This window comes from Sciurus vulgaris (assembly GCF_902686455.1).
Source record: "Sciurus vulgaris genome assembly, chromosome: 3".
Lineage (NCBI taxonomy): Eukaryota > Metazoa > Chordata > Mammalia > Rodentia > Sciuridae > Sciurus > Sciurus vulgaris.
The window spans coordinates 113,022,060-113,598,775 of NC_136463.1; the positions used below are offsets into that span (position 1 = coordinate 113,022,060).

At 37.5% G+C, this 576,716-nt stretch overlaps 3 protein-coding genes, 2 long non-coding RNA genes and 1 pseudogene across 16 annotated transcripts; 3 read left to right on the plus strand and 3 right to left on the minus strand.

Moving 5' to 3' along the window:
- Positions 1-1,530: 1,530 nt before the first annotated feature.
- LOC306656520 (coiled-coil domain-containing protein 148-like) lies at positions 1,531-135,837 on the minus strand (the record flags this gene model as incomplete). Its single annotated transcript, XM_079131834.1, has 8 exons — positions 135,466-135,837; positions 42,684-42,746; positions 41,453-41,574; positions 7,066-7,169; positions 3,302-3,384; positions 2,940-3,091; positions 1,795-1,890; positions 1,531-1,716 (listed from the first exon to the last, which is right to left on the minus strand). Exons 2-8 carry the CDS (start codon positions 42,733-42,735, stop codon positions 1,531-1,533), a joined length of 795 nt encoding a protein of 264 aa, XP_078987960.1. The 5' UTR covers positions 42,736-42,746; positions 135,466-135,837.
- A 292-nt stretch (positions 135,838-136,129) lies between these two features.
- Positions 136,130-380,693, plus strand: PKP4 (plakophilin 4; the record flags this gene model as incomplete). Of its 11 annotated transcripts, none has more annotated exons than XM_079131753.1 (22): positions 136,130-136,271; positions 211,960-212,096; positions 269,286-269,398; positions 298,629-298,663; positions 323,036-323,167; positions 323,278-323,468; positions 326,060-326,609; positions 332,258-332,446; positions 334,066-334,286; positions 341,070-341,198; positions 342,381-342,594; positions 357,904-358,087; positions 361,517-361,634; positions 363,130-363,321; positions 363,549-363,722; positions 366,602-366,752; positions 370,229-370,424; positions 373,088-373,172; positions 373,296-373,413; positions 375,800-375,928; positions 377,601-377,674; positions 379,579-380,693. In XM_079131753.1, the coding sequence occupies exons 2-22, from the start codon at positions 211,965-211,967 to the stop codon at positions 379,825-379,827; spliced, it is 3,576 nt and encodes a 1,191-aa protein (XP_078987879.1). In that variant the 5' UTR covers positions 136,130-136,271; positions 211,960-211,964. The 11 variants fall into 11 exon arrangements, with proteins under 11 accessions (XP_078987879.1, XP_078987882.1, XP_078987883.1 ...); XM_079131756.1 differs by having other exon boundaries at positions 323,036-323,161; XM_079131761.1 differs by lacking the exon at positions 136,130-136,271 and adding an exon at positions 137,260-137,395.
- Positions 198,566-203,724, minus strand: LOC306658523. The gene is made up of 3 exons (XR_013763072.1): positions 203,097-203,724; positions 200,598-203,063; positions 198,566-199,886 (listed from the first exon to the last, which is right to left on the minus strand). It is a non-coding gene; the product is annotated as an uncharacterized lncRNA (long non-coding RNA).
- Positions 380,694-421,341: 40,648 nt separating the features above from the next.
- On the minus strand, positions 421,342-429,625 carry LOC306655982. The gene is made up of 3 exons (XR_013762379.1): positions 429,362-429,625; positions 421,735-421,957; positions 421,342-421,659 (listed from the first exon to the last, which is right to left on the minus strand). It is a non-coding gene; the product is annotated as an uncharacterized lncRNA (long non-coding RNA).
- Positions 429,626-498,711: 69,086 nt separating this feature from the next.
- LOC306656527 (death-associated protein-like 1) lies at positions 498,712-518,851 on the plus strand (annotated as a pseudogene). Its single transcript, XR_013767027.1, has 4 exons — positions 498,712-498,869; positions 507,336-507,423; positions 509,781-509,841; positions 518,563-518,851. The product of XR_013767027.1 is annotated as a death-associated protein-like 1 (transcript).
- A 19,391-nt stretch (positions 518,852-538,242) lies between these two features.
- LOC306657379 (death-associated protein-like 1) lies at positions 538,243-558,260 on the plus strand. Its single transcript, XM_079133318.1, has 4 exons — positions 538,243-538,400; positions 546,765-546,852; positions 549,201-549,261; positions 557,971-558,260. The coding sequence occupies exons 1-4, from the start codon at positions 538,334-538,336 to the stop codon at positions 558,085-558,087; spliced, it is 333 nt and encodes a 110-aa protein (XP_078989444.1). The 5' UTR covers positions 538,243-538,333; the 3' UTR covers positions 558,088-558,260.
- Positions 558,261-576,716: the final 18,456 nt, after the last annotated feature.

Sequence of the window (576,716 nt, forward strand, 5' to 3'; positions counted from 1 at the left end):
ACAAACTCAGCCAGCTTTCTCAAGAGGACCACATGCCATCTGGGAGGAAAAGTCACAGACTTTAAAAGGACAAAGATTTACCTCCTTCAAGTCACAGCTAATCAGCCTATTCAGAATACCTCTTCCCCACCAAACAAAAACCCTGTTCCCCTTACCTAATGAGTTCTGAAATCTCTTAAACAAGGTTGGGAAAGGGAGCTGGGAGAGGATATTCATTTTATAATTAGAAACTTAATCTAAGTATATGGTTGAGCTAATGCTTCACTGTGACTGAATTCCAATTAAAGGGTAATAAACTAATCAATCAACAAGTGCACATGATACATTATTAATTTATTTCTCAGCTGTATTGGCAGGTGGGAAGAAGAATAGCAAAGGGAAGAGATAGAGGAGGAGCTCCCAGAAGAACAGATACTGATCCAGAGGAACATAGGAACATCCCCACAGAGGTATAAGAATGAAGCTAAGGTCAGGAAAGGCCCAGACTTCACTTTGAATGGGCTCTATTGTGCTGAGATAAGTAGCAGATATAACCCACAAGTTTAGATTGGGAAGCACAGAACTCTACTTGGGAGGAATTAAAGATTTCCTTATTGTCTATTTCTAAACACTAGCAGTTTCATATAGAGGATCTATCTGTATTCACAGCAATTAATTAGAAATATAAGAAATACACATATTTATTATATTTATTATCTTCCATTTCAAAGTTAAGACTGTCTATTATTTTTAATTTACTATGTGTGTCTTTTCTGTAGTTTTCCTGTCTTTTTAAATATAAGTTCTTTGGGGAAAATATTGACACCGATAAAATAGAAGGAAAAGCATTTTTTTCTGCAAAATGTCTCCTAGAGACATCACGTGCAGATAGAACCTAAGGCCAACCATCAATCCTACTCAGGGAAGCATACCTGGATTTCTCCCTTTATTTGAATTATAATATAGAAGACACTAGAGAAGATGATCACAGCCAGCACTAAAGTTTAAATCACTGAAAATTATGTTTGCCACTCAGAAGAGAAACATCCTTCTCAATATACAACCAAAAGTCTATTTTCTTTTAAAAAATTAACATTTGCAGGAAAAAATTCGGAAAACTCTCTGGATTCACCACAGGACAAAATCACAGTTAATTACAAGTAACATAATTTAATTGATATATTTTTTCATTACAATCAATTATTAGTGCTGATTTATATATTTCTACTATAGAAGAGCTTTATATATTGAAATGAAAATTCATAGTCACTGAAAATTCATATTTGAAAACTATACTTACTTGTGCAGTAAAGAAGACTAATAAATAGATTAGTTTCTTCTTCTAACCTTACAGAAAATTTTAAAATCATCATATCAAGATAATTATTTGGGGAAAGCCCTCTCCATTCAACAAATAATCAATCTAAACATTTTTTGGTTAGATTCCCATCACATAGTAACTTTGCAACAGTAAGTCAGAAGTATAGTGACCCTGAACAAAAATTAAAATTTAGTATAAAAAATCTACAGGGTTCAAGTAGTTTTATCATGTCACCTGTTTATGTCTTCTAACTGTACATCAAAATCTTGAAGTTTCTTTTGATATTTCTCTGTAAAGTTACAGAACTCATTGAGAACTGAAGATTTCAAATCAGGGTATGGACATTCCAAAGTTTCTAATTCCATGGGCAGTTCACTAAGCAGGTTAGTTTTCTCTTCTGATGAATAATCCAGTATCTAAAAACAAATTATATAATTATTTAACATAAATGACAAACTGATAAATAGATAAATTACTAGCTTCATGACACTTACTTTCATATTCCAGTCTGAAAGATCCCTTTCTATTTCCTGTTGCTCCAGTCTAAGTCTTTCAAAGATTGCTTTCAATTGTTTCTTCACAAAGTCAACCTAGTGAATGTGTGAAACAAGTAGCATTCACATTATTGCAAGTTCTCTAGTATTTATATTTACACAAGAATTATTCTCAAAAGCCAAGAAGTAATGAAAAATTAGACAAGAGAAAATCCCTTTGAGAACCTGTTGTAGAAAGTTAGAGATGCTGGTAAGGCAGTGCTCATCAGACAAATGAACATAAATGAGGCTTCCAGACACATAATCTCAAAAGCTATGTCACAGTACAGTCATAGCCACCCTGCACCCAGATTTGCATTTTGTTAATTGTAAGGCAGAGAACAAAATTTCTCTTCTTTCCCTTGTATTCTTGCCTCTAGTCCCAAGTGAAGTATAGATATAAAATTTATTATCATTATTATTAAAGCAATATAAAAATATAGAATAACTGAAAAGGAGAGAAAGAAAAATCATTTAAAAAACTCATACTTAACAATAGAACTTATGCTGTACTGAGGGGGGGAAGTCAACAAACTAATAAAGAGTTACTTAAGAAAGCATCAACAGGAAGTGACATAAAAACAGAGTGCTATGGTAAGAAGTGACAGTGGCTTCTCAGGGGAAAGAACATTTAAGTCAAGAACTAAATGGCAGAAAGCACTATCAACCAGAAAGAGAAAATGGATGATGTAAAGTCCTTGAAACAGGAATGAGCCTAACTTGTGAGATACATGGCCAGAATCTATGGTACTGAACTTCTGCAGAAAGGTACAGATCAGGAAGGAGATGTGTATAAAGAAACTAGAAAGGGGTCAGATGAGGAGGACTTCAAGGGCAGAAGGAGTCTGTGGAATCAACATCAGGACGACTGGATCCCCCTGTACTAGCAGCAGGATCCCAGAATGCACTGGGAGGAGGGGTAAAAAGGAAAGCAGGGAGACCAGTCCCAGTAATGAGGGTACCTGTACAGATTCAGCATATGTTTAAGAGGTTGAGTAACCTTCTATTTAAATACACGAGACACATGTTTATTTCTTATCTGAAACTATTCTAAGTTGGGACAAAAATGAAATACTACATGATCAAAAACAAGGTAATACACTGACCTCTTCCAGTACTGTCAATGAATTAAACTCCATTTGGGCATGTGAACTCCGTGAAGTGTGCCACTGATTGTACTTTAAATCTGTTCTCAGCTGCAGAATCGGATTTATCACATTTTTAAGATATGTGCACCATTGTTCTGATAACTCTTGTTCTATGGTGAAACAAAGTTAAATCAAAAAAATACATTATTATTTTTAGTTTCTTAAAGAACAGGTAATTAAAGTGTAGATATTTTTTATTATTTTAGAAAAAACAAACAGCTCTTAAAATATTAAAAGAGCATGAAGTGAGTGGCCCACTTTCATTCTTCAAAATAAAATTTCCCTTTAAATATAGGATTTAAAAAAAAAAAAAAACTTACCAGAATTCCTAAGGTCACAAAGACATTCATTTCCAATTTTCTCTTCATTGAGAAAAGATTTTATATCAGATTCCAATTTAAATCTGAAATAGACATGATCTCAATCAATATTTTTACAATTACTAACATACATATAGGTTTAAGAAATAAGTGGAAGAAGAAATATTCAATCTAATGTGCTTTTTGTTCATCTATTCATTTATTCAGACCCTGTACTAAATTCCTAACATGGCCTGGGTACTTGCTAAGCTCAGGCAGAAGTGATAACAAGTACAAAAGCAGCACATAGAAGTCCTAGCACTACTTCATGTAGAGGCACCGGCACTGAAAAGCCACTGAAAGACATCAAGCTGACCTCACCTGCTCAGAGTGGTGTTTCAGAAAGATTCCCAAGGCAGCAAGATAGAGGAAGGACCTGGGGTGGGATGAGCAACAGAAATGGAAGATGAAAAGGAGATTAGGCAAAACCAGACCAACAAGGAAGCTATTTTAAAAGTTCAGAAATAATAGGATTCTGAACTAGGGAAATGGGAGTAAAACTGTATTTTATTTTTACATGCTAATAAGAATAATAAATCTTTATGATCTTTTACTATGTTTTTGAAATACAGTCATTTTTAGATTAAAATCATAACCAACTCTAAATTGGCACCCAAAAATATTGTATTCTATCCCTTGCTTATGGCTGTCAATTAAGTCTGTTTCAATCTATTATTATTAAAAGACAATACTAAAATGGTATAACATAAGAAAATAGCAACAATTACAATACTTTCAATGATTATTTTCATTTTTTGCAAATAGATTTCTAGTCCTTGACTACAAGTATTTTATATCACTGTAATAATGGCATATTTAACATTTTATATTATGGGCTTTTTCTTGGCTTTACACTGTTTTTCCAGATATTTCTAAGTAGTTTTTTATTATTTTAATGGATGCATAATATTCCATTTGCACACCCACACACACACACACAAACACAAACATGCCATCAACTTCAAAGCCAATTCAATTACATGAGACAGGGTCTTTGTTTTTGTTTACAAGTTTAAAGAAGGGCTGCTATTGAATGTAGTACTTTACTTTCTATTTTCTCTGCAGGTAGTTTTCATCAGAAATATTTTAAGATCACATTTGCAACTGTTACATGTAGGATGGGTATGTTATCATAAAGAAAAACCAGAATTTGTTTCAAAAAAGAACTATTTAACCAAAAATGTAGCACTTAAAAGCCATTCAGCTCATTTCCCTATTATTTTCAGCACCCAGAAAGCAATAATGGAGCATACAAACTGCCAGAAGAAGGAAGCTGTAGGTATTTCTTGGTGTTCTTAGGATCTGATTCTCCACCCAGAATCATCCTGGAAGGGTGGGGACTTGCACTTAAGGTTCAGAATACCCTTTTTCCAGGCTGATTTATTTTCAGGTAGTTGTACTGCATAGATTATTAATACATCATCTAGGCAAATGATCACATAAAAATGCAAGGTTCTTTGTGGTACTAGAATGAAACAGGGGAATAAATGCTCCTGGGAAAGTTTGAGTAAGCCCATTACATTTTAAATGAAATTTTAAGACATTATCACCTCATGTACAAATATGACTACATGACTGATGTGATCCTGTAATATGCATACAGGAAAATGAGAAATTACACTCCATTTATTTATGATCTAACAAAATGTATAAATGCATTCTACTGTCATATACAACAAATGAGAACAAATAAAAAAATTTTAAATATTAAGCATAATTATACATTTGGAAATTTTGTCTAGTTTCCTTAGTACAATTTTTTTTAAAGAATTATAATGTTTGCCCTTTTTTTTTTTTTGGATAGCAAGGGTATATCAATTAGATCTCGGGTGACATGAATAAAACCTTATAGAATAAAAAAAAAAAAAAAAGTTGTTTATTTCCAAGGTCATGGTACACAGGAGACAGATGCAAATCCTTGTTCTACCCAAACTAGTTTATTTATCTTCTGTAAATAATTTTAATCTTCTGAGACTCAAGAATTTTATCAACTGTGATAGCAATGATACCTACATTGTAAGGATTAAAGGAGATAAAGCATATAAAATACATAACATTTCCCAGAACATACTAAATTACCCAACAAAAGTTAAATGTCATTATTAGCCCTTTCTTTTTTCATAGTGGGTCTGAGTTTCTCAATAAGAGTCTACTGGTAAGATACATAAGAATCTTTATTTAATGGGGTGTGGATTTTTAAAGGTTGACAAACACCGATAAAGCTTAAACTATTGATTTGCTTTTGGTCCCTAAATTCTCCACCAGTCTCGCCATTTCCCTTACTTACCTCCTATTGTTGTTAGTTTTCAATTTACTGACTGTGTAATGAAGTTAGCCTACATTCTAGAATAACACAGAAAATTGTCTTGGGATTCTTTTTGTTCCATTTTCAGCCTTTCAAGACATTACAGTCTTTATTACCAAAGTGTTCCTCACTTCCGTCGTCCCTGTGTCAGTCCAAGTCAGAATCACTTTCCTTCTATCTAGCTCAAGAACAGCTTAATACACACAAAGGGGAATGTAGAACAACCGAGATTAAAAAAAAAAAAAGGGGGGGGAAAAAAACTTTTCCCAGCGTGTCTTTTTTTTTTTTTTTTTTTTAATTCGAACTTGCATCAGTGAACACCATAATTAAAGCTTCCTAATATTGGCTTTCCTTTTTATCCTATTTCAAGTTATGCAAATTTCCATTGGGCTTAAACATTTTCTCTCTACTAATGGTGATCTTTTAAGGGTAAGTGGGTCTAACATAGTTGTTTTTATAGAAGTATGGTGATAAAGTTTATATAATTTTATTTTTGTGTTTTGAGTTATATATAATAGTATGAGACCCTTGCCAATCATGAACATTTTACCTCTCATACAGGAATTGCTTTACAGAATAAGAATTTCCTATTAACATGAAAAGTACCTAAGTCAAAAGTAAAGTTAATGGTATTGGGAGACTTGACTCAGAATAAGATCACAGAAATTATCTATTTTGATATAAAATAAATGCCTAATAATACACATTTTACAAACATACTTTATAAATACCACCATTGTTGAAGCAAGTATATATGCCTTAGTGGAAGAGAAATATGACTGCTTTCTCCTTTTGCTTTGACTTTTGAAATTTATTTTTCAGAGATTACAATGAAGATCAACATGAAATTATAATTTTGTTTTAATTCTTCTTTAAGCAACTGCTGGAAATAATAACAAAAGTCAAATGCCAAAATTGAATTAAGTCTGAGCAACTATATCAAGAAAATCACCAAACAGTTCAAACTCCTTAGTTCATCTTTTCATCTAGGTACCAAAGGTATTTTACATATCTCCTGCTTATTCCACGACAACACAAATGACTATGATGTGATATTTGCCCTCAAGTAGTTTATCTCCTTATAGGAGAGACAAAGGTGTAATCACACATTATAATGCAACGTGCTGAGTATGATATACATAAATGCAAGCGAGAGAGTGGGAGTGCAAAAGAGTAAGCAATGGGCAGATAGGGACAATTCTTTTACTTTTCTATAGAACACAAAAGCCATGTACTATGTTCCCTGGAATCCAGATTAGGCTGAGGAAATGAAAGATTTTAATTTGACTCAAATTCAAACTGTAACTCCAAATTTTTATTGCAATGGTTTAATTAACATGGAACATTATAGAACATCTGATTAGACAAGTGCAATTCCTAATAATCCCTTCATGTTGTGCTGAAACACCCCCGTGCTCACCTGGCTTCGTTCAGCCTTTGGTGTTCCTGCCACCACACTTGCTTGTGTTGTTTTATTAGCATTTGCTCTTTGGATGACTTTGAAGTCTGCATTGCTTTTCTAATCTAGGTTTAGAGGAAGAACAAAAGAGTAGAAACTTCAAAGTTTTTTAAAAAATGTCTTTTCCACAACAGAAATGTTTAAATCTGCATGTTTTAAGTTAAATACTTACTCCTTTTCATTCCTTGTTAGTGCATGTTCAAACACGCAATCTGCCTAAAATAACTACTATATTAAAAAGCAAAGAGAGGAAAAAGAAAATGGTTTGGAACACTGACCAAGAACTGTTTTTAAAGTATGAAAAATAAAGGTAAAAAATCACTCTCTTCTCCATTCATACAATAAATAATACCCTAACTCATATAAACCTGAGAATTTTTTTCAAGAGTTTTCCATATATTTCTTCCATTTTGGGATACATCTTCCTGCCAGGCTTGTGGGCATCATTATTCCCAATATATAGATGAGCACACTGAAGGTAAGAGAAGTTAGAAAAAACAAAAAGACTGTTTGGACTGTTTGCTGTTTTGGTTTTTGTTTTGGTACAGGGGATTGAACCCAGGGATGCTTAATGACTGAACCACATCCCCAACCCTTTTTATTTTTTATTTAGAGACAGGGTCTCACTAAATTGCTTAGGGCCTTGCTAAATTGCTGAGGTTGGCTTTGAACTTGCGATCCTCCTGCCTCAGTCTCCCAAGTCACTGGGATTACAGGCATGTGCCACCACACAGGGCTTTTTTATCTTATCTGATCCCTCAGCATAGAATGGGGAAATCATCAGTAAGTTGTAAGGAGGCCTGGTTCTAGTCCCAGCTTTAGCACTTACTAGAAATATGACCTTGAACATATTTCAACTCCATGGCTTTATCAATTAAAAAAATTTAAGTATTTAGATAAATATTTATTTGAAGGTACTTATTAAAGAAATTGTAAAAACACATGTAGCATGGAAACCTAAATTTTCAACTACATTCCCTCTTCCCCAAGTTCTATGACTAATTAGCGCTTTTGGGTTATAGCTGCCAAGTACATGAAGCCTGAATCTATTGGCCTTATATTCATTCCAGCTAATCCCCTTTCTACTCCACATCACAAAGCAGCCTGTATTTTTTCAGGCACCCCTATCTGCTGGTCCCAGATGGGTTCAGCCAAAGGAAGAAGCTGGCTATGGGAGACTAAAGGGACAGAGGAACGGAGAAGTCATAGCATTACCCTCTCCCCATCTTCTCTACTCTCAAAGGGCTCTCAGGAGCATCTGCAGCTTCTCCATTGCTTCAGCCTTTCTCTGGACAGTTCCACCATGGTTCCAAATACCTGTAATAATCTCAGCCCATGGAGTATGATACAGCCTTACTTCTTCTTTATGCTTCACTGAATTAGGAATGACAATGATTTCCAGTGGTCTTTATCTCTACATTGTCTCAGTCCTCTGCTTCTCAGATCTATCGTCTGTATCACTATCCTTCAACATTAAACACCACTGCACTCCAAATTCTCTCACAGTGTCTGTTTCCTGGTTAGACTCTGACTTACACTTATGTGTACTCTGAACTTGCATATTCCATATTAACATTTTTAAACCTGTACAAAAGGGCAAACCAGAAACATGATGAAACAAGCTACTAGAATACTTAGTGCTCTGATAGTTTTAAAATATCATTAACAAAGATATAAAAACTTCAGAAGACAAGTTCCAAAAAGAAATCTTCATGATGCATGCTATTTCTAGTTCTTATTCACTGATTACTTTAACCTTGAGTTTATCTTTCTGCTGTTCTAGTTTCTGATTCAAAATTAAGGATATAAGAAAACAAATTAACCCAAGGACTACTTTAAAAACACAAAGTCAAAGTCAAATCTTTTCTCCAGGAGGTCTTAAGAGTGCTACAAATATGACATTTTAGGAAAAATAAGTAGAGGACACTGCAGAAAAACATTCAACAGTCTTTATTATACCTAATGAAAAAAATTAAAATTCTGATGCTGTAGCACTAGCTGTGTGAATGCCTAAAACTTATTCCAACAATTAACCAGCTAAAGTCCTAAAGTTTTATATAAAGACACAACTTTTAAAATTAGATTTCTTTGACATATTTGGTCCATGTTGTACAAAAATAATTAAAACACATTGGTGGAAGATGTGGACACACTTTTATAACTTAAGAAAAAAATCAATGCTGCCGCCTTCAGGCTCAAGGAAAGACTAATTAAATAGACTATAAAAGTCAAAATAAAGCTACTATTTTTTGCCAGACACTTCCAATATTTTGTACAACATCCTGACTTTTTGTAAATCTACTCATTGATTCAACTTGTATCCTCAGGCCAAAAATGAAGAAAAATAAAGTCTTAACAAGAACAAAAAGATGTATCTTTATCAACAGAGATTTCTAGATGATTGCAATTCATTTTACTAGACAATAAGTCCTATAAAATCAATACTTAAGGTGGATGATGACTTGTGTAAAAATGCTGATGATTGAAAGAGAAATATTTTGGAAAAACAGTAAATGCTGATAAGGATGTGGAAAAAAATGAACTATTACACTGTTGGTAGAAATGTGAACTAGTATAGCTACTAAAGAAAACATGAAGCTTCTCAAAAAAAAAAAAAAAAAAAAAAAAACCACTAAAAATAGAACTACCACATAATCCAGGTATACCACTACCGATACAGAAAGGAAATGAAGGCAGAGTTTAAAAGAGATATCTGGTGCTATTTACAATAACTAACCTATGGAATCAGCCTAGGTACCTGTCAACTGATGACTGAATAAATAAAATGTGATATATGTATATATGTATATGTGTACGTATAAGTGAACTCCTTAGTATGAATACACACACACACACACACACACACACATTTATAACACATACACACAATGGAATAATTATTCAGTCATGAAGAAGGATGGAATAATGTCATTTATAGGAAAATAGATGGAACTGGAAGACATCACATTAAACAAAATACACCAGACTCAGAAAGACAAGAATTACATGTTTTCTCTCATACGTGGAAAAAAAATAAAAGAAAAAGGAGGAGGAAGAAGCAGGAAGAAGAAAGAAAGAAGAGAAGAGGAGATGACCTGAAAGTAGAAAAGAGACTGTTGAAGAAAGGGAAGGGGCCAGGGAGGGTGGGAAGAGAGGAGAGGGCAAAAGCGGGTGGTAGGGAGGATGAATATGATTAAAACACAATCCATGCATGTATGAAAATACAAAGTGAAATCCTTTGGTTTTTATAATTAATAATTAGTTCATGTGTGTAGTAATATGATTAAGTATAACAATTCTTTGAAAAATGGACAAAGTAACAAATTCATGAAAAAATCAGAAACCAGAAGTCTCCCATGTGTGGTTTATTATAATGATCCAAGATAATGAAATCCAAAATAGGCATCTTTGATACTGAAAAAACCCTTTGTACCAGAGGGGACCAATCTTTATAAATAAATATCAGTAGCCAGTAATTTAAGTGTTGGTTACACATATGCATACATTTGTCAAAATTCACTGGAATGTATATTCGAGATTTGTGTATTTTACCATATGTGAATTATACCTCAATAAAGAACTGTCAACATAAATACAAAGTAAAAACTACACTAAGATGCAACTTCTTGTCCATTAGACTGGAAAAATTCAATTTTTATTAGTACATATTAGTCACATATGATAGTGGGTTTCACTGTGTCATATGCATACATGCACATGGTATATTTTGACCATTTCCACTCCCTAATACCTACCCTTATCCTCCCTTCCCTCTTCCCCTAATTCTTTTCCTCTTCAGTAATAATCTCCCATCTACATTAATGTTATCTTTTATTTTATATTTTCTAGATTACATATATAAAAGAAAGTGTACAATACTTGTCTTTCTGAGACTGGTTTATTTTTCTAAACATACTAATCTCTATTTCCATCCATTTTCCTGGAAATGACAGGATTTTTGTTCTTCCTTATGTCTGAATAATATTTCATTGTGTAAATACATTCTCTTTATACATTCATTTATTGGCAAGTACTTCAGCTGATTCTATAACTCAGTTATTGAGAATTGTGCTATAAAGAAAATGGGAAGGCAGGGATCTCTACAGTATGTTGTTTTCATTCTTTTTGGATATATACTGAGGAGTAGTATAGCTGGGTCATAGAGAAATTCTGTATTTTGTTAAAAATTCAAATATTTAACAAAACATTCTGTCACTATGGGGAAGCATGCTGTCTCTTAATGCATTCCAATTAGTGGGAATATAAAATGATACAAAAATCACAGAAGGAAATTTGGATGTGTATTACAATCCACATGGATTTACCCTGTCAACTAAAAATCTCACTTATAGAAATATTACTGAAAACAATATTTGAAAAGAATAAAAAGATATATTTACAAAACTATTCATTGCAGTACCATTTAGAGTAGAAAAAAATTGAAGGAAAAAAGTTCCATTGATAAGTATACTTGCCAAAGTAAATAGAACCTGAATCTGATCAAGTCTGTAGCTATAACTACCAATTTTCTGAAAATACAAGAGAGAAAAAATGTTAAGTAAAACCCCTAGGATGTAATCAACATAATTCAGACTGGAAGAAACTATAAAGGAAAAATAATATAACTTTTTCAAAAATTATAAAAATAAAAGAGAATGGTGGGGAAATCTCACAAGTAAAAACTAATTTCACTAGATGAATTTTATTTAGATGTTCATTTGAATAAACTTTAAGAAAAAGTTGAAGAGAGGGGAAGATGGTGGAAGGGAGTTAGGCAGAAAATAGGCAGCAAAGGAAAAGCAGAATTGAGATGTGGGTGACAAAATAAATGCTCTAAGACTCAGTATTACACAGTCTGTGACCTGGAGAGACTGAAAGATAGGTTACCAGAGAGGAAAACAAACTAAAATTCCCCTAACCTTGAACCAAACCTGTGGATGAGAAAAGGGGAGGAGCAACAGACAGAGAAAGAGAAGGGGTGGGGGAGCAGCCATTCTCTTAAGCATACCCACTTAAAAACTGTAGGAAAAACAGACAAAATTTAAAGTGCCATGGTAACAGAAGGGGCCTTAAAACAGTGCACACAGCTTAAAACCAAATTGTGAAAAGAACATTGATCTGGGAGTTCATGGCCATCTTGTGGAACCCTCAACTGACCAGGTACCCTATTAAATCAACATGGTGTCTTCCCACACTCAGACAGCTACAAATTAAACCAGAGGTAAATCTCCTGCAGTGGAACTGCTTATGAATCCAGTCAAAACTTCTAGAAGGACTACTACTAGCCAAAAATTGCTGAAACCCCCCTCCCTCCCTCTCACTGTGAACAAGAGAAACAAATGCACTGTTGGGGATCTGTGCCAGTAAGTGTGCCTAGCCCCATTAAGTTCTGTGCAGTGTCCATTTTCCCAACTCAGACAGAGGCAACAACAAAGCAGCTGTGGCCGTGAACAAAGGAAAAGAGGATTCACAGGTCCTAACCACTGATACTGGGGGGAAGCATCATGGGAAGTCTAGATAGTCCCTGGGATCATGGGGTCAGACCAGAGGGATGCTGCCTGAATATCAAGTGACATAGAGACCCAAGGGGAAATCACCAGAGTCTATGCAGCAGGAAGGGGTTGATTCCAACCTTAATAGGTACAGAGCCTGAAATGTGGCCACAACTGGAAAATGACAGGGCATTATTTGGATACTTGCAGGACCTTTGTTAGACTTAGTAAGCAGAGGGAATCAACACCTGCCATTCACAACCTCAGGCAGTGGAAACTAGAATCCAGGTGAACCACCAGAGACCTTTCACTGCAGTCCCTCGAAAAGCAGTGTCAGCCAGGGGGATACTTCTGTACCACAGAACAGTCACAGAAAATCCACAACCAGAGTTTCTGCACTCACAGCCACCAGAATCTTCACTATTACAAAAAGTATCCAGTGGAGGGGAGCAGGTGTACTGGCAACACACAGAAAACACAGGGGCACTTCAGAGTCTGCATGCTGAACTACTGCACACAATAAAAACAGTCAACTCACAACACTGCACCCTCCAAGCAGTTAGCTTCAGGCTCCTGAGTTACAAACCAGAAGCTGCAACTAGGAAATTGGCTTCTGTGCCCCTGCAACTCTGGAGAGATCCACCCCCACAGACTGATGGACGTCTGCTAAATGTTCAAAACCCAATGAAATCCAAAGATTCAACAAGAATTTTTGGCACTGTGACACAGTATTTAAAAAATGCTAATGTCAACTTTGATCATATACATAACTCTTTGATATGAGTGATAATTATTAACCCAATAGCCAACATTATACCTTCAACACATTTGAATGCATTTCATCTAATAGTTTAAAGCACTAATTGGAATCAATTTTCCTTTGTTTTCTTAGCTCTGGTTTATATTTCCTTCTCTTATCCCCACTCATCCTCTTGCATTATCCACTACTGCTGCAAATATCACCCACTCATCTATTTCTGCTTTCTGCCTTGATATAAATTATCCTTTTATAGTCCCTCTCTCTCTCCCTTCTCTCTCTCCCTTCTCTCTCTCCCTTCTCTCTCTCTCTCTCTCTCTCTCTCTCTCTCTCTCTCTCTCTCTCTCTCTCTCTCTCTCTCTCCCTCCCTCCCTCCCTCCCTCTACTATTTGCCCAATTCTTCTTCCTCCCTTTTTAGGCCTCACTTAAGTTTATAGTAAGTTTACTAAATTTAACAATTAATTTTTGACCTGTTACAGAACTTTATCATAGGTTTATACCTGAATTTGAAGAAATGCAGAGAAGAATTACAACAAGTTTTTGTGTCTTATAAGGTTAAATAGAACAAGGTTTGGCTCAGAAGTGATTATAGTAAATAGGGCTCAGTGACATCTCTTAAAATGGTGTTGATATTGGGATCAGGAGAGGTCACATTTCGACTTAAAATATCATTATCTGAATATTCACCAAACCCAAGGTTCTTAAGAAAAAGAAGTCAGAACTATACTAAGAGATAGGTAGACATAAAAACAATATGAAAAAGTAAGAGAAAAACCATCCCAAACAGCCCATAATGATTCAACAACAGACTTCATTGATGCCACATTGGAGGACCTGTCAGAAAAGGAATTTAGAAAGTTCATAGTTAAATTCTTCTATGAGATTAAAGAAGATGTAAGGACTGAAATCAGAGAGAAAATACAGAAAGTAAAAGATCACTTTGATAAAGCAATAGAGATTCTGAAAAAGAATCAAACAAATTATCAAAAATTAAGGAATCAATAAACTAAAAATTCAATGGAAAGCATTACCAAGAGAGACTCAACATGGAGGATTAGAGAAGGTTGCTTTCCTGGTCACTCCAAGGCATGAAACTAAGAATTCAGACACGCAGCTTCTCAGCATGGTGAAAAAGGGGAACTTTTCTGGGAATTAACTCTGGACATTCAAATCTGATCAGGGACTCAGGTAGTTGGATATAACAAAATAAAAAGAAATACCCAGTCCTGCTGCAGCTGGTAGTGGTGTCAGTGGGTATGATCTCACCTGCACTAAAATAGTAGAGCCATTCATCAATTAAAGGGACCCCCATTTTTAGGGGGTCTGAGGTGTGTCTGGATATGAAGAGATCAGAGATCAAAGACACTGCCCAATTGACATGAAAAGTATTCTGCACATTATTGTTTGGGGGAGAAAAGCCTCATCACTCCTGGCTACCAGGGAAATCAGGGGAAGGAATCATTTGGCAGCTCCAGCATCAGGGTAATGGCAGCTGGGGAATCTAAATCCTGACAATTGTGCCTAACTCGAAAGACAGGCTTGTCAAATCCAGAAGGCACAGTATAGTGTGTGTCTAAGTGACCAGGAGAAAATCAAACATGAAGAGAGGTTCACACAGGGAAATACTGGTGGGGGAAACCCACCCAGCTTTTCCCCTTCCCCTCCAGAATGGCCACTTGAAAGATTGACCTCTTGAAAGATTGGCTGGGAGAGAGGCACTGGACCAAGAATTAAAAAATGTGGGGGAGGAATTGATTGAGTTTGGAGTCCGAAACCAAGAGTCTAAAAACCACAAAGTTCACAAGTGACTGAGGGAAACAAGAATTGACCCCTTGGCCGCATGAGTGAAATCCAGAGATTTTGATTCACATGGACCTCATAAACAAGCAGGGGTTTCTAAACTCATGTCAGATGAAGTAGACTTCAAGTCAAAATTAATCAGAAGGGACAAAAAGGCCATTTCATATTGCTTGAGAGAACTATACATCAACAAGATAAAACAATCTTAAATATTTATGCCCCCAAAATAGACCATCTACAGAAAATAAACAAACCCTTCACAATATCAAGAATCAAATAAATCACAATAAAATAATACTGGGTGACTTTAACATGCCTCTCTCACCACTTGATACATCTTCCAAACAAAAAATAAATGAAGTTATACAACTAAAAAAATACAATTAATACTTCTGACTTAACAGACATATATAGAATATATCATCCATCAATGACTAAATATACTTTCTTCTCAGTGGCACAAGAATCCTTCTCTAAAGTAGACCATATCTTAGGCCATAAAGCGACTCTCAGGATATAAAAAAAAAAATAGAGATAATACCTTGCTTTTCTATTAGATCATAATGGAATGAAATTAGAAATCAATGATAAAATAAAAAGAGATGCTACTCTAACACCTGGAGACAAAATAAAATGCTTTCAAATGATCAATGGATAACAGAAAAAATCAAGGATGAAATTAAAAATATTTATAGATAAAAGGGAATAGAGATAAAACATATCAAAATCTCTGGGACACTATGAAGGCAGTGCTAAGAGGAAAGTTCATTGCTTTGAGTTAATTCATTAAAAGTATGGAAAGTCAACAAATAACCTAACATTACATCTCAAAGTCCTAGGAAAAAAAGAACAAACCAAAAGCAGAAGACAGAAAATAATTAAGATCAGAGCTGAAATCAATGAAATTGAAACAAAAGAAACAATCGAAAAAAAAAAATCAAAAGAACAAAAAAGTTGGTTCTTTAAAATACTCCATAAAATTGATAAACCCTTAGCCAAGCTAACAAAGAGGAGAGAAAAAAACACAAATTTAAAAAATGGTAATGAAAAAGGAAATATCACAATGAATACTAATGAAATACAGACAATAATCAGAAACTATTTTGAAAATTTATACTCTAATAAGAGAGAAAATTTTGAAGACATCAACAAATTTCTAAAGACATATTACCTACCCAAATTGAAGCAGGAGGACAGAAAATTTAAACAGATCAATTTCAAGCAATGAAGGTGAGGATCCATCAAAGCCTACCAAGAAAGAAAAGCCAGATGGATTTCAGTCAAGTTCTACCAGACCTTTCAATAATAACTAACACCAATCCTTCTCAAATTATTCCATGAAATAGAAAGGGAAGAAATCCTTCCAAATTCATTCTATGAAGCTAATATCACCCTGATAACAATACCAAAAATACATCACAAAAAGAAACTTTCAGACTAATATCCCTGATGAACATAGAAGCAAAAATTCTCAATAAAATTCTGGCAGATCACATACAAAAACATATTTAAAAGATAGTGCACCATAATCAAGTGGGGTTCATTCCAGGGATGCAAGATTGGTTCAACATAAGGAAATCAATAAAAGTAATTGATCACATCAATAGATTTAAAGACAAGAATCACATGATTATCTCAATAGATGCAGAAAAAGCATTTGATGAAATTCAGCATCATTCATGCTTAGAACGCTAGAAAAACTAGGAATAGTAGGAACATACCTCAACATTATAAAAGCTACACATGCTAAACCCAAGGCCAACATCATTTTAAATGGAGAAAAATTGAAAGCGTTCCCTCTAAAAACTGGAAAAAGACAGGGAGGCCCTTTTTCACCACTTCTATTCAACATAGTTCTTGAAACTCTAGACAGAGTAGTTAAACAGACAAAAGAAATTAAAGGGATGTGAATAGGAAAAGAGGAGCTTAAACTATCACTATTTGCTGATGACATGATTCTATATTTAGAAGATCCAAAAAATTCCACCAGAAAACTTCTAGAATTCATAAATAAATTCAGCAAAGCAGCAGGCTATAAAATTAACACCTACAAATCAATTGCATTCCTGTATACCAATGATGAATCAGCTGAAAGAGAAATCAGGAAAACTATCCTATTCACAATAGCCTCAAAAAAAAAAAAAATACTTGGGAATTGATCAAAAAAAGAGGTAAAAGCCCTCTACAATGAAAATTACAAAACACTACAGAAACTGAAAAAAAACTTAGAAAAAGGAGATATATCCCATATTCTAGGATTGACAGAATTAAAATTGTCAAAATGACAATATTTCCCAAAATTCTATACAGATTTAATGCAATTTCTACTAAAATTCTAATGATGTTCTTCATAAAAATAGAGAAACAACCATGAAATTCATGTGGAAAAGTAAGAGGCCCAGAATAGCCAAAGCAATCCTTAGCAAGAAAAGTGATGCAGAAGGCATCACAATACCAGACCTTAAATTATACTGTAGAGCTAAAGTAACAGAAACTGCATGATACTGGCACAAAAACAGACATGAAGACCAAAGCAACAGAATAGAAGACACAGAGACAAACCCACATAAGTACAGTTATCTTCATACTACATGAAGTTGCCATGAGCATACATTGGAGAAGAGATAGCCTCTTCAACAAATGGTGCTGGAAAAACTGAAAATCTGTATGTAGTAGAATGAAATTTAACCCTTATCTTTTACCTTGCACAGAATTCAAATCAAAGTAAATCAAGGACCTAGGCATTATACCAGAGACACTGTGCCTATTAGAAGAAAATATAGGCCCAACTCTCCACCAGGTCAGCTTAGGAACTGATTGCCTCAATAAAACTCCTAAAGCACAAGAAATCAAGAATCAACAAATAGATTGATATAGAACTAAAAAGCTTCTTCATAGCAAAGGAAACAATCAAGAACATGAAGAGAGAGCCTACAGAATAGGAGAAAATCTTTACCACCTGCACTTCAGATAGAGCATTAATCTCCAGGATATACAAAGAACTCAAAAAACTCAAAAACTTAACACCATTTATACAATGGAATATTACTACTCAGCCATATAGAATGATAAAATCATGGCATTTGCAGGCAAATGAAATTGGAGAATATCATGCTAAGTGAGATAAGCCAATCTCAAAAAACCAAAGAACGAATGATCTTGCTGATAAGCGGATGATGACACATAATGGGGGGTGGGAGGGGTTAGTATTAGGGTTAGGGCTAGGGAGGGGAGCAAGAATGGAGGAAGGAAGGTCTGTATAGAGGGAAAAGAGGGGTGGGAGGGGTGAGGGGAAGAGAAAAATAACAGAATGAATCAAACGACATTACCCTATGTAAATTTATGATTACACAAATGGTATGCCTTTACTCCATGTACAAACAGAGAAACAACATGTATCCCATTTGTTTACAATAAAAAAAAAACACCAAAACAACAAATAAATGAGCAAAAGTAATGAACAGGCACTTCACAGAAGAAGAAATACAAATGGTCAAAATATATATGAAAAAATATTCAACATCTTTAGCAATTAGAGAAATGCAAATTAAAACTACCCTGAGATTCCATCTCACTCTAGTCAGAATGGAAATTATCAAGAATGTAATTAACAATAAATGTTGGTGAGGATGTGAGGAAAAAGTTTATTTATACATTACTGGTGGGACTACAGATTGGTGCAACTGCTCTGGAAAGCAGTATGGAGATTCCTTAGAAAACTTGGAATAGAAACAGCATTGGACCCAATTATCCCATTCCTCACTTTATACCTTAAGGACTTAAAATCAGCATACTACATTGATGCAACCGCATCAATGTTTATAGCAGCTCAATTCACAATAGTCAAGCTATGGAAACAACCTAGGTGCCCTTCAACAGATGAATGGATGAAGAAAATGTCATGTGTGTGTATACACACACACACACACACACACACACACACACACACACACAATGGAATATTACTTAGCCATAAAGAAAAATGAAATTATGGCATTTATAATAAATGTATGTAACTGGAGAATATCATGCTAAGTGAAATAAGCCAGTCTCAAAAGCCAAAAAGCCAAATGTTCTCTCTGATATGTGGATACTAACCCAGAACAAGGGAGGGTGGGGAGGGGAAGTTCAGTGGACTAGACAAAGGGGAATGAAGGTAAGTGGGGAAAGGAATAGGAAAGATAGTAGAATGAATCAGACATAACTGTTCGATGCTCATATATGAATATATCACCAGCATAACTCCATATCATGTACAATCACAAGAATGGGTTCCTAATTAGAATAAGTTAGATTCCATGTATGTATAATATGTCAAATTATACTCTACTGTCATGTATATCTAAAAAGAACAAATTTTGAAAAGCATTACTAATAGACTAGGCCACTTTGAATATAGATTTTCAGGCCTCAAAGACAAAGTATATAATTCTGCAAATAAAGTCAACCATAGAGAAGCAATGTTAAAAGACCATAAACAGAATATTTAAGAAATCTGGGATAACATTAAAAGGCCAAATTTAAGATTCATTGGGGGTAGATGAAGGCTCTGGAATACAAACTAAAGTAATGAACAATTTTTTCAATGAAATAACATCAGAAAATTTTCCAAACATTAAGAATGGAAAGGAAATTCAAATATCAGAGGCATATAGAGTTCAAAATATACAAAATCACAGATCTACTCCAAGGTAGATTATTATGAAAATGCCTAACATATAGAGTAAGGATAGAATTTTAAAAGCTGCAAGAAAAAAGTAACTGGTCATATTTAGAGGTAAGTCAATCTGGATTTCAAGTAATTTCTCAACCCAGACCCTAAAAGCTAAGAGGACTTAGAATAATATACACCAAGCAATGGAAAAAAAGTGGATAACAACCAATAATACTATACCCAGAAAAATTAAGCTTCAAAGTTGAACATAAAATAAAAACCTTCAATGATAAACAAAAGCTAAAAGAATTCATAACTAGAAAGCCTGCAATACAAAATATACCTAATAAAATATATCATGAAGAAATGAAAAATAAAAATGAAAACCAGCATAGAGAGAAATTACGCCAGAAAAACAGTCAATCAAAGGAGACTTCAATGCAATTTAAACACTGGAAATAAAATAAAATGAAAGAAAATTAAAATCATCTCTCAATAATAACATTGAATATAAATGTTCAATCAAAAGACATAGGCTGGAAGATTGGATTAAAAAACAAAATGGTTCAATATGCCGTCTTCAACACTCACCTCATAGGCAATGACATCTACAGACTAAAGGTGAAAGGATGGGAAATTCCTACCATAACATGGATCTTGTAAATAAAAACAGGGGTTACTATTCTCATTAGATAAAGTGGACTTCAAGCCAAAATTAATCAGAGAGACAAAGGTCATTTTATACTGCTTAAGGATATCATACATCAACAACCTATAGTGATTATAAATATTTATGCCCCAAACAATGGAACATCTATGTAGATCAAATGAACCCTTCTTAATATTAAGAATCAAATCGACCACAATACAATAACACTGGGCATCTTTAACATGCCTCTCTCATCACTGAATACATCATTCTAACAAAAACTAAGGATTCTACAGAACTAAAAAATGCAATTAATAATGAACCTAACAGACATCTCTAGAATATTTCATCCATAAATGATTGAATTCACTTTCTTCTCAGTGGCACGTGGAACATTTTCTAAAATAGAACATATTTTAGGTCACAAAGCAAATCTTAACAAATACAAAAAAATAGAGATAATTTCTTCCAGTCTGTCAGCTCATGATAGAATTAAATTAGAAATCAATAATAAGATAAAAAAACAGAAAGTACTCATACACCTGGAGATTAAATAATATACCTTTGAATGATAACTGGAGAGCAGAAGAAACCAGGAAGAAAAAAAATTAAATTAAATGAGAATAGTGAGAAAACATATCAAAATATCTGGTGTAGTAGGAAGGCAGTTCTAAAGAGAAAGTTCAAAGCACTGAATAATAGAAGTTAAAATAATAGAAACAAGCCAAATAAATAATATAACATTATATCTCAGAGCCCTAGAAAAAGAAGAAGAAAACAATACCAAATTCAGTAGAAGACAGGACATAATCAGAGCCAAAATCAATGAAATTGAGATTTTAAAAAAACATGCAAATGACCAATGAAACAAATAGTTGGTTTTTTGAAAGGATAAACAAAATCAATAAACCCTTAGCTAAACTAACCAAAATAAAGAGACAAAAACCTCAAATTATCAAAATCCATGATGAAAAAGGAAATATCACCACAGATGCTACTGGAATCCAGAGGCTTGTCAGAAACTATTTTGAAAATTTATCATCCAAAAAACTAGAAAAACTTGAAGATATGAACAAATTCCTAGAGACACATGACCTACCAAAATTGAACAAAAAGGATATACAAATTTTAAACATCAATCTCAAGTAATGATATTGAAGCAACCATCAAAAGCCTTCCAAGAAAGAAAAGCCCAGAAATGAATGGATTCTCAGTCAAGTTCTAGCAGACCTTTAAAGAAAAACTAATACCAATCCTCCTCAAACAATTCCATGTAATAGAAAAGGGCGAAACTCAATGAAACTCATTCTATGCAGCCGGTAACACCCTGATACCAAATCCAGACAAAGACACATATAGGAAAAAAAACTTCAGACCAATATCCTTAATGAACATAGATGCAAAAAATTCTTAATAAAAGATTGGGAAACTACATATAAAAACATATGTACAGGGTAGTACACCATGATCAAGTGGGCTTCATCTCAGGGATGCAAGTTTAGTTCAACATATGGAAATCAATAAATGTACTTCACCACATAAGTAGATTTAAAGGCAAGAATCATGTGATTATCTCACTAGATGCAGAAAACGCATTAGAAAAAGTACAGCACCAATTCAGGTTTAAAACACTAGAAAAACTAGGTATAGAAGGAACTTATCTTAACATTGTAAAGGTTATATACAATGAAACCAAGGCCAACATTATTCTGGATGGAGAAAAACTGAAAGCATTTCCTCTAAAATTAGAAACAAGAAAAAAAAAAAAAACTTTCACCACTCATATTCAATATAGTCCTTACAACTCTAGACAGAGCAGTTTGGCCAGAGAAGAAAATTAAAGGGCTATGAGTAGGAAAAGAAGAGCTCAAATTAGGTTTGCTGACAACATGATCCTATATTTAGAAGACCCCCAAAACTCTAGAATACTCCTAGAACTCATAAATGAATTCAGCAAAGTAGCAGGAAACGAAATCAACTTCCACAAATCAATTGCATTCCTAGACTCCAGTGACAAATCTGCTGAAAAAGAAATCTAAAAATCTCTTCTCTCCACAATAGTCTAAAAAAAAAAAAACTTGGAAATTGATCTAATAAAAGAGATGAAGAACACAAAGAAATTGAAGAAGACCTTAGAAGATGGAAAGATCTCTCATGTTCTTGGATAAGCAGAATTAATATTGTCAAAATGAGCATACTACCAAAAGTTAAAGCACTAACCAAATTCAATGCAATTCCCATCAAAATTCCAATGATGTTTTCCACAGAAATAGAAAAACAATCATGAAATTCATTTGGAAAAATGAGAGACCCAGAATGGCCAGAGCAATCCTTAGCAAGAAAAGTGATGCAGAAGGCATCACAATACCAGACCTTAAATTATACTACAGAGCTGTAGTAACAAAAATGACATGGTATTGGCACAAAAACAGACATGAAGACCAATGGAACAGAATAGAAGACACAAAATACAATTATTTTATACTACACAAAGATGTCAAAAACATGCATTGGAAAAAAGATAGCCCCTTCAACAAATGGTGCTGGGAAAACTGGAAATCCATGTGTAGAATAAAATTTAATCCCTATCTCTCACTGTACACAAAACTCAACTCAGAGAGGACCAAAGACCTAGGAATTAGAGCAGAAACCCTGCAACTGCTAAATGAAAATGTAGACTTTCCAAAACATCAGCTTAGAAACTGACTTCCTTAACAAGACTTCTAAAGCACAAGAAGTAAAATCAAACATCAATAAATGGGATGACATCAACTAAAAAACTTCTCAGCAAAGGAAACAATCAAGAGTGCAAAGAGAGAGCCAATATATTGGGAGAAAATATTTGCCACCTGTTCTTCAGATAAGGCATTTGTATTCAGCATATACAAAGAACCCAAAAAAGTTAACAGGAAAACAACAGATAACCCAATCAATAAATAGGCAAAGAATCTAAATAGACACTTCTCAAAAGTAGAAATACAAATGGTCAACAAATATATGAAAAAAATTTTCCACATCTCTAGGAATTAGAGAAATACAAACTAAAACTACACTGAAATTTCATCTCACTCTACTCAGAATGGCAATTATCAAGAATATAATCAACAATAAATGTTGGTGAGGATATTAGGAAAAGCGTATACTTATACATTGTTGGTGGGATTACAAATTGGTGTAACCACCCTGGAAAACAGTGTGGAATGAAACCACCAAATTACCCAGATATTCCACTCCTCAGTATATAGCCAGAGATTTAATACTACAGTGATACAACCATATTAATGTTTATAGTAGCACAATTCACAATAGCCAATCTATGGAACCAACCTGGGTGCCATTCAACAGATGAATGGATAAAAAAATATGATATATATATATACATACATATGTATATATATATATAGATATATATATATATACACACACACACATACACAATGAAGTATGGCTTATCCATAAAAAAGAATGATTTTATTGCATTTGCCAGTAAATAAATGGAACTGGAGACTATCAAGGTAAGTGAAATAAGCCAGTCCCCAAAAGTCAAAGGTCAAATGTTTTCTCTGATTTGCCTAAACTAACCCAAAATAAGGATGGGGGTTTACAAAAAAGAATAAAAGAAAGATTACTGGAGTAGACAAAAGGGAATGAAGGGAAGGAAGGAGAGATGGGTTAGAGAAAGACAGTGGAATGAATCTGACCTAACTTTACTATGTACATATATGAATATAAAACAGTGACTCTCACCATCATGTACACCCAGAAGACACTAATTAAAAAAAAACAAAACTTATAAGTAAATAGCAGAAAGATCAGTAGAGTAGAGACAAGGAAACAGGGGGAGGGAAAAAAGGAGGGAAAGGGAAATTACTGGGAACTCAGAACAAATTATATTTCATGCTTTTATAATTATGCCAAAATTAATTCTGTCATACAAAACTACAGAGAACCAATGAAAAAAGTTTCTGAGACAATCAGGTAAACTTAATATTGACTAGATATTTGAAATTTCTAACCCATTAACATTTGTATACGGCATGGTACTATAGAGTTTTTTACATGATGAAATATTTACAGGTGAAATATTCTGATGTCTAAGATTTGCTTGAAAACAATCTACTACAGGGGGGATATTTGTAGGTGTTTGTAGGTGTGATTACAGAGAAAACAATGATCAAAAATTGATATATGTTGAAGTCAGATGATGCTACATGAAGATTCATAAAGAATCTCCATTAATATAAACTAATATAAATTAATATTTCATATTTATAATTTTTCATAAGGTTTAAAAAAGAATTAATAGAAGGATATTTGGGCAAGAAAAAATATTCATTCTTGTTAAGCAAAAAGTTCAACCAGAAATAATAATAAAGATACCTTTTATACTTAATAAATTGGGAATGGACAATTACCCACAGTATATGAAAAACTGGTCTCGGTTTTCAGCCCAAATCTACTCTAGGGTTTCAGTCCAAATCTACTCTATGGCTTCAACATTTGAAAGTCTCAAAGTCCATGTTATGGTTGGATGTGAAGTGTCCCCCAGAAGCTCATGTGTGAGGTAATGCAGTAAGCATTCGAAGTGAAATGATTGGGTGAGGAAAGCCTTAACCTAATCAGTGCATTAATCCCCTAATAACGAGTAACCGAGTGGTAACTGGAAAGGTAACTAAAGGCAGGTAGGGTATGGTTGGAGGAGGTGAGCATTGAGGACATATCTTTTAGATATATATTTTGTATCTGGCAAGCGGAGTCTCTGTTCTTACTGACCATGTCCTGAGCTTCTTTACTCTACCATATTACTCCACCATATTGTTCTCCCTCACCTCAGACCCCAAGGAATGGAGCTGGCCTTCCACAAATTATGAGCCCACCAAAAAAACTTTTCCTCCTCTTATCATTCTTGTCAGGTCGTTTAGTCACAGCAGTGTAAAAGTTGCTAGACTCTAGCATCCAGCATCCAGAAATGATCATGGTCAATGTCACAGTGATTTTATAGATGACCATCACTTCTAATCAGTTCAACCATGTAGGTAATACAAATCAGCCAAATAGCTAATTATTCTAATATAACCTGAAGCAACACAATCCCTATATGCCTTAAATTTTAACATTCCATCATTCCATCTTAATATATCTATATAATAGCCAGAATAAAATGCCATAATAATTAATGATTGCTACAACTGTTAATTTTGTGCCTTAAAAAGTAAGCATATATAACAGTAAAATAAACAAGGAAATAGATTGAAAATTAATACAAATATTGAGAGAATATATTAGCTGCGTAACATTAGGTTGAATCACATTTTCTTTTAGAGTCAACACATTTTATAAAAAGTTAGATAATAAAATAAGAAAGAAAAATAATATTGTAATTGTAATTCTACTTAGTATAGACTGATACATTAGCATCCATAACATTAAAATATAAACTTTTAAGAGTTTTATTTAACTTCCAGTTATTTAATTCCATTTAAGCAATGAGTCTTTCAAGGAATTGTTCACATTTTAAAAATAAATTAAAAGCAAAAGGTCACTTGCCACCTCTAAGTTAAATTAGAAGACTAAACTTCGAAAATCATGTATAACAACATTCCTAATACATCTTCCTTATTCCAGATATAGTGAAAAATAAAAACTGTATGAAGAAAAAAAGTGTTAGAAAATTATGAGGTATCAGGACACATTTTGTTCTTACTAACCACAAAGCAAAACAATAGATAATACAAAGATGCTTTAAAGGAAAATTTCTTTTCATTATTAATCTATGAATAATGAAACTCTAAACAAAACTTATCAAAATTATTACTACAAACAGGGAATCATTTTCAGTGATGGAAGACAAGAGATTTTTTTTAAGGTTTTCCAAGCTATGAATCCCAGGTACAAAGTTTTCTATAATATAATATAATTAAAAAGCTTCTTCTGGGAGGGACTGTATAGAGGGAAAATAGGGGTGGAAGGGGTGGGGGGGAGGAAAAAATAACAGAATGAATCAAACATCATTACCCTATGTAAATGTATGATTACACAAATGGTATGCTGCTACTCCATGTATAAATAGAAACAACATGTATCCCATTTGTTTACAATAAAAATAAATTAAAATTTAAAAAAGCTTCTTCTGAATTATATTCCAGTATAAACAGAAAGCTAGTGATGCTATTTAAAATGCCAGTTGAAAGGAGCATCTGTTTAACTTTACATATATATAATACTGTGACCAGAGATGCAATCTAGCAGCTGACAGTTCTGAAAAATTAGTGTTCCTGCACTTCATGTCAAATTGTAAAAACCACAATAGTAATTAAAAATCTGAAATATGTTCACTCTTTGATAGCAAGTCAAAGAGATATTTATTTGACTTAACAAAAAAGCTGACTTTAGACACTCATCCTTTCTACATTCAGCCAAATGCATTTTTTGGTGCATCTCAGATAGATGAATGGATTGATCAATAATACTAAGAATATATAGGTACATATTCCAACACTGAGAAAGTTATGGAAATTATGTGTTGACATCAATAAAATTAAAAACAATACCTTGGGAAAGAAATTTGGTAATAGGTCTCAAAAACGCTAAAAAAAAAAAATCATACATTTTGGTTCAAACATCCTAATTATGGGAATTTATCCCATAGGGATAGACCATTCTAAAACACTAAAAAGTCTCTATGCATGAAGATTCTTACAGTAGTAGGAAGACTAACATCAAAAATTGAATACAGGCAGTCGTGGAGCGAGCGGGGGGGTGAGCCATGCTGCCTACATCGCGGAGGTAGGCGGTGGGCAACTATCCCGCCCCAGCCAGCAGGCCAAGGACAGATGTCATAACTGAGTGACTCCACCTGACCTCTGCACCTAGGTTGGTGCCATCACTGGTTGGTCCCAGTCACAGAGAGAGCTGATGGGGGAGTCAGGTCACTTGCATTGCGGAGGTAGTAGGTGGGCACCCAACCTGCCTGCCTTGCGGAACTGGGTAGCGGGTAGCCAACCCACCTAACCACCAGGCCAAAGACAGACACCACCACCGAACAACCCCACCCAACCACCACGCCGAGGTTTGTGACCAACATGGAGTTAGCCAGAGGCTTCTTTATAGGCTGGAGCAGGCATTTTGAATTACTACTGAGGGTGTGGCCATCATCATTGGAAGGGCAACTCCCTTCCTGAGACACCTACAGGAGGCTAGAGGACCTTTGACAAGACCCAGGAGCCAAAAAGAGGAAGTACTGAGAGACTTGGGACCGACTCAGAGCCACCAGGGAATATACGCAACCTGAAGGCCACCACCTGTAGAAGGCCAGCTTCCTAGTGGAGCACCGCATTATCAAGTTCCTCCAAGACTTCAGGCTACTGAAGGCTAAGAGGTGAATTATTGGAAATCTACAGAGAAACATTAGTCAACAGAGGAAATCTGCAATATCCCAGAATTTCACTACTAGAGGGGTAGATACCTGAACAATATGAGAAAAAAGGGAAGAAAATGTCCCAAACAAACCTAGATGGTATAGCAATAATATCCAATGACAACAAGGCAGAAGAAATGTCAGAAAGGGAGTTCAGAATGTGCATAATCAAAACGATCAGAGAAGCAAATGAGGAGATGAAAGAGCAAATGCAGGCATTGAAGGATGAGATGAAAAGGCAAATGCAGGCATTGAAGGAGGAGATGAAAAGGCAAACGCATGCATTGAATGATCGCACCAATTGACAGTAAAAAGAGCAAATACAGGAAGCAAAAGATTATTTCAATAAAGAGTTAGAGATATTGAAAAAACAAACAAACAGAAATCCTTGAAATGAAGGAAACAATAAACCAAATTAAAAACTCCATAGAAAGCATAACCAATAGGATAGAACACCTGGAAGACAGAACCTCAGATAGGGAAGACAAAATATTTAATCTTGAAAACAAAATTGACCAAATAGAGAAGACGGTAAGAAATCATGAACAGAACCTACAAGAACTATGGGATATCATGAAAATGCCAGATTTAAGAATTATCGGGACTGAGGAAGGCTTAGAGAAACAAACCAAAGGAATGAACTATCTATTCAATGATATAATATCAGAAAATTTCCAAAATCTGAAGAATGAAATGGAAAATCAAGTACAAGAGGCTTATAGGACTCCAAATACAAATAATTACAACAGACCCACACCAAGGCACATGAAAATGAAAATACCTAACATACAAAATAAAGAGAGAATTTTAAAGGCTGTGAGAGAAAAGAATCAAATTACATTCAGGGGGAAACCAATATGGATATCAGTAGATTTTTCAATCCAGACCCTAAAAGCTAGAAGGGACTGGAACAACATTTAGCAAGCTCTGAAGAAAATGGATGCCAACCAAGAATCTTATACCCAGCAAAACTTACCTTCAGATTTAATGACGAAATAAAATCCTTCCATGATAAACAAAAGCTAAAAGAATTTACAAAAAGAAAGCCGGCGCTACAGATTGTTCACAGCAAAATATTCCATGAGGAAGAGATGAAAAACAATGATGTAAATCAGCAAAGGGAGGACCTACCCTAAAGGAATAGCCAAATAAAAAAAGAACCAAATGAGGGGGAATACAAATCATATCTCAATAATAACCCTGAATGTTAATGGCCTGAAATCATCAATCAAAAGACATAGAATGGCAGATTGGATTAAAAAGAAAGATCCAACAGTTTGCTGCCTGCAAGAGACTCATCTCATAGAAAGAGATACCCACAGACTACAGGTGAAAGGATGGGGAAAAATATACCATGCACATGGACACAGCAAAAAAGCTGAGTATCCATCCTCATTTCAGATAATGTGGACTTCAAGCCAAAGCTAGTCAGAAGGGATAAAGAAGGACATTTCATACTGCTTAAGGGAAGCATCAATCAGCAAGACATAACAATCATAAATATCTATGCCCCAAACAGTGGCTCATCCATATTCATCAATCAAATCCTTCTCAATGCCAGAAATCAAATAGACCACAACACAATAATACTAGGTGATTTTAACACACCTCTCTCACCACTGGACAGATCCTCCAAACAAAAACTGAACAAAGAAACCATAGATCTCAAAAACACGATCAATAATTTAGACTTAATGGACATTTATAGAATATACCATCCAACAAAGAGCGAATACGCTTTCTTCTCAGCAGCACATGGGTCCTTCTCTAAAATAGACCATATATTATGCCACAAAGCTACTGTTAGCAAATTCAAGAAGATAGAGATAATACATTGCATTCTATCAGATCATAATGGATTGAAATTAGAAATAAATGACAGAGTAAAAAACAGAAACTACTCCAACACCTGGAGATTAAATAATACGCTATTGTATGATGAATGGATAACAGAAGATATCAGGAGGGAGATTAAAAAATTCTTAGAGGTAAATGAGAACAAAGAAACAACATATCAAAATCTCTGGGACACTATGAAAGCAGTTCTTAGAGGAAAATTTATTTCATGGAGTGCATTCAATAAAAGAAGAAACAACAAATAAACGACCTAACACTACGGGTCAAAGCCCTAGAAAAAGAAGAACAGAGCAACACCAAAAGTAGTAGAAGACAGGAAATAGTTAAAATCAGAGCTGAAATCAACAAAATTAAAACAAAAGAAAAAATCGAAAAAATTGACAAAATAAATAGTTGGTTCTTTGAAAAAATAAACAAAATTGATAAACCCTTAGCCACACTAACAGAGAAGAAGAGAGAAAACCCAAAATTACTAAAATTCAGAATGAACAAGGAAATATCACTATAGACATAATTGAAATACAAAACATAATTAGAAGATATTTTGAAAATCTATACTCCAACAAAATAGAAAACCTCGAAGACATCAACAGGTTTCCAGAGACATATGAATTACCTAAACTGAACAAGGAGGATATACACAATTTAAATAGATCAATTTCAAGTAATGAAATAGAAGAGGTGATTAAAAGCCTACCAACAAAGGAAAGTCCGGTACCAGATGGGTTCTCAGCCGAGTTCTACAAAACCTTTAAAGAAGAGCTCATTCCAATACTTCTCAAAGTATTTCATGAAATAGAAGAGGAGGGAACTCTCCCAAACTCATCCTATGAAGCCAATATCACGCTGATACCTAAACCAGAAAGAGACACATTGAGGAAAGAAAATTTCAGACCAATATCCTTAATGAACATTGTTGCAAAAATTCTCAACAAAATCTTAGCAAATTGCATACAAAAATATATTTAAAAGATAGCACACCACGATCAAGTGGGTTTTATCCCAGGGATGCAAGTTTGGTTCAACATCTGGAAATCAGTAAATGGAATTCACCATATCTACAGACTTCAAGTCAAGAATCACATGATTATTTCAATAGATGCAGAAAAAGCATTCAATAAAATACAGCATTCCGGGGTTTTCAAGATGGCGGCCTAGAGGGTGGCTGCATTTCATGTTGCTCCAGGACTCAGGATTCAAAAGAGGAGATATTGAGACGCTTGGGACCAACTCAAAGCAGCCGGGTGACTCTCACCCCCTGGGGAGGCATCCCGGATGGGACGGTGGTCCCGGAATGCAGGAAACTTTGTGAAGTAGAACTGCCGGCGAGACGCCCCTCCCCCCGCTGGAGCAGTGAACTCGGACAGCTGGGAGCGCTGTAAAGGTGGCCGCTCGGCACAGCGCTGGGACTCGGAGCAACCACTGGGGCTCAGGCGGCTGCCCAGGGGAGGAGTGGCGAGGAGAGCTGTGTGGACTCAGGACACCGGGGCCTGCCCTGAGGAGGAGGAGGAGGAGCGTGGCCACTTGGATTCGGAGTGACTGCACCAGAGCTACAGGCGGTTGCCAGAGGAGAAGCCGCGCGGCGAGCTGTTTGGACTCAGAACGACGCTTCTGAACCCCGGGGCCTGCCCTGAGGACGACGAGGAGGAAGATGAGCGCGGCCGCTTGGATTCGGGTGACTCCACCAGAGCTACAGGCGGATGCCAGAGAAGGGGCTGCATGGCGAGCTGTTTGGACTCTGACCACTTCTGAACCCCGGGGCCTGCCAGGAGGAGGAGGAGGAGGAGGAGGAGGAGCGCGGCGGGTCCTTTGGACTCGCAGTGACTGCATTAGCGCTCCAGGCGGCTGCTCAGAGAAGGCGAGTGGTGAGTTGTTTGGTCTTAAAGTGACAGCTCCTGAACACAAGGGGGCTGCCTGGAGGAGAAGCGTGGTGGGACGCTTGGTCTTGAGTGGCCGCACCAGAGCTCCGAGTGGTTGCCCAGTGGACCCGTGCAGCGGGTCACGTGGATTCAGAGCCACTCAGAGGGACTGCTCCTGAACACCCGGGGGGTTATCTGGAGAAGGAGGAGGAACGGGGAGGGTCACTTCGACTCGGAGTGATTGATTGCCCCGGGCTACGGGTGGTTGGTGGGAGGAGGAGGCACGAAGTGAGTTTCTTGGACTCCTAGTGACCACACCGGAATACTGGGCGGCTGTCTGGAGGAAGAGGCCTGTGGCGGGTCTCTGGGACTCAGAGTGATTGTTCGGGGCCACAGGTGGCTCCTCAGAGGAGGGACCACACAGCCAGGCGATTAGGTGCAGAGCAGGGTCCCAGGATCTAGGAGGCTTCTGGGTGGAAGAGCCGCACAGAGACAGGCTTAGGGCGGAGCGAAGGTTCCAGGCCTGTGGGCAAATTCTCTGAGGAGGGGCAGCCTAAGGAGATTCATCTGCGAAGGGTGAGGCTCCCAGGCCCAGGAGGTAGGGCCGGGCCCCTGGGAACTTTACAGAGGAAGGCAGCCCAGCCCAGGTGGTAGCTGTAAATTGACGGGAACCTCTAGGAGGGAACTGACCAGTGAGACCTCCCCACCGGGTGAGTCTTCCCTGCTGGGTGAGGTTTCCCCACAAGGACGGTAAAACCAGAGACTCAGGCCCAAACAGGCCTTGCCTCAGCCCGCAGCCTAGGTCCCCTTTGGATGACCATTGGTTAATAAGTGGAGGCACCTCTGCCCACTAGCAGGGATTATACCCCACCTGAAGGCCACCACTCCTAGAGAGGCAGCTTCCTTGTGGAACACCACATTATCAACTTTCTCCAAGACTTCAGCCTACTGAAGGCTAAGGGGGGATATATATAGAAATCTTCAGGGACATTGTAAGTCAATAGAGGAAATCTGCAATATCTCAGCGGTCCACTGATACCTGAACAATATGAGAAAACAAGGAAAGAAAATGCTGCAAACAAATCTAGATGTTACACCAATAAAACCCAATGACAGCATGGCAGAAGAAATGACAGAAAAGGAGTTCAGAATGTACATAATTAAAATGATCAGAGAAGCAAACGACGAGATGAAAGAGCAAATGCAAGCATTGAATGATCGCACCAATCGACAGTTAAAAGAGCAAATACAGGAAGCAAAAGATCATTTCAATAAAGAGTTAGAGATATTGAAAAAAAAACAAACAGAAATCCTTGACATGAAGGAAACAATAAACCAAATTAAGAACTCCATAGAAAGCATATCCAATAGGATAGAACACCTGGAAGACAGAACCTCAGACATTGAAGACAAAATATTTAACCTTGAAAACAAAGTTGAACAAACAGAGAAGATGGTAAGAAATCATGAACAGAATCTACAAGAACTATGGGATATCATGAAAAGGCCAAATTTAAGAATTATTGGGATTGAGGAAGGCCTAGAGAAACAAGCCAAAGGAATGAACAATTTATTCAATGAAATAATATCAGAAAATTTCCCAAATCTGAAGAATGAAATGGAAAATCAAGTTCAAGAGGCTTCTAGGACTCCAAATACACAAAATTACAACAGACCCACACCAAGGCACATGAAAATGAAAATACCTAACATACAAAATAAAGACAGAATTTTAAAGGCTGTGAGAGAAAAGAACCAAATTACATTCAGGGGGAAACCAATACGCATATCAGCAGATTTTTCAATCCAGACCCTAAAAGCTAGAAGGGGCTGGAACAACATTTTTCAAGCCCTGAAAGAAAATGGATGCCAACCAAGAATCTTATACCCAGCAAAACTTACCTTCAAATTTGACGATGAAATAAAATCCTTCCATGATAAACAAAAGCTAAAAGAATTTACAAAAAGAAAGCCAGCATTACAGAACATTCTCAACAAAATATTCCATGAGGAAGAGATGAAAAACAAAGAAGCAAATCAGCAAAGGGAGGAATTATCCTAAAGGAAATGTCAAATAAAGGAGGAAACAAGTTGTGTCAAACAAATAAATAAACAAAATTTACAAAATGAACCAAATGACCGGGAAACCAAATCATTTCTCTATAATAACCCTGAATGTTAATGGCCTGAATTCATCAATCAAAAGACATAGACTGGCAGACTGGATTAAAAAGAAAGATCCAACACTATGTTGCCTGCAAGAGACTCACCTCATAGAAAAAGATACCCATAGACTAAAGGTGAAAGGATGGGGAAAAACATACCATGCACATGGACTCAGCAAAAAAGCTGGAGTATCCATCCTCATTTCCGATAATGTGGACTTCAAGCCAAAGTTAGTCAGAAGGGATAAAGAAGGTCATTTCATACTGCTTAAGGGAAGCATAAATCAGCAAGATATAACAATCATAAACATCTATGCCCCAAACAGTGGCTCATCTATGTATGTCAAACAAATCCTTCTCAATTTCAGAAACCAAATAGACCACAACACAATAATACTAGGTGATTTTAACACGCCGCTCTCACCACTGGACAGATCTTCCAGACAAAAATTGAACAAAGAAACCACAGATCTCAATAACACAATCAATAACTTAGACTTAACGGACATTTATAGAATATACCATCCAACCAAGAGTGAATACACTTTCTTCTCAGCAGCACATGGATCCTTCTCTAAAATAGACCATATATTATGCCACAAAGCTAATGTTAGCAAATACAAGAAGATAGAGACACTAGCATGTATTCTATCAGATCATAATGGATTGAAGTTAGAAATAAATGAAAGAGTAAAACACAGAAACTATTCCAACATCTGGAGATTAAACAATATGCTATTATATGATGAATGGATAACAGAAGATATTAGGAAGGAAATTAAAAAATTCTTAGAGGTAAATGAGAACAAAGAAACATCATATCAAAATCTCTGGGACACTATGAAAGCAGTACTTAGAGGGAAATTTATTTCATGGAGCGCATTTAATAAAAGAAGTAAAACTCAACAAATAAACAACCTAACACTACAGCTCAAAGCCCTAGAAAAAGAAGAAGAGAACAGCACCAAAAGTAGTAGAAGACAGGAAATAGTTAAACTCAGAGCTGAAATCAATGAAATTGAAACAAAAGAAACAATACAAAAAATTGACAAAATAAATAGTTGGTTCTTCGAAAAAAAAAAAACAAAATTAATAAACCTTTAGCCACACTAACAAAGAGAAGACGAGAGAAAACCCAAATCACTAAAATTCGGAATGAACAAAGAAATATCACAAAAGACAGGATTGAAATACAAAACATAATTAGAAGCTATTTTGAAAATCTATACTCCAACAAAATAGAAAATTTCGAAGACATCAACAGGTTTCTAGAGACATATGAATTGCCTAAACTGAACGAGGAGGACATACACAATTTAAATAGACCAATTTCAAGTGCTGAAATAGAAGAAGTCATCAAAAGCCTACCAACAAAGAAAAGTCCGGGACCAGATGGGTTCTCAGCCGAGTTCTACAAAACCTTTAAAGAAGAGCTCATTCCAATACTTCTCAAAGTATTCCATAAAATAGAAGAGGAGGGAACCCTCCCAAACTCATTCTATGAAGCCAATATCACACTGATACCTAAACCAGACAGAGACTCATCAAGGAAAGAAAATTTCAGACCAATATCCTTAATGAACATTGACGCAAAAATTCTCAACAAAATTTTAGCAAATCGCATACAAAAACATATTAAAAAGATAGTGCACCATGATCAAGTGGGTTTCATCCCAGGGATGCAAGGTTGGTTCAACATCAGGAAATCAATAAACGTAATTCACCATATTAATAGACTTAAAGTCAAGAATCACATGATTATTTCAATAGATGCAGAAAAAGCATTTGATAAAATACAGCACCCCTTCATGCTCAAAACACTAGAAAAAATAGGGATAGTGGGAACATTCCTTAACATTGTAAAGGCCATTTATGCTAAGTCCATGGCTAATATCATTCTAAATGGTGAAAAACTGAAAGCATTCTCCCTAAAACCTGGAACAAGGCAGGGATGCCCTCTTTCACCACTTCTATTCAACATCGTTCTTGAGACTCTGGCCAGAGCAATTAGACAAACCAAAGAAATTAAAGGGATACGAATTGGAAAAGAAGAACTCAAACTATCCCTGTTCGCTGATGACATGATTATATATTTAGAGGAACCTGGAAATTCCACCAGAAAACTCTTAGAACTCATAAGTGAATTCAGTAAAGTAGCAGGTTACAAGATCAATGCCCATAAATCCAACGCATTTTTATACATAAGTGATGAATCTTCAGAAAGAGAAATTAGGAAAACTACCCCATTCACAATAGCCTCGAAAAAAATAAAATACTTGAGAATCAATCTCACAAAAGAGGTGAAAGACCTCTACAATGAGAACTATACAACACTAAAGAAAGAAATTAAAGAACACCTTAGAAGATGGAAAGATCTTCCATGTTCTTGGATAGGAAGAATTAATATTGTCAAAATGGCCATACTACCTAAAGTGCTATACAAATTCAATGCAATTCCAATTAAAATCCCAATGACGTACCTTACAGAAATAGAGCAAGCAATTATGAAATTCATCTGGAAGAATAAGAAACCCAGAATAGCTAAAGCAATCTTTAGCAGGAAGAGTGAAACAGAGGGTATTGCAATACCAGATCTTCAACTCTACTACAAAGCAATAGTAACAAAAACGGCATGGTATAGGTACCAAAATAGAAAGGTAGATCAATGGTACAGAATAGAGGACACGGACACAAACCCAAATAAATACAATTTTCTCATACTAGACAAAGGGGCCAAAAATATGCAATGGAGAAAAGATAGCCTCTTCAACAAATGGTGCTGGGAGAATTGGAAATCCATATGCAACAGAATCAAACTAAACCCATATCTCTCACCATGCACGAAACTAAACTCAAAATGGATTAAGGACCTCGGAATCAGACCAGAGACCCTGCAGATTATGGAAGAAAAAGTAGGTCCAAATCTTCACCTTGTTGGTCTAGGACCAGACTTCCTTAACAGGACTCCCATAGCACAAGAAATAAAAGCTAGAATCAACCACTGGGATAGATTCAAACTAAAAAGCTTTCTCTCAGCAAAGGAAACTATCAGCAATGCGAAGAAAGAGCCTACAGAGTGGGAGAATATCTTTGCCAATCATACTTCAGATAGAGCACTAATCTCCAGAATCTATAAAGAACTCAGAAAACTCTACTCCAAGAATTCAAATAATCCAGTCAACAAATGGGCTAAGGAAATGAATAGACACTTCACAGAAGAAGATCTACAAGCAATCAACAAACATATGGAAAAATGTTCAACATCTCTAGTAATAAGAGAAATGCAAATCAAAACCACCCTAAGATTCCATCTCACCCCAATTAGAATGGCGATTATCAAGAATACGAGCAACAACAGGTGTTGGCGAGGATGTGGGGAGAAAGGTACACTCATACACTGCTGGTGGGGCTGCAAATTAGTGCAGCCACTATGGAAAGCAGTGTGGAGATTCCTTAGAAAACTTGGAATGGACCCTCCATTTGACCCAGCTATCCCACTCCTTGGCCTATACCCAAAGGACTTAAAATCTGCATACTACAGAGATACAGCCACATCAATGTTCATAGCTGCTCAATTCACAATAGCCAGACTGTGGAACCAACCTAGATGCCCTTCAATTGATGAGTGGATAAAGAAACTGTGGTATATATATACAATGGAATATTACTCAGCCATAAAGAATGATAAAATTATGGCATTTGCAGGCAAATGGATGAAATTGGAGAATATCATGCTAAGTGAGATAAGCCAATCTCAAAAAGCCAAAGGACGAATGATATCACTAATAAGTGGAGGATGACACATAATGGGGGGGAGGGAAGGGTCAGTGTTAGGGTTAGAGTTAGGGTTAGGGAGGGGGGCAAGTATGGAGGAAGGAAGCACTGTATAGAGGGTAAAGAGGGGTGGGAGGGGTGGGGGGAAGGGAAAAAATAACAGAATGAATCAAACCACATTAATCTATGTAAATTTATGATTACACAAATGGTATGCCTTTACGCCATGTACAGAGAAACAACATGTATCCCATTTGTTTACAATAAAAAAAAAATACAGCATTCCTTCATGCTCAAAACACTAGAAAATATAGGGATAGTGAGAACGTTTCTTAACATTGTAAAGGCCATTTATGCTAAGCCCATGGCCAATATCATTCTAAATGGTGAAAAACTGAAAGCATTCCCCCTAAAAACTGGAACAAGGCAGGGATGCCCTCTTTCATCACTTCTATTCAACATTGTCCTCGAATCTCTAGCCACAGCAATTAGACAGACCAGGGAAATTAAAGGGATATGAATAAGAAAAGAAGAACTCAAACAATCCGTATTTGCTGATGACATGATTATATATTTAGAGGAACCAGAAAATGCCACCAGAAAACTCTTAGAACTCATAAGTGAATTCCGTAAAGTAGCAGGATATAAGATTAATGCTCATAAATCCAATGCATTTTTATACATAAGAGATGAATCTTCAGAAAGAGAAGTTAGGAAAACTACCCCATTCACAATAGCTTCGAAAAAATAAAATACTTGAGAATCAATCTAACAAAAGAGGTGAAAGACCTCTACAATGAGAACTATACAACACTAAAGAAATAAATTAAAGAAAACCTTAGAAGATGGAAAGATTTCCCATGTTCTTGGATAGGCAGAATTAATATTGTCAAAATGGCCATACTACCAAAAGTCCTATACAGATTCAATGCAACTCCAATTAAAATCCCAATGATGTACCTTACAGAAATAGAGCAAGCAATCATGAAATTCATCTGGAAGAATAAGAAACCCAGAATAGCTAAAGAAATCCTTAGCAGGAAGAATGAAACAGGGGGTATTGAAAAAACAGATTTTCAACTCTATTACAAACCAATAGTAACAAAAACGGCATGGTATTGGTACCAAAATAGACAGGTGGATCAATGGTACAGAATAGAAAACATGGACACAAACCCAAATAAATACAATTTTCTCATACTAGACAAAGAGGCCAAAAATATGCAATGGAGAAAAGATAGCCTCTTCAACAAATGGTTCTGGGAAAACTGGAAATCCATATGCAACAGAATGAAATTAAACCCCTATCTCTCATCCTGCAAAAAACTCAACTCAAAATGGATCAAGGACCTTGAAATCAGACCAGAGACTCTGCATCTTACAGAAGAAAAAGTAGGTCCAAATCTTCAACATGTTGACTTATGATCAGACTTCCTTAACAGGACTCCCATAGCTCAAGATATAAAAGCAAGAATTAACAACTGGAATTAATTCAAACTAAAAAGCTTTCTCTCAGCAAAGGAAACTATCAGCAATGTGAAGAGAGCCCCTACAGAGTTGGAGAATATCTTTGCCACTCATACTTCAGATACAGCACTAATCTCTGAAATATATAAAAAACTCAAAAAACTCTACACCAAGAATACAAATAACCCAATCAACAAATGGGCTAAGGATGTGAGCAGACACTTCACAGAATATCTACAAGCAATCAACAAACATATGAAAAAATGTTCCCCATCTTTAGTAATAAGAGAAATGCAAATCAAAACTACCCTAAGATTCCATCTCACCCCAATTAGATTGGCAATTATCAAGAATACAATCAACAGTAGGTGTTGGAGAGGATGTGGGGAAAAAGGTACATTCATACATTGCTGGTGGGGCTGCAAATTAGTGCAGCCACTCTGGAAAGCAGTGTGGAGATTCCTTAGAAAACTTGGAATGGAACCACCATTTGACCCAGCTATCCCACTCCTCAGCCTATACCCAAAGGACTTAAAATCAGCATACTACAGAGATACAGCCACATCAATGTTCATAGCTGCACAATTCACAAGCCAGATTGTGGAACCAATCTAGATGCCCCACAATTGATGAATAGATAAAGAAACTGTGGTATATATACACCATGGAATATTACTCAGCCATAAAGAATGATAAAATTATGGCATTTGCAGGCAAATGGGTAAAATTGGAGAATATCATGCTAATTGAGATAAGCCAACCTCAAAAAACCAAAGGATGAATGATCTCACTGATAAGCAGATGATGACATATACAGGGGGTGGGAAGGGAGCAAGAATGGAGGAAGTAGGGACTCTATAAGAAGGATAAGAGGGGTGGAAACGGTGGGAGGGAGGAAAAAATAACAAAATGAATCAAAAACTATTACCCTAGGTAAATGTATGATTACACAAATGGTATGCCTCTACTTCATGTACAGAGAAACAAAATATATCCCATTTGTTTACAATAAAAATGAATGTTAAAAAAATTGAATACAACCTAAATACCAAAAATATCGTCATAATAATGCATCAGAAGTATAATGCTTGTCACTTCTGTTTTTGCTTAGTTAATTCTTATTTACCTTGAGTTCTTAATTCCAATGTCATTTCCTCAGAAAGACCTTTTTCTAATCACCCAATCAGGATCAAGTCCTGTTATTATATACCAGTCAGCATATTTTTCTTGGCGTTTACACTTAATGTAATTTTATTTCCTGACTTACTTAATAAACACTGTCATCTGCCTCCCAGGAAACAGTACACTCCATGAGGGTAAGGGTTGTATTGTTCACTATTGTATTTTCAAGGCAAATGGTAGGCATATAAAAAGTGTTTGCTGACTGATGTAATAAAATATCAAACAAATAATACAAAGATAATATCATAAAATGTTAAGAGAAGCAGCATATAGAATTTCAGATCTGTTCATCACAGAAGAAAATTAAATATTACATGTTTATGTTTATATATGCATGTTTTTATGTGTGTGGTATGTGTAGAATAGCTCAGAATAGAAGTCTGATATGAAAATAGTTTTATTAGGATGATAGTTATGTGACTTTTTCTATAAAATTTACTTGTCCTCATAATATGAAATTATTTTAAATTCATATGTGAATCAAACAAATAATTCCTTAGTTTTTAAGCAGTCACTTTAGTTTGAAGAGATATAGCTCATTGACGTATTTCCCTAGAGTAGGTATCAAATATGTTTTTGGAATCATAGTTGCCTTTTAATGAAAGTCATACAAAACTAACAAATACAAAAACTTTAAATGCAAATGGAAACTTGTAAATTAATGTGCTGCTTTACCAAACCAATTTTTCAAAGAATCCTAGAAATGAAAAATAACATCTATAGTGAACATTATTATTTGCACAAGAAAAATATACTGTATTAATAATCCTAACTAGCATGATACTAAAATACTACATACAATTATTTGTACATACACCTCTTTCAAATTTAGTTCAAGTTGATCTTTCTTGGCCTGAGACATATATTTGAAGAAAAAAGGAAATTCTAGAATACAGAGCATCTGTGGGCACATTTATATGGTATTGGAAAAGGAACTCTAAATTGGATAATAATCCATGGCTGATACTTCCTAGCAAGTTTTATTTTTCAGATTAAGTTGGAAATTGGTGAAAGCTAATGAAATAACTATGTTTCCAAAAGCAAATATGAATTCAGTCCTCATAGGTTTGATCACTAAATAAGCAATGCATATAAACTATATAACAATGTCTGAGAACATTCAAGAATGTTAGCTGCTTTTCACTATTATCAATAATTGGGAGACTCTAAAACCATTTAGACAGACTCTTATTTTTGCATTTGCAAATAATATTTTACTTCCTAGTAATTCAATTTTCCAAAACTAGAAAAACACATACATATAAAACTTCTAACCTTTAGCTCTGTAGAAGCTGAAGCTAACTTTTTCGCTTCAGTTAAAGCACGCAGTTGTTGATAGTCTACTGGCTTGTACATGGTGCTTCTCATCCTATTTTTCATATGGAATACCAGAGTGTCTATTTTTATAAAAACAGAAAGGACAAAAAAAGAATATCATGTTACTGGAGGTCAAAATAAAATTACAAGGAAAATGTGAATTTCAGATCTCATTTTAAAGTAGTTTTAAAGTATTATACATATGTGTGATATGTTACAATGTTCATATTTTAACCTCTATTTCTAGAAACTCTTATAATATGGCCACTACATTACTTATATAACTTTACTTCTAAAAGTATTAAAGGAATAACTCTATATATTACTATGTTGTAAATCATCAAAAATTTTATATGCAAAGTATAAGTAGTGTTAAGTCACTCTTTTTATTTAAAATGCATTAGGTACCAACTATGAATATTTAAGTATCACATCTTTATTAATAAAATTACACATATAATGTTTAAGTCATATATGCATTTCTAACTTTAATAAATAAAAATAATTTAAATTAAATTTGAAAAAGGTTTGAAATTAAACACTAAATTTAATAGGTCAAATAAGATTATAATTATGCAAAATATTTGGATATCTATTCCCATGCAAGATCCTGGTTTAGGATTTTTCTTCTTCTTCTTTTTTTTTTTTTTTTTGCGTGGTCCTGGGGATCAAACTCAGGGCCTTGTGCTTGCAAGGCAAGCACTCTACCAGCTGAGCTATCTCCCCAGTCCAAGATCCTGGTTTAGCATATTAAACTTTTTTGATAAAGCAAAACATAGGTAGAGAATACTCTAAATCCAAGTAGCATAAAATGGAATAGACTGAGTGATTCAAACGGAGAAATGTACTCTCATCTCAGTTATGTGTATAATTAATCCGGGTTACATAAATTAACTAGGATTTACTTAAGAAATCATGAACTATATGAGTGACTACAGGAGGCTACCAACTGATTTCAGGACCCCAAATGATTTCAGGACTAGTACAGAGGAGGAGAGCAAGTTTGTACTGGCCACTATAAAAGATTAAAATAAACTCTTACAAGTGAACTGGTCAATCATTGAATGTAATCAGGGAATGAGGTTTTCCATATTGAAAATTTGGAAATAACCATGCCAAGTTTATATTATTTCAAAAGTGCATAGTCCACTATAAATCATAAAACAGTTGAAAATAGAAAAAAAGATACCTGAGCTAGCATTTCTCTGAATTGTCACGAATGGCCAATCTCTGTTATTCATGTTTTCCACATCTGTCAAGGAAACAAGAGTTTAAGTTTCACAGTGTTATTTTTTCCATTTTTTTCTTTTATTAGTGTATTATAGTTATACATAATGTTTGGAGTCATTTTGGCAAAATTATACATGCATAGAATTTGATTTCTCCCTTTCAGTCCTTCGTGCCCCTCATCTTTCCTTCCCCTCCTCCCTCTACCTGTTCTGCTTCCTTTACTCTATTGGGCTTCCTTTTATTTATTTATTTATTTATTTTTGATTGATGTTTTATAGATATACATAAGGTGGAATTCACTGTGGTATATTTATACATGCATATAGCATGATTTTATCAAATTAATTCCACATTTCCTCCCATATTTCATCCCTTCTTCCTCCCTCTTGATCTCCTCCTTATACTCCATGTTATTGTTTAATGGTTTTAAAGATGTGTTAATGGAAGTACATTCAAAAGTGAGGCCCAGGATTGGGTGTCATAACTCTTTGCATTTCATTAAAATTTGCTTTTCCTGGCTCTTAGAAGCTCCTTTCACTAATGTTTTTCTTCTGTGCCATTCTTGTTCTTGGTCACCCCTTCCAATCTTTTTCCTCTTAATTCACCTTTATTGGATTGTCTCAACTGATAAATATTTGGTCATTAGAAAACTCTATATGTTTTATCTCGAGCTCCTAGGGAGAAAGAAACTATAAGTTGAAGAATAAATTACTACTTCTATTACAAGTAACATAGCAGTAATCGTGATAGATATGGAGATGAACCAAGGCAGATTTCTCTCCCGGGAAGGACTGACTGACTGGTTGTCAGAGTGCAGTCTGCAGACAACTTTCATTTGTCACTTCCTTCAGGGTTGGGCTCAACTACAGAGAACAGCCTAGTCCAAAGGCACACCCTTTGGGGGACAGCCAGTACGCACTGAATGAGTGAGGCAGGGTTAAATCAAGTTGGGGCCAACATGGGACACTCTGCTGGAAAATATTTGCTCAAGAGCTTCCTGCTGGGTTAGTCTAGACACTGGACCTGCATTGGAGTTGTCTTCTTCATCTTCCCAATCCTGCCTCCTCCTCCTTCCTTTCACAGGTATGGGTCCCTGATAAACATTTTGAACCCCCAAATATGCCTCAGTATTTATTTCCTGACAAACCAACCTGCAATACAGCACTAAACTGAGCCAACATTTATTTAGGAACATATTGCCTCCAAAGGCAAACAGATTAGTCAGGTGGCTCTTTAAATAACAGTACCCTCTATTCATAAAATTTTGTTCCATATTTACTAAACTGAACTACCCATATATAATGGTCTTTGCAATAACCTAAACCTCCTTAAATGAAGGAGAAAATAGCAAAGATAAATGACTTTTGAAAATTCTGCTGTGATACCATGAATTATGTCAACTGTATACCAGCTCTTAGGAATACAGTGATAAATTCTGGTATATAATTTCTACAGGGTCTCTGCTCAAGAAGTTCTTGTTTCAAAACTTTAATAACATTGGCAATCCATCCTTGAGGCTGGTTTCTGCTCATAGCCAAAGCTTACCCATTAAAATTATTTATCCAAAATGCACAATCTATCCTTTTACACTACCTCTATATGAGTCAAGTCACTTCCTGCTTGGATGTTAGAAGCAGTTCCACTTTGCACACCTCCAGTCCATCCTCTACACAAGTAATCTCTTAATGACTCTAATCTGACCTTGCTTGAAATCCTTCAGTGCTTTCCCATTACCATTTTAAAACAGTCCCAAACTCTTTTAAATGGGCTATAAAATCCATGATGATCTGAATTTGGTCATCTCTTCTTGCATCTCTTTCACACATTCCAAATACAGTGATCTATTTCTCAAATATGCCATCTTCATTTTGACCAAAGGCTTTCCACTTGCCTTTCCCTCTGCCTTAAAGATATTTCCTTCTTCTCTTTACCTGACTGGTTTCTGTTCAGTTTTTATCTCAATGAGTATGTCCCCTCAAAAAGACCTAACCAGGCCTCTCCATATAAATAAGGAAGGACCTCATCCTGTTCTTTTCTTTGCCATAACAATTTCTATCAGTCTTTACATTTGCATGTTTGCTGATTTGATGCCTATTCCCCTCCACAGTCGTATGTACTCTATCTTATTTTTTATTATATCCCCTGTGCCTAGGATACAGTAAATATTCAATAAATACTATCTGAGGAAATGAATAAAAGGGGCTGGTAGTAGCTGGATATTATCTAGTCACTCAGAAGAATGGCAATAGTTCCTAAGTCCACCCAACAACCTCCCTTCTCCCTACCATAACTTACCAATTTCTTCTCATTTGCTTTAATAGTATAACCTACAGAATAGAGTGGCAAATTTAAATGCCCTTCAGGAGTATTCAGATAAGTTCAATGGAAGAAGTGAAAAGGAATAAAACAAAAAGAAATGGTAGAAAAGAAGAAAAATTGAAGAGAATTCTATACCCAAAGATAATCAAATACATTTTTTTTTTTCTTCTTTTGACACCACTACCAGACACATAAAGGAAGTCTTCAGAACAAATCTAGGTTGGTTTGTTAGTTTGGGCCTTCTGCTCCTTGTCTGTTGTTTTCATAATTATTCTACCCATAGCTCAACTGTCCAAGTTTGCCATCTCTATCTAGTAGGAAACCTCACTAGTTACCTAATTGATTAGGTTTAGTCTTTCCTCAGGGGATAACCCAGTCACTTTAGATTTAGACCTCATTTTTCTTGGTGTTGAGTTTCGAAGATTCAGGTTAGCAAACAAAATGGAGTTTTACAGATTCCCTTTTAGCTCCCTTGGTTTAATCCTGCTTGTCCCCATGTTATTTGTTCTTTCTGGTTTTCAGAAGAAGCTCATGGAACCCAAACAATGATTTTCACCTTTTTTACATAGTTCAAATCTTAATTTTGGCCATAAGAATCATATAGTAGAGGACTGGGGTTGTGGCTCAGTGGTAAGAGCACCTGCCTAGCATGTGTGAGAAACTAGATTCGATCCTCGGCACCTCATAAAAAATGAATAAATAAAATAAAGTTATTAAAAAGAAAGAATTTTACAGTAATGCATTCTTCAAATCAAAGTTGTAACCAAACACTAATCTGTCTTCATAAACTTCAAACTTAGTTTGTTTCCAACTATACAGAAGATCATGTGGAAACTCTTCTTGACCTACATATTTGAATCTTTAGATATAGATCATAAATAATGCTTACCTTCCAAGAATGTTGAAGGCCTCCAGACTAAGGAATCATTAAATTGAGGTATTATAAAACTGATTTAATTGCAGTGTTTTTATGTCAGAGAACTGAATAAACATTCAGACAGAATTTGAAAAGTTCAGAAATAATTTACTTAGTCAAGCTTCTCATTTTAGCAACTGAGATGACTGAGGCTCAGAAAAATAACAAAAATAACATGCCTAATCATTAGCAGAACTACTTCAGGTTCAATATCTCATATTAAAATATAAAAATATCTCAAAATGAAGGTTTATTTCGTTATCAACGTAGTAGCCAAGCCCAACCTGAACTGAAATCACTTGGTGCCTCTTTAATGTTAATATTCACACAATGGTGCAAACATCATAATATATTTAATTATGTAATACTGCCTCATGCCCCACCAGGGTTTTAAATATTATAGGGCATATGTTCTACAATATAGTTCTAAAAAGTCTGAAAAACTCAAAATGGTTAACACACAGTTCATATTAAGGGATTTTGAAACTACTAAAACAAATACTTTCTGAATCCCAAACAAGTGCATGTTATTTAGGCGGTTTCAATTTTATGCTTATCAATAAGAAATTTAAAGTGGCAACTTCAGCCTATTGTAAATTATTTCATGTTCACATTATATGAAATTTTAGAAATTACTTGTGTTATCAAAATGTTAAACGTCTTAGATATATTCAACTACTGAAAATATTTTAGGATAATATAGTTTCATGAGAAATTTCTTAGAGTATAAGAAAAGCACTATGATACATAATGCAATGATAGCTTTCCAGTGGCTAAACAGTTAAAAATGTTTTAATATGAAATTTATTTTTACAGATTACAGATTTGGCAGAGAATCCAAACCTGTTATAACAAACACAGCCTTAAGTAGTCTGTACAGGGTAAATGAAAGATGACTTCTCTAAAGATGAGGGGGGAAAATACCAAGGAGATCATTTAAATAATGGGGTAGTCTTTCACACTGTTAAAATTTATGTTCTATTTTACTAAGAAAATCTCGTTTAATACACTGAGGAAGAAAAAGTTGTACTTAGACTAAAAATTAGAAAGCATAGGTAACTCATTAACTTCAAACTAATTAGTTATACAGATATATGGATTAGTCAATTAACCCATAAGGTTGAGTTTTGTAAGATAATGGGGATTTTCTAGTTCTTTTTCCTTTCCCTTCTTCACAATTTCATGTACAGAAACTGTATTTTTTTTATTGGTGTCTTATAATTATGCATCATAATTGAGATACATTGTGATATATTCATGCATGCACAATGCTTAATTTGGTCTGTCTCATTCCCCTGTAATTTATGGGTATTCTACCAGTCCAAAAAGCATAAGAACAATAACAATATGAAATATCTTCGATGTGTCAAATTATAACCTTTTTCATACGAAAGTTCTCATGACATTTTAAATGTTAGTTCAAATGTTACAGCCAAAGCCTGGTGTAAGCAGTATTTTTTCTAACATCTAAAATTCTCTTTCGAATTTTAAGCAGAATTATGCATATTCTTTCCATTATGAAACACTATGCATTCTAGTTTGCATAAGATAAAATTATTGCCCTGGAAAAAGTAATGGAACCAAAAGATAAATGATTAAAACTAATAAAACACTTAAACTGCTCAGCTACATAATAAATATCTTATAATCAATTCAAACATAATGGGAAAAGATCTCAAAAGAAGAATCAAAACAAAACAAGATATCTAGGAATAAACTGCACAAGAGATTTGTAGAACTTACACTCCAAAGAAGTACAAAAATGTATTAAAGGAAATAAAAGAAAACTTAAACAGAAGAAAACAATTCTAATTCCGCATGCCAAATATTTAATTGGTCATTTTTGAGGGACAGGATTAAAGTTCATTTTTATTTCTTCTTTTCAATGAGCATAATTTCTAAATTTTTAAATTTTTCTTTTTTAAAGAAAGACTAAAAACACATTTTAAAAAGTATTGACACAATGGTTATTTCACTATGTAATGGGAAAACTTCATTATGATTTACATACATTAGCAGTTGTAAGAGAATCTGGATATCAGGACACCAAGAATCCTTTAAAATGTGAGCTCGTAAATATATGCATATAATTCTCCATACTGAAACACTGAGTTATTTCTTACTAATCCTATTCCACTAAAAGACATGGTATATTAAACATATGTCAAATTTTATAGAAATTTAACATGTTAATGATATAATATTCATAAGGTCATTTTTAATGATTTGTGGAAAAATGAATATATTGATATATTAAACTATTTTTCCAATTATAAAAGTGCTGGTACATATAATATCAAATTGTATAGAAAATTACAAGGTAAAAGTTAAAATTTCTGGTCCTATTTAGTCCTAATTTCCAGTTGCATTTAGCCCTAGTAGTAATTTTAAATATTTTATTTTATTTTTTAAAATTTGTTCTTTTTAGTCATACATGACAGTAGAATGCATTTTGACACATCATCCATAAATGGAGTATGACTTCTCATTCTTCCAGTTGTACATGATGTAGAATCACACTGGTCATATAATCATATATATACATAGAGTAATAATGTCTGATTCATACAGTATTTTATTTTATAGTCTCTCAAAATTTTTCTGTGCATATCCAAATACTTGCATAATTTTTATACAAATGTAATAATGATATATTGTATAGTTCTATAAGTTGATTTTCACTTAATAATAACTTTATTATCTTTATCATACTATTTCTACATCCATGTTTGTACATATAGCTATATCTTTAATGACTGTAAAATGGTATGTATTCATTAATTTCACTACTATAAGAATTCAAAAAAGTTTTTTATTCCAGAGATACAAGGATTATTCAACATAGGCAAATCAATAAACATAATACATCACATCAATAGATCAAAGGCCAAAAATCACATAATCATCCCAATAGAGGGAGAGAAAGCACATGATAATAATAATCAACTCCTTTCATGATAAAAGTCCTGAACAAATTAGGCATAGAAAAATCATACACATAATAAAGGCTATATATGGCAAACTGACAGCCAACATCATACTGAATGGGGAAAGACTAAAGCGTTTCTTCTAACATTGAAAACAAAACAATAACATTCACTCTTACCAATTTTTTATTCACTATACTGCTAGAACTTCTAGCCAAAACAATCAATCAAGAAAAATAAACAAAAGCCATACAAATAAGAAAAGAGGAAGTTGCATCATCCCTGTTGAGAGGAAAATCTAAGATTCCACAAAAAAACTTCTAGAATTGATAAATAAATTCAGTAAAGTAGCAGGAATCAAAATCATCATGCAAAAATCAGGAGTTTTTCTGTACACTAATAATAAATTTGCTGAAGAAAAATTATTAAAACAATTCCTTTCATAATAGTCACAAAAAATAAAATAAAATTCCTAGGAACAAACTTAACTAAGGATGTAAAAGATCTGTACAATGAAAATTATAAAACACTGAAGAAAGTAAAAACATTCAAAAATAGAAAGATCTTCAATGTTCATAAATTATAAGAATTAACATAGTTAAAATGCCCATACTACTCCAAGCAATCTACAGGCTCAATGCAATCCACATACACATAACAATGACATTTTCCATAGAACTAGAAAAAAAAAATCCTAAAATTCACACGGAAGCACAAAAAAGCCTGAATAACCAAAGCAATTCTGGGCAAAAAGAGCAAATCTGGAAACATTAAAATATCTGATTTCAAGACAACCACTATACCATAGTAACAAACACAGAATGATATTCGCATAAAAATTGACAAATAGACCCATGGAACATAACAGAGAACACGCATCTTTAGTCGACTGAGGCTCAAAACAAAGAAGCCAAACACATACATTAAAGGAAGCTTCTTAACAAATGGTGCTAGGAAACTTGGATATACTCATGTATAAGAGTGAAGACTGACTCCTATCTTCACTTTTTACAAAATATCAACTCAAAATGTATCAAGGACCTTAATGTACCTAACACTCTGAAACTATTCCTTGGAAATAGCAGTAACCCTTCAAGATATTGGTATAGGCAATAATTTTTTTCTGGATAGGACTCCAAAAACACAAGAAACAAAAGCTAAACCTGAGAAGTGAAATAACATCAAACTAAAGTCTTCTGCATACCAAAGGAAATAATCAACAGAGTGAAAAGACAATGTACAGAATGGGATTAAATCTTTGCCAGTTATGCATCAGGCAGAAGATATTAATATTCAGTATATATAAATAACTCAACAATGAAAAGTAATCTAATTAAGAAATAGGCAAATGATCTGAATAGACACTTCTCAAGAGAAGAAATACAAATGGTGTTATGATTTGCATATGAGATATCCCCCTAAAGCTCCTGTGTTCATAAAGAAATGTTCAGAGGTGAAATGATTTGATTATGAGAATCAGTATATTAATCCATTTGGTGGATTGATATTTTGAAAGGACTATGGTAGTTAGTGATAACCATAGTCAAGTGGAACATGACAAAAGAAAGTAGGTCCCTAGAATGTGTCCTTCGAGATTATATCTTAGGTCTCTAGCTCCTCCTCCTTCTCTCTCTCTCTCTCTCTGCTTCCTGGCTGCCATGATCTGAGCTAATTTACTCAATCATGCCCTTCCACTATAACATCCTGCCTCATCTTAGGCCCAGAGCAATGAAATGGGGCAACTATGGACTGAACCTCTGAAGCCATGAGCCCAAAATAATCCTTTCTTCCTCTAAGTTGTTTTCATAATATATTTTGGTTACAGTGATGAAAAGCTAACACAAATGGTTGATAAATGTGTGGAAAAAAAACTGCTTAATCTCATTATACATCAGGAAAATGCAAATCAAAACTTTGAGAGGGCTGGGGTTGTGGCTTAGTAGTAATGTACCCACCTAGAACCTGTGGGTTGCACTGGGTTCGATCCTCAGTATCACATAAAAATAAATAAATAAAATAAAGGCATTGTGTCCATCTACAACTAAAAAATATTTTTTAAAAACCCTATGAGATTCTATCTCACCACAGTCAGAATGGCTATTATGAAAAAAAAAAAAAAAACCAACAAATAGTGGTGAGAATTTGGAGAAGGAACCATAATACACTGTTGGTGGAAACATAAATTACTATAGTCACTATGGAAAATAATACATGAAGCCTCCTCAAGAAACTAAAACTAGAATGACCAGATGTAGTTTTGTCCCACTCTTGGGCATATATCTGAATGGAATAGTCAACCTACAAAAGAGAAACCTGCATACCCATGCTTATTGTGGCACTATTCACAGTAACCAAGTTATGGAATCATAACTTGTTTTTGTTATGCAAAACAAAATCTGTAATCAGATAAAAGCTATCTATAAAATCACTGCCCTTTTCATAATTCATATATATTTGCTTAGAAAGCAAATGCCAAATATAGTCAACCTTTGTGAATGTCTCTATTTTTATGTCTACAATAGCTCAAGAAGAGAGTCTAAATTAATGTTGTCAATAAAATGATCTAAGTAGGTTTGTACCTACGTATTTCATATGCTTTTCCATTCTGGGGAGCAGAGTCAGGTAGAAATAAATGATTCAACCAAAGTAAAAGACCTAGAAAAATCTACTTTTTGTGGGACTTCAGAGTTCCAGAGAGTGAAGGTGACTAAAATTGAGTCCCTCAGGCCCTTATTCTATGTTCTCAAGAGCATTCTTAATAATTCCAAAAGTCCGAAAGAAAAGGTATGTATGTCTACTTTAAAGCAATATATAGCATGTAAAATGTAAGATTCTAAACACTTTTTGAGGGGAATAGGCAAATTTACATAGCTTGCACCTACAGTCTTAGAAATTCCAATCAGAAGCCATGACTGTCAGTTTCAAATTTTAGAAAATCATCTTGGGGAAATTGAGTAATTATCGATGAAAAAATTCAATTTTCTAATTTTGTATGACAAAGGGACCATGAAAGCAATTCTCTGTTTTGGAAAGCCTCTTTTTATCCTCCTTACTTGACTTGCTACTTTGCATATGCTTAAATTTAAGCTTTTGTCAACATTCTGACTGTTTGGGCATTGACTTTCCCATCTTACATAACTGGATTTCATGGAAGGGGTTCAGCTATTTTTCCTGGTCCCTTATACTCCTAGCCTCATTGTCAGTAGAGATATATCATATAATTCATTCCTCTGAATCTTCTGAATAGATTTTTACAACATAGTTTCATGTACTCCCCTAGCCCCTGCTATCATTACACAACTGTCTGAATGGGTAATATCTTAAAAACCCAAATATGTCATAGAGTTCCATGAGCTACCAAATGGTTTCTCATTGCTTTCCAGGGCAGAGTCCAAACTCAGCATAGGTGACAAGAATCTAGCCCCTTGGTGAGCCATTACTCCATAAATACTCTACAACTGAGTAGTCCTAAACCTTTTGTGGAACCCCCAATACACAACGCTCATGTCTCAAAGATGTCCACATAGGTCAGAACCTATGGATATGTTATGTTACATGGCAAGGGAGAGTTAAGTTTGCAGAGATAACTTTGGTTGCTAATCAGCTGACCTTATATAGAGAGATTATACTGGATTATCCATGTGGGCCCAAGGTATAGGAGAGAGGCAAGAAGAGATAAGATATGATAAGAGGAGAAGATGTACAGCAGAAACAGAGGTCATGAAGAAAGATTTAAGGATGTTGTGCTTCTGGTTCTGAAGATGGTAAGAAAGAGCCACGACCCAAAGTATGCAAGTAACCACTGGACAATAACAAAGGCAAGGAAACATTCTCTTCTAGAGATTCCACAGAAATCCAGCCTTGCTGACTCCTTGATGTTAGCCAGTGAGACCTATTTTGGACATCTGACCTCCAGAATTACAAGATAATGAATTTGTATTATTTAAGTCACTAAGTTTATAGTCACTCGCTATTTAGCAATAAGGAATGTGATACCTCTTTCATACCCTCCTGCCTTTGTACACACTGTTACAGACAATTGGAATGCGCCCACCCCTATGGCCAATGCCTACTTATTTTTCAGTCTCATCCTAAATAAGCAGCCTACTAGGGCCTCTCCTAATTTAGATAGAAATTATTTCCCCCTCCATTGTGCTACTATCGTAACTTGTGTATATCCCTGAAATTGCTCTTATTTATTTATACATTTGTTCAATGCCTATGGAACATCTACCATATACTAGATTAAGGGGTCTGAATTTTATTCAGGTCTTTTCAAAGACCTTCCTCACCATCTCATCTCAAGTAGCCTTGCTATTCCCAATCACTCATTCTTCTCTGAACCTAGTTATCTTCCTTCACAGTGCTTCTCAATAAGTGGAATTATATTATATACTACTACAAATTTATTAATTTGCTTATTTTTCACCGCTAAAACTCAGATATATGCTCCATGAAAACCAGACTTTAGCTGCTTATCTCCAGTTATCCAGAGTACCTAAAATATAGTTGCATATATATTAGATACTCCATATGCATTTGTTGAAAAAACCTTAAGGAATTACATTATAAATCATGGTACTGGGCCTAATTCATGGTGGTTTTAGAAGAAAAGACAATTTTCATCTCCTCTTTCCCAATTTTTAAATCTAGTTTGTATGAAATGAAAATTATTATGAAGAACAAACTCCAAATCAAAATGGGCAAGAGATTGGCATGTATATGAAGCAAGGAAGAAAAAAATTTTCCCACTTTATTTGATAAATTTTTGTTCTGTTAGTTCTTGTGAACTGGAGTTGACAGGTACTCCCTGACCAGCTATTCAGCTGCCAGTCATAGCATACAATCCGTTTATGCAGAAACATAGACAATGTATCCACTTATTAGTAACCTATGCATGTCTAACTCATTTTATAATTCCAAGAACATGAGATTAAGAAGGACTTTTTTGCATAACAGAAACAGATAATCTGGACTCATATCCAACATATATTGAGTAAAAGAAGTGAGATGCACCATGATCCATATCATAAACTACCATTACCTAAATGTTCAGGGACACACAATACTTTGTATTTTTCCATTCCCTTCTCCACTACCCATCTCCCTTTCTCTCTGTCAAAAAAAAAAAGTCTAAGGGACTCACAAATAAATCAACAGAAGAGGATGCTGAAACTGGAGTTTATTATCAAATGAATTTAGCTTTATCTTTAATACAATCTTTACATTTTTATGGAATATATATCTATGTAATTAAGAGTAACAACTATAACTCCAAAACTTATTTTTTCCAAAATTTTGCTGCTAAATAATTATATCTTATATTGTATAATTAATGCCATCATATCAGAGATATGCATGATTATCTAGAGGGTTATGCTGGTGAGATTCCCAGAGTCTGATCACCCTTCAGAGCCATTTCTGAATTTGCCAATCTCAGACCACTTTCTGCAATGTCTTAACCTTAATGAGCCCTATAATCCTTGGCCTGAAATATCCAGTTAATTTTATCTTTGAGTATAGTCATACATTTTTTATACAAATTTGTTGTGCTTTATATAGAAAAAAATTTGACATCTTGTTTAACAAAATGATTAAAAATCTTATGCTTTTTCTTGTCACTAGTAGTCACAAATCCTTTGCTCTTTCTCTTGATTATCAGCTTGTTTGTTAAATGAAAACTCTTGAAACCAAGGCCACAAGCAAGGTTATGAGGTCAAACAATTAAATGAAAACTTGATGTACTTTTCACTATTACTGCAAAAAAGTTATCATTTCATGTTTGAAACTCACAGACACGGTGAGGTGCTAATATCCATTCTTGTTTCCTTCCTAACAGATCCCAGTTGCATTCAAGATAAAGGTATTTCCCCGAAGCTTTAAGTGACCATGCAATACAGTTCCAGTCAATGAGATATAAGTAGAAATCTGCTGGGAATTTAGGGGCAAGACTTTCTTTCTCAAATAGGCACTACCCTTCCTTCCTACCTCTCCTTCTTTCTTCCTGCCTGAAATGTGGATGTGAAACTAGACATGGGGAAGCCATCTATGACTATGTAGCAACTATTAGAATGAAAGGTACATACTTAACAATCACTGAGAAGAAAGCCAAGAGGAGTCTGGGACATTGATATCAATAATCTGCTGCACCTTTCTTGGACTACTTCCCTCAGGACATGTTGTTATGAGAAAAATAAATCCCCAAGCTTCTGCAGTCAGGTTCTGTAATTTCAGCCAAACAAAATTCTCAACTGATATATGCTGGAGTAACATGAAATACCCAGGAGATTCTGATGCCTCTCCAATAAAGCAGTAGAAAAAAACTGTCCTAGAATAATACCCATTAATAAAGACATGAGATAAACTCTTAGAAAAATATTACCTTCATCGCTCTTCAATAGAAGCATGAGAGAATTACACATCTAGCAAAATTTCCCATTTTTTAAAACTCAAATAGTTTCATTTGCAGTTTCAATACAACTGAAAAAGAATCAGTAAAAAGATGTGTAGGTGGTTCTGGAAAAGGACAGAAAAAATACTCCAAAACTTAATTACACTATTAAAAAGTAACACAGAGAAAAGAAGCAACAGAGAAGAATGTATCTGTGAGTTTGCAGTACTCCAGAGTAAGTAGCTTTTCCATAAAGGATCAATTATGCATGAAGCAATTTCCTTCTAAAATGTTACACGAAAGGTCTTTTTTTTCCAATTTTAATAAAAATAGCAATCTACACCACTTTATTAACAAAGATTATGAACCTCTTAAATGAAAGTGCCTTGGAACATGAGAGCTACTAATACATTTTTGAATCAATGAAATCATTATAATAGGTAAGACACGTGAATTAACTTTGTGTTATCACCAGTGAAGTTTGAAAAGATCTCTGGGCTAGGAAGTGAAGAAATGATAGAGAATATTACAGCAGTCAAGATGGTGTTAGAGGGAAGGAAAGAGTGAGGAAAAAGCAAAACAGAGTAAACAAGAGAAACAGAAAACATAAAATTTCATTTCCTTCCTATTTCCTTTTTCTAGGTCCCTGGAGTTTAGACCAAAACATAAAGCATTCTCCCTCCTATACAGGCAGTATACTTTAGATCAGCTGCCCTGAAGTGCAGAAGAAGCAGAGTGGACAATTTTGAATCATCGAAATTGGTCTGAGATAATAAACTGCATTCACCCTAATCCACTTGTATGGAAATGTTAAACAGAACCCCAAAAATATATGTATACTTACTGTGTGTTAATTACAAGTACAATTTTTTTAAAAATAGGTCTCAGTAGGATTTCCAGTGAGAAGAGGTGATAACTCAGGATGAGCAGTTCTCCTAGGAAGAAGAAAGTCTGACATGAGAGGAGGTACCCATGGGGAGGAGAGAGAGAGGATGTCAGTCAGGTTTCACTCCTCTCAATTGCCATTCAACCTCATCATTGACAAAGGAGAGGATGGGGCAATACTTCACTATCCTCTATTTCAGGATCACCTTGTAAAGGATCTGTACTGAATCCTCCAAATGATGATTTCTAAGTCCTTTTACAAAACATCTCAGTAATGTCTTATGAAAGCTAAGGAGGGTAGAGGAAAAATAAGCTCTTTTTCTCAGAGAAGGGAGGGAGAGAGAGTTCTCCTTTTTACAGAGGGAGGGGGTGAGAGAGGGAAATTATCATGAACCACAGAATGAACAGTAAGGATTTGATTGTACAGGATTTTCCCCTTGACTTTAAAAGTACCAACAAAATGGGCTAAGGATATCTCTCAGAGGCAAAGTGTTTGCCTCGTCTGTGCTATGGTGCATGAGGCCCTAAGTTGGATCCCCAGCACTGCAAAGAAGAAACAAAAACCTACCAGAATATTTTGGTTCAAAATATAATGGTCAGTGAGTGAGAGCCTTTCTGCACAGAACCAGCATGCGGCCAGCTCCGGCCCACCTGCAGGTTGCTTCAGAGACCAGGACAGGGCAGCCAGGGACTTCCCCAAGCAGCCCGGCTCCCTCAGGCGGGAAGCGCCTTTCTAGGCTAGCTTCTCAGAGCAGACCGCCCAGTGAGAGCCTTTCTACACAGAGCCAGCCACAAGTCCCCAAGCCAGCAGAGACCTCCAACTCGCAAGCAGCCTCTGGGACCAGGGTAGGGCAGCCAGAGACCTCTCCAGGTCTCTCTCCCTGGAACCAGTAGTGGGCTAGGGGCAGCATTCTTCAGAAGCACTGCATTATCAAGACTTATTATTACTCCAAGACTTCAGGCTACTGAAGGCTGGTAGGTGATACACTGGAAATCTACAGGGTCACTATAAGCCAATAGAGGAAATCGGCAATATCACAGAGTCCCACTGACATCTGACCAATATGAGAAAACAAGGGAAGAAAATGTCCCAAACAAACTTAGATACTATATCAATAAAACCCAATGACAGCACAGCAGAAGAAATGTCGGAAAGAAAGTTCAGAATGTACATAATTAAAACAATCAGAGAAGCAAACGAGGAGATGAAAGAGCAAATGCAGGCATTGAAGGAGCAGATGAAAGAGCAAATGCAGGCATTAAATGATCGCACCAATCAACAGTTAAAAGAGCAAATATGGGAAACAAAAGATCATTTCAATAAAGAGTTAGAGATACTGAAAAAAAAAAAAACAAACAGAAATCCTTGAAATGAAGGAAACAATAAACCAAGTTAAAAACTCCATAAAAAACATAACCAATAGGATAGAACACCTGGAAGACAGAACCTCAGATACTGAAGACAAAATATTTAATCTTGAAAACAAAGTTGACCAAACAGAAAAGATGGTAAGAAATCATGAACAGAATCTACAAGAATTATGGGATATTGTGAAAAGGCCAGATTTAAGAATTATTGTGATTGAGGAAGGCTTAGAGAAACAAACCAAAGGAATGAACAATCTATTCAATGAAATAATATCAGAAAATTTCCCAAATCTGAAGAATGAAATGGAAAACCAAGTACAAGAGGCTTATAGGACTCCAAATATACAAAATTACAACAGACCCACACCAAGGCATATTATAATGAAAATAACTAACATACAAAATAAAGACAGAATTTTAAAGGCCACGAGAGAAAAGAATCAGATTACATTCGGGGGAAACCAATAAGAATATCAGATTTTTCAATCCAGACCCTAAAAGCTAGAAGGGCCTGGAACAACATTTTCCAATCCCTGAAATAAAACGGTGGCAACCAAGAATCTTATACCCAGCAAAACTTACTTTCAGATTTGACGATGAGATAAGATCCTTCCATGATAAACAAAGGCTAAAGAAATTTACAAAAAGAAAGCCGGCATTACAGAACATTCTCAGCAAAATATTCCATGAGGAAGAGATGAAAAAAAACGATGCAAATCAGCAACAGGAGGAATTAGCCTAAAGGAATAGCCAAATAAAGGAGAAACCAAATCATGTCAAAAAACAAAAATGAGTCAAATGACTGGGAATACAAATCATATCACAATAATAACCCTGAATGTTAATGGCCTGAACTCATCAATCAAAAGACATAGACTGGCAGATTGGAATAAAAAGAAAAATGCAACAATATGCTGCCTGCAAGAGACTCATCTCATAGAAAGAGATACCCATAGACTAAAGGTGAAAGGATGGGAAAAAACATACCATGCACATGGACACAGCAAAAAAGCTGGAGTATCCATCCTCATTTAAGATAATGTGGACTTCAAGCCAAAACTAGTCAGAAGGGATAAAGAAGGACATTACATACTGCTTAAGGGAAGCATAAATCAGCAAGACATAACAATCATAAATATCTATGCCCCGAAACATTGGCTCATCCATGTACATCAAACAAAGAAGAGCAGACCAACACCAAAAGTAGTAGAAAACAGGAAATAGTTAAAATCAGAGCCAAAATCAACGAAATTGAAACAAAAGAAACAATCAGAAAAATTAACAAAATAAATAGTTGGTTCCTTGAAAAAATAAACAAAATTGATAAACCCTTAGCCACACTAACAAAGAGAAAGAGGGAAAAAACTCAAATTACTACAATTCGGAATGAACAAGGAAATATCACAACAGACACGAGTGAAATACAAAACATAATTAGAAGCTATTTTGAAAATCTATACTCCAACAAAACAGAAAACCTCGAAGACATCAACAGGTTTCCAGAGACATATGAATTACCTAAACTGAACGAGGAGGACATACACAACTTAAATAAATCAATTTAAGCAATGGAATAGAAGAGGTCATCAAAAGCCTACCAACAAAGAAAAGTCCGGGACCAGATGGGTTCTCAGCCGAGTTCTACAAAACCTTTAAAGAAAAGCTCATTCCAATACTCCTCAAAGTATTCTATGAAATAGAAGAGGAGGGAACCCTCCCAAACTCATTCTATGAAGCCAATATCACCCTGATACCTAAACCAGACAGAGATACATTGAGGAAAGAAAATTTCAGACCAATATCCTTAATGAACATTGACGCAAAAATTCTCAACAAAATTTTAGCAAATCGCATACAAAAATATATTAAAAAGACAGTGCACCACGATCAAGTGGGTTTTATCCCAGGGATGCAAGGTTGGTTCAACATCAGGAAATCAATAAATGTCATTCACCATATCAACAGACTAAAAGTTAAGAATCACATGATTATTTCAATAGATGCAGAAAAAGCATTCAATAAAATACAGCATCCCTTCATGCTCAAAACACTAGAAAAAATGAGGTAGTGGGAACATTCCTTAACATTGTAAAGGCCATCTATGCTAAGCCCATGGCCAATAGCATTCTAAATGGTGAAAAACTGAAAGCATTCCCCCTAAAAACTGGAACAAGGCAGGGATGCCCTCTTTCACCACTTCTATGCAACATCATTCTTGAGACTCTAGCCAGAGCAATTAGACAAACCAAAGAAATTAAAGGGATACGAATTGGAAAAGAAGAACTCAAACTATCCCTGTTCGCTGATGACATGATTATATATTTAGAGGAATCTGGAAATTCCACCAGAAAACTCTTAGAACTCATAAGTGAATTCAGTAAAGTAGCAGGTTACAATATCAATGCTCATAAATCCAATGCATTTTTATACATAAGTGATGAATCTTCAGAAAGAGAAATTAGGAAAACTACCCCATTCACAATAGCATCGAAAAAAATAAAATACTTGGGAATCAATCTCACAAAAGAGGTGAAAGACCTCTACAATGGGAACTAAAGAACACTAAAGAAAGAAATTAAAGAAAACCTTAGAAGATGGAAAGATCTCCCATGTTCTTGGATAGGCAGAATTAATATTGTCAAAATGGCCATACTACCAAAAGTGCTATACAGATTCAATGCAATTCCAATTAAAATCCCAATGATGTACCTTAGAGAAATAGAGCAAGCAATAATGAAATTTATCTGGAAGAATAAGAAACCCAGAATAGCTAAAGCAATTCTCGGTAGAAAGAGCGAAGCAGGGGATATCACAATACCAGATCTTCAACTCTATTACAAAGCAATAGTAACAAAAACGGCATGGTATTGGTACCAAAATAGACAGGTAGATCAATGGTACTGAATAGAAGACATGGACACAAACCCAAATAAATACAATTTTCTCATACTAGACAAAGGTGCCAAAAATGTGCAATGGAGAAAAGATAGCCTCTTCAACAAATGGTGCTAGGAAAACTGGAAATCCATATGCAACAGAATGAAACTAAACCCCTATGTCTCACCCTGCACAAAACTCAACTCAAAATGGATCAAGGACCTCAGAATCAGATCAGAGACCCTGCATCTTATAGAAAAAAAGTAGGTCCAAACCTTCAACTTGTTGGCTTAGGATCAGACTTCCTTAACAGGTCTCCCATAGCCCAAGAAATGAAAGTAAGAATCAACCACTGGGATAGATTCAAACTAAAAAGCTTTCTCTCAGCAAAGGAAACTATCAGTAATGTGAAGAGAGAGACTACAGAGTTGGAGAGTATCTTTGCCACTCATACTTCAGATACACAGAATCTATAAAGAACTCAAAAAACTCTACACCAAGAATACAAATAATCCAATCAACAAATGGGCTAAGGAAATGAACAGACACTTCACAGAATAAGATGTATAAGCAATCAACAGATATATATGAAAAAATGTTCAACATCTCTAGTAATAAGGGAAATGCAAATCAAAACTACCCTAAGATTTCATCTCACCCCAATTAGAATGGCGATTATCAAGAACACAAGCAACAATAGGTGTTGGCAAGGATGTGGGGAAAAAGGTACACTCATACATTTCTGGTGGGGTTGCAAAGTAGTGCAGCCACTCTGGAAAGCAGTATGGAGATTCCTCAGAAAGCTTGGAATGGAACCACCATTTGACCCAGCTATCCCACTCCTCGGTCTATACTCAAAGGACTTAAAATCAGCATACTACAGAGATACAGCCACATCAATGTTCATAGCTGCTCAATTCACCATAGCCAGATTGTGGAACCAATCTAGATGCCCTTCAGTTGATGAATGGATAAAGAAACTGTGGCATATATATACAATGGAATATTACTCCACCATGAAGAATGATAAAATTATGGCATTAGCAGGCAAATGGATGAAATTGGAGGATATCATGCTAAGTGAGATAAGCCAATCTCAAAAAACCAAAGGACGAATGATCTTGCTGATAAGCGGATGAGGACATATAATGGGGGGTAGGAGGGGTTAGCGTTAGGGTTAGGGTTAGGTTTAGGGTTAGGGATAAGGAGAGTGGTAAGAATGGAGTAAGGAAGGACTGTATAGAGGGAAAAGAGGGGTGGGAGGGGTGGGAGGAAAGGGAAAAAAAATAACAGAATGAATCAAACAACATTGCCCTATGTAAATTTATGATTTTTAATAAAAAATAAAAAAATAAAAAAATTTTAAAAAGAGATACTATGACAGAATTATTATTTGGAGAAAAACTGGAAATGAATTTAAAAATGAATGATATTAGAGTATTGGTTAAATTAAATTCTGGGATATCCATATAATGGGAAGTTTTTTAAAATAGTACTGTAGAATAAAGCATTATATTAGACCAACAAAGAGGCTTGTTTAAAATACAATTGAAATCAAAGAGTACATTCTCAAAACTGAGGTATACCTAAACTCTAGAATAGTTTTGGGTTTGAGGTCACGCTGCAAAAGGTTGAATTCCAGTTCCACTGTTTATAAACCTTGGGACCATCACCGAACTACTTCAATGGTGAAAACGACTCAATATTTTAAAATGTCAACTCTTTCTAATTGATTTATACAATCTTAACTGAAATCCTAGGGGTTTTTTTAGGTGTGTGTGAAAATTGGCAAGTTGATTCCAAAATGGGTACAGAAATGCAAGGATGAAGAACAGCTGAGAGAATCTTGATGAAGAGAGCAATGCCGCAAGATTTACAGTTTCATACGCTGAGATCCATTATGAGGCTACTGTAATGAAGACAATGTCATTGTAACAAGGATTGGGTCAATGAATGGTATAATGGGGCAATAAATAGATCCTACATCTGATTTATGACAGAGGTGAGTCACACTGCTGTGAAGTATAGAAAAAAGTCTTCAACAGGTAGTTCTTGGTTAGTCAGCCAGCCACATGGAAAAAATGAATCTTGAGTACCTACCCCACAACACTCACAAAGATCAATTACAGATGTATTGCAGATCTAAATGTGAAAGATTTTAAAAATGAAGCTTTTATAAGAAAACAAAGCAGATTATATTCATTACTCTTGAGTTGGCAAAGACTTTTTTAATGCTGATTACAAATAGTAGATACAATAAGGTGGGAAATATTAAAATTGAAAACTTCTGTTCATCCAAAGATACAATTAAGCGAATAAAAAGACAAACCCCAAAGTAGGAAAATGATTTGTCATACAAATGTTTATGAAAAGAGTTGGGCCCAGAATGAACACACACACACATACACACACACACACACACACACACACACACACACACAAATTAATAAGAAATTAAACAGGTACTCCATGATAAAAGGATACCCAATTAGCCAATGAACATATTAAAAGGTCCTCAACTTTACTGAGAAAATATTATTTTAAACCATAATGCAATACCCATTTAAACACATTAAGACACTAAAAAGAAAAAGACCCAATGTTGATAATAAAGTAGAACCATCAGAACATTCACATACTATTGGTTGGGGTGTAATTTGGTACATCTTCTCTAGAAAAAGCACCAGAAGTTCAGCTCTCATGACCTAGCTATTCTACTCCTATGTGTACCCAATAGGAATCTGCAGTATAGTGTTTATAATAGCACTATTCTTAGTAGCTCCAAATTAGAGACTCCCCAGATGATATGAACTAAATGTTGATGTCCCCACAAATTCATGTGTTGAAATTTAATCCCCAATGTGAGAATACTAAGAGGTGGGATATTTGGGGAGATTATAAAGTCACAAGGGCTTCTCCCTCCTGAAAGAGATTAGCGCCCTTAGAAAAGAAATTTAAGAGAGTGTTTGCCCTTCCTATCATGTGAGGATACAGGAACAAGGATCATCTCTGAAACAAAGAAGAAATCCTCACCAGACACCAAATCTGCCAGTGCTTTGATCTCAGACTTCCTAGTCTGAGAACTGTGAGCCATAAATTTCTGTTGTTTATTAATTAACAGCCTAAGGTATTTTATTACAGCAGCCCAAATGGACTAACACACCAGATATTTACCAATGATAAAGGTGCTGTTCTTAAATTCACTCTTGGAGTTTTGCTGGTAGGAATGGGATTGTGAGGTGGAGAGGGTAATGAAATATTCATTAGTCCCAGTGCTTCCTTGGATCTTGAAAACAATGCCCCCATTTCTGTCCAAAGGGAAGTGTGTATATGGGAAAGGATGTATAAACAACAGATATCATTCTTCTTTGAAGTATATATTAACTTAATTGCTCTAAGATACATTTTATAACTGCTAACTGAGGTTAATTTGATATGACAAAGTGACAGAGTCAACCAACTTGATAAAAGATGCTCAGCTAATTTTAAAACCCAAATGTGAGCATTTTAACAATTATACAACATATTTTATGTACCAAAAATTACCTTAAAACTAATATTATAGAAGACTATTTAATAGCATATTTATAAATACGAAATTCTAAAGCAGGATACAAAATAATAAATAAAATATATCTTATTTTATAAAAAATGTGTGTATATACATATTAAGTATGTATATATGTTTAATAAATGATTGTAAAATTGTATATAAAAATGCAACAGAAATAACATGAATTCAATGATTTTTATTTGCTTCTTTTTGCTCCTTTTACTACAGATTTTCAAAAGAGGAAGCAAATGTTATATTTTTACAATTTCAAAAATAATTTCTTTCATTTTGAAACAATCACTGACTTACACATAAGTTTCAAGAACAATATATAGAAATACATTTTTCTGGGGGCTGGGGTGTGGCTCAGTGGTAGAGCACTTGCCTAGCATGTGTGAGGCACTGGGTTCGAATCTCAGCACCACATATAAACAAATAAAGGTCCACTGACAACTAAAACAAATTAAAAAAAAAAAAAGAAATACATTTTTTGAAAGGATTTCAGAGGAATTGCTCCCCTGATTCCCCATTACTCTGACTACTTGAGCATATTTTTCCTACAAACAAGGACATTCTCTGATAAAACCACATGACAACCATTAAAAATAAGAGATTTAATGTTGCTAATATTACTATCAACTAATCCCTAGTTTTGCCAATTGTTCCAATAATGTCCTTTAGAGCAAAAGTTTCAGTTCAGGATCAAGCATTGCATTTAACTGTCATGTCACTTTAGTCTCCTTCAGTCTGAAATTGCTATGTGGTCTATCTTTGACTTTCATGATCCTGACACTCTGAAGATTACATGCCAGTTTTGTTTTTGGTTTTATTTTTGTTTTGTAGAAAATCCCTCAACCTGAGTTTGTTCAGTGATTCTTCATTGATTATGCATCAGTGGCAGGAATATCAGAGAAATGATATTGTGTTCTTCTATTTGTCTACTAATGAGGTTCACTTAGAAAATTCAATTAAAACAGTATCAGTCAGGTCTCTCAGTATAAAGTTACTCTTTTTCCACTTGCAATAAGTAAAGGTACTTGTGGAGAGGTACTTCAAAATTAATCAGGTTAATTTATCACAAAACATACAATATTTGCCCTTGTTTATAATCTATACAGAATTATTTTATTCAATAGATTACAATGTTATAATATTTGAGTCTCAAATTATCCCACATTTGGCAAGTGGGAACCCCATTAAGTTGGCTTATATGTCCTTCTGTAAAACATTCGTTAGCTCACAGTTCTATAGATCAGATGTCTAGCATGGCATGACTAAGTTTCTTTCCTCAGAGTTAGACAAGGTGAAATCAAGGTATCAACCAGATTGAGTTCTTTTCCAGAGACTTAGAGGAAACCTATTTGCAACTTCATTCTTGTCGTCAGTCAAATTCAGTTACTTGCAGCTATAGGAATTAGGTCCCTGTTTACCTGCTTACTGTCAGTCTGGGACTTCAGGTTGCCTGCATTCATTACAATGTGATTTCTTCCATGTTCAAGACCAGCCATGGATAATCACCCTCATGTCAACTTCCTGCAATGCTTAGAATCTCTCAATTTCCTCCCTCTGGTCTCTAGACTGAGATATAAAAGTTTCTTTTAATAATCTTCCTTAAGGACAACCATCAGGAAACTTAATTATATCTTCCAATCTCTTGTCATAATGTAACAGAGTCATGAGAATAGAGAGCTCCACATATATACACGCATGGGAGTAATAAAGGGTATTGCAATATGGGGAGGTAAGCTTGGAGGTCAACTTAGAAATCTGAATATTATATATGTAAAGTGCTAGAATAATGTTGGGCACATAGTAAGCACTATGTATGTGTCAACTATTATTATTACTTATTATCTGAAAATTTTAAAGAAATCTTAAAAATAGCAATGCCACAGTAATAGAAAGACTATAGTGAAATAACACCCAGTAAAGAAATGTTCATTGGTAAAACTTTCTGGTAGTCAACCTGGCAATATGTATTGATTGTCCAGTACTAGGAATTTATCCTAATGATATAATTAGAGGTACACAAAATATGTAAAAGAAGGTATTGATTATAATGTAATTTAAAATAACTACCTTTTAAAAACTCAATAATCTCATTTTAGATGAAAAATTAAATGATATGGTATTCAATGGAATATTACAAAGCCTTAAAAAGAAAAACAAAATAGACAAATATATATGGTTTGTAAAACATTGAATGAGGAGACATAAATAAAGGAATTACAAAATTGCTTATCTAGTCACATAAAGTTCTTGAACAAACACTGAATAGCTTTGCTTTATCTCTTGTGAGCTACATAAGAGTTAAACTTCTATATTAAGGAGCTCTTCCCCTCATCACATTGCCACAGGTCAAATAGGGCTTCTGGCAACTTCTTAGTGAGCTCCAGCGTCCTTCCTGGAGTGTGAAGTTGAATTTTGGCAAGATAGGGTCATTTGAAAAGGAAAGGAACATAACCTGTCACCATCTGTCTGGTCATGCCCATCTGCCAAAACCAGGGCATCCTGGAAAGGGAGGTTTTGCATTTCTCTCTGGCTTTCTGGTTTTCTCATCCAAAACCTTAAAGGACACATCATGTAGTCTGGCTCCTCACTCCTAAAGGATTGCCCCCTTGTAACAAATTGACAAAATTACATTCAGCCAAGATTTTAGAGTATAACTTTCATTTCACTTTTGATATTATGTTAGTCATATTTTGCACTACTATGACTAAAACACTTAATAAGAACAACTTAAAGGAAGAAAAGTTTATGTCAGAAGTTCAGTCCATGGTCAGCTGACTCCATAATGCTGAGCCTGGGGTAAGGAGAACATCATGGCAGAAGGGTGTGGCAGAGGAAAGCCGCTCAGGACATGACACCCAGGAAGCAGAGAGAAAGCTCCACTCACCAGGGACAAAATATAAAACCCAAAGGCACACCACATCCAATGACCTTCCTCCTCCTGCCATACCTTACGTGCCTGCAGTTATCACCCAATTAATCCTTATCAATGGATTAATCCACTCATTAGGTTACAACTCTCATAATCTAATTGTTTCACCACTGAACCCTCTGCATTGTCTCATACTTTGGGAGGACAACTCATATCTAAACCATAACAGCTACAATACGAGGTATCCTATCTGGTAAAATAGTTTTATTAATGGGGGAGAGAAGAAGCAGAAGTTAATTACCAAGAAAGCACTATGATATGTATTATAAAACTGTATAATAACTGCTATTAGCCCCATTTACAATGAGAAAGATGAAGCTCAACTTTTAGGAAATGGTAAAACTTGATTTTAAAGCAACTGGCTTTACCCTTTTCACCATACTAGTGATTTTTGACTGGTATGGTGACTGGTTTCTATGTATTTATTTTTAAAACTCCACAAAAACATTAACAAATAGCCTATTTTAAGACCTACTGCCAGCCACGTGTGGTGGTGCACACCTATAATCCCAGCAACTCAGGTGGTTGAGGCAGAATGATCTAAAGTTCAAGACCAGGCTTAGGAACTTGGTGAGACTCTATCTCAAAATTAAAAAAGAAAGAAGAAAGAAAGAAAGAAAGAAAGAAAGAAAGAAAGAAAGAAAGAAAGAAAGAAGGAAGGAAGGAAGGAAGGAAGGAAGGAAGGAAGGAAGGAAGGAAGAAGGAAGGAAGGAAGGAAGGAAGGAAGGAAGGAAAGAAAGAAAGAAAGAAAGAAAGAAAGAAAGAAAGAAAGAAAGAAAGAAAGAAAGAAGGAAAGAAAGAAAGAAAGAAAGAAAGAAAGAAAGAAAGAAAGAAAGAAGGAAGGAAAGAAGGAAGGAAGGAAGGAAGGAAAGAAAGAAAGAAAGAAAGAAAGAAAGAAAGAAAGAAAGAAAGAAAGAAAGAAAGAAAGAAAGAAGGAAAGAAAGAAAGAAAGAAAGAAGGAAAGAAAGAAAGAAAGAAAGAAAAGGACTTGGAATGTAACTCAGTGGTAGAGTGCCTCTGGGATCAATCCCCAGTATTAATAAAAAAAAAAAAAAAGAACTTATGTCATACATATCACTGTGTGTCCCTATACATGAAGGCAAAATAATCATATACTATGTAGTTATAGTGAAGATTATAGCTCTAGCCTCCTAAAGTTTAAATGTACTTTTAACTAGAAATTTAGTTAAACATTCAAGTTGAACTAAGTTCAGGTTACACTGTCAAGTCACAGAAAGATGCTCCACATTCCATAATCTTCAAAATTATCATCTCTCCATGGATTCTAATACCCAGGTTCATTTCTTCTATCTCTCACTATTCTCTGTCACAATTCTTGATTTATTAAAAAAAAACAATGTCTAGATCTTCAACATCACCAAATTGTACACACCTTTTTCTAGGATTTCTATCCCATCCTTCCCATAAAATCCACCTTCCATACTTGTACTATTCAATCTGTATTCACCTTTAATTTCATCCATCTCTAGCTCTATGCATCTACCCCATTCTTGTTCTAGTTTTTGCCACTTTATCTTTGATAAAAAACTCAAACCCATGGTTTTATCCCAGATATATAACAAGTGTCCAAGCAAGGGAAAGAAAAGAAAAACAAAGCATGTATATGGTTGTGGAGTTCTGTGTCCTACTGAAATCTTTCCTGGAACACTTCCTTGCTTTTTGCTGGTTTTTCAAAACTGATTTTTTAAAACTCTTGTGTTGTGCTGGTCACAGTCTTAGATCAGTTAGTTTTCCAAGGAACTGTGTTCCTTAGAGAAAGGTATTTAAAAACAAAGTTCTGGGCACTCCATGTCATGGTATTGGGAAGTTACTACTCCTTGGCTCACACAGTAGATAAAGGTAGAAAATACACACACACATGCATGTATCAATGTCTATGATGCACACTGATCTCTTCAATTGTAATATAACACTGTAGGATTCAATCTAGATTTTTCCTTTCTATATTTGTAACTCCTTTCTCCAAGAGTGAAAAACCTGACTCCCATAACTCTTATATCTTTTATTTAATCACTTCCAGTCTATATCCAATATCTTATCTCTAATACCACTCCTCTTCTATCAAATGCCTCCCTTGTTCCAACCAGTAGTCCACAGCAGGTGCTCTCCTACTGCCACCCACATAGGCTCTAATAATCCATGGCAGACTGTACTCTTCCAAATAGACCCTTTCTCACTCTGAATCCCCCCTTTTCCCCCTGCCCCACTACATGGACATGGCTCCCTCTCCATTTGAGATTCAAAATCCCACATCTGGCTGTTTCTCCATGTTGATGCCTTCTGGCCCTAGGCACTGACACAGTGCCCCCTGTCTCACTTGATTTCTGACACTCTTACCAGGCTGCCCCTACACATAGTTACCCTCCTGACCCTGGTTGGTCTCTGACATGAGTACGGGTCAGTCTTTTTAAGTAAATATCCTCTTTTCCTTTTTTTGGTTTTAACACCATGTTCTGGGCCACTGTAGTGCCCTCCTCTTTCCAGCAGAAAGACCGGTTTTCCCCCCATCTAATGTGTTTAGGTCTAATTGTTGAAGTACGGTGGAAAATGGGAATTGGGAAAAGGAAACTGTTTTTTCTTTCTACATATGTACTTCTATAGATGTCTTCTAAGTTCTTACTATTATGATTAAATAGTTTTCTATTAGAAACTACAGACATGTGTGATACTTAAATTAGTTCATCCTATACGTAGTACTCTTAGAATGGGAGCCAGATAACATTTTCTGAAGTCTTTTTATTCTTAGAAATTGAATAAAATTAAAGAAAGAAACTACTTTTTAAGTGATCATAAATACAGATAACCAATTACAAAGTAAGGGTATATTACCCCTTATACCCACCAGGCAGGAAAAAATAGAAAATTCAAGCCTGTGAATAGCTGGAGCTAGAATACTAAGTTCAAAACCCAGCTTGAGGTCTTTGGCAAGTTCCTTGACTTCTTTATGCCTATGCTTTTCTCTATCTTAAAAATAAGGAAAATAGTGATATTTCCTAGAATTATTGTGAAGATTTTAGCAAATAAATAATGCATAACTATTTCTTAGAAGACACCTGGTATCAAAAATACCATCAACAATATTAGTTATTAATGTTGTAAAAAGGGTATTATAGATGCTTCAAAACATGTTCAAAGATTCTATGATAATTATAGCAGGCTTGATAAACAACATATTAAAATATAGACACTGTTACTTAGTGATCACTTGGTTTTAATGTCATCATAAATCCAAATGTGCAAAAATAGACATGCAAATTTTTTGGATTTACTTTAGACCAAATATTTGTACTCTTCCTTAAAGACTACATTTGAAATAAATGAAAATAGCTAAACTTTCAGAGCATACTTATAAATTTCCTAGCATAAGAGAAAGTCCTTATAACATATTTTTTATTCTTTCTACAAATTGAGGAAATATTAACATACTAAATAGTCCTACGATGAATTTTATTTTAGTCAGAGCTTCAATTACTTTAAATGAAAAGAACCTAGAACAAAGAAGAATAGAAAATTTATGTACGATAGAATTATGCTAATCTATAGTGGAACATGAAAAGATTGTGATAGTTAATTGAACTGATCACAAATCAACTTTAATTCTTGAGACATAATCTCTTTTTTAAAAAAGTCAGATCATTACTCTTTCAAAGGCATTTATTCATGTCTTTATAAACTAAAGCAAAACTTTATTTTTTTGTTTTAAAATAATTTCACCATAGAGATATGTGAAGAATGTTCTATAGGATCACAGCCTTATCTATGTATTTCCATAAATGTTTTTTATTAGAATTTATCCTGTTCTTTGGATTTATTTGAAATTATTTTATCCAGATTCAAAAATGTATTACCAAAGTGGACATGGCTGTATACATCTGAAGTTCCAACTAACTGGGAGGCTGAAGCAGGAGGTTCAATTAAGCCCAAATGTGAAGGCAGATTTGGCAACGTAGCAAGATGTCATCTTAAAAAAAAAAAAAAAATTCCAAAACAAGTTTCTCACATTTTCTAATTCAGCATAAAAGTTTAAGGAATAGTGAAGGTGAAATGTCTACTCTAAAAATGGGCTTGCACCTCCCTTGGTTATAATGAAATAATGTTATTGTCAAAGCTGACTTTGGCCAGACTTTGCTGTGGCAGGTGGAGGAGGAGGAGACTTAATTGACTGTCCAGAAAGTGAAAGGAAAGGCTACATTGATCATTCTCATGCTTCAAGATACATGCACCATTTTAGTGATCAAGGTCATTTCTTAGCACTTGTATCAGAGAAAATTCAAGGTGTCTGATGATTGAAGGTGTCCCATTTTACAAAAGAAGTTATTTTAAGAATTTCTACCATATATATATATATATATATATATATATATATGTATATATTGCTGGGACTACAGTGGACATCAAATAACTGCCTTTTGTCCTTAAGTGAAAAATCTTTTAAAAGTACAAGGAAGGTGGGGTGTAGCAGCACATGCCTACAATTCTAGCTACTTGGGAGGCTTTAAGCAGGAGGATTTAAGTTTGAAGCCAGCCTGGACAATTTAGCAAGACCCTGCTTCAAAATAAAAAATAAAAAGATCTGGAGTGTAGCTAGTGGTAGAGCACCACTGGGCTTAATACCCAGTAACACAGGTGCGCACCCCTCCACACACACACAAAGTATAAGAAAGATATAAAACAACCATAATTTATATAATCTTGAAACATACATTATATGGCTCAATTTCTCCCAGACAGAAATCTGGAAAGCAATTCTCTCGGCAGAGACTGTTCACTTATGCCCAGGGGACAAAGGACCAAAAGATCTATCAAGACACAAAGAAATGGAAAGCTCAGGGTCAAATAGGCCTGGAGGAGAGTCAAGAATGGAAAGGACTGGGCATGACGTGCAAATTCAAAGCTGAAGAAATGAGGCTGAGGAGGAACAGATGGGGATAAAACTAGGAAGCTAAGAAAAGGGTGGTGGAATTGCAAACTAACAGTTTAGAGTAGAAACTTTTCAAACCCATATTAATAGCCAAACTCTTGTAACAAACACCCTTCTCCAGGAGTTTAAACACGAAGCCAAAGAAAGCTTAAAATGAACCTTGATCCAGAGACTAAAGTTCTAAGATATAAAGCTTCACAGCTGTGATAAGTCATGTCTCCCACTAAAAGGATCGGCAGTGAACATGAAGCTAACATGCTGAGAGATGGAGATGGTGGTTTTTCTTGTTGTTTGTTTGTTCTGAGACCTAGCCTGAATCCTGCCCTTTCCTTCATATCTTTTGTTCTACCTTTTTGGTATCACTGAGCCCATACATTTTTCTTTTGCTTAAACTAGATTGCCATGACCAAGAATCCTGACATTCATGTGATGTATAAAGTTTGGCAAAAAGTAATTTGGTGTTTGCAAAGGGCTTGGGCATCCCCACCCCATAGCCTTGCTGGCTGCAGCCTATGTGGCCTTTCTCTTAAACTGACTTTTCTCATTGCCTGCCACCTTCTCTGCAGAAGTTCCATTTTCCTGGCATCTCTAATTTCCTGGGTTCTTCACTACAGTCTCAGCTTCACTCATTACCCTCTTAGCAGTTGCCACAGGGACTCTGTCCATGCCACACAAGCCTTGCCTCCCAGGCTTTCCTTTGGGATCTCAGTGGAAGCCTATGTAACCCCTTAACTCGTGCATTCTGCATGCCTGCAAAACCAGTACCACATGGATAATGTCAAGGTCTGCTACCAGTGGGAGCAGTAGCTGGGCCACATAGATCACAGCCACAGTGGCCTCTGAGTGTCTAGATGGTTAACATGGTGAAATGATTTCTTGAAGGAACAACTTCTTAGGTGGACCTGTGGGAGCAGAGTGCCTGTTGTTCTCTCAAAGCAAAGTTTTTAGAACAAGTTTACACATTTACACCCTTGAGCCAGAGATAAGTGGGGTCTGTTCAACTTCTGAGATGCTCTTAAGGTATTGTTCCTATTGTCCCAGTGCAAATTATATGGCTTTCTTTTTTTTTTTAATGGCACTAATCTCTTCAGCAAACAAACCTTCTGTGGCCCCAACTTTCCATGCTTCTTTTCTAGTCAAACTGCAAGTTTTTAAAAATCCTTCTGCTCTGCTTTTGGTTCCCAACTCACTGTAAATTTGACTAAAAGTAGCAATACCTGTGCCATTGCCTGAATGCTGTGATGTCTTGAAATTTATTCCACCATAGAAATTAGTACATCACCTTTAAATTCAGCCTCACGCAAAGTCTCAGGGTAAGGATAAAATATAGACAAATTTCTTGCCAAATTGTAACATGAACAGCCTTCAGTCCAATTCCCAATAGAGTCTTCACTCTCATCTCAAACCTTACAAGCACAGTCTTTATTTTCTATATTCCTATCAGCATTCTGGTCTTTCAGACTCACATCAAAATTGTCTGTTAAGCTCTGCTTCTAGCATTCTAAGACTTCTCTATCCTGCATCTCCAAATCTTTCCAAATTCTTCACACAAACCAGTTCAAAAGGTTTCTGAATCACATGGTCAGGTATAGTCACAGCAACACCACCTCTTCTTGGTACCAATTTTCCATTAGTTACCTTTTCATCATTATGACAAAATACAACAGCAAATCAACTTAAAGGAGGATGAAATTACTATGGCTTATAGTTTCAGAGGTTTCAGTCCATGGTCACTTGGCCTCATCTCTATGAGTCTGTGATGAGGCAATACATCATGGTGGAAGAGTGGGGCAGAGCAAAGCTGCTCATCTCATGGGGGTTAGAAAGCAGAGGGAGAGAGAAAGACCAGAGAAAAATACCCTTCAAAGATATTCCCCCAGTGATCCACCTCCTTCAACTAGGCCCCACGTTCTAAAGTCTCCATCACCTCCCAATAGCACTACCAGCTGTGATCGGACCTTTGCCACATGAGCGTTTAGGGGACATTCAAATCCGAACTATATCAGGCAGTGAATTGCACAAAGACAAGCTCCATTTGTTACTGATGGTTGCTTTTTTTTTTTTTTACCAACAATGTGATAAAAAATATTTGTGTTTATCATGAACATTTAATTAAAAAATCGATATTATTTGTAAAATGCCTACACTACCAGTCTAAAACATATTAGGTCTGCTTATAATTACCATAAAAATCTTAGTGAACATTTCACTGAGATGATATAGATAAATTGAACATTTATTACAAAAGTAATGAGACTTTATTTTATATTACTAGTTACTGAAATTGTTTTGCTCTTTTTAGAAAACAGGAAAATATTTTTCTTTACTTCCGAAAATACAAGTTTATTGGTAGTCCATATTGCTTTTTTTTAGCACTTAATAGTATATGTTAATAAAAATGATCAAAGAATCGCTGTATTAGGAACTGAGAATTTTGGAGGAGAACTCTAATAAGACAATTGAGTCCTGAGGTGAAATTTTCAGTGCAATATTATGACATGAATTTGAAATATTCTTTTTTATCTATATTAAAGGATGAAGTCTGGGCTCATATGGTAATGTAAGTAAAGTTGTAATCATTTATCAGAAACTACCTTTGGAACTGTGAGCACACAGATGTAAGTAAAATCGTTCGGTAATTCAAGTTAGCATTCTATGTATGAGAGGAAACCTGGACTAATAGGGAAACTGAATGAAGGTGCCACAATGAATTTACCCATTAAAGATTAGAAAAGCTTTTTGTGCCTTGGATTTGTAATAAATATAAATAGAGGATCTAACACTGTTTGGATTTTCCTATATTCCACATTGAAGAACACTGGTGTATAGGGTGAGCTAGAGACCAGCACATTGGAAAACATACAATATGTAATGGGAGCACACCAGACAGACAGTCTAATTTAGCTTGGTGCAAAAGACCCAAGGTGGAAAAAGGTAGGGCAGGTGATATGGAAGGGAGCTCTTTAAAAGTAGACTGGTTTCATCAGGTGGAGGGAGAGGGAAGACCTTAGAAAACACAGATATTTACGTCTGGGGAGCATAAGATCTTGATGTGTTTAGAGTAGCACAAGCAAGCAATTCTGTGTGACTGCAGATTAAGGAGCCAAGTGGCTAGCCTTAGATAGAAACAGAAAAAAAAAAAAAAAGGATAAAAAGAAGATTGACAGAAATTTGATGACTTCGATTTAGAAAAAGGGTAGCCAAAATTAAATAGATGAGTCGACAAGAGAGCAGATCACAAAGGTGAACAGATTTTTAAAGAGAAATCATTGAGGAGCATGTCATATTAAAAGACATTGTTGTATCCAGACATAATAGCCCATACCTATAATCCTGGCTACTCAGGAGGCTGAAGCAGGAGGATCACAAGTGCAGGGCCAGCATGAACAACAGTGAGACATATCACAAAATAAAAGAGTATAAAAAAGAGTTGGAGTGTTTTTCAGTGGTAGTGTGTTGCCCAGCATGTGGAATCCCCAGTACTACATGAACACACAAAAAGACATTGCTGTAGACCATTTTGGGGAGAATTAAATAAATGGTTCTTATTTCTAAGAATATCATAGAGAATACACATTTTAAAAAATCCTTTCCTAGTACACAAAAGTCTTTTCTAGTATAGATAGCTGGATTATACAAATGGAATAATTATATAATAGTCCATTTTCTTTTGTTATAACTGAATACCACAGACTGATTAATTTGTAAAGGGGAAGTCCAAGAGTATCGCACCAGTATCTGCTCATCTTCTGGTGAGGACCTTCTTGCTGGATCATGACATGACACAGGGCATTACTTGGTGAGGTAGAACAAACTTGCTGGAAAGATTGTATTTATAACAAAGTCATTCCATCGCTAATCCACTCATGATGGTTAATCCCTCATGACCTACTCACCTCTCAAGGTCCCACTTCTCACTACTGCTGCACTGAGGAATTTTAAGCTCATGGACTTTTGGAGGACATGTTCAAACCAAAGCACATAACTAATTTCATTTTAAAGGACGTGATTACCACTTGGTTTTTAATGCCCAGAAAATTTTCTAAATTCCTAGATATTGCTCTTCATGTCTGTAGACCCCTTACTCTTCAATGACTATAAGGAACTCTGAGATCAGAGAGATGTGTATAAGGTTGAAATTAATGAGTCAGTATCATTGGGTCTTATTTCACTTAAAAACACTGTCAATCAGTTTTGAGTATTTACAGAAGGTAAATTTTAGTTATCATATGCTAATACATGCAAATATTCAAAAACTACTTTTGTATTCCTGGAAATTTTAAAATTGCAGGCAGACAATATTCTACTGTTAAGGGAAAGTAACAATTTTCATTGATAAGTATTGAGGGAATTGAGTTGCAAACTCCAAGTAGCAACTGAACAATTAATCAATCAATCAATCAATAAAAATTTCCAGACCTAATTTCCTAAATGAAAGAAAAGGAGAAGAAAATTGAACTCTTCTAGGATTACCCAAAAATTGGGAGGCAGGATTCATATTGCAAGAAGGAATGAGCAAATTCTACAGAGGTTGGCACAGTAAGCATTAAGTCTATGTTTTGGGCAAAGCTGTTTAATAAATACTACTAAGGCTTAACAGATGTCTGGTAACCCTTAGCATTGAATCATCCTGAATTCTTTCAACTTCTTGTTCTCCTTTGCAGGAACCTCATCCTTCTTGGGGCTCCAGGAGTTGGGAGAAGGAAAGATCAAGGAAAAGTCTCCAAGGAGGAGACTTTGAGAACCAGTCTGTCCTCAACACACTTTCATGTGCCATATCTACCCTCAGCAGGGTCCCTCTCCATGAGGTATAGATTTTCACTCTTAACCTACCTCATTTTTCTAGAACCTGTCAACTGAGAAGTTTTTCATTCACCCTGCTCTAACAATAGTTTATCTTTCTTCTAAAATGTTATCCTATTACAAAATATTCAAATAAAACATTACAAAGTTCATCATAGTCCTACCCTTAAAGGCAGCCATTTATGATTATTATCCGGTTGCTCTTCAATTGTTGGTTGTGTGAATTCTTTAATCAAAACCAAAAAGCTCACTAATTTTTAAGGATTATATTTTTATTTTTGAAGTATAAAAGATATTCAGATTTCTAATCATAGCAAAAAATACTACATTTTGGTATCATACATATAAAAGGATTAAAAGCACCAAGAGTAATAATTTAACTTTATATACTTGAAGGGACATTCCAGGCAAAAGGTAAAGTAGTTAACAAGCTTGTGTACTCGGTTCCCTTCTCCCACAGCAGCCAGAAAATTGCTTGTGGCACAAGGGGCCTTTCCCAAGTTCCATAGTCCAGCTACCTCATGTGAGCCATAATTCTTACCTCAGAATAGCCCTGCTTCCTCCCTGCTATCCAGAAAAACCACCATGATCCCAGCTGGGTTTTGTGAAGGATATAATCTAACTAACTTCATGATAATATGTAAACATAAAATACTGTGGCATGGGCCTACCCAGGAGTATTAACACAAAAGAATCTCTGAGGGGTAGAATTTCAGTTGGGTTGATAAAGTAAAAGGGAAGCATTTCTGATAGTGTGCAAGGATCATTTTGACTAAGGGAATTTCACTATTGAAACTGAAAAGCACACTGAACAACACAGAAAACCTGCCCTCAAGCTCAAGAGAATTCTAACAAAACACAAACTTCACTGTTCTATTCCACTGTAAGGTAGCAGTGCTGAGAAGAAATATGGAGGATTTTGGGACAATGCACACCTGGATTCAAATCACACCTGTCCCTTATAAGAGAAACATCTTTAGCAAGTCGATGTTGTTGTTGTTTCACCTCTCAGACCTTTTCCCTCGTATGTAACCCAAACTACTATGGGAATCAAAATTAATTAAATACCACATAAACAGTATTTGGCACACTGGAGGTACTATGGAATAGAACCATTGTTATTTATGTTATTTCTTTCAGTCTGTATAAACATTTTAAAAACTGAGATTTTTCTCAGAGGGCTCTGTTAAACAACAGTTAATGGAGTGGCTAAGAATGAACCAACTACTAGCCACCATCTCTTATCATGCTACATCATCACTTACTGAAATGGCTAGACATTAAGAAAAAAAAAAAATTCCCTGAAAGAAGTACTTTAACCTTCACAGTGTTTTGCTTAGGTTTTAAAAATATTTGCATTTGCATTAGGTACCAATATTTAATAACCATGAAATATCACATAAAATCCATGGTTCTATCTTTTCAAAATTCATATTTTAAAAGGGTTATTCCTTTATGAGAACAAATGCTAAAGTAGCAGCTTTCCATTTCAGAAAGAACATGCTTTCTCCAACAACCAAGAGTCCCCATGTCATATAGCACCCAGCACTGAGAAAAAGCATGAGTTGCTATCGATGGTCCAGCTTGCACTGTTGTCTTTTCAACTCCAGCCCTCTCCACCAGTTTTCATTTCTGACCTGAATTCCATAGGCATGTGTGTCTATGGCCTCTACCCTGAGAGCTAACTAGCGCATTCCAGAATTTATAGCAGTACGTTCAAGTTCTGAAGTCAGATGTGCCTGACTTCAACCACTAATTGTCCAGATTACCAGTTTTGTGACCTTACACAAGTTACCTCACCTTTACAGTTCTAACAAGAGAGTTAATAGATTCATCTTGTGGAGTTTTTCTGAGGTTTAAATAATATAATGTATGTAAAAAAACTTCACTATACATGGTTGTAAAAAGGGCAATAAATGTTAACTATGATAATAATGCTGAGTACTACAATTACTATTGCTGCTACTAGCTCTACAGTTCTACTACTACTAAAGCTAGTATTACCAAAATACTTTTGTTAGTTGAAAGGGGTAAATCTTCAAGGGTAAATGATTATCTTCAGTCTCGTTTTTACTTTCTCTATCTGGAAATTGAGATTCATTTGGAAAGCCTGAAGAACATGGAACCTTTGAAAAGTGGGACAAAGCAGTTCTTATCTGCTGCTGACCACGAGCTCAAGGAGATAGGCTGCAGAATGAAGTGAGAAAGCTCCCACTGTCAAAGGCAACAATTCACCCCAGCCAGACCCACAGTCAAGCCCCAGTGAAAAAGGGAAGAATCTGTCTCAAAATCCCTGTAAGAAATAGGTTTCAGATAAACCAACTCAGCAGGAAAAACTGGAGTGAGCAGGAGACAAGGGACCTAAAGACCTGAAGCTAGAACACTTCAGAGGGGCTTGGGAGAAGTCCACGTGGTGGTGCTGACTTGGGTAGGACAAAGCCCTTCTCTGGATGAAGGTTGAAGGTGAATGGAGGCACAGAGGAAATGGAGTACAAACTGGCCAGAGCAGAACAGTCCAGACCTTAGCTAGAGAACTAAAGCAAAGCCTAGAAGAGCAAAATGATCCTGAAGACAGTGAGAACTCCACCATGTGTGACTGCACACAGTTCAAAATTACTTCTCTTGGGGCTTCCACAAAGTGAAGAAAAACAACTGGGCTGTGTACTTAATGTACCTAACCACCCCAAGGCAGGATCTGGATCACCAGCACAACAAATAACTTCTATCTTTTTACAAAGTACTTTCAGAGCTATCACTTGATCCCAGACTAACCATATGAGGTGTTATTCTCCTATTTTACACATAAGGAATGAAAAGATTATGTCAATTGCTTAAAGGCACAGAACCAGTTAAATGATGAGGATTTCTAGAGCTTAATTCTTCTGAAATCAAATATTTTGCACTGTTCACAACACCATGTACAAAAATTGCTCTTGTTTACCACATAATTTCCAGGTTTGTTTTTTCCTTAATAATTTCCTTAAAGAAGTTCTGTTTTATTGTTTGGTTTTTGCTTTAATGCAGATCTGCCATGGTTCATGAAAAAGGTAAGTTAGTACCTAGAGTAACATAGTCAAGGAGATCAATTTCCTTGTGGTATCAGGCATGGAATTATGGAGAGTTCCACCACAGAACAGAGTAAACCCAATTCCAGTGCTACTAGCCCAGTCCCCAGACCACTACTGTTAAGGACTGTGAGTGTTATATTTCTATGAGGGGTTTATGATAGCTTTACCCAAAATATCTTCTTTGTGTCAATGGATATATTAATCTTGAATTATTCTGGTAGAAATGAAGGATTACAGTGAAGAAGAGACTTTAAAAGGTTGTAAAAAATGTAACTCAAAGGAATATTCTCTGCCAGGATTTAGAAGTTGCCTATTTAGATAACACAACTTTGCCAAGGTCTTTTCGGTTAATACTATGCCTTCCACACAAATTAAAAAGTAAAATGTACTGTCTCAAACTAGGTAATATCTTTTTTTTTTTTTTTTGGGGGGGGGGGGTGTCATGTGATTTTGCTTTAAGAGATTTTCCAGAGCTGAGAATAGAACATGTCTCTAAGGCTCCCAGTCTAGTGAGCTAAACAATGTGGCTTCTTCATTTTTAAATGGTCTGTTTTGAAATGAGCAAATCTTAACACTTCATCAAGCTAAGAAAAGAAACAAAAGAAGAAAAAAAAAAAAAATCAGCCTCATAGACCAGAGGAAAAGCTGGGGTAGATCTGAAGATGCAGAAGCTGAAGTCGCTCATAGGACTGCCAAGCTGAATCAGATCAATTGATTCAATTTTTTTTAATCAAACAAAAGGACCATAAATCTTTTTTCTTTCTTTTTCTGACCCAAAGCCTGTGCTTCGACGTTGCATAATAAAAATCTCTGTCAAATCCAATGATATACAATAGATTAAGAGGAGAGGTTGATGTTTCATATGATAGAGATTTAAGAGTTCAGTTTGTAAGATTATAAGACTAGGGCTTCCAAACAAGATGGGCATACAGATAGCATGTGCATTAAAAATTGTACCTACACATACCTGCTCTCCAGAAGGCACAGAGGACTGATTTCAACCACTGCAGGCATATACCTGCAACACATAGAAAATATCTACTACAGCACCCATTGTTAAAGTGCATATTTTTAGAGCTATTGACCTTTATCTCAACTGAACAATATAGCTGTTCACAAACCTGACAGAGAGCAGCTTTTCCAAAGTGAAACAGTGAACCACTGTCCCTAATGCACCCATCAAACTAAACAATCAAAAATGGCATTTAGTACAAAATTTAAAAAGCCATTGTAAAACAACACTGTCCAAGACTATTGGTCTTGTATAAAAAAACAGACAAAAAAAACCACACATATATACAAAACGCTGTTTTGTCTTGACATGTAATTTAAAAATAGAAAAAGAATTTATTTATTTATTTAGCAGACGAATAGGCTTAATAAATTTAAGGCAATCAAAAGAAATTTAGAGGTCCCAACTCCTCAAGCTGTTGCCAACCTAATGTGGGTATTGGTGGTCACAGACTTATCTCTTGTGACACAGTAGATGCTCAAATAGTTATTGTGTGAATCCAACAGGCTTGAATTCAAGCCCTAGCTCCTTAGTTACTAACTTCATGACTTTGGGTAAACTACTTAACCTCTTAGTTCCCATTGCCTTTTGTAATATATATATATATATATATATATATATATATATATATATATATATATATATATATAATGCTATGCTTAATGGAAGAGTTATGCTATATAAAGTCATAAAAGAAATTTCATATGGAAGGTTCTTAACCTTGTGTCTGGTATAAAGGAAATACCCCATAAAACTTAACCATTTTCCAGGCATGGTGATACATACCTGTAATCCTAGCTACTTGGGAAGCTGAGGAAAGAGAATTGCTGGTTTGAGGCCAACCTCAGCAATTTAGCAAAGACCCTTTCTCAACATAAAATTGTCTTAAAGGACAGGGGATATAGCCCAGTGGTAGAGTGCTTGCTGGGTATGCATGATGCCCAGGGTTCAATTCCTAATTACCCCTCCCCCCTCAAAAAATAAAAACTTAACCATTATTATCACTGAGAACTTTCATAGTCAAGGAAACCATAGAATTAATTGAGCAATTTAAGATATTTCAGAGGTTGAAAGGGAGCTCTATTAGCAATATAGTGACCAGGATGGAAGATCACCCTTATTGTAGTCAGATGTCATGGAATGCTAGGACTGGAAGGAAGGCTCCAGTGCTAGGAAACATTCAACACAAAATCATATTGGTAAATGAGGATACCTAACCACCCCTAAAGGGATAAATGAGCAATGAGAAGGAAGGGCTCTAGTGAGTCAAAAACATCCAATTCTATAATCAGTTGATGATACAATCACATCAGAGACAACTGTTCATATAAAACTTTTTTTCGATATTCTAAATTCATACAGGTCAAATTCTTGCAAAATCACTTTACATAAGACTTTTAAACTGTAATTTTCTTAAATCTGTATTTTCATAAAATATACTTCACCATTTCTTTTTAGATTAGTTCACAGTTTCCTATGGGATGTTTTTAGCATAAGTTTTATGCTAGGCATTAAATTAATTTAAAAATTAGGGGGAAAAAAAGAGCATAGTAGTTATACACATCATTAAATTAGGAAGACAGTAAACTGAACAGTGCACCAGAACATTTCATTCACTTCATTCAGGTAGTACCAGGTTCCCTCTCACATGTCCTTAATTCAAGCACTGTATTTCCAGAAAATTAGCCAATCCATTCTGAAAACTTGTAAAGGTACAATCCATTAAAGTTTATTTAAAAGCATTTTGTTGTGGTGCACAAATACTGTTTTGTATTTTTTATTTTGTATTTGTTCTTTTTAGATATACATGACAGTAGAGTATATTTTGACATATTATTCATACAAGGAGCATAACATACTTTAATTAGAATCTCATTCTTGTGATTGTACATGCTGTGGAGTTTCACTGGTCATGTATTCATATAAGAAAGTTATGTTTGATTCATCCTACTGTTTTTCCTATTCCCATTCCCCACCCTTCCCTTTCTTCCCCTTTGCCTAATCCAATTAATATCTATAGTTTCCCATCCCCTTATTGTGTGTTAGGAGTCACATATCAGATAAAACATTCAGTGTTGGTTTTGAGGATTGACTTATTTCACTCAGCATAATAGTCTCCAGTTCCATCTATTCACTGGCAAATGCCATAATTTCATTCTTCTTTATGGCTGAGTAATATGCCATTGTGTGTATATATATATATAGCACATTTTCTTTATCTATTCATCTGTTGAAGAGCACCTAGGTTGCTTCACAGCTTGTCTATTGTAAATTGAGCTACTATAAGCATTTATGTGGCTGTATCACTGTACTATGCTGATTTTAAGTCCTTTGGGTATAAACCGAAGAATGGGATAACTGGGTCAAATGGTGGTTCGATTCCAAGTTTTCTAAGGAATTTCCATACTGCCCTCCAGAGTGGTTACATCAATTTTCAGTTCTACCAGCAATATGAGTGAACCCTTTTCCCCACATCCTCACCAAAATTTATTACTACTTGAATTCTTGATGCCATTCTGACTAGAATGAGATGGAATCTCAGTGTAGTTTTAATTTGCATTTGTCTAATTGCTAGAGATGTGAAGCATATTTTTAATATTTTTTGACCATTTGTATTTCTTCTTCTGTAAAATGCCTGTTCATTTCCTGTGCCCATTTATTGGTTGAGTTATTTGTTGTTTTGTGTTAAGTGTTTTGAGTTCTTTGTATATGCTGGATATTAATGCCCTACCTGAGGAGTAATTGGCAAAGATTTTTTTCCCATTCTGTAGGATCTCTCTTCATGTTATTGTTTCCTTTGCAGTAAAGAAGCTTTCAGTTTGACACCATCTCATTTACTGATTCTTCATTTTACTTCTTGAGTTTTAGACATTTTATTGAGGCAGTCAGTTCCTAAGACAACATAATGGAGAGTTGGGCCTACTTTTTCTTCTAGTAAGCAGAGTCTCTGGTCTAATGCCTAGGTCCTTGATCCACTTTGAATTGAGTTTTGTGCACGGTGAGAAAAAGGGATTCAATTTTATTCTACTACATATGGATTTCCAGTTTTCCAAGCATCATTTGTTGAAGAGGCTATCCTTTCTCCAGTGTATGTTTATGGTACCTTTACCTAGTATTAGATAACTATATTATATGGGTTTGTCTCTGTGTCTTCTATTCTGTTCCATTGGTCTTAATGTCTTGTGCCATTATTTTTGTGCATGTATACAATGGAATACTACTCAGCCATAAAAATAATAAAATCCTGGAAAGCAGTATGGAGATTCCTCAGAAAGCTTGGAATGGAACCACCATTTGACCCAGCTATCCCACTCCTCGGCCTATACCCAAAGGACTTAAAATCAGCATACTACAGAGATACAGCCACATCAATGTTCATAGCTGCTCAATTCACAATAGCCAGATTGTGGAACCAACCCAGATGTCCTTCGATTGATGAATGGATAAAGAAACTGTGGTATACATATACAATGGAATATTACTCCACCATAAAGAATGATAAAATTATGGCATTTGCAGGCAAATGGATGAAATTGGAGAATATCATGCTAATTGAGATAAGCCAATCTCAAAAAACCAAAGGACGAATGATCTCGCTGATAAGCAGATGATGACACATAATGGGGGTGGGAGGGGTTAGGTTTCGGGTTAGGGTTAGGGAGCAGGGCAAGAATGGAAGAAGGAAGGACTGTATAGAGGGAAAAGAGGGGTGGGAGGGGTGGGGGGAATGGAAAAATAACAGAATGAATCAAACAACATTATTCTATGTAAATTTATGATTACACAAATGGTATGCCTTTACTCCATGTACAAACATAAACTACATGTATCCCATTTGTTTACAATAAAAAAATTTAAAAATAAAAAATAAATAAAATCCTGCCATTTGCAATAACATAGACAGAACTGGTAATCATCATGCTAAGTAAAATAAATGTCAGGCATAGAATGATAAATATCACAATAATCTCACTCATGTGGAATATTAAAAATTTGATTAAAATTGAGAGTATAATGGTTGTTACCAGAGTCTGGGGACAGTAGTGGAGAGGGAAGGATAACAAGAGGTTGATCAATGGGTACTAATTTATAGTAGGATAGAAGTAAGTAGATCAAGTGTGCTATCACACAGCAGGGCGACTACAGATTACAGTAATGTATTGTGTACTTCAAAAAGCTAAAAGAAAATATTTTGAATGTTTTCACCATGAGGAAATGATAAATGTTTAAGAAGACACGTGTTTATCTTGATTTAAACATTATGCAATGTTTGCACATATCAAAACATCACTGGGTATCCTATAAATATGTACAATGTTATTATGTATCAGTTAAAAATAAATTTAAATTAATAAAAGCATCTTGTTAATTTTAATAAATTTTGCAATCCTGTTTTTACATTGAAGACTTAATAAATTCTCTTTGCAAAGAATTAAGTTGCCAACTAAAAAATTAGTCAACAAGAAGATTAAAAAGGTAGTGTAGAGAAAATTTTTAAAATTTTGCCTGCTTTGGAAAGGAGAGAAAAAAACCACATATCTGTGTTTCAAAAAGAAATACCAAAATGATTAACAAGAAACTCTTAACAATGGCTCCATGCAGGTAAAAGAAGAATAGGATGAAGTGATCACAGGACTTCTTGTATATCTTCTTCTTGTATATATTATCTTAATTTTTGATATGTAGTATTACATATTCAAAAATTTAAAGAATTTTTAAATTGCCTATTTTAAGAAAATAAAAAGTCCTCTAGAGACTGCCTTGATCCTAAAACCTGACAGAATCTAAAAAGGGAAAAAACGTGCTTCTATGCCTCGTACAACTACACATTTTATTAATGTCAATATATGACACTCACTTAGTCTAAATGAAGGAAATGAGCCAGACTTAATTAAAGACAATCCAAACTGATACAAATAAAGGTATGAACACAATTTACATTTGATCAGCAATCTCTTTTCCTGAGATTCTCATTGATTTTGCAAGAGGAAAAACAAGAGCAAAAGTTAGAGAAAATGTTAGAAATATGAGTAAAATATTTTAGTTTAATTATTTACATGAATAAAATGTGCTAGATGTTTGACTAATTAGCATTAAACATTGAAGAACAGTTTGGTAAAATTGGATCATGGTTTTAAAATTTCTCAAACAAGTTAATGACTTACATATTTTGTTACAGTAGAAACACAATAGAAACTGTTTATATTCATTGCTTTATTGGATGGCATGTTGGTTGGATATTGTGACAGTTTTAATTAATTCATATGGTAGAATGGCCAGGATTCATCAATCTATGAAACATATATATATATGTATATGAATTGTATGTGCACATTTGTGAAAGAGAAAAAATATGGTGACTTCTGGAACTTTTTCTATGATTATTTGGGCAAACATGAACATAAACTATTTTCCAGATGTGAGAGTAATACCGATTGGCAGTGTGGTTGTGATGTGGCAGGCTGAACAAGCATCACCATCCTCTTTGATCTCTCCCCATACATCTTTCCCAAATCTGTCTGTCCTATGACCCTCCTACCCAGACACACTTTTATTTGGATAGTCAGAATCCTAGAAATGAATTATAATATTGTAGAACTTCTGGCTTTTAAGAGACCTGAAAAGTCCTTACACAGACTCAAAGGCTCTGTTCATTCTCTCTACTGCCTGAAGATTAAATAAAAATTCAATTCTTTTTAACAGAGCTGATTTAGTCAGCTTTGCATTACTATAACAAAACACCTAAGAAATTAACTTATAAAGAGAAAGCATTTATTCTGCTCACACTTCTGGATATTCCAATTTGGGATTGGCCCCATTGCTCTGGTGATGCTGTCAGATGGCAATAGCAGGGAGTGTGTGGTGGAATAAATCACTTACATTATGAGCCAGGAAGCAGAGAGACTGAGAGACTAGGACTCCACAATTCCTTGCTAGGGCACAACCCCAATGATCTAAGGACCTCCCATAATGCCCCTCTTTTAAGTCCAGGACACCAATCAATACTACTACCCCGGAGACCACACTTACAACACATGGACCTTGGGGGGAACTCATCTAAACCATAACAAGGGCTAACACATAAGGATAGCAATGGAGAAGTAAGGGCTAAAATGTCAACTGCCCTACACTCTATCACATGCCCTGGTGAGGGGCAGGATCTGTTTTTTGTTTTGTTTAGTTTTGTTTTGTTTTGTTTTGTTTTGTTTTGAATTCCAACAAAAGTGTCCTGTGAGCTAGTCTGAGCCATTCATGGGTGAAAAACTAGCCCTTTGTTTTCTCTAATACTCTTGTCCTTACAGTAAGGCATAAAATACTACCATATGCACATTCATTTTAAAGTACATACTCTTGAGGATACAGCCAGGTAGGCAAATTTCGTATCCACAGTGTAAACAATGAGCCCAGTTTTATCTAGATTGATTAAAGTGTCTCCTTTCCAGAACTTTGCTGTCTTCCTTAGTCTTTCTCTACCTCAATTTTCTCTCTTTCACTTCCAGTACTCTTTCTTCCCCCACTCAATATTTCTTTCTCTTTCTAGTCCTCTGACCCCATCCCAAGACCTTGAAGAAAACAAGATTCTTTCTGCCTGGGATTTTGATGAAATACTCAAATGTGGGTTGAAGTAGTTCTCTGCAGCCATCTGCCACCCAAGCTGTTTGCATCCTTCCCTGAGTTCTCATTTCTGCAGCGAGGGAGGGATCAAGGGCATATGCTGCCAGTTTCCCTGGAGTCACCCACTTGACTCCAGTCTGCCCTAGGTTTTTCATTGCTGGCTTCTGGTCACCTCACCTCCTTCCCCCAGGCATCTTTTTTCTTAGAGCACATGTCTCTCAAGAGTCACCCCGTCTCAAGTTACCTTTGCCTCTTTACTATTCCACCAACAAACTGTCAACATTTTGCTTTCCTAGAGATACCATCCCTCAAAACTAGAGGTGTATCAAAATATATGAAACTTTTAAAAAAATGGACATATAAGTAAAAGAAGTACAACAGGGAAATATGACCTATTTAACTAACAATATGCATGGTCAGGATACTGAAAGCATTATTAAATTTTTGGAAGCATAGCATCTGATAGAAAGGAAGTTAAGGATAAAGTTCATATACCTACATATAAAGCAAAATTAAAAATAAAATGGGCCACAATGAAGAAAAGATTTTAAACTGGTCCATGGCTGGAGTCCATTGTCATATGTCATGGTTTGTAGAAGCCTTGTAATTATATGCAAAAATTTTGTGTGCTAATTTTCCTAGGGAGAGATTACACAGATTTCATCAACTTCTCAGAGGGAATCTGTGACCCAAATAAGGTTAAGAGATTGAAAGAGAGTCAGTGCTAAAATATATTTAAAAAAAAAAAAACTTGCTCTAAGTAATTGATAAAATTATCTTATATTCAGTCTACATACAAGTATTAAATTCTATGTCCAAATAGAAAAAATTTCACTTATTGGAGGGAGTAGTTTATGGGTACAAGTAAGGTTTTCAAGACCTATTCAAACCACTTTACATAGGATTTTTAAAATGTAAAAGTATGTGTAAAGCTTTATTGAAGGGCAATTAACAAATAAAAAATATAAATATTGAAGGTATACAATAGAATGTTTAGGTATTTGTACACAATATGAAATAATTACCACAATAGGGGTAATTAATGTATCCATAATCTCATATAACCACTTTATTTCTATTCTTTTTTATGATGCCAGCACTTAAGCTATATCCTTTTGGCCAAGTCTCTGCAATTTAGTGAGACCCTGTCTCAATAAATAAAAAGGGCTGGGGATGTATTTCAGAGGCAGTTGTAAAGCACCCAGGGTTCAATCCCCAGTACTGGGGAGAAAAATATACACACACATACAAAATCCTCTTAGCAAATTTCAAATATATAATACAGTAGCACTAACTATAGTTACATTGTTATAGTCAGATCTCTAGAATTAGTCATCTTGCATAACCAAAACTTTGTACATTTTGACCGATGTCTCCCCATTTTGTCCTCCCCTATCCCCTGGCAACCACCATTATGCTTTCTGCTTCCATGAGTTTGACTATTTGAGATTCCACAAAGACATGAGATTTTCCAGTATTTATCTTCTGTGCCTGGCTTATTTCAGTTCGCATAACGTCCTCCAGGTTCATTCATATAGTTGCAAAAGACAAGATTCCTTTCTTTTTTATAAGGATGAAAATATTCCATTATATATATCACATTTTTCTTTTACCTTCATCTATCCACAGATGTTTATTAGGTTGTTTACATATCTTGACTATTATGAACAATGTAGGAATGAACTGATTTTATTTCCTTTGGCTATATATCCAGAAGTAGGAGTGCTAGATTATAAAGTGGTTCTATTTTTAATTTTCCCAATGGCTATACCAATTTATACTCCCACCCACAATGGACAAGTATTCCCTTTTCTTTACATCATGGCCAACATTTATCTTGATTTCTTGATAAAAGGCATTCTAACAGGTGTGAGGTGATATCTCCTTGTGTATTAATTTGCATTTCTCTGACAATAAGTGATGGCAAGCACCTTCTCATATACCTGCCAGACATTTATTAGTATGTGTTCTTTTGAGAAATGTCTATCAGATTTTTTGTTCATTTCCAAGTTAGGTTATTTAGTTCTTTGCTATTGTATTGTATAAGTACCTTATATATTTTGGATATTAATACCCAATCAGGATTATTCATTTTGTTAACTGTTTTCTTTGCTGTTTGGGGCATTACATCTAAGAATTCATTACCCAGACAATGTCACAAAGCTTTTTCCCTGTTTTCTTCTAGGAGTTTTACACTTTCAGATCTTACATTTGTCTCTAATTCATTTTGATTTGATTTTTATATATAGGATATATAGGGTGAGATCAAGATCCAAATTTATTCATCTATATGTAGATACTCAGTTTTTTCCAGCACTATTTTTGAAGAGGCTATCATTTACTCATTATATGTGTTTTGGGAAACTTTGTAGAAAATAAGTCAACCATAGATGCACAGATTTATTGCTGAGCATTCTATTCTGTACCAGTGGTCTTTCTGTATATTTTTATTCCAGAATTTTACCATTTGGATCACTTAGTTTTTTAATACATATTGAAATTAGGAATTATGATGCTTTCAGGTTTCTTTGTTCATGCCCAAGACTGCTTTTACTACTTGGGATCTTTTGAGGTTCCACATGAAATTTAGAAATTTTCTATTTCACTTATTGAATAAATCACTGAGATTTTGATAAGAGATTCCAATGAATGTGTAGATCACATATGGCAGTATAGACATTAAAAATATTATTTCATTTAATAAACACAGGATGTCTTTCTACTTATCTGTGACTTCTTTAATTTTCTTCATTTGTGTTTTATACTTTTCAGTGTGTGTCTTTCATATCTTGCCCTAAGTATTTTATTTTTTTTTGTCACTACTCTACATATTATTTTTTAAAATTTTTCCTTCTTGACTAGATGGTTGTATATAGAAGCATCACTGATTTTCATGTTGGTTTTTGTATCCTGCAACTTTACTGCATTCATTTGTTATAAAATTTTGGGGTTTTTTTTTTCTTTTTTTCTATTAGAGCTTTATAGTTAAGCATAGTAGTTGAGTTCATCCTGACAAACTCATACATGTAGAGAAATTGATTTCAGTTCATGACCCACCTTTTCCCTTCCCTTTTTCCTTCCTATCCTACTTCCCCTCTCCCATTCTCTTTCCTTTATTCTACTAGACTTCCTTGCTCTTGTCAATTTATATTTGATTGGTTCTTTATGTTATCCTCTACGCCCCTTCCCTCCACTCCCCTTTCTTTTACTTCGCTCTAGCTTCTGCATATGAGAGAAAACATTAAACCTTGGAATTTCTGAGTTTTTCTAATTTCACTTAGCATGATATTCTCCATTTCTATCCATTTTCTGCCAAATGCCATAATTTAATTCTTTTTTATAGATGAGTAGAAATATATATATACTCACAATTCTTAATTCATTCATCTATAAACCTTAATGTGATTGTATTGCTATAGTATGCCAATTGTAGATCTTTTGGGAAAATATCAAGAAGGGGGATAGCTGGGTCATCCCTAAATTTTTGAGGAATCTCAATACTGCTTTCCAGAGTGGTTGTACTAGTCTGCAGTTCCACCAACAATGAAAAAGTGTACCTTTTTCACTATAATCTCACCAGCATTGATTAATGTTCATATTCTTTTTTTAAATTTTATTTTATTGTTTCTTTTTAGTTATACATGACTGTAGAATCTATTTTAATATAATTATACAATTGTGAAATATATCTTATTTATCAGACTCCAGTAATTCTCCCTTCCTTTCCCTTTCCCCACCTCCTGTTCCCTTCCCTCTGTCTAAAGTAAGATCTGATCTGATCTTAACTCTGTAGTTTTGAGTTGCATTTCCCTGACTGCTAGAAATGCTGAATATTTTTTCACGTATTTGTTGGCCATTTGTGTTTCTTCTTTTGAGAAGTTTCTGTTTACTTCTTTTGCCCATTTGTTGATTGGATTGTTTTTTTGGTGTTAAGCTTTTTGAGTTCTTTGTACATTCTGAATATTAGTACCCTATCAAAGAGTAGTTGGCCAAGATTTTCTCCCATTCTGCAGACTATATCTTCAGGCTCTTATCATGTCTTTTGTTATGCAGAAGTTTTTGGTTTGATGGCATCTCACTTATTGATTCTTGGTTTTATTTCTTGTGCTTTGAGGGTCTTGTTAAGGAAGTCTATGTCAGCACCAGTATGATGGAGTGTTGACTCTATAATTTCTTCTAACAGTTTTAAAGTTTTTGGTCTAATTCCTAAGTCTTGGATCCATTTCAATTTGAGTTTTCTGTAGGGTGAGAGATAGGGATCTAATATCATTTTTTTACAAATAGGTATCCAGTTTTCTCAGCACCATTTGTTAAGAAGGCTTCTTTTCACCAAGAAATACTTTTGGCACCTTCATCAAATAGCAAAAGACTGTGTATGTGGATTTGTCCCTGTGTCTTTTATTCTATTTCATTGGTCTTCATTTTTATTTTTATGTCAATATCATGATGTTTTTGTTACTACAGCTCTGTAGTATAATTTCAGATCAAGTACTGTGATGGCTCCTGCTTTACTTTTCTTGCTCAGTATTGCTTTGACTATTTTGGGTCTCCTGTTATTCCAAATAAATCTAAGAATTTTTTTCCTAATTCTGTGAAGACTGTTATTGGTATTTTGATGTGGATTGCATTGAATATGTATATTACTTTTGATAGTATGGCCACTTTGACTATATTGATGCTGCCTATCCATGAACATAGGATGTCTTTCTGTTTTCTAAGATCTTCTTCAATTTCTTTCTTTATTGTTCTATAATTTTTACTGTAGAACTCTTTTACCTCCTTGGTTAGATTAATTCCCAAGTATCTTTTTTTTAGGTTATTGTGAATGGGATGGTTTTTCTCATTTCTTCCTTGGCTGAATCACTGTTATAGTATAGGAAAGCTATTGATTTATAGGTGATGATCTTGTATCCCGCTACTTTTCTAAACTCACTTATAAGCTCTAGAAGTCTTCTGGTGGAGTTTTTGAGGTCTTCTAGATATAGGAACATATTATCAGCAAACATATAGCTTGACTTTTTCTTTTCCTGTTTGTTTCCCTTTGATTTCCTTTTCTTGCTGAATTGCTATGGCTAATGTTTCAAGTACTATACTGAATAGGAGTGGTGAGAGTGGTCAGCCTTGTCTTGTCCTTGAATTTAGAGGAAATGCTTTTAGTTTTTCTCCATTTAGTATGATGTTGACTCTGAGTTTGTCATAAATAGCCTTTACAATGTTGATATGTTGTATCTCTGTTCTCATTCATTTCTAAGAATTTCTTGGTTTCTTTCTCATTTCTTCTTTTTCACTTAAGAGAGTAAGTGTTCAAAATCCATGTGCTTTTGTGGTTTTTATTATTTTTCTGGCTGTTGATTTCTAGCTTCTTTCCATTATGACCTCATAGGATACATAAGATTATATCAATTTTTTGTATTCTCTAAGAATTGCTTTGTGGCTTAGAATATGATCTATTTTGGGAAAAGTTTCATGTGCATCTGAGAAGAAGGTAAATTCAGCTATTTGGGGGTGGAATATTCTGTAGATGACCATTATATCCATTTAATTTATTGTGTTGTTTAGGTTGGAGTTATCTTTATTGACTTTATGTTTTGGTGACTTATTGGTGATAAGGGTGCATTAAAATCATCCAGTATTATCGTGTTGGGATCTATGTGGAATTTAATATCATGGAGTATTTTTCCATGTAATTGGGTGTGTTGACATTTGGGACATAAATGTTTACTATTATATATATTCTTATTGGATTATTCCCTCTAGTAGGATATAGTGCGTTTGTCTCTTCTGATTAATTTTTGCTTCAAATATGCTTTGTCAGATGTGAGAAGGGTTACTCCTACTTGTTTTCAGACTCCATTTGCATGGCATTTTTGTTTTCATTCTTTTACCTTCAGCCTTTGAGTGTCTTTGCCTAAAAGATATGTCTTTTACAGATAGCATATAATTGGATCTCCTTTCTTCATTCATTTTGATAATCTGTGTCTTTTAACTGGGATGTTGAGACCAGTATATTCATAACTGAATATATGTGGGTTTCTTGCTATTTTGATTCATTTGCTATATTTGTCTTGATTTTCATTTAGTTGGTTACTCTTCTGGTGATCTTCATGTACTTGGGGACTTTGGCTGTTGTTTTTAAGTTCCTCTGTGTGTAATATATCTCAGAATATTGTTTGTAGTGCTGGTTTAGTGGTCATGAACGCTTTTACTTTATTCTTGTTATGGAAAGTTTTATTTTCCCATTGACTTTGAAAAGGAGCTTTGCTGGATATAGCAATTTGACTGATGATTGTTTTAGAGTCTGGAACAGCTCATTCCAGGCCCTGTTTAATTTTAAGGTCTGAGCTGAGAAATCAAAGTAAGCCTTAATTGGTTTTCCTTTAAAGGTGAGCTGATGTTTCTCTCTTGTGGATTTTAATATTCTTTCCTTTCTTTCTATGTTAAGCATTTTAATTATGATATGTATCAGCAAGTTTATTTGGCAAGGTCTTTTTGGGATTCTTTATGCTCCTGTATGTGGAAGCCTGTCTTATTTCTAATATGGAAAAAGTTTTCTGTAACATCTCATTGAAAATGTTCTTTATGCCTTTAGTCTGTGTCACCATGTTCTCTTCTATCACAATGATTCTCAGGTTTGATGTTTCAAAATTTTCCCAGAGTTCTTGTATATTCTGATCATGTAATATTTTTTCCCTTTATTGTCTTCTGTGTACTCAAAAATCATATACCCTGTCTTCAATGCCTGAGTTCTGTCTTCACAGGTGAGGTTCTATTTTCTATTTTCTATGCAATTTAATCTGTTAGTAATGCTTTCAAAAATGAGTTTTATTTTTATTTACTTTGTCTTTAATTTCTAGGAGTTCTTCTTGGTTTCTTTTCATTATTTCTATTTCTATATTAAAATAGACTTTCAGCTCCTGTATTTGCTCTCTTAATTCTTTCCTTAGATCTTCTTTTAGTTCATTGAACATTTTAATTATTGTTATAATGATTGTTTTAATAACATTTTTATAATCTTTCTCTGGGTTTTCATCCATCTCACTATCAGTGGAATCCTTTGTTGGGGAATTGTGGATTTGCAGGGGAGATTTGTTTGACTGTTTTCTCATGTTTCAAGAGATCTTGATCTTGTGCATCTACCTCTTATTTTACATATGTCCTTTTGTATGTAATTATCTTATTTGTTCTGGGACTTCACTCTTTTTGTGATACATAGATGACAAGGGGTGGAACCTGAGTTTCCTCTCTGATCGTTTCTCCTTGTATCCTTGATGTTAGTGTTTGTCTTTTGTCCCCTCACTTCATCGTGTTGGAATAATGCCAGGGAATGTTTAGTTTATCAGCAATCCTAACTCTGTGGACTATTAGTATTCCTATATCTTCCCAGCACCTCATGAAATGGAACAAAATAAATAAGAGAAACCACCATTGCAAATAACAAACAATGCAGAGTTAAATATTCATTCTTTCTGATTCTTCTTCAGTTATGTACTGATAGAGAGAGTAGTGTGGGTTGTTAACCATTCCTGGTTTTGTGTTGCTCTCTGAGCTGCTGGGTGAAGCAGCCTAAAATTGAAGGTGTTTGACATAAGACTCAACTTTCCTTCTCACCAGTATGAGGTGGGATGGGTTAGGATATACTGTTAGCCCAGGTTACAGTTTCTACAGTGTTCTGTGAGGGAAGCTCCAGCAGGTAGCAATGAGGTCTAAGGAGGCCTCAGAGGTTTTGTTGGGTAGTATCTTCTTTGGAGAGATTAAATTGACCTGTCTCTAGGACCAGACAGTTGCTGATCTCTTCTGCAGGTCTGGTTCTCAGGAGCCTCCCAAGAAATCCAATCGTGGGGCAGGGAGACCAATCGTTCATGCACTGATGCCCAGGAGCACAGCTTTCCTAGGCTTAAGTCCCCAAGTATATTCCACGCTGCAGGTTCAAACTCCCAGCCCACTTGAGCTGGTCATATGTGCCACCAGACACAAAGGAGAGATGAGTCACACTTTCCCTTGCCTTTTTGACTTGAATCCCCCTGGGTACAGTCCATTCCACATCTGTCTCATTCACATTCTGTCAGGTCCAACATAGATCACTTGATAAGTGTCTGCTATGATATTGTGACTCTGTATATATGTGTGTGTGTGTGTGTGTGTGTGTATTCTCAATCTCCTGGGTCCCAATCCCACAGTCACCACAATGGTGTGTTCAAACCAAGATGGCTCCCATCTCAGTTCTCTGCAGTGAGTTGAGATACAGAGCATGCTTTTCAAGTACAAGTGTGCTATGCAGTCTCTGGATAAGATTAGGCTGCATTTATATATATATATATATATATATATATATATATATATATATATATATATATACAAGGGATTGAACCCAGGGGTGTTTTGTGATGGGCTGACAGATCTGTCTCCATGAGAATGTTACAGGCCAGACTATGAGGGAATTGACTAAACAGACTCCATTTTGCTCTGAGACTCCATGTTATGTAGGAAATAAGTTTCTCCCATGGGAACACCCCGCCTCTGTGCCCATCAACAGTTACTTAGCGTGACATGTTTAGCAATGCAAAATGACAATTCTCATGTAATGAAAAAGTGCTCTCTTTTGATCTCTATTGTTCTTAACCAGTGTACCATGTAAACGGTAATTGTGTGGATATTAGTAACCATTCTTTGTTTGTATCTAGGTAAGTGTTGTTTTGACCCACTTCCCCCTCTGATTATGATCTCATGATGTTAGTTTGTAATTTCAAATCATAGCAGTAGACACTTATGATTGACATGATTTTTGGTATAAGAACCCCTACAACCCTATGGTCGGGGCTGTTCTCCTAACAGCCATTTTTTGGGGCATTTTGTGAGACAGTCAGCCGGCCAGCTTAATAAAGACTCTCAAATTTGGACTTCTCAGTGGTGATTGGTCTGTTCTTAAGTTGCATCCCATAACAGTTTAAACACTGAAACACATCTTCAGCCCTTTCATTTTTTATTTTTTATTTTTAAGACAGGATTTCACTAAGTTGCTGAGACTGGCTTTGAACTTGTGATCCTCCTACCTCAGCCTCCTAAGCCACTAGGATTACAGGTATGCATCACCATGCCTGATTATGAAGCATTTTTTATCTCAGTTTTCTCCATACTGAAACTGTAAGGCACCCCACCTGTGGTGAATCCACACCTGAGGCACCTGTGGGGCCTCCAGGTCAGCTCTGATCTATTCATTCTTCTTTGTTGATTGTACCCAAATTTCTGAGTTCCCAAGCTGCTTTGAGTGTTTAATATTAAAGTTTAGTGAAATCCCTCATTCACCCACCTCACTGAGAAAGAGAACACCCCCTTTGGTCCCATGCAACAGTACAGCTTGGGATGTAGCTTTCCTCTACTCCACCACCTTTTGTCTCTTGTTGCTGTTGTTTTAGAGTCTTTGGGGTTTACAACATATATGATATCAATGTAAGTAGTAAGATTTCTATTTAGAAATTCACTAATAAACTTATGGAGTTTCCTTAAAATATGAGAAAACACATTTTTCTTTTAAATTGTTTGTCTTTGACTTTTAACAAAGTATAATGTGCTTTATTTATTGTCAAGCTACTTGGGTTTCTTTGGGATTCTCAAATCTAGATTTTCCCATGATCCTCCAGATTTGGGAAGTTTTCAATCATTAGTTCTTTAAATAAGCTTTTCATCATGTTTTGTTGCTCTTCTTCTGTTGTTTCCATAATTCATATATTGGTTCATTTTAAAGGTGTTTTATAAATCCTAAAGACTAGGAATTTTTTTCATTTTTTTCTCTGACTGGATAATTTCAAATGACCTGTCTTCAATTTCACTTATTATTTTTTCTCTGCTTGATTGAGTTTAATGTTGAGGCTCTCTATTACATTTTTTTCATTTTATTTGTTGTATTTTTTAACTCAAGAATTTGTTGAACTGGGCATGTGGTGTATGCCTGAAATCTCAGTAACTCAGGAGAGTGAGGCAGGAGGATTACAAATTTGAGGTAAGCCTCAGAAACTTAGTGAGGCCCTAGGCAACTTAGAGAGACCTTGTCTCAAAATTAAAAAAAAATAAAAAGGACTGGGGATGTGGCTCAGTGATTAAGTGCTCCTGGGTCCAAACCCTGGTACTGAAAAGAATAATAATAAGAAGAATTTGTTTGTTTAGTTCTTTATATTTCTATCTTTTTGTTGAGTTCACTTTGTTCATATATTATTATCCTGATTGCATTATCTGTGTTCACTTGTAGCTCCCTGAGGTTTTTTTAAAAAATTATTTTGAATTCTTGAAGGCAATTTAGAGATCTCCCTTTCTTTGAAGTTAATTACAGGAAATTGCCTTTCTTCAGTGGTATCCCTGGTTTTCATTGTTATTCCTTGTAGTCTTGTGTTGGTATCCACACATTCAAAGAAGTTAACTCTTTTGTATTTTACCAACTGGCTTCATTTGTAAATGGCTATGAAGATGCTAACAGATGGGGTGCGTAGCAGTGGTAGTTTGGGGGTGCATTATGGTATAAGATCTGAGTTATACACATGTATCAGTGCCAGGACTTGGAAGAATACAGTGACTTTAACTCTGAGGGGCATAGAGGCAGTTCTCAGTCTGGAGAATACAGCAGTGTGGACTTTGAGCAGTTGTCAGCTGGGGTCACTAAGTTGACAAACACTGCAGGGCTTCTTGACCACAAAAGTTGCAGGGTCCATAATGGTAAAAACTGCTGGCATCCTCTTGCTTTCCATTTCCCATGTGGAAGGGAAATTCCTTTTGGCACTTAGCTATGGTGGCCTAGGGGATGCAATAATATAGGTAAAATGTTTCCAGCATTTTTCTATGCACCGTTCCTCAGCTGTACTCCCTGAATTACTGTAACCTCTTTTAGTATATATATTTTCCTAGAGCTACATTAATTTATGTATAGTATATCAGTGTCATTGTGAGGGACAAGGGCTGGGACTTGCTAGTCTACCATCTTGCTGACATCATTCCCATGAAGGAATTCTTTAAAGCATCTTTTCAAAATTAAAGGGAGACCAGTAGAGTAGAGGAAAAAGACCAGGTGGCAGGAGGAGGAGAGGTCAAGGGGAAATACTGTGGAGTGACGTTGGGCAAAGGATATTGCTATATTGTGTTCATGTATGAATATGTAACAATGAATCCCATAATTTTGTATAATTATGATGTCCCAATAAAAATATGAAAAAATAAAGCATTATTTCCTACTTATGATTTAAATCACTTGAGATGGTTATATTTCATTTTTATTTATCTTTTGTTCATTATAATTTTAATTGTACACACTTATGGGGTATGGTGTGATAATATGATATGTTTATTCAACACGTAATGATGAAATCAGGGTAGTCGGCATTTAGGGATACTCATATTTTAAAAAGATTTCTGTCTCAAAATTTTAAGGATTAGGGATGTAGACCATTGGTAAAGCATCCCTGGGTTAAATTCTCAGTACCCCATCCTCCCCAAGAAAGATTCCTAGGTTCCGCCCCAGAAATATTTAATCAGAATTTTAGAAGGAAGCATTAGGGAATTTTTTTTTTCATTTCTGTTCTTATTAGTAGAAAACAAATTCCATGAAATTTTTCCAAAGTTGCTATTAATTGATGTCCTTGTCCATTATAGAAATAGTCTTTTTAAAAGGAAAACAAGAAATCTGTGCCTTAATTTTAACAAAGTTATCATCTACTTAACCCTGTATTTCTTTGTGAAATTTTAGTTATACAAATAATTGATAAACTATAATAGTTTAAAACATATTACCTTTATAATAATACAAAAAATATTAAAGTTTATTTTATATTTCACATGTGGCCACATATAAAGGTTTTAACTATCCAATTTTTTCAGACCAGGTATTAGAATACATTCACTGAAAATTTTTGTGGAAAATGCAGTTTAGTCTTTATATTTGATGAATTATCATGCCTAAACTATGAATAAATTTTTAAAGGACTCTTTTCAAAAAAGAAAAATGCTAAAAGAAGCAGTAGAGTATCAAGTAGTCTCTCTCAAACATATCATTCCATTAAACTAACAGTTTTCACATAAAAGTAATACTTTTCTAATGTTTTACAAATCATTTCAGGGATATTATTTATAATGACCCCTTGAATGTGTTAGTTTATCTAGTGTACTCTATAGAGCCATGTTTATAACAATGGTTATGAAAGTATTTCATTTTTATAATTAACGTAAGGTAAAATCATATTCAACCCATTCCTACAAATATTTCTTTAGTATCTACTATAACCCTGACTCTAGGTTACCTATTCAGGATGAAGTAAAAAGTAAGTCAAAGATCCTACCCTTGAAGAGTTATCCTGCACTAGAATATACTTTTTTTTCCTGAACCCAGCTGTGATATATATATATAAATAGCCATAGATTACATGTAATCTAAATAGCACGGTTCCAATAAAATTTTATTTACATAAATAGGTTGCTGATCAGATGGGCCTTTGGGCTATAGTTTGCTACTACTGAACTAAATAGTTTAGCATGCTCATATAATCTTTCAAATTTTTGTCGTTTCTGCTTTAATAACAATTTGTAGGCTAAGAGTAGTGAAAAGTACGTATACTGGAGAGACAGGAAGTTAAAGGAGAATTACAGAAAACATTAGTCTGAGAGAAATCAAAGTTATTAAAGGAAGAAGAGTGGTGTCATCCAAATGGAAAGTGAATCAATAAATGTCAAGCTGTATAGGCAAGTTTTAAAACTTTTAAAACATTTATGTAATAAGGATGAAAAGAAAAATATACTCTTTTATGATATATTATACTATGGAATAATCCATTTCTATGTGAAATCACCTTCATAGCTCTAACTTCCTTTAAAAAACAGATGTTAGTGAAGCAAGCATAAAATCTAACGTGTTTAATTTAAAAATAATATATAATCATTTTTCAAAAATAAAAATAAGCACAAAGAAAAATTTATCCTCAAATTCTATCCAATCGGAGATGCTACTTTTTTCAACAAATAATTTTTCAGATTTTTAGAAGAGCTCAACATTCAAAGAATTCTTCTGCAGCTTGAAGGATCAAAACTTCATCCATTCTTTCACTCCCTAAGTTCTACACTTTAGAAGGGCTCAATTCGCTCAAGTAGGGCAAACTGCCCTGCTCACAGTCCCAAAGCTTATCAACCATAGTGACAATGTGTGCCAGGTACTGTCTGAGGAGCCTTCTGGAGATCATCTTACTGAGTGGTCCCCATAAAGCTAGAAGGCATGCACTAATATCATTATGCCCATGTTAGAAATGAGGAATTTAAGGCACAGAAAGGTAAAATGATTTACCCATGGTCAAGGAACTAATCAGTTCCAGAATGACAGATTCTGTCTCTATCATCTATGCTTAGAAACTTTAGCACTTCTCCAAAGGGACATTTACACCCTATGGTATAATCCTGCAGTCAGTATTCTAATACTCCTTACTTTCATTGTGACAAATATGAATTTTAAAAAACTATGAATGTCTGTACTAATCATGGATAAATAATGGTAACAGTTCCACAATTTTCAATGATTTGGTGAATAACTTCCATTTACTGTTTTATGATAGTAGACTTGAGCCCACAGTTTAGGTTCTTAGAGTCACAAACTAATTATTTAGATGTGTGAATAGACAGTAGTTCTAAACCTTCTTTAGGACAGAAACACTTGGAATATATGACAAAATCCATACTGTCCCCCAAAGGAATACATATAAGTACAGCATGGTGGCTGAAAAGCACCATTCAAATCTAAACTGATGACAAAAATAAAGGTGAGAGATCCCACTGTTGACCCCTTGGATACATGACAATGTTTACAGCAAAACCACCTTTCCTCTAGGGCAGCTCAGAGCCAATAATTGACCCTGGAAGGGATACTAGTGCCAGTGATTTTCTGCTTTTTACAGCATGCTGCCAACAGGCAATTTTTCCTTGTGACTCTGCCTAGATAAGGCTTTGTTTGAAATAATTTGCAGTTCAGGGCTTCCTACTCAACATTTCCTGCCCTCTAACATTCTCAGATGCCAGATCTATCTTGTGATCTCAAGGCTCTACCTTATCCTGCTATCTTCTATATCCTGTTATCTGATATCTCCTCTATCTTCTATAAGCATTTCCTTTTATGATTTGGATCTGGAATATCCTCCAAAGGCTCATGAGTTGAGGGCTTGGTATATAATACAGAGTTCAGAGTAGGGGGTTTGGGGAAGTAATTGTATCATGAGTTATCTGATCTCATAGTTGATTAATCTATTGATAATTGAAGGAACTATTGGGAGGTAGGGGAGGATATGGGAGTGGAAGTTGTTTGAAGATGGTGGGTTCTTGGAGAGTATGTTTTGTCCCAGGCCTTCCCTTTCTTTCTGCTCTGCATTCTAGCTCAAAGAAGTTAACAGTTTTCCTTTGCCATGTTCTTCTTTTTTTGGGGGGGTAAAATTTTTTTTAAATTTTTATTTTTACAGACTGCATTGTGATTCATTGTACACAAATGGGGTATAACTTTTCATTTCTATGGTTGTACACGATGTAGATTCACACCATTCATGTAATCATACCTATACATGTGGTAATAATATCTGTCTCAGTCTGTTTGTTTTGTTGCAGACCTAAAAGCAATGAAACAAGTTGACCATGGAATGAAACCTCTCAAATTGTAAACAAAACTAAATCTTTCTTCCTTTAAATAGTTTATGTCAGGTATTTCATGCACAGTAGAGAAAAGTTAACTAACACATTTCCCCATATGTTGACCTTATCTAATTTTGCCTTAGTGTCCATTTTTTGGAGGACCTGAAATGATACCAACAGTTATGTAAAACATTGTACACCTTTATAGAAGATTGGTAGAAACCTGAAGTCCATTTTTGATTCCCTTATGTTATAAGAATACCAAGTTAACAACCTCAGCAGATGCTACAATGAAAGCCCAAAGAAAGAGATACATGACCGATGTGATCCTACAATATGTACAATCAGAAAAATGAGAGACTACACTTCATTTATGTATGACATATCAAAATGTATAAATGCATTCTACTGTCATGTACAACAAATTAGAACAAATAAAAAATTAATAAAAAAAGAAATATGAATTTGATTTAAAAGCCATCCATAGAAGATTAAAGATGGTGGATCAGAGGAACTCACAATATTATAGCAATCTCCCAAAAGTGAATTAAAACAGCAGTTCTGCAGTCCAAACTGACTGAGGTATGAATACTGTGAAAATATGCCGGTAGGCAACCTAGAGAGTTAGAAAACAGGTGAAAACCAAAAATAGCAGTTTCTAGAATAGAACAAGAATTAATAAAAGCAACAGATGGCGCCAGCATCCTGTGATCAGTGCTCAGTGGAGGAGGGGAAGCTCCTCTCCAATGAGATGAAAGAACTTTTCCCACCAAGTTTAAGAAAAGCAGAAACTACTGTCCAGCAGAGTCACATTCTATGCAGAAAATAAGCTCAGAAATAGCAAGGTTAACCAGCATTCCACAGTGGAGAGAGGTTAAGGGGGGAAGCCATGACAGCTTAAAAAGACTTTTTCTTTGGAATTGCTGAGTGACAAATTATATAGCCTTGAAGTTTAACTTTGTCTTTCATTCTCTACTCTATTTTTCTCTTTCCTTTTGTCCCCCTTTCTTTCTCTTTATATTTTGACTTGTTCTTGGTACACTTGCCTTTTTGAATATCTAAGACTAATCAGTCACTTAGGCTCTACTATTTACTGGGTTGGTGAGCGCCCATGATATGATTCTGTCTGGGCATAGAGGAGAGACTACAACAAAGACTGGGAGAAACTCAGGACAGCCACAGCACCAGTTAGTATTGTTTTTGTTTTTATTTTCAGTTCACAGAGCAGAGAAGAACAAAGAAAACTTACATTAGAAAATGATAGTATGAGCTCTGGGATAAGGAACATGGCTGAAGGAGGAGGGGATTGGGATTGATCAAGATCAGATAGAAAGTAGGGGCTTTAGAAGGGGTTGGAGGATAGACTGATATCCTACATACCTCTGTTCTCAGAATAGAGGTGCTACAGAGCTGGCGAGGTAAGGATGGGTAAAGCTCATTATAGAGAGTCCCCTAACAAGTTCAACTGGGTTGGGTCACAACTAAGAACAAATAACCACCAGGATATCACACAAGCTTCCTATGAGGAATTCTAAATCCAAACCCTGGAAAGAAAGGTCTCTGTTTTAAAAATCTCAGCAAGTAAAAGAAAAAGAAAAAGAAAAAAAAAAAAAAAAAAGAATGTCTCTAGGATGGATATTGCATTAACTGCTTGATATTAAAGGATCCCTAGTGCCTTCCCACAATTCATAAAAATTACATATAATTTTATGTATTTTGTCACTTAACTTAAATGGATCCTCTCTGGAAAACTGTTTTCTTCTCTTCCATCTCTATCCCCTTCCCCTCTCATTCATGCTTTATAATCATCTCATTTAAATTTGTGCCTCTTTCTTCCCTCACTCTTTCTTTTTTCCTTTTTCCTTTTTGTTCTTTCTCTTTTATTTTTCTATTTATTATGGCTTGTTCTAATGCAGTTGTATATACTATCGCTAATGCTTAATCTTCTCAGTATATTTTGAATCAATTCTTACCCATGTTCCTTTTAGGTCAATAAAGCTGTAGTGACCAGTAGTATTAACTTGCATAGCATATGATGATGATGTATGGTTTATTCTTAAATCAGCACTACCACTTGTGGTTACTTCTTATTTTTGAAGTACTAGTGATTGATATTAACACTTTGATTATGCTGACAATATATGCTTAAGCTAAGATACATCTTCAGCTCAAGGCTTATTATTAAGAGATAATTATTCACTAAAAAATCCCATATAAAATAGAAAGATGGAATCTATTCAAAAGATATGCAAAAACTCAGATGATATGAGGAAACAGGCCCAAAAGATGCCTCCAAAAAATTTATAACCCCACTGAATCCAAATATTGATATAGATGAAATTCCAGGAAAATAATTTGGAAAGTTCATGGTTGATATAATTAACAAAGTAAAAGAAGATCCAAGGAAAGAACTAAGAGAGAAAATAAGGAAAGTGAAAGAGCATTTCAATGAAGAGATAGAAATTCTGAAAAAGAATCAAATAGAAATACCAGAAATGAAATACTTAATAAATAAAACAAAAAATTCAACTGAAAGTCTCACCAATATATTTAATCATGTAGAAGAGATACTTTCAGGCATTGAAGACAAGATATGAGAACTTGAAAATTTATTAATAAAGAAAAGAATAACAATCCAAATATACATGAAATCCAAGACATTAAGAGACCAAATCTAAGAATCCTTGGAATTAAAGAGGGAAACAAGACACAAGGTAAGGACATGGATAACATTTTCAGTAAAATACTTCAGAAAATTACAAAATCTTGGGAATGAGTTAAAAATCAAAATATAAGATGTATACAGAAAAGAACCAACAAGAACTTCTATACAAAAGTTATCATTGAAATGCATGACATACAAAACAAGGATAGAATTATAAAAGCCTCATGTCATATTTAGCAGTAACCCAATCAGAATTACTTCTGATTGTTCATCAGAAACTCAAAGTCATAAGGGTTTAGAATGATGTATTCCAAGTCCTGAAAGTAAATATTTGTCAAACAATATTACTCTATCCAACAAAGTAATCCTTCAGAATTATATAAGAACTAAAAATCTTCTAAGGTAAACATAAGCTAAAAGAATTCATGATTGCTGAGCCAGAAGTATAGAAAATCCATAAAGAAACACTACACACAAAAGAAGTTGAAAACAAACTTTAGAGCTCCAAAATGGATGAAACTAACCAGAAGAATAGCATGGCAAATGAGAATTAGGACTGAATTAAAATGACAGGAAATAATTAACATCTCTCTGTAAAAATACTGAGTCTAAATGGTCTCAACTCTCTGATTAAAAGACAAAAAACTTTCAGATTGAATATAAAAACAAAATCCAACATTATATTGTTTTTAAGAAACTCACCTTATAGGCAAAGACAGTCACAGAATGAAAATGAAAGAATGAAAAAAGACATTCCATGCAAATGGAGACCAAAAAAAAAAAAAAAAAAAAAAAGGAGTGGCTAGTCTTATTTGCAAAAAAGCAGACTACAAGCCAAAATTCATCAAAAGAAATAAAGAAGGTCACTTCACATTGGTATGTCTTTTTCCAGCAAGAAGATACAATGATAGTAAATATTTATGCCCCAAACATTAGGGCACCTAATTACATATAACAAACACAATTTGACAAAGACTCAGACTGCAGTACAATAATACAGAGTAATTTCACCACATCTCTCATACCATTAGATAGGCCATCTGGACATAAACTCAGAAAAGGCTGTGCACGCTTACATTTCATGCATATAGTAATATGTAAAACTGAATACCACTATTGTGTATTATTATAAGCATCAACAAAATTTTGTAATTAAATTTTACAAAGACTCTACAGAGGTGAAAAATATTATGAATCAAATGGACCTAAAAGATATCTATAGAATATTCCATCCAATGACAGCTGAATTTACCTTCTTCTCAGTTGTTCACAGACTCTTCTCCAAAATAGACCACATTTTAGGATATAATAGAAGCCTTAGAAAATATAAATAATTGATATAACACCTTTCATTTTATCAGAACATCATAGAATAAACTTTTAATTCAATAGCAAGAAAAATCATAGAAATGACATAAACAGGACTAAATAATAACCTTTGAATGATGACAGGATCATAGAAGAAATAAAGGGAGAAACTAAAATTTCCTACAATCAAATAAGAATAGAAATAAACATACCAAAATCTCTGGGACAGTATGAAGGTGTTTCTAAGGAGAAAGTGTATAGCTATAAGTACCTACATTTTAAAAAATCAGAAAGATCACAACTAAACAATCTAATCATGTATCTCAAGACCCTTAGGGTGGGGGTGGGAAGCCAAACAACTCCAAAAGCAGTAGCAGGAAGGAAATCATTAAGATCCGAACCAAAACCAATGAAATAGGGGGGAAACACAATAAAAGGATCAACAAAGTGAAGAGTTAGCTCTTCAAAAAGATAAACAAGATTGATAACCCCATTCACCAATCTAACCAAAAGAAAGAGAGAAGACTTGAATTAATAAAATTATAGATGAAAAAGGCGAAATCACCATATACATCACAGAAATCCAGAGGATAATTAGAGACTATTTTGAAAAAATACATTCCAATAAATTGGGAAATTAGGGTGACAAAAATTAAACTAAGGGGATATATAAAACTTAATCAGACCATTAACAAGCAAGGAGAGTCAAATGATAGTAAAAAATCTTCCATAAAGGAAAAGCCTAGGACCATATGGATTCCCAGCTGATTTTTACCAGAATTCTACTTTTAAAGAATTAATGCAATGTTCCTCAAATTGTTACATGAAATGGAAAAGGGGGAATACTTCCAAGTTCATTCTACAAAGTCACTATCACCCTGATACCAAGACTAGATAAGGACACATCAATGAAAGAAAACTACAGACTAATATCCTAGATGAACATAGAAGTAAAAGAATTCTTAATGAAATATTAGCAATTTATATTCAAAAACATAATAAGAAGACTGTACACCATGGTAAAGTTGGTTTTACTCCAGGGGAGTAAGGATAATTTCAAATATACAAATTAATAAACATAATTTATCACATAAAAATAATTAATAAAAATCATGATTATTTCAATAGATGCAGAAAAATTCTTTGACAAAAATCCAGCACCCATTCATATTAAATACACTAAAGGAATTAGGGATATAAGGAACTTACCTAAGCATCATAAAGGGTATGTATGACAATCCCAAAGCCAACATCATAGTTATTCAGGGAAAGCTGAAAGCATTTCCTCTAAAATCAGGAATAAGTCAAGGATGTTCACTCTCACCACTCCTATTCAATATAGTTCTTGAATTTTAGCTAGAGCAATTAGGAAAGAAAGGTAATAAAAGAGATATAGATAGGAAGCAAGAAAAAAAAAGAATCTACCAGAAGATTTAAGTTGATAAACAAATTTATCAAAGTATCAGGATACAAAACTAATGTATATATATATATATATATACAACTTGTATATATACCAATCTGAATATGCTCAAAAAGAAATCAGGAAAACAATTTTATTCACAATAGCCTCAATAAAACTAAAATGTCTAGGAATAAATCTAACAAAGGTGGTAAAAGACCACTATAATTAAAATTGTCACCAGTGAAGAAAGAAATTGAATAAGACACTAGAAGATGGAAAGATCTATGTTCTTTCAGAGGCAGAATTAATATTGTTAAAAGTGCCATATTAACAGGAGCAATATGCAGATTTCAATAAAATCCCCATCAAGATATCAATGGCATTCTTCATAGAACTAGAAAAGATAGTCCTAAATTTTATATGGACTAAAAGACCCATAATAGCTAAAGCAATACTGAGCAAGAAAAGCTATACTGGAGGCATCACAATTTCTGACTTCAAATTATACTACAGATCTATTGTTACAAAAACAGTATGCTACTTGCATAAAAACAGACATGTAGACCAATGGAATAAAAGAGAAGATATAGAAATTAACCCACACAGATACAGTTATCTAATCCTTGACAATAGTGCCAAAAACATAACTTGAAGAAAAAATAGTCTTTTAATAAATGGTGTTGGGAAAACTAGATATTCACATGTAAAAGTAACTTTGCCTATATTTGAGATTTTGCTTATGCATTGCTTTTCAGGTTATTTTAATTAACTTTTGTAATGATAGGGATCAGGGATTCATGCATAAATGAAGTTAGATCCCTATCTCCTACCCTGTATAAAAGTCAACTTGAAGTGGGTCGAAGACACCAGAAATTTAGCAAGTGACTGTAAGAAAAGATAGGATGAACACTCCAACATTAGGTACAGGTATTGACTTCTTCAGTAAGACTGCTAAAACTCAGGATATTTAAAAAAAAGAATTAGTAAATGATATGTCATCAAAGTTAAAAACTTTTGCACAAAAAGGGAAAGAGAGAGCATACAGAATAAGAGAAAATCTTTGCTATATACTCTTTTGACAGAGGACTAATATCCAGTCTTCTAACATCCATAAATAATATAAAATTCTTATCCATATCAAATATCAAGTATGGATATCAGATATCCATAAAGAATAAAGAACTCAAAAACTTACCCCCACAAAACAAGCAAGTAACCCAATCAATAAGTGGGCAGAGGAACTGAACAAATTTCTCAAAAGACAAAACACAAATGGCCAATAAACATATTTTTAAATGTTCACCATTTTTAGTGACTAGAGAAATGCAAATCACAGCAATACTGAGATTTTGCTTCATTCCATTTGGGATGAGAATCATTAAGAATAAAAAATAAATAAATCCTGGCAATAATGCATGAAGGGTGAAACACTTAAAGACTATTAGTGATTTGGAAATTAGTAAAACCACTATAGAGATCAGTATGGAAATTCCTCAAAACACTAGGTATGTAACCACCATAATCCAGCTATCCCACTCCTTGGTAATTATCCAAGGGAACTAAAATCAGCATACTATAGTAACACATGCATACCAATGTTTATAATAGTGTAACTTCACAATAACTAAGCTATGAAACTAGCCTAGATGCCCATCAACAGATGAACGGATAAAGTAAATGTAGTGTATACACCCAATGAAGTTTTACTTAGTCATGAAGAAGAATGATATTACCATTGGTTATTTGCAGAGAAATGAATGGAACTAGAGAATATAAAGCTAGTGAGATAAGCCAGACACAGAAAGTCAAAGTTTGTGTTTTCTCTCATATGATTAAACTTGCAATAAAAAAGGGCCTCTTGAAAATAGAAGAAACCAATAAAGCAGAAAAAGAGGATTAGAGAAGGAATGAGGGAGGAAAAGTGGGCTATAGGAGAATGAAAAAGCCCAATTTATTGCTATTTGCATATATGAATATATCACAATGAATCTCACTATTATGCATATTTATATGCATGCCAAGCATGCATGAATCCCTGATATTGATCCCTATCATTACAAAAGTTAATTAATTAAAATAACATGAAAAGCAATGCATAAGCAAAATCTCAAATATAGGCAAAATTATAATAATTTGTTATTTTTTTAATAATCTAGTGGAAAACAGTAGAGTTATAGAAATACCATAAATCAAATTTTTTGAAAGCTTTCTTAAAAACTGATTTTCAGGTTAGAATACTGGACCATGTAATATCAAGCCAGAGTTCAAATTCTAACCTGCTCAGGCTTGCTGAGTAACCTCCTATAATTCATTTAACCATTCTAGGCTCAAATTTCCATGCCTTTAAAATGAATGGGATAGACTAGCTAATTCCAGGGAATCTTCCAATTCCAGACCTTTGTTATAATGCATTGTTTTTTTCCCCTCTAAATAATTAATAGTGTCATAGAGGTATACAATTAATTCTAAGGCAAATATAGTATCAGTAATGTTATTTCAGAAGAAAAGTGATGGTAACTAGGTTTATTTGAAATCCTTAAGATTGGCCCCTGCCTATTTTTCTAGGCTTATAAATTATCTTCTAACACCTTTATGACCCTGGTGCCTCCCAAGTTCCTAGAACTAGGTCTATTATATTTGTTTTGAAAAAAAGTTCTTGCAGTTTTCAAATGACTGGCTTCTTCTTGGTCATGCTAGCATGTCATTGCTAGAAAAGAACTTATGTGACATTTATTTCTTTTTTTTTGACATTTATTTCTAAAATAGCATCATCAATCCCCAAACTTCTTTATTAGAATATCCTGTGATATTTTCTTATCAATAATTATCACTTTTCTGTTGGATAGTTGTCTTTTTTCCCCACTACAATGAAACTTCTATGGGGCAAACATTTTATCTATCTGATTTTCTTTGTTATATCTTCTAAAATAAACATGCCAGTCTTTATTTTAGAATCAATAAATATGCATAAATGAACAAATGAGTGCATAAAACATGCATGCTAGGAGAAAACATACATTTTAACTTTTAGAAGTTAAATTTCCATTTCCCATTTCATTTTGGGGGAGTCACATAGAAGCAGACAGATTATAAACCTTTGCTTTCATGTTGCTTTTCACAATCAGAGATCATAATAAACCGAATATGAGTAAGATATCATTAGGCTTAGATTTAGGCTGGATTTTTCTGTGAGAGGTAAATAGAATTGTATGCTGAGCAATACCAAGATCAGTTCTAACTAATTGAGCTAACAGGCTTAAGTTACTCAACTTTTAACAGTTGGAAGTAAGCAAGAATCAAAATAATTCTATTGATTTCCAAAGAACTAAAAATCAAAATGTTTAAATAATAAAGTCATCAAATAGCTCTATGAAAATTTAATTATATGAAATGGTTATATTTAAAATGTACTATAGAAGTTTAAAGAAACCAATTTTTACATGATTATTCTGTATTTGACATTCCTGAATTTGATGTCACATGCTTGCTTTAGCAGAACATACAATAAAATTGAATTTGATGTAAAAAATCCAAGAGGGAGACAAATATAAAGTTAACTCTATTTTCCATGATAAAAGCAGGAATTAGTTTACAAAGATGGAGTAGAAAGTGTATAAGTTTTAGAGTTTCATAGATCTTGACTCTGCCATTTACTATGTTTCTATATGCCTCAATTTTTTAATTTAAAAAAATTTAATAATATGTACATAAAATTGTACATATTATTAAGTACCGTGTGATGTTTTACATCTCAGGTACATGTATTCATTATTTAATGTTCAAATCATAGTGAACATATCTATCTCTTCAAACATTTATTATTTATTTGTGGTGAAAATACTCAAAATACTTTCTTGTTTTTTGTTTTGTTTTGGTACCAAGGATTGAACCCAGGGGCACTTAGCTACTGAGTCACATCCCCAGTGCTTTTCATTTTGAGACAGGTTCTCACTAAGTTGCTGAGGAGGCTTTGAGCTTCAACCCTCCTGCCTCAGCCTCCTGAGCTGCTAGAATTTCAGACATGCACCACGGCACCCAGCTCTTCTATCTTTTTAAAAAATAAACACTATGCTGCAGATGTCTTCCCATATTCATCTATTTACATATCTCTCATTTAAAAATACCCAAATGGTATTCAATAGTATGACTCTATCAGACTTAATTTAGCCCATCTTTTTTGAGGGATATTGAGGTTGTTTTTATTTATTTACAAATTCATTCATGTATTCATTCATTTCCTTTAAAAACAATGTTGCAATGAATTCCTTGTGCATATATCTTGCATACCTGAGCTCAGAGTAAAGGACATTGCTCATCAAAAAAATAATAATAATAAAAATAAACATTAGTGATATCTTTTCATACCATAAAGTGTGATAGAACACAAATATGTATGTCTCCTACCTAACCATAACTTAGTTCCCATTGACCAAACTTTTACTATCTCTCCCTCCTTCCTATTCTTCCTTCTGGTAACCACTATTCTACTCCTGACTTTTGTAAAATCAACTATTTTAAATTCCATATATGTGAGATAATGTGGTATTTGTCTTTCTGTAACTATCTTATTTCACTTAACATAATGACCTGTAGTCCCATCCACGTTCTCACAAATGATAGGACTTAACACTTTTCGTGACTTAATAGTATTCCACGTACATGTATATATACAATATTTTATCCATTTATCATTTAATGGGCTCAAAATTTTTCCATTTCTTGGATATGGTGTATAGGGCTGCAATAAATATGGCAGTACAAGTGTCTCTTGACATACCAACTTCATTTTCTTTAGAAAAACTTCTAATAATGGGATCACTCAATCATATTGTACTTCTATTTTTAATTTTTTGAGAAAACGCCATCCATTTTCAGTTCATTTTTGTAATATGGTAAGAGATAGAGACCTAGTTTCATTCTGCACATGGATATCCAAATTTCCCAGCACAATTTATTGAAGACCATGTTATACCCAATGTGTGTCTTGAGTACCTTTGGTGAAGATCATTTCACTGTAGGTGTGTATGTTTACTTCAAGGATCTATATTCTGCTAAATTGGTATATGTGTCTGTTTTCATACCAATACCATGTTTTTCAAATTACCATAGCTTTTCAGTTTGTTTTGAAGTTAGGTAGCATAATTTCATCTGTTTTTTTTTGGGGGGGTGGGGGCATGTTTGTTTGTTTGTTCTTTCCTTCCCCTCAAGATTGCTTTGACTACTCAGGGTTTTTTGTTATTCCAAACCAAAAAAAAAAAAAAAAAAAATGTTTTTGTACCAGGGATTAAACCCAGGGACACTTAACCACTGGGCCACATCCCCACCCCTTTTTGTATTTTATTTTGAGAAAAGGTCTCACTAAGTTGCTTAGGGCCTCACTAAGTTGCTGATGCTGGCTTTGAACTTGAGACCTCCTGCTTTAGCCTCCCACAGGGATTAAAGGCATGTGCCTTTGCATCTGGTTCCACACAAATTTTAGGATAATTTTTTTCTAGTTCTGTGGAGAATGTAATTGATATTTTGATAGAGCTTGTATTAAATCCACGGATCACTTTGGGTAATAAGCACATTTTAATATTATCTATTCTAAACTATCAGGTGTTCTTACATTTAGGGAGTAACTTCTTTAAATTTCTTTCATCAATGTTTTATATTCTTCATTGTAGGTATCTTTTATGTCTTTGGTTAGATTTATTTCCAGGTAATATTTTTTAGCTATTATAAATGGAATTGGTTTCTTCTTTTTTCAGATAAATTGCTCTTGACATTTAAGAAATGCTAGTGGTTTTTGAATTTGATTTTTGTACCCTGCAACTTTGCTAAATTTGTTTATAGTTCTAATAGTTTTTTTGGTTGAGTCTTTAGGGTTTTTTATATATAAGACTATGTCATCTGAAAACAATGACAATTTGACTTCCTCCATTTCAATTTGGATACCCTGTTTTCTTTCTCCTGCCTTACTCTTCTGGCTAAGATTTCCTGGACTATATTGGATGAAAATTCCAGGTCTTACAGAGAAATCTTCCAGGTTTTCCTGATTCCATGTGATGATGTTAGTTAGCTCTAGAATTCTTATTCAAGACTTTTATTTTTTTAAGGTATGTTCTTTATGGTTTTAGTCAGCTTTTTCACTGCTGTGCCCAAAATACCCGGCAAGAACAATTTTAGAGGAGGAGGAGTTTATGAGGGACTCACAATTTCAGAAGTCTCAGTTCATAGATAGCCAACACTATTCCTCAGGGTCCTAGGTGAAGTAGGACATCATGGCAGAAGAGTATAGTAGAGAAAAGCAGCTCAGGGCATGGCACCAAGAAGCAAAGAAAGAGAGAGAGAGAGACAGAGACAGAGAGACAGAGAGAGCTGCACTCTCCAGGGTCAAAATATATATCCCAAAGGCATGCTGCCAATGACCCACCTCCTCTTGGCATATCCTACCTGCCTACAGTTACCACCCAGTTAATCTCTATCGGGGGATTAATGCACTGATGACCCAATCAATTAGCCTCTAAACTTTCTTGGTCTTACATATAAAATTTTGGGGGATACCTAATATGTAAACCATAACATTTCTATACCTCATTTTTTCAGTTTTTATCATGAAGGGACATTAATTTTATCAAATGCTTTTCTGCATCTACTGAGATGATCAGATAGTTTTTGTCCTTCAGTCTGTTGATGTAATATACATTTATTGATTTGCTTATATTGAACCATCCATGCTTCCCTAGAATGAAACCCATTTGAATATGGTGGCTACTCATTTTAATGTGCTGTTAGATTCAATTTGCTAGTATTTTTGCATCTATGTTCATTGGTAATACTTGTCCGTAGATCTCTTCTTTGTTGTGTCCATATCTAGTTTTGGTATCTGGGTAATGCTGGCTTGTTAAAACAACTGCAGAAGAATTTCCTCCTATTCAATTATTTTAAAAAATAATTTTAAAAGAAATAGTATTCATTCTTTTTTAAATGTTTGGTAGAACTCAGTAGTGAGGCCATCTGGTCCTAGGCTCTTATTTGGTTGGAGTACTTTTATTACTGACTCAGTTTCATTATTCATTTTCTGGTCTGTTCAGGTTCTCTATTTCTTCATGGTTCAATCTTTCTAAAGGTGTATATGTCTGAAATTTGTCCATTTATTTTAGGTTACCAAATTTGTTGCTGTACAATTAGTGTTCAGGATAGTCTTTTATGATCCTTTGTATTTCTACAGTGTCAGCTGTAATGTCTCTTCTTTTTTATTTCTGATTTTTTTTTTTTGGTAGTTCTAGGGATTGAACAAAGGGACTCATGCATATAGGCAACCACTCTACCCCTGAGACACATCTCCAGTACTTTGTCTCTGATCTTTATTATTTCTTTCCTTCTACTAATAGATTTGGTTTGTTATTATTTTTCTAGTTACTTGTGGTATGATGGGTTGTTTGAGATTTTTTTTGATGAAGGTATTGATTACTATATAATTTCCTGTTAGTACTGCTTTTTTGTATTATATAGATTCTTGTGTATTATGTTTCCATTTTCATTTATTTGAAAAATTTTACAAATTTTTCTTCATAATCTCTTCATTGTGCCATTGGCTCCTCAGAAGTATAATGCTTAATTCCCATGTATTTGTATAGTTTACAAAGTGGTTATTAATTTTAGTTTTATGCATGTGGTCAGAAAAAATACTCTATCTTATTTTAGTTTTTTTTTAGTTTGTTGATACTTAGAATCATAGTATTCTAATTTACAAAACAGGATTAATAGTGCTTACATACTTATTTTGCATACTAGTGATACTCTGAAATACTGAACGTGGAACTATGGACATCTGAGATAATAAATAGCAGGTAAGTTGGACAATGAAATTGCATTGACAATGTAAGGCCATGATGATCAGGAATATGTGTGTAAATGAGGATAATTATCAGAACTACCTCTATAAACACATTTCCCTCACAAGAAAGAGGATACTATTTCCACTTTTTAAAAAATACACAATCTGTACACTTGAAGGCTAAACTATTTTGAAAGTAGGCCTTTTTCCCTCTAGAAAGATAAATTGCAAATAGAAACCAGAAAGCAAATCTTTTAACCATTTTAAAAATAAGTAAATAATAATTTATCCTCACAATGAAAGTATACATAAAATGTCATTCAGAATGTATAAAATGATGACACATTAGATAATAATTCATAAAGTGGTCAACAAATCCTATTTTAAATCTATTATGCTCATGATTCTATTTTTTAAAGGTATTCATTCAGGCATCCATTTATAAAATATTTATGTAGTGCACAGTGCTAAGGACATGAATCTTATTTCTACTGGGGGACAAAAAGTCACATGAGTGAAAATCTACAGATAAGCAGGAGTTAACCTGGAGAAGAGTGTGAAAGTATACTAAAAAACAAATCAACAACAAAACAAAAACAAATAACCCAGAATTGCATGTTCTTGGATTTTATGGCAAGAAGAAAGGGAGCATCTATCAAGAACTGTGAAGTAAGTCAGTATGGCTGGAGGAAGAGTCAGAGGCACTGCAAAAAGAATAGAGAAGAGGTATGCAAAGGGCAAAACGTAGAGTATTTGAGGCCTTATTAAGGATTAGGATCCTAAAATCAATGAGAATCTATTAAGGAAACTTAAGCAAGTGAGTGACATGCTCAGATCTACATTTCATAAGGCTACTCTAGTCTGGGATATTGAGAACAAATTTGGATAGTATTAGAGGAGATATATAGAGACCACTTAAGACACTATTACAGTGATTCAGGGGAGATGTGATATTTAGTTTGGACTAATTCAGTGGCAGTGATGAGATATGGATGGAGCCAAAAAATTTTAAGAGGTAAAAATACTTGACTTGCTGATGGAAAAATATACAAGGAGGCAATGTCACAGATTGAAGGAGATAATAGAAAGGAAACTCTCAAGTTCTCCCCCTAGTTTCTGACTAGCACAACTAGATGGGGCAGAGGTATAACTTACTGGAATATGAAACACTGAAAGGCAGGGCAAGAACTGGGGGCAGGTATCAGGGCAAGAGAGGATTAAAATTTCATTAACTTGATTTTGAGTTGCCTTAAAGTCATTTAGGAAGGCAGGAGGAAATAGAACATATAGGAGAGGTTTAGGTTGCAGAGAGAGATTTGATGATCCTGATTTTATTTGCTTGTTTAGTGGTACTAGGGATTGAATCCATAGGCACTCTACCACTAAGCTACACTCCCATCCCTATTTATTTATTTATTTATTTATTTATTTTAGAGACAAGATTTCATTAAGTTGCCAAGGCTAACCTCAAATTTGCAATCCCTCTGCTCCAATCTCCTGAGTAACTGAGATTACAGGAGTGTGCCACTTTGTCTGCTGCCTTCCTGATTTTAATGTTCCAAGTGAGATTTCTCAGGGAGAAAATATGCAATAAAGGAGAAAAGGGTACCTAAAACTAAGCCTTAAAAAAAATTCCATTATGTAATACCTAAGAAGAGAATGATGAGCTGAAAAGGAGATTTAAAAGAAATGATGACTTAGCCCAATTGTTTGGACCTATGGTGGCACAGTATGTCATAGCAGAAGTATGTGGTGGAGGAGGCCTTTATACATTGTGGCAGGTAGAAAGCAAAGGGAGAGAAAAAGAGGAGAGGCCAATGTCCCAATATCCTCTTCAATGAGAAAATATCTAGATACATATATTTGAAAAAAAAACTTGTAAGCAGGGCATACCATGGATTTAAATAGCTCAATAATAAGAATTTTAAAGGATAAATGATTTAATAGATGTTTCACAATGAAAGTTATACAAATGCCCAATAAATGCATAAAAAGATGCTCAGCATCTTTATCAGGGAAATGCAAATTAAATCACTGTACATATATTAGAATAGCTAAAATTTATATATTGATAATATCTAGAGTTGACAAGAATGTGGAATAACTGGAACTTCATACATAGCTGGTGAGAGTGCAGAATCACTTTGGAAGACTGGCGGTTTTTTAAATAGTTAGACATAAAATTATTAGGGCCAGTAATTCTAAGAGAAACAAAACTATACACATCCATGAACACTTGTATATAAAAATTCATAATTACTCATAACCAAAAACTGAAATAACTCAAACGTCCATCAACAGGCAAATAAAGAAAGAAAGAAATGTATATAATGAAATACCACTCAAAAATAAGAAGGAATAAACTAATGTTAACATACAACAATATGAGTAAATATCAAGTTACTATGGTAAATAAAAGAAATCAGATTTTAAAAGACTACCTTTTAAAACCACCATATACTTAAATATTGAAGTGTTAAATACTCTTTGCACCCACTTGAGAATCAAGCTATTAGATTTGGTTAAATTTTTCTTACAAAAAATTGCTATATTTTAAAAACTTGCTTTTATTGAGAATGAAAAAGAGCTCTGCTATCAAAAATAGACTTGTTAAAAGTAGTATAGAAAATAAATAATTGACTTTTGTTCATCAGTGAATAAACTGGTTTGAAAGAATTAAGAACATATTGCTTCCCTCAGATTGCTAGCAAAAAAATATTTCCATTAATTAACATTCTTTGCTAATAACAGCTTTTCCAGTGTTATTTTACAAATGGAATAATATATAAATAGGCTGTCCAAAGGACCATTCTTGTTCTTTCTTCTTATTGTCTTAGAGTATAACAATTATTGTACACCAGCTCAAAAGCATAGTAGAATACAAAATATCATGTTTCAAACAGAAAATTTACTTGAAAAAAGTGTTGCTGTAGGTAACTGGCCCTTCGATTTAAAGAATCGTCAACCACAAATCATGCTAGTCTTCTTTTTCATTATACTTTTGCTAATATTTACATTCCAGGATAATAGCAGGGAGAAAATAGTAAGAAATAGAGAATAAAGTATGCTTCAAAAAGTCCTGAACTATAAAGAAGACACCATCCCCCCGCCACCCCAGTGCCATTTCCCTGCTATGGTTTTATCCTCAGGTCCAGCCTGGGCTAAGTAATTACTATTTTATATGGGTCTACAGGAATTACTAGGTGCCAGGTGATAGCCTAAGAGCTTTTCCTGTGTTGATTATTTAATCCTCACAATGTTTGGATTACACTGTTTTTCCCATTTTGCCGTTGAGGAAACTGAGTTCCAAGATCATATAGCAGAGTGACTGAGACCAGATACAAACCAAAGTGAGTCTAGCTCTAGAACCCACAAACATAACCTCCATTCTACCCTCTGCCAATGATGGAGGACAACTCACAGGTGGTGCTCCTCAATAGTCATAGAAGTAGACCTCTGTTACTACTTTTTAGCAAATAGCTACTCCCTTATCAAGATAAGGGCAAATTCCTATAGGGAGGAAAAGGAAGACAAAATATAAACAGGAGTGAATGGGACAGACACACCTAGAACAAAGAAAAAGAGTGAAGGAAGAAGTTTATACAAAGCAAAGATAGCTTATGGAAAATGAAAAACAAAGAGGGCAGCACAACTAGATTTAAGGGCTATAGCAAAGTGATGAACTTGTTTGTTATTTTTTTTTCCAAAAGAAATTCAGAAGTATAACAGCATATTCATACTAAAATTTCAGGGGTTTACATTTTTTAAGTTCATGTTTATGAGAAATAGAAGTACATAAACCTTATTTTCATAAATGTAGGAAGAGGAAATGAAAAAATAAGTTACATTTCCAAGGTCACATAGAAAATCATTGAAGACTGGATTTTCAAAAGCAGGATTCCTATTGACAATAAAATGCATTAATTTTGTCAAATTCTTGACATTATAACAATTTCCCTTTCTTCCTGTGATTTTTTTTTCATGTCTCATTTTCACAATATTTGGTATGTTTGAAGAAGACAATTATTCTCAATAGCACTGGAGACATTATTAATTGTTCTCAGGTGAATCATAATGGTGACCAGTGTCTCAAAATGTTAGAAATTCAAATGTGATTTATTGCAGGTAAATCATCTAAGTGTTTTTCAGACAAAGAAAAGAGCAGAGAAAATTATTATAATTATTCTAAAAACTTAAAGTACCTGAGGTAGAGAGAAGAAAAACTAAAAAAAAAAAAAAAAAAAAGGAGAAGGAAGATGGTAGAGAGGATCTAGGCAGCAACCCCTGATCCCTCAACATCACAGAAAGGAATTGGTAAAAGAACAACTGGCCAGAGAGGTGGGTGACAGAATAAATACTCTAAAACTGAATATTGGACAGTTTAGACTTGTAGGGGCTTGGAGTTTGGTTAATGGAGCAGGAAATAAGGACAGAATTCTTTGACTCCAAACCCTGACCAGGGTGGGGTCAGTGGGACAGGTAACAAAAAGAGAAAAAAGGAGCGTAAAAGCACATAAACTTACTTCCTTATCAACAGCCAGACCAAGTTGTCATGACAATAGTAGCAAAGATAGTGAAGGAGATCAAGCATTTAACCAAAATTGTGGGGTGAAAGCTGTGTAGGGTATGGCAGTCATCTTGTAGCACCACAGCTAGCCAACTTTCCTAGAGGAAATTAAATGAACATAGCTTCCCCCAACCCTCTGAGAGCAACAAATAAAACCAGAGGGAATACCTGTAAAATGGGTTGTCTCAATAATCTGTCTAGAAGGAACTTGTAGAGGGATGGCTGCTCGCTTAAAGTTACTGAAATCCCCTCCTCCTCAACACAGACAAGGGGAGTGGGGAGTAGCTGGCTCAAGAGCTAATCACCTCTGGGAATGAGTCCTGACCCAGGGGTTCAACACAGCCTCCAAGGGAGTTAGGCAAAAGCAGGCCAGTTGACATCCTGCCCTCATCAAAGTGACTGGTAAAACCCTGGTCATCTGCACCAGCAAGGATGGAGGCTTCTGTGCCACAGACAGGCTCCATGGTTTTAGATGGTTTTGAGGTACTTGCATAACACCATCTCAGGAGATCCCAGCAGAGGGGAGCTGATGAATGAGATTCAAAGCCATGTACAGTGAGAGCTCAGATGCAAGTAAGCCAGTTAATACTATCCCAGTCAGCAGAGAGAAGGGACACCTGGATTAACAACCACAGGCAGTAGTAGCAGTCTCATCAAACAACTTCTTATGCCTGTCACAGGGATATTACCCCTCTGATCTATATCAACCTGGACGGAGCTCTTCTGTACCACAGATGCCCCAAGGAGAGCCTACACCCATGAGCCACATGGATATAGGCAGTCACCAGGTGCTTAGCACTGTTCCAGGGCAGAGCCAGTGGAAGGAAGCAAGCAATAGCAATAGCAATTCACAACTGCAGGCAGTGGGAGCTCACACGGACTACCAAACCCTATATTCCAACCATAGAGATAGTATCCTGGCGATCTACATCAGTCAAGGGGAAGGTTTCTTTCTTTCTTTTTTTTATTGTAAATAAATGGGATACATGTTGTTTCTCTGTTTGTACATGGCATAAAGGCATACCATTTGTGTAATCATAAATTTACATGGGGTAATGTTGTTTGATTCATTCTGTTATTTTTTCCCTTCCCCCCACCCCACCCACCCCTCTTTTCCCTCTATACAGTCCTTCCTATGGGGAAAGTTTCTGAACCACAGACCACCTGCAATCACAGGTGCCACACTTGCAGTCACCGAACTCTATGCCACTTTAAATAAAACCCTGTGGAGGTTTTATTTAAACCTCCACAGCATCCCACAGCAATTCATGGGACAGCCCTGAGCCCTGCATCCTGCGCTTCCACATCCAATAGAAACAGCCAGAAGACATAATACAGCACCTTCTGAGAAGTGGGCTCAGACCAATAAGAACCAGCTTATTATGGTAAGAAATCCATCGCAATCTTAGAAGAAGCTCCTGTCTCCCAGCACCTCGAGGAAGATCCAAAACTGAAGAGTGGTATGCATCTTCTAAAGGTCCCAAATGCTCATGAAATCCAAACCAGGAAAACTAAATAAGAAATTTTTTCACTTTTGCATAGATTATATTAAACGCTGTAATATCAATTTTGATTTTAAATATATTACTCTTCATTTTGAACCTACAGTTGTTCCCCTAGTATTTGATATTGTGCCCTCAACCCATTTGATGGTATTTCTTCTAATGTTTGAAAGCACTAACTGGAATCATTTTATGTGCGTTTTCCCAACTCAGGTTTACACTTACTCCTCTTAGCCCCAGTTTTGCATTTAATTACCTGCTGCTGCCTCAGATCTACCCCATCCATCTTATCCATCTTCTCCTTCTTTTAACCTTGGTTTGTATCATTCTTTTCTCTTATTTTCTTTTGCCCAATCTCTCTCCTCCCTCTTTCTGCCTCTGTATAATAATAATTTGACTATCTTGAATAACAAAATCTTCAACATATTCTGGAACATTATTACAATTTAATATCTGAATTAGAGGAGCTGTGGAGAATATTTTCAACAACAACTTTTAGGTTTTCCTAAGGCTAATTAGTACATGGCTGTGCTCTGAAGTGCTGATGGTAAATAGCGTTTAGTGTCTTCTCTCAAAGTGGTGGTGATACTGGGAAAGTATCAGAAAGGACACAAATTGAATGAGAATATCAATACCTGGATAATTGCCCAGCTATGGGTTTTGAAGAAAAAGAAGTTCACAAAATAGTCCCTTGCATAAAAGTAGAAGCAATAATCCTCCTAGAAGATTAGTAGGCATACAAGTATTACAAAATAGCAAGGGAACAAACCACTGCAAATAGCCCACAACATTTCAACAACTAATTGCATTGACACTACAGTGGAGAAAATGTTTGAGAAAGAATAGCTCATAGTTAAAATGTTCAATGAGCTAAAAAAAAAAAAAAAAAAAAAAGATGGAAGAAATAAATTTACAGAAAATGAAAGATCATTTCAATAAAGATATAGAGATTATGAAAAAGAATAAAACAGAAATCCTAGAACTGAAAGACTCAATAAATCAAATTTAAAAGTCAATGTAAAGGTTCACCAATAGATTAGACCACTTCAAAGACAGACATTCAGTTCTTGAAAACAAAGCATATCATCTTAAAAAATAAAGTAGTCAGTAAAGAAAAGATATTAAAATACCATGGGCAGAATATTCAAGAAATATCAGATAATATTAGGAGACCAAACCTGAGAATCATAGGTATGGACAAAGATACTGAAATAAAAACTAAAGGAATGCACAATCTTTTCAGTGAAATATTCAAAAATTATTAAAACCTTAGGAATGAGATGGAAATTGAAATACACGATGCATATAGAACCCCAAATAGTCAAGATTAAAAAAAACCCTCTCCCAGACACATTATAATTAAAATGCCTAATACACAGAATAAGATTAGAATTGTAAACACCTCAAGAGAAAAATAGCAGGTGACATAGACAGGTAAACCAATTTGAACTTCAACTGATTTCTCAGCCCAGACACTAAAAGCCAGGAGGGCTTGGAATAATACATATCAAGTCCTGAAAGAAAATAGATGCAAATCAAGATGACTATTTCTAGAAAAACCATTCTTCAGAATTGAAGATGAAATAAAAACCTTCCACAATAAGGAGAAAATAAAAGACTTTATAACCACTAAGCCTGCACTATAAAACATACTCAATGAAGTATTTCATGCAGAAGAAATGAAAGCCAAAAATAAAAATTAGCATAGAGATGAATCATACTAGAACTCCAATTAAAGGAGAACCAAGCCTGAATTAAGCATCAGAAATAAATCAAAATGAGAGGAAATCAAAATCACTTCTTTGTAAGAAAAATGAATATAAATAGTCTAAACTCTCTGATCAAAAAACATAGATTGGCAGATTAGATTTAAAAAGAATATCCAATCATGTGCTGTGTATAAGAGACTCACCTTACAGACAAAAACATTCACGGACCAAAGGCAAAAGGATAGAAAAATAAATATCATAATGGAAACCAAAAGCAAGATACTCTCATATCACACAAAGTAAATTTCAAGCCAAAATTAATCAAAAGAAACAAAGGTCACTTCATATTGGTTAAGGGAAATCATCCATTAACAATATATAATGATTATAAATATTTAAGTTCCAAACATTGATATACCTGTGTATGTTAGAAAATAATAATAACCTTCCAAAGAATCAAATAGATCACAATACAATAATACTGGGTGATTTCAACATACCTCTCTCACTAATGCATAGGTCATCCAGATATAAACTAAGTAAAGACTCTTCAGAACTAAAACAAAACAAAGCGAAACAAAAAAACCCACTATCAATCAAATGGATCTAATGGACATTTCTAGAATAAATTATCTAACTACAACTTTCTTCTCAGCAGAACATGGGACTTTCTCTAAGATAAATCATATTTTAGAGCAGAAGGCAACTCTTATAAAATACAAAAAAATTCAGAGAATTCCTTGCATCCTATCAGATTATAATGGAATAAAATTAGAAATCAACAAGATTTTTTAAAAGAAAGCATTTTAACACCTGCAGATTAAGTAATATACTTTTGAATGAGAAATGGATCACAGAAGAAATCAGGGGAAAAATAAAAAAAATTCTTAGAAAGATATGACAATAGAGATACAACATATCAAAATCTGTGGGGCAGTATGAAGGGATTTATAAAAGGGAAGTTTATTACAATGACTCCATACATTAAAAAATAGAAAGATTCCCAAATAAATCATCTAGCGTTAAACTTCAAAGCCCTAGAAAAAGAACAAACTAATTCCAAAATCAGTATAAGATAGGAAATAATTAAGATCAGAGCCGTAATTAATGAAATTCGGCATTAAAAAAAATAAAAAGGTCTATGTAACAAATAGTTGGTTCTTTGAAAAGATAAACAAGGTTGATAAATCCTTAGTCAAACAAACCAAGAGACCCAAACTAAAAAAATTAGATCTAAAAACGGTGCTACACCAAAGTTCTTCTGAAACCCAGAAGACCATTAGGTACATCCCCAGTGACTTTACCTCCTGCCTGTGGTTACTGCCCTTAATTCATACCAGTGGATCAATCCAGTGATTTGGTAAGGCTCTCATAACACAGTCATTTAACCTCTGAATATTCTGCACTTTCTCAAACATGAGCTTTTGGATAACACCTCATATCTAAAACACAACAATGGAGCTTTATTCAGCCACAAATAAGAATGAAAGTATGGTATTTGCTGGTAGATGGGTGGAACTATAGAACATCAAGTGAAATAAGCCAGATTCAGAAAGACAAAGGTCAGATGTTTTCTCTCATATGTGGAAGCTAGACCAAACTAAGGAATAAAAAGAGGGGAGGGAGGACTCACATGAAAATAGATGGGATCAGTAGACTGGAAAAAGGGGACAGAAGGCGAGTGAGGATGGACCAGGAAAGGGCAGAGCAGTGGAATAGAATTGATTAAACTATCCTATATACATATGTGAATATACCACACTGAATTTCACATTTATGAGTATTGATAAAGCACTAATTTAAAAGAAAACTATAAATAAATAGAAGAAAGACCCATAGAGTAGAGGTGGGGGAACGGAGGGAGGGAGGAGGAATGAAAGGGGAAGTGCTGGTGACTGAATTGAAATAAATTATATTTCATGCTTGTATGATCATGTCAAAATAAACACCAATATAATGTATAACTATAATACACTAAAAAAAAAAAAAAAAAAAAACAGCAGGGAAAAAATAAACATTTTCCTCCAGTACTAGGGATTGAGCCTATAATGTTCTACCACTAAGCTACATCTCCAGCCCTCTTTATTATTTTTATTTTGATAGTGATTTTGCTAAGTTGCCAAGGAGAGTCTCAAAATGCTCAGCTCTCTGAGTGGCTGGTATATAGGCCTGAGCTATGGTGCCTGGCAAGAATGAACATTTTATCTGAATTACTCCACTAATACTGAGGTCTCCAAGAATACTCAATCACATACCTCTATTGCTAAACATTTTTTAGCACATTTCCAGAATTATTTATTTTAAATTGTTTTTTAAAATGTTTTATTTTATTATATTTTGTAGTAATGGGGATTGAACCAAGGGTCTCACACATTCTAGGCAAGCACTCTACCACTGAGCTGTGTCTCTAACCAGCCCCTTCTTTTTTTTTTTTTTTTTATTTGAGACAGGGTTTTGGTAGGTTGTCCAGGCTGCCTTCAACCTTACAATCCTTCTGCCACTGGTCTCAGCTATTTAAAATTCTTTAAGTTTAATATTGTGCTAACATTATATGAATTGTAAAACACAAGTACCAAAAAATCCATACATATGAAGAAAAGATATATAGTATTGGCTGATTATATTGATAATTCTAATAAAATTTTATTGAGAGTTAGGTGATGTAAAATGTTTTATTTTCTTAAAAATCTTGGTATAATACCAGGTAATAGAAGGATTCTAAGTCTAAGGTCAGTTTATTCCTATATTTACTTTTAATGAATATAATAGCTAAAATAGATGCCAGAAATAGATGTGAAAGTAGTTAAAAATTGGCTTCATGTACCCAATTAAGATACTCAAAATTTAATTCCCTTCACCAATTATGCAAGGTTATAGGTTAGTCTTTTTTTTCCCCAGTAAATTTCTGATTTCCCTGATGTTAATCAGTTTTCTTCACAATTTTTAAAAATGTTTCATAAGTGAGGTCTAAGTTCAGTGAAATATCATTTGGAAGATTTTTAATAATGACATATGATTGTTCCAAGTTTAGTAAGTGTTCATATTTAAGAGTTTTAAAATGTTTATGTCATTTTTTAGAAATTTTTATTTGCAAAAGCATTAAGGTATAATTTACATTTCATAAAAATGCATCTATTATAACTCTATAGTTATTTTTAAGAAAGAGAGTTGTGCAACCGTTACCATCATCCAGTTTTAGGACATTTCCATCAAGATATAGATAAACCTCCAAAACATTATGCTATAGAAAAAAAAAAAAGTCAACCACAAAAGTTTCCATGCTGCCTGATAATATTTATACGAAACTTTAAAAATGGGGAAAAAAACCCCAGAAAGGATAGCAGATCAGATGGGCTCGGATGGGAGGACTGAAGGCAAGGGATTATGACTCAATGTTTTCTCTTGCATTAGTAGTTCATACTCTTATAGTTGAATAGGATTCCATTGTACCACATTTTGTTTTTTCAATCATCGATAAGACTTTTGAATTATTTCCAGCTTTTGGCTATTATGAATAATACTATTTTTCAAAAGAGTTTTTGTGTGGATATACATTATATTAAAGTAGAACTGCAGAGTCATCTGGTAAGTTTTATTTATAAGAAACTGTCAAATGGTATTCTAGAATAGTAACACCATTTTATAAGTAGTTATACCAATCAGCAATTTATAAGAGTTCCATTTTTTTCACAACTTCGTCATCACGTAGTATTTTCATCTTTTTCCTTCTACCCACTCTAATAGTAGTCTGGTTATTATATTGTGGTTTTAATTTGAATTTATGTAATGATTAATGGTGTTGAGCAAGTTTTCATGTACTTGCTAATCATTCATATATCTTACTAGTAAAATGTTCATGAATATGATTTGCCCACTTTTTAACTGAACTTCTTGATATTTAGAAGTTCTTTGTGTATCTAGATATAAGTCCTTTATCAGATTGTATGGATTCAAACTTTTTTTCCAAGTCTCAGAGTTGTCTTTATTCTTACTGATCTCCTGGTGTCTTTGAAGGACAAGATTTTTTGATAAAATCAGATTTATCCTTTTCTTCTTTTATAGTTCATGATTTGAGTGTTATAATTAAGAACTGTTTGCCAAAAGCAAGGTCACAGAAAATTTCTTCTCTTTTTAGAAGTCTCATAATTTGAGCTCTTACTTGTTGGGTTAAATTTTCTCTATGTAGTGTGATGTAAGAGTCTAAGTTGGTTGTTGTGCATATGGATATCCCAGTGGCACTTCTAGAAAAAAAAAAGTCACCATTGATCTGCTTGACATCTTTATTGAAAAGTAATTGACCATAAATATAAGGACTAAATTTTGGACTGTCTAGTCATTGATCTACTTGGTTATTGTTATTCCAATACTACATCCTAGTGTTATACCTTTATAGCATGTTTTGAAATTAGATATTGTAATTACCCTTTGTTCTTTTCACAAAATTATTTTTTGTATTCTTATCTCATATTTTCATTTTAAGATTACCTTATCAATTTCTACCAAAAAAAAAAAAAATGCTTGCCTGGACTTTGATAGGGATCACATTGAAATCTACACATTAAAGGACTTGGATGTCTTTTTAAAAATGTATTCCCTTTAACTTCTAGTTTGTCAAACATTTTTATTATGAACGAATGTTAAATCTTGTCAATTGATTTTGTGTACCTATTGATATCTTCTTTTTTTTCTTTTTATTTAAGACTTATTAAACTACAGAAAAATGTGGCAGTGCTTGACTTCTGGTTCCTGACAAGACGCTGTGTCAGCAACTGCTGTTGACTTGTCCTCCCAGCCAATCTCAAAGGTGCATGAAGCTATAACCATACAAGTGAAGGCCCTGTGACGATAAAATTAGCTGACTTGTTATATAAAGAAAACAGTGGCCCAGGGAAGGGAAGGACAAAGAGCCAAACCCCATGGTTAAAGGACAGATTGGGAAGAGACCTTTTGCATGTGATTTATTTCCTCTCTCCTTCTGCTCTAATAAGTGTATTTCACCTCAATGAAGTCAATAGTTTTGAAGTTAAGAAAATGATGGTTTCTTATATCTGAGAATTTTTTTTTAGAAAAACTTCAAACTTAATATTTTATAGTAATGGTTAATATTTGGTAATCATGTGAGATCGCTGAGTGTTTAATGATCATTTGATGTCCCAGGGTTGGTATCAGGTAAAGAGATGTGTGTTAATCAGTTTTTCACTAGTATAAAGAATATCTGAGATAATCAGCTTAAAGGGAGGAAAGATTGATCTGGAGCTTGGCTTCAGATGCTTCAGTCCATAGGGGCTAGACTCCACTCTCTTTGAGTCTGTGGCAACGGCAAGGTATCACAGTGGGGAACATGTGGTAGGGCAAGCTACTTACCTCAAGTTAACCAGGAAGCAAAGAAAGAGGAAGATGAAGAGATCAAAATTCCACAGTCTCTTTCAAAGCTTGCCTCCAATGACCTCAGACCTCTGACTAGGCCCAACCCCTTGAAGTTTCTACCACCTCCTCAGGAGTGCCACTCTGGAGAACAAGCCTTTAACACATAGGCCTTTGGGAGACAATCCTGATGTAAACCATACCAATCCATTTTCCAAATGGAAACTGCTGACTTACCAGGTGTCCTGACAGCTTTCTTTTGCATAGAGTTAGACTGAGAACTGGTGGTCATGTGAGTTTTTTCAGTAATTATCATACTTCCAACATAGGTTCATTTATGATGACTGTTAATCTTTATTTTTGAAAACAATTTTAATAGATACAGAATCCATGATTGAGTTTTTTTTTTTTCCCCCCAGCATTTTCAATATCTCCTCCTACCACCCTTTAATCCTTTCTTTCTGATGATAAGTCAGCAGTTAATTTTACTGTGGTTTCCTTGTGGATGAATTATTATTCTCTTGTTAACTCAATTTTTTCCTATCTTTGTCTTTCAACAATCCAAATAAAATGTGTCTAGTTGAGGTTCTTTGAGTTTATTCTATTTGGGTTTTGCTGAGTTTCTTCAATCTGTGGATTCAATTTTTGTCAAGTTTTTGAATTCTTAGGACACTCTTTCTTCAAATGTATTTTTCTCTGCCTTTCTATCCCTTCTTTGCTTCTGTGACTCCAAATATGTGCAATGAATACACCTTAATCCTGTTTCACAAGTCTCTGGGGCTCTATTAATTTTTCTTCAATCTTTTTTCTTTCGGCTCTTTAGATTGGATAGCTTCCATTAGAGTTCATTGACTCCTTGTTCTGCATCACAGACTCCTTGTTGTGCAATCACGCACTGAATTTTTACTGTTTTAATTAGATTTTTCAATATAATAATTCTAAAATTTTCCATTTAACTTTTTTCATAGTATTTCTTTTTCTATTGAGATGACCTATTTGTTATTTTTTCCTTTAAATTTTACAGCATATTCATAGTAGTTGCTTTGAATTAATTACCTACTAAATCCAAAAAGAGACCCACACTCAGTTCATATTTTCCTAAAATTGGGTCACACTGTCCTAGGTGGGATTCTTCCCACAGATATACCTAAGAGGTTTTTTTAAGTTGCTGGAACTTAAATTTCAGAATCTTTTAATGTGTACAGTGGGATCACTAATATTTCTGATAAATTTTGTAATTCTTACTTTTTAGCCTGTCTCCAAAATAATTTATATAAGTGTGTAATATAAATATAAATTCTAATATTTTCTTCTATACCCACAATGTGGCAAAATGGTTCTACCTGGAAAAAGCAATCATATTACTTATTTTCTCAAAGTTACTTCTCACCTCTAACTTAAAAGGAGGAAAACTGAGAATTGAATACAGAACTTTGAAATGAAAGAGTGGGAGGGATAGACACTACACTAAATAAAGCTGTTTCTTCCAACATAAGTTGGCAATACTTGGTGCTTGAATAGATAATTCATTTCTATTTTTTGATTATTAAAAAAAGTGTAGACTTATCCTTCATAGTCAAACAATATGATCATAAAATGTTTTCTTTTGTTGCAAAATATTTGCATGATATTTTAGTGATGAAATGGAGACTCACTAAAGGAAAACCAGGAAAAGAACAGGGTAGGGGTGATGAAAAGAAATAGAGATCTCATGGAACAATAAATTATTGTAAATAAAGCTTATTTAAATACAATTACATGGGAAGAATAGCATAGGTGATGAAAAACCCTATTCCTCTACTCTCCTAGGTTAGAACTCTGTGCATTAGATTTACAAAAGCCAGAAGAAAAAAAAATGCATTCAGTTAGGTATACAGGAATTCACAAAGCAATGTGATTCAGGAAGGCAGTGAGAATATGAGTTATATACCATCTTAACAAAGGAGATAAAGTATGGAAACAAAGACTAGATGAAGGAAAGAGGACTTGAGGCTTCTTGCAAAGAGGCAAAGGAGAACTCTTGGAAAAGTGACAATAAGTGTTGTTTAATGAGGTTTGTTATGCTCATAAGAATCTACTCAGGTGATAGAAGTTGTCTTTGAAGTAATTCTCTTCCTAGTATTGGAGAGAGAAAAACTTTTACAAAAGAAAATTTATGTTATGCAATACTCCATTATCCATGGTTTCACTTTCTACAGTTTCAGTTACCCATGGTCAACTGTGGTTTGAAAATATTAAATGGAACATTCCAGAAATAAATAATTCATAAGTTTTAAATTGCATGCCATTCTGAGTAGCATGATAAAATCTTATGCCTTCCTGTTCCAAAACGAAACTGATGATCTTCCTTCTAATATATCATCAGAGGGTCAGTGGTAGCCTAATGCTGCTTTACAATGCTTATATCATTCACCTCACTTCATTTCATAATATAGGCATCATATCATGTCACAGCATCACAAGAAGAGGGGTGAACACTCAAAATAAGATATTTTGAGAAAGAAAGATCATATTCACATAACTTTTGTTACAGTACATTGTTATAATATTGTATTTTATTATTAGTTTTTATTTTCAATCTCTTACTGTACCTAATTTATAAGTTAAACTTTATCATAGCTATGTATGTATTGAAAAAACATAGCATAGGTAGGGTTTTGCCCTATCCTTTGTTATAGGCACCCACTGTGGGTGCTGGAGCATATCCCCCAGGAGTGAGGGGAAGCGTTATAGTTTTAAAAAAGGGAAATTTAAGCTCTACTTTTAGACAGAAGTCAGGAAAGGAATATGTCTTTACCTGTATCTACTGTTCCTCAACTGAATTCAGCTTGAATTAATCTTTATGTTAAAGTGGCATATTTTGAGGGAGCAAATTGTGGTTCCCCTTTAGTAGACGCCCAGAAAACATCAGAACCAAGGCAGTTCACCTGTTTTCTTAATTCTAAATTGCCAGAAGAATCTGATTGGCACCATTACAGGTTATGGGTCAATGGTGAGCCGATACATTGGCTACATTTGGGTCAGATCCCCAGAGCAGTGGTCACAGGTTATGTTGTCACAAGGCATACTGAGCTGCCTCCTTCAAGGACTGGGGATATAGGCCCTAGGAAACATATCTATTACACATGTCAGATGTCTATTATACATACCAGATGTTTCATGGCTTTGGATTTATAAAACTGTAAAATTTTCATGATCCTACTATGTTCAAAGAAACAGAGCAATATGGATACTTTGCATAGATTAAAAAAAAATTATAATCCTTATTTAAAGTGCTTGAAAAGCTGAATTTCAATTACTTTCCCTAATATACAAGAATTTTATAGACTTAGTTATGAATATGTCAAAGCACATGTAGCCTGTTCTTTTCACACACTTTCTCATAATCTAGTAGTGATAAGATCTAAGACCTTTCTTGTTTTGGAAGTTGCATGGCAAAAACCTCTACTCTACCATACTTTACCTCATTTTTCCATATTGAATGTCCAATCTCATCTTTTTTTCTAATTAACCTCCCAAAATTATTGCTTCCAATTTTTCATTGTTGGAACTCAATTTTTTCCAAGAATTAAAAAAAAAAAAAAAAAAGGCTTATTGAATATCGGCTTTCCTAGTGTGGGAGGTAGTTCAGTAATCTAAGCACTGTGAGGGACAGGGCCAGGAAACTTTCAGAAAAGGCCTTGCAAGTAAATCTTGGGTTAGGTCTTTAACAGGGAAGGATGTGAAAATTCAGAGTATGGGGCATAGACAATCCTAAAGCCACCTGAGTGGAACTATTATTAAGCCTTAGGAACCCGCTTCAGAATTGGCTTATTTCATTGCCCTTTCCCTCATTTGCCACCTACCTCTGTTTTAACATTCCTCTTTTTTAAAAATAAAAGCTATCACCATTGGGGCAGTTTTTGTCTTCACTGAATCCACCTCCTCCATGGACTGCCAAATGTGAGAAGGGTTTTCCTGCTTCCCCCTATTCTTTGCTGTCCCTGGAATGTTTTTTTAAAGGAATTTATTGCAAATTTATATGGAGTAATATGAAAACAACCAACATTGGAAAGTTTAAAAGTTTTCATTATCTTTGAAAGGATCAGGTTGACTTCTTTCTGAACTGGTAATTGAAAAGTTCCTGGCAGGTTTAAAACTTTCTCTGCCCAAGTGAGTCATTAGCATTTGTAATGTATTCTCAGCCTGGGTGACAATGGTTTCTACCATTCCCTGGAAATCTGCAATTAGGGCATGCAACTTGTAAGCAAAGGATATTTTTTGCAAAAGAGAATTGAACTGGCAAAATGAGCTGGGATTTTGAGGACTAAGAGCACAATATTCCAAAATCATTTTGATGTAGGAATTTGGAGATACAGAGAAAGAAAGATATACTCAGTCTCAAAAGAGAAGCACACATGAACCACTGGAGTGCAGGAAACAACTGTGAACTATTGGAATGTAAAACAAGCAACTCATGAGCATCCTAGCCCATGTCCTTGCCTGCAAAAAATGACATGATGTGAGGGCAAACCAGCAAGCAGGAGGAAAACTGGTGCAAAATTGCCAACTCTACCCTAATTCTGCCTCTAGGCCAGCCCTTAGTTATTGTCCCTCTAGAAATATCAACACCCAAGCCCAAGGGGTTACTTCTCCATCTCAAAGTGTCCCATATTCTCTCTCCTTTGCTTTACCTCCAAAGTTTTTCACTCTGAAGATAGCCCACATTTTTCCTTGAATGTGTCTCTGCTTTCCTAAATATATCTCTGTGCTTCTGATGCATCCTTGAATTCATTTCTATAATGGTTTTTCAAGAACCCCACTGGTCATGAGTTGTGGTCTCCCTCTCTGGATATGCCTTGGATCTCCTCTGGTGACAAATTTAGTTGTATTCAAGTGTCAAAAAATAGGGATGAAAAAGTAAGTGCCTCAAGGAATCCCCTTTATATTGTTTCTTGATGAAAGGAAAGACTAGTAGATGAAGATAGAGGTAGGGTAAAAGGAAGATGGTTTTATAGAAGGCCAGATGTTTGGAAGGATTAAGAAATACCTTTGGAGAAGAGAGTGTAAAACATATCTAAAAGAGAAATTATAACCAGTGATATCCTGGTGGAGAGAGTTTGGTCTATGTTTGGGAGCACAAATGGAGTATGAGTTCAGAAAAGAAGTATGAACACTGCTTCTTAGGGCTGAAGGTGGTGAAGATGAATGAAAATTGAGACTAAGGTCTAGGAAAGCTAAGGTGAGGAAACCCATGCTGGATCCCCTCAGCCAAGCATAAAACAAGATCATTTGCAGAACTCTGAGGAGCCCAAGTACAATGGAGGCTTGAGGAGAACAGAAGTGGGAGATCTGGGAGATGTGCCCTGGCTTTTATCCCTGAATAAAATGCTCTAGATCACCATCCTCCAAATGAGGAAAGAAATTTAGAGAATCAGTGAAGAGCCAGGCAAGTTTGAATAAAATCAATTTTTAGTGGAATTGAAGTGATTTCTTAGCTTTATCCAGAGGTGCTTAGTAATGTAGGAGCAAGTTCAAAAGAAAACTTTTAATTAAATATAACAAGAAAAAAATTAATGTTGAGTGATAACTTATTTTATGGGACATTATTCCTGTTGGAGTTTAGTAACATTTTAATCATTACAAACATGAAATACATAATATCAAAATAGCAATCACGTGCATATTTTAAGAAAAATACAAAAGAGAAGATTATTGGAGTAAAAATAAAAACACAACTAGTTCTTGTTTTCTTCTTTCCATGCTCACCTAAGGCATGAAAAAAATTAATATTCATTTTTTTCTTTCAAACAGACAAATCTTTGTTCAATGTTATTTAAAAAATTAGAACCAAATCACTGATATCTTGGCAGTAAATTAAAAATGTCTTATTTATAAACATTTGCATTTTACTTTTTCCATTCTCCTCTAAACAAACACACACATCAAAAAAGTCCAAAGAAGTCAAAAGCAGCTAATCTCCATGATGGCAAGTCATGAGACAGCACTTCCTGGTCCTTGCTGGTCCTTTCCTAATTCTGAAAATAATTAGAGAAAGCCTTCACATGTTCACTTGTTTTATTCCTCAATTAAACCTTCCACAGGATTGTCAATTAACTTGAAGTTTTACTACAAATTGAAGGTAACAGTGTTCCAAACAAGGTACCATATTAGCATTTCTTATTTTGTTACATTGTTATAATCCTCAGTTACATTAAGATAAAAACCAATAGCAAAGAGTATCATCCAACTTAAAATTCAAAACAGTAGGTAGACATATGTAGTTTGCACACACATTAATCTGTTTCCCTCAACAAAATATTTGTAATTTCCAAAATCCTATCAGTTTTTTCACACAATATGGTCCCTCTAATTTGAGGGGCAGTAACATAAACATAGCTTCTTTTTCTATCAAAATCACCAAAAGAAAGGAACATAAGAATACCAGTGACTATATACTATTGTGATATTGTGTTTAAAAGCTTAATATATTCATGAAGTTCTGCTGTAATAGATGATATCTAAATATAAAAGTCGTTGACTAAAAACAATTGGTTATTAACAAACTAGCACAGAGTGACTATATGAAAGAACACTCATTATTAAAATTAAAGATTGTGCACTGATTCTATGTCCCGGTTGATTTCTTTATCAAATTTAGAGTTAACCTGGAAAGTAGTAAAAAAAAAAATAAAATAAAAAAAATCCATCAACTGTAATCTATTTCCTTTTTTTCTCTCATAAAATTATCAGAAGGCATGAAGGATTGAATGTCACTTATATCCTTCTCCAGCCGGTAACCTCTTAAATCAAAGAGCATGCACCTAACAACCTCATAGTGCAGAATGCTCACACAGTGGTGTTTAATAAATACCAGTTCCTATGAGGGGTGAGAGGTTTGCTTTGGGAAGCAGGGAACACATGTGTTAATCTTTGGCGTCCATCATTCAATCCATCAGCTTGTTTCCTTGCTAAAATACCATGCAAAGGAAATCCTCATTGAGTCTCTTTTGGAAAGGGCTACAGGTTTGAAGACTCAAAAATCTGAGGCAACATCCGCTTCAGGGAAGGGGGGAGTGGTTGAGAAGAACAAACCTAAGTAGAATTCAAGTGGCTCAATGACGTCAGGAGGAAGCAGCGATTTAAAGGATGGGGTGCAAACTCACCTGGAGGAGCAGAAGCTGCACAGATGTCAAAAGTCAAAGGGCATAGCCTTGCCGGCTCTTCGGATGCAGAAGTAAAACGCCCACTACTGGGCTCTCACAGTCAAGTATAAGTCTAGGGGCTCAACGGTTCATGCCTTTGAGGCCAAAGAGAAACCCTACCATGTACAATTGGGTTGACAATAAGACAAAGCAAACCTGTCCCAGATTTCAGAGCCAGAGCTCGGTAATCCTCTAGTACCTCTTTCCCCCACCCTCTCTGGCGCTGGAGGCCAGAGACTGGTTCATCTTCACTCCCCACCTTCTCCAGGCCCTCCGGCTCTTAACAGCATCGGTCTCTATGGCGACCTGAAACCGCAGTTCCCATTGGCAGGTTCAATATGAGGGCTGGGCCAATGGGGAGGGTCAGCCTTTTTCTTCCGACCAATGGGGTTGTCGGGGAGCTTGTCCGGAGACGGCGGCGTGCTGACGTTCCCGGGAGCCTGGGGCTGGCCGGGCAGGCGGGCTGGCGGCTGGGCGGGCGGCGGCTGCGGCCTCTGGGCAGTAGAGGGGGCTCCGGGGCTGAGTCCGCGTCGACGCCGGCCGCGGAGGCGGCACCATGGGCACCGGGTAGAGGGGCAAGTTGGCCACCGCCGCCACCGGGGGTGGTGGGAGAGCCTCTCCGGGGGAGGGGGCGGGTGGGGGAGGGAGGGGCGGGCAACCGCACGGTCGCGGCACTTTTTTAATTTTTTCGGGTGCCGCAGCGGCGACCCTTCGGCGTGGATTTCCCTGATCCCTGGAGCGACGACGGCCGCTGCCTAACCTGGAAAGTAAGTGTGCGGGCTCGCGGGAGGGCGCGGAGACTCCTGCGCACGAGACCCCTGGTCCTTGGCCTCTGGTGCCGGAACCAGGACCTGGTCGCTGAGGGGACTGGCGCCTCCCTCCCGTTACTTGGTGCCCCGACTCGCGGCCGCCTCGGCTTTCCTGCCCCGCCTCGTGTTCTTGCCTGCACTCGCCTGCCTGCTCCCCTCCCCCCGGCAGGCGCACAAGTTTCACCCTCCATTTGCTTTTCCCGGCGAATACTCTTCCCGGGTCTCCCTTACACGGTGCGCTCGACCCCTCCCCACGTTGGCCTTTTCGGATTCTGAGCCCCCAGCCCCAAACTTAAGCGCCGTGCGGAGCTCTTCTGGATGTTTGCCCTGTGGATTACCTACTACTGCCCGTCTGGCATGCTGCCCCGCGCCCCCAACACTCTGGGGCGCCCGCCTTCCTCAGCCCTCCGGGCGGTCCGTCCGTCCGTGCGTCCCTCCAGCCTCGGAACCCGCATCCTAGCCCTTCTCTTCCTCCCACGCCCCTTCTGGTGGCTTCACTGTCTTGTGTTTGGCCCCTTAGCCCTTCACTCCCGCCGGTCTTTCCCACTCACTTCGGTTCGGTGCGCCCCTCTATCCTCATGGCATGTCCTCGCTGTCCACCCCTCCCGGTTCCCTAGCCCCAAGCCTCCTGGTTGCCCTCCTGCGCCGCTGCTTCCTTCTCTCCCTGCTCGGAGTTGAAGTGGAGCTGCAGCACCCCCTTGGAGAATCGGGTGCCCCTGCCCTCTCTGGGGCTGCCCGGCCCTTTCCTCTTTTCCACTAAGCGGGAAGTGAGGGGGCGTGCGGCGGGGCCGGGATTTGGCTGTGTGTTGGCTGAGTGCGACAAACCTTGAGCGCGGCAGTGGAGGCGCCGCGGCGGCCGTGGCCGCTCGGGGCGCAGCAGTAGTCAGGTGTGTGTGTCCGGGATTGGGAGGGGGGGTGGCGGGGGACGCGCGTTGCCAGCTCCTGGGCTGGCGACAGATTGTGCCGGAATGCGAGGAATGCACCAGGGGCAGAGTCCACACTGCCCGCCGTGGCTTCGCTAGAGCCTTCCCGGCCCAGCTCTCGCCGCGCAGCCAGAGGTCACCGGAGCATCTTTGGAGCTGGTGAGCCTCGTCTCACTCCTCTCCTCCCATCGCTTCTCTCCATGCGGCAGAAAGGGTGACGGAAGGAAAGCGCGGTAGTTTCTTTGGACTCCAGCTAGCCTTTCGTCTGTTTTTTTTTTTTTTTTTTTTTTTTTTTTTGCTGCATTGGTTTCCAGGGCGGTGAATTTGGGGCCGATGGCGGTGTAGCCAAGGTTATTGATCATTGCACAAAGCTCTTGCAAGTTTGGTTTTCGTGGTTTGGATAGTGCTTGGTTTTTACTAGGGTTTTCTGAAAACCTGCAGATACAGGGGTCGAAGGTTCTTAGAGTAATGAGCTTGCAGCCAACACATTTTTAGCTCCATTCAAAAAAAAAAAAAAAAAAAAAAAGAAAGAAAGAAAGAAAAAGCCTGTTCGTGCTCATGGACGAGGATGTACTGCAAGAGAGATCTTGAATGCATCACTTTGCTGTCATAAGAATTGTAATTTTTTTTTTCCTCGTCATACTGGGCTGTGTTTAGACCTTCTATAATACATAATGAATAGAAACAGAGAAGCAGTGTTTGGTCAGCGATGGGACAGATAGAACTGTCTGGTACAGTTAAATTCGGAATTTGGGGCGTGTCAGTTACCATTGCAAGTAACACAGGGACACCACGATCATGTATATTTCAAGATGTAATTTATTCATAGAGGTACCAGTTCTTTCTTTTTTTACTGGGTTTGACTGAAAAAAAATCTGCACAGCCTTATAACTTTTAGAAAATGGTAATTTTTATGTACAAAATCAGTAATGGTCAGTGTGTATTTTTGGTCAAATTTTATTTTCTTAATACAGAAAAGCAAAATTTGGACAGAAAATACTTTTATAGAATTGGGCTTAGAGTCTTTTAAAAAAGGAAAGTAGAAGAATTTTTTTGTTTGTTTTTTGAATAGAATATATTGAGTATATTGCTATGGAAGTGTCTTCATTTCTGGTGCCCATGAAACATGAAAATGGCAACGTGAAAATGAGAGCAACCCATGTCTGAAATAAGTGTTTCTGGATGTTGAAAAGCATACTATGTGTACTTTTGTTTGACAGTTTGCTTTGGAGGTTGCATTTACTATACAGCCTCTCTGCACCTGGTTATTTTGTATCAGATTGAGTTAAATAAGTCAATTGTCTAACCAGTCAGCTGTCTTCCAACCCCTACTTTGTGTAGATCAAGGACATTGAAAAGTATGAGAGCCTTTTAGTTAAGGACTCAAGGGAAAGATTGTGTCTTTTGGTTACTACATTGTTTTTCAGGTGTGTCCATAATCAGTGAGGCTTCTAATTTAGAGGTTTAATTTGTGTCCAATAACACTGTGGAGGATTTTGGAAGGTATTTGTAAATGCCAGCAGGAAAACTTTTATTATGTAACAATATCACATTACAGCAGAGTTTAACCCTTGCCTGTTTGATTTGATGTCAAGATTGTAAAGTAAAAATACATTTCGTTTTCTCCGCTGTATTAGAAATTGAAAAACCTGGAGATACATACACACACACACACACACACACACACATTTGATTATGCAAAAAATTTTACCTGCTTCAATTAGAAAGACATTCTGCTTGTTATCAATGTTTAAAGAGAGGAAGCTTTTAAACTGATGATCTTTCACAATTGAAATAACATGAATTATGTTTTAACCAAAATATATGCCCTCTGCACTCCACTGTTATATAAGGATAAAGTACTACATTTGGTGTCTTATATGTTATACTGAAAAAGTCTAAATTGAGGGGTATTAAGTGTCTTGTTATTTTAATTCTTATCTAAACTGTTTATGGAGAGAGGGGAGCAGAGAGGAGGTTTGGAAAGTGCAAGAAAAGGAAAGAAGTAGAGGCAGCTGGTATTCAGAAAGAAAATCGTATACATATAGCTGCTTTTATAAACTGAATAAACCTATCAATTTCTGTGTATAGTCCTGACATAATATGAATTTAAAGACCCTACTGACAAATTCAGTTAAATAAAACTTTAGCAACTGTATGACCTTGAATATTTAGATTGTATCAAATCACAAGTGTAATTTTCTTTCATTTCTGATCCATACAAATTAGCTAAGTAAATTTAGTTTAAAATTTTGAAATTCACTTAATTTTTAAAAATTCAATTATTGTCCACTTTTAAACTGAATGACTGCCGTATTTTAAATCAGGGATCTAAATAGATTTTTCATACCCTGCATGATGCCAACCATCTGGTAATTTCAGTTTTTTACCTGACTCTTAGAAATATTAAGATATTTTCAGAAGGTTCTAATTCTGATTTTTTTCTACTTAAATTGAGAGGTAATTCCCTGCCTTGCTTAATCTAAAGTGGACCACACACCTTCATTCTTAATTAGAAGATAAAATAGAAGTTATGATTGGGTTATTCTAGGACTTAAATATCCATGGAATTGTATGTCACTTTGGGAAGTTGCCTTCTTACTTTCAGCATACTGAGAGATAATAGATCTCCGAGGTGTTAAATGATTCTGTAGTGCCCTTTGTGCACTGAAGGGGGAGGAAGAATCTGAAATATAACACCAGTGAACTAAGTATGTTTGGAGAAATAAATAACCATTTCATGGCCAAACTTTAGTTACAGAGAAAGGAAGTAAAATGTGAAGATGCATGGCTTCATATACTACAAGGAAGAAATGATTGCAGTCAGTATGTCAGTTTGATGACCAAGATTAAGAAGTAACAGCTTTCAGGGTAAAGGGCTCAGGCCCTGAGTTGCTAAGAGTAGCAGTTTATGTGCTGGCTTCTTTCACAACATTCAGATGGTTCTCACATGTTACTTTAATAATTCAGAATTATCTTAATCTTTTAGGACTAAGTTACCCTTACTAAATTTGGGGAGTTACATGATGTTACTATTCAATTAAACTTAGAAATGCTTCAGAATTCCATTCATCATTGATCTCAATTGCTTTTCTTTTCATAACTTAGATTTAGTTTCATTTGATACACCAAAAAATGTTGGCTACATTGCTGATCATCTTATTATTCATAGTCTTGATAACATAGTTTATTATGACTCATAATGATTCATTGCAGATGATAAAATATCATTAGGGATTGGATTATAAAAATTTAGTACTATAAAATAAATAAAATATGGAAGTGTCTGAATTTTTAGTCATGTGCAGCATTTTTCAGAAACTGAATAATGCCTGGTTATTGAGTAGGTGCCAGTCCCTGTAGACAGATACTGCATCATACAGTTTTTATAGAGTCCAGAACTCATGATATAGGGTATGGTGGGTGGTGGCCAGGAAATCAGTAACTCTCTCTAACAACCCAGGTATGCTTAACTTCTATAGAAGTTTCTGTATTAGATGCTTATTTATTGATTGCTAACATCCAAGTTTGTTAATCCAGCTCTTGCCAAATCTGGATTCCTCTATACCAACAACAACATGCCTGTCTGCTTGGAAGAAAAAAAACAGATGCCCCTTTTCACAACGTACATCCATTTACATAAAATACAGATGCTATTGTCTAGTGTTCCAGGTTGGATATAAAGTGTGTGTGAGTGTTGTCATAAAAAAACTTTATATATTAAAATCAGGGAAGACATATAGTTGAACTGGGACTGTCAGAGTACTGTACAGCTTTTTGGGTCCTGTCCTGGAACTTAGTTTGCAGTTTTTCTAGAAGCCCATAATCTATTTACAAGCAGTTTTTGGAACATTAACCAGTGGTGTCTAAACTTTTGGTCCATGATAAGCTTTTTCCTAAATTTCAAACATGAGAGAGGTAAAAAGCTTCCTAAACCAAAAATTAGGATATGTGCCACTAACCCTCTTTACCTTGACAAACGATTACTATTACTATTGGGTAATAGTGTCCTTTAGAAATGAAGAATTTAGATTACATTGATCTTAAATATGTTTCAGCTCAAGTTTTTGGAAGTTTTCAGGGTTCGTTTTTGTTTTTGCTTTGTTGTTGTTCTCTTGGGGGGTTTAGAAAAAAATTTTTCTAAGCAATCTTGTTTCCCTCATACTCCAAATCATAGCAACAGGAAGTTGGGTTTCTGTTCTGCGACTTTTGAGTCTCCTTCACATTCGTCATAAATAGGTTGCACTTGTTATTGCCATTGTTGAGTGAACTCTATTTTGTGTGCTTTTGTGTGCTTTTAACAATATTATTTTGGGAAATGAGGGAAAAGTATAAAGTATGTGATGTTTTTATGTTCTTGCTCTCTATCCCCATCATAGTACAAGATTAACTATAGTAATTTAGGCCAGGAAAAGTCCTTGGAATCTCACCTTGACCCTTTTTATGAGGCTTATGAAAAGTGTCATTAGACAGTGATGTGCCATGGTTAGCTGTCAAGACTGTTGTAGCTCAATTCTGGCACTATGGCTAATCTCTCTATATTGCATTTTGCTCATCTTTAAAATGAAATGACCAAAGTACCCACCTTCTGTGGTAATTTTGAGGATTAAATAAGTTAATACATGTAAAGTACTTATGGAAGGACCGGCTCAGGGCCAGCACTTAATACATTTGTTATTTTTATTCTTCCATGATGGTGCTTTAGGTTGATTTCTGCAGTATGTACTATGTGTCAGCAAATTATTGACTGGCTTTCTGTGGACTCAAAATGATTATGAATTAAAATGATGTTGCAAGGGGAAAAGTATGAAAAATATTATGAGCTTCATAGTTTGTAAGAGATTGTAAGAAAAAATTCAGCAAAATAATTATGGAAACTTTCTTAAACAGGAAACTTTAAACATTCTTAAACAGGAAAGTTATAGCTTTTTGTAATAGGTGTTAGAGAGGCATTAAATACAATTAACCAAAAAGTTGGAGTAGGTTTGGGAAAACACATTTTAATAAACTCTTATGTTTGTAAGATGAAGACTGATAGTATTACATTACAGGAGATAGAAGGGAAACATTTTCAAAATTTAAAATATACCTTTTAAATACACAAACACACACAGACTATTGCATTTGTAATTCTGGTTAATAGTCATTTTGCACAATGTCTGTTCTAATCAATACATAAAGAATGTTAGAAAGTGTTAATCATTTCATACTTAACCATTTGTCTAAATGCAACTAATAAATTAACTCCTTAAGTTGCCTTTCAGTCTTAATTGCACACATGCATGCATGCACACACACATACACACACACACAAAAGATCTTGAAGTTGGTACAAGGCTGCCAAAACAAAAAGAGTAGAAAAGAGGAAGGGGGTTTGGGAGATTCTTTTTTTTTTTTTTAATTGTTTGTTCTATTTAGTTTTGATTCATTGTACAGAAATAGGGTATAACTTTTCATTTCTCTGGTTGTACACAACTTAGAGTCTCAAGGTAAACCAAGAGACAGTGGTTTAATTTATATCAAGAGGCTGCAGTTCTAGTCCTGTCTTTACCACTCAGTAGGTGTGTGTCCCATGAGCAAGTGACTTCACTCCTCTGGGCTTTAGCTTTCTCATTATAAGAGGAGGGAGTTGGACTAGATGCTCTCTAGAGTCCTGGTGCTTATATTTCGCAGCTCTTAGAACATCAAGCATTTTCTTTCTGTTATATTTTTCCTCAACAAGAATATACTGTCTTCTCAAGAATTTATTACAATTTACCCTCTGGGATAAGGGGATAAAATTGAAGTTGTGTACCTGAAATTCCTAGAAATATAAATGTTAAAACCACACAAACATGAGACCCGGCTGAGTCAGTGGCTCCATATCTGTTTTCTGATAGTGATATGAAGTATTGAAGGGCAATGACCCTGGGGGCTTACCCAGGCAGCAGGAGTTGAGCAATAAGCTCTTCTGGTTGTGGCACTCCTTAGTTTGTCATAGCCCCTACCCTTCAGTACTCATTTGTTAACAACCAATTCCCTGTACACATTGAAAACTTCACCACTGATGGAGACTAAATTTTCCACAATTTGGATAAAAACAGAAGAGAAGTTAGGGTAGTGGTTAGAGGGGATGAATCTTCTTGAAATGAGGAAGACCCAGTTAGCATTTGCTCAAATGATTTGATTTGTCCTCAAGGAAATCAAACAACCAAAACAGAGTTGTTCCTCTGAAAGGATATATCCTATGAATAATTTATGTTCATAAAAATTCACTGATCTGTATCTCATACAATGTAGGTACTTTTCATTCAACTCTCAATTTTTACATATAGGCAGTCTACCAGCATTCAGAAATTGTGGTGGTTTTCAACAAGGTGACCTTACTTTTAAACTTGGATTTGCGTTCTTTCACAAGAAGAAAAGGCAATTTAAAAATTTACTGAAGAGAGTCTCCCAGAATCCTGCTCTTCTCCACAAAAGGAGAAAAAAAAAAAAATCTTGTAGAATTTTAATATCTATCTATCTATAATGTGTGTGCATATACATACATATATATGTATATACATATGTATATATATGTATATATATACTGTTTCATATATATATATGAAACAGTAGTTTAGCCAGGTGCTGTGGTGTACACCTGTAATCCAAGTGACCTGGGATGCTAAGGCAGGGGAACGTAAGTTCCAGGCCAGTGTGGACAACTTAGTGAGACTGGTCTCAAAAATGAAAAATAAAAAAGGACTAGAGATGTGGCCTGATGGTAGAACACTCCTGGGTTCAATCTCTAGTATTACAAAAATAAAAAATGAAACCAAAAAACCCTACAGTAGTTTAAAACTATTGAGGTTGGCTATTTCCCTTGCTAATGAGATGAGTACATTATATTCAAATAATCAAATATGCCATTAATGAATGCAATTTTAAATGAATTCTCAGTGTCATGATCAAAGTGAACTCTTTCAGTTTCCATACTTTCATGGGGATCAAAAACCTTCATATAAAATGGAGACCAGTAATAATTGCTTTGCAGTGAAGTGGATCATGTTGTCTGACACCTGTACCCTGGATTGATGGGGAAACAAGGATTAGTCTAATTAGAGGTATCTTCTTATTCCTGAGTATACCAGCATTTAAGTGAGAGGACTATAGACAATTAGTGCTTTAGATATTTTGGAGTCCTACTGTGTGAGGTATTGGTGTTCTATTTTGGATACCTCTTATTTAAAAAGAAAGTCCATTTTAAAAATTACTCATTTTAGCTTATTTCAGCCAACAATCAGTAGTCCCCTGCTCTATCATCAAACTGCTCTAGGCCTCATAGCCAAAAGGATGATTATTCCAAGCAGTGCAGTCTGGGTTGCATTCAGTAATAGAATCTCTGCCTTTAAGGAAGTCATGACAAATTTTGCAGTCTGATTGGAAAAGATAAGACAAATGAACTCTGTAGAAGATTGTCCTAGAAACTGTGTTATATAAATAAACATGTAAAATTGTTCTATAACTGTTATGGATGAGCTGTAAAATGACTAGGTTTTAGCTTATACTCCTACTTTAGGTGTTTGTTACTTGATAAATTATTCAGATCTAGAGAGACAGATGTGCTAGCCACTGTCATTGTCTTTCTTTGTCTAAAGCCTGCATCTGAAAAGATGCTTTCTACCACTTATAAGGTAGTGATTCCAAAATAGATTTTAGTCATGAATTTGATGATTGTGGTTATATCTCTTAAAACACTTTACCATATAGCCTATATAAAATGATCATAATGAAAATACATTATTTATGAGGAATTATGATTTATGCATTAAGACTTGCCTTTTTAGTGAGTTCTTATTTTCATTTTCTTATAGCACTACTTTGGTTTATTGTGTTTTGGTGCTTTTATTCTGTATGCAATTTTGCACCTTTATAAGTCCAAACTTATTGAAAGTATTTCCATCCCTTGTTATGAATAAACAGAATGTTTTGAAAATCTCCTGTGACATTTGCTAGAATAAATGGACTCATTGAATCTTCCCTTGAATACCAAACTAATGCAATGATGGGAATTTTCTACTTATTGTCAATTTGTCAATGACCGAATGAGCAGCACAGTTCATTTTAAGAAAGTACTGGAATAAGGAATCAGAAAGCCCAGCTGAACTTATACGAGAGCTGCTATTATTTTGTCATCTATGATAAACAACTCAAAGTTGTTATATGTCTAACTCAAATTATCAACAGATGAAAAATACCAGTCTGAAAATTATATTGTGTTATAAAGTATCAGTCTCTCAAAATATTTTTCAGAACTTCAAATAAGGTTTTCCATAAAAAACAATGTCCATTATCCTATGGTATAATGGGAATCTATTGGTTCCATGGGAAAATTATACTCCTCAAAGATACTCAACAGCAGAAACTTAGGTTTTTTTCTTCACAACTTAACCTTGACCCCTCATAGTTCTAGAATGATCAAATTAGCTTTGAAACACCTTTACCTATTACTGTTGAATAACTTCTCTGCCTAAAACTCATTCATCCTCTGTCCTTTTGTAAATTGTCTTTGTAAACTGGTCTGAGACTCTTAATGATTTATTATGTATGTTTCATAGGAAAAAAACCTCATTTTTCCTTTTAAAAAATTTAATTGGTAACACATTTTGCTAGATACATAATTTATTGTATTAAATTCTGCAGTAAAACATTAATTAGAAGATTTCAAACAGATAATTTATATTACTATTAACCTTAATTATCTGGATTACAACCTAGTAAAATCAATTTACATAATGCTCTTTCTGAAACTTTTAGTAGGCAGCACTAAGGCCAGCTTGACCAAGTTTTGAAAATGTCACATTGAAAGTTTGACTAGGCTTTGAACATGTGGTATTGAGCAAATTTCTGATATCCTTGCCTTTTGTGAGTTAGTAAGGTTGACTATCTTATCCAATAAGCTTGGGGCCAGACCAGAAATGTTTAAATTTCAGAGTTTTTTCTGGATTTGCAATATTTGCATAGACTTTACCAGGCAAAACATCCCTGATCTGAAAATGCAAAATCAGAAATGTTCCAAAAATCCACAATTTTTGAGTCTCTTGTTAGCACTTAAAAAGTTCTGGATTTTGGAGGATTTGGGATTTTCAGATTAGGGATGTTCAACCTGTAATAATACCTTGTGTGTTCAGTTAAAGGATTGTAGACAAAAGTAAATGTAATTTAAAGTACATGAAATGTTTCAAAGGAAAAATATTCTAAGAGTATTAGGCATTACAAATTACATAAATGTTAAGAGTAGTAAAACAGTAAATTTTGTACCTTATTTTGACTTAATGGGTACAGTAGACCTTTGGTTTTAATAGTGCTAGAAATATTCATATGTATTTTAATAATCCTTCCCCTCAGGTAATCACTGTGATAAAACTTGAAAAATTGATATTTTTAATTAAACTTTTTATTGTGAGATGATTGTGAATTTATATACAATTGTAAGACATAATACAGAAAAACCCTGTGCACCCTTTGCCCAGTTTTCCCCAATCCTAACATCTAGGTAAAATGTACAGTGTCACAGCCAGCATGTTGACATTGACCCAATTAAGATTCCAAACACTTCCATCCCAACAATGTACCCTTGTGTTGCCCTTAGGTAGTTATAACCCACATGTATATTCAACTGCTCCTTAATCCCTGGCAACCATTAATTGTTCTCCATTTCTATAATTTTGTCATTTTAAGAATGTTACATAAATAAAATCATAGAGGATGTCATTTGGATTTTTTTCCACTTTGCAAAATCTTCATTGATTCATCCAAGTGTTTGCACGTGTCTGTAGTCTATCCTGTGTAATTATTGAGAAGTATTTCATAATATGGATATATATATAGTTAAACCATTTTTGGTTTTCATTTATAGCTATTACAAGCCAAGCAGTTATTAATATTTATATACATGTTTTTGTGCTAGCATAAGTTTACATTTCTATGGAGAAAATGCCGAGGAATGTAATTGCCACATTAAATTAGAATGTTTTAACGTTTTAAATCTGAAATTATACACTGAATTACATGAGACCTCAGTAATTCAGCCATTACCATTGATGTATTGGTGAGTTAAAAGTTTTTACAAGTTAGATTTATAGTTTTGTTAAATTGTAAAAACTTATCTATAAAATCATTTTTTAAAATCTTTTGTTATTTTTATACTACTTCCTGAGTTTACCTTATTTTTAGTAAAATATTAATTTTGCTTTATACTTTGACTTCACTGTTGATTTGGTCAGTTCTATTTGTTTTGTTTTAGATAGCTGCTATTTTTAAATTTCTATAACAATACTATAATTGTTAGGTCCAACACAATGGCACACACCATTAGCAAATCAAGAAGTTGAGGCAGGAGGATCAAAAGATCAAGGCTAGCCTTGGCAACTTAGGGAGAACTTGTCTCAAAATAAAAATTAAAAGGGATGGGGATGTAGCTCAGTGGTAAAGTGCCCAAGGGTTCAATCCCCAGTTCTGCATGTTTTAAAAATAAATAAGTAATTGATGATTGTGACTTTTTTAGAATTTTAACTATGTGTGATCAGAGGTAATATTCTTTAAAAAAATGTTACTAATACACTAGACTAGCAGGCAAAGTGGGGATATAAAATGAAGACAGCAGCCTAATGTGTGGTTGAAACCAGCAGACATACCTGATACTTTTAAAGGCAAGAATTCTTTCTTTCATAAAACAAAACTCATTTTCTAAAGCATGATTTTCTTATTCTTCTACCCCTATTTTGCACATTTCTGTGAAAAACAAATGTTGAAATCGTATCTGGCCTAAGTAAAATTTTTATGCTCATAATTTGATTAGTTTTTTTAATGTCTTTTCCATCTTGAATGTCAAAAATGTTTATTTTCATAGTGTAAAATGCCATCTGATTATTTAGCTTTATACTTTGTCTTATGTTACTCATGTTCACTCAGGTATTTTATCAATACTTTAGTCTTCTGAAAGCATAGTGAAGAAGATAAATGTTGACTTTACAAGCATTCCTAAAATGTTTCTATACAATAATATTTCTGTAATACTCTACTTTTAGGGATTTGATCCCTTCACATATTTGCATATATAACCTCAGCAACTTTTGATTTTGCAGAAATAGGATCTGCCCAACAGGATGTATATTTTCTGAAGGCTCTTCTGTAGGTACCTAAACTGTCCTCCTTGTTTGGTTTTGTTGTTGTTTTGTTTTGCTTTGTTTTGTTTTCTTCAGGGTCTAACTCAATGATCCTTCCTAAGTGAAACTTCTCTGACCCCTGTCTCCCCTGTACTCCAGATTCAAACCTTTTTTGTTTCCCCTGTACTTTGCACATCACCTTGCTGTTTCTTTGTCTGTTTCCTGGCCGTGTTGTGAGCCTTGTCCAGGTTAGAACTGTGTCATTGCCATCATTGTAGTTCCTTCACCTAGCAATATTTCTGACATAATAAGCACCAGATGCTTGCTCTGAGTGAATGAATAATTAAATACTTTGTATACAAATTCCTTATCTACCATTTAAGGCCCCTCACAATCAACCCTAATTAATCTCCTTTCTGAAACTTCCTCATCAGCAAAACTAATCTCTACCCTGTCTGTTCCCTGCCTATCCTTAAATCTTTGCAGTCCTCCCAGACCTAAACCAAATCCTTCCTCTTCTGTGTGATCTCAGACCACTGTTGTCAATAATGATTTCCACTTTTCAGATGTCTTTATTTGTTCTTTGGTTCTTAATGATAAACTCTCCATGGTAGTTTTTTATTTTTGTATTGGATTTTTAATTGCTACTGGTTCTGAAGCTACAGAGTTGTGTTGTTCAGTATGGTACCTCTGGCCTTGTGGCCTTTTAAAATTAAAAATGCAGTTCTTTATTTGTACTGTCCAGATTTCAATGGTGAAGAACCATATGTTGCACAAAGTTCTACTGGACATGATATAGAGAATAACTGGGGCCAGTTATAAGTAAAATAATAAAATTATAGATGCCTTTAGAGTAACCAAGCAAAATGACATAGCTTTACCGTTTGAAAGCATTTCTGTACTATTCCAGTAACTGTAAAATGGTTGATATGCTGCCTTCATTTCACGAAGAAGGAAATTATAATTAAAAGTCACAGCAAAGGATAAAAAGTTGGTATCTCTTAAAGGGTATCCAAATATACTGTAAGTTTTTTTTTTTTTTTCAATTCTTTTTAATTGTTTTTTAGCAGAAGAAGGGGAAAATTTTTTCTATACTGACATCACTTCTGACACCTAATGAGTAGAGTTTTCACTTCCATAAGCACCTCCACTTTCCAGACTCCAACTAAATATCCTGCTATTCATTCCTGACACAAAGTACATACAAACAGATACTACTGTAGAGGTTCCAAGGGTCTTAGTAGTACTTTTATCATGGTCCAGGGCCTAAAACCAAATCTTAGAACAAAAGATGCATCTATGACCTCTGTCACTCAGAAAGTTATGAGGGTTTTAGAAACTCTGTACCAGGACTGGAGTCAGACCAAATCTCCATTTCTTGTTATAAAACAGGTAGGTAGTCAAGAGTTGATGAAGAATGTTTTTTCACTCTACCTTTTAGAAGCCATTTGATAAGATATATTAAAATTTTGACTCTGTGTAGAGTGAGACTGAATAATTTAAGCATGTTTAATTTTTCAATAATCAGAAGTGTTTAATGCCTTTGTTAAACTCAATGGAGTATCTAAAAAAGGAATTACTTTTCAATGACTGATTCCTCCTTTCTTTGAAATAATACTTAGTTCAATAAATGACAGTTAACAGAAGAAAGAAATTATCCTGATTTTATAACTGTGAATGAGATTGGAAAAATATTAAAACAGGCATTCATTGATATTTAGGTTGAATGCTACTGCTTATGTCAAATCAACTAGAAGAAGAGATGAATCTTTTTTCCAGTTTGTCTTCTCTCATATGTGTCATGAGCCTCTGTTACTGCAGTGATGTGCACAATTTGAAATAAAGCACAATCCTTCATGTCAGCACTTGAAGGCTTTTTTTTTGACAATGAGCAAAATGTTAGACATTTCAGTGTGAATAGCTCTCCTGATCCAGAAAATTCGAGCAGACAATTTAATTGTTCTTGACTGTAAAAATTAAATCTGATACTAAATTTAATCCAGGGATCTATTCATGTAGGGTTTCCCCCTGTTTTTACACAAAAATTAAACTTGCATGCCTAAGCATTTACACTGATGTAACATAACCCTCAGGAAAAAAGTCATGCTAAGTGATTTATAATCTATCCTCCTTACTCTGATTTCTGTAATTGTATTCCTTGACTTTTCCCAGTCCATCCATTAGTATACTCAAACCTTCTGTATCTTAAAAACTTTTTTTCCACTACATCTCTGTCTTGGCCATAATTTTCCTCAGCCTCCAAGAACCTGAGATATTCTTCTACCAGTGATGGCTCCAGCATGTTTGTTGAAGAAGTGCTTAGAATGGCCTCTTGCTGAAGGGTAGGATCAGGGTCTTAAAAGTTTTGTATACAACAAGCATGTTGTTTTCAAATTAGAGTGTTCATAAATGGGATGGCCTAGAGATTCTGATAAAAATTTTCACTGGCCCTAAGGAAGGTTTTCACCAGTGCCCTATGGAAGACAGTTGTTTTGTTTTTGTTTTTTTGCCCTGCCCTCAGCAGTTTGAAGCTTTTGTTCTGTAATAAAGATGGGAGAGGAAGATCCAGGCAGGATTTCTTGCCTTTCCTACATGGCTGTTGACCCCTTCCACAGGCCTGCATCTAGTAGGAGGATTCATAGGACTCTGACCAATCTTTTTAAATTTTAATTAATTTAAGTAAAATATTTATTTTTGTAGTCTGGGGATTGAACCCAGGGGTGCCCTACCACTGATTTACGTCCCCAGCTCTTCATTTTTTATTTTGAGACAGGGTTTTGCTAAGTTGCTCAGTCTGATCTCAAACATGTGATCTTCTTGTCTCAGCCTTCAAAGTCACTGTGATTATAGGTGTTTACTACTGCACCTGGCTTCTGACCAGTCTTTCTTATTAGCATCTTGGCACATCCTTGTAGAAGGTCCTTCAAGTGGGTATGAGTTCACCTCTGTCTATGGTCCTGTGGGATTCTATATTCTCTTGCATGGCCACATTTTAGCTCAGTTCTTATTAGCATCACACATCTCCTGCCCTGAGTGAACAAGCCTAAACTTGGAGGTGCCTCCATGTTTCAGGTTATTTGGTAATTCTGAGATTTTAACATTTCAGTTGGTACAAGAAAATCAAATTGGCAGATTGTGTGTGTGTGTGTGTGTGTGTGTTGTTTTTTTTTTTTTTTTTGTTCTCGTTGTTATTAGGTTGGGGTTTCATGTCTATTCTACTTTTCTACCAGAAAAACTAATATTTATTTTCACAGCTGCTTTGAAGAAACTCACCTTTCCACTTATAATTCCAAGAACCCTTGACCCCACTTTTTAAATCCTTTTGTTAAAGTTTTTTTTTTTTTTTTTTTTTGATAACCTGTCTTTATGCTATCTGCTTACTAAATTGCCTTAATGAACCATAAAACTGGCTTCATTCTTGTTTCTATCTTCAGCTCTTGGCTGAGAGGGGGTGCACAGTAAGTGCAGATACTGTAGTTTGCATTTTAATCTTTTTCTCATTTTTTATTTTGAGTATTTTTCTTATTTTTTAATTGTGCTTAATGAGTTGGAAAGACCTCACAGGGTTTCTCTCTGTGCCCTGTTCACATCCCTTGGCACTTGGAGTAGCCCAACAACTTCCTTCTGTCAGCCCTAGAACTTCTAATTAACTGAAGACTTCTCTAACTCTCCAGTTGGAGCAGTGAGAATTGCTAAGGAATTGTTCCTCCTAGAACTAGCCTTCAACCAGGAGCATAATTTTTTACCCCCTTCCTTGGGACATCTTCAAGGTGTGTGTCCTCTGCAGGCTCCCCAACAGGAATAAGTTTCATTTATTCTCAGCAGTAATTTACTGATGCACCCTGGATTGACTTCCTTCCCTGGCCTACCTCACAAGTCCACCTTCCTTTGTCTTTGTGTCTGTTCTGGGGGAATACCAACCCAATATAGACAGTTATCATTTACACAAATATTCTGACATTTGAAATAGTATGACGTATTAGGGACAATTCACTTCACAAAATCCAGGAGATGAGTGTCTGGTTGGGGGGGGCGGGGTTTATAGTTTTCATCCAATTTTCAAATGACTCTTTGCCTCTCTCCTTTCCCCACAGTTAGGACCTATCATAATAAGGGAAAAGAAAAATCCTTTTTTTTTTTTTCTTTTTTAATTTAAGACATTCAAATCACTGGTTCACTGATCTATTTAGATATAATCAGAAAATTATTGGGGTGTTACAGGAATGTGAGGGATGGTATCTCAGTAATTGGATTTTATTTGTTTATTTTTGGTGGTGCTAGGGAATAAATCCAGGACCTCACCTGTGCTGGGCAAGCATCCTACGACTGTGCTTCTCCCCAGCCTCAGTGATTAGATTTTAAAATATGAATTTGGACTAAATTTATGTTACTGATCATCCTCATCCACGTGCACAGAGAAAACTGTGCTGTGATATCACATAATCCTTCTACTGCATTTCTGAATTGGGGGCTCATCCCCTGAAGCTTTTAATTAAAGTAAAATAGTCTTAATGTCAGATTAGGTAAGTGCTATTTTATATTTAGAAAATATCACTTTTCTTTTTTTCCTAATCGTAATATCCCCTCTTTTGCCTAAATATCTTTCAATGCAGGGAAGCAAAAAAGGAAGCAAAACCCACTTATGGTTTGCCTATGCTCAGAAGTGAGCACTTTTGGCATTCTGTTGCATATACTTCCAGGAGGTTTTTATTTTTTAGCACATATATATTTTAAAGAATATGAATAAAAAATCATCATTTTTCTAAAACAATTTTTATTTTTCTAAAACAATTATTGGAAACATATACATAGACTCTATTATGTAGTATTCTGTGATTTATTTAATCCATTCCTTAAAATTGAACATTGTCTGTGACTTCTGTTTTTGTAAATAATGAGGTTCCTCTTCTAATTTATGACTGCATTAAGGTTAAAGCCACAGATATCATGACTACATTTGTTTGAGGATAATACTGCTTATAAAATCAAAAGTTTTATTTAGACCAAGGACAGATGTTAGAGATCACTGTATGCAGCTTCTTCATTTCATGGGTACAGAACATGAAATCTGGAGAGGGAATCAGTCAAGTTCATAGTCATGCTTGTATTAACAGGCATAGGTCTTTTCTTCAGAGGTTGTGCACATTTGTATCTGCAACATTGTTGTTCTTCATGGGAAGTCTTTGCAGGCTTATCTTTCCAGACTCCTGATGAGTCCTTCCCGCGTGACAATTGCCAGATTGCCCTCTGTAGGCCACATCTCTCTTTTACTTAAGATAATCCATTTTACTGCTCCAGGGGTCCACCTGTCTTAGGGGTATTGTGGAGAACCTACTTGGGAGGTATGACTTGAGGTTGAGTGGCAGGAAACAATAATACATTTTATCATCTGTGGTACTGATATTATTTTTGTCTCCTAATCTGTAAGTTGTCGGAATCTTAAAGCTAAATGGGACCTTAATCTTGGCCTGAAGCCAAAACTAGATACCATGTTACTATCCCCCAAATATTATGCAGATTGCAAAAGATTTATTGATCTTCTTAAGAGTTAACATATTTTTCTGACATTTCATTGATTGATTTTTGTGTTTGATTTTAGGTTTTAGGTATGTTGAACTCCTTCTAGGTCTTTGCAATTTATGTATGTGTGTGTATGTGCACATGCTTTTAAATTCTAGGAAAGGACTCAAAACTACATTCTAAGCGTTATGGAATCCAGATGTAGCTCGCAATTTGACATTAAATGTCCTTAAAAAAAAAAAAAGAAAATATTTTACACATTCAAAATGTACCATTTTCTAAAAAGTGAATAAAAGGCACATAGTTTACCTGAATGACTTAAATGTTCAGTGTAAGATGAAGCAAGTAATTATTCCCTAAATTAGTCATTCTCCTTGTGTCATCAAAACATTCAAAGGGCCTTCTCTTTGTTTTTGGACTTAATATCTTGATGAAATTACCTAGATTACTAGGAAAATATTCCTGCTTCTTGTTAAATCGCTGACTTTAGTGCTGAAAGTGTTGGTCTGGAGGTGCATTGTGATGTCAACAAGTATATATGAGAAGTTAAACTAAAGATACTATTTGCCAAACTTAAGCTCTAAAAATAACATAGAAGACACTGGTGAGGTGGCAAGAAGTGATATACTAAAGAAATTTGTGTCAAAATTTGTCTTTTATTGATGTGGTTCAAGCAGTTTTTTGCTTCAAGTATCCTATCTTATGATTATTTTATTTATATCTACAAATTAAACTTGGAGGAAGAAAAAGGACTGTGCATGCTAATTAGCTAGTCAGTTTTTTAAAAATCTCTCCAGTGATACAGTCAAAACTTGCCATTATGGTATTAATAGGGAACAGAATATTCACTCCAGTAAATGTGGAGTTGGATACCTCACAAGGTTAATGAGATCACCAAAGCAAACCTGCCAAGCTAGACAGCCACAAATTCCAGGAGTCTGAGTGACAATTTGATTGTACTGCATATAAATATTTTACGTATGAATTCACATTGCCCAAATTTGTGTAGTTGTGGGGCACTTTGTCCCAGTTTTACTATAATGTGTTCTTTACACAAAGTCTTTCCTTCATTGGTACCAGAGTTGTACCTATCCTGAATTTGTTGATAACCAGAAACAAATTCTGAAGAGGAACAAGTTGGTCTTAAATATTATGCCGAAGTAGCAAAGTACAATTATGATCAGTAATTATGTTTTTAAAAACTTAAGTGCTGGTTAAATATCTCTGATTTAAGAATACTGACAGTGGCCACACCCTTAGATTTTAAGTCATGATCTGAAACCACTTGGTTTGGCCCAGACCTGCTCAAAACCCCTCAGATGTCTACATGCATAGTCCTGTGCCTAATAAATGAAACGCACATGTGAGCTAAGCACATTCTATTAGCTCTAAATCTGTAATCCGCCTTCCATTAACTGTATCAAGGAGAGAAAAACTTGTTGACAGCACTATGTGGTGGATCCAGTTGTTTTAAGGCCATAGGAAACTATCTCAAAATTACAGGTCCAAAATGATTGTGTAGCAGTGCATCCTGGGCATGGCACCTTTTTCCCCATTAGCTAATCTAGATGGGAATATAGAATTTGCTTTCCCCCCACCACCCAAAACTGAAAATAAAAAACAGAAAATGATCTAGGCCTCCCCAGCTGGAGGTATTTTTTTTTTTCACAAATAAGGAATAGGAAGAAAACTTGCCAAAGGGAATAAACTACTTCTCTGCAGCAGCAGTATCAGCTCCTGCACCACTGAAGTATGAATTATGGCCTGATTTCTCAGGAAGTCAAACAGCAGAGTATAGACCCTGTAAAGAAGAGGGAACTATCAGCCTTAAGGTGAAGTTCCCTGAAATTCTACTGTTGTATTGATTAACTGGGATTAGGCAGAAGTTCAATTTCTTGGCAATAATTTCCTGATTTGAAAAACAACTAAAGCCCCCTGCCAGCTAAGCTATAGGGATTGACTTTTGAGGAATGCAAATAAATTAGTAACTATAATAATACTTCATATATATTCCCTCAGCTCCTCAGCTCTTGTGTTCTAATGTGTTCTAAAGAGAAATTTGTAGTTCAGGCTAAAATCATTTTCAGCATCCTAAAATAGACTAGCAAAGGTTAGAGATTTTAAATTTGCAGTTTTGTTTTTGAAAAGGTGTGGTTTGAAGGTTAATATTAACCTCTTGTTAAGCTGCAGATGTGAGGCTGCTGAATAGAAGTTTTAACTTTATCCCAGATTATAAAGAAATCATTATTTATTTGGGTTACTTTTTTAGGGACACATTCATAAGAATTACTTCTGAATCTTAAAAGTAATCACATTGTTATATGGTATGTGTCTTTCATTTGGAGAGTAATATTATAATATGGGATACTCACAAGCAGATGATATGCTATGACTTTGACTTTCAGAGCTTAATAAGTGCTCTGGACTATGCTGATAGTATGCATGGTCTTTAAATTGCTTGTGCTGAAAGACATTGAAAGACATTAACACATTCTAAAAGTGTTGTACTAGGGGCTGTACTAATCAAGATAAATGGAATCATCAGCAGGCATGCCATCTGCCTGTTGCCCAGTGTTCTGGCTTAGCAATGGCTCATTTTTCTATTAAGTAGATTTCTAAATATTTTGATAGAATCATCTGAATTATTAAGAATGGCTTAAATCTTAATCAACAAGGTGAAGCACAGACAAGATGTGAAATATCTACACAATATTTTGGTGGTTGTTGAAAATCATAATTTGAATTTTTAGGACAAATGAAGTTGGTGATCACTAATGATAACAAAATTTTCTGTTTAGAGTTTTTGTAGCATATTAGGGGGAAATACAGAGAATAATGTAATGAATGGCCATGAAACTGCTATTCCAATTTTTAAGATCTTATTTTGCCAAATATACTTAGGTTTCTAGAGTTGGTGTTTTTGTCCTTTCCTTTTTATTTTTAATATATATGTATGTTTCTATAAGCACAAGCTTTTAAATGCTGAAAATCTTTGTTTTGGTTTTGATTTCCCATTATACGCCCCCCTCCCGGGTATTACACCCACTAATACATAGAAGGGACTTGTTCTCATTACTTTTCTTGGTTATGCTGCCAAGCTAGCATTCTCCAGGAGGTTTCTATTTTCCATTAGTAGGAGTCAATTAAGCAGTGTCATGTTTTTCAACCTTTACAATTGTCCAACAATTTAGACATTAAATATTAGTTAACTTTTAAATTCAGCATAATTTTTAAATTGTTTTTTCTTAATATATCCTTACTAAGCTTCTATAGGCAGATTGTCATTTTTGTATCAAAAATGAGAGTCATGTCTTTATCAATTAGGGAAAGAATTCAACTAACAGCAACTATATGAAGGGGGGAAAGCTTCATTTAGCTTACACATATATTAATTCTATTCTGTTTTTAATAAAAATGAATAAAAGTCTATGTGACTCAGGCAGGCAGACCTTTTCCTGATCATGGGATGGAAGTATATTTCTAAACCATTTATGATTCTTCTTTGAAATTTATTTAAATTTTATATTTCAGTATTCTTATTTGCCTTACCCCTATTTTTTTTTTTTTTTTAATTCAGGAAGAAAAATTTCAGTGCATTTTTTCATGTTTCTTTGACTGAATGTTGAAATCCATCTCTTAACCATAACTTTCTTCTGCCCTAAGGTCAACTGGCACTACCCATGTGGTTTAATCTTTGAATCCTTTATCAGCTCAGGAGGATTTCAGAAAGAGGAGACTCAGTATTTACAAACTTTGGCTCTGAACTAGGAGTGCTTCACAGAAAGAGCTGAATTACCAACCTATCTCATATTTGTAGGTCAGGAGTATATGCACAACCTTTTCCACTTGGAAGTTAGTGCCAGCTCAGTGGTTTTAATGTTTTCTGTCAAATGAATTTTTTCCCTTAAAACTCTGCCTCCTATATAGATTTTTTTTTTTTTTGAGATATCTCTGTTTACAGAAAAACCATTTACTAAAATGCCAAGTATTTCTTTGAAGGGGGAAAAAAACACCCTGAAGATGTTTAACAAAAATTTTATTTCATATATATATCTATATATATATATGAAATTAACACAATTTTAAAGAAATTGGGTTTTTTTTAATAATTGAAGTACTTTTTACAAATGGGGTAGAATTCACACACCCTTTCAAGGTATACAATTCAGTGATTTTTAGCGCAGTCACAAAGTTGTACAGTCATCATCCCTAATTCCGGAACATTTTCATCATTCTTCAAAAAATCCTGTGCCTATTTAACAGCTTTTACTGTTTCCTTCTCCCCTACCCCTTGGAAACCTCTAATCCACTTTTTTTTTTTTTTTTTTAATAATGGATTTACCTATACTGAACAATTCATATAAATAGAATCATATAAAATATGACCTTTTATGTCTGGCTTCTTTAACTTAGCAAAATGTTTCTGAAATTTATCTATGTTGTAGCATTAATCAATATTTTATTTCCTTTTATGTCTGAATAATATTCTATTGTGTAGATACACCAGATTGCTTATCAATTCATCAGCTATGGGCTGTTGGATTGTTTCCTTGGTTTTCAATTCTGGGTATATACCTAGAAATAGAATAACAGGGTTGTATGGTAACTTTAACTTTTTTGAGAAACTACTATACTGTTTTCAAAGCAGCTGCACAGATTTACTTTCCCACTAGCAATGGATAAGTAGTCTAGTCCTCCACATTCTCACCAACAGTTACTTGTCTGTCTTTAATTATAGCTTTCCTAATGAGTGTTAAGTGGTAGCTTATTGTAGTTTTGATTCACATTTCCCTAATGACTAGAGACTTGAACATCTTTACATGTGCTTATTGACCATTTGTATATCTTCCTTGTAGAGATGTATGTTCAGATCCTTCACCCATTTTTTTAATTGGCTTATTTCAAGTGCTATCACAATGATTACTTTTGGAGAGAGAATTTTGTAAGATTGATAATGTATAAGTAAAATATATGGAGAATTGACTGCTGTATAACACATAAAAACAGCAAACTGGTTATACAAATAAACATTACCCACCCATATGTATTATTGAAATGGTGCCAAATTAGCTTATAGCTTTAGTGTTGATTTTAAAACATTGTTGTTAATGTTAGTGATATTTTATTATGTTCTACTTAGAGTAATACTGGTAAAGTTTATCAAATTGTTAACTGGTCTCATGCCTTCATTATCTGTGTTATCTAAGATATATACTAATCACATGGAGCTATTAAAATTAAATTAATTAAAATTAAAAAGTCAGTTCCTCAGTCCCACTAGCTACATTGCAAGTGCTCAGTAGCCACACATGACTCTTACTGACTTGAATAGAGAGAGCAAATGTACATTTCCATCATCACAGAAAGTTTGATTGGATTGGACAGCACACCTGTACATGTTCTTCCTGTTAACATCCTTCTCTTCTATGTATTCCATATGCTTTGATATTTGTAGCAATGACCTTTTTTGTGTATTTTTTTAAGGTGATATTGGGTATTGAACTCAGGGCCTTGGACCTGCTAGGCAAGGGCTCTACTATTAAGCTACATCTTAATACCTCTGGTATCATTTACAATGTAAGTTTTTTGTTCTGCTGTTTTTGTTTTCTCACAAAAAGATTGGCTTCTTTAATTTTCTACAACCCTTCTGAAATTTCTTGGAACTTTACTTGTAGATTAACAGTGCAAAGGGAGAGAATTTAATTCTGGAAGTTTGGGGTATAGTGGTTCTTAGCCTGCATACAAACCATTTGGTTGGTTTTTAAGTAGCTTTTCCCCATCCATTGTGGACATATTGAATGTTCATGTCAAGGTCATGAAATTTAGACATCAAAATTAGTCATTTGGCCCATATGTAATTACCAACAACTGTCAGTTCATTATTAGTATATTTTTAGAAAAATCAGTGTTTTGAGTTAGAGAATTTGCTATCTTTTAGAAAGTAAAGATGAGTATTAGGAACTTATAATTGGTGGCTTTTTTTTTTTTCTCTTGCTTGTCCAGTTTTCACTAGACAGTTCTTGTCCTCTAGTATTTGTTCTATTCTTTTTTAATGCATTTTTTCCAAAGTCTTCCTAAATTCTATTGCCATTCTGGAAATTCTTAATCATTTCTCTATTTTTTCCTTTCTGTGCTATAAATAGATTGCTCTCCCATTGCCTTTTTTTTTTCCATTTCCCCCATCATTCTGTCTTATTATTGTTGAGGTTTTTATCTTCAACTTTTAGTACATAATTTCTGATCATTTCATATAAATATCATGAGTCACTATAGTCATCTATACAAGAATTAACTCTAGCTAGGTATTGGTGACAAAATATGTAATATAAACTTATAAGACGATGCATGTGATAAGTTGGAAAGCAAACAGCTTTTTTTTATACTGCATTGAGATGATAGTTGTCGGGATCTACTAAGTACAAAAGTAGTATTTCTATTTTTGCAATATTTTTAACCTTTAAAAAACTCTTACGTTTAAAAAAGAAATTCTAAGGAGCATAAGTTTTACTTAAGTTCAATTATTATTTTTTAACTCTTGGATTTTTAAATATTTTATTAAAACCAGTTGAATCTGGAATTATGTCCTGCTGTAAGGAAATGTGTAGGTTAAATTAGAAGATAGAGAAATTAACATATAATTTGAAAGGTACTGGTTTTCATTGCAGTTCCATTTGCAAAGCATTTTTAAAACTGCTAGCAATTTGAGTTTTCTTTACTCATCTATTGTCAGCCTGACTAATGAATCTGTGCCATATGTGTATGTACATTATAAGTATAATAAGAACATGAATAGTTGCACATTTTCAAAGCCTCCTGAATCTGAGCTAATTCGTCTTTGCTTGCTTTTGAGAACTGAAGCATGGTCCATTCTCTTTTGGCCAATTTTAGAGATGTTTATGGTTCAAGGTGAGCTTTTTGTCTTGCTGTGTATTCTCTATTCTTAGACGTTTTTCTTTCACTTCTACATTCTGAACTTCTAATGACTAAAATGCTTCATTCATCTTGGATATGCACCCATGTACCGTTCTCAAAGAAGGGCTTACTTAATGAGGCTTCTAGCATATTTCCTGTAATAAAGGTGGTGACAGTTGATCTTTATACCAAGTGACATTTTGGAAAGTTGTAATAAATAGACTCTCTGCTCTTCTTAGTGGATTGTTAGCCAAGAATCTATTCTTCATAGATGTAGTTTCACGTAAGTATGGTAAACAGAAGATTGCCTGGTTCTGTAAACACTGAAAACTGCTAATATGCAGGGTGTCAGCCTGGCCCATATATACTTTTCAGGTGGGAGTACTTATGTTAGGAAAAATTCACTGGTGGCAATCAGAATAAAACATACTAAGATTTTGTTGTAACCCATCCAGTCTAGGATATCTCACACCTTACCTCGCTGTACTTCACCCAGTCTCTCCAAGTGCCAAATCTTTGAAAAATGAAAAAAAGCCATTTGATTAGTCACCCTATCAAAGTGACTTATTGTTGCTTGGTGATTAAAGACTGAAAGAGCCTGATCATAGCTTCATGGCCTTGTGTGACATGCCTTTCTCTATAAACAGAGGTTTCAAAGGACAAACTGGCCTGTTCCCAAATCAAGATTTCCAGTTTTTCTGCAACTAATAACTAGTGTTTATTCAAAGTTTGCTGTATGGAAGGTGCTATCCCACACATTTTATATGAATTAATTCATTTAGTCCCAACAACCCTATGAGCCAAGTATTATTAGCCCCATTTTAGAGATGAGAATGCAGAAACACATAACAAGTTATAGTCAGCTTTTTTTTTTGCCACTTGACCAAAATATATCACAAGAATAACATAAAGGAGGGAAAGTTTGTTCGGGGTCATGGTTTCAGAGGTCTCAGTTCATACCCAACTCCATTGCTCTGGGTCCAAGATTAGGCAGAACATCAAGGCAGAAGGGCATGGTAGAGGAAAGCAGCTCTTGACATGGCAACAAGGAAGCAGAGAGAGAGAGAGAGTTCTGCTCACCAGGGACAAAGTATGTACCCCAAAGGCATGCCCCCAGTGACATACCCCTCCAGCTATACCCTATGTGCCCACAGTTAGCATCAAGTTAATGCACTCAAGTGAATTAATGCACTGATTAGGTTAAGGCTCTCACAACCCAATCATTTCATCTCTAAACTTTCTTGCATTGTCTTACATGAGCTTTTGGGGAACACCTCATTTCTAAGCCGTACAAAGTTTGTCACCCAGACATATATAGCTAGGAAGAGGCAGCAAGTGGAATCTCAGACCAGCCATGCAGTCTACACCCCATGCTCTTCACTACCTGCTGTTTGAGATAGGCTTTCCATGTAACCCATAACATCACTATTCTTAATTTCACATTTGTTTGTACAATCATTTGAGGTTTATCTCCCCCACAAGATTGTAAACTCCATGGAGGAAGAACTGTGCCATTGCATTTTTAGACTCTATTGCAAACATCTGACATTCACTAAATGTTCAGTGTATTTGTGTTGAATGAAAGAATGAATAAAAGTTCAGGGGTACAATCCATCACTGAAGTTGAACTTGAAACCAGGGTCTTCCTCCTCCCCCTCCTCTTCCTCCCCCTCCTTCCCCCTTCCTATCCATTCCTCCCTCCCTCCCTCCCTCCTCCCTCCCTCCTTTCCTTCCTTCCTTCCTTCCTTCCTTCCTTCCTTCCTTCCTTCCTTCCTTCCTTCCTCCCTCCCTCCCTCCCTCCCTCCCTCCCTCTCTCTCTCATTCTCTCATTCTTTCATGGAGTTGAACCTAGGGCTTTGTGCACTGAGCTACATTCCAGCCCTTTTAATTTTTATTTTGAGACAGAGTCTCATTAAATTGCCCAGGATGGTCCTCCTGTCCTAGTAATCCCAATAGCAGTGCCAATCAGGATCTCTTTTTATTATCAAAACACTTGACCTTTTTAGCTATTATCATCTTAGAATGAAATTGAAATTTCTATATGTATGTGGATTCTTTTTTGTGGGGTAGGTACCAGGAATTGAACTCATGGGCACTCAACCACTGATCCACATCCCCAGACCTGTTTTGTATTTATTTAGAGACAGGGTCTCACTGAGTTGCTTAGTGCCTCACTTTTCCTGACTGGCTTTGAACTCTCAATTCTCCTGCCTCAGCCTCCAAGCCACTGGGATTACAGGTGTGAGACACTGCACCCAGCACATGTGGATTCTAATTAAAAACAAATACAAACCAGAAAACTTCCTAATGACTAAAGACTGGATCTGTAAGTTTGTTTTGGTCACAAATATGAGAATAGGTATTAATTAGCTTATGTGTACAAACTTTCATCTTTAATATCAATAATTAGAATACATTGATATATAATCATATTAAAGTTACTTTTAAATAATCTGTTATTTTAATTTAGAGCTGTTTTAAATAGGATATGTATTTGTTACAATAAGGAAATGCACATCTTGCTTTTAACCACATTGAATTTTTTTATTTTTATTTCAATTTGTGTAGTCATTAATGATGGGATTCAAACTAAAAATTTTAAAAATGGAATTTTATAAGGAGAATTGGATTTTGAAACATTCAGTAATTTGTAATCAAGGTCAAGTTACTTTGAACATACTTTATAGTTCGATTTCTAACTTCTTACTTTTGTGATAGCTGTAGTTAAAACTAGTTTCTTCCTATTTGTATGTAGATATGATATAAGAAGAAAATTTTATTATTGAATTGTATTAAGTATTGAGACATTATTAATTGTGCCATACAAAGTAGAATTTTTTCCTTGAGTTTATTATTACAGTGATAAGTCATGACGACATGCAGAAACTTAAACAGATATGACCGAACATTTTCTACTGTATCGAATCTAATGGGTTTTTTGAAAGCTAATAGTTTGGTGGCAATGTGGTACTGAGCTTTAGATGAAATTAAAGATTTGAAGAACAAAGTTTTGAAGTACTGTGACCCATAGAGCCTACAAATACCATCCTGCTTTCTGAGCAGCAGTTCAGTTGTGGAAGATCAAGTAATATATGGTGTAGGATGGTGTTCAGAATAGAGTGACCCATATTCTAGCTTTTCATTTAACTTTTTGTGACTAATCTAAGGCAGAGAAATGACTAAATAAAGCATAAATTACTACCAGTTACATAGCAAACTGAATTTGGAAAGCAGTCTAGAAATTTATTTGAAAAATATGCCAATACTTATCACCAGCAATAGGCTATTGTCATGAAGTATAGAGCAAGAGCTACTAAAATTCACTCTTCCTTGCTTGGGATGGTCCCTCCTGTGCATGAACATGAGGTCTCTCTAGTCTGGATTGGAGATAATAAAAGATGTGAGCACAATGACAGTCATTGTAGGTTGAATAATATTGTTTGGGTACTGGCCATTTTAGTCATAACTAAGCATGCAGAAAATGGTTTATGGTCATAATTGTGGAAACATTTTAAACACAAAAGAGAACATTTCCCAAGTAACTTCATAGTCTTGTGTTTCCAGCTCTGTGATATATTCCTTATGAAATGTGTTGCCTCAACATCCTTATATAAGGTATACTTATTTATAAACAGGTATGTGACAAAAAAGGCAGAGAATGAAGTGACTGGAATATGGAGTTTGTCACCTTGTGATTCAGCCTATAGTAGTGATTTTTACACTAACCTGTCAGCTTTATGTGACAGCTAAAAGCAATTGCAAGTGACATACTGGACCTTGAAGGCTCTAAATAAGATGTTTCTAACTGCCCCAAAGTTTTTTAACAGCATGTTTGTGTAAACCACATAGTAGTTCTTTGTATTTCTTCATTTAGTAATTGTCTTTTATCATAATCTTTGGAAATTGCTAAATATTATGATCATGAATTTTATACACAAGAAAGAGCAAAAAGAAGTCTGTAACTTGCAACTAGCAAGTAACAATCAGAACCCAAACCATACTTTCCACTGTAAAAACAAAAGGCCTGTTTGACCATGCCAGGGCTCTAAGCTAGGGAGAGTCATGTGTGAAGTACTCATAAGTTTAAAGTTTGGGTTTGTTCAGATATGCTGTTTATGTAATTGTTCGAGTTAAATTTAGATAGACTTGTTCTGAAAGAACTTGAATATTTAGCGTAGCTTTTACAAATACTATCCCACACTGTTTTCTTGATTCCGTTTTGAATTCTGAGTAAGAATGTTGTACTATAGTTCTGCACAGCACAGTCCTAGATTCTACTCACTTGGTGTTAAATGGACAAATGAGTGGAAAACACAGATTTGGCAAGTTCTCGCATCTTGTCAGAGAAGCTCTTTGGGGGAATAAATGTGGTAATGAAATAAGGCACGTAAAATCATTTTAGTAGAAAATTCCCAAGATGTGTCTAAATCACAAATGATATGGATTTGCTTTTTCAGTTGTAGACTTATTCACTTTTGAATCCAAGCCATGAGATCACACCATATGCTAGGTAGACCTTTCTTCTTCTTCTTTTCCTTTTTTTTTTTTTTTTGTAATCTCTGCTTCTCCCTTCTACATCCACAAATTTTTCACTGCTACCTACAAATTATTTATAACCACTGTTTGATCCTATTTCTGTACCACATATACTTAAATTTCACATTCTCATGAAACCAATTTATTAAAAAATGGTGGGAGAGAGGTATAAGATGCAGGTCAGATATGAAAGATTAATTTAACAAGTATTTGTTAACCCCATTGTTGCTAGGAACATTCTTTTTTTTTAGCACTCCCTAGCACAACTTATCCTTACTAGAATTTCTTCACCTTCTCTTCAGCATTTTCTTCAACAATGACTCCTTATTTGTTCTTACTGTAATGATTGTGACTGTTCATGAGATATGTATGGCTACATTCCCCCATACACCATGTGCTCTTCCCTTACATTTTAATACTAATATCATCTTCATCTGATGGGTAAGCATTCCTAAAGCAGAGGTTATCACCAACCATATGTTGGCTGTTCAGCCCTCATTGTCTTACTTCCATCCAAGTATCCTTTTACAACTAGGCAGCTTTTAAGATAGCCTGCGGTGATCCCCCCTGCCCTGGAATTCATGCATTTGTTTAATACTTTTCCTTTAACATTGCTTAAATTTATAATTCACTTCTAATGGATTGATTTTTTCTTTAGGACATGGAAATTTAACCCTTCCAAATAGCAGTGTTAGCAGTCTCTTGATGTTATCAGTATTATCAGTATTATCAAGTATTCTTGATGATTTTCTGGTGAAAGAGTTTAGAACTCTTATCCTGAATCAGGGAAAGGATGAAGCTCTTGAGTGCTTTCAAAGAACTGTCCAAATAGTGTCTGGAAATGGGAACAGGTATGTGAGGCAGTATGCCTTGGGAAAGGCTTAACATCTTTCTTAGTGTTATTTTCTCATCTCTACAATGAATGAAGTTGAAGTTGATGGTTTTGATAAAACTCTTCAATTCAAATTCAGTAATCCAGAAGATAATTAATTAATTAATTAATTAGTTAATTTTGCATTTTGATATGGAAGTTTCATTTAAAACAAAAAAAAAATCTAGGTAGTTTTTTCTTTCAGAAACCATGTGTTGTAGGTATGATATTTATACAATGTCCTAAATATTCTGATATTATTTCTCTAGGTATTAGGATATATGAACTTCTTTTAAAAATTATTTGTATAATAACTTCCTCGAGTTTTCTTCTTTATAGTTGCAAAGGAAATTTTAATCTTTTTAAATTTGTGTCTCTGACACGTCAGAAATTTCTGAAGCTAAAACTTAAACCTATCAGTAATTCTTTTCAATAGTACTTGCTAAGGAAAAATGAATATGCTGCTTGTATTTTGTTCCTACTGTGGAGTTGGCATGATGTTCCTGAAACCATCTTCTACCCTCTAAAATATTCCTGGTATCTAATAGTGGCATTCACTCCTGGCATTCCCTTGACTCTTCTTTCCCCTGTGCTCCCTTAGCTGGCTGTAGACAGGTGGGTTTTTGCTGAGGCCCTTCTCACTCTGGTCCAAAGATTTATTGACCCTTTCTTTTCATTGTCAGAGTATAAGAAAATTTAAGCTTGGTGTTTTTCATGTGGTTTACAAAATTTTCTTGACATTTAGGATCAATGGAAACCATTTTGGACAATTTATTTATCTAATAAGACAAAGGTGTGTATGTTAAAACATAATGATATCTCATAAAACTTAAACAAGATACAGTAAGAAGACCTTAAGGTGAGGGGAATGTGGATTCCTTAGGCTCTTGTGATGAGCTCCATAACCCTGGGCATAGCCACTCTGTTATCTCTGTCCCACCCCAAAACACACACTGACTTTGAAGAAACAACTAACAATATGAATAATTCTTCTTCAGCTCTTGGTCATTGTTAAGGAAACAACTAGAGTTATTCTCAGATTGGCTTTTATGATGGATATTAGTGATTCTTGATGGATTTACTTAAAATATTTTCATTTAGTTTAAAGGTGTGCAAATCATTAATACCAGATGGCATCTACCTAGAATTTTTTGAGGGGTGAAATTGAGATACATGTCAAAATGTGTAAATTTAGTTTCTGAGCAGTTGTGCCAGTGGATTGGCAATGCAATGAGATATTAGTGCCAGAGGATTTGGGGTTCCATCTTTCTTTTCCACTAGGCTTCCAGTATCTATCTGATAACAGAGAAAGTCACCAAATTAAATTTTAAGATACTCTCCGGAGGAAAAACAAGAAAAGGTATATATACTAGAATTTTTGAAAAGAGTTACAAGATACATAAGGAGATATATTTTTCTAAAAATCCATAACAAATCTCCCACTTTTAATGCTATAATTTTTAAAAATGCTGTTGGACTTCAAATGGTGAGAAAAACTGATTTGTCATAGATGGTTGAAGTTTGGAAGTGGGAAATAGTAAGTTGGGATAAGCAGGAATTTCTCTGAAGAAGTGCAAATAGGGTTCCTCAGAAGTCTTTGGGGGAATAATCTGTCTAACTGTACTGAGGTGTGTGAGAGACTCTGTGGGTTTTTAAGTGTTAATACCCTGGAAGACTGACAGAACTTCAGTTTCCTTGTTCCTCCTTGTCTTCATTCTCCCTACTCTCTTCTCATGGCTGGTCTTTATTTTGCAGCCATTTTGTTTTAGTTGGACTTTAAGGAGGGTTGAATTGTTCATACAGGTTAGTTGATGATACTTTGTCGAGGTCAAGCCAATGTTTTCTTTATTAATTTATTTTATTCTCATCTCTGCATTCCACTACCAAAGGCACTTATATGGTTAGTGTTTTTCTTCGTACTATGTTGTGTATTATGTAAATTATTACATAAATGTTACTGTTCTCATTCAATAAATATTTTCCATGCAGCTGTTTATGTTAAAAATCTGTCCCTGCTGCTGCAACAATAGTTTGTTGATTCTCACCACAATTCAGTATTTCATGATATACATCCATCCAATCTTATGTCTCCTCCTCTGTGATGGGTATTTAGACTGCTTCCATGTCCCATTACCACAAAGAAGGCTGCATGTCTCCTTGGACCTGTGACATTTTCTTTGGGAAATATGCCTTGTATCAGAATTCCTGACTCACAGACTTTGAATACTCATAATTAAACTGTGTCCTATGTTCTCTAGAATGGTGGCATCATCTGTATATCCCCATAACTTTACTTGGCATGATTTAAATTGCAGTGCTGGGGGTCAAACTGAGGGCTTTGTACAGGCTAGGCAAAAGGTAAGCACTCTACCACTGAGCTAGATCCCCAACCTAATATTTTCTTCCTTTAACTTTGTAGCTTTACCTTTTACAGTTACCTTTTATAATCCAGGTTCCTTCCATGTAGAGTCCACATCCTTTCTTGCCCTGATCAAAAATCTTAAGTGGCCCCAGTTGCCTACAGAGTGAAGCCAGAATGCTAACAGGGCATAGTGAACCCCTCAAGATCTCTCACCTTTTCCCTGTTTAGAGGTGCCCATATATCCACTTATTCATTTTTGAATGTACTGAATTTATTATTTTCTAAAAACACCATCTAACAGATAAGTGAGCATTGTGACATAATTCAGAAAGTATTTTTCCTACTTGAATCATTTTAAAGCCTATAAGGAAGTATTTCTTATATTAATATTTAATAGAAATACTTACATCTAAATTACAAAGGTAGAATATTCTCACTGTTTCAGAATTCAAACAGTACAGAAATGTAAAAGGTAAGAAATGAAAAATTCCAAATCCCAACCTTTTCATGTCTTTTTTTTTTTTTTTTTTTTTTTTTTTTTTCTCCTTTTGTAGAATTATTCAGGTAAGGGTGGGAGAGAAGAGATGACAGATATCTCAATGCCAGGGCCAGGTCCTTAACCAAATAAATCAGAATTTCTGGGATGGGAACCAAGCATTGGTATTTTTAACAATTCCCTAGATGTTTTAGTCAACTTTTTCTGTTGCTGAGACTAAAATACCTGACAAGAATAGTTTTAGAGAAGGAAAAGTTTATTTGGGGCTCAAGGTTTCAGAGATTTCAGTCCATGGATGGCCAGCTCCATTGTTCTGTGCCAAAGGTGTGGCAGAGTATCATGGTGGAAGGGCGCGTCAGAGGAAAACTGCTTAGGACATAACACCAAGACACAAAGAACTCCACTCACCAAAAACAAAATATATATCCCAAAGTCACGCCTCCCCCCACCATTGACCTACCTCCTCCAGCCATACATACCCTGAGAGCCTATAGTTACCATCCAGTTAATCCCTATTAAGGGATTAATGAACTAATTAAGTTAAAACTCTCATAAACCAATAATTTCACCTCTGAACTTTCTTGTATTGTCTCATATGAACTTTTGGGGACACCTCATATCTAAGCCATAACACTAGGTGATTCTAATATGTAGCCAAATTTAAAAACAACTGTCTACTGAAAAAAAACCCTTCCAAAAAAAAAAAAAAAAAAAAAAAAGGACAGGGGATCATATCAAACATATTGTGCAGCATCTTGTTTCCCCCCACCCCCAAGCACTTGCTAAATGATATTTAAAATCCTATCTTTGGTTTAAAATTTAACTATAAGAAAAAGAAATTCATTTATTTTGAAAATGTTACCAAGTATGAAAGCCCTATTAATCAACTTGATAAGCATTCTACTAAATTACTTTAAACTGAGTATTCATTTGAATAATGGTAACTTTTGACTTACACATAATAGTAGTATAAAATTCTTCCCTTTTTATATTAGGATTCATAGTTTGTCAAAACTCATAATGCATTTTCTGAGGCCTTGTGAGTGCTGAGTTTTCATTGTGTCAAATGGTAGAATGAAGTCAACTACTCTTGGTAGGAACCAAGTTTTATAAAAATTAGAAGTCAAAAAAATAAGTTTACTCAAAGTTAAATTATTTGTCTTGTTTTTCAAACTGGAAAATCATCCTTTTTTGTGACTGTTTACTTCTTCTTAAACATTTTCTGTCTTCTCAGATTTTAACAGTAGCCAGCAACATGCCTTCCTTCATCCCCAGAGAACTGTCCTCCTCGTGGCATTCCTTCGGTTCCCTCTCCTCCTCCTCTGCCCAGTTCTGCTCCTCCACTCCCTGCAGGGGTTGTGGTCCTGAAACCACCCTTGATTTGCTAACAAAGGTCTCTCCGGGCTCATCTGGCCCAGGAGCATTTGGCTCCATGGACTGACTACCCACTCCCTAGTGAAATTACTTTCCTTTCCTCCCTTGCCTATTAGATAACTGTTTCTCTGTCTCTTTTTGTCTTTCTGACTTTTACTTTTTAAATTCTGTCTCCAGCTAACCACTTTCTTCCTTCTTACTTTCTTAAATTGTTTCCTTTTTTCTTTGTAGAAAAATGTTTTACATGCTTACACTAGAAAGTGTGGAATAATTTTAAAAAAAGAGACTCCCCAAAATTTCACTACTTAGAAATAGCATTGTAGACTTGTTTCTCTATGAAAAATGGGATTGATACTGCATAGTCTTTATACATGGCTTTTATTCCCTCCCTATCTCATAATATATATTGTCCAAGCTGTTCATGTTTAACATTGGTTACTGTTCTAATTTTAAATAATACTGAGAGACATATAATAGTCCCTTGTCTCTCTTGCCTCATTTTTTGTAAGTAATATATACTTATATTTATTTTATTTATTTCTTAATGACTTTCATCTCCCTATTTCAAAATAACATAATCACACTCTTTGTTCTGTCCTCAGTTTTCGACTTCATTTACATACTGTGTTACATGGTAGGGGTTTCTGTCTTTTACCCCTTTCCTTTCTTCCCATTTTCCTGATACTAACATATCACAATTTTTTATTAAATCACTAGTCATAATCTGCATTGCTTTGATTATAGACATATTATTCACCAATAAACCAAGTAATCTCTTGTCTTTTTTTTTAAGTACAAGTGATTTTTCCCCAGCAGAAATACTTGTCTCATTTTTCCATTTCCTTCATTTTGCTTTGTTCTATGGCCAAATCTTCCTGTATCCTCCTTCATTCTCCTAATGCCATTTTCCATGTGGTTAACCTAGCAGATAATCAGTGAGTTCCAGTTTTTCCTTTGACTCACACTTTCGGAGCCAGCCCTCTGCCTTCCTGCTCCAGGCTATGCTGTTTGCTCTCTAGGCCTGCTGCTCTGTGTCACCACTCCTAAGTAACACTCACCAAACACTGAGGAATCCCTGACATCCTCCCACACATTAGAAGAGAAAGTCAGTGATACAATGATGTTAGCAAATGGATTTGAGAAGGTCCTAGGAGCTCTTCTAATGCCCGTGAGTGTCTAGCTCATGCTGCATGATAGCAGTGAGCATGGTTGGTCCTGCCCTCTGATAGGTGAGTACCTGTTTATTTGGCAAAACACTTTTCTCCTTAATGTTTCAGGATGTGAGTCCTTTCTGTTAGTCTAAATCTGACTGTTGCTTTCCTCCCCTGTCGCCTCACTCTTCCCCTCTTGCACTCAATGAGACCCCTCTGTCAGTCATCTTCACTCTCTGGCAAGATTACTGATGGTACTGCTAACTTTTCTTGGTCTTTGGGGAGGAAAGAATGGAATCTAGGGGTATAAAATCCATTTAAAATGACAGTGACATTTTTAGATTTATCAGGAAGTAGGCAGACTTGCCATTGTAAAAATTGGATCATTTTTGTTTTAAAATCTAAGAACTTCAAACATGTCACCAGTGAACAGGGAAAAGCTGCTTGCACTTAATGCATTTCTCATTATACTTCAAGAAGACACTCACCAATTACACTCCTTAAGACATTTTGCTCTGTTTTAGCCACTTGTGGACAAGCTGGTATATTTTCATTATGTGCATTCTGAAAATCATTTAACCTCAACATTACATTTTTTTAAAATTATGAAGTAGGAAATGGGTTATGTATAAAGAAAGAAAAATGTGTTAATCCTAAAAAAGATGACCTTTATTCAGTCTTATCTGAAGTTTAGTTGAAATATCAACTGTGCCAAAAATTTACTATAAACTAGAAAGTTGCAATTTTCTGAATGAATAATCCAGAAAACCTCTTAGTTATTTGAAAGTAAATGAGCAAATTATGAACCTGATATGTCAGAAGTAGTGATTAATAACATTAAGAATGATTTGTTTTGGAATAAAATATATGAACTAGGCAATCATGGGTAGTAAAAACACTCTAAGTATGGCAGTAGATCATTTTCATTCAATTATATTTTATTTACATTTATAATATTGAATTTTCTAAACCAATTGCAAAGACTTTTTCAGGGTACTAAACATTTTCATTATAGTTAAAAATTCACTTAATATTTTAATTTGTAGGTAAACAGTTACAATTTGCTTCATAAGCAAATTTGGTAAGATATTTTAGTTTTGAATCTTTTCTTATCAATGAAGTGATAACAATTTCTTGCAGTAGTGTTTTTGCAAAAATTCAGGTGAAATAAATGGTCATTGTCCTATGTATATTTTTTGAAGGTCTGCTTATTAGTAATCAAAGAAAACTATTAAAGCATTGAGAACATTTTTTCACAGATCAAACTGACTGGAAAGAATAATAGACTCTCATGTGGATGAGGGTTAGTGAGTTGAACTCTTGTTTCTATCCAGTTTCTTGTGGATAGAAAATTGACAATAGGCATTGACAGTCTTTAAGAAAACCCCCAAATTTTTATTAGTCTCATGACTTCTAATGTGCTATAAGGAAATACTCAAGTAGACAAAGATTTTCTGCTAAATTGTTTATAGTATTAAAAGCTATAATTCTAAATAGTCAATTAACACATTATATATAATAAACTTTTATATAGCCAGTAATCATAGCTGTTCTTTTAAAAAGGATATGTTTACATGCAGATGTTTTTAATGTTTCATTATGGTAAATTTGGATTCATTGAAACATTTATTTTTCGTTTTTTATTATTTTGGGGAAAGGGTATTAGGGATCAAATTCAGGGCCTTCTTCAAGCTAAGCATACACTGTACTTCTGAGCCCTATCTCAGGCTCCAAAATACATAATTTTAAAATGACTTCAGTAATACAATATCTTTACTATTCTGTACTAGGCTATATTTGTGTTTATATATATTCGAATGGTCTTCCTTTTTCCCTTGGCTCTGTCTAGTTTATATCTCCAGGTTCCCTTCCCTCTTTCCTGTTTTCCCTATTCCTCTTTAGTTCCTTTGCCTCCTCCTGCCTAGCGCTAGGTAGAAATCAGCTGGAGAAATAAATACTGATTGAGGTGGAGCTATATTCTTCTAAAATCTCTTTTGTTTTTCTCTAATTTTTTTATTCTGGCCTTAAAGAAATAGTGTTACAGTCCTCCTGAAACTGTCAGGGAAGGTGATAGTTAAGAGTTCCAGAGTCAGATGGACCTGGACTTGGGTCCAGATGTGTCACTTATTAGCTGTGTGACCTTAGGCACATTGTTCATATTTTCTGGCTTTATGTTCTCAACTGTGAAACAAGGGTAACATGTAACTACTTTTCCCTTGAAGATTAGGCAATATAAAATTGTAAAGTGCTCAGCACTGCCAGAATTAAGGGAATATTCAATAGATTGTTGCTGATGTTGCTGTTATGCATTAAGATTTCAAAGATGAAGCTGGAGCTCAGACAACTGATTTCAAATACTGTTCCAACATTCAGAATCCCAGTAAACATTGTCTATCAGTGTACACTCAAAATCATATACACACTCTCACCAAAAAAATAAACAAATAATAAACAGAAGTCCTGTAGGCTAGAACTCAGGTTTATCTGGTGTTTTGTAGATATTATGAACTTGGATATAGAATGTGGTAGAAAAAGAATGAGGAAAGGATAGTGAGGGAGGAGGAAAACCCAAGTCTTTGCTCCTGAATAAACCAGAAAATACAAATCACAAATGGATAATAACCTTAAAGCAATGTTATGATGGGCAGAAAAGGGTGGGGGGATAGTAAGTCGTGTTGCATTTCATATATTTTAAAATGAATCTGAATATAAAATTTGATTTGAAATAAGCAAAAAACCTATCCAGGTATAAAAACATTTTTACATCTTCCCTATATTCTTATTGTGCACTCTATATTTTGGTACTTTTTTGTGAAATACTATTAAAATGTTAACATTTTTTCATGTTATTTATTTCACATAGTTTTCCAAAAAGGTTAACTGTGTTGTTAAATGTAATTTTGTTTCTTCAGTTTCATTTTTCCTTCCAGCATTCCTTTATTGGTACCATTGAGAATCTAGTGTACTATACTGACTGATACTGGCATTATAGTCAGTAACCTTCTCCAGGATGTTTCTTCTCATATCTGGGGTGCTGCAGTGTTAAACAAGGCAGACAAGTTGGTAGAGCAGACAGTCTTCAGGTGTTCTTAGAACCTTGACTCCACTCCTGCTCCATTCATTCAGATAATACCATGGACTCTGTGCCAGTATTTGAATTTTTTTTTTTTTTTTTTAAACCTTCCAGGATTCAGAGACCCTTTGGTGATCCAGTCAATTCTGGCTCTGCTGACCAGGCATAGCTTTCTGTAGCACAGCCTGTGGCCGCAGAAGAGAGTAGGACTGGTCCATCAGCTCATTGTTCCTGGATTCAAAACAAGTGCACATACTTACAAGAAGACCAGTAAAGCACCCTGCATGGAAGACTATACTGAAGGGATTCTTTCTGGGATCCAAAATAGTTAATACTTCACTTGATAATTTGAGCAGTTTACAATGGTGGTTGCATCCCTAGCACTTTTTATTTTTTATTTTAACATAGGGTCTCAGTACATTGCTTAGGGCCTAGCTAAGCTGCTCAAGCTGGCCTCAAATTTGGAATTCTCCTACCTCAGCCTCCTGAGTCACTGGGATTACAGGCATACACAACCATGCCTCACTTGTGAAGTTTAATTTTAAGTGCATAAGACTAAATGTGATCCACTTGACATTTTTTTAAGATCAAAAAAAATTGACCCCTTTTACAACAGTTCTGTAGATGGGAACATTACCTGAGGGCACATTTCAGCTACCCCAAGTGGGCATTGTCCACTTGTACAAAGCAAAACCCAGAGCAAGCCCAATAGCCTGCCCCATCTGAGAACTTCTGTCGGTGAAATAATGCCAGTGACCCACCTTACTTGGTTACCTAGCTTGTTCTTAGAAGCAGATAGTTCTTGCGACCCAGTTTTGTTTCCAGCTATGGAGAAACTATAACACTACTGAGTTTTGGCCCCCAAAAATTTAGCTCACGTGTTTGCATTTGAGTCAGAATAGAGGTCAGTGTTTTGACAATCCTGAAGGATAATTGGGCATATGTCTGCTGGCCTGGAGGAACATTTGTATTTGCGTGGGTGGCAGAGCAGAAGACCATTGACCCCTACTATATTTTGAAATCTTGGTGACCTGGCTTCATGACAGTGTGTTCTAAATCATGCAATTGTACCTATTCTATCCACTCAGATAGAAATGAGATCATTTATTGGGGGGTGGGAAATACTTGGATTGAGTAAAAAAAAATGCCCCTCCTCATAGATTTGTTATCAATTTCTTGAATAAAATGAATGATATTGGAACATAGAATATAGCTATAGGGAGTTTAGAGAGTAGGATGCAGTCTACTGCATGACTCTCTAGACTTGAATTTGCAAATTCTGATTCCGTTATAATGCAGAACAGCATGTATCAGAAGGTGAGGCAGTAATTTCCCAGAAATGTTAGAAAGTTCTAATAGCAAACTACTGCTAGAGAAAGCAGTCATGAAAGTCATCGTCAATGGTAAGTGGCTGGCACTTTTATGGACAGTATAAGATAATTTAGTGTATTTTACATTCATGAATAATCAGGGCAGGCTAATCTTGCATGTTTGTTTCCTAATTACTTTATTTTTAGCACTCCCATCATTTCTCTTTATAAGGCAAGAAGCTGGAACATCCTAACCGCAGTGCAGCACACACCATAGAATGTTAGCAAATGTGAAGGCCCCAGTCAGTTCAGTTGTTTTTGTAGAGAAAGCAATCATCCAAATAACTGCCAGTAATGACAACCTTGTTGATTATACCAGTCAAGATCTATTATTAAGCATGCAGAAAATTTTATTTTTGCCTTACAAATATGTTTTTGTTCTTTGATAAACATGCATAATAGCAAACAATAAAGATAACCCATCCTCATTAAAACTCAAGTTCCATAAAGAGGCACAAAAGCTTTCCATGTTTATAGATAGTTTGTTTCTCTGAGCAACAGAAAATGCAGTGCTTATTTAACTTAACAGCAACACCACAGAAAAAAATATAAGCCTACAGATGGTAAGGGCATCCATGTTTTCTGTTTGTTTGTTTCTCCACAATGTACCTCCAAGTCCAAGTTACTGCAACCGGAGTCCATGACAGCATGGATGAGATTGAGACAGCTCTCCCACATTGCTGGACCAGATCCATGGACTACTTTTGTAGAGTTAGCCACTTTGGACCTTGAATATGGAAAAGAATTCAGAAAGATGGAGCTATCCGGGAGGGGGAGCAGACTACTAAGAAAGTACTCATGTTCTGAGCTCCTATGACAATTGTGCCTGTAGGAGCTATCTGATCCCTATTTCAGGGGGGTTATGAGAAACCCAAAATCTTTGTGCCCAGCCCCACTTCTTGTACTCTGCTGCTTGATGTTGCCTCTAACTTGGAGCCATTTTGTAGAGCAGTTACTCTGAGACCTCAGAAATCCAAGAAAATTTAGCATGGCTGCTAGACCTGAGCACAGATGGGTTTTATATTGAACTTGGCAATGACAGCAAGCTTCTTAGAAACTCCCTAAAGAAAGGTTGAGCTTAGCAGCATCTGTGCACACTATACTCCTTGGGACAGGCTTCCCTATTTTTCTGTACCAGGCCTTATTACTCCCCAGGCTGTGACCTCTAGTGCACTATTTGACTTCTGAAATGTATTAGCAAAAAGACTAACTTTACCAACAAGAGCTCTTCACTTAATAAAAACAAAACAACAACAAACCCCAACATTTATTGTTGCCTTGCAGCTTTCCCTTTTTGGCCTCTCTGGATGTCCACTGACGTCACTTAAAATGAACCATTTAATTTCTAATAGCTACATGCCAAGTTGGCTTATGAACTTCTGTTTCTCAGCATTCCACAGATGCCACATTGCTCAGAGCAGTGCTTTAGTGCATCTTCACAGATTTCTCCCTCCCTGCCCTGCACAGCCTCCCTGCTTGAGGTTCTTATGGAGCAGCTGCTTGTACTCTCCACTGACATGCATCCATGGCACTTGCTCAACCAAGCTAAACTGCAGCAAGTGTGACTGCAGTGCCAGTAGGCTGGCTGTGAACTTTCCACTCCTGCCTCTGATGCTAAGCTGCCCTAGTATGTACCCATTTTGATTCATTTTTCTACTGTTTCAGCAAATGCATAACATCACAGTGTAGATGTTTGCCTAGGTGAGGTTTCTTGTCTAAGACAGGTTGTGACTTTGATCTTCACATTTACCTTTCAGACCTTAATATACTTAAGGCTACAGGATCATTTATAAAATCACCCAGGGCTTTCCACAGTGTATACCTTAAGAGTCTGGTTTCATTGGGCAGTGTCTGGACAATATTTATAAAGCACATTTGATGATGCTTACACTCTTATTGGATGTTTTTTGGAGGACTGGAAGCACTTAACTACATAAAATAGAGTAAAAGGAAAGCTGTTTATTTGACTTTGCTTTACTGCTTTCATGATGAAGAGTAGACCATCCTTGGAATTTAAAAGACTATCATCTTGAAATCCCAAGCCCCTGTCACAAGTCAGCAATCACATTTTACAACCTGGGTTAGCTGATTGATGTAAACTTAGCAGAGAACTTATTGATGATGCCTGGAAATAAGGTAATAGTCATGGTAGTGACCCCCAGATCCATTAGCACCCATATTTCTCCTTTGCAGCATAGGGTCTATAAGTCTCTGGTTCTGGTCTGAGACTATCTTCCTATTCCCAATGGAGGAGAGTTCCAAAAAAGCTTCGAAAGAAAATAGAGCCCTCATTTCCAAGTTAGTGCCCTGGGTCAGAAACCTTAGTTTAAATTGTCTCTCAAGTCCCTTTGAGTGTTAAAACTCAAATGACTGATTGCCTCTCCTTCAGTTCTTACCTCTACTCTTCTGTGACACCTATCTGTGTCCAAGGGAAGTGTCTTTTAAACCTTCACCTTCTCTCAGGTCCAGCTCCATGTAAATCACTAAAGTCACTTCTAGTTGAACTCCCTCCTACCACCTGATGTCTCTGCAGTCCCGTAGCCCAACAGTCTCTTGTAAAACATAAAAACTCATCTGTTACAGAAATAACCAAGTACACTTGATGCAGATAGACACACAAAGTGAGTCAGTCAACAGGTTGGATTCACTCACATGCTAATAGGAGTTTGTGGTGTTGCAGAACGTTTGCTTACATTTGGTACAACTTCTATAGTATTTTAGAGATGGCTTTTGTAAGAATAAAAGACATTCATAAAAGCATAGAATAGTAAGCTCTTTATGTTTTAAAATAAACTTTGGCATAAATCTGCTCTGTGGTCTTCTATTTATAAATTGAAGAATACTGTGGGAATTCTTGGTAAGACATGTTAAAATTTTTAGGCCTGTCATGTAACTCATAGCTTTGCTATTCACATCTGTTTTGCATAAATCCAGTTAGAACCTCCCCTTGTAGGAATTCTTAAGCCTAATTAAAAGTTGGAGCCATAACACATGTGAAGGAATTGAAAAAGCTTCTGGAAGTGACATTTGATGATGTAAGCAGTATTCAAGTCATTGACTTTACTTGCTATGCTTCTAGTATTTCATAGACATATGTCATTACCTGGAAGATCTAGCAAAAGGAATTTCAGTAATGCTTTATCTTTAAATTGTTGCATATTTAATTGGTGACTGACTCTTAACACTTTGATGTGTGATTCCCTTGATTTTCCTTTTGCCTCTCATTTCCTCCCTGAGGATTCAGAAATATTTTGATAATTTTTAAACATTACTTTAATGCTGACTAAGGCATTAAACTTTCAAGGAAAAATAAAGCCCATGGGTAATTTTAAAAGGCAAAGAATGACTTTGTAAAATGAAATTATATTATGAAATAAATTCATATTTTATCAAATCTTTTTCTTAAAGTGAGGATACACTTTTAGTTTTGAAATGTTACTTTCAACAATTATGATCTCACATTTCTCATTGAAATTTTATTAAATTTTGTATATTCTAAAACCATCTTCTTTGTAATTGGTAATTTTAACAACCAGGCAGAGATTGTTACACTATTCATTTACTTGGAACTATTTAATCAAATTCAATAGATTAAATATTTTTGAGTTAATTATTGAGAGTCTAAAAGAACAACATTATCCGTGTAGTTAAGAAGAAATTATCATGCTCTCTTTGGCAGCACATATGCTACACTTGTAACTGGACAGAGGAGATTAGCATGGCCCCTGCACAAAGTTGACACAAAATTCATGAAATGTTCCATATTTTTGCAACTACTAGAAGAAAACTTAGGCCCAACTCTTCATCATGTCCACTTAGGAATTGACTTCTGCAACAAGACTTCTAAAGCTCAGGAAGTAAAATCAAGAGTCAGTAAATGGGACACTATCAAGCTAAAAAGCCTGTCCGCAACAAAGGAAAAAAATAAGAGTATGAATGGGAGAAAGGGAGAAAAATCTTTGCCACCTGCAACTCAGAGCATTAATCTCCAGGATATTTATAGAACTTGAAAAACTTAACACCCCCCCCAAAAAAATTAAATAACCCAATCAGTAAATAGGCAAAGGAACTGAACAGGCATTCACAGCAGAAGAAATACAAGTGGTCAACAAATACATGACAAAATGCTCAATATATCTCTAGCAATCAGGGAAATGCAAATGAAAACTACACTGAGATTTCATCTCACTCCAGTCAGAATGGCAATTATTAAGAAGACAAGCAACAATAAATATTGGTGAAGATGTCAGAAAAGGGGTTCACTAATACATTGTTGGTGAGAATGCAAATTGGTGCAACTACTATGGAAAGCAGTATGGAGATTACTCACAGAACAAAGAATGGAACCACCATTTGACCTGGTTATATCATTCCTTAGTATATATCCCAAGGAGTTAAAATCAGCATATTATATTGATGCAGCCACATCAATGTTTATAGCAGCACAACTCAAAATAGCTAAGTTATGGAACCAACCAAGGTGCCCTTCAACAGATGAATGAATAAAGAAAATATGGTATATATACACAATGGAATATTAGCCATAAAAAAGAACGACTATGACTTTTGCTGGTAAATGGATGGATCTGGAAACTATCATGCTAGGTAAAATAAGTCAATCTCAAAAAATCAAAGGCCAAATGTTCTCTCTGATATATGGATGCTAACGCACAACAAGGGGATGAGAAGAAAAATAGAGAAGTTCATTGGATTAGACAAAGGGGAATGAAGAGAAAGGAGTGGGGGATAGGAATAGGAAAGACAGTGGAATGAATCAGACATAACTTTCCTATGTTCCTATATGAATACACTACAATGAAACTCCATATCATGTACAATCACAAGAATGATATCCTAATCAAAATAAGTTATATTCCATGTATGTATAATATATCAAAGAATACTCTACTTTCATGTATATCTAAAAGGAACAAATTTTAAAAAGAAATTATCTACCATTTTTATTATAGATTTTTCTACGAATAGGAACGTAAACTTATTTTCATCTTTACAGTTATGAAAGTACTTGTTTAATTATATTACTTCATGCTTTTTATTTAGGACAGTGGTTCTCAGCCTTTAATGTGTATCAGAATCACCTGGATAAATTGTTAAAATTCAGATTGTTGGTGACCGATGTGGTCCTACAATATGTACAGTTAGAAGAATGAGAAATTATATTCCATTTATGTATAAAAATGTATAAATGCATTCTACTGTCATGTACAACAAATTAGACCAAATAAAATTTTTTTTTTTTTAAATTCAGATTGTTGGGCCCTATCTTAGAGTTTCTGATTCAATAGATCTGGGTTGTTGCTGATACTGCTAGATCACACTTCGAGAATCCATTGGTTTAGGATTTCTGGTAAATAGTAAATTTTTTATTAGAGCATTATAGTTATATATAGTTGTTGGTTTCATTTTGACCAAATTATACATAGTGGAATTCGATTTCAATCCCTATCTTCCTTCCCCTTTCATCTTCCCTCCTCCTGTGTTCATTCCTTCCTCTACTCTACTGATCTTTTCACTCATTCATTAGTTTTTGTTTGTTACTTTCTACCTACATAAAGGTGAAATTCCCTGTGGTATATTGATTTACGCTGCTAAATTTATTTCATATTGCCTCCCTTTCCCCTCTCAATCTTTTTCTACTTCACTGGTCCCAATATCTTGGTGATATCCTCCCCACTCACTGCTTTCTTTCCTTTATTTTGTTCTAGCTCCTACATATGAGAGAGAAATTTCTGCCCTGAATTTTCTAATTCTGGCTTATTGCATTTAGCATGATGTTCTCCGTTTCCATACATTTACCATCAAATGCCATAATTTCATTCTTTTTTATAGCTGAAAAAAACTATTGTATATATATGTCACTTTTTTTGATCCACTCACCTATCAACAGCATCTGGGCTGGTTCCACAATTTGGCTATTGTGAATTATGCTATTATAAACACTGAAATGGCTGCATTGCTGTAATATTCTTTTGGATATATATCAAGGAGTGGGATAGCTGAATCATACTGTGGTTCCATTCCTAGTTTTTTGAGGAATCTCCATACTGCTTTCCAGAGTGGTTATACTAATTTGCAGTCCCAACAATGTATCCATCTTTTCCCCAAACCTTCACCAGTATTTATTATTATTTGTATTCTTGATAATTGCCATTTTCTGACTGCAGTGAGATGAAATCTCAGTGTAGTTTTTATTTGCATTTCCCTGATTGCTAGAGATATATTGAGCATTTTGTCATGTATTTGTTGACCATTTGTATTTCTTCTCTTTAGAAGTATCTGTTTAGTTATTTTGCCCATTTCTTTGGGTAATTCATTTATTTATTTGGTGTTTTTATCATTTCTTTATATATTCTGGATATTAATACCCTATCAGAGGAGCAACTGGCAAGGTTTTTCTCCCATTCCATTCATGCTCTTAAGCTTTTCCTTTGCTGTACAGAAGCTTTTTAATTTGATGGCATCCTATGTATGAATTCTTTTCTTTCTGCTTTTCTTTCTTTTTTTTTTTTTTTTCCCCGTGGTGCTGAGGATTGAACCCAGGGCCTTATGCTTGCCAGGCAGGCACTCTACCAGCTGACCTATATCCCCAGCCCTGGTTTTATATCTTGAACTTGAGGAGTCTTGTTGAGGAAATCAGTGTCTGTACCTAAGAAATGGAATTTTGATTATATTTTCTTCTAGCAGTTGCAAGATTTCTATTTCCTAGGTCTTTGATTCAGTTTGATTTAACTTTTGTGCAGGGTGAGAGGTTTCTAATTTCATTCCTCCACATATGGTTATCCAGTTTTCCCAGAACCATTTGTTTAGAAGGCTTTCTTTTCTCCAACATATATTTTTGGCTTTTTTTTTTTTTTTTGGTCAAGTATAAGGTGGGTGTAAGTATGTGGGTTTGTCTCTGTCTTCTATTCTGTTCAATTAGTCTTTGACTATTTTGATCCCAATACTGTGCCATTTTTGTTACGATAGCTCTGTAATATAATAATTTGAGATTGAGTATTATTATGCCAATAGCATTGCTCTTCTTGCTCAGAATTTCTTTGGCTATTTTGGGTCTCTTATTCTTCCAAATGAATTTAAGGACTTTTTTTTTTTTTTTTTTTTTTCTTCTTCTAGTTCTGTGAAGAATGTCATTGGTATTTCAATGGGGTTTGCATTGAATATTACATATTGCTTTTCATTGTATAGTCATTTTCACAATACCTGTTCAAGAGTATGGAAGGTCTTTTCATCTTCAAAGATCTTCAGTTTCTTCAGTAGTCTATAATTTTCATTGTAGAGATCTTTCTCCTTGCTTAGACTACTTTCCATATTTTTTTGAGGTTATCGGGAAAGGATGGTTTCTTAGCAAAATTGCTGTTGGAATATAGAAAAGTTATTGATTCATGCATGTTGACCTTGTATTCTAGTTAGCTGAATTCGTTTATCAGATGTAGAAGTCATCTGTTAGAGTTTTTTGGATCCTATAGATACAGGAACATGTCATCAGCAAGCAGAGATACTTTTACTTTTCTATTTGTAGCCCTTTAATTTCCTTTTCTTACCTGATTACTCTGGCTAGAGTTTGAAGAACCATATTGAATAGAAGTGTTGAGAGTGGACAGCCTTGTCTTGGTCCTGATCTTAGCTGAAATGCTTTCAGTTTTTCTCCATTCCATAAGATATATTGATTTTGGATTAGTCCTACATGGCCTTTATAAAGTCGAAGTAAGTTTCTTCTATTCCTAGTTTACCTAGCATTTTTTTTAACATGAATGAGTGCTGTTATCAGAGGCCTTTTCTACATCTACTACAATGATCATATGATTCTTGTGCTTAATTCTATTTAACTGGTGAATTATATTTAATGATTTGCATATGTCAAGCCAACCTTGCATCCCTGGGATAAAACTCATTTGATCATGGTATATTATCTTTCTTCATATGTTTTTGAATGTGGTTTGCTAATATTTTATTAAGAATTTTTGCATGTATGTTCATTAGGGATTTTTTTTTTGAACTTATAACACGTTACCTTTATCCAATTATAAAGCATTAAATGACAAAAATACCAACCAAACTGGTTATTTCTACATAAGTCAGAAGGAGACTATGCTATAGATAATTTTAGTTTGGAGAACACCAATTTGGTAAAATGCTCTAAGCTTTACATTTTAAAAGGTATTGATCTGTAGTTTTCTTTTCTTGATGTGTCCTTGTCTGGTTTTGGTTCCAGTATTATACTGGCTTCCTAGAATGTATTTGTGAGTGTTCCCTACCTTTCAATTTCATGGAACAATTTTGGAGAGACTGGTTCTTACTTAAAGTTCTGGTAGAACTTAGCTGAGAATCCATCTGGTTCTGAGCTTTTCTTTGTTGGAAGACTTTTAATGGATATTTCAATTTCATCACTTGATATTGGTCTATTTAGGTTAATTTGAGCAGGTCATATGTATCTAGAAATTTGTCACTGTCTTCTAGATTTTCTAGTTTATTGTAATATAAATTTTCAAAAAGTTTCTAATTCTTTGTGTTTCCAAAGTATCTGTGGTGATCTGTCCCTTTTCATCTTTCATTTTCTTTATTTGGATCTCTCTCTTTCATTTGATTAGTTTGGCTAAGGGTTTATCATTCTTGTTTATCTTTCTAAAAAGCCAACTCTGTTGCATTGATCCTTTGTATATTTTATAAATTCTGAATTTAATTAATTTTGGCTCTGATCTTAATTCTTTTCTTTCTTTCTTCTGATTTTGGAACTAGTTTATTGTTCCTTTTCTAAGGCCTGGAGGTGGGGCATAAGCTTATTTATTTGGGTTTTCTTTTTTGTAGTTGTTGTTGTTGTTGTTTCATTGTAGGTACTAGATGCTATAAATTTTCCACATAGAACTGCTTTCATACTGTTCCAGAGATTTTGATAGGTTGTATGTCTGTTCTCATTTGTATCTAAGAATTTCTCAATTTATTCTCTCATTTCTTCTGTGATCCATTCTTTATTTAAAAGAGTATTGTTCAATCTCAAGTGTTTATGTGGTTTCTTGTTATTTTTCTTGCTATTGATTTCTAGTTTCATTCCATTATGATCTAATAGGATATAAGATACACAGGATTATATCCTTTTTTAAAATTTTTTCTAATTTTACATATTTTTTGTATTTACAAAGACTTACATTGTAATCTAGAATATGGTCCATTTTGGAGAAGATTCTGTGAGCTGCTCAAAAGAAGGTAAATTCAGCTGGATTTGGTAAAATATTCTGTAGATGTTCATTGGGTCCATTTGATTCATAGTATTATTTAAGTTGGTAATATCTTTTTAGATTTTATCTTTAGATAATCTGCATACTAACGGTAAAAGTGTGAAATCACCCAGTATTATTGCACTGGGGCCTATCTGAGACTTCCTGTCAAGAAGTGTTGTTATTGTTGTTTATGCAATTAGGTGCACTGGCTTTTGGCATATTTATTTACTATTGTTATAGTAAATATATTCACTCTCGTTGGATCGTTCCCTTTGCCAGGATGTAGTGGCCTTCTTTGTCTCTTCTGAATAATTTATGCTTGAAACTTGCTTTGTCAGATATGAGAAGTTACTCCTACTTGTTTTCAGAGTCTGTTTGCATGGATTTTTTTTCCATTCTTACCTTCAGCCTTTGACTGTCTTTGCTCATGAGCTGTATCTTTTACAAATAGCATATAGTTGAATCTTTCCCCCCCCCCCATTCTGATAATCTGTATCTTTTAACTGGGGTATTGAGACCATTTACATTCAGAGTTATTATGTGTATATGTTTGTGGTTTCCTGCCATTTTGATCCATTTGCTATAGTTAGTTCTGTCTTGATTTTCATTTAGTCTATTACTCTTCTAGTGAACTTCATCTACTTGGGGACTTTGGGAATTGTTTTTAAGTTCCTCTGTGCAGTATATCTCAGAGTATTCTTTGTAGTGCTGGCTTAGTGGTCATGAATTCTTTTAGTTTATCCTTGTCATGAGAAGTTTTTATTTCCCTGTTGATTTTGAAAGAGAGCTTTACTGGATTGTAATCTTGGCTGGAAATTTCTTTCTTTTAGAGTTTGGAAGAGCTCATTCCAGACCCTCCTTGATTTTGGGGTGGGTTGAGAAGTCAGAAGTGAGCCTTATTGGTTTGTCTTTAAGTGTGACCTGGCTTTTTTTTCTTACAGTTTTTAATATTCTTTCCTTATTTCCTATCTTAGCATTTTGATTTTGACATGTGTTGGAGAATTTCTTTTCTGATCTTGTCTGTTTGGGGTCCTGAATGCTCCTATATGTTGAGGTCTATTTCATTTCTGATATGGGGAAGGTTTTCTGTTACTATATCATTGAAAATGTTCTTTATACCTTTAGCCTATATCTCCATGTTCTCATCTATCCCAGAGTTCTTGTATATTCTGGTCATGGTCTTTTATTTATTTATTTATTTATTTTTTACTGCATACTCTGTGTTTAAGTTTATATATGCTGTCTTCCAGGTCTGAAGTTCTGTTTGCTTAGCAATCTAATCCGTTGGTGATACTTTAAAGTGAATTTTTAATTTTGTTCATGTGTCTTTTGTTTCCAGAGTTTCGATTTTTTTTTTATCTCTGTTTCTTTTTTGAAATAGCCTTTTGTCTCCTGTATCTGCTCTCTTTATTCATTCCTTAGGTCTTCTTTTAGTTCATTGAACATTTTAATAGTCAATGTTTTTATGATCTTTCTCTGGAATTTTTTCTACTTCCATATTCTTTGTTGGGTGATTGTGAATTTGGGGGTGAAATTTGTTTGCCTGTTTTTTCATGTTTGCAGAGGTCTTGGAGTTTTGCATCAGTTGAGATAGGCTTCCCTTCCTCCTTTATATATGTGTCTTTTTGTGTGTTGTTCTTTTGTGTTCTCTGACTTCTCTGTTTTTGATAATGTAAGTAGAAGCCCATGGATGTGGCCTGAGGACTCTCTCTGGTTGTTTCTCCTTGTGCCCTGTTTGTTGGTAAGGAGTTTTGTCTCCCTGGTTCTGTGTAATATTAATTGATGTTGAGCTTCAGGTTTGGGGCCATGTGTGGGGTGAGGTTCGCTGTTATTTGGTTGAATTGTGGGTATTTCTCTGCAGCAGGATCTCTGTGAACTTGAAGTGTCACAAACACTTTCCATCCCTTTTTATAGGAAGGAGACAGCCAAGAATCAGACTAATGTTAGCAACAGATAGACAGCCCTAAGATAAATTTCCAGTGCTTACATTGACATCTATAACACTAGTTGCCACCCACATAGTATTGGTGAAATCAATATTTAAGAACAGTATCAACAGTTAAAAAAACAAAACAAAACAAAACTATGAACTGGATCAGGCATTAGACAATAGGTGTCTATTATGTCTTCCACTGTATTAATAATCACAACAACATGAATGGGTTAGGAATTTCATAAACTGAATAATTCTATTAGTAGGATTATAGTTTCTTTCATGAAGGGAAAACAGGGTAGGAAGGGAAGATGAAGTTTAAATTAGTTAAAAAAGTTATAGGAGAGGCAGAAGATAGGTAGCAGATGTCAACTGTAAAGAAAGAATAAAAATTAAAAATAATTAACAAAAGAGAGGAAGAGAGAACAGGAAATTTTGTCTGGGGGAAGAGATTGACAAAGGGACAATAACATACAAAAAGCAAGTTGCAAACAAGCAAACATAAGATCAAAAGAACTCAAACACACAAAATTATACCCCCTAAGTCAAACCAAAACTAAATAATAAACAGGTACAGAGAAAAGCAGTTAAAGTGAAAGTAAAAATATATGAAAATATATATGCATATTTTTGAACCTATTGGCACAGAACATGCATACCTACACAATCTACACACACACATATATAATACACCAAATGTCTTGCAGAATGGAAAAAAATTAAAAATAAGAAAATATAATTGAATAATATTTGAAAAAAATGTTAAAGTTTTTTATTTTAATTAGTTATATGTGACAGCAAAATGCATTTTTGACACATCATACATAAATGAAGTATAATTTCTCGTTCTGGTTATACATGATGTAGAATTACACTAGTTGTGTAGTCATGTATGCACATAGGGTAATAAAAGAAGAGTAAAAATATATTTTATAATGGGTATACCATGGAGAAAAGAAAAAGAAATAAAAAGAAGAGATAAGAAGAACAAAATAAATAAAAGAAAAAAATCCAAATGAGAAATAAAGGCTTTTTTCCCTCTTGGCAGGGATGGATATTTATTCTTTATTTTTGGCTTTGCCACCCTTGGGTAAAGGACAGGGGGTTGTTAAGTGCAATGTCTTTGTGTTCCTTACATAACTTCCAGTCATTGTGGCTAGGGGTCACAGCTGGTTATAATAGATCTTGGCTTCCAATCTCCCAGTATAGGGTAGGAAAGATTGGGGAATTCTGAGAAATTGTGTATTGCCGTAGGGGGAGCTGGTGCAGAGTTCTAAACTGAAAGTTCCAATATTTGGGATTTAGTGCTGACTGAACTTTGGAACTCTGTTGGTGGGTATTTGGGATTTGATCCATACCCCCTATTGCTCGGGAAGTGCTGGTCTCTGCAGGATATCTGGATCTCCAGGGCCTCTGGTAAAATCCACTTTTATGGTGTAGAGACTCCAAAGGTTTCACTTTCACCACTATGAACATGAGATACTGGGTATCTACACTGGAGTATAGATGGTCCTGTGTGGCCTCCACATGTGTCTTCCCACGAGCTCTTATGAGGCACCTACAACAAAGGATGCTTTCTTTCCTTAGTAACCAGAACCTCTATGGTCCAGGTACAATTTTCTTTTTGCCTATTTCAGTCACTCTGGTTCAGGCACACACTGGGAATCATAAGAGGCAACTGCTAGAGACTTCCTTTATGAGTTCCCAGTCTCCTGTGTCTGCTCACTGCTGCGCAATGCTTGTAGATGATTCCTTCACTGGTAGCCAGTTTCCATGCCCACAAATGATTTTCATGCCAGTGATCCTGGTTCCTGCTGAACTGTCCACCCCTGGGGCCAGCAGGCTTTTTAGGGGAGGGGTTGGCTTTCACTGAACCACTTCCCCCATGGACTCTGTGTCCATTGTTTAGCTTTCCTCTCTAATCCACAGGTTCCCCAAGACAATTTTTATTTTTAATCCACCAACCAGGCTGTCTTTTCTCTTTGCCTACACTCCCCATACTGCTTAGCCACTGCAGCTACTGTCACTGGCCTCCAAGCTGTCACATCTCTAACATAATTCTTATATTATGTTCAAAGTTTCTGACTTTCTATGTTTGTGAGGTTTCTTTTACAGTCCAGTATTAGTTTCAGTGTGTTCCCTTAGTTACCCACCTTGTTGAGGAGCAGTTTTCCCTTTTTATAAGTTCTGGTGCTAAGGAACAACTGGGAAATGTATCCTTCCTCTAATCTGCCATCTTCCCCAGGAATGGAAATAGTGATTTGTTAGGCTTTTCAAATGTAATGAGTTTAAGATATAAAAGAACATAAGAAAAGTTTGCTATCCATTTTATAGTGGACAAAATTTAGGTTCATTTTAAAACCGTATCTACTTCCTTGTTGTTTTGGGTATATGGCATTTTACTTACTTTGATTTGAATTTATATACCACTAGTAGTATGACTGGTATACCTTGGCATATGACCCAATGTTCATATTTTCTTTAATAATTCCAGAGGTGGCAAATTTAGTTTCCCAATGACCTTTATGCTATCAACTTTGCATTAGAATTAGGAAATCAGTGTAAACAGGTTCCTGTAAAGTACATGACCCAGTGCCTGATACTGAGGGATGCTCAGTAAATGTTGGAACATTTCTTCTAATGTAATGGAGTTACTTCTTGGAAACTTGACTGATCCTACTTTGAAGATCTCAGAGTTGTCTGGTTTATTGTCTTTACCATTTCTGTGTTTCTCATGCTTATAGTCCTGAAGGATGGTGATCTTCCTGATAGTTTAGCCTTCTACCAGCAAGAATAGGAGTCAAATTAAACATAAAATTAGGCTTCATTCTTGTTGTAAGTAGCACATAATTATTTACTAGAATAGTAACTTAAAAGTCTCTTAGGAGATGAGCAGTGTTCATTTATTCAAGTTGGCCTTGTGATCTTCTAAATGTCTTTTTAAATTTTAATTTAAAAGCCTTTATTGCCTTTTCTGGGTTGTAAGTATGCAGTAAATTAAATATCACGTTTACACACTTGTTATAAATTCACAGGAATTTTACAATTCTTTGTTAATGTATTCTAACAAAGTTTATGAAAGTTCCAAAAATATTAAATATCTTTATAATGTTATATTTTCCAACAATTTCAGTGATCTCTCATCTTTGTTTTTAATGCTGTCCTGTTGATTGTAACAGTTAAGGGTTACTATAGGAAGAAAGTGAACAGAAAAGCTTAATAGTCTTTGCAGGTAGAAATGAAGAGAAAGCTCTATTCCTGTCATGTTCCTGACCAGCATGATTTAACTTATAGTTTTATATTACTCCACTTACTTGACAAAGATTACTTGATAAAAGTGAATTTAATAACTATTTTGAATGGCTTCAGATCCTGATAAGAAAGGTACTCTGTAAGACAGACAGGTTTAGGAAGACTATGATTCAGCTCTGGATATGCTGAGTTTGACATCTGGGAGGACACTTCGTTGATGTCTAAGAGCCATGAAAATCAAAACAGCTCAGGACTCAAGAATCAGATTTTTAGTGGGTAACCTAGAAGTGATCATCAAAGCCTTAAGATTCTACCCTCCTTAGACACAGGCCAATCAGGAAAATCAAACACAACCCCTTAGAAGCTCCTAGAGCTTAGGGGGAATAAGAATCAGAACACTGAGCCAATGTCATGTGGCCAGGGCTTTTCTGAGGACCAGGTTTTTCCTCTCACACTGTGCTGCCTGTAACAGCTGTAGCTTTTGATAAACCAGTAAACAAAATCTCTTCTGCAGTCATGTAGCTTATATTCAAGGTGGGTGGGGGCTGAGACAAATATATCAGGTGGCAATAAGTGCTTTAAGATGAAAAAGAAGGCAAGGCGAATGAGGGAAAAGGAGTGAGCGTTTGCTGTGCTGGCTAGGAGGGAGTGGTGGGGGATGGAGTCAAGGAAGGCTTCTCAGGTGAGCTGACTCAGCAGCATGAGGTAAGGGACAAGGATTTGGGACCAGGGACATGCCAAGGTCTGAAACAGCAACTGCAAAGGCAGTTGGAAGGAGAAGCAGAGTACTTCTGTTCCTGGAAGCATGGAGGAGATAGGGCCTGAAGACCCATCTCTCTGCCAACAGATACTCTTCAGAAGAAAACTTCTCAGTACTCTTGTATTATATATCTTCAAGTTCTAACAGCACTCATTTTGAAACATTAAGTAAAACATTTGGAATATAAGGGTGCTAGTCAGCTTTCAGTACTGTGACCAAATACCTGAGAAAGACAACTTAAAGAAGGAAAAGTTTATTTCGACTCATGTTTTCAAAGATTTCAGTCCATAGTCAGCTTCCTCCATTGCGTTTAGACCTGTAGTGACTCAGAAACATCCTGGTGGAAGGGTGTGGCAGAGGAAAGCCTTCACCTTATGGCGGCCAGGAAATAGGAGAAGGGGACTGAATAAGGCATGTCCCCCCTTTGGGGGGGCCCACTCTCTCCATGTTCTACCATCTTCAGTTTCTGTCACCTCCCAATAATCCATTCATCTATGAATCCTTCAATGGAATAATACATGAATGAGGCCAGAGTCCTTATGATCATTTCCTCATACCCCACCATTGAACATTACTGTATTCACAAGCAAGTCTTCAACACATGAGCCTTTGGGGAATATTCCAGATCCAAACTATAACAATAAGCCTGAAATTTTTTCTCCAGACTATACTGTGAATGTGAATTCTGAAAATACTGATTGTAAAATATGAAGAAAGTACTTTTGAGTTACATGGGAACAGACTCATTTTGGTTGCTCATTGTAATTGAAAGAGCCCTGCCTTAAGAATCAGTAGTATACTCTGGAGAAAGATGGCAGGCAAGTAGTGTTTCAACTCTGAGCTTCCAGTCACCTTGCTCTATAGTGTGACCCTGTACATTGAGGCCATCCTTCAAGCTTTGGGAAGCCTCAGCACTGGTTGTGATTGAGAAGACAAAGGTGGCTCAGGAGGAGCAAGCTCCTGTGTTTGTATGTTGTTATGTGTTGGTGTTCTTCTCAATATTATTTAGAAAAAAAAAGGATTTGGAAAATAAGGAATTTGGAAATCCACTTAACTAGATAATCTTCAAGGTCTTTCCCATTTCTTGAGCTCTTTGAAGCTATTGTTTTTATTAGTTCTTAAGTATATGCTACTACCATATAATTTAACCACAAAAATGTTTAGATATGTGTCAGTAATCTCAGGTCTTTTGAGAAATGCTTTTGGACTACTCTTGTATTTGGTACCAGGGTTTTTTGAAAGTTTTGTTTGTTTGTTTTTTGGGTTTGTGTGTATGTGTATGTGCTGGGTATTGAACCCAGGGGAACTTAACCACTGAGCCACATCCCCAGGCCTTTTTATATTTTATTTAGAGACAAGGTCTCACTGAGTTGCTCAGGCTGACTTTGAACTTGCAGTCCTCCTGCCTCAGTCTCCCAAGCTACTGGGATTACAGGCATGCACCACCATGTCCTGTGGCTTTCATGGCTATAGGCTTTCCACTATGTTTAAATACTGTTTGCTCTTTGTTTTTGAAATCTCATGAAGAAATAACACAGTTACCTCTTAAAAATTTACTTAAGTATCTTTATTTTCAACGTTTTATTAAAACTTTGTTAATCGAAGTATTCTAACTCCTGAAGAGAATAGGAAAGGAACATTAGAGTGAAACTTTTTCCTCTTTCCTCTGACTAATGTGTTTATGTAAAATTTTGCCAAGAAGTTCCCGTAGATGTAATTTCACCTTGTGTACTTTTAGGATGATGGGCCAGCCAACTGCTGGTTAAAATGTTTTATTTTTCACTAGGGAAGATATATCAAAAGTGGTTAAGAAAAGAACTGCTAAGTGTTTTCTAAAAGTACCATGTTTATTTAGTGGTCTTTCTTAATGATTATACTCACTTTAGAGGACATGTTCTTTTTAGGTTGCTGGCACCACTTCTGAATAACAGTATGGGATTACAGAAAGAAGAGATAGGAAACAGTCAATTGATTTCCCAGGTGATCATAAAGTCTGCTCCATCTGCCCACTGACCGACTCCTGACCTTTCTTTTGCTTTGAAGGTCAACATCACATGCCTATCATTTGGGCATTTGTGCATTTTGTGTATTTATCTTGCTCTACATATTTTTGCAGTGGTGCAGAACTATTGATCCATAAACCATTATTACCACATACCAAATCAAGAAACATGGATTAAATCCATGAGAGAGACCTGACTGTTTCTGAACATTTCTTCTATGATTGACCACTGTGAAAGTATGAAGATGAGTTTATGCTGTTAGTGGGATGACTTTCTTGTGATGTAATTTCAGTAGCTGCTTGTAGCAGTTCTATATCGAAAATAGATTGAAAGCCAACTGGTTTAGATACCACAGTGGTGAAGATCAACTTAGTGCCATGAAACTGGGACTCAGTCATGGATGGCAACATGAGACTATTCCATCTAACTCTCTCTGATGTGTTTCACCTGACACTTTCCCAGCCCAATCCCTTGCTTAACTTTCCCTACTTGAAAAACTTTACTTCTTGGAAGAATGAATTGCAGGCCTCCAGAGAGGCATAGATTTTGGCTTCTTAGTTTAGTATTTTTCAGTTCTTTTGTGACCATCAGGTTACTGGCATTAACATTGTTTCTCTCATAGATCTCAAAAGAGCAGAGGAAGTACATTGTTTTAAACTGTCTGATAAGATAATGGTATTTGGAAACTTAGGATCCTTAGAACTTCCTTGAATATGGAATACTGTATGAGAAAAGCTCTAAATTTTTGTTGCTGATTGCATTTAGAGTGATATGAGCCTGTTGCTCTTCATGGGAACCTCCTGTTCATAACTAAATATTTCTATATTGTGCCTATCGTGGTTCTGCCATAGGGCAATTGGTGCCTTTCTCCTTTACTAGGTACTGTTTTGGCTTTTTGGCTGCTGTGATCAAAAGGCCTGATAAGAACAATTCAAAGAGCAGTTTATTTGGGGACTCACAGTTTGAGGAGTCTCAGTTCATAGATGACTGACTCTGTTGCTCCCTGTTTGAGATGAGGCAGAATATCATGGTAGAAGGGTGTGGTGAAGGAAAGTAGCTCAGGACATGGAACCCAGCAAGGACAAAATGTAAACAACAAGGACATGCCCCCATCAACCCAGGTCCTCCAGCCACACCTCACCTCCTTACAGTTACCATCCAGTTAATACCTATCAGGGGATTAATTCACTGATTAGGTTATGGCTCTCATAACTGGATCATTTCACCTCTAAACTTTCTTGCATCATCTCACACATGAGCTTTTGGGAGCATACCTCATATGTTAACCACAACAGGAACATTCAGTTTATACCCAAAAGAGCATTTCATTCCTGACCATTCTGTATAAGAAGTGGAAAGTAGAAATGAAGATGCCCACAACAAGAAGTCAGAAATCAGTACTTGTCCTAGATGATTGCTAATTCTCATGAACAAGTGTAGCATGGTTTTTTTTAAATGGTTTTTTAATTGGTGTATAGGTAGAAAATTGATGTTGAGAAATCTAACTGCTCTTAAGAGTAGCAGTGTGACTCAGAAAGAGGAGAGAATCATTGGGCTGTATAAGAAAACAGATTGTTTTTCCAGGTTGTTTTTGTACTCCATGGACGTGCCAGTTTGCTCTCACTTCACCAAACATGAAAGTAAATGTCTTTTGATATCAAGATTATATATGTTGCTGTATTTCTAATAAGTTATGAACATACATGCTTCTGTGTGGACAGATGCTACTTTTTTAAAAAAAAAATATTTTTAGATGGACACAGTACCTTTATTTTTATTTTATACATTTTATGTGGTGCTGTGGATCAAACCCAGTGTCTCACACGTGCAAGGCAAGTCCTTTACCACAGAGCCACCACTCCAGCCCCAGACGGTACTTTTGACACAGTCTTTGCAATCCCAGTAAGCTGATTGGCCATCAAAATTTTATATTCATTCCATTACCTTAATTGTGGGGAGGTGCTAGTGTGGCTGTGGAAAGTCATCTGACATGTGTTCTCTTACTTGGCACTGCCAGGGTTCTAAATATGTATTAATCATTTTTTATTTATATTTTGTAATACTATACTTTATTGGTGCATTTTCTACTTTTCAGAGGGTATTAGGCAGATTTTCTACAATGCTAAAAAATATCTGTCAGTGAATTTCAAATTATAGTTCATGTTCTTCAGATTAATTAGTAAGCCCTTATTAACCTAAGAAATAAAACAACACAAAAAATGTTAGAGACTTTGCACAACATGTTAAATTTAAAATACTTACTTTTTTGGGCTGGGGAGATAGCTTAGTTGATAGAGTGCTTGCTTCGCAAGGCAAAGGCCCTGGGTTCAATCCCTAGCACCGCCCAAAAAAAAAAAAAAACAACAACAAAAAAAACAACTTACTTTTTGAAATTTGATTATGTCACATTAATTTTTATTCTAATTATGAATTTATAATCAATTCAGTTGGATAGTTTTTTTTTGCACTCTGAATAGATGAGCTCTTAAACAAAAATTTCAGAGTAACAAAATTACAAGAGATGTAAACATAGTTAAATCATGGAAGTATTTTACCACAGTCTTAGAATCACTAAATGTGCATTTGATGTATTAATTAAATCAGGGCACAGTTATCTGTATTTTTAGTGGCAGGAGTAAAAAATACATCTTTAATAAATAATGTAGTCTTCATTTTCTTGCTTATTTACCCCAGTCACGTCATGTTTCATATACTGAGACATAATCAAGACTTTTCGAACAACAGTTTTCTGGATGGTTGCTAGAATTATACCTATGATTCACAAGATCATATTGAAAACATTCTTTAGTTACATATTAGGCAGGTGAGAATTTAGAAATATTGGTGTGATGAAGTTGTGACATAGGTAGCCTTATCTTCTGGTAAAGGAATGTAGCTTCCTTGACTTGTGGTTATTTTCAGAAATTCTTCCTTTAAGGGACTCAAAACCCTTTTCCAAAAAGAAACAAGTTACCCAACTAGGAAGATTAAAGATGAAATATGATTCTTTCTGACATTTTTAGTGCCATCTAATGAACAAAAGACTTCTTTAAGGATGTAGGTTGTTCAGTGGTTCTTTGTATCTGAATATGAGCGATCTAATACATTAAACATTTTCCTGTAAGTGCAATAGTGTAGTGCCAGTTTCTATTTTCAGCTCCTCAAATAGTAAAGTCAGTACCGTCAACAGGCATTTTATTAAATGCCTCAGCTCCTGTGTTATACTATGGAAAATACATAGAAGACAGGGATCCTGGTCTCAGTGAACTTTAATAAGAGTAGACGAGGGTCTTGTGGTGGTTGTTGTTTGTTTTGCAATAGTAAGGATTGAACCCAGAGACCCTCCACCACTGAGCTATAGCCCTTACTCATTTTTATTTTTTACTTTGAGACCGAGTCTTGCAAAGTTGCTCAGACAGGACTTGAATTCTGGTTCCTCCTGCCTCAGCATCTCTAGTTGCTAAGATTACAGGCACACCAACCAGGTAGGAGTGCCTTCTTAAGAATAAGGCACTGGCCAGGTACAGTGGTGCATGCCTGTAATCACAGCAGCTCAGAAGACTGAGGCAGAAGGATCTCAAGTTCAAAGCCAGCCTCAGCAACATAGTGAGGTCCTAAGCAACTTAGTAAGACCCTGTCCCAAAATAAAAGAGTAAAAAAAATAATAAAATAAAAATAAAAAATGAGCCGAGGATGTAGCTCAGTGGTTATGTGCCCACTCTCCACCATCCACTCAAAAAAGAACAAGGCACATAGATTATGTGTATGTAAAAGGAAAAAGTGGTTTGGTGATTCAGGTGTCAGTCAATTTAGAATCACACTGGCCTGTGGACCTTGAAATGAAAGCAAGAGCAGGGCTAGAGGTTGGGAAACACTGGTGGAGGTATTGAGTCCAATCCCCAGCCTAAGCATCTAATAGGAGGCATGAGAATAGACCTACACAGAGCTGCTATGCTGAAAGGGAACTGCTGTGGGAAAGACTGTCCACCACTTGAGGACAAGCAGAGGCAGAGGAATCCTTTCCAAATTTCCACCTAACTTTTGCCTTCTGATTTCTTTAGTGATCTCTCTATTTCTATCCCTGCTCTACTGTTCTCTCACCATTCTTTCTTCTTCCTTTTCCTCTTTTTTCCCCTTATTACAAAGAATCAAACCTAGGGCCTTGCCACATGCTAGGCAAATGCACTACAATGGAGTTGTACCTCCAATCTCTTTCACCATTCTTGATTCATCCAAGTCTTTTTTTATTTTTTATTTTTTTTTTATTTTTTATTTTTTTTGGTATTGGGGATTGATCCTCATCCTTTTTGTTTTTAATTTCATGACAGGATCTGAGTTGTTTAGGGTCTTGCTAAGTTGCTGAGGCTGGTCTTGAACTCGTTCGTGATTCTCCTCAATTGCCTCCCCAGTTGCTGGAATAACAGGTGTGCACCACTACACCCAGCCTCATCCACGTCTTGCTTAATTCTTCTTCCAAGAGACCACAAAGTGGTAAGGGAAGGCTTCTGTAGCCAGAGTCAGGTAAAGGAAGAACCCTTTGAGAAATGTGGGCAAAAGGAGCATGCAAAGGCCTGCAAAACTCATGTTAGAGTTTTCTGAGACTGTTAGCAGTCAGCACAGAGCCATTTTCCAAGGCCTTTAAATTAACGTGTTTTATTTTCTGTACATGTTGTATTATGTTGATAAAAAAGAGTGGTTTTTGGTTAATTTAAGATACACAATTTTATTTAAATGCTATAATTTACCAGAGCTTCAAAACAAACAAATATTTTACCCTTTTGAAGAATTGAATAAATTGAAGAGTTTGCTTTAACTTTGAAAAATCTAATGTATTATTTATCTGAATTACATTTGCTCAGTTAACTGTGTCATTTGAATTTTCTTTTGGAAAGCACTGGCAAATTATATTAGAGAGAAGATAAGATAAGATAAGGGAAGGGAAGGGAAGAGAGACAAGATCAACTAATAGATATTTCCAAAGTAAAAAAAAAAAAATTATTTGGCAATTTTAATTTTTATACAAAACATTTATCTTTCCCCTATGATATGCCATTTAATCTTTATAGGTGAGGTAGGAGCACATGCAAACACAAGCTAATCATAAATTAATATTTCTCTGTGAATCAGTTCCACTGAGTGTTTAGGGAAAATAATCTTCAGAAAAGCATATTTAGTCATAAAATGTGTGATATTAAAAGCCAGTAAAAATGGTGTGAAATTATTTTTTAAAAATATTATATTTGTCTAGGGAGAAATTTTTCTGGTTGCTTATGGCAAATTTGAAGAAAATCCTATACCTATATTATTATGTATCCTTTTTGTATACATTTCTGCTTTTATTGATTTTATTGATTTTCTGGGGTACTCTCTCATCTTTCCAATTAAAGGAGCATCTGAATGTTCCCCATGAAGATATTGAAGCAAAGAGGGTGGTAATACTCAAGTACTTTTTTATAATCTGCTTAAGGCCAATGAAAGATAAGATTTTCTAGGATCATATTCATTTTATCCCCAAGGGACTCGGCACAGGCACAAGAAGGAATGCTTTGCTTTCTCATACAGATTCTAGATGATTTTTGATTTTTTTTTTTAAATTTGAATAAAAGTCTTCTTTTCCCTACAGTTGTTTCATATCTCTTTACTGACCTTTTGGGCATTTCCCTAATACTCTCCTAATTTGATCCCATCTTTTATTCTCTTTAACTCTTCTTACCAGCATTACCTAACTCTAGGTCATATTAGCACATCACTGGGGCAGTGGTACCTGTTTGGTTTAATTCTTTGCCTCAACATTCACCATCCTCTTAGGTAATTTTAAAGGCTGTGTAGATAACCCATTTCTGTACCTGCCTTCATGGTTCCTTCATCTTCTCATCTTCTGAGTTTTCTTGCTCTTTTCATGATTTCCTTCTCCACCTTCCTTCACCCAGTTTTAGACTATTGGCAGTCTCTGAACATGGCACACTGAGATTTTATTCCTGATTTTATAATAACCCTTATCTTCTGAGATGACCCTTTTCACCCATGCAAAACTTGTCTCTCACTTCTACTGTGTTATGTTGTATGCATTTTTACTATTGCATTTATCACATTTTTTATTCTTTTTTTTTTTTTTTTCCTGCTAGACTGAGTTCTTTCAGCATCTTAATGGTCTTGAAATCTAACATTGTCTGGTGTTTCAATGAAAACACAAATATGTTGTCATTCTTTCTCTCAGTTTTGTGCTTCCATTGAACAGACACTTACTGAACACCTACTATGTTTCAGGCACTTTTCTAGATGCTGAGAATATGGTGGTAATCCATTTGAAAATAGTCCCTGCCCTCACTGAACCCAGAGTCTATGGTTGGGGGAGTACAGAAAAATAAATAGGAAAGTACAGTAAAGCCCTGTCTGTGAGTGTCGAAATTCTAGAAGTTCTGTAATGGTTGGTATTTTTCTTCAGAAAACTGGAGAGGTTAAGTGTCAAAATATATTTGGCTTCTTGAAAGCAAAATATGATATTAAGCACGCAGAGTCTGAAACTGAATGAAAGAGACCAAAATATAACCATTATTCCCCAAAATCTACCTTGTTGAAGACAGAGGGGAGGAAAGGATGTTATTAAAATTGTTAATCCATGGTACATTTTAAAATACCCTTTTATATCTAAAGAACTACTTTAAAAAACTGCAAATCTCTGAAAACTTGGAATGGACCCACCATTTGACCCAGCTATCCCACTCCTTGGCCTATACCCAAAGGACTTAAAATCAGCATACTACAGAGATACAGCCACATCAATGTTCATAGCTGCTCAATTCACAATAGCCAGACTGTGGAACCAACCTAGATGCCCTTCAATTGATGAGTGGATAAAGAAACTGTGGTATATATATACAATGGAATATTACTCAGCCATAAAGAATGATAAAATTATGGCATTTGCAGGCAAATGGATAAAATTGGAGAATATCATGCTAAGTGAGATAAGCCAATCTCAAAAAGCCAAAGGACAAATGATATTGCTAATAAGTGGATGATGACACATAATGGGGGGAGGGAAGGGTTAGTGTTAGGGTTAGAGTTAGGGTTAGGGAGGGGGCAAGTATGGAGGAAGGAAGCACTGTATAGAGGGAAAAGAGGGGTGGGAAGGGTGGGGGAAGGGAAAAAATAACAATGAATCAAACAACATTACTCTATGTAAACTTATGATTACACAAATGGTATGCCTTTACGCCATGTACAAACAGAGAAACAACATGTATCCCATTTGTTTACAATAAAATAAAAATAATCATAAAAAAATAAAAATGCCAATGCTATTGGAAGTCAAGATGTTATAATACAAATATAAAATTAATGACCTTAATAAAAATCCTGTAATTTAAAAAAAAAAACCTGCAAATCATTAGATGCAAAATTGCTTAAATCAACATTATTAAAAGAAACTTTAAACTTGTGTAGAATCAGTGTTTTTCATTACACTCCAATTTAAAATTTTTCTTTTTTTGCGTGTAGTTTTGGTAAAATATAGATTAATATCTGTTCTAAACTAGACATATTTTAGGCAAATTATTATATGTCCCAGTTGGGGAGTTAATCTGTCCAATCAAAATACCATATACCTAGCCTAATTTCACATGAATGTTCATGAAAAATGCATGAAACAATAATTAAAACCTGCACCTGGCCTGGAACTGGCTGGCTTCTTTTATTGGAAAATCATTCATTCCTAGGTACACAATAAATTTTCAAGAAACTGGTACCCATCTTAGAGGCAAAACACAATTTCATGCTTAATTTTGTTGATTAGAATCTTTATCAAAAAGAGTTTATTCTGTTCAATGTTCTGAAAAGTAACTTAATTGATATTTTTCTTTTAATAGACTGACATATTGGGAAAGTTGAAGAGGGCCAAATTTTAACTGTGAAGGTTGGAATAGTACCTCTTTCTAGCAATATTTGCTTATCTATGATGATGATGATATTGCAGGATTCCCCAAAGTATGTTATTCAGAATGTCAACAGATGATCCTCAGGAAAAGTGTGATCACTTTTGAGAAACTGGGGGCATAATTGAGTGGTAAAGTGCTTGCCTAGTGTGTATGAGGTCTTGTGTTTGATCCCCTGCACCACAAAAACCAAAATCAAATCAAGAAGCAAATATATGTTGAGATGTTGGTTTAGATGAAATTAAACAGGTTCATTTACTTTCAGGATTTCTTAGAGACTTTACAATGTTCTAAATGAGTACTTCTCAAACTTTCTGAAAGTCTACACAAAATACCAGAGATCTTATTCTCAAGAAGAATCTAGGGCAGACTTGAAATTGTTCATTTCTTATAAATTCCAAGGAACTATCAATGCAACTGATGTGCAGATCACACTTGGAATACCAAGATGTTTAGAGTTTCAAGAAGAAACATGCTCTGCAGTGCTTCTCAGAGTTATCAACCATAGGCATTTCATTTTGAGATGCAAGAAATGGTCCATGGAGCACACTTTAAGAATTTTATATTTTAAATTGAATCTTTAAGGTTACAAATGAATTAATTTGTAATTTAAATAGAAGTCTGATGCAGAACTTCTAGATTATGATTGATCAGACAGCCTAGTATATAACTCAAGACACTGAAAAACCATTTAGCTAGTGGAAATAAAACCATGTAGAAAAAAAAACCAGTGTCATGAGCTAAAAAGATATCCACTACATAAGCTAATATGTTGTACTGCATATATACTTTTCTTTAATAGACCTCATGAATGTTATTAAATGCCTACATACTTCATTAAACAGTTTTACTTTACTAATTCACATATCAATTACCATATTTCTAATTCCCCATGTGCTTTAACTAGTGATTTCATTAGTCTTTAATCTTTGTTAATACTAGCATTTGATATGAAATACTAATACTAATAATGAAAACAAATCTTTTACTTGAACAAATTGAGGTTTGATATGGCTTATCATATTCTTAATTGCAAATGATGTAAAACAATAGGGAGGATTTTAGAAACCTATTCAACACAAAGCAAATTTTGACCTAAAAAAGCTTAATAAAATTAATATATTATAGGTGAACTTTTTCCATTTGAATCCTTCTGCTCTACCTGGAATAGTAGTATCCCCATTTATATATGTCCAATTGAAACCTTTTTTTCAGCACCTGTATTCTTTTTCACAAGTTGCATTTTATTATAGTTACTTGTTAATTTGGCTTGTCTTACTTCTTAGTATATGAATTGGATTAAAAGTCAAGGTCTTGTTCATATTTATTCTTTAACACCTATTTTATAGTGCACTATAGAAGTAGAAGATTGAGAATGCATTAAATAAATTATTCCTTTATAAGAATTCAACATATAAAATTTAATTTTTTATTCTTATGACATTTAAAATAATGTGTTAATTTTTTTTTCTTTGTCTTCATCTCTCTTGGAGGTTGTATGAATAGCATTACTTATTCAAGGTGTAAGAAGCCATCCTGAATCTTATTGGTTCAAACAGCAGCAACTGTTTTATTTCTCATCCTCCTAAACTGGTAACAAGATTGTTGTTCTGGTCTGACCTGGGCTTACTGAGGTGACCGCAGTCAGCTGGTAACTCCATCAGGACATGATTATCCAGGATGGCCTGTCATGTATTCTGAGATTCGGGCTGGGATCACTGGACTTCTGTTTCTATAGCATCTTTAATCCTGAGCTTCCTCACAGCAGAGTGAGCTCAGAGTTCCAGAAGAAGAAGCTGCCAGACCCTTAAGATTTAACCTCAGATGTTTCTCAAGATCACATCTACCACATCCTGTGGTCAGAGCTTATCACGTGAACAGCACAGATGCAAGGGTGGGTGGTGGATGCTGCCTCTTCTGAGTGGATCAGTAAAATCACAGTCACCTAGAGTTACCTTATTTCTTTCCCCCTAAGTTAAATAAGGACATTGGTATAATTTTACTTTCATCAGTACCTCATTGCTCTCAGATTGATACCAGAAGTGGAATTTATTTAGATGTAATCTTTATTTTTCCTGAATTATTTGCTTAGTGCTATTTCTTGTGTTCTAAACCTTCCTCTATCATACTTGTTATTTGATGGGAAGACTTCTTTAAAGATTATTGAAACAAATTCTGATTCTTGGGATGTCCTAAAATGCTATTATTTTGCCTTCATATGTTAATCATAATTTTTGGTGAGTATTTGGAAGCTATTGCTATATCTACTGTAAATTCTCAAGATATGTTGCCAAACCAGTTCTCAGTCTTTGTTTCCTCTATAATAACCTGTACAATCTTTTCTTTATCCTTGGAACCTAGAAATTTTAATGAGTTGGTCTGGTTTGTTTCATTCATTTTACTTACTTATTGTCCCATTTTAAAGTTTGTCTTTAATGCTGGGAAACTTACATATCATTTCAATGCATCTTTTAGTATTCTCCATTTTTCTCTTTTATAAGAACTCAGAATAGGTAAATGTTACTCCTGGATTTAATCTCTAGTCTCCAAACTATTCCCCACCCCTGATCCTGCCTCTCTCTTTCCCTGAGAAAATTACTTAAATCACTCTTAGGAAATACTCTTTTGAAGAGTTGTGGGGGTTTTTTGTTTGTTTTTTGGGTTTTTTGTTTGTTTGTTTGTTTGTTTGTTTGTTTGCCATTCATCCCCTCAATTGAGATTTTTTTTAACCTCAACTTTTTACTTTTTTCTGTTTAAGGATTTTGGTCCCTCCTGGGCTTCAGTAGGTAGCTGAGACCTGTTTTGTCTGAATTGCTTTCTTTGTCTGTGGAAAATGCTTAGGCACTTTCAGTGGGGGGTCTGACTATCATGTTGCACCTCCTCTCTTGATTATCCTGATCTTGGCCCCTAGAATCTGCTGTTTACCAGACTTCTAGCCTGCAGCTCTCCCACCAGTACTCCAACCTCCAAAGTTGGTTTGCGTCTCTTGTGTGTAATAATCAGCTGTGGTTACTTTACCATGCATCTGCAGCCATTATCTTTCTGACATTTTGGCACACTGATGACTTTTCTAGAGTGACAAATTTTCTTAAAGAATAGAAAATGCCTTTTCCTTTATTTCATTGAATTGTGCGTTGGAAGCATGTAAGGGTACACCGTCCTTCCTCTTATACCACTTATTCCCTTCTCAGAGTTTCAATTCTTACTATACTGACTACACCCATCCAGTCTTTTTATACCCTTTAATATTCCAGATTGAACTCTGGATTTATCATGATTTCCATTCATTTCTTCTCTTTTTGTCCTCATAATGGCATCTATGCACTATGAAGAGTTACAAATCTAAAAAAAAAAAAAAAAAAATCCAACCAAACAAAACCTACCTAATCCTGTAATACTTTTCCAAAATAAAGTTCATTGTTTTCCTTCTTTATTCTCCATAAAAAGTAAGATATTTGGAGGGAAAGTTGAAAATAGCCATGTGCAATCCATGTTTATCAAGATAAAATTTCTAGTTTTTACTAACAGATGTGCAGTGTTTTCCTGTTGTCGCTGTGGCTGTGTCCACACTGTGTAATGCCAGAGAGCACCATTCACATTGCTTTCAACATGAATAGGGGTGTGAGCAGTGTTCACACTGATGTCACAATTAACTCTTTCATTTTCAGAAATTATTGAATGGTATAGGAGTTGAGAGCATGATAGTTGTACCTTAGGACCCTTTTCATTTGAAGTGACTTCATTCTAGGCATTTATGAGTCATAAAATTATGTTTAATGTAATTTTAAAACCACAAGTAGTTTAATTCTCTTAAAAGTAGATTAGCAGTTAAGCTACTAAATTCTATTTTATGCTGTTTATACAATTGTAAATATTGTTCTTCTATTTATGAATCACACCTAATATTTATTGTAAGTTGTACACTCAATCTTCTTTTGATTAAAAAATAGCTATAGAAGAGTATATCAGATATAAATACAATTAAGGGAATATAAAGAAGTGGGCACATCCATGTAACTACTGCCCATGGCAGGCCAGTACTGCAGAAGCTTTCCATGTACCTCTCCAAGATTATATAGCCTGCCCACTTCACAGAGGTGGCTATTACTCTGACATTGGTGATGGAGGTTTTCTTGCTATCTTCACATGCATCCTTAATAAACATAATTTTATTTTGCTTACGTATAAACTTTACATAAATGGAATTCCGCTCTTTGTGTTCTTTTGCAACTTATTTCTTTTATTCAGCTTTATGGTATGAAAGATATTCTTATTTTATAGAGCTGTGATTCATTTATTTATGGCTATAGGTGAAATACATTACATCAATATACCACAATACATTTGTCCATTCTGTGTTAATGGGCACTTAGGTTGTTCATGGTTTATGGCCTTTATCATGAACATAATTGTGTAACTCATCAGATGCTCATGGACAAGTATCTCCACTTAATTGGGAATGGAATACCGGGCTAGGGGATGCACTCTACTAAATAATGCAAAATGCACTCCAAAATTGTGGTCCCAGTTACATGATCCTTAGCAGCCTGTGACAGTCTCCCTTTTCCCCATCCTCCCCAGAATCTGAAGTTAAATGTTCTGCTCTTATTGTGGTTGTGTATTGATATCTCATTGCAGTATTGATTTGCATTTTTCTAATTATTAATAAGGTTGAGCACTTCATTATCAGCCATCTAACTATTTCTTTTTTGAAAGACCTCATGCACACCTTTTGCTTTTGCTACAGTTATTTGTGTGTTTTTTTTAATATCTGCCTATCTTGTAGTCATCTTTGGATTGCAAAAATAAATTCATAAATCAAAACACTTTACTATGCATAGATTATTCTCTAGAATTACTATGTATTTGGCACATAGCTCCCTTCTGTACAAATTCTTGCCAATAAATATGCACTTTTTGGATGAACTGCATGATTAGGTTAGTATTTAACTACTACTAATCCTCTTAAACAGTTGCAGATTTTTGTACTTCTTCTATTTTCAGAACATTTCAGAAATATAAATGTAAAAACTTTATCTAGTGTTCCTTTTATAATTCTAGACTAGATTCCATATAGTCCCGAAGATGTTAAACTTTCAGGCATATTCTTAATTTCCCAGTAATATACTTCATTGTTTTCTTCTGTAATATGTTTCAGTTTTATTGTAAATAATTCAAAGAGAAGCTTATCTTTGCTACATAATGATACTTTTAGTAATTTTTCCGGTTTTCCTTTTATAATATTTGCTTCATTTAATGTTTATTTAAACTTTTCAATTATCCCATATCATCAATCTCTAGCTTTAATTTTTTTTTTTCTTTGCGGTGCTGGGGATTGAACCCAGGGCCTTGTGCTTGTGAGGTGAGCAGTTACCAACTGAGCTATCTCCCCAGCCCTAGCTTTAAATTTTGAACCAAATTTAAATATTTACCCTTATTTTTTTTGCCCTTTATTTTTTCTTAATTTGTTCCTAAACATTATTATTTTAAGACTTTTGAAATTGTTGATCTTACCAATATAATATTTTCCTGAATGCTTAAATGAAGCTACAAAGTGCATTTTATACCCCAGACTACAAACTCAAAAAAGGAAGGGAATAATATGTAGAATCCAACTTATTTTGCTAGATTAAACAAAGTATGCTTAGTATATTTTGTCCAATAATTTCCAGTAAGAAGAACAGAAGGGAGAAAATAGAGAAAAATACAGTATTTGGTTGATCTCTCATCTCAGAGGTTTAGCATGAAGATGAGCTTGTGGATTAGTACCATTTTCAATAAAAGGGATTATGTATATTGAGTAATAAATTGTGCCTATATATTACATGCATAGCCTGTGAAGAGAGACTTCAATGATCACATGAGAGTGTATGTAATCTTTAGGTCTTGAGTAGAAAAATTGCCTATTAATCAGTGGTAATTCAATATAAGATGGAGTAAGTGCACATGTAGACATGAAAACACACACAATATTATACTAACAGTTCCACATTAAAAACTGATTTACTAAAAATTATAATGAAGGTACACAACTGTTCATAGTCACCTTCTTCAAAAAAGTGTTTTTAAGAGGTACAAAAGAATGCAGTCCAACAATGTAATAAAAAGAGATCTGGGCAAAGAAGAAATTTGAGAGCAGAGATATGTATAACCACATGTGTAAGAGTTGGTCACAGATTCATCTGAGCTTTTTACAGCCAAATAAAGAGAGAAACAGTGCCAGTGCTGTGATTTCTACCATTTCCTCAGGAAAAGCATAGCTTCCTGCTTTTCAGGCGCCTGTTTACAGAGATGCAGAAGACAACATTCTGAAGAATCCTGAGGAACATTGACAACAATCAGAATATAGAAGTTGTTTTAGTTCCAGACTCAAAATTTAGACACCTCAGAGTTTCCTGTGTCTAACACACTGAGAGTCAGCATCCCTTTTGTACTCTCCTGCTACATAACCTTCCACACCTGGAATGAAGAGCTCTTGTGCTGAGGAATATGCCACCTTCAGAGGCAATCACTTCTCGAATTTCCAACATTTGATCCTTAACTCCAAAAGGAAAGACCTTTGTGAGCTTTCCGTTTTGTTCTCAAACTTTAATTTCATTTCAGAATAATATAATCATTAACAAAATTCAATTCAATATATAGAGACATCAATTTTGTAGGATGACACATTGTTACACAATCATTCATTTTTAGTCCAGGTTTGGGGATTGTAACTTAAAGAATTTAACTTTAGTTATCCATGGCAGTTCTTCAGAGGTTTATAAAATTTACTTCTCCATACAGGCCTTCTCTTTTTGAGGTCAAACTTTTTCTTACTATTTCACAAACTGTCTGTCCTACATCTCCTACCAAGCTTTGAACTCATAAGGAACAAAACCTGTGTGGTTCACTCATTGCTCTTCTTGTGTCTGGAAATAATGATTAAATCCTTTGAACACCCAACTCAACCACTCTTTAATGGATCCAGCTCCATTCCTGTGAATGTACTACCCACAACTGGAAGTAGATCTATCACAAGGAGCCTGAAGGAGGGTTCTGCACTCCCTTGTCCCACTTCAATTATCTTAAATACTTACATCAGCACTGCATAAGATCACCTTAGCTTGCGGCAATTGCATTCATTTGGTCTTACACCCCCCACCACCACCACCTAGGTCCTGTTGAGCTAACCTAAATACAAGACCTTTTATTTGTCCTGTTGTTTTTATCATTTGAGGCAGTTCTTTACTGCAGCATAGAAATAATATTTTGTATTTTAATTTTGTCATCTGGTGAATTCAGTATTCTTAGTTATTCAAGAATTTGAGCATGCTTTATATATTATTATTTGTATCATGATTGAAGTTTTGGTTAGAATTGGGTCAAGGTCAGAGCTCAAGCATTACATTAAAAACCTCTATAAGGTGATATATTTCATTGTTAGTTGTAGACTGTTGAAGTCAGCAGTTGCCCTTATTTCAGGCCCATTTCTATGTTAATTATAGTATCATGGGGGCTTTCTAATATGGTACATGCCTCACTGGAGTTTAGACACCCTGCATTTCCATGGTTACCCTGCCAAAGACAGAAATTAGACCAGCTTAACACGACTTCTTTGGTGTGCCTCTTTTTGGTTCTCACAGATCACTCTTGGATAACATCCTTTTAAAAATCTCACCTGAGATCTTGTCTAGCTCCATAGTTTCTAATGTGAAGAGTCTACCTTCTCTTTTTCTAAATACAGCCATGACATTTTCTCTTTTCATTTTTTTTTTGGCACATCTTTCATTCTCTGTAGTTCTCTGCAGAGCCCCCAAAATGTTTTGGCAGTCTGCTTGTAAATTTTCTCAGGTTTCCAGAATGTGATTACTCACGTCAGGTCTGTTGAAGTCTCTGCACTGTGTAAAGTACTCATTGCTTCTTTCCTTGTCAATGGGAAGAGTAATAATATCATTCTGTGACTTTAGTCATTATGAATATTCACCTCCGGACTTGGTAAAAAGTGGATTCAACTACTGTCTTTAAGATTTACTTTATTCCTTCCAAGTCATTAAATGATATATGGTTAGAAGAACTACAGGAAAACTGACAGGAAATCTTAATAGGTTTATAACTTGTCAGCATTGTGGTTCTCTCCCTGCTCCTGTTGGTTGTGGTATTTGGGAGCTTCTCCAGGGATAGGTGTCTCTGTCTCAGTAATAGATGAGGGGGAGCTGTTGTCTTTGCTTTTCACCCAGTGACTGTTTGTAATCACCTATGATATATTCCAGTCTTTGAGGAATCAGAATAAAATATCCCCCTGCATGAAAATTTTCTCTTTCCTTAAATTTCTTAACATTACACCAGTTTCCTTCACAAATTTGTATACTCTTTGAACCTCTTTCTATTGTTAGTCTTGTTATATCATTTCCATCTTGCTGCTTTGCCCTGAACTATTCTTATTCTGCTGCATCAGTTAAACGATGAGCCTTCTGCCTATGTTCCCTATGACCCTGCATCACATGTGGGCAGAGTGGTACTCAAAAAATGCTCATCTCCTTTCTTCATCTTGAGTAACCAGTCTTATCCAAATAAATATGATGAAATTAAGTATAATACACTCTGATATGATTATAATACATCACTATAATTCAATATCTTAAATAGTATAGCTCTTCCTATTTATGGTAAGAATAAATAATTATTTTTCCAAAGATGTTTCTTTTTCTTTTCTCAGATTCTCTTTGTTCACTGAATTTTTGCTTCTCTTTTTCTCACATATTGGTCCCTTCATTACATTATACTTTTGACATTTAAAATTTTTGGTTCCTAACATTATTTGTTTCACTGTTGCATAGTAACATTTCTGTTCTTTGCAACCATCTGCTGATTTTAAGGTATGTGATTGTTTTCAGAGGTATAAAACACTTTCATATCTTTACTTGCCTTAAATGCTAATCTAGTATATTTATGTGTGGCATTTGCTTTTTTTAAGTAGTAGACCTCATATCTTCTTTTTACAACTGATGAATACAGGAGGGAATTTTGTCCAGTTGATGATATTATAAGTGTGTCTTACATCTCAGTAAACATACCACATGAACTAGAAATTAAAGATTGCCATAAAATCATTCCATTTTGTTCTATACAAGATCGGTAAGCCCATTTTTATCAGAAAGGAAAGTAGGGTTCAGAGGAGTAGTAACTTGTCCCAGGTCACCTGGGTTTTGACCCCAGACCCACTGACTCCAAACCTGAATCTCCTCCTGCCATTGCTACATGAGAAAATCCTCCTTGCAGATTGGGACCCACCTGGGCCTTGTACTCCATAAAACTGGGGGTTAGAAAATTCCCTGGACAGAATAGGCACAAGAACTCTCCATGAGGCTAGCTAGCTAGCATCAGGGGGAAATGCACAAATAAACTATCAGACCTGTTGTTCATTTTTATACCTATTAACATGGCAAGAATAAAACAACCACTAGCAGAACATAGAACTTAGACCCTCTCTACTAACCTGGGAGTCAGGGAGCTCAGGTGACATGCACATGCTCTCTTTTACTTACAGGTCATGATTTTGAAAATGGATAGCAGGCTAATATTGAAATGAGGGAATGGGAAAAAATTCCCAGATCAAACTAGGATTAAACACTATGAATGCTATTGAGAAAAATATTCATGACCTCAGATGTCCCTCAGATGTTTTAAATGTATAATACATTTAAAACAAATAGGATCTTTGGGACATCCTAGTACTTGGTGAGATTTACCTAATGACCAGAATGAAAAGAATGTCATCCTTCATTCATATATTTATCTATTCAGCAAAGATAGAGGATCTACTGCATATACCAGGCATTAGTAGGCTAATCTCATGGTATGACATAGGCTGTGCTCGCAGGAGACAATTGTAAAGGCTAATGTGTAAATAAGTTATTAAAACATTTATGGCATTTTATGGGTATCTTTTTCTGCTCTTTTTCAAAACTGCAAAATGTTCGTATCAGGTAGCACCAAGTCTTCTTGCAAACACTCCGCTCTTAATAAAGTGTTATCTTAGGAGAGATGCTCTATCTCCTACTAAGAACCTATTCTGTCACAAGCTGTGGACCCGAAAAGCAGATTCTCTTTCAACACCATCTCCCTAACCATTGTCATCTTTAGATAATCACATTCCTCTAAGGAAACCAAGTTAGCATAAGACTCCACCAAGGGTGTCTTTCATTTCACTTAACTTATGCGTACTTTTACTCATTTATTTTTAAGTCTTTTTTGAGTTTTAAATCCTTTTTTCCTGTTACATACATAGGCATAAGCCTCTTCTCTAATTAATAAAACATTCTTTCTTCTGTCAATTAATGTTTGTAGATGTCTTACTTTGTGTTAATTCCTTTCTGAAAGCTGACGCTGCTAGCAACCTAGAGTGTTATTTAGTTCCTTGACATTCCTATTTACTTATTATCTGTTAAGAAAATTTAGACATTTAACCAAATTTTGACAACTTACTATCCTTAATATATTTTTAATGAGCCTTCCTCCCCAACCCTGTTTATGTCATTTTCTATTAAATGTTGTTTAAACATTGTCTAAGTACTTTATTATTATTTTTATTATTATTATTATTACTACTACTACTACTACTACTACTACTACTATTTTATTCTTTTTAGTATTTGTAGCACTAGCTATGCTTTGGACCTGAATGTTACCTTTCAGAAATCCAAATGCTCTGAGGAACTTTGATCATTGCTATAGAAGTCCACTGTTGTTCTTAGAAACCATCTGCAAATCCTCAACCCTTGCACAGAAGTCCAGGAGAAAGTGTTAACCCTTTACCTGCTTGGTTGCAGGAGGAATGCCAGCTCCTGAGCAGGCTTCATTGGTGGAGGAGGGGCAACCACAGACCCGCCAGGAAGCTGCCTCCACTGGCCCAGGCATGGAATCCGAGACCACAGCCACCACTATTCTAGCTTCCGTGAAGGAGCAGGTACATGCTTTTATTAAAATTTGCAGTTAATTATTTCTTCAGTGCCTTTAAAAATTAATCTTTGGATGTATTTTAAATTTGTGTAACGACCTTGACACCTTCACATTTTCTAATTATAAGGTGTTTACATCCCTGAGTACATTGGGATGACTGGCATGTAGAGCCGCTCCAGGTGCCAGTCAGAATCGGAACATGCAGGATACTTGTGCGTCTGCAAGTAAGGACAGTATTGATGGTGATCGGTGTCTCTGTCTCTCCCACATTGCAGAGTATGTGCATGCACGCAAAACTGTGTAAAGCATATTTCACAATGCTGATTTTTCTATCAGGACTCTGGCAATCTGAGACCTGTATATATATCCATAGATATTTTGAGCATTTTAACATAGATATTAGGGTTGTCTCTGTGATTTCTGGATAAAAGCTGTATTTGTGTGTTTGTCTGAATCCAAGTATATTCATTTTGTGAGCTAATGTTCTAAAACTTGTCAAACTGTGGCAGTTTGCTTCAATGTCATGTTTATGTCCTTTTTTTTTTTTATTAAGGCACTAATACTCTGTATCCTTTAAACCCAAGTAACCTTCTACATTAGGTCTTATCTGTAGTGCATAGATAAATTGGAATTCTGGAATTTAATTGCTTAAGATTTAAAATCTTAATAAAATAAATGCGAATTTAAAGTTCTAGGGATAGTGTTATTTTCTGCCCCCTACCTTGAAAAAAATTATATGCCCTCTGTGAAGTTTATTAATTTTTCTTTAAATGTTATGATTAAACCACTGGGTGCTTTATTCTAAATGTATATTTTCTGGAATTTGTTTTTAAAGCAGTATTGGGAGCTCAAGTGACTAGTGATGGCTGAGAATGAAGAAATATTTAATACCTTGTTACTTACCATTTGCCATGGCTTAAATTAGGAATGTGGCGTGAAAGATTACTCCAAACCTATGACATAACTGACATTAGAACTGTTTTTTAGGAAAAATGATTTTACAACTTATTCTAATATTAGAATATCAAAATGAAAAATATTTCCATTTCTCACTGAAATTTAAAGTGTTTAAACCTTCCACATTTAAGACACAAGAAAATCATAGTCAGTATGGTTTTATTCTTTTACCAAACTATGGAATATCTTAGCTTCTATCACCATTGGGGAAAGAAAAGGACTTTCCTCCTATAGTACTCAACAGTTGTAAAGATTTGACCTAGGGATCTGTAAAAAGACAAGGCTCTGATTTACGTGGATATGTTCTGATGAAACATGATGATAAATTTATCAAAATGCCCAGAACTGACTTAAAACTAGAAACTGTGTACAGTCAACATAGCAATGGGAATTTTGTGTTTGTGCCTTGAGACCAGATACCTACAAGTTGAAGAAAATATGGCAACCTGTTATGATTTTTGGCACTGGAATTCCTTGATGGCCTCAGGTGACTTTTAAATTACATCTTGGCAGTAAATAGTGTTTGAATAGATGTTTTGTGATAGATAGAAGGATTCCTGTTCCTTAATGTAGCAAAACATAGTACGGATATTTGTGTTAGTCATTAAAAGAATTGTCATATATCTCTCAGATAATTTACTTAGTGTGAAGATATACTCTAGTCTTTGCTTCTTTTCCTGCCCTGAGGAATTTGAGTCCATTAATATGAATATGCAGTTTCCCTACTTAATTTTTTTTAAAAATTGTTAATGCTCATTACCCAGGATTTCATTCATCCCACCCACAACATCATGTCAGTCTCTTGTTCTAAGATACAGTCCTGATTTTAAAGGACTAACATCAGCTTCCATCAGATTTTTGTGGCATCAAACAACATATAATGGAGTCAAAACTTCTTAATATTGTCCTAAAATTTGCCATTCCCTATCATCTACTCAATGAGACAGAAGACAGAAAAGTAATATATAAGGAAGCTAATTACAGTTCACCTTATATGTTTGATAATAGTAACTCATTAGTGTCATTCTTAGCCTATAATTTATACTCAACTAGAATGATTAATATCGATAATGTGTATCAAAAGAGCAATATTATTAGATGGGATACATAATTACTGGAAGTCCTCACTGTCATGTTGTGTTTATAGCCATGGAGAGATGGTATCAGCTCTGCAGATCTCAAAGTACAAACCTGGTTTCATAGCAGCAGTGTCAGGAAGTCTGTTTCATTAGGGTACAGAAACAGGGCAACTAGACAATTGGCCTGGTTTTTCATCCTGGCTTCTATGTTCACTGTGTAATCTTGAGACAGTTTCTTAACTTTTCTGTGCCTCAGTTGCCTCATTGTAAAATGGAGTTACTAGCAATTATAAAAGATATTAAATTAACATGTAAAATGCTTACAGCAGCACCCAACACCTAATGAGACCTAAGGTTACTATCATCATCATCATTACCTCTAAATAAGAAGAAAAGGCTCTTATTAGGAGAAGTGGTTATTCTATCTTAAAGCACATCTGTCTGGAGATTCAGTGAGCTTTCTTTTGGACATTGATATCAGAAGACCAAAATCACCTTTCTAAACATTGAACAATCTTTATGCTCAGATACAGCACTAAACTTTCAAGACTTCACCATACTGGTCTTACAAATTATAATCGTTTTATGTGTATATTATGAGAAGTAGAGAATGTGAAAATGAATTCTTTTAATATGCCAATTTATTTCTACCTCAAACTTAACATCAACTGTAACTTGGTTACAGAATTGCAAAACAAGATCTTTTAACACTCATATGAAGTTTGAAAGGGGGAATCTGGTTCTTCTTCAAACGAAGTGTATCTAAGACACTCAGATACTTCACATGTACTCTCTTAGGCAATTAGGAAGGAAATGGCAAACAACAGGTAGCAGTCTTTCTACAAATTAGGAGTCTGTTAAACATCTGAAAGTGGATTTAGCATGTCATAAAATAATGAAATTTTCCTCCATTGGCCAGGCTTTGCCTAGGATCCTCCAGTGCCAGAAAGTGTTCCTGCTTTGTAGCATAATGTTGAAATTCACAGTCTCTTCCTTTTATGAAGTGATAACCTTTCACATTGATGTCAGTCACATAGGTACATACCTGTGCAGGTACAGAAGTCCTTAGTCTTTGGCAGATAGAATGATCCCACTTCTGTTCAAAGGCTACCTTTTTCAAGAAGCCATATTTACCCTAGCCTGCATCCACATCTCTACTGATCTTCTTTGTCACTTTATACCACTACTGTGATTCTTGATTATATGTTTCTTTGGGTTCACATAATTGGTTATCTAAGAACAGTGCCATGTTTTATATATTATTTTATACTTATGTTACAGGTTTCTTCTCTCCCAGCATGTTGAATGTATTAGTCCTGCAATAAACAATTGCTCAAGGAGAAAATGGAAGAATAATACTATCAAATTGTCTCATCGCCAGTTTGCTGATTTTTTATTTTATTTTAATAATGTAACATGTAGCCCCAACCACAGAAACTCAGCAAGAGTCTCACAGACAGCACCTAGACAATTCATTGAACAGCTATACATTCTAGTTCTTAAGATAATTTAAATGCTACTATATCCACACTAATCTAGGAATTAAATCCAATCTCTACATAAGCAAAGTAAAAAATTATTTCCTATTGGTGCTCAAATAATGGTGTAGATGTTATAATTCTCATCTCCCATCTAGGAAAATTAGCTGAGTTAAGTATAGGGAATAAAAGAATGTGGTTATCTTAGTGATGTCCATAGGTGTTATGTGTACAGGGTAAAGTGGGTAGCTGGTGAAGAAATGTTAAAGATCATGCTAAATGTCCACCCTTGGAAAAATACAAAGTAATGGAGTCTTTGATCTTGAAGCTAAAATTACAGGAAGGGTCCATTGAACTCCAGTCACCAGTGGGCTATAATGTGAATCATCACTTGGCAGGTTTTGCAGTTATTTCACTTCCGATAAGAATCCAGGAATCCATGATGATTACAGATGTAGGAAAGGAGGAATGTTTGTTTCCTAATAGTTCTCAGCTGTTTGGCAAACTTGATACTGATGAGTGCTTAGCTTAATGTCTTACATGTAGTAATTAGATAAAGAGATATTTCCAAATCAGGTACCCTTAAAGGACTTCACCTCCTTTTTTTTTGGTGGGGGGCTTAGAGGGGATTGAACTCGGGGACACTTGACCACTGAGCCACATCCCCAGCCCCATTTTGTATTTTATTTAGAGACAGGGTCTACTGAGTTGCTTAATGCCTTGCTTTTGCTGAGGCTCACTTTGAACTCACAATCCTCCTGCCTCAGCCTCCCAAGCTGCTGTGTACCACCACCAGTCCCACCTCCTTCTATGAAAAATTAGACTAAAATAATTATTTTATCCTTGCAATGCCACATACCTATGACTGTGGAGGAATTGGAATTTGGCAAGACAATGGCTGCTCATCCAAAGCCTTGCTCCTGTGCCCTGCAACTGAATCAGCTATGTCAGAGTACTCACTTCACAGGCACAAGGAAGTAATGGGCCAAGGCTGGGTCAATGAGTACAGTACCTTGTACTTTTATAACTGATAGGCTATGATATCTTGGTTCTAGAATGATCTTTAAAAGAGGACCACATGGCCAATTACAGATAGGATTAACAAGTATACTTCATATTACTATGTAGGGTGCAAGTTGATTTGTGTTCTCTAAAATGGCACATATAATATTTATTAGATTAATTTTTTTTTTGTGGTGGTGCTGGAGATTATTTTATCTACTGTCATAAAGTGGCTTGAATAACTGAGATATCCATTTGCAGTTGGCCTTACTCCTTAGGCACTCATAATTTCTATGCCTTTGTTATCTCACAGACCACATTCTCTTATTTTTGGTTGATGATTTAAGAGTTTTAGAATTCAGATTTAAGGTTGAGGCCAATCCAGGTAGCCTGAAATGATAAGCAAAGAACAGATCTGGTAAACCTGCTAAAATTTTGTGTACTTCTCTTGCTCTGGTGAAGTCCCAAATTTGATACTATTTGTGTCTTTGTTGTTTTTGATAAGTGGAAATTGTAGTATGTTCCTAATTTGGGGGTATCTCAAAGAGAATACCACCTTTTAAGAAAACATTTTCTGGCTTTTGTGGAAATTGTAATTCTACCTTCATTGCTTCCATATCAATTTAAGTGATATTTAAATATCAAAGAATGAAATGAGAGCCAGAGATCCTTAATTTTTGAAGATTAAAAAAGAAAATTTGAAGTCCAACTGTGTTCTATTGATATTACTTCATTTTTACATGGATATCTTGGCTTGGGTAATTACACACCCTTCCTGTGTGGCAGAATGCCCAGAATGGAACAGATTCCAGTATAATTATTTACTTTATTTCTCTGAAACTGAAACAAGTCAACTGTTAGGCACCTGCCTTTGCAACTTCCTTTTATTCCACCCCTGTTTATTTACAATGAAATAGTCCTCTCTGACATACCTCAATCACATGTAAAAGACAAATTTTTACTTCATCTGTAAATAAGCATAGTTTTTGGCTTTAACTAAAAGTATCATTCTGTAAGTACAGGCCTAAAACATTTTACATTTCCTGTTATTAACTTAGTTATTGTTTTCTATTGGTAACTAAATTATCCTGGCAATTGTAATTATTATGTAACTTATAGTGAAGTCTTCCATGCATGAAATGCATCATCAAACACAAGGTAAAATTTGATATTCTTTTAGTGATTTTTGCAGGGTGATCTAATTTTACTGCTTTACTTCCTTAATGTTAGAGAAATAAGGTTTGAAATGAGGTCAAATGCTAGCACTCTCATAACATTAGTTAGCTCGTATTCAGAATTCTGAACCTTCATTCTTGACTCTCAAGAGATCATTCTCATAAGTTGCATGTATATGGTCGAAATATAACATTTATTTACTTTGTGGTAAAGATACAGGGCAGCAAGCAGGTGTGTTTTTACATTGGCACACATTTTTTGATGATCTGATAAATGGTTCCTTGGACCTGCTAATGTAGTTTCCCAGTCTTACATGACTTGAAATAACTGGTCATTTGTTCTGTTTGATTCAGTTGTAAATATCTTTTTAGGTGTATTGACACTGCAGGGTTGTTGTTGGGGTTTTGTTTGTTTTGTTTTGTAAGAACTCTTAAATTCCAGGGATTTGAACAGATTCTACCTGACTGTTCACACATAGCTGTATCATACATGTAAATTGGAATACACAGGAGGTGCCCCACAAAACGTACTGGAAAATGGACTAAAAATGTAAGCATGCTCACTACACTCTGTATGTAGCTTAGCTTTGCTTTTACTTAATTAAAAAATATTTAGTGACATCCTGTTGTGAGCAAAAGCACTTGCACTTTGTCAAGGAAGGAGTGGGGGAGGGCTGGTAAGGAGACATATAAAGATGATTTTCTTCATATAGTTTCTATCCTCAGAGAAATGCATAGACACAAACCATATTATATATTTCACTTGAGAATAATTGATACATTATTAGTATACCTTAATTGAACTACAAGATCCAAGAATATGTGTTATTTTTGCCTACTTTTATATTGAAGCAGGCTACACATATGCATTATGTAAATTTGTTAATTTAGGCATTCTTAACTTTAGTTTTTACCATTGAATTAATATTACCTCTCGTTTACATTTGAAAGTAATAGAATATTTTTCCTTTGTTAACATTTAAAGCCAGCCCTGACTTTGCATGTATAAAATTATAGTTTTCTTTTCAGTTGAACAATCCACTTCACAATTTTTGTTCAGAGTTAAATTATTAATATATGGAATAATTTTTCCCCTGTACATGCACACTTTCTGCTATTAAATTTGAAATGACTGACTGCTGAGTTGGTGAGATTAAATGAATGACAGGATCATTCAGCATAAAATTCTCTGCTCTGCATGATCATTCTTTTTAGAATCACTTCTGGAGAGAAATATTCAGAAATATACTTTTCCCTTCAGGTATAACCCTAAAGTCATTGCATAGCTATCACAAAAACAGGTTTTCTGGTGCCTATCTTCAGGTTTCAGTTTTTAAATTGTCATTTTTGTCACTTTGCAGAAACAGATCCACGTGGTCTTAATTCATCTGTTTATATTTTATCAATGTATTGTTTCCAAAGTGATCAGATCTGCCTGTACTTCCACAAAGTAGTTTAGGTTATGATTATTTCATTTCAGGCATTCTTGAGAAAAATCATTTAAAATGTTAATTCTTTTCAGATAGTTCAAGGTTCAGGTAGTTCAGGTACCCCTTAACTTATAGAATCTTAAGACCTTTTTAATGCACTCAAACCTTTATAATATAGGGGTTACACATATAGTTGACCAGCAAGTTGGAAGAACGCATTATTGAAACTTGAAGACAAATACTATATATATACTATGTATATTACATATTATGTAATCACATAATTATATTCTATATAATCATTTCAGATGAAAATGGCTATCATAAAAAGAAACATTATTGAAACTCAAAGGCAAATACTTATTATACAATGATATTCTATGTAATCATATTTCAAATATGAAAATAGCTATCATAAATTGGAAGACAGTATACATAAAATTGAAATATCTTTGTCTCTTCAAAGAAAATTTAATTTTCCTCTAATAATTGGAGTTTAAGTTATTTAAATATGTAGACTATTAAACTAGTATTTTCATTTGTAGATATTTATATATAAAAATTCCTACAATGCAGCATTACTTTAATAACATGTTCACCATGTGATATCATCTACCCTAATAGCCCTATCTCTAATTTTTAGATTTTGCTAAAATCACTCTTAAAGCCTTAGTCAGCAACGGGGTTCTTAGCTACCTTTGATGGCCTTTTAGTAAGCTATTCTGAAGGAAGTAATTATTAGTATTTTGTCCATGTTAACATCTCTGCATTCTATTATTCATTTAGAAATAACTTTTCATCCCAGAGTTAATGTGTTATGATTTCTCCCCTTTTCAAAATATTTCCATAAATTGTCTAATTTGTTTAAAGTAAGCCATTTTTGCTCAAGTATAGAATAAATTAACATCTCCTTTTTTTTCATTCTGGACTTTAACCACTTCATATGTCTCCTACTTCAAGGATATAACTGTTGGAAGTGGGTGAAGCTTTTCCATTATACCATTCTCTTATATATTTCTTAGTAAGGTGAATAATGGTTTTTAAAATGTATATATACTGTAAACTCTTAACAGCAGGATCTTGATTTTTCTTTTATTTCAGTTAGCAAAGAATAATGAAAAAATGAATTCTTATTATATTTTGTGAAAAATACCTTATTGATTTCTTCTGTTGGCATCCTTCTAAACTGATTGATTAGAAGATTTGAAGGTTTATAGGTAAGAATATAAAACTTGTGTTTGTATTACTGTGGGTAATGAATAGAATGCTGTTCCACTAAGTTTATTTGATCTGCATTCCAAAATTGGGCAAACATTTTGTTGATGTGAAACTTATTTTTATCTAGTTGAATAGTTTTTTTTTTTTTTTTTTTTAACAAAAACAAACTTCATAATCCATGATAAAACTTCTTTTGAAGACCCAAAATAGCCAAAACAATCTTGAGCAAAAAAACAATGCTGTAGACTTCACAATACCTAATTTCAAAATACTACAGATCTGGAACATGGTATTGGCAAAAAAGACACAAACAGACCAATGAAATAGAGAAATCAGAAATAAACTGATCATCTACCGCCATTTGATTCTTCACAAAGGCACCAAAATCATGTTGGAGAAAACAGAACCTCTTCAACAAATGATGCTGGAAAAATGGACATCCATCTGTACAAAATTGACACTATCCTTCTCTCTCACCCTGTACAAGAATCATCTCAAAATGGGTTAAATACCTTAATGTAAGATCTAAAACTATTGAAGGATAACATAAGGGAAACACTATGATACTACTAGCACAGTCAACACTTCTTCCTGAATAGGACTCCAGTAACTCAGGAAACGAAAGCAAGAATTAACAAAAGAGATAATCAAATTAAATAGCTTCTGCACAGGAAATAAAACAAGAGTGAAAAGACAACCTACAGAATGGGAGAACATCTTTGCCAGCTGTGCATCTGATAGAGGATTAATATCTAGAATACATTAAGAACTCAAAAACAAAAGAACAAATAATCCAACAAAAAAATGGGCAAATGGTCTGACCAGATACTTCCCCAAAAAAGTATAAGTGGCCAATAAATGTATTAAAAACATGCTCACCATCTTTACCTATCAGTGAAATGCAAATCAGAATTAGACTGAAATTCCATCTTACCCCAATCAGGATAACAGTTATAGGAGAAAAAAAAAAAAAAAAAAAAACGACTGGCAAAGATATAGAGAAAAAGGTACTCTTAAACACCACTGGGAATGTAAATAAACATAACAACCATGGAAAACAGAATGGAATTTCCTCAAGAAACAAAAATAGAATTACCATATGGTCCAGCTATTCATTTCCTGGGTATAGACCTAAAGGGAAGGAAGTCAGCATACAAAAGAGATACCTGTATATTTTTTGTGGAATTATTCATAATTACCAAGTTATGAAATCACCCTAGGTGCCTGTCAACTATGTATGCATAAAGAAAATATGGTAATGTATGCAATGGATAAAGAGTGAAATCTTGTCATTTTCAGGAAGATGGATGAACTAGAGGACAACATGCTAAAAAATAAGCTAGATTCAGAAAGACAAGTATGGCATATTTTTGGTCATATGTGGAAATAATTTTCTTTTTAATGACCTGAAAGTAGAAGAAGGACTATTAGGGTAGGGAAAGGGGACCTGGGATTGGGGTTGGGTTGGGGAGCAGAGGAATAGAAAGGGAGAGTGGATATGATCAAAGCATGATATATGCAAGTGTGAAAATGTCACAGTGAAACCAATTCATTTGTATAATTAATGTGCACTAGTAATTATAAATTTTTTACTCCTCCTTAAAAATCTGTGAAGACTTATTGGGAGGGGAAAAAAACCTATGATACCCTTTTATCAGAGTTGAAGATTGTTCCTTTTACTGTAAGATTACTAGAAAAGAATTTAAAATATTCAGCAAACCTTTGCCAGGTTTGCTGTTGTGAGAACTCAGAACCTGCATTGTTTTACTGATCTTGATGCTTTGAAATGTAACTAGGTTGTTTTTTCTTCTCTACCCATCACCACTATTACTACCACTACTACTGTTACTATAAGAAACAAATGAAATATTTAGAAAATCTTGGTAATTCTCAACAACATATAAGATCAGTGAACAGAAAGTCAGTAGGAAACTAATAACTAACATTTATTTAGTACTTTCTGTGTGCCAAACATTGTGCTTCATACTTTAAATGGAAGATTTTCTGTATTTCTTATCAGCTTTTGTAGTTAATATAGTGAAAAACTGATTTTATGAGCCACCGAACATCTCGCCCTAGGTTTTTTGTTCTAAGTATTTTCCCACCTTATTAGACTTGGTGAGAACATATATAGTCCTGAGCTATACAGTATCACTTTTAGTAAGTTATATTTATCCTTAAATTAGCCCTGGAGTGTTCTGTTGCTTATAATTAAAAATTCTGAGTTATACAGATTCGTGTTATTATAATCACTTTTTACACATGAGGAAACTGAAGTTCAGAAAAGTTAAGTAACTTGCCCAAACTATATAGTTCATGAGTAGGGTATTTGAGATTCATATCCAAATAGTCATACTCCAAAGATGCATATGAAACAAACTCTGCAGTAGGGTCAATAAAAGGAAGAATGGATATAGAGAAAAACTGAATCATTGGTGGTGACAAGCATATTTGAGTAGTGCTGGAAAATGGAGGAAAGAACAGAAATTGTAATAAATGCTACTAGACATGGAGAAGATCATAGAAAGTAGGTTTAGTGGAAACATTGTGCATCTCTGAGAAGGGTTTAAGAGTAGTTAGAGTAGAAACAATATGGGCAGAGGGTCAAGCACAAGGCCCTGGGTTCAATCCCCAGCACCACTGGTGGAGGGGGGGGTGTGAAACAATACTTATATATAATTTTAAAACAGATTTTATGAGCAGAAAATAAAACCCTGAGTAAACATTTTAAGAGGTCATCCCATTCTAGGCATCACCTATGGAAAAGTGACCTGTCGAGGAATTAACTTGATAAATTTATATTTATAAGAATTTATATCTATAAGAATCCCCATGAAAGAATTCAGATCAGTCTAGCTTTAGTGAAATAGTAAATTCCAGAAGCGATCAGAGCAATGTGTCTATACAGTTTTAAAGGAAAAAACACCTCTTATCCAAGAATTTATATCCAGCTAAATTGTCTTTAATGTGTAAAAGATATTCTCAGATGTTCAAGGGCCAGTGAAATGTGTTCATTCTTGTACCCGGGTGTCTTTATGATATTTAAAGATATGTTTCCTTTAGAATTTAAATTTAAGACTTAAGAATGAAAAATTCATGGTATACAGTAATAATTTCCAAGTCAGAAATAAAGGGTTATTGGGTGTTATATTTTACACTTATTTTTCCTACTTCTCATGGTCTTTAATATACATACTTCTTCATATAATTTAGATTGATATATTACTGTTTAGTGACTGTTGCTATTGGCCATTAATATTGTTCTGATTATATTGCTCTTCATAGTAGTGTCTAACCTACTTACACATTTTAGACTCTGTACAGGGTGAATTCCTAGTCAGTGCAGTGTTTCCCGTAAGAATTAAATGGCATTTTTCATTATTCTGTGACTTCAGATGTTTTACACCTAGTAAATTTTATTTAATGACTTGAGTCATGGTTTAGTAGCTTACTGAATTTTCAAAACCAGAAAAAGAAACAAAGAAATGTGCAGTTTAAGCTAGGACCATATTCCTTTACATGTTGTCATCATTTTTGGACCTATGAATATTGTTTTCATTATGCTTAAAATATCAATATTGGTAATATCATATTAGTTATATTAAAATATGTACTCAGAAAAAGTCTTGGAAGGAAATTCCCAGTGATGTTTCTAGCTACAAAGGTTAAGAATTTTGTCCTATCCACAGGACAGGGTAAGCAACAGGAGTCTAGTAGCTACCTATGAATGAATGTGATTTGTGTAGATTATTACAAATCAGGAAGGAGAAAACAATAACTAAAAGGAGGGTATTTGACATCAGTTGACAATTGATAAAATAAATATGCATATGAAATAATGTTCTACTTCTCTAGTAACCACAGGAATAAAAGCTGAAATATTAATAATTTATCTGCCTATTGTATTGACAACAGTGAAATCAAATACAAAAAGTGTATATAATGCTGTTGCCAGTTTCATTCAGTATTGGTGATGGTGAACTGGCCCAACCATTTTAGAAAGTGCTTTAATGATCTGTGGTAGACTTTAAAAATGGTTGTCTATAATCTAGTATTCTAGGAATCCAGTCTAAGAAAATATTGAATATTAATTTAAAGATTGACATAGTGATGTTTATAATATCTAAAAATTATATGTGGTATTAAGGCCACATGTCTAATGGCCTTAATGCCATCTAGGTGTTTCACAAACTGATGGGAAAAATCAGTGTTTATCTGAACCTATGACTTATGGGTTGTATCATCTTAAAGTAATTCTACAAATCTAATACTTTTCATATGTCTTTACAGAATATGTTCAGAAATCCCATTAAGAACTTCTTCAGATATATCTTTACCAGTTACCTTGAAAGGAATTGCACAAAATATCATTAAGAGAAGGAAGATGCAGAGAAGCCTATAAAATATCGCATATTTTGGACTCCCATACGCCAGGATATAAACATCAAGGGTGTTTTCCACTATAATCCAGAGATTAGAATGATGTTTGCTACTAGTTAGCTTTCGTACTTGTTAAGTGTGTATTTGTTGAAAATATTTGAAATTTTGAGTTTTCTGGAAAGTAGGTAGGAAACAAAACCCAAATATTCTTACGTTAAACTCACATTAAGTGTACCCTAGGACAGATGGGGGAGTAAGAGGCCCCATCCCCCCACTATAGCGAGATCACATATGCAGGAAGATAGCAAAGTTAAAAAAAAAATTGCTCTAGGACGTGTATTTGATAGCTTATACATGATTCTCTTTTCCTTGCTATTAGAAAGATTAATTTGCACAAAATTAGTAGCCAAGAGCAATTTGTTCAAACATAGATCTTTTTTTTTTTTTTTTTTTTTTTTTCTAAATTAAAATGATGTTCTTTGTAACTTGACCAGACCACACCAGTCTTGGGCTACATGTGTAGACGTCAATCCAACAGCTTGCTAACAGCAGTTTAACTGTATTTTCAAGCGATGTCACCCCTTTTTTTTTTTTAAGTTGGGGGAGGCATCTGTACTGACAGGATTCTATTTTCCAGCTTTTAAATGCTTCCAGCAATCTTTCATTGAAAATGTTGCCTTAGTGAGTCATGTCGAAGCCTAAAGAATTACTGATGTTTTTACAAAGAAGGCGAGAGTTTGTCACTGCTATGATGGCACATACTCCTAATCTATTCTTGCCTTCTGTAACCTGAGTGCATTCCAAAGCCAACTATAATCACTTGTACTCATTTATTAGAACTGGCAGAGCTCACATTGGTATCCTCTTAATGTTATTTTATGATATATTCCTATATAAAATAAGGTAAATGAGCAATTAGGACAGTCTTATTTTATGACTAGCACTATGCAAAAAAATGTGGAGTCATTTCCAATACAGTTGTATTTAAGAAAAAGTCTAGCTTTAAAACTTTTAATCCAGGCAAACTAGAAATGCTGATAAAATAAGTAGATTGGTCACAAGATACAAAATCTGGTTTGCTATTTTGTAGCTATTTTAGTGAGCAGTTTTCCCCAAATTGGCCTTAAATAGGCTTTAAAACATCTTGAGAAAACTGTCCTTGGTACAGTAACTTTTTATTCCTGTATCAGATTAGTATTGGTAAATTGGAAGGGGTAAACCCCAGAAATGTTAAGCCTGGAAGCCAATCAGATGGTACTACCAAGAGGGAGACTGAACCAAGAAAACAGTTCCTTCTCAGTCTCTTCAGCTGGACACCCTAGAAGGTGGTACTGGGTAGATCACTCTATCAACCTAAACCTAGCCAACCTCTCGGATCCAATAGAAAGGGAACACAGATCCCTGGGGTCTTTAATATGTCCTGGGACCAGTGTACCATAGTGGATATTTGTGTTACTTTTGTTATTATTTACAGTGATAATCTGATAGTCCTGACCCATCAGTGATCGTTACATTGTTTCACTCTACTTTTCTAAAAAATTTAAGTAAAAATTTTAAATGCATGTTGATATGGTGAGAAGAATGCAGGCATTGATGTCAGACCCATATGAAATCAAGTGCAGACTCCTACAAATAACTTTATAATATTCAATACAGTCCTTAATCTATCATAGCCTATTTCCTGTTCTGTAAAATTAACTATAATAATGCCTAGTTCAAGGGTTGTTATGAAAATTCAATTTTATCATCTGTTCAAAATGCTAATAAAGTGTTTGATACTTAATAGGTAGTTGAGTCCCTTTTCAGGAGCATAACTATGTCATTTATTGGGTGTTTCATGAATATTGAAGTTTTATCATTCTTTGGGAATTTTAGTCATAAAACTGGCATTCAAATCTAATTGCCCCTGAAATTGCTATAGCAAAAGGAAGCCACAAGCCCTGCATGTAGTATTATTTACTCTGTTGCTCTTTATTTCCTGCCGAGCATTAAGTTTATTTTCGTCTTCATCTGCCAGAAATCTTCAATTCTCAATCTTCCAATTTTGTTTTGTGAGTTAAGACAGTCCCCCCTTTTCCTTGTTAAACCTGCCCTAGGATTCCTTCTTACCTGAAATGCTTTGAACATTCTGCAAAGATAATCCAGTGTGATTATTCTGAAGTAGCTCTCTGCTGTTTCTGAGAAGCCCATGAATTGTTTGCTACTACGAGTTGTGGCTGAATCCAGGGTTAGTTTGAATCACAGTGCAGGGTGGCATGCTAGAACAATCCATTATACTCCAGGTACTGAAATCCTTATAGGATGGTGATGTTCTATTTTGAACTCCACAAATAAGTTTCCCAGTTCATTTTACTGAAAAGCCTGTTCACTTACTTACATAAACTTGGCAAGAGGAATGATTTCTTGTGAGTTTTTAATATTTTTCAATTTTAATATTATCCCCCAAGTGCTCTATAATATGTTGTGTTCAATAAACCTTACTCATCTATATGTCTAGAATGCATAGATGATAGATAAGAAGATACCATAAATAAAATGAATACCAAACTCTGCACTTAGCAATTCCTGACTTATTTTTCCTTAATGATATTGACATTGTGATTTTTAATTTTCTTTAATTAAATTCAGTTGTTTTGAGATGGGTTCTCATTAAGTTGCCCAAGCTGACCTTGACCTCACAATCCTTCCAGCTCAGCCTCCCCAGTAGCTGGCATTACAGGCATATAACATTGTGCCTGACTCTGTCATAACTCTTCAGTGAGTATCTATATGCCATAAATTCATATACCAAGCACAAATTAATTGATAGTTCTTAATTATTGCTAATACTAATTGAATACCACTCTGTGTGGCACCAAGTACTTTGTATACTTCACCTCATTTAGTCCTCACAAAAGTCCTATAAATTTGTATTTTACCCACTTTACAGATGCAGAAGCTGAGGCTCAGAGAGTTTACTAAACTTAAGTTTACCAGAACGCAAACATCATATATAACATGAACATTTGTTCCTAAAATGAGGTCTGCTGCATAATAGATATTTAGTTGAAATTTGTGGATGACTGAACCTGAACATCTGGTTAGACTCTAGGGATTACCAAGGGCTTCAATTCCAGGAGGTCAGCTGACCCTAAAGACTACAGATTAAACTTATTTCATTTTCCTGTCCCCCTCCTCCCTTAATCACACCTGTATTAGACAGTTTTAGAGAAAAAACAAGATACAGAAGAGACAGTCCTAAGCCCTCCAGATGCATAAGCCAGTGAAGATCCTTATGACCTAAAGGTGTTCAGAATATACTTTGTTTAGAAGAACATCACTGAACAGTTGCTTCAGAGCTTTAGAGGCAGCCAGGCACTAAAACAGTTCTGTCATAAATCTGTGCATTAATTGGGCTTCAGGTTTTGCATCTGTTAACAGTGACAAATCCAAATGCCATGGCTTAAACAAGATGGAAATACATTTCTTTATCGTGAAACAGTTCAGAAAGCAGCAGACCAGAGCTAGCCAGAGCAGCTTTGCTAAGTGGTTATCATCTCTAGGCCGATGTAGATCCAAATTCTCATTAGGTCTCAAATAAAGATAGTGATAAAGAACCATAGGAGCATCCGCGTTGCTTTGGGAGAGTATGGGCCAGAAGAGACTTGTTCCTCACATGCAGGGAACTTGGCCCTGTGACAACAGGCTGCAGCTCACTTAAGCAGTCAACTGTTCAGCTGACATGACCTTAAACAATCTGCAGTTTCTACCACAGTCTTGTTTTCAAAGAGTGTGAGTTTGTGCCCTGCCACTTGGGACTTGGTGCACCTCTGTGCTTTTCTATCTGCTCACTGTATCCTTTCAATTAGAGTTATGCTATGTTGAGCTGTTCTGGATGCTCTGTGATGGCCCATTAAGGACCAGACTCAGAATAATTATTCAGAATCTTAAATTTCTTAGAACATGATTTTGTTTCTTTATTTAATGTGTGTAATACAGAGGTGCTCTGGAGGATAGAATAAAATTTCAATTCCTTGCGTTCTCAGTAAGTTTTTATTTGAAAGCTTTTCTATTCAGATTCATTTTCCCTTTAGGTCTTAAGATATTGATTTTTAGAATCATATTAATTTTCAAACAATCTTTGTAATGAACTTTTCACATTATTGTCACTTTTTAAAATAATAGTGGAAGTTGCTAAGTATTTGTAGTATGAGTAATGCTGTTATGAGATCCTAAATCTTCTTTTTCTATTTCTTCTTAGTTTCTGTGTTTGGAAAATTTATTATACTACTCCAAGATTTTTCAATTTAAATTTTTTTTCAAAAGATTATTAGGTTTCTCTCCAGAGTACTAAGAGTTTCATGCAAGCTTGTTAAACATGTATTTTTCCTAACTTGTAATTGAAAATGAATAAATTTCAAAGGATACTCTTAACTAAAACATTCCTTTTTATTTTTTAAGGAAGACAGAAAAAGTTTTCTAATATCAAACATTTTGATCTAACTTGTTAAACTTTTTATTCTCAGTACCTAGTAGAGTGGTCAGTATGTGAAAAGTATAGTAATCAAGTATTTGTTGACTAAATCATTTAATATGTTAAGTTTAAAAAACTTAAAAGTATTTAAGAGATTTTGACTATGTCATAATCCCTCATATACTCACTACGTTCATATACGGAACCCATACACGTAGAGTTAAGCACACCCAGCTACATGTAAACACATGAACAGGTGTGTAACCATGTACAAGTCAGGCTACTGGCAACCTCAGGTCTTTGAAACATACTAAAACTATACTGAAATGGCTCTGAAAAACCACAACAATCCTATATTTTGCCTTTTAATTCTTCACCCCTCAATCTTATTTACTCTGTTATGAAATATATAGTTTAGTTATCTTTGTGTTTTTTGAAATGTATTTTAGATGTGTACATTTGGTTAAGAAAGGAGGCAAGAGGAGGGAACAATGGACAGGAATATAAAAAGTTAGAAGAATGGTGATAGTTCCAGCTGAAGATTGTGTGTCTGGCGATGAGTGAACTGAAACATGCACCTATGGACTGATAGTTTCTCCATATAGTTATGAATGTTCATGGTGGTAGTGTCAGTCAAGAAATTTCTATGCATTCCATATATTGAATTTACTAATCCAGAGTAAAGCATACTTCAGTAGTATTTGAAATTAGAAAATAAATTGGCATTTGAAGGATGAGTTTTGGATATTCAGATTTCTTTTTTTTAATTTATTGTAAACAATTGGGATACATGTTGTTTCTGTTTGTACATGGAGTAACAGCATACCATTTGCATATTCATACATTTACATAGAGTAATGATATTTGATTCATTCCATCATTTTTTTCCTTCCCCCCCACCCCTCCCACCTCTCTTTTCCCTCTATACAGTCCCTCCTTCCTCCATTTTTGCCCCCCTCCCACCCTCCATTATGTGTCATCATCCACTTATCAGTGAGATCATTCGTCTTTTGGATTTTTGAGATAGGCTTATCTCACTTAACATGACATTCTCCAATTTCATCCATTTGCCTCCAAATGCCATAATTTTATTATTCTTTATAGCTGAGTAATCTTCCATTGTATATGTATGCCACAGTTTCTGTATCCATTCATCAATTGAAGGACATCTAGGTTGGTTCCACAATCTGTCTATGGTGAATTGAGCAGCTATGAACATTGATGTGGCTGTATCTCTGTAGTATGCTGATTTTAAGTCCTTTGGGTATAGGCCAAGGAGTGGGATAGCTGGGTCAAATGGTAGGTCCATTCCAAGTTTTCTAAGGAATGTCCACACTGCTTTCCAGAGTGTCTGCAGTAATTTGCAGTCCCACCAGCAATGTATGAGTGTACCTTTTCCCCCACATCCTTTCCAACACCTATTGTTGCTTGTATTCTTGATAATCGCCATTCTAATTGGGGTGAGATGGAATCTTAGGGTAGTTTTGATTTGCATTTCTCTTATTACTAAAGTTGGTGAACATTTTTTCATATATCTGTTGATTGCTTGTACATCTTCTGTGAAGTGTCTGTTCATATCCTTAGGCCATTTGTTGATTGGGTTATTTGTATTCTTGGTGTAGAGTTTTTTGAGTTCTTTATATATTCTGGAAATGAGTGCTCTATCTGAAGTATGAGTGGCAAAGATTTTCTCCCACTCTGTAGGCTCTCTCTTCACATTCCTGATATTTTTCCTTTGCTGAGAGAAAGCTATTTAGTTTGAATCTATCCCATTTATTGATTCTTGTGCTATGGGACTCCTGTTAAGGAAGTCTGCTCCTAAGCCAACAAGGTGAAGATTTGGACCTACTTTTTCTTCTATTAGATGCAGGGTCTCTGGTCTGATTTCAAGGTCCTTGATCCATTGTGAGTTGAGTTTTGTGCAGGGTGAGAGATAGGGGTTTAGTTTCATTCTGTTGCATATGGATTTCTAGTTTTCCCAGCACCATTTGTTGAAGAGGCTATCTTTTCTCCATTGCATATTTTTGGCACCTTTGTCTAGTATGAGAAAATTGTATTTATTTGGGTTTGTGTCCGTGTCCTCTATTCTGTACCATTGATCTACCTGTCTATTTTGGTGCCAATACCATGCCATTTTTGTTACTATTGCTTTGTAGTAGAGTTGAAGTTCTGGTATTGCGATACCCCGTTTCATTCTTCCTGCTAAGGATTGCTTTAGCTATTCTGGGTTTCTTATTCTTCTAGATGAATTTCATGATTGCTTGCTCTATTTCTGTGAGGTACGTCATTGGGATTTTAATTGGAATTGCATTGAATATGTATAGCACTTTTGGTAGTATGGCCATTTTGACAATATTAATTCTGCCTATCCAGGAACATGGGAGATCTTTCCATCTTCTAAGGTCTTCCTTAATTTCTTTCTTCAGTGTTTTGTAGTTTTCATTGTAGATATCTTTTACCTCTTTGGTTAATTGATTCCCAAGTTTTTTTTGTTTTTTTTTTTTTTGAGGCTATTGCAAATGGGGTTGTTTTCCTCATTTCCCTTTCAGCTGTTTCATCGCTTGTGTATAAAAATGCTTTAGATTTATGGGTGTTGATTTTCGAGCCTGCTATTTTGCTGAATTCATTGATGAGGTCTAGAAGTTTTGGAGGAGGTTTTTGGATCCTCTAAATATAGAATCATGTCACCCGCAAATAGTGACAGCTTAAGTTCCTCTTTTCCTATTCGTATCCCTTTAATTTCTTTAGTCTGCCTAATTGCTCTGGCTAGAGTTTCGAGGACAATGTTGAATAGAAGTGGTGAAAGAGGACATCCCTGTCTTGTTCCTGTTTTTAAAGGGAATGGTTTCAGTTTTTCTCCATTAAGAATGATTTGGCCATGGGCTTAGCATAAATAGCCTTTACAATGTTCAGGTATGTTCCTACTATCCCTATTTTTTCTAGTGTTTTGAGCATGACGGGGTGTTGTATTTTGTCAAACGCTTTTTCTGCGACAATTGAAATAACCATATGATTCTTATCCTTAAGTCTATTGACATGATGGATTATGTTTATTGATTTACGAATGTTGAACCATCCTTGCATAGCAGGGATGAACCCCACTTGATCGTGGTGCACAATTTTCTAAATATGTTTTTGGATACAGTTTGCCAATATTTTGTTAAGGATCTTTGCATCTATATTCATCAAGGATATTGGTCTAAATTTTTCTTTCCTTGATGTGTCTTTTCCTGGTTTGGGTATGATCAGATTTCTTTACTAGAACATGACAGTAAAATGAAACATTAAATAGCAAAAAGGATCAGGTTTTCAGTTTTTTAAAAAGTAATCCATCAAAAGGTCATAACTACCAGATTCATCCCACCCATCTATCCTCACCCAGAGAAGCAAAGTAGAATTTTGTCATTATTATAAATAATTTGTGTTACAATAAGGAAAGAATAGAAGTTCAGTCAATTAGACGAAAGGGAATGAAGGGATGGGGGAGGATGGAAATAGGAAAGACAGTAGAATGAACAGACATAACTTTCCTATGCTCATATATGAATACACAACCAATGTAACTCCACATCATGTACAACCACAAGAATGGGATCCTAATTAGAGCAAGTTATACTCCATGTATACATAATATGTCAAAATACACTCTACTGCCATGTATATTTAAAAAGATCAAATAAAAAATTCAAAAAGAGAAATAGGGTTTTCTCCTTGGGCTTCACTGTGCTGGTGATGACATGTATACCTCATATAATTTCTTATCACCCTGCAATTTAGGAATTATGAGGATTATCTAATTTTAAACATGAAGAACTGGGCTATCAATGGATTAAGTAGCTGTTATTGGTCTCACAATTCATAAGCAATTAACAGGAATTCTCCTCCCCTGCCCTTAGCCACCACCAGTCACAGATCTTGCTCTTAGCAGGTGACACCAGAGCTATCCTTAGCTGAAGCAAAACCACTCCTACCTTGGTGATTCTAGGACAGCCCTGTTGAGCTTCCTAGCCTCTGTCTGTCTGTTGGATGGTGGGAATAAGCAACTAATTGACAACTGACTGCATAAAGGCATTTTTAAGACTTGTGAGAATAAGAGTACTTAGAAACCCAGAAATAACTTGGTAAAATTATTGTTATGTAAGTGATTGTTATGATGTTACAATCAGGAGAATGAGAATGAAGTTATTTCTATTTGGGGAGTATTATTCTGCATTAAAATTAAGGATTAGGCAATCAGTAAATATGCAAAAGAACTTCAGTTTCTCAAAAGAAGAAACACAAATTGCCAAAAAAATGTATTGAAAGCATTTTCAGTATCTCTAGCAACCAGGGAAATGCAAATCAAAACTAAATTAAGATGTTATCTCACTCCAGTCAGAATGGCAATTATTAAGAGTACAAATAATAATAAATCCTGTGAGGGTGTGGGGCAAAAGGTATACTCATACATTGTTGATGGGACTGCAAATTAAAATTAGTACAACCACTCTGTAAAGCAGTATGATAGTTCCTCAAAAAACTAGGACTGGAACCGTCAAATGACCCAGAATCCTACTCGGTATTTATCAAAAAAACTGAATTCAGCATACTACACGTCATTGGTGATACATCTTTGTCAGCATACTACACGTCATTAATGATACATCTTTGCCAATGTTTATATCAGCACAGTTCACAATCGCCAACTTATGAAACTAGCCCAGATGCCCAACAATAGATGGATGGATTAAGAAAATTTGAAATATAAAGACAATATAATTTTAGTCAACCGCAAAGAACAGTGAAATTATGGCATTTGCTGGTAAATGGATGGAACTAAAGAACACCATGATGAGTAAAAATAAGCCAGACTTAGAAAATCAGGGGTCAAATATTTTTCTCTCATATTAGAAAGCTAGAACAAAATAAGGGAAGAAAGGGATTGTTTATTAAGGATATAGGGAAGATCAGTGGAGTAGAAGAAAGAGATCAAGAGGGAGGAAAGGGAAAGAGGAGGACATGAGAAATTAATTTGACAAAATTACACTACAAGTTACATTTGGCAAATTATACACAAATATGTGAGTTCTACCTTTATGTATATATAAAGCACCAATCAAAAATAAATAAGTGAAAGGAAGATCAATAGAGGAAGCAGGGGCAGGAGGGAAAGCAGGGGAACCAGGTATTGAAATGAAATATATGAAATTCCATGCTTACTATAATGGTATGATAAAGGAAAGAAAAAGAAATAAGGGTTAGAGTATTTAGGCTTCAAATACTTTCATTAGAAGTCTAAATTCATTTCTCCCCACTATAAATATTCTTTTTTCCACCCCCTCCCACCTAACTCAACAAGATAATTATCAGGTATGCTGTATTTATTTCATTCCACTGATATGTAGGCTGCATAAAAAATATTGTGAGAATATTGTGAACTGATTAATAGATGTGGTATGAGTTAAACATGCCACTAGATCCTGTCCAGTCACTCATCCAACTAGTTATATGCAGAGCATATCTCTACTGGCTCTAATCCACCTATTATCTGTGTAGAACTATTTGTTGATGAGTTCATGGTCACAGTCTGTCGGGTCTTCAGGGAGGTAGAAACCATGTCAGGAGAGTCCTCTTTACCTGCAGGTGGAAAGAGGGAACCTTGGTAGTAAAGAGACTTTTAAGGAAGCTAGAGCTTAATGAATGAAACTTCGTCCACCCAGAGTCTTCTATCCCCAGAAACGTCCCATTCAGAGACTACAATCTGGTTTTCTCCATATGAACACATAGTGTCTTTGGACTTACAGAGATTCAACATTTGTAGTCTTGAGCTCAAAGTGTGAAAGAGAGCAGGTCTAGCCTAGGTTGTCCATATTTATTTTTGAGCCACTGAGCACAAGACAGCTGGGCATTATTTTTGATCAGCTTTCATTAGCTCAGGAGGAAGTGTTTCATTTCTTCTTCCTCTGGAGACTCAGCTTTCTCACCCTGTGGTCCCTTGCTTTGACAGCTGTTTCCTTTTTCTGCTTCTTCATCTTTATCCTTTTTGCTCTTTTTGCATTTGTAGGACCAGCTGCACTGTCTCCTATTGTTTTGTCAGAGAAAGATAGGTAGAGAAGAGTTTTAATATTTGAGATATAGAAAAATCTGTTCCTTTAAGTTATAAACTGCTGAAGGACAAGTGCCCTTATTAACTGCTGTGGAGCATTAACAAACTCATGAACCTAATGGTTTTCATATAACAGATTACAACGATTATAAGGTGTAAGCAGTTGCAGCAAGTTAGGGATTTCCTGATAATACCTGCATTCAGTTCATAATATTCTTATTTAAACCTACTTCTCATAGTTTTTAGTCATATTCATGAATAAGTACAACTGTTCATTATATATACATATATATATATATAGGGTCATGCTCATCTAAAACATAACATACTTTTTCTTAATTATAAACTCATGATGAGATTTCACAAGTGCAATGCATCATTTAATTAGCTTACTGTTTATGGAAACTCTTTGAAGGTAAATTCCCTACATACATGCCAAGAATTACATTGCTTTCTTTGTGTAATTCCCAGGACTCAATGTCTCTGGTATGTATTTAGTTTCTCTTGTAATCAATCAAGGAACATTTATATGCAATGCCTTTGACAGTATCTAAAAATTAGAAGCATATTTTTGGTTCAGATTGATACTGAATTAGTCTTGCTGGTTTGAGTCTTAAAGAAATAAGAAGTATAAATTCAGATGCAATTGATAACTCTTCACCCTGTAGTCCCTCACTCAGTTATACTTGCAATATATAATGATATTTGTGTACTGCCCATCAAACTCTGCATTAGAGTGTCAGATTATTTTTTAAAATGTATACTGAGTTTGTATCACTATTCCGGATTTTACTTGAATTGAATTTTGTTTGGAGAATTCTATATATTATGCTTTAAATAATATTAAAAAGAACAAGAAAAATTTTCAAATAGGAACCTTTTTTAGACTCCTTTACCATATGAAGTTCTTTTTTCAATTTATTTTGTCATATAGCTTTCTTTCGTTCAAACACCATTTTCTTTAGATTTTTGTTTCATTCTTTTTGCAAGATTATGAAAACTATCTCTTCCATAACTGCATTCAGAAAAATCTACAAACAGGAAATGCTCAGGAAAAGATGGTTTGGTGGCAAAAAGAGTAGGTACTGCATTTTTAAGACTGATGCTTTGAGGATCTTTCTTTTTAGAGTAGTCAGAAGATATCTGGGGGTTTGGTTGTATTCTCAGATTACAGGAAAGAAAAGTGAAATTTTGGTTGGGAAAAGCAGCAGAGGGCATAAGCCAAAAAAATGTACCAGTAGGCAGCCCAAGGGAGGTGTCAAATTCAAGCTAATTTCACATTTTGAGAAAAAAAAGATTTCTTCTCGAGCATTGCAGTTCAGGATGGAGGATAAGCAAAGAAAAACAGCATGGGAGCATTGAGGTTGGCACAGGTTATGGGTAAATAGCAGAGGTATGATTTACACAGACAGCAAAAGACTTGATCTGGAACTGTGCAGAAATGCTAGTGTGTCAAAGTTCTGGGAGGAAAAATAAGAAACAAGTTGGATTCACAAAGCACAAGTCAAATGGCTTCTTTTTTTTTTCTTTAAATGTTCATTCCATCACTGGACCCTGGGTGATTTAACAAAAGGCCCTTGACTTCTCAGCATACAGGTCACTGAGTGGAAGGGGCCAGGTGGCATGGCAGTTCTGAGAATGGCCTTTGGAGTTTGACTTATCTGGCTTGACCTTTGAACTCAGTTTTAAACAGTAAGTATTAAATTAGGGTGGTAACTTATATAGCAAATATGTCTCAAAAACTTATCAGGAGAATTACTTGTGAAATGAAAATGTATTTTAAGTATTTTGATGGAGAAAAATCAGACTATAAAGGAAAGAAGAACCCTGCAATATATCTTAATATACATAGTAATGTATTACTTTTAAACCAAAATCAGCAGACTTTACAAGGAAGATTTTTTAAAAACCAACTAAGTCCAAATTCTTTTATAAAATATTACCAAATCTTATTCATTAATATGTAAAAAGTTAACTCTCCATAACCAAGGGTGATTTGTTCCAAGATAAAAGGTTGACTTAATATTTGAAAAATAAGCAATATAATTCAACATATTAATAAAGGAGAAAATCCATGTGATTATCTCAGTAGATAAAGAAAAAGCATTTGTAAAATTCAACACTCATGATGAAGTCTTTCAACAAATTAGGGTAAAGTGTATCTATAGAAAACTTAGAACAGATTTAAAGATGAAAGACTAAATGCTTTGCCTCTAAGATTTTAGCCAGTCCAGTAAGATAAGAAATAGAAGGCACACATCTTTTAAAGAAAAAGTAAAACTTCTTTTCCCACAGGGTTCATGATTGTATGTATAGAAGTCTCTAAAGCAGAAGTAGCAAACTATAGCCTACAGTATAAATTGATTCAACCACCTACTTTACATATGATGACTTTTACACTTTTTTTCTCTCATGAATGTCAGGTGGTGCAACTACATGGGAAAACAGTTTGGAAATGTCTTATAAAGTTAAACAGGCTTACCCTCTGACCCAGCAGTTATCCTGGATATAACTTAAGAATGAATGAAACACTTATCTATGAATGTTCATAACACCATTATTCACAAATACCAGCCAAACTAGAAACCACTTGTCTGTCACAAAGTGAATGAAAACAAATTGTATTCATACTGCTCAACAAGAAAAAAGAACCAAACCATTGATATACATAAGAACATGTATATATCTCAAAAATATCCCGAGAGAAATCAGACATAGATTATATACTGCATTGTTTCATTAATATAAAATTTAGAATAAGAAAACTCAATCTATTATAACAGAAAACAAATCTATGATTGCCATGGAATGGGGAGAAATAAAACTGGAAAGGAGCTAAGGCATTTGGGGGTTGAGAGATAATGGAAACATTCTAAATGTGATTGGAGTTGTGGTTTATTGTTGTGGACATTTAGTAATATCCATTAAACCCTACACCTATAAAATGGGTACATTTTATTGCACATAAGTTGTATGAAATTTACTTTAAAAGTAAAAAATATTGATGTCTTTAAAAATCACAGTAAGACTTGGCTTAAACTAGACAGTGGGCTTCTGCAGAGCAAACTTTTGAGTAGACACTCTTATAAAACTGCAGCATATGCCTTCATACTAGGCACCATGAAAATGTTTGAAACCAATAACTGAGTGAGGAAGAAGACAGCACAATAGTCTAAAGAGAGAGAGGAACAAAGCTCTCTGGAGTTGAGCCAGCAAAGCTCAAGGGCAGAAGAGTTCAAGTCTGTGCCAAGGCTGAGGGAAGCTCTTGGATATAAAATTTTTGTTTTAGAGTTGTTCAACTTAACATTTATTTTTCTCTTGGAGAGGAATGTGTGCAATAGAATCCACTATGGCTAGAATTACAGATAAGTCTTTTGAATGGCGGACAGGGATTCAGATGATTAACTGTCTAGAGTATTTTATATAGGAAACAATTTTATTGAAATAACCTAAGGAGCCCATGTTGGTAGTTTTAATAAAGCCAAGCCTGACTCATCTGAGGACCAGGATTAAAGAAATAGCATTTTATGCTTGAAGAATATTTTAAGATTGGAATAGTTATATTCTTATTTACTTATGAAAAAACAGAATTGGTGGATAAGTAAAGTTTTAACCCTGTGGACAAATTTAGAATTTTTATTTGGCTTCTCTGTGTTAACTGAAGAAATTGCTTTATATTAAACAGCTCCATAAATGTTAAGTTTCCAGTATTGTCAAAAAGGTACTTATACAGAGAGGATCATGTTTTATTTTACATCTAAAAGATATATTTGAGTCTATGTTCTTTTTAGTCCTTTTAAATTTTATTTGCAATATTTCTCAAGGTTTCATTGGCCTGGCAGCACCTGAGTCCCTGTAAGGGATAAGTGCTTTGTTTGAATATGTTCTTCACCCACCAGATATAGAATTCTCCTCCCACCTTTTGCTATTTCAGTACTCTAGGGACTGCTGAGCCTAAGGTAGTTAGTGACCATTGCCTCTCTGAACTCATCTGTATTTTATTTTTTACTCTTAATAACTCATTGACTCATCTTTACCTTATTTTGAAGTGTTCACGCATTTGGTTTTGTGGGCTTATTTGCAACAACAGATGTGGTTAACTTAGGGGCTGCATTATTGTATTCTTATCTATAATACCTATGAAAACAACATATGCGTGTCCTTGGAGAAGAATATTAACCCCTGCCTCCAACCCCATTCATCACCTATATTCTTCCTGTAGATTTCTAACTATTAGTTGGTGATTAATTGACGTATCAAATCTGGTGTTTTGGCAGATGGGACTACTTCCTACTGGTAGAAATGGTGTTGGTCTAGTCTTCTTCTGGGAGCCTTACTCTCAGGTAAAAAGACCCAGATTAAGTAAGTCTTCCCGGAGTATGGTTAATAAATTACCTTCCTCAGAATCATTCCAGCACGGCTTCTTATGAAAAAAAAAAAAAAAAAAAAAAAAAAAAAACTCCAAAACAATGGAATTGGACATGGGATACCATTAGCAATCACCATAATAATAATCATTTTTAGGTAAAAATCACCAGTGGATGCTACAACTAGTGGATAAGTATGACAAGAAACAATATTTATATGGTCTATTTACAATTCTCAGAATTCATCCTCAAAGGTAATTATTAATTACAAAAAGAAAAATAGCTTTACAGTAGAAAAACCTGGTACAAATCTCCTAGACCAAGTGATTGAAGTTAGACTAACAGCAAAAGGACAAATTAGGATCATGTGCCTTCTGCTTCCTCTCTGCCTTTAACTTAACATAGATGAATTTGAATAAGCTGAACTCTGAGTATAATTTCTTTTCTGCTGGTCTTTTCTGCTTATAAAATGCCTAATCAGTATCTCTGGATCTTGATATCCCAGATGAGCAAAAACTTTCAAACGTGCTATATGCCTTGGTATTTCAGTACTTTGTGACTAGTTTATTTCTATCGGTGGAAAAATATAGACACTTTCGTTCATATGTAGGTAGGTCACTTGCCTGGCTATTTGGCTCTCTACCCAAGTAGAAGCGTTTTAAAGGTTTTGAAAAGCATAAGTTTTTGGTTCCTTGTATATTCTCTTGGAATATACAGTCACTCCAGAGATGCCCACATAGACTTACGGGACAGAGACCCAGTTGCGAAGTTAGTGTACATGCTTATAAGACCTGCATGGCATGTATTAGGACTAATTGGCAACTGCCCCTATATTGCCATAAGACCTCCATGTCTCCTAGGATATGTTGGTCACCATCAACAGGTGATCCATTTGCTTAATGAATTGACTCAGCTAACATCAGTGCTTTCAGCAATCTAATGCTCAGCGTGAGAGTCTGAAGTCACGATGTGATAGCTCCCTGTACATAGAAGAGTGAAATCCATGTGTCATCTTCATTTCATGGTTGGCCTTTACATGTAAGATGTTGACAGAATAACACCATTTAGCTTTACATGGGTAGAAACATGTTACATTTTCCTTTAAAACTTATTTTAAGGAGAAAATTTGGAATCCGAAACAGGCAACTTTCCCCCTCATTTATAATATATTAATTAGAGAGAGAAGATAGAAATTCATTGAAGTACATAAGCCAGTATGGTCAGTTTAGAAAGTGTCATTGATATTCTAACACTTATATTCTGTACTTATTCACAAAAATATCTTGGTTTTTTTTTTAATGAAGACATAGTAAGCTTATTTTGTTAAAATGTTTTCTTTCCATTTTTGCTCACATTCTATGAATGTATAGAAACAAAACATCTAAGTTGTGAAAATATTTTATTATGCCTAATAAATACATTATTGTGGCTTTTAAATCATTACAAGTATTCAATCTCATGTAAATAGCATTTTACCTCAGAGCAGTGTCCCCAGTGGAAATGGTGTTGTTCAACATCAAAAAGGAAAAACACATACCTCCTCAAGCAGAGATGGAGGATCAGAACCTCATTCTTCTGAGGCTCCTTCTTCGGCTCTGCTCTAAACCAAGAAACAACAAATGTAAGTGATCACTCAAGGAAAAAATGTTTATTCTGCCAAGAATAAGTTAAATCAAACAGTCTATTAGTATTATGTTTGGATTCGAAGTGTCACCTGAAAGCTCACATTTGAGACAATGCAAGAAGGTTCAGAGGAGAAATGATAGGGTTGTAAGAATCAACCCAATCAGTGATTTAATCCCATGATAGGAATTAACTGAGTGGTAATTGAAGTGATAGGGTGTGGCTGGAGGAGGTGGGAATTGGAGCATGACTTTGGGTATATATTTCTTTCTATCTGGCTAGTGAACTTTCTGCTTTCTGATCATCATGTGGACTAGTTCCTTCTGTCACACTCTTCCCTCATGATGTTCTGCCTCTCCTAGAGCCCTAGGCATGGAGCCAAACTTCTATGGACTAAGACCTCTGAAACTGTGAACCCTCAAATAAAATTTTCCTCCCTTAAAATTGTTCTAGTTGGGTCTTTTAGTCACAGCAATGAAAAAGATGACTAAAACATTCAGTATGGAAAAATGTTGCTTCAAATGTAGTAGTCAGTTTGTAATATGCATGAAGGTACATTAGTATGTCAATGTATAGCAATATTGCCAGGATTATAAGAACATCTGCAGGTTAAAATGTTATAACTTAATAAAAAGAACATATGGAGATGTATGTTAGTGTTTTCCATGCAAGTTTACTGAGATATAATTTGCATACAGTAGAATGATACTATCACATTTTAAAAGAGAGATATCAGCTATGTATTTACACTGATTTGTAAGGGAAAGGAATATATTCCTAAAGAATAATTTCATAAAATATAGAGACATAATTTCCTAAAATCTCTTTTACTTTCTGCAGAATGTTTTTTTAATCTTCACACTATTTATATTGCTCATTTACCATTGCTTACTCTACTTAGTGTGCTATCAACCTTATTTTAAAATTATGTTTGCAGAGTTAATTATACTTATTTGTAAATGGAAAAATCAGAATAAATATTTCACATTAACATAATAGCTTGAGAAAAGTAATTTTGCAGCATTTCATTGCAATATTAAATAACAAATGGTCACTTTGAAAGAGCCATTATCAACATTTGTTTATAGACATGATAGACTTGTAGTCAGTTAATATGCTGTGCTTCTGTATCATGAATAGGCAGAATAATGCTCTTCTCCCCAAAGATCTATGATCCTAATACCCAGAGAATATAAATTTTATCATAGGGATCTTCATGGATGTAATTAAGTTTCGGACCTTGAGATGGGAGATTATCCTGGATGATAATCGTTCATCCAGGATGATCCAGTTCTAAAAGCCATCACAAATAACTGTACATCAGTGATGTAGAGGAGGATTTGTCACACAGATGCGAAGACACTGTGAAGGTGGAGGCAAAGTGAAGTGATGTGGCCAGAAACCAGAAAATACCAGCAGCCTATAGGACCTGTCAGGGGCAAAGAAAAAATTTTCCCTACAGCTTCTGGAATGAATATAGCCCAGTTTACACCTTGGTTTTGACCCAGTGAAATTGATTTCAGGTTTATTTTCTCAGAACTCTGAGAGAATAAATTTTGTTGTTCTATCCACCAAATCTGTAGTAATTAGTTACAGCTGCCATATGACACTAACAGATTTTTCATGCTGGAAAGTGGAATACTGCTATAACAAATATCTAACAGTGTAGAATCGGCTTTTGAGATTGGATAATGGATAGAGGCTGGAGGAATTTTAAGGCATATGATATGCAAAGCCTAAATTCCTTTAAACAAAATGTTGGTGGAAATGTGACTATTAAAGCTAGCTCTGGTCAGGGCTCAGAAAGAAATGAGAATAAATAATTGGCAACCATCTTTATTATATAATGGTTAAAAACTTAGTTGAATTTTTCTCTTGCATTTGTATGGAAAGTATGAAAGAGATGGACTTGAATATTTAGCCATGGGAGTTCCAAGCAAAGCGTTAAAGGTGTAGACTGATTTCTTCTTGCTGCTTACTGATATGCAAAAGGAAAGACATAAATTGAATGGAAAATTAAAGCAGAAATGTACAACAATTTAATGATTTTGAAAATTCTCAACCTATCAAGTTTTTAAATATCTATGCTAAAAATATCCACACTAAAATTAGGATATTTGCTTTTTGGAAAGCATGCTGAAGAGAGAAAGCAACATGCATTTACTATACAACCTTTAACTAGTGCTAAAGTGATTCACACAAGACTAATGGGTCCCCTCAACTGCCTCAACAGAAACTAGGAATGGAAATGTAATTATCTGAAAAGATCTGTGGAGGTGTCGTAACAGCAAAAAATACATAGGAAACCCACAAGACTATTGAAAATATTTTATCACAGAAATACTGCCATCTTGAATTGAAAGGGACAGACAGGATGAAATTTAAGAAGACTGTTGCACTTCTATAATCCTACAAGCAGAAAGCAGGCGTATAAAAGAACGACTCAGTTGCAAACATGTGCTACCCTCTTAGAAAAAGAACAACTCCATAGATACAACCTTGAATCCAGAATGCTTTCAAACTTTTCTCTGTTGGATTTTGAAATTACTTGGGATGTATGATACCTTTCTTCCTTCCATTTTCTTTCTTTTGGAATGAGACTGTCATAAATGTTACCTATGCCTGTCCCAACAAGGTATTTTAGAAGATGATTACTTACTTTTTAGTTTCATAGATGAACAGATGGAGAGTAATTTGCCCCTAGGATAGTTCATACTCAGAGTTGTCACCCTATCTAATTTAGATGTTTAAATGATGAGATTTGGCACTTTTAGTTTGCTTTAATGGGTTGAGACTGTTGGGGGTGTTGGAATAGGTTGCATTCTTTTGCACAGGGGATAGATGTGAATCTTCGGAAGTCAGGGAGAGGATGAACCTGGGATGCAGAATAATCCTGCCCCACTCCCCGCCGCCAAAAAAAATCAACTTCTTTTCCCTTGAGCCATTTGCAAATATTGCCTTATTTGGAAAAAGAACCTTGAGATTAGGAAATTATCAAGGTGACCCCTAAATGACACAATGAGAGAGACAGAGAGATGTGACACACACACAAAAGGCAGAGTGCAGGTGCCATAGGGACTGTAGTGATGAGGCCATGACCAAGGAGAGCAGCAGCTTCCAGAGCTGGAGGAGGCAAGGAGCTTCTAGAAAGATTGCTGCCCACCAACACCTTGATTTTTGCCCAGTGAAATAGATTTTGGTTTTCTTGCTTTCAAAACTGTGAGATGCAGAAAAATATTTTAAAACATGGTCCCTGTCCTTATGAGATTATAAGACTTTTCAATCAAGTGAGTGACATTCAAGCCTGGACATGAAGAATGAATGTTCTTGTCTTCATTTTTCCCACTGCTGTCTCTGTGCTGAGGAAGTGAGCATATCCCCATCACCACCAATCTGACATTCCCTTTAACTTAAACCAGCACAAGAGACTCCTAATTGTTCTTCCTGCTTTTGCCCTTTTTCATTTATAGTATGTTCTTAGCAGAGGGATGATGTTAAAAGGGAAGTCAAACCAGAGCCCTCTTCTACCCAAGCCTTCTAGTGACCTCCTCAGGGAAAAAGCCATTGTCCTTACCGTGCCCTCTCAAGGTTTCCATGCTCAGGCAGGATTTCTCTGCCCTCTTTCTCTCTTCCTCATTCACTGTTTCAGCTGCACTAGTTTCTTCAGTGAAATCGGGCCAGACACCCTCCATGGCCTCTGCACCTGCTCTTCCCCTACTTCTGCCTGCTGTGATTTCTCACTTTCTTCTAGTCATGATGCATTCGGTAATCTGCAGGATGCTATGTGAGCACTGTAAGTGTAATGTGGGGACAGGAAGGAGTCACTGGCTTTGATTGTCATGTATGGAACATTAAGAGTGGAAGGGGTTTTTGATTTGAAAGCCTAATAACCTACAGGTATCCCCTGATCATCCTCAGGAGCAAGGCCCCTGCAATGCTGTGCCAGGCTATAATCACCTGCACACAGAGCACCTCAGGTCTGACATACCCAGGGACAGGTGACTGCCAACTCACCTCTAAAACCTGGAGTACCCTCCATTCTTGTACTTGAGCCTAACAGAACACTGTACATCCATTTCCCCCTGACATCCACAAGCTTGTGCCCCACACTAGAGACTCGAGGACTAAATAAATCTCCCTTGCTTCACATTGTCTTTACCTCATTCATCGCCAGAGGTCCATTTATCCTATTAACTGCCCACCTCTTATCCTCATATCTTCTTTTTTAGCCTCTGTCCAATCTGACTCCAGTCTTTCCCATGGTCCCTCTCAGACTCTTCTCCCATGTCTTCTGCAACAGCTTCATCTCTGATTAACCACTGCCATATTCTCAACCTTTTCTCATTTCTTTTCTTCTCCATTGCTTGCCTTAACTATCTGGCTGGTCTGTCTGAGACCAGCTGTCACCTGAGAGGACCTTTATCTCCCCTTCAGCTCTCTTTAGAGGCATCTGGTTATTCTCTTAACCTCTAGGTTTCCCGGGCTCACTCAGTATCATCAGTATTCTTGCTACACAATTGTTACATATACCCATGTTGCACAAAGCCCCTGAAACCTCCTTGACTGGCAGTACCAACCCCTCCTCCTCCTCCATACTGTCATTCACCTTTTAGTTACTCACCTTCATTCACTGAAGATTCAGCTTACAGTTCATGTCCACCTTTGCTAATTCACCTCCTGCCTCAAATCTCTAGATGTCTTTAGAATCTCTGATAGGGCAGTTCCCTAATTTTCTCATCTCAAGTGACTTTTTCCTTTAAACATTATATTCTTAGATCACAAACTCTTGCCTTCTTCACTTTCTTGATATGCAGAATAATTCTACACTTTCATTAAATTAAAAATTCCTGTGCATTGGTCTTGTCACTTTTTTCTAGAACACCTAGAAAGTTGACCAACCCTATCCTTGATATGTCAAACTCATCTATGTGGTACAAGAATAGGAATGCAGGTTTTCCCCTGAGAAAAATCAGAATGCCCTGTAGGAGGAAGACAAAACAATGCTAGGTGGCAAAAACAGGTGGGCACTGTACAATACTTGCCGTGGTGTCACATGTTTCCATTGTGTTATGACTTTGCTATTTTATATATAATAAAGTCCTGAATATTCTGATTGCATGAATAGATTCTAAGGAAATCATCTCTTTTCAAAAGCCACAGTCAATTAATTAAACATAAGTACATGTTTTATTCAGTGAAATGATACTGTCTTATTGTTCTCTGGGTAGTTCAAGAAGCTTCTCAGGCTTCTAGGCCAAATGCAACATCGGCAAAAATGACCTATGCAAATACCAAATGACCCATACCAATCTTACATACATTATAAGTGCTTATAAAGTAATTAAAGTTTGAGATTCTTCAGTTCTTTTTTTTTTTTTTTTTTTTTTTTTTGTTCTCTGTCTTTGTCGGATTTATAACTGAGCCAGCTGTCCTGTTTCCCAGCAGGCTTCAGGAACATCACCTTCCACATGGAGCAGATGTATATTAAGAAAATCTAAACTGACTTTAATAACAAAGCAAAATGTAATTAGAAAGGCAAATGTGCTACAAAAGCAAACCATGCATTGTAAATCCAAATGTAAATAATTTGGATTAGAGTCACACCACTGGGCATCTCTATTAACATAAATGAGACTGGTTATATAAAAATAACTTCACATAAATGCTTCTCTGTTCTTTGATCTAAATATTTCTAAAATATTTTCACAGTTCATGGCCAAATGGGAGAAATGTTGGTTAAATATGCTGTATGTGGACATCAAGATGGATGGTGGTAATAATTGCACCCACCTGGATTTGCCTTACTTGATTGTCTAATGACTGTAATGGGTTTTGCTCATGCCACCTGTATCCTCACCTAATCTCACTTTTGTTGTGATACAATTTGTAGGGTAACTGATATTTGGAGTTGTATAGTCCATGGACAGAAAGTGCTGTTTTCTTCTGTGGCCTATTTTCTCTTTGGTCCCAATGTACCATCTCAGCTGATCTAATAGCCTACCCTGAGACTGAGGTTGTTTTTATTTTTTGGTTTTTTTTCCTATAGCTTATTTTGGCATTGTTGATCTAACTCAAGATACTTTAAAATTCCTGATCATATATAAGAACAGTACATCTATATTCTCTCATAATCAAAACAGAAGATTAAAGAAATACGAACTGGAGCAAAGATTTACACTTATCAGGGATTAAGGGTAATGGTTTATTTATCCATTACTATACTGTGACATTGGCAAGTCCTGAAATGGTTTAAAGATGTTTCCCTTGTTCTCTAAATAAAAGAGAAATGGGCTACAAACAATTAAACACATCCCAATGTGAATGTATGTGTGAAAAATATCTTCACGCAGGGTAGTTTATTTTTTAAAGTTCCTTCAATACACTAATGACTTACAATTTAGCTTAACAGCTCAATGTGTTGTAATCAAGAGTGTGAATAGGCAATCAAATAGTTCTGTGAAATTCTGTTCCCCAAAGAATTCATGGCAGGCCTGTTGCTATGGTGCAGTCTCACCTGGGACTTGTTTAGCTTCTTTCTCAATCAGATATATTGACAAAAATGAGCTTAAAAACAGAACTCATAGAAAATTCCGAGTGGAGAAATCCAGATAGATAAATGGACCACTGTTGTTCTTTTTCCTCCTCCTCCTCTTCCTTCTTCTTTCTCCTCTTCCTTTCTTCCTTCCTCTTCCTCTCCCTTGCCCTCCTCCTCCTTTCCCCTCCTCCTCGCATTTATCTATCTTATTTGTGATCCTGAGAGTCCCAAGGCCCACTGAAGGGATTCCTGTCTCACTGTAAAGTGAGCTGGACACCTTAGAAGGCAGTTATCTAATGGAAGATTGTGGAGATGAGAATCTCTAAACACTGGCAAACTGTTTTTTCACATCCACAGTTGCTTCCCTGGAACTTTGGAAACTGTGGTATTGTTTTAAAACATCACTATTTTGTAGTGGCATCATGTTTAGATAATATCAAAGAAAACATGAAGTCACAATTATTAGATTGAAGGAGATGATCTTGTCAGAGTAAAATAAGCCAGGTAAGCTCATCCAAATGCTCATGTTCTTCATGCTGCATGATAGGGGTGGTCTGCTCAATGGATCACTTAGGCTTGAATTGGTTTTTAAGAGATAATTACCTTCCTTTCTCCATCTTGAAATCAATTTTATTGCCACATTCTGGAGGTCATGGTATAAGGCTGAAAGAGTGATGAAGAGCTCTGGAATCATACCTCATGACTTTATATCCCTGCTCTGCCATCTGCCAGGGTTGTAACCTCTGACATTCATGATCTACATTTCTGAAATGAGTATGATAGTGTATTTCTCATGGGGCAGCTGTAGAAATTAAATAGCATGTAAATTCACTTATTAGGCATTGGCTGTACTCACCATTTATGATAAGTTTGATCCTGTTGTCATTATGATTCATTGAATGAAACTGTGTTGGATGTGGATTATTGAAAACCCAGGAAGAAATATAAGGGAATGTTTTCATCAGTTTTTGCATCCCTATGACCAAAATGCCCAACAATAACAACTTAGAGAAGGAAAAGTTTGCCTGGGATTCAGAGTTTCAGAGGTCTCAACCCATCCACAGCTGACTCTGTTACACTGGGCTCACATCATGGGGGAAGGACTTAGTGGAGACAAGCTGCTCAGCTCATGGAGGGGTAGGAAGTAAAAGAGAGGGAGTGGGAAAGGGACCTCGGGGAAGTTGCACCCTTCTAGGGCATGCCCCCAGTAAGCCACCTCCTCGCCACCCCCCACCTGCCTACAGTTACCACCCAGCCCATTCCAACTAGGAAGGACTGATTAGTTTACAGCTCTCACAATTCAACCAGTTCACATTCCTGCATTAATACAGGACCTTTGGGCCAATACCTCATATTCAAAACATAAGAGAATGATTAAAATTTGACTTAAATTTTAAAATTTAAGCCATGTGGATGAGGTGAGGTAGTGAACTAGAAAACATGCAAGTCATTCTTATACTGTCTGTAAGTGAAAGTGGTGAAAGTGTACATGCAAAATTTCTGGGACTAAAGTTATCTTCACCATATAGTGAAAATATTGCCATTCTTAAATTCAGCTAAATCTGTGCCACTCCTATGCCATGTTGTTCAAACTCACTTAGTATGCACTTCTGGGAATAATACCAAGATTTGCCAAATTCTTATTTTTACCCATTATTTGATACTTATGACACTCAAAAAACAATGATATTGAAATAATTTGATTTAATTGCAATTAATCCATTTTAAAAAATAAGTGTCACAGAATCATATTTAAAATGAGAATGTAGGCTTGGCTTCAAAGAGAGTAAATGATAGAAGAGGATCTATTATGTATGAAATGTGACAGGAGATGGAGATATCCAAAGTGATGGTTGGGTTTGAAGAAGATAACTTGTTACAATTTGCTAGAATTTGTAAGAATAAACCTATTTTGTAGTGCCTTCATGCTTAGATACTATTATCTTGAAATGGCTGTGGTTCATTCCCCCAGAAACGGCCCATTAGGTAGCTGGACTCATGAACTTGGACCTTGGTCAGGAAGATCTAGGCTGAAATCATTGAAGTGAGGTCCACAATCACATAGTCGTTACTTGGAGGCATGGGAGCAGAGACATAATGAACCCAGGGCTTAGATAAGCCTTAGGGGATTGAGTTCCCATCCTGTTCCTACATGCCATATGACACAGGTCTAAGTTTTAACCCCAGTGCTTCTATCTCTTCTGAATAATAACAGTTCCTACATTGTAGGCAAGTTTCTGAGAGCCACTGCCTCACTCAGTGAGATTTAAAAGCTTAGAATAATATGTGACACATAGTACAAGCTTAATAAATGTCCACTGATGGTGTTACTGTTGCTGAAATCAGCTACGGAAATTTTGTAGAATGAGTGCAATACCAGAAACACTACTATTTACAAGAGGTGGGAAAGAAACATCTCATTAAGGAAACAGAATACATTGACATCTCATTAAGGGAACCAGAATATATTAGTGAAGCCAGAGGAAGAGAACATCAAGCAGGAGGGAATCACTTGATCAGTGAAGGATGCAGGAAGGTCACAGTAGCTAGAGAACAAAGTGCCCACTGGATTTAGCCATCAAGAGACAGATCACTGATAACCCTGGGAAGAATAGTTAGTGAAGAGGTGAAAATAAGAGCTACCTGGTAAAGAGGTGAAGAGAAAATGAGATCTAAGTCAAGGACCATTATAGGAAGTGTGTCTGGAAAGGAAAGCAAGAAGATCTGGTTGAAGTAAAAGGATTGGAGAATTGAAACCCTGTCAATAGAGTGAAGTGATGATTGGATTGAATAATGGGAATGTAAAGAGAGGATAAAGGTGTTAGAGGTCTAGGGAGGTGGATGCTACTGCAGACCATCAGAGCTGTTAAGTAGTTTAGAAAGTTACCCAGTGAATGAATAATGGACATTCAGGGTCAGTGCTTCAGTAGAAGTAACTCGGTTGCCTTTGGAAACTGCAGCTCCTCCTGAGTGAATGGAAGGACTTTGGAAGGAGTTGATCTAGACCACGTTAGTGGCACTTCAGAGAAATTTCACCTGTTATACTGATTAGTTGGTTCTGCTCTTACCTGCTATGGGAAATGTCACAGACCTTCGTGAATGGAAGGCCTTCTCTCTGTTATGGAGTTCAGGCTCCACTGGGAATTGCAGGGATCCTGCCTGGTGAAGGACTGGGCCCTCCATAGTTCTTGGCCTGTTTTACCAATGCAGTCATCTCCTCTCAAGGCCTAAAAGAATTGGAATCACTCCATAGCCTGCCCCGGGGTGATCTTTTACTCACCCAGCTGTTACAGTCAGATGTTGTACTTCTCCATGGTAAACTGTGTTGTCCTTTCTTTCCAAAAGGACCCAATCTTCTCATCCATGTTCATACAACCCAAGAGGCAGACATGGTCCCAGAAGCTAAGACTGACAGAACCTCTGAGGAAGCCACCAGCCAGTGTGCTGGCCTCTGCTTACATGAGCCTTGGGCCTTGGAAAGCAACACTGAGTGAACCTACTTCTCTGCTTAGAACTTGACCAGGTGTTTGGTACAGAGGTAGCATTCTCTTGCCATATTTGCCTCCTGCTTCAAGGAGATGGTCATGAACATCAGCTTGACCTATTCCTGTCTGTTACCTGGTGATATGAGCTGTCAGCGTGAACACTACTTACCAGAGTGACTTCAGAAAACAAAGGCAAAAGTTTTTTTGTGTTTGGTATTTATTTCAAAATAGACATAGGAAGGAATTTCTTAATTAAATAATGTGATGGGAAATATTGAATGAAGGCTTTGGATTGCCTGGTCAGTATCCAGATGTTAGAAGAAAAGCTTACAAATTTATCCACCATCCCTACACTGCTGATTGGCATTGATATTTTGGTATCCTCCAGTTGGCTATATAAAGAAATCATGTGTTTTAACTTTTGTGAGTGTCAGGAGAGCCCATAATTTTGTATAGACTACTTTTTTTTTTTTTTTGTAGTTTAATAAATTGAAAATCAAGGGTCATGGCAGTAGCAAGAAGCAGCCACTCTGCTTTCAGTCATTTGTCTTGAGTGGTGCTCCAGCCACTACTTTCTTCTTGTGAATTCATGTATAAAATTGAATTCTCTTTATATGAGGATTAAGAGGAGAGAACAAAAAAAAAAATGGCAAAAATAGGGCCATTGAAAACAATATCATCAGAAGATAAAAGAGATAAATTAAGAGATTAACTGAGTAGTATAATAACATTGTATAATGCTAAAAATTTAGTAAAAAATGGAATGTAAGATATTATAGTACAAATTCCTTCACTTTTTTTTCACCTCTACTCAAGAATTGAAAATCTATCCCTAAAGTTTGGCAAGTAAACTTAAGGGAAATTTTTTAAATTAATTTAGTTTTTACTTTATAATGCCTAAGTCTTTTAAAACAGCTTTAGAGTTTACACAGCATTTAACATTTTATTCACACCTTCGCATCAGTTCTTCTTTTATTATTCCATTTTACAGACAAATAAACTGGGGTTCATATACATTAAAGTGACTTGTCCAGAGTTTTATAGCTAGTGAATGACAGAGAGTAGATTGAGATCCAGATTGGTCCCAGACTTCTATAACCCTTCCATTTTTTTTTTGTTTGTTTGTTTGTTTATTCTAGTCTACCTCATATTATATGCTTGTAAGTGTCAAACAGCCTTTTAAACTCTAGAACAGGTATTGGCAAGCTGTAGTCCTCAGGCTTAGCATGGCCTTCTGCCTGTTTTTATAGCCTACAAACTAGGAATGTTTGTACATTTTTAATTATTTAAATATAATCAGAAGAAGAATATCTTGGGTGTTTGGTAATATCAGAAAATTAGTTGGAATTCCGATTTTAGTATCTCTAAATAAAATCTTGTTGGAGTACAACCACACTCATTCATTTATGTGATTGTCTGTGGCTGCTTTGGCACTCCCAGGACAAAGGTGATTAGTCGTGACAGAGGTTTATCTTATTGTCCACAAAGCCTAAAATATCTGCTATCTAACTAGCCTTTTACAGAAACTGCCAACCACTACTCTAGAATATTAAAACAGGAACCTATGATTAGAAGTTTTGTATGGAACTAGACAGTCCCACACATCTCAGGGCTTTTGATGGTTCTAATAGCTATTGTGACAAATGCTACTTGCTGTGTGCCCCTGAGGCAGTGGAGGCCAGGCCACGTAGTCTCATCAGCACCATACAACTTTATAGGTTCACCAGTTTTTTAGGCATTTAATTTTATTTGGCATCTGAAAATGGAGATATTTGACCTTTCAGCTTTAATATTTTAATTCAGTTCTCCACTACCTCAAGGGGAAATGTCATATCAACTCTAGACCACTTTGCTCCTGGGACCCCCCCCCCCCCCAAGTAAACTTCCTGGGTTACACTCATTGCACTTTGCTCAGATGATGGCATTCATACACTGGTTGTCCCTCAGTCTGTCCTTTTCTCTTCCCTCTTTCTTTCTGTCTCTCCACCACAGCCACCATCATTACCACAATGTCTGGCACATATAGACACTCAAAGCTGAAATGAATGAATACGTAATCAAATCAGTCTTGTAAATTACAGAAGGAAAAGTTACATTACTCAGTTTTTCCTGGTACATAAGATCTGTCATGTTCAATTTTGTGGAAGTTTATAGTGTCTCAATAAGAAAAGAAGCCAAGAGGAGAAACTAGATAGAAAGGTGAATTCCAAGATACATTTTGTTGCAGAATTTGGCTTAACTTTTATATAAAGTTTTACGTATTTAGAAGCATGTTAGAAACTACCCAAGTACCCACTGCCAGATGAATGGGTAAAGAAAATGTGGTACATACATACAATGAAACATTATTTATCCTTAATAAGGAAGAGCATTGTGAAATACTGTAATATAAGTGAACCTTAAAGACATTATGCTGACTGAAATAAGCCAATTCCAAAAGGAATACTGTATAATTTCATTTATGTATAGTACCTACAGTACTCAAATTCATAGAGACAGAAAATGGAGTGTTATTTGCCAGGGCTGGATGGAGGGGGAAGATTGGAATAATGAATGTGAAGTTTCGGTTGTGAAGATGAAAAGTTTAGGGGATTGTTAGTGATGATTGTTTCACAACAGTGTGAATGCACTTAATGACAGTGACCCATAGGCTTAAAAATGGTGAAACTGGTAAATTTTGTATTATTGTATATTTTAGCCCAATAAAAATAAGTATATCATCAATTATTACTTTAAAAATTCATGTCTTCCGTATGTATCTAATCAAAATTCTAAGGTAGTAGAATGCCTACCCTTTCAAACTCTTAATATTATTAGTTTACCAAATGAAAAATTTACCATTTGATATTAATGTCTAAGTGGTTTAGTGGTTTAGTCCTAACATGATGTAAAACTTAAGGTTAAGCAGGTCTTATTCCATGTTTTGTTTTCCACATGATATTGATGTTACTCTTTTCTTCTTTTTAGCAGTCTATAAAAGAAAATTAAACAAGTAAGCTGAAAAGCATCTTTCTGAGGATATTAACTCTCTATTAAATCATCCTGTCAAGTTCCAAGAGAAATATATGTAGTACAGTCTAAGTCAGTCTATTATGCAGTTTATGCTTTCAAATAAGATATTTATTGCTATTATATATTTCATGTCCTTCATAAAAATTAACTCTTAAAGCATTTTTTTTCTTCAATAGGTCAGAATTGAAGCATTCAAATAATAGTAAAATTTGGGGTCTTACTGTCTTTTTATAGGAGCAAACAATTCATTCTAATTTATTTATTAAACATTGGTGACAAATAAATGCCCAAAGTGGTCAAAATGAAATATTCACAAAAAAGTATAAAATAAAAGTAATCTATTATACAAATATCCAGTCCCTTTTCCAAAGTTAAAATCTTCATCAAAATTAAGATTTTCCATATAAATCAAGAAAAGTTTTTTCTCCATACTACAGCATATGTAAGTCTTTTTGAAAACAGTTGCCTGGCTTTATCTTTCAGCACAATCTGGGAGATTATTCCACATCACATGTGGATGTACTTCAGGCTTTCCAGCAATTGTATGGAGCCCTGTTGTATAGATATGTGCAATATAGTTGAATCTCTAATTGATGGATATTAAGTTATGTCTTATTTCATGTGATTGGTTGGTTTTATGTACTTTTCCAAGTATGTAAATTCCACAGCGTTGGAAATGAAGGGCTAGTAAGTAGGGTGTGGTGTGTGTGTGTTTTCAATACAGGGAATGTAACCAAGGACCTTTGTATGTGCTAAGCAAGCACTCTACCACTGAGTTATACCCCAACCCTTTTTGTTTTCAGACTAATTCTCACCAAATTGCCCTAACTGACCTTAAATTTATAAAACTCCTGCCTCCACTTCCCAAATAGATGGGATTCCGGGTGTGCACCACTATTCCTGGAAGGTTTTTATTATTGTTTTTTTTTTTTTTTTTTTTAAGTTGTCCTACCAAGAGTTTGTACCAACTTAAATTCCCACTGCAGCCTTTCTTTCTGTGCTCACCAATGTGATATACTTTTAAATCTAGCAATTGTTATTAGTTGTTAGAATGAGCCATTAAAAGTTAGAACATTATGGAACCCCATCAGGGAACTTTAATGCTTTAATGGCTCCAAAAAAGTAAAAAATACCAGTTGTTCTCTCAGTTCTCTCAATACTTTTTCCAGGAATTGGACTGTATCCCAGACGGGATCTATGCTGATGGATACAAATAATACTTTATTTCTTTAATCATTTAATTCCTCTTGATTTTCTGAATAAGATTTTAATTAAAGAAGCCTTATGGTAGTTGTAACAACTGAAACAATTAAATATTATAATATAAAAAAGTAAATAATGTCTTCATAACTTCCTCAATCTTGCCTTCTGGGATAACCAGACTTATAGTCTCTCAGTCTCCTATCCTGGTTTTCTCCCATGCTCAAATAAACTTGCACATTTGGGGCTTTTTTACTTTGTTATTATCTTTTTTTTATTAAAAATCATAAATTTACATAGGGCAATGTTGTTTGATTCATTGTTATTTTTTTTCCCTTTCCCCCCACCCCTCCCACCCTTCTTTTCCCTTTATACAGTCCTTCCTTCCTCCATTCTTACCACCCTCCTTATCCCTAACCCTAAACCTAACCCTAACACTAACGCTAACCTCTCCTACCCCCTCCGCTTATCAGCGAGATCATTCGTCCTTTAGTTTTTTGAGATTGGCTTATCTCACTTAGCATGATATCCTCCAATTTCATCCATTTGCCTGCAAATGCCATAATTTTATTATTCTTCATGGCAGAGTAATATTCCATTGTATATATATATATATATATATATATATATATATATATATATATATATATACCACAGTTTCTTTATCCATTCATCAAACGAAGGGCATGTTATTATCTTATTCAGCTCTTTAATTGGATTTTTCACTTAATAAGGGAACTTTTGAGGCAACAGATTTAAAAAAAAATTGTGTTTTTAAATAATGGTAGTGTGGAGATGCCATAGTTTGTTAGAATATTGCCAAGCAAGTAGACAAACTCTAACAGTGCTACAATTAATTTGTTATGTGTATCATTGCTTTTATCTTTGTAAGACTAGATATCCAAAGTGGGATAACAAGGTCATAGTGAATATGTATTTTTAATTTTAATAGATATTACTGGATTTTTTTGTTCCAAAAAGGGTGTGGTAAATATAGCAAATCACGCTCCCAGGAACAATCAGTATAAGTGCCCATACTTGTCTTTCTGTCATTTGACTTGTTATTGTTGTTCGTTGTTATTGTTTGGTTTTTTGGGGGGAGTTTGTCTGTTTTTGTTTCTGTAGTGCTGGGCATTGAATCCAGAGCCTCACACATGGTAGGCAAGCACTCTGCAACTGAGTCCTGCCCCCAGTCCTCATTTGACTTTCTTTATATGATCTTCTGGATATGAAGCTTTATTTTTATGGTGTTAAATATGCCTCTTTCCCCATATGATTTTGAGTTTTATTTTAAGAAACTCTATCAATCTAAGGTTATAAAAATATTCTCCTAGGTCATCTTTGCATACATTTGTATTTTTGTTTTCTACAATCATTATTTCATTACACGTTATATATACATTTCATATATGCATGTCTGTGTCTGGTTCAAAGTAGTAAACTAGCTTTGTTTTCTATTGTTATAGCAGCAGTTCTTTTCCCATTAAATGCAGTTCCATTTTGTCATTAGTAAGATCCCATGTATACTTGCATCTGCTCTTTACCTCTTATTAAATTCCAGGACTTAATTTGATTTGGGAAGAAAGTTTTGAGGTAATAAAGTCAATTGCAGTTCTAAATATAACCATCACGAACAGAAAATGAAACAACCTTAATTTTTCAGCTTCCTATAATATGAAGAGCAAGAATTTAGAATTCCAGTCCTAGTTCCTCACTTGCTAATTATGTGAACTTGAACAAGTGATTTATTTCTCTTCATCTACCCTCACTCTAGAATTGCTTAACTCAAAAATGGCCTGTGCTTTTTAAGAATTAAAGGAAATATATGTTGAGTGCCTAACTCACAATTGGTGTTTCTTCAGTGGTACCCAGCATTTTTATTACTTTTATGACTCAACAAGAAAGAAAAAGAGCCAGGTGAGGTGGTACATGCCTATAATCCCAGTGGCTCAGGAGGCTGAAGCAGGAGAATCTTGAGTTCAAAGCCAGCCTCAGCAAAAGCAAGGTACTAAGCAACTGAGACCCTCCTCCAAATAAAATACAAAACAGGGCTGAGGATGCGGCTCAGTGGCTGAGTTGCCCCTGAGTTCAAACCCTGGTACCCACCCCCCCACCAAAAAAAAAAAGGAAAAGAGACATTTGACATCAAATTGTACCTGTTCCAAACATGAGAAAAATAGATTTCTTTATAAGTAAGCACGTATTTTATTTTAGAGAAAAAAATCTCTATATAATTTTTAAAAATTCAGACAAGTAAATTAAACTAACATACATTGAAATGTGGTACTTCTTGTCCTAAGAGTTCACTGTCTCCTTTTTTTTCCCCTTATGATCCATGTAGAACTTACACAAGTAAAAAGCAGCAATACTTGTCTATTTATTTATTTATTTATTTGGAGGGAAAGATGCTGGGCATTGAACCCAGGGCATCAAACATGCTGAGTGCACACTCTATCACTGTGACACCCACAGCCCAAACTTGTCTGCTTTTTTTTAGCCTAAAGGGGATATGCAGATACTCAAGGGTAATAAAGATTAAGTTAAAATTGTTTTTATATATGGCTAACCCGTGGAAGAAACCAAATGTTTAAGGAGAAAGCTGGAGGACCAGAGAAAAACAGAGAAACATCAAATATGGAAACACCAATATTAGAGCACCTGTGAACCCGAAGGCTGAAATAGGCATCATTCTGGATGTAGATGTATTGAACTTGGACTCAACCTTGGACTCAAGCTCCTAAAGAGCTGTTGGTCCTTGTGGGTTAAACGTGTGGCTTATGGTTATCAATAGTATATTGATCTTTCTTACCCTTATTTCTGAAGAAACCTAGAATAATTTCTGGAAGCTAAGAAAGAAATGATAATGTTATTGAAACCATACATACAAAATGAAATAGTAAAAGGTTAAGAGGATTTTTAAAAAAATACTTCTTACACTGCTTGAGCCACATAGCAAGACTTCACAAGGAACCATTTCATTGACTAATCAATGTACATTCTAGTTCTAATAAACACTCGTGCACAACATATACTTTAGCCATAAAATGTATGCAGAACATAAAAATTATTAAAGTAAAACTAATACACTCATAAGAAAAGTCTACCTGAGCTCTAGCTCATCTAGTAGATTTGTTCCTACATTAGGTTAATTTTCTTTCATATTATATTTTATAAAGTTACTTCTAAACCTTAAATAAATCTTTTTTTTTAAACTAGCCTCCTATTTCCTAATGGTATTTATTGGATCTGCTGAATAAAGGAAGATTAAATTTGGCCTTGTTTCTCTTGCCATTTTTATATTTTTTTGCTATGCATGCAGTAACTAGTTCACATAGAGGAAGTGGAAATTGGCCACTTACTCTTCTTGGTTTTCTTTTTCAGCAAATAATGATTTATGTGCATTATTATTATGTACAGTGCAGTCAATTAACCCCCAAATAAGCATCTAATATTAGATGGCTTGCATCATTGGTCTTAATAATTTTGAAATATATGTAGTAGAAAACCAGATAAAATGTTAATGTTATCACTGTTATTTTTCATAATTTCTTAAAGTAATAGTTAATCAAACATTCAAGGGATTACATTTTAGAGAAAATATCAGTGTGTTTTTAACATTAATTCTACCAAAAAAAAAAAAATGTCTTAATGGAAAATAATAGCAATAGTTGTCACCGGCAACTGCCACAGATGCTGACTTCAGATATACACGTTCATTGTTGATTCACTTTTCCTCACTATTTCACTACTAGAACTTCCCCAAATATAAGGAATTTTAAAAATAAATTATGAAAACATCCACTAATAGAAGACTTAGCCAACATTATTTATATTTACATACGTGAACTCATATATTTTTATATATATTGTGTGTATACGCACTCACATTTTACTTTTTAGGTAAAAAGGTAAATAAAAATAAAAAGTCATTGCTAGTTCAACAATTGGAAATATTATTAGACTGTTAGGCTTTCAAAAATGACTTGTCAAGGCAGGAAAACTCCTTATTTTCTGATGGGCAGAACATGAGGCCTGAGAGATTGAGGAATGAGGCAGGTGAAGACAGGTAAAAGTAATGGGGAGGAGGGAAGACAGTAGCATGGGAATAAGTCTGTTAACAGCAGGAAGTCACAGTGACACTGAAATTATGTACACATCAATTTAAAAAAAAAATTTGCCCATGCTACCCTAAATAATGTGAAATTCCTGATAGAACTGATTTGTTAAAAGAGCAATTAGTATGTTGGGAAACTCAGGACCTGGTCATAGCTCTGCCTCCATATCTCACTATGACTTTAAATAAAAGTCGAACATCCTTTTATACCATGGATCTTTAAAATTTTATTTACCTATGACTTTTTTGTTTGTTTTGTTTTCTTATTTGTTTGTTTTGTACCAGGGATTGAACGCAGGGATGATTTACCACTGAACCACATCCCGAGACCTTGTTATATTTTATTTAGAGACAGGGTCTCACTGAGTTGCTTAGGGCCCTGCTAAGTTGCTGAGGCTGGCTTTGAACTCATGAGCCTCCTGCCTCAGTCTTCTGAGCCACTGGGATTATAGGTGTGCACCATTGCACCCTGTTCTTGTTTTAAGGATACAATTATTCTTACATTTGAAATACTCTAGAACCTCAAAAAGATCATCCATGATATATTATCCCTGTCTTTATAAAAGTACTTATAAATTAATACATTGAAAAATATTTACAATCAATTATGACATACTAAATAAAACATAGTACATAAAAGTCATTTTAAATGAATTTGGAGTTTTGTTTTCATTTTACAGGAAGTTAGATGGATACTGAGATGATTGAAATATAGATTCTGTTCTTTAAGAAGAATCCACCTTAGTATATTGAGCTGATATCATGGCCAAGCACCGTACCTAAGGGATAAATAAAGGCCCATAGGTGCTCATTCATAGGAGGGTGATGTTTCCCATGGATGGAACAAATGAGGAAAGGCCTTGAGTGGCATGTATAGGAAACAGCAAACAGTTCAGCATAGGTATATGAACAGGAGTGATAAGAGACCAAAAAAAAAAGATATTTGAGGGCCATACTATGTGAAGAGTCTTAAAATAAGACTGATTAACATTTTAGAGATTTACTGTGAGATACGGTGGACAGGGCACCGTGGGGTTAGGAGTCAAACTGAGGTGATTTCAGATCTGAGTTTTTAATGACCATAGTCAAAAGTCATTTCTTAGTGAAAAGAGGTAACTTTAGCACCTTGCATGCTAACTTGGGGAGTTAACAAAATAATTTGTATAAAGCACTTAGTGTAGAGCCTGGAGCCTGGTAAAGGAATTATTTTCGGTGAATAGTATTAAACTTCTGCAAATATATCTGGAAGAAATGAGAAAAGTAGAGACACGTCCCCTCACCACCATGCTGGGGAGTAGACTTAGAGGCAATGGCTGTAGTCTAAAGCTAATGTGAACCTGAATGAGGGTAGGGCAGATGGAATGGCAAAGAGGGAATGGATTCAACCAGTGTTAAAGAGTAGAGTCACAGAATTTGGAAAACCATTTAGTGTGTGAGAAAGGGAGGAAATTATTAAAAAAAAAAAAAAAAAAAAACTTGCAGTTTGAGCCTGACTGAAAGAAGAATGGTGGTTCCATTAGGAGAGTGGATCTTTCATGGCTAAAAATCTTCCTGGAGAATCTGTTCAACCACATCCCTTCTGAATCTGAGACATTTACAGGTGGTACTGATACAGCTGACTCAAGGTTCCACTTTGAGAACTGTTGCAGTGGAGAAATAGAAAGCACAGGAAGTGGAAGAGGTATAATCCAAATGTAAGAAGCAATGGGCAAAGCATTGGGCAGCTGATCCAGCAGAGGTGTTGTAAGTGTGTATCCCTCGTGCCTTCATCATGGTGCCACGTCAGCAGTTTCCATTCAAAGGTTGCTCTTTATAGTGCCCTGCCCTTTGTAAATATTCAGTATGGAAATGTGATGAAAATTTTGATTTTAAAATTTCCAATTTATAAGAAATATTTTTAATGTATAATATGGCATAGTATTTCTCAGTTTAGCCACCCATAAACACAACAAATAAGCCTTATTTTTCAATATTGTTCAAGTTGTATTCTTAAAGCAGTATTGTTTCTTGAAAAATAAAAAATGCTTAGTTTCAATAAATCAAAGAAGATGCTAGGTTAAACAGCAATAAGCTGATTTCCTATTGGTATGCTAATCAGAACCAATAATGTACTAGGGTCAATGTTAATCTCCAAGGTAATGGGAGCTTCTTTTCAGCATTTTCAAAACCTACTTGACTCGGAACCCCTTCCTCCCATGGGAAGACCCATTAGCATCCTATAGTACATGGGTGTTCTTGGTGCTTTGAGAAAGGCAGTAATAGCTTTTCAAGTCCTTTTAACTTCTAATTTCCTTTAAACAAAGGGAATTTGTCAGTCCAGAAGGACAGGACAGACCTCATGCCTAGTATTTCTACAATTATGTATTGGATTAGAGACTACCAACTAGACATAATAATGGTTTGTCAATTATTAAGCAAATTATAACAAATGGTCAGGATATTTGATCAACTCTGCAGGACCAGCTGGTATCTTAAGGTCAAGAAGATCAAGGACCTTTTGTAAATATGGCTACTTTCGTTTCAGTTCAGCTGAGATTAGAGAATGACATTTAGAATGTTTTTGAGGATTTCTTAGTAGTTTTGGGGTGCTGGGGGTTGTTTGGGTTTTGGTGTTGAGGATCAAGCCCAGAGCCCCAAGCATGTGAGGCAAGCACTCTACTACTGAGTATATCACCAGCTCATTTTAAAAATAGTTCCCCTTGCCTGACTCAAGACCCTCAAAGATACGGTCATGACTATAATTTACTCATCTTTTGAATGTTGGAAACAGGGGGAAATGCCACAATATGTCATGGGAGCAGGACATATCCTGCCCAATCACTTGCATCTTAATAGCTAACATATTCTTTAGTGCTATAACACTCTCAGTGTACTAAGATAGAAAAGTAAATTTCATTTTTTTACAAGATTTTAAAATAGTGGTTGAAATAACAATACTTTCTTAATCACCAATTCCATCACATAATGATCATGTCAGTTTTCTTTGTTCAGCATAACCAGTCCTCAGTACTTTTCTGCTGTGATTTGTTGGCCTGGAAAGATGTGTTGACCCCAGATGTGTTTCACACATACTGCTAATATGAAATTATTTTTGGTACAGGTGAACATTTTTTTAAATTTTTATGTATTTTGATTTATATTAGTAAAAAAACATAAAAGCATTTGAAACCACAATTTCAGTGACTTCAATGACTAGAATGATATTGTATCTTTAAAAAGAGTCAATTAGACTTAAAAAAAATCAATAGAAGAGTATAGGCCAATGGGGAGGAAAACAAATTGAATCCTGAGATTAAGAAGGTGTGTTTTTAAATGAGGATAATTTGGGTGTGGTAATGAAGTTCAGTGGTAAAGCACATGCCTACTTATAGGGGGCCCTGGGTTCCTTCTTTAACAAAAGAAGAAAGAGGAGAATGATTTATGTGAGTATTAACTGAAAAGAAATATTGAGAATTTTTAAAAGAGAGAAAAGCAAGATTCTGGTGAGGCAGGAAGACATGGAAAGACCAGCCTTGGACAAGAAGGGGATACTCCCTCCACAAAGCCTGGAAGAAAACTGAGGATTAATGTGAATGTGGGAACAGAAAGCTGAGTGTTTCATTGACAGTGCCCTGATATGAGTGCATACTGCTCTTTCTTAATTGTATCATAGTTGTAGTAACTCTTGTAGCTATTCCTGAATTAATGAATCATTTAGTCTAACTGAAGTAAATACATGGTAGTGATGTAAATGAGCATCTGTAGCTGGTTGGCTCTCACCTCAAGCATAATGAACTTTTGCACATATTTGGAAAAATAATTGATCTTTACCAGTTAGGAAAAAGAACATGGCTGACTAACATCAGGAATTCAAGAGGAAATATGATTACCAATCCTGCTAACAATGAGGACAATTATTTAATGCATAATGACAATAAGGAATATTGTGAACAACTTTGTATTAACAAGTGGAGGGAGCCAGGAGGCCACTGCCTCTCTTCAAGGCACTTTGGTATTAGGGTGTGGTGGAGTACAGTCTTCACCAGAGTGAGATGTAGAAAACACACTGTTTTCAGGAATCTGGAAAGAACTACATTTCAATTAAAGTCTGGAGGTGGAGCATATTCTGAGTAAAAGATGAAGAGTTTGTGAAGAGAGAATTTGTAAACTAGAATGAGATTTGCATAGGGCATAGTTGGAAAAGGTCAGATGTGTCACTGCAGCCCTCAGTGCAAATATAAAGCCCTCAGTGAAAATATAAAGAGAGTTAGAGAGCCTAGGTGTCCACAGGAAGATGAAGTATGCCCTGTTTTCAGTGGAGCACCAATCTTTGAAGCTAAAAATTGGAGTGGAGCTCTTTCTGTTTATCAAAGGAGATGGAAATTTAGTTACCTAATTCGGAATGCTTTTGGAAGCCAGAGGAAGGAGACAGTAAGTAGCCTTGTGCCTAGATGTGCACAATCCCTAGGATTTCTATTTCAAAGAAACACTTAAATCACCTGTGTAAGGCCTCATTGAAGACAGAGGAAACTGGAAGTTTAGGTAAAGTAAACCTAAATTGGAAAGGAAAACAAGAGGGAAAGATAGATATTTCATTCTAAATGAACATGCAAGAACAATAGATAAGAAAAGAACCAGCTATAAGTATCAGAAATGGAAAAGATCATCTTTGGGGGAAAAAGTACAGTATGTGAGATAAACTCCAAACAGCACATGAAGAAAAAAGTGAACTGAAGGAAATACTCAGAAATTTCTCCTGAATGCAGCTCAGAAAAATCAAAATATGAAAAAGCCATATTGTAGATTCATTATTTCTAAGTAATTTTAGCCCTGAATGAAATTAAACTTACTGAATAAAATATTTGCATTGTATTTTTGAAAGAAGGGTTAAACTAGAAACAAAGGAAAGAATACACAGAAATCAAAACTGAAAGAAGAGTAATAATTCTTAGCTAAGTAAGCAGTAAACCTGGTTTTCACCCTGAAGACACCTGGCAAAGCTGGGTGATCTTGAGCATGCCCTTGGCGTGTTATGTGCTATACTGAGATTCCTTGCCCAAGGCTAGAACTTTACACAACCACAATAGTTTAAAGGTGATGAGAAACCATTTCCACTGAAGAGGAAAAGCCTAGGTACTGGTATTAGGGAGAAATTTCCCCTGAGAATTTGATACCTGTGAGATTCAAAACCTAAATGACTAATAAACCTAAGAAAAGATGTTGGTAATCAGGAAAAACAGGTAAAACATAAGCAAGTTAGATGACAAATAAAGAAGAGCAGGGAGTTTAAGCCCCCAAATGTAAGTTGAGGTCAGTGAGAATGAGATTGAGGAGAATTTGGAGCTCCCCTACATAGCTAGCTGAAATATAAATTGGTAATGAAAAGTAATCTGACAACTGTTATCCAGCAAAATTGAAGATGTGCATACATTTCAACTCCATAATTCTCCTTCTGAGTGTCTACTCTGGAGAAGTCTGGCTCATGTGTCCAGCATAGTTTATATAAGAATATTTATTTTGTAGAGTGCTTATAATTGCATGAGCAATTGGAAACAATCCAAGGGTTTGTCAGGAGGAGAACATAAATACATTGTGCTATAGTCATAAAATGGAATACCATTGAGCAATGCTAAAGCTACATGTATTGATATAGGTAAATCTCATAATCATATTGCAATAAAAGCAATCTGCAAATCTGTGAACAGTATATCATTTACAAAAATTATGTGAATATAAAAAATAATGCTATGGATCATGTATCTAAGTATCTAGTAGTAACTTTAAAAAGTCATGAGAATAATAAACACCAAATTCAGAATAATGATCTCTTCTGGGGAGGGAAGAAGAGAGAAGAGTAGGATCAGAAGAGAACAACCAAGTGGCTTCATTTTTTTTGTTTATTAAGTTGTAATATTTCTCAAGAAATCAGAAGCAAATGCCGCAAAGTATTAAGATGTGCTAGAGCTGATTTGATATTTGTTATTTCAGTTTCAAAAAAGTTCACTGTACCATTGTCTATATTTTTTCTCTATACTTGAAGTTTCTCACAATATTTAAAACAGAGTAGACCTGAGAGCAAAATTCTACCATTGCTTAAAAGAAAGAACACTAGACAGGCTGGGTTCTCATTAAGATAAAGTTTTGTGTGCAAAATATTTATCATGAATCAACACCTGTGGAGGAGAGGGGATGGAAAAGCAGGTTTGGACAGGGAAGAATATCAAATACTCTCCAGGCTAGCAAAGCCTTAGCCAAGCCCAAAGGGAACTGGGGCAAACGGTCCTGGTCTTTCTATTCTTACCTCAGTTAGTGGGGAGATGCAACTTCCCCAGAAGGATGTGCCCCAGAGCAAAGTGATTCTTTACATCCCTGAAGGAGCTGACTTGCCTCAGGCCACCTACTGGCAAATGGGACTGCAAGTCCTTCTTTGAGATCCTTCGATGGGTCTGTCATGAAAGTGAAGTTTTGTTTTCTTTTTTTCCCTTCATGCTGTCTCAAAGAAAGTTTATCAAAATATATACCTGAGAGATATGAGATAAATATAAAGGAAAGTTTCTTAGCACATATGAGTGGATTGCATTTCTATAGCATATTAGTAGCCTTGGCTTTTCTTTTTAAGATTGTGATCTGAAGAGATTGTCGTATACTAAATCATTATCAAGCAATTTTAACATTAATTTCCTTGCTTTTCTCAAAGGAGAACAAATATAAGATGTGCCTATAATTTAGATGCCCAGTTTTAGAAACTGATTTCAGAATTAGCTATCACAGTCTATGTTTAGAGGGTAAAATATAAAAATTTTAAATTTATAGACGGTATCTCTGCATAATCATCTTAATGAGTGTTATTTTGGATATCATTGGATGTGTTTTTGTATGAGTGTGTAATGCTGTCTTCCTCATCAGTCAAAGAAGCCCGTAGAGACAGAATTGTCAAATATTTATATCCTACTCATCCATCTTGGTGCCAATCACACATGGGTTGTTCAGCTTATATTCTGTAGGGGCAGTAGTCATCATTTGACATCAAAGCACACATATTTTATAATGTAAATATTCACAGATATGAGATAGCATTTCCAAATTCCATGCCTAAGAGCTTCCTGATAATCTGCTTTTGGCATTTCAGTGAAGTCCTACTTGTGACAATTGTGGACATACAGTAGGTAAGGACATAGTCAGTGATACTCATTTTTAAAGACGCCATGAGGGATACATTATGAACTTAGTTGATAAGAATGTTAAAGGAATTGCTCAATTTCTAAACAAAATGCAGCATGGGTGCATAGACTTGCCTTGCAACTCAGTAGCTCTAAATGGTTTCTGTAGGTGTCATTCAAGATTTCTAGTTGCAAGAAATAGAGGCAGACATGGCTAATGAAGCTAAAAAGGAATTTATTAAGTGGTTATTAGTAAATTCTCATGCCTGTACAAGTATTGGAGAACAAGGCTTGAGACTTATTTCCAGGAAGAGTATCCAAATCTATGCCACAAGTTTGATCATATAAAGAAACAACTGATAACTGCCACCAAGCATAGTTATGGTGGTTTGTATGGGGGTGATTTCTGTGTAAGGAACTTGACCTTGAGACCTAATACAGGGAATACATCAAGAGGCAGAAGAGAGAAAAGAAGCTTCTGTTTTCTGGAATCAATCTCTGAGCTGGCATCTGAGTCACAGTCTGGCATGAGTACATCTTTTAGACAGAGCCAAAGCTTCAGCGGAAAAGGATTATGGGAAACTGTGTTGCACCTCTGCCTTCAAGCAGGAATTTTCCCAACCATTTCCTTAAATGATTGTTTAAAAGGTTAATGCAAGCAGCCACAAACATGAATTTAGAACATCTGCTAACATCCAATTGTTTTTTTCCTATGTTAATGAAATATAACTTCATCCTACCCTGGTATGATAACTTCTGGCTAGCCAAAATGAGATAACACAACCACACTCAGTCCTAGAGTACAGAGTAAGCAGAGTACAAAGATAATGTGATGACTTGAGGAGTATTTGGGGTTTTACACATAGTCCACTCTTGTGGGAAAAAATGTACATAATAAACAATTGAATAAAATAAATGAAAGAATGGAAGTCTATCACAAAAAAATTGTGCTAGTTAAGAGCAAAGAAATTTTTAAAAATTATGCTGTTTAAAAAGAAATTGTGTGAGGTAAGCATGATACTTGCAGGTTACTGAAGGTTGTACAGTTTATATCCATATGTTCTTTTGTTGTTTAGTATTTATTAAGAGCCAACAGTCTAGGCATTGTTAGGCAGAGGCAGGCATTGTCCCAGTTATTTATTATGATCATATTGTACAGCATTCTTGAGCTAAATACTACTCATCTATGTCCTGTCTAAAATGCCTACACTGATTGGTTTCGTTAGAAAAGGATTTTCAATAGCAGATAAGGGGTTCAGGAACTGTTTCTTAAAACTTACTCCAAGAATAGCTTGTGGAATTTGCAAGGCTAGTGCTATCAAGTAATTGCACATGTGCCTAACACCACAAAGAGTCAATATACTCAAATTTTTATGGCAAACATTCATATGTAGTCATAAATAATATTTTAGATAATTTTATTTCTGATTGGTTTTTAGGTTTATATGAAGTGTTCACCTACCTGGTATTTTGATCTATCAATCATTGTCAAATTAAACTACTTAAAATTCAGCATTTGCTTTGAATAAGCTTGTAAAGCATTAATATAGCACAGGGATTCTTGAGGTATTCATAGAGATGCTATTTGTGTCTTAAAGCCTTTGAAATATATTTGATTTGATCTTTGAATGTTTTATAGCATAACATGCTTTCTATTTATTAAAATCCCATCAAACTAATAATAAGAAAAGGACAAAGTTAAAATACTTTCTCTATAATAGGACTTGTTCACCTTTGTGATTTAGCATAGATTGAAGAATATAATTTCTTTTGAAAAATTCTCTAGATTCTTAGTACAAATTTAAATTCCATGTTATAGCTCAGTCGTTTTCACTTTTCTGTCTCACCTTTCTCTTTTCACACAATAGCACATGAATGCATTTGTGAAAGTAGCAAAATTCTCTTGGTTATGTCGTAGATAAATATAGCAAGACTTTTTCTGTGGGATTGAAAGGATATTTTTCCGTAGTTAAATGGCTTTGTATCAAACATGGTAAAGTGATTCTTATCCTGGAGATTTACATTTTTTTCTAATGCCATACTGACATACAGTACAGTAAAAAGGATATAAAAATTAGCCATTGAGGATGAAGAGCTTTTTTTGGTTGTCATACCTCTAGTGTAAGCACTTAAAGTAAGGTCTCTGCAAACCTTAAATTTAATATGGCACTGCAGCAGAAATCATTGTTTGAAAGATCTTGATTAGAACCAAAATCAAAAAAGGTAGATAAGAATATGTGTTTCCAACATCAAACAAAAGCTGCAACTGTTGCCTTTAAATTTAAAATAGCCACAAATCATTAGATTATTTAAAACATCCAAAGCTTGCACTTCAGATAGCCACACTATAGCTTTATGTTATGGGTATGTTCCTGTGTTTCCTGTGACATACACCAATTTGTGTGTCTCTGCCTGAGCAGCCAACCTCATCACCTTATATGCCTTTTATTTCCTTGACTCACAGGAGCTTCAGTTTCAACGACTCACCCGAGAACTGGAAGTGGAAAGGCAGATTGTTGCCAGTCAACTAGAAAGATGTAGGCTTGGAGCAGAATCACCAAGCATCGCCAGCACCAGGTACAGGGCCAAGGGCTCTATCTTTGTGTACTCTCAAGTAACATGTCTTACTAAGTTGCCCTGAATGCAGTAAATGCTTCTGTTAGTGTTGTCCCTGTTAACTTGCCTTCCTAAATTTGACACAAAAATTGTCAATACATTTTAATTTTGAGAAGCCTCTTGTAATATTGATTACCCTTCAGCCCTATGCTTAAAGTGCTATGTATAGCACTGGTAAGCTTTGGTAGCAAAAGAAACTGTGCCCTTCAGATATTTGATTTCTCCTATGTAAACATAGTTGATGGATGTTGCTTGGTTAACTGCTAGCTATTTGGTAAACTAATTGACTAGTATTTTGAGAATCTGGTATGGATTTTTTTAAACTAAGAAATATTTCCAAATGATAAGATTTAGTTACCTTTTAAAAATGCCTTTAAATTTGAGTTTTTCTAGAACACTGTGAAATTACTATATGAAATGATTCTATATATTCAGATATAGTAAATACAAAAAAGTATATACTTGAAAAACCTTTAATCATGATTATTATTTTTTGTATAAATGACCTCTTCTGTTTAAGAACATTATTATAAAAATTAATACCTTGCACTCCAGATAGGTACACTGCTCATCTATATATTTCTTTCTTAGTAGTTTTATATTCCTAGAAAGCCTACTAGGAAATACGTTTATTACTTGTTTTTGAGCTTGGTTTGTTTATACTTAGGTAGGTATGCCTACAATAAGTTGTGTCTCCGTTATTTTTAGTCACATAATTGTTCTACTACTCAGCATCTCCTATTACTCATAGATACTTCTTTTTGCTGAATGTGGTCAGTAGTTTCTCTTTTCCAGCTGATTTTTGATATGAATTTTAGACATTAGGCTGATAATTTATATTCACATGAATTTTTCATCTCTGACCCTTGGCAGTATGTACATTGGTAGGTTATAAAGGCACAGAGCATACAAGTAAAGTCAATAAAAACCTTTAGAGGGCTGGGGAGATAGCTCAGTTGGTAGAGTGCTTGCCTTGCAAGCACGAGGCCCTGGGTTCAATCCCCAGTACCGCAAAAAAAAAAAAAAAACTTTAGAAATAAATATAAAATCATGTGATCATTTTAAAATGTTCAGGTATGTTTTTATAGTAAACAAAATCATAAGCAAGGTGTAAAATTATAAATTATAAATTCTAATTCTACCTTTACAATATCCAATGAAATAATTTATCAAGGAAGTAAAAATTGTCAAAACAAATTAGTTTTGACTCCATTCAATGTTTTTAAAAAGTTATGTATAGTTTGAGCACCCAAAAGGGAAATTCACAAACACAATAACATTCCCAAAAATATATAGACCAATTTTGTTTAGAAAAATAGAATTTTATATTCATGGACAAATTAACATCTGAAGAAATCAGTTAAGAGTTCTTAGTCTGGCTATATGGTTAACTAAACAAACATAGAGTTTCTCTTGATAAACTCCTGGAAATACTTGCTATACCAATTAAAAAAAAATATATATATATATATATAGGAAATGACAAAAGAAAAGGGAAATCTTCAAATACTAAATAGAAAGAGAACTGAAAACCAGAACCAGAAGCATTTGAGCCACCTTACAGGAGGCCTGAGAACACTTCTCATACCTCAAAATGAGCCTTAGAGTTGGTTTTAATATCCATACAGGGACCAAGGAATGAACTTTGATATGTGTTCAGGACAGCACCTTTGAATTTAAGATTGCTGCATTAAGCCAGGACTTTTAAAGGATTGCGCTCTTAGCAAACCCAAACTCATACAATATGTGGGTTTTGAGCCCAGATGTAATTGCCACCATCTAAGGAACTAACACCCCTAAAGATGAGCTCAAAATCAAATGTTATAAACACAAATCAACAAAGCCTATAGTGACATCAGCAGTATGACAGAATTGGACTTTCCAGTATATCTCCTCTAATAGAAGCATTCATTCGAACAACTATCCACACATGAAAATATCTTCACAAGAGCTAAGGAAGCCAGGTGAGAGATTACAGCACTTGAGTATAGCACAGAAATAAGAAAAGATGAAGAGAGTAGAAAGGACAGTTTTGCACTATGCTTTATTCATTATATACTTCTGGACTAATTCTAATCTTGTAAAAGATTGCATTAAAATACTTCAAAAAAAACTCTTGGCAAAGAGTAAGAATCTGTAGACAGAAGAGAGAGTGATTTCAAACACCAAAAGTAGACACTGTTAAAAAATTCTGAAAGGTATGCATAATATGACATATACAAAGGATGTTCATTACAACATTATTTCCTAAATAAAAAAATCACAAAGAACATTATTGTCCATCAGGTAGAAAATGGGAAACAAATGGTGGTTAAGTAAACTCTAGAACAGTTAAAATGAAATAACTGGATTTGCACATAGCAGCATGGGCTTTTTTTTTTTTTTTTTTTTTTTTTTTTTGGTGGAGGGATTGAACTCAGGGGCACTTGACTGAGCCACATCCCCAGTCCTATTTTGTATTTTATTTAGAGACAGGGTCTCACTGAGTTGCTTAGTGCCTCTCTTTTGCTACGGCTGGTTTTTTTTTTTTTTTTTTTTTTTTTATTGTAAACAAATGGGATACATGTTGTTTCTCTGTTTGTACATGGCGTAAAGGCATACCATTTGTGTAATCATAAATTTACATAGAGCAATGTTGTTTGATTCATTCTGTTATTTTTTCCCTTCCCCCCACCCCTCCCACCCCTCTTTACCCTCTATACAGTAGTTCCTTCCTCCATACTTGCCCCCCTCCCTAACCCTAACTCTAACCCTTCCCTCCCCCCCATTATGTGTCATCCTCCACTTATCAGCGATATCATTCGTCCTTTGGCTTTTTGAGATCGGCCTATCTCACTTAGCATGATATTCTCCAATTTCATCCATTTGCCTGCAAATGCCATAATTTTATCATTCTTTATGGCTGAGTAATATTCCATTGTATATATATACACCACAGTTTCTTTATCCACTCATCAATTGAAGGGCATCTAGGTTGGTTCCACAGTCTGGCTATTGTGAATTGAGCAGCTATGAACATTGATGTGGCTGTATTTCTGTAGTATGCAGATTTTAAGTCCTTTGGGTATAGGCCAAGGAGTGGGATAGCTGGGTCAAATGGTGGTTCCATTCCAAGTTTTCTAAGGAATCTCCACACTGCTTTCCATAGTGGCTGCACTAATTTGCAGCCCCACCAGCAGTGTATGAGTGTACCTTTCTCCCCACATCCTCGCCAACACCTGTTGTTGCTCGTATTCTTGATAATCGCCATTCTAATTGGGGTGAGATGGAATCTTAGGGTGGTTTTGATTTGCATTTCTCTTATTACTAGAGATGTTGAACATTTTTCCATATGTTTGTTGATTGCTTGTAGATCTTCTTCTGTGAAGTGTCTATTCATTTCCTTAGCCCATTTGTTGACTGGACTATTTGAATTCTTGGCTACGGCTGGTTTTGAATTCTCAATCCTCCTGCCTCAGCCTCCCGAGCCACTGGGTTTGTAGGCATGCACCACTGAGCCCAGCACAACATGGGCATGATTGCAAATTGAAAATTGTAAAAGAGAAGATATAGGAGGACATCATTTGAACAGTACTATAATCATTAAACAATGTTTGGAATCATTTATCAGTGAATGCTTGTGGAATAAAAGAACTAAAAACATTTTGAAGTGGCACCTATTTAAGATAGTAGTGATGTCTGTAGGAAGGAGGAAGATATCAAGAATTAGGCTTTGTCCCAATCTGTAAAGTTTATTTAAGACAGCCATCTGGAGCAAACATGAAAAAAAAAAAAAAAAGGTGTTAATATCTGTTAAATGGAGGGTAAAGGGTTTATATCCATGGCTATTAGATCATCTCCTGTGCTTTTCTTTAAGGTTTAAAAAAAGTTGATGGTTACATAGTTCAATTAACTAATTGCATAGATATGCTAAAAATTATAAAATACATGTTGTGGGCTATAATTACTGTCATTGGTATTCTGTGCTTTGTATCTGGTTTCTAGTGCCTATCATCATAGCTGGGATGTTGCTGGGACTTACAAGTGTCAGTGAATTCTGGGCTAATGAGTGGGTCCTGTAGAAATGAGAGCTGGGCTACAAGAAAGGCACATTTAACACTACACTGGTTGTTCTGGGACATAAAGAGGCTCAGTCATGTCTCAGATATGTGCTAAAAGGACCTAGTAGCTTATGAGGTTGGAAAGGTAAAACTATATACTATTTGATTGTGGAGACCTTCATCAGGTCTTCAAAGGAGATGTACGAAAAGTTGTTAGTAGTGATTGTGGTTTTTTGAAAGAAGTTTTCCTTTCTTGACTGTGCTGTGTGCAAAACAGAATGAAGAGAGGCCAGATAGTCAAATAGGAACCTATGATGGAATCTTAACAAGTTATGAATAGGGTAGTTTTTCTCATTCAGAAAAGGTAATTGATCCACATGGGTTACCCTACTCCCATGTCACATGATTCCCATGCATTCTGATATCCCAGCTAAGTGCCAACACTTCCTTATAGCCTTATCCCTAGAAAAACCATCTCTCTCATCTGACCGCCTGTTTCTCTGTGCCATAGCTCATCTGTGAGATGTGAGGGCCACCCTACCCCCTCAGCCCTGGCACAGTGCCTGGAGCTCAGTTGGCACTCAGCCAAAAGATCAGTGAATGGGTAGAGAGCTGTAATGAAATCCAGAGGTTTTGAGCTCATCAGAGGATACTTTACCTTTAAGTTATCCCCTTGGTGTCTTTGAATTTCTACCCTTTCTCATTTCTGCCCCTTTCATACCTTCCAGGGTGCTTTCCAGAGAACCTTAAGAAGACTACTGAAACAGTTACTCTGCTTTGTGATCACCAGGTCTATACATTGGCAAGGAGCCCATTAGAAAAGAGTATGATAGTAAACGGAGCAAAGGCATTTTATTGTATCCCTAGAGACACACCCCTTTGTGTCTTCCAGCTTATATTTTGCTAACTAATGTTCTGTGGAATCCCCTTCCCCAAAGAGTGGCTCTTAGCGTAAGCAGTTCAATTCCCTCATGCTGCCATTCACATGCAGTATCCCTTGTTGAGAATGAAAAATCTTAAAATGAAATTCCTTAGTTTTTCTATTAATGACTCTTTAGAAGCAGTAGTAGTCTTCTAAACAAGGTAGTAAGAACCTCATTTCTTAGGATTTTCCATTTCCATAAAATGCACTAGTGAAAGTATATTAATAATATACTTATTAATAATTATATATTATAATGATCCTTATTCTGGAATTGATGGTGGCTGTATCAAAAGATGATTTATCAGACTGAAAATAATCACTTCAACCTGAAAAACCCTGCAGGTAGACAAAAGGCATCTGTTTTGAGAACACTAAGTATACTGTAGTTATCTATATATGTATTTTTTTTTCACCTCACCTGTAAGTATTTGGAATACCTTTCAAAATATAAAAGCTAAAAATAAGAAAATAAGGGGAAAGGAAAGATAAAGTTCAGAAAAATAAGATGAAGTCAAGGTTAAAATAGTGCCAAAAAAATGCCATGCATTTTGCTAAAGTAGGTAGTCAGCTTTTGTCCTGAGTGCCCTAGTAGCCGTGCTAAAGACAGAAAGTGCTAATGAACTCTACAATGTAACTGTCTATGAGATTAAAAAAAAAAAAAGAAGAAGAAGAAAAGAAAAGAAAAAGAAAACCAGGTTGTTCAGGAGGTTCCCCCATTCCTGGGACTGACTTGAATTCTTTTGGCTCTGTGTCCCCATTATGAGACCACTGTTTGATGAAGTAAGCAGTGTCTTCAGTGGTCTCTTTCCAATAAATTACAAAAACACGCTCAGAGGGCTTTTTCTTATTGCTAAATGGACTATAAAGGGATGGAATAGCACCTTAGCTTAAAGTAACTCTCCAGGGGACCAGTCTGACATCTATCTTGGCTCAGGATGATGCTCAGCATATGTAGATGAATGGATCAATTTCAGGTCTGCTAAGCAGGCAGCCTGCCATGACTGCTCCTGTCTACAGAGCCCTTGAGAGTCCTGGAGAGCATTGTGCACTGAGATGTGAGATGTCTTATATTTCAGGTCACTATGCAGATATATGGTGTATGCACTGTAGCAACAGAAATGATTCTTAGGGGATACTGCTGTATATACATCTCCCCTTGGAATATCAGCATAGGAGCCTTAAAGGGAAATGTGCCCTTTAAACCTATGTGTCCCATAGGCTAGGCAGCAGTCTTCAAATCCAAAGTTTGATGCACATGGGATTTGTTCTTTTCTCCGTGCAATATCATCAGTAGGATATTGTTCTTACACTAATTGAGTTTAGAGTTAAGTGGATGGAATAACAGTAAAAGGACCCAATAACACACAATGAAAGCCCACCTGGACTCTGTGCCTGTTTTCTCACTCTGGAACTTCCTCTGCCCTTCTCTGCTCCCAAGATCAAGGAAGGACACAGGGTGGCCAAGACCATATTATTAATCTGTATCTCACTGACTGTGGAATTAAATAATGACCATCTTAATTTTTAAAGTGCAAGAAAATATAAAGATTCTGCCACTCAGAGATAACTACTATATTTTTAAGTCAGGTATACTGAAGTTACAATAAAATTTACCCCTTATATCATAGTTTTAGGATTTTTTTGACAGTTGTATAACTACAACTACCAGCTTAGAGACATTTTTATGAACCCCCAAAACTGAGACAACCACTTTTAACTGTTTACTACATGCCTTCTCTTTTAAAGTTTTTCTTGTAACTTTTTATCTTATTCCTGAAGTTCTTCTTTGACATGCCAAGCCTAGTCCTTAACCTGTAATGACTCCCACTTGCCAAGAAATTCCCAAGGCAGTAAATAGTTTGGGGCCTAATTGGATGCTAATTTGGCAGCAGAGATTACTATAACCTTCCCAGGGTAAATGCAGTATAGGTGGAAGAATATTACAAGGTGTATTCAGCCTTCATTATCCAAGATATGGCCTGTGTTCACATTTCCTGTAAGCAGAGAAAATACCCTTGTTGTTCGTCTTGTTAGGTAACAAAAATGTGGAAGTTCAGGAAAATATAGATAAAATTGAAAATTCAGAACTGAAAATATCATCTTAGAATTCTAGAAGCTGTCATCAAAATTTCAAAACTATGCTTACTAAGAGACATGGAATCCTACCATTGTCCAGAATTTCATCTTAGTTTCTGTTCATTTCTAAGTTACTTCTAGATAAGATTAGATGATGAGAGTATATTTCTTTGCAGGCCATAAATCGATCCAAATATTTTCTCATGCAAATCAGTTTGTTCATGTATATTAAGATGAAGCACTAAATTTTTATTACTATTAAAGTAAAAAACAGGATATTTAAAAAGTGAATTCCTTAATAAATATAGATCATAGTAATGGCAACTTTTGGAAATAAAGCGATTTTAATTTTTTGTTTCGGCTATGTGTACATGATTATAAATTTGATTATTCTATTTGGAAGCAGGTGGTCTTTTACATTGTCCTTTCACTGATTGCTTGCTTGGTGTTTGGAAGTTACTCTGGACACAGAGAAATCCTGTCCATATCAATTGAATAACGGAGGAAATGGGTGGCAGTGTTGAAATCACCTCATACTCTCCCTAAGATTACCTCTTTCTTTTCAGTTAGTTTAAAGCCCTGCTAAAATGGAATTCTTTATGGTTTCAGAAAAGGTCATACAATCTTGACAAATAGTCTTCTTATCGGCACTTAAGAACTTTTTTTTCCCCCCACAGCCATTTCAGATTTCTTTTTTATTTTTATGGGTTTTTTTTATTTTGTTTTTTTACACTTTATCAGGTCATCTGCTGGTGCCCATCAGGCTTCCATTGATAATTCTAAAAGTGTTTTAGGACTGACAGTGGTAAAAAGACTTTTTCATGGTTCAAATCTTTTTTTCAGTGAACGTTTTTAAGTCATTGTGAAATAAACCTCAAATAATGCATTTTTTTTAAAATGAGTCTTTGAAAAGATTGAATGTTTGTCCCTTGACAGTTATTACTTATTTAATTTACCACTTTAGAAGATGTTTTATAAAGTTCTGTCCCTTTGACTTTTAGTGTTCTACTAGCCAAAACCTGAGGGTTTTTTAAATAAGTGTTATTGAGATTTATTTCCCATTCCTTAAACTTCATACTTTTGGAGTAGATAATTCAATGTTTTTTAATGTATTTATATAGAGCTGTACAAAAATTACCACTATCTAATTTTAGAACATTTTCGTCACCCTAAAAAGAAACTTCTAACACAGTAGCTTTCCCTCACTTTCAGTCCCTTGGAACCACTAATTTACTTTATGTCTGTGTGGATATGCCTGTTGTGGACATTTCATGCTTATGGTGTTTGACAATATGTGGTCTTTTGGGTTACTTTTTTCACATAGCAGGATATTTTCAAGGTTCATCCATGTTGTAGTTTGCTTTTTTTATTTCTAAATAATACTTATTGTATGGATGTAACATTTTGTTTATCATTCATCATTGATTATTATAAAGACTGTTGCTGTTTCTTAGTGTTTGGTCTGGTTTGGTTTGGGTTTTTTCCCCCTCTGCAGTGCTGGGATTCACGCCACCCCCTACCCCACCTTTTTTTTTTTTTTTTTTTTTTTTTTTTTTTTTTTTTTTTAATAGACAAGGCCTTCCTAAATTGCCTACGCTGGCATGGAACTTGATATCCTTCTGCCTCAACCTCCAGAGTCATGGGAATCACAGGCATGTGTCACCTGTCTTAGATTTTAAGAGGGCTCCAAGCATTTTTAGACTGGGAAGAACACAAGGGGATTCCCTTTGACCTGCCTACCCATCATCCTTCTATTTCGTATGGGTTTGCCTTCTTTTCTTTCTACTTAGCTTTCTCTTTTGCTAAATCCTTGTGTATTGCTAAAACTAGTTGTCAGTGTCAATTTATTTTTAAGTGCATGGTAGGTAAAGGTATTTAGGAGTCCTGTGGTGTTCAACACAAAAAAATTTCCATTTGTAGTGTTAGATTTGGTCACTAGTAACTTTTTTAATGGTCAAACAATTGAAAGATTCCTTCATCTCCAATTCAGACTAAATGAAAAATAAACTATTTAATATTTCAGGATAATTATTAGAAACACTCTTTGAGATCTCCACAGTGAATATTTAAGTGGTTGTTCTTCTGAGTGAATTTAGTAACATTGAATTTTTATGATGCAACTCATGTTTTAAGCACAGTGAAAAGTCTCACATCTGAAATAAAGAAAACTGGACTATTGCTGACATGCAACTTTGCATAACTTTGTTTACCTGGATCATTTGCTCAGTACAGATTTTTCCAAAAGTTGTGTTAGTATTAGTATTACTGGTAATGGGGATTTAACCCAAGGATGCTCTACCAATGAACTACCTCCCCAGTCCCTTTTATTTTTCATTTTGAATGGGATTTTGCTAACTTTCTGAGGCTGGCCTCCAACTTGTGATCTTCCTTTCTCAGCCTTCTGAGTCACTAACAGGCATGTACCACTACACCTGGTTTTCAGATGGCTTTTCAGTCACCAGCCAGTTTCATCTGGGACGTACACATCCAAGCGGCAATTATCCTTACACATTTGACTGAACTTGAATAATCAATACTTAGGTAGGACATGTAAGCCCAAAATAATTCAAACAGTACTCCTTTAGACTAATATTTTAAATCAAGAATGTGATCATGTAAAAGTTAGATGAATATTAAACCAAATACTTTTCATGAGGAATAGAATCTTTTTGAGTCTAGAACATTATATAACAAAGCATTTTAATCATAATGAATAATTATTTCAAAATGAATTAACTGTCTCAGAAGATTTTAAAATGTTAAATGGGTGATTAATTGTGAGGAAAATTAAAAAAAGATCAACTTTATAGTTTTAGCATCAAAGTTTCAGTTTATTGTAAGACTGTTATAGTATATTTGGTTGAATGTGGAGGCAACCCAATTGTATTAACTTTTCTAATTAATAAAGAGAAAAATACTTGCTTAACTTTAGAGGCCCATACATCTAAAATATATGTGCTGTGCCATTACTTAAATATATTTTAAAGAACCATTTTAATTAGAATAACATTATTCCATTTTCTCCTATTTCACATAGGTCATATCCTATAATTACTATTCTTAAATTATTTAACAGTAATAAATGATTGAATTAAAACAAGAATTATATTACTATCCTCCACTCTTAATCATTAGATTTTTTAAGCTACATATATAATCATTAAAATATATTAAGAACTTTACTAAAGTAGGGTATTTAGTATATTTCAAGATACTTTTTAATAAAATTTACCTTCACTGCTTTATAAAATTACTAATTACTTTTACCATATCAAAATAACAATGATGCCTTTAAATCCTGTATTATCTTCTGTCATTTTGAGCTGTCTGTATTTTTCAATTTTCTTTATCTTGACAAATATTAAAAATTTCAAATATAGAGGGTAAATTAACAAAAATTAAAGTATTCAAAACCTAGAATTAAAGTTAAAGAATTCATTATATTGACTTCTTTTTCGTAAAACAAATAAATATTATATGTAAAATTCAAATCTTCTTTGTACCATTCTCCTTTCCCTCTAGCTAACCACCAAGGTACAGTATTAAAATATATGTATGATTAATAAATAGGTATATGTAAATGTCTTTCATACATACATACATCTATGACTAATATTTCGTGTAGCTTTCTAAACATACACAAATGGTATAGTCTGTGAATCATTGTGCATCTTGAGTTTTTTATTTTTCTATCCACATTGATATACGTGTAGATTTAGTTTATTTTTAAACTGCTATTACCTGTATCATCCACTATTAAACTATTTAGCCACTCCTAATTAAAGTTTTACAATAATTATGAGTGATAATAACAATAAATAGTCTTTTAATGTTTTCTTTTTATTTTTTTAATTGTAAACAAATGGGATACATGTTGTTTCTCTGTTTGTACATGGAGTAAAGGCATACCATTTGTGTGATCATAAATTTACACAGGGTAATGTTGTTTGATTCATTGTTATTTTTTCCCTCCCCCCCACGCCTCCCACCCCTCTTTTCCCTCTATACAGCCCTTCCTTCTGCCATTCTTTCCACCCTCCCTAACCCTAACCCTAAACCTAACCCTAACCCTAACACTAACCCCTCCCACCCCCCATTATGTGTCATCATCCGCTTATCAGCGAGATCATTCGTCCTTTGGTTTTTTGAGACTGGTTTATCTCACTCTCACTCAGGATGATATTCTGCAACTTCACCCATTTGCCTGCAAATGCCATAATTTTATCATTCTTTATGGCGGAGTAATATTCCATTGTGTGTGTGTGTGTCTGTGTGTGTGTGTGTGTGTGTGTGTATATATATATATATATCACAGTTTCTTTATCCATTCATCAATTGAAGGACATCTGGGTTGGTTACAGAATCTGGCTATTGTGAATTGAGCAGCTATGAACATTGATGTGGCTGTATCTCTGTAGTATGCTGATTTTAAGTCCTTTGTGTATAGGCCAAGGAGTGGGATAGCTGGGTCAAATGGTAGGTCCATTCCAAGCTTTCTGAGGAATCTCCATACTCCTTTCCAGAGTGGCTGCACTAATTTGCAACCCCACCAGAAATGTATGAGTGTATCTTTTTCCCCACATCCTTTCCAACACTTATTGTGGATTGTATTCTTGATAATCGCCATTCTAATTGGGGTGAGATAGAATCTTAGGGTAGTTTTGATTTGCATTTCTCTTATTACTAGAGGTGTTGAACATTTTTTTATATATCTGTTGATTGCTTGTACATCTTCTTCTGTGAAGTGTCTGTTCATTTCCTTAGCCCATTTGTTGATTGGATTATTTGTATTCTTGGTGTAGAGTTTTTTGAGTTCTTTATATATTCTGGAAATTAGTGCTCTCTCTGAGGTATGAGTGGCAAAGATTTTCTCCCACTCTGTAGGCTCTCTCTTCACATTCCTGATAGTTTCCTTTGTTGAGAAAAAGCTATTTAGTTTGAATCTATCCCAGTTGTTGATTCTTGCTTTTATTTCTTGTGCATGGGAGTCCTGTTAAGGAAGTCAGATCCTAAGCCGACTTGTTGAAGATTTGGACCTACTTTTTCTTCTATAAGATGAAGTGTCTCTGGTCTGATTCCAAGGTTCTTGATCCATTTTGAGTTGAGTTTTCTGCAGGGTGAGGGACAGGGGTTTAGTTTCATTATGTTGCAACATGGATTTCCAATTCTCCCAGCACCATTTGTTGAAGAGGCTATCTTTTCTTCATTGCATATTTTTGGCACCTTTGTCTAATATCAGAAAATTGTATTTATTTGGTTTGTGTCCATGTCCTCTATTCTGTACCATTGATCTACCTGTCTATTTTGGTACCAGTACCATGCCGTTTTTGTTACTATTGCTTTGTAGTAGAGTTGAAGTTCTGGTATTGCAATACCCCCTGTTTCATTCTTCCTGCTAAGGATTGCTTTAGCTATTCTGGGTTTCTTATTCTTCCAGATGAATTTTACAATTGCTTGCTCTATTTCTGTGAGGTACATCATTGTGATTTTAATTGAAATTGCATTGAATCTGTATAGCACTTTTGGTAGTATGGCCATTTTGACAATATTAATTCTGCCTATCCAAGAACATGGGAGATCTTTCCATCTTCTAAGGTTTTCTTTAATTTCTTTCTTTAGTGTTCTTTAGTTCCCATTGTAGAGGTCTTTCACCTCTTTTGTGAGATTGATTCCCAAGTATTTTATTTTTTTCGATGCTATTGTGAATGGGGTAGTTTTCCTAATTTCTCTTTCTGAAGATTCATCACTTATGTATAAAAATGCATTGGATTTATGAGCATTGATCTTGTAACCTGCTACTTTACTGAATTCACTTATGAGTTCTAAGAGTTTTCTGGTGGAATTTCCAGATTCCTCTAAATATATAATCATGTCATCGGCGAACAGGGATAGTTTGAGTTCTTCTTTTCCAATCTGTATCCCTTTAATTTCTTTGGTTTGTCTAATTGCTCTAGCTAGAGTTTCAAGGACGATGTTGAATAGAAGTGGTGAAAGAGGGCATCCCTGCATTGTTCCAGTTTTTAGGGGGCATGCTTTCAGTTTTTCACCATTTAGAATGATATTGGCCATGGGCTTAGCGTAGATGGCCTTTACAATGTTAAGGAATGTTCCCACTGTCCCTATTTTTTCTAGTGTTTTGAGCATGAAGGGATGCCGTATTTTATCGAATGCTTTTTCTACATCTATCGAAATAATCATGTGATTCTGTTGATATGGTGAATGACATTTATTGATTTCCTGATGTTGAACCAACCTTCCATCCCTGGGATGAAACCCACTTGATCATGGTGCACTATCTTTTTAATATATTTTTGTAAGCAATTTGCTAAAATTTTGTTGAGAATTTTTGCGTCGATGTTCATTAAAGATATTGGTCTGAAATTTTCTTTCCTCAATGTGTCTCTGTCTGGTTTAGGTATCAGGGTGATATTGGCTTCATAGAATGAGTTTGGGAGGGTTCCCTCCTCTTCTATTTCATGGAATACTTTGAGGAGTATTGGAATGAGCTCTTCTTTAAAGATTTTGTAGAACTCGGCTGAGAACCCATCTGGTCCTGGACTTTTCTTTGTTGGTAGACTTTTGATGACCTCTTCTATTTCATTGCTTGAAATTGATTTATTTAAGTTGTGTATATCCTCCTCGTTCAGTTTAGGTAATTCATGTGTCTCTAGAAACTTGTTGTCTTTGAGGTTTTCTGTTTTCTTGGAGTATAGATTTTCAAAATAGCTTCTAATTATGTTTTGTATTTCACTCGTGTCTATTGTGATATTTCCTTGTTCATTCCGAATTTTAGTAATTTGAGTTTTCTCTCTCTTTCTCTTTGTTAGTGTTGTTAAGGGTTTATCAATTTTGTTTATTTTTTCAAAGAACCAACTATTTATTTTGTTAATTTTTTCAATTGTTTCTTTTGTTTCAATTTCGTTGATTTCAGCACTGATTTTTACTATTTCCTGTCTTCTACTACTTTTGGTGTTTGTCTGCTCTTTTTTTTTCTAGGGCTTTGAGCTGTAGTGTTAAGTCATTTATTTGTTGATTTCTACTTCTTTTGTTGAATGCGCCCAATGAAATAAATCTTCCTCTAAGTACTGCTTTCATAATGTCCCAGAGATTTTGATATGATGTGGCTTTATTCTCATTTACTTCTAAGAATTTTTTTATTTCCCTCCTGATGTCTTCTGTTATCCATTCATCATATAATAGCATATTATTTAATCTCCAGGTATTGGAGAAGTTTCTGTTTTTTATTCTGTCATTTACTTCTAATTTCAATCCATTATGATCTGATAGAATACAAGGTAGTATCTCTATCTTCTTCTATTTGCTAACAGTAGCTTTGTGGCATAAAATATGGTCTATTTTAGCGAAGGATTCATGTGCTGCTGAGAAGAAAGTGTATTCGTTCTTTGTTGGATGGTATATTCTATATATGTTGGTTAAGTCTTAATTGTTGATTGTGTTATTGAGATCTATTGTTTCTTTATTCAATTTTTGTTTGGAAGATGAAGATCTATCCAGTGATGAGAGAGGTGTGTTAAAATCACCTAGTATTATTGTGTTGTGGTCTATTGGATTTCTGGAATTGAGAAGAATTTGTTTGACGTACATGTATGAGCCAATGTTTGGGACATAGATATTTGTGATTGTTATGTCTTGCTGATTTATGCTTCCCTTAAGCAGTATGTAATGTCCTTCTTTATCCCTTCTGACTTGTTTTGGCTTGAAGTTCACATTATCTGAAATGATGATGGATACCCCAGCTTTTTTGCTGAGTCCATGTGCATGGTATATTTTTTCCCTTCCTTTCACCTTTAGTGTGTTGGTATCTCTTTCTATGAGATGAGTCTCTTGCAGGCAGCATATTGTTGGAATTTTTTCTTTTTAATCCAATCTGCCAGTCTATGTCTTTTGATTGATGAGTTCAGGCCATTAACATTCAGGATTATTATTGTGATATGATTTGTATTCACAGTCATTTTACTCATTTTTGTTTTTTGACATGATTTGGTTTCTCCTTTTTTTGGCTATTCCTTTAGGCTAGTTCCTCCCATTGCTGATTTGCATCATTGTTTTTCATCTCTTCCTCATGGAATATTTTGCTGAGAATGTTCTGTAATGCTGGCTTTCTTTTTGTAAATTCTTTTAGCTTTTGTTTATCATGGAAGGATTTTATTTCATTGTCAAATCTGAAAGTAAGTTTTGCTGGGCATAAGATTCTTGGTTGGCATCCATTTTCTTTCAGGGCTTGGTAAATGTTGTTCCAGACCCTTCTAGCTTTTAGGGTCTGGATTGAAAAATCTGCTGATATTCTTATTGGTTTCCCCCTGAATGTAATTTGATTCTTTTGTCTTGCAGCCTTTAAAATTCTTTGAAATTTATTTTTATGTTAGGTATTTTCATAATAATGTGCCTTGGTGTGGGTCTGTTGTAATTTTGTATATTTGGAGTCCTGTAAGCCTCTTGTACCTGGTTTTCCATTTCATTCTTCAGATTTCAGAAATTTTCTGATATTATTTCATTGAATAGATTTTTCATTCCTTTGGTTTGTTTCTCTAAGCCTTCCTTAATCCCAATAATTCTTAAATTTGGCCTTTTCATGATATCCCATAATTCTTGTAGATTCTGTTCATGATTTCTTACCATCTTCTCTGTTTCGTCAATTTTGTTTTCAAGATTAAATATTTTGTCTTCAATGTCTGAGGTTCTGTCTTCCAGGTGTTCTATCCTCTTGGTTATGCTTTCTATGGAGTTTTTAACTTGGTTTATTGTTTCCTTCATTTCAAGGATTTCTGTTTATTTGTTTTTTTTTTTTTTCAGTATCTCTAACTCTTTATGAAATGATCTTTTACTTCTCATATTTGCTCTTTTAACTGTTGATTGGTGCGATCATTTAATACCTGCATTTGCTCTTTCATCTCTTCCTCAATGCCTGCATTTGCTCTTTCATCTCCTCATTTGCTTCCCTGATTGTTTTAATTATGTACATTCTGAACTCCCTTTCTGACATTTCTTCTGCTGTGCTGTCATTGGGTTTTATTGATATAGTATCTAGGTTTGTTTGGGACATTTTCTTCCCTTGTTTTCTCATATTGGTCAGATATCAGTGGGACTCTGAGATATTGCAGATTTCCTCTATTGGTTTATAGTGTCCCTGTAGATTTCCAGTATATCACCTCCCAGCCTTCAGTAGCCTGAAGTCTTGGGGTAACTTGATAATGCAGTGCTTTCGAAGAAAGCTGCCCCTAGCCCGCTACTGGGTCCAGGGCTGGGGGCTGGTTCTGCGTGGAAATCCTCTCACTGGGTGGTTCTGCTCCTAGAAGCTGGTTATAGACAGGGCGTGCCCCTGCCTGAGGGAGCCAGGCTGCTTGGGGAAAGCCTCTCCCTGTCCTGCCTTGGTCCCAGAAGCCGCCTGAGGGCCCTGTCCCGCCGCTGGGCTCAGGACTTGGGGTTGGCTCTGTGCGGAAAAGCTCTCACTGGGCGAGCCTGCTCCAAGAAGCTGACTGTGGATTGACTCTGCCACCGGAGAGAGCAGGGCTGCTTGGGGAAGGCTCTCTCTGCCCTGCCTTGCTCCGAGAAGCTGCCCCCGTCCGGGCCTGCCGCCTGAGCTTCACCCGGTGGGAGAGACTCACCCCGCAGCTCTGTGTTGGTCTGAGTCTCTCAATACCTACCTTTCTTGAATTCTGAGTTCTGGAGCGACAGGAGATGCAGTCATCCCCTAGTCCACCATCTTGGATCTCCTAATGTTTCATATTTCATTGACCCTTAGTAATTTTATACATATTTATGGGGAATAAAATGACATTCCCATAGATGTATACTGTGTGCAATGATCAGATAAGAGTGATTGACACACATCTGTCACCTCAGACATTATGTTGGAAATATCCAAAACACTTTCTACTACTATTTTGAAATATTCAATTGTTATTGACTATAGTTATCCTACTGTGCTATAGAATTAGAATTTATTCCTCCTATCCAAGTGTGCACTTGTTCCCATTAACCATTCTCTGTCCCTCCCTTCCTTTTCGTACCCTTCCCATGCTGGTAGCCTGTTTACTACTTTGAGATAAACTTTTTAGCTTCCACATGTAAGTAAGAACTTGAGGTATTTGTCTTACTTTGCCTGGCTCATTTTACTTGTCTTAATATCCTCCAGTTCATTCCATCCTTGTTAACAATGATCTTCTTGCATGTCTCCTGGTTCACATGTAAACAATGCTGGAAAATGCATTTTTAGAAGTGTGATGTTAAAAAAAAAAAAGAAGAAGTGTGATGTTTGTGTCAAAATGAATGTATGTTTTTAATTTTTCTAGATCTTGCTCAGTTTTTTTCTGAACTAGCTCAACAGTGCACCCTCTTGAACACTGTATAAATTTCAATGTCCTTCTCCTTCTTTTTTCCTTCCCTCCATCTTATTCCTCCCCATCCTCTTAGTCCCTTTCCATTCTTTTTCTCTCTTGCTCAAAGTTTAATACTGAGGTCTTTGATTTTTTCACATCTAACGTTATCTCATTCCACTTTGCATTTTCTTCATTCGTTAGTAGAGTTAAGCATCTTCTTATGTGCAGTGGCCCTTTTGAGTTTCCTCTTCTATTTGTATTCTTTGTTCATTTTTCTAATAAATAATTTGGCTTATTCTTTTTAGTTCTATCATTAGTTTTGGGGTTTCTTTTTTTTTTTTTTTTTTTTTTCATTAACCAACCAAAATAACTTTAGAATGTATTTTTTAAAATAGTAGTGGTTCTAGTACATTATAGCACAAAGTATCCATATGGATCTATTTTTAGAATATGAATGTTTAAGTATTATGACAGATTTATAAAAGAACCTTCTATATATGTTATATAGTCATGGATCCCAAATTATCCAAACATGCAACTTAATGATACTAACATTATGTTTTGTTTCCACATTTCTTGTAATGAATCTGCCTTTATTTTTTCTACAAATATTTATTTACAAATATTTATATCTTCCAAAGTCACTCAAAAATATTTATTCCTTGTCTTTTTTTCTAGAGATATAAAGATACAAAAGGTATCTCTCTTTATAGAGATATAAAGATACAAAAGGTTAGAAATTTCCATTCTAGCGGGAGTCATTGTCTATTACTAACCAGATGACATGGTGCATTTGTAGCAGTATAAAATACTTATATTCCTGTTTTGTGCAGAGTTCTATATTAACTAGATTGCTTTGGCTACTCTGGCTTCATCCCAGGAAGCGTTATATTGGTATCTTTGATTATCATATTTGTAGGTAAAAATGCTTCTTTATAATTATATAGTAGGGAAGTGAAATATAGCTACTGAGTACTTTTTACATAATAGAATAAAAGTCCCTAACCTCCAGCCCCACCTGTATCATCACTTTTTTGTTTCCTGTCTAGAAACACTGGCAGCTATTTTTATTCTTGGTTAATCACATACATGGTACAAGAAGTCATATACCCAATGATTCAAAAATTCTGGAAAACAACCTTGAGAAACATATCACAACTAATTATTACAGAGAAAAGTTTGCTATTCCTTCATTTAATCACTTTAATCTTCATAATGAAATAAAAGAAGATTTGAATTAAACTCACATTCTTATTACCATTTGGCAGGTTAAGAGCAGAAAGAGTGATGTGCATGATGGGATGTTTCCTTAACCCTTCAGAGAACTACTGAATGTAGCTCCAACCCAATGATATATGGAAAAGGAAATTGAAAATGTGATTATCTGCCTAAAAGTGAGGGCCATCCATTAGTGCATTTTCAGCAGTTAATCAACTAGCTGTAAAAACGAACATGGCATGTCTGCCTAGGGAAAAGGAAAAAACCTGATAAGTTTGCCAGACTTGGTGGTGTCTGAATTGTTATTAGAGCTCTCCTCCCTGAGGCTTCACAATCTATTTAATAACAAATCAATCTAATCTGGTTTTGCATAGATTTTTTCACTCTGCTATTATGTTACTCCACAATTAAATGGGGAGAAAAAAAAAAACTCTATAACTGAAGAAGCGAAAACCTCTAGACAGATTTTGAAAGCTTAAAAAAAAATCTTAGATTAAAAACTACACATTTTAACTACCATCAAACAGTTTTGATATACTGTGGTCTGTGTTAAAGGACTGCCTGTAATCTAAGGATGGGGTATGGGGTTTATGTGTGCATTTATTTATTGTAGCCATTTTTTAATTGGAGAAGAACAAATAATAGCCAATTATTTTAGAATTCTATGAGATATAGTAGTTGCTGCAATCTAAGTTAATTGTAGGTTGACGTGCCCAGCTTTAGTTACATTATCAAGAATGATGCTATCTGAACCACAGAAAAAATTGAAGTAAAATTACCAAACATAATACAATTACTGGTGCTTAAGAAGTATATCTATTTTCTGAGAAGCATTAGCAATACTTTTCAGTAAAAACTTTTTTTAAAATAATAAGTGAAACAGTATTATATTTCTTACAAATGTAAATACAAAGGGAGAAAGTATATTATTGAATAAAATAGCACAATTTAAAAAGATACACAGAAAAACAATTGACTTATATATTAATTTCTTATTCTTTCAAAGTTGCTATAATCTTGTTTCAGGACCTTTTTGTTTATTCTTCTTGATGTTCTACATAAATAATTATGTCATCTGAAACAAAAAGAATGAGTCAAGGAGTTGAAATCTTGTGTGGCTGCACAGTGAAATAATAATCTAAACAAATGGTCATGGCTGTTAAAATGACCAGCTAACGTAGTGGTATAAAGTTTACAATGAGTGTATCAGCTGATTCACTGAATTCACTAATCTATCTTATGTTGACATCACAAAAAATGGAGACAACCAGAAACTAATGATCTTCAAATTTAATGCAATGGAAAGTACATAATATCACCTATGATGTATTCTTGCCAAAAAATTTCTCAAGCACCTAGATATTAATGCTAGTTTATGGGAAATATAGGAAACAGAGGAACATGTCAGATGACAGTATGTGAATGCATGAATTAGATTCAGGCTTCCAGGAATTCTACAATGCAAATGAAATAATTTTAAATAGGAAAAGAAGCATGGGGAAGCACAAAATTATACATTAAGAGATTTTTAGAGACAAATCAACCATTTACAACAGGTGGACCTTGTTTTGGTCCTAGTTCAAGCAAACTGTTTTTAAAAATTGAAACAGAAAACTTGAATATTGACTAGGTATTAATTGGTATCAAGAATTTTTTGTTGATTTTTTTTGGTATGATAATGCTATTCTGGTTATGTTCTTTTTAAAGATTCTATATTTAGAAATGCATTTAAAGTGTTTATTACTGAAGTGACAACATGTCTGAGTTTGCTTCAAACTAATCTAGTATGTAAAGAAAATCACTGATGGAGGTGTAGATGAGTAAGTTTCATCACATGGTCACTTTTGTTAAAGCTGGATAATGAATACATAAAAATTCATTATACTGCTTTCTATTGTTTGTTTTAAGTGTTACATAACAATATGTAACATAACATGTCAGGTGATTTAGTTCAGTATTCTGATTGAAATTTATGTTTTAAAAATTAAAGATGATAAGCGGAGGATGAGACATAATGAGGGGTGGGAGGGGGACAAGAATAGAGGAAGGAGGGACTGTATAGAAGGATAAGAGGGGTGGGGGAGAAGAAAAAAATAACAAAATGAATCAAAAACTATTACCCTAGGTAAATGTATGATTACACAAATGGTATGCCTCTACTTCATGTACAAACAGAGAAACAAGATGTATACCATTTGTTTACACTAAAAATGGATTTTAAAAAATTAAAGCTGATTTATTTTATTTTCATAAATGTACTATTGCTGTCTTTCTTAAAATTGTAGGTTTTTAAAAATTTAAAATCTGATGTTTTTTTCAAAATATTAAATAAAACCATTCATTAGCCCTAATTTTTAAATTGTATAGATCATGAATTTACACAATATGTTCCAAATCCTCCATGATACCTTTCCCATTAATACCACTGCCTCATTAGGGCAACGAATGGGGAAGTGGGGAAAAGGGGAAATGAGCAACCTTCTCTGTCATATTGTGAACTCTTCTCCTCTGGATTCATATTTCTAACAAGAGGAATGCTGAACATTAAACTTAGAAATTGAAGAGAGTTCTGAACAACCAATCACCTTGTCAATTTGCTGTGGAGGGTACTGTTCATTCACTGGACAGTGTTTATAAACTGCCCCCCTACCACTATATTTCAATACTGTTTTCAGAGACCTGTTTTATAAGACTTTCCCTTGATCTTTCATTATCATTGTCATCATCCTATCTGTTCTTTCTAAAAAGCTTTTTTCTGTTCATTCCCCAATTTTGTAGTTTGAAATCCTGCACATTTGGTGGAGGGTTGCAGGGTGCAGTAAAGAAGAGAAGGAAACAAGGGTGGGTAAGTGTATATGGGACAAATTAGGTATCAATGAGTTTTTTAGGAGGGATCTAAAACATTCTAAAACCACTTTCCTAGCTTTCAGATGCCTACACAGAAATGCAGCATATGTTTTCCCAAATATTGACTGTATCCTTATGGATCTGTTCTTTTTTGTGGACAGTTATTGATGATCCTGGATCTATACTCTATTCCTCATGTGAATTCACTCCTTCTTTGGCACTAAAACAGCTTCTTATGGTGCTTTTCTCTGAATAAAGAGCTGAAAATGCTGTTATAATGAGAAACAGGGTTTTTTTTTTTTTTCCAAAAAACAAAGCAGAAATTTAAGAAATACATTGTATTCTTTTTGTTTTCATAATTGGAATAAATTTTTCCTAAAAATTAACTATTTATAAAAATTAAAAATAAATCCTTATTCTGGGTAATCAATGACAGAAAATATCATTCTTTAGGTACACACTAAATTTGATAGTATTGATATGAGTACCAAAGAATTGCATGTAAATAAGTCATATACTCCTGCATATCTACATTGAGTAAATGATCCAGGGAAAATGTTTAATCAAAAATTTAGACTTAGAACATCATCTATAAGTGGTAGAAAAATTCCTGTATGTGAATTTTGTGACTGGGTCTTCTCTGTTAAAAAGTGAGAGTGTTTCCTCTGTTCAATTTCAAGCCTTTAACTAGTAAACAAATGTCTTATCTACCAAGGGCCATTTAAATTATCAAATAAATTATGTGAAAGTTCAACAAAATTTTTAGGTTTAAAATTCCTTTTAAAAATAATTTTTTCCATAGAGTTGTCAAAGCTTTTAAATCCTAAATAATGTGCAAAATGAAATTGCATGTATCATATCATAAACCAAACTATTTATAATTATGAATTTGAAGGGGGTTTGGATGCTGGGGTCTGTCTTATTGTAGATCTTATACAGCTTAGTCCTATGTTAGTGCTCTGCTCAATCTCATGGAGAACAAGTAGAAAAATCAGGACCTTTTCTTTCTCCTCACCAGCTTCAGCTTTATTTAAAATTATAATATTTAAATTGTTTTATTCAATTCTAAAAGAAAAGAGTATATGTGTTCCCTTTCTTTATTTTATATTTTAAATTTTTTTCCCTTTCAGTTTCTTCATCTTTGGACAGTTCTAGAAGAATAGAAATGAGAAAGACAGTAGCATTTTGGCAGACCCTGGACATGTATAATTCCCAGTCGTTTTCACTCTTTCAAACGTCAAGCGAGATGTTAGAAAACCCTCGTTATCTGACTTCTACTTTGGCTAGTCAGAATACCTGTTGTGGAGTGGGCCTCAGCAGAAGTCATGCTTCCTGTGTAATTTATGGGGTTGCTACAGGGCATGTTTGTCTCATTTTTGTCTAGTACTACATTCTCTTTGATCTTCCTCTTCCCATATGGTCTTCTGAATCTTTTATTCATGAATTCTAAGTACTGACACAAAATGCTTTTGTCAAAGAATATTTAACATCTTCTGAGATGTATTTACTTCTAGTCCCTATGAAGGTTACTCCATGTGTATTTCCTGTTCCCTTAATGTTTTCACTGTGCATCAAATAAGCAGTTTTCCTTTAGGAGACAGGTCATAATGTTATTTATTTACATCTTAACTTTCCTGGAATGCATTGTAGACAGGTGTTATAGGAGTTCAAGAATATAGTGGAGTCACACCAAGGAAAGGTGAAATGAAAAAATCATAAAAACAAATTAGGGAAAGGAATAAACCAAAAATACTCACCTAACGGATGCTTATGCATCTTACTCAAGCTTGCTAGCAACCAATGGAAACCAAGATTATACCTGTGTACCATACTTTGCTGTCCCTGTTGCTCATGATTTCTTTAAAGACTAAAATCATAAAAGCAGATCCTGAGAGAATGGTCAAGTTTTTCAGGTAACGTGTCATAGAGAGAGAGAGATGTGTATCAGACATGACCCTTGACCTTTCCAGCAATCCATGCATTCAGATCTGCCTTCCTGCAGCTGTCCATTTGCTCACTCTGCTGTTCACACTCTTGACTGGGTTTGGAGTGGAGACGGATCAATGCAAATCCATATCTGCAGCAACTCAAGGCTTGTGTCCTGTTGCTGCTGGGTCAGCAGCTACTGTATCCTGTATGAAGGACATCATCTTTAATTCTTGTGCTCAGTCTTCTCTATAACCTCAGTATCACCCTCAGATCATATAAATAATTATGAAAAGAGACCCTTTGCCCTGCATCATTTGTTATGCCTCTCTTGGTTCAAATTATAAGTGTGAACCATTTTTAGGAGCAAAGTCATAATCCACACAAAAATAACTGAACTACAATTACAGTCCTTTTGTGTTTTCACTTTTCCTGGTGGCTGAGGTCTTGGAAATAGCCTTTGGAAGAAAGGGGAAGAATGGCTATCCAGATGAAAAGCCAGGCCGAATGAGTAAGAAGTCCTTTGCCAGGAAGACAGACATCAAGACAGCCTCTATCCAAACAGAAAATTGCCCAAGGTCTGATTGCATGGTAAAGAGAAACCCAGTCAGTAAAAAACCATGAATTTGGAGGAAGAGTTTTTGTTTTCATTAGAATTGTGAAAAGATTCCCAAAAATGCATTTAGATACCAAAAATAGCTTTCAGAGTATTATTGCCAAAAAATCCTTACTGCCTAGGCTGGTGCTCCTCAGAACCCTTTAAGGACAGTAAGGTGGTGGGTAGATAGATCCATTTACCTTCCAACTTCCTTCTTCTTCAACCAGGCAAAGCAGTTCGCCTTCATTGCCTGTTTTATCTATTGACCTTTGTGTTTCAGATTTGCCTACATAGTCTAGTAGAACGATAAGGAGCTATTCACACCTTTTTTGGGAAGAATAATCATGATATATATTTTTTAAATTTTGTCTACCTATTCTAGTTGTTCTGACAGTCAATCTCTGATATAAAGGATTTCTTAGTCAATCCTTGTCTAATTAAAAACTGAGCTTTGTATTCCCCATAGGAAAAACAAAACTAGTTTAACATGATAGTTACCGATTGGTAGGTGATATGAGGTCTTGGAAGAAGGTTTATAGGCATTAGGGAGCCCTCTATTCCACCTCGGTCTTCCAGTCCCCACTTCTTACCATGCCAATTAATTATTAATATTAAATGAGCCCATGGCATTCTTGTTGAGGGCCAGGGTAAGGAGAAATTGCACTGACTGATTTAATTAAATAGAGTATTTTCTGAGAATATTGAGAATATTCCTGTTATTACAGGAAGTGATGAAGTAAAGGTAAATTGTGTTAGACTGTTCACTTAATGGTATATAATATAGGTATAGTGTTACATGGCACCTGTATAAGCCATTCTGGAATTCCAGCAATTCTGAAAGAATTTCTAGACTATGTTCCTGCATGTTCTACCCCAAAAATAGCACTAAAAGTGTGAAGCAGCTTGGCGTGTGAAATAACCACAAGTACTAAGAAGCAACTAGAATGCAGGTTTGTGTAGGAAATGGTAAACAAGAAGCCAGGTGGTGGAAGGCCTTCTGTGCCATCCTAAGATGTTTGAATCTTTGCCACACTAAGATGTTTGCATTTTATTCTCTAAGATGTTATGTATTAGCAGCAAGAGAATGACAGTAGATTTGAGTCTTTGAAAAATCACTGTAGCAATAGCAGGAAGAGAGCCTGAAAAGATGAGAAATTAAAGCCAGGAAGAACAGTGAGGGGAAAGAGTGAAGGAATGATCCAGCCAGAATTCGAGAAGAGGGTGAAGGCCCAGCCTGTGTCAGTAGTAGTAGAGATGAATTCAAAGCATGTGTTTTTGAATGGTAGCCATTTGCCAGACACTGCCTTTGCTTCTGGCCACACATCTGTGAGCAGAGTAGTCTTTGATGCCCTTGGGGAGCTTACACACTGGTAGAGAGAACAAACAGTAAAGTGATTCCTGCTCTTCAGTTTAAATGACCAGGGGGTAATGACTGAAGAGGAAAGAGAGGAATCACTTTGGGGAGAAGAATCTTAATGTGCCAAATATGGTGTGTGTTGTATATCCAATATGCAGTTGGAAATACATTCTGCTGTTGAGGAATGAGGTTTGGGCTCATTCACATTACCCATTTGTGTTTGTTAGTTTTATGATAATGCCAATGAATATTTTAAGTTGCAAACAGAATTCTCTTGCCTTGCATAAGCAGGTATTGGGTGTCAACTCATAGAATCTCTAGGAAGGCCCAAGAGCCAGATTCTGAGTCTGGGTGTCCAGGAACTATGTCCACTGCAAATGCTCAGCACACCACTATCTTTTCATGTGGCCTCTGTGGAACCTTGCTCTCTGGCTCCTGGGGAGTGTGTGTAGGCAAGTTTCCTGACTCATAAGACTGCAATAAGAATAAGGAAGATTTTCAAACACACTGTACAGATGTAAATGTCCATTTGTATCTGTGAGTGAAAAAGAATTTCACAAGTGTGTGGAATTTTACAGTACTTACTACATTATGACAAATGCATAATGCCTTCCCTAAAACTAATATTTTTAAATTAAAATGAATTGCTTCGATTTGTTAATTGACTAATTTTTGTGATTCATTGTCTGACCAGACAGTCCCAAACTTGTGAATAGATTTCATTCTAAAGGGTTGTTGATAATTATTAGGAATTATGAGTATATCTTCCCATAGAAAAAAAGTTATCATGGATGATCAGTACTTGTATTTTTAAATGTGCTCCACATTCCAGTGGAAGCTCCTAGAGCACAAGCTGCTTGGCATCTTCAGGAGAGAAGTAAAAGGGACCCAAGGTGGAATCACTTGTGGGCACAGTGCCTGAACACACATTGTAGATATTCAATATAAGTTGGGGAAGTATTTCTAGGAATAGATGTTTTGAGAGAAAGGGTAAAAAAAAAAAAAAAAAAAAAAAAGAGGAGGAAATAAGCCTGAATTCCTGACTCAAAGCTCTGCTGGTTCTAACATGGATCTGCTTCTAATTGTTCCCAAAAAAAAAAAAAAAAAGTGGGTTGCATTCAGTGACTTAAAATAACATTTTAAAATTCTATGTATTTATTCTCCAATCCCTGAATCCCAGAGCAGTGAACAATTTGAGAATCGTTTAAAGTAAGTAGTTCAAAAGGGAAATAGACTGTTCTGAATAACATATAATGAGCAGTTATTACACAGCATTGTAGAATTTCATGTGAAGGTAATTGGGCAGAATTATATGCTCTTCAAAATATACCATGGAACTTTTTGCTTATTTTTAATCCTCATTATTAGTTTGTTTTTCTTAATGATTTGTAATCTTTTACCTTAAAAGGGGTATGGAAAATTAACTTTAACTGAAGCTTCTCATTTTTTTCACCTAGGAATATCTTATATTGTGGTGACCAAAAGCCTTTTCAATTTGTGTTGTAATAATGTATACATTAAGCTATTTATGTGTTCCAGGCAATATACAAAAACTTAATATAAAGAGGTGAGCAAAATAGCCACAGTCCCCGCTCAATTTGAGCAATTAGCCAGAATTATATTCTTTGACTTACAAATTCAAAGACAAAAAAAAATTTTTTTGGGGGGGATGCTGGGGATCGAACCCAGGGCCTTGTGCTTACAAGGCAAGCACTCTACCAACTGAGCTATCTCCCCAGCCCCCCCAAAAAATTTTTTAAAGGTATTTCATTAAAGTTCTGTAAGTTTCAAACTCAATAAACTTTCATGATAGTCCCAAAAACTTAACTTTAATGAGATTTCTGGGTGGCAGTTTGATGTACCATGTATTTGAATATTGACTTAAAGTACAATTGTTTTGAAAGGAACACAGTTGAATATCAGTCTTAGTGCTTAGAAAACTAGTTTAGATAATAGTTAAGTAACAAAAACAAATTCAAGAGAAATTGAAGTTGTACATTTTTTGGGCGGGGGGTGTACTGGGGAATTGAACCCAGGGTTCTCTACCATTGAGCTACATCCCCAGCCCCACTTCGTATATTTTGTATTTTATTTAGAGGCAGGATCTCACTGAATTGCTTAGTGCCTCGCTTTTGCTGAGGCTGGCTTTGAACTTTTGATTCTCCTGCCTCAGCCTTCAGAGCCACTGGGATTACAGGTATGCGCCACTGTGCCCTGCTGAGAACCACTTTTGAAGCCACAAGACAGTGGTGACCTACTCTCAGGAGCAAGACAAATATGCCATTACTGATATTTGACCAAATTTTCCTTTTCTTCACCCATCAGTCCCTTTTGAAATCAGTTAAGATTGCATCTGATAAAGGAACATCAGTGGAACTCTGGAGAAGATTAGCATTAACTGATTGACTCTATTCATGTGCCCCTGACTGTACAGTTCAAGGTCCTGAGATGTGAGCTGCTGTGCCTCTGATGAAAAAAAAGGCAAATCACACACAAAATTGAAGTTTAGGCCATTGTTACTGAATCTAGGGTTTTCAATCAGCAAGAGTTCCATTAACCCTTTAAATGACTTGGGGAAAATATCAAGGAGTTAATAAGAACTATGAAATAGAACTATAGCACTGAAAGAACTTTTCCCTTCATCTAATCAGTCTTTTGTTTTATAGAGTGAATCCTTAAGCCTAGAGGAACACATCTATTTTGTAAATTTAATAAGAATTTCAAAAATACTCGAGTGTTATGTTTGTTTGTTCTAATTTCAGGGGGAAAAATTTAAACAAATGTTTATAAAGAAATATATCCTCCTGGTCTTACCCCCATAGAAATAACCAATAGCATTTTGTTGCTTTAACTTTTGTAGACCTCTTTTTAAGCATATTGTACAACTATTCATGTGTAATGCAAAAATGGGATCATACCTTTTTTGCCATACAGGTTTAAGAACACACACTGGAATCAGACCATCCTGGGTTTGATCTTAGCATTTCTAGTTGCCATCATATGTTTTACCTGTAAAATAAAGATAATGATGTACCTCTTTACAAGATGGTTGTGAATAATTTAAAGATAACATATATGAAGTGGAGATGATATATTTGAAGTGCTTAATCTACTCAATAAATGCTTAATAATCCAGTCTATTGTTCCTGTATTCTAGTACACTGTCCCTCTCACACCATAATTTCCCTGATTGGGTCAGGACAGGGAGAAATAGAGAAGCACACCACAATGCTTTTATGTACAAACTTTTAAATACATATGCTATAAGCAAAGGAAAATACATAACTAAAATTTTATCTTGACTTATAAAATCTTATTTTTTATGTAAAGTTCTGCGATATACTTTAATTTTATAAGGCAACATTTGATTCAAAACTGACCCCCATTAACTTTTATGTTAATTGTAGTATCTGATGGTTTCCTTTGAAAATAAATAAAATAAATGAACTTCTTAATAGCCATTTGGGGTTCTTAAAATGTATATGTTGTATATAGAGTTTTCATGTTATCACAGAAATAATACAGTACATCATTTAAGTACCATGAATGTCATATGTAGTTGTGCTACTTTATTTTGTCTTATTCAAGAAAAATTTTGTATCACTTTATAATTTTAATAATTATAAATATTTTATAATATTTTTAACTTCCAAGTAAAAATAGTTTGTCTCAAATTGATGTGGAAGGTTAAGTACTTTTTAAAAAATTAACTTACTTAGAAGAGGAATTTTACATTTTTATTTGAGGTTTTTATACTCTATATAATTGAACATGAAAATTTACATGTTTGTATGCTAATAAGTTCACAGTTAAATTTTATAACAAAGAAAATAAAGTTCCCATCTTTTCCTTCTTTTTCTCTAGCTCAACTGAGAAGTCATTTCCTTGGAGATCAACAGGTATGTTTTTTTTTTTATTGTTACAATAAAGTATTTTTATGTTTTACGCATACACACAAAAGCAGTTACTTAGCCTGCTCTTTAATTAATTATCTGCTGATAAAGTAAGCCAAGCAAATCCTTTGATAATGATAGTATTGAGCTACTTTGATTTGAAGTAGTAATTGTTAATATGCTTAAATGTAACATAATTGAATACATTTGTATATGTCAACTATAAAAAAGACTTGTATAGCAGTATTTTTAATATCAACCCTATCTCTAAAAATTTTCTTTTCCATCATAAGGAAACAGAGAGATGACTTTGGAAAATAGGATATTATATAATCTGAGCAAGTTGGCTAATCATTTTATATAAATCAGATCTTTCTTTTCATAGTATTTCTCATACTCAGAGAAAAGTTGCTTGAAATGTTCATTTTCTTTATGTAACTCCATATAGAATATCTAGAAACTTCTAATTTGTTAGTCTAAAAATAGTCTGGCAGGTTTTAACAAAGCTATCTTTTTGTATTTTCTTTTTATCTTAAATTCACCACATACAAAAAGATAAATTATCTCTATCACAAATATTTGATGTCTTATCAGTTTTCATTCAATAAGTGTTTATTGTTCATTCACATCACGTGCTGGTTACTATGTCAGACAGTGATGACTTGTGTTCCTCCCCCCACCCTTAAAGAGTAGACCTAGATATCTAAACACTTTGGCACTTTCTAAACAAGGCTTGAATTGAGGGAAACTTAGATCACCAAATGCCTAGTATCTCAGTTTATCTGCATTTGTTGTTTATAGTGTATTCAAGCACTCTGCTGTTTTACAGAGAAGTTAGTCCCGATATAGTGTTTATTCAAACTGTTGATGCATCAGAGACATGTGAAAAGCTGCCTAAGATTTACAAATAACAGTTTAGTACAAGGAAAGACAGACCATGAAATAATATATGGTTAACTGCCAAATAAGTATTATGTGGGGAACATTAGTAGAAATAGCTCACTTCTGAAATAGCTCTGCAGAGAAGATGGGCCTGGAGTACACCTGGCCTTCACAGGTGGCCAGACTGTGGAGAGGGCATTGTCACTGGACAGTAGACAATAGATGTGTCACATGGAAACTTTTTAAATTGGTTGGGGAGATGGTAAGAGGTGCAAAAGCTGATTGAGTCAGATTGTAGAAATTTTAAGTACCAAGGACCTTGACTTGGTGATTATAAGGAGACCCTGAAAATCTTTTAAGCAAAATTCATATAATTTAAGCATTCCTTGTGAGAAGCAGCAGAACTATGAACTGGAGGGAGGAAAAATGAGTGATAAGAAAGAACAGCTGAAAGCTTATTACAGAATTTGGTATGTGAGGCCATATGGAGTAGGTGTTTAGTTTGGAGTTGCATTTAGTTTGGAGTGGTAACCATGAGGTGTTGGGCTTAATCAGTTAGTGGTACCTTTGAAACAACTGGACGAATCAGAATACAGAGCCAATTTTAGGGGGTGCTCTAGATGTATGGATTTGAGCTAATGAAAGGAGAGCAATTGAAAGCATTCAGCAAGCATTTATAAATGTGATTATTAAAGAAAGCCCTTAACCAAAGGTGAAGAAAAACACTTCTATTAAACTAATTGTTCCATGCAGATTGATACATTATTATGTGGTTCAGACATGGGTCGAAGTGCTATGGGTAAGGGACAGCCGAGTTAGAGAGCAAGGCTGAAATTCAGAGTGTGTGTAGGAAGCTGCCACTTTTTCTCCTTGGGAGTTATTGAGAAAATGGTCTGAAATCCAACAGAGCCTGATAGAGAGAGTTAGATGAGATGCACACTCCACTGTGTCACAGTATGTAAGTTCATGACTGAGGACAGGCACAACATCTGCCCTGTTCAACAAAGTGTTCCAAGGGCCTTGTGAATGGTAGACCCTAGGCAGTTCACCCAGAGTGAATGAATATATGCATACATGAACACATAACAAATGCTGCTTCACCCCATCAGGAATATTTGTGTTATATTATCTTCACAACTAAATCCTATTCCCTTAGAAAATGGCCCTTTTTTTTTCTCTCTGCCTCAGTGCCTACAACACACCCAATCCTCTGCATGTATTAAAGAAATACTTGAAGTAAATATTTTAGTTTAGTAGCAAAATATATATTTTGGAAGAAATATACACAAAAAATTGTAAGTTTTTAAAACTCCCCAAGAAGTTTTTTTGGCTTTTAACTTGACTTACAATGCTCTTAACACTTTTACAGCCCAACATGACATTTACCATAATGTTGCACATCTTTTTTATTGTGTATTTGACACACATGATGTGAATTCAGTTTGTTTCCCTTATAGTTTCTTCTGTTTTTCTTTTTATATAATAACTTTATTGAGGTATAATTCACATACCATACTGTTACCATTTAAACTGAATACTTGTTTTTTAGTATGTTTACAGAGATGTGCATCCATTATCACTATAAATTTTAGAACATTTCCATTACTCTTAAAATAAACCACATACCAATTAGCAATCACCACCATTCTCTGCCCAAACCTCCCAGTCATAGGCAACCACAAATGTCTAACTTTATGGCTTTGCCTACTTTAGATATTTCTGGTAAATGGAATCAGACCACATGTGACCCTTCATTACTGGCTCCTTTCACTAATCATGATGTTTTCAGTATTCACTCCTATTATAACATGTATCAGCTTGTTGTTCCTTTTTATGGCTAAATAGTATGACGTTGGACAGGTATAATAAATTTTCCTTATCCATCAGTTGACAGACATTCAGGTTGTCTCCCCTTTGGACTATTACAAATAATGCTGCTATGAACATTCTTATATAAGTTCTGGACGTATGTTTTCATTTCTTCCAAGTACATATCTAACAGTCAAATTGCTGGTCAGATGATAACTCTGTTCAGTCTTTTAAGCAACCACCTGATTGTTTTTCCAGAGTGGCTGCATCATTTTACATTTCCACCAGTACAGTATAAGAGTTGTGATTTCTCTCCACATCTTCTCCAACACTTGTTATTATCTTTTTGATTACAGCCATCCTCGTGGGTGTGAAGTAGTGTCTCATTGTGGTTTTGATTTATATTTTCCTGATGGTAGCATGCCTTTTGTTTTTGGTTAATTTTTAGTTTCAGTTCTTCAAGCAGTGGTACAGGTCATAGAGCTTGTATTTTAACCTTATCAGCTGCCTTCACATCAACCTTTTTTTACTTTTTAAAAATAATTTTCCTCCTAATTCTAAATGTAATATGGACAGATTGATTCATCAAAAGATATTTGGAGGGCCGGGGATAAAGCTCAGTTGGTAGAGTGCTTCCCTCACATGTACAGGCCCTGGATTCAATCCTCAGCACCCAAAAAAAAAAAAAAAAGATACTTAAAAAATACAGAAAAGTATAAAAATTATATTCAACCTTATTACTTAGTCTTTCTATGCATATAAGTATGTTACACATTTTTAAGCAAACTTGTTACTATATATGCAGTACTTTGCTGTTTTTGCTGTCCTAAGTATCTACCTTTTAATATAAAACTCTTGTATGAGTTCACGTTTAATTCTGCATAATTTATTCCAGAAATATATCTTGAGCGCCTTCAACAACCAAATACACTTACAAAATTGGTGGGAAAATACCATAGAGGAAAATTATAAGTATGTACCATATTTATGTATATCCCTATTACTGGACTTTGGGGTTGTTTCTGCTTTTTTTCACTGTTATAGATAACTGTGGTAAACATCCCTGTATATAAAACTACTTTTATTTACCTCAGGCTAGATTTTTAGGAAGAAAATTATTTAAGGTATATCAATCTTGTTAAGGCTGTTGCTGTATGTAGTCAAGTTGCTTTCCCAAAATATTGTATTAATTTCCCCCCTTCCAGGTATATGAGATTGATACTGATAGTTCCTCATTAGTGTCATCATTTTTATCTCTGTCTAGAAAATGTAAAAGTATCCTATAGAGTTCCCTTTTCTGTTGGAGGGTTAGTGTTTGATAGATAGGAGTTCTTTGTAGCTCAAGAGCAACAGCTATGTCTATCAGTCAGGGTTTGGTTGGAAAAACAGAACCCATGCAAGGTAGTTCAATACAGGAATTTGATCAAGAGGATTTATAGATAGGACAGCTTGGGCAAGAAGTTCTGAGGGATTTAACAGGGTGATGAGGCACCCAAGAGATTATTGATGCCCAGGAACTACCACCATCTCTAGAGAGGGCAAAAGGGCAAGAGGTTTTGTTAGAGTCCTGGAGTTGCAGCAGAGTTGGGGGTGGGAGGGGGACAGGGGGAATTGTCCAGCATTAGCCAGAACCAGGAAGGAAATACAGTGCCAGCCAGAAAGGCTACCTAAAGTGGATCTGAAGAATCATCTGGCTTCTCCACAAAGCACTCCTTCTACCCACAGCAATCTGTGCACTAGCTTAGCAGAGCTAGAGAGGTCACGTTTAGGTTTTTAACTACCAAAAGTCAGGCAGGCACTGTGTATAATTATGTGTCTGGTTACAATATAGAGAAAATGAGCTTTGATTGTGAAGACATGTGATAGGGGCTGAAATATCTGGGGCTTGACATCCTTTCTACCCACTCATTGACTAAGCTGCAGTCATTTGACCACCATCTTCAGGGGATTTGTCATAGCAAAGTATCAACTATACTATTATGTGCTTAGTATTAGTCTTTAAATTAAAAATCACCTTTTTGTTTTAGTTGGGTTTTTTTCCTTTACTTTTCATTACTAGTCTATGTAGTATGCTTACTAATATATTAAAGATATAGAAAGATATATATTTATTATGTAAGCTTTAAATATATTTTAAATTAAATAGGTAGCAATCAAGTGTTATCTAAAACACTCTCCATAGCTGCCGGGAAATACAGCTTCAGGACTGCACCTGTCCTGACACAGCTGTGTCTGCAGTTGGCCCCTAGTAATTGCATATGCCCTTATTTTTCTCAGGGTACAATCTCCAGACCTAGGAGTTACATTTATCCTTCTTTTCTTTTGAGGGCAGGGGAGAAAGTATTATCTTCCAAACACAACAATCACAACTGTATTTCCTGATATTTTAACTGAATTGTTGTGTGTTTTTTTAAATTTGTCTGCTTTTCAGCCATACTTAATGGCATCTTAATTGTAACCATGACAATAAGCTATAGTTACAAGGGTATAAAAAGTGAAAATTGATTTTATGAATAAGAGTAAATCTGATTTCTTTCATGTTTCTTTTTCTAGTAGGTATAGATGTCCTTTCCAAGTTAGCTATTGGGATAAAATTACAGTTTTACTGCTACTTATTACTGTAAAACTTATTGTTGTGTGCATTCAGAGATAGAGAATGAAGTATGAAAATCCTCTCGGTATAAAATGCGGCAGTCCTACTTAGAATGAGCAAGGCTGGTTTAAATGTGAAAAATTATTAAATATTTAAGAGGTCTTTAGTTTACTCTGTCTTTGGCTAGCTTTTGACAAAAACCATGTCTTTATTCATTTTCTTGGTTTCCTAGGTAAGAAAGCACTACACAAAAGGAATTAGGATTGAAGGTCTGTTATTGTTCTCATTTTTCTTTATATTTTGGACATTCACTTGCAGACAGTTTCACCGCCTTTTCTCTCCCTTTTTTAAGGTTTTACAAATTTGATTTGAAAAGCTTAGCCTTTTAAAAGCCTTTCGGCAAGAAGGTGAATTGTTAGCAAGGTGCTGGTTTGATGCCTTCTGCCCAGGAGAGATCACTGCCTACTCAGGTGTCTTCAAGATGTTACATTCTGTTGAAATGCCGAAAACTGAGCTCAGCTGCTGAATTTTGGTTTTTAAAAAGCTAACTTACTGCAGCAGCATTTTCTGAGGAAGAACTTAGAATGCCTTAGGCAGAGAAGATTTCCATTTCTTTATAATTCACTTCAGGAGAATCTAGCTTGCTTGTTTTTTTGTGGATAGTTGTTTGGGTTTAGTCTGTACTAGAGATGGTAGGCTGTTTGAAAATAAAAAGCCAAAGTTTTTTCATTATGTGTGCTGAAAAGAGATAGTTCCTAACGAATGAGGAAGACCTGCCAGGTCTACCAAACATTTTTACTCTCTCAGGTCTTGTATTACTTGACACATTTGTGCTGCATCATTATCTTGCCTTTTGCCTTCTCTCTCCTCATTATTCTGCATTTTCTAGCTTACCAGTGTCACATATTTGCTTTCTAAAACATCATTGCACATCTTATTTTCTTTTATGAGGAGAAAAGTTGATTGTTTTGTTCCTCAACTTTTGTCTTTTCCTTGGCCTCTCATTTCTAATAACTTCATGTATTCTGCTGGAGCAGGAGTTCAGAGGGAATGTTCTCTTGTGCTCCCTTCTGTTTGTTTTATTGCTGTGTCGTTTTTCATTGTTCACTTCTTCATAGCTCTTAACATGTTATGTATTTGTATCATATCATAGTCTTTCGAAGTTTGAGGTGTCTTTTAAGAAAATATATAATGAAATAGAAAATGAGTATCAAAATCATTGAAAATATATACTAGAATAACAGGTAAGGAACTAAGGAAAGCAAGAATGCCAGGTCCATGCTTATAAAATCCTCCATGATGGAAAATACTATATGAAATACTCATGAAAAAGAAACCCTAGATTTAACACTTTCAAGAAAAGGAAAAAAAAAAAAAAAACCAATTGAGTCATAAAAATAGCTATTATAGTGCATGCTAACCATCAGAAAAAAGCTATATGTTGAAGCCAAAGATTTGAGTTCTTTTGTCAAAGTGATCATTGGTAGGTAGTTAAATCCTCCAGCCACATCCTGTGAAATGAAATTTGCTACAAGTCACAATTTCACAGTTTTTCTGTTCCAAGAAAAAAAAATTACTAGCGTCTGGGAGGTTGCCAATTTCAGTACTTGTCTATGAAGTGCAAGGGAGGGAAATGAGCCTCAGAATCTCCCTTCCTCTTCCCTACAGATTAGACCAGGAGCATCCCACATTGCAGAACTGACTGGAAGGCTGGTCTCCTCCTACCAGCAGCAAGCCCAGTCCATTGTTTTTAACACTAACATGGTCCCTAGAAGAAAAGAGTGCTAAAGAAATTGATGAATGTTAAATGATGAGATATTGGTGTTCATAGGCAAGAAATATAAGAGGCCAAAACAGATTGGCGTTTCTGATATTAAGCAACAAGTTAGTAAAGAGGATAATGAACGTGGAGGAGTTTTCTGGTTGGGCCGGAAGGCATTAGAGATTAATAGATTATTCTGGATGAATAGGCAAGAAAATATGAACAATTTAATGCAGCAAGGAGTTTTGATGTTTAACAATAAATGTGGAAGGGAAGGACAACTGGAGTAAACTAGGTATCTTAAACTAATTAAATTATTTACCTTCAGAGTACAGCATTTATTTATTGTGTGACATGTATTGAAATGCCATGATTTTAACATGCTGTCCATTTAAGTCATTACCACATGGTTTACATTGACATTAGTAGTTAATGTATACTGCTAAATTTAAGAATACAGCAGAAGAGTCTGCATTTTGTTTATGTATTTAAATTTTGTTTCTAAAACGTATACAAGTTTCTGCAACCAGAGTGAGCTTAAAAACACACACAAGTAGTAAAGATAAAAGATAAATGAGAGACTAGACTTAAGTCAGTTTTTCTTTTTTCCTCCATCTGGAGCAAGTCATTTGCAACACAAAAAAGCATCAGCATATCATGAGAGAAGACATGAACTTAAATGGGAACACTTTATGCCTCAGTAGAAATGTACGGAATTTATAAAGGAGATATAGTAGGAAGTTATGTTGTATTGTGTATATTCATAAAGAGCTATTAGATCTGCAATCATATATAAAGGACTACTGTGACTATTATTTTATTGAAGATCTGAGATGTTATAATTTATTATGGCTATGAATTGTACAAATGATAAAATTTTATCAAATATTCCCTCCTGTGTCTCTTCTAAATACCAGGAGGATAAGAATTTCTTCTAAAACCTTGGAGTCCCAAGTTTTTCAAACATCCCTTATTTGTTGTGGACCTGCTATATTCATATAGTCTTGTCAGGTGGTCTTCATGTCACAAACAGAGCTGTAGATCCAGACTGCCACCATTAAGGTGGTTCTTATTCTTTTAGTGTTTTATTATGAAAATAAGATGCTTCTTGTCTTTTTTCTTTTTTAAGTTAAAAGTCTAGAAGTAATTGGAGTGAAAGGTAAAAATTTGCTTCATTCTCACATGTTCCCATACCATGACCATGCACCCCGCTTCTAGAAGCACAAACACACACACAATTTATATATCTATTTCATATATATATATGAATATCTGGAATGAAATACAAACTGTGAGTGCAAGTGTGTGTGTATGAATATGCACACACATTTGGTTTTGATTTGTTCTAATGCAAATGAGCATACATTATACATTCTTCTGTGACAGTTTTTTTTCCTTTAACAGGATTGTAAAACTGTGTTTCTATGTGAGTACATAAAAATATGCTTCCTCCTTTTTAATGACTGAGTATTATCCATTATTTTGAAATTTTGTATATGACCCAGTCCATTATAAGTAGATATTTTAGTTTTTTCTCCAGTTTTTCACTTTGACAAACAATGCACATCTGAGTGTGTCTGTCAAATAGATTCCTCTAAGTAGAACTGCTGGGCAACAGTCTCTCTCTCCCCTCTCACTCTCTCTTTCTCTCTCTCTCTCTCTCTCTCTGTGTATATATATGCATATACATATGTTTTTAGTTGTCAATAGACCTTTATTTTATTTATTATATGCAGTGCTGAGAATTGAACTCAGTGCCTCATACATGTTAGGCAAGCACTCTACCACTGAGCTACAACCCCAGCCCAGTGTCTGTATGTTTATGTTACTACATAGGGTCAGTTTGCCCACCAAAAATGCTTAACAATCTATGCCCCTACTAATACCAAATATTATTCCAATGTGTGCTTTCTATGTTACCAGAGTACAAGAATATAAATCTTTCTTGGCATGGTGATACACACATATAATCTCAGCTACTCAAGAGGCTGAGGCTGGAGGATCACAAGTTCAAGGACAGCCTTGGCAACCTGGCCAGACCCTGTCTCAAAATAAAAAATGAAAAGGGACTGGGGGGTATATCTCAGAGATAGAAGTCCCTAACACACACATACAAAGAACATAATCTTGATAAATACCTTAAGTTTTAATGTCATTAAGTTTTTTAAAAATCACTTGTTTCAAATTTCCCTATATCATTAGGTTTGTGGACAGATGAAACAATAAAATCACTTAAAAAAATCATTGTTAAATATTCTTAAATTTTAACATTCCATGGAAACTTCAGCATACCCCTGACCATTCCATTATTTGATCAGTTCTTATGGAGACTGGAATGTAACCATATCTTAGAATTCAATAAAATTGTCTTAATGTTTCCTTTTAGTTTTACTTTCTTCTCTCTTCATATGTAGCTCAGAAGGATCGGATATATTTTTCTGTCAACAAAAAAGCAATAGCCACTATCAAAACAAGCAGAAATCAAACTACTTCATCATCATTGGAGGTCATTAGAGAACCAACACCTCACTATCTCACTCCAGAGATTCCCAAACTTTATGGTACCTTAGAACCTTAGAGTCATCCATGGAGTTGTGTTTCTTTTTGGGGGTGGGGGCGAGGGGGGGTGACAATACCAGGGATTAAACTCAGAGGTGCTTTATCACCAAGCAATATCCACAACCCCTTTTTTTATTTTTTATTTGAGACAGTTTTACTAAGTTGCTCAGAAGCTCGCAAAATTGCTGAGACTGGCCTTAAACTTGAGGTTCTCCTGCCTCAATCCCCCAAATCCCTGGGATTTCAGGCATGCGGCACCACATCTGGCACTAGTGGCACCTTGATTCCCAGGACTCAGCCCACACAATCAAATTCGAGAGTTCAGAGTGGAAACCAGTCAAAGATAGTTGTTAAGTAGTCCCCAAGTGATTAAGTGTGCAAATTTTGGAAACCACTGTCTCATCCTAGAAACTAGTCATTAAGAAAAGAATTAAGCCTCCCGATCCTCCGACAGCAGTCAGCACACTGATCGCCGACCGCCAGGGGAGCACCAGCTGCCTGCTGTTGCCTGGAATTCCATTCACTGTTACAGTACCTGCAGGTTTGATCACATGTGGCTGCCACCATTTTGAGACAACAGCCAGGCCCCGTAGGACCCCTGGCCAGACTGACTGAGCCCCGTCTCCAGGATCCCTCAGCCCGACGGATCACTCCCTGCCTCTGGGACACTCACATCAACTGACTGCTCCCTGCCTCCAGGACCCCCAGACCAACTGACTACGCCCTATCACCGGGACCCCAGACCAACTGCACCGGGCCTCCAGGATCCTGCAAACACATCAAATACACCCAAACTCCAGGACCCCTACCTGACCTACTGTACCCCGCCTCCAGGACCTTTAGCTGACCATGTCCACACCCTGAGCTGCACCTCCCCATTTGCCAACACATTTTGAAGCCAGAGTGGCCATCTTGGATAATCCTGAAAGCTATAGCTCTGATCTTTAGGTGGGGCAACTCCCGTCCTGAAATGCCTGCTGGAGACTTGAAGATCAATGTCAGGTACCTCTCATGCATCAGGCTACTGAACACTGGGAGGTTTCATTACTATATGACTGTTATACAGTAGATTTTCTTTTTTCTCCTTTTTAAAAAAAAAATTTAAGTTTTTATTTCTTTACGTTTCTTGCTTTCTTTTCCTTCTGTTTACCTGTTCCCTCAGAGTCGCTTTCTCCCTTATTTACATGCTAACATCCGATTTCTTTTGATTACACTCTCACCCTTTCTATTTTCTAGAACTTCTGAATATTCTTTTATTATCCCATTAACAGTCATATTCTTCATCCCTCTGCATCCTCTTTGTCCTCCATCAGAAACTGCAGACATTATTGTATACCTGTTTGTTTTACCGAAGATAACATTTGACCTCATTTTGTTTATTATGGCAATTTTGTTATTGTCCCCATAGGGGCTATTTGGTCTAGGATTGCATAGTGTCTGATTTGGGCACTGCTAATATTGATCTCCCCTTAAAGAAAGGGTTTTGGAAACCTATAGGGCCACTATAAGCCTATAGGGGGAAATCTGCAATACCCCAGATCTGCAGCACTAGAGGGGAAGATACATGAACAACATGAAAAAACAAGGGAAGAAAATGATCCAAACAAATCTAGATTCTATAGTAATAGAATCCAATGACAGTATGTTAGAAGAAATGTCAGAAAAGGACTTCAGATTATACATGATTAAGATGATTCGTGAAGCAAAGGATGAGATAACAGAGCAAATGCAGGCAATGAATGATAATACCAATAAGCTGAAAGAGAACCTGCAGGAAGCAAAAGATCATTTCAACAAAGAGACAGAGATTCTCAAAAAAAACCAAACGGAAATCCTTGAAATGAAGGAGACAATAAACCAAATAAAAAACTCAATGGAAAGCATCACCAAAAGACTAGACCACTTGGAAGACAGAACCTCAGACAATGAAGACAAAATATTTAATCTTGAAAATGAAGTCGCCCAAACAGAGAAGATGGTAAGAAATCATGAACAGAATCTCCAAGAATATGGGACATCATGAAAAGACCAAATTTAAGAATTATTGGGATTGAGGAAGGCACAGAGATATAAACCAAAGGAATGAACAACCTCTTCAATGAAATAATATCAGAAAATTTCCCAAACCTGAAGAATGAAATGGAAAATAAAATACAAGAGGCTTATAGAACACCAAATGCACAAAATCACAACAGATTCACACCAAGGCACATTATAATGAAAATGCCTAACATTCAAAATAAAGATAGATTTTTGAAGGCTGCGAGAGAAGAGCATCAGATTACATATGTGGGAAACCATTACGGATAGCAGCCGACTTCTCAACCCAGACTCTAAAAGCTAGAAGGGCCTGGAACAACAGATTTCAAGCTCTGAAAGAACATGGTTGCCAACCAAGAATCCTATACCCAGCAAAACTCACCTTCAGATTTGAAGATGAAATAAAATCCTTCCATGATAAACAAAAGTTAAAAGAATTTACAAATAGAAAGCCTGAGCTACAGAATGTTCTCAACAAAATATTACATGAGGAGGAAATGAAAAACAACAATGTACGTCAGCAAAGGGAGGAACTACCTTAGAGAAAAACCACTCCAAGGAGAAACCAAGCCAACTTAAAAATCAAAAATAAGCCCAAATGACTGGGCATACAAATCATATCTCAATAATAACCCTGAACGTTAATGGCCTAAACTCCTCAATCAAAAGACATAGTCTGGCAGAATGGATTAAAAAGAAAGACCCAACAATATGCTGCCTGCAAGAGACTCATCTCATAGAAAAAGACATCCACAGACTAAAGGTGAAAGGATAGGAAAAAACCTACCACACACATGGACTCAGTAAAAAAGCGGGGTTTCCATCCTTATATCAGATAAAGTGGACTTCAAGCCAAAGTTAGTCAGAAGGGATAAAGAAGGACATTTCATACTGCTTAAGCAAATCAGGAAGACACAACGATAGTAAATATTTATGCCCCAAACAATGGTGCATCCCTGTACATCAAACAAATCCTTCTCAATTTCAGGACCACAACACATAGACCACAACACAATAATTCTGGGTGACTTTAAGCCACCGCTAGATAGATCTTCCAAACAAAAACCAACCAAAGAAATCATAGAACTCAATAACACAATCAATAACCTAAACTTAATAGACATATATAGAATATTCCATCCATCAGCGAGCGGATTCACTTTCTTCTCAGCAACATTTGGAACCTTCTCGAAAATAGACCATGTAAAAAAAAAAAAAAAAAAAAAAAAAAAAAAAGAAAATAGACCATGTTATGCCACAAAGCAGCTCTTAGGAAATGTAAAAAAATAGAGATACTCCCTTGTGTTCTATCAGATCATAATGGACTGAGTGTAGAAATCAATGATAAAATAAAAAACAAAAATTACTCCAACACCTGGAAACTAAATAATATGCTATTGAATGAAACATGGATAACAGAAAACATCAGGGAGGAAATAAAAAAATTCTTAAAGGTCTACGAGAACAAAGATACAACATATCAAAATCTCTGGGACACTATGAAAGCGGTACTAAGAGGAAAATTCATTGCACAGAGCGCATTCCAGAAAAGAATGAAAAGTCAACAACTAAATGACCTAACATTACAGCTCAAAGCCCTAGAAAAAGAAGAACAGAATAACAGTAAAAGTAGTAGAAGACAGGAAATAATTAAAATCAGAGCTGAAATCAATGAAATTGAAACAAAAGAAACAATTCAAAAAATTGACAAAACAAAAAGTTGGTTCTTTGAGAAAGTAAACAAAATAGACAAACCCTTAGCCACATAACAAAGAGGAGGAGAGAGAAAACTCAAATTACTAAAATTCATGATGAAAAAGGAAATATCACAACAGACACCACTGAGATACAGAATATAATGAGAAGCTACTTTGAAAATCTGTATTCCAACAAAATAGAAACTACCGAAGACATTGACAAATTTCTAGAGACATATGCTCCTCCCAAACTGAACCAGGAGGACATACACAATGTAAACAGATCAATATCAAGTAATGAAATAGAAGCAGCCATTAAAAACCTACCATCCAAGAAAAGCCCAGGACCAGACGGATTCTCAGCCGAGTTCTACAAGACCTTCAAAGAAGAACTCATTCCAATACTTCTCAAATTATTCCAGGAAATAGAAAAGGAGGGCACCCTACCAAAATCATTCTGTGAAGCTAATATCACCCTCATACCCAAACCAGGAAAAGACACATCAAGGAAAGAAAATTTTAGACCAATATCCTTGATGAATATAGATGCTAAGATCCTTAACAAAATATTGGCAAACCGTATCCAAAAACATATTAAGAAAAGTGTGCACCACGATCAAGTGGGGTTCATCCCTGCAATGCAAGGATGGTTCAACATTCGTAAATCAATAAACGTAATCCATCATGTCAATAGACTTAAGGATGAGACACAGAAAAAGCGTTTGACAAAATACAACACCCCTTCATGCTCAAAACACTAGAAAAAATAGGGATAGTAGGAACATACCTGAACATTGTAAAGGCTATTTATGCTAAGCCCATGGCCAAATCATTCTTAATGGAGAAAAACTGAAACCATTCCCTTTAAAAACAGGAACAAGACAGGGATGTCCTCTTTCACCACTTCTATTCAACATTGTCCTCGAAATTCTAGCCAGAGCAATTAGACAGACTAAAGAAATTAAAGAGATACGAATAGGAAAAGAGGAACTTAAGCTGTCACTATTTGCTGATGACATGATTCTATATTTAGAGGATCCAAAAAACTCCTCCAGAAAACTTCTAGATCTCATCAATGAATTCAGCAAAATAGTAGGCTCGAAAATCAATGCCCATAAATCTAAAGCATTTTTATACACAAGCAACAAAACATCTGAAAGGGAAATGAGGAAAACAACCCCATTTGCAATAGCCTCAAAAAAAAAAATAAAATAAAATACTTAGGCATCAATCTAACCAAAGAGGTAAAAGATCTCTACAATGAAATCTACAAAACATTGAAGAAAGAAATTGAGGAAGACCTTAGAAGATAGAAAGATCTCCCATGTTCTTGGATAGGCAGAATTAATATTGTCAAAATGGCCATACTACCAAAAGTGCTATACAGAGTCAATGCAATTCCAATTAAAATCCCAAAGATGTACCTTACAGAAATAGAGCAAGCAATCATGAAATTCATCTGGAAGAATAAGAAACCCAGAATAACTAAAGCAATCCTTAGCAGGAAGAATGAAACAGGGGGTATTGCAATACCAGAACTTCAACTATACTACAAAGCAATAGTAACAAAAATGGCATGGTATTGGCACCAAAATAGACAGGTAGATCAATGGTACAGAATAGAGGACACTGACCAAACCCAAATAAATACAATTTTCTCATACTAGACAAAGGTGCCAAAAATATGCAATGAGGAAAGATAGCCTCTTCAACAAATGGTGCTGGGAAAACTGGAAATCCATATGCAACAGAATGAAACTAAACCCCTATCTCTCACCCTGCACAAAACTCAACTCACAATGGATCAAGGACCTTGAAATCAGACCAGAGACCCTGCATCTTATAGAAGAAAAAGTACGTCCAGATCTTCAACTTGTTGGTTTAGGATCAGACTTCCTTAACAGGATTCCCATGGCACAAGAAATAAAAGCAAGAATCAATAACTGGGACAGATTCAGACTAAATAGCTTTCTCTCAGCAAAGGAAACTATCAGGAATGTGAAGAGAGAGCCTACAGAGTGGGAGAAAATCTTTGCCACTCATACCTCAGAGAGAGCACTAATTCCAGAATCTATAAAGAACTCAAAAAACTCTACACCAAGAATACAAATAATCCAATCAACAAATGGGCTAAGGAAATGAACAGACACTTCACAGAAGATGTACAAGCAATCAACAGATATATGAAAAAATGTTCACCATCTTTAGTAATAAGAGAAATGCAAATCAAAACTACACTGAGATTCCATCTCATCCCAATTAGAATGGCGTTTATCAAGAATACAAGCAACAGTAAGTGTTGGAGAAGATGTGGGGAAAAAGGTACACTCATACATTGCTGGTGGGGTTGCAAATTAGTGCAGGCACTCTGGAAAGCAGTGTGGAGATTCCTTAGAAAGCTTGGAATGGACCCACCATTTGACCCAGCTATCCCACTCCTTGGCCTATACCCAAAGGACTTAAAATCAGCATACTACAGAGATATAGCCACAACAATGTTCATAGCTGCTCAATTCACAATAGCCAGATTGTGGAACCAACCTAGATGTCCTTCAATTGGTGAATGGATAAAGAAACTGGTGTGTATATATATATATACATACACACATACAATGGACTATTACTCAGCTATAAAGAATAATAAATTTATGGCATTTGCAGGCAAATGGATGAAATTGGAGAATATCATGCTAAGTGAGATAAGCCAGTCTCAAAAAACCAAAGGATGAATGATCTCATGATAAGCAGATGATGACACATAATGGGGGTAGGGGGGGCAAGACTGGAGGAAGGGAGGGACTGTATAGAGGGAAAAGAGTGGTGGGAAGGGTGGGAGGAAGGAAAAAATAACAGAATGATTCAAACATCATTACCCTATGTAAATGTATGCTTATGCAAATGGTATGCTGTTACTGTGTGTACAAACAGAAACAACATGTATCCCATTTGTTTACAATAAAAATTAAAAAAAGGAAAAGAATTAATTTTATCCCACTTGTGCTGGATAGATTAATGATATGCCAGGTAACCAAATAACTGTAGCTATCACTAGTCATCTAAAATATGCCATAAAAATTCTTGCTGATAAATGTAGAAAGAATAATATAATTTGAAAAAATCACCAAATGTCGAACCCTTGTGAAGTAATTCAAGCAGAGATGATCAGTGGGTGCCAAACCCTGTAGGTTCTCAGTCCTCCCGATGAGATTTTTTTAAATCCCAATATTCTGGCTACAATTTAGACTGATTGAATTGGATTCTCTGGGTGTGGGACTCAGGCAGGAATAGGTTTTAAATTAAATTTCATCCTTCAACCCAGCTGACATTGAGAACCACTGCATTAAAAGAAAGGTTGATAGTAAACTTGACCAAAGAATTACAATGTCGTTACCTGAATTAACTGATCTTAGCAACCCTGAAAGTTTTAATATTATATGTTGTAAAGCACACCACACTAGCCATACAGTACTCTGACCAAAAGGTTTGTCCTGAAAGATTTTAGCTCTTTCTGCTTATAAGAAATATTGAAGCTAGAGGAATATGTAAACACACCATACAAAAAAAAAAAAAAAAATCAAACATTCAGTTTACTAAGCAGGCTAAAAGTTTATTCCTATGGTTCCCTCAGTGAGTCAGGAATATGAAAGTGAAAGAGTCACAACTCCCGTCTATTTTAAGGGACTTAAGTGACCATTGTACTCAAAAACAAAGTACTTTATCTCAGCCTGACTGGTGCAAGCCAACTAAACAGATATATTTGAGACATCAGGAAAATTTGAATATGAAGTCATTATATAGCATTATGAAATAGTTAAGGTTTTGCAATGTCCTTATTTTATAGAGACACATATGGAAATATTTATAGTTGAAAGGAACACATATGATGATTCTGTTTTAAATTCTGTAACGAAGAAAGGAAAAAGAGATAAATGGAGTATACAAAGTGTGGAATGATGTTGATAAGTATTAAATCTGGGCGGTGATTTACACATTTTCTATTTTTTATTTATGTACATTTATTTGTGTGTTTGAAAACTTTAATTGTAAGCAACTTAAGTGTAAATTTTTTAATAAACATTTGAAATATTGGAGTTAAAGTGGAACATAAGAGTGACATGTTAAAGCGAGTCAAATTTTGACCATATTCTGAAGGGTTATTCCTGACATAAATAGTAGAAAGAAATTAATTATGAAAAGATGACATGAGTTTCTGAGCCAATAGATACCATTTGTGTTTTCCGTATACTTAGGATTTTGTTAAGTGAACTTTTATCAAGCAAAATTACTTTTACAGTCAGCTCTTGCATCCACAAATTCAACCAACTAAAGATAGAAAGTATTTTAATGTTATATTGTTGCTCATGCTACTGTGTAGGCCTACAGTGGTTGCATCTTTATTGAACATATATAGACTTTTTATTGCCGTCATTCCCTAAACAAGTCAGTATAACAATGATTTGCATAGCATTTATATTGTATTAGGTATTGTAAGTAATCTAGAGATGACTTAAAGTGTACAAGAGGATGTATATAATTGCAGGTGCCACATCCTTTTATATAAAAGACTTGAGCATCCGTAGCTTTTTATATTTGGGGGAAGGGAGTCCCTGAACCAGTCTCCCATGGTTGTTGAATACACAAGAACAACTAAATAGGGTTTAGAGTTCAGCCTTTCTATTTCAAAATTACAAATTTATCACTATGTTTGTGCATGGGCCACAACCAAAGAATATTAGCATTTTACTTTAGCAAACATTTATCTGACTGATCCTGAGCCAGTTGTGTAATATAGGAACACATCACAAAAGCATAAAATGGAGTGAGATAGCACTTTATATGAAAATTAGATGTCCAGTTTTAGCCTTTAACATTTTATGTTTGACACAGACATGTCAAATAAATATTTAAATTTTCTCGTGCTTTTAGAGATATGGGAGGAAATGTTATATTAACTATTTAAAATACAATATAAATTGTCAAGTCTGAAAACTCTCCTTTTTCCTTCACTACTTCCTCAACACACTAAGCTTTAATTGCTCAGTTTACTTTGGGAAACATAGGAATGGCTACCATCTATATTTCAAACATCATTCTTATGCCACAATTAGTCTTCATTTAGCTTTATCTCAGTAAAGTTTACCTAAAAGATAACCAGAAGATAAATATAGAAAAGTTTAATTTTTTTGTAGCGTGTATCATCTTTTATATGTTCATGTATAGTATTTTTAAGAAGAATTTTTTTGTTGTTTATTTTGTCTTTTAACAAAGAATATAGTATCATATAGTTCCCATTTTCAGATATTCTCATATCTGTATTTGGTAACATTTTGCCCCCAAAAGGAATAAAATGTGTCTTTGAAAAATAAAATATTCCAGAGTGACTTTTGAGAACTTAATTGTATTTTCCATAGGCTAACAACTTTTCAGATCACAATGAATCTCTTATTTAGTCTCTTTTCCAACTTTTGCTGTAGAAAACAAGAGCCCTGTGGGCATTTGTGAACGATAGCTGTAAAACTTGGTTTTGGACAATTTGTGCTTCTGGTCTATTTCTTTTCATCTTTATATTTCTTAATTCCTTGCTTTTCCTTTTACAGATATAAAAGATAAATTTTCTATGGTACATGTGACCCCTGTATGCAGACTAAAAATACTTAATAAATACTCGTTTTATAATATGACTACCTATAGAAATTCCTAATCAGTTTTTTTTTTTTTTTCTGGAAGTTATTATTGATGGTTTGTATTCTTGAATAGAATTTGGAAATATAAATATATTTATATTTTGAATAAGGCATCTTTCTGGTGATATACAAAACTAAAATACATTTCATATTTGTTAATGTAGAAATCAAAGCACCACTTTGCCAGTTTATACAGATACAAAGTTTACTTAAACCAGAACATTGAATCCAGGCAGACAAACTTTTAACAGTCAATTTCAAGGGCATTCTAGTTGATTTTTAGAGCAAGATTTAAAGTGAACCAGAAAATACTTCATTAATGGTTTCTGTTTCCCAAGCCATTTCATATAACATTTTCTAGGTGAGTAAAGTTTTAGAGACATTATTAATATTTAAAAGATAATATAAATATTCATAAGACCCAAGAACCTAGATATACTCAAGAGAAACAGATTAGAAATAGTTTCAAGAATCATGGTTTTCTGCCTTTTTCTTCTAGCTCTTACTTCCATTAATACCCAACTCAGATATCATATGTAATAGTAGTTTATAGTCTGAGTCAACAAACTCTAAGTATCTGTAATATTCCTAAAATACCAGTCAGCATTCATTTTCTCCTGTGAACCAAAGAACTTTTGGTGTTTCATGTTTCTGTCAGCCTAAAATATTTACCTTTTTACTCTAAAACAGTATTTTCCAATGACCTTATTCCCTCTGATAATTAGTTTGCCTCCCACAGAGATACATCCTGAGTTTCACTGAAGGTACTGAAGAGGAGAAATCTTTGCACTGCCGTCTTCCAGGTCCTCTTCCAGAATTGGGCCCACAGCTCTTCCTTAGTGATAGGAGGCACTGGCATATTTTTGCACCTCTGTGGAAAATGGACTCCTTCAGTCAAAATAGGAAGTTCTGATGAAGTGTTGACCCTGGATATTATAGCCTAACCTCAACTCACAGGCCACAGAGTTAAAGGCAGAGTATCATCTGCCTTTACATTATATGACACATTGTCCCAAGACTCCTACCAGAACCCACAGTACACCATCTTTACATAAGAACAAATCCTTGAACTCCCTAGCAACTCACAGATCAGAAGAACTCAGTGTCAAGTTATAGCATGTGCTGGACTATGAAAGACTAGTTACCAGGTTGTATATACTAAAAATCTCCAAGTTCCTGTTTCCATGGTGATTTTACACAGCGCAGCCCTTCCTCTCCACACAGTATAAACAGCAAGGCACACAGATTAACAAAGCAGAGCCATTTTAATAACTTCAGATTCTTTAGTGCGGTCGTTTTGGTAGTCATGTTTTATATACTTTGTATATGGGGGATATACATTACAAAAAAATATAAAATAAATCACATTGTATTTCATTGTTTACTGTGAGCTTACTGAGGTGGATAATGGATCCGATTTTCATAGCCCTACAGCATTATTATTCCTTACCCACTAATATTTTTCTTAGATACAACCTACTACTTTTACTTATTAATCGTATTTTAAAACAATATTGGAACATTCTGATAAAATATAACAGGCAAGAATACCCATGGTTCCCATAATGTCCCATTTTAGACACAGATGGGTATTTCATTTTACCTTGAAACATGTTCAAGTTCTATATTTTTAGATATACATTTTCTTGGAAGATACTAATCAATCTTTGAAAATCCCTTATAGTATATTTTTGGTGTTCCCAAAAACATGTTTGTGATTTTTTTTTAAAGTAACATGTTCTTCAGTACATGGATTAAATGCAGCATTCACATGGTATTTGACATTTTTACGTATTAAAATTATCTCTTGGTTTCTTGTCCTGATCATGCTAAATCACAGTATATCAACTATTAAGTTATAGTTTCCAGCATTGGCTGTGAAATGGTTAATCACAATCTAAATGTCTCTGTGGGTTCTCTGGTGTATTTGGCTAGTCTTTTCTTCATTCAACATAACAGATGTTTTAAAAGACATTCATTTTAAAATAGAGTCACATAAGACAATGGATAAATGTGACCCTTGCCATTCTACAATCAGGAATATTTTATCCAGACATTAGGAAATGGTTCCTCTCTTCCTCTAAGATGGTGGCTGTGTGCACATACATTTATACATATATATATATATATATATGTATGTATAAATTTTATGAATTGCATGTTTTCAAAGAAACAAAGTAAATAATAGTAAAACTTTTGGAAACCATTTAACTTTTTAAAAATTATTTAGAAGACATTCCAGGATCTTTTTGTCTCTGTAGATATTCATTATTATTTGGGCTCCATTATGCAAATAGAAAAATGACTCAAACTATAGAAATTGGTTGATTTATAGTTCATATTAAATAAATATCTTTTGTCACATTTTCACAACTCTAACTTGTGCATTTACTTTAACATAGGACTAAAACCTTAGACTCCATTCTCTAAACCCAGTTATTTAGAACTTCAAGTTGGATTCTAGGTACATAAGAATTTAGTATTTTAATGTTCTGGATACCATCTCAGTGTCTGTTTCTATATTCTGTTTCTTAGGGCATATTATCTTCAAATATATGAAAGAGTCAGGTGACAAAATTTGGAAGTAACATGTCTTTTTTTTTTTTAGGTTAATGTTTGCTTCATTTTTGTAGTTTTGGAAATACTAATTCTGTTTAAGTTTTACTGTTATGGTTACCAGTGTAGAATCACAAATTTCATAATTTGTGTTTGCTCTAAGTTTATTTATTTTATGTAGCTTCTCATAAAAGGAGTTTGAATGAACAAAATTACTTGTCAATATTGTGCTTGGTTTCTGAGAAAATAGTTCATTGGTTGAAAAGACACATTTGCTCAGGTGTGTATATTCGCTTCTCCTATTTAATACCTCTGAATAGTTGTGGGTTTTTTTTAGGGCAGCCTTTTGGTTTCCATGGTGATAATTTTTCAGATCTTGACACTGCATTCCACCTGGCGTTCCCAAGCCAAACCCCTTGATGTATTGATGTCCCAGGTTTTGTCTTATAATTATTAAAACTGAAAATGAGAACTGTTTGAACATCTTTTTCTTTCAAAGACAGTGCATTTTCCCATGTTTGTGAAGTTTTAAGCCTGTCACAGTATATCTATAATGTGTTGCTCATTCATATTGCTATTCCTGTGTTCTCTTCCTGAGTGGAATACAGGTAAACTGCTGTGCTGCATCGGTCCAATGCTCCTCTACAGCTATTCCAATTCTCAGTGACTCTTTAGCATAGTATACTCTATGTCTTTTACCTATTCCTTAACAAAATTCCTTTAGGAATTGCTGTGCAAGAATGTTTAGAACTTTGGAAACTTATAAGATTTACAAATGAAGCAGATCACTTTCCAGTCTAGCCTGGCAGTGACTCAGATCATGTTTCAGCCTGTACCAGGAAACCACATACAGTCTGTAATCTTTACTGAAATTCCAGACTTTAGAATTCATAACTGTCAACAGAACTCTCCCACCTAGAAGAATACTGTCAAATGATGTATCAGGAGACAGGTCTTTAAGGACGTGTACTAAGAATGTCAGCACATCTTTCCTGAGGCTGGGAAACAACCTGAGCTTGAATATGACATCAATTTAAAGGTTTAGAATACAGTGGAATTTCCCACTTCTCCCTTAAACCTCACATCACCTTCTAAACTAGTTTGCAGCGTCTACAAATTTTACTTTGCTTACACAGCAAATACACAATAAGGTAAAGCTACAGCGCAGTACTAAGGATGAATCAGTAACCAATAAAGGGAAGCTGCTATTTACTGGAAATGTGTTTCTTCAACAAATATTTACTGAGCACCTGCTGAGTTCAATGCACTGAGTACACAACAGTAAACAAACCAAACAAAAGCCTCTGCCCTCCTTGAGTTTATATTCCAACGGAGAAGGATGATAAGTGCTATGCCCAAAGGAAAAGCTGGCTTCCCGTGGTAAATGGATACTGTTTGGATATTAATTCCAATAGGAATATTTTTCTATGTCCCTTACCCTAAAGTGCACATGTATACACATGTGCGTACGTACACACATTTTTTCTCATGACTACATTCTTTGAGCCTGGTGTATAACATAGCCGAAAGAGAGAGAGAGAGAGAGAGAGAGAGAGAGAAGAAAAAAGAAAAAAAAAAAAAAAAAAAGCCAGGGAGAAAGACTGATAAAGTCATTGAAATCCTTAGGGTCGTATGTTGAGCTAAGAGTGGAATATGGATTTTGTTAAAATCTCTGAAGTGAAAGTGAAGCAGCATTCCTGGAAAAACAAATCTGTTAACACCATAAAGGTCAAATTTGAGGAAAGACTTTATTCATAGGAAAATATTTTTTTAGATGCTGGAGAAAAGAGGATATTTGAGTGGAATTGGGAAAAAGCAGGATGATCTACAACACCTAAGTTTATAGCATAAAAAACTTGAGTTAGAATGGGGAAGGGGATAGACTGAGTTTGGATGGTTTGTTGTCGTTCTTGTTTTTTTCCCAAGTTCAATATGACAAATTGTATAGTTGAAAATAAATGAGATAATGAAAGGGGTGGGTTTGGTTAAGGGAAACAGTGATCAGATTAGATTTGTCTTTATTCATCTAGAAAAGACCAACAGGATAAATTAGCAGATGAGTAATAAGTTAAAATTTCTGTTTTTTGCAACTCTGAAAACTTTGTAGAATTCCTTTGCTTCTAAACAACACAAAATATAAATAAAAAGCCTATCATACCTTCAGAGATTTCTTCACAAGGCCCCATAAAGTCATCACTATATAAGTCTTTATTTTAAAAGTTTAGGTGCAGTGATCCATGCCTACAATTCCATTTACTCAGGAGGCTGAAACAGGAGAATCACAAGTTTAAGGCCACCCTGGGCAACTTATGAGACCCTGTCTCAAAATAAAATGAAAAGTCTGGGGATGTGGTTCAGTGGTAAAGTACTTGGTTAAACCCTGGGTTTAATCCCCAGTACAATAAAGTGAGCAGGGGAGGTTACAGAGAACCTTTTTAAAAATACTTGGTCATCATTCTCATTCTGTCTCTTAATCTTCTTGGAGGAAGTCAACTGAGAGATGTATTTTCCAAGAGAACAAAAATCACTTTGCACTTTTTGATTTAATACAGTGCAAAGATTAGTTTGGGGCTTGTAATAAGAATAAACATTTATGAAATTCAATAAAATATTATCATAAACTCATGTGGAACACATTCATATAGAAAAGAATTGAAATATCTGTGCTATTTAAGGTGAAACATTTATGTACTTACAAATTATAAAATGCTGTTGACAAATATCTGAAACTTTTAAAATAAATTCTTATGTAATAATTATCATTCTATTTAACTGATTAAACTTATCTACTTACAGATGTGCCAAATACTGGTGTAAGCAAACCTAGAGTTTCTGACACTGTCCACCCCAACAACTATCTCATCAGGACAGAGCCAGAACAAGGGACCCTCTATTCACCAGAACAGACGTCTCTCCATGAAAGTGAGGGTCTGTTGTATTATCTTTTAAGTATTATATTTGCTTTCAATATTTTCTTTTTGAAAATGAGCAACAGAGCTATATAATAAGGATATTTTCTGCTGGTTTCATTCCTGCAGGATCCTTGGGTAATTCAAGAAGTTCAACACAAATGAATTCTTATTCTGACAGTGGATACCAGGAAGCAGGAAGTTTCCACAACAACCAGAACTTGAGCAAGGCAGATAATAGACAGCAGCATTCATTCATAGGATCAACCAATAACCATTTGGTGAGGAATTCAAGAGCTGAAGGACAAACACTGGTTCAGGTAAGCCAAACACATCAAGAGCCTTACAAATAAATACCCACCTAGTTGAATATCTTTTGCAGGTTTTCCTTATTAAAAGTAATGCCAATACATGCGATTTTGAATTTATTGAATGTATAAAGTAGCAAAATAATTTTATACTATTTGAATTACAGTGTTAATGAATTTTTAAGTTTAAAAACTAAAAATATGTTTGTTCCAGTTAATTAGCTCCTGTATTCTAATACATTTCTAGACAAGGAAGAGTAATTTTATAAACAAGAAGTTTGGCTTGTTAAGAGAACTGGATGGAATGTTCTAGTTCTTCAGGGATTGTGAGTTCCTTTAAAGACTGGAGCTAAAATATGCTATGGAAAGTCCAAAAGGACAGAGCACTGTTCCCACACCTGCATGAAATGAGACTTAGCCCATTCCAACCAAAACTTTTTACCTTCATCACTGGAATGATTCTCGGAATGCACATTTTTTTCTCTTACTGGAATATAGATATTCCTGCTAATAGAAAGTTATTATGTAGAAGCAATCCATTCTGTTAAGTTAGGGCTGTCTATCTTGATGGGCAAAAAAGTAACAATGCATCTATACCTTTAAAACACCTCAATTTCTTCCTCATTGCTAGATTACTCACATCCTTCTACCAGATATGCCAGTACTAAGAGAAGCAGTACAAGTCCTATGTGGCAGTAACCAGTGAGGACAGGCCTTTTCCGAGTACCCCAGTGATCTTTTGGAGCTGAAAAATACCAAAATGATCAGAGAAGTTAGGCAGACAGTATGTTCCTCATAATGCAATCCAGGTGCACACAGAATTGGGCCACAGGCCTGAGGGTCAACAGAGAAATACATACAACTTTGGCACTTTTGCTTATTGATTTAGGAGGGGAAAACTAAGTGTATGACTTTTTAAGCTGACACAGGAAATCTTGTACTGGTAGCAAGCTACTTCAAGCTACACTCGCAGTCCTCAAATTATACACCTATCCCTTTGCTTTGATGGAAAAATTTGAGAAGCTTTGAACTAAGTGCCCATGGGAATTCATCAAATATGTTTCTGTTTTGTTTTTATTTACACTGTTTTGTTCCTAAAACTTAAGAATTGCAAGTAGGTCTCTAAGATTTAATTTGCATATAGTCTGGACAACATATTTTCTAACCATCTGGGCCAAGTGTCATTTGATTTGGGTAGTTTGTTGTTAGCCCTACTGGCATACAAGCACACATTTTAACTTTCCAGTTACTCCCTAATTTAAAACCCTGTCTTTACTGCCTCATTGTTTATTTACCAAACTCTACATATTATCTCCCCTCCATTGCTATTACCATTTCAAAATTGTTGAACTCACATACACATGAGATCTCAGAACAGGTGTTTCAGCCATCCCAGTTAGTTGTGGCACCTGGAGGCAAAGCACACATCCACTTATAACATCCAAGGGTGTACAAAATCCTGCTTCTTTTCTTATTGCCACAACAAAATATAGACAGGGTTGATGACAACTGGACTTTAGCAATTACTCAGGAGATAACCAAGCATTCTGGGTTTATCATCTGAAGCCCTAAAGTCTGTTTTCATTTCTCAGCCTTCTTTCCTTTTTCCCACGCCTGTTCCCCTCAGCCACTTCTTCAGTCCAACTACCATTTTTCTTCATTGTTATAGCAGCAGCAAGAAAAGTATCTGATGCCCTTTGTGTTTGCAGGAGTCTACAGATTAATAGTAGAATGATCCACGACAGAAATGTTTATTTTCCATTCTGGTCTTTTCCAGCTGACTAGGCCAAGATCCCAACAGAGACTTTGAGCATTCCTCCTACTAAAACAGATATGAGGGTATCTTTATTGCATCTTTTATATCTACCAGCTAAAGCCAAGCACTCATAGATCAGAGGAAGTAAAAAGAAAATAGAAGCTACTCTTGAGCTAAAGGAATAAACAAATTTGACCAGAGCACCTGTGCAGCCAAGCTGTTCTTTGAAGTAAATTCACAGAGGAAAGCACTGGGTCTAGTCTCAATCCAGACATTCATTTATTCCTTGTCAAAAGAACACATTCATGTTGTTAGCAGGGTCAACCCATAAAGACTAACCATTTATAAACACTCCTCTAGCTACATTTAGACTGACATCTTCAAAAACTTCATCTGTTTTACAAAAATACATAACCTTGGCCAAACTTTGATTTGCAGGGAATGAAGTAAGTACATTTCTCCAGCAGTGATCCTTCACACTCATGAGTTATTCATGACACTTGGAACAAAACGTTCTATGTGTTGTGAAAAATGCATAGGCAAAGGGGTAAAAAACAATGTAAAGACAAGAACAAAATGAATATTAAATGTCTTTAGATCTCTTTTTACTAATTTTAGGATTCACATTAAATCACCAAAAAAAAAAAAAAAAAAAAAAAAAAGTAGAAGAAATGCACAATGAGGAAAATTAAGCTCTAGCTCTAAAGCATAAAGTGGAAAAGAAATTTGGGTGCCTAAAATAAATAGTGAATTCACATTCTGTAGTGAGCTGTGTGCATTTTTCTGTAATGACAATGGACACAAAACCCTGGATAAACCCATTCTCTTTTCTCCCCCCTCTCATCAGCCATCAGTAGCCAATCGGGCCATGAGAAGAGTTAGTTCAGTTCCATCTAGAGCACAGTCTCCTTCTTATGTTATCAGCACAGGCGTGTCTCCTTCAAGGGGGTCACTGAGAACTTCTCTGGGTAGTGGATTTGGCTCTCCTTCAGTGACCGACTCCCGACCTCTGAACCCCAGTGCATATTCCTCCACCACGTTACCTGCTCAGCGGGCAGCCTCTCCATACTCACAGAGACCCGCCTCCCCAACAGCTGTGCGGCGGATTGGGTCTGTCACTTCCCGACAGACCTCCAATCCCAACGGACCAGCCCCTCAATACCAAACTACCGCCAGAGTGGGGTCCCCGCTGACCCTGACGGATGCACAGACTCGAGTAGCTTCCCCATCCCAAGGCCAGGTGGGGTCATCGTCCCCCAAACGCTCAGGGATGACCGCAGTACCGCAGCATCTGGGACCTTCACTGCAAAGGACTGTTCATGACATGGAGCAATTTGGACAGCAGCAGTACGACATTTATGAGAGGATGGTTCCACCTCGGCCAGACAGCCTGACTGGTGAGTACGAGGTAACAGCATTACATGAAGCCCAGGGAATCATTCCTGCAACTACAACTGAAACAGAATGCTAATGTGGAAAGAATTCTGTTTTTATCTGAAAATTTACACTAAAAATTTCAGGTTAACTCGTGTTTCAGGCTCTAATCCTTAATGCATAAAATCATATATATTTATATCAGCAGAGCTCTTTTGCAAATTTTCCCCCTCAAAATATTAGAGCTTAAAATGTACTTATTTTGCATTTTAGAAGAATTGGAAGGAATTATAAGCTTTTTATTGATATTTTTATGAAAGGTTTTTCACCAGCCAGACCTATCTCTATGTATACCTATAAGCTATGTTAAAATATGTTATTAGAGTATCTGTTTTAATATTTAATTTTTTTCTTTAGAAATGCTTTAGCAGTATGGACTAGAATATGAATTTCACTCCCTACTACCTTCAACAGGAAATGCACAAAGCTCTTATGAATTATATTTAAATGCTATTCCAGTTAAATCAGAAAGGTATAGGACCTTCATTGTATACCTGCCCTCTTCAGGGCTTTTTTACAAAGCATTTCCCACATACTGTAAAAATATTTGTCTTTTTAATACATTGAAATTAGTCTTTAGTGTTTTAAAATATATTTTTAAGTAGTACATACATAATGGTAAAAATTAAAACTATACAGGAAAATATCAAATGAGAAGTAGAAGTCTCAATCTCCTCCTTTACCCTCATCCACCACACACATCAACCAGTTTATGTGTTGTCCAGGATGTTTACATATATAAATATATACATGTAAATACACATTTGTGTTATAAATATAACACATTATGTGTATTCATAATGATGGGATTCTGTCATATATGTCTTTTATAGCTTGTTCTTTTTGCTTAACCCATTTAACCCATTGTCCCAGATATGGAACACCTATATAGAAAAAAAAAAAAAATTGAGCAGCAACTGTATCACTTATGGTAACTTTGAAATAATTATTCTTTTTAGAAGTCTGTTTTTTGAAAAAAGAAATACATAAATGATTACACTATTTGTATATATTATTTACATATGTGAAAATATATGCAAGGAATATATAAGCTTTAGATTATGATTTCTTAACCTATTTTAATGCACCTGTGTTGATTTGAACACATTGAAACATTGAAATGTTTACAGAATTGAAAACTTGGGACTTAATGAGTCAATAGGTCTGAAAATTCTACCTCATTTTTTTCTTAATAGGCACATAGAATTCCTTTCTTATATATGTAATATTTATTTAATCAGTTCCCTATTAATGGGCTTTTAGCTCCTTTGTTGTTCTTAGTTGTTAGACACAATGCAACATACACTCTTCTTCCTGCCTATTGCACATAGATACTAGGATAACTATGAGATCCATTTCTTGAGGTACAATTGCTGCTTTGAAATATGGGCATACTTTTACCTTGAGAGATATTGTTCAATTGCCCTCTGAGAAGGTTGTCTGAACTTGTATTTTCATGTATGGTTTGAGTGTACCTGTTTCTCTATACCTTCACTAGCTCTCCATACTATCCAGGATTTTCATCTTTACCAATCTGGTAGGTAAAGGGCTGTTGTAAATATTGGTTATGACTGAAGCTGGAGACTCCATGCCTTTATCAGCCATTTTATTTCATCTTTTCTTAAAACCACAGACTAAGTCTTTTTTCTGTTTTTTATGATTTGTAAAAGTTTCTTTATACTTAACATAAATCATCACCTTGTAATATGCTTCTCAAGTTTTTTTTTAATCTATTTTGTTTGCATTTTGTTTAGGTTTTTGTTGTTTTTTTTATTTAAGGATTTCTAATACTTTTTTTTACTTTTTTTCTAATTTTTATATGATAAAATTAATATATTTTTCTTACATCATCTAAGAAAAGTGAAACCTTGTTTTTGTTTGTTTTTGTTTTTTTTAATTTTTTATTTGTTCTAATTAATTGAACATGACAATGGAATGCATTTTGACACATTGAAAGTGAAGCCTCTTTGAGATTCTTTTAATTGAACAATTTTGCATGATGAATTCATATTGAACTTAAATTTGAGCTCAGAGAAATTCCGAGTGGTACAACCACCTCTTTTCTATTCTGCCATCAGAGGAATGTGATTAGCTTAGCTATTTTCCAGAAAGAATGCCTCTGAAAAGAATGCAGCAAAAGCATGTAGGAATCATTTATAAAATTCTACCTCCCATGGAGATCTAAAAAGAAAAATAGTTCTGAGGACTTCCATATTCCCCCTGTGTATGTGTAGAACAGCCATGCCAAAAGCCCTGCTTATAGGAGAGTGATGCAGAGACCCAGGCAAGAAGCCAGTGAATACAGACATAAATACAGTTTCCACATTTAACAATGGGGGGATTATCTTTAAAAGGCCTATTATCTGACATAAAGGTGAGATTAAACTCCAGACTTCAAGGAAAGAAACACACACACACACTAGATAGATAGATAATGAATATAAGTTGTGAAAAAATAAAAGTGGCAGCTCCAGGAAAAGAAAAGGAAAAAAAAAAAAAAAAATAGAGAGAGAGAAAGAGAAAGTGAGAGAGGTTTATGGAACAATAATAAAATAAATAATACAATAAAACCGATTATAGAACATAATTACTTATATCTCTGTCAGTGAAACCAAGTTACAGTGGCCTTTCTACACATTTTCATTTTACTTAATCTAAAGGGGCTAAGTCATTTTTTTAAATGCTAATCTACTGGTCTGTGTGTTTGTATGTGTTTTAAAACATGAATATGTAAACAAAAATAGTTACATTATTTAGAATGATTTTTGTATCAAGAAAGTGCTGCATCTCAGTATAATCTAAGACTTGTTTCTCATTACAGCTTATCACACATGTTAATTTTATTTTGTTATTAATCTTATAACAAGCAAATATTTGCTGGTAACTTTTTATAGTTCTAAATGGTGAAGAGTTCATTTTGGCTGGGTACAGTGAAATATGTCTGTAATCCCAGTGACTTAGGAGGCTGGGCCAGGAGGATTGTGGGTTTCAAGACCTGCCCAGTGAATCAGGAAGGCCCTCAGTAACTTAGTGGGATCTGTCTCAAAAATAAAAAGGACTGGGATATAGCTCAATGGTAGAGCACGCCTAGCTTCAATCACCAGTACCCAAAAAAAAAAAAAAAAAAATTGTTACTTTTCCCATGAAATTAGAGTAAATGTTCACAGTATTCTTCACATTACATGGATTCCTTTGAAGAATCCACCCTGGTCCTTACAACATTCTGAGAAAGGTGCAGAAAGCTCTGTTCTTACTTCCCATCAGAGTGCACTGGTGGGAGCACAGGGGCTCAGCTGACCTGAAGATCTGGTCCTCAGCTTGCCTCTGCTCAAGTGTGAATGATGTTCAGTCTCCACTAAATCAAAAGTAATTGTAGGGCCAGGGATGTAGCTCAGTGGTAGAGTGCTTGCCCAGTAAACAGGAGGCTCTGGGTTTAATCCCCAGCATCACCAATTAAAAAAAAAATATCAATGGCTCTATTGAATGTTCCAATGACACAACATCCTGATGGAATTGCCAGGGACTAAGTACATTCACCCACCCACCTTAAGTCACCATTAACAAAAACATTTCCTACACTTTCGTCTGAGATCTTCATGGGTTTCATAAGGAAATAGAGCGTATACACTGCTGAAAAGGTTGAAAAATGTGCCAGTGAATAAAAAGCTAAAATCTTCCAAAGACAGTTTATAGCCACAATCATCATGTCACCTCTGAAAGTATGTCAGTTTCCATGGACCTGTCCCCAGTGGGCTAACCTTCCTGATGTTTTGAAGGGTTCAATGGAGTCCAAGGGTTCTCACACACTGCTTGTCTTTGGTCCTTGAGACATTGCTATATAAGTGTCAGGGTGTAATGACAACACTGCCCTGTGGCTCCCTCAGCCCCACCAGGAAGTAGCTCTCTGCTGGGAGTGGGTCACATTTCTGTTCAGAAAACAGGTTCTGTTTTCTCAGTTTTGAAATGAGAAGGTTTGTCTGGATAATATCCTAGCCATGAGATTGTTCAAAAGTGTGATCTTCATTTCATCAACTAAGGAGCAGTACTAAAACCCATATTGGTTCATTTAATTTCTTCCCATGTCACATTGCTGTCCAGGGTAGGTAATAATCATTCACTTTAGAGGCTCTAAGTATTTATTAACTTCCTTGCCACTCCTCACTAAGCAGCATGTAATTATCACTCATATTCAGGCCCATTTGCTTTTAGTTGTGATTTGATTAGCTAAGCTAACAGGATGAAAATGATTCTTTTTGTAATTAGTTACTGTGTTAATTATTTGCCATCTTTTAAAAGCAAATATGTGCTGACTGACTTGAGATATGTGTGTAATGTTTACACTTTCTCCTGCTTATATTTGGATTGTATCCTTAATTGGCATTCTAACCAAGTAACAAATCTTGCTTACTAATAATGAAAAAATCACCAATTTTTGAGCATCATAATGTAGAATATACTGATTTACTTTTTTTAAAAAAAGAATGTTCATCTTTGAAATCTACCTTTTCATCATGAGTCCCTTATGTAAACATTAGTCATTAGAAGTTGTAATCAAAATATTTTAAATGATTTTAAAACTACTAATTTTATATCTTTCCTTTATACTAGAAATAGAGTTAACAAAAATCTATATGTGGGTTCCTTTAAAAACTACGGTTTTTGGTTTAGTTTGGTTTGGTTTGGTTAAAAAGAAAAAAGAAGAAAAGATTCTTTTCAGTTCATAAGAGTGAGATGTGCCTCCCTCTAACCTTGTCATGACATTGGCACATTACCCATCTGATGTAAAGAAAGGGAAAAATACAGGGACAGCAAATAGTAAAATAATATTTTATAATAACAAATGTTATTAGTTTACTTATAATGTTCAAGTCTTATAGCATAAAATTTCCAGTATTTTCCTATAAAAGTCATCTGTGAATTAATAAAGATGTATGTCAAAACAGTTCCTAAGTAGCCACCATTTTTACAGTAAGTACATCATATAAGCACTCACTTACATATTGTATGTAGAGGTATGAGACCCAGTGGGCCCTGTCTCCTAAGAGTCCATCTTGCATTTAGTAAGATCTCCAGGGCTAGAAAGAGGGTGTGAACCACTGCTGGTACAGCACAGGTCATTAACTATGGATTGCCTACTGAAAGATGGGTCTATCCATTTTGTCATTGTTTGAACCTCATAGACTATACTGACACAAATCAAGGCAGCTACAAAGTCACTGGGCAGTATGATCTATGGGAGCATTATCCTATTTGGTCCATCATTGACCAAAACATCCTCATGCAGCACATGATTGTATTCTTTTAAATGAAAATCATGTAATAAGAGACATTCTCTATTTGATCACCATTGTGAAATAGATTACTATTAGGGAATGAATTTCACAGGATCAAACCATTTAATAATTTTATATTAGAAACTTTGCCAAGAAAACTAATACATAGACACATACAAACACACACCATACTTTGGCATCCCTCTTTTGGAAAACACAAGTTTTGGTGTTTAGACTTAGCACTTAGTCCTGTTGGTTAGGATTTTAATTAGGGCTTATGTTCTTAACCTCATCATGATTTTCTCAGTTATTAATTGATGTCCTTTTCCTGCCTCTAGGCTTACGTAGTTCCTATGCTAGTCAGCACAGTCAGCTTGGGCAAGACCTTCGTTCAGCTGTGTCTCCTGACTTGCACATCACTCCTATATATGAGGGGAGGACCTATTACAGCCCAGTGTACCGAAGCCCAAACCATGGAACCGTGGAGCTCCAAGGATCACAGACAGCGCTCTATCGCACAGGCTCAGGTGGTTTCCTTATTTCACTGGCCCAACAGTAGAAGAGTTTAATTCAGATTGGGTTTCCAGTTTGAATCCATACATGATTGATTCGGTTGTCTTTGATTTATCTCTTATGGAGCCCAAATGTATTTGGCATTACCCTTTTTCAGATGTTGGATTTCCTCTGAATACTTAAGTATGAAATGTGAAAAAAGATATCCCTTTTGATGGACTCCACCTGGAACAGAATGCAGTAGAAACGTATAAAAACAGGGAGCTGGGGCATTGCACCCTTGCATCCCAACCCTCATATTCATTCACACCATTCATGGTGGTGTGAGCTGCTAGATCATGCTACAGGGTCGGCTTGTGGAATCTTTGGAAAAAAAAAAAAAAAAAAGAAGAAGTCATCTTACAGATTTAATAATATGTCCACAAAGAAAAACTCCATTAGCAGTAATATCAAGGGCTTACCTCAAGACAACTATGTCCCAGAATTTCAGGAAAGAAAAGACTATTTGAATTGGTTTTTGACCAGAGACTGGCAGTTTAGTCCACTAAACTGTCTTGAGGTAAGACAGTTGTCTTGAGGTAAGCCCTTGATATTACTGCTAATGGAGTTTTTCTTTGTGGACATATTATTAAATCTGTAAGATGACTTCTTTTTTTTTTTTTTTAGTCCTTCTAGTAGAATGTACCAATTTTTAATTGATGTTAGTGAGGAAATATTTCACTTGTTTTTATGTTCCTTTAAGTAGGGATTTCCATAATAGAATTAAGAAATAGTATTAAAATCTTTGTAATGCCAGGAAAAATTATGTGTATAATCATTGAAGTAATACCTGCTGCAATAATTAGGACAGAAATATTAAACACAATGGACACTGTTTTTACATATAACATCATGCATTAATTTATAGGACTATCTATAGAATAATTGATATATCAGTCTTTATTGTGAAGTAGATTTCCCCATGTTAGAAATAAATAAAGTGTATATCAAAATAAGTAACCTGTGTACACTTAGTGTTGAAAAGGTTGATGGTTTCAATTATTTACAAATTTAAAGAAAGATGTTATTTACCACTAAAATGAAAATATGAAATTTTGCTTTTATCATTTATTTCTGAGATTAATTTCGTATATTTCTCTTGGAGTTTTAAGTTACTGAATCTTTATAAACATATGTAAGACAATTATGTAAGAAGATTTATAGTTTCATTTTGTTCTTTCCTAATACATTTGACATAATATTGTTCATATATTAAAAATTAAGTCCCTTTTAGTGCTAGTAAGCTAGATTTGTAAAAATCTAAAAGCAAACAATTTATACAATTGACTAAAACTGTAACCTTTCTTAAAATTAAAAAATGTTTTCCTTTTTAAAGTAAGACCTCATGCCAGGCATGGTGGTGCAGTCCTGTGACCACTCAGGAGGCAGAGGCAGGAAGATCACAAGTTTAAGACTGGCCTCAACAACTTAGTGAGACCCTTTATTTTTTAAAATAAGATATAAAAAACAGGCTGGGGATGTAGCTCAGTGGTTAGGCACCCCTGGGTTCAATCCCTACCACTGCAGGGAAGAAAAAAAGGATGACCTCATGGAGAACACACTAATCTCTTTCAAAATGTTGCCTTTCTGGTAGGTGTTGGAAATCTACAAAGGACGTCCAGCCAACGAAGTACCCTTACATACCAAAGAAATAATTATGCTCTAAACACAACAGCTACCTATGCGGAGCCCTACAGGCCAATACAATACCGAGTACAAGAGTGCAATTACAACCGGCTTCAGCATGCAGCACCAGCTGATGATGGCACCACCAGATCCCCATCAATAGACAGCATCCAGAAAGACCCCAGGCAAGTACCAGCCGGGGTCTCCAGAGTGCTATGGTGTCACAGAAGTTAGCCGTTCTTTCATTCTGACATTTTAGGTTGTCAAGTCTATTATAATATTAGTAATTTCTTATCTGTAATACACCCAGTTGTGTTCCAGCTATGTAAGGTCAGTGAGGCTAATTTCATTTTAAAGACAGATTACTTCTTTCCATGTTTTAATTATAAGTTAGGGAATGCGCAGGTCTATGGGAATTTCTGTAGCATTCATCATTTAAACATTTTAGCCAGGCATCTACCTAGGACAGCCTCTTAGAATTAAACAAAAGACTTTGAAGGATCATTTCATTCCTTTTCCCTTATCCTGCACTCACTTCTTAGACAAGGACTTCATAAAATGTAAATGTTATTCTAAACTGGGAAAGACCAATATTGTGTACATTTTGGATCATATTGGTCAGCGCAATAGAGGTTTTATTAACTAGGTCCTTTGAAAAGCTTTTTGACATCTTAGAAGAAAATAGCTTACAAGAAATGTTTATGTGTCCTAAGCAAAATATATTTGACAAATAATAGACGTTTCCTCTTTTTTATTTTGGCCACATAGGCAATATTTTTTAAGTTAAGTGTGAGTCCTTTAGTACTTGATTGATTTGAAAAACTGGCCGCATCTTTAATGAAAGTCATATAATTTATTCAGGAAATAAATAAGTATATTTCAAAATTAAAAGAATTTTCATTTCTGAAAGAGCAACAGTGTTACCAAGTTTTATGCAGCTATGGTGTTATTTTAAGGCATGTATAAGTAAGATCACTCTTCACCCACAAATAATTATTTCACTGGAAGATTGTTATAGTTATTCATTCATTTTTAGCAACCTACCAGTTTATCCTAATGAATGTGAATTAAAATGAGTGAGCTTTTGGTCATTAAAACAAAATAACTAAAGGTATTATATAGTTGAATGGAAAGCCCACCGTTTCACTAAAACCACCTCACCTATTCACTTTTATGTCCAAAATACTTTGAGGTTTGTATATACATTTGGTTCTTCTATTCCTGGTTTGTTATCTTTTTGTCACTTTAAGGATTTTTTAAAAAGAATTTGTCTAATAGCACCTCCTATATAATTGTCATTAATACTCTTATATTATTTCATTTTTTTAAACCTTCAAAAGACTAGGGCACCTAAATAGACGCAGAAATTCCCTAAAGGGTTTTGAATTATAATTTAGGCCATACCTTGGCTGGAGCTGCAGAGAAAATAAATAGCTACCTACAAAAGCAGTGAAGTGTGATTAGAGCTTTGAGTTTAGTATATGCCCCTGAAGACTTCAGTTTTGACCTCTTCCAAGAGATGATTGACTATAAACAAGCATTTCATGTATGATAATATACTTCAGCTATTCATGGTATGATAATTTCATAGTCTAATGCATAAAACTGTTATGGCTAGCTTTGATTACATGAAACTTTTCTGATAATGTGTTTCATAAGATGAATAAATTATTATCTTATAATAATAGGTCCATTTATTCCAGCTGAAACTAGAATCCAGGTAAATTTGAAGTTCAAATCTTTAAACCAAAATAAAAAGTCCATGACAACTGTTATTCTCAGTTTTGAAAATAGCAATTTTAAGTAATACTTTTATTCACTGTAAACTTTTCTTTCCCATTAATGCTACATAATAATTAGTCTGAAAAATTCTATGTAGGACTGAAGAAGTTATTGATGCTTACTATGTAAAAGGAAATCTGTGAGGTTCCTTTGGTAATAGTCTACTTAGAAGCCAGATTTATTAGTAGTACAAATGATGCCTCTAATATAAAAGTATGTCCTATGGAAAGTGGCAGTAATTTTTAGAACGACATCATTCCCAGTCCTCTTTCTGAGCAGGGCCCAAAATGGGATGTTCAACAAAAGATTTCCATTTATCATTCCCTTGATTTTTATGTTAGCATGTATTTTACTTCTGCATACATTATAAACCTATAATATATAGTGATACTTTTACTTAAAAATAGTTGTCTTTTAAAGAAATTAAGGAAATAAAAATGATGGTCACTTTTATTCACCCACCTGTTTACTATTTAGAATTCTCTTCTTCCTATAAATTTAAGTTACCAGTTCAACTTATTTTGCTTCTGTCTAAAGAATCTCCTTCAGTCTTCCTCATGTTGTGTGCATGTCTACTTTGCAAAAAATTATCTCAGCTTTAGTGTATCTGAAAATATTTTTTTCACCCATTATTGCATGTTAAAGGATGTTCTCACTGTATATAAAGTTTGGGATTTACAAGTATAGGGTTTTTTTTTCCTTTCAGTGCTATAAAAGATGTTATTCATTGTCATCAGATGTCCATACCACTTATATCATTCTCATGTGATGAGTCTTGTCTCTGTCTTCAGATTTTCTATTTAACTTTTAGCAGTTTTACTTTGATGGGCTTAAGTTTACATTTAACCTGCTTGGGATCCACAGAGATTATTGAAATGTAGTTTGATAATTTTTAATTATTTATTCCTTTAATTTTTTTTCTACCCCAAACTCTTGTCTTCTGAGACTCCAGTTACAAATATCAGATTACTTTGTTATTTCACAAATTAACGAAGCTCTGTTCTTTATATAAAAACAAAAAGAATAATCTTTTTTTTCTCTTTATTCTTCTTACCGGTTTTTTTTTACTCATCTGTCTTCAAATTTAATGTTCTTTCTTTCTTCAGTCTCCAATGTGTTAAGCCTATCTAGCATTTTTTTTTTATTTCAAACACTTGAATTTTTTTGGTTTTAATTTTTGATTAGTGTGTATTAATTGTACATATTAATGGAATTCAGTGTTTTTTTTAGTCAATCAGGTTCTCTTTTCATACATTCCACATTCCCAATGACATACTCCAGCTATTCATACCTTATATACATCTTTTTCTTTATGTCTTTGAGCACATTTATGTTATTATTTTAAATTCCTCCTCTGATAATTCCAACATGTGGGTTGTCTGTGGTTCTTTTTCTATTGATACCTTTAAAAAAAAAAAAAAATATATATATATATATATATATGTGTGTGTGTAAGTTATATGTCTCTGTTTTCTCATGCTTAGTAATTTAGGTTATATGCTCACTGTTGTGGCTGATACATTATAGGGAATCTGGATTATATTGTCTCCTGTTAGAATGCTGAATTTTGTTGTGACAGATAACTAAATTACTAGGAAATCCTTTTGAACCTGTCAACATTAGTTTTGTTCCTTGTTAGGTCTATTTCAGATTCATTTTAGCCCTAGAATGTAGTCCTTAGTGATCTTTACTCCTCACACATGGCCTTTGTGGATTTTTTCACTAAATTCCTGAGGCGCTGAGCAAGGTCTGCACTCTAATTAGGCTGGTACTCCAACACCTAGTACGCTTTCGGCTCTCAGTTATGCAGCAGCCATCCGTACCAGATATGTCCCTGTGCACCCATGCACAGCCCAGTGCTCATCTAAGGACTTGGGGTGATTCCTACACAGACTTGTAGAGTCACTCCTGCGTATTCCCTTCCTCCCCAGGACTCTGCCCTACACAGTCTGACTACTTAGGCATCATCAAATTCCAGTTCTTCCCTTAGCTCATCAAGTTTGTCATGTAATACTTGGGCTCAGCCTCCTGTATCATAGTCCAAAAAGTGCCACTAGGCAGAAAGCCATGTATATATGGGATTGCTTGGTTGTTTCCCCAAAGGATTTCATTGCTGCCTGTTATCCAGGGCCTAAGAACAGTTTCCTCACACATTTAGCTCAGTTTTATAGTTGTTTATGGTAAAGCAAAATCCAGAACCAGTTAGGTATCATGACTGAAAACAGAAGTCTAGGCTTAGGTTTTAATGAAGCAAATCCTATCAGCATCAGTACCAACCAGCCAGCACACAAATCCATAGCAGTTTTCCAGTGTCAATTTGCTGAACTTAAAGGTTAGAATTGATGCCAAGCAAGCCTAATTGTTCGCCTCTAGCTGGAAGCCCTTTTGTGTTATCTGGCCTCCATGGCACCCAGGAATGTCAGGAAATCTTGACCACTGTACCATTTAAAGAGGACAGAAATGTGTATTTGTAATTATTGTCAGTCATCAAGGAAAATTAAACCACACTCCTTGCACTCCGTTAATTGCAGCATAGATTTATATAATAAGTTTTAGACAGATTTTCATCAAAAATGGTTAACATAGTTTCAGTGCATAAAAGGAGAAGTATTACAGAGAATTCTTCTATTTAGAAAAGCTCATTTTCCAGGGATAATGGACATTAATAAAACACCTGTATTGTACTTTTTTATTTATTTATTTTTATTTTTTACAGACTATATTTTGATTCATTGCACACAAATGGGGTACATCATTTCGTTTCTATGGTTGTACACGATGTAGATTCATACCATTCGTGTAATCATACATGTCATAAGGTAATGATGCCTGTCTCATTCCACCATTTTTCATACCCCCTGTCCCTTTGGGGGAAAAGGCACACTTTACTTTGCTAGTGGAGTTGCAAATTGTGCAGTCACTCTGGAAAGCAGTGTGGAGAATCCTCAGAAAACTTGGAATGAACCCACCTTTTGACCCAGTTATTCCACTCTTCGGTTTATACCCAAAGGACTTAAAATTAACATACTACAGTAACACAGCCTCATCAATATTTATAGTAGCTCAATTCACAATAGCTAGATTGTGGACCAACCTACATGCCCTTCAACAGATGAATGGATAAAGAAACTGGTATATATACACAATGGAATATTATTCAGCCATAAAGAAGAATAATATTGTGTCCTTTGCAGATAAATGGATGGAATTGGACAATATCATGCTACGTAAAATAAACCAATCCCAAAAAATCAAAGGCCAAATGTTTTCCCTGATAAGTGGATGATTATAGATAATGGGGGTGGAGAGGTGGGGGGGTGAGAGATAAATAGAACACCTATATTATAATTCAAAATGTATAAAATATTTTAATATATACTATCATATTTCATCATCACAGCCAACCTGTGAAAAAGGTATGAATAATAGTTTTATTGTTCTTATTTTATAGATGGGGAAACTGAAACTCCAAATATTTAACTGGTTTTTGGTTTTTGGTTTTTTTTTTTGTTGTTGTTGTTGTTTGGTACCAGGGATTGAATCCAGGGGTGCTTAACTACTGATCTACATCCCCAGCCCTTTTTTGTATTTTATTTAAAGAAAGGGTCTTGCTGAGTTCCTTAGGGGCTCACTAAGTTGCTGAGGCTGGCTTTGAACTCAGTCCTCCTGCTTCAGCCTCCTGAGCTGCTGGGATTACAGCAAATGCCCCTGAGTTCAATCCCCAGTACCAAAGAAAGAGAGAGAGAGAGAGAGAGTAAAATTTTAGTTGGCATGACTGACCCTGTATATAAAAGGATGCCTTATTAAATATCTGTAACTCCAGCACCTACTATGGCACTCATAGTGATAATTCACTAAATATTTGTTGGAATGGTTTATATGTGCAGGAATGTAATAACCTGGCCCTATGCAGTGGATCAGCAGGTTAATGCTTGAGGCCTTCCCAGACCAAGCAAAACTTCAGGGCCTTAAAAACTGGGCAATGTAACTATCATTGGGGTGTTAATTTTAAAGGTTTACTCATGCTAATTAATTTTTTGATTAACAGTTGACAATATCCCTTAGTGAGAGTCTGCATATTTGCTGTTCTATGAAACATTTTCTTTAAAGGTCTTGACAAAATAAAGGCATCATTCATGTGTGCAGCAAGGATTCCAAAGTGTCGGCCAGTCAAATAGCATCAAAAAAATCTGATAATGTGATGTTACTTTAAAAAAGCAAAGTATAAAAGAATCTATAACTATTATGATTATATATTTCCTATATAAAATATGATTTAGCATAGTGGTTGAGACTCAGAAGGGTGACTTCCCAAGTCCAGATGTTGCTCTGTTGTTTACTAGCTATGTCATCAGCTATTTAGCCTTTCTTCCTCAACTTCATATCTATGAGGTTGCTGTAAAAATAAGTGAATATGTATAAAATATCTAGAATAGTGCCTGGCAAAATAGATGCTCATGACATATTAAGTGCTGTCTAATAATAATCCACTTTGTTTAGGAAAAAAATAATACTCTTTACCCCCATATGAGCATGTTTGCACATTATATAGAGAAAAAAAAAAAAGACCAGAAGATGTCAACAGTGTTTTGTTTTGTTGTTGTTGTTGTTGTTGTTGTTGTTGTTGTTGTTTTTGACTCAGGATTACTGGTAAAATTTTTTTTTCCTTTTTTAATTGTCTGTGTTTCTGTCTTATAACGAAGAATAGCTGTAAATTTTAAGTTTGCCAAGAATCATGGAGCCCACAGTATCTGTGTTTTGTATGCTGACTCCAGCTCCGTCCTTTCCCACCAGCCTCTCTCCTCAGGCATGACATCTCACTTAGCTCAAGTACATTGTTTATGGGAGCCTTGCACCTGCAGATTTCTTCCATAGGTAGGAAGGTACGAAATTAGATTCAGGAGGAGGAACAGTAAGTGGAAGCTACCCATATTAAGAGTTTCCTTTGTTCCCCTGAATTTCTTTCTGTGTGTCTGCATGGTTATGATTTATTTAAAATCATAAGTATCTAGGACTCTGTATGTTCATGGGGGTGGGAGATGGGGAATTAGGTACATATATATTTTAAGATTCTTGAAGCTTCCAATTTTTGTCTCAGCTAGAGCTTTTTCCCCATAGCACATATTTGTCCATTGTATTTTTACCACATGGGCCTTCCATTCTGAAGCCATGTTTTTCTCTTGTAGGGAGTTTGCATGGCGTGACCCTGAGTTGCCTGAAGTCATTCATATGCTGCAGCACCAGTTCCCTTCCGTCCAAGCAAATGCAGCAGCCTACCTGCAGCACCTGTGCTTTGGCGACAACAAAGTGAAGATGGAGGTACCAAACCCAGTGCTGGGGATGACTCAGGAAGACAGTGCTTTTCTGCTTAGCAGCCACATGCTTGCATATTTAAGAAATTATCAGGGGCCAGAAATGTAGCTCAGCGATAGAGTATGTACTTTGCATGTGCAAGGCCCTGGGTTCTATACCCAGCACACAAAAATGAAAAGATAAAGAAAAAAAAAGAAATTACCGAATGCCGTTGTGAAGGGATATTTTGATTCTGTATACTCTTTTACTTCTTAATTATGTATTTCAGTGCCTCTGAGGAAAAACTAAAATGAGTATACTTCCTGGAGCGCTTTCAGCCTTATTAAATCATGCGTCCACTTCATTAGCTTATTTATAAAACATGAGTAAAAATCAATTTAACCTGCATTGTAGAAATATTTTTTAAAAGTCTATTAGAAAAAAATTATAAAATTCATGAAACTAGTGAGCTAATATATTTCTTGAGATTCTAGTCAAGATCAATGGCAACTGGAATTAAGTTACAAAGGATTTATAAACTTTATGCTAAATATGTGAATATTTTACTTCAGATTTTAAAGTTTTTGGTATTTATAGAAGCACAGCAAGTTATTGGATTTTGGTCAGTGTTCTGTTACATTAACATTTTAGGTCTTTTTCCCCTGCTGCAATGTCATATACAATTAAATTATTTTTCATCAGTTTAATGTGCAAAACAAAATAGTAGCTACAGACCTAAAGGTGAAAGTAGTGAATAAAGCCCAGAAACATTCAAATGATATGCTAATGAACTCAAACAGAAGAAAATGTAGGAAAAGTAGCCTATTCTAGAGAGCCCATTCGAGAAAATAAATGAGGTTAACCCAAAATTCCTTCCTGTGGTATCTCTGACCCTACATACATCTTTGTTGTGTTTGCATATTTGCTCATTGCACTTCTGGAATGAGATTACATTTTGCAGTGTGTGTTCAGAGGGCTGGCAAAGGGCCACGCTGCCTACATGTACAAGTTAATTCAAGATCTCCCATCTCGTTTTAAAGTCATGAACCCAGGAAAGGAGCATTGTCTTAGAAAGCATCCTCAGAACTTATAAAAGACATGTTTAGAATAGAAAGTAACCTTCTGAAATGACCACTCCATAACAGACTTGTTTGATCACTACTCAGTCACATGGCACTTAGGCCTGGTACCTAACATTTTTCATTCTAGGTATATAGGCTAGGGGGAATCAAGCATCTGGTTGACCTTTTGGACCACAGAGTTTTGGAAGTTCAGAAGAATGCTTGTGGTGCCCTCCGAAACCTTGTTTTTGGCAAGTCCACGGATGAAAATAAAATAGCAATGAAGAATGTTGGTGGGATACCTGCCTTGTTGCGACTGTTGAGAAAATCTATTGATGCAGAAGTAAGGGAGCTTGTTACAGGTAGGTATAGAATGTGATATTTTCCTAGAGGAAATGTTGAAAACAATCTAGGCTATGCCTTTGATTATCAGCATTGTGAAGGAGTTGGAGGCTAGGTAATATATGATATGTGTATATGTACATATGCTTACAATGGTGAAGAAGTCTGGTGTAATGTAATGATTCAGAAAGCATTTGCAGTGCTACAGAGTCATTTCTATTAGTATCAGTTATTATACTTATTAATGCATAAGTATCAGCTAACAGATGTCTTATTCATGGAGGGCTGACTACATCAATTTTTATTATGTATTCCATAGTAAATCTACTTGTTCTAAATAGACTGGCTCTCCTTTATTATGAAAATAAAATATGCTTAATGGATTGGCCCCCTTCCACTTCAGTTCAGCCAGTATCTGAATGCTTGTTTATATTCCTAGTCACTTTGCTAGACCTCAGGGATATAAAGGGAATAAAACCCAATCCCCGTCCTCAAGTAGCCCTCAACCTGGGGAGGAACATAGGTGGTTCTGTGGGTTTTAGGGAAATGTGGCTGAACACCATGACTCAGGAGAGAGAGCACAGGAGGCACAGGGGATGGGTAAGAAAGTTCCCAGAATGATATGAAATCTAAATTGACCTAAAGGAAGAAGAGGCATTAGCAGGGTAAACAGGAGGGATATGTTCAGGCACAAGCAGAGACTAAGACCCAACATAGGATTCAGCTCCTCCTCCAATCAGCAGGAGGGGAATGCGGTGTTATATAACTTACTGGAGGAAAAACAAGGATAATAAGAGATGAGAGTCTAGTTTAAGGAACTTTGGGGAGGCACTTAGTTGTGCATTGAAGACATTAGGGCTTGGCATAGTCAGCTTAGGCTTTTATATGTATTCTTTCAGCAGGCAGCAAAGTAGAGGATTGATTCCAAGGGGATTAGCCTAGTGCCTAGGAGACCTATAAGGTCACCAGTCTGGTGGTACTTGGCTTGGACGTATACAGGGAGGGGCAGGATAGAGAAGAGAGGTTGGTTAGAGAAATATTTTACGGTGGGGTGGGGGAAGACAGGGAGGAGAGAGTGACCCTGTCTTGGGAGACTGGACATTGCAGTGTCAACAACTGTGTTCAGGAGTACTAGAGGTTGAGATGGAGGGATGATTCTGCAGGGGGAACAATTAATGACAGCATTGTTTATAGTAGAAAACTTAGGAGAAATACAAGTATTTATTGGCAGAAGAATGGTTAAATAAATTGCAGTATCCTCATACAGTGAAACCACATATAAGAGTAAAATCAGCACATTAGAGCTATATTTAGCAACGCAGATAAAACTTGAAACATTTCCAGAATGATAACTGTAGTATGATGCTGTTGGAATAAAGTTTTTAAATATGTAGATTGAGACTATACATTATTTTTGAATATATGTACATGAAATAAAGTTAAAATTTCTAATTGGAATAATAAAAGTAGATTCAGGAAAGCGGTTACCTCTGCAAGGTGGGAGAGAAGAAAATGGGTAGGGAATGTATTCCAAAACTATTTTTTAGAGAAATCTGAAACAAGATAAAATGTTAATATTTGATAAAGCTAGATGGTGGTGAATACCTGGGTGTTTGTTTCATATTTTCTATGCTGTTTTTCATGCTTGAGATATTTAATTTCAAATTTTTAACAACATTTCTTCAAAACTAATCCCCTTCCCTGCTGCTTCCACTATGAAATCAAAGTTGTAAGTTTTGTCAGATATAACTCATACACTCGAGAATGTCACAAACCATCTTGCATCCACTATCTAAGGGCAATCAATTTTCTTGTAAGATATAAATGCTCAAAATACAACATTAATATTTCCTTTTACTCCCAATAAGGCATGAAATTTACAAACTAAAAGTAAGATATACTTTACCTATAACCTTAAACTTTGAAATGAACTGCCTGCCTTTATGTAGACCTGCCTCTCATGCAAGAAAAAAAAAAAAATCTCACATTCATATGTATGTGTTTATAGAATGAAAATTAAAACAAGCTAAATAGAATTAATGAATATAATTACATGCATCCTAGAACTCAACATAGTCAACTACAATTATGCCCAAAAATTCACCCGAAGTTGCTTATTAGGGAGGAATGGAGGAGACAGTGTTATTTGCAATATGTGAGTGCTTTCTTTCTTTTTTTGTTATTTTCTCCTCACTTTGAACTCACTGTGTAATGTTCAAGTACCTTCCCACAGTAACACACCTATGTAGCCACAAAGCTGCAGAATGATGTGTGTGGCTCCCTGAGAGATCAGCAATGTGCCAAGGACAGCCTGACATTAGAAGCACAGCTGCTTCTATTATTTGACTCTCTTTTCATGACTACACAGTTATTTCATGGTTTGGTCCTTACATCCCAAATGTGCAGGGTTTTTTTCTATTCTTCTGTCATAATTTCTCACTAGAGAAATAAGACTTCTGGATTTTTGTTTCTGAGTTTTTTCCTTGGGATAAACTTTTACATTACCTTTCCTGAGGTGAGCTCAAAGACTTTATAAAATGTGGTGAACAGGAAGAAATGTATGTGAAAGTTTGGTGATTTTTTTTCCCATTTAAAAATAAATCAATCTATTGAAGTAAAGCCAGACAGCACTATGAAGGGCTCTTAGGTACCAGTCTACGTGGGGCACTTTCTGGACTTGAGGGCTAATTTAGGTGCTTCCCTCCATATTTCATCACTCCATCACTCCTGTGTGGGTTACTGTAGTTGTTGAGAACACAAGATGTTTTTAAGACATGATCCTGGCCTTGAAGAGAGGATATGAGTGTTTCCAATTTAAAAAGAACTATATTCCCAATAGATGGCATTTCTTCCATTGTAAAACTTTGAACAACTACTGATATTTTTCTTTTGGACATATCTGCCAGTAGATTTCAGATTTTAAGAAGCGTTTTTACTATAGTCAAAGAGTAGGGGAAACTTAATAATTGCTTTAATAACTACATGCTTTTACCACTAATAATTTATTTTGATATGTAGGCAGATTGCTCATGAGATGTTCTTTCAGAACATTGAAATAGAATTGGTACATGCGTAAACATGTCATTCAACTGCCATATGTAAAGAAGTTGAACCAGAGGCCTGAGTTTGATTTCTATGTAAACACTCTCTTACTAATATTAAACTACTAAGTCACAACATAAATCTGGCAGAGTTGCTTGTGTGTGTATACACACACAGGCACGCTGTGTGTACCTGTACGTAATTTCTAGTCAAGTCTTACAGAGACAACAAAATTATTCATTCACATTTCTCAACCCTAAAGTTTAATGGTACCAACCTTAACTGATGTTCAGTAATATTTTAAGAATAAGGAAATAAATCCCTAATATGTTTTCAAGCATGAAAACGTCAGAAGCTCCTTGAGTCCTTCTGTCATTAGCACTTCCTCAGGTCGAATATTCACAGATTGGCTTTAAGTTGTAGAATCATAGGAAAGAAGGAGACCTCAAAATTCATTTGTCTAATGCCATCTAATGCATAAATCCCTGCACAGCTTCCATTCAAGTGCCCATTGTGTATTTGAACCCACTGGGACAGGGAGCTCATTACTTTTGGGGGATAAGGCTGAGTAGCAGCATTGTCCAGAAAGCAACAAGATATTCTTTAGGATTTGAGAAATTAAAGAAGACAACAAATCAGGAGCTCATTTTGCCTAGAAATGGCCCTGTGAGAAGACCAATGCAACCTGAAATCCAGCTACCCAGACCCTTTCTAACTAGAAGTACGCATCCTAATCTGAAAATACTCAGTAAAGCACATCTGCCTCCAACATGGCCAGCATAGTGCTGTATGGCCATGTCACTCACCAATCCCTGTCAGCTGCCTGTGTCCTATAAAACTCTTTTGAAAACAGAATGTCAGCCTGGCCAACCTTGCACAACACCTGACCTTTGTAGGTGTGGTCTCGATGTTCTTCAGTAAAAACTGCAGTCAACTCCAAATCATGAAATATTTAATTTGGTACACTGAACTTTTGTATCCAAAATGTTATATAATTTAAAGAAATAGTATCCCCTTGGAATCAAGTATTTTATTATCCTTAATATTAAGAATAATTCAACCCAGTTATTAATCCAAAATCTTTTTTTTCCTCATTCTCTTTGTTTCAGTTTGGCAATTTTTACTGCATTTAAGTGAAGAAATTTTAGCTATTTTTTTTTTTAAAGATGTGTTGTCTTTGCTTTCAATGTTATAACTGCCCAGGGCTATATTTTTTGCCACAGCTTGATTTTCAAGGGGGAAAAAAGTACTTTTTGCCAAGTGTATTTTCCCAAGACAATATGGCTGTCATTTTTAATTAAAATTATTCTCTAATATGTAACATGGTTCTTGTGTTTTCTTCATTGTGTTAAACATTTCCAGGTTGAACCTAATGAGCTTTTCTTTTAGTAATTGCTGATATTTGTAGGTTCTTGGAGTGAATTTTTTTTTTTTTTTTTTTTATTTCAAAGGGACTCTTTGCCTTTGTGGTGCATAAACATGAAAGCTGCGTGAAGTGTGATTGTTCCCCAGTTGAGTTATAAAATGGGTGTGTGGTAGGTCACAAACTATGGATTAAAAGTGGGGACATCTTGTCACTAAAAAAGATATGTTGAACTCATTTGTTTAAGATTATTAAATAATGTTTCTAAGATAGGAAGTATGAAATTATAGTTATTGAACATCCTAAAAACAAAACTGCAGATACTGCCCAGAAACTGCAGGCCTGCTTTTGAATGCACCAGATGTCCCAAAACTATCACACTTTGATTTCTTCCTAACAATAATGTTAAATAACAAAAAGTAGCCTTTGTTCTCAATAATAATAGACTTTGTTCATCTAACTTCTATATTCATGTTCCTTCCAATTTAGAAAGTGATTATTCATCCATATGCCTAAGTAAAATATGTCCACAGTATATATTTTGAAATTTTTGGATTCCTGCAATAGATTGCAGACATTATACAGAACATGAAATTGGGCATATTCCCTTCCTGATCATTAATTTCATATTTCTATTTAGATCACAAGTTAACAAGAAAATGATAGTTGTACACTAAGAAATGGGTAGAAGAGCCAAGCAGTGACTTAGCAAACAGTAAGACCTTCTGGCCAGAGTTGGTGGTAGATGAAGAGCGGGAACTTTGAGGACATAATATTCAACCTTTTGAACTGTTACTTGCCATCGAATCACAGGATGAAACACTACTAAACCTTGATCTAATTGATATGCCTTCTGAACAGTCTTTTATTCTCCGGTCCAGAGAAGAGGCCGATCTATAACTTCCTGAACCGCTTTTGTGGACCATTAGAGCTGGTGGGAGCTGCATGAGTTCTTTTCAGAAATCTAGCAACATTCCCTCTCACTTCCCAACCAAAATCAGTAACAGTCCTCATCACTTGGTCTCCTTTATAAAACAATAACAACACAATCCCTAGATTTATTGACTCCCCCACCCATTTCCAGAACATCACAAACTATAAAAATTGGTAATGAGAAAATGACAATTTTTTTAAAGTTTATTTGGTGACAGGCCAATAGTAACTCTCAATTTATAGAGAACCCCGAATTGGAAAGGATCCTAAATAAATCTGTTCTACATTCCCCCACCCCTTTTATATTATAAATGAGAAATGGGTCCAGAGAGGTTAGATGGGTGAATCTCTGGGCTGAGTTCCTGATATTCAGGTTAGCGTTGGTTCTGTCCACCCTGGCCATCCTGGCCACTGAGAAGTCCTGAACAGGAGCAGATCTGGGGGTGTGAATACCTGTTTTCAAATGTCATTTCCATGGTTCTTTCAAATTTCCACCAAAAAGGGAATGAAAACACCCTTAACTCTGAATTTTACCTGGTATTTTGGAGAAATATCCTTGGATTTCACATCAGTGTAGTCACATCAAATTAGTGATCAGGTGACCTCGTAATCTGAGTAGGTTTCAAAGTGCTGGGCAAACTGAGGCAGCCAGAGGGCAGGCTCTGAGATCACATACAGAACTTAGGTAGTCAGCCAGGCAAGGTAACATGGGCCTGTAATCCCAGCCACTACTTGGGAGGCTGAAACAGGATGATCCACAATTGGAGCCCAGTCTGAGCAACATAGCAAGACCCTGTCTCTAAAAAGAAAAAGGAATGGTGTCATCCATCGTCAGTCAGAGTAGAATTTCCCAGCAAAAGAGAGACCACATAATGATGAGTGTCCTTGGTAGACAGGCAGCCTACAAATGTAAGGAAGGTGGGACACCAACCAGGTTGAAGATCTAACACAGTTAGAGATGAATAAGTATGTTCCTGAAACAGGTAAGTCAGCTGTGGGATATATGACTCCAGTGACTTTCTGGGATAAATCTTTTGATTGTGCAAATGACCTAATTCTTTGTCAGACATTGAAGTAACCTGCAGAAAGACAAGGGTGGCAGGTGCCACTGCCCTGACTGCCACTTCTGCCTCAGAACAATTCACCCATTTCTTTTTATGTAACCTATTCCCTTTTACTAACTCCTCTAACAAAAGGAACTATCCTTTATGTCCCTTATGGGCAATTCTCAGTCAGCATTTCTGAATTGTAAGGCTATTTATTTTCTATAGAAATGCCTTTCCAGGGAACATAGGACTATATAACCATGTTGTGTATCATTAATCCTCTCAACATACCCATGAAGTGGTAAAATTACCTAGAAAAAGAAAAATGTTGAAATGCAAATGTGATTCTGTAAATAGATCCCTGGAAATTGATAGATCTTTTCAACAGTGCTGTGATCCACCTTTGTGCCTGCAAAAAGTCACAGAAACACAGGTTAGCACTTTTCTCTAAAAACACTAAAGATCTATCACTCATGTCCTTCATCTGGGGAGAAATTTCTATAGCAGGAGCAAGCCCCTTCAAATCCATTGTGTCATCTGGGACCCCACTGTGTACATTGTGGTCTAGCCCCCATCGTCAGTTTCATACAACTGCCTCTAGGAAGCTTCCTTCCCAGACCACCTGAGCACCCTTTCACCTCTGCTGCTGAAACCTGAAGTAGTGACACCCTCTTGTCACCCAGCTGGGCCTGAGTGAGCTCTCCCATGCCTGATGAGGATTACACATCTGCTGTGTGCAGGAATTCCCTCAGAGTACCGGGTGAGTGAGACAGGGCCACATCATGCTGGCTGGGCTGACAGGACTGCCCTCTGCCCAAGAGCCCAGTTGTGCCAGCCAGTGGGGGATGCATCCAGCAGACCTAGTCGGCCAGGTAGAAGAAAGCCAGGCTCCTTGCCTATAGGCCAGTAACAATACTGCACGTTCAGCAACCCAGGGGGCCACTGGACATGTTTCAGAAACTTCTGCTGAGAACCATCTTAGGAACCCTGGGAATGATTATACGCCACCATGACTTATCCTCAGAATTTATCCAGAGAAAGGCATTTTACTGTAATTGAAGACAGTACTCTTGTCCCACTCTTATAATAATTGTGTTCTCATCAATTCAGTTTCATTTCAGTAGTATAATTTGTTGGTGGCATCATGGTCCTAATGGAAGCGTGAGTGATTAGCCTGAAGCCTCGAATGGGAGACGTTTTTGATAGCACTGCTCTCTCTCCCACTACTATTCCCTTGACTCTCGTTTCTGTAAACAGCACAGTATTTTCACATATTTCACAGTAAGAAAGAAGGGAGGGAGTGAAATTTACTTTAGTAATATATTTTATTTGGCCCAGTAATTCAAAAGCATCATGTCAACTATTGGCTCTTCTTCGACACCAGCCTCAGCTTGCATCAGGTTCCAGATTCTCACCACAAGCACTCCTCTTCTTGGGCCTTCCCTTACCTCCTTACTCCTTCAAGTCCTCATCCCCTCCCTAACTACTGTGTGGGAACATAGGCCTTTCCCTTCCTAGGCTATCAACCTCACCATTACCCCAGGGGTGACACCTCTGCTGGCATTTGAAATCTTCCCACCTGCCAGTCCCAATCTACATCCCTGTAGCCACCTTCCAGACCAGCCCATCCCTGAGCCTAACATTCATTCTCCTCCCCCCAGGTCTCTCCCACCCAACCCTGCTTCTACCAGACCCCTTTCCTTCGACTCAAACATGGTCTCCAGTCCTACCAAACAGAATCTCCCATACTTTGAAATCTGTCCAGGGCAAGGAAGCACAGTGTAGTGAGTGTGAGATTCAGACACCACAGGAGGAAGCTGGGCCTCCGCTCTGAGGGTCCCTGCCTGCTTCTAGCCTGTGCCTCCATTATTTCCTAGACATTCTCCAGCTAAAAACTCAGGACCTAGCAAAATCGCATCTCCCACTTCTTCTCTGCTTTGTGTTTTCATGAGGAGCTATGTAGAATGCCTAGCACACACAGGACATTCAAACTTTTAAATGTTTGTCTTAAGACTCCTGTGTCTCGCTCAGAGGCTGGCATCAAACAGACAATGATCTTTGCCAGCACTACCCAACAGAAGTATAACGTGAGCCACATCTGTAATTCTGAATTTCCTAGTAGCCACAGTAAGAAAGAAGGGAGGGAGTGAAATTTACTTTAGTAATATATTTTATTTGGCCCAGTAATTAAAAACATCATGTCAACTTCTAGTCAATATGAAAATTAGTAACAAGATGTTTTTGAATGTAAAACATGTCAGGTCTTCATGATCTAGTGTATATTTTATACAACTCAATTTGAACTGACCACATTTCAAGCGCTCAATAGCCACATGTGCTGATGGCTGCCATGTTAGATGGCACAGGTCTATATAAGTCAAATATTCCTTATCTAAAATGTTTGGGGTGGGAAATACTTCAGATTTCAGAATTTTTCAAGATTTTGAATATTTTCATAGACTTTTACTGATTGAGTATCTGTAATGTGAAACTGAATTCTAGAGCATTTTGTATTTTCAGATTACAGATGCTCAACCTGTGTTGTGCCTTGTTAGAGGTAACATAAATCTAAAAGATACACAGTGTGTAGATTTAAGGCTGGTAAAGCGTGGCAGGTAGCCAAGTTTTAACAGGATGTAGGTACCATAACATCTAGATATTACTCTTCCAAAAAAATGTCACAAGTCACAGAAGTTTATAAAATCTGCACCTGATGTAAGGGGAGAACTTCAGGGATAGCTGCAAAGAGGAGAAATAAGAGGTGCATTTTTGCTAGATTCTGTGTTTTCTAAAGATTGTCTAGGAGGCTGATACTAGGAGCAGGCAAGGGCCCTCAAAGCTCAGAAGCGCATCTTCCTACCTTGCTATTAAATAGTGTGGGTTTACTAGGTGCCCATACATCCTGATCTTCAAATGCAGTCTGAAGTCCTGATGCTATTAAGTTTGTGATATCAATCTATTATTTCTACCCCTATTTTTTTGGGGGGGGTGCTGGGGATCGAACCCAGGGCCTTGTGCTTACAAGGGAAGCACTCTACCGACTGAGCTATCTCCCCAGCCCCTCTACCCCTATTTTTTAAGATTTCTTGCGATCTTAAGTAGGTATAACACCAGCATGTTCCATAAGCCCAGAAATGCCAAGTTACCAGGAGAGGATCAACATTCATACCAGGCAGAGCTGGACCATTGTCACAGTGGCTGTCTTGTCAGACTGCTCACTCTGTCCTGGGATGGTGGAGCCAAACTCTCCATATATGTTATCTCTTTTAGTATTCTTCACACCCCTAAGGCTGGGGTAGCGTTATGGTTTAAATGTGAGGTGTCCCCCAGAAGCTCATATGTGAGATAATGCAAGATGTTTGGGAGATGAAATGACTGGATTGTGATATCCTTAACACAATCAGTGAATTAATCCCCTGATAGGGATTAACTGAGTGGTAACTGAAGGCAGGTAGGTATGGCTGGAGGAGGCAGATCCCTGGAGGCATGCCTTTGGGATTTATATTTTGTCCTTGTTGAGCAGAACTTTCTGTTTCCTGACCATGTCCTAAGCCACTATCCTCCACGACACTTTTCTACCATGATGTTCTACCTCACCTCAAGCCCTGAGGAATGAATTTGACCATCTGTGAACTGAGACCTCTGAAATTGTGAGCCCCCAAATAAACTTCTTCTCTTCTAATTGTTCTTTTTAGGTCTTTTGGTCATAGCAATTTAAAAAACTGAGTAAAACAGGTAATTTTACTTACCTTGCAAGCATCTTGTAAAGGAGCATGAATGAAACAAAGACATCAAGAATAGACAGAATACAGCTGGGTCGTGAAAGGCAGTGCAAGGATGTGTCTAGTGATATTTGAACACACTGGTACTCCTTGTTTTGGGGGATTTTTTGTTGTTGTTCTTCGTTTTTTGTGGTTTTTATTTTTTGTTTTTGTTTTTTAGCAATGTCTGTGAACACTTATTTTTTGGTTTTGGGGCGAGTGGTACCAGGGATTGAACTCAGACACTCAACCACTGAGCCACATCCCAGCCCTATTTTGTATTTTAGTTAGAGTCAGGGTCTCACTGAGTTGCTTAGCACCTCACTGTTGCTGAGATTGGCTTTGAACTCATGATCCTTCTGACTCAGCCTCCCACAAACACTTGTTTTTTTAATAATTAGGAAATGGGGCATACATCAAATGCTATATATAAATGAATGGTTTAAGATTGTCTTTTATATCGGAAAGAAAACAAGTGTGTCAGCTATTGTGTATTTATACTATCAGAGAAATCACACTTTACAAATTTTGTTTGATTGGTTTTTAATGTCCTTTAAGAAATAACTTTTCAAATAGTTGCTATTACTTTAATTAATCAGTAAAGCCAGCTTCTAATTTGACTACATAATTATCAGTTGGCCATTAGAATAGCAATAAAGCTAGTTTTAAACATGAGCTCTTTCAAAATTCTGCAGTGCAGGATTTATGTGAAATGGTATTTTAATTACTTTATTCATTCTTTGTGGGAAAAATGAACTTTCATCTCTTGTGGCAGTATTTTATTGTGCTTATTGGTTACTCATAATTATGTGTACTTTTCCCTGTGATAGAGAATAAGCAATGTTTTCTACAATAATATGCATGAAATTCCTAATGTTTTCTAAATTAGTTTGTACATATACATTCTTAGTCCTCACAACAAATAGCTAATTGCTTTGAAATAAATAAAACCTCAAGCTTTCCAAACCAAATTCTAGTTTATTTTTAACTTTTTCTTCAGGACCTAGTGGTAATCAAGTTTGCCACCAAATATTTTTGAAGAAAATTTTGCATTAGGATGTCAGAGCCAGAGGTTTATCATGTTGATGGAGAATGCTAATCCCACAGCTCTCCATTTTCTCATCAGTCTTGCTATATCTGAGAGTTGGTATATTTTCTATTCATTACTTATGGTACTAGCAAGATTCTTCCTGACCCATTAAATGAAGCCCTAGACAGACTAAATGGAGAAGACATTGTTTCATTACTATTTTAGTGAGGTGAACCACACACAGCTATTATTAGCTGGTCTTAAGACTGGTACTTCTTATTTGAGTTGAAAAGTCAAATTAATCATTCCACATCTCAGGCTTTCATATTTAATTGAACATTTCATACCCAGTATTGTTGATCAGAACTTGTGGCTTTGGCTTTTTATAACCTTATTTTGGAAATAGAAAGTAGGAAAGAAAAAGCAATGTATTCAGACTTACTTTGATGTAAGAAATGGCTGGTTAAAACTACACCAAATGCCATCGTTCTGTGTTACATTTAAAGTGCAAGGTCAGACATGACACATGACACATAATGACGAAGCTGCCTTTGTGTGGGTCTCTTGAATGCCATGTACTTAGCAAAAAGGGAATCTTTCCATTTTTCTGATCAGGAATAACTTTTAACTTTTTTTTTAATTGCAGAAGTGAAAACCTATATTTCAGTGGTAGACTGGTTTTATGATCAATAAGTCATCTAGTTGACCAGAAGATAGCCTAATCAGCTTTTCTACTGAAGGGTTTCATGTTTTTAAACAATTTTGCATTTCTCTTCTGCTGTTTGGGGGATGGGGATTCTGGCATGTTGAAATAATCCTTACTTCTGATTCTTGGAATAAAGCAGCAATGGAATTCTATCCCCATAGCTGAGATGGTGGTCTCAGTGGGAAAGACAAGTACAACTATGCCAGTAGATTCCATTTAAGATCCAGAACATTGTTTTGACCCTCTCCCCACAGTTACAGATCTTAAAGACACTCCTGAAACTCACTGTTAAAAAAAGGTAAAAAGGGAGATGATGCCTGTGAGCTAAGTCTGCCAAGATATAAAGTGAATACAGGAACAAATATTTTTGAACACCTTCTGTGTGTCCTGCATATGTATAACAGAATTTAAAAGGGTGATTGATAACCAGGTGGATCTTTATTATACTTGCCTAATGAAATTTAAATTAAAATTAAGTTTAGAAATATAAGTGAAATATAAGGATGATGAGCATCCTTATAAAAAATTAACATGTAGAATGTCAAACCTACAAAATAATCAAACAGGAAAGTTAGTTCATTTGGAACATCTTGAATCTAAGGCATTATATGTAAATCACAGTGCCTGACACAGAATAAAGGCACAGTAAATGGTACCACTTTTGTTTATATTGATTTATGAATGTTTATTCTGTGTCTGATCTCAAGGTTACATAATGGCTAATAGTAAACTGTATAGGATGACATATAACTGTACTGGTCATTCTGAACTGCTGGGAAGAAGCAGCAGCAGCAAAACTAGTCACAACACAGAAAATCAAGGGAATCCTCAAATGTGGGAAATATCCTCATGCAGAAGAAGGTCTTAATTGTAGCCAGGAATGAAGACAGAAACAATAAAAACAAGTTTTCCTGCCAGTGATCAGAGAATTTCTCAGCATGGACTCTAGGAACCAACACACTAACAGACCACCCCTCTTCTTAGTTGTGATGTCACCTAAAGTTTGTGACATAGGTTTTTTTAATTTTTTCATAGAGATACATAATTGTTCCTCTGTATCTGTAGATTCTGCATCCAAAGATGCAGCCAACTGTAGATCGATAATATTTAGGAAAACAATGTATAAAAATAACAATAAAACAATAAGAATGCAAATAGAAAATATAGTATAACAACTGTTTGCATAGCGATTGTATTGGGTATTATAAGTCATCTAGAAATGACTTAAGGTGTATGGGAGAATACATAGATTATATAGAAATCCTGTACTTGCCATTTCATGTAAGGGACTGTAGCATCTGTACATTTTGATATCTGCAGGGGCCCTGGAACCAATTTCCCCTGGATAATAAGGGGCAACTATATCCTTATAGCCTCTAATATTATGGGCTTTTTTCCCATAAACCTTACCTTGCAGTTAACTTGACTGGAATGCATTTATTCTGTGAAGCAGAACGTAACTTATTGGAAAACGAAGCTGGCCTCCACGAGTTGAATTTTGTGAAGTGAGGAATTTGAAAGGCTTTGATAGAATTGCACCAATGACATTAGAAACCACATATTATAAAATTGTCAGCAGGAGAGGTTAAGAAATGACACTTTCCCCATCAATGGTGTGGGCCACATGCTGTCACTGTGGCTGGCTCGTGTCTCCTTACAGTCCCCATTGGTACCCTGGGTTGAGTACACTTGGCCTCAAATACGAAAGCCAGGTTTATGGCAGCATCTACCCTGCCGTGCTAGTTCTCTACCCATTGTTTCTTCCATCTTTTCTTCCTTCTGTCTGAATCCCCACCACCACCACCCTGCATCCCATGCCTATTCATCCAGAAGGAAGAACCAGTGTAGGCCTAACTAGAGGCTGAGGTCCTAACTTTAGTCATGGTGGGATAGGAGAAAATTCTTTTGGGGTGAGGGGAGACAAGGGGAATCAAATTAATGAGATCCAGAAGTCAAAACCAAGTAAAAGAGGAGAGGAGTGAGCCCAGGTGCAGGGAAGAACCCAGGGCCCAGGACAGAGCCCACCACTGTTACTGACTTGTCACCTCTACAGCCTGGGGCAGGTAAGGGAAGGGGTGGCCCACTCAGTGTATAGTCAGGGTATTGTTTTACTTTCTCCAGTTCTAGCCCTTTGCTTCCACCTCTCCTCTCACAGAGGAAAAGTCTCCCACCTACTCTCTCATAGCCTCCTCCTATACAGCAGGTCCAGAGAAAGCTGAGCAGGCCGTTTTCTGGCTGGCAGCATTGGTCACGATACACTGGAGCAGCAGTTTTCAGTCTTGTCTGTTGCCCAACACTCTAGATCAGTCACAAACCTGACACGCTCCCATGGACGTAGGCAGATTTTGCCTGCTCCTTCCTCTGCTTGGGGCCCTGAGCGGTTTTGTGTTGATAGTTCTGAGCAGCTTGCCAAGCATACATCAGGAATATTGGACTCTGAGCAACTTTCATGCACAGAACACCAGCTGCACCATCTCTCCTCTACCTCCTTCCCTCTTACTCAGGAAAATGCAGCGATGTGAAAATAGCATTAGGGAAGATGACATCTCAGACTTGCTCTAATTCCTATATGCATAACTACTCAAAAATGTGCCATAACAATAATTTAACCCACCTCATAGTTGATAGAGAAATGAAGACCCTCTAATGTGCTTAGCAATTTAATTAACACTCCAACCACTACATTTAAGGTCTCTTGTCCTGGAAATCTTGGTATGAATTACAATATGGATGATTTTTTATTTATTGTTAGTTTCACCTCTCTAAAAAAGGAACAACAGTTACTTGTGCTCCTAAAACACATAGCAATAAATCTCTTGAAGAGGAGATTAAAATGTTTAAACTTCATCTGAATAAGGAAGATGAAGCAAATGTAACAACGCTCCATGCTAGTAAAGTTACTGCAAGTACTATATATTTAAGCTTGAGTTTCCCGGTAGCAAAAGTAAAATGAAAAAGAAGATTGATGATGAGAAACATGCTAGTCTTCAGTCTTCCAAGAAAAAGGAATTTTTTCCAAGTCCTGAATTGTAAAAGGAATTCCTCACATAGCTGCTGAATGTAAGGGCATTGCAATGAAGAACCGTTTTACAAAAATCACAGGTACATTATGTTAATGACCCTTGCTTGGACTGTTCCCCTTTTCCCCCTCACAGTAATTCTAATTTTCTTTGCAAAAAACACAGTTATCTTGCCCAATAGATACCAAGGCTCTGAAACTTGAAATGACTCTTAAAATTTTATAAGATATTGCCAGAAATGCAATATGAGTGAACATATGTTCACTCAACAATTATTAGAGGTTCATCCCCAGGCTGCCTGCAGATATGGGCTATAGATTAGTTTTGAGACAGATTGAATTCCTATCAATCAGTGCTAATATGTTTATTTCATTCCTAAAGTTGCAGAATCTCTAATGGTTCGATTTTTGTGAAATTTCATTTTTTAGGAGTTCTTTGGAATTTATCCTCATGTGATGCTGTAAAGATGACAATCATCCGAGATGCCCTCTCAACCTTAACAAACACTGTGATAGTTCCACATTCTGGGTGGAATAACTCTTCTTTTGATGATGATCATAAAATTAAATTTCAGACTTCACTAGTTCTGCGTAACACGACAGGTTGCCTGAGGTAAAGTCTTTATTTCTTCCTTCCAGTTAATTCTGTGATTAAATTATGTGTGCCATAGGTAAATCGATTGTAGGAGGGCTTTGCTAATATCTAAATTCCAGTTTTGTTTCACAGTTGAGGACACTGGCTTTTCTTATTCTGTAAGAAAAACATTATGAGCACAGACTTGTGGCCTTAAAGAAATCATCTCACAAATGACTCTTCTGTGAATTATCCAGAAAGGCCCTTTCAGTCTGAGGTTGCTGCCAAAATTCCAGTGTTTTCCACTTGTACAGCATTTTTGTAGTTATCACATTCTGATTGCTACTGTGTTTGCAGCCTTGTTTTTGTTTCAAGGCAAAATATGATAAAGTCTTTTGCTTTAAATTGAGGTAAAGAGTTGTGTAACTTTTAAACAATCATTGATTTTGAATTTTATAAATGAAAGAAGTAAGCCCAAATACTAATTTTTTTAGTCTTTACCTTTTGCATTTAAAATCAATAAACCTCCACGTATGATTACACAAATGGTGCAACTCTGCTTCCTATACAACCAGAGAAACAAGTTGTACCCCATTTGTGTACAATGAATCAAAATACATAAATAAACTTTAAAAAAAATAAATAAGCCTCTTTTAAGTCTATGTAATCAGACTCATCATTTGCCATTAATACCCATCAGATCACATGCAGTCCTTTTCTCAGCCTAACAGTAAGTGTACCAGGAACTTGAAATGGAAGACTTGGGCAGAGGGGCAGGTGACAGGGAGGGTGGCCTCTAGCCTCAGACAGCTTGGCTTCCAGTCCCACTCTGAGCCTCAGTTTTCCATCTTTAGAATAGAGGTGTCAGTGCCACCTCAGACTCCTGAAGGAGGAGTCAGTGAGCAGGTGGAAAGCACTCATGTGGTGTCAGAGTGAACCCTCAGCAAATACTGTCCAGTATTCAAATCAAGATGTCAGGGCATCCCTGCCACAGACAGCTTGAGGAGGGCCTGTGCTGCTGGTCCATAGCCTTCAGCATTATGACAGGTGGCAGTCAGCCCCCTTGGGGGCTGGGGGAGGCTTGGGGAAAGTAGCCCAGGTGGGTCACATGACTTAGTAGTCACCATAGGAAGCATCACCTAATCCTCTCTAGCATCTGGATCCAGGGAGGTATGATCCTCCTCAGCCAGTCCGGGAGAGGGCACACCCTTGGACTCCTATGTGGCTCAGGGCTGTAAATACTTGGCAAATGCCATCTGTCTGAAAAGAAAAGACAAACTAGGCCCCTGCCCTGATGGAACCACAGTCTACTGAGGAAGATAGACAATAAGAGAATAAGAAAGCACCAGTAGGCATCATAAAAAATAAAGAGGTGGACTGGGGTTGTGGCTCAGTGGTAGACCACTTGGGGCACTGGGTTCGATCCTCAGCACCATATAAATAAATAAAATAAAGGTATTGTGTCCATCTACAACTGAAAAAATATTTTAAATAAATAAATAAAAATAAAGAGGTGATTAAAAGGTTATGGGTGGGTTACTTTGGTGGTCATGAAGTGAAATTTAAGACTACATCTGAAATACCGTGGGTGTTACTCATTTGAGTGTTAATGTAAAGGGATTAATGTAAAAGCTCTGGGACAGGAATGAGCTTACAGTGGTCACTTGGTGAGAAAAGGACAGTGTCGTTCTGGATCTTGTAAAATTTTGTAAATTAGAGGTAGGAGTTTGTATTTTTTCCTGAGTACCATGAAAAGCCATAAGCGGGTGTTCACACAGAAAGTGATATAGCTGGTTTCTGGCTATGATGTGGAAGACTGAGCATGAGCAGAGGTGAAAAGAGGAATGTGAGACTGTTGCAGTGGTCCAGCAGGTGACAGGAGTGGCCTGGACCAGGGGCTGAAGAGAGGTAGGCAGAATGGGGTTATTTTGTTGAAGAACAACTGATAAGACTTGATAATGGATTAAATATAAGGGATGAGGAAAAGGGAAGGAAGAAGGATAACATCTAGACCTTTGGCTGGATCCATGGAAACATGGAAGTGCTGTTCAAATGAGGGAAGGAGGAAAGAAAGGTTGGAGGAGTGAGCAATTGAGAGTTAGCCCACATTCATTTTGAAAAGTTGAATTAGCTATCCATATGGTAATATCAAAAAACAGTTGGGTACATGGGTCTGGAGTTCTGGAGAGGTCAGGGCCGAAGGTAGACACTTGGTGGTCATGGGTCATAGGTTGTGTTAAAATCACAGAGCAGAAGAAAGCAAGGAGGGTGTAAAGATAACAAGAAAACGGACCAAAGTAGCCTGGGGAGGAACCATGGGTGGAAGAGGTCTAGGAGGAAAGGCGGCAAGACACAGACAAACCAGAGGGTTCCCAGAAGCCCCTGGAGGAAGGGAAGAGTCAGCTGGTAAGTGCTACAAAGAGGCGATGCAAGGTAAGAACAGAGGAAGGATCACAGGTGACCATGTCATTCTGGCCCCAGGAAAACAAGGGTGAAAAGAAAAGGCATTCTCAATACCCCATTTCTTGTCCAAGTTTTATAAATTCTCAACTTGTATAAGTTCAAAGTTAGCCTAGAACCTTTATTAATGGGACATAGAATAGATCCTTGTAATCTGCTATCAGTTTGTGTGTGTGTGCATAGTGCTGGAGATTGAGCTGGCCTCACACATGCGAGGCAAGTGCTCTACTGCTGAGCTGCATCCCCAGCCCTCTTTATTTTATTTTGAGACAAGGTCTCACTAAGTTGCCGAGGTGAGCCATGAACTGAGTCTCCCAAGTAGCTGGGGTACAGGCACCTGGCTTGGTATCAATTTTTGAAGGCAAATCAGTATAAAAAAAAAAAAAAAAAAAATTTCAATGTGGATGAGATCCAAAATAATTTTCAGCATTTTTATAATTAAAAAGATGAGAAAAGTCTTAACATAAGTAAATGTCCATTTTTAACTTGACATTTTTTGTACAAGAAATTATGTGTTTGTTGATTTAATAGACATTTAATGACTACTTACTGCTTGCAAAACAATACAGTAGGCAAAGAAATTGCAAGAGCATTAGGACTGACCACAGCGGGCAAGGAAGCAGGTCTTTAACTGCCACCATAATGTGGGTTAATTAACCCTTCTTTGGGTTAGGCACTTTTCTAATCACTTTATATGTAGTAATTCATTTTTTCCTCACAGTGACTCTGTGAGACAGTTACTTTTATTTTCCCCATTTTACCTATGAGGAAGACCTGCCTTGAGAGCAATACAAAGTTGAAATGTCCCCTAATTGTTCGGATAATGGGGAAACAGTCATTGTTAAGCTTTGGGGATGTTAAAATACAAGCTCCAAAATGTCTCCTCATACCAAGTCTGAATGAATGGCTGCCATGTATTGTCATTCTCTCAGATTATTAAGGTAAGGCTTCGTGCCTAATGAGTAAGTCATTCATCTCAGCAGCTCCCACATGTCTCCACCCACTTAGGAACCTCAGCTCTGCAGGGGAGGAAGCACGGAAGCAAATGCGATCCTGTGAGGGGCTGGTGGACTCCCTGTTGTACGTGATCCACACGTGTGTGAACACATCCGATTATGACAGCAAGGTCAGTGTCTGTTAGCCATGTGAGGGCATGGTGGCAGGTAACAACAGCTGCCTAATGCCACTATCCACATGCCATGGATTCTTTCTAAAATTCTGAATTTAGTCTTCCCAGCATAAGCCGGTTACCAGTCTTCCTCCTGAGGTTAGTCTTTGTATCAAAGGTTGAGTCTGTCTAAAAATTATAAGTTGACAGGGAAAAGGACTCAGCAATTTAAGAAAATAGCCCTAGAATGATGAACAGAGTGACTCATTGTAGTAAGAGACATAGCACAGGTTCTGACCTACTCTCCGGTTCTCCTAGGTGCATTCTCCAAGTGAGCATCCCTGCTACTTTTTCTTCCAATTCTGCTTGCTCTGCTTGTAGAAGCAGATCCACCCGTACCTGACCATCTACTGAGTAAAAGTTCCTAGTCAGGGTACAACAATCCCCCATCTCCTGCACCCCCACTACAGTCACAGCCCCCACCCCAGAAGCCATTTCTGGTGCACCAATCCATATTCTCCCCCTGCACTGTCCTGCTGGTTCATCTTCCCAGCTCCTTCCCCTTCCCTTCTGTCTCTCCATCCCTGCCCAAGTTTAGGGCATTCCGCTTGTCCTTTATCAGCTGTGACAATCAACCAGGATCTGCCCCAGGACCTGAGGGAGGGTGGGAAGAAGCAGGAAGACAGAATTAAATGCTGAGATGGTTCAGGTACATGGTGTCAGATGTCCTGGAATAGGGCAGGACATTGGTAGGTCTTGGTGAGAAAAGATCAGTATGAAAAAGAAAAAAAAAATATGATGAGAGGTAGGTTCAGGAGAAGGTGGGGGCAGGAGTTCAGGGTGACAGCCAGTATTTATTTGAGCCTGTTGGACCAAAAGACCTGCAGATGAAATTGAGAGGGTAAGCAAGTTGCAAAGGGGAGCTTGCTAGATAGAGAAATGTGGAACTTGACTTTAGACACTCTGAGTTAAAGTGACAGTTGGCCACCCAGCAGACTTTAAGGAACAAAAGACCATGCACAGAAGGCAGAGTTCCAACATAAGAAAGCACTGAACATTCCCCATAGGGAGAGGGGAGGTGGAAGGTTGAGGCGGAGGAAGATGGGACAGGCAGGCAGGGACAGTCCCCAGGCAGGGAGTAGGTGACACCTGTTGTCTTGCTGAGGCTTTGCAGTGGTGATAGGTGAGGTTCTGGCATCTTGACTGTGGTCTGGCACTGCGGCAGCCAACACAGAAGCACAGGCCAGAGCCTGACACATGTAAGTCAGCATAAAATCTGACCCTCAGTTGTACCCTCAGTACAACTCTGAACTGAGAGCCACCCTCAGGGGCTCTACACCTGGCCATCTGGAAATCCCTGTAGAGCCCTAAATCACAATTCTTTCTCTGGATTGTTTCAGGTTTCCATAAATAAAAAAGTTCTTTCATATTTTCCATTTATTTCCTATCAGTAGCATTCAGTACAGAAGCATTTTGTGTGCTGTTTTTAATTATCCGCCCCACTGGATTTCAGACAGTGGAGAACTGCGTGTGCACCCTGAGGAACCTGTCCTATCGGCTGGAGCTGGAAGTCCCTCAGGCCCGGCTGCTTGGACTGAATGAGTTGGATGACTTACTAGGAAAAGAGTCTCCCAGCAAAGACTCTGAGCCAAGCTGCTGGGGGAAAAAGAAGAAAAAGAAAAAAAGAACTCCACAAGAGGATCAAGTTAGCATTTTATTTTATATGAAATTCTAAAGTGTTTGTTTGTTTGGGGGGGCGTTGTTGTTTTGTTTTGTTTTGTTCTTATTCTTTTTCTTTAGAGTGAGAAATTCCATATTTGATAAGAGAAAAAAATGCTACATAACTAGACTCAGTCCAGCAAAGATGCATGTTTTCAAGTTTGGGGGTCATGTCCATTTTGCTTCCACTTAATGTGTGCTGCTTTCTTTCAGTGGGATGGAGTTGGTCCTATCCCAGGACTGTCAAAGTCCCCCAAAGGAGTTGAGATGCTGTGGCATCCATCAGTGGTAAAACCATATCTGACTCTTCTAGCAGAAAGTTCCAACCCAGCCACCTTGGAAGGCTCTGCTGGATCGCTTCAGAACCTCTCTGCTGGCAACTGGAAGGTGGGATGTCTTCCAGTTTTCCATACTTCTTTCTGTCCTCATGGTCAGATCAGCCATGGTGGTTAAAGGGATCTGCTTGTTAAGAGTTTATCTATGAAAGGGGGAGAGGAAAGAAGGGAGACAAGCAGTTGCTCTGAGGATCCAAAGATGAACGTGACTGTCTCTCTCCATGAAGGTTAGCAAGAAAAACCGAGCCTGTCAATACAAGGTAGAGTCCGCAGAATCTGTGCTATGGGATCTTGCAAGAGAGCATCCAGTGCAGCCTAGGAGGAAGGGAGAGTGAAGAGAAGAAACAAGCAAAGAGGTGGGGTGTCTTCCTGAGCGGCAGTGCTACCCACAGTGGATCTTTAAGGATGAGTAAAATTAAAACCGTAGAGTCTGAGGTTGGGGGATATAGAGGAAGTGATGCAGATAAAGGAGACAATGAGAGAAAGGCCTGAAAGGAGAAGAGGACAGCACTGGTGAGACTGCAGGCTGATCCCTGAGGAAGAGGGGACAGAGCAGGGACTGGATCAGGTGGCAGCCCAGTACCACATTCAGGTCTGAAGGTCCAGCTTCAGGACCTGACCTACAGACAAAAAGGGCCCTAAAAGCATTTAAGCTGATGTAAACACTTGGATCACACAAGTCAGAAGATCGCCTCAAGAAAGAGAAAAGTAGAGGTTGGGATTCCCTTTGGGAGCCAGTGTGGTGTCCCAGTGAGAGATGATGGGCTGAGACCAGACAGTGCTGTGGGGAAAAGAGAGAGGACCTCTGTGTGTTCCTCTCCCAGATGTTTACAGAACCTCCAGATAGAGTTTCCATGTCTCCTTATGCATGCATGACTTTATGAAAATTGAAGGTGGTTTCTTATTGTTAATCACCATAAACAAGTTCACAAAACTTTCTAAATGTCATCTAAAACTTCCTGATTAGTAGAATTGTTATAATGCATATTTTTTTCACTACTTCATCACCACCACCACCACCAAACTTTTTGAGCCACTGTATTATCCATGATAGTAAAAAGCATTGACAGGCTTAGATATGGTTTGTTTCATGCAGGTGGCTGCTGAACAGAATATACACAAATATTCATGGTCTAGTGCTAATTCAGCCAATGGATATTTTATTGTTGTTCCTAATTAGAGTGCTAATAACAATGTTAAGTGCTGATTCTGAATCCTAGCCTCTCTTATGAGCTGCTACCTAGGATCTCTTGTTCTCAGTTTCCTCATCTGTAAATAGAGTTACTATTAATACCTACTTAATGAGGTGGTTATGAGGATTAAGTGAGATAATAAATGGGGAGGACAGAGGACTATTTCTGACCATAAATATTTGTAATTATCCTTGCGGAGACTAGTATTCACTTCCAGCTTCTGTGACCAAAGGATCATTTGATGCTGATAAAAATGACAGCAATTAAAATGCATGCAACTTGAGTTTTTTAGAATTTTATTCCTGGGAATTTTATTCAGTGAACAAAAGTTAGGTGACAAGCTCATTTTAAATTCAAACATCATATTTAAGTGATTTCATAGTATCAAAGGTAGTCAAAATATTGGACCCTCATTAAGAAAATAAGACAATTATGGTCACAGACATCATCAAGTCGGAAGGTATTCGGGGTGCAGGGATGACTTGTACCTTGAAGGCAAGCCCTCAGTGCTGTTCTGGGCTAGGCTGGCTAGGTGGTCTCCAAGTGAGACCAAGGGAGTTGGCTCTTGAGGTTTCAGAGAGAAGTTGATAAAATTGCCTGAGTGCTTTGGCCTATGGCAATCATGTGCTGTGTTTTCCCCCCTGTAGATTTCATTTGATTGGAAACTAAGAGTATCATTTCATATGAAGAATATTAATGAGGTCTTTGAAAGACATCTTTTCCTTTTATTTGTATTATTAAAATAATCTATTCTGTTGGTATTTAAGAGTCAGGGTGTCAATCACATATTTTAATATTCAAAATAATACAGAGATCTGGTAGATCTTTGTCCTCATTTCTTGGCCACAGCAGGAAACTATTAGATGTTTCATGAGCAACATCTTTCAATTATCCTGATTTTAAAGGATGATTTGCATTGGTAAAAGTGTCAATTAAAGCTCAAAGCTCAAAGCTCAAAACAATATTAAAGATTAATTTTCTAATGTTACTTTTTATTTTTTGCTTGCTTCACTGATGACTTAGCATTCATTTCCAATTCATATGGCTCACAAATTGACTCATTGTACTGAATTGCCTTGTAGTAACAAAAGAATTCCTTGACTGCAGATTTTTTTTGAAAAGCAGCAGCTAACTAATCTTGAATGAGAATGTATTTTGCACACAAATATACATACTCTTTGCCAGTGTGTATGAATTATGATGCTGGTCATTTCTAGAGAATTCCCTTTCTTCTGAGACAAGGGTCTTTTTTCTAAGCAATCTCTTTGACAGGTTACTGAAATCTAAATATTGTCTCAGGGAATACAGAAAAATAAATGACTTGATGGAGACAGGCTCTCCTTTAACATGCGTTGACAGATTACTGTCCCGGCCATCCTATTTATAGCCTCTGGACCTGGCACAAGGCCAACTGCAAAGAAAACATGCAGTCCTTCCTTAATCATGTTTATGTATCTGAGATAGAAAGTAATCACTGCTTTCTCTGTTCTGCACAAAAATATCTGACAGATGGTGGTTTGAGATTTTCAGGCTTTGGAATTTCTTTTTAAATCAGTCACCACAGCCTATCTTTCTCCCAAACTGTTTTTCTCTTTACTGGCACCAAAGATTCAATCTTTAATCAAAAAGAAAACATTTAATCTATTAGTTCATCTTTTGAATACATCTTTTTCAATGACAGTGACATGAGAGTTGGCCTCCATTTTTATATTACTCATTGCCTTATTTTGCTCATTAGTTTGCAGCATACATCCGAGCAGCTGTCCGAAAAGAAAAAGGGCTCCCCATCCTTGTAGAACTTCTGAGGATGGATAATGATAGAGTTGTCTCATCTGTGGCGACTGCCTTGAGGAATATGGCACTAGACGTTCGCAACAAAGAGCTCATAGGTATGTTCTGGTGATGAGGTAAGCTGCAAAGGAGAGCAACTATGATGTTTGTAAAACTCTTCTTTCAATTTATAAATTTATAAGTGCTATTTAAAATTTTTTACAACTAAGCCCTAGTCCCCAGTCTCTTGGCATATTTGATTACCCTACTTTGTGACCATTCTTTTTCAGCAAGAGCCAGGCACATTAATGAAACATTGATCATAGAAGGTAAATTTCCAGAAAAGCCAGCAATTTCACTTGTACAATTTAACACTGATAGATTTGGTGTCTCTTATTACCTCAGAGATGTCTATTTCCTGAGCTGTGACCAAAAAAAAAAATTATAATTCTACTTTTCCAATTTTTGCACTGATATCAGCTAATTCACCAACACTGTCACGTCCTTAAATTTAAAAGGAAATTATATGAACATTTTGTAGCTTTTCTCTCCCAGGATAGAACCACTGTCCTAAGGCCATTTCCACTCCACGGCAGGATAAGAACTAGAATGAAGTAAGCAAGGCCCCTAGGGCACAAAATTTTAGGAAGCCTTCACCCTTGGACTCATACAAGGGTAGGGTTGGCAAATGCATAAAGTCAACAAGCAGTGCCTCCATAAGGTCCGTACCTTAGGTCACTTGCTTGTCTCCAGGGCATTGACACTTCTCAAACAAAGTGCAGGTTAAAGAAAAGATCAGGGACCCTCCGAAGACCTGAACTCAATCCTAGACCTCTGCTGCTCACTGGCCATGTAACCCACAGTGTTCCATAACCCCATCCAAGCTCAACTGCTACATCTACATTGGAAATGAAAGGAGGTCTTCCTCAGCCTATCTCTGAAAGACGCTGGACAATGCCTGCTATTTAACCAAGGGCTCGTGGTGAAGAAGAAAGGAGAGAGGGTGTAAGGGCAGTCCCGTACAAACAGCCAAGTCCACACCAGCCCCACAGCTGGCAACAGGGAGAGGGAGAGGAAATGGAACAAGATTCTGTGTGGATTCATGTAAACCTATATTTAATTTACATTGAAATGCATGTGCCATGACAGAGAGAAGGGAAGAGAGAACAAAAACAATATTCACCTTAAAGAATAAATTGGAGCATTCTCTCTCTCTACTACTCACTTTCATGCTCTCTCCTCCATTTCACTCTCTCTCTTGCACGCTCTCTCTCTTTTCCTCTCATGTTCTCTCTTACCCTGCAGGGAGACACTCTGTTTGCTTAATAAACTTTCTTGCATGGAAAAAAAAGAATAAATTAGACACAACTTTCCTATGTTCACATATGAATTTGCCACCAGTGAAACTCCACATCAGGTACAACCTCAAGAATGGGGTCCTAATTAGAATAAGTTATACTCTATGTGTATATAATATGTCAAAATACACTCTACTGTCAGCTATATCTAAAAGGAACAAATAAAAATACAAAATGAAGAGTTACTGTGAGAATTAAATGTGGTGACTTAGAAGGGAAGCCCTTCACACAGTGCCTGACAGGACTGCCCTTATCAACCTGCCCTTAACATACCCTTAACATACTGTTGCTTCCACCCAGCTCAGCCCCCACAGAGAGGAAAGGGGGCCTGTCCATACTCTATTCCTAGACCAGCATGTACCTGAGTCCAGATATGCTGTACCTCTCAGTTCCACATTTGCTTGAGAGAAATCCTGAAGAACAATTTTTAAGTTGTTTTTGTACCTCTATATTCTTTAAATTTCTTATAAGAAACATGTATAATTTAGGAGTTCCTAATACTGAAACATAAATGGTTTGGCACATACCTGGATGCCTATCTTATGACCTGAGAGAAGGCCCAGGCATTACAAGACGCATAGAACCAGTACTGTCAAGCACGTGGACCTCTGGGAAGAAGAAATTTAGAGTCCTGGCCTTTGCACAGTATACCCTGTTTTCTGTAAATAACCCGTTTTTAACTTTCACTAACATTTCATCTGTTGTGAGAGCATTTTACTTACCCTCTTGAAGGACCCCATGAATTCCTTTTTCTTATTTCCTTCTAAAGAGTCCTTCCTTCCTTCCTATGAGATCTAGAGTCCCCTCCAGATTCAGTATTTTATTCTTTTTTACCCAGCACTTCTGTCCCTAAGACTATCACCTTCTTTCAGCCCTTCACTCTCTCCTCATGTCCATCACAAGCACTGCCAATGGACTTTACACACACACACACACACAGAATATATTTTTCTATTATTTTTTAAAGTTTTGTTACTCCACAAAAGTTGCTGCACACTAAACTGAGTTGGACCCACCTCTCTGAAGCTAAAGCTTTTGAGGGGAACTTTCAAGGTCAAAATGAGCTCTAAACCTCAAGAATGCAATTTAAAGGTACACCTTAACAAAATGACAAATTAATGTCATGCACCTCTTGGTCATTTGTGAGCATTCACAATCACCAGTACTGAATTATCACCTATATGCTCAGATTCCACATTTATCTTCTGGCCTTCCGGTGCCATCATGTTTTTCCACTCTTCATAACAATGCTGCTGTGAATAAGCCAGAGCTTCCCTTTGACATGCTGGAAATAACGCAGCGTATAGCTAGGGCTGTCTTCTTTACCATTGTTTATAAATAGGTCTTTGATGAAAATCCCATTTAGCATCCACTCAATTATTAGCATGGGGGAAAAGGCCTAAGAAAAATATTTACTTGAGCTTTAGTTAATTTCTTTTGTTTGTAGTGCATTTATTCCAGTTTGTCAGTTGGTAATTGAAATTGAAAAAGCTAGAGATAATCTCTTTTGGAGAGGAATAAGAGAAATTCAATGTTTATAAAGAATTGCTTCTGTAGCTGTGAAACTCCCATAGCCTTATCTTATCAAGTGCCTTATTATTATTGCATTATTCCTAGGAGATAATATATCTATAATTTTAAGAATAAAATTTATGTCTTCTTTTAAAGAAACTAGGATGTTGTTGGCAGCTGATATACACCATCAGCTTGATCAAACTATGTAACTATGCCTAGTTCATAAGTTAAGAACCTGGAAGGCTTAATGAACAGTTTTGTTTGGCAGCCCTACTTGATCCAGGTTCAAAGATAAGTTTTTAAAAGCCTTAAGAGGAAATTGAGGTGTTTTTGATGCATTACAATTCAATCCACAATAAAATTTACTATCATAATTCCTTCATTACTCACTGTTACCTAAAATAGTTGAATTAAAGCAACTTGGTTATTCTACCCAATTTTATGCATCAATTTATATTTTCTTTCAGTAGTTGACAGTAATGTTTTATAAACCAATAATTTCTTCAAGTAATATTGCAGTAAATGTTAACTTTTCCCTTACAATTGCATTTGTGCTTTTCTTCTTTCCGGTGGGTGTTGATTTTTTTTTTTTTTTTTTTTCCTTTCCTCTAAATGAAAGGTTTTCTTTTTAAGAGCTAGCACGCTCTCCAGATCTTTCAACAACAACAACAACAAAACCTTGTACCTTTTGAATGCTGAACTTAATCTTTTGCATTTGGCAGGTAAATATGCCATGCGAGACCTGGTCAACCGGCTTCCAGGTGGCAACGGCCCCAGCATACTGTCCGATGAGACCATGGCGGCCATCTGCTGTGCTCTGCACGAGGTCACCAGCAAAAACATGGAGAATGCCAAAGCCCTGGCTGACTCAGGGGGCATAGAAAAGCTGGTGAACATAACCAAAGGCAGAGGAGACAGGCAAGTCTGCAGGGGAAGGGGCCTGCACAGGACTTTCATTCCTGGCTTTGTGTTGTGATAGGAGCTTTTGTTAAAGATATGTTCCTATTGGAAGGATTTATTTCTGCATTTCTTACATGCTGAGAAGCTAAGCAGTCTCCAGAGGTTAAAACCTATTATATTAGGAGAGGTATATTCTATCACATGGCCCTTTTTCTAATTTTTACTTCATTGCAACACCCCTAATCCTGCATTAGTTTTCTGTCTCTGTCATAGTCTGCTTGAGCTACTATAACAAAATATCATAGAATGATAGAATGAGGGGCCTATAAATAGCAGATGTGTATTTCTCCCAGTTCTAGAGGCCAGGAAGTCCAAGATCAGGGAAGTCTACTAGAGGAAGACCAGGAGCTCGCTCTGGATTTTCACATTTGAGACATCTATTAGACATCCAAGTGGGGTGTGTGGTCAGCAGTAGATTATACCAAGGTCACCAGCAAGAACATGAAGAGCTGAGAACAGAGTTAAGACTTTGGTTGGAAATATAAATTTGCAAATCAGCAGTGTCTAAATGACTTATTTAAAGAAGTGAAATAGGATGCAATCACTATTACATAGAGAATAGAGAAAAGAAGAGGTTTGAGGGCTGATATCCCTCATGCTTAGAGGTAAGGAGGTGAGGATTCAGCAAACAAGCCCAGGAAAGAGTAGACAGAGTATTCAGAAGAAAACCAGAAGCATGTGTTGTCTTAGAGACCAAGTGAAGAAGGTATTACACAGGTGAGCAAGGGTCAAGTGCTCCTGCTTGGTCAGGCAAGATAATGCCTGAGACCTGACCCCTGGGTATAACAATGTGGAAGACTTTGGTTTAAGAGAAGATGGGATGAAGGGAACTGAAGATGTGAATGTAGAACTCCTTCAAGGAGTCATACTGCAAAGGAAAAAAGAGAAACTTCCTTGCTCTCCTCATGATGCAAGTTTCTACTCACAGAATGATATGAAAATATCCAGCCTATCTGCATCAAGGTATAGACCAGGCATGGTTCTGCCTTGTCAAGTGTGAAAACAGTTGTCCTCATAGGCAAGTAAGGGGACTGTCTCTCAGGCCACCATCCCAGCTGCCTATCACTTAAAGACATGGAGACAAACAGCAGCAGTGACAAGACCCAGCTAAGAATGGGATGGTTATGAACTGACATTTCCAAAATCTGTCTCCCAGAGGTCATCCTGGGTGCCTGAAATTTCATGTCTATTTATTTCTTTGAGGTATTGCCTTGTTCTGTTATTTGGGAAACAAAGTTAAAAAAGGTTTTGAGCAGTTTGGTTTACCTAGTTCTACTCTTGACTAGTCAGGAACAATGAGAGAAAGGAGTGGAGGTAGGTGTGGGTGAGTGCAGATGTTCACCACTAGCAAGAACAGAGCCCCTGAAACCCTCAAATTTACCTGTATTCAGCCCTCACCTAAGCCCTCAGAACTTCAACAACCCTGTTCTACTGTCAAGAGCAAAGGAAATGACTTACAGCCTGTGAACCTCTCTTTTTCCTCCACTTCCTTCATCTTTAATTGGGAAAGATTTTAAATCTAGTGTACACATTTGAAGTCAAATTTTCAGGATAAAAATGAATTCCCAAGCCAAAGGTATTGGATTCTCCTCAGGTCCAACTCCACAAGTGCTACCCATGAGCATACCCCTCCTGTGGTGATCCAAGCTTTAGTTGAGGCAAGAAGGTGCGTTTTTCTCTTCACTTCCTGTGAGGTCACTGAGTGAGAGCAGGGGCTCCCAAGGTGAATTCAGTGACTCAGAGTAGGCAGTGCTTAGAAAGAGCACCAGCATTCAGCAAATGTCTTTGAGGGTAATCAGTAAACATGGGATTGAACCCAGGGGTGCGGTAACCCTGCAGTAAGCAGTCACTGGCCATATTTTCCAAATTGAACATTAGAACTCATACATTTGTCTACAAAAAGGCATAAGTGATATGAAGGCAATGGAGGTATATAGATGAAGTCCTAATAATGAAGAGGGGAAATTAATTGGGGAAGGTCACAAATACAGGACGTATGGTCATGGTCACATTGATCCCAAAGCCCTACGAAGGCCAGTGAGGTCAGCAACCCTTGATAATAGCGATATGGAAAGGCTGGACCTGGTGATGCATGCCTGTAATCCCAGCAGCTCAGGAGACTGAGGCAGGAAGATTATAAATTCAAAACCAGCCTCAAAAAAAAAAAAAAAAAAAAAAAAAAAAACCAGCCTCAGCAACTTAATGAGACCCTAAGCAACTTAGCAAGACCATGTCTCTAAATAAAAATATAAAAAGGACTTGAGGTGTGACTCAGTGTTTAAGTGCCCCTGGGTTCAATTCCTGGTACCAAAAAAACAAAGCTGGGGAGTGAGGATGGGACAGACACCTCAAGAGGCCCTCACTTAGGCTCAATCTGGCCTCAGCTTCTCACCACAGAGCTGACTGCCTGAGAACCACACTTTGGCTCTTGCAAGCTCTATCCAACCCCAAGCTTAATGGAATCCTGGGCACAGTTGATCACATGGTAGTGCTTCCCAGCTGCAGCTTTCATCCCTGTGGTCTCCGTGACCTCTTAGCCACTGGTTTAAAGCCTCAGTCTCTCCAAGTGCAGCCTGAGGCCATGCTGCCCACATTCATTAACATCCACACTCCCCCTCTAGGTCCTCTCTGAAAGTGGTGAAGGCAGCAGCCCAGGTCTTGAATACATTATGGCAATATCGGGACCTCCGGAGCATTTATAAAAAGGTAAGCTACAAGAATAGCTCTGGGATAATTAACATTCAACAAAGCACACATTCATAATCATTTATTGTAATGAAATGTCATTATTCGTTTTGAGAGGTTTCTCTTTCTCCTTTCATTCCACAGGATGGGTGGAATCAGAACCATTTTATTACACCTGTGTCGACATTAGAGCGAGACCGATTCAAATCACATCCTTCTTTGTCCACTACCAACCAACAGATGTCACCCATCATTCAGTCAGGTCAGTGGGTAAACTGTACTCCATCTCGAGAGCATTTGTGCAGCAGAACAATGTTTCCCCACCAGAGAAGAATGAACATGAGCTGACTAAGCCTGTCACCTCCAAAGCTGCACATCAAGCTGAAAGCCTTCTTTGGGAATTACATGCTGTTATAAACAGTAAACCCACTTTCTTCCTTCCATTTGAAAACTTTATACAAGTTAACATCAGCTGCAGTATATAAAAGAATCCCAGGGTCTCTCCCCACACCAAGATTTCACTTCACAAGGTTTGAGAAGGGGCCCTGGAATCTGCATTGGGCCAGCTATTCAGGTGACTGGAAGCTGCACACTTTGAGACACATTGGATGACACCTGAAAATGGCTGCCCCAACTGCCTGCTGGCCTCCAAGTGACTCTTTAGTTTCGTTAGTGAAAACTCTTAGAAACAGGATCCGTGAACAAGATCTTTTTTGATTTGCAGTCTGGAGAAGCCCTGCTTTGCAGTGAAACTTCCTGGTCCCCTGGTTGCATTATTGACCCCAGCACCACTGCCTTGGGAGCTGGCCTCACAGAATGGCTTTGTAGGAATTCCCTTTGGCTTTTAGGTTGGGGATCTTGGCAACCAGGCCACCTACCTATCTGTAGTGTTTAACTTGGTGGAAAGAATGTTTTGAGATTCAGACTAAATTTTTTTTACATGCAAGAAAAGGTTATTACTACCAAGCCAAGTCTCTCCTACAAATTTAATTCTTAACTAAATGAAATGGAAAGTCATAAGTATCTTACTTTTATTTGGCTTTAAATCACCCATTCTGACATATAAATATTATCTGCTGTAGTCGACTGTGCTGCTACTGACAGTCTTATTGCTCATGTAGACAAATGTGGCCAAAAAGACTAATATACATGCCTGGTGGTGCTTGCACATAATTGGATGTCCCCAGTTGTACTGGGAATCTTTTAGCATTATCTGTGCCTACTATGTATGGTGGATATTTATAACTTAGTTTTAAAATTATGAGTTTTCTTCAAAGAGTCCTATGCCTGATTTTTAACATCCTTGCTGAGCCTGAGGCTGTGTTTTATGAAAATATTCAGAATCCCTTAGGGACTTAGGAACAGGGATGCCAGGGGAACCAAGAGACTTTGACCACTTAATAAAAGGCATGTATACAGGCAAAGAATCATTTTAGACAAATCGGGACACAGTTACTAAGCAGTGAACTTGTTTTTTGGACCTCTTAATCATCTGTGCTAGAAGAGTTGACTAGCCACTGTCCCAGCTCCTAGGTAACCCTTTGAACTTTTTCAGAGGCAGGGTATATTTTGTCTTTTTTTTATCCAGTTTTTCTAAGGACTGACCATCCATCTCTTAGCATTACTGTGGGAGCTGCTTATGGACGCTTCCAATGCCTCACTCACATAATTGTGAGAGGCAAGCAGGTCTTTTTCTGTCCTGACACCCTCTAAAAAGTGAACAGGATGAGCAGCACATAGACTCTGCCCATGTCAGTGAGGTGATGGCTCAGGAAAGTCAGTTTTCCTCTGAAAGCATTCACACATGCCAGACCTCTGTTGTTGAGGTTTGAGGGCTGTGTCAAGTGAATAGGTAACCACTCTTATTTGTAATTAACTACCATGCAACAAGATTTTTTTTTTAATGAGAAGAAGAAAATGTCCGTATGTGAAATGTTTCTCTTCCACCTCTGCCAAAATGACCAAAAGAAGCACCATTGGGTAGATACATTACTAAGTGTTTGGCCCCAGCTAGGTCTTGTGAGGAGGGCTTAGTACCATGAACTTCATGGCCAGTCTTACTGAGCTTGCATGATTTCCCTGATGGCAGATGACCATAAAGAGATTTACAAATTTTATGGACTGGGCACTCTTAATCAAACCCATTGAGAGATGGAGATATTTTGAAATAATTAGAAATCAAACATGCTATAAAGCCTCTGTTTCCTGAAGAGCAGTACATAAAAGATAATAGGTGGGTGTTTTACAAGCAACTGAACTGTGATCATAAAATAGCACATGGTAACTCTTGCATGGCCTGCAAGTTCTCTGCTCACTCAGTTCCAAAGGGCTGATGGAATCACTGAGGCACACTGCTGGGCAGGTGCCTCTCCAGCTGGACCACTTGCTCGTCAGCTGGGGAGCAGTCAGCATCAACCTTGCTGACTCTGCGGGGGTGGACCTGCAGGCTGTGTTCCTGGTGCTTGGTGTGCTCGGGTCTGGCTGCTCCTCAACTCCCAGCACCTCTGAGAGCTCACTTCTAGCACCAGCTGCGTGGCATTTCTAATTACTGATCTTTGTTTTTCTGGAAAGGATTTCCAGAAGCACTGACAGTCTGATTTCTCTCTCTTCCCGTTTCTCTCTCCCTACTCCTTTACCTCTCCCTTCAGTTGGCAGCACCTCTTCCTCACCAGCACTGTTAGGAATCAGAGACCCTCGCTCTGAATACGATAGGACCCAGCCACCTATGCAGTATTACAATAGCCAAGGGGATGCCACACATAAAGGCCTGTACCCTGGTAAGATGCCAGTTGGGTGTGTGATGCAGTACCTTGAAAAGCCATGTTTCTGGGCACTAGGCCAGTGCCCTGGGAAGTAGCCTATGCTTGTATTGAGAGGGTCCCCCAGCAGCAAACCAGTCTCTTCTTTCCTACTTTCAGATGTTGCCTTTTACACTTGCTTTATGTAAAATAAGCTAATATAGTTGTACAGTGGCCACGAATAAAAAAGGGCTGGATCCAAATATATCATTTGGCTGTCCAGAGGGGCAATCCCTTCACTCCATCCCCTCCCTGCCTGAGCAGTCTCTCTCTCTGTGTCCCTTATGCATCAGAACCCTGGACTTTGTGTGGCTTTGCAGAGGCCACTTCTAGAATGGCTCATCTCTTAAACCAGAGAAGAGAATGGAGATCAATTCCATTTACATTTTCGAGGAAAAGACTGAATTTGAATGAATTTTAGAATGTATAATGTGATTCTCCTTGGAATAGTTATTTTTCAAGAAAAACAAAATATTACATAGTGTTAATATTTTTATCTATTCAGAAAGATACATAAAATTAATTTAAAGGATGCCAGCCTAAAGGCTACCAAGATTTCATATTACCCCATTCTCAACTATCTAGCAAATTATTACTCCAGAGGTTTCAAAGAAGTCAGTATGAGCAATCTCCACCACCCCCCCGCCCCACACAAAACAAACAGCATTCTTTTCTCAAAAAACCTATTTATTAAAAAGAAATAAATAAAAGCTGGTGGCAACTTAACTACTGCTGGGGGAGCAATCTCAGTTTTGCTGTTGTCTTTGAAATTGTGATTTCACAGGACTGTTTACTAATCGACTATTGTTACCATGGCAATTAATAGCTCAGAAAATTGCAGATGCTACATTTCAAATACCAAGCTCTGTGCAAAAGGAAATGCACAAACTGAAGTGCATGGTTGCTTCAGATTTGCAGCAGCCTGCTTTATTTTAAAAATCACCACTTTAGCATGCTCACCCTTCTGTATCTCCTTGCTTGCTTCAATAAACTAATTTTCCTCAAGTATGTTTCATTTTCCTCATTAAAAAATAAAAATAAAAATCTATGCTAGCCTTAACAATAACTGAAGGGTAACCAGTGACATCATTAGGAGTCTACCATGGACTCCTAAGGACAATTATCTAATTACCAAGTTCTTTCATTTTACAACATTGTGCCTCCATGTGGTCTCACTGCAAGAACACGCCCATGCCTGTTCTTCCCAGAACATGGAATTTTTGAATCACAGCTATTTGAAGACATGGGGCTTGTTCCAATACTGTATTACCCTCCTCTCTGATCCATGGCTCTAGTTCAGAGTCCTGGCAGAATGGCGTTCCTCAGCTCAAGGAGCTGTGCTGCTGCCCAAAACCCGCTGGAGAAATCCCTCCACATCTGAGCAGAGCTTGAGAAGGCCTCTTTTTGATGGGCTGGGCATCAACGTTGCTTTTTGCTGAACACACACAGGCCTCTTTTTGCTCTTAACCTGGGTAAGCAGCAGTCAGGCTAGTCCCAGGAACCCAGGCTGCTCCCTTTGTCTGTGCTGGCACTAGGGAAGGCAGGCCCTGTGGGGGACAGCACCAGCCAGCCCTACTGCGGGGACACCACACAGCCTAATGGACCAGAGTAATGAGCACTAGTTTTAATTTCATAAAATATTTTCTTACAGGCTCCAGCAAACCTTCACCAATTTACATCAGTTCCTATTCCTCACCAGCAAGAGAACAAAATAGACGGCTACAGGTGAATTTGCAATATCATTTGTACAGAAGGCCGATTAGCAGTAACACAGTAAGGGGCCCACCTGGGTTGATTTCTCAGCGCCGGGCCAGCACAGCAGGGACCGAGGAGCTTTCCTGGGGATTTCACTTCTTTAAACAGCACTTGTGGGGTAGCCTCATGTTCTTCATGTTCTTGAGTAGCCATATGGGTGCTGCTGAGACCACCATGCCACTGGAGAAACAGCTGGGAAGTCTTTAGTTCATATTCTTTGCCCAACCATTGTCCCTTTCCTACTCTTTGTTTTTGTTGTTGTTAAATTCTAAAATCTCTCCCATCCTCTGGGTGAGGAAAGGTTGGTAAGCACACTCTAATCTAATCTCATTGTTCAGAAGTTTTTGTATACTTCATTCTCCATCTTCATGATTTCCTCCCTGTCCTGGTAGAGTGACTCTGAGATTTTGGCCTTGAGGTCAGAGTGTTCATCTCAGAGGTCAGAGTGGACTCGGACCCAGCTGGGGTACAGACCACTCTAAACAGTACCATGGATATAACACACCAAGGTTCTGCTTTCAGTAGGGACCTGCAATCAGTTTCAGTGTCTTCCCGAGTTCGTGGTCCACCTGGGCCATCTGATCTCTCTACCTACTCTCCAGTAACACACAGCACTTGGAGTTTCCCAAGATACAACTGTGTCTTATCCTTCACGTAATTGTGTTCTAAGACCCCTCTCCACTCCTTTATCTTTTCTTAGTTGATGAAAGAAAAACAACTTCCTAAGTTACTCATATTTATGCTAGTTTTTTGTTTGTTTTGTTTTGTTTTTGAGGTGGATTCTTGCTATGTTGCTTAGGCTGGCCTTGAATTCATGGGCTCAAGAGATCCTCCCACCTCAGCCTCCCAAGGCTATAGATGTGCATCACTGTGCCTGACTTAGGTGGTAATTTTTTTAGTCAGGAAAAAGTAGCCTCGGAACCATAAGTGAACCTTAAAAGGAGATGGTAGAGTTAGCATGGGTAGATTTATCTCAGAAAGCCTTATAAAGTTAGGATGAATTTAATTCCAGAATATGATGTTGATACTATGTGGTAAATTTGTTATATTTTACTAAGTGGGGGTATTTAGACACGATAAAAAAGACAAACAGATATAGAACCATGATAATTTGAAGAATCAATGTGAGGTTAAAGCTACAACAGCACAAAAGGAAATGGGGATGGGGTATAGTGTGTGGGCACCCAGGAGTGCACAGCCTTGCCTTCTTCAGACGTATTTATTAGCCCCAGATTAGGGAAGTCTTTTTCTCCAGAATCATACTTGCTCACACGTCCCTGCCTTGAGATTGTCTATTCCTTTAATAGCACAATTTACAACAGAGTTTCCAAAGTGTGACTGTTGTTCACCAAACCACATATGTTGTTTAAAATTGAGGGATAGATTCAAGCTTCGTCTCTGAGGTAAATGCTTTAAAAGATGATTCTATAACACTGCGGTTATCTAAGGCCAAAAAAATCTAAGTCCCAACTAAATTCTTGATGTGTTAAAGGTTCCCTGTGTAAAAGCAAACATTGAGGCCATCCTCTCCTTTGGTCAGATGGTGACAGGCCCCGCCACAGCAGGATGCAGAGCAGGGCCTCTGGTAACGAGGGGTGGTAGCACTGGCCACCTGCCACTGGGGTCTTGGGCTTTCCTGAGGCACCCACTTCTCTAGAGATCTTGGGACAGGACTTGAGCAAACTCAGCCAGCCTACCTGCCAATGTAGTTTAAAGTCCACAAGTAATCGCATGCCCTGCACCTGCAGCAACTTCTAACCATAAGCCCGGGAATGTTGCTTTAAAAATGTGAAGCAGGAAGCCCCCATGAATTTTCTTTAAATGTGTTCTTTAAACATTGCTTTCACTCATTTGCCTTTCCATTTTGTCAACAGCATCAACAGCTGTATTATAGTCAAGATGACTCCAACAGAAAGAACTTTGATGCATACAGATTATATTTGCAGTCTCCTCATAACTATGAAGATCCTTATTTTGATGATCGAGTTCACTTTCCAGCTTCTACTGATTACTCCACACAGTATGGACTGAAATCGACCACAAATTATGTAGACTTTTATTCCACTAAACGACCTTCTTACAGAGCAGAACAGTACCCAGGGTCCCCGGATTCATGGGTGTAGCATCAAGACGCTCAGCAAAGAACTCTTTCTTTCTAACCTTGTTTGGATTGAGGTGAAAAGTCCGTCTTGCTGATTTGATGATGAAATATGAAAGTGAAATGGAAGGAATGAGTGAAGAGCATTTTTTTTTTTTTCTTTTTTGAGGAATTTTCAGGGAAGTAAGGAAACTCTTGGGAGAGAACTTTCTAAGCTCTATTTAGGTGTTAGATCTAATTACTTGTAGATTCTATAGTCTGGTGAAGGTGTGGGTGATGTGATGAGAGGTTTGAGAAATGGGTGAAATGAGATGGGGAATGTATAGGTCAAATCAAATTAAAGATGATTTTTTTAATGTGAATAAAGTTATGTTCTGATAGTTTGTACAGAAGAAAATAAAATGGATGCCCTTCATGTTTTATTGCTATTACTAAATGTCAAGATTGTATGCTATTATGTCTTGTAAATTTCTTTTGTTGGTGTAAATATGGAAATGCCACATTGGTTAAGTGCCATCATTTGTAATGCAGTGTGTCATTTGAAAAGAGATTTGAAGAAACTGACAGCTTAAAAAACAAATGGGAAACCCAAGGAACTGATAGAAGAATTAGAAACAAACTCCAACACCCTGTGTTTTCACAGTGAGTAGTGTACTTGGGAAGCACAAAGTCCAGTCTGCAGAGCAGCTCCATGCCCATTCCCTGCCTCTTTCATAGGACACTTCACTGCCATTTTCTATGCACATGAAAGAAAAATAAATGTGGAAATTTCATCCTTGGAAATGTGTTCCCTTTACTTTTTTTTTTTTTTTTTTTTTTTTTTTCCTGGATGTAACATGGAAAAGCAGATTTAATAAACACTGTGTGAAATGGATCACACCAAAGAATGGAGCTATGAACATTCCTCCTCCTTTTTCTTAGTATGTTTACTTCTTCGGTTCTGTTTGGAATCTAATGCTCTCTAGTTGTATCACTTATTTTGTAGACTGTTATACATATTTAACACCACTTTTCACCTAAGAGAAATTATATCTGGCAGCCTAGCCATAACTACATTGGCAAAGACTCCTTTTGGCATCATTTTAAAGAACTCAGTAATTACATAAGAACAGTGGTTGGACAGTTACTTGGTTGGCATCAATGTTTTAAGCCAAAACCAATTCTAAATAATTATTTTGCTGAGTAATTCCATGAGAAACAGTAATTCCTGGATTAGAGATGGGACAGGGGAAAGCCCCACAGACATGACAGACAAGGGGTCCCAATGGTACTGTGGAACACTGCTTACAAATTTTTCTCCAGCTGTGGAGATAATGAGGGGCACCACCCCAGAAGGCTTACAATCTGAAACCCTCTCAGGTCTTGCAATTCCTTTCCTTGAGGCCTAGTGCCTGGATCTTTCCCAGAAAAATAAGGAAACAACCCATATGGTAAGTCAAACCCACAGGTGTGGACTTTGTGTACCCTGCAAGCATGACAAAATGATAGACTAAAACATTTCTGAAGATAAGAGACTTGAGGGGGGGAAATGCTTTCCTGAATGGAAAAGCCCAAAATTAGATTCCAAAGCAGAATGGAGACACAGTGCAAGTCAGAAGATTCCTGAAGTCTACAGACAAGGAGGCTTTCCAAGATGTGGGCTTTCCAAGGGCAGCTGGCAGAATCAGTCTGGCAGGGCTTGGGGAAACAGCCCTCTAGATGGCAGAGATCACTGGATTTTCCCAAGGAACTGACACCAGGACTTTCAAATGTCATCTCCATTTCAGCTTTGCTTCACTCCCCTGAACCTCACTCATGTTTTGGTGTCTGGGTTAAAGTAAAGGCCCTCACTGGGAGAGTCAAGAAAACAAGAATCTGGAGCCTCCTGAGCTGATAGTAAGTGTTTCTTTTAGTGACCCCACCGTGACAGGCAACATTTCAAAAATGGATCCAAATTTGGGTTGCAAAGAATTCACTTGGACCTCCAATGAGACCTCCTAATAAAAGCCAGAAAGAGGCCTGTGGATAAGGACTAGACAGAAGATCTGGTGCTCTTGAAAGCTAACTTGTGACTGCAGAAGGGTAACTGCAGACAGCTTGGATGATGGAAACCTGCCATCGTGAATCAAAAAGCTATGCCCACTCCCTCCACACGGTGGAAATATTGACATTTTGTTGCTGCCCTAATGTCACTAAGTAGCATACAGAATTTAGCCCTCATGAAGAATCTGTTCCGCATAACCAGGACCAATCCACTTCCACCCTTTCCGGGAGTGTTAGGGTTGAATGGAACCAACGCTGGGAAGCTAGACCAGGGCTTCTACACCCAGACAGCACATTAGAATCATCTGAGCAACTATGACGACTAAGGAGATCCAGGCCTCACCTAACCAATTAAAACCAGCAAGGGTAGGGTGCGAGCCTCACATGGGTATTCTTAAAAAGCTTCCCTGGGTGATGGCACAGTGCAGTCAGGCGAGAGCCCTTCGCTACCTTCCTGCCCTCCAATCTGGGACTTGGAGTGTGGAGTTTGCTTAGAAGAGAAGAATAGATTTAGAGTGTTGTCATTAAAATTTTGAACTTGGAGAGTCAGATACAAGGTGTTTATCTTTCACCTCTACACACATGTGTAAAGTTTTGACCTTTGAAGGCCAGGGACATTTTGTACCTATGAGAAATGATGATCACACAGTCCCAGATGTCTTCCATCACTAATCCCTGCCACTGTTTGGCTGCTACTAGTTGCTGATTCTTGCATTGAAATACCCACAGTTTGCTTTATCAAGCACATGCCATGTGCTAAGAGCATCACATATGATCTCATTTAACCCTCACAGCAAATGGATGAGATCTGAGTTGATATTCCTTTGTACAGACCCAAAGCAAACTTGGAAAGTAACCTGCTAAGGCTCAACAGCCAGTAGGGGCTGAGGCAGGGAGCACAGGATCAGCCAAGCCATAGTGTCAAGAGTTCTTGAAACCCAGTCATTTGAGTTCCAACCACACTATTATTTACTAAGCATTTTTCACCATTTTCTTAAAATTTACCAATGGAAACTATCACTAGCCATACTTAAAAAGGAACCATAAAAATAAACATTTGCCTATTAAGTGTAAAAATGTGTATGTGTTAGCAAACTTCATCTCGTCTACCACCATGGCATCACATGAACCTCATTTTGAGAAACTTTGAGTCCTGATGATTGAGATCAGCTGAGACTCCCCCTGTGAGCCTTCTCTGTTAATACAGGCTTATTAAAACCTGTCACTAGGCGATCCTCTCATTCTGAGGCTTCAGCAGTACCCTTAAGGCTCACTTCTGTAAATCTGTCAGATGGTCATTTTGTTTCCACAATCAAACTGACTGACAATGAAAACAACATTTGAAAGCTTGGCCCTTGCTGTTCACTTACTAGATATTTTAAATAGCATTGCTTGTGGTAGCATTATTCATAATAGCCAAAAACTGGAAACAACCCACGTGTCAACTTATTCATGTAATGGAATACTAGTTCACAAGAAAAAGAATGAGCCCCAGATAATGATGACATGGACAGATCTCAAAATATGTTGCTCAAAAGAAAAAGTAGTTTGCAAAAAGGACATACTGAGTACAGTGGCACACTCCTGTAATCCCAGTTGCTCCGGAGGCTGAAGCAGGAGGACCACAAGTTCAAAGCCAGCCTCAGCAAAAGCAAGACGCTAAACAACTCAGTGAGACCCTGTCTCTAAATCAAATATAAAATAGGGCTGAGGATGTGGCTCAGTGGTCAAGTGCCCCTGAGTTCAATCCCAGGTACAAAAAAAAAAAAATCTCTATGGAGATGGAAATTAAAACTGTGGTTGTCTAAATGGGTATGGGTTAGAGAACCATTTGGGAGTGGTGGAAATATTCCATATCTTGATTGGGGTAGCAATAGTTACATGGTTGTATACATGTATCAGAACATCAAAATGTACTAATAAGATCTTCATTTCACTCCACATACAATTTACCCCCCCCCCCAAAAAAAGGAACACTTGCCTCAAAAGGAGTATAATGACATTGCCCAAGGCTTGTTTTGCAACCTAGAACCAAAATCACGATTATTAGTCTCCTGATTTAAGAAAAATTCAATTTACTTATTTCAAATTTTAAAACATCCATTTAGAGTAGTTTCACACACGAAAGGTTTCAGAATTCTGGAAATATATATATTTGAAAAGCACTATATAGGAATGTTCTTGTGAACAACGATCACTGTGCAGATTTACACTGTGTTGACAACAAAGTAAGTTGAGGAGTAAAACTCAGGCTCGTGTTTAAACGTGTTGCCATGAGAGAGAAGTGTGTGCCCTTCTTACTTAATGATCCAAAGAGGCATGTAAATAAACAGCTCACCCACAGCAGCACTCCCCAGGCCACAGGGAAGCAGTGTGGGAGCCAAGTCCTTTCAGCAAAGTACCAGAAAGGTGTTAAAAAAACAAACAGGTCAGTGAAATCAGAGGCGGAACAGCTAATAGAGTTTTTTGAACTCTACAAATGCAGGGCAGACTTTGAATTCAAAGGAGAACTTTGCTTCAGGTCAGGAGATCTTTCTGCTGGAGAGGAAGCAAACAGTATTTCTGTTAATTAATGTGCAACTGGAAAGTGAGGGGAGGGAAAGAAAAGGAGGGGATCGAGGTCTGGAATTCCATGCAGTCCCACTGCGGATAGACCACTGGACAGCCATGGGCTGCCACCCTTCCAGAAAAACATCTCTCAGCTGGGGCTGTCCGTGTGTCTGTCTTAGAAGGTCTTCACTTTTGTCTCCAGCCTTATTCACCCCAGAGAGAGCAGTTTGCTTGCTTGGCTTGACTTGACTTGTCATTACGAATGCCCTTATTCAGGACAATCCTTAAAGACTGCAGACACAAAAAGGAAATTTTTAGCAAGCAAATTACGACTCAAATTGTGTCTGTTTTAGTGCCTTTCCCTGTTTTAATGTCAGCAGCTTCGCTGGAAGCAGCTGGCATGTCCCCTAAGTGGCTGTTTGTGCCTATTGCTGTAGCCTACTTCTAACTCGAAATCACTAAAAAGCATTTTGTGCTGTCATAATCATTTGCATAAGCCATAACTAGCTCTTTCATTATTAAACTCCCATCCAACGGTTGGGGGAATTTTGATAAAGACTTAATGATGTGATGGGCTATTTTGCCCTCCAATCATGTCCCAGTGATTCCAAAGCTGACCAATACATTGTCTCAGAAAATAAAAATGGACACCACTTTTGCTGGGTCAAAGGTGTAATTCTAACTTCAGTGAGAAAATATCCAATTCTTCCTCCAGGAGTCCCTCATAACTGTTCATTTACTCCCCAGGAGGCAGCACCCCTAAAATGTGCCTTTATATGCTGGCAATGAAATATAATGTGTTTGGCTTCCGACACCCTGGTAAGCTGCCATTACTGGGTACTAATCTAATAAAATGACTTCCAGAAGGATGAAGTCCCTCTAGGAGTCTCTTTAGGGTTCTTCAGAGTCTGGGGCTGTACCAGCCCAATCCTAGGGAGCTCTCATTCCTTTCCAGGGGTGGGAATGAGTGTGGTGAAGTGCCCAGTTTCCTGGGGACTGGAGGAAAGTATTCAATCAGATGAGCTCTACATTGGAAATAATGGTCATAGAAGGGGATCCAATCATTATAGAAATGGTTTTACAAAAAAGAAACCTTCATTTGAAGCTTTCATAATATTTCAAATATTTTGTGAAGACAAGCCAAGGGGCACATTCTGCATCTGAATGATTTCTTATACATGTGTCCACCAAAATCACTGAGATTATGGCTGGCCTCAGTGACCAGAAGTCTCCTTTTCTCTAACTAGTCAAAGATAATGGCATGTTTAGTCAGTTTGCAAATAATGAGGTTCTTCTTTTTTACTTTTTTTTCATCTCTATCCTTTTTAATCACTTCTTTGATAATCAACATTTCTATGGAAAAAGCTATCAGAGGAAAGGTAGGGTGGCATTTTAAACCCATTAGGCCTGTTACAATGTCATATTTTAATTGGACAAAAGCTGACACTAAACCACTTTGAGCTACAAATACTATCATCTGAGACCACATCACTGGTTGTGGTAGTGATGTAACCTTACTGAGTGTTATAGTTTGCATCTTCAGTGTCCCCCAAAGGCCTGTATGCTGGAGGGGACACCTAGTGGAAGGGAACTAGGCTGTGGTGGTGTTCCCTTGAATGGGACATTGGAACCCCAGTCATTTCCTCTCTGTCTCTCCTTCCCAGGCACCATGAAGTGAGCAGTTCTGCTCCACCATGCACTCACACCATGATGTTCTGCCTCACCACAGGCCCAAGAACAACAGAACCAAGTGAGTATGGACTGAAACCTAAAACTCAGCCAAAACAAAATTTTCCTCCTTTAAGTTGATTGATCTCAGATATTTGTCATAGTAACAAAAAGCTGACAAACTCAACTATGGAATTGTGTTCTGCTGACAACATCAAAGTTTCCCAAATTGTGGCTTCAACAAAAGGAGTTGTAAAATGCTTTATCTGTGTCTCTTCACCACATAAAGAGGTGGCCAGAGAAAGGGTGTGCCAAATATCTTCCTGTTCCAAAGCTCTATCCTGCTTTCTGAGAGGGTCTCTTATTTTCATGGCTTCCCAACTGGTTGCAGGAGCTCCAACCATTGCATACTCATTCCGCAACAAGGAGAAAAGAGTTTGGAAATCAGAGCTTACCCAGTGAGTCAGTCCACTTAAAAGAGTTTTCCTAGAATCTCTGCCCATACATATCATTGGTCACCCTCTCTACAAGATAGGCTAGGAAAAGTTTTTGCCAGGGTCCATTACTACCTCTACCATACATAAGTTCTATTAGTAAGGAAACTAAAGGGATGGACGGGGGGAAGACACTCTTTGTCTCTGCCCAGGATGACAGATGATGTTGTAGGTGCTCACTGCACTTCTATTACTTTGGTTTCTCCTACAATGTCTTAGGCACCTGGGAAATCTGAAAGCCAGTGAGTCTGCCCTTGCCCCCAAGAATTCAGAACACACTGAGCCATGAGAGCCAAGAACAGCTACTAAGCCTGGGTTGGTCCATCAAGGAAAATCTCATAGAGGAAAAGGGACTTGAGCTAAATTGGGGGTTCATATTAAGCAACAGTGCCAGGGATATACATGAGAATGGCAGGGGCTGGATGAAGGAGAAAACCAAGAAACCTGAGGACAGAAAGGAGGTAGTGTGGAAGAGGCAGAAAGAAGACAAGTAGCTCCTCAGGTAGGGTTTTGGTGAGGACAAAACAGCCCTTTGGTCACTACTACCACTAAGAATTATTTGCTGAGAGTTTACTACTAAGATATTAGGCATCAAGGACTGTGTTATATGCTTTAACCACATCATCCCATTCAGTCTTCACAAAAATCCTAAAACAATGTTCAAGAGAAGAGAAACTGTCCTTGGAAATATAAGTGGCCCCAGGTCAGATCAGTGGGGGATTGATGCCTGTATCTGTCAGGTTCTTAGCCCTTCCCAGCCGCCCCCAGGAAGCAGAACAGCAGTTCCCCTAGGCCTCATGTAATCTGTGTTTCTGCTAAAGTAAACATGGTGGCAATCCCTCTCTCAGCCAAAAATCCCCCTCCAGCTTCGTACAAGCTTCCCAGCCTAATTAGGCTCAAAGAATGCAAACTAGTTTTCATGTTTGTTTTAGCAAAGATAACTAGGAAAATAACTATTGGCTAAAGTCGAAGTTGATGATTTTAAAAAGAAAATTATCAAGTCACCTGTCACAAATTAGGCTCCAAATCCAGACCGATCCACAGCAAGAGACTTCAGAGAGTCAAATGAACCCAGAAGAGTTACTTTTGCCTGTTCTGGCCAACCCCTCTGCCTGCCAGATCAGCCTCAGAGAACAGCTCAGCTGTGTTTTAGTTTGGATCTTGAATGTCCTGGCAAAGGTCCAGTCCCCAGACTATGGTGCTCTTGGGAGGTGTTGGAACCTCTAAGAGGTGGGGCCTAGTGGAAGGAAGCAGGTCATGGGGCAGGGGGTATATCCTTGAAAGGGATATTGGGACTCCAGCCACTTCCTCTCTGCTTCCCAGCAACCGTGAAGTGAGCAGGTGTCCTCCACCAGGCATTCCTGCCATGAGGTGCTATGCTGCTGCGGGCCCAAAGCTACAAAACCAAGCAGCCATCAGTTGAAACCTCTGAAGACTTGAGCAATAAATAAGCCTTTTCCCTTATTAAGTTGATTATCTTAGCTACTTTTTCACAGTGGTGGAAAGCTGAGTAACACAGGTGGGGGACAGTTGACCTGTGCAGGAGGCCAAGTAGGTCAAAATTGGCAGAGGGCTGTCAGCTTCATGGGAAGGAAAGGTCTCCATCCCCTGCCTAGTTCTTGTGGAGAATGGCCATTTCCAGGCAACAGACTACTCACAGCTCTGAGTGATTCTTAAAAATTGGAACTATAGACATCCTAGAAGATTTGGAAGAAAACCTTTCAGCTTTCTCTTCATTCTTCCTGTATTCCTCCCTGCCATTCAAGGACAAAGGAGTCATTTGACGAGACTAGGAAAAACAAAGCAAGCTTGGAGCAAGCTCTGCTGCCCAGACTGAAGCCAGAGCATCAGACCCTCTCCAGATGGCCGCTCTGTGCCCCCAGGAAGGCCTGGCGTATTGGTTGGGTGAGTTCCATTCACCCAGGTATATATGCTTGACCTTTGCTCCAGTTCAAGCTATCATTTTCAAATCCACCTCACAAGCAAGACAGCTGGTATGTTTCAAAACGGTGACCCCTTCCACAAATTCCTCCCATCTCAGAGAGAAGTGGCCTAGGAGCAAGCCTTCAGAAACCCCAGCTCACACAAGCTATGAACTGACTGCCTCTCCATCACTCAGAGATGGATTAACGCCCTCCCCAGGAGTACATAAGAAGCTGGGGATTGTCCTCAGTGCCGCAGGGCAGGCACACACTGAGGGAGGAAGTCCTACCCAATTAACCTGGGTCACCCCAAGGAACAAAACTTCCGGGAGCTCTGAGGAGAACATTGCTGAACCCAAGGTTGAGACTGAGTTTCCTACTTATTCTCTCTCATCTCCAGATGGAATTTGAGACAGCCAACCCAACACCACACGACTGAGCCAACTTTTGCACCCAATCAGAGGCCAGAGGAGCGAATAGAGAAACCTGGGTGGAGGGTCTCCCCACAGGGACCGCCTAGCCCAGTGTGCTTATACATGGGAACAAAACTCTAAAGAGTGGACTACCATCAAGGGCAAAGAGCTACTGTCCATTTACCACTCCAGTTAGAGATGAGGAAGCCCAGCAGAGGGAGGTTAAGAAACTCACCCTAAGTGACAGTGGCAGAGTGTTGGATTGTCCCCTATCAGATAAGCAAATACCCTCCTGCTGAAGAGCATAGGCTCCATTTGGCAGCCTTGTGACATCCCATCCTCTTGAACCAAGTGGAAACTCCATCCCAGCACCTTCTGCTTTGACAGGTAATACCTGCCCTGAGCTTCCATCTCCTTTAGGGTCATGCCCCACCTGTGGGCAGCTCTGCTCTCATCCCCAGATCCCAAGTTTTCCACCATGACTAGAAAGCCTCCCCCCAGGTCTGCCCTGGACTTCAAAATCACCTCTCTGTCCTCCTGCTTCATAACTCTCCATCAGTGAGGGTAACTGCTTCCCAGTCCACACCAGCCCCCACCAAAACCACACCTGCTTACTCCAGAGTACAGGGCACAGCCCCCTTCTGGGTTCCCTGCTGGAGCAGGCCCAAGAACCCACGGCAGAGCCATGGTCTCAGCACAAGGAGAGAAGCTCATCCTTTTGCTGAATGAAGCACTTTCCCAAAGTGCGTTCCTTGACACATTAGCTCAACAAGTTGTCCCTAAGAGAAGTTTTATGGTCAGATAAGTCTGGAAAATGCAATGTAGTATATTTCTCTCAGAGATTCACAGTAACTTAAAAGTTCATACTGAAGGTTCTGAGAAGACTGCAGTAAATATATCTTTCTAGACCATAATGTCCCCTTAAAGTCAAAATAGTGTGACTAAAATCTGGACCCACTTATTTATTTTGTATCGGTCCTGAGTGGGCACATAATGTGTCCAGAGAATCTTTGGTTTTAGGGGAGAGGTTTCTACTGATATTTATGGAACTAGAAATTAAAACTGAAATTTTAAAACGTAGTAATTCATTTTAAAAACCAAGCCCTGTAACATATGCCATATATAATTTATGATTATATATTTTATGGAAAATAGCTATTTTCCAAAAAAATCAGAAAAATGGGACTTTTTTTATACTTTTGCTAATCTGTCTTATGTCTGGTTTTTAGAAGATAGCAGGATCCTCATGCAGATCCTGTTCTGCATTCAATCTGTTGTGACATCACGTCATGTAGTCTCTAGAACACACCACGTGTGCTTGTGAGAGAAAAAGAGTGAAAGGGAAAATGACAAGTTAATATTATGATAATAGTTTTAGCCTTGTGGAACCCCAAAAGGGGTCTCCAGGACCCCAGGGGTCCCCTGTACCACCCTTTAAGAACCACTGCTTCTCATGATTGACCCAGTTTCTTTCTACTTTGCAAACACCTGAGAAAGGTAGAGGTGTGGATTTTTTTTCCCCTGCTCCTGTGGCTGATCCATCTACCATGTTGGGGATCCAGTGTCTGGGAGACCTTTGGATGGGGCCACCTGGAGGTCCTCCTAGTGGTCAACCACAATGGCCAGTCCTGGCTAAAGTTCCTCCCTCTGCCTGCTCCACCGTGGTTCCTCCCCACCATGGCCCAGCAGAGTATGGTCAGCTCATATGGTCTTACCTTGGAGGATTTAAAAGAGTTTTGATGTATAGAATTTCATTAAAGCCATAAAGTCCCCAAGATAGTCATTGTCCAAACATAGATATTGCTTTCATTTGTAAGCCGCCTAATTCCTGAAAAAAAATGGATTTAAACTTTATCTATAATCCATGCTCTGTTCTCCTGCAGGGTTTCAGTGGGTCCATGATAGGAGGGAGCTAAGAAGATCTATCTTTTGTTCTTCTTCACACATAGGAGAAGATAAAAACCATCTTTCATCTTTGTCCTGGAGAGGTTTGAAGTCCAGACACGAAAGGAACAGAGGGAAAGGAAAACCAGCTCTGACAAATCCGAGCATAAAGGCCACATGCTGCTGACTCCCTCCATGTCGGAACCCCACCCTGGCCACCTTCCTAAGATCCATTGAGAGATGGGTCTAGAGGAGCAGGACATGCGTGCAGAGATCCCAGGTAAATACACACAATTAATGAGTTTTCTGCTTTGGGCCAAAATGAAAGAAAAGGAAACCCTGAGGATCCTGCTTCATTCCACGACTGGAGGGAGCTACACCACTGTTCCCTGGCAAGGACCAGTGTTTATGAAGCTCAGGTTAGAAAGTCTCATTCTAGAGTTGGATAGAACATAAATCCTGGCTTAGCCACTGACTAGCATGGCAGGGTGACCTGAAGCAAGACACATGGCCCCTCTGAGTCTCAGTTTCATCATCTGTAAAATGAGTAATTATAGGATTTCCTGAGATAGTGCATGTTAAGCACTTAACATAGTACCTATGCACTTAACACTTAACACAGTACCAGCTAAAAACTCATGTTCTGCAAAAGACAATGTTAACAGGACCTGAAGACAAGTCATAAATTGGGAGAAAATAATTGCAAATGACACATATGATTAAGCACTGTTGAGGCTGGGGTTGTAGCTCAGTGGTAGAACACTTATCTAGCATGTGTGAGGCACTGGGTTCAAGCCTCAGCACCACATAAAAATAAATTAAAAAAATAAATAAAGGCATCGTGTCCATCTACAATTAAAAAATTTTTTAAAAGAACTGTTATTAAAGTATACAAGGAATTCTTAAAACTCAAAAGCAAGAAAACAGCCTGATTAAAAATGGGCAAAATCCTGAAAACAAACACCTTACCAAAAAAAAATCTACAGATGGTAAGAATATGGAAAGATGTCAACCTCATATGTCATTGGGGAAATGCAAATTAAAACAATGAGATTCCCACTGCACACCTACTAGAATGGCCAAAATCCCAAACACTCACAATACCAAATGCCAATGAGGTCATGGAGCAACAGGAACTCTCATTCATTGCTGGTGGGAATGTAGAATGATACAATGACTTTAAATGATATATTGGCAGTTTCTTACAGAACCTACAGGATGAAAGAGCAAGATGGTGACTGAGCAAGATCCGACAGTGATTATCTCTCCATAGACACACCAAGTTTAATAGTTATGCGTGTACCAAACTATGTTCACAGAAGTCATGGAAGGTGGGGCACGGTGATGCACACCTGTAATCCCAGCAGCTCAGGAGGCTGAGGCAGGAAGATCACAAGTTCAAAGCCAACTTCAGCAATTTAGTGAGGCCCTGTCTCAAAATAAAGAAAAGGACTGGGGGTGTAGCTCAGTGTGAAACACCCCGAGTCTAATCCCCGGTATGAAAAAAAAAAAAAAATGAGTCAATGAAACCAGATAAGAGACTACAGTGCCCATTTATAGTATAACAAAACAAAAAGATGAACTGAAAAAGGGAGGAGGTGTCCCCATCACCCCTCCCCCAACTCCAAGCAGTTCAGGACAAAAGAGATGCTTTCTTCCTTGGGGTATGTGAGGGAGAGAATTTAGTCAATGTCTCAGACTTAAAACCCAGTTCTGGTTAAACTCAATGCTGGTTAAACTCAGACCTGAGTTTCAGTTTTATCATTTCCAGCCTTGGGGTGGGCCCAGGGCATACCCACCTTCCTTCTAAGACTGTGCAGGCTCATGAGGCTGTGATAAGCAGGTGCACCCAACTTGGAGTCAGCCTTAGTGGCATCCACCACCTGTCCACCACCCAGTCTATCAGACATCTAATCTAACCTGCGTTATATATGGATGGTTGTAGCAGCCTTAGGCCACGAGTCCACCTGTGCAAGAGGCAGCCATAGAAGTGTGGGTCTTGGTCCTACACCAATATCCTACTGGTCTTGGTGGGCTGTGGGATAAGGGTATGACGTGACTTAGGGGCATTTGTGGCCACAACCTGGGGCTAGTCCATCCATGATGCCATAGCTTGGCAAAAATGCGTATAGTGCCTAACCACAGGCAGATAAGACATCTGGGTGTACGCCAGCCCCAGGGAGAGGCTTGTGGGGACAGACTACTTTTTCTAGGCACTCTCCTAGTTTTTTCTGAACAAAACACTAACAATATATTTGGAACAAACCTGGGCTTGGGTTGATTGTAATACTGAGTCAGTGAAAACACACCAACAACATAGTCTGGGAAAATCTAAACCTGGACACCATCCAGTGCTGAAATTGTGGAGGTAACTATAGGCTCAGAGAAAATGAGCAGCTTGCTTAGAATTTCTGGAAAGACAAGTACAAACAGGGCCAGATTAGGAACACTAGAATAAATACCTGACTCTTCACTTATCCAGATGTCTCATCTGCCAACAAGCATCAAGAGTTTTCAGGAAACCATGATCTCATGTAACATTCAAAAGACACTGACCAGATAGCAATGAGTCCAGGAGAATTCTTGGAGAATTAAAATTTTTATTTTAAAATTTTTATTTTTATTTTATTTCCTTAAAATATTTTAAGGAAACTTGATGAGCTTGAAGAAAACACAGAGAAATGTCTCAATTTCCTAGTAGAGAAACTTAACAAAAGAGATGGAATCAATTTAAAAACTCAAACAAAAAGTCTCAAGATAAAAAATACACTCAGTGAAATTAAAAATGTGATAGAAGGCATCAGTAGCAGGACAGATCAAACAAGAATTGGTGAGCTCAAAGATAGGTTATTTCAAAATACACAGTAGGAGTAGTAAAAAGAAAAAAAGAACAAAGAAAGTATAGGAAAATTTTAGGATGTATAAAAAGAGCAAATATTTGGGTTATTGGGGTCCAAAAAAAACTTGAGACTGCCAAAGGAGGAGAAAGTTTATTAAAAGAAAAAATAACAGAAAATTTCCCAAACTTAGAGAAGGATACAAATATTCAAACAGGTAGGTCAAAGTTCACCAGTCAAATTTAACCCAAGACATCTTATAAACAAACCCTCAAAGATGAAAGATAAACAGAGGATGCTAAAGGTGCAAGAGAAAAGAAACAAATAACAGAAAACACCTGTCAACAGATTTCTCAGCAGAAACCTTACAGGGCAAGAGAGAGTGGCAAGAGATTTTCACAGTTTGGACAGAAAATGCTATCAATTGAAAATACTGTACTTAGTAAAGCTATCCTTTAGAAATGAAAGAGAGATAAAGACATTTCCAGATAAGCAAAAGCTGAAGAGATTACATCTCCACCAGACCTGTCCTACAAGAAATGCTAAAAGAAAAATTTCAAACTGAAAGAAAGAGATGTCAATGGGTAAGAATGAAACAAGGGAAGGTATAAAACTCACTGGTAAGAATAACTACACAAACAAATTTAAAATGCTCTAGTAGAGTAAGGATGGTTGTCTTAAATCATTGATTAGTATGCAGAGTAAAAATAAAAAAGAGTTAAAAGTAATAACTATGCTAATATCTTAAGAAATAGGCAATACAGAAAGATGTAAAACGGGATATTGAAAATTCAAAATGGAGGGAGGAATGGAGTGGAAGTATAGAGTTTTCTATTAGTATGTTTTCTCTGGTATTTTTGTTTGTTTGTTTGGTTCTGTTTTTTGCTTCATTTTGTTCACAGAAACCAAGATGAACCAGGGTGCTCTACCACTGAGTTACATCCCCAGCCCTTTTTAAGTTTTATTTTGAGACAGAGTCTCACTAAGTTTCCAAGACTGGCCTTGAATTTGTAATCCTCTTGCCTCAGCCTTCCAAATAACTGGAATTACAGGTATGTGTCCATGCCTGGTTGTGTCTTTGTGTTCTTTGTGTTCTTTAGGATTGTTCTTTCTAGTTCTGTGAAAAATGTCATTGGTATTTTTTTATTGGGATTACATGGAACCTGTAAATGACTTTGAGTAGTATGGACATTTTAACAATATCAATTCTTCCAATCCATGAACATGGATGTCTTTACACTCTTTTGTGTCCTCTTCAATTTCTTTCATCAGTGTTTTACAGTTTTCATTGTAGATATATTTCACAATTTTGGTTAAATTTATTCCTAAGCATTTTGTGATCATTTTAAGTTGGTATCATTTCAGAATACCTAGTTATAATTGAAAGATGTTTTCTGTAAGCCTCATGATAACCATGGACAACTATACGCCAAGAAATCATGTAATCTAAACAAAATAGACAAATTCCTAGACACATACCAAGATCAAGTCATAAAGACTAAATCATGAAGAAATAATAAGGGATGAGACTGACTTAGTAATAAAATGCCTCTCATCAAAGAAAAAACATGGAATAGATGGATTCATTACTGAATCCTACCAAAATGTTAAGAATAACTAATACCAATTATTGTAAAGTTTTTCAAAAAAATGAAAGAGAAAGTAATTCTTCCCAATATAGTCTACAAGGTCAGCATTTCTGATGCCAAAACTAGATAAGGACACACACAAAAGAAAACTACCAGCTAATATCTTTGATGAGCACAGATTCAAAAATCCTCAACAAAATACTAGCAAACTGAATCCAACAGCACATTAAAAAGATTATTCACCATGATCAAGTAGAATTCATCCCAGGGACAAAGAATGGCTATTATATGCAAATCAATAAATGTGATTCACATCAACAGAAAGAAGGACAAAAGCTATGTGATGATCTCAATGAATGCAGAAAATGCATTTGATAAAGTTCAACATCTCTTCATGATAAAAATGCTGAACAAATTAGGTATAAAAGAAATGTCCCTCTAAATAATAAAAGTCATTTGTTATAAGCCAGCAGTTAACATTATACTGAATGGGGAAAGGCAAAAGCTTTCTAAGATCTTGAACCTTCATCACTTTTATTCTATGTAGTTCTGAAAGTCCTCACCAGAGCAATCAGGCAAGTGAAGGGAATAAAAGGCATCTAAATTGGAAAAGAAGAAGTCAACTTGTCACTGTCTGCGGATGACATGATCTTATATACACTAAACCCCAAAAAATACCCCCAAAAAACTATTAGAATAAATGAATTTAGCCAAGTTGCAGGACACAAAATCAACACACAAAAATCCGTAGTACTGCTATATGCCAATAGCAAATTATTTGAAACAGAAATCAAGAAAGCAACTCCATTTGTAATAACTACAAAAAGAAATGAAGCCTGACATGGTAGCATAAACCTGTAATTCCAGCTACTTAGGAAGGCTGAGGAGGATGTTCACAATTTCAAAGATAATCTGGGTGACTTAGTAAGTAAGACCCTGTCTCAAAATAAAACAAAAAAATGGAGATGTAGCTCAGTATAGAGCACTTGCCCAGCATGTGCAAGGCCCTGGGTTCAGACTCTCATGCCAAAAATAAAAATGAAAACAAAATGCCTAGGGATAAATTTAACCACAATTGTGACAAAACAAAATGCCTAGAAATAAATTTAACCAAAATTGTGAAATACATCTACAATGAAAATTGTAAAACACTGATGAAAGAAATTGAAGAGGACATAAGAGTGTAAAGACATCCATATTCATGGATTGGAAGAATTGATATTGTTAAAATGTCCATACTACTCAAAGTGATTTACAGGTTCCATGTGACCCCAATAAAAAATACCAATGACATTTTTCACAGAACTAGAAAGAACAATCCTAAAATTTATATGAAAAACACACACACAGAGAAGGACAAAAATAACAAAGCAAGAGTCATTATATTGCCTGATTTCAAAAGTTGTAGTAATCAAAACAGCACAGTATTGGTACCAAAACCAACACTTGGACAAATGGAACAGTATAAAGAACCTAGAAATAAATGTACACATTCCCAGTCAACTGATGTTTGACAAAGGGACTAAGAACATCCATTAGACAAAGGACAGTCTTTTCAATAAATGGAGCTGGGAAAACTGGATATGCACATGCAGAAGAATAAAACTAGAACCCTATTTCTCATCAGTTACAAAAATCAACTCAAAATGAAATAAAGACATAAATGTAAGAAAACATAGGAAAAACCCCTCAGGACACTGAAAACAGCAAGGATTTTTTGGACAAGACCACAAAAGCACAGGAAACGAAAGCAAAAGCAAAAGTAGACAAATGGAATTACTTTAAACTTAAAAGCATTTGCACAGCAAAGGAAACAATCAACAGAGTGAAAAGACAACCTACAGAACGGGAGTAAATATTTTCCACGTATACATCTGACACTAGGGTTGATAACCAGTACATATAAGGAGCTCCAAAAATTCAATAGAAAAAGAAAAACCAACTTTAAAACTAAGCACTAGATCTAAGTAGATATTTCTCAGAAGAAGACATGCAAATTACCTACAATTACATTTAAAAATGCTCACACCATTAATCATAAGGGAAATGCTAACCAAAACCACAATGAGACATCACCTCACCCTAGAAAGAAGGGTGGTTATGGAAAATACTAACAATAAGTGCTGGGGAAGATAAAAAGAAAAAGGAAGTTTTGTATATTGTTGGTGGGAATGTAAATTAGTGCAGCCATTATGAAAAACAGCATGGAGGTCTCTCAAAAAATTCAAAATAGAACTACTATATGATCCAGCAACCTCACTATAAGTTATATACAAAGGATATGAAATCAGCATGTTGAAGAGACATCTGCACTCCCATGTTTATTGTAGCATATTCACAATAGCCAAGAAATGGAAATACCCTGTGTTCATTAGCTGATGAATGGATAAAGAAAATGTATGTATACATAATGGAAAACTATTTAGCCATTAAAAAGAATGAAATCCTGTCATTTGCAGCAACATGGAAGAAATTGGAGATCATTATGTTAAGCGAAATAAGCCCAACTCAGAAAAACAATGCTCTCATTCACATAGAATCTAAACAAAGAAAAAGATGAGAGGAAGAGAAGAAAAAAAAAATGAAAGAAAGAAAGAAAGAAAGAAAGAAAGAAAGAAAGAAAGAAAGAAAGAAAGAAAGAAAAGAAGGAAGGAAGGAAACAAAGAAAGAAAGAAAGGGAAAGAAACAAAGAAGTTGATCTCATAGAAGTTGAGAGTTCAATGGAAGTTATCAGAGACTGGGGGGAGAAGGGGAGAGGGATGGGGAAAGACTGATCATGGGTACTAAGGTACAAATAGGAGCAAGAAGTTCTGCATAGTAGGGTGACTATAGATAACAATAATGTCTTGTACATTTCAAAAATCTAGAAGAAAGAACTTGGAAAGTGTTCACCACAAAGAAATGACAAACATTTGAGAAGCTAAGTATGTTTAACCAAAATAAATATTATACAATACAGACATGTACTGAAACATTACATGGTACCCCATTAATATGTATAATTTTTATATTTTTGAATACCCATTAAAAGGAAAAAATTTTAAAGCAATAGTATGAGCAGTAAACAAATAATTACTGGTTATAAATATAGTATATGTGGAAGATGTAAAAACTCTAATGTTTCTAATAAGGAATTAAAAGCAATAGTTTGCTAACTCTATCCCCTTAATTAGAATTTGATAATTTACATAGAGCACTAAGGCCCTATTATGTCATTTTTCCTTATGCATCACAATGTGGCAATAAGAACATCTACCTTCATAAAAAAGTATTAATTAAATAAAATTTTAAATAAAAATAAAATTATATCATAGCTTTAGTACCCCCAGTTGTAAGACAGAGGCAAATATAAATATTTTTAAATATCAGATATAAAACATAAGTATGTTTTAACTATCTATACAAATATAATTGTTTTGAAAACTCACTTTCGGTTCAGGATTTAGAAAATTCCCAAAGACGGATGAATTTCAGTATCAAGTTACATAATGCCCAAGGAAATAAACTTCCATGAGTGGAGTCAACAAAAACTACAAATAAGAAAACCAGACGCAAAAGCATGTGATGCCATTATCCGAAGAAAATTCCAAATAATTATTTAATATCCTTAAAGAAATTTTTTAAATTAATGAATATACACAAGATGTTTTTAATATGACTGCTCATGTTCATAAAAGATCCAAATAGATTTCCTAGATATAAAAATTAATATAATTTATATAAACAAAATCAATAAAAAATTATGCAACTTACTGGCGATGAGGCATGAATTAGTGAACTGGACAGTAGGTTTTTGTTTTTTGTGGAGGTTTTTGGGTACGGGGATCGATCCCAGGCGTGCTCAACCACTGAGCCACATCCCTGGCCCTTTTTCATATTTTATTTAGAAACAGCACCTTGCTGAGTTGTTTAGGGCCTTACTAAGTTTTTGAGACCGGTTTTGAACTTTCTATCCTTCTGCCTCAGCCTCCAGAGCCACTGAGATTACAGGCATGTGCCATTGTGCCCAGCTGGACAGTACTTTTAAAGAGATTACCCAGCATGCAGCCAAGAGAAAGCAGAAAAAAGGAAAAACTGTAAATTAATTGTTCCAGAGTCTTGACAGTGACCAGAAATTAAGTCAAGCATAGGATACATCTGTATTTCAGGCATCTCTCCTTCTATAATATTTACAGACTGTGTTCTCTCCCAAGGGCTCTCTCTTCGCCACCACCTTTCAGAACCATTTTTGATTAGACTGTAATGATGACTTCAGAATAAAGTGCAGACCCATCTGCAACAGAAAAAAAAGAGAAAGAATACAGAATGTTAAGAGAATCAAGAAAGGAAGAAATGGATGTCCATCCCAGTTAGGATCTGATACTTTGGAATCCCACCATCTGAGGGAAGGATCTGACAAGTTCTTTTTGTTCTGTTCTCTTTCCTCAGCCTTTTCACCACGGACCCCCAGCCTGCTCTCTGAGGCACTTATCTCTGCCCCAGATCACAGTTCCACACCTTGGCATCCTTCAGTCTCAGCAGCTGGAGGTTCCAAGCTTACATGTGGAGAAGTTCCTCCTGGGACCTGAGCAGCACTCAGGTGAACAGCAGCTGTTGAGGGTAATGGGTCCTGAGTGATGATGGCTCTTTAACAGATGTAGAGACGTGTGTGTGCACGTGTGTGTGTGTAAGAGAAAGAATCTGTGTGCGTGTGTATGTGAGATGTGGGGCAGGAACCCCTTCGCCAGCTTTGAAGACAGGCCTGTAGGGGGCCTTGACAAGCCCTCCCACCCAGTATGAGAGGACTCCCCATTGTTGCCTGGACACCAGACCCTGAGGAATGGCAAAGATGCATCAATTACTGCCAGGCACTGGGGCCAGGCGGGGCTGTGCTGTCACACCCTGCTGACTCATTTTGATGCATGTCTTCCCCACCCAAAGAATCAGGCATGAAAAGAAACACACATGCACAGGAAAACCAAGACAAACAGCTCTGTCCTGGCCATCCTTTGTGGACCTCCCAGATGTCTAGTTTTCCTTTCTCTGTGCTCTCCCAGCTCCCACTGAAAGGTGAAAGATGTGGTGAGGCTTCCAGTGAGGGCTGGCATTATCTGTGGTTCCCACTAGTTGTACACCAGTGACTCCTGTCACTACAAATAAAAAAGTTGACTGCACCTGAACGATGAATGAGTTGACTCTTCAGGAAAGAAAACAAATGATGTTAAGATGAAAGGAGAAAAATCAATAGATGCGTAAATCCCGTTTTAACTGGACAGTCGTCTTCCTGCAAAGTCCTATGGAGCCTCAGAGGAATTGAGCTAGACCTGTACTCAGCAGTCCCCTGCTGTCTCCCAGTCCCCCACAAGTGTCCCCAGGAGCCAAATTCAGCCCAAGGTATGTGACTCCCCATCCCCACCACAGAAACGATGACTCTAGGAACTGATTTCTGATGTTCCCCCAGAGAGCCCTTGCTGAGGCCACAGGAAAGGCCTGCCTTGGATTCTATGACCTGCAACTTCTCATTCTCTCTCTTGCCCTCTGTCTGCCCCCACTAAGCAGTTATTCTTTCACGATGATGAGCTACAGAACGTGTCCAGGAGAGAGGGAGAAATCCGTGGGAAAAGGGACAAATTATAGTGTCATCAAATCAATATTATTACCTGTCTTCTGCCAGCCTGGGGAGCAACCCAAAAGGCAAAAACCTAAATATTTCTTTGGTTCTGATTCTTCAGAGCAGTTGTCTCCATGGTCACAAGCTATCTGCCTAACCCAGTGGTTCTTGACCAGGAAACTGTTTTCCCTCTCCAGGGGACATCTGATGAGCTGCAAAAGTTTTTAGCATGACAGCTGGGATGGGGTTGCTACTGGCATTTAGAGGGTAGAGACCAGGGATATTGTTGAACATCCCACAATGTACAAGTTAGTTCCTCCCACAAAATCTAACCCAGAATGTCAATAGTAACCTGACCAAAGTTACAAACCTCACCTAATGTTCCTTCAGTAAATTTTCCTCAAGTACCCTGCATATCAGATTCCTAGGGCTACATAACACACTGGGTGACTGAAAACTGAAATCGGTTCTCTCACCATTCCAGAGGTTAGATGTCCCAATTCAAGGGGCCAACAGAGCTGTGCTCTTTTCCAAGGCTCGAGTGGAGGAACTTTTCTGCCTCTTGAATCTTCTGGTGGCCCCACACTTTCCTTGGCTTGCAGCAGCAAGACTCCACCTTCGCCTCTGTCTTCTTTGCCATGCTGGGGATGGAGCCCAGGGCCACTCTTGCCAGTCAAGTGCTCTACCACTGAGCTACACCACAGCCCTCTACCTCTGCCTTCACATGGACGTCTTCCCTGTGAGTCTCTCTCTATCCTCTCCTCTTCTTATAAAACCCCAGTTCCTGGACATGGAACAACCTTAAATTCAGGACAATTTCATTTCAAGATCCATAACTAATTACATCTGGAAAATCTCTATTTCTAAACAAGGTCACTTTCTGGGGTTCTGGGCGAACATGAATTTTCAACCCACCACACCCTGGAAAGGAATGGCCTAGCTGGGAATAGTCAGTGTTGGAAAATACAAAAAAACCAATGCCCACTCTAACTCCTAAATACCAAGGCTGCAGCTGCAGAGAAGTGAAAATAAAGAAGGAAATCTGGCAATTCCTAGCTCTCCACTACCAATTTTAGATGCCCAAAAGGTAGGTCCTTCGCCTTCTATATATTCCTCCTGCACAGAGCCTCTTTTCCTGTAGAAGAGCACAGAAAAATGCAACCCAAAGGAATACCAGGATCTATGGGAGTCTGTGGTGTCAGTAGCAGTTCTAAAGCATGGCCCCAGACTCTTTAGTATATCTGCCACCAAAACGTGGAGCCTATGTCTTCTTCCCTTGGATCTCAGTGGGCTTGCATCTGCTTCAACCAAGAGTAGAGGGAAATGACACTGTGAGAGGCCTTGCAAGGTACATGACCTTCAGGACTGGGCCACAACTGGCCTTCTGCATTGTTCACTGAGGGTCAGTGTAAGGAGTGCCACCATCTTGAGGTCACCATGGTGACAAAACTCAGGGAGGAGCCCAGGAATGGGAGGAGAGAGAAATGACCCGTGAGCCTCTTGCCCCCAACATTCAAATAATCTCAGCCAAGGTGCAAGAGTGAGAAAACCCCTGGATAATCCCAGCCCTAGTATTCAGGCCTTCCAGTTGATGTCCCAGACACCACAGTGTAGGGACAAGCCATTCCTACTATGACCTGTCCAAATTCCTGACCTATAGGCATCTTAAGTGGTTGACACCCAAAGGTGGGGGTGGTTTGTTATGAATCAATAAATAATCGATCAAAAGTTTCTAATTTCATTTTCACCAGACAGCAAGTTCCTCATATTTTCTTGTCCCCTCTCCTCCTCTCTTTTGACCTCCATATTAGCAAACAACCCCATAAAAGGAAAAGGAACTGGATCAAGGCAGCTTCTATTTATGCCCCCCTCCTGTCCTAAGCACTGTGCTGAGTGCTTTCTCAGCAGGGTGTCATTTATACTCACAGTTGCCCACAAAAGTGGCTGTTGTTCCCCCTGACCTAGGGATAAGGAGGCCATGGCTCATGAAGTTAAACAGCACAGGGAGCCCATCATGTGTGAATCAAGGGCCCTTGCTCCCAGTCACCAGTCTGTCTTGCCTTTGAGCACAGCATGTGTGTCCTGAGCAAGCCCCTAGACAGTCTTCATATAAATTAAATTTCCTGGAAGTTTGTGTTCTTGAGAAAACTAAATTAAAGCACTGTTGAAAGGGGCACAGCAACTTAGGAAGGATTAATCACATTGAAACACCCCTGGGCATGTTTTACCCCGAGATGGCACAGACAGTGTTCATTTGGTTCCCTTATGTGGACATTTTCTTTCAAATTCACAGCAAGCGTTCTCCTCAACAGTGAGAGGCCTTGCAAGGTACAAGGTCCTGTTTCCAACTCTATCTATCCTTTGTGGGAAAGCAGCTTGGCAGTGGGCAAACGATGGGGTTGCTGTTTCCACAAAATTCTTTCTATACCTCCTGGGGTTTTCCACTTAGATCTCCTGACATCAGTTTGTCCAGAAAGAAAACAAAAGCAGCTTTTCATTTGACTTGTAAAATTAAAAAGTTGAAGAAACAACTTTATATTTATTTCAAACAACCCTTTGGACTTGTGGTTTACAATCTGGCATTTAAGGAGCTTCGAAGTTGCCACTCCATCCTAACAATTAAGAAAACAGAATACAGAGAACCACAACACAGAAGCAGAAATCCATGAACAGAAATCCCCATGGGAACTTATGCTGGGGTAGAAAACCCTCAACTATAATTAATGGATTGTTGGAGGCTTGGTGTAGCTAAGTCTGAGGGTTAAAGACTTTGGGGGCCCCAATCTCAGGGAGCCCCCAACACTTTTGTGAGTTCTATTTCCAAGAGCCACTACCAGATTCTCACAGTGAGGATCAGAGAAAAATCCCCTCATGCTTCCTGCACAGGAAACCATATCTGAAATCCACAAGAGGACTCTGTTCTCAACAAGGCCTGCCCTCAGGGGAAACTACTGTACCAGAGCCTAACTGCCTGGAGAAAGGGAAACCCAAGTTCAGCTCCCTCAAGGGGGAAGGGAAATACCTGGATAGGGCCCCTGTCCCACCTAAGGCAGGAAATGGGGAGTATGAGAAGCACCTGTGAAGGTGAAGCCTGGGGCACAGGCTCACCAAAAGACTCGGACTAATCATAGCACTGTAGACAACCTCCTCTCCTCACAACTTACCATAACATCACCAAGTTTCTTTTACCCAGTTGTCCCTGGTGAGAGGAGTTCTCTGCTTCCTGGCCACCAAGTCCTGAGTGGTTTTTCTCCACCATGCCCTTCCACCACGGTGTTCTGCATCACCTCAGACCCAGAGTTATGGAATCAGCTGATCATGGACTTAACCTCTGAAACTGTGGGCCAAAAAAGCCTTTTCCTCCTCTAAATCGTTCTCGTCAGGTCCTTTGGTCACAGAAATGCAAAGCTGGCTAAAACACCAGTGCATGATGTCTGGCTTTTAACAAAAATCCCAAAGCATACTAAGAAATGCAATTTGAAAAAAGAATCATCAGAACCTGACTCAGATATAACAGGGATGTTGGAATTATCAGACCAAGAATTTAAAATTGCTATGATTAATATGTTAAGGATGCTAATGGGAAAAGCAGCAACAGGTAAGAACAGATGGCTAATTGTAAGTAGATATGAAAATTCTAAAAAATAATTTAAAAAGAAAGGCTGGATATCAAAAGTACTGTTACAGAAATGGAGAATGCCTTTGGTAACACAGTTGAGGAAAAAATTAGTGAGACCAATGATATGTCCATAAAAATGTGCACAATTGAGAAGCAAAGAGAAAAAATACTGAACAAAATATCCAGTGACCATGGTACACCACAAGGGTAACATGCGCATATTGGGATTATGAGAAAGAGAAGAACAACCATGTGAAACAGCAATGCTGGAGAAGTTCCCAAAGTTAATATCAGTGAACCATAGATCCAGGAAGCTCAGAGTATATTAAGCAAAAAAAAAAAAAAAAAAAAAAATGCCAAAATACTACTTCCTGCAGCAATATTCAAGCTGCAGGAAGTGAAGGATAAAGAAACAACCCTCTGCAATTAAATGAATAACAAATGCTATTGTGGCAATTACAGATAACTGTGACAACAAAAATAAGGTGGAAAAATCCATCCCAGCTATAATCGCTGGTAGCATCTTGGTGGTTTCACTTTTCAGATTTTTTTTTTTCCTGACAAACTGGGAGGATAATTACAAGAAAATATCAGTACACACCTATTAGAATGACTAAAACCCAAAAGACTGACAACACCAAACGCTGGTGATGCTGCCGCATAATAGAAACTTTCACTAATTGTTGGTAGAGATGCAAAATGGGGTAGACAACCTGGAAGGCAGTTTGGCAGTTTCTTACAAAAGCTAAACATAAAATCCAGCAATCACACTCTTATTTATCCAAATGAGCTGAAAAATTATGTTCACAGAAAACTTGCAGGGGGGATTTTTAGGGTAAAGAGAGTATTCTGTATGATGCTGTAATGATGGCTACATGACTAAAAACCCATAGAACCAAACAAAGAGTAAATATGAATATAAACCATGGATATGAACTGTAACAATTGTACCACAGTAATGCAAGATAATAACAGGGGAAACTTGGTGGATTTTGGGAGAAGATTCATATGATAACTTTGTAAACCTAAAACTGCTGTAAAACTAAAGTTATTACTTTGAAATAAAATGGGAGGGTGTTGATGTACTCTTTGGTAACCCGCTTTTATCATTCACCAAATTATAAGTACATTTGCAGTCATCAAAAAAACATTTTAATCTTCAAAACATTTTAATATTTCATTAAATTAATGTACACTAATTTTCTCAGCTAACATTTTTCAGTTAATATATGGACTTGAAAAACAATTCACCTTAAATGACCTTCTGCCCATTATCTGTTACTTTTGAAGGAAAATCATTTCTAATACATCTACCTAAGCTTCCACTATTTCCTGGGCCCATGTAACTAAGCAATTACCTGGATCATTTAGAGAGACATTCTTCTTCTCCATAATGAAATAAAACCTTGGAACTGACTCATACTAATTAACTTTATGCTGCAGTACATGTAAGCAGTGGTTTCTGGACAAATGTTGGCCAACCAATGCCAGAGTATGGGGTCCTGACCTGGACCTGTGCTTTCCAGACTCCTGGTGAATGGTTGTGTGTGATGTTTCCATCCGAAAGCTGTCATCTGCTCCTCACAACATCCCTTAAGATGCAGTTCTCTCCATTTGAGCAACAAGGCTCATAACTTACTTATGGTCACATGTTAGTAGGTTGGGGAGCTGAGATTCATACCCACATCTTCCAATTCAAATCCTTCTCTACTCCACTAGACTCCTCCTAAGACATCTAAAATGCCTCAGGACCCATTGCCAGTTTTCCTGGAGACAACCACATGACCTGTGTGCCACTCCTGACAAGCAGATGAAGGAAAATGTAATGTCATCTGCTCTTCTACCCATGTAGAATGACTGAAGTTTTGCTGTTTTTAATTAACACATAATGGTCAAACACATTTATGATATAGAGTGCTCTTTTGATACATGTATTATAATATAATGATCAATTCAGAACAGAATGTTTTCTGAATTAAACTTTTTACATTTAAATAGTTACAGATTTAAATTTAGTTATGAGAAATAATAGCAATCTCATGTATCCTTGACCCAGTTTCCCTAAGGGAAAAGTCTTACTATACTACAGTTTCACAACTGGAACGTTGACGTTGATAGTCAAGATATAGAACATTTCCATCATCATGAGACCCTCAAGCTCCCCTTTGCAGCCAGATCCAATTCTCTCCCAAACTCACGTCCTTTTTTTTTTTTTTTTTTTTTTTTTTTTTTTTTTTTTTTTTTTTGGTACTGGGGATTGTACCCAGGGAGTGTTTTGCCCCTGAGCTACATCCCAGCCCTATTTATTTTTTACTTAGAGGCAGAGCTTCATTAAATTGCAGAGGCTAGCCAAACTTGCAATTCTCCTGCCTCAGCCAACAAGGGTGTGCCAACCTCACCTCCTATCAACTCCTAACATCCACTAATCTGTTCTCTATTTCTATAAATTTTGTAATTTCAAGAATGTTATATGAATTGAATCATATGGTAGGAAAACCTTTGAGACTGCCTTTTCCTATTCATCTCAGTTTCTGAAGATCAATCCAGGTTGTCCCATGTATCAATAGTCTATTCCTTTCCATCGCTGTGTGTCCCATGGATGCATCATAGTTTATTTAGTTGGTAACCCATTGGAGGACATCTAGGCCATTTCCAATTTGGGTCTACTGCAAATAAAACTTCTATAAACCTTTCTAGATACATTTTTGTGTGAACATAAATCTTCATTCTCCTGGGATAAATGCCCAAGCGTGCGATTGCTGGGTTGTGCTATAGTTCCATGTTTAGGTAGGTCTAAGAAACTGCCAAGTGCTTTCCAAAGTGGCTGTGCCATTTTGCACACCCACCTGCAGTCTCCACACCCTCCACACCCTCTCCACATCTTTCCGCATCTGCTGTTGCCACTACTTTTTACGTTAGCCATTCTGACAGGGGTGTATCTCATTGTGATTTGGTATCAGGTTAATAGCTGCTTCATAAAATTAACTGGTCAATGTATACTTTTCTTCTACATCCTAGAATGTAGAATTGATATTAATAATTCTTAATAATTAATCATTTGGAGGATTTGCCATTGAAACCATCAAGGCCTGGAGATTTTGGTTTTTCTAATTTTAAATTAGCAATTCTATTTCCTAATTATTTTAAAAGTTTTCTAAACCATATATTTTATGTTAGGTGAATTGAGGTAGTTTGTGTTTGTCGAAGAAGTGGTCCCTTTGGTCTACGTTGGCACACTTCTATGTATAGAGTTGTTTATACAATCCTTTATTATTCTTTTGATACCTGCAGGGTCTATTTTGATAGCCCCCCTTTCATTTCTAAAATTGATAGTTTGTATCTTCTCTCTGTTTTTCTTTGTAAGTTTTACTAAAATACTGCCAATTTTATTTATCTTTTAAAAAAAAATACCCAGATCCTTGTTTCATTAGGTTTCTGTATTGTTTTTATGCATCCTATTTCATAGAATCCAGTATTACTTTTAATATTTGTTTCTTTCTGTTTGCTTTGGGTTCATTTTGCTTTTTTTCTATATTCTTGAGATTGAAAGATTATTGACTTGAAACTTTTCTTTGTTTCTAATGTGTGCATTTAGTGCTATCAATTTCTTTCTCATCACTGCTTTAGCTCTGCCCCACAAATATTGTATTTTCATTTTCTTTTAGTTTAGGGTATTTTTTAATTTTCCTCGAGCCTTCCTCTTTGACTCATAGGTTATTTTAAAGTGTGTTGCTTAGTTTCCAAACCTTGGAAGATTTTTCAGTTATATTTATGTTATTGATTTCTATGATCCCACTGTGGTCACACTCTGCATGATTTCATTTATTTCCATTGTTAAGGTTTGATTTGGCATATATTGGACACCTGAAAACAATGTGTGTTCTACTGTTGTTGAGGGAGTTTTTCATAAATGTAGATTAGATCCTGTCATCCAAGGTTGTTGAGTTCTTTTATCCTTGGTTTCCTGTCTTTTGTTTCTATCAATTTTTGAGAGAAGCATGTCGAGTTCTCCAGCTACAGTGTGGGTTTTCCTTTTCTCCTGTTTACTCTAGTAATGATTACTTTACATGTTTTGCAGTTCTGTTATTTGGTACATACACATTTAGAATTATCATGTTTTATTGAAAAATTGACCCTTTTATCATTTTATAATATCCCTCTGTGTCTCTGGTAATTTTCTTTGCATTGACATCTACTTTAACATTCATACAGTAAATTGGGCTTTCTTTGGATAAATGTCTGTTTAGGATTTTACCACTTTTACCATTTTACATTGTTGTACAACTATCACCACCTTCCACCTTCAGAACGTCTTTCATCTTCCCAAACTGAAACTCTGTACCCTTGATATAATAACCACCCATTTTCCCCTTTCCTCAGCCCTGGCAGTCACCATTCTACTTTCTGTCTCTAGGAATTTAACTAGTGTAGGTTCCTCAGATAAGTGAAACCATACTGTATTTGTGTTTTTGTGACTGGCTTGTTTCACTCTGCATCATGTCCTCAAGTTTCATTCATGTGGGAGAATTTCTTTCCTTTTTTAAGAATGAATATTATTCCATTGTATGTGTATGCCATACTTTATTTGGCCCTTCATTCATTGATGGACACATGAGTTGCTTCCACCTTTTGTCTATTGTGAATAATGCTGCTATGAAAAGGGATGTACAAATATCTATTCAAATTCTTTTGGGTCTATACCCAGAAGTAGAACTGCTGGATCATATGATAATACCATATGTGATCAAGCAACCACTGTTATTTTCCATAACAGTTGCACCATTTCACATTACCACTATCTATGCAAAGAGTTGCAATTTCTCCACATTTTTGCCAATATTTGTTCATTTCTGGTGTGTGTCTGTATGTGTGTGTGTGCCCTGTGTGTGTAACCATCCTCATGGGTGTAGAGTGGTCTGAGCCTTTTGCTTTCAATCTACCTTTATCATTACACTGGAAGGGAGTTTTCTGTAGACAATATATAGCATTATGGTTTAGATGTGGTGTCCCCCACAAGCTCAGGTTTGAGACAATGCAAGGTTTGGAGGAGAAATGATTGGGTTATAGCCTTAACCTAATCAATTAATCCCATTGGGGATTAATGAAGTGGTAACTGGAGGAAGGTGGGGTGTGGTTGGAGAAAGTAGTTCATTGGGGGCATGGCTATGGGGTATATATTTTATATCTGGAGAGTGGAGTCTCTCTCTCTCTCTGCTTCCTGATCAGCATGATGTGAGATGCTTCCCTCTGCCACACCCTCCTGCCATGATGATCAGCCTCACCTTGAGCCCCAAGGAATGGAACCAGCCTTCTATGGACTAAGACTTCTGAAAAGGTGAGCCCTTAAACTTTTCCTCCTTTAAAATTGTTCAGGTCAGATCTTTTAATCACAGCAGTGACTGAAAGGCTGACTTAAAAATATAGTTAGGTGATGGTTTTTATTCACTCAGGTAATCTCTGCCTTTTAATTGATTTTTTAGACCATTTGTGGTTAATGTAATTATTAATATTTGAGGGCTGCCAGATTTTTTATTTTTGTTTTGTTCTATTTTCAATTTATTTTTCTTTCCCCCCTTCTAGTGAGTTATTTGAACATTTTATAGAATTCCATTTAGATTCATCTATAGTTTTATAGTGTCTCTTAATACAACTTTTTAGTGATTGCTCTAGGTGTTACATTATACATACATAATTTATCACAGTCTATTGGTGTTATTTTAGCAGTCTGAAATATAGAAACCCTACTTCCCATTTGATTCCTTTACACTCCTCTGTTTTTAAATATTTTCTCTATGAGCACTTAAACCACCTTAGACAGTATCATGATTTTTGCCTCAACCATCAAACATAATTTAGAAAACTCAAGAGAAGAGGTAAAGCCTATTGTAATTGCCCATATCTTTGCTTACCAGGTTCTTTCTTTCTTCCTGATATCCCAAATTTCCTTCTTTTTCATTTTCCCTTCTGTGTAAAAACTTCCTTTTCTTTTCTTTTCTTTTGTTTTCTTTTTCTCTCTTTTTTTTTTTTTTTCCTTAGGATATGTCTGATTGCAACAAATTTTTAGTTTCCTTCACCACAGAATGTCTGGATTTACCCTTGATTGCTACAGGACATTTTAGCTGGCTATAGAATTCTGACCATTCTTTTCTTTCAGCACATGTTGTTTGTTTGTTTGTGGTGCTGGAGATTAAATACAGGATATTTCTTTCAGCACTTAAAAATTAAGGCAATTCCTCTGGCCTCCATAGTTTCTAATGAGAAACCAGTCATTCATATCGTTTTTGTTTTTTGCTTTTTCCTGTAAGTAAGGGACCATTTTTCTCTGAATACTTTCTAGATATTTTACTTGTCATTAGCTTTCAGAAATTATTTATATATATTTTGGTGGTTATTTCTTTGAGTTTATCCTATTTAGTATTTGCTCAGCTTCTGGAATCTATAGGTTTTTATCACTTTTTTTTTTTAATAACTTCAGGAATTTTCCAGAACTGTTTTTCAAATACATTTTTATTCCAACCATCTTTTTCCTCTCCTCCTATAACTCCAGTGATACAAATTAGATCTTTTGTTATTGTCTCACCAAAGTTCTATTCATTTTTTGGAGTTTTCCCCAAGTCTATTTTCTCTTTGTTGTTCTGATTAGGTCACATCTATTGTTCTGTCTTCCAGCATACTTTACCCCTTCCAGTCTATTGTTGAGCCCATCCATTAGTTTTAAATTTTTGCATATTGCATATAAAATTCCATTTGGTTCTTTATATAATCTATCCCGTTGTTGAGATCATCTGTTTCTTTGCTTAAGCTTTCTATTTTTCTTTTGTTTCTATCATGTTTATAATTGCTTGTCAAAGCATTTTTATCATGGATGTATTAGGAGCATCATCAAATGATTCCAAGATCTCTGTAATTTCTGTGTTGATTCCACCAATTGTCTTTCCTTATTCAGTTTGAGATTTTCTTATTTTGGAGTATGATGAGTAATTTTCATTTGAAGGATGTCTTCATATTATTTTTTGCTTTACCTGGCTGTCTTTGATACCGGTCAAGCAGGGGGAGAGGGATTGTTCTGTCTTGTCATTGCTCTGTGGAGGTAGAATTCCAGGTTCCCCACTCAGCCTCCATTGACACAGGGGGACAGAAAGACTCCCAACATCATTTCCACTGGCACCATTGTGGGTATGGCCTCATGCAATGGTGAAATCCTGACTCTCCACTAGGTCTCCCCTAACACCACCATAACCAGGGATGGGTGAGAGGAGGAACATACCTAACCACCCGTGGCTGGGGTGGAAGTTCAGTCTTGCTGTGTGGTTTACACTAATACTGTGGGTCAGCTGGGTGTACCACTGCCAACCAACAAGAGTGAAAGTCCCCCCTCCCTGCTTGGCCTTCTCTGATGCCATGCTAGTGGAGTATTGGAGCTCCTCATTATGGAAGAATGAGGGCAGAAGTCTGGGCTCCCTGCTGACCTTTGGTAGTGAGGGTGGAGATGGGCCATACTTTTTTCTGTGGTTTCTGACTGTAGTGGAGCCATTATTGTCTAAAAGTTTCTGTATTGCAAGGCTACCTTTTCTCAGTTTTTTGGAAAGAGTAGACTTCTGTGAGGGACTTCTTGTATGTGTTAAGTGCTGTTCCCAGGTTGCTGGCCTCTTAAGCTGAAAGTCTTGAATATATGCATAAAAATAAAACCCAGAGATCTTATCACTGTGTCAGTTCCTCAGGTTCAGAGTTCTTAGCCAGTCTGACTTCTCTTCACCTTTAAGAATCCTCTTACATTTGTATTACGTATAATTCCCATGGTTTTAAGTTTTAAGGAGGAATAGGGAAAAGTATGTCTTACTCTATCTTCCCAGAAGTCTGAGAAAATGACTTTTAGCAGGGGAATTTTTTAAAAATTAGATTGATATCAAGAACAACATAATCTTGTTTAGTCAAAGTCAATCAATACTATAGATATTTTGTATAGCCAAAGGCATAAGAATGAACAAAAGCATTTTCCACTTTGTTCTACAGTTGTGACACGTGAAAATTATTCCTCTGTGATCAAAAACATGTCAGAAAAGCTGCATTTGATCCCCCCTTGAGACTCTCAAAGAAATTAGAGTTAATGCTCTGAGAGATCTATAGTAAAGAATGTGCTTAACTTTTTAATCTAGTGTTTTCCAAAATTTAACCAAACATGAAACATGCTTTTCCACAATATCTAACAATATCCTGTAATAATGTCCACTTTGGAAATACTGAGCTGCATAATCCAGAGACTTAGCTCATGACCCAGTCTCTGCAAGGGAAGCTTACTATAGCAGCTGTCCTCCTAGATCCCCAAAAGGGTAGACAGACACAGTAGAGTGCTAGGAAAACAGAGTCATCCTTTGCATTTTCCCAAATCCAGTAACCTCTGTGCCTTACCTTCTTTTTTTTTTTTTTTTTTTAAACTCTGTACACACATCTACAAGGTAGGAAAGTATCATTATCTCCATTTTGCAGGTGACTGGAAGAGGTAAGAAATATAAGGAAATACTCCCAGAGGAGCCAGATCTAGAACTACAGTCTTCAGGTGACAAAGTCCTCCATAATTATTGAGTCCTTGAAATTCCAGACTGGAGCCCTGTCTTGCCAGGGTCAGTGCAGTCTGAACTCCTGGGCCTGCCTTCTAGGATCCTGTGCCCTGACTCTTCGCTAGGCCTCCATACCCAAAAGACACCCGAGGGGCTTCTAGAACATTGCTCTCTGCTCACTTCCTCACACAGGGCTCTGCTAGGGATGGCCTTCCTGCTTTCCAGAAACCTTTGTTCCATAGAAAACAAGTGTTATTTTCCAGAACAAAGCCTCCAGGGAGGTGAGGGGAAACTAGAATCCTAAATACAGGATGAGGATCAAAATTGCTCCCTGACCCTCATTTCCTTTTCAGCCATCACAGCCCACTGTGCAACTCAAGAGAGGAAGTGGCTGGGACTTCAGAAAGTAGTCTTACTAAGAAGAAAAAAGCAGCCTGCCCCCACTCCCAGGACTACACAATAGAGACTTGTCTGACATGTTGCTTCAGGGAATAGGGAGGAGGAAATGACCATTCTTATTTTGAGGAAGGTTCAGATTGAGGGCAAAGTTACCACATAAAATAAGGTACGGGGTGATGCTGTAAAAATGAAAATTTGTCCCAGAGAAGAACTCCCTCTGAAAGATTATATTCATCTGCCTCCACGGTTATGTCATGGTCCCCCTCCCCCTTTTCTCTACAAATGGAGAGAGAGGAGGACAATTCTTTGGAAAGGAAAGGGATAAGAGAGAAAACAGGAATTTTGTGGTCAACATTACTGGACTTGCCAGAAAATGGATTTACTGTGGCCCTGCAGTTAGTTCTTCCTTCCTGCTTAGCAATTCTTCTTGCTACTAAAGGTATTAATTGAGGCATTACATTCTTAAATATTTCACCCACTAGCCAGGCCTGGTTACTGCAATAGGAGTCATTGATAGCCACTCTTAAAATCTAGCTATAACCCCTAAAAGGGAAAATAGTATCAGTTGTTTATTCTTCAGCTTAGATTCATTTTTCCAGCTTGACCAGATAGGCTTATGGAATCAGATGTGGATAGAAGGCATATTGAATTGGGAGGGATGTCTGAAAAACATGGAATATGTCTTGGGAGAGGCTCAGAAAGTCGCTGTGGCTAGTCTGGGAGCAGCAGGAGAGCCCCGAGTCCTCGGGGCAGGCCCTGGAGTCACGGTGAGATGAAAGCAGAATTGTGAAGTCAGGTGAAGGCACATCCCACAGCAGTGCTGGACCATGCTGGCCGCAGCTGACCCTGCATGAACACTGCCCTTGGGTGGGGCGGAGAGGAAGGAACAAGGAGCGGCCCTTGAACCTGTCCAGATCCCGCCATCGCCACCTAGCGGCCTTTTGGGGTAATTGCAGCACTATCGAGGCAACTTCCAAGGCCACCTTCAGCTCTAACATTTCGTGATTTAAAATATATATATATATTTGGGGGGGGGGGGACATTTTTAATTTTTATATGTTTATGTATTATATATTCATCTCAACCAATTATAGAAGTGTATGAAGTGAAAAATGAAAGCCTGCTCCCATATCACTGCTACCCCTCCGCCACCATCCCCACCCCGCCCACCCTTGCTACCCGTGCCATCCCATGGTTTTATTTCCGGACAATTGGAGCAGAGAGTTTAAGATCATGAACTCCAGAACCAAATGACCCGCTTCAAATCCATGCTTTGCTCCTTCCCGGCTGTGAAGCCTTGAAAGCAACCCGTTTCCTCATCTGTAAAACTAGGCCAACGATAGCGTCTGTGCTTCGGTGGATTAGCACATAGGAACCCGACAGTGTCTCACATGAGGTCCATGCATGCCTGCTGTTTCTATTGCCTCTGGCCTTTGCTTACAGTAAGGGAACAGCAAACATAGCAGACGTGGGTGCTACCTTCAAGGTAAATTCAGCTCCTGCTATGTCAAGACCTATTTGTTTTGTGCATCCCTACGTAGACATTTCTCAGAGGGAAGGAGATGCTGGTTGGAGCAGACAATAGAGAAGGAACCACCCAGAACTGTGTGCCATCACAGTGTGCTGTCCCTTCAACCATGTGAGTCCTCAAAAGGAAGCTGGAAAACCTGTTTTAAAATGAACATCTTAAAGAGGCATCCCCCCAAAAAGTGACAAAGGAAAAAACTGAATTTCATATTAATAATAACATTTTTTTAAATATTTTTCATGTGGATATTCCCAATCAGGCATTATTTGGCATTGACTGCTCTGCAGCAGAAAAAATGTTTCTTGTCCCAGAGAGCAAACAAAATTTTTCTGTCCCCATGGCACTGTCTCAGATGGATTATGTCCTGCCTTCTTCAGCTCTTATCCGAAATGAGTCAATGACATTTCCAGGCTCCCTGTAGAGTTCTTACCTGACTACATCCTATGTGGCCTCTTCAGCTCATGATCCCAACAGTGTAGCCTGAGCTGATAATTTGGTGTCCTGTGACCTCAGATTCCTTGTGTCTCCAATTAGCCAGGCCCCATAGAGGCTTTCCCTCCTATCTATGAGTTCTAGTTGCTCCTTCCTCTGGTTCATTAATGCTCTGTACATATTACAGAGGGGCATGGGGCTTGAGAAACCAGGGACTTGTTGGTGTCAAGACCTCACTTACCTTCCATAAGACCTCAGTGTCCTCCTCTATAAAGTGTCCCAATACAGTATCAACCTCCAAGGCTTGCAGCAAAGTTTAAGCAAGATGGTGTAGATAAAATGCCTAACATTGTGTCTGGTACATATATGATTTTTTTTAATCTTGTAAATTTTAACAATTTCCCTTTTTGTTTCCCATTGGAATACATGTTAGTCAGGCAACTAGCCTCTGTAAATGGCAAACTTCTCGGTAATCAAAATTATGTCTTTTCCATCTAATTCTCTGTGGTTCCAGCCTCCAGAACAGCAACAGTATATGGTAGGTAGCCAGAGTATCCATTATGTATTGCTGCAATAATGCTGTGAAGTAAACCAAACTTAATATTGTAATCTCTTTAGTGCATGATTCAGCAATGAGGCTGTTTAAACCAAGTTCTGCTGGGTGGTTCTTCTGGTCTTGACTGAGCTCAGCTATGGGTCTTACTGGCTCAGCTTCCGGGGATGAGCACAGGTTGGGGAGGGATAGGGTGTGTGTCTGAGCTAGTTCACCAGAACCCAAGCCTGGCAGCTTTCCTACAGAGAGTGGAAAAGCAAAAGGCCAGACTTAAAGCTGGCACATTGTCCTTCTACTACATTTGGTTGACCACAGCAGGTCACAAAACCAACTCAGATTAAAGAGAGAGACAGACTTCCTCTCTTATAGGGAAGGACATATTTTAAAGGGCATGGATTCAGAGGGATGGGAATTGTCACCAATTTTGCAATTTACCACACTTTTTTTTTTTTTTTTTTTAATAAAAGAGGTTACTTAGGGAGAGAGAAATGAACCAAAAGGGCAATAAGAAGAAAAGTTCGATTTATATCCTCACAGTCACTGGCAAGGACACTTAAATTCTAGGTTGCTCAATACAAGCAATGTGAAAATTGACCTCTCAAACCATTAAGTAGATGAAAGTTCTCTAAGGTGCAGTAAGAGAATATGTGCCAATTGGGGGACAAATCAAGACACTCCTCTCCCGGTGTCTTGGGAAGGCAGACGAGCCTGGATTTATGGAGGACACTCAGCCTCCTGACAGCAGGATAATTACAGACTCCAGCATCATTAATCAGCAAGCCGCTGATGGCCAAGGGAGTCTATAAACCTCTAGCTTCTCCATTCCAAAATTGATTTGACTGGAAAACAATTATTCAGATTCCACATATCTGAGCATTTGGTTTAGGAGAAAGTAGAAAAAATATCAAAGAGAAGTTTGTGTTTTTTATTAATCACCACCTCCAGAGCATCTTTTATTAGCCTTTTAGTAATGTGATTAAGCTTCTGTTGCATCACACACACACACACACACACACACACACACACACCTTCTATCAGAGAGACTGTCACCAAGGATTCTGTAGCTGTGATCTCAGAAAACTCAATTCAAATGAATCAAAAGGCCCACTGACCTAAAAAATGTGTTGCAAGGCCCCATGCATACAGGTAGGTGTCTTTCATGAATCCGGTTTTCCAGATAGGTTAAGTAAGTCTCCACCTTCGTGTAACCATCTTTTCCACAGGTTCTCCATCCTTCTGGGTCACCTTTCCCTTCATAGCAAATAAAATGACACTGGTGCTAAGTCTCCATGGTACCTAATGTGGGAAGTCCAGCAGCCTCCAACACATCCGTCGGCAGGGGTTCACATTCTTCTGGTCAGTGCTTGTTTACAGTCTGCTGCCTCAATGTTCCCCACTTTCTGCAGTGCCCACCTCTTCCCTTTCTTAGGGTGTTCTGCTATGGCACAAAACTTCTTTTCCTTCTTTCCTGAAAAGTTCTTTGTACACAAGCCACATGTAACAGAATTTACTGAAGGTTTTGTGGCTGAAGTGGGCAGTTAGAGATAGACAGACCCTGCGCTGCGCGCACTGGACCACTGAGCCTTCTGTTTGCCTGATCTGTCCTTTCATCTTCTCTTCCTTCTGATGCCAACAAAACCTCAACATTTCTTCATTCCCATGAGCAATTTAGCCTTCCTTTCTTTTGTCCTTACCCACCCAGCTCAGGTCCAGTGTCCTCTCCTCTCAGCAGCAGGGGTTATCTATCATTCTGTTTCCCAAGAAAAAGTGCAGTTCCCCCTTTTGAAACCAATTCTTTCTCCCAGACCAACAGTGCACTCGACTTCTGAAGAGGCAAGTGTGTTTTATCATCAGTTCACTGTCCGTGTGTGGTTTGGAAGCATGGGAGACTGCGCACCCCATGCCTGACATCCCTACCAAGAAAGTCATCCCTTTATAGTGAAGGGACTATATCCAGAAGCATAATCGAACATTGTGTCTGGGAGAAGTAACCCACTAGTTCTCAAACTAAAAGCTCTCAAACTTTCCTGTACATATGAAAATCTTCTGATACATGTGTAAAAATACAACTTCCCTGGTAATATCCTGACACAATCTAATTCTGAAGACTTAGGTAGAGCCTAGGAATTTTATTATTTATTTATCAGGGTTTTTTTGTTTTTTGTTTTTGTTTGTTTGTTTGTTTGTTTGTTTGTTTTTTGGTAACAGGGATGGAATCCAAATTTCTTAACCACTGAGTCACAGCCTTTATTTACTGGTATCAGGGATTGAACCCAGGGGCACTTAACCACTGAGCCACATTCCCAGCCCTTTTTTGTATTTTATTTAGAGATAGGGTCTCACTGAGTTGCTTAGGACCTCACTAAATTGCTGAGGGTGGTTTTGAACTGGAGATTCTCCTGCCTCAGACTCCCGAACCACTGGAATTATGGGTGTGCACCACCAAATCAGGCAGAAATTTACAATGTTAAAGAGTGTCCCACCTCGACCCCTCTCCCAGGTGATTCTGATTAAGGATCACCTTTACATCAAGTGGGGGAATGGATCGATGGGGATCAGATTGCCATCTCTTTTAGTTTCCTAGGGCTTCCAAAAACAAATCACCACAGATTTGCAGTGGTTATTCACAATGGCTAAAAGGTGGAAGTGACTTAGAAGTTCATCAATAGATGAGTGGATTAACAAAATGTGATATATCTAGACAAAGGAATATTATTCAGCCTTAATCCATTATGTCCCAACATCCTAAATAAAGTTGAAATTTGGAGACTTAACAGGTTAAAGTAGAGGGAAATTCTGATATATGATAACATGGACAAACCTTGAGGACATTAGCTAAGTGAAATAAGCCAGATACAAAGGGATATCTGATATTGAATGACTCCACTTAAACAAGGTACCTAGAATAGTCAGGTTCATAAAGAGAGAGAACATAGCAGTGATTACCAGGAGATGGAGGAGAGAAGAGTGGAGAGTTTAGTTTGGGGATGAAGAAAGTCTAGATATGAATGGTGTGATGAATGTGCTTAATGCCACCTAATGATATAAAAAATGGGTAAGATGGTAAATTTTATGTTATACATATTTTAACATAATAATTTTAAAACCAGCCCCAGAAATTCATTCTCCCACAGTTCTGGAGATTAGAAGTTGAAAATCAGTATCATTGGGCACCATCAAGGTGTCAGCAGGGCCTGTTTTCTCCAGAAGCTCCAGGGGAGACTCCTTCCTTGCCTCCTCCAGCTCTGGTGGCCACCAGCATTCTTGGCTTGTGGACACATCTCTCCAATCCCTGCCCCCATTTTCACATCACCTCCTCCTCTTCTCTCTGTATGAAATCTCCCTCTGCCACCCTCCTGTAAGGACATTTAGGATGACATGTAGGGTTCACCCAGATAATCCAGGATAATCTCCCCATCTTAAAACAATCACATTTGTATAGTCCTTTTTCACCATACAAGTCACTGGTTCCGGGAAATAAGATGTAGGTATCCTATAAGGACCTTTATTTAGCATATTATACCATTTGTCAGGGTTCCCAAGAAATGGGGCCAGAATACAGGGAAGAGAACCAGAGAGGATCAAGAGCTGGGATTTTGGCCATGGGGAAACAGGTCCAGAGGAAGCATGTGCATCCTGCCCAGGTGAGGGTACCCCTCTGTAGCTTCCTGGTGTCAAGAGTGCTCCCCCAACCCAGGGAACAGTCCAGCTCAAGACAAGGCCACTTGTCAGGGAAGGGGGTGTAGCCAGAATGCCAAGGTCACTGCGCAGACTCACAAATATTCCATGGCTGACCTGGCGGGAACCCAGGCACCCCCAGCATCTCAAGCTCTGAAACAGAAGGGCAAGCTGGAAGTGACTACATTCCCGTTCTGCCCACGTGGGTCCCACTGACAGCAACCCAGGTCTGAAGAAGGAACAAAGAGCCGAGTTTAGCTTCTACTTGGTGCCAAGCCCAGGGTCAGGTATTCTCTATCCTTAATATCTATTCCCCACCCAGCCCCAGGAGGGGCACATCAGGGCTGCTTCCTAGAGGCACCTACTGCTCAGAAAGGTGAAGTAATTTGCTCACAGTTACATGTGTGTCCACATTCTGAGTCCTAGGGGTTCTGTTGAGGTGAAGGACTCCAATTTGAATTGGGCAGACCTGAGGTCACTTCCCTGTCTTGCATGCGCTGGCTATTGATCTCGGACACCACCTCACTGCTCCTATTCCCTTATCACTATATGCAGTGGTATGGTCTACCTGTTGGGTTAAATGTGAAGATAAACATAGTTCTGAGCACAGAATTTGGCACCAAAAAACACTCAGATAACTAATATTAACATTCCTAGTTCTGCCCAGGTGTAGGGGTCACGGCCTACACCAGCCAGGCTCCTCCCTCCCCTGCCAGGGAAGGGGGTTCTGAACAGAGGATCTCCTGCATTTGTAACAACTGGACTCTGCAAGTCCCTGCCCTTCCACCTCCACAGTGAGTCTGCCATTAACCCTCAACAAAGCAGAGGGCAGGGAAGTCCTTATATAATTCCCCATTTGTCCGCCACCAGCAACACCGACATGAGTCTCAATGGACTTGAAGGACTGTGTTGTTCCACTTGCTCGGAGCCTCTCAGCAAGCCCAGCCTCATGCCCAGTGCCAGCTGCAGCCACGGGGCTGGCAGCCAGACTGCAAAAAGCAGGGGTGACCCCATCCATGCCCCTGGCTGGCTAGGGGATTCTGCCTAGACAAGAAGGTCTTTCACAGCTGTGAATCTAATTGCAGGACAAGCCTGTGGTTGTGCGAGTTGTTTAAAAGAGCTTTAGAAAACACAACTGGTCCAATAATCGCCCAACTAACATTGACTCTGGAGGTCACAAAGCCCTGGGTGTCCACAGGAAAACTATTGTGGCCCTGCCTGAGGCATCCAAAGTCTGGCACTGGGTGAATAAGGGAAGGTGCACTTCGCACTCACTCAGAAAGGAGGAAATCTACTCTTTATTGAGGGCTATTATGTGCCAACCTCTGTCCTCCCATAATAGGTGAGGGGCTGATGCTCTGTAAAATGCCCTGTGACTGTCCTGAGGCCTCAATTTGACCCAAATCAACTTTCTCCCCTCAGTGCCAAACCTACCTGCTCCAACCTGATATCCATCTATAGGTCTCACTCTGAATATTCCAACTTGCTTCTGTTTCTCTCCCCAGTCCCTCAGAGAGGGTGGTGTGAAGAGATCCAGGCTCCCCAAGAGCTCCTATGCAACCAGGTGTTGTGCTACAGAGCACATTCCTGTGTGCCTGGCCCGGATGTGAGCAGCCAGAGCACGCTGGCCAGCATTCACCTCCCACTCGCAGCAGCTTGCCCTCTTGGTTTATCAAAATTGTACACATCTCAGTGTTCATCCTTTAAAATAGAAAGTCCTGCAGGCACAGTAATATGCCCTGGGCCTGCTTATCTTTGACATCAGGAACAAAACAGAACAAAAAAGCACTTCTGACAGGTGGGCAAACTTTCTTTTATTAGAATTTTCTTAACCTCTTCCGAGTATGGAGCTGCAAAGGGCCTTGAGATTGTGAAGCCAACTCTCAGTCTTCTAAATTAGGATCTGCAGCAAGGACACCTCCCAAGGTCTGCAGCTGGGACTGGAGTGGTGAATTGAGTGACAATTTCCTGCCCACACCCATCACACATCATTCTTGCTCACAGGACGACAGTCTGCATGGCAGGGTGCACAACTGCAGTCTTCTTCGAAGGACTCTTCTTCCACGAGGATGCCAGCCTTCATTCTGGAAAAGTGGGTGCTTGCAGAACCAACTCCAGGGCCTGGGTTGGACAAAAGTAATACATGAAAGAGGGTCAGGGGGCAAACGGAAGTCACAAACATACCAATCGGGATACCTTCACAGATGTGAGGCAGAGAGGGGAATCCAGATCTAAGACCTGGGATGGCTCAGGACTCAGCTTTGAGGTTGGAGGAACTCTGAGACGGGACCCTCCACTCCTGCAGGGCTCCAGCCATGACAGTCACCAAGTGCCACTGTATCTCTGGTTTCCCTGTTCTTATGAAATTGGATAGCTCTTCAAGTTCTCAACTCTACTAAGCTCAGAATCTGCTTTTTTCCTATTAACACAGAGTGGAAACTTCTTATCTGACTCAAGATTAATTCTTTTCAAAATCAGCATGAGCAGGTCTATTTTTGTATGTTTAATGGTTTGAACAAAAACTGTTCCTCCCAAAGCCGCACCCAGGGTTCTTCCCACCAAAGAAGTTGTGTACTCAAGTGGACAGACTTTGTTAAAAAAAAAAAAAAAAAAGAGAGAAAAGAAAAAAAAAAGAAAATTTTAACCTGTTTTTCCTCTTCTGGTGTGGCCTGTGTAAGTGAAATAGAAAGCTGAAAATTTAACTAATTTTTAAAATTCATCTAGCTCTGTAATGAGCTACAAGGCTTATACCGCAGAGGGATAGGTCAGTCAGTAGTCCTTAAGCTGACTCATAGGTGGCTCTACTACTCTAGGCCTGTTTCTCCAATCACAAAAATTGATAGAAGATGGAGAGATTTATCTAATGAAGTTTGATGTTCAAGGGTCCCACTTGCACAAGAACTTTCAAGGCCTATAAGTGGTATATTTATAATTTTGTACTCTTTTTTTTTTTAAAAGACTCCCCCCAAATTACATATGCCTAAGACTATAAAACCTGATCCATCCCCCAGATGGTATCATTAAGCTAATTCAGAGGCACTAAAGATTTGCAACGTTTTGAAGAAGAAAAATACTCTCCTTAAAAGACTGGAAACCATGCATACTTATCAGTTTTGAAACTTTTTTTTTAAAACCAATACTAAAGTGTTGGAGATGTAGGCAGCAGCCGCAGCTAACACCAGATATTCATTAACGTGATTCTATTTGAAAAGCTACAGAGCTTTGGGTTACAATGGTGTCTATTATTAATGAAGAGATAAGGAGTTTCCACTGTGAAAAATAAAACTAAGCTCATAGAAAATTCAATGTAGCTAATTTGAATTGAAGTTTGCAAAGCAGGAGGAAGCCAGGAAGGTTAGAAAGAAGAAGTAGGAAAGACTGTGAAGCAGAGAAGTATTGGGAGACTGGTATCTAGGGCAGAAAAAAAAAATCCCCTTATCTTGGGACTTCTGCACACTATGGAGAAGACACCACCTGATCCTGGCTAATGTTCTATGTAACAACTGAGGACACAATACAGAACAGACCCTTTCTTTGAAAAATTACAATGATATGGCATAAGGGGATGCACTCATTCACTGTTCATTCAACAAATATTTCCATTATTTGTAGTTTAATGCTGGGGACATAATGATGAGCAAAACAGACGTGGCCCCTGGGGTTCCAGTCTGGAGGGAATGCTACCCAGCAGAGGCTAGTACAATTCAGTGTGATATGTGCTTTGGTGATGAAGGTAGAGGATGTTAGGGGGACACAAACAGGGGCATCTAATCCAGCCCAGGGTCCAGGGTAGACTTCTTCAGAGAATCATGTGTGATGAGTAGGCATCCACTAGGAAAAGGAATGAGAAATGTGTTTTTAGCAGAACAAAGAGGGAAGCTTGTTCTGAAGCACTGTGGTCTGTGTGTGCTGGGGTCGAGGGAGGAAGGTAGAGGAGGCATTATTTAAGCAGCTGCTAGGTCATATGCATTCTGAAAGCCTTGGTAAAGAGTGTGTACTTTGCCTCGAATGACAGGAGAGTGACTATGAGAATGCCAGATGGTGTGGAGGACTAGCAGAAAGCAAGATTGGGAACAAGGAGAGCCAACGAGGAGGCCATGGCAATTGAGGCAAATATGACTGTAGTCCAAACAGAAGACACAACCATATGTAAAGGGATGGGTACAGATTCAAAGATTATTTAAGAGACACAATAGACATGCTTTGATAGTTGGTCAGAAATGAGGTGTGAGGTGCCCAGGGAATCTAGGATGACCTCAGATACATCTGACTTGAACAGGTGGGTGGCCAGATGGTAGAGCCATTTGTGACTCCGGGAGGAGCCTATTCAGTGCCTGTGAACTGAATCGCCGTTAGGATGAAAAGAAGGCTTCAGAATCCACAGCAGAAGGTCAAGTTGAAATACCCAAGAAAGATGGACTTACTACAATAATGGAGGTCAGAAGAGAGAAAGGAAAAGCAAGAGGTTGAGAAGTGCAGTTGAAAAGATGTTCGGATGAGAAAAGCAGGCTACAAAACCATATGTACAATAAGATACACACACACATGCACGCAGTGTAGACAAGGAAAGAGTTGGAGATCTCTCCATCAACATATTGTAGATAATTCCTCAGATAACTGGTGGTTTGTCGTTTCTTTTCAGTTGGCTGTATTTGAGAAACTAAAGATTACACAGTAAGTGTGGGGTATCTTGTAATAAAAAGGTTATTTTTGAAAAGTGATCATATAGATGAGAGATTATTGGAGGGCTTTTAACTTAAAGAACTTAATTGGAAAGGAACTAAGGGAGGTAACATGATTTGTTGCCTCACAAACTTGGTTGGAATCACTCACAAAGATAGTCCAGAATCCCATCTACAGAGATTCTGATTCAATTAGTAGAAGGTGTGGCCTGAACCCTGGAGATTTTTGTTGAATGCTCCCCAGGTAATTTTAATGGCAGCAAAGATGGAAAACCATCCATGTAATTATGAGAAATAAGAAGGATATCTTTTGAGACTGGCATCCTGAGTTAATTAAAAACAAGCAAGAATCTCAAGAAGGTTATTGTGGTCAGGCCGTGAGGCACAGTCAATTGAGTGAGTGGAACTCAAACTAACATAAATAAGTAAATAATAAAGGAGCGCCAAGAAACTCTGCAAAATATTGGGACATTTTATAGGGAAAGAAAATCAGAGATCCTGGAGGCTTCCCCTAGTCCAGAACAGGTGGTAAATGTCAACCCACTCAACGCATGGGGCTCACACAGTCCAAGGCATTACTCAGCAAAGGGCAGCGTCAGGATAGCAACTCAGCTGTAGACCTTCGAAGCATGGAAGATAGTGTATGGATCATTCACTAACGTGAATTATTCACTCTGTCACCAGAGTGTTAGCAGTGGTTGTCCACCCCACGCAGCAGTTTTCATGGCAGAGTCACCCTTGTAGGGACACTGGGGATGATGCCATCTTTGAATTCAGTTCCCTCATGGTCAAGTCTTGACTTCTTGGGTGAGTTATCTCATTTTCCTGACCTCACTCTCTTCATCTGTGAAAGAGATTTCATAGATTTCCCAGATTTAAATACTCAATACTTTGTGAAAGCAGCTAATTAGGTTTTTTAATGTTTCCTGATTGCTAGTGTTTGAAATAGGAAGAGAGTCTACAGAGCTGTTAACGTCAGCTTGGGTGTGGGTGGTGGCTCTATGGGAGAGCTTTTGTTCAATGGGGTTGAGTCCCTGGGCTCCATCTCCAGCACTACAAAAGAAAACATCTGTACCAGCCTTCTTATATCTCTTCTTTTGCTTGACATTTTCTCTTTTAACCTTAAAGTAAGGTGGTAAGAGTAGACATATGTCTTTTCTTAGTAAATTAATGGCATAGAGTAGGTGGGCCTTTGAAAAACATAAAAATTTAATAAGCAGAATCAACGAACTCAAAACTTTATTTTTATGTAAAATATCTTGATGTTAATAATCTGCAGAATGTTGACAATAGTTATTAAAATTAAAACTCTAAGGAAAGGCAAAAGGCAACCGTAGCTAGGCAGGCGAAGGGGGGCACACTTAAAATCCCAGCTACCGGGAGGTGGAGGCAGGAGAATCACAAGTTCCAAGACAGCATGAACCATTTAGCAAGACCCTGTCTCACAATATAAAGGGCTGGGGATGTAGCTCAGTGGCAGAGCTCCTGCCTAGCACAAAGGTAGTTCCTGGGTTTGATCCCCAGTGTGAAAACAAAAAGAAAAAAAACCTTAGTGGTGTGGGGGGAGGGGTTGTTTATATTTCTTTAAACCTGAAATGCCTTTATTATAAGGTACACCATCATTTTATACATGGTTAAGGAAAAGGGATGCTCCTAAACTTTGACGCAATGCTTTCTTTCCTTATATATTTTTTTCCTTATTGAAAGACCTTTTAGATTTGTTAAGCATCTGTTGTTATATGCACCATTCTTGTACGTATCTAAAAAGGAAAATAAGCAAAATGAATCGGTTAAGGTGTTCCTCAAAACTTTTTCATTCCCATTCTTCTGAATCACTTGTTTGTTATCGATACCCATGTTCTTCGACACAGTGACCTCCTCTAGGCTTGCAGGTGAATTGGTGATGTGCTCTCATTACCTCCCATAGTTCCTGAGCCTTTGACATCTCTCTGCACACTTCTTTGCCTAGTGTGTGATGACAGTGTTTTGGTAACAAAACATAATTCAGCTTTATCTACTTGTGGCATCTTCCCTTCTTAAGTCCTGTAAAGCTATGCCTCTCTAACTTTTGTGTTCTTACAAATCACATGGGGATCTTGTTAGAGCAAATATTGGTCTGGGCTAGAGTTGCAATTCCGCTGTTCTCACAAGCTCCCAGATGAGGCCAATAGTGCTGGTCCCGGAACCACTTTAGGTAACAAAGCTATAAAGCAATTGATCCAAGTGGTTGCTTTTTCTTTTTCTTTTTTCTTTTCTTTTTTCTTTTTTTTTTTTTTTGAAGGAAATATGGGAGTGTGATTATTCCTCCAACAAATGTTTGTTTTGCTAATATCAAATTTATGCCTTGCTCCTCTATTTCCAGTGCTCTTCTGTGTGTGCAATAATTTTTCATTTCAGTGCCAAATTGTAGTATAATCTTTTTGAAATCACTTATATGGCAATGAAACTCAAGATGTATAGCATCAGCAATGCACATAATTCATTGAGGTGATGGCAGAGTGCAGAGTTAGGGCCAAGTTGAGGCTGCACCGCCCACGCTGTACCCCAAGGCTAACTGTAATGCAGTACCAATTGCAAGCTGCACCCCAATGTCAGATGCTAAAAAATAGAAAATACACAGCTTCAGATCAAGGCAATACAGAGGATCTGTGTTGCAAACCTCTACTATTTTAGCCTCTGCTCTTTGCAAGTTTTTCTTTTTCTCTTTAAGAAAATGCTGAAATCAGCATTAGGAAGTATGAGTGAAAGCAACAATAACCCCAGCGTGCTTCTCACTATCTTTGTTTTTAACCTTTCAGCTTCACATTTGTGAGTGGAACACAGGGTGGAAGCTCTTCAGTGTGAGCACCAGGGATTGTGTTTACAGCTGGCTTCCCAGTGGGCAGAGACACCTGAGCACTTCTTGAAAATGCCTAGCTCTGACCCAGCTGACTGAAGTGGCATCTCTGGGGCCCCTCCAGGAGACTCTGAGGCCACTCAAGAATGAGTTCCACTGGTTTAGGGTCTTTACACCTTCCAGCAGGATTTAATCCCTGGTCCTTCATTAGAGGGCACCTACCACGTAGTCAACACTGCCAGGGGTCCCAGCAGGGGTCCTCCCCACCTGACAGAGCCTACACTCCAAACAGGATAAAAGAGAGAGAACACTGAGAACGCTATGGGCGCTCACAAAGAAAGAGGAATGGATGTGATTTTAAAAGGCTTTTGGAAGAAGGTGGGAAATGTGCATAAGATGGGAGTAGGAAAAGGCACTTCGGGCAGGTGGCACAGCATAACCCAGGGCAAGGGGACCAGCATGACAGTCGTGTGCCACGAACAGTAGGCCAAGTGTTCTGAAGAGATAGTTCAAGTAATGGAATCAGAAAACAGATGCTTGGAAAGTTCTCTGAGAGTGAGGTGATGCCCCGGAAGAATTTGCCCTTTTGTCTTGATCCTTTGGTCATTTGATTGGAGTTAATTTGTTAGTTTACTTACTTTCCTTTTTCTCCATCTCCCCTCTTCTCAAGTTTAGAGAGAGGAGACCCAGAGCCTGTGATTTTTCGTCAGTGTCTCTGGCCACATCCTAATCTTTCCCTTGGTGCAGGCTCTCCAGTACTTCTGAACAGCTCCTCTGCCTGACTCCCTCTGCTGTCAGCTGGTGCAGGAGGAGAAAGGCAAGCTCATTGCAATAGTAATCTAAGCAAAACACAACCAGAGAGGAAATTTTGCTGCTCTGTTGCAAATAGCATATGGTACCTCCCAAAAGCCAAAAGAAATGATTTTTTAATCATCTGCTGTTCAGGATTATCCACGCTCCCTTTCCTTAGCGTGGATAATTGAAGGTTGGCTGTATTTGGATTTCAAAGTACTTTGGACTTTATTGAAAACCAAGGCACCCAGTTGGCTCCCTGCCCCCAGTGGGCATCCGTGCCTGTAATTAAATTGATCTGCAAAGGGAGGCCAGGAGGTGCCTCTGACGTGAGTAGTTACCAGAGAAAGACAATTGACATGTTTGTGTGTGCACATGTGTTCCACATGTGGGAACAAAATGATAGCAACTACTTTCCTTCAGGACAGAGGCCCCCTTGTGCTGTGGCCCTAGGGTGCTCTTCCTTCTGGATATTTCAGACCTGCCTTCCAAAGAAGGCTGCACACCTTTTAGAGTAAGACCTTATTATGGGTCCATGGGTCTTACGGTGGTACAAGCAGAGACATTAGAGGGGATTTGTTTTTTAGGTGAGCAAAATTTGGCCAATACTTGTACACACACATGTTCTGAGAGCTGAAATTTTAAGTCAAGAGATACGTTGAATTCAGCATGGTTAGAAAAACCCATCTGTTCTATGCAGGTGTGTGTAGTTTGTGTGTGAGAAGGAAAGTGGGCAACCTCTTCAAGCATGCCTAGGCTTGGGAGCAGAAAGTATGTTGCTTCAAACAGTGCTCCCTAGATCCAGCGGACAGATGGGGTAAAAAGAGAAGACATGCGGCTGCCCTTCACCTGGATGTGTTTTCCATCTAGACAATAAGGAAGGACATCTTAAAAATAAAAATGTAGGAACACTCAAAAAGGAAACAGTTGAGGATGTCCTCAGCAGCTGCAGCGGTTCCTTATGGGTTGGAGGGTGGAGATCCTGGGAGGGGGCCAGGTTGTCACTGATTGGGCAGAAGGACTGGGCAGCTGGCTGAGCCCACTTGGAGGGGTGCAATGACAGCAGAGAAATGTCAGAGCAGGGCTGGAGCCCTGTTCTGGCTGGCTAGCTCTGGAGAGCTTCCAGTTGCCAGGGGCCGTGCGCGGTGTTATCCTGCCCCACAGGGCCGACTCCAATTCCCTGCTGTAAAGCAGAAGCTGGATGTGGGCACTCATGTGGGGCCCACGTTTTATTTGCTGCAGGCAGGCAGTCAGGACCCACACATCCCTCACTCCCTTCTCCCCAAATCAAGCATTAGCAGCCTCTCCCCACCACGCTGCCCAGCATCAGCATTTTGCTCCAGCCACACCCAAGTCTGTTTTGCCATCTGGCCTCAGCTGGCCCAGGAGAAAGGGTGTCTTTTTGTCCGGGAAGACACGACACATGTGCTGCGGCCAGGCCTCCCCTCGCTCTCCCTCCTCCAGCTCCTTGCCCTACCTCCCTGCCTCACCCCTGAGACACTGCTCCACTTACCTTTATCATGTCACACACTCCCGTCAAGATTCCCTGCACTTTCCTGGAGCTCGTTACTGAATATTTATGCCTCTCCCTGTCCCCCAGCACCACACAAACACTGAGAGACAGCAGCCCTGCACAGCCAGCTGGCTCACCACCGAAATGAGGATGAGCGTCTGGGCAAGGAAGGATAGCCATCCAAGGCGTCATTCCATGCCCTCCTTGGAGAGGGCAACCCTGCTATTTTCATGATTAAACCCACTAACCACTCCCACCAGCCTCTGTGACAGCTTCTACTGACCATAGTGGTCACTGATTAAAGAGAAGCTGGGTTTTTTTTTCTTAGGAGATAATTAAAATCAAACATGCAGAGATAGAGAGCCCTGTCTACTCTAGTGTTCTTGATGAGAATTACAGGTTGCTCAACCCATCTCTCTTGTGACACCAGGAGACGGTTCAGGGACAAGTGCTATGGCCCAGCAAGTGTGCATATCACGGAGGTGCAGCCACTATGGTCCTGCCCTTCACCAAGCATATGTATTAAGTCTTCCAGAGTGTCAGGTGCCATGCTGGCTCCTGAGTGCAGAAGCAAGCTGTTCCCAGGCTCCCTCTGCGTAGGGACATGGCCAGTACACATGGAGCGGCTGAAGGAGGGATTCAGGGAGTCCCCTCTCTGGCTGCTCCATGATGGTTGGTTCCACTCGGGCCAAGGAGCCATCCATCTTGCTTTATAGACTGCAGAACAGCACTCACAGTCCCTCTGGTTTGGGAACAGTGAACTGTCTGCTGGCAGTTCTCCCAGCAGGAATAGCAAATCTGTTCTTCAAATAAAGTGTCCTCTAAAAAAATAATAATAAAAATAAGGCACTACCTGGTGTTTCCCATATGTGTGCCTGCATTTTATGGCCTGACTCTTGACTCTCATTCATGTTGCTAAGGAAATGCTGGTGAGCACCCATGGGGTGGCTCAAGGATTTCTTCAAGGAAGGATGTGGGGGCAGCTACTTGATCAGAGATGGTGGCCAGGTATCTGCTCACTGAGCACACTGGTTATTTGGGAGATGCTGATGGAGACTGGGAAGTTATACCCTATCCCATTGCTTCCAGGAGTTTTTGGCAACATCCCAAATTGAGCCTTTGTTTTGAGAAGAAAGCCAGCATGAAAAGTCAGAACCATTTCCTGATTCTGACTCTAATCAGCTGGGGGACTTTGCACAATCCCAGAATTTTTCTAAACCTCAGGATTCTCATCTGTAAAGGAGTTGGGATTGGGCCACCTCATCTCTACAGATCATCATCTCCATGATTCTAGACCTTTGGGGAAGCAAAATAATTTGAAGATACAGTCCCTAAACCAGAAAAAGCTAATGAGGGTGAACATATAGCACCAATAGGAAAAATTGCACCTAATTGTAAGTGGTGGAAGTAATGGAAAGTACTTGCATTTTGTCTGTGGGCATCTATCACCACTACTTCTGGCAACAGCCCCAGCACATTGCTTAAGCATTGTCTAATTAATTCTCACATGACACCAGAGTAGCTCTGCTTTCCATGTTTCCGAGATGAACGCATAAGGCTAAGGGGGGAAATAACTGAGTGACTTAGCCAAGCTGACAGTCCGTAAGGATCATATGCAGGCTAAACTTAAGGTGGTCTGATCCCAATGCTACATTCAGTATTCTACCCACAGTGTCCCCAAAGGCTTTACTCTGGGGAAGGTAGCAGCTTTGCTGACATGACAGACCCTGTGCTAGAGATGGGTTAGCCTAAAGGCAGAGCAACCTGCTGTTTGTGTTCTTTCTGTTTATACAGGACTTTTCTTCAAAGCACTCCACCTGTTTCTGCAAAATTACTATTACAAACCTTTTCCAGGCAAGTCAAGAGGAGACGAGATGCACAATGACAACAGATGTTCTCCAGCCTGCGGAACTGATGAGAGTCCAGCCTCATCAGCTGACAGGGCTGACAGGGCCCAGGATTCACAGTGCAGGCCTCTGCGATTTTTCTGCAAAAAGTCATGTCACAGATATTTAATCCTCACTGTCCATTGGCCACATCAACAGGGTACAAGGTGATGAAGCTTGTTATGTTGTGAAGAGTGGCAAAAGTCTTACCCTGGTCCCTCAGGCTCCTCTCCGGTAAGACCCACTGAGGAAGGCTTTGCTGGGCTGCACTCACAGTCTCAGCTTCCTTGGCCAGCCCTGCCCCAAGGTAGAGCTGCATTTCTCTGAGCTGGGCTCACACCACATGGGACCTAAGTCCATCCCCTGGGCCTGAGGTCTTTTTGGCACCCACCTGCTGACTGCCCAGGTGCTTGTTCTCGGGAATGAACCATGTGTTCTCACTATGCTAAGGTTGCCAAACAGCATTCAGTGGGTTAGTGGTAGAGAATGCAGGGAAAGAAGCAGAGTTTTCCTGGCTCCCCTGAAAGTCCCAGGCTTTTAGTGAGGGGTGAAACTTCCTCCATCCATGGTGGCATGTTCAGTAGCCCACCAGGATCCCTTTGTAGGCTGGGTTAATGTCTTATGCACCTCCCTGCTGTGGGGCTTCTCCCTAGCACCAGCCTGCTCTGCACATCTCCACCTGGACACACAAAGATCCCCTGGATGGCCCTGAAGAATGGAATCTGGGAAACTAACCAGCATGGAGTCTGAATTTAGCTACAGAAGATGGAATGACAGTTTTCATCTGGTCTAAGTATTGACTGTGTTAAGCCGTTCTCACACAAATAGTGTCTGGACAGACATGCCAGTTTTTGTCAGGCTTTGGGTTGTACTAAATGACCATCTGGCTACAGATCTCTCAGGATCAGAATTCCCATAACTCCTTGGTCTTCAAGTAGGGAGGTGCATCAGAACCAGGAAGTTCTGTGGGACAGGACCACACCCCAAAGTCTTTAATTAAGGGAACATTCTGTAGAATCAAGCACCTCAGATGATCTCAGTTAACATGGAAGGCAGTCTCACTCAACAGCGGACTGTCAGCCAGCAGATCTCAGCTGAAGATCAGTGGACAATACACACTGCAGAGTTGAATGGAGCAAGCGACAAATACCCCTCCCTGTCATCTCCATTTTCTCCTTTACTAAAATGGAGAATCCCCTCACCATTTGTTTCTAGGATGGTCAAGTTCTTACCACTTGGGAACAAGGCAGCTCCTGGCATTTATAGGTACAATTCATGGCCAGGTGACTACAGTGATGCTCAATTCTGTGTTTGACTCTGTGCCAGCCAGACCTCAGTGGCAACCACCACCCTGAAACCAGAGGAAGTCTATGCTATTGAACAGGGATCCCTCTCAGTCCCAGTGAGATCAAGGGCAGGGTGGAAGTCTTTGGGAACAGCCAGGCTCTTGTGGGAAGCAAGTCACACATCTATTCCCCTTTGTATTAGCTGGCCCAAAGAAAGTGATGGTAATCTTGCTATACAATGTTGCTTGCGGTACAAGATATGAGCGCCCATAATCCATATCTGATACTTTTCAAGCACTGTTTTAAACATATCAGGCTATTAATGTATTAATCCCATTACAACTTTTTCAGGTAGATACTAAAATTATGACAACTTTACATTTAGGCACAGAGAGGTAAGTATTTTGTGATCACATGTCAAGTAAGTAGAAGAGCTGGAAAGTAGGCCCTATCATGGCCTGCTTCCAGAGGTCTCCGTAGCTTGGATGTGAGAACAGGGTACCAGATGGAACTGCAGTTCTGATAGACAGGTCAATACTCAGGGATCGTCCAATTGGAGAGCAGTCATGACCAGGGCACCAGCTGCCTAATAGGATAGCTAGGGTAGTCCAGACATCTGGGGTCGAGGTTTTCATAACTAGGTCATAAATATGTGATTGGGTGACATAAAAGACCATCAGAGTTTTTCCAACAAGTGTACCTGGTAAAGCAGAGGGGAACACCACCAGCCATGGACACCCACCTGAAAGACTGAGGTACTTTAGCTTCTGCTGCCCATTGACATGGCATCTTCTTTCTTCACATACACACAACAAAAACACACCTGCAAACACAAGCGCACCACAAACACCACACAAACACACCCGCAAATAAGACAGCAGGAGAGAGGGGTCAGAATCAAGCTGCGAGGAGCATTCCCGTCAGCCACCTCCTGCTCCAGGACTGCTGGAGTGACCTTAGGGCATCCTCAGCCCCTCTCACCTCCCCTTCAGCCAGGGATCTGGACTCCTGGGCAGCAGTCCACCTCCCACAGCCCCTTCTCCGTGCCAGGCACTGGAGCCACAGAGGAGAACCAAACAAAATGTGCCTGACATGACTGTAGTCGGCATTGTCTGCGTGTAATTCATAAGTGTGCTCTCACTGTGAGGCAAAAGCCACCTACCCTCTCTTCCTGTGTGTGTCTGCCAGAGAGAGCCCTCCCCTGCTGAGACCTTCGGTAGGGGAATGAACTGGATGCATTGTTGGGAGTCACTGCTCCTGCTGTAGCAAGTGGGGAATGGGAGACATTGAATGATTCTGTTCAAAGGGAAAAGCAGAGGGTAAGGGCAGAGGGCAGCTAGGGGAGGACAGAGGGAGGCAGGGTTGACAGGGTGTTCAGAGTCGGGGAGAGGTCAGTGCTTCCCAGGAGGCTGAAAAAGTGGGGGCATAGCCACTCCGTTAGGTGGTCAGGGAACAGTGGTAAAAAGACAGCCTGATCCTTGAGTGATGTTGAGTAAAGCAGAGAGTAGGAACTTCTCTGGGAACCAGGCCATGCAGGGCATAAGATGGAAGTAGGTAGACTTGACAACTGAGCAAAGAATCAGGAACTGGGGAAAGGACTCCCAGGAACAGCAGTGTCCTGGGCTGGACAAATACATCTGTGTCAGCACTTATTGAGAAGGAAGTGAGAAAAAAAATGGAAGACAACATTTCTGAGTCTCCATCCAGATGGGGGCTGTGAAGGGAGGCTCCAGTCTCAATTCGACACATGCAGTGAGTGTTGACATGTAAGCAGCTGAGCATCTTCACAAACACATAACACAAAGTCAACATGAGCATCTGCAAGTATATACATGCAAATGCCCCTTCCACAAACATACAACACACACACACACTTCCTGCAAATATGCCACACACGTGCATGCAAATGAACATTCACACACACACACATATATGGTATCTGACCATGACCACATACTTGAGGCCTGATTCTGGAACTATGCCAGTTTTACAAGGAATTTTTAAATTGCAGTGACTATGTTCAGTCAAATAAAGTCCAATGAGGCCTCCTTGTTCCAAATTCTATTCTCCATTGAATGCTGGTGCAGTGAGATTCTAGCTATTAGAGAGAACCGCAAGCCATTGGGTATCTCAAGTGACCATCTAGTGCCTAAGGGAACAGGCCAGAGCCCACCCAAGTCTTCTTAATTGATCTGTGTTGCCTCTTAATAATTCTCTCCATCTAAATCCCAGGAGAGTCAATGAGGTCTTCTTAGTGGGGAAATGGTGCCAGTTACAGAGATTTAGAACCAGATTCATAATCTTCCCCTTTTTGCTTATCTTTATTTATCAGCACTCCAAGCATTGTTGTTTTTTTTTTTTTAATTGGAATCTATCACTTTAGATTCAACACCAGTCTTCTTGCAGATGTGCTCCCTCCTCATGGGAGAGAGTGCCACTAAGGGGGTCATATGTGCAGAGTGTAAACTCTGCGAGGGCAGGCCAGGCACATAGGGTATTTTAAAAGAGAAATTAGAAGTGCAACGATCCAACAGTATTGGCCCAAAAATTCAGCAAGTCACCCAAACCCAAAAGTGTGACCTACAGACATCTCCTACAACTCACCTCCTTCAGGTTTGTATGTACAGTTTATTCAGTTCATAATTATCCCAGTGGCCCTAGCACCACTTAGGACATGGACTGGTAAGGCTCGGTTCTTTATTTAGAGAAAAATCAAACCCACTAATGAGTGAATGCATCCAGGACAGCAAAAGTGGTGGAGAGTGTGAAGGAGAGAGAAGGCTCCCCGCAGCTTTCATTGTCTAACAACTCAGCCACTAAGCCAAGCATCAAAAAATACGATTTCCACAAGTTGTTGGCTTTTGATGTGAACTGTTTCTTCCATCAGAGCAAAGATAAAAGTTCTTGATGGTAGCATTGTTTAAGTTAGTGCTGCTGTCTAGCGCATCAGTAGGAGTGCAACTGGTGACAATTCATGCACTGCTTTACTAAGTGGGCACCTTCCTCCTCCTCCAGGCCTCTCTTTTTGTGCTGTTGCCAAGGGGAGCAGGGAAAGATGATGCCTTTCAGCCATGACCTTTCTGCTAGGAAATCTCTCAGTTGATCAGTACCTGATATGTTTAATGTGATATTTGCTAGATGACCTTCATTAACTGCTAAGGTCAAGTGCACTGTTGGGGGAGGGAGCCAAGAGACATCATAAGAGTGGTAAGGAGACCATTAAAGAAGACAGAATTACAGCCCTCCCCTGAGTGTGAATTGAATCCAGAAGAATTGAAAACAAGTCTCTAGGACACAGTATCCTGACATTGAAACTGCCAGTTCACCTGTAGATGTTTAGTAAACAGAGGTGAGGTCTGGCTGCCTGGAAGCTCAGTTTCCTCAGCCTCTGGGAGGAGCCAAAGTACTTGGTAAAAGGCATGGATTTCAGCAATTCTGTCTAGAAGTTTCCCACCCTTTCTTTAAAAAAAAAAAGCAAAAATTACAAAATCCCATGGAGTTTCCTGCAGGTCCAAGCGGGAAATAGAGAGGACCACCAAGTGTAGCCACCAATGAATTTTTAAAGTCTGCATATGGTTTGCAAGTGCCTAGAGAACCAGATTATCAGAGCATTCTCAGGTAATATCCAAGGTAAAATATTATTCTTGTGCCCTCAAAGTGTCATCTCGTGGGTTTTGTCTTTAGTCTCTCCCCCAAATCCTTTGAAATATAAATCTAGTTCATGTGAAGAAGAAACAGACAAAAACGAAAGAGCACATGCTTGGGGCCCAAAGCATCAGCATTTCCATCCTGACTCTGCTTTTTACTAACCAGGTGACTCTGGGCAAGTTACCAAGGTTCTCTAAGCCCAGGTTTCATTGTCAGCAGGAGATAATCATTTGAGATTCTTGGAACTGCAAGTCACAGAAAACAATGCTAAATGCTGATGCAATCAAGAGATTGACTGGCTGGCAACTAATTCCCCAGCCTTTCTCTGTGTGTATCTTGGCTCATAAAAACAGCTGTAGTAATTCCAAGCCTGTATCCATTCACAAGGTTGGGAGAAAGAGGAACCATCTCCTCTGCTAACTCTAAGAAAAAGCAAAAGTCTTTTCCAGAAGCCTGAAGCAACCTCCTCTTGTTTCCTATTGGCCCCAAAGAGCCACATGTCATTTTTATACTAATTGCTGTGACAAGAAGAATGCCAAACTCTGACTGGCCCTGAGCTGGGTTCCTCAGCCAATGACAGCAAAGGATTCCTCTTGGATCAATTAAGCCCACCACAAAGCTGGGATCAGAATTCTGTTCCTGGGACAGCTGAGGGCTGGGGTGGGGCCAGCAAGAGTAGTGTGTGGGAAGAGGAAATGGATCTGCTGCTTGGGTAGGCAGCAATTCCAGCCAAGTCTCCAACTCACAGAGGTGGTGAGAATTGCATGAGATGTGTAAAATTACTTAACCCAGTCCTGACACACAGTAAATCTCAATAAGAGTTTCTCAAAGGTGGGAGCTTGGAGAGAACACAGAAGATGAAGTGAACCCAGAAATGAGTCCCTTGTGTACCTGGGGGCTACAGTTGAGAAAGTGTGCTTCTGGATAAGTTCTATTCCAATGACTAGACCACAACCACACCCTAAAGGCAAGCATTTAATATATTACAAGCTAGAATATCCTCACAATTCTTCCAAACTCTGGAGTAGGAATCAGAAGACCATTTACTCCCTGAAAGACACAATTTGAGCCTTTACTTCCTCCTGCTAATTCACTTATAGTTATTTGCCAAACTGTAAGTGACCTTATATCATTTCAATTGATGCCCCCAATGCCACAGTACTGTCCAATAGAATCCTCTGCAATGATGGAAATCTTTTGTACAGTCCAAAATGGTAACCACTGGCCCCACATGGCTATTGAACACTTGAAATGTGGCAAGTGTGACTTAGGAGTTAAATTTTTAATCTTCTTTGTAATTTGAATTTACATAGTAGTACTATATTGGATAAAGCAGCACTAGACCTTATCTTCCTAAGGGCTGAAACAGACATTTCTGCTGCCTGTGCTTTGCCACCACCCTGAGCCAAGCACAGAATGCTTGGCAGGTTCTCCCTAAATGTATCTGACCAACTGGTTAAGTGATCCTAGTTTGCACAGAATCCTGAATAGCCCTGTTAATTGAAGGTGAAGTGACTGAGACCTGGCAGCCATGTGGTATAGCAGACAGGCACACAATTAACCAGGGCGCTGAGAGTAGTGCTGCTTGCTCTGTTCTTGACTCAGTGGATTGTCACATTATCCAGGTTATGGTCAAGCTGCAGGTATACATGTCAATTGTTTGTGTAAATGTAAAGAGGAGAGGAGCCCACCCGCCTCCTCTTCCCTGCCAACGGACCTGCCTTCTAGTGCACAGCTCCATCCTGTCTTCTCTCACTCGTGGCACTTGGTAGGATGACACAGGTTTAAAAAGAGGAGGGGAAACCATGCTCCAGGAGCTCAGAGCCTTAATACATCCCCACCTGACAGCTGAGAGAATCGGGCCTTCTCCCACTGTGTTCAGCAAATGCCAACGCTGATGCTCTCTGGAGAGTGACAACAGCCAGGTGAATGAGGCCCTTTCTCAGGGGGTGGATGACTTCCATGAGTGCACTTCACCTCTCTCCTGGTGAAAAGGCCAAACCAATGGCTCCACAGCACCCTCAGTAGACGTGACACCTCCCACCTCTCTTCCTCAAGAGGATCAAAGCCCTGCCATTTTAAAATTAATCCAGAGGCTTGGATTTGAGGGCTGTCTTTCAGCTGGGATGGGGAGTAGCATCCAAAGGAAATGCTGTGCTTCTGAGCCCAGCCGTGAAGCTCCATCTGCTGAAGAAAACGCTTCCTCTTCTCTGGTATTTATCACGGTCTGTGCGCCACCTAGGGGCCGCTGTCTGAAATTCAGACTCCGTTCCAGCAATCAGCGTCTTTTCTCTCATCAAACAAAAGACTTTAGAAAACCCTTCCTTGCTAAGTAGACTCCACTTTACACCTCCCTTCCAAAAGTGGTTTCCTATGATCCCACACCCTCCTCTCATTTATCCCATGTGTTCCAGCCTTTCCAGGTTGTCTTCAGATTTAAGGACACTTAAGAAAGATGGTGAAACTTTCTGCTCCTGTCCCAGAGCTCTCACAGTGCTGGGAGAGGCTTGCAGGCACCTCAGTGGCACTTCTGCCTGGGTTTTTCACATGTGGGGGTTATTTACCCAGGACTAAATCCAGTCCATTCTATCCTCCCAACCAGGACCACATCTCAACTACAAAGCATGCCCCCGGGAGTGGCCACATGTAGGGGAACCATACCAAATATTTGATTGTCATTATTATTTTGCTGGTTTCTTTATTGTGACAAAATATATATATAATGTAAAATTTACTTTTTTTTTTCTTTTTACGGTGCTGGGTTAACCATCTTTAAGCATACTGCTCAATGGCAATAAGTTCACAATTCTGAATACCCCTCACCGCTATCCATTCCCAGAATCTTTCCATCACTCCAAACAAAGGCTCCATCCCCATGGACCACTAACTGCCCATTCCTTGCTTTCCCCAGTCCCTGGTAACCTCTATTCTACTTTCTATCTCTATAAATTCGCCTATTCTGAAAACCTCATATAACTAGGATCACAATTTTTGTTCATTTGTGTCTGATTTAGTCAGGTGTTTTTCATTGTGGCCAATTTACTTAAGCAATATAGGCCTGGCTTTTCTGTTTTCTCTGAAGCAAAAATGGAAATGTCAGCAGAATTGATTTCGACCTTACCCAGGTCTCACCGCCAGCTCTGGCTATGCTTCCTGGTGGGGTGTAACTGACCACTGCTGTGGTTGTGTGGACAGGAGGTGAGCTCCCATGTCTCAAAACAAGGAAGAGTGCACTGTTTGAGGCCCAGGTGAATCAGGCCCTGGCTAACAGCCCCTGGCCCAGTTTTAAAGCCATCCAGAGAAGGCTGCCACTATGAAATATAAGGAGAGGAGCTGCCGCCGCACAGCACAGCGAGTAAAAAGAAGACCTGATCCTAGATGCAGGAGAGGAGCAGGCAGGAGACCTCTTTGAGCTCCCGGACATGCTGGTGTGCGGTTTCTGGTTTGTGTGTCTGAATATAACCTGAGACCTCAGGGGGGTGATGTCTATACTTCTTCCTGCATCCAAAGGAGAACCGATTGTGGTCTGTGCAGTCTTTTTCTTATTGCACTACGGAATGGACCCTTTGGTAGAAATGGCTATTGCTATGTGGGTAGGTTTCAGTTATTTTTACATTATGAAATCATAATTCTGAAAAATGCCACTTCCTGAGGAAAAGGGGTTTGGAGCACTGGAGTAAGTCATGGTAATAGTAACAACTAACATTTATGCAGCACTGGATGGTTTATAAAGCACTTTTCATAGACATGATTTCATTCCTCAGCCCAGAGAACAAAAGGAAGCAGGGAGGTTTCATAAGGGGCAGCAGGGGAAAAAAGAGGCACCATTTACTGGTTTCAAGAAAATGGTGATGATCTCAGACCTGAATTTGGGAATCAAACCTGAGACATCTCCTTGACTGAAAATGGGGATTCAGGAGTTGCCTCCAGAACAAGAAAGCATCGGATAAAAGCCAATTTGACTAGGAATTATAGGAAACCGAGATGAGAAGGATCCAATCTCCTCAAGCTGACCTTCAGGCTAAGCCTTCTTAATCACTGAGTGGGAAACACTGGGTTGGTTAACAACAAGACTTCTCAGAGATTTTAAAATGCAGTGACTCGCCAAAGTGGGTCTGGAGTATTCGGAATAGGATTTCTGACACATATTCGATAATGAAATAGTGTTTGAGACCAATGTTTCTTAGGACACACTTTGGGAAGTGCAGATTAAGAAGTGCCACAGATGGTCCCTGGACCCACAAGAGAGCAGGACCACTAAAGAGCAGATATGAAGAACTTTCCAGAAGGATGAAGATGGTTGAAGATCTAAGAAGAATGGTAGGAAGCCCAGAAAATAACAGCAGAGCTGGACTGACTCGTGGATCAGGTTGGGGACACGTCTGAAGGCAGCTGCCCAGCTACACTACAGTCGAGCCAATTCCAGTGGGGTCAGTGCAGCACCTGCCCGTCCACCACCACTAACTTGGCAGCAAGAGGCCCAGGTCCCCCCAAATGCACAATCTTAAACTGGTCAGATGCCATCACAAGGAATGCAAGGACACCTCAAATCACCTACTCCTACTGGTGAATCGCACTGACAAGGTTTGGCAATCCTTCCCTCCCCCAAATACTTTTTGGATGATGTTTGCTTGAATGGAGTTTGATTTTTATCAGGTGTAAGCATGGAGGTTGTCAAATTCCTTAAGGTTCCAAACCCTTTAAATCAGAATCATGGTGAGAGCTGCCATGCTGGACTACTTTTAGGGTACTAAGCACTCAGTTTCCATCGGACTCTCCTGAGACTTCAGGAGAGGCTTTATTACTCTATTTTACTGGTGAGGCACTGACATCTTAGAAATGTTAGCTGTCTGGTCATTGGTCATACAGCTGGTGGGTGACAGGGTCCACGTTAATCTAAGGAGTCTGGCTCTAGAGGCCCAGCACTTAACCATGAGACTTTACTGCCTCCGCATATGCAGACAAGATTGCCATCTGCCTCACCTTCCTGCTCATTCTCTCTGTCCCCTCAGTTTTATTCCAGGAAGCCAAGACTCTGTTCCCCAGCCTCCCTTTCAACTAGGTGCCTTAGATAAAACCTAATTTGTCACGTGTACCTTCTGGGAAGGCTACTTCATACCTTGCTAGCTGGGCCTGGTGGCACACATCCATAATCCCAACTGCTCAGGAGGCTGAGGCAGGAGGATCACCAATTTGAGGGTGATCTCAGCAGCTTAGCAAAATCCTGTCCCCAAATAATAAACAAACAAACAAATAAATAAATAAATAGGGCTAGGGATGTAGCTCAGTGGTAGAGGACCCCTGGGTTCAATCCCCAGAACCAATAATAATAATAAATAAATAAACAAAACTTACTGTAAGGCATGATCTGTTGACCCTTTCTTACTTCCTCTTACCTAAAGCTTAGGGGTAATATCTGGAGTTTCAGAAGCCATCTTAGCATAAAGGTGTCCTTGAGAACGGTACTTCACTGTGAAGGTCAAGAAAGTAAGAAGAGAAACCTGGGTTTCTAACATGCCTACCATGCCTACCATGGACTATATACCTCCAGAGACACGTTCGCCTGTATAGTACGTAAAGCACTGTAGTTCCAGTTTTCTGTTCCATGTAGATGAAGTCAATGCTGACAGATATATCATACAGTGTTTCACATTGCTTTCTAGCAGCCTTAATTTAATTCCTAGCAGCCTTCCCCTGCCACTCTGCAATGAATAATTTCCTCCATTAGGCTCTGGTTCCCTTCCACACCCCATTCCCCAGGGATGGATGTTTCCGCCTGTCTGGCTCAAGTTTGAAGTTCCCTTGACCTTTTCCATACCCACCCAGCCTCTCCCTTTCTAGATCTAATAATTAATACCATAACCCATGTCTGGGCTTTGTATTCCTTTTGGCCTAATTCAAAATAATATTAGGAATTTCTTATACTAAAAACTATTTGGGGAGCGGCATGATTTTGTGTAAAAAGCACTGGCCTGCTACAAGGCTGAAAGGGAGAACCAGGAGGTATATCTCCCTCTACGTGTGCCTCAGACCCTCGACTCAGCAGACAGGACTTTTCCATTTTAGAGGAAGCAGATGGGACTTTAATGGACTGTAACTATTTTCTGGTTCCTTTAAGGTACACCAAAATTAGTGTGCCCCTTCCAAGTGGTGGTATGCACAGCCACAGAAAGGAAGGCAGCATTCACAAATCCTTCCTGGACCCATCCCTTTAGAAACTTTAATTCTTTGCTTCTCCCACCCTCCGCCCAAAAGCAAAAACAAAAGGAGACATAGGTCCTTCAATATTCTAGATGTAGCAAGTCATGATTGGATAATTCCACAATGTCACCTACTTTGTCCTGAGGAAAACAATAAAATTTCTAAATTCAATAAATATTGAATCTGGAAGGAAGAAAGGCAACGGAGGACCCCTCAGGTGACTGGCAAAGTTCTCTCTTCTGACAGATTCATTGTAAGAGTTTTCACCATATTTAGTAATGACTGAAACTATACATTTATCTTATGTTGTGCATTTGTGTTTTATTTAACATAAAAGATTAAAAGGTAGGAGAGGTCACCCCTTCCCATTGGAAATGCCTCCTAGTTCTGTTCACCTGTAGATAGCAGAGGGAGTCTGTCTTCTACCCCATCACCAAGGAAGCAATACCAGTTCAAAAGAAAACAAAAAATAGAAGAATCCCATTTTTGCAGATGAAAATTTGACAATAGTATTGCTCACATTTTGAGTTCCTATTCCTGCTGGTTAGAGTTAAAAACTATTTCATGCGTATGCATGTTGTATTCCTTCCAAAATTTAAAGTGACTCCAAGGGACAGTTACTTTCATTAACCCCATTTTACAGATGAGGAAACTGAGGCACAGATTGGTGTAGTAACTTGCATTTAGTTAATGCACAGGTCAGAATTCAAATACAGACAGTTTGTATTTTGCCAAAAGTCCATTTGTCTGGGAGATGAGGGGGACATACTAGAGTGACCATGCTGGGGGGCATAAGGGATTCCTAGGACATGGGACCTCCAACACAAAACTGGATACCAAGTAAAATGAGGCAATTCATCACCCTAGTTGGGCTCTTCCCTATGGGTCCCAGATGCAGGAAGAATCTCCTCCAGAGCAAAACTCACACAACAGTTACGTCTTTATGATAATCCGTAAACTACAAATCCCCATCATTGCACACAGAAAGGAAAAGATTTGAGGGCTCCTGGCTTAGCTGGGTCAGGGGCCCTCCTAGGATTGAGTCAGCTTCCTAATACGGAAGGTTAAATTAATCCTGACTCCTAGAAAATAAAATTCAGTGGTAGCCTGGGAATGGTTTGAATGAGAACCAAGAATTTATATTTCTTTATCCAGGCCATAAATCCCAGTTGGATCTCCCAGTAGTCTAGACCATGTTTAATTCTGTCAGGCACTGTGAGACAGAACCACGTCTTAGCAGACAAGGATGCGCACGCTGCTATAATCCCTTGCTATAGATCAGGACTTGTGACTCCACAAATGTCACACATATCCCTGTAGCCAACTTGCACTTTCAGCTCTTTGTTGGAAGGCTTATGATGCAGCAGAGGCCCCACGACTTGACACCAACATTTTTTCTAGTCAATAATGAACAGGAGAGTAGACATGGAACTGTGGATTCGCAGAGGTGGAAGGGACATGGCAGAGATGTGTAGTAAGGGCCTGTGGGGAGGAGTTTGAAGCTACAGTTGGTGGGGGGGACATTTAAAATGATCATCTAACTACATTTCATTCTTATTCTTGACTGTATGCCCTTCAATATTCATTCAACAAACATTCATTACACATTTTCTGGGTGTTTATCCTAGGCAATCTTGATGATCCTTGGCTTTAGAAACTTCTCTACGATCTCTGTCTCCATCTTCATGTGGCCTTCTCCCTGCATGTCTGTCTTCACATGGACACCTCCTTGTAAGTACAACAGACGTACTGGAGTAGGGTCCCCTCAACTAGCTGCATCTGCAAAAACCCTATTTCCATATAAAACTACATTCTGAGAAATTGAGGGTCAGGATTTCAACGTATCATTTTTAGGGGGACACAATTCAACCCATAACAGACATTGGGCAAGTGTTTTAGTTTTCTCACCTGCAAAATGGAGATAACAATGGTACCAACCGCCAAGAATCAGTGAGTGCCTAATAATATGAATACATAAAACTGAATTATCAAACTCTCAAAACAGTGCCTTGAATATAGCAGTTGCTGTTTAAGAAGTTGCCGTGTTTCTTTTTCAATGCTGGTTATAAACCACTGTGTTGATTTCAGTGCCCACATTTTAAATCACGTTGCTGTAAATGTGCCTGACCCATTGCTGGCATGTGGGAACACCAACCTGATCTCCAAGCCTTTGTGACTGGGCCCTGCCAACCAGCTGGCCTCCTCTATCCCAGGTGAACTTCTTTTTAGTTACCTGAAAATGTGATCCATGTACTCCTTGCTTCGTGCATGCTCCCATGCTACTCCTACCCCAATCATCTGGGAAACTCAGGCTTTAGCCATCCAAATAGTCCCTCCTCCAGTTAGTCCTCCCGAACACCAACTTTGAGTTACTGTCCTACAGTTCTCCCTGCACAGCATGTATACACCACTACATTGCTCCTGTTGTCTGCCCATCCGTGACCTCCCACACCATAATCTCCCAGGATTAGAGTGTGGCCATTAACAACTCTAAGCCCTACACCAACTCCAGCGCCTGGAAAGCACTCTTGCTGCCTTCCTCACAGCCACCTCTTCCTTTTTCCTTCACCAACTGGACCCTGATTTCTCTTTGGTATCAACTACTCCAGAAGACTAAGGGACAGATATCTTAGGAAGAATCATGCTTTGTCCGTTCCAATCATGGAAACCAGTTCACCTTCCCAGGACTGATCCAGGGATGGGCAAAGCAACCCATCCCTAATGGTAAAGGAGACATGAGGGAAGGGCTGCTGGGGTGACTTCTAGGAGAGTTTCTGTCTCGTCCAGCAAGTACAATGAAGACTCGGCTCTCAGATGGAGTTTTAAAGTCTTTATTTTTATGGGAGAGCTTCTGAGCTGAGTGCCTGGTTCTTCTTCCTCCTCCTCCTCCTCCTCCTCCTCCTCCTCCTCCTCCTCCTCCTCCTCCTTCTTCTTCTTCTCTCTCATGCAGCTTCTGCCCCTTCTTCTCTCTCTCGGGCAGCTGCTGCTGCTCTCCGCTGCAAAAAGTGCGCAGCTTTATGGGATGTAACAGCCAATCACCTAACGGGTCAGGCGTTTGGCTCGTGGAGACTTAATGGTGGATAATGAAGACATGTACTGATCACGAGCTAAGCACGGAGGCGGAGGAGATCAGTCAGCCAATAGAAAGCACGTCCTTAAAGTTGTTTTTCTTTGCGGTTGGGATTCTCTGAGCCATCTTAGGGCGAGGCCAGCTACCACTGCGGGCCCTACAGGGCAGCGGCCTCCAACAGTTTCAGGAAAATTCTAGAGTCTCAGGTGAGGAAAGAGTTCATGCTTTTCCCTAAGTGAGTGGAATGGCAGCCATTCCACACCATAATAATAGGCACAGGACAAATGTCAACCTGCTGAGGATGGCAGAGCCAAACTATGGAGACAACCTGAGTACGTGATCATTGTGCTAAGATTCTGCGTTAACCAACTGGCACAGCCCCTTACAGGACTTCTGGTGATGACATACCTTTCCACTATGTTGCCTGTATAATAAGACCATTACCTGTATGGTGATAATATCTCACTGCAGAGATATTGTTTTCCTGATTATTTATTTATGTAAAGTTTTCTGCCTCTTGCAGCTGCATGTAAACTAACTGATATAAGCACTTAGGAAATATTTTTGGATGAATATGTCTGTAGACACTAAACATAGTAAAAAGGGAAAAGAGAGACAAAAACTAGAAGGTTGAACATCTACTGTGATCCAGGCAAAGGAAGATTCTTTTATGTGCATTATAATACAAAATCTTCATAGTAAACTCATAGAAATGTACCCATTTTAGAGATGAGGAAACTGAAGTTCAGAAAAGCTTATGTATCCTATCCAAGTTCCTACCCTAGTAAGTGCTGAAGCTGAGCAATATTAAAATTACTATTTTATGAGAGTTCACTTCAGCATTTTAGTTCAGACATTTCATTCATAGCACGGGATTTTTTTCTCTCTTCTTTGTTTGGTTTTACTTCCACTTCCCATTGCTGGCAACTTAAGTGTTCTAATGTAGACCTTATCCTGGTCTGTCCTAAATTTGACCCATACAGTGTTTACTTTCCTTTCTTAACTTCTCAGTGCCATCACTGTCTCTATACCCTGCCTCTGAGATCAGAGCCCCGGGGGCTTTCTGAGGAGTTCTCCCCCAGGGACACAGTGCATGTCACTGGTCTCCCTCGATCTCCCACCTCCCATCAGGTTCATATTGGAGCTTCTCCAGCTTAACTTAGCATCAGCCTAGGCTAGTCTGCTACCTTGGCAGGAAGCCTGGGTATAGGAGATAAATCCCAGAATGTCTAATTGCAAAATACCTTATTTCCACTACACTATGAGACCCAAACAGACAAATGTAGCCAACAAGTACATTCTCTTTAGTGATCTTAGAATAAAACTCATTTCTGCAGCATTCTGCAGCTCTTTTTTCTTCCCCTTGGTGGGGTGAGACATGGAAACTGAGAACACAGTCCTTCCTCCTCCCGTCAGAATGTCTGTTCCTTGCAGTCAGAATTTTGCAGAGGAATGTTATAGAAATGTCTTAGCAATAGCCAGGGAATTTCAAGTGATTTATTCCTGTTTCTGAGGGAAAACAAACAAATGAATAAACAAAAACTCTCCTTTTATGCAGCAAAAATCCAGGAATTGACTGTAGAAAGGACCTTGTGAGCTGGAAATTGTGTGCCCTCTAGTGGTCATCTGTAAGAAGTTCCTGCCAGATGGTCGTTTCCCCTGAGAAGTGAAGAAACAGCAGAGAATATGGGAGACAAAAAGAGAATGTCTGAGAATGCTTAAGTAACAAGCTGTGATGATGGAAAGACACCTGCTTTCACCTTTTATTGAAAGAACCAAATATAGGTCATAGGTATAAAAACAGACATCCAAGCTTACAAATCCTGGCAGGTTTTATTGAAGCTACCCTGGAATTAGTCTCCCAGCACTAAGCCCCAAAGGCTTGGATGGGTTCCCAACACAAGGGTGCTGAGCTGGAGAAAAGTCACTCACCAGAATTCCTGATGGGAAAGGAAGGCTGTTTCTGATGGAAAATATTTGGTAGGAAGCTGAGCCGTGAATGTACTGAATGGTCTGGACAGATCACAAGAAGAGTTTGTAGTTTATTGCTGGCTGAGAAAGGGAAGATGAAGAGGATGGAAGAAAAAGAGAGAAAGCCAGCTGAGAAAAGGCCCCTGCTCCTCGATGTGTGAGCTTGCCCAGGGAGGGCCCCGTCTCCACCCCATCAAGCCTTCACGTTAGTCTCCGCTGCCCACACACGTGAGGGGATCCTCAGGGGTGCCTCAGGGGCTGCGCTCTTTGTCAAGATTGAGGTGAGGTTCACATAGCTTGTGAGCACAGGGGTGGGCAGTCTAGAGAAGAACAGGAGGTAAGCCCAAGAACTCACAGGCGTCAGGGAAGAGAATGGCCATAACTGGACAGGGCCAAATTTAGCCAGGTCTTTGTGGGGGAAGGAAACTTTAGCTGACAAAGTTACACAGATATAAACATGGTTAAAATAGATATCAGAGATGGTGTGGCTCAGTGGTAGAGCACCTTCCTTGGCATTCCCAAGACTCTGGTTCAATTCCCAGCACTGAAAAAAAAATTTAAGTTTCCCAAGGGGTGAAAAGGAAGTACAGACAGAAAAAACAGGACCGAATGAGCAAGCTGAGGTTTAGGCACTTGTCCCATGGAACATGCTGAGTTAGCAGCCCATCTAAGACTCAAACCCAGGTCTTCCGTTGCAAATTGCACTTTCTTCTCATCTCCTGTGCTGCCTCTCCCACACAGAAAGCCCTTTTTCCTTGTTTTTATTTTTTTTTATGGTGAAATAACTACAGTGAGAAAATCTCATAGTCAAATACTTCCCTCTAACCTAATCTACTGCTTTCCTGTTGCTACTAGAGAAACCAGTATTATAAGAGCCCTAAAACTGCCAACACACCAGAAAAATATATAGTTCTTTGTTTCAGGATGGGATCCAAATGACCAAATAAAACCCAAATAAAGAGCATATAACAGCTCCTCCCCAGATCTTTCATGTGTGTCTGGGAACAAATTTTATATTCCTTGCCTTGAGACTTCTTTCTCCCAAAAAAAAAATAAGGTCTTTGACACCTTTTGGTAAAAGGGACATGGGTGAATGTCATATCAGCAGCAGGAGGACAGACTCATGCATGCTTCCAATTTTGCAGCAAGAGACCACATAAATGAAAAGAAAGGGCTTAGTCACACGGGGGTACATGTCACCCCATCACTAGGCTACAGCACAGCATTACAGAGGCACAGTTTACCCAGAAGTTGTACATTTATTGCATGATGATTCATTCAGATACCACCAAATGTCATTTCCATGACCCATATTTTTCACTTTATCATGCCTGGGGAAAAAAATTTAAAAAAAGACAATTCGGAGTCATCTGCCTTCTTTCTTCAATCAAAGACAGCCTCTTTTCTTCAAAGAGCCCAACATATTTGCCCATCTGGTATCTCATTTGTCTCCAGTTCTTCCTTGTAAAGTCAGTTGAGTGTGTTATGCTGGTGAAACAGACCAGGGAAGGTGACAGAGTAGGTAGGCTTGTATGTTCTTACCACAAGGGGGAGCCCACGCACCCTCCTATGTACACAGACACCGACTGCCTACCGCAGCGGCCAGAACTGTTTCTACAAGTACCAGAAGACCTCTGCCTACCAGCAGAGTCTAACAATGGGCAGACACAAGAGGACCCTAGAATTACAATAATACATTATTAAGAGCAATGCTGCAGAGGTGGCCTGGGCATGGGTGTGGAGAATCAGAAATGGGCACAAAAGGAAAGTATTTTAAAACTAAAGCTTCAGTATGAATTGTTGTAAGTGAAATAATTGAAAAAACAGCTTTTTTTCATCACAGAGACTGAACCCTGGGATGCTTTACCACGGAGCTACATTCCTAGTCCTTTTTTTATTTTATCTTTTTTTAGTTGTAAGTGGACACAATACCTATATTTTATTTATTTTTATGGGGTGCTGAGAATTGAGCCCAGTGCCTCACATATGCTAGGCAAGCGCTCTCCACTGTGCCACAACCCCAGCCCCCGAGTCCTTTTTATTTACATATTTTTTATTTCAAGACAGGGTCTTGCTTACTCGCCCAGCATAGCCTTGAACTTGTGATCCTCCTGCAGCCTACTGAATCACTTGGATTACAGGCATGCGCCACTGCACCCGGCTGGAAAAACAGCATTAGATCCTTTTTCATTAGTTAAATTAATTAAATCAGACTTTCCACTCACCAAAATGATTATACCTTATACATTTTATACATTTAATCAACAAACTGGGCTGAAAGAATTAAGCTATTTTTTGCCCCCAAAATCACAAAATAGAAAAAAAAACCCTCCCCCTAAAAAGAAAACTTCAGATAGCATGTATTAACAAGGATGTGGAGAACTGGAACCCCCACATATTGTTGGTGTAAATATAAAATGACTTAGCTGCTCCAGAAAGCAGTTTGACAGTTCCTCAAAAAGTTAAGCCCAGAATAGTCTTACAACCCAGAAAATCCACTCCTAGGTGTGTATTCAAAAGAACCAAAAGAGGTACTAAAAAAAAAAGTCCCTGCATATGTGTGTTTATAACAGAAGTATTTATAAGAGTCAAAAGGCAGAAAAGCCCCCTTGGTAAATGAAGAGTTAAGCACATTGTGGAATATACATACAGGTGCATATTATTCAGCCATAAAAGGGACTAAAGCACTGCTATACATGACCACTTGGATGTACAGAAAACACCATGTTAAGTGAAAGAAGCTAGACACAAAAATTCACATATTGTATATGAACTAATCAGAAAATGCAAATCTATAGAGACAGGACTCAGACTGGTGGGATCCAGGAGAGCTACTGCTTAGTGAGTATGGGTTTTTATTTGGGGATGAAGGAAATTTGGGGCTAGATAGAGATGGTGGTGGCATAATATTGTGAATGTGCTACGTGCTATGGAATTCTTCATTTCAGAGTGCTTAGTTTTATGTGAGTTTCACCTCAATAAATGAAACAAGAAGAAAAAAAAAAAAAAGGAAAGATTTAGCCAAGAAGTGCCTGGGAGTAGGAGGACATCAGGGTCTGGACAGGCGGCCTAGAAGAGGTATTTGAATTAGAGAGCAACACATAAGAAGGAGCAGCTTCCTTCCTTGGTGCTGGGTCGGGGGACCTAAGGCAGGAGAGAACGCTACCGTGGGCAGAGGCAGTCACGCTCGCCAGGGACCCTCTCAGACCTTTAAGCTACTCCCTGGGACACAGGTTCTTTACATTCATTGTGCCATGGACCCCCTACATGTGTCTTTGTTAACAAAAATAGTGAAATAACATAATCAAGTGACAGTCTAATCCTTATGCTGCCGTGGTTAAGTATAACTGATGTTCTGAGATATTGCAACAGCTAGAAAATAATATTAAAATATCTATGACTTCTCTTGCTGAAGAAGTCACAGGCATTGTTACTATTGTGGTAGATTATTACCTACATTTGTGATTAAAGGAAATGCTAAATTTCAGAACAGGTGAGTAAAAATAAAGATAGACTTTACAGATCCCAGCTTCAGAACCCCTGCATTACAACCTGGAAGAGAAGTTGCAGGGTAGTAGCTAAAACTCACCTCACGCCACTGTTGTCTAGCAAAAGGAACTGAGAAAGAAAAAAAGATGGGAGGCCAAATTGGCTGAGAGATCTGTTTTCAGCAAGGATGGAGACAGAAGAAGCAAGGACAGATGCCAGGCAACTGAAGGAGGGCAATGTCAAAGGTGTGGGTAGGAGGGGCTAGGCAGTGTCACCAGGAAGAGCCACCTAGGTGGCACTTAGGTTTCCCACATTCTGGCTTGGATGAATGGGAACATGGTGGCATCTGAGGTTTTCTTCCCGTAGAACTGGTCAAGCAAGTGGTGCTCAGTAAGGTGCCCATACCACCTACTCAGTGGGATTTTATGTGACATCTTAAGTCAAGCAGCTCTGCTGCAGGGGTGGAGATAAGGGCAGAGAGGATGTATACTGGGAAGAAAAACTCTCCAGAAATTGCCTACCAGGCACACATAGAGGAGGGAGAAAATCCAACTCAGTGTGCTGTGCCTCTTCATTGTACCCCAAAAGCCATAAGGCAAGAGCACTCCTACTTTAAAGAACTGTATTCCCTTGTAGGGGCCACAAGAGGCACCTGGAAGGAGAGGTTATTAGATTTGGCCCTTACTCTCCATTTATGCCCCACCTGGATCTTTGCAACAACCTCCTCAGTGGGACCCCAGACCTCTGTTCCACCCCATAATCCTTCTCCACATTATAATTAGAGAATTCTTAAAATAAAGTTGGATTACTTCACCCTGCCTAAACACCATCGCTCTTCAACTCTGCCTCCAAGTCCTGACATTACCTGGCTCTGGTGGCCCTCCAGCCTCCTCATTAGCCATGCCTGTCAGCACACTTGACCCCCAACAGGACTGGGCTACTGAATGTGCAGTTTCCAAGATATGCCAGGCTCTCTTACCTCTAGACCCTTCTCTGCTGCCCTGGTCTCTTATGAGTCTGTCCCTAACATCAGATGAGGGCAGGGACCAGGTCATGTTTATGCAAGTAGAATCTCAGTACCAGGAGTGAGCTAGTGCTTATTTGTTTATTAGATTAACATTTCAGTACAAATCAACACTAAATGCAATGGAATCTAGCTGCGTAGATCTCATATTAATCTGTTCAGGCTGCCATTATAAGATACCAAAGACTGGATGACTTAAACAACAGAAATGCATATTCTTAGTGTTCTGGAGGCTGGAAGTCCAAGTTCAAGGTATCTGCAGATTTGGTTTCTCCTGAGGCCTCTCTCCTTAGCTACCAAACAGCAACCTTCTTGCCCTTACATGACTTTGTGATTGTAACTATCTTTCTTCCTCTTCCAAAAGGCCATCAGTCATATTAGGTTAAGGGCCCACCCTAACAGCCTCATTTGAACTTAATCACCCCATTAAAGTCCTTATCTCCAAATACAGACACATTTTGAGGTACTGGGGGTAGGCTTCCACCATATGAATTTGGAGGGACATAATTCAGCCTATTATGAGTCTGTAAGAATTTATTGAGCAGATTAAATGGTGCCCTGTGGCAATGTAATGGGCTTGCAATCTCTCTTCTGCCCCTACTTCCTATACTGCCATTTAAATGTCATAATACATATTAAAGTCCAGCAAATTAAGACTGAGAACTGTGGGCACTGGTCCTCTACAGAGTAGTAACTTCATTAGCAGACGTCCCCTGAACAAGGCTGGAGCTATTTAGGGTGCTCAGAGAACACTGTACAATTGTATTTCCTCAAAATTGAAGAAAAGCTATTATAAATAAATAAATATTTCAAACCAAATGAAAAATAGCTGAGCAACTATTAATCACCAATTAGAGATACTTTTTGTCTTAATATTCACATAGGAAGCAATACCCTGAGGATCCTAAGAGAATCTACCACAGTGTGAGGTTCTTGGTCACAGTTAGTTCTTGCTGCTTATGGTTCTAGGCCCTCCTCTGTCTCACCTCAGCACTGCTGGCCGGGTGGGGGTGGACTGAATTTTTCCCCTTCCCCCTCCAAAAAAATTCATATGTTGAAACCCAACACCTAATGTGACTATACTTACAAATAGGGTCTTTGCCAGGCATGGCAGTTCATGTCTATAATCCCAGCAACTCAGGAGGCTGAGGCAGGACGATTACAATGTTGAGGCCAACCTGGACAACTTAGCAAGACCCAGTTTCAAAATAGAATTTAAAATGAGCTCAGGGTGTAGCTCGGTGTTAGAGCACTTGCCTAGCTAGTGTGAGGTTCAGTTCCCATATGGCAAAAAGGAAAAAAAAAAAAAAAAGAATTAGGCCTTTAGGAGGTAAAACGAGGTCATAAATTTGGAGTCCTACTCCAATAGAACTGGTAACCTTGTAAAAAGAAGGAATGCTAGAGAATCCAAGAAAGCCCTGTGGGACACAGGGAGAAGGAGGTCATCTGCAACCAGGCAGAGAGTTCATTGTTGATCTTTGCTTCCCACCTCTAGAAACAAGGGAAAATAAATTCCTATTGCTGAAGTCACCTAATCTATGGTAATGTGAACTTGAAATAAATGCCAAATCCCAAATCCTGCCCCAGCCCTACTGAATAAGAACCCATATTTTAATAGGTTGGTTTGCATGCACACTGCTGAGCACTCTCCTCAAACACCAGTTCCCTTAAAATTCTGGTCCACTCTCAATAAAACAAGATGGGTCCTCATGAATTTCAGCTATAATAGTGAGAGATGAAAGACAAGTTGGATGAGATACATTTTAATGAGAAGTATAGGACATACTCTACTAATACAAAACATGTGACTGAGTGGACATCTAATGTTCTTCTGTGTCCAGTGCTTGGTTTTCTGTTGAGAAATGTCCCACCCTATGTCGTTTCTACGGGGCTAGCTATTCACAGGGCACCATCAGGTCAAACATGTGACCCAAGCCTGGCCAGTCATGGTGCTTCATCAACCTGTCCACTGTGATTTGTTAGAGACTCTGAACAAACAGTTCCAAGCAGACCTGCACTAAGAGTTAGTGTACAGATGCTGAGAGGAAAGTCTCTTTCTTTTGGATCATACTGTAGGGACATGGGCTTAGAGCAGCCAGCCTTCAGCAGAAAACAATGAAATCAAAATGCAAAGAAAACCAGAGATGAGAGATGGGAGGCATACTCTGATGGCATTGTCTAGGCCCCCAAATCCAGCTATACCCTTGGATTTACCACTTATGTAATCAAATTTTTGACTAAGCTAGTCAGAGATGGGTTTTTATTACTTGCAACCAATAGGTTCAGTTATTCGGACAGTTTTCCTCAGAAACTATGTTTGTGATAAAGCAATATTCAACCCAGAATTTGGTCAATCTGGCACCCATCTGCTTTAGCAGTATGCTCCAGGCATCACGCTCAGTGCCAGGGATACCTATGTGAAGAAGGTGCATCCCTGCCTTCATCCTGACAGTCTAGAAGCTGAGGCTGGTGGAGATTCCCAGATATGAGCCAACCATGCTATGCAAGGAAGCCAGCACTGCATGGAGCTCTGAACAAGATGTCGTGGGAGGGTGGCAGAAGCCCAAAGAACAGGAGAAGGCTTGACAAAGGAGTTAGCATTTGTGCTGGGGGTGTAGCTGGTGGTAGAGCACCTGCTTAGCATACACAATACTCTGAGTTCAATACCCACCACCCCCAAAAAAGAGCTGGCATGTTACATCCTTAACACAATTTGATGCTGAGAAGGTATTCCAAGCTGAGGAATCAGTACCAGTGAAACACTCAGGGCTTATGACCTGGTGAGAGCACTGGAAATTAACTACAGAGGTGAGGCCAAGAGAACTGGGAGGTGCGACTGTAGAGGGCAGGGGAATGATGTAGTGAAGACCTCGGCCAGCCAAGGAGTCAGACTGAATCTGGAGCAGCAGCGAGCTAATGTGTGTTTCTGAGCAGAGAAGCCTCTGAGCACATTTGTAATTTAATAAGATCCCTCTGGAGATTAAATGGGATCATTAAGCTATGAACCCCTGGATGGCAGGAATGTCCCTGGTACATGGTAGTATTTAATAAATATTTATGGAATAGGCAGCCGGTGACAGTATCGACAGAAGCAAGAGCAGTGCGAAGGGAAGGCAGACATTTTGAGACATTTTACAGTCAGAATCAATAGATTTTCATACAATTAGAAGAAAGGAAAGCATTAGGAATGATTGAGCAGTTTCTCTCTTGGGTGACCTGATGGGTGAAATAACAGGTCCAAATTTTCAGGTAAGGATAATAGCCTTGCTTTTGAATGTATTTTCTTTTGAGGGGCCAGGGAACCCAGGGTAAACCTGTTTGGAACAGAGTTGGCCTAACAGACCAGGACCTCAAAAGAGGTCAGAGGAAAGGTAGGAAGTTGAGAAGTTACCATCACAAAGAAGTTCAGAAGAGAGGGTGCTAGTCAGGAGAATCCACCTCTGCGGTGACAGAAACTGTTCAAATCTGTCATGCAAAGAGGTCATACCCCCAAAATAAAAGTGGCAAAATGCTCTGCACCATAGGTGGGGATAGATCAACCACAATTCCAACAATTTGACCCCTTTAGCACGTCTGGGCCACAAACAGATCATAAGCTATTGGAGATTCAGCCTGGCAGCTGGCATTGGACCTTCCATAGGTGGAATGGCAATGGTATCCACTGAACCAGGCGGCATTTGAAGCTCTTCTGCCAAACCCAGGATAATCGCTGAGCCAGGAGGCCTTCCGGTCCTTCCATTTTCCTGCCAACCTGGCCACACACTGACTCCCCCTTGCCAGAAGCCCATGCCTGTACCTCCATGGGCACCTGATAAGATGCCACAGTCCTTGTGGTGGACATATGCATGAGTCAGAGAGGGCACAGACAGTGCTGGCCAGGGAGCCACAGCCCAGGGTCAGTTATGCCAGAGATTCTCAGCTACACTCTGGTTGAGCTGAGCTTCAAAATGTATACCTAGCAGAAAACTGATTACTTTTTTGTTGTCATACCTCTTTCTTTAAAACAAAACTGAATTATTGTAGCAGGTATCTTTCTATATTAATAAAAGCAGACAGCATAACAGTATGCATAATAGAACCTATTTGGATTTTTTTTTCCCCTAAAGTGCATGACAGGACAGGGGAGAGGCCTTCCAGTCCTTTCATTTTCCTTCCAATCTGGCCACACGCTGCTTCCCTCTTGCCAGAAGCCTATGCTTCTGCGGGGAGAGAGAATATGTAGAATATATCTGAAACAATGCACATCCAACACAGGGAAGCTGGAATGAGGAAGGGGAATGGAAAACTTTCACTTTTTAACCTTCCCATATATATTGCTTTTAAAAAAAAAAAAAAAAAAAAACAAGAAAATTACTAATTTTCAAAAAAAAGCATTGAAGATTTTCATCAACCATAGAAGGATGGAACAATACTTAATTTCAAGGTCTGTGAACCAACACGCATCACAGAACACCACAGGGCCAATTAGTATCTCTTAACCAAGTCAGGACAAGTTTCTAAGGACTGGCTGAACCAGAAGGCAGCCTCCTGGCTCCAGAGCCCCTCCCTATCAGCCTCCCTTCCACCCATCCCAGTCAGGTAAGAACTTGTCAGTAGAGTATGTGTAGAAGGGAGCCACCACAACCCTAAACATGGGAGTCGCTGGCGGCAAAGACACTGGTGAAACAAGGCCAGCCCTGGATTACTCAGCACAAGCTCATGGGGAATTTGATACTCTTTGCCCAGACTAACCCAAGTTTATCCTATTCCATCAAGGCTGCCATGGAGCTGATTATCAGGCCAACGATCAAGGCTACAGCTGGTTTATGCCTGGGTTGAAAGCAGATGGATGCATGTTCTGGCCTGGCTTCCTTCCCTCTGAGACATGGATTCTTGACGGGTGGAGATGCCCTCTCTGCCAGCCTGGAGAAAGAAAGGCCAGCAGGGGCAGAAATACTGACAACCTCTACAGTTAAATCAGAAGAAACCAGAAAGCACGGGGGAATAACTAGCTCAGAAAAACACTTTGTAGAGGCAGAGGTAAAGGATTCCCATCAGGGAATTTAATTAAGCTATCAAGTAAAATTTCTTTTCAAGAAACACAAAAATCCATTTGGAAAACAGCATATCCCATGTTACATTTTTATGCTCTTTAAATATTAGGAAGTTGAATGGATGTCAGTGCTAGATAGCCCAAACAAAAGAGGCGACTGCTATATCCCCAACAGCTCTGCTGCAAAAACCCCACCCACCCTAGGCAGGAAGAGACTGGTAGCTCAGAAGCTAGAGAATTTTCCTCTCTGCCTACACCTCTCTGCATCCCCACTGTGACCGTGGAAGGGCACATTTCCTACTTCTACAGTTGCCACCCTACACTGTTCTCATTCCTCATCTCTTCCTCCTCCTCCTTCTCCTCTTCTTTTATTTTTGTGTACATATTTGCTTGAAAACAGTAGATTTCTGACCAGGTTCAGGCAAGAGAAGGGCTTTTATGAGCAGTTTATGTTGTCTAGGTCCAAGATATGCTGCAGTCTGGAGCAGAGTGAGAAATATCATCTTCATAAAGAACAGTTAAAAACTACTTCAGCAAGTTAAGTTGTTTTCTTTTTCTGGGAGCAAGGCTGAGATACGTCTGATCTCTAGCCCACCATTCTCAGGCGTCACCAAGAAAACAAGGTACAGACCACCAAAAACAAGACCAACCAATCCACTCCTGTTATAGTGCAGACATCACAATTCAAATCACCTGCAAAGGCAAATTTATAAAGCCTCTGTAAGATACATGTACCATCAAAAATGAGATCACTACCAGGAAAGCCAGTGGCTTTTCTAACCCCTATCACATTTAAGATGCATCAAAAAGACTTATCAAAGATGTGGAGAAATTGGAATCCCTGTGTATTTCTTGTGGGAATGTAGAGTGGTGCAGTCACTGTGGAAAGTGGCACAGCAGTTCCTCAAAAGTCATGCAATCATCTGTGCCTCGGCAACTCCACTTCTGGGTATATGCCCAGAAGCAAGATGTAAACGGCGTCCCCACACCCATGCTGATAGCAGCATTGTTCACAATAGCCAGAAGGCAGAAACAACTCAGTGTCCATTAAAGGATGAATGAACAAATGAAAAGCGGTATGTACATGAAGGGGCTGTACAGACTTGAAAAGGAAGGAAATTGAGGCATGCTACTGCATGGACTAACCTTGAAGACCTTAGGCCAAGTGAAATAATCCAGCCATAAGAAGTCAAAAACTGTGCGATTTGCACTTACATGAGCTACCTAGAGTAGTCAAGTTCAGAGAAGCACAGTTTCCAGGGATGAAGGGGAGGAAAAATGGGTATAGTTTAATGGGTACAGTTTAACTCTGGGAGGATTTAAAAGTTCTGGAGATGGTTGTGAAAGAATGGACATTTTTTTAAGCTGTCTGTTTTATCTCAACTCCCTAAGGTTTCCCTCCCAGTAATGGGAACAAAGCCCTTAAAGCTGTTCTCTGTTCCCAAACAGAGAGTAAAAGAGTAAATTGAGCCTGATAGCCAGATAGTGCTCAAACAGTAGGATTACCAGAAACTATTGACCAGAATCTACAGCCTGTTGTAAAACATTGTGAAACATGTTGTCAGCAAACCCAGACCCCCTTTGAAATTTCCCAGCAGCTTTGTCCCCCTTTTCCCTTTCATGTGTGACCCCTCCCGATGTGTGGTTTCTGCCTTTATAAACCTACAAGATTTTCTGCTAGGGACTCGACTCCTGGAGTTGGGTCCCAGCGCGCTGGAATAAACACCTCTTGCGGTTTGCATCAAGTGACGCCTCCTGCGGTTGATTGGGGTTGCCGTCCATCCATGGGACAGAGTTGGGGTTTCCTTTTTGGGGGCCTTACATTTGGGGGCTCGCCCGGGATAAGATGGCCCCCCCTCATCCGCGGAGTCGACCTTGGAGGTAAGAAGGGGTACCCCGAAGTTGTCTGTCTTTGTCTTGTGTTTTGTTAGTTGGTCTGGTTCTGTGAGCGCGCTTTCGGTTTTGGTGGCAGCCGTTCGGTGACTCGTGAGAGTGGCCGAACAGTGGCCGGCAGACGTGCCTGGGGGGCCACAAGTTGCAGCCCTGGGGGACGCCCTAAGGGTGGAAGGAGAGCCAGGGACGCCTGGTAGTCTCCGTCGGTAAGGGCGCTGATGGGGTTCAATTGGTGGATCAGAGATTGGCGCCCGTCTGTATCTGGTTCTGTTGTGTGTTTGTGGCAGACAAGGTGGAGGAAGGGTTGGAACAACTGGGGGGTTTTCGGACCGGGCTACTCTCGGGTGGACCCCAAAGGTTCCTTCTCTGGACTCCCCCTCCCAACAGCCCTGAAGGGTAACTTAGCAAAGTAGCTTCAGTCTCAAAAGTAATGAAAAATAAGGTCTCATAATTTTAACATCCAACCTGTCTGGATGAGATGGCTAAAATGCCTTAGACACAGAGTTTCTGTTAAAACCTGTTAGATCCTTCCAGATCTCAGTCAAGGCTTACATTGAAATATAAATAAAAGAAGCCTAAAGGCTCAGTAGGAGACCAGTCTCAAACCCAGGGAAAGAAAAGGTAAAAAGAGTTTTTAAAACTCCAGCAAAGTAAATGCTATATTTTTAATTATATGTTTTTTTTGAGCTCATGATTTTTTGATCAGTTCTATTTTTTATTCAACTAGAGTTTTTGAACATCTGTTACACTGCAATGGAGATTCACCTATAAAGTTACAAGGGCTTGATTTTGTGTTATTTGTATGTTGTGCTGTCTGATGTCATGTTTTGTCTGTATCAAAACTGAGCGCTCCTAAAATTAAGATTTAAAAATGGATCCAGATACTTTTAATTCACGTGATTTAAAAGAGGTTCAAATTGGGTAAACTAATAAGAGTAAAATGTCTTTGAAAATAACTTGCAAGTCTCTAGGCGGTTAAGCTAATAAAATATTGATGTTAATAAAATGTCTAATATCAATTGTTTCTAGGACTTTTCTTCAACAGGGAAGAGACAGCAAATACTGTTCAGGACACTTGTCTGATATCTTGGTTTTTTTACAGAATAAGTGAATTAGAGTTAACATGTATGGGATTACTCTAATGTGTTTGTAGAGACATCTGATTAATTTACAAAGTTAAAATGCTAATTGTTAAATAACATCGAGTACTTTTAACTCCTTAAATTCCATGGGGTATCATACTTAAACATTATTGGTGTTTTCATAGGTTGGTAAATAAAAGGGTTTAAACTTGCTTTGTGTCATCACTAAACTAAAAACAAGGTTACTAAGAGTTATGTCCTAACAAGTGCACTTCTATATACAAAGGGTCCCAAAAGTTTCAACTGTGTTTCAATTAGAGTACTATAAATAACAGAATATTTAATCTTATTAAAATAGAATAATTTATCTAAATTCAGAAATTTCATAAGAGTTGTTTCAGAATGTGAACAAAAAGGGGTCAACGAATAGGAAAGAGAAAATAAAAGGTTCTGGGTATGGAAATATATTTAGTAAAAGGAAAAAGGAAATGTTTCTGGGTAAGAAAGTGCTTGTGTGATGAAATACATGAGGGTCTAAGTAAGTGCTAAGAAAGTCTATGTAAGTAAAGGGCAAGTTTCAACAAGTTTGTGTGTAACTAAGTTGGTTATATGTATGTGAGACAGCTAAAACTATTGAAGGTTTTTCCTAAGGTGAAATACTAATGTTCTGATATAAACCAAAGTTTAATCTATATGGTAGAATGACATGGTAGAATGACAAGGATTTGAAACACTAATTTACTCTTAACTTTGTGTCTATTAAGTTTATTCTTTAGAACAATTAGTCTTAAAAATTGGGGTGTATACAATTATGGTTAAACAACTATTATAGAGTACTGTACTTTGTTACAGAGTATACATTTCTCTTTAAAAACTCAATTTGGTAAGATAAAAGTGTCAAGGTATTTGTGAAATGGTCACTAGTTGTATATTAAATGTGTTCATATTTTTCAGGACCACAAGTTTTTAAAGCAAGGAATTTATTAAGCTCTGCTATCCTCCAGATTAAACTTGTCTGTAATGGTAATCTTAAACTTATAAAGAGTAAATTTTATTGGGGATTTATTTCTATCATTTAATGTTCTATTATAGGACCTGCTATCAATAGGGTATGTGTAAAATTTGTTACTTTTTACACTAGGATAAAGAATTTCAAATGTAAATGTATTTCTAAACATTAGAGTCTGATTTGTTTAAAGGTTAATATTGTGAAATATGAAAGAAACATGAAAACATTTTGCCACTTAATCACACAAAAGGAAAGTTAAAAGCTCTCTCAGCCTTTCTTTGATTCATGTTTTAGATACTATGTTAAATTGTGTTAATTATAAAGTTTATATAGACTCAGGAAACAGTATATGTAAACTACTTAATGGTATTTAAGGAAAAGAAGCAAAGATCAATATCAGAATTAGAACACTTAAGATCTGTAAAGAGCCACGCCTTACCTGAGATAAGGCTCTGCCTCCCACCTCACTGTGTGTAGAATAGCTCCAAAATAAGCCAGACTTCAGCTTATTTAAAGTTATAGTCAAAAGATTGGTTCTTGTAAAAGTACTGTGATCTCAAATAGGGGATAGAATGTAGTTCTCAATCAAAATTCAAGATAGCTATTAAAGCTGAATATATTTTTACTCTTGCTAATTTCATTTTGTAAAACTGTTACCTGTTAATGTTTTGCAGAAGTAGCTGCTCCAAGAACAAACAACCTAGGTAACTTGTGATAATAAGCCATCACCTATAGAATAGATAGTGGTAACTTCCAGTACTAATGCAGACTCCAGTTAGATAAAAGGGTAAATAACTGTAAAGTTATGGACATTAAAGTTAAAGCCCATTACTCTTAATTTATGACTGGTGAGACTGGCTTGCTGGATAATTAAGATCAAACTTAGAAATTGGAGTTAAATACAGAGGTCAAGAAAAGTCCATATTTGGGTCTTGCCCTCAACGTTAGCCTGAACCCAGGGAGTAAGAGAACTTCTCTAAGGAGCGTTGCAACTCTGGGTCACACAACCTCCTGATCAAGGAGATTGTTGAGACTAGAGGATGAAAAATTATCCAGTGCATCTGCTGCAGAGGAGAGTCATGGAAAAGGGGAAACATCCCTTGATGTTTCTAAAGGAAGTCACCTCATCAAGAGACCCTGCCTAATCAAAGTCACTGGTGGAGCTAAGGAGCCGCTCTTAAGTTCTGTACGAGTGACCCCTGTGGGAACTCAGCTGACTCTTTAACAAGACAGGAACCAGGTCAATTTGACCAGCTTGATCTTAGATACCCAGCAAAACAGTTAAAACCAAAATATAGCCATTCTTGGGCATTTAAAGGAAATAATAATTAAATGTAACTTAAGATGTACACTTATATTAGCCCACTAGAATAAAGGCTGGAAGCTACAAATGAAAGAAAGATTCTTCAGCAAATGTGCCTGATAACTATCAAGAGAAACTGCCAGAGTCAGAAGTTTTTAGTCAGTTTAAGACCTTCCTAAGCTACACAGGTAGACTTAATCTATGTTTGCTATTATGATTATCTATTCCTAAGTAACAGAAGTATAGAGATCTCTAGTAAACACAGGTTATACCAATAAAGGGATATTTTACAAAATCAGATGACATTAAGTAGCTTAACTATATTTTCTGGGGACATCTATGACAATGTTAAAGTCCCCAAATAAAGGCCTTGTTCTCTCCAGCCTTTGCTAGGCCTAGTTATGGGAACAATTTCTCAGTTCTTCCACCTCCTGGTGAGAGATTAACTTCTGTCATTTTCATGATACTCAGTGGCATGTTTCAGATGCTGCAACATTTACTTTGTGCTAATCTCATTTCAGTACTCATGTCTTTTTGTTCTTCTATCATAGAAGCAGCCGCCCCCAGATGACTTTACAAACTGCTCTTCCCCAACCAGGCGTCTTCCTGGGACCCCTTGATTGACCTGATTTTTAGAAAAGGAACTCCAAGCTGCTTGCCCCACGCCACCCACTTCCAGCTCGAAGAAGCTAGAGCGGTCATCGACCTCCTTCCCCAGCAGCATGGAGTTCCTGAGATTAGAGGGGGGAATGAAGCCAGAATTGGGAACAGGTAGTTAGTGTAGAAATAGGGGATCAGGTCAAATTGAGGAAATGGCCATAAAATCATCTGCCTCTGGAAGTTGGAGACTGCCCCTGGAAGAATGGAATGTCAAAGATCTCCGGAGCCCATTGATTACCAAATTTACCTGCCTTTATCAAGGACTGTTTACCAAGGACTGCAAACAAGGGGCTGCTAATTGGTGGCCTGCCCCTTGGGCTCTTGCCTGCCTGAAATCACCTAGTCACCTTCATCAGGGAAAGAGTAAGTGCTGTATAGGTACTAATGCTTAGGCAACAATACCAGTCCCTCCGCCAAGGAAATACCTTTGGAGAAGAGTATATAGAGACAGAAGTTCCATGATTAGAACTTACCAGAAAAGAAAATGGGGAAATGAAAGAATGGACATTTTTTTAAGCTGTCTGTTTTATCTCAACTCCCTAAGGTTTCCCTCCCAGTAATGGGAACAAAGCCCTTAAAGCTGTTCTCTGTTCCCAAACAGAGAGTAAAAGAGTAAATTGAGCCTGATAGCCAGATAGTGCTCAAACAGTAGGATTACCAGAAACTATTGACCAGAATCTACAGCCTGTTGTAAAACATTGTGAAACATGTTGTCAGCAAACCCAGAACCCCTTTGAAATTTCCCGGCAGCTTTGTCCCCCTTTTCCCTTTCATGTGTGACCCCTCCCGATGTGTGGTTTCTGCCTTTATAAACCTACAAGATTTTCTGCTAGGGACTCGACTCCTGGAGTTGGGTCCCAGCGCGCTGGAATAAACACCTCTTGCGGTTTGCATCAAGTGACGCCTCCTGTGGTTGATTGGGGTTGCCGTCCATCTATGGGACAGAGTTGGGGTTTCCTTTTTGGGGGCCTTACAGATGTTGGTGATATTTGCACCACAGCATAAATGTACTTAGTGCCACTCAACTATATACCCCCAAACAGCCAAAGTGGTAAACTTTTATGCTATGCATATTTTGTAATAATAATAATGATAATAATGATGATGATGTTTTGTATCTCACTACAGAAGGCAGCATTAAGTCCAATATATGTTCATCCACATGCAAGGAGGTTCTTTTCTACCTTGGAATTTGGTTTATGGAACCAAAAGTTAGTCAGTTTTCCTTGATGGGATCACTGGTTCATGAATTTCCATCCTGAGCTTCACCCTAGCCTGTGCTCAGAAGCTCATCTCCCCTGGTCTCCTTCAGCCACAGCCAGCAGCCTCAGCAACCTCTGCTCAACCAGCGGAGTCCGAGCTGGCTTTGGTGAACTTGTCCCTCCGTGTTTTGATTCTGCAGGCCCATCCTGATTCCTAGTTGTACCAACCCTCACCACCACTGTCATCTAAAACCCCTTAAGCATGCAAGCATGTATGTACAGATGAACCAAAGACCCATCTGCTGTGTCCTGGAAGACAGCATCCTAAGAATGACAGTGCATGCAAAAGAGCAGAATTTATTTCCCAAGATGAGTTTTCAAAATTCTTAGTGGAAGGGGTCCTGCCCATATGGATTTAGAAATATAACTGAATCCCATTCTTCTAGCTTAGACTTCTCCAGATGTAAAAAAGAAAAAAAAAATCTAAACATAAACAGAATATTCCATTCCCTTCCTTAAAACCCTAGAATCTGTGGAGACTTTGGAATCTCACCTTTTTGGCCAAGCAGATTTATTAGAAAATTCTTTTTTGGACAAATATTTAAAGATAGTTTAGTAGATAAAAAATAAATTATCCCTCTAGTTATAGCCATGCACATATGCAACATACATTTGTATAGTGTTTGAGCTAAGCAAGTACTTTTATAAACATGATCTGCTTTGATCTTCTCAAGGACCCTGGGAGGTAGGCAGGATCATCAGGCCTCCACCTTATAAAAGAGGAAATTGAGGACCAGAGAGGTTGTATGGAGACCAAAGTTAAAGCTGACTGATTAATGAAACCACAATTCACTCCAAGTCTATGTCTTGCTCTACTACACCATGGGATCAAACAATTAAGCAAAGACTGTTTGTAACCACTGCTTACTTCCTACTGTGCATGAGATCCTGAGCTGACCCTATCATATCAAACTTAGTCCCTGCCCTCTGTGGAAAGTTTAGTGAAAAAGGAAGAAAGTATTGAAAATGAAGTGGTCCATGCCAATCACCAAATGTGCCCTACCAGCAGAAAACACTGCAAAGTGCCCCTTATCCCTTTGGATATGAGCAGCTGGATCTTAATCTTGAATAACTGAGAACTTGATAGGACCTATGAAAAGAGTTTGAGAAATCCAATACCTCCAAACCAAGTTGTGCTCCTGTGAATGGTCTAAACCCCTTCTGGGCACTGACTGAGTTGGTCTCTATCAGTTGTCTTGTTTGGCACGTCTGCACTTGGGTCGTCTCCATCCTTTCCCATGATAGACCCTAACAATGACTCACCTATTTTCCAAATCTTGTTGTAGCTCAGATATGCTGACAAACCTGGCCTTGGGCTTCAGATATCTTTGCAATGGGTTCTGTTGGTTTGGTCACACACTCAGCCTTGCCCTCTATAATCACCTCTTCCTTTCTAGCTTCCGCTCCCTCTCTCCTGATGCTGGTGCACACTTGTCTCTGTAACTTTAGAGAGTAAAATCCTTAGACAAAGACTATTCAAAGATTACTTCAGCTGACAAGCATTTATTAAGCAACTAATAGGTGCAAAACATTTATGACCTTTGAGTTTGAGCAATCCATAACCATCAATCACATTAATAATTAACCAGTCATTTATGTCTGTGATTTACCCTATATGTAGGTGGAGTAGGTGGCCAATGGAAACTGCCAAAGGCTTCCTCAAATTATCTTCCTATCAGAATGCCCAATTTGGAACCTGCAGAGAAATCTGGGAAACCAAACACACCCAATTGCTGCCATTAAAGAAGCTCTCGCTGACAAAGTACTTTTGTACCCATTAGGAGTATTGCGCTGTTAGCTGAAGGAGATCTCAGAGGGACACTGAAAGAATCATTTATATGGGAGCAAAGAAAATGGAAAGTATGAAGCACAAAGTATTGGCCAATCAAAGCTGGTCTAAGGAACAAACAGTACAGAGTGACCCTGGGCAACCAAATCAAAGACACCAAGCACCAGAGAAGGGAGTGCCTAAGAAGTCAAAATAGAGATGAAGGAGTGGTCCTCCTTGGTTTCGGCTGGCCCTGAGCATAGCTAATGGAAGCTTGTAGAAGAAGAGACACCGCCTCTCAGTGCCTCCCAAACTACTCTGAGCCAGGAGGGATCAGATAAAGTGGTATGACTGAAAATCTTCCATGTACTCTTCAAAGTTACATTAATTCTCTGAAAAACAAAACTAAAGAGGCTTCTTACCTGGAGCTCTCAATCTAATGCTTCTCCGAGGCCTCTACTCTATAAAGAGGACAAGGCTGTCCACACTTGAGATTCCACAGCCCCTTAGAATCTTCTGGGTAGAATAGGATCCTGCTCCAGTTTTCCAATCCATCCAATTCACTGGCCAGATTATTTTTTGCATAACATGAAATCTGTGACTAGCCTTCCTTTGGTGATCTGCCACATTGTTAACGTGTTATAAAACAGCTGAGATTAAACCATAGTGGAGCAAGGGAAATAACCTGTAATGAGCATTAATAAGCACCAAGTGTGAAACTATTAGTGAGATTGTTTCTGGGATAAATTGCCTTTGTAAATGGTGTGGGACACTCTGATCCACAGACAAGAGTCCTCGGTTCTTGATATTCTGTCAAATTCAGGAAAACCTTCAATATTTTGACTAATTCTCCCAGACATTTTTTCCCCTGTAGCTACTAGAGACCAAAACTATATATATTTAGGAATCTTAAGGGCAAAATCATACAGTTATTCCATATTTATAAAATGTAAACTATCATTTTTGGTTTACTGATTAGTTTTCTTATGATTTTCTCTGTTTTGCACTATATGACTATATGATATTAGAATTTGTTTAAATGTACAAGCTTTGATTTTTTTTTTTTTTTTTTTTTTGGTTATTTGACTGTGGGAATGTGTACTGCAACGACTTGGTTTAACTGGAACTATTTGCCAGAACATATGGTTCTGAGATAGAACTGGCCAAAAGAGGAATTTGAACAAGATTTGGAAGGCAGGTTTAAAGTAGCCATTATTCTTTAAAGGTAACAGAGAGGTGTCAGCATCTTCCAAGCTTAGCTTCATTGTTTACTGCTCTGTGTTCAGCTTTCCCCAACTGCCCAAACTACTGACCAGCAGCATCCCACAGCCCATGGCCAGATCCTTGGCCACAGACCTTCGAAAGTGATGTTGTCAAGAAATAACAACTCTCAACCAGATTTCCTTATGGTCCTACCCTGGCAACTGGATGTATCTGGTTTCGCAGATTCCCCTGCAAGTTCCAAATTGTGTACAATGGGGGGTACATTAGCAACTTTTTTTCTGACCTTCTAATTCCTCCTTTCAGACCCTGACTTCCCCAGCTCCTTCTACAACTGTATAACGAAATCTTTCCTCCTTAACATCCCTAGTACTTCCACCCTCCCTAATTAAACCCTGACTAGTTCCTTACCTCACCATCTTGAGAGCAGTCAACCAGTCAAAGAGATTTCACACCAGAGTCAAGAACTGGCCCTATACTTGTTCCTGAAGAAAGGCATACAAAGGTAAACTAGATATTTACTAATAATTCTCAGAATGAATGAAGTAAACCATGTAGGGCAATATTCTATGTATATTCTCCTTATTGTGATGCAAAATGGTCTTGTGCAAGGGCTAAGAAGTTATTAGCTTTAAATTATTCCTTTGAATTTCAGAGATGGTGTTAAGTTAAATGAATGTCAATTTTCTGCAAATGTTTATACTTCAATTTTACTTGCTAGTTCACAATAGTGCACAAAGAAAAATATTTGGAAGCCATGGTTACCATGCTGTTTAAATGATAAAGCTCCCTTCTTTATTCTTGAGCTATGCACAACAACAACATAGTAATCATAAATTTTTTTCACCTTCTGGAAATATATTACACAAGAGATCACCCAAGCAGTACAACTTCTTTTATTATTCACATATTTCACCCTCTAACATACCCTCAAGAGCCTCATTTCAGTCTCTGCCAAGGGCAGCTTCTGATTATCTCCATGAGCTGCAACCTATTCTTGTCTGCCTCCTTGCTTTCTCTGAACTTTGTCACATGCCCAAGGGACCATCGTGAGCCCCCAAATCTCTCATCTACTGTGCCTTGAGAATATTCTGCAGTGTGGCATTAAGCATGGCAAGAGAACTCACACACACGATCACATATAATACCAGAAGGGCTCACACGTGGGAAAGGAAACTGGTAATTTAAGAAAACCTAGTGAGTCACCAGAGAGGCATCTGCCAATGGTAGATACGTATGCTATCCAGTGGACGAGGAAGCTACAGTAAAAATAACACCAGACAGCAGGCAATGGGAAACCTAAGGGAACTGATTTCTCCTCAGGCCTGACTCTGTACTACTTTACTATGTGGCCATAGGTCAATCACATCTATTGGGACAGAAAGTGCTAATTACCCCTATATATACTTTCCCTCCTAGAGTGTCCACTGTTTATCTGAGCACATAAGAGTCAGGAATAAAGACTTCATTTCCCAGTCTCCTTTGCCAGTAAACAGACATGTGACTAAGTTCCAGCCAATGGAATGTAAGAGGAAAAATTACACCAAAGTTTCCAAAGATTTCCAAAAGAGATGACTGTGGTGTATCCTTCACTTTTCTCCCCCTTTCACCATCCTTCTTGAGATGTGGAAATGTTAGAATTCCATTTTGGGACATGACAAGAGCCACACTTTAGTGACTATGAAGTCAAAATCTGGAAGTAGGCCTGGGGATGTGGTTCAGTGGTAGAGTGCTTGCTTAGCACATACTAGGCCCTGGGTTCAATCCCCAGCACCAAGAAAGCAGGAAGTAGCCTGGGTTGCCAGTGACTGAAGAGTTACATAGATGCTATTTAGATTAACGAAATAAATATCAATTGAAATCTTAATGTATTAGCTACATTTTTTTTACTTTTTTGTTATTGTGTTGGTTGTGTGTGTATGTGTGTGTATGTGTGTGTGTGTGCGCTGAGGATCACACCCAGAGCCTTGTGCATGCTAGGCAAGTGCTTTACCGCTGAGCTACATCCCCAAGCCTTAGACAATATGTATTTTTTAATGGATAGAAACATGCTTTTGCAGTTTTTCCAGAAATTTTTTGGCATTAAAATATCATTATTGTCAAAAATGTTGTGACCCTGCTTTGGATGTTGGGCAGAGATTGAAAATGAATAGAAGAAATAAGAGTAGAAGAAAAGGCACCAACTTACTTTTTTCCACTCTACCCATCCACCTGGTTAATCTACTTGGCATAGTTGGAGAAAGAATTGGTTTCTTAGCCAACCTCAACCATGTTTCTCTAGGACTCACAGTGTAAGCCACTGAAGTCTTCCAGGAACAAGGATTTCTGTACCCACCTGTCCCTGTCTTCATTGTGATTTGTCACTCTGGGCCTCCGTTGGAGCTAGATTTTGACCCAACTCTCTGCTCAGATTCTCTCAGAAATTCTAACCCTTTTCGTATCCCTCCGTGTTACTCCTCATTTCATCCACATCAGCTCTCACACAGTTATGGCCTCCTTAGTCACTTATATGTCCTTTCTCCTTGCCTCTCCTGACTCTCTGCCAGACTTGAAATAAGCACATACTTGGCCAGGTGCAGTGGCACATGCCAGTAATTCCAGCAACCTGGGAGACTGAGGCAGGCAAGGCCAGCCTCAGTTTCTTAGTGAGCCCCTAAGAAACTCAGCAAAATCCTGTCTCAAAATAAGAAAATAAAAAGGGTTGTGGATGTATCTCAGTGGTTAAGCACTCCTGGGTTCAATCCCCAGGACCAAAAATGAAAAGAAAGTGTTCTTCACGTTTTTATCAAAGAAGATGCCCACTAGTCAGCCATTCCTTCACCCAAATGCATTCACTGTATTTCTGTCCATGTCAACCTAAAGCCAAAACAAACTCTTCACAATCACAAGAACCTCTGTACTCCAAGCATTTTTCTGATCTTTACTTAACGATTGTAAATCCCATAAAGGGGTCAAATCTTTAGATATTTCTCTTTTCCCTATGCCTCTCTCTGGATTTGGCCCCAACAGGATTGTTACAGGAAGGATTTTCTCCCCAAGGCTGCTCTTCCTCTACTCTCTGTCTTACCCCCGACTCCCCATTCTGTGCTCAGTATTTGAGCTCAACTCTATCTTCAGGCCCATTTGTGCACAGCTCCTATCTCCAGGCCCAAACTTTCCAAGATGCTTAACCAAACGGAGGCCTATTGACAGAAAGCCTCTTAGGAAGGCGATTTACCCAGTGCCTCCTGTGACCTGACTACCGCTCAGGGTTGCACAGATACAAGCTTATCACATGTATCTATTCCAACAAATGTGAAGCCCTCCTCAAGGGGCTGTCCACCAGCAACTAAGAGAATAAGATGTCTCTGTACGCACCACAAACCTTGTTCCAGGGGTGTCCTCAGCTCCCAACACAATTCCTGGTTTGTTACGGTCATGAACTCATTGAAAAGAAAGCAGGGCTTTCCTTTTTGCTTTGCTTTTTCATTAAGAGTATTGCTCCTGGTAAGCATAATTTACAACACTTTCATATATATATATGTGTGTTCAGGTATGTGTTATCCTTCTAGGAAAATATACTTTTGGAAAAGGACTTCTATATTTGCTGCTAAAGAAATTAAAAGAGCATTGAACAAAATAGATGGACTTTTTTTTTTTTTTTTTTTAAGATACTGGGAATTGAACCCAGAGCCTCATGCATTCTAGGCATGAACTCTACCACTGAGCTTACACCCCAGTCCCAGGACAGACATTACTAACTTTATCTTGGTGTGTTAGTCAGGGTTCTCCAGAGAAACAGCCAATACAATATATAGATATACATTGTGGGATTGGTTCACACAATTATGGCAGCCAAGATGAGGAGGTGGGGCCCACACTGGCATAGGTCCCAGAGTCTGAGGGCCCAAGAACCAGGATCTCTGAGGTCTGAGGTGGAAGAAGATGGATGTCCCAGCCCAAGAAGAGGGAGAAAATTTGCCTTTTCTCTGCCTTTTCATTCTGTTCAGGCCCCCAAGGGATTGGATGGTGCCTGTCCACTTTGGTAAGAATAGAGATTTTTTTACCAGTACTGATTCAAATACTAATCTCTTCCAGAAGCACCTCACAGACACACCTAGAAAGAATTTTTACCAGTTATCTTAAGCATTCCTTAACCCAGTCCAGTTGCACATAAAACTGACCCTCATACTTGGGGAATTGAATAAAACTAAGTGAGTCTGACCCTTATCTCTGGGACTTACACTACACACACAATTCCCAAAAGAGCCCATTAACCTCAAGAGCATAAGGAAAATGCTAAAATGCTTTGAAGGGCACAAAGGTAGGAAGATCATTCTGTTTGCCAAGTACAGTCCTGACATAACTATTAATAGAAGTCTTTTCATTCTCAAAAACATTCTCTTTTGGACAATAATCTGCATGGTCACCCTCAGCAAGGCACTTACAGTCTGGTGGCTATTGCAGTGACTGGCCCATGGTACAGGTTGTACATATAGGATTTGAGAGTGTGGACTCTGTAATCCAGCTGCTTCGATTCAAGTTCTTGTTTCCATACCAGACTATCCAAATTAGTTAGGGTCTTAGTTCCAAGTAACAGAAAATGATTCTGGATGATTTAAGCAGAAGAGGAATTTATTCAAAAGATTGGGGATGGCTCACCCAACATTGCCAGGAAAGCTGGAGAACCATGCTCAGAGACTTCATTTTTGTGAGACTACCCAAAATCCCAGCACTGAAGTGGTCTGGCAGTAGAAGCTACTGTTGTGCCCTTGAGCACTGTGGCAGCCCTGCCAACTTGCCAACACTGCAAGCCCTAGACCATGGACTCTGCCCAGAGACCCTCTGCTGCATTCAAGAATTGATGGTGCTACAGACAGCCACCACTGGCCCTGGAGGGCTCTTCATGGCCCCTGCTTCTTTAAGTCGCAGATCAGGTACAAAATGGAGCTGCTGGGTTATCCCTTCCCAAGGCCATTTCCCACATCTCTCAGATGTTCACTTTTACTTTGCTTTTCTGTATCCCCATCCACCATCCATTGGAGCTCCTGGGTTTCTGATTTTACCTTCTGGGAATACTCTATTCCAATATTTATATGAACATATAAGTTAATGAGCACAAGGCTCTTCTGTGAGGCTACAAACTATCTCTGTAGATAAAGAAGAAAAAGGTAGTATAAAAAAAATCTCCATTTGATCTGAAAATATGAGAGACATGCTCAGACTTGATTTAGAAAAGCAATCCATACTGACAAAAATCATTAATCCACCCTTAAATCTGTCCCCACCATGGACTCTGATATACTGTGACTGTTTTATGATTTATACTGGGAAATTTTTTTACAGACATTGTCCAGTCCTTGGGATAATCATGACCTGGAACTACACATTAGCCACTGACCTTGCTAAATCAGCAGATCATTATCTCAGAGTTCTGTACCTTTTAGCTCTCTGGAGAGGTTGTGGGCAGAGAAATGTGGTCACCATTTAGATTTACCCTACAGGTTTGGCAAAGATGCCCAGGCAAATAAATCCATGGGAAGACCAAGCACAGAGTCAGCATTAAATGGAGTGGCAGATGCTGTTCAGGCTGGTCTCTCCAAAGCTGGCATTCCCATCTCCAGTGAACAACCGAGATACTGTCCATGTTTGCCAAACTCCAGAATTAGAAAGCTGAGCCTGGGCTACTGTTGTCCAAAGAATTTAATGGACAATGACTAGATTTGAAAGTGATCCAAATGCTTCAACACTCAAGCATGCCATTGGGAGAGGAGGATCTCACTGTGGTAAAATTTTCTGTTTTAATTACAAACTACTAGTGAAATGTATTTAAAATTTTGTAAGTAATAGGAAAATCCGGACCTTAACATTTATTCCAAAGTTAGGTGTGATGAGAAAATAGTGACTATTGTTTCTTCTGAATTTCCATATGTTTGAGCCTGTGAGATGCTTATAAAACCAGAAAGGAAGGCAAGGCAGGAAGCCAGGCCAGTTCACCTACCTGGACCTCAGTTCCTCTGGCATATGGTACCGGTTTGTTATATTTCCTTACCGTGAACCTTGAAATTTTACAGAAAATAGATCTTGGATTAATCATAAAAAAGATGACAGTAGGCTATTTCTGCTAAAAGAAAGGCTGAACACGGTTTTAAAGTCAAACAAACTACATAATTTATACATGAATACAAGTTTAAAAAAAAAGACTGAATTGGAAAAAAGATCTGTGTTCAGTATAGCTAATGTCCATGAATAAATTAGACATTGACCTCATGGGACTTCAGCCAGCTTGTAACGTGACTTGGTGCAAATTAGAGGGTGGAAAAAGTTTGGGTCACTGAAGTCATGGGGAACACAGTTCCGTATTGAGGCAGAAGAAGGCCTGGGGCTCATGTTTGGAGGGTACTTTTGGAGTTCAGCCCTTGTTGTCCTGAGCAGGTACCTGGACTTATTTCACAACTTGAGCCTCATCTCAGTTTCTTGATGAGTTTTTCTTGTGCTTCACTGAAAGTAGAGTGTGAAGGTATAAAGGTAGTGGGACTATATTTGTTGGATTGCATCCTCCCAAAGGAAATTGATGTCCTAAACCCCAGTACCTATATATTTGACCTGATTTGGAAATGGAGTTTGCTTGTGATCAAGTTAAGACAAGACCATGGGGATGTACCCTAATCCAAAATGGCAGTGTCCTTATGAAAAAGGGAATCTGAACACAAGCAGACCCACACAGAGGAAAGATGGTATGAAGAGACAAAGAGAAGATGTCCATCTACAAGCCAAGAACTCCTGAGGTTACCAGAAGGGCTTGAAACACATCAATCCCTACCACCTTCGGAGAGAGTGTGACCCTGCCGAAATCCTGATTTTAGACTTTGGGGTTCCAGAATTGTGAGACAAGAAGTTTCTGTTGTTTGAGTCACCCAGTTTGTTTTGCACTTTGTTATGGCAGTCCTGGAGAATTAATATAGGAACTAACAGCAGAAGGCAAAGCCCCTCAGCATGACCTTGGCCAGGCGGTCAGGAGTCAATAGAAGTCACTGCTTGCCCAAAGTTGTCTCCTGAGGCTGTGGAAACCAATTAACTGAGACCAAGATGAACCCATGGGAGGGTTGGGGAACAGCAAACAGGGATGGAGGTCCACTCTGGAAGGAAGGTAGAGGATGCACAAAAAACTGTTGGAAATCCTGGGACTATAGGCTCTAGGCCTTGGGGAAAGTTACCAGCAGACAACGTGCTAAAAACACAGCAGTAAGACTAACAGGTAAGCCTGGGCACACAGAATGAAGGCAAGGATCAGGGTTAGGAAAAACACATTCAGGGCCAAAAAGCTTGGGCCATTAGGAAGTAGAAAAAAGAGCTTCTGGTTGCAGTCAGAACAACTGTGTTGAAGGAAAACAGGAACAAACAATTCTGCAAAACTAAAAATGTGGTAATATTACATCAATTTGCCTCTATAAAAGTAAATAAGATGAAAATTTTTTAAAAAGTTAATTAGTGGTCATTATCAGTGGGTTTACTTTCCTTTCGACATACAGAAAACAAAAAAATATTTGAGGCTGCTAGAGAATTTTCAACTCAGACCAGACAAGGATACCCCTTGTCTATGACTGCAGCACACCAAGAATTTAATTGGTTCCTTTAGGCAACATTTCTGAATGTTTTCTATTTCCTAGAGATAAACATCAAGTCATAAATCTCATGTTTGACCCAAGGGAACCCAAGGCAGTTGCCAGTTCAGAAAAGGTAGTCAGATGGCCTAGGACTGATTTTATTGGGTCTCATGTTATATTTGCAAAACAACCAGAACTGAACTGAGCCTGCAAGTGAAATGGAAATCAGTGTTTCAGAACAGAAATAGAATAATGCATGAACTCTACCACTCTATCCCATCTGAGTAGAGGCCATCCTCTGGGTTTTTGTTTCTGTGTGTCATTCTTGACTTACCCACACATAAATGAAGGGACCAGCTGAGGTATAATCAGAGAGTCCCAAATGGATCCATTTTCCTAGACAGTTTCAAATCATCTCATAACCACATTCAGTTTAAATATGTTTTTTTTTTTTTTGTTACCAATGATAGGAATGTTATAATCCTCTGTCATACCAAATGTGAATATTATCCAGGCCTCCCAAAGTGCAAAAGACTGCTCAGATGTTTATTATTCAGAACTCTCCAAATCAAGAAAACCTGGCGTTATTTTTCCTTCTAAAGAAAATTGTCTCTGACTGTAACAAGAAAGAACCATAAATATGTCACATACCAACAACAAAAAATATCTATAAAATCTTTGGAAATATAAATGATGAGAATGCTATTTTCCAACTTTGTTTTCCATAGCACTTGAGATTAACTGGTGTGTATGTAGCATTCATCTTACATCCTATAGAAGGATGTGAAATCCTCTGTATCATTCCATGCAAACAACCTCTGAAGTGATTTGTCTGGAATTTTTATTACTTCCTGGAGATCTTAAGGAAGGTCAAACCTCATTATAAAATGTCACTAGACATTGTTTTATCAGATTAAAAAGAGCTTTACAGAAAGTGTTGTGTAGGGTGACCAAATCATTCAGTTGTAGGACATTTTAATCAGTAACCATATTCATCCATGAATCAATCTGATATTGGTAATAAAAATGGTTAAAATACTTGAGTGTTTTTTTAATCTGATACAGTTTGCCATGTAGTCACTAAGAAGTAGATAAACACAAAGCACACATACAGCCAATAATGGTTTAGATCGGCTATGTCCCCCAAAGGGCTCATGTGTTGAAGGCTTGGTTCCCAAACCAACAAAGATTAGAGGTGGGTTTTGGGGAATTGATTGGATCATGTGGGCTCTAACCTCATCAATGAACTAATCCATTAATGGATTCATAGCTGTATCAACTATTGGAAGATGGTAGAAACTTTAAGAGACAAGACCTAGTTGAAGGGAATGAGTCATTGGGGGCATATCCTTGGATATCTCTCATCCCTGACCCCTTCCTTCTCTCTCTCTCCTCCTCTCTCTCTCTCTCTCCCTCTCTCTCTTCTCTCTCCTCTCTCTCCTTCTCCTCCTCTCCTCTCCTCTCTCTCTCCTCCTCTCCTCTCTCTCTCTCTCTCGCCTCTATCGCCCTCTCTCTCTCTCTCCTCCTCTCTCCTCCTCTCTCTCTCTCTTCACTCTGTCTCTCTCCTCTCTCACTCTCTCCTCACTCTCTCTCTCTCTCTCTCTCTCTCCTCTCTCTCTCTCCTCTCTCTCTCTCTCTCTCTCATCTCTGCCTTCCAGCCACTACAAGGTGAGCAGCTTTGCTCCCTCATACCCTTCTGCCAGGATGTTCCACATTTACCTCACCACAGGCCTCAAAACAATAGCATCAACTAACCATGGACTGAAACCTCTGAAACTCTCCCTTAAGTTGATTCTCAGGCATTTTGTCACTATGACAAAAAGTTGCCTAACACAACCCAAACAATGAGACTATTGAATTAGAAAGGCTTCACTAATAAGAAATATAGTGATCAAATGGCAACTCTCAGCATCTGACGAGGATTTATAATGTCCTAAGGATTTATAAAGCTAAGGCTTTATGTGCACCATTACCTTTGAGATGATGTTGTTATCTATTTTTAGAGTTAATAAAATGGAGGCTGCCCGGCATGGTGGTGTATGCTTATAATCCCAGCAGCTTGGGAGGCTGAGTCAAAAGAATGGCAAGTTCAGAGCCAGCCTCAGCCACAGTGAGGCACCAAGTAACTCAGTGAGATCCTGTCTCTAAATAAAATATAAAATAGGGTTGGGGATGTGGCTCAGTGGTTGAGCATCTCTGAGTTCAATCCCTGGTACGCCCCCCAAAAAAAGGAAGAAAGAAAGAAAAAACAATGGGGGCTTAGAGAGGTACTTGTCAAACATCTCTCTCAAGAACTAAAAGGGTCTGAGATTTTACACTACTTGCAAGGTCATGAAATAATTCCTTCCACAAGTTTTATGCATGCTTGCAGAAGATATGAGAGTGCTGGGTCAGAGACAAAGAACTTTATCTTCATGGCACAACACACAGCATGAGCTGCATACACACATCAGTTTCCTAATTTGAATGACCAACTATCCCAGTTTGACCAAGACTCTTTCAGTTTTAACATTGAAAGTAGACCATGGCAGACTAGGACAGTTGGTCATTCTAAATTCCCTTATAGCCAAGTTCCCTGAAGGCAACAAGGAGCAGCTCTGGTAGACAATACACACACAGTGATCCTGGGTCACAGCTGAGGAATCCATGCTAAGGTGACCCCAATCTTAATAGGAGGCTACAATAAACTCGCCCAACTTTTGCCCCCAAAGAAGACATAATTTTATTATCTTGGATAGCAAACAAATTTGTCCACTACTCTGGAAAAAGACATGATTGTCCTCTAAGACTTTCCACTATATAAACATTCTCGAAAAGACTATCTGATACAAAGCTGTCACAGTAAGTGAATAAAAGAGAAAAATCCATTGAGAATTATCTCCAAACATTTAACGCCTGCTAATAAGTGGTGAAGATATAATTCAAGTCCAGGGCTTTCAGATGTGAAAACCCATGCACTATCCTGCCTTTTTAATTTTTATGCTCAGATTTATTGAATTAAAGCCAAATAAGATTGGGGCTGGAGTTGTGGCTCAGTGGCAGAGCACTTGCCTGGCATGTGAGAGGCCCTGGGTTCCATACTCAGCACCACATATAAATAAATAAAATAAAAGCTCCATTGACAACTAAAACAAATATTCTTTAAAAAATAAAATAAAAATAAAGCCAAATGAGGTGAGCTTTTTTTCTTTTAATTGGAGCTTTGAACTCTTAGACAATACCATATTTTTAAAAATATGACTATCCATATGCACTTACATAATAGAAATTTGGAGATATTGCAGAATGAGGCTGTAATCCAAAATAAAGTTAAATGAGCCAGTTGGGATAATTGACTTCTAAGGGTTCTTCCTGCCCTGAAGGCCTATCACTTTCTTTCTGTATTATTACTTCTTGCTATTTTCTTTCCACTTTGTAATGAAGCATTACATGAAATGCTGTTCTTCTACCTCAATTTTTAACGCAGGCAGAATTCAAGCAGAAAGGCTGGAGTGTACATTTTAGTACCAGAGAAATATTAAAAACATTCCATTATACAAATGAAAAGCAACTAAAACTATTGCGTAGGAACTTTTCACTAATGTTTATTATTTTGTACAATGTTGACCAAAACATCAAATATGTGTGACATTTTTTTAGGCAACAAAGTTTAAAGCCTATTTTTTCTGTTAATATTCAGATCCAATTTCCTCTCCCTTTTTTTGTTTAACCCAAGGTGCTACCATGAGCGGATATTACAGCATGTTTTAAAAGGTTATTTTGATTTCCTTTCTGGGTACAGCTAGTTCTTTTATCTATTTTTTTCTTAAAGACAAAAAAAAAAAAAAAAGATGAAGAAACAAATAAGCAAACACAGAACAAAAGATGTGTGATAAGAGAATTTCTATATTGCCTGAACGAAAGGTTGCTTTAAGGACATTGTGGTCAAACAAGTATACAACAGTTATAAGCAAAGTATGAAAAAAATGCTAGAAACAGCCCATCCTTTGGAGAGAGAATTGATGAATAAGATGCCCTTTGAACCTGATCACACTAGACAAAAACCACATCAATGGCCTTGTCATCCACTTACGTTCACCACTCTGAAGTCATCAGGCTGCTTAGGGACTGTAAAGATTAAAAATCACGCAGCAGGAGTACTGCCTCTCTGCAAGGTGGGTAAAAGAGAGATTTCAATTAAACTTAATATTGGACAGTCAGAGTATCTTAGAGACTCAGAAATTTGGGAAATAAGAAAGACTACATTCGAGTCAAGCAGTTGCTGCTGCAGATTAGCAGCAGTAGCAGTGCTGGTTTAACACAGAAGAAGGGCGAACACAGAGAGAAACACAACAGACAGGTTTAGTATGGGAAAACCTGATATCAGATAAGCAGCCTGCCCTTAGCTAATCCAGAGGCTGCACTGTGCACTGGTGCTTGAAAAGTGCCCGGTGTTTCCCAACTGGCAGCGGAAAACTGAGGCAGGAGCCATCCGAGGTGGCCACACTGCAGCTGCTGATACAGAAGCTGGGAGATCTGAGCAAACACAGCTACATGGTCCTGGAAAGTGCCTGCCCCATGATCTTGGGTGTACTTAGCAGAATGGGAGTGAAACAGGACAGAGAACATTTTAACTAGGGAGGTTTAAGTTAGAAAAGTGAAGGGAAGCCCAGCTCGCTTCCCCCTTCGAGTCTGGCAGCTCACATGAACAGCTGAAGCAGGTTGGGAATCTAAACAGGCAGATGTGAATACACTCAGGCACTAAGCCTGGGAAGCCTGGAAAGGATGTGTTCATGGGCAGCAGAGGGGTGAAGGATTGGCTCCCTGCCCCACAAGTAGAATATATAGGAGGCTCTCAAATTCCAGAGTCCAAGCAGAGATCAGCAACTGCCAGGCCCTAGAAGTGTGCTTTCTAGACCAGAAATCCCTGAGCCTGATTAGACCCAAGCCCCACCTACTGAAACTCCACTCATAAAACTCTGAAGTGTATTGATCTGGTCTGTGCAGACAAAACTCCAACTGACAGTACTTCCCATCCCATCCTACCTCATACTGGAGAAAAGAGAAGGAGAGAATTATCTGAACCAGCTGCTCCAGGCTTAGGTCACTCCAACTGGCAGCTTGGTGAACTCTCCGTGCACAGCCCAAGAGGAAACAGAAAGACAGGCATACAGACTGTGTCCATCTATTCTTGTTGACTATTTTGACCATCTCAATGGAAACAGTTCCCTAATTTTTCTTTAAAAAATTCTTCTTTTTCTTTTATTTATTTATTTATTGTGTGTGTGTGTGTGTGTGTGTGTGTGTGTGCGCTTTGATGTGGTGATTTGCTCATGGATATATATATATATTTGGTTTTTTTCTCATTTTTCTCATTTTTAAAATGTAGTTATTTTTCCTTGCCTTGTTGTTTGAGGATTAGTACATTAGTACATCTTGAGATGGTTTTATTTTGTTTTTCATTTGTCTGTTTCTCTTCTTTCTCTTTTCTTCTGCTAACAAATTCTATTGTTCTCATTTTCATTCTCCCTTTACTTTTTTAATTTTTTCTTCTTCCTTATAACCATCTCTTCTGTATTCACTGTTCACTTTTTAAAATTATGAACTTTTTGCTATCTTTCTATCAAATTTTATTTTCTTTTAATTAACTGTATTCTTACCATCTTTCAGCACTAACTGGGTTTTTTTAATTTGTTCAAATGAGTTAATATATGACAGTAGAATGCATTTTGACACATCATGCATAAATGTAGTATAACTTCTCATTCTTCTGGTTGTATATGATGTAGAATCACACTGATCATGTAGTCACATATGCACTGAGGGTAATAATGTCCAATTCACTCTATTGTCATATCTACCCCCTGACCCTCTCCCCTCCCTTCACTCACCTCTGCATAATCCAAAGTACCTCTATTCTCCCTTAGCTCCCTCCCTTTTGTGAATTAGCATCTGCATATCAGAGAAAACATTCAGCCTTTGGTTCTTGGACTTGGCTTATTTCACTTAACATGGTATTCTCCACTTCCATCCATTTACCAGCAAATGCCATAATTTCATTCTTCTTTAAGGCTGAATAATATTCCATTGTGTCTGTATACACACATTTTCTTTATCCTTTCATTGGTTGAAGGGCACCTAGGTTGGTTCCATAGTTTACTATTGTGAATTGAGCTACAGTGATGTGACTGTGTCACTGTAGTATGCTGATTTTAAGTCCTTTGAGTATAAACTGAGGAGTGGGATGCTGGGTCAAATGGTGGTTCCATTCCAAGTTTTCTGAGGAATCTCCATACTGCTTTCTTGAGTGGTTGCACCAATCTGCAGTCCTACCAGCAATGTATGAGTGTACTTTTTTCCCCACATCTTTGCCAACATTTGTTGTTGCTTGTATTCTTAATAATTGCCATTCTGACTGGAGTGAGATGAAATTTTAGAGTAGTTTTGATTTTCATTTCTCTAATTACTAGAGATGTTGAATTTTTTCATATATGTGTTAGTCTATTGTGTTTCTTCTTCTGTGAAATGGCTGTTCAGCTCCTTAGCCCATTTATTGATTGGGTTATTTGTGTTTTTTAGTGTTAAGAGTTTTGAGTTCTTTATATATCCTGGATATTAGTGCTCTATCTGAGGTGCACTTCCAAATTCATTCTATGAAGCCAGTATCACACTCATGCCAAAACCAGATGAGGACCCATCAAGGAAAGAAAACTACAGACCCTGATGAACTTAGATGCAAAAATAATTAATAAAATATTACTGAATCATGTTCAATAATATATTAAGAAGATTGTACATGATGACCAGTTGGTTTTATTCCAGAGATGCAAGGATGATTTAATACATGCAAATCAATAAATGTAACTCATCACATTAACAGAATTAAGGACAAAAATCATTTACTAATCTCAATAGATGCAGAGGGCACCATTCACACATTCAGTACCCATTCATCATGAAAACACTGAAGAAACTAGAGATAGAAGGCATCCACTTCAACTTAATAAAGGCTGTATATGAAAAAAACTAAAGCCAACCTCATAGTAAATGGGGAAAACTGAAAGTATTTCCTTTAAAATCTGGGACAAAACAAGGATGTTCACTCCCATCACTCCTATTTAATAGGTACTAGAAATTCCAGCCAGAGCAAGTAGGCAAGAAAAGGAACTAAAAGGGATAAAAATAGGAAGAAATCTAATTATCACTATTTGCAGATGATATAATCCTATACCTAGAAGGTCAAAAAACCTCCACCAAAAGACTGCTAGAACTAATGAACCTGGCAAGGTACCAAGTTACAAAATCAACATACAAAAATCAATAGCTTTTCTCTATACCAATAATGAATCTTCTGAGAAAGAAATCAGGGAAACAATTCCATTCACAATAGCCCCAAAAGTAAAATTAAATTAAATTAAATACCTAAGAATAAATCTAACCGAGGAGGAGTCCTCTTTAATGAAAACTGTAGAAAATTGAAGAAGACCTCAGAAGATGGAAAGACTGCCCATGTTCATGGATAGGCAGAATTAATATTGTTAAAATGGCCATATTACCAAAAGCAATATAGAGATTCAATGCAATTACCATTAAAATACCAATGACATTCTCATAGAACTAGAAAAAAATAGTCCTGAAATTGATTTAGAAGAAGGAAAGTCAAAGTAATTTTAAGCAAAAAAAAAAAAAAAAAAAAAAAAAGTGTATCTGACTTCAAATTATACTACAGAGCTCAGTAACAAAAACTGCATGGTACTGGCATTAAAACATACAGATAGACCAATAGTAGAGGATAGAAGACACAGAGGCAAACCCACACAGATACAATCATCTGATCTTTGATAAAGGTGCCAGATACATACATAGGAGAAAGGACAGCTTTTTAAACAATGGTGTTGGGACATCTTGTTATCCATATGTAAAAGAATGAAAGTAGACCCCTATCTCACTCTGCACAAGATAACTCAAAATGAATCAAAGACCTTGGAATTGGACCAGAAAATATGCAACTTCTAGAAGAAAACATAGGGTCAGTACTCCAGCTTTTAAGAACAGGCAACAACTTTCTCAATAGGACCCCTAAAACTCATGAAATAATGCCAAAAGTTAATAAACAGGATAGCATCAAATTTTAAAAGCTTCTGCACAGCAAAGGAAACAATTAGGTATGCAAAGAGAGCCCATAGAATGGGAGAAAATCTTTGCTAGCTACTTTTCTGACAAAGAATTAATATCTAGACTACTAAGGGCTCAAAAAACTTTACGCCAAAAAATCAAGTAATTAATAAATGGGCAAATGAATTAAACAGACACTTCTCAAAAGGATAAATACAAATGACCAACAAATACATAGAAAAAATGTTCAACATCATTAGTAATTAGAGAAATGCAAATCAAAACTACACTGAGCAGGCTGGGGTTGTGGCTCACTGGCAGAGCACTTGCCTAGTAGGTGTGAGTCACTGGGTTTGATTCTCAGCACTGCATATAAATAAATGAATAAAATAAAGGTCCATCAACAACTAAAAACATATACTAATTTTTTTTTAAATTTTTAAACTACACTGAGATTTCATCTCATACCAGTTATCAAGAATGCAGATGTAGAGAAAAAAGAACACTTTTACACTGTTGGTGTGACTCTTAACCACTATGGAAATCAGTATGGAGGCTCCTCAAAGACTAAGCATGGAACCACCATATGATCCAGTTATTCCACTTCTTGGTATTTACCCTGAAGAATTAAAATCATCCTAGTATAGCAATACATGCATATCCATGTTTATAGCAGCACAATTCACAATAACCAAACTATGGAACTAGCCTAAGTCTCTATCAACAGATGAATGGATACAGAAAATGTGGCATACATATACAGTGGAGTTGTATTCAGCTATAAATAAAAATGAAATTATGGCATTTGCAGGAAAATGGATGGAACTAGTGACCATCATGTTAAGCAAAATAAGTCAGACTCAGAATGTTAGGGGTCATGTGTTTTCTCTCATACGCAGAAATTAGAGAGGAAAAAGGAAAACAAAGGTGGATCTCCTAAAAATCAAAGGGGATCAATAGAGGAAAGGGACCAAGGGATGGGAGGCAGGGACAGAAGGGGAAAATGCTGGGGAACAATATTGGTCAAATTACATTGTTATGTTGCGTGCATGTACAAATATGTGACAACAAATCCCATCAATCTGTACAACTATGATGCACCAATAAAAAAGGTGGGGGAGAAAAGTTGGTGGAAATCATAAACTCTCCTGTCAGAGGCCCATAGGAGCAAAACCGTCCATCTCAACATACTAAAAGGAAGAAACTTCATAGGGAATGGTGTGGCCTTTCACAAATTCTAGATTATTTGTCCCACTTAAAGATATTCAAATTCAATTTTAGCAAAACTGCCCAAATAGACTGTGATTTGGAGCAGTCTGAGGGTCAAATTGAAATTCCTGCCTCCCAGACTACCTCAGACATGAAGCTGTTTGCTGGAATTTTATCAGCAGTAAGGAAATCCCCATCCTAACCTTTGGCTAGTACATTAAGAAAAGTGGACATGTGAGTGACTTATTGAGTACAGTTTGCCCAACGAGATCTCCAAAACATGGACTCTACCAGAAAGAAAACCATGAAAAGGGTACTTAGAATGAAACTGTGTTTCTCTCCAAATGAGTCAGGATCTGGCACGGAAGGGAAAAAAGAAAAAACAGAATGCATTTGGATTGTGCACAAAAATTTAATGAAAGTTGATTTTCAGTACCCTATTTATTGTAGAAGAAATACTCTTTTGAGACCTAAAGACTCTGTTTTCCACTGCCCAGCACAGAAAACAGGCGCACAGCCTATTGACATTTCCACTTCTAAATTGAATGGGCTTCAGCAAAGGATATTGCTGCTTTTCTGAAGCATTTCCTGCTGGCTCTAAAGCACAGAAAGTTGGCATTTTTAAAGGACCCAGTATTCAGTGTACATTTGCTCTTGAATTCAGCTCCCCTCCCCCTTCACCCACTGCAGTCCTCCACCCAGTTTCCATTTTACACAAGGTATTCTTTGCATCCTCTTTTTAAATTCTCTTTTGTTCAGTTTTTTACGTTTCCATCTTTGCCTTCTGCCATAACAGTTTTCTGACCCTTTCCATAGTTTTCTGGCTTAAGATTCCTTTTCTTGGCACTTCTGTTTTCCTGGAATACACACTGATGGCAAAGGAGAACCCTTACAAAGACTGTTGATCACAACTGCTTGTCATTTTTATCTTCCAGGTGCATCAGTAAGATTCTTGGGTGACCTGAACAGGTGGCCCTCTCTTTCTGAAAAGGAGTTCTAGAAGCCGGAGTAGCCAGCTTTCCTGCTTGCTTCACACAAGTAAGATTGAAACACTTCCCACCACCATCCATCCTAGTATTAGCATTGTCAATAACATGCATTTATTTTGTGCCAACCACATGCAATGTGATCTGAATAACAAACAGATCCTACTCAGAGGTCCCAATTCTGGGAAGGTAGACATGTATGCAGAGATTAAAATACTGATGTTGCCAGTTAGCCCATGTTAAAATTCATCAAGGGGCTGAAGACTCCAGAGTTAAACATTTTATTCTGATCTGCATCTAAAAATCCACAACCTACCATTTCTACCTACACACAGACACAAGATTTCAAAGAGTACATAACTCCATGCACCAAAGCCACCCCCACCCAGCTTCCCATGTGGTGCTGAAGGTGAAACCCAGGACCTCCTGCCTGGGCATGTACTCTTACCACTGAGCTAAACCCTAGCCCCAAGGACTATTGTGTTAAATTTCTTCATTAAGTTGTGATCATATGGGAAAGAATAAATTGTTTTATCATTATTTTCCTTAAAAATTTTTTCTTAAAATAAAAATTTAAATTGAAAAACAAGAAAAAAATGTTTTCTTTTAGAAATCAGATCCTTGGTGAGATAATGCACTAAATCTATTAATAATATAAAAATATAAATATGTATTTATGTGCATAGTTTTTTGGTTTTTTTTTGTTTTGTTTTTTTTTTAGTACTTGGAATTGAACCCAGGGGCTCTATACATGTCAGTTATAGCCCCAGTCCTTTTTATTTTTTATTTTGAGACAATATCTTACTAAGTTGCCCAGTCTGGCCTCAAACTTGAGATCCTCCTGCCTCAGCCTCCCCAATAGCTGGAATTACAGGCATGAGCCACTATGCCCAGCTTGTCTATACTATTTTGTTAAACTCTGCCACCAATGCTGTTCAAGAGCAGATTATTTTTAAGAAGGTGTATATTCCTGTAACAACATTTGAAGTCAAATTCTACAAAACTTCCCAGTGTCTTCAGATTTTCATTAATTTTTCAATTTCTAAAGCATATCAACTGTTTATGCAACCAGAACCACATGCACCCACAATACTATATCCAAGAGAGAACAGACCACACATTCATCCTCTCCGTGTCTGTTTGTTCCCCAACCCACACAAGTACATGTCTTTTACTTGAAGACCAATTATTGTAGTTTCTTTTACACCCACAGGGAAGGGGGGCCCAAGGAGGACCCCCTGTGGAAATCTTCCAAGGAATAGACTTCCCTTGTAACTTTATTAGGTTATTACTTTAGATATCGCTTAGGATTGCAGCTGTCACTTAGGATGTGTTGAGGGGGTAAAATACAATTAGCTAATAGGATGTACAGACTTTTAAAACCCTTCATAATATGTGACTATTCACAGCTGTACTTTTTAAAATACTTTTTGAGTGGTAGATGGACACATTCCTTTCCTTTATTTATTTATTTTTATGCAGTGCTGAGGATTGAACCTAGTGCCTCATACATGCTAGGCAAGCGCCCTACCACTGAGCTACACCTCAGCCCCCACAGTCGTGCTTTTATTCCTTTATTTGAATCACAAAGAATTATCCCTTACCCAAGATGTCCATGAAGTTGTGTTCACTATACTTACACGTGTAAGCTCCTTAAGCAATTGCAGGTATTGTAGAATGCTTTATTTAGGAAAGCAATCTTCCACTGGGAAACCACTTGGGCTACTAGTCTTGGGAGAAATGCAGCTTTTAAAGCAATACAAAACAAAGAAACTTGATTCCCTTTAAACGAGTTCTTTTTAAGGTCAATTCAAATTCCAGATCCTTTAAGATTTTGTTCATCCACCCCACAAAGCATTATGAACGGGAAGTGGAATGGTTGCAGGACCATCTCACAGAGTGATGGTGCATGGAAGGCAGGGGCTGGGGTGTGGGGAAGAAAGAGGAAACAAAAACTCAGATGCAGAGAAAACAGAGCACACAAGAGGCATTTGGAACCGGAAAGTCCCAGGTGACCACACAGCTGAGACCTCAGACATCAAGACCTCCTGGAAAGGGATTTTCCAAGCCCCCTAAACATTCACTAGCATTTTAGAGGGAGCTGGCAGAAGCATTTTTAAAAATGAAACATAATAAACAAGATGAAAAAATTCTTATTCTGAATTATATGAAAAGGAAAGGGAAGAAGAAAATGCCTGAAATTCAAACATTTTAACACAGTGAGCCCTTAGGTTGGTCTCACAAATAACTCATGGCAAATGCTGACCTGGGGCAGAAGAGAAGCTGAACCAAAAGGGAGCCACTCTGAGGTCTGTGTCTTTCACTGTGTGAAATATGAAAGCCAGCTCCCCACTGTGTGTGCTCTCCTCCCCAAAATGAAATCGCGTGCTTCTCCTTTGGCACTTCGTTTTCGATGGAAAGGCAAATTTAGTGCTCTGTATCTGACAGTGTTCTTTAAAAACAGAATGTCAGCCACAGTGACAGATTGACCTCAACATTACACAAAGACCACCTGGCTTCGTGTGGCTCTTGATGTGATTCAACAGGAAGCCCACAATAACACCTCTGAAGTACATGCCTGCCAAAGAAAATAAACCAAACGTGAATCTGATCAAGCCTCCAGATCTAAACACCAGGAAATAGAAAGAACAGCAGAACGCGTTTATGTAACACAACTCATCCAACAGGATACAGTGGCAAGTTCCACAGGACTAAAGACCCGCTGTCTTCAGTGAATAAATGCAAAAAAAAAAAAAAAAAAAAAAACTTAAAGAACTGGAGATTGTAGTTCAGTGATAGAGCTCTTGCCTAGTTGTATGAGGCCCTCAGCTCAATCCCCAGTACTGCCAAAACAAAATTTTGTTTTATTTTTTAATTTTTTTATTTAAATTATTTATTTTTTATACAGACTGCATTTTGATTCATTGTACATAAATGGTGTACATCATTTCGTTTCTGTGGCTATACACGATGTAGATTCATGCCATTTGTGTAATCATACAAGTACATAGGGTAATGATGTCTGTCTCTTTCCACTGTTTTTCATAGTGCCCCCCCCCCTCGTTTCCTTCTACATAATCTAAAGTTCCTCCATTCTTCTCTCACTCCCTACCCCCTTGCCCCCATGCCCCCATTATATTTCATAGTCCACTTATCAGGGAAAACATTCAGCCTTTGGTTTTTTGGGATTGGCTTATTTCACTTAGCACAATATTCTCCAATTCCATCCATTTATTTGCAAATGCCATAATATTATTCTTCTTTATGGCTGAATAATATTCCATTGTGTATATTTACCACAGTTTCTTTATCCATTCATCTGTTGAAGGGCATCTAGATTGGTTTCACAATCTAGCTATTGTGAATTGAGCTGCTATAAACATTGATGTGACTGCATGACTGTAGTCTGCTGATATTAAGTCCTTTGGGTATAAACTGAGGAGTGGGATAACTTGGTCAAAAGGTGGGTCCATTCCAAGTTTTCTGAGGAATCTCAGAAAAAGAATCTAAAACAAAAAAAGAATCTAAGTAGGAATGGGGTTGTAGCTCAGTGGTAGAGCACTTGCCTGGCATGTGTGAGGCCTTGGGTTCCATCCTCAGCACCACATATAAATAAATAAATAAAATAAAGGTCTATGGACAACTTAAAAAATATTAAAAAAAAAAAAACTTAGTGAGGGGCACCTACATATCAAAACAATACTTAACATGGGCTGGGGATAAAATTCAATAGTAGAATACATGCTTAGCATGTATAACACCCCATCACCCAAAAACAAGCAAAAAGGAATGAATAGATCTATCAAACAAATGTACACATTTGTTTGGATTCTGGTACAAACCATCTGTAACCAAAAAGTTGTGAGATAAGCAGGCAAATTTGTATACTGACTAAATATTTGGTGATATTAAACAAGGACTGTTAATTTTGCTTAGAAGACACAATAATGATACTTAAAAACAATAGCAATCATTATGGCAAAATTATATAATGCCAGATATTTTTGCATCCAAGGGGAAAGGAAAAATTTGTGGGGGGTTTAGGGGCAGAGCAAAAAGATTATATGTAATAAGAGGGTCATGTGTTGATAATTGCTAAGCTGGGAAATGAGTGCCTAGGAGTTTGTTACACTATTCTCTCCACTTCTGTAAATAATAAAGTTTTTATTTAGTGTGTATGTAACAGCATTAAAAAGAACCAAATCTACTAGAGGAGACTTTTGGCATGTACATCAACAATTTATATCTTTTTTCATTTACACGAGAAAATTATCAAAAAGGTTGCTTGTCACACTGACTATGGTGTATAAAGAGCTTCTAAAAAGTAATAATTAAAATAACCAAAATACCAACAATAGATGAATTAACATTAATTAAGAATAAACAACTTGTAACAAAGAAAATAACAAATGTGTCTTAAAAGTTATTCAGCCTCACTCAGACCAAGAGAAATGCAAATAAAAATAAAATTAAATGCTTGTTTTTCACAGATTGGCTTGACAAAGAGAAAAGATGGCATATTAGCAAAGCTGTGGAGGAAAAGGCATTCATCGAATCTACTAGGAATTGCCTTCCAACATCTATGGAAAGCCATTTGTAATGTCACTACTGCAAATGCATTTATCTTTTGATCCAGCAGTCAACTTCTAGGAATTTATTTTATAAATACCCTGCCACGCAAAGGCAAAGTTGCATTTGTACAAGATTTTTCAGGATTATTTGAAATAGAAAATTACTAGAAATAACTTAAACCTTCATCAGAAAGTCAATGATAGAGTAAATTCTGATCCCTCCATAACATGTAGGATTATCAATCACTAAATAAGAGCAAAGCTTTTATATCTAATGAGAGAACTATCTTCAACATATTCTGCAGTTGGAAAACTGAGAGGTACACAATAAGGGATGCATGTGTTACCAAATGCATTATAACAAGGAAAAATTATTAAAATTTCTACTAAATGTATGACCTTAGGAAAACTGATAAATTTAATTGCCCCCAGAGAGGAGAACTAGAGGTGGAGGGGGTGATCAGGGGAAGTAAAGAAGGGCATATCGATTTCCACTATAAACACTTTTGTATATTTTGAGTTTTGAATCCTATGAACCTATTACCTATTCAAAAAATAAAATGTAAAAATCTTCAGAAATATTCAGTCTGATTAATCTGTAGACTTACCACAGGGCTTTGCCAATGAAGAGATACACTGTAAGCATCTGAGTAAATGAATGAACGGGAAGTTTTCCCAACAGTAGGGCAGGACTTCAGAGGAACAGCAGTAACCACATCATGACTGTGGGGGCCCAGTCTTGTGAGAAGAGACCCCCAGGCTCAGAAAAGCATTCCTCAGCCCCAGGACTGAGAAAAGGCCTTTACAAGCAATTGTGTCTTGGTCTCTTAAGCCCAAAGACCAAGAGAATGTTTTTTCCATAAAGTCACCCCAAAATCCCCCTACACTCCACCTAGTGCACATTTAATGGAGAGAGGAGAAAATAATGAACAAAGTCTAAAGAGAAAAACACAGTGAAAATACATGTGTATTCTCTCTCTCTCTCTCTCTCTGCAAGTCCATATATATACATAAACAATGCAATTTCCAGCTCTAGTTTTCCCTTTAAAAGGAAAGGCAGGGTAAGTCCTTGACAAGGGGGACAGGGAAGCCCTCAGATGCTGGCCCACATCAGGCTGACGTCGGGCAACCTTTTGAGGCCTCTTTCTCCAGCCCCAACCCCCAGGTCTGGCTACAGTTGAAACCCTTTCAAAGTCCCTGGTGCCTGAGCCTCTCTCATACATGGCGGGGACACACATCCTTGTGACATATAACATTATTAGATCCTCTGCTCAGAGTGTGCCGTTTCTTGTCTATTTTCAATGTGATTTTTCAAATGATTGATGAGTATTTCATCCGGACCAATAATGAAAATTGGACCAAAATGAATTAATAGCAGCTTTTGGTTATTCTCTATCATCTTTTTTGTTTGACAACTAATTTGCTTCCCTTGTCTCCTTTTTTGGCCTTTTCCCACTTGAAAAGTAGGGTAAGCAAATTTTATTTTTATAGGAGATGGAGAATGTAGAGGAATGTAGAAATTAGCATTTTAACTAATCTCACTGAATTTCTATAAACAAGCGAACAATTATTATCTTCTAATTAAAATTATTTCCCTCCTGACTCTAATGCCTTCCACTAAAACTTCAAGGTCCCAAGGTAAGGAAAATATGCTCTTCATTGTTTACCCTGTTATCAAGATTGGCTAACTTCAAAACTGTATTTATATGCCATTCCTACACATAGAATTGAGACTTGTTTTGTTGCTAGGGAGATCTCCCGTATGCAAAGTTGTCTGTGTGACAACTTAGAGGGAAGATTCGCAATTATATACATCTCCAAATTATCAGTGCATTCTTTGTTTTAGGTCCTGCAAATGGAGAGAAAAAAACAACAATTTTTTTTTTTGCTTGAGAATGCTAGGAATTAAAATCAATAAGTGAGGAGGCCTCAAATTCTGTACAGCAAAGGAAACACTTAAGAGCCTGAAGAGAGAGCCTATAGAAAGGGAGAAAATCTTTGCTAGCTAGTCTTCCAATTGGAGAATAAATTTTAGAACAAATAAAAAACTCAAAAAACTTAAAAGAAGAAAAACAAATAACCCAATTGATAAATGGGCAAATGACCTAAACAGAAATTTCTCAAAAGATGAAATACAAATGACCAACAAATATTTGAAAAAACTGTTCAACATCCTTAGCAATCAGGGAAATATGAATCAAAATTACACTGAGATTTCATCTCATTCCAGTTAGAATGGCAATCATCAAGAATCCAAATAACAGTAATTGCTGGCCAGGATATGGGGAAAAGGTACACTGATACATTGTTGGTCACACTGCAAACTAGTGCAACCACTTTGGAAAATAGTATGGAGATTCTTCAAAATGTGATGATTGAAATGATAGTATGACCCAGTTATTCCATACCTTGGTATTTATTCAAAAGAACTAAAATCAGCATAATATAATGATACTTGCATACCAATGTTTATAACCGTGCAATTCACAATAACCAAGTTATGGAACCAGCATAGGTGCCTGTCAACAGATGAATGTATAAGAAAAATGTGATATATATACACAATGGGGTTATACTCAGCCATATGGCATTTTCTGGTTAATGGATGGAGCTAGAGAATATCAAGCTAAGTGAAATAAGCCAGACTCAGAAAGTGAAGGGTCAAATGTTTTCTCTCATCTGCAGAAGCTAGAAAGAAGTAAGGAATTTTTAAAAAGGGAATCTCATGAAAATAGAAGGGAGAGCCATGGAGTAGAAAAAGTGAATCAAGCGGGGAGAGAAGGAATGGAAAGGGGAAGACGCGTGGAATGAAAATAACCAAATTATGCTATGTGCATGTATATCACGATGAATTCTACTTTTGTGTATAACTATAATGCAGCATTTTAAAAAAATAAATAAATGTAAGGAAGTCTAGTAGAGCAGAGGAAGGTGATCAGGGTAGTGGGGAAGAAAAGAGGAGGTACTAGAGATTGAAATGGAGCAAATTATGTTACATGCATCTATGAATATGTTAGAATGAACCCCACTATAGTCATGTGTAATTATAATGCACTAATAAAATTTTTTTAAATAATACAAGGAATTATCAGGATTTGGTGGCACATGCATGAATGCAGCTACTTGGGAGGCCAAGACAGGAAGATCACAAGCTCAAAGCCAGCCAGGACAACTTGGCAAGACCCTGTCTCAAAATAAAAGCATCAGAAGGGCTAGGTGTGTAGCTCAGTGGTAGAGCTTGCCTAGCAAATAAAAAAAAAAAAAAAAACCTAGAAGTTTTAAATGTCTCCGGAAGAAAGCAAAATTGCTGTGTTTGTAGAGAAGAGAGAGACACTACATCTTAAAAGCAACTGAAAGAAGCTGATAAATATAGGCAGGCCCTGGAAGCTCGGGCATCTTCACAAAACAAGGCCAGTACCCTTGGAAGGAGTTTCCCTCTTAACCCTCCAACACATGACAGTCACCACCCTTCTGGCTGGCTTACTTGACAATGACTTCTGACACACGTTTCATTCTTTCAGAACTGAACTTTAAATACAGCACATAACTTGTGTTAAGAGGGAGAAAAAAATAATGAGATGCACACTGCAAAAATCTGAGCACATGAGGAAAGCCATAATGTTTCCTCATACACAAATTGAAAGAAGAAAGTATTATGATGAAAGTGAAATATGATTAATTTTATTAGTGTTATGTTTTCCTTTCATTTAAAAGACAAAAAGCTATCTGGCGACCTCACCACCGTGAGAATCCATTTTACTAGGCTTTTAGCATTACGAAGCACAACTCCAAAGCTTTGGTCCTAGCAGAAATCAGTCTCCCATTGCAGTTAACTAGCCTGTTTCCTCTTTAAAGAGAGGTTTATAAACCCATTCAAAGGGTAATAACATGTTGCCTTCCTTCAGGGAAACTTTTATCCTGATAGAGTTCCAGCACATTCTCAAAGTAAATAATCTAAGTTCCACGGAACCGAGTGCAAAAAGCAGGCCTAGACTTTTGATGACAAATGTAAAGACAGGGCGAGGGAAGAATCCTCCACCCTAAGGGGCTGCCTTACAGTACGTCAGGGCAGTCAGATTTAGGACACTGGTTTCCCTGTGCCAGAAGGGGAGAGAGGCTGTAGGAAGCCACCCAGGAGGCAAGACACATTGGTCTTCCCTTCTGCCCCTTTTATTGGTATTTTTATAGTTAAACATCTGGTTTGTCTCTTTGTAGGTTATGCCACTCTTTTATAGATCCCCTTTTACAGTCCTCTTATAAACTTGTAGATATTTTCCACTTGGGGGTAAAGGAAAACAAGTAGTCATGTTACCTATTACAGATTGAATAGCCTGCATTGAAAATGATTGGGATCAGAAGTGTTTGTTTCAAACAATTTTTTTTTTCAGATTTTTGAAGTATTTGTATGCACATAATGAAATATCTTGGGGACAGTACCCAGTCAAAACAAAAAATTCACTTATGTTGCATAAACACCTTATAAACATAGCTTGAAGGTAACTTTAAACAATATGTTTAATAATTGTGTGCATGAAACAAAGTTGGTGTACATTGAACCACCAGAGTCAGGTGCAGGATTTTTCATTTGTGTGCGTGGGCTCTCAAAAAGTTTCTGACCACTCATGGCTTGAGGTATCAGCAGGAGCAGCCGAGTGGCGAGAGCAGCCGTTACAGGAACCAGAGCTGCCTATAAGCTCGACCAAGATAGGCAGAGCCTATGGGGGAAAGCCAGTGGGGAGCCTGGCTGGGATTGGTGAAGTCCTGGGCAAGAAGCTGGAGGAAAGGGGATTTGACAAGGCATATGTTGTCCTTGGTCAGTTTCTGGTGCTAAAGAAAGATGAAGACCTCTTCTGGGAATGGCTGAAGGACACATGTGGCGCCAATGCCAAGCAGTCCCGGGACTGCTTTGGGTGCCCTCAAGAATGGTGTGACGCCTTCTTGTGATGTTCTCTGGGGAGCAAGCCCTCAATCCCCAGCCCCATTATCAAGTCTCCAGAGTTTGCCGCTGAGTGGGGGCTCCTTGTCCTCTACAAAGGAGAAGATTGCTGTTGTCGTACTCCAGGGTCTTTGGGAATTCTCTCCCCTCACCATTTTAATCTTTTTGGAATTTTTGTTCTTGCATGCCACTCCCTTTCTCTTTCTGCTGCCAGTTCCATGGAAACCATGGAAACCAGGATTGGATTCTTGGCCCCTTCCCTCACCCCCACCTTCACCTCTGGTCTGTTTGATGCCATTTGGCACCTCTTTTGGCATAACAGTCACTGTCTTTGTAAACTTTTTAAATCAATAAAGTCAGTGGCCTTAAAAAAAAAAGTTTCAGACCTTGAAACATTTCATAATTCAGATTTGGGATTAGGTATGCTGCGCCTATAGCCCATGGTGCTTATAGGTTGGGAAGAGATGGGGTGCCCTGTGTGTGGATTCTCACATTTCTTGGGTTACTTCTCTTTACCGTCATCTCCTGGATATTTTCACTCTCATTACCTCCAACAAGTTTTCCAAGTTGAAATTCAAGAGCACATATCCTAGGAAGTATTCTCAAGGGCTATGGAAACAAAGCTTTCCATGATGAAGAAAGCTCTGGAAATGTTGGCTTCTAAATTCCCTGTGGAGGTTCACAATATACACCCAAGTGTTGAAGGCTCTGCCTGGGAACGACATTAAACAGGATTCCTTGTCACACCAACTAGCATTGATATTAAATCAACTAGCATTTGCCCGAAAGCCTTCTCTGCTTGTGCACAGACTATATTCTGGTCTAGGGGCTCATTCCTTCACATCTGTTAGGCTGTCCTAGGTACAGACTCTCCTAAAAGTGCTTGCCCTTTGAATTTCTCCTTGCTTTCTGCACCTTGCAGATTTGGAGGATAGGCAACGAGACCTGGGCAACAATCACCGTGTAGGTTTTATGCTTCAGATCTGTGCTGGCAGATACCATAACCACAAACCACGTGTCTGTATTTATATTTATATTTAAATTAATTGAAACTATGGTTGAATTATAATGCTTCAACTTACAATTTTTCAACTTTATGATGGTGTGAGAGCATACACGTCCGACTATTCTGCTTTTTGCTTTCAATACAGTATTCAATAAATTGTAAGAGATACTCAATGCTTAACTATAAAATAGGCTTTGTGCCTGGTTCTTTTGCCCAACTGTAGGCTAATATAAGTGATCTGAGAACATTTAAGGTAAGCTATGATGTTCAGTAGTTTAGGTATATTAAATGCATTTTCAACTCACAATATTTTCAATTTACAATGGGTTTATCAAGACACCCTCCACTTTAAGTTAAAGACCACTGATATATAATTTTATATAAAATTTAAAAGTTCCTCGGTTGAACCAGCCACATTTCAATTGTTCAAATCAATATGTGGTTGGTGGCTACCATATTGGCCAGAACAGGTACAGAACATTTTCATTATCACAGAAATTTCTATTGAATAACACAATAAACCTTGTCAGCCACAGAAGGAATTCTCTTCACCGTCTCATTTCATCTTTTACACCCCCAATGAGACTGTGAGATCCAATGAAATCAAGGAGGAGGTGTTTTTACCTCTGAACCCCAGCTCCTAATCCAAGGCCCTGCAGGAAGGATTCACAAAATATTTGCTGGATGATATGAATGTTCCCTTCTCTTTGCTCCTATAGCATGTACCCACCTCTATCACAACATTTTTGTATACTCTTCCCCATCCCCCCAAAAAACTTTAAATAATGCTGATTGATCTAAAAAGTAATGTAGAGGGGCTGGGGTTGTAGCTCAGTAGTAGAGCGCTTGCCTAGCATGTGTGAGGCAGGGGGTTCAATCCTTAGCACCACATACAACTGAATAAAATAAAAGTGTTGTGTCCATCTAAAATTAAAACTATGAAAAAGTAATATAGAATAACTAAAACATGATCCAAAAAATCAACCTGTAATAATCTCACTGGTACACAATCACTCTTAACATTTTAGAGCACACTATCTCCACTCATTTGTTTAACAAAGAGATGTTTTTTTGTTTTATTGTATTTCGCATTCAGTAAAATGTAATATTTTCATATGATGTATGTAAAATAATTCATGTAATCACCTCTATAATTGTCACAAAATAGTTCCATCACCTCCAAAAGTCCCTCTGCTCCTCTGTAGTTTCACTTCTCATCCACCTCTAACAGTCACTGATAAGAGTTCTGTTTCTATACTTTCAACTTTATAAAAACATGGTAAGTAGAGTTTTGTGTTTATTTTGTTGTTGTTGTTGTCTGCCTAGTGGGAATCAAAAAGGGCCTGGAGCTTACTAGGCAAGCATTCTACCACTGAGTTAAACCCCCAATGACTTTGGCTTCTGTCATTTAGCATAATGCTTTTGAGGTTCATCCATGCCATTCTTATTTATTGCTCAGTTGTATTCCATTATATGGATATACCACAATCTGTTTATCCATTCTACAGTTGATACACTTTTGGGTTTTTTCTTACTTTTGTCAATTGTAAATAGAACTGTTAGAAACATTTGTACAGTTTGTGTATGTGTCTATGCACACAAGTATTTTCTTTTCTCAGGAAAACTCCTAGTAATTGTATTATTAGTCAAACTATACATACACTAAGTGTATGTTGAATTTTATAAACTGAGTTCCACTTTTTGTCTTCTCACCAGGAGTTTGAAAGTTACTGTTGCTCCACCATCTTTACCAGCATTTTGTATTTTCTTTTTATTTCCCCAGTTGAGGCATTCTAATGAATATGTACTAGCCTTTCATCGTGGTTTTAATTTGTATTTTCCTTATGATTAATGATGCCAAGTATCTTTTTATGTGTTTGTTGTCAACACCCCTACTTTGTGAAGTTTTGTTTGACTCTTTTGCTCATTTTTAAATTGGGTTGTCTGTTTTCTTACTATTTAGTTGTAAAAAATGTTTTATATATTCCAGATCCTTGTACTTCATCAGAATTCTACTCTACAAATATTTTCTCTCATTTGTAGCTTGTCTTCATTTTCTTAATGGTGTTTTTGTTTGTTTTTAAAATTTTTTTTAGTTGTAGATGGACACAATACCTTTATTTTATTTTTTTTTTTTTCTTTATGTGGTGCTGAGAATTGAACCCAGTGCCTCACACATGCTAGGCAAGCGCTCTACCACTGAGCTACAACCCCAGCCCTTAATGATGTTTTTTGAAGAGCAATTTTAACTAAAGAATTAAGAGCAAGTTTAAGATCCTGCCATATGCTAAACTTTGGCCTGGAGATACAACAATGTCTAAGTTTTTGTAATTTGTAGTACTTCTTTTTTGACAAAATTTGTATCTTGTGGTCTCTGACCTACTTTTCCACCATCTTATCATTCATATTTTCACATGTTAAATATTATTTTAAGACATCTGTAATATGTACTGCAAAGTACTCACATGGCTCCATCTTAACTTATATAACGATCCCTCTGTATTTTGGGATATTTATGTTGATTCCCACCAAACAAAAAAGACAGTCCAGCAGCTCAGGAGATTGAGGCAGGAGAATCGCAAGTTCAAGACTATCTTCAGCAACTTAGCAAGACCCTTCTCGAAATAAAAATTTAAAAGGGCTGGGAATGTAACTCGAAGGTAGAGTGCTGCTGGGTTCAATCCCCAGTGGCAGAAAAAAAAAAGAACCGAAGAGAAAGAAATACACAATTACACTCCAGAAACCTCTCTACACATCTCCAATTATTTTCTGAATATAAATGCTTATAATTACAAAGACTGAAATGAAGGCACAGCACTTGCTTATAATCATCTCTCCAGAAAGACCACACATGTTTTGAAGCAAAGATCTTGTCTTGCCCTGGTTGTCATGCCAGCATATAACAAAGAGACTGTCACATCGTAGGTGCACTGTACTTACTGGAAGAAAGAATAGAAAGAAAAGAATTCCACCAAAACATCCTCTGCCCTTCCTCCTGTGAAAGAAAATGAGAACTTCCAACCTTCCAACCTGAAGACATCTACTAGCCTTCCCAGATGAAGGAAAGAAGAGCGTTTTCTTCAAAGAGAAAACTTGCCAAAGAGCTGGGTGACAAGCCCTGTTGCTGCTCAGTAATGCCCTTAAGGGGCCCCGCCCCCTGCCTGTATAAAGCATAAAGCCGGGGTGCAGTGGGGCAGACGCAGTTGGCACTTGGCCTCCACAGCACCAGCAAGGTACTGGCAGGAGCTATGGCAAACGAAATGCAAGAAGTGCAAGTTCTGCTGTCCCCGCTGAAAGGGGGGCATCCTCCTGCAGGTAGGTTCCCACCTGTCTGTTCTGCAGACGCTGCAGTTGCTGCCCCTTCCCATCAATGCTCAACTGGAGCACCCCAACAGAGCAGAAGTTCTCAATCCACCCACTATTGCTTTCTCTTCCTGCCACCTGATTTCCTCCTATGCCTTTGATCCTCCTTACCTTGTACATAAAACCACTTGGGGATTTGTCAGGCCCCCATTGAATCAAAAGCTACCAATCTATGGAATTATAAGGCATTCTGTGGACAGGAACAGGTAGGGAAGGTGAACCTGGTAACAGGTTAACTGTGACACATCCACACCTGGATGATTTGCTGCCATGGAAACCTTCCTCCTTAGAGTTTACAGCTCTCAGACTCAGTCTCCCCAAGATGCCTGTGCCTCATCTGACTTCCCAGGTAAACCAGCTTCTGCACAGAGGACAGCAATCCCATCTCTCCCTCCTCAGGTTTTAGGGCTGTGAAATGTCAGCAGGAATGTGCTTTGCCTGTCAACAAGCTGAGAAGCACTTTTTAATAAACACACAAGGATTGGGGGTGGGGGTGCTGACTGGAAAAGGTAGTTACCAAGGTATTTTGCAAAGCATCCACAGTTGTCTTTATTTTTAACTTATGCTATTTATAGCAACCCCCTGAAATATAGAAATGGTTTTATTGTACTTAACCATATGTTCATATTGGCTGAGAAGTACAGGTCTATTTTTAGTTAGTTTTTTTATTCTTTCAATTCCTTAAGAAAGACCTTCAAAGCTTGGTCACTTTGTGATTGCTTTCTCTATTTTCCAAAATTTAGTTGTTGGTATAATTCTTTGGTACCTCTAAACCCAGTTTATTTCAATTATCTTTGCTGCAGAGGCTGATGGCAGGCAATGGTAGGTATAACCTTTGCAAAGGGTCAAAATCAGACACAGGCCAAGCATGGTGGCTTATGCCTGTAATCCCAGCGACTGAGGTAGCTAAGGCAGGAGAATTGCAAGTTCAAAATCAGCCTTAGCAACTTAGCAAGACCCTGTCTAAGGTTAGGTATGTGACTCTGTGGTTATGCAATTCTGGGTTCAATCCCCAGTTCAAAAAACAAAAACACACAAAAAAATAAAAAAATCAGATGCAGTTGCAGCATGTTCTGGTGGGCAGCACAACTGGAAAGTCAGAATTGTTACTTCTTGTTCTGGATTTCTAATACTACACACCATGGCCTAATCTCCTTTGGCAGACTACTGCCATTTTATATTTGTAATTGAATTTGGCAATATTTAACATTACATTTAAAGGTAATGATGCTAACTAATGGTCCAGGAACTATGTATGCAAATTATTGGAAGAGAAATTCATTACATAGATAGTGACAAAAAAAATAAAAAGACACCGTTCTCTTCCCAGCACTTCTAGTTCATCCTTTATAAAACTGGTTAAGCTAAAAACTGATTTGCTAAACTACATTTATACAGAAAGAACAAAGATAAACTTAACTAAAGGAAAGTTTGAATGAAACCACTGGGAACTTTCTGTCCCCACCACTAATGATTGCTAATTACTCTGTATACATAGCACACCATGACTCCATCAAGCATGTCACAATGCCTCTGGCATGACAATTAATTATTATGAACTGTGACACTACAGATAAGAGGTTTTGGATAATTAGAATGGAGATGAAGGCAGACTTTTGCTTCCCCACTGAGCACAAGAGAACAAAGAAGCCTCATCCTTCAGCTGGTCTCGCTATGTATTTTAAATCTAAACCAGTTTGTGATCATGCAAAATTTTATTTATGGAACCAAAATAATTAGGTGCCAAAATTTCACTCAATCTTCACCTGATTTTTGTTAGCAGGAAGTCAATGCAATATGATGAGAAAGGTATGTCAGGGCTTTTGGAATCAGACCTGAGTTCAAACTTTGCTTTCATTCCACATCTCTGAGTCTTCATTTTCTCATTTCTGAAAGGGAGGTAATAAACAACATCAATGTGATAAGATTGGTGTGATGATTAAAAGAGTTTATGTAAAGTAACTGGTACAAGCAGGTGGAACCCTTTAAAATGGAGGCATAGTAAAATACATTGCAGTCAGTAGAAATTATCTTTCCCAATTTCAAAACAGCCCGATGTTGGAGCTGCATTAGGCGCTCCTGCAGTAGTCAGAACAGAAAGAAATATCAGTGGAATAGATCCTCGTGCTGCCCCATCATAGTTAAAAATGAAACCACTCAGAAGTCAGCCAGCTGTAACTCTCCCACCTACATGTGGAGTGCCTACCAGTTTTTCTTTCATGTACGTGAATATAATATATTGCAGCTCTGTTAGCCCTGGTTATACATTTATGCTGTGAAACAAGACTACATTAAACTTGAGGTGGCCTGGGTTGTAGGAAGCATGCTTTGAATCTTCAGCTTCTTTGGATTTGCCTCGCTCTTAGTTTTATAAGCACCCCATTACAAGAACAGCAGTTCCAACAATATGTAATTGGTAGGTGGCCAGGGGAAGCCAAATACATAATGAATAGAAAGAATAATGTCAGTGAGTTTGTCCTATATTCACTGCACTTTTTAATTTGGTTTAAGTCAAATGAATCAGAGCTATCAAAGGATCTCGAATGAATCTCTAGAGAAATTTTCTAGTTCATTAAAGAAAGCAGAAAGTTGAAGGCAGGGGGTATCGTCAAGTGTGAAACATGCAGAACCTGAGGAATGACCCTAACTGCATAAGGACTAGTCTCATTTCTTAAAAACAAACAAAAGTCTTGATTCTCTCTATGCCATCTGCTCAACTGGTAGGGATTGGAGAGGGGCAGGCAGCTCTGTGAGGTTAGAAGAGAGGGGTTGCAAGCCCCACTGCCCCAAATGTCACAGGGAACAGGGGTCTGATGACTGCAGCAACAGCTGTCATTTGCTGAAAGCTGACAGTGCACCCAGCACAGCACAACAACTAGGCATGGCAGCAGCCTTGCAGGTGGATGATGTTTCACAGAGGATCAAACAAACTCAGTGAGATCGAGTAACTTGACCAAAGCCACACAGCTGGAGGGCAGTGGAGCTGGGATTGGAAAATAAAGTTGGCCTCATGCCAAACCCCTCCTGCTCTTAAGTCCTCTCTCTTCGCTCACAATCTTCTCTTGAGGGTTTTGGGGGCCTTGATTGACAACCCAAAGTTTGCTGATAAATCAGCTGTGAATGCAATGTAAACATTTTGCAAACATCTACCTTTCAATTAAAATCTTCAAATAGAAGTTCTCAGTCCCAAGACAGAGTTCGCACAGATCTTTGTGTCATTCCACATTTTTGCATATGTTCTCCATGGATTAGTGAAGGAAAAGCCTAATTTTTCTCACAAGCTTGTTGTGAGCTTAGCTACTCTCAAAAACTGTGCAAAATTGGACAATTATTATATAGAATCCAAAACTGCAAAGTCTAATTTTGAAAGTTATAAACCACCAAATCTACCATGAAAGTACAATTCTTACACAAAGATAGGAGAGAAAAGCTTGAATTTACCCACAAAAATTAAGGGCTCCTAAAAAATCATCTTAAAGAGTAACCTACAGTTTTTGCCTTTAGTTCATTTTAGTTTGGGAAAGAACATAAAGCTTTACCTTAAGTATTTATATTCAAATATGTACTTAAGTCATATTAAAATGTTAAAACAATTCATATTTTACCTTGCCCAATTCCAGTTGTTCTTCCATAAATGTTGAAAAGACAATATAATTCTCAAACATGGAGTTATGTAAATGATTACAAACTTAAACAGATTGATTTGGATACAGTGAGACCTTGAAAAGAGCCCTGGAGTTGCACTTATGTGGTATATGTGAATTGGGTCAGAACATGATTGTGTAGGATAGTAAAAGCTGGTTCATCCAGATCCAGGGAGACCAGTGTGACCAGTGTTCCCAGCAGAGCTTTAAAAAGGACCCTCCCACAAACTAGCTCCACCTGGTTCAGTCACCCCCTGTGGACAGGGCCTCAATCTGTATTTCAATGCATCCATCCTCAGTGTAGGGATGTGGTGGTCTGCTTCTTTCCTGCATATATTTGTGACAAGGAGATTACCCCCAGAACAAGGTTGCTACAGGAACTCTGTTCTGGAAATCCAAGGTCTGGTTTTCTATGCTCCTAAATCACTAAATTAGCACTCACAGCCCTATAACAGAGGATTCGAAGACTGCTGAATGGAAGGAGGAATCTGCTGGCAGGGATTTTTAATTCCTCCTCTCCAGTGTCTGTTTTATTGTTCTTAGGAATGAAAAACTCTCGTGTTTGTGTGGTTTCCTTAATGTCTTTTGGTATTTATTTCTCTAAGTACCCTGTGTTTTTTTCTGAAGGAAGGGGTATGATGGATTTTATTTTGACAGTAGATGAGAAAAGTTTGAACCACTCTAAGGATTTTATAATAAAGATTATCCAGTTTGACTTTTGCCAAATTCTCCAGAATTCTCCTAAGGTATTCATGACAGGAGGACATCTTGCCCTCACTTTAATACCCTGAGGGTCAAGAAATTCATTATTATACCAGGTGAAATCTTTCACATTGAATAACATAGTTATCTGTAGCCAGACCCCATCTTTCTGGCACATCCATTATTTGGTCTTCATACACCCCTCTGGAACAACACAAAATAAATATACATAATAATAACTATTAATTATTAAGTGCCTACCATGTACCAGGTGCTTTTATCACCTCTATTCTCTAGAACAATCCTGAACAGTAAGTATTATTCCATTTTGAAAGATACAGAAACTGAGCCTAAGTAGAGTTTTAAATATTCCACTCCAAGTCACTGTATCATTTTGTTTCCATTACTGTAATGAAATACATGAGACAGGTTAACTTTATAAATGAAAAAGTTTTATTTAGCTCACTTCTGATGATTCAAGGGCATGGCACCAGTATTAGTCAGCTGGGGAGAGGACCTTATAACAGATGGCAGGAGCATGTGTGAGAGGGAGAGATTACATCACCAAACAGGAAGTAAGAGGGAGACTGAGGTCCCATGATGTCTTCCAAGCTCACCCTCTTAGTGGGCCTAAGGACACCCACTGGGCCCCAACCTCTTAAAGATACCACCTCCCAATATTGCCACACCAAGGACCAAACTCCCAACACATGGACCCTTAGAACAAACTCAAACCATATATCCAAGCCACAGCAGTCCATATCCTGGGAGTAGAGCTATCTGACACTACATGACATCTCCTCACCAGGAAACTGCTCTTCCGCCCCCACGGGATGGCTTTTCCTATCTTTGAAGATGATAACCTAAGCTCCCTGAGCCTTTGCTTTTTCAAGAGAGATTTTACCAGATTCCCTAGTTCCTCGTGGGACACAGCTTCCTTCACTCCGGTCCATCTCCTCCAAAGACCCCCAGACATCAATGTCCTTCCAAATGAATGAATTCCAAACAAACTCAACATTACAAAGGTCTTCTCATCTTGAACTTCTATTTATTTTAACATAATAATTTTTCTTCTATAGTTAGTGATAATTATCAGTCAAGGCAGAAGAAAATGTGTAGAAACAATAGCATCAGGGAAAACAAAAGAAACACTAACAAGAACATCATTACAGCACACCATATTTGAAAAGCACTTGTCACAAGAAGAATGGAAAGTCCTGTTGGGAGGAGTACTGGAAACTGAGCCCAGACCTCTGATTTGATTCTTGCTGGCAGAATAGACAATGGTGCAGTGAAGGGGCAGAGCCGCCCCCTCAAACCTTCTTCCTGAGAAAGCCCACCCTCTGGTTTAATTCACCTGTGCTCCAGGGCTATTCAGAAGATGTTTCCATGTCATTTCACTTCTGTTGCCGATAACTTTGTAAGATACTTAAAGACACTTAAAGCAGATTTTTTTCTTTTCTAAAATGAATCTAACATTATAAAATTCTACTAAGAGGCTTACGTAATCAATGTATTTTTCATAAAGAATGGTAATTTAAGTGATCGAGTTGTGTTTATGCTATGAATACAAGTATGACTCAATAATAAGGCACCCATTAACATAACAACCACATTAAAGGGAACACTCATAGAATTCATATCCATGAATTCTAAAAGGCATTTGAGAAAATTCAAGATCTATTCCTAATTTTAGGTCCAATAAAATAATAATAAAAGGCTACTTCCTTAACATCTTGAAAAAGATATGAATTATACACACACACACACACACACACACACACACACACGCACACATATTTACATGAAGAAAGAGAGTATAAGCCACCAAAGTATACGTTATGTTTAAAGGGAAAACACTAAAAGCAATCCCTTAAAAATTAAGAAGGCAGGTTGGGGACATAACTCAGTTGTAAAGCACTTGCCAAGTGTGTACAAGGCTCTAGGTGTGATCCACACAGCACTGGAAAAAACAAGGGGGAAGGCAAAGGAGGCAATATTATTCTTTGCAGATTATGTCATTTTTTAAAAATCTGGACAACCTGAAAGAATCTAAAAAAAAACAAAAAAAAAAAAAAAAAAAAAAAAAAAACCTATAATGAGCAATAAGAGACTTCAGTAAATCCTGGGTAGAAAATCAAAAATATCAAAATAATAACAATCTGTTAGCGTAATAATGGAATAGACCCCCATTTACAATAGCAGCAATAATGAGAATGCTTAGACAATGAACCTAATAATAAACAAGTCAGGAACACAGGAGAGGATGTGAAAAATGGAAAAGCACACTGTTCTTAGAGAGTCACCAGGAATGTAATATAAGTTTTCCCTTCGAAAAAAACTATATGACCAAGGATTTTTTTTTTAAATAGGGAATGGACAAACTGTTTCTGAAGTTCTCATGAAAAATAAGTAAGAATAACTAGTAAAATTCTGCAAAGGAAGTGTAACAAGGAACTAACAGTTAAATAGTGAGATCATAAACTGGAGCATCCTCCATGATGGGCAATTTGGCAAAATTTAGCAAAATTCCAAATGCACATATTCTTCAGAGCTAATCAGATCACTTCTCAGAACTTATCCCACTGATACACTTTTGCTGATGCAAAATCATGTTTATAGAAGGATACTCACCATAACATTGTTAGTGACAATGAATTAGAAACATAAGAAAAGTCCAACATTCCCAAACTGGCAAAGTAAACAAAGAATGTTCATATAATGGGATTCTTTATAAAAGTGTGTTAAAAAGAAAGACACACAGGGACTGGGGATGTAGTTCAGTGGTAGAGCACTTGCCTAGCATGCCTGAGGGCCTGAGTTTGATCCTCAGTACAAGGGAAAAAATTGATACATAGATGAAGATATATTAATGTATGGAACTTTCTCCAAAATATATGGTTAAGTGAAAAAAATAAACAGGATGCAGAACAAGGTGTATCTTATGCTACCATTTTTAAAAATAATGCATAAAATATCTGTCGATAACATAAGAAACTGGTAACATGAGCAGTATCTAGGGAGATGATCTGCGAGGTTGGGAAATAATGGTTAAGAGGGAGACCACAGACCATTTTTATGCCTTTTGAATTGTGTCTTCTGTATGTATTACATAACCAAAAATAATTAAATAATAATTTCTAAAGAACAATGAAGAAGTCAAATTACTAGGGCATTGAGAAATAGAAGAGGTTCTCTTTATTTTTCACTTTATTGGAACTAGTTACAGAAAATTGCCCATGTGGCATTTCCATAAAAAGAATTAACAAGTTCAAACAAATCAATGTCCATTTAGTTATTTCTCATTTGAGCTTGTCAGATTTTAGATGTGCAAATTTCCTGGGAACTGAAAAAAGTATTTGCTTTGACTTGCAATCTGAAATGGGTTGTTCATTTTCAAAAGCTGATTCCATTCGACATTGTTCAACACTTGAATTGCTGTTAGGTCATCTGTAGCCTAATTAACACTAATTGATCTCTTGAATGGCAGGATTATTAATGCAGTTTAATTACTCATTAGAAACTCCGAGTGAGGCCAACACTGAGGTTTGGGGTCTGGGCTGGAAGGTGGGTACTCAGTGGAATTTTAAGCACCTCTGTTGAATTAAATGCCTGTTATCACTGTGAGTTCTGACTTTTGGCTCATCCCTCAGACTCTGACTTTTGAAAGCTTTGGTTGGAAAAAAAAAAAATGCAAGCCATGCAAAAGCGGTAATCTCATGGGAAAACCAAGGGGTCACATTGTATTGTGAATTGCTATCACAAAGAATGTAATTGGTGTGATAACAAGAAAAAATATTTTTCAGTGAAATACGTAGGGGAGTATGTTGTTATTCTCCTCCCCAAATCTAAGGTGTAACCTTCTGCTTTTTCAACCTCAGTTCCACTTCTCTGGGCATAAACAAGCCGACCTCAGCCCTTCCTCTGCCCCCACCTTTTTTCCCCAGGAAGTAATTTTTTTTCTTTTAATTTTGTTGTTTTATACGAAAGTTTAGAACTTCGGAAAATAAGTTTGAAAATATTTCCAAATCTAAATTCCTACCTTGAATAACGTGTTGATGCTTGTTTGTAGTCAAAGCTGGAGGAATGCGAATCCCCAAAAAACAAGAAATCGGAGTTTTGGAGAGACATACCAAAAAAACGGGATTGGAGAAAACAAGGTAGGGGGTGCTTAATTTCTTCTCCTTCCTCACCTCGAGGAGTGTTAAACAATTCTGATCCAATTCCCTATGCACTTGGAGGCAGCCAGTTGGAGTAGGGTGGGGGTCATGATTGGTGGCGACTTGGCAGTCAGGTGGTTACTAAATGGAAACTCTCTCTGGGCTCCCCGAATGACCCACCACCCATCCTCCTCCTCTCAGTGGCCAGCCCAGCTGCCTCCTACCGACTTTTCAAGGTGTCCAATTCTGGCACACACATCCCTTTACCCTATTTTCAGATCAGCCTTTAAAATGTCACTAGGCTGGCCTATTTTCATAACATGATTTCTGCTGAAGCAAATCTCTTGAATTAAAAATAAATGGATATTTTTGTTTTGAATTCACCTCTCAATTATTTAAGAAACTAATGGCCACTATATTTGGCATAGCCGGAAGGCATATAGATTCTGAGGCTTGTCTCTCCTGGCTTTTTCCACCTTGACCTTGACACAATAAGCTATTCCAAGAACCCAGCAGAGTGGCAGGCTGAATCCCAAGCACAATTGGCCCAACCACTCTACACCTTGTTAAGGAAAATGAGTACATTTGAAAAGAAATAAATTGGTTCCTCCAAGAAACTCAGTGAGGGGCACTTCAGAGACTTAATTTTAAGATGGTTCCTATAGATCAGTTGATGAGCGATTCAAATGGAATTAATGGAAGGATGTTCAAGTCACAGCCCTTCAAACCAGAAAGAGAATATGGAGGAAGCACACTGGGATTTCTTCAGCTCTTTCAAATAAAATTGATTTTAAATCACTTTTTAAGGTTTTTTTCCCCCTAATTTATAGGAAGGAATTTTTTTAGAATCCCTGCCACATTAGAATGAAATACTGATTTGCCACCATTAGCAACAAGCCATTTATTTTCTTGATATCAGAAAATAACCTTCATATGAGGAAAGTGAAGCTCTAAGTTCTTACAAGTGCATGTACATTATGTATCTTCTCGCCCAGCATCTAGGGCAGATCCTAGAATAGTGGGGACCTGCTGTAAATGATACCAGACAATTGTTGACTTAGTGAGCCTATTCTGTTTCTAAGGCCTGATTGAAGCACAAGCCTTATTTATCATGACCACAGCTGAGCCAGGAGCTCAGGCATTGACGAATCTGGGCTTGGAAATGAGTTTACGCAGGCAGGTAACCAGTGAAGAGGTCATTTGTTTCTCTGCACCTCAGAAAATGGAAAAACTTACTATTAATTCTAACATCAGTTGAACGATGCAGGCAGAGGAATTGGTTAGAGAGTAATAAAGTAGTGATTGGAACCTTTTTGAAAATTCATTTGTTTTCTAGTAGTCATTAAAAGATGGGAATTGGACTACTACAAACTTAAACAGCAAGAGAACTCTCTCTGCTGCCCGAATTACCATGGACAGAATCAGGTTATGGGAGGCTTGAAGCTTGTAGAATGGGGGAAGCACTTTAAAGAAAAATAAGCAAAACTTAGGAATATGAACTGGCTAGGTCTCCTCCCAGGTGTCTTGGAGGGAGCCTGTGTGTTGAGAGACCCTGATGGATAAGCTGCATTTTCTCCCTGTAAATCCCCTCTGCTAGTCACATCGCTTACACAGGTGTGTGCACCAGGTAGGAGCGTCCCATTTTCATAAACAAACACTTCCTACATCTTCTTGGAGAATAGCTTTTTTAAAAAATATAGAAAATAAAATTTTAAGCACCATCAATCTGTGTCCATTTTCTAACAACTTCTAGTAACCAACACAAGTTATCCAGACAGGCAAACACAGACTTCCCTTCCAGACACTGTCCTGCAGACTCAGCCCTGATTGAAACCCTCCCACAAAATAACTTGGCCTGAGAGAAAGAAGCCAGACGCAAAAGAGTATGTGCTATAGATGGTTCATTTTATGAAACACAAAAATAGTCAGAACTGATCTTTGGGGCTGTAAATCAGTGTAGGCAGCTGGTTTAACTAGTGTTTATAGTCTATTAATAATCACCAGGTTAGGGGGCTGGGGAGATAGCTCAGTTGGTAGCGTGCTTGTCTTGTAAGCATAAGGCCCTGGGTTTGATCCCCAGCACCCCCCCCAAAATAATAATAATAATCACCAGGTTATATATTTACAATATGTGCATTTTCTGCATATATATATATATTATAGTTAAATGAAAAGCTAAAAAGATAATTATAACATTAAACTGGACTCCAAAGTTTGTGGCAGCACATGGATATACAGAGCAGATTGTTTGTCTTCTAGGTGTTGCCAAGTCAAAGAATCAGCACTCTGTATAAATTGTTTAGCTCTTCAGTGGGAAAATTTTAAGTCCTGTTTGAAGTTCCCTTTCATCTTCACAGTGCCATTGCAAATGTTGCCAAAATGCAGACACTGGCTGCCCTGAATGACACACTGGACAAGGTGAGTATGCATAAGGTGAACCATGTGATGCTCCAACTTGGCTTACCCAACACATGGAGCCATGTGAGCCAGCAGGTGACCACTGACGTTTTTCCTAGCCTAGTGGTTTGATGTCCTTGTGGGGGAAAATAAATCTACTTTTTGCCAGAGGAACATAAAGTGGTTAGTGTGAAGAAAAAAAAAAAGAGCTATTTTTCTCAAATTCCTAAATAAATCATTTCAAAAATATGAAAATAAAGTGAGAATCATGAAGCTGAATTTGTAACACTTTTCCATCCCAAATATTTCTGGGAAACATTGGCATGTTTTTATAAAAGACAACCTGTGTATTGGGAATTCAGCAGTTTTTGACCTTCCTCCTAACTCAGCATCCCATACGGAAATATTTGACTTGAGGAACAGGTGGGCAGTAGAGGGTTACATGGTATAGGATGGAGGAAGACTGAGTACCAGCTGGGTTTATCCAGTAAAGTCTGTTTATAAACATAGTTGGCCATTGCTATTTTTACTTCTATATCTTGAATTTCTTCTAAGTAGCTCAAGAAACTCAGAAAAAATCTTACTAGGTAGATAGCAACTTGGTTTGTTGGATTCAATAGTTTGTTTGTTCCTAAATGTTGTAGGTAAGCTTAGAGGGGGACTTTATTCTACTTCTAGGAGGCAAGCACATTATATTTAAAATAATAAGGACCATTCTTTCTGCTGCTACACTTTATTGAAGTGACAGAACAGGGTAGCTTCTGTAGAAGAAAGACTTGCTGTTGTAGGGGAGTTTAAAAAAATTTCCTCCACATTTGTGAGGTTTGATCATGTAGTCTGAAAAAGGCAGATTTAACAGAGAAAATGTTATATAAAATTATATACAATGTTATAGCATGCATGGAAGTATCATGGAAAAAAATGAGTATTTAAGACCCCAGTGAGAATTAGAAACTCATGCACTTGCTGCATAGGGGAAAGGGAAGTGGAAATGTGGGCAATTTCAAATATGAATAAATAATTGCAGAGGAGATGAATGGACCTGAAGAATGCGACAGTTTGTGGCAAAATCTGTCAGGACCGTGGATGTGGTGTGAGCTCTAGTCTTTCTTTCTGCAATATATCAATCTCCACTGGTTAATAAGACATCTGTGGAAAGGATTCACAACTGAGAACCTTCTGGAAGATCAGCCTGTAGAACAATAGGGGAGCTTCAGAGAAACCTCCTCCCTGCATTTGCTACTCTAGGTTCCTTGAGTCTGAGTAACCAGCATACCAAAGTGCCATATTTTAAGATAAATATTTTGCCAAACTCAGGGGATAGAAACTGTGCACCTGGCCTTTGGGGTCCCCATTTGGTGCCATCTGCCACTTACTATGGGCATGGCCTTGAACAAGTTACTTATCCTGTGCCTCAGTTTCCTCCTTTATAAAGTGGAGGTAAAGAAGAGCATAGAGCTTGCAGGGTTGTTGTGTGGAGTAAATGAGTTCATACACATGAAGCTCTTAGAAGAGAGCTGGGCAGAGTAAGCTCTGCACCTCTATTAGGATTAGCAGCACTGGTTTTATGGCAGTGAAATGAAAAAGAATGTCCAAAATACATGATGTCACAGGGCCAATTGTATAAAGCAAGATCTTGATGTTCAGCTATAGCTGTAGTCTTCTAACATAGGAGGGCTTGATTCTCCCACTCAGAGTTGGGGTGAGGCCACAGGTGATTATGCTACGCAGTTTCAGAAGCAGGGCTGATGGAGGATGCCCTGCCAGGTAACAAAAGCTGCATGCACCTGCATCTCGTTCTCATGTTCTTGCCACTGAACACTTCATCCTCAGGGCATCAAAATGCCCCCTGTCCTACAATATAGGCCAGAGCCTATATTGCACTTTTATAGACATTTATGCTAATGTCTATGATACAGAAGGTTCTTTCTCTTTCCATAAAAAGTTTCACTTCTAGCCCAGGCATGGTGGTACACATCTGTAATCCCAGTGATTCTGGAGGCTGGAAAGGCTAGACAGGAGGATGGCAAGTTCAAAGCCAGCCCCAGCTGGTCCTAAGCAACTTAGCAAGACCCCGTCTCAAAATTTTTAAAAAGTAAAGCAAAAAGGCCTGGATTTGTAGCTCAGTAGTAAAGTGGCCCTGGGTTCAAACCACAGTACTTAAAAAAAGAAGTATGACTTCTTTGTTTCAAAGAAGGAAGGCAGGAGGATCACAAGCCATGTCAGCCTAGGCAACTAAGCAAGACCTCATTTCAAAATAAAATTTTTAAAAAGGTGGGGGGCTGGGGACATAGCTAGCCAAGCATGTGCAAGACTCTGGTTCAATCCCCAGCACTGAAAGAAAAAAAAAAAAATAAAGATAAAAGAAAAACCATTTCCTCACATAACAATGATAACCAAATAATTATCAAGATGTATTTAGAAAATACAAGGGAATAGTGAGATGGTGTGGTGTTCTATTACAAATGCTTTTAAAGCAACTATACTTATTTTAAAAATCCAAACTTGGTCACCCAGCTCAGTGCTCACTGGAGCAGGATGGTAGCTCAAACTGTGCAGATCTCTGGACAGGAGGGCAGGTCTGACATCAGCCACAACCTGCTTGGTTCCTGGGCTGGCTCTGTCACTGACTATCAGTGTGTCCTTAAGCAGCTTTCTTCACTTTCTGTGCTTTTCTTTCCTTATCTGTAATTGGAATGTGATTAATAGTATCTACTTCATAGGAATATTATAAGAATAAAAGGAAGTCACATAATACATGCAAAGTTCTTCATACAATCCTCCTTTAGTAAGTGTTGGCTTCTATTCCCAGGCATGCATCCAGCCTTCCATCACTTGGAATCTCAGGCACAGGATAAGGAGCAAACACATGGAACAAAAATAAGTTCCAAGAGTACCATAAGTGATTGGCTCAAACGTGGAAGTTGGTGTGCAAGAAAAAAAAGAAAAATCTCCCCTGAATCCATAATTCAGCCTGAAGCTTAGTTGGATTTCATAATAAAACTCCCTCAACCTGGGGTTGAGATCAGTTGTCAGGGCCTGGGGTTGAGGGAGGGAGCAACTACAATGAATGGGAGCGAATTTTAGGAGATGATGAATAGTCCTGTGTAGAGGTGGTGGTCGTGGATTATATGCACTTATCAAAACTCACACCTTGATTTTTTTTTTGGCGGGGGTGCTGGGGATCGAACCCAGGGCCTTGTGCTTACAAGGCAAGCACTCTACCAACCGAGCTATCTCCCCAGCCCCTTGATTTTTAAAATTGAAAAAAAAAATACTACCTAATCTATACTGGCTGATACAAAAATTAAAAGACACAAAAGATAAGGAGATAGAAATATACATCTCAATCTTTTGATAGATTTCACCTGCATTATAGTGCTTCCCCTATAATACATATTGTCATGGAGACCTAACAACATACAAAAGACCAGAAGAAATACTGGAGACCAGAAGAAATACAGGAATAGAACGGAGGACCCCTGCATCTATTACATTCATTCAGCTACCATTATGTCTAGTCCCAAGCAACCACGTTATTCCTTATTTCTATTTTAACAATGTTAAGAGTCTAAGATAACCCCTATCCTTGGGATCTCATCAATCATTCAGTCATGACAAGAAATTTCTATCTATCTTTGAATATCCTACTTTAAAATCAACTACAGTTTTAGGATTTGGGAGATTGAAAATAATCCCCAAAGGGCTGGAACTGTACAAATCTAAGTGGAGAACAGCCTAAACTTCCCCTCCCACAATTTCCTCACCCACTCTCCAGGTAGACTTTTTTCTCCCACCTGGCCCCTTTTTTTCCCTCTCTGCCTCTCCAGCCAGCCCTTCCCCACCTCTCTATCCCTAAACCATGAGAGGACTCATGTCCCCCAGTGACTGACCACATGATGTGATGTTCCTGCAGAAAAGGGGTTCTGTAATCTGATGGCTCCCTGGCCTAAAAACCTGGGAGAGCTAGTCTTAACTAAGTTGCCCCTACTCCTTAAAGCTACTCCTTAGAGGTTATTTACCATTTTAGATGTCATGTATCTCCTCTGAGATATATAGTTGATCATTTGCTTAAAAATAAATAAATAAAAAGAATTCGGGCTAGGAGTGAAAAAAATGATACTGCCAAATAAATTAATTCTCTAGACAGTGGTGAAAATTAAATTTGGCAATAGCTGTGACGCTTGTCAGCACATAAAGTATCCAGTTAAAACCTTCGTAATGGAGGTGGGTTACAGAGTGGAGGGGGCTGGAATGTGGAAGCCTGGTAAAAGTTTGGATTACTTTTCTCAAGTTGCCAGACTTTGGGTCACCACCCCAAAGTCAGTGAGAGGCATGTGAAATGGAATCCTGGGGGAGAGAAAACTATCAAAGACATCTGCAAATTTAAAAAGGTTCTTCTTGTTCTGTAGATTAACATCACCGTAGGAGTATCCTTGAATTTCATTGACATGAGCTGAATGTTTTGTTTTAAGCACTTTGCTTAACAGGGTGTGGAAATTTAAGTGCCAACATTGGAGTTGGAAGTTAACACCCTGGAAAGATGAATGGGAGAGCTGCAGTCTGTTCCTACTACCCAATGTCAGACTCTAAAACAAACATGCTGCTGATTTTCTTACATCTAGAATTTCCTTCACAGCTCAAGTCATAAAGACCTTTATCACAGTTCCTTTGTTTTTGGTGCGAAACTAAAATATAGGCTCTGAAGTAACAGCTCCCCACGATGAAGGTAAATTCTCAACATGGGAGTTTCTCTTGATCTGCTTTTCAAGTTCAACATGTTGCCCCTGTGATGAAGCCACAGCAAGGCAGAGTCCTGGCAGATACAGGGCCGTAGGATTCTTCCTCTCCTAGGGTTCTGTTAGATTTCTTACCCTAATGAACCAAATAAGAAACACCTTTCATTCTAACACTATCATTTTACAAAGGCTAATGATGAAAATTCCAGTTAAGATGCCCATCTGAAATACAGTCAGCTGGTTGTAGGTTGTACTCTGGAAAGTGATTTCTACTTATCTCTAATTCAGACTTGAAAACAAAATCTTCTCATCCCCATTGATACAGCAAAGAATGTATGCTTTAGGGACAAACCATTTTATTTAGTTTCATCAATTCTGATGGCAGATGCTTTATGGACTCTCCACCCACAGCCTCAAACCCTTCTACATCAGGATATTCCTGAAGGAATGAAAAAGAGAATTTGAATCTCCTGTTATATTTTCAAGAGTTGTTATAGAACTCTCCTACTGGCCCCCCAAAACCTCTACACTTGTGACTTAATAATTATGAGCAGCCTCTCTCTCTCTCTCTCTCTCTCTCTCTCTCCCTCTCTTTCTCTTATTTTTATTTATGTTTGTGTGTGTGTGTGTGTGTGTGTGTGTGTGTGTGTGTGTGTGTGTGTGACTGGAGATTGAACCATTGAACTCAGGGGTGCTCTATCACTGAGCTACATCCCCAACCCTTTCATTTTATTTTGAGACAGGATCTCACCAAATTGCCCAGGCTGGCCTCAAACTTGCCTCCTCTTGCCTCAGCCTCAGCGTGCACCACCATGCCCTGCCTATAGGCTGTTTGTCCCAGACTATTATCTTTACCAAAATCAATTCCCAATTGCCATTTGGGCCAACATTTCCACTCCTAGGAATATAATGAAAAGCTGAACGTAGGGTCTTGAACAGATAATTTGCATACCGGTGCTCATAGCAGTATTATTTGCAATAACCAAAAAGTGGAAACAACCCCCCAAGTTTCTGGGGATGGTAAATAGATAAACATACATACACTGGAATATCACTCAGCCTTTAAAAAAGGAAATTTGGATACATACTTTAACATGGATGAATTTTGAAGATATTTTATGCTAAGTGAAATAAGTCAGACACAAAAAGGAAAACACTGAATGAATTCTACTTATATGAGGAACCTGGAGTAGTAAGATTCATGGAGACAGAAAGCAGAGTGGTAGTCTCCAGGAAGGGTTAGAGTTATTGTTTACCAATCTGGGATGATAAAGTTCTGGAGATGAATCGTGGTGATGGTGGCACAATAAAATGAATGCCACCAAACATACACTTTAAAAATGGTTCGAACAGTCAATTTTATGTTGTATTTTACTACAATTTTTTTTGTATTGGGACTTGAACCCAGGAGTGCTCTACCACTAAGCCACATCCTAGCCCTTCTTATTTTTATTTTGAGATAGGGCCTTGCTAAGTTGCTGAGGCTGGCTTTGAACTTGGAATCCTCCTGCCTCAGCCTCCCAAGCTACTGGGATTATAGGCATGGTCACCATGCCTGGCCTACCATTTTTCAAATGACCAAAAAAATAATAATGTAACCTGTCAATTGTAGAGATCATCTTGGAGGTTACCAAACAAGTTAATGCTGAATTAAGCAGCAAGTGTGTTCTAACACACTCTTTTCCCTTCTCCTTTCCTTTCATGCTTCCACCTACCATCTTTTGTGCCTAAAGAACAGCAATCAACATGTGGCTTTGTCCCTTTCAGCCCCAGCTTGTCTTGCCCCACCTCACCATGGCTAATGCCCAGATCTCTGTTATAACAAGCCATTTGGTTCTTTCTCATCCCCTTTTACCTTACATTTGACCTTCATTGCCAAATTATTCTTCCTGCCTGGAATCTCTTGAAAATGAGTTAAGCTAACCTGAAATATCCCATCTGGTTTAGTTGCAACTAATGACATCCAGTCTGGAAACACACTACTGAAGTCAGTGACCTCTTAAATTTCCTTCTGGTTCTAATGTTAAAAGAAAAACAAAACAAAACCCTCTGCCCTTACCACACTGCAGAATGCATGTCTTGTGCGCTGAGGATAACTGATCTGAAAAGAAAAAGAAAAAAAGTTCCCAACTCTTTTTCAGACTCTGAAGCACATTATGACTAATAGCTCAATTATGCCATTCTAATCTGCTCAGATGTCAGAAACCATCCTTGGGCTTAATTATTACACAACTTGTACCTGCTCATTGCAAAAGAAAAATAAATAGAAAAATACTGATAAGACAAAGGAAAAGACTGACTTGCCCATGATTCTATCCCCTTAGCAATAATCATTGTTAACAATTCAGCGTATAGTCTTCCAGTGTGTTTAATTTTTTAAGACCAAGAAGAAAGGCCTTCTTAGAGTCAGGTTTCACATAAAAGGGACATCTGTGTGCCTATAGCTTAGGCAGGGATACTTGAGATGAGATGTAAGACACGCGTGTTTTCCCTGGTTTAGACAAGCCCAAACAAACCATAAACAATGTGATGCCTGGGGTCAAGAACAGTTTATCTCTCGCTTTTATTTAATTTGAGTGTCAAGGAAAATGCATTTAAGTTCCATAGTGATAAGTTAAATTCCTAGCAAACAGATGTACCCCTTCCTTGCTGGCTAAGGTGTTGTCCTTAAGTACTTGTTTTAGTCAGCTTTTTCACTACTGTGACTAAAAGACCTGACCAGAACAATCATAGAGGAGGAAAAGTTATTTAGAGGCTCACAGTTGCAGAGGTCTCAATCCACAGACAGCAGGCTCCATTCCTTGGGGTTCAAGGTGAGGCAGAACACCATGGCAGAAGAGTGTGACAGAGAGAAGCAGCTCACATGATGATCAGAAAGCAGAGGGAGAGACTCTACTTGGCAGATATAAAATATATGCCCCAAAGGCACACTCCCAATTGACCCACCTCCTCCAGTCACACCCTACCTGCCTTCAGTTTCCACTCATTTAATCCCATCAGAGAATTAATTCATGGATTGGGTTAAGACTCTTATAATCTTATCATTTCTCCTCTAAACCTTCTTACATTTTCTCACACATGAGCCTTTGGGGGACACCTGGCATCCAAATCATAACAGTACTTTACAATGTATTGATGGACCAAGAACTAGAAGGGACCCAGAAGATCACCGGGTCCAAATTCTCCTCGTAGGAAAACTACAGGTGAGGTGCACAGCAGTCCTGAGCATCCTTCTCATTTTAGGTTGTCTTTAATATAAATTCCAAAAGGTCTCTTGGTTCCATAGGAAATTCCTCTTCTTGCCAAAAAGTCCCAGTCTGTGTTAATTTGAATCCATTTAAACCTGCTTCCTCATAGATGTCTTCCATGGAGATGACTAATAATGACTTTGGTTACCCAATCTTGTATGTCATTCCTTGGTCTCTCTTCACCAAGTTATTTAGAATGAAACACATGGAATGGCCAGAGTCATGATGTTCTAACCTTATAAACAGCAATTTCACATGCTTTGACCTAATAAATAACCATAACTCTTCTTAACTCCTACCAGATACTCTTTATTTCTGATCTTCTGATAATGGAACCCCTGCCAGGATCTCTTGCAGTGTTCCAGTAGGCCTTCTTATAATAGTAACCCATAAATACAAACTAGTGTCAGAATAATTGTTAATAGTACAGAACACCAATGCAAATAAACTTACTCATTTCTACTTTTTAAAATGTTACTTCAAAACATAAATATAAATGCATGTATATAATATATTCGCTTATATATCAAACATTTATCATTTTAAAAATTCAAGACAAGTTAAAGAGGGAAAAAACACTTTAACACATTCCCATGGATCCAGGATGGAAATGATAAGGAAAAAAGAGGTATTATATAACAAATCAACAAAACTGTGAAATTCCCTACCAAATATATTGCTTCTTCTACGACTTTAATATTTATGACCAAAAATGGCCAATATGATTATTCTTTTCTTCCCTTCTCACCTTTTAGCTCAACCATAATTTCCAGCCACAGTGCACATGGCACATCAAAAACCCACACCTGCTCTGGTGAAGGTCACTCCACTGAAAAAGATCTACATTATTCAGCAGCCTCGGAAATGTTAAGCGAGGACATGGGACGTAAAATACAGCCACCTGGCCACCTGCCGCCAGCATCTGACAGCATAGCAAAAAGGACCAAACCTGTCCATAGGCCTAGTGCACTTGCTTGGTAAATAAAACAAGTTTTGTATCTTTCCTTTTGACTTTAGATAATAAAGCATCCAAAACTGGAAATTTGATGCATTCCTGTGACTCTTTTTGTTGCATGTCAGGATCCCATGGATATTTACATATGTAATTCTGTGGACTAAGAAAAGAATCCAGAACATCTAACTATTCCACTCCACTGCCCCTGTGCTGGGCCAATGCCCTCCTCCTGGTGGCTGACCCTGAGTTGTTCCATCCACATTGAATTTTCCTTGCAGGCAAAGGCTAGAGAGGAGCACTCTGAGTTTTGTGAGGGCCAATGCTTATGCAAGGTAGGTGTGACACTTTTTAAAAATATTTTTAGTTGTCAATGGACCTTTATTTATATTCATTTATATGCAGTGCTGAGAATCGAACCCAGTGCCTCACACATGCTAGGCAAGCACTCTACCACTGAGTGACTCTTAATTTGTATGTTTTAGGATGTTCCAAGTTTTCACTTGACGTAAAATGTCCTTTTTTCCAGTTCTATACATAAATACAGTTTTGTTTTGAAGGTTTAGTGAGGGAAAATGAAAAAAATAAATTGATTATAAACACATTTTCTTCTGCCAAGTAATCAAAGATAAAACTATAGTTTCCACAGATTTCTGAAAGTCCCCCCCAAAAGTTAATGCTCTAAAATCAAAGAGATTGTGGTGCTACACAGCATGGCAGTGTACTGTGGGGTTGATTTTGTTGGAGGTGGGATGGAAAAAGAAGTATTGCTATTACTAAACCTGCTATAGCTCTTCTGCTCTGCCACCACACGAATGCGCACACACACACACACACACACACACACACTTCATACACTTCACGTCATCACACGTGAACAGCCAAGGGCATCCTCACATGACCGTAGGAAATAGCCCCATTCTTTCTCCACATTCTTCCTCCACAGAATAAGTTGTCGCTCACTGTCCCACGATTCTGTACCTGAGTTGATCATGATATCCAACCAAAAGCTCTCTTTACCCAAGGAAAGGGATCAGCACTTTAGCTGGTCCTTTTGCCGGTTGACAACCCTTAGAATCAGCCTGGTGCCAAGTCATTCTCTGATTTCTGGAAATCCAAAGATACCTGTCTAAACCAGTGATCATAAGGATTCATCCTCTCTCTTCTGCTTTTTGTTTGTTTCAGTAATAAGAGAATTGTTTGAGATAATAGAAAGCCTTCAGGCAGGGCTGGGGATATGGCTCAGTTGGTAGAGTGCTTGCCTTGCAAGCACAAGGCCCTGGGTTCAATCCCCAGCACCACAAAAAAAAAAAAAAAAAAAAAAAAAAGAAAGCCTTCAGGCAATGCCAGCATAAATCAATAAGACAGTCCTAACCACCCCACTTTGGCCTAGCCCAGCTCCCAGTACTTTGCAGCTACTGTCAGGATACTTCTATGCAGGAAGTGTACAGAAGTTCAAAATCAGTTCCCAAGGGGACAGGAGACTGAGTTACGATTTAGGAGACTGAATTCTACTTCCGACCCTTACTAGTTCTGAAACCTTAGGCAAGCCTGTCATCCTGCCAATCCCTGTCAAATAGCCACAACATCCAACTCCTTATTGAGCCTCCCAGGGCTGCATACCACCAAGAAGACAAAATGACCACTGAGATTTGTAAAGCTATTTAAAGAGGAGTAGTGGAAGCAAGATAGAAACTGCCAGGATGAGAGGAGTAGGAAGTGAAGTGCAGAAGATGGTATAAGCTGAGCCTGAAATAGAAAAGTCTGAGGAATGCTGAAGATGGGGGACTGCGGGGAGGCAAGGAGCAAACATGCAGAGGATAAATGAGAAACTAAGACAGTAGTGCTGCTGATTCCATTAGGATGAGATGCAGGCTGGCCCCCCACAGTAGTCAGGAGAGAAGCGCTCCACTCCCTCTGGTCTAGAGATGAAGGATGCACTGCCGAAGAGAGGCTGCTCAAAGGCATGCTATGTTGTCAGGACTGAGCATTAATTGAGGTCCACAACTGTAGCCATTTAAATCACCAAACCAAGGGAAGCAAGAAGTTTGGTGTGATGTTCAAGCCTGAAAGGAAACCAGAATTATCACAAAAACTGTATCAGAGAAAAAGGACCAGGTCTGTGAAGAATTCTGTAGTGACACGGCCACACATGCAGAAAGCCACAGGGGCTGTTCCCTTTCCCCACTGAGGAGCAAAGCCCTGCATGGATGTGCTGCAGCTTCACTCAAGAGCTCTTTGTGGCATATCACAGTCTCAGAAAAAGTCATGACAATGGGGAAGGATGTGAGTAGGCTGGAGATTCACTGGCATATACTCTTCTTCAGTTCATTTCAGTTCAGTCCAAAAAGCTCCATGCAATACAGGTATGGTGGCACATACCTATGATCCCAGTGGCTCAGGAGGCTGTGACAGGAGGATTGCAAGTTCAAAGCCAGCCTCAGCAATTTAGCAAGACCCTGAGCAACTTAGCAAGATCCTATCTCAAAATAAATATAAAAAGGCTGGGGATGTGGCTCAGTGGTAAAGCATCCCTGGGTTCAGTCCCCAGTATCAAAATGAATGAATGAATAAATAAATAAATAAACAAACAAAATATTTTTAAAACTCCATGCAAAGCTGAGTCTAGTGGTGCAAACCTATAATCACAGTGACTCAGGAGGCTGAGGCAGGAGGATTGCAAGTTTCAAGTCACTCTTAGCAACTTAGTGAGAACCTGTCTCGACATAAAAAAGATCTAGGGATACAGCTCGTTGGGAGAGTACTCCTGGGTTCAATCCCCAGTACCCCCTCGCTCCCTACCAAAAAAACACAAAACCCTCTGTGTTAGGCACTGGGATACAAAGATGAGTGAGAAACAACCCTTCCACCAGAATCTCTTAAACCAAAGGGACACAGATATGCCAATGAATCCACAGAAGAGAGACTTTAAACATGTCTGGGAGGAGATGATATGGATGGGGCTTGAGAAGTCACCTGAGGGTCATATGCAGTCAAAGAAATAATGTGGCTGTGGAAATCAATCATAAACAGGTTTGACTTAAGTTTTTTATTATGAAATCTTCAAACATATATAAAGATCGGGTCAATATGATTATTGAGCCCTTGGGTGCTCATCTCAGAGTTTCAACGATGTGCCCAATCATATTTTAACCAAGCATCTAGTATATTAGCATAAAAAGCTAACCCTGCTGTGTTCTCTCTCCCTCCCTCCCTTACCTTTCTCCCTCTCTCTCTTTCCCCTCCCTCTTCCTCTTCCTCTCTCTCTCCTTCTATCTCTGTAAATTCAATTTTCATACATGCTGTGGAGTCTCTCACTGTAAGATGGAGGCTGTCATTACTGTGCTAGCTACAAAAGTCAAAACAAACCCAACAAAGGACAAACAGCTGAGCCAGTGACACCCGGGGAGAGCACTGCTGGGGAATCGGAGCCCTGAGAGCTGCAACTCCAGGCAGATAGGAAGATGGCAAGGCAAACACAAAGCTGCTCTGGGTAAACAAGGTATGAGAAGGAAACACGAGAGGAAGTGAGTTCTTGCAGAGGAAGAGGATATAGAGAACACAGAGAAATAGCTATTTCTGAGGCCACTCAAAAAAAAAGAAAAGAAAAGAAAAAGAAAAAATGAGATTAGAGAAGAACAAAGGGGATAAATTAATGGCAGGAAAAGCTAAAGTCAATATATCCAACAAACATTTGCTGGGCTCCTCCTTTGTCATAGTCTTTCTTCAGAAGGAACCCAAGTCCAAGGAATATATGGCTGGCATTTGGCTCATGTCATATTTTTAAAAGAATTAGTAGATGTCAGCCAAAGTTATTACTTCCCTACAGAATAGGAAAGACTGACTCAAACCCTCCTCACTTGCTGTCCCTAGGCCCCACTGCCCTAACCTGGACTCAACTCTTTTCTAGGATTTCCCCTAAAATCCTACTCCAGAGGGAGGTAAACTTCATCAAAGGTTTGGTAGGGAGTTTACAACACAGTAAGGAGACAACGGCTAATAGAATGTTAGAGTAGGATCCCTGGTTTTGTTGTGTGTCCTTCTACCACCTTTCACATGGGAATTGTGTCCCCTGCTCATCTCACCCTGGCCACCCTTCTCTTATCATGGCTTCCCCTCCCAACTCTTCCTGGCCTCACATTTCTCCTCTCCCTTTGTCCAAGTCAGCCATTCAGCTGTTTCTATGATTGTACTGACTCCTTTTTCAAGCAGTGGCCTCACTCCAAAATAGCCTCCCCAACCCCAGCGGCCTGACATCAGCTGTCGAGATGCCAACATTTCGTGCAAATATGATAGAAGGGATGAAGGATGGATTAATTAACTAGAAAAAGTGAAGTGACAGAGGACCTGAGCTAAGAAAAATGAAATGCAAAAGAAAAAAGAAGAGAAATTCAAAGGAATGTTGAAGGTCCAAAAGAAAAACACACACAAAAAATTGGGCAAGCAGAGCTTCTACTAAAATCCATAATGAAGATGGAATTTAAAAATGGCTTCATATACAATATTTCATGAAATCTTCACAAAAAACCCTGAAAGATGGTAGCTATTATTATCCATTTTATACAGGAGAAAAATAAACCTCTAGGAAGTTAGGATATTTCATGATTTTTATGCCTTAAGTGGAAGGATTTCTCTAAGAATGTCTTAATTCTAAATCTACAGCTGCCTCTGCTGCCCCATGAGAACATAGGCTGGACAGGAAGCTTAGAATTCTTTCCCTGGAGAGGATCTGGGTATAAATCCAACTTAAGAAATAAAGCTGAATTTGAAGAGAGAAATTTGCATGTCAAAGAACTGGTTTGGGACTCACCAAATTCCTCAGCAGGGCAAGAGCCATGCATGCAATGTCAGCTTCTCAAAATTTTGTAGAAAACTACAGAGGACAATGTGGAAACTTGAAATATCGTGGAAGTAAACCAGGTTGGGAGAAAAAGATCAAAAAATAGATATGAGCCCTTTTGTGGTTTAGATATTAAGTGTCCCCCAGAAGCTCGTGAGTGAGACAATGCAAGAAAGTTCAGAGGTTAAATGATTGGGTTACAAGAACTTTAACCTAATTGGTGTTTTAATTCCTAATAGTGATTAACTGGGTGGTAACTATAGGCTGGCAGGGGTATGTCTGGAGGAGGTGGGTCCCTGGTGGGGGGGTTCCCTTGGAGTTTATATTGTGTCCTGATTGAGCAGAACTCCCTCTGCTTCCTGGAGCCATGTCCCCAGATGCTTCCCTCTGCCACACCCCTTCCACCATGATGTTCTGCCTCATCTCATGTCCTGAGGAATGGAGTCAGCCATCTATGAACTGAGACCTCTTAAACCATGAGCCCCAAATAGACTTTTCCTTTCTTAAAATTGTTCTTATCAGGTCCTTTTAGTCACAGCAGTGAAAAAGCTGACTAAAACAATGCCTCAAAAGGGAAGTGGAGGATAAAAGGGCATTTGGCACCAGGATGCCTTTTCCTGTGTATAGCAAAAGTCATAAAGCTGGGGGAAATGTCAAGTGCCTTGGGAAAAGAGCTGGGTCATGGAACAAACAAAAGGTGGCCTCAGCATGGCAGCATTCAGACCCACCAGAAGTGTGGTGACAGAGATTTGAATGTTTTCTACAGGGATTTTCCAAATCGATCGATAATTCTAGAAGTATACTTTGAATGACCTGGATGTCCACCTGAGAAACAGCACAAGGCAGGACCTCGGATACAAGTCTGCACTGGTGTTTTGAACCCCACAGGGTCATCAATGCCGCCACTGTAATTATCAGAGACCTATGAGAAAAGAGGAAAACTTAACACATAAATGTTTCTCATGAACAAGTTTCACAACAGTTTGGCAAGAGAAAAATGAGAGAGACTTGAGTCATCATAGACTTGCTAAAGTCAAGAAACTATCCATATTAGCCAGAATTATACCTATGTTAAAACAGTAATTATTGTAAAGAAAATAATTTGGGTCAACACTGTGGATCCAGAATTTTTTTTTTCTTTTTCTTTTTTAAGAGGGTGTGTTAATTATTCAAATTTAAGAACAATTAGAGGGAGCAGTATTTATTTAGCTGCCTGTGCAAGCCATTTGAATATTGCTATGGTTTGAATATGAGCTGTCCCCCAAAAGCTCAGGAGACAATGCAGGAATGTTCAGAGGTAAAATTATTAGATTATGAGAGATATAACTTTACCAGTGAATTAGACCATTAATCCATTTGATAAATACTACTGTATCAGGTGGTATCTCTAGGGAGATAAGGTATAGTTGGAGGAAGTAGGACACCGTGGCATGCCTTTGGGGTTTATATTTTATCCATGAAAACTCACTTTCTCCACTTCCTGGCTACCATGAGCTGAGCAGTTTTCCTCCACCAAGTGCTTTCGCCATGATGTTCTACCTCTCCTCAGGTCCAGGCATTGGAGTTGGCTGACCTTGGAACTGGTCGTGGTTTTAACACACCCTCTTAAACCATGATCCCAAAACAAACTTTTCCTCCTCTAAGTTGTTCATGTATTTTGATCACAGCAATGAAAAACTGACTAACACAAATATATTAGGGTGAGGGATCATAAGCTGCTATGGTTTGGATGTGAGGTGTCCCCCAAAATTTCACGTGTGAGACCATGCAAGAAGGTTCAGAGGAGAAATGTTTGGGTTGTAAGAGTCTTAACCCAGGGCTGGAGATATAGCTTAGTTGGTAGAGTGCTTTCCTTGCAAGCACAAGGCCCTGGGTTCAATCCCCAGCACCACAAAAAAAAAAAAAAAAAAAAAAAAAAAAGTCTTTACCCAATCAGTGATTTCCTCCCCTGATGGGAATTGACTGAGTGGTAACTGAAGTGATGGGGTATGGCTGGAGGAGGTGGGAATTGGAGCCTGGCTTTGGGTATATATTTGTATCTGGCCAGTGGAGACTTCTCTCTCTGCTTCCTGATCATGGGATGTGAGCTGCTTCCCTCTGACACTCTCTCCCACCATGATGTTCAACCTCGCCTGTGGAGCCCCGGGGAATGGAGCCAGCCTTGTATGGACTAAGACCTCCAAAACCATGAGCCCTCAAATAAACTTTTCCTCCTTTAAAATTGTTCTGGTTCAATCTTTTAGTCACAGCATTGAAATAGCTGACTAAAACATAAGCAAATAATGCTAAATGTCATAAAATACAAAGTGGAAGATTATCTCATTTCTATTCATGCATTGGTAGAAATTTAAATTACCTTTTTAAAACATAGGAAATTGGGTAAAGAAGTGAAGAATAGAAATTCTGCTCCCCTTTAAAGATTTCAGAATAATGAAACTTTTTTTAAATGTCATAAAGAGAGATTTCCGAAGGAAGATAGCTACAGACTTTTGAAAATAACCCAGATATCACTACAGAAGTGTTTAAGGAAGAGCACAGGAAAATAAAACGAAGGTGAAGACACTGGAGCAGAAATAGTGAAGTCAAAGAACAGATGAAACAGAATGGAGGCAATGAGAGCAGAAAAAGGTCATGCAAGAACAAAGCACTCTTCTTTGCCAGCTGAGGTCCAGGACAAGAGAGAGGAACATTGCAAGATTAAAATGGACAGAATAAGAAGGCACCAAAAGAGAGGCCAGAGATAATGAAGGGTTTAACAGAACGCATCAAGTGCAAGGAGAGATCGAGCCCTGATCTTGGCTGTGGGCTGAGGAAGAAACAAGCAATCTAATAGCAGAAATTGTGGGTCAAGTGGTTCTAAGTGAGCTGGGTTTGAAGCAAGGAAACACTCCCAGGTCTGGTGGATGAACTGTTCAATTCTCCCAGGTTTTTTAAGAGCTGAGCACACTGCTGTTTTCAATGGCAGTGTCCTGTACAGTGAAACTAGAAGCTGGCAAAATATTTCCCCCCAAAAAAGAGAGAGGGAGTAGACATTGGGAACAAGATGCCACTATCTCTACAAGCATGTTGTAGATTTTCCACTACATAGCAGAATGCCTGATCATACAAAAATTAAAAATAAAGTTATCTGGACTGGTGTGAAATGACAAAAATACCAGGTGCTTAGCAGGGATAAAGGACAAAAGGAGGGGTAGAGGAAGAGAATGGTGCCAGGGCCACACACAAGTCTGTAAAAAGAATAATAAAATAAAATATTAGCAATTAGCATCTTGCTGTGCCTCCATGGACTGGCTACTTACTTCACGTCCTTTCCACATAGCCCAAAAACACACAAAGGAAGTAGTAGCACTTTTGGAGTAGCTACTACTGGAGTAGCACAAATTAATCTATTTTTATTGTGCAAGAATGAAGAAGAAACATAGAGTTTTGTGTGAAAATCTCCTAATTCTTACATTATCAGTTCACCCTTTGAATATTATTGTTACTGTGTACTGTGGCAGACCAAACGGTTTTCAGCCTACCTGTTAACTTTGGCCCCGTGAACTGCTTTTTTATACCAGCAACGATTTTTACCTCAAGTCTGCACATTAAACACTAAGTTCCTGATTACCGAAGGAGGAAAAAATAGGATCTGCCTCTCTCACTTGTGTGTGTGTGTGTGTGTATAAAGAAGTAATGATAAGTAGAGTTCATCAAGAAGTAGAAAAAAAGCTGTCATGGTGGTGCACGCCTGCAATCCCAGCAGCTCGGGAGGCTGAGGCAGGAGGATTGTGAGTCCAAAGTCAGCCTCAGCAATTTAGTGAGGCCCTAAGCAATTCAGCAAGACCTTGTCCCTAAATAAAATAGAAGAAAAGGACTGGAGATGTGGCTCAGTGGTTAAGCACCCCTGGATCCAATCCCTAGTACCAAAAAAAAGGAGGTAGAATAAAGAGATGAAAAGGGAATGGCTTGCTTTAAGCAGAGGCAAGATAGCACCACTCTGACAGTTACTGAAGGCTTACACCAGGACTGACAAAACAAAACATAAGGTCATAAAAATAAAAATTAAAAAAAAAAACAAGAAAACCTGATAGTATTGATGGTATGGATAGATGGGTACAATAGTAGCTATCGTTTGTGGAGAATTCACTATGTACCAGAGGCTAACTACTGTATCTAATCTCTTGTATTTATAATAGCCAATTCAATACATGCTAAAGAATTGTTCAGAGGGATCAAGACCACACTGCCCAGGCCCCTGGGCCTGCTCTTTGCTTTTCTCCTTTGACTGGAAATCTTTTCATGACTCTTTTTTTGCCTAGACATTTATGGCAACATTATTTTTAATATTCAAGAATCAACAAATGGCCAAGTAATTCTACTCCTTGGTATACACACGGGAAATAGAAACACATTTTCACACACAGAAAATGACACACAAATATTTATGGCAGCATTATTTGTAAGTCAACAATTGGAAACATCCCAAATGTCCATCAACTGATGAGTGTGTGCACAACCTGTAGTCTCTTCATACAGAGCAATATTATTTGATCATAAAAGCAAAAGAAGGGGCTAAGGATATAACTCAGCTATAGAGCATGCTTAACATGTAGAAGGCCTTGGGTTTGATCCCCAGAACCAAAGTACATAAACAAATAAATAAAAAACAGAGTTCTGGGGTTTAGCTCAGTGGTAGAGTGTTTGCCTTAGCATGTGTGAGGCTCTTCCCCCAGTACCACAAAAAATCAATACAAAACAACACAAAACACACGAAGTACTGATCCATGCCACAACCTGGATGAATGCTGGAAATATCAGGTGGAGTGAAAGAAGCCAGACGCAAAGGACCACATATCGTTACATTTATATGAAATACCCAGAGTCGACAAATCTGTAGAGACAGAAAGTAATATGGTGGTCACCCGGATGGGGTCGAGGGAATTGGAGACCCTATTTTAAAACCTAGATGGTATAGAATTTCTTTGGGAATGATGAAGATGTTCTCAAATGGACTGGATTGATAGGTGTGCAACTTGGAAAACACTAAAAACCATTGGAATATATTCTTAAATAGGTAAAATTATATAACAATCATCTTGAAAAAACTGCTAACCAAAAAAAGACATAGGAAAAAACTGGTGTTTTAATGACACATGAGTGATGTGTCATTAAACACAGAATAAAATTTAAAAATCAAAGGTTGGCATTGGGCTGGGGATGTAACTCAATGGTGGAATGCTGCACGACATGTCCAAGGCCCTGGGTTTGACCCCTGGCACCACAAATAATAAAATAAAATAAAGGTTGGCATTGGTTTTATATCCTCACTTTCTTAACTACCAAACTGAGGCCAATCCCTAGGTCAATATCCTCTGAATGGGGACTCAGCGGTGCTCAGACCTTAGACGAGGCAGGTCACTGAAATGGCATTCTTAAAGTCTGGACCAGAGGCAGAGGCCGTAATAGGTGACAGACATTTACAGATCATTTACTTCCACGACAGTCCATGAGAAAGGTATTACTATCATTCCCATAGGAAGGATGAGGAATTACTTAGTGAGACTAGCTCATTTACTAAGAGTTAAGTTATTACATGGCAGGATCTCTGTGCAAACCCAGTCAGGCAGACATCACAGCCAGGACTTCATAACAAGCCTCTAGAGGTCAGATGGTTAGTAACTGTGGACCCCACATCTTCGTCCACTCTAACCACCAACTGTTTACTCATACCATCGCATGAACATACCAAGTGCAGGACTCATTACACTCTTGTGCCTATTGTAAATTGGCACTAACTTTCTTTTTCTTTTTTTTTTTATTTTAACTAAAAATCATAAATTTACATAGGGCATGTTGTTTGATTCATTCTGTTATTTTTTTCCCTTCCCTCCACCCCTCCCACCCCTCTTTTCCCTCTATACAGTCCTTCCTTCCTCCATTCTTACCACCCTCCTTATCCCTAACCCTAAACCTAACCCTAACCCTAACACTGACCCCTCTTACCCCCCCCCCTTATATGTCCTCATCTGCTTATCAGTGAGATCATTCGTCCTTTAGTTTTTTGAGATTGGCTTATCTCACTTAGCATGATATCCTCCAATTTCATCCATTCGCCTGCAAATGCCATAATTTTATCATTCTTCATGGCAGAGTAATATCCATTGTATATATATGCCACAGTTTCTTTATCCATTTATCAACTGAAGGGCATCTGGGTTGGTTCCACAATCTGGCTATAGTGAATTGAGCAGCTATGAACATTGATGTGGCTGTATCTCTGTAGTATGCTGATTTAAAGTCCTTTGGGTATAGGCCAAGGAGTGGGATAGCTGGGTCAAATGGTGGTTCCATTCCAAGCTTTCTGAGGAATCTCCATACTACTTTCCAGAGTGGCTGCACTAATTTGCAACCCCACCAGCAATGTATGAGTGTACCTTTTTCCCCACATCCTCGCCAACACCTGTTGTTGCTTGTGTTCTTGATAATCGCCATTCTAATTGGGGTGAGATGAAATCTTAGGGTAGTTTTGATTTGCATTTCACTTATTACTAGAGATGTTGAACATTTTTTCGTATATATATCTGTTGATTGCTTGTACATCTTCTTCTGTGAAGTGTCTGTTCATTTCCTTAGCCCATTTGTTGATTGGATTATTTGTATTCTTGGTGTAGAGTTTTTGAGTTCTTTATAGATTCTGGAAATTAGCGCTCTATCTGAAGTATGAGTGGCAAAGATATTCTCCCACTCTGTAGGCTCTCTCTTCACATTACTGATAGTTTCCTTTGCTGAGAGAAAGCTTTTTAGTTTGAATCTATCCCAGTGCTTGATTCTAGCTTTTGTTTCTTGTGCTATAGGAGTCCTGTTAAGGAAGTCTGATCCTAAGCCAACAAGTTGAAGGTTTGGACCTACTTTTTCTTCTATAAGATGCAGGGTCCTCTGGTCTGATTCCGAGGTCCTTGATCCATTTTGAGTTGAGTTTTGTGCAGGGTGAGAGATAGGGATTTAGTTTCATTCTGTTGCATATGGATTTCCAGTTTTCCCAGCACCATTTGTTGAAGAGGCTATCTTTTGTCCATTGCATATTTTGGCCCCTTTGTCTAGTATGAGAAAATTGTATTTATTTGGGTTTGTGTCCATGTCCTCTGTTCTGATCTACATGTCTATTTTGGTACCAATACCATGCCGTTTTTGTTACTATTGCTTTGTAATAGAGTTGAAGATCTGGTATTGCGATACCCCCTGCTTCGCTCTTTCTACTGAGGATTGCTTTAGCTATTCTGGGTTTCTTATTCTTCCAGATGAATTTCATAATTGCTTGCTCTATTTCTGTGAGGTACATCATTGGGATTTTAATTGGAATTGCATTGAATCTGTATAGCACTTTTTGTAGTATGGCCATTTTTGACAATATTAATTCTGCCTATCCAAGAACATGGGAGATCAGGACTCATACACTCTTGTACCTATTGTAAATTGGCACTAACTTTCTGAATGGTAATTTAACAGGATATATCTATCAAAATTTATTAAAAGGGGGATATATTTTTCATCAGCAATTCCACTTCTAAAATTTATTCTACAAAAACCATTAAAACAAATAAACAAATATATGTATACAAACATAAGGATTTTCACCAAGGTATTGTACTTAAGCAATAGCTAAACAAAAGGGGGCAGTGTTTTTGTTTTTACCAAAATAAAAATAAAAATCCCCATTTACATCCACAGAGGATTGGCTAAAATTAGAAAAAGTATGTTCTTTGGAGAGGAATTGAAGAAAGCAGGGGAAGAGGGAAGAAATAAGGAGTTGGAGGGAAGAACCAAGTCACAAGTCCCAGCTTAGGTTGACATGTGTCACTGTTACCCCTGTGGGACCATCAAAGTCTTCACAAGGTTAGTAGAGCAGTATCTATTAATGACAGAAACATTCTTTAATGTCATTTACCCAAAATAGGTCTTCTAGCATTCATGTATTTGTGCAATGTTTTGAAATTTTTTTTAAAAACTAGATTTTGGGCTGTATTAATAGTATCTCATAGTAGTTAGAGAACCTGCATGAGACTCTGGTCTCTGACGCAGCTCTGGAGGGGCAAAGCCAGTCCCTTTCCCTCAGAACTTCCAGGATTGCCCTTACCTCCATATTTATCCTCTTTCTCCCAAAAGGAGCAAGCTCAGCTGAAGTGGGGACAAGCAGCAAGTCCAGAATCTGACCACATTTACCACAGTTGCAGATGGAAGCAAACAAATGGATTGAAACGAGATGCTATTTATATTTTTAAATTACTTCTAAACAAGGAGCATTTGAAGAATCTTCTCCCAATTCCATTACAGAACCATAATGGGAACCGTTCACTTTTTCATTTAGGACTTCAGGGAAGTTGTAAAAAATGAATGGCTTGATCTGCAGAAGAGAGAAGAGGGGAAAAAATGTTCTGCAAACTGATGAACAGACACCTTCAGAGTGTTGATGAGTTCCACAGCGACACTCAAGTGATGGCACCTATGATGGTAGGTGGCTCAGTGGCCATATTGTGCAATATAAAAGTTAAGGTGGGTCTTACGTTTAGAAAACATTTGCTCCCCAAGAAGACTCTCTTGTTCATAGTATGTCACCATCAATTTATGAAGTTGATAACTGTACTATGGTCATATTCTTAGGAAATATATACTGAAAGTTTTATGGATAGAAGAACATGAACCTTAGATGGTTCTGACACAAAGTTAGTTATAGAGCCAGTTTGTGGTGACCCAAGCCTGTAATCCCAGCTCCTTGGGAGGCTGAGGCAGGAGGATCACAAGTTCAAGGCCAGCCTGGGCAACTTTTAGTAAGACTTAGTCTCAAAATAATATTAAAAGATAAGGGCTGAGGATTGTAACTTAGTGGTAGAGTGCTTGTCTAGCATGTAGGAGGCCCTTGTTCAAATCCCCAGTAAAACAAGGAAAAGAAAAAAGTTGGTTGTATAGAAAGATAAATAGTGGCCATTGTGTGGGATAAAAGATGACAATAGATGAATCTGGTAAAAATGCACTTAAATCTTCTTTGTGCTACTTTTATTTTTATATTTTTAAAATTTGAAATCATTTTTAAATTAAGTATTTAAAACAAAAAAGACCCTAAAGGCCAGAAACTTAAAATACTCTGATGCCTCTCAAATGGTGACATGGCACACTAGGAATATTATTGGCTTATACCTGATATTCTTTTCCTATTATTATTTTAAATTGATAATACATTTATACAATTCAAAACTCTGAATATTGTACTTAGGTAGGTACTGAAACTGTCACTCTTCCTTATCCCCATCCACTCTGTTACCTCTCACATTAGTACAGTGAGATGGGTAACATCATATTTATTCACTCTGATTTTTCTAGGGCTGATTTGTTGCAAATATTAGCAATACGAGCATGCACTATTTACCCCTTTTCTTACACCAAATGGGGCATACTGCACAAACAATTCTGTGCTTTGCTTTGGTCAGCAGTACAATCCTGTGGATCTTGTCACTCTGCTGTCACTTTAGGATGCCATCCTGTCTACAAATAGATAAACATACGAGCTTCTTTCCTTCATTTACACAGAAAACTCCATCCGACCCCAATACTTGGCTAAAATAATTGTGCTTTGTTTACATTCATAGATAACTAGAAAAGTCAACTTCTAAGGTTTCAAAGATCAAGTTCAAAAATGTCTAGACATTTTAAAAAATATTCTGACTAGATTGAGCATCAAGGAAAACTAAAACTTCAAATATTTTTATTGAAAGAATACTGAGAAGATGAATCAACCACAGTTTCCCTACATTTTCATTATTCCTTTTTTTAATTTTTAGACTATATTTGTTTTTGTATTCCACACTCTTTGTTATACATGGCTGTCACCCAGAACTATCCAGAGAAGACTGAGTGTAGAAAAGAGAAGTTTGCCAGATGGCACATGCCTGTAATCCCCAGAGACTCTGGGAGGCTGAGGCAGGAGAATTGCAAAGTTTGAGGCCAAACTTGGCAACTTAGTGAGACCCTGTGTCAAAATAAAAAATTAAAATAGCTGGGGATATTAGCTCAGTGGAAAGAAGCAGTCCCTGGTTTCAATCTGCAATACTGGAAAAAAAAAAAAGAAAAAAAAAAGAAAAGAAGAAAAGTTTCTATATTCTGAAATATTACTAACAAATGAAATACTTTTTAAAAAATTTTGGTCAGCAATGCAATTTAGTTCACGTTCAACAATCACTGAGCACTTGTGCAAACCACAGAGCTTTTAAAGATAAGGAGATATTGGTCTTGGCCTTAAGTGCTCAGTCTTAATGTGGACTGCTGTGGTTTTACAAGCAGGTGCGAAACACTCCAGGAAGACAAAGAAAGGAGGACCAGCCCTGCCTCACTAGAGAAAATGAGGCACAGCATAAAGACTAGAAAAAGGAGAACAGGGGCAGCAAGAAGTGAAGGTCATGAAAGTTCCAAGAAAACGTGAAGTATCCAGTGTGGGTAGGAAAATGGCAAATGCCTTGATGTTCCAAGGCAGGGAACAGCAGATGAGGCTGCAAAAGAGAGAGCCTCATTGTGTCCTGCCAGGGAGCTCGGCCTTGACTCTGAGCTGTGGTGGCAGGGGTTTGCCCTCTTGGCTTTTGATGCAGAGGATGGGTTTGAGGAGAGGATAAATCCATAGGCTGAGAGTCATCGGGACAGAGAGGAGGAGGGCATACTTGGGAATGGGCTGGGCAGACAACACAGCAGACTGCATGATTGTTGGCTGTACATGGGAGGAGATCAGGAAGACCCTTGGCTCTGACTTGTGTGCCTCCAGGAACGTCGGTTCCATTAAATGAAACAAAAAAACATGGGAGTTCTGTTTGGGTCACGGTGCATTGGGGGATAGTCAGCAGATGCAGCTGTGGCTCTGAGCAGAGGAGAGCTCTGATCTGAAAAATGGAAATCTGAGCATTGCGTTTACCTCCTATTGCTGCTGTGACAAACTCCCACATGCTTAGTGGCTTAAAACAACGTACATTTTTTTTCTCTCTCTCACAGTTTTGGAAGTCAGAAGTCTAAAATCTGTCTCACTGTCTAAATCCAGATGTCAGCAGGACTGTCTTGTGGAGGCCACAGGGGAGAGTCCTGCTCTTGCCTTTTTCTGCTTCTAAAGGCTGCCTGCATTCCTCAGATCCCAGCCCTGCCTCCATCTTCAAAGCCAGCAGCTTGGCACCTTACTCCCAGAGTCACATTGATTTCTTCTTCTGGAATCAACTTTCCCTCTGCCTCCCTCTTATGAAAACCCTTGTGATTATACTGGGTCCGCACAGGAAGTCTAAAACAACCCCACCTCAAGATCCTTGACTTGGTGGTCTCCCGTCACCCCTCACCTGCAGACCCAACTAACGCGGCAGCCAGGTGCATGCCAGATCTGCCCTGTGGATGGATCTCCCATGGTGCCCGGGTCCTGGGTGTCCAACCCATACTGGCCATGGCGAGCAGCACCTCCAGGTACTAGCTGAACTGCCTGTTCCCAGGCCACAAACTGGACATGCTGGGCCCAGTGTGCTGCCTCTATCTCCCAGGGGCCTTTGTGTCCATATCCCAAGACTGCATCACCTGCCTTTGGGCCCCAGACTATCCTAACAGGGGCTTTACAGATAGGCACTGTATGAGTGGCCACTCTAATTTTGTATCTTGTGTAATTTTGTACCTTGTGTATAACCTCAAGTGACATATACCCTCATAGACTGATTGCCACTGGAGAAAATGACCACAATATTTGCATTTTCTCACTGGACAGTGGATGCCTCTTTATGTTTTAAAAGGTCACAAAAATACTGTGCTGGGGATCAAACCTAGTGCATGCTACGCAAGCACTCTATCATTTAGCTACACCCCAGCCTATATGTAAAAAGTAAAGTGTTCTTATAAAAGAAAGAGGATGGAGGTTTGGATTTTCTACTATTTTGTGCAGCAAAGTTATTTACATACTAAGAATATGTTTTTATCTTTTGGCTGTCTTCTCTATATGCAGCAAATCAAAGACCCAAAAGAAATGTATCTAGTATCAGTATTGAAGAGTGTTTAATACTTGTGAAGACCACTTTCCATAATTTGTATATATTCCTGGTTCTGTTATAATTCTAGATTTATATATGGTTAAACTGCTCTTTGTTATAAAACAGCATGCTTGATCAGAGAAGTTACAATTTATATATATATGGCTGGAATAATTTGGGACATTACCCATAAGCACTTTTAAATTAATTCCTTTGAAGAATTTGTTTTAAAAATTTCTTGACCTGGTCACTTCTGCAAAGTCCCTTTTGCCATGTAAGGCAACATTCACAGTTCCAGCAATTAGGATCTGAATTTGTCTGAGGACTGTTTTTCAGCCTACTACATTCATTGCTGGCCTAAAGATAGTCAAAGCAGGAACGTTTGATGGAGTGAACATGTATGGAGAAAAGAGTATTGGATCAAGAACGCAGCCCTGGAACATCAAAGTTGAGAGAGGGGACACGGCAAGAAGGAACCCGAAGGAGATGGAGAAGAAAGTCTCCATCCATCTTGGAAAGGGTATCAAGAGCAAGGCGCTCTTGTGGGGGTGGAGAACGGAGAGCGGCAGGAAGGAGGGAGGGAGTGGTCAGAGGCAGAGGAAGTGGAGGAAGCCACCTGGAGGTCCAGGCATCTTGTCCACAGAGGCATCAGTGGAGTACAAGGGTGGCAGCAAACAGCAGTCATGTGCAGTGAGGAGAAGCAGACCAGCCTTTCAACAAGTTGGCCGGGGGAGAGAGAGAGTTGATGGCATCCACAAGGAAACACAGACTCAATGTGGAAAGCTCTTTGTTTTATTCTGCTCTGTGTCTGAGAAGGTGTGAGTCTGGAGCATGTCTGTAGGCTCCAGTGAACGAGTTCTTGGATTAGGAGAGCCAGAGATTTATGCAGGAGAGGGAATTCCTGATAGAACGAGGTCCCCAAAAAGCGATGAATAGGAATTCAAGAGCACAGATAAACAAATTTTAAAATACACCTACCCTTTGATGCAGGAATTTACCTCACTGATAAAAATCACATCAAAAAAAATTTAACAAAATGCTCACATAGGAGGAAAAAGATGCATACAGTTGTTCAAAGGCAAAGAGATTCATGCACAAGAATATTCAAGGCAGTATTGCTTGTAATACAGTAAAGTTAAAACAACTTCTGTGTCTCTCAGCAAAGGATTAGTTAAGCTCTGGATTTAAGAGTGGCTTTAAGATCTTAGAGTGGAAAGGTCTCCCTACGTAGGGCATTATTTCAGACATTACAAAGAAAAGAGTTATAGAATTGATAAGAAGAACATAGAGTTTCTATAGACCCCCTAAAAAAAGGCTGGAAAAAACATTTCATATGTGTAATAGTATATGGAAATATACTATATACATATGATTTTTTTCTGCAGTACTAGGTCTAGAACTCAAAGGTCCTCTACCATTGAACTACATCCCTAACCCTTTTTATTTTTCATTTTAAGACAGGGTCTCACTAAGTTGCTAAGGCTGGCCTCTACCTTGTAATCCTCCTGCCTCAGCCTCCAGAGTTGCTGTGACTCCTAGCTGAAAAAAAAAAACATTTTTTGGTTTACTTGATATATAAAGAATTCCTCCAAATTCATTTTTTAAAAAATTTTTTAGTTATAGATAGACACAATACCTTTATTTTATTTATCTATCTTTATGTGGTGCTAAGAATCAAACCCAGGGCCTCACACATGCTAGGCAAGCACTCTACCACTGAGTTAAAACCTCAGCCCTCCAAATTTGCTTTAAAAAACAACAACCTGAGAGAAGAATGAACAAAAGATAAAATCTGACATTTCATAGACAAAAATTAAATAGCTAATCCATATACTTTCTTCATGATCAACCTCATTAGAGATGAGAGATATGCAAATAAGATGTCATCATTTTACTGATAATATGGACAAAAATTAGAAAGATTGATATCTATTTTGGTAAGGCTATGGGGAAAATATAACGATCCCTCTGTATTTTGGGATATTTATGTTGATTCCCACCAAACAAAAAAGACAGTCCAGCAGCTCAGGAGATTGAGGCAGGAGAATCGCAAGTTCAAGACTATCTTCAGCAACTTAGCAAGACCCTTCTCGAAATAAAAATTTAAAAGGGCTGGGAATGTAACTCGAAGGTAGAGTGCTGCTGGGTTCAATCCCCAGTGGCAGAAAAAAAAAAGAACCGAAGAGAAAGAAATACACAATTACACTCCAGAAACCTCTCTACACATCTCCAATTATTTTCTGAATATAAATGCTTATAATTACAAAGACTGAAATGAAGGCACAGCACTTGCTTATAATCATCTCTCCAGAAAGACCACACATGTTTTGAAGCAAAGATCTTGTCTTGCCCTGGTTGTCATGCCAGCATATAACAAAGAGACTGTCACATCGTAGGTGCACTGTACTTACTGGAAGAAAGAATAGAAAGAAAAAGAATTCCACCAAAACATCCTCTGCCCTTCCTCCTGTGAAAGAAAATGAGAACTTCCAACCTTCCAACCTGAAGACATCTACTAGCCTTCCCAGATGAAGGAAAGAAGAGCGTTTTCTTCAAAGAGAAAACTTGCCAAAGAGCTGGGTGACAAGCCCTGTTGCTGCTCAGTAATGCCCTTAAGGGGCCCCGCCCCCTGCCTGTATAAAGCATAAAGCCGGGGTGCAGTGGGGCAGACGCAGTTGGCACTTGGCCTCCACAGCACCAGCAAGGTACTGGCAGGAGCTATGGCAAACGAAATGCAAGAAGTGCAAGTTCTGCTGTCCCCGCTGAAAGGGGGGCATCCTCCTGCAGGTAGGTTCCCACCTGTCTGTTCTGCAGACGCTGCAGTTGCTGCCCCTTCCCATCAATGCTCAACTGGAGCACCCCAACAGAGCAGAAGTTCTCAATCCACCCACTATTGCTTTCTCTTCCTGCCACCTGATTTCCTCCTATGCCTTTGATCCTCCTTACCTTGTACATAAAACCACTTGGGGATTTGTCAGGCCCCCATTGAATCAAAAGCTACCAATCTATGGAATTATAAGGCATTCTGTGGACAGGAACAGGTAGGGAAGGTGAACCTGGTAACAGGTTAACTGTGACACATCCACACCTGGATGATTTGCTGCCATGGAAACCTTCCTCCTTAGAGTTTACAGCTCTCAGACTCAGTCTCCCCAAGATGCCTGTGCCTCATCTGACTTCCCAGGTAAACCAGCTTCTGCACAGAGGACAGCAATCCCATCTCTCCCCCTCAGGTTTTAGGGCTGTGAAATGTCAGCAGGAATGTGCTTTGCCTGTCAACAAGCTGAGAAGCACTTTTTAATAAACACACAAGGATTGGGGGTGGGGGTGCTGACTGGAAAAGGTAGTTACCAAGGTATTTTGCAAAGCATCCACAGTTGTCTTTATTTTTAACTTATGCTATTTATAGCAACCCCCTGAAATATAGAAAATGGTTTTATTGTACTTAACCATATGTTCATATTGGCTGAGAAGTACAGGTCTATTTTTAGTTAGTTTTTTTATTCTTTCAATTCCTTAAGAAAGACCTTCAAAGCTTGGTCACTTTGTGATTGCTTTCTCTATTTTCCAAAATTTAGTTGTTGGTATAATTCTTTGGTACCTCTAAACCCAGTTTATTTCAATTATCTTTGCTGCAGAGGCTGATGGCAGGCAATGGTAGGTATAACCTTTGCAAAGGGTCAAAATCAGACACCCAAGCATGGTGGCTTATGCCTGTAATCCCAGCGACTGAGGTAGCTAAGGCAGGAGAATTGCAAGTTCAAAATCAGCCTTAGCAACTTAGCAAGACCCTGTCTAAGGTTAGGTATGTGACTCTGTGGTTATGCAATTCTGGGTTCAATCCCCAGTTCAAAAAAACAAAAACACACAAAAAAATAAAAAAATCAGATGCAGTTGCAGCATGTTCTGGTGGGCAGCACAACTGGAAAGTCAGAATTGTTACTTCTTGTTCTGGATTTCTAATACTACACACCATGGCCTAATCTCCTTTGGCAGACTACTGCCATTTTATATTTGTAATTGAATTTGGCAATATTTAACATTACATTTAAAGGTAATGATGCTAACTAATGGTCCAGGAACTGTATGCAAATTATTGGAAGAGAAATTCATTACATAGATAGTGACAAAAAAAATAAAAAGACACCGTTCTCTTCCCAGCACTTCTAGTTCATCCTTTATAAAACTGGTTAAGCTAAAAACTGATTTGCTAAACTACATTTATACAGAAAGAACAAAGATAAACTTAACTAAAGGAAAGTTTGAATGAAACCACTGGGAACTTTCTGTCCCCACCACTAATGATTGCTAATTACTCTGTATACATAGCACACCATGACTCCATCAAGCATGTCACAATGCCTCTGGCATGACAATTAATTATTATGAACTGTGACACTACAGATAAGAGGTTTTGGATAATTAGAATGGAGATGAAGGCAGACTTTTGCTTCCCCACTGAGCACAAGAGAACAAAGAAGCCTCATCCTTCAGCTGGTCTCGCTATGTATTTTAAATCTAAACCAGTTTGTGATCATGCAAAATTTTATTTATGGAACCAAAATAATAGGTGCCAAAATTTCACTCAATCTTCACCTGATTTTTGTTAGCAGGAAGTCAATGCAATATGATGAGAAAGGTATGTCAGGGCTTTTGGAATCAGACCTGAGTTCAAACTTTGCTTTCATTCCACATCTCTGAGTCTTCATTTTCTCATTTCTGAAAGGGAGGTAATAAACAACATCAATGTGATAAGATTGGTGTGATGATTAAAAGAGTTTATGTAAAGTAACTGGTACAAGCAGGTGGAACCCTTTAAAATGGAGGCATAGTAAAATACATTGCAGTCAGTAGAAATTATCTTTCCCAATTTCAAAACAGCCCGATGTTGGAGCTGCATTAGGCGCTCCTGCAGTAGTCAGAACAGAAAGAAATATCAGTGGAATAGATCCTCGTGCTGCCCCATCATAGTTAAAAATGAAACCACTCAGAAGTCAGCCAGCTGTAACTCTCCCACCTACATGTGGAGTGCCTACCAGTTTTTCTTTCATGTACGTGAATATAATATATTGCAGCTCTGTTAGCCCTGGTTATACATTTATGCTGTGAAACAAGACTATTAAACTTGAGGTGGCCTGGGTTGTAGGAAGCATGCTTTGAATCTTCAGCTTCTTTGGATTTGCCTCGCTCTTAGTTTTATAAGCACCCCATTACAAGAACAGCAGTTCCAACAATATGTATTGGTAGGTGGCCAGGGGAAGCCAAATACATAATGAATAGAAAGAATAATGTCAGTGAGTTTGTCCTATATTCACTGCACTTTTTAATTTGGTTTAAGTCAAATGAATCAGAGCTATCAAAGGATCTCGAATGAATCTCTAGAGAAATTTTCTAGTTCATTAAAGAAAGCAGAAAGTTGAAGGCAGGGGGTATCGTCAAGTGTGAAACATGCAGAACCTGAGGAATGACCCTAACTGCATAAGGACTAGTCTCATTTCTTAAAAACAAACAAAAGTCTTGATTCTCTCTATGCCATCTGCTCAACTGGTAGGGATTGGAGAGGGGCAGGCAGCTCTGTGAGGTTAGAAGAGAGGGGTTGCAAGCCCCACTGCCCCAAATGTCACAGGGAACAGGGGTCTGATGACTGCAGCAACAGCTGTCATTTGCTGAAAGCTGACAGTGCACCCAGCACAGCACAACAACTAGGCATGGCAGCAGCCTTGCAGGTGGATGATGTTCACAGAGGATCAAACAAACTCAGTGAGATCGAGTAACTTGACCAAAGCCACACAGCTGGAGGGCAGTGGAGCTGGGATTGGAAAATAAAGTTGGCCTCATGCCAAACCCCTCCTGCTCTTAAGTCCTCTCTCTTCGCTCACAATCTTCTCTTGAGGGTTTTGGGGGCCTTGATTGACAACCCAAAGTTTGCTGATAATCAGCTGTGAATGCAATGTAAACATTTTGCAAACATCTACCTTTCAACTTAAAATCTTCAAATAGAAGTTCTCAGTCCCAAGACAGAGTTCGCACAGATCTTTGTGTCATTCCACATTTTGCATATGTTCTCCATGGATTAGTGAAGGAAAAGCCTAATTTTTCTCACAGCTTGTTGTGAGCTTAGCTACTCTCAAAAACTGTGCAAAATTGGACAATTATATAATCCACAAACTGCAAAGTCTAATTTTGAAAGTTATAAACCACCACATCTACCATGAAAGTACAATTCTTACACAGATGGAAAAAAGCTTGAATTTACCCACAAAAATTAAGGGCTCCTAAAAAATCATCTTAAAGAGTAACCTACAGTTTTTGCCTTTAGTTCATTTTAGTTTGGGAAAGAACATAAAGCTTTACCTTAATATTTATATTCAAAATATGTACTTAAGTCATATTAAAATGTTAAAACAATTCATATTTTACTTGCCCAATTCAGTTGTTCTTCCATAAATGTTGAAAAGACAATATTTCTCAAACATGGAGTTATGTAAATGATTACAAACTTAAACAGATTGATTTGGATACAGTGAGACCTTGAAAAGAGCCCTGGAGTGCACTTATGTGGTATATGTGAATTGGGTCAGAACATGATTGTAGGATAGTAAAAGCTGGTTCATCCAGATCCAGGGAGACCAGTGTGACCATGTTCCAGCAGAGCTTTAAAAAGGACCCTCCCACAAACTAGCTCCACCTGGTTCAGTCACCCCCTGTGGACAGGGCCTCAATCTGTATTTCAATGCATCCATCCTCAGTGTAGGGATGTGGTGGTCTGCTTCTTTCCTGCATATATTTGTGACAAGGAGATTACCCCCAGAACAGGTTGCTACAGGAACTCTGTTCTGGAAATCCAAGGTCTGGTTTTCTATGCTCCTAAATCACTAAATTAGCACTCACACCCCTATAACGAGGATTCGAAGACTGCTGAATGGAAGGAGGAATCTGCTGGCAGGGATTTTTAATTCCTCCTCTCCAGTGTCTGTTTTATTGTTCTTAGGAATGAAAAACTCTCGTGTTTGTGTGGTTTCCTTAATGTCTTTTGGTATTTATTTCTCTAAGTACCCTGTGTTTTTTTCTGAAGGAAGGGGTATGATGGATTTTATTTTGACAGTAGATGAGAAAAGTTGAACCACTCTAAGGATTTATAATAAAGATTATCCAGTTTGACTTTTGCCAAATTCTCCAGAATTCTCCTAAGGTATTCATGACAGGAGGACATCTTGCCTCACTTTAATACCCTGAGGGTCAAGAAATTCATTATTATACCAGGTGAAATCTTTCACATTGAATAACATAGTTATCTGTAGCCAACCCCATCTTTCTGGCACATCCATTATTTGGTCTTCATACACCCTCTGGAACAACACACAATAAATATACATAATATAACTATTAATTATTAAGTGCCTACCATGTACCAGGTGCTTTTATCACCTCTATTCTCTAGAACAATCCTGACAGTAAGTATTTTCCATTTTGAAGATACAGAAACTGAGCCTAAGTAGAGTTTTAAATATTCCACTCCAAGTCACTGTATCATTTGTTTCCATTACTGTAATGAAATACATGAGACAGGTTAACTTTATAATGAAAAGTTTTATTTAGCTCACTTCTGATGATTCAAGGGCATGGCACCAGTATTAGTCAGCTGGGGAGAGGACCTTATAACAGATGGCAGGAGCATGTGTGAGAGGGAGAGATTACATCACCAAACAGAAGTAAGAGGGAGACTGAGTCCCATGATGTCTTCCAAGCTCACCCTCTTAGTGGGCCTAAGGACACCCACTGGCCCCAACCTCTTAAAGATACCACACCTCCCAATATTGCCACACACAAGGACCAAACTCCACAACACATGGACCCTTAGAACAAACTCAAAACCATATATCCAAGCCACAGCAGTCCATATCCTGGGAGTAGAGCTATCTGACACTACATGACATCTCCTCACCAGGAACTGCTCTTCCGCCCCCACGGGATGGCTTTTCCTATCTTTGAAGATGTAACCTAGCTCCCTGAGCCTTTGCTTTTTCAAGAGAGATTTTACCAGATTCCTAGTTCCTCGGGACACAGCTTCCTTCACTCCCTCCATCTCCTCCAAAGACCCCCAGACATCAATGTCCTTCCAATGAATGAATTCCAAACAAACTCAACATTACAAAGGTCTTCTCATCTTGAACTTCTATTTATTTTAACATAATAATTTTTCTTCTATAGTTAGTGATAATATCAGTCAAGGCAGAAGAAAATGTGTAGAAACAATAGCATCAGGGAAAACAAAAGAACACTAACAAGAACATCATTACAGCACACCATATTTGAAAAGCACTTGTCACAAGAAGAATGGAAGTCCTGTTGGGAGGAGTACTGGAAACTGAGCCCAGACCTCTGATTTGATTCTTGCTGGCAGAATAGACAATGGTGCAGTGAAGGGGCAGCCGCCCCCTCAAACCTTCTTCCTGAGAAAGCCCACCCTCTGGTTTAATTCACCTGTGCTCCAGGGCTATTCAGAAGATGTTTCCATGTCATTTCACTTCTGTTGCCGATAACTTTGTAAGATACTTAAAGACACTTAAAGCAGATTTTTTTCTTTTCTAAAATGAATCTAACATTATAAAATTCTACTAAGAGGCTTACGTAATCAATGTATTTTCATAAAGAATGGTAATTTAAGTGATCGAGTTGTGTTTATGCTATGAATACAAGTATGACTCAATAATAAGGCACCCATTAACATAACACCACATTAAAGGGAACACTCATAGAATTCATATCCATGAATTCTAAAAGGCATTTGAGAAAATTCAAGATCTATTCCTAATTTTAGGTCCAATAAATAATAATAAAAGGCTACTTCCTTAACATCTTGAAAAAGATATGAATTATACACACACACCCACACACACACACACGCACACATATTTACATGAAGAAGAGAGTATAAGCCACCAAAGTATACGTTATGTTTAAAGGGAAACACTAAAAGCAATCCCTTAAAAATTAAGAAGGCAGGTTGGGGACATAACTCAGTTGTAAAGCACTTGCCAAGTGTGTACAAGGCTCTAGGTGTGATCCACACAGCACTGGAAAAAACAAGGGGGAAGGCAAGGAGGCAATATATTCTTTGCAGATTATGTCATTTTTTAAAAATCTGGACAACCTGAAAGAATCTAAAAAAAACAAAACAAAAAAAAAAAAAAAAAAAAAACCTATAATGAGCAATAAGAGACTTCAGTAAATCCTGGGTAGAAAATCAAAATATCAAATAATAACAATCTGTTAGCGTAATGGAATAGACCCCATTTACAATAGCAGCAATAATGAGAATGCTTAGACAATGAACCTAATAATAAACAAGTCGGAACACAGGAGATGTGAAAATGGAAAAGCACACTGTTCTTAGAGAGTCACCAGGAATGTATAAGTTTTCCCTTCGAAAAAAACTATATGACCAAGGATTTTTTTTTAAATAGGGAATGGACAAACTGTTTCTGAAGTTCTCATGAAAAATAAGTAAGAATAACTAGTAAATTCTGCAAAGGAAGTGTAACAAGGAACTAACAGTTAAATAGTGAGATCATAAACTGGAGCATCCTCCATGATGGGCAATTTGGCAAAATTTAGCAAAATTCCAAATGCACATATTCTTCAGAGCTAATCAGATCACTTCTCAGAACTTATCCCACTGATACACTTTTGCTGATGCAAAATCATGTTTATAGAAGGATACTCACCATAACATTGTTAGTGACAATGAATTAGAAACATAAGAAAAGTCCAACATTCCCAAACTGGCAAAGTAAACAAAGAATGTTCATATAATGGGATTCTTTATAAAAGTGTGTTAAAAGAAAGACACACAGGGACTGGGGATGTAGTTCAGTGGTAGAGCACTTGCCTAGCATGCCTGAGGGCCTGAGTTTGATCCTCAGTACAAGGGAAAAAATTGATACATAGATGAAGATATATTAATGTATGGAACTTTCTCCAAAATATATGGTTAAGTGAAAAAAATAAACAGGATGCAGAACAAGGTGTATCTTATGCTACCATTTTTAAAAATAATGCATAAAATATCTGTCGATAACATAAGAAACTGGTAACATGAGCAGTATCTAGGGAGATGATCTGCGAGGTTGGGAAATAATGGTTAAGAGGGAGACCACACCATTTTATGCCTTTTGAATTGTGTCTTCTGTATGTATACATAACCAAAATAATTAAATAATAATTTCTAAAGAACAATGAAGAAGTCAAATTACTAGGGCATTGAGAAATAGAAGAGGTTCTCTTTTTTTTCACTTTATTGGAACTAGTTACAGAAAATTGCCCATGTGGCATTTCCATAAAAAGAATTAACAAGTTCAAACAAATCAATGTCCATTTAGTTATTTCTCATTTGAGCTTGTCAGATTTTAGATGTGCAAATTCCTGGGAACTGAAAAAAGTATTTGCTTTGACTTGCAATCTGAAATGGGTTGTTCATTTTCAAAAGCTGATTCCATTCGACATTGTTCAACACTTGAATTGCTGTTAGGTCATCTGTAGCCTAATTAACACTAATTGATCTCTTGAATGGCAGGATTATTAATGCAGTTTAATTACTCATTAGAAACTCCGAGTGAGGCCAACACTGAGGTTTGGGGTCTGGGCTGGAAGGTGGGTACTCAGTGGAATTTTAAGCACCTCTGTTGAATTAAATGCCTGTTATCACTGTGAGTTCTGACTTTTGGCTCATCCCTCAGACTCTGACTTTTGAAAGCTTTGGTTGGAAAAAAAAAAATGCAAGCCATGCAAAAGCGGTAATCTCATGGGAAAACCAAGGGTCACATTGTATTGTGAATTGCTATCACAAAGAATGTAATTGGTGTGATAACAAGAAAAAATATTTTCAGTGAAATACGTAGGGGAGTATGTTGTTATTCTCCTCCCCAAATCTAAGGTGTAACCTTCTGCTTTTTCAACCTCAGTTCCCTTCTCTGGGCATAAACAGCCGACCTCAGCCCTTCCTCTGCCCCCACCTTTTTTCCCCAGGAAGTAATTTTTTTTCTTTTAATTTTGTTGTTTATACGAAAGTTTAGAACTTCGGAAAATAAGTTTGAAAATATTCCAAATCTAAATTCCTACCTTGAATAACGTGTTGATGCTTGTTTGTAGTCAAAGCTGGAGGAATGCGAATCCCCAAAAAACAAGAAATCGGAGTTTTGGAGAGACATACCAAAAAAACGGGATTGGAGAAAACAAGGTAGGGGGTGCTTAATTTCTTCTCCTTCCTCACCTCGAGGAGTGTTAAACAATTCTGATCCAATTCCCTATGCACTTGGAGGCAGCCAGTTGGAGTAGGGTGGGGGTCATGATTGGTGGCGACTTGGCAGTCAGGTGGTTACTAAATGGAAACTCTCTCTGGGCTCCCCGAATGACCCACCACCCATCCTCCTCCTCTCAGTGGCCAGCCCAGCTGCCTCCTACCGACTTTTCAAGGTGTCCAATTCTGGCACACACATCCCTTTACCCTATTTTCAGATCAGCCTTTAAAATGTCACTAGGCTGGCCTATTTTCATAACATGATTTCTGCTGAAGCAAATCTCTTGAATTAAAAATAAATGGATATTTTTGTTTTGAATTCACCTCTCAATTATTGAAACTAATGGCCACTATATTTGGCATAGCCGGAAGGCATATAGATTCTGAGGCTTGTCTCTCCTGGCTTTTTCCACCTTGACCTTGACACAATAAGCTATTCCAAGAACCCAGCAGAGTGGCAGGCTGAATCCCAAGCACAATTGGCCCAACCACTCTACACCTTGTTAAGGAAAATGAGTACATTTTGAAAAGAAATAAATTGGTTCCTCCAAGAAACTCAGTGAGGGGCACTTCAGAGACTTAATTTTAAGATGGTTCCTATAGATCAGTTGATGAGCGATTCAAATGGAATTAATGGAAGGATGTTCAAGTCACAGCCCTTCAAACCAGAAAGAGAATATGGAGGAAGCACACTGGGATTTCTTCAGCTCTTTCAAATAAAATTGATTTTAAATCACTTTTTAAGGTTTTTTTCCCCCTAATTTATAGGAAGGAATTTTTTTAGAATCCCTGCCACATTAGAATGAAATACTGATTTGCCACCATTAGCAACAAGCCATTTATTTTCTTGATATCAGAAAATAACCTTCATATGAGGAAAGTGAAGCTCTAAGTTCTTACAAGTGCATGTACATTATGTATCTTCTCGCCCAGCATCTAGGGCAGATCCTAGAATAGTGGGGACCTGCTGTAAATGATACCAGACAATTGTTGACTTAGTGAGCCTATTCTGTTTCTAAGGCCTGATTGAAGCACAAGCCTTATTTATCATGACCACAGCTGAGCCAGGAGCTCAGGCATTGACGAATCTGGGCTTGGAATGAGTTTACGCAGGCAGGTAACCAGTGAAGAGGTCATTTGTTTCTCTGCACCTCAGAAAATGGAAAAACTTACTATTAATTCTAACATCAGTTGAACGATGCAGGCAGAGGAATTGGTTAGAGAGTAATAAAGTAGTGATTGGAACCTTTTTGAAAATTCATTTGTTTTCTAGTAGTCATTAAAAGATGGGAATTGGACTACTACAAACTTAAACAGCAAGAGAACTCTCTCTGCTGCCCGAATTACCATGGACAGAATCAGGTTATGGGAGGCTTGAAGCTTGTAGAATGGGGAAGCACTTTAAAGAAAAATAAGCAAAACTTAGGAATATGAACTGGCTAGGTCTCCTCCCAGGTGTCTTGGAGGGAGCCTGTGTGTTGAGAGACCCTGATGGATAAGCTGCATTTTCTCCCTGTAAATCCCCTCTGCTAGTCACATCGCTTACACAGGTGTGTGCACCAGGTAGGAGCGTCCCATTTTCATAAACAAACACTTCCTACATCTTCTTGGAGAATAGCTTTTTTAAAAAATAGAAAATAAAATTTTAAGCACCATCAATCTGTGTCCATTTTCTAACAACTTCTAGTAACCAACACAAGTTATCCAGACAGGCAAACACAGACTTCCCTTCCAGACACTGTCCTGCAGACTCAGCCCTGATTGAAACCCTCCCCAAAATAACTTGGCCTGAGAGAAAGAAGCCAGACGCAAAAGAGTATGTGCTATAGATGGTTCATTTTATGAAACACAAAAATAGTCAGAACTGATCTTTGGGGCTGTAAATCAGTGTAGGCAGCTGGTTTAACTAGTGTTTATAGTCTATTAATAATCACCAGGTTAGGGGGCTGGGGAGATAGCTCAGTTGGTAGCGTGCTTGTCTTGTAAGCATAAGGCCCTGGGTTTGATCCCCAGCACCCCCCCAAAATAATAATAATAATCACCAGGTTATATATTTACAATATGTGCATTTTCTGCATATATATATATATATTATAGTTAAATGAAAAGCTAAAAAGATAATTATAACATTAAACTGGACTCCAAAGTTTGTGGCAGCACATGGATATACAGAGCAGATTGTTTTCTTCTAGGTGTTGCCAAGTCAAAGAATCAGCACTCTGTATAAATTGTTTCTCTTCAGTGGGAAAATTTTAAGTCCTGTTTGAAGTTCCCTTTCATCTTCACAGTGCCATTGCAAATGTTGCCAAAATGCAGACACTGGCTGCCCTGAATGACACACTGGACAAGGTGAGTATGCATAAGGTGAACCATGTGATGCTCCAACTTGGCTTACCCAACACATGGAGCCATGTGAGCCAGCAGGTGACCACTGACGTTTTTCCTAGCCTAGTGGTTTGATGTCCTTGTGGGGGAAAATAAATCTACTTTTTGCCAGAGGAACATAAAGTGGTTAGTGTGAAGAAAAAAAAAAAGAGCTATTTTTCTCAAATTCCTAAATAAATCATTTCAAAAATATGAAAAAAAGTGAGAATCATGAAGCTGAATTTGTAACACTTTTCCATCCCAAATATTTCTGGGAAACATTGGCATGTTTTTATAAAAGACAACCTGTGTATTGGGAATTCAGCAGTTTTTGACCTTCCTCCTAACTCAGCATCCCATACGGAAATATTTGACTTGAGGAACAGGTGGGCAGTAGAGGGTTACATGGTATAGGATGGAGGAAGACTGAGTACCAGCTGGGTTTATCCAGTAAAGTCTGTTTATAAACATAGTTGGCCATTGCTATTTTTACTTCTATATCTTGAATTTCTTCTAAGTAGCTCAAGAAACTCAGAAAAATCTTACTAGGTAGATAGCAACTTGGTTTGTTGGATTCAATAGTTTGTTTGTTCCTAAATGTTGTAGGTAAGCTTAGAGGGGGACTTTATTCTACTTCTAGGAGGCAAGCACATTATATTTAAAATAATAAAGGACCATTCTTTCTGCTGCTACACTTTTATTGAAGTGACAGAACAGGGTAGCTTCTGTAGAAGAAAGACTTGCTGTTGTAGGGGAGTTTAAAAATTTCCTCCACATTTGTGAGGTTTGATCATGTAGTCTGAAAAAGGCAGATTTAACAGAGAAAATGTTATATAAAATTATATACAATGTTATAGCATGCATGGAAGTATCATGGAAAAAAATGAGTATTTAAGACCCCAGTGAGAATTAGAAACTCATGCACTTGCTGCATAGGGGAAAGGGAAGTGGAAATGTGGGCAATTTCAAATATGAATAAATAATTGCAGAGGAGATGAATGGACCTGAAGAATGCGACAGTTTGTGGCAAAATCTGTCAGGACCGTGGATGTGGTGTGAGCTCTAGTCTTTCTTTCTGCAATATCAATCTCCACTGGTTAATAAGACATCTGTGGAAAGGATTCACAACTGAGAACCTTCTGGAAGATCAGCCTGTAGAACAATAGGGGAGCTTCAGAGAAACCTCCTCCCTGCATTTGCTACTCTAGGTTCCTTGAGTCTGAGTAACCAGCATACCAAAGTGCCATATTTTAAGATAAATATTTTGCCAAACTCAGGGGATAGAAACTGTGCACCTGGCCTTTGGGGTCCCCATTTGGTGCCATCTGCCACTTACTATGGGCATGGCCTTGAACAAGTTACTTATCCTGTGCCTCAGTTTCCTCCTTTATAAAGTGGAGGTAAAGAAGAGCATAGAGCTTGCAGGGTTGTTGTGTGGAGTAAATGAGTTCATACACATGAAGCTCTTAGAAGAGCTGGGCAGAGTAAGCTCTGCACCTCTATTAGGATTAGCAGCACTGGTTTTATGGCAGTGAAATGAAAAAGAATGTCCAAAATACATGATGTCACAGGGCCAATTGTATAAAGCAAGATCTTGATGTTCAGCTATAGCTGTAGTCTTCTAACATAGGAGGGCTTGATTCTCCCACTCAGAGTTGGGGTGAGGCCACAGGTGATTATGCTACGCAGTTTCAGAAGCAGGGCTGATGGAGGATGCCCTGCCAGGTAACAAAAGCTGCATGCACCTGCATCTCGTTCTCATGTTCTTGCCACTGAACACTTCATCCTCAGGGCATCAAAATGCCCCCTGTCCTACAATATAGGCCAGAGCCTATATTGCACTTTTATAGACATTTATGCTAATGTCTATGAACAGAAGTTCTTTCTCTTTCCATAAAAAGTTTCACTTCTAGCCCAGGCATGGTGGTACACATCTGTAATCCCAGTGATTCTGGAGGCTGGAAAGGCTAGACAGGAGGATGGCAAGTTCAAAGCCAGCCCCAGCTGGTCCTAAGCAACTTAGCAAGACCCCGTCTCAAATTTTTAAAAGTAAAGCAAAAGGCCTGGATTTGTAGCTCAGTAGTAAAGTGGCCCTGGGTTCAAACCACAGTACTTAAAAAAAGAAGTATGACTTCTTTGTTTCAAAGAAGGAAGGCAGGAGGATCACAAGCCATGTCAGCCTAGGCAACTAAGCAAGACCTCATTTCAAAATAAAATTTTTAAAAAGGTGGGGGGCTGGGGACATAGCTAGCCAAGCATGTGCAAGACTCTGGTTCAATCCCCAGCACTGAAAGAAAAAAAAAAATAAAGATAAAAAGAAAAACCATTTCCTCACATAACAATGATAACCAAATAATTATCAAGATGTATTTAGAAAATACAAGGGAATAGTGAGATGGTGTGGTGTTCTATTACAAATGCTTTTAAAGCAACTATACTTATTTTAAAAATCCAAACTTGGTCACCCAGCTCAGTGCTCACTGGAGCAGGATGGTAGCTCAAACTGTGCAGATCTCTGGACAGGAGGGCAGGTCTGACATCAGCCACAACCTGCTTGGTTCCTGGGCTGGCTCTGTCACTGACTATCAGTGTGTCCTTAAGCAGCTTTCTTCACTTTTCTGTGCTTTTCTTTCCTTATCTGTAATTGGAATGTGATTAATAGTATCTACTTCATAGGAATATTATAAGAATAAAAGGAAGTCACATAATACATGCAAAGTTCTTCATACAATCCTCCTTTAGTAAGTGTTGGCTTCTATTCCCAGGCATGCATCCAGCCTTCCATCACTTGGAATCTCAGGCACAGGATAAGGAGCAAACACATGGAACAAAAATAAGTTCCAAGAGTACCATAAGTGATTGGCTCAAACGTGGAAGTTGGTGTGCAAGAAAAAAAAGAAAAATCTCCCCTGAATCCATAATTCAGCCTGAAGCTTAGTTGGATTTCATAATAAAACTCCCTCAACCTGGGGTTGAGATCAGTTGTCAGGGCCTGGGGTTGAGGGAGGGAGCAACTACAATGAATGGGAGCGAATTTTAGGAGATGATGAATAGTCCTGTGTAGAGGTGGTGGTCGTGGATTATATGCACTTATCAAAACTCACACCTTGATTTTTTTTTTGGCGGGGGTGCTGGGGATCGAACCCAGGGCCTTGTGCTTACAAGGCAAGCACTCTACCAACCGAGCTATCTCCCCAGCACCTTGATTTTTAAAATTGAAAAAAAAAAATACTACCTAATCTATACTGGCTGATACAAAAATTAAAAGACACAAAAGATAAGGAGATAGAAATATACATCTCAATCTTTTGATAGATTTCACCTGCATTATAGTGCTTCCCCTATAATACATATTGTCATGGAGACCTAACAACATACAAAAGACCAGAAGAAATACTGGAGACCAGAAGAAATACAGGAATAGAACGGAGGACCCCTGCATCTATTAACATTCATTCAGCTACCATTATGTCTAGTCCCAAGCAACCACGTTATTCCTTATTTCTATTTTAACAATGTTAAGAGTCTAAGATAACCCCTATCCTTGGGATCTCATCAATCATTCAGTCATGACAAGAAATTTCTATCTATCTTTGAATATCCTACTTTAAAATCAACTACAGTTTTAGGATTTGGGAGATTGAAAATAATCCCCAAAGGGCTGGAACTGTACAAATCTAAGTGGAGAACAGCCTAAACTTCCCCTCCCACAATTTCCTCACCCACTCTCCAGGTAGACTTTTTTCTCCCACCTGGCCCCTTTTTTTCCCTCTCTGCCTCTCCAGCCAGCCCTTCCCCACCTCTCTATCCCTAAACCATGAGAGGACTCATGTCCCCCAGTGACTGACCACATGATGTGATGTTCCTGCAGAAAGGGGTTCTGTAATCTGATGGCTCCCTGGCCTAAAAACCTGGGAGAGCTAGTCTTAACTAAGTTGCCCCTACTCCTTAAAGCTACTCCTTAGAGGTTATTTACCATTTTAGATGTCATGTATCTCCTCTGAGATATATAGTTGATCATTTGCTTAAAAATAAATAAATAAAAAGAATTCGGGCTAGGAGTGAAAAAAATGATACTGCCAAATAAATTAATTCTCTAGACAGTGGTGAAAATTAAATTTGGCAATAGCTGTGACGCTTGTCAGCACATAAAAGTATCCAGTTAAAACCTTCGTAATGGAGGTGGGTTACAGAGTGGAGGGGGCTGGAATGTGGAAGCCTGGTAAAAGTTTGGATTACTTTTCTCAAGTTGCCAGACTTTGGGTCACCACCCCAAAGTCAGTGAGAGGCATGTGAAATGGAATCCTGGGGGAGAGAAAACTATCAAAGACATCTGCAAATTTAAAAAGGTTCTTCTTGTTCTGTAGATTAACATCACCGTAGGAGTATCCTTGAATTTCATTGACATGAGCTGAATGTTTTGTTTTAAGCACTTTGCTTAACAGGGTGTGGAAATTTAAGTGCCAACATTGGAGTTGGAAGTTAACACCCTGGAAAGATGAATGGGAGAGCTGCAGTCTGTTCCTACTACCCAATGTCAGACTCTAAAACAAAACATGCTGCTGATTTTCTTACATCTAGAATTTCCTTCACAGCTCAAGTCATAAAGACCTTTATCACAGTTCCTTTGTTTTTGGTGCGAAACTAAAAATATAGGCTCTGAAGTAACAGCTCCCCACGATGAAGGTAAATTCTCAACATGGGAGTTTCTCTTGATCTGCTTTTCAAGTTCAACATGTTGCCCCTGTGATGAAGCCACAGCAAGGCAGAGTCCTGGCAGATACAGGGCCGTAGGATTCTTCCTCTCCTAGGGTTCTGTTAGATTTCTTACCCTAATGAACCAAATAAGAAACACCTTTCATTCTAACACTATCATTTTACAAAGGCTAATGATGAAAATTCCAGTTAAGATGCCCATCTGAAATACAGTCAGCTGGTTGTAGGTTGTACTCTGGAAAGTGATTTCTACTTATCTCTAATTCAGACTTGAAAACAAAATCTTCTCATCCCCATTGATACAGCAAAGAATGTATGCTTTTAGGGACAAACCATTTTATTTAGTTTCATCAATTCTGATGGCAGATGCTTTATGGACTCTCCACCCACAGCCTCAAACCCTTCTACATCAGGATATTCCTGAAGGAATGAAAAAGAGAATTTGAATCTCCTGTTTATTTTCAAGAGTTGTTATAGAACTCTCCTACTGGCCCCCCAAAACCTCTACACTTGTGACTTAATAATTATGAGCAGCCTCTCTCTCTCTCCTCTCTCTCTCTCTCTCCCTCTCTTTCTCTTATTTTTATTTATGTTTGTGTGTGTGTGTGTGTGTGTGTGTGTGTGTGTGTGTGTGTGTGACTGGAGATTGAACCATTGAACTCAGGGGTGCTCTATCACTGAGCTACATCCCCAACCCTTTCATTTTATTTTGAGACAGGATCTCACCAAATTGCCCAGGCTGGCCTCAAACTTGCCTCCTCTTGCCTCAGCCTCAGCGTGCACCACCATGCCCTGCCTATAGGCTGTTTGTCCCAGACTATTATCTTTACCAAAATCAATTCCCAATTGCCATTTGGGCCAACATTTCCACTCCTAGGAATATAATGAAAAGCTGAACGTAGGGTCTTGAACAGATAATTTGCATACCGGTGCTCATAGCAGTATTAGTTGCAATAACCAAAAAGTGGAAACAACCCCCCAAGTTTCTGGGGATGGTAAATAGATAAACATACATACACTGGAATATCACTCAGCCTTTAAAAAAGGAAATTTGGATACATACTTTAACATGGATGAATTTTGAAGATATTTTATGCTAAGTGAAATAAGTCAGACACAAAAAGGAAACACTGAATGAATTCTACTTATATGAGGAACCTGGAGTAGTAAGATTCATGGAGACAGAAAGCAGAGTGGTAGTCTCCAGGAAGGGTTAGAGTTATTGTTTACCAATCTGGGATGATAAAGTTCTGGAGATGAATCGTGGTGATGGTGGCACAATAAAATGAATGCCACCAAACATACACTTTAAAAATGGTTCGAACAGTCAATTTTATGTTGTATTTTACTACAATTTTTTTTGTATTGGGACTTGAACCCAGGAGTGCTCTACCACTAAGCCACATCCTAGCCCTTCTTATTTTTTATTTTGAGATAGGGCCTTGCTAAGTTGCTGAGGCTGGCTTTGAACTTGGAATCCTCCTGCCTCAGCCTCCCAAGCTACTGGGATTATAGGCATGGTCACCATGCCTGGCCTACCATTTTTCAAATGACCAAAAAAATATAATGTAACCTGTCAATTGTAGAGATCATCTTGGAGGTTACCAAACAAGTTAATGCTGAATTAAGCAGCAAGTGTGTTCTAACACACTCTTTTCCCTTCTCCTTTCCTTTCATGCTTCCACCTACCATCTTTTGTGCCTAAAGAACAGCAATCAACATGTGGCTTTGTCCCTTTCAGCCCCAGCTTGTCTTGCCCCACCTCACCATGGCTAATGCCCAGATCTCTGTTATAACAAGCCATTTGGTTCTTTCTCATCCCCCTTTTACCTTACATTTGACCTTCATTGCCAAATTATTCTTCCTGCCTGGAATCTCTTGAAAATGAGTTAAAGCTAACCTGAAATATCCCATCTGGTTTAGTTGCAACTAATGACATCCAGTCTGGAAACACACTACTGAAGTCAGTGACCTCTTAAATTTCCTTCTGGTTCTAATGTTAAAAGAAAAACAAAACAAAACCCTCTGCCCTTACCACACTGCAGAATGCATGTCTTGTGCGCTGAGGATAACTGATCTGAAAAGAAAAAGAAAAAAAGTTCCCAACTCTTTTTCAGACTCTGAAGCACATTTATGACTAATAGCTCAATTATGCCATTCTAATCTGCTCAGATGTCAGAAACCATCCTTGGGCTTAATTATTACACAACTTGTACCTGCTCATTGCAAAAGAAAATAAATAGAAAAATACTGATAAGACAAAGGAAAAGACTGACTTGCCCATGATTCTATCCCCTTAGCAATAATCATTGTTAACAATTCAGCGTATAGTCTTCCAGTGTGTTTAATTTTTTAAGACCAAGAAGAAAGGCCTTCTTAGAGTCAGGTTTCACATAAAAGGGACATCTGTGTGCCTATAGCTTAGGCAGGGATACTTGAGATGAGATGTAAGACACGCGTGTTTTCCCTGGTTTAGACAAGCCCAAACAAACCATAAACAATGTGATGCCTGGGGTCAAGAACAGTTTATCTCTCGCTTTTATTTAATTTGAGTGTCAAGGAAAATGCATTTAAGTTCCATAGTGATAAGTTAAATTCCTAGCAAACAGATGTACCCCTTCCTTGCTGGCTAAGGTGTTGTCCTTAAGTACTTGTTTTAGTCAGCTTTTTCACTACTGTGACTAAAAGACCTGACCAGAACAATCATAGAGGAGGAAAAGTTTATTTAGAGGCTCACAGTTGCAGAGGTCTCAATCCACAGACAGCAGGCTCCATTCCTTGGGGTTCAAGGTGAGGCAGAACACCATGGCAGAAGAGTGTGACAGAGAGAAGCAGCTCACATGATGATCAGAAAGCAGAGGGAGAGACTCTACTTGGCAGATATAAATATATGCCCCAAAGGCACACTCCCAATTGACCCACCTCCTCCAGTCACACCCTACCTGCCTTCAGTTTCCACTCATTTAATCCCATCAGAGAATTAATTCATGGATTGGGTTAAGACTCTTATAATCTTATCATTTCTCCTCTAAACCTTCTTACATTTTCTCACACATGAGCCTTTGGGGGACACCTGGCATCCAAATCATAACAGTACTTTTACAATGTATTGATGGACCAAGAACTAGAAGGGACCCAGAAGATCACCGGGTCCAAATTCTCCTCGTAGGAAAACTACAGGTGAGGTGCACAGCAGTCCTGAGCATCCTTCTCATTTTAGGTTGTCTTTAATATAAATTCCAAAAGGTCTCTTGGTTCCATAGGAAATTCCTCTTCTTGCAAAAAGTCCCAGTCTGTGTTAATTTGAATCCATTTAAACCTGCTTCCTCATAGATGTCTTCCATGGAGATGACTAATAATGACTTTGGTTACCCAATCTTGTATGTCATTCCTTGGTCTCTCTTCACCAGTTATTTAGAATGAAACACATGGAATGGCCAGAGTCATGATGTTCTAACCTTATAAACAGCAATTTCACATGCTTTGACCTAATAAATAACCATAACTCTTCTTAACTCCTACCAGATACTCTTTATTTCTGATCTTCTGATAATGGAACCCCTGCCAGGATCTCTTGCAGTGTTCCAGTAGGCCTTCTTATAATAGTAACCCATAAATACAAACTAGTGTCAGAATAATTGTTAATAGTACAGAACACCAATGCAAATAAACTTACTCATTTCTACTTTTTAAAATGTTACTTCAAAACATAAATATAAATGCATGTATATAATATATTCGCTTATATATCAAACATTTTATCATTTTAAAAATTCAAGACAAGTTAAAGAGGGAAAAAACACTTTAACACATTCCCATGGATCCAGGATGGAAATGATAAGGAAAAAAGAGGTATTATATAACAAATCAACAAAACTGTGAAATTCCCTACCAAATATATTGCTTTCTACGACTTTAATATTTTATGACCAAAAATGGCCAATATGATTATTCTTTTCTTCCCTTCTCACCTTTTAGCTCAACCATAAATTTCCAGCCACAGTGCACATGGCACATCAAAAACCCACACCTGCTCTGGTGAAGGTCACTCCACTGAAAAAGATCTACATTATTCAGCAGCCTCGGAAATGTTAAGCGAGGACATGGGACGTAAAATACAGCCACCTGGCCACCTGCCGCCAGCATCTGACAGCATAGCAAAAAGGACCAAACCTGTCCATAGGCCTAGTGCACTTGCTTGGTAAATAAAACAAGTTTTGTATCTTTCCTTTTGACTTTAGATAATAAAGCATCCAAAACTGGAAATTTGATGCATTCCTGTGACTCTTTTTGTTGCATGTCAGGATCCCATGGATATTACATATGTAATTCTGTGGACTAAGAAAAGAATCCAGAACATCTAACTATTCCACTCCACTGCCCCTGTGCTGGGCCAATGCCCTCCTCCTGGTGGCTGACCCTGAGTTGTTCCATCCACATTGAATTTTCCTTGCAGGCAAAGGCTAGAGAGGAGCACTCTGAGTTTTGTGAGGGCCAATGCTTATGCAAGGTAGGTGTGACACTTTTTAAAAATATTTTTTAGTTGTCAATGGACCTTTATTTATATTCATTTATATGCAGTGCTGAGAATCGAACCCAGTGCCTCACACATGCTAGGCAAGCACTCTACCACTGAGTGACTCTTAATTTGTATGTTTTAGGATGTTCCAAGTTTTCACTTGACGTAAAATGTCCTTTTTTCCAGTTCTATACATAAATACAGTTTTGTTTTGAAGGTTTAGTGAGGGAAAATGAAAAAAATAAATTGATTATAAACACATTTTCTTCTGCCAAGTAATCAAAGATAAAACTATAGTTTCCACAGATTTTCTGAAAGTCCCCCCAAAAGTTAATGCTCTAAAATCAAAGAGATTGTGGTGCTACACAGCATGGCAGTGTACTGTGGGGTTGATTTTTGTTGGAGGTGGGATGGAAAAAGAAGTATTGCTATTACTAAACCTGCTATAGCTCTTCTGCTCTGCCACCACACGAATGCGCACACACACACACACACACACACACACACTTCATACACTTCACGTCATCACACGTGAACAGCCAAGGGCATCCTCACATGACCGTAGGAAATAGCCCCATTCTTTCTCCACATTCTTCCTCCACAGAATAAGTTGTCGCTCACTGTCCCACGATTCTGTACCCTGAGTTGATCATGATATCCAACCAAAAGCTCTCTTTACCCAAGGAAAGGGATCAGCACTTTAGCTGGTCCTTTTGCCGGTTGACAACCCTTAGAATCAGCCTGGTGCCAAGTCATTCTCTGATTTCTGGAAATCCAAAGATACCTGTCTAAACCAGTGATCATAAGGATTCATCCTCTCTCTTCTGCTTTATTGTTTGTTTCAGTAATAAGAGAATTGTTTGAGATAATAGAAAGCCTTCAGGCAGGGCTGGGGATATGGCTCAGTTGGTAGAGTGCTTGCCTTGCAAGCACAAGGCCCTGGGTTCAATCCCCAGCACCACAAAAAAAAAAAAAAAAAAAAAAAAAAAAAGAAAGCCTTCAGGCAATGCCAGCATAAATCAATAAGACAGTCCTAACCACCCCACTTTGGCCTAGCCCAGCTCCCAGTACTTTGCAGCTACTGTCAGGATACTTCTATTGCAGGAAAGTGTACAGAAGTTCAAAATCAGTTCCCAAGGGGACAGGAGACTGAGTTACGATTTAGGAGACTGAATTCTACTTCCGACCCTTACTAGTTCTGAAACCTTAGGCAAGCCTGTCATCCTGCCAATCCCTGTCAAATAGCCACAACATCCAACTCCTATTGAGCCTCCCAGGGCTGCATACCACCAAGAAGACAAAATGACCACTGAGATTGTAAAGCTATTTAAAGAGGAGTAGTGGAAGCAAGATAGAAACTGCCAGGATGAGAGGAGTAGGACGTGAAGTGCAGGAAGATGGTATAAGCTGAGCCTGAAATAGAAAAGTCTGAGGAATGCTGAAGATGGGGGACTGCGGGGAGGCAAGGAGCAAACATGCAGAGGATAAATGAGAAACTAAGACAGTAGTGCTGCTGATTCCATTAGGATGAGATGCAGGCTGGCCCCCCACAGTAGTCAGGAGAGAAGCGCTCCACTCCCTCTGGTCTAGAGATGAAGGATGCACTGCCGAAGAGAGGCTGCTCAAAGGCATGCTATGTTGTCAGGACTGAGCATTAATTGAGGTCCACACCTGTAGCCATTTAAATCACCAAACCAAGGGAAGCAAGAGTTTGGTGTGATGTTCAAGCCTGAAAGGAAACCAGAATTATCACAAAACTGTATCAGAAGAAAAAGGACCAGGTCTGTGAAGAATTCTGTAGTGACACGGCACACATGCAGAAAGCCACAGGGGCTGTTCCCTTTCCCCACTGAGGAGCAAAGCCCTGCATGGATGTGCTGCAGCTTCACTCAATAGCTCTTTGTGGCATATCACAGTCTCAGAAAAAGTCATGACAATGGGGAAGGATGTGTGAGTAGGCTGGAGATTCACTGGCATATACTCTTCTTCAGTTCATTTCAGTTCAGTCCAAAAAGCTCCATGCAATACAGGTATGGTGGCACATACCTATGATCCCAGTGGCTCAGGAGGCTGTGACAGGAGGATTGCAAGTTCAAAGCCAGCCTCAGCAATTTAGCAAGACCCTGAGCAACTTAGCAAGATCCTATCTCAAAATAAAATATAAAAGGCTGGGGATGTGGCTCAGTGGTAAAGCATCCTGGGTTCAGTCCCCAGTATCAAAATGAATGAATGAATAAATAAATAAATAAACAAACAAAATATTTTAAAACTCCATGCAAAGCTGAGTCTAGTGGTGCAAACCTATAATCACCGTGACTCAGGAGGCTGAGGCAGGAGGATTGCAAGTTTCAAGTCACCTCTTAGCAACTTAGTGAGAACCTGTCTCGACATAAAAAGATCTAGGGATACAGCTCGTTGGGAGAGTACTCCTGGGTTCAATCCCCAGTACCCCCCGCGCTCCCTACCAAAAAAAACACAAAACCCTCTGTGTTAGGCACTGGGATACAAAGATGAGTGAGAAAACAACCCTTCCACCAGAATCTCTTAAACCAAAGGGACACAGATATGCCAATGAATCCACAGAAGAGAGACTTTAAACATGTCTGGGAGGAGATGATATGGATGGGGCTTGAGAAGTCACCTGAGGGTCATATGCAGTCAAAGAAATAATGTGGCCTGTGAAATCAATCATAAACAGGTTTGACTTAAGTTTTTTATTATGAAATCTTCAAACATATATAAAGATCGGGTCAATATGATTATTGAGCCCTTGGGTGCTCATCTCAGAGTTTCAACGATGTGCCCAATCATATTTTAACCAAGCATCTAGTATATTAGCATAAAAAGCTAACCCTGCTGTGTCTCTCTCCCTCCCCTCCCTTACCTTTCTCCCTCTCTCTCTTTCCCCTCCCTCTTCCTCTTCCTCTCTCTCTCCTTCTATCTCTGTAAATTCAATTTTCATACATGCTGTGGAGTCTCTCACTGTAAGATGGAGGCTGTCATTACTGTGCTAGCTACAAAAGTCAAAACAAACCCAACAAAGGACAAACAGCTGAGCCAGTGACACCCGGGAGAGCACTGCTGGGGAATCGGAGCCCTGAGAGCTGCAACTCCAGGCAGATAGGAAGATGGCAAGGCAAACACAAAGCTGCTCTGGGTAAACAAGGTATGAGAAGGAAACACGAGAGGAAGTGAGTTCTTGCAGAGGAAGAGGATATAGAGAACACAGAGAAATAAGCTATTTCTGAGGCCACTCAAAAAAAAAGAAAAGAAAAGAAAAAGAAAAATGAGATTAGAGAAGAACAAAGGGGATAAAATTAATGGCAGGAAAAGCTAAAGTCAATATATCCAACAAAACATTTGCTGGGCTCCTCCTTTGTCATAGTCTTTCTTCAGAAGGAACCCAAGTCCAAGGAATATATGGCTGGCATTTGGCTCATGTCATATTTTTAAAAGAATTAGTAGATGTTCAGCCAAAGTTATTACTTCCCTACAGAATAGGAACGACTGACTCAAACCCTCCTCACTTGCTGTCCCTAGGCCCCACTGCCCTAACCTGGACTCAACTCTTTTCTAGGATTTCCCCTAAAATCCTACTCCAGAGGGAGGTAAACTTCATCAAAGGTTTGGTAGGGAGTTTACAACACAGTAAGGAGACAACGGCTAATAGAATGTTAGAGTAGGATCCCTGTTTTGTTGTGTGTCCTTCTACCACCTTTCACATGGGAATTGTGTCCCCTGCTCATCTCACCCTGGCCACCCTTCTCTTATCATGGCTTCCCCTCCCAACTCTTCCTGGCCCTCACATTTCTCCTCTCCCTTTGTCCAAGTCAGCCATTCGCTGTTTCTATGATTGTACTGACTCCTTTTTCAAGCAGTGGCCTCACTCCAAAATAGCCTCCCCAACCCCAGCGGCCTGACATCAGCTGTCGAGATGCCAACATTTCGTGCAAATATGATAGAAGGGATGAAGGATGGATTAATTAACTAGAAAAAGTGAAGTGACAGAGGACCTGAGCTAAGAAAAATGAAATGCAAAAGAAAAAAGAAGAGAAATTCAAAGGAAATGTTGAAGGTCCAAAAGAAAAACACACACAAAAATTGGGCAAGCAGAGCTTCTACTAAAAATCCATAATGAAGATGGAATTTTAAAAAATGGCTTCATATACAATATTTCATGAAATCTTCACAAAAAACCCTGAAAGATGGTAGCTATTATTATCCATTTTATACAGGAGAAAAATAAACCTCTAGGAAGTTAGGATATTTCATGATTTTTATGCCTTAAGTGGAAGGATTTCTCTAAGAATGTCTTAATTCTAAATCTACAGCTGCCTCTGCTGCCCCATGAGAACATAGGCTGGACAGGAAGCTTAGAATTCTTTCCCTGGAGAGGATCTGGGTATAAATCCAACTTAAGAAATAAAGCTGAATTTGAAGAGAGAAATTTGCATGTCAAAGAACTGGTTTGGGACTCACCAAATTCCTCAGCAGGGCAAGAGCCATGCATGCAATGTCAGCTTCTCAAAATTTTGTAGAAAACTACAGAGGACAATGTGGAAACTTGAAATATCGTGGAAGTAAACCAGGTTGGGAGAAAAAGATCAAAAAATAGATATGAGCCCTTTTGTGGTTTAGATATTAAGTGTCCCCCAGAAGCTCGTGAGTGAGACAATGCAAGAAAGTTCAGAGGTTAAATGATTGGGTTACAAGAACTTTAACCTAATTGGTGTTTTAATTCCTAATAGTGATTAACTGGGTGGTAACTATAGGCTGGCAGGGGTATGTCTGGAGGAGGTGGGTCCCTGGTGGGGGGGTTCCCTTGGAGTTTATATTGTGTCCTGATTGAGCAGAACTCCCTCTGCTTCCTGGAGCCATGTCCCCAGATGCTTCCCTCTGCCACACCCTTCCACCATGATGTTCTGCCTCATCTCATGTCCTGAGGAATGGAGTCAGCCATCTATGAACTGAGACCTCTTAAACCATGAGCCCCAAATAGACTTTTCTTTCTTAAAATTGTTCTTATCAGGTCTTTTAGTCACAGCAGTGAAAAAGCTGACTAAAACAATGCCCTCAAAAGGGAAGTGGAGGATAAAAGGGCATTTGGCACAGGATGCCTTTTCCTGTGTATAGCAAAAGTCATAAAGCTGGGGGAAATGTCAAGTGCCTTGGGAAAAGAGCTGGGTCATGGAACAAACAAAAGGTGGCCTCAGCATGGCAGCATTCAGACCCACCAGAAGTGTGGTGACAGAGATTTGAATGTTTTCTACAGGGATTTTCCAAATCGATCGATAATTCTAGAAGTATACTTTGAATGACCTGGATGTCCACCTGAGAAACAGCACAAGGCAGGACCTCGGATACAAGTCTGCACTGGTGTTTTGAACCCCACAGGGTCATCAATGCCGCCACTGTAATTATCAGAGACCTATGAGAAAAGAGGAAAACTTAACACATAAATGTTTCTCATGAACAAGTTTCACAACAGTTTGGCAAGAGAAAAATGAGAGAGACTTGAGTCATCATAGACTTGCTAAAGTCAAGAAACTATCCATATTAGCCAGAATTATACCTATGTTAAAACAGTAATTATTGTAAAGAAAATAATTTGGGTCAACACTGTGGATCCAGAATTTTTTTTTTCTTTTTCTTTTTTAAGAGGGTGTGTTAATTATTCAAATTTAAGAACAATTAGAGGGAGCAGTATTTATTTAGCTGCTGTGCAAGCCATTTGAATATTGCTATGGTTTGAATATGAGCTGTCCCCCAAAAGCTCAGGAGACAATGCAGGAATGTTCAGAGGTAAAATTATTAGATTATGAGAGATATAACTTTACCAGTGAATTAGACCATTAATCCATTTGATAAATACTACTGTATCAGGTGGTATCTCTAGGGAGATAAGGTATAGTTGGAGGAAGTAGGACACCGTGGGCATGCCTTTGGGGTTTATATTTTATCCATGAAAACTCACTTTCTCCACTTCCTGGCTACCATGAGCTGAGCAGTTTTCCTCCACCAAGTGCTTTCGCCATGATGTTCTACCTCTCCTCAGGTCCAGGCATTGGAGTTGGCTGACCTTGGAACTGGTCGTGGTTTTAACACACCCTCTTAAACCATGATCCCAAAACAAACTTTTCCTCCTCTAAGTTGTTCATGTATTTTGATCACAGCAATGAAAAACTGACTAACACAAATATATTAGGGTGAGGGATCATAAGCTGCTATGGTTTGGATGTGAGGTGTCCCCCAAAATTTCACGTGTGAGACCATGCAAGAAGGTTCAGAGGAGAAATGTTTGGGTTGTAAGAGTCTTAACCCAGGGCTGGAGATATAGCTTAGTTGGTAGAGTGCTTTCCTTGCAAGCACAAGGCCCTGGGTTCAATCCCCAGCACCACAAAAAAAAAAAAAAAAAAAAAAAAAAAAAAGTCTTTACCCAATCAGTGATTTCCTCCCCTGATGGGAATTGACTGAGTGGTAACTGAAGTGATGGGGTATGGCTGGAGGAGGTGGGAATTGGAGCCTGGCTTTGGGTATATATTTGTATCTGGCCAGTGGAGACTTCTCTCTCTGCTTCCTGATCATGGGATGTGAGCTGCTTCCCTCTGACACTCTCTCCCACCATGATGTTCAACCTCGCCTGTGAGCCCCGGGGAATGGAGCCAGCCTTGTATGGACTAAGACCTCCAAAACCATGAGCCCTCAAATAAACTTTTCCTCCTTTAAAATTGTTCTGGTTCAATCTTTTAGTCACAGCATTGAAATAGCTGACTAAAACATAAGCAAATAATGCTAAATGTCATAAAATACAAAGTGGAAGATTATCTCATTTCTATTCATGCATTGGTAGAAATTTAAATTACCTTTTTAAAACATAGGAAATTGGGTAAAGAAGTGAAGAATAGAAATTCTGCTCCCCTTTAAAGATTTCAGAATAATGAAACTTTTTTTAAATGTCATAAAGAGAGATTTCCGAAGGAAGATAGCTACAGACTTTTGAAAATAACCCAGATATCACTACAGAAGTGTTTAAGGAAGAGCACAGGAAAATAAAACGAAGGTGAAGACACTGGAGCAGAAATAGTGAAGTCAAAGAACAGATGAAACAGAATGGAGGCAATGAGAGCAGAAAAAGGTCATGCAAGAACAAAGCACTCTTCTTTGCCAGCTGAGGTCCAGGACAAGAGAGAGGAACATTGCAAGATTAAAATGGACAGAATAAGAAGGCACCAAAAGAGAGGCCAGAGATAATGAAGGGTGTAACAGAACGCATCAAGTGCAAGGAGAGATCGAGCCCTGATCTTGGCTGTGGGCTGAGGAAGAAACAAGCAATCTAATAGCAGAAATTGTGGGTCAAGTGGTTCTAAGTGAGCTGGGTTTGAAGCAAGGAAACACTCCCAGGTCTGGTGGATGAACTGTTCAATTCTCCCAGGTTTTTAAGAGCTGAGCACACTGCTGTTTTCAATGGCAGTGTCCTGTACAGTGAAACTAGAAGCTGGCAAAATATTTCCCCCAAAAAAGAGAGAGGGAGTAGACATTGGGAACAAGATGCCACTATCTCTACAAGCATGTTGTAGATTTTCCACTACATAGCAGAATGCCTGATCATACAAAAATTAAAAATAAAGTTATCTGGACTGGTGTGAAATGACAAAAAATACCAGGTGCTTAGCAGGGATAAAGGACAAAAGGAGGGGTAGAGGAAGAGAATGGTGCCAGGGCCACACACAAGTCTGTAAAAAGAATAATAAAATAAAATATTAGCAATTAGCATCTTTGCTGTGCCTCCATGGACTGGCTACTTACTTCACGTCCTTTCCACATAGCCCAAAAACACACAAAAGGAAGTAGTAGCACTTTTGGAGTAGCTACTACTGGAGTAGCACAAATTAATCTATTTTTATTGTGCAAGAATGAAGAAGAAACATAGAGTTTTGTGTGAAATCTCCTAATTCTTACATTATCAGTTCACCCTTTGAATATTATTGTTACTGTGTACTGTGCAGACCAAACGGTTTCAGCCTACCTGTTAACTTTGGCCCGTGAACTGCTTTTTTATACCAGCAACGATTTTTACCTCAAGTCTGCACATTAACACTAAGTTCCTGATTACCGAAGGAGGAAAAAATAGGATCTGCCTCTCTCACTTGTGTGTGTGTGTGTGTGTATAAAGAAGTAATGATAAGTAGAGTTCATCAAGAAGTAGAAAAAAAGCTGTCATGGTGGTGCACGCCTGCAATCCCAGCAGCTCGGGAGGCTGAGGCAGGAGGATTGTGAGTCCAAAGTCAGCCTCAGCAATTTAGTGAGGCCCTAAGCAATTCAGCAAGACCTTGTCCCTAAATAAAATAGAAGAAAAGGACTGGAGATGTGGCTCAGTGGTTAAGCACCCCTGGATCCAATCCCTAGTACCAAAAAAAAGGAGGTAGAATAAAGAGATGAAAAGGGAATGGCTTGCTTTAAGCAGAGGCAAGATAGCACCACTCTGACAGTTACTGAAGGCTTACACCAGGACTGACAAAACAAAACATAAGGTCATAAAAATAAAAATTAAAAAAAAAAAACAAGAAAACCTGATAGTATTGATGGTATGGATAGATGGGTACAATAGTAGCTATCGTTTGTGGAGAATTCACTATGTACCAGAGGCTAACTACTGTATCTAATCTCTTGTATTTATAATAGCCAATTCAATACATGCTAAAGAATTGTTCAGAGGGATCAAGACCACACTGCCCAGGCCCCTGGGCCTGCTCTTTGCTTTTCTCCTTTGACTGGAAATCTTTTCATGACTCTTTTTTGCCTAGACATTTATGGCAACATTATTTTTAATATTCAAGAATCAACAAATGGCCAAGTAATTCTACTCCTTGGTATACACACGGGAAATAGAAACACATTTTTCACACACAGAAAATGACACACAAATATTTATGGCAGCATTATTTGTAAGTCAACAATTGGAAACATCCCAAATGTCCATCAACTGATGAGTGTGTGCACAACCTGTAGTCTCTTCATACAGAGCAATATTATTTGATCATAAAAGCAAAAGAAGGGGCTAAGGATATAACTCAGCTATAGAGCATGCTTAACATGTAGAAGGCCTTGGGTTTGATCCCCAGAACCAAAGTACATAAACAAATAAATAAAAAACAGAGTTCTGGGGTTTAGCTCAGTGGTAGAGTGTTTGCCTTAGCATGTGTGAGGCTCTTCCCCCAGTACCACAAAAAATCAATACAAAACAACACAAAACACACGAAGTACTGATCCATGCCACAACCTGGATGAATGCTGGAAATATCAGGTGGAGTGAAAGAAGCCAGACGCAAAGGACCACATATCGTTACATTTATATGAAATACCCAGAGTCGACAAATCTGTAGAGACAGAAAGTAAATTGGTGGTCACCCGGATGGGGTCGAGGGAATTGGAGACCCTATTTTAAAACCTAGATGGTATAGAATTTCTTTGGGAATGATGAAGATGTTCTCAAATGGACTGGATTGATAGGTGTGCAACTTGGAAAACACTAAAAACCATTGGAATATATTCTTAAATAGGTAAAATTATATAACAATCATCTTGAAAAAACTGCTAACCAAAAAAAGACATAGGAAAAAACTGGTGTTTTAATGACACATGAGTGATGTGTCATTAAACACAGAATAAAATTTAAAAATCAAAGGTTGGCATTGGGCTGGGGATGTAACTCAATGGTGGAATGCTTGCACGACATGTCCAAGGCCCTGGGTTTGACCCCTGGCACCACAAATAATAAAATAAAATAAAGGTTGGCATTGGTTTTATATCCTCACTTTCTTAACTACCAAACTGAGGCCCAATCCCTAGGTCAATATCCTCTGAATGGGGACTCAGCGGTGCTCAGACCTTAGACGAGGCAGGTCACTGAAATGGCATTCTTAAAGTCTGGACCAGAGGCAGAGGCCGTAATAGGTGACAGACATTTACAGATCATTTACTTCCACGACAGTCCATGAGAAAGGTATTACTATCATTCCCATAGGAAGGATGAGGAATTACTTAGTGAGACTAGCTCATTTACTAAAGAGTTAAGTTATTACATGGCAGGATCTCTGTGCAAACCCAGTCAGGCAGACATCACAGCCAGGACTTCATAACAAGCCTCTAGAGGTCAGATGGTTAGTAACTGTGGACCCCACATCTTCGTCCACTCTAACCACCAACTGTTTACTCATACCATTCGCATGACACATACCAAGTGCAGGACTCATACACTCTTGTGCCTATTGTAAATTGGCACTAACTTTCTTTTTTCTTTTTTTTTTTATTTTAACTAAAAATCATAAATTTACATAGGGCAATGTTGTTTGATTCATTCTGTTATTTTTTTCCCTTCCCTCCACCCCTCCCACCCCTCTTTTCCCTCTATACAGTCCTTCCTTCCTCCATTCTTACCACCCTCCTTATCCCTAACCCTAAACCTAACCCTAACCCTAACACTGACCCCTCTTACCCCCCCCCTTATATGTCCTCATCTGCTTATCAGTGAGATCATTCGTCCTTTAGTTTTTTTTGAGATTGGCTTATCTCACTTAGCATGATATCCTCCAATTTCATCCATTCGCCTGCAAATGCCATAATTTTATCATTCTTCATGGCAGAGTAATATTCCATTGTATATATATGCCACAGTTTCTTTATCCATTTATCAACTGAAGGGCATCTGGGTTGGTTCCACAATCTGGCTATAGTGAATTGAGCAGCTATGAACATTGATGTGGCTGTATCTCTGTAGTATGCTGATTTAAAGTCCTTTGGGTATAGGCCAAGGAGTGGGATAGCTGGGGTCAAATGGTGGTTCCATTCCAAGCTTTCTGAGGAATCTCCATACTACTTTCCAGAGTGGCTGCACTAATTTGCAACCCCACCAGCAATGTATGAGTGTACCTTTTTCCCCACATCCTCGCCAACACCTGTTGTTGCTTGTGTTCTTGATAATCGCCATTCTAATTGGGGTGAGATGAAATCTTAGGGTAGTTTTGATTTGCATTTCACTTATTACTAGAGATGTTGAACATTTTTTCGTATATATATCTGTTGATTGCTTGTACATCTTCTTCTGTGAAGTGTCTGTTCATTTCCTTAGCCCATTTGTTGATTGGATTATTTGTATTCTTGGTGTAGAGTTTTTTGAGTTCTTTATAGATTCTGGAAATTAGCGCTCTATCTGAAGTATGAGTGGCAAAGATATTCTCCCACTCTGTAGGCTCTCTCTTCACATTACTGATAGTTTCCTTTGCTGAGAGAAAGCTTTTTAGTTTGAATCTATCCCAGTGCTTGATTCTAGCTTTTGTTTCTTGTGCTATAGGAGTCCTGTTAAGGAAGTCTGATCCTAAGCCAACAAGTTGAAGGTTTGGACCTACTTTTTCTTCTATAAGATGCAGGGTCTCTGGTCTGATTCCGAGGTCCTTGATCCATTTTGAGTTGAGTTTTGTGCAGGGTGAGAGATAGGGATTTAGTTTCATTCTGTTGCATATGGATTTCCAGTTTTCCCAGCACCATTTGTTGAAGAGGCTATCTTTTGTCCATTGCATATTTTTGGCCCCTTTGTCTAGTATGAGAAAATTGTATTTATTTGGGTTTGTGTCCATGTCCTCTGTTCTGATCTACATGTCTATTTTGGTACCAATACCATGCCGTTTTTGTTACTATTGCTTTGTAATAGAGTTGAAGATCTGGTATTGCGATACCCCCTGCTTCGCTCTTTCTACTGAGGATTGCTTTAGCTATTCTGGGTTTCTTATTCTTCCAGATGAATTTCATAATTGCTTGCTCTATTTCTGTGAGGTACATCATTGGGATTTTAATTGGAATTGCATTGAATCTGTATAGCACTTTTTGTAGTATGGCCATTTTGACAATATTAATTCTGCCTATCCAAGAACATGGGAGATCAGGACTCATACACTCTTGTACCTATTGTAAATTGGCACTAACTTTCTGAATGGTAATTTAACAGGATATATCTATCAAAATTTATTAAAAGGGGGATATATTTTTCATCCAGCAATTCCACTTCTAAAAATTTATTCTACAAAAACCATTAAACAAATAAACAAATATATGTATACAAACATAAGGATTTTCACCAAGGTATTGTACTTAAGCAATAGCTAAACAAAAAGGGGGCAGTGTTTTTGTTTTTACCAAAAATAAAAATAAAAATCCCCATTTACATCCACAGAGGATTGGCTAAAATTAGAAAAAGTATGTTCTTTGGAGAGGAATTGAAGAAAGCAGGGGAAGAGGGAAGAAATAAGGAGTTGGAGGGAAGAACCAAGTCACAAGTCCCAGCTTAGGTTGACATGTGTCACTGTTACCCCTGTGGGACCATCAAAGTCTTCACAAGGTTAGTAGAGCAGTATCTATTAATGACAGAAACATTCTTTAATGTCATTTACCCAAAATAGGTCTTCTAGCATTCATGTATTTGTGCAATGTTTTGAAATTTTTTTTAAAAACTAGATTTTGGGCTGTATTAATAGTATCTCATAGTAGTTAGAGAACCTGCATGAGACTCTGGTCTCTGACGCAGCTCTGGAGGGGCAAAGCCAGTCCCTTTCCCTCAGAACTTCCAGGATTGCCCTTACCTCCATATTTATCCTCTTTCTCCAAAAGGAGCAAGCTCAGCTGAAGTGGGGACAAGCAGCAAGTCCAGAATCTGACCACATTTACCACAGTTGCAGATGGAAGCAAACAAATGGATTTGAAACGAGATGCTATTTATATTTTTAAATTACTTCTAAACAAGGAGCATTTGAAGAATCTTCTCCCAATTCCATTACAGAACCATAATGGGAACCGTTCCACTTTTTCATTTAGGACTTCAGGGAAGTTGTAAAAAATGAATGGCTTGATCTGCAGAAGAGAGAAGAGGGGAAAAAATGTTCTGCAAACTGATGAACAGACACCTTCAGAGTGTTGATGAGTTCCACAGCGACACTCAAGTGATGGCACCTATGATGGTAGGTGGCTCAGTGGCCATATTGTGCAATATAAAAGTTAAGGTGGGTCTTACGTTTAGAAAACATTTGCTCCCCCAAGAAGACTCTCTTGTTCATAGTATGTCACCATCAATTTATGAAGTTGATAACTGTACTATGGTCATATTCTTAGGAAATATATACTGAAAGTTTTATGGATAGAAGAACATGAACCTTAGATGGTTCTGACACAAAGTTAGTTATAGAGCCAGTTGTGGTGACCCAAGCCTGTAATCCCAGCTCCTTGGGAGGCTGAGGCAGGAGGATCACAAGTTCAAGGCCAGCCTGGGCAACTTTTAGTAAGACTTAGTCTCAAAATAATATTAAAAGATAAGGGCTGAGGATGTAACTTAGTGGTAGAGTGCTTGTCTAGCATGTAGGAGGCCCTGGTTCAATCCCCAGTAAAACAAAGGAAAAGAAAAAAGTTGGTTGTATATAGAAAGATAAATAGTGGCCATTGTGTGGGATAAAAAGATGACAATAGATGAATCTGGTAAAAATGCACTTAAATCTTCTTTGTGCTACTTTTATTTTTATATTTTTAAAATTTGAAATCATTTTTAAATTAAGTATTTAAAACAAAAAAGACCCTAAAGGCCAGAAACTTAAAATACTCTGATGCCTCTCAAATGGTGACATGGCACACTAGGAATATTATTGGCTTATACCTGATATTCTTTTCCTATTATTATTTTAAATTGATAATACATTTATACAATTCAAAACTCTGAATATTGTACTTAGGTAGGTACTGAAACTGTCACTCTTCCTTATCCCCATCCACTCTGTTACCTCTCACATAGTACAGTGAGAGGTAACATCATATTTATTCACTCTGATTTTTCTAGGGCTGATTTGTGCAAATATTAGCAATACGAGCATGCACTATTTACCCTTTTCTTACACAAATTGGGGCATACTGCACAAACATTCTGTGCTTTGCTTTGGTCAGCAGTACATCCTGTGGATCTTGTCACTCTGCTGTCACTTTAGGATGCCATCCTGTCTACAAATAGATAAACATACGAGCTTCTTTCCTTCATTTACACAGAAACTCCATCCGACCCCAATACTTGGCTAAAATAATTGTGCTTTGTTTACATTTCATAGATAACTAGAAAAGTCAACTTCTAAGGTTTCAAAGATCAAGTTCAAAATGTCTAGACATTTTAAAAAATATTCTGACTAGTATTGAGCATCAAGGAAAACTAAAACTTCAAATATTTTTATTGAAAGAATACTGAGAAGATGAATCAACCACAGTTTCCCTACATTTTCATTATTCCTTTTTTTAATTTTTAGACTATATTTGTTTTGTATTCCCACTCTTTGTTATACATGGCTGTCACCCAGAACTATCCAGAGAAGACTGAGTGTAGAAAAGAGAAGTTTTGCCAGATGGCACATGCCTGTAATCCCAGAGACTCTGGGAGGCTGAGGCAGGAGAATTGCAAAGTTTGAGGCCAAACTTGGCAACTTAGTGAGACCCTGTGTCAAAATAAAAAATTAAAATAGCTGGGGATATAGCTCAGTGGAAGAAAGTCCCTGGGTTCAATCTGCAATACTGGAAAAAAAAAAAAGAAAAAAAAAGAAAGAAAGAAAAGTTTCTATATTCTTGAAATATTATAACCAAATGAAATACTTTTTAAAAAAATTTGGTCAGCAATGCAATTTAGTTCAGTTCAACAATCACTGAGCCTTGTGCAAACCACAGAGCTTTTAAAGATAAAGGAGATATTGGTCTTGGCCTTAAGTGCTCAGTCTTAATGTGGACTGCTGTGGTTTTACAAGCAGGTGCGAAACACTCCAGGAAGACAAAGAAAGGAGGACCAGCCCTGCCTCACTAGAGAAAATGAGGCACAGCATAAAGACTAGAAAAAGGAGAACAGGGGCAGCAGAAGTGAAGGTCATGAAGTTCCAAGAAAACGTGAAGTATCCAGTGTGGGTAGGAAAATGGCAAATGCCTTGATGTTCCAAGGCAGGGAACAGCAGATGAGGCTGCAAAAGAGAGAGCCTCATTGTGTCCTGCCAGGGAGCTCGGCCTTGACTCTGAGCTGTGGTGGCAGGGGTTTGCCCTCTTGGCTTTGATGCAGAGGATGGGTTTGAGGAGAGGATAAATCCATAGGCTGAGAGTCATCGGGACAGAGAGGAGGAGGCATACTTGGGAATGGGCTGGGCAGACAACACAGCAGACTGCATGATTGTTGGCTGTACATGGGAGGAGATCAGGAAGACCCTTGGCTCTGACTTGTGTGCCTCCAGGAACGTCGGTTCCATTAAATGAAACAAAAAAACATGGGAGTTCTGTTTGGGTCACGGTGCATTGGGGGATAGTCAGCAGATGCAGCTGTGGCTCTGATGAGCAGAGGAGAGCTCTGATCTGAAAAATGGAAATCTGAGCATTGCGTTTACCTCCTATTGCTGCTGTGACAAACTCCCACATGCTTAGTGGCTTAAAACAACGTACATTTTTTTTCTCTCTCTCACAGTTTTGGAAGTCAGAAGTCTAAAATCTGTCTCACTGTCTAAATCCAGATGTCAGCAGGACTGTCTTGTGGAGGCCACAGGGGAGAGTCCTGCTCTTGCCTTTTTCTGCTTCTAAAGGCTGCCTGCATTCCTCAGATCCCAGCCCTGCCTCCATCTTCAAAGCCAGCAGCTTGGCACCTTACTCCCAGAGTCACATTGATTTCTTCTTCTGGAATCAACTTTCCCTCTGCCTCCCTCTTATGAAAACCCTTGTGATTATACTGGGTCCGCACAGGAAGTCTAAAACAACCCCACCTCAAGATCCTTGACTTGGTGGTCTCCCGTCACCCCTCACCTGCAGACCCAACTAACGCGGCAGCCAGGTGCATGCCAGATCTGCCCTGTGGATGGATCTCCCATGGTGCCCGGGTCCTGGGTGTCCAACCCATACTGGCCATGGCGAGCAGCACCTCCAGGTACTAGCTGAACTGCCTGTTCCCAGGCCACAAACTGGACATGCTGGGCCCAGTGTGCTGCCTCTATCTCCCAGGGGCCTTTGTGTCCATATCCCAAGACTGCATCACCTGCCTTTGGGCCCCAGACTATCCTAACAGGGGCTTTACAGATAGGCACTGTATGAGTGGCCACTCTAATTTTGTATCTTGTGTAATTTTGTACCTTGTGTATAACCTCAAGTGACATATACCCTCATAGACTGATTGCCACTGGAGAAAATGACCACAATATTTGCATTTTCTCACTGGACAGTGGATGCCTCTTTATGTTTTAAAAGGTCACAAAAATACTGTGCTGGGGATCAAACCTAGTGCATGCTACGCAAGCACTCTATCATTTAGCTACACCCCAGCCTATATGTAAAAAGTAAAGTGTTCATTTATAAAAGAAAGAGGATGGAGGTTTGGATTTTCTACTATTTTGTGCAGCAAAGTTATTTACATACTAAGAATATGTTTTTATCTTTTGGCTGTCTTCTCTATATGCAGCAAATCAAAGACCCAAAAGAAATGTATCTAGTATCAGTATTGAAGAGTGTTTAATACTTGTGAAGACCACTTTCCATAATTTGTATATATTCCTGGTTCTGTTATAATTCTAGATTTATATATGGTTAAACTGCTCTTTGTTATAAAACAGCATGCTTGATCAGAGAAGTTACAATTTATATATATATGGCTGGAATAATTTGGGACATTACCCATAAGCACTTTTAAATTAATTCCTTTGAAGAATTTGTTTTAAAAATTTCTTGACCTGGTCACTTCTGCAAAGTCCCTTTTGCCATGTAAGGCAACATTCACAGTTCCAGCAATTAGGATCTGAATTTGTCTGAGGACTGTTTTTCAGCCTACTACATTCATTGCTGGCCTAAAGATAGTCAAAGCAGGAACGTTTGATGGAGTGAACATGTATGGAGAAAAGAGTATTGGATCAAGAACGCAGCCCTGGAACATCAAAGTTGAGAGAGGGGACACGGCAAGAAGGAACCCGAAGGAGATGGAGAAGAAAGTCTCCATCCATCTTGGAAAGGGTATCAAGAGCAAGGCGCTCTTGTGGGGGTGGAGAACGGAGAGCGGCAGGAAGGAGGGAGGGAGTGGTCAGAGGCAGAGGAAGTGGAGGAAGCCACCTGGAGGTCCAGGCATCTTGTCCACAGAGGCATCAGTGGAGTACAAGGGTGGCAGCAAACAGCAGTCATGTGCAGTGAGGAGAAGCAGACCAGCCTTTCAACAAGTTGGCCGAGGGGAGAGAGAGAGTTGATGGCATCCACAAGGAAACACAGACTCAATGTGGAAAGCTCTTTGTTTTATTCTGCTCTGTGTCTGAGAAGGTGTGAGTCTGGAGCATGTCTGTAGGCTCCAGTGAACGAGTTCTTGGATTAGGAGAGCCAGAGATTTATGCAGGAGAGGGAATTCCTGATAGAACGAGGTCCCCAAAAAGCTGATGAATAGGAATTCAAGAGCACAGATAAACAAATTTTAAAATACACCTACCCTTTGATGCAGGAATTTACCTCACTGATAAAAATCACATCAAAAAAAAATTTAACAAAATGCTCACATAGGAGGAAAAAGATGCATACAGTTGTTCAAAGGCAAAGAGATTCATGCACAAGAATATTCAAGGCAGTATTGCTTGTAATACAGTAAAGTTAAAACAACTTCTGTGTCTCTCAGCAAAGGATTAGTTAAGCTCTGGATTTAAGAGTGGCTTTAAGATCTTAGAGTGGAAAGGTCTCCCTACGTAGGGCATTATTTCAGACATTACAAAGAAAAGAGTTATAGAATTGATAAGAAGAACATAGAGTTTCTATAGACCCCCTAAAAAAAGGCTGGAAAAAACATTTCATATGTGTAATAGTATATGGAAATATACTATATATACATATGATTTTTTTCTGCAGTACTAGGTCTAGAACTCAAAGGTCCTCTACCATTGAACTACATCCCTAACCCTTTTTATTTTTCATTTTAAGACAGGGTCTCACTAAGTTGCTAAGGCTGGCCTCTACCTTGTAATCCTCCTGCCTCAGCCTCCAGAGTTGCTGTGACTCCTAGCTGAAAAAAAAAAACATTTTTTGGTTTACTTGATATATAAAGAATTCCTCCAAATTCATTTTTTAAAAAATTTTTTAGTTATAGATAGACACAATACCTTTATTTTATTTATCTATCTTTATGTGGTGCTAAGAATCAAAC

Coding starts and splice junctions, on each gene's coding strand:
- LOC306657379 (XM_079133318.1), top strand. CDS start 538,334: ATGGCAAACGAAATGCAAGAAGTGCAAGTTCTGCTGTCCCCGCTGAAA. Junction 538,401..546,764: donor AGGGGGGCATCCTCCTGCAG/GTAGGTTCCCAC, acceptor GCTTGTTTGTAG/TCAAAGCTGGAGGAATGCGA. Junction 546,853..549,200: donor ACGGGATTGGAGAAAACAAG/GTAGGGGGTGCT, acceptor TCATCTTCACAG/TGCCATTGCAAATGTTGCCA.